General features: G+C 38.1%; 8 protein-coding genes across 17 annotated transcripts in view; 4 read left to right on the forward strand and 4 right to left on the reverse strand.

The window, feature by feature from the left end:
* The first annotated feature begins 27,914 nt into the window (after window positions 1–27,914).
* On the forward strand, window positions 27,915–204,252 carry LOC124158599. Of its 3 annotated transcripts, none has more exons than XM_046533758.1 (8): window positions 27,915–28,033; window positions 114,248–114,356; window positions 173,663–173,930; window positions 178,437–178,569; window positions 183,178–183,195; window positions 188,143–188,288; window positions 191,034–191,431; window positions 202,317–204,252. In XM_046533758.1, exons 3-8 carry the CDS (start codon window positions 173,822–173,824, stop codon window positions 202,803–202,805), a joined length of 1,293 nt encoding a protein of 430 aa, XP_046389714.1. In that variant the 5' UTR covers window positions 27,915–28,033; window positions 114,248–114,356; window positions 173,663–173,821; the 3' UTR covers window positions 202,806–204,252. The 3 variants fall into 3 exon arrangements, with proteins under 3 accessions (XP_046389714.1, XP_046389715.1, XP_046389716.1); XM_046533759.1 differs by having other exon boundaries at window positions 191,037–191,431; XM_046533760.1 differs by lacking the exon at window positions 183,178–183,195.
* Window positions 204,253–209,444: 5,192 nt separating this feature from the next.
* Window positions 209,445–347,488, reverse strand: LOC124158601 (palmitoyltransferase ZDHHC8). The gene is made up of 9 exons (XM_046533767.1): window positions 346,892–347,488; window positions 276,396–276,514; window positions 263,933–264,090; window positions 263,061–263,233; window positions 262,535–262,729; window positions 260,884–261,043; window positions 235,545–235,849; window positions 230,961–231,164; window positions 209,445–214,237 (listed from the first exon to the last, which is right to left on the reverse strand). The coding sequence occupies exons 1-9, from the start codon at window positions 346,981–346,983 to the stop codon at window positions 213,148–213,150; spliced, it is 2,496 nt and encodes an 831-aa protein (XP_046389723.1). The 5' UTR covers window positions 346,984–347,488; the 3' UTR covers window positions 209,445–213,147.
* Window positions 347,489–347,578: 90 nt separating this feature from the next.
* Window positions 347,579–450,324, reverse strand: LOC124158600 (GATOR complex protein Iml1). Of its 5 annotated transcripts, XM_046533761.1 has the most exons (30): window positions 450,069–450,324; window positions 445,126–445,263; window positions 444,660–444,829; window positions 444,451–444,576; window positions 442,845–442,985; window positions 441,914–442,056; window positions 440,059–440,246; window positions 439,774–439,970; window positions 438,521–438,588; window positions 438,205–438,429; window positions 436,719–436,945; window positions 435,740–435,979; window positions 435,107–435,313; window positions 420,219–420,284; window positions 415,236–415,421; window positions 405,472–405,489; window positions 396,217–396,434; window positions 393,742–393,998; window positions 388,152–388,326; window positions 387,286–387,489; window positions 375,065–375,205; window positions 371,888–371,961; window positions 368,118–368,327; window positions 366,034–366,262; window positions 362,602–362,716; window positions 361,483–361,791; window positions 360,769–360,929; window positions 352,504–352,672; window positions 351,167–351,564; window positions 347,579–347,991 (listed from the first exon to the last, which is right to left on the reverse strand). In XM_046533761.1, the coding sequence occupies exons 1-30, from the start codon at window positions 450,130–450,132 to the stop codon at window positions 347,794–347,796; spliced, it is 5,262 nt and encodes a 1,753-aa protein (XP_046389717.1). In that variant the 5' UTR covers window positions 450,133–450,324; the 3' UTR covers window positions 347,579–347,793. The 5 variants fall into 5 exon arrangements, with proteins under 5 accessions (XP_046389717.1, XP_046389720.1, XP_046389719.1 ...); XM_046533764.1 differs by lacking the exon at window positions 420,219–420,284; XM_046533763.1 differs by lacking the exon at window positions 405,472–405,489.
* Window positions 450,325–455,159: 4,835 nt separating this feature from the next.
* On the forward strand, window positions 455,160–457,920 carry LOC124158602. 2 transcript variants are annotated; one of them, XM_046533768.1, is made up of 3 exons: window positions 455,160–455,344; window positions 455,681–455,839; window positions 455,980–457,920. In XM_046533768.1, the coding sequence occupies exons 2-3, from the start codon at window positions 455,697–455,699 to the stop codon at window positions 457,799–457,801; spliced, it is 1,965 nt and encodes a 654-aa protein (XP_046389724.1). In that variant the 5' UTR covers window positions 455,160–455,344; window positions 455,681–455,696; the 3' UTR covers window positions 457,802–457,920. The 2 variants fall into 2 exon arrangements, with proteins under 2 accessions (XP_046389724.1, XP_046389725.1); XM_046533769.1 differs by lacking the exon at window positions 455,160–455,344 and having other exon boundaries at window positions 455,749–455,839; window positions 455,969–457,920.
* Window positions 457,921–464,726: 6,806 nt separating this feature from the next.
* On the reverse strand, window positions 464,727–470,068 carry LOC124158604. Of its 2 annotated transcripts, none has more exons than XM_046533770.1 (2): window positions 469,935–470,068; window positions 464,727–466,971 (listed from the first exon to the last, which is right to left on the reverse strand). In XM_046533770.1, the coding sequence occupies exon 2, from the start codon at window positions 466,867–466,869 to the stop codon at window positions 465,286–465,288; it is 1,584 nt and encodes a 527-aa protein (XP_046389726.1). In that variant the 5' UTR covers window positions 466,870–466,971; window positions 469,935–470,068; the 3' UTR covers window positions 464,727–465,285. The 2 variants fall into 2 exon arrangements, with proteins under 2 accessions (XP_046389726.1, XP_046389727.1); XM_046533771.1 differs by lacking the exon at window positions 469,935–470,068 and adding an exon at window positions 468,936–469,402.
* Window positions 470,069–470,235: 167 nt separating this feature from the next.
* On the forward strand, window positions 470,236–471,184 carry LOC124158606 (exosome complex component RRP40). Its single transcript, XM_046533775.1, has one exon. The coding sequence runs from the start codon at window positions 470,440–470,442 to the stop codon at window positions 471,181–471,183; it is 744 nt and encodes a 247-aa protein (XP_046389731.1). The 5' UTR covers window positions 470,236–470,439; the 3' UTR covers window position 471,184.
* LOC124158605 (lissencephaly-1 homolog) lies at window positions 471,180–571,985 on the reverse strand. 2 transcript variants are annotated; one of them, XM_046533772.1, is made up of 10 exons: window positions 571,884–571,985; window positions 546,964–547,278; window positions 492,277–492,430; window positions 487,595–487,741; window positions 485,072–485,228; window positions 482,744–482,918; window positions 480,534–480,669; window positions 478,850–479,005; window positions 476,873–477,068; window positions 471,180–473,972 (listed from the first exon to the last, which is right to left on the reverse strand). In XM_046533772.1, the coding sequence occupies exons 2-10, from the start codon at window positions 546,999–547,001 to the stop codon at window positions 473,899–473,901; spliced, it is 1,233 nt and encodes a 410-aa protein (XP_046389728.1). In that variant the 5' UTR covers window positions 547,002–547,278; window positions 571,884–571,985; the 3' UTR covers window positions 471,180–473,898. The 2 variants fall into 2 exon arrangements, with proteins under 2 accessions (XP_046389728.1, XP_046389729.1); XM_046533773.1 differs by lacking the exon at window positions 571,884–571,985 and adding an exon at window positions 549,686–550,290.
* Window positions 571,986–575,114: 3,129 nt separating this feature from the next.
* LOC124158607 (U6 small nuclear RNA (adenine-(43)-N(6))-methyltransferase) overlaps window positions 575,115–576,716 on the forward strand; it is a 9,497-nt gene continuing 7,895 nt past the window's right edge. The window contains exons 1-4 of the mRNA XM_046533776.1: window positions 575,115–575,286; window positions 575,365–575,578; window positions 575,733–575,873; window positions 575,967–576,219. Of these exons, the coding sequence (XP_046389732.1) occupies window positions 575,182–575,286; window positions 575,365–575,578; window positions 575,733–575,873; window positions 575,967–576,219 (713 nt within the window). The 5' untranslated portion in view covers window positions 575,115–575,181. The remainder of the gene's footprint in view (window positions 575,287–575,364; window positions 575,579–575,732; window positions 575,874–575,966; window positions 576,220–576,716) is intronic.

Here is a 576,716-nt window from a genome sequence, read left to right on the forward strand (position 1 = left end):
AAAAACAGACACGAAGAGCTCACAGAACATGTTATTTCATGAATGACTACACTGGCGGCAACATTCTACAAAGAGGGTATACAAAAACTTGTCCCACGCTAGGACAAATACCTGTAAAATCACGGGATCTACGTCGAATAATAATGTAAGAGTAGTAGAGGTGTGAGCAATAAAATTATTTGAAATATCTGTATTTGTTCTTTATTTTATTACAAATGGGAACTTACTCTCCGAACGTACCTTGTAATTAAAAGGAATGTATTTCACCGATCTACAAGAACTCAACTATCGGATCTATAGATCCCACACCACCGAACAGAATTATTCCATAGATATTTCGTAGCGTCTATTCCCCGCAGATAGAATTCACTAGTGGATGATTTTTTAAACATGTAAATCCTCGGAAAGATTTAAAAGAAAAGTTTTCTTAATAAATTCCAACATGCTAAAATAAAAAGGGAAATTGAGTATGGCATTTTTCATTGTTGTATACTCATTCAATCTACGAATAATTGTACAATCTATTCACTCTATGTGTACACATAATTCAGGAGTTTTGGCAGCATTATTTTATTTTGCGTGATTTCTTTATTGTTTGTGTAAATGTATTATTTTCGTTTTAAATTTATGAATTTCTAAAAAATAAGGAGACCACGATAATAAATTTTTATCATCATTATCATTAATATTAACATAGTCCTTTTTCTTTAAATTTTCTTCAGTATTCATTGAGTTATTTTAGGTTAAGAGAACGGCTTCTCAACAACGTAACTCTTTACTGATCTATTACTTTGATAAATTTTCTGGTATTCATTTTATTTTTTGCCATCGAGCATCGGTTATGACTGGCCGCAAATTTCATTGTAAAATTCAATTCCAGGGTTTAAAAAAATCATGAATTGAAATCTAAAACATGGGATAGTGGTCAAAAAGTCAAAATTCTTTCATGTTGGTGTTATGGCATCTGGTGATATGGCATGTTGAATTTACTACGGCCTTATGCAGTTTGATGAATGTATTTGGATGAAGGTTTAGTATTTTTAAACTATTTCGTATTTTTTATGATACCTATAGCAGCAATGCAACAGAGAATTGGAGCTATAAAAATCTGTTGGAACATGGAACCATTATTATAATCATTATTATTATTATTCATTAAATTTAGAGAGAGATCACGGCATCACAAGTGATTCAAGTTGGATTACCGCCTCTTGTAGCGGGGAAACCCAAATTCGCAATTGCCATACTCCTCGCTAGCTACTGCGGCTGAGCTTTCGCAGAGCGAGCCCTGGGACGTCTCAATCACGCGGAGCGGTCGCAGAAGAACTGCTGTGGTCGCGTTCGGTTGGGGATGGGATGCATCGCTGGGCACCCTGCAGTGCCGCGTTGGCGCCCTCCCGAGTGTGTTTTGTTTTGTTTCGCGAGCATTCGTATCCTCGCAACACGCTTTGGCCGCAGTCCATGATCAATGACACGGCCGGGTGCTATCTAGGTTGCAGATTCCTGTGGCGCCTCAAAAATCTGGTGTGAAAAAAAGGAAAAATAGAAGTTGCTATGATTTTCATACAGACTTCGCGTATGACTCCTACAACATTGAGCGTTAATTACACAAAAATGCAAAGTGCCCCCAGAAACTTGTTTCAATTGCATCGGAATATATAATTAGACTCGAATTAGCGTGATAATATGTGATTGTAATATACAGTGGCCAATTCAAAATAAAAGGCAACATAGCGAAGCACTATATACGTGTTTCTTAATTGTAGTTTGAGTACCAGACTTAATTTTTAACTAGTTGTTGCTGGCATTCGGGGAGCAGAGAAGAATATTTCAGGACTACATACCTACTTAAATTAATTTTTTTACTTTAATGTTTTTTATTTATTAGTGTTATTTGAGAACTTTAGTGACAATACACCTTTAATAACCTTTTTAACGACAAAATTCTCCATAATACGCTGCATCGCATAATATTTAGGCGACCTATAAGTTAAATAATATACTTTATTCTGAATTTCTAGGTCTTCCATCTTCTTCACACATTAAAAACTAATGGTAGAAAAGTAATTGAGACTAAAACTCTAAAATTTCGAAAAAAATTCAAATTTTTTGCCACTGAATTAATCACAACTTCTTAAAAAAGCTGAAAAGAAATTACCAAAAATAAGAAATAATGTTGAAAAATTCTACTCATATTGAGAGATCATATGCCAAAAGAAATAATTTTTTAAATCATATTTATATCTCTCAGCTATGACATTGCAATGCACTAAAAAAAACCATCAACAAGAATTATATATTGATTCATTAAAATATTGACTTTTTGACCACTATCTCATGTTTTAGATTTCAATTCATGATTTTTTTAAACCCTGGAATTGAATTTTACAATGAAATTTGTGGCCAGTCATAGCCGATGCTCGGTGGCAACAATTTACTCGTGGAAGTCATCGATAGGTTACAAACGCGAGAGAATTATAAAATTCCGAGACTCACGGGAATGAAAATATATAATACGGCATAAACCATTGAGTATTCAAGAGCGGAGGCTAAAGACGAAACAAATAACTAGGTATCACGGAATTTATTTAATTTAGTAATGATGATAAACGGTTGAAGTATTAAAATTAGCATTAGGGTACCGGATAGATTTAATGAAGAGGGAATGCAATCGATTGATTACCTTTGATTATTTAGCAATAATCTGAGTAAATTCGTGTCCTACTAGCAATGAAGAAATTTGCCTGATGATTCAAACTATTGCACCAATTTGACCAGATAGTGTTAGTAAAACGGAATTTAATGATGAATATTATATTGTACTGAATTAAAAAAAATGTGCGTTCTATTTGCACCTTGCGCATAAAGTGGAGGAGTCAGCTTGCATTTTTATCTTTGCTCTCTGGAGGCGGTATAAAAGGAAACTAAAATTCGTCCGTTATGGCAACGTAGGCACCGTATGAATGCAAATTCTCCGATCTACGACATGTGGCGTAACGTTCAGAGCTAAATGTCCAGCTGGACACAGCCTATCTGCCTGCTTTGTTCGTTTTATTGCTTTGGAGAACACTTTGAACAGGAACGGAGGCATCATGCAGATTCATCCGGTAGGTTTAACATTTTTTCTTTGGCTTTACGAGGCCGTTAAAGTTTAGGAAGTGATCGTTGATGCTGCTATAATGGTTAGGTAGGCTTGGGTGATGATATCGCCATGGACATAATGCCGCGTGTGTAGCACGTGAGAGCCGAAAAAACTCTCTTCCATCGGCACTCACGCCCTTGGCATGAAGAGTGCTAAAGGAGAGGCTAGGAAAATAAATACTGCGCACCAATCGCTATGATAAGCACGTAATGGCAGTCACCTCGAAGCCAATACATTAATCTATAGCTACTGCAACTATGAAAATAAATTAAACCGCAGAAGTTAACGGAACTTTAGTTTTACATTCACAAATGCCAATGCCAAAAAATCCCATATTTCAGTGAACTATTACCCCTTCAGCTTTGAAATTATTTTATAAAAAGAATGTTGAAGATATCACTGTGATTCACAATCATTTTCAAAAATCAAAATAAATTCATAGACAAATTTTAATCATTGGAAACTGTCTCTTATTTATTCTGAACTACTCGCCTTTCATGTGACTCACGTGAGCTAAACTTTCGGAAAAATTTAGTAGAAATTAAATAAAATTTAAGGAGAAATTTATTCAAAATTTCCACTTCCACCCGTCGACTTGATAATGACATCAATATAGGTACTATTTCATTTACATCACTAAACGCATCCACAAATTCACTAATGGAATATTTTTCTCCTCAAGAACTTTTGGCTAGTTTTTTTTTAGTGTGTGCCCACTGTACGACGCAGTGATTGTGGGACTATGAAGTACGGCGAAAGAGATCAAATGGATCCCTTCTCGTTTTATTTGGAAAGACTTCTTTCTGGTTCGCCCGCCGCGCCGCTCCACGCACTGCTGTCATTAAAAAGTACACGGAGGCTGACTCCGTCCCTACAATGAAACCGATGACGCACTGCGATGCACAACCATGTCTCGTCGCGTGTGTTTCGTCTTCTTCTCACTGTGCTTCGTTCTTTGCCGCATATATATTTCATTATTTTAAAACTGGATTAAGGCAGAAAAACGAATTCCAGAATTTATCCAAACCATTCAATAAAACAACCAACCCACTTTTCAACGAATGTCCGAAATCCAATGCCTACCGTCACAGCCTGATTCGGTGAATTAATTAAAAAAGGCGTAAAAAATAAAATACCTGCTTATTAATTCTTCGTTAAAACTTCGCGGGTACTCGTCATCTTTTGGGCTATGTCGCTGCGTCAATTCTTGGGTGGCCACAACGTTTCCCGACCGATGCTGGTCGCTTTCTCAAAGGGTTCTGAAGAGTTGGGAATTTAAACTCTTATACATAGGTATCTAAGTCAGATGCCCTGACCTGACCTAACTAGGTGGTCTGCCGCACCGTCCTCCGAATCGCAATGATCATTATCCCTTTACAGGAATACGAGTACCCTCCATGAACCAGTGCTAATTATATCCTAAGGTATGTTTATTAATCAAGCCATGGCGAATTTCTTTTGCAGTACTGCAGTATGGAATCATTATCTTGTATCTTGCGAATTTGTTGCTGGTTTTTCCTTCTTGTAGTCATTTTCCACTGTGTTCCGTATTTTCACCGGCATGTTATTTATCTAAAACATTGCATTGGGAAATGACTGCAAGAAGGGGAAGCCAACAACAAATTCGTAAGGTAAAAGATAATGATTCCGAACTGCAGTACTACAAAAGAAATTCGCCATGGCTTCATTAATAAACATACCTTAGGATATAATTAGCACTGGTTCATGCAGGGTACTCGAATTCCTGTAAAGGTATAATGATCATTGCGATACAGAGGACGGTGCGGCAGACGAAGCGTGAGAGGCCCACAGGGAATAATTAGAACGAGGCCACACGAGTGTTTTTATTCGCGAGAAGCAGATGATGCGTACATCCACGATAGACACTGATTGGGCATCTAACAAAGAATCTATAATAAGGCACGGAGAATACGAGGGTGACCGTAATGGAATAATAACGAAGGATCCTCGAGGAGCAGGCGGCACCCATCCCTCAAAAATGTGGATTCGTGGGATTCGGGTTTGTGGATTGGGTGCGCAGCCAGTAGACTTGGTTTCAAATCCCGGCGGAGGCAGAGATTTTTAAGAGACTGCGCGATCACTGCTTGGGTGCTCTGTGGGGGACACTTCAAGTAAAGCAATCCATCCGTCAGATGGGACGTTAAGAAGTGGTCCTCTTGGAGCCTGTCGTTAAGAGCAGGCTCATGCCGACGCCGGGTTTCTCTCCACCCTTCCTCCCCCATGGCGCGAATGACCTTAGCTGCCGGTTGCCTCCTCCCAATACAATTCATGAAAGATGATAATTAATGAATTGTAGCGGGTGTAACTTGGTGGAAATCCTTTATCTTGGGAGTTAAAGGAATAAAAATTTGCCTTTTCCACATGGTGATGTATTTTTTTCCGACCACGGTTTCGTTACAAAGTAATATCTTCAAAGTGAAGAAGATATGAGGAACAAAAAATTGAGATGAATCCTTACGACATGCACGATTTAAGCTGTCACTTCATCGGCTAGGAAAATTCACTTTCAAAAGTTACAGTCAAAAAGCTGAAGCAACTATTTTTATTAGCAACGCCAACGTAATTGGGCCGACCCAGTAGATACCACGTAATGACTGCAGAAATCTCCTAATAATGGCGGCGAGGGCCGGTTGATTTGAGCCCACACGCTACAATCTGATTAAAATCGATGAAAATGGTGAGAGGTTTGCAAAAACCACTCAGTGATTAATCCCAATAGAGAATTAGATCGCCGAGGGAAGACCTCACACCGGATTAAACCTCAGGTGTGTAATACCTAACATTCAGGGTTGGGGTGCCAGATTCTTTCGCATTGAGAGAATATTTTGTATAGGGGTCTCCGAAGAATTCACCACGGATTTGAACCAATGGCCCTCCAATCAGTAGTCCAACAATCAATACACTATGCTCGCTCGAAACCTAAAGCGAAAAAGAGACACCCTATAGAAAAGATCTTTCAGCAACTTTAAGGGATTCGAAAACTTAGGAATATAAAGCGGTATCACCTTAAACTTAGGTAACATCAAGGCGCGGCATGACAGCATTATGTTTCGATAGGGTGATGCCAAAGACTACAACCAATGCTCATTTTTACTGACGCAAAATCCGCCCAAGTTCGCCGTTTGGCCAGCTTTAAAATCATCATTTTTTCAATGAAAGGGAAAAAAATTATTTTAATTTATCATTTTTCAAATGAATTTCAATAACTCCACTTTACGAGTGTTTTACAAACCTAAGAAAATTAAACAATTTTACCGAGGATGAAGTCTTCCTACAGATTGGGCTAAACATAGGAACGCATAAAATCGTTCCAGGTTAGACTTGGTGAAAGTTCGACATATCCATGATAAACACTGCAATGGTTATTTCTACACTATAAAACAATACTCATCTACCGAACATGGTTCCGACATTCCACGTCACTTTCAAGATAATTAAATACTGAGAGAGTGATTGTTGTATCATCTTGAAAATTACATAGGATGTCGAAACCGTGGTCGGTATTTGAGTTTTGTATCAAAGCGCGGAAATTACGATTTGTAGTTTTTATCACGGATACACATATGAATTTTAATCAACTGTTTCGTAACATTATCTCAGATATATTAATGGTTTCAAATGCCGGAGAGAAACCTCAATGGCGTTCATCAATTTACGAAAAACGATAAACGCAATCAATAGATGATTATGCTGTATATTTTCGCTCGCTGAATAGTTTCACCTGACGCCTTTGAGGTTTTCCTCTTTAAATGGCTCTAGAGTGCGCTGCTTGACACGGAATGAGTCCCTCTGGTAGTCGGCATCTCCTTCTAAGTAAGGTGCTTAGTCAGAACCGAGCGAGAAAACGACCCCCTGATGTATCTGATTTTTATTCCAAGTAGCGAGGGCTGAAGAGCAACCTCTCCTCGTAAACTCATGAGAAATGACTCCGGTGCACGGATGCGGGAAATTGCGTCTTGAGTCAAAATAAATAAATAAGGACAGTCTTAGTAAATCAATTTCACAAGGCATTGCCTCGGGGAATTTTTTTTAAGGCCTCCCAGTTTTATTCCAAACGTTGAAAGCAAAATAAATTCCTAGTCGTAAATCCGACAAAGTGTTCTCTAAGAGCCAACAGAGAGTTTGAAAATGAAACGAGCACTCCAGCGTATTTCTTCCAGACGCTGCATAAAATAAATGCGGCACCTAGTCCTCGCAAACACTGATGCTCATATAATATGGGCCTCAATCATTTAAATACGAGCACCATGTATAGGAAAATGTCAACAACAGAGTTACGGTAGTTACTTAGGTTCGAAGATTTTCGCGGCGTTGATCAGATGATGTCTGAATTTTCTTCAGGTTCCCACTGCGTCCGTTGGGTTTTTTTTGGCAACACTCTTTGTTGACATTGTAGTCAATGTCTTGAGATCGAAGGCCTGACCTTGTTAGCAAAATCCAAACGTTGTAGTGGTGAGAACCCGTAGAAAATACAGAGATCAATAGAGTTACTATGTTTAACTGACATCAACCAATAAATCTTTTCTATTACTTCCATAGAACTTCTACTGACATGGATGTATTTCAGCGAGAAAATTCCTCCTTCCTTGGACGAGAATCGAACTCCTATCTTCCGATTGCCGACTTGGTAGTACTTTGATAGCATAACCGACAGGCGATTGGAAGATAATAATTCGAATATTCCTTGAATCAGACGATTTATTTCACTCAGAAATCCATCCTTAGAGTTCATAGCTTTACATTTACGTTTGTGACATAGTTCAAATCCATTTTAGGGGCTTAGAATGGTTGATACGGATGGCTAGATATAGTGGGTAAGGAGTGGAAGTTTTAAGAAGAAATAAGAGGGCTTGCAAGTAGGAAGTGCAGAGCTAGGAGTGGCTGTACCTTTTGTAGGAAAGAGTATCCGATTAGAGGGAGAGGAAGAGAATAGGATTTATCAATAGTATGAAGGGAGTATTCTACCAACGATTTTTTTCTTGCTTCGTCCACTGCTGCTTACTCGACTTCCCAGATAGCAGGTCTGTTTCACTCAACGAGTTTTTTTTTTCTCTATGTAAGCGTTAGTCTTGACTTCTCCCCTTCTAATGCGACATATAACTTATGTTATCACGAGAAAATCATCTTTTAAAAATACCATACAGTGCTGTGCCCTTTCTGGCCGTCCAATTAATAAAGAAAACATTTTTATACATGGAATTTTATGTATCGAAAAGATTATTTGATGAAATGGTATGCATATTCAAACGCACGAAAAATTGCTATAAAAATACTGATATTGATGGTTTAAGCAAAATATGTTGTACTATAAATTAAAAAAAGATATGCAAATATTAATATAATATGGTAGCATAGCTACTAACAATCAAACTAAACAACTACATAAAATTAGTAGACTTTTATCGTGTTTTCGCGCTTTAAGGGAATCAAAGGCAGTGGCTTTGAGAGTGGGTAACGACACGGAATCCGAAATGTCGGCTGCCTTAGAATTCCTTACCCGCGCGGAGAACCGAGAAAAGTTTATGCATTCTATTCGCTGGGAGTGTTAAATCATGCATAACTACATAAGAGGTATGTCACAGCCATTTTCTTAGGCTGATTTTTAATCAATTTATTAAAATGTTTCATTGCATATTATTTTGACTGTACTATTAATGTTTAATACTTGACCACATTTGTATTTATTGTATCTCTCATCTTTCCATATGTTAAGCCTTGAAAATGGAAAATAAGTTTCCGAAACGCCTGCAAATATGCAATGAAACCTCAAGAGTTCATATTTAAATATAAATAAGAGGTCAAGTTCATAAGAAATGTATCTTAGTTATTTTCGTATTTATTTCCACTTGATATATGTCCCACATTTACCATAATTTTCTAATAATCCTTCTCTGGTTCCACCACCATGACTACAAAGTCATCGGAAAATTACAGCCTTTTGATTTTCCCCGTAAATATTTATTATGAATTTTTGATTTCATTCACGATTTTCTCGACGTACCTAAACATAAATAATCAAGAAGTACATAGCACAAATATTAATATAATATGGTAACTTTATTGACTCTCGCCTCCCTCTCAGCTGCGCCCAGATTTAAACGACAAGTTACTCTGTTTTCAAAATATTATGCAAAATATTCTATTTTCTGAATTTTCAATTATTTCAATGATCACCATCACCAAAAATCAGTGATCTTAAGATTGATTTGACAGTTTGATGCAGCTATCCATTCCTACCTGTCCTTCGGCGATTGTCTTCAATAGGCTATAATGTCTCGAGATGTGGCCAACGAAGTTGTCACTTCTTCTTCCTATGTTTTTTAGAAGACCTTTAAGTTTCTTTTTTTATCCCACTTTTTTTAGCTCATCCTCATTAAATACTTAATCTATCCATTTTATCTCCATTATCGTTCGGTGGCACCTCATTTCAAATCTGTTTAAATTTCTCGATACGTCTCTGCTACTGTCAACAGTTAAAGACTCTATCCCATACATAAACATGCTGCAATATTTGATGAATTTTTTCTTACACCTATCTTTGTGTTCTCAGCCGTCAGAAGATTCTTCTTTATGTAGAATTCCCTCTTCACCTGCCTCGCTATTTTAGTGAAAACCTGGAAAAAGTCATCTTCCTCCGGTAAAACCTGGACAAGCCGTGGAATACCGAGTCTAGGATACATCGGAGACACCGGATAGGATGGGAAGAAAGCACTTTGGGCAAAATGTAATTCATATCCCTCTCTTTTCGTCTCTTTTGAGTCTCTGGCAGCGCTTCCTCTACCCCGACCCAATTACATTTCATCGTCGCCCACGCCATGAGATACGAAGCGCACCCCGAGGAACTGGCAATATCGCCTTGGGCTCTCTCCCGCGGGACACTTTCCTTCCGCCTCCACGGATAAGACAAGACATACCATATAAAAGGACACAAGAAGAGTTCCGAGGATAAACCCTGCGGGGAAAAGTGAGGTTGGAAAATATGGCCTCTCTCTCAAGCACTCTTGGCAGGCACATACTACATGCATACCCAGGGACTGCCTCGGATTGTAGTATCGCGGCATTTCATGGCCGCGGAAGGTTACTTTCACGCCCATGGGGTGCATCTATAAGGCCGGAAACAAGAGGTTGATTGCCGCTCCATTCCTTGGTCGCTTGGTCGATCTTAGTTTTCGGGGAATAGTTGTAGTACAACTATTGTAAATTGAACTTTAATTAAATAAAAACGTGTAATTCGAACATTTTGGTGGATGAGGTGCGGGATGACAGATCCGCAGTGCCTTGCATCCAAGCTATTTTACTGAGCATGACGCAGAAAAACAGAGCTTTTAGTCTTAAACAATATTATCTTCAATGCCGCTATAAATCTAATATTAATAATGTACGCTAATGTGTGCGCATTTCAGTATTAACAAAAGATTTAACTTGTAATTTCTTGTGACAGGTGACCGATACTTAATCATTTTTATCATACTTTAAAGTTCCAATTTTACCTATAGTTCAGAATATTCCTCAGGTCTCTAGCTCCATTCATTCAAGGTCTTCCAATCTCTCTATGATTTAACTCCCATGTAATTTCAGCAATGTTATATCATTATCGTAATCATTTCTAACACTCAACTTCATTTTAAATGTCATCCCGCTATACAGCTCTCCAAGAGCATCAACTATTTTATTTTATGCATAGTTTATGGATAAAAAAAATATTGATACTTTATCGAAATCATCATCGCTTATATTTTTAAGCGAATTCTATATTTTATTCTAAATAGGAAGTAAAATTAGAGTTTATCTTCCCTTAGAGGCATAAACAGTGGAAGAATATTCTATGCCAAATGATATCGCCAATTATCAGATAAACCTCTTTGTTTTTGTATCCCTTATACATTTAAATTCAATTCTATTCTTAGAAAGACCACATTTTTGCCGTCCTCGGTATTATAGTATAACCCTAGGTTTGTCTACCCTATGGTCATAATTTCGCACGGATATTTCACCCCTACCCATGGCATCAATATTATGGAACATAACGCTATTATTTCATTGAAAGTAAATACTAGATGGTTCTGTAAGCTCCAAATTTAGACGTAATTATTTTTTCATAAATACCATTCCCAGCCATGTTTTGATATTTTTTACTTGATACATCTCCTCGCTTCATCTATAACGCTTCCTCTCCCAAACTCTATACAGTGTAGTGCAATTTTGGAACAATTAAATGAGGAAGAGGATAATACATGAGGTAAACAAGGTAAGAATTTCAAGAGAAGGCCAACTGAACATATAAAGTGTAACCTTTGAGTGTAAAAATGAAATAACAAGCCTGGAACTTGACCTTTAATACCTCAACACATTGCCCAGTCCTTCGAACTGAAAATACCACGAGACAAGGAAAGCGAGGAAAACGCTGTCCAAAGGTCACGCGCCGACCATTCCAAGCGATAGATACCCCACACCCCAGCAGACCACTTGACCAAAGCCCTCTCGGCGGGGAGGTCCATCGCAGCGACGGCAACCTTGAAATGCGAAAGAAGAAGAATGGATTCTCCTGGTGGGGTTACGACTCCACGCCTCCCTCAAATCCATCACACCCCAACGGCGCTAGAGACGTTTCATCATAAGGAGAAGAATGGAGCTGACCCCCTCCTTTCTTCTTCTCTCCAAAGGACTCGCGAGAAGTCTCCCTTTCGTCTTCCTCAAGTCAACTCATTTCGTCTCCCACGCACGTCCACATACCTACAAACACACGCACACGAGATAAGGCTGCGCGCATAAAGCAAGGAAGAGATCTCGCCGCCGACTGCCTCCAAACGACCGCCCGCCAAGCATCTCCGGCCGTCCCTCCGGATGATTAATACAGACTGCTCCAAATTGAATCATCAGTGCTTCCCATAAACTTCAACGGAGTCAGGAATACGACGTACGGGAGCCCAGATTAAATCCTATCGCTCTCTCCTCGTGCCCTCACTATAGTACCTACTGTATCTACGGATTTTTCCCCACTCGCCCTAGAAACACTGCTTCAGTTTAGCGAAGGAAAGGAAAATAGAGCATTGGAAACGAGAAAGATAGGTTGTAGCTGTATTTCTAGATCCTAATCAATTCATCCGTCCAAAAAAAATTCCAGGCACTAATGAACTCGCTCGTTTATTTTAATTGTTATTTTTACACGTATATTTTACGTTGAGTGCTGCACATAATATATTCAAGTTGAAGCGATTTCTTATCGCGCGTATTACAAAATGAAGACTGAGTGGCGACCAGTGAAACTAAAGCTAACAATGAACACCGATATCCTCCGAGAAATAGAATGTTCGTATGTAATGGTGAAATCTTCTGTGAAACCGGGTAAGTTGCTTGTAGGTCGACGTTTCTACAGCTACCTCTGCCATCGTCCTCAGGGCACAAAGGCGATGGCAGAGGTAGGTCTGCAACCAACTCACCCGGTGGAAAACCGGAGAATGCTTCACCACTGTTATAGGGAAAGAACAAAATCGTATGTAGTGGTATATAATTATCAGATTAAACAATAGGAACTTGCGAAAATATTAAATTTACATTCCTTCAAAAAATATATCAATAGGAAGGAAAATATACTTTTATATATTCCTTCACTGCCAACATTGCTCGGCTATAATATTTATGCTTAGTAACAATATAGGGAATGAAATAAATCATATAATATCAATGAAATATACCACCAACTAAAATTTGAACTTTGTCATTAGCATAGAATGAGCCATCACCTAATTAAATCATACATCGATTAATATTCTGGTTTTAAACGCTACGAAAGATGGTTGTAGTTTATATAACTCCAGTTCAAAGAATTGATTCCATTTATATTTTTTCCTGAGCGCTCTAATGACTTTGTTGCTCATTAATTTTCTCCTAATGAAATAATGATCTGAAAATGAACGAGCGAACCTATCAAATAAAGGCAAACGATCACATAAGGTAACAGAAAAGTTGCAGCCATCATTAGGAAAGGGCAATGATATTTTTACTAGCTTGAAGCTAGTTTAATTATTCCTTCGTTTAGAAACTGTACGAACACTCACGTTAGCTATCTTTTATACCTCATCAAATATTAAGTTCGCTTTTATCTGTTTTTTTCTGTTGTGTGCATTACGGAACAATTATGAAACTATGAATCAAATACAGTTAAAAAGGTTGTTTTCTTATCTATTCCCATCTTATTTTTCCTCGATTCAGCAAAGATATACTCATCGATTAATGCAAAAACTTTGCAACGCCTCGGTCAATGCACCTGATCTATGTACAATATTATTGCCTTTTTTTGTATCTGAACCATTTTAAGTGACCAATTTTACTGATAAATTTCCATAATTATACCAAAAAAGGTCATATGCTTGCATTTTCTCACGGCTGAATGCCGAAGCACAAAAAGCGTTTCATAACGACACCATACTGCAGTTAATAATGGTAAAGTTAATACTTGTGCACCGCGTTTGCTCCAGGGAACATCCATGAAGTACATGTAGTTTTTTTTTACTTCAGTTTCCTTGACACGTACTCAAGCCCCACGCCCCTTCTCCAGCGGCCAATTTAGCCTTGCTTGCGGCAACCCGAGCTCCTCATATGAGCATCCCTAAGAATACGAGGCGAGGGGACGAGACGGCGGCGAGAGGAAGTAATGAAAGAACTGATGAAGAGAGAGAGAGCGAGAGAATCTCAAGGTGTCTCGAGTAAGCACTCGGCAAATCTCACTCAACACCATGAAGCTGGCTGCTTCATAAACTATGATTCAAATGCTAATACAGGTTGCTGACTAGAGGATACCAGATTTAAACCAGGAGTAAGACTTTATTTACCCCCTAAAGAGAAATTCTCCTCGTAGGATAAAAACAATGAAATAGAGCTGGTCCCTTCACTTAGAATGTACGATGTACACGCACCTCAGCCTTTGTTCGAAATTATCTCTATCATTACCAATCCAAATCATCTTTCGATTTGAAGCACTAACAGTGATGTCATGTCAAACGTATCAATTTCTTTCCTAAGGTACAATTCGGAGTGAGAAAACAAAAATTTTCAAAAATGCATATCAGTCACTTATATTGCCATTATGTAGATTTCTTTAATTTCTCAAAACCTGATAGATCGAAACTGTTTTCCCATCAACAGCTATATAAATTTTTAGTGCCGTATGACGAGATGAATTTCAATTCATAATGCCCTACAAAATTTATAATGAGGGAATCCATAATAAGGTAGAAATAGTGCACCAGGTAGAAATAATGCAATCACCTGCTGCATTTTCAATGTAACGGGATGATAACTCCCTGATTAAATAAACTTAATGGAGATGCTCCCATCACACTATCCTTTGACTTTACTATAACACATTCTGAAACGGATGCACAAGCTAAATACCGAAAATATATTAAATTACTATTTTAATTCAATTTCAATGACTATTAAAAATATTGGCTTATGAAAATTATGATGTAGCAATGGTTATAAAGAGTAATTATATCCCATACGTATAAAGATATACACAAATATCAATAACGGAATGTTCAACATTACTTCTTCTGGTTGCACACTGCAGTGTCATACCATTAATAGTCAAATCACCAATAATAGTTTAAAAAAAAAAGACCGTGTACTTTTAAATGATTAGCTATAGCTATCTCTTGGGGGACCACCTATAAGTTGATGAAGTCATAGAAGTCTTTGTGAATGGCTAAACTGGGGAAATCGTTCCCTAAATTTCGGAGTGCCAATGGTTTGAGTTGAACCCACTTGCCATTTAACGAATTGCTATTTTTGCGAAACCGACACTATGGGTTAAAAAAAAACAATCCTGAAATGATTCATCTGAATTTACCGTCAGCAATTCGCCCGGTGAAGCAACTGATGCTATTCCTATCCCTTAAGCTCACGCTATTAGCACCCTCGATGATTTTGATGTCTTAGTGAACGAAGCTACACAGGAAGTGGAAGCAGGTCCTAGATATCGAGATACAGCCCTGATGTAGAAGAACCCCAAACTAGTTAAAAAGGGCACCTCATTCCATAACACGAGGACCTAAGTGATCTAATACCAGATTTAGACTTACCAAAGGGTAAAGCACAACTTCTTGGCTCGCATTTGCAGCAGTGTAATCTTTTGGCCGATAGTGTGAACGTTTCTAACTACAGAGGCTGACGGTCAACCCTCACTCAATGTTTTTCAACGGATGATGAAAATGATGATCGGATTTTCTGCGCTGATATTGAAGGGCTAGTGAGGGAATTAGCGATTAAGAATGATCCAGACCAATTGAGGCTATTCATTGACTCGTCGAAGACAAGTTTAATGGTTGTTTTGCTGAACAACGGCCACGATTTACCTTCGGTTCCTGTTGGATATGCCACTGTTTTAAAGGAAACCCATATTCCAGATTTATGTGGCAGCTCTTTATACCACCTCCTAAACCCCCTCCTATACTACTCGTATACCCCCCTTCCCCTCTTATATTTTATGGTACATTAATCCCTTATAAAATAGGGGAGTGAACAGAGTATTCATCCCTTAAAAACATTTCCATTAGCTACCATATCATATGTCATAAAAAACGAAGAAAAATGATTATTTTAATGTTTTTTTAAGTTTTTTTTCAATTTTCACCCCCTAAATCTTTTCATCTCCAGTGAAGTTTGCCTCTCTCTTGACCCAAATAGCCTTAAAACATCAGTTTTTATCAATCAATAGCAGATAACATTATTAAAAGTCCCTTGAAAAGCGATAAGTTTAGATAAGGGGTTGTTTTCCCCAATTTAGGGGTTGCGTAAAAATGGAGGGTGATAGAAAAAAACGGAGGTCATTTTCGGATTCAGCGACCCAAAATTAGCCAGAAACACCCTAAATTGTAACAGGGCAGTTTTTGAACTATTTTTTGCATTATTTGGCTAAAAACAAGCCTAAAAGTTACTCTTACCTTAAATACTAGAACAAATCGATTTCTTCAAACACCAAAAATTGGAAAGTAATGGTATATTTATCCTCATTGAGGAATATTTAAATTCAATCTAGAGTTACCTTGGCGAAGGTCTACAGTCAATACCAAAGACCAACTTTTTCAAGACTTTACTGGCAAAATGACAATTTATTCTCTTCATGAAAAAAATTCTTTTAAAAAACATAAAAGAGAACTTCGATTGTTAATAAATATTTAAATAAGAGTTAATGAAAGAGGGGCTTAATAATGTCGGACGCTACGGGACACGCTGTTTTCAATGAAGAAGGCGAAATTAACTGCACTGAGAAATGAGGGAAACCTTGAATGAATCGCCGTTTAAGTTTACTGTCACTTCCACTGCTTACTCTTTTGATTTTGGGTAGGTACCACTCTGAATGAAGCTTTAGTCGAAAAACATTTTCCATTATCCCGTCAGAAAATATTTAAAATTGTAAAAACCTACTAATGGGATGGATTACTTTACTGACTGGCATGGTCAATGGTCATTCCTCTAGAGAAATATTTCAGCAAAATTTAATCCAAACGCTACATGAAGGTTTTCAGTATCTTTGCGATAATATTATGATGAAATAAACCCATAAGTTAGCACATGAATTAAATGGGGAATAACTCACATAAGACTTCGCCAAAGGAATATAAAATTCACACGTTCTTGGTAGAAATGTTGGTTTCTTTCCCAGACCTCCTCACACTCCGATGATTTTCGTGTGGGGCACCCGATAACATTCAGGATTTGAATATGAGATCCTCCTGTCAGCAGTCAAACGCCCAAACCAAATGGTGGTCCATCTCATCCCATGGAAAAAAAGTTTCCATAAAAAAAAGTTTAAAGGATAAACGAAACGGTGAACAAAATTTTCCATTTCGGCTTCTTCCTTGCACAATTCACAAGGCAAATGAGCCTATAAACCAATCTAAGCTCAATCAATAAGCTCAGTTGTCTGTTTTCTCACTGTCAATATACCGTTTCCCACTGTCCCTATATTGGGATTTTTCTTCCTTATAGAAAAATCTCCCCGGGATGGTGGCAGAGAAATAGCTTCGCTTGGTTTCGCTAGATTGGGCCTCCTTTGCTTCCATAGCACTGGAGTGTTTTATCCCTATTTCCCTCCCTTCCAACCCTTTCCTTTCCCTGGAGGCGTCGGCGGGCTCCGATCGCGACGGCGTCTCCTTCCTTTTTCCTTCCTTTCTTCCCCCTCCCCGGGTGCGCGGGCGTATAAGCTTCGTGCTTGGTTCCCGGCCCCGGTGCGTTGTACCCTTGGTGAGGGTTCGCCCAGAACCCTCGAAGTCTCTGTCACCATACCGTATTTCTGTATCCCACCTCTTCCTCAAAATTATCAATTCCTCCTCCATCTCTTCCTCAAATGTATACATATGATATCCTTATGTAGTGTGATGTATATACCGAATGAAGGCTCTGTGAGACGAAAGGCATCGAACGCATTAAAATTATTGTGGAAAAGTGCAATTACATTTCATTTTGATGTGAAATGAAAGACATTAATTCACTCCTCTCTTCCTGAATAATAATGAGGTGAAACGCGACGAAAGGGGAAAACAGGGCCATGGACCCGCACCAAAGCACGCACGCACCCTCTTTTGCGTGGCAGCCGTTTTGACGAAATGGAATCTGCTGCGACGAATTAGCGGCCTGACCTATCACTTATTCACGACCTCATCTCGCTGAGTGACAATTTGTATAAACCATATTGCTATTGTGGGGTTGGCATTTCTGGGCTCCTGCTCATGCCCACTAGCATTTACAACCGTGGACACTTTAAGCAATCAGTTTCACATCTATCAGCAAATATTGAATAGACTTCATGAGAATAATTTCTAATAACAAAAGAAAAAATATTATAATATATGATATCATTCATTTTCTTTCTGGCTATGTTGATTGTTTGATGTAAAGTCACCAACAAAAAAATTGTATCCGTTAATAGTACTAATAGTTTACCATGAATTCTTATAATATTTGGCATTAAATTCCTGTATTTTATAATTTGCTTTTGCACATTCATTTGAGTCAATTTCTTAGGTACCTCAATGCCTTAACTTGATGTTACTGACCTTCTCTAACTAGCCTATCCCACCAGACCCCACCCATGACACATTCTATACCTAATAAAGGAATAAAATATTACCTACGCCGCGCCATACCGTGTGTGTAAAATAATTTTAGTGTTATCCTGACCAAAAATTCTATTTTGATGGATTGAATTTAAACGTAAGTATTGATAAATACACCACAACAAAGCTTACCATTTTGTAACAGAATGTTTGGATATTGCTATAGAGCTCCAGGGGGTGGTAAATATGTTAGTTAAATATTTATCCACCAGCTACTGAAATATTATTTCGTGAAGGAGAACATGAAAAGAGCTTAAGAATTCTGATTAATGCAGCGGCGTTATTCCGGAAGGAAGAATAATGAAATATCCTTAATGAAACACAAATAAGAAGTTTTAAGCATTGCATGGAAGATAAATTTTCATCACGTTTGCTTAAAAATTTCAATTCCGTTAACGCAGGGGACGGTCTCTTCTTTTGGATTTTCCGGAGTCTTCACATTGAAAACTTGAAAAATTACCTGTGATGGATAACTACATAACATTCATAATTAACGCAGCAATGAATGATTAATTAATTGCTTACGCCAGCTTTACATAAGCGAGACTTTCAGTCCACGGAAAGGAAATTGTGCATATCGAGGAAGATACGAAATAAAAATCTATAAAACTCCTTCTTAGAGATTACGAGGACGATTTAAACGTAAGTTTAAGGTTGTCATTACAAAGAGACTCGAAGATATTGAGTCAAAACTCTGACTGAACCAAGATATGGAGCAACGAAATTGAGACAGCGAAAAGAACGCAAATGAGTAGGTATAGACACCCTACCTTCTCAGGATACACTTATTTCATTCGTGTTATGCTACACTAAGGTTGATTAGGATAGGTAAGTTTATAGCTTGCTCCAGCCTGAGCTACAAACGCGTGAATGTCATGGGTACATACAGGGTAGGGGACGATTGGTCACATACGAGTAATAAGGGTGTTTACGAGCCTCACTTGAGATTTGAATCCGGGGCCCATGTAGACCAATCATTCGCCCAATAGGCTACCACGCTCCCATATATAACGCAAATAGAACGCCAATTAAAACGGGTCGGAAATAATTGCTAAGGCATACATATTTACCTGATAACACTAATTATTTCACCAGTAATTATCTCCTGCAGGACGTGTACGCATATACAATTATGAACGCCTTCGTCGATCAAAGGGTCAGAGCTCTGGTATCTGGGCGTAAATCCCGGCTGAAAATATTCATCGAAACTTCACGTATCGCATTAGTTATTTTCTTGGACCTTTTTTCTCTCATAGCCTTGTTGATAATTAAAACCGGCAAGGTCGTCCATTTGGAATTCAAAACGAGTCCGGCCTAGTTTTTCCATCCCACTCTGGACGTGCGAGTGTGCGAATAAGACGGGGCTTTTAAAGGTCCTCATATAAATCCTCGCTCTTTCGCATCCGTCATAATCTCAACACCTCATTTAAGGGTATTCCCTTTCTTTATTATAGAGATAAAACTTTGAAGATTCGCCGGCCTTGGTGGTGACGGAATAAAGTCGTCGCCTGGCAAATCAAAGGTCGCAGGTTCGATTCCCGTCTAGGTAGGTTGCCCCGGGGCAACCTACCCAGTTTGAACTATGTTTGAGCGTTGAAGGCTGTTTGTGAACGTCCATTTTTGTTATTCATTGGATTCCTCCGATGTAAAGACCTCTAATGCGCAGTCTTCGCGGTGGTGAAGATGAATTTTAAAAATAAAACTAACGTACACAAATAATGACCGTTAAAGACAGTGACTAATTCTTTACTCTTACGTACGGAAATATTTCTCAACGGCAGGAATTTTGTGCTTGATTTAGCGTTAAAGTTACTATAAAAAATTTACACCCCTCTAAAATTTAAGACTGCTATTGGAAACGATGTTAATCCTTAGCAAGAGTTAATTAAGAGCAATGGCTGCTATAAGACTCCAAAAATACCAGCGTGAGATATTCTCTCTACAGTAACTTTTGAAAAATTACACCTCAAAATTCATACGAAATTCGGCATGGTCACATATCGTACAATCAAGCTGATTTTTGATCCTAATGAAACTTTTTGGATTATTTTCTAATTGAACTATACCAAAGTTTCAACCGCCCTTGCATGTATCAAGAAAATATTTTGGACAACCCTAACCTCCCCTTCAAAGTTCTTTCCTCTCGACACAGCACGCAGCCAGCCAAAGCTCGTCGCTAGGCAACTAATTGAGAGCGACCAGAACACAGGAGCGCTCTCCTTTACACCTGCTAGCCGACCTCTGGATTACAGATAAGTGGCCGCCCGAGCAGCGATGAAAAAGATTGTGACCGAGGCTTTAAAACTGGAGCTGACCCGGAAGGGGGAGATACGCCTACTTAAGGCAGACTAATTTTTATCCCTATTATCCTCGAAGCGGTTTTCAATGCCTTAAAAAAAACTCAAGATAACACTAAGAGGAATTCAAAATGTCATTTTTCCCACAATTCCCGATTCAATTCATGATTTACGACCGCCATCGGAAGATTTCCTCCCTAAATCCCTCTTCATTTTACCCTCCCTCCCTAAATTGGAAAAAAAAGACATGGCGGCCATGCTACTTATATAATACGTGATATCTGAGTTTATTCAATGAGTGCTTTTTTTGTTTCTTTGTTGCACTTTATTATTTAACTCTTTGTTTATAAATCCAATGTAAGTCGTCCTCTTGACTCGTCTTGTTTTTTGCAGTTGATACAAAATAAATAAATAGTTTTTTATGCACCTTTAGAGTAATACATAATTCTTACGAAACTTTTAAAAGAGATAAAATACATTTTCATTTTGTTCTCAGTCAACGAGAGCTTCATTTTGGACTTATGAAAGTATTGACACTAAAACCTCAATACACAGGTTTCGTGCACATTTCAACCGATTAGTAGAATTAATACGGGGCCTTCTGAAGGCTTCAAAATATTCAAAAGGCAGTCCGAAACACATATTCTCTAACACTATTTTAAATATCCTTATTAATAGGGATGGTCGGATCGGATACCTCGGATCCCAATATCCGCCCTTCATCGGATACATCGGATCCAAAATGGTCGCGGAAGACATCGGATCTGGATCCGAAATTTTAAATAATAGCTTCAGTGAATGCAACGCATAAGAGTGGAAAGAGTTCTGATTCTCTCCTCGAATGTGCCGTCGCATGCGATTCTTGTCCAACGCCACTGGTCGGTGGTTTATCCGAAGATTTTTCCTATTTTCATTTCCAAAGCCAAGCGTAACAGTTTAGGTCCCGAGCATGTAAAGATGTTAAAAGAAACAATTTCAAAGCCTATAAAAATTATTTTTATTTCATAAAAATATTAAAATGTGTATGAAAATCTAAAAAGCATTCCTTTGATAGTACGTAGCCAGATAAAACTTGAAAAATTACTTCGTTTAATTGCAGGAATTTCAAAAATGCATTTAGATCCGAAAATATCCGATCAGAAAGATCCGGCTCCGAAAATCAAGGATCCGATCCGAATCCGAAAAAAATCCTGGATCCGTCTATCCCTAGTTATTAATAAATCCTCTCCAGTCGATAATGAATAAATCCTGCCATTAAAATTCCGAGATGTGTTTCAGTAACTCGGAAATAACGGAAAAAATCACTGATGGCTAGCCTATTTCCTCTTTAACCCATACTTCCTCAGATTTCATGATCGGCTAAGGTATGATCACACATCGATATTATATGTCATCCTGTAATTCTATATAATAGAAATTTCCATAATTATGTACTATTGTTTTCCATGTAAATACATTTGCCGGCTTCGGCGGGGTAAAGTCCTCATCGGCCAAGCCAAAGATCGCGGGTTCGATTCCCGCCTGCGTTAGTTACCTTATCCAGAGCATGGATGTTTGTGCCCGTTCGATTGTTAAATATTATTAAAATCCCTAATGTAAAGGCCGAATAGTGCCGTTTTAAGGGTGTGTAAATAAATAAACAAATCCAGAATTAGTACACAGGTGCGTTTAAGAGCGAAAAATAATCTAAAATTAACTATGAGAAAGTGAAATTGAAGCCCCAAAACTTTATAATAGTCTAATACAGTCTAATAGTCTAATATTCAATAGATGCCAAATTCACAATGGCGATAACATTACCATCGTCATGAAATTATTTGCTAATTTCATATTGTACACATAAAAACCTTCAGAAAACCGCTATTAAAAACAAGTTAGGGTAAAGAGGCGCACAGTAAAGAAAAATAAACTTATGTATTTTCGGAAATCCTTGCGCATGACCTCAGTGCAAATTTAATCTATTTGACTATCTTCAACGTTTTATCCTCCCTTAACCGAGGAATTAGATTTATTTATGCCGAAAAATATGACGGTATTTCACAAGATCTGAGGAATTAACCCAGGAAAAGTCATAATTTGCCAATAAAGTAACTTATTTCCTCCACGTAAAGACTACCATTTCGCCTCTTAAATAACTTCGGCGGAAACAAATTTTCAGCACCATTCTGTTGTTCTCTCAAAAATCCCGTACTCAAACTTTATTTTGGCTTAAGGATCCAAGAACTCAATTCCTCAAGTTCCAGAAGTAGCGTAGAGCGCAATGCACTATGGACACCAGCCTTAAATATTTCCCTTAGCTACACGGTCGCAAGAGTGTTGGTCCATCCTTTATAGCCTTGCCCTTTCATTACTCCATCCGCTGCACAGCATATAGACCAGACGACAACACTCTCGTGGGACCTGGGGGTCGTTTAATTCTGCGCCCCCTCCACCCCCCAACAAAACCCATCAAGGCACGACGCAAACAACGGACCCGGAAGGCGTGAAGAGAACATGAAAGACTGAGGTTTCTGTTGGGGAAAATTAAACGAATAAACTTCATTCTGTCCAGGAGTGAGGGAAGCTACTTTATGGATAATGAAAGGCGGCAGAAAATAATGCGATGATTAAAGAAATAGGAATTCTGGTTGAGAAATGAAACTCCCATTACCTTCAATGCCTTAAGTAAAGGAGAACCGTGGCAATCATTACCGACGAATAAATACGTACTTTTGGAAACCGGACGCGGTGTGACGTTTGGGTAGATGGCAGCAGCGGCGTTTAATGAGGAATGGCATTCATCCCGTCGCACTCGCTAAGTTCTTTGTTTCCTTCATTAAAGACTTGTGGTCTCCTCTAAACTTAGCCTTAGCGACCTCTCTGTAGCCCTATATCTTCCTCTCCAAATAAATAGGATATGTAAACACATCATATGCAGCACACTGGTCTTGACAGGAAGCGGTTTTGAATTAATAATGCCCTTTAAAATTGAACCTTAATCAGCCAATAATGAAAATTGTAAGGTGAAAATATTATTATACGTTTCAGCATAATAGGTATAACAAAAAAGACAGTACACATTACTTTATCTGCAATTATGTTGATTAGTTATTAAATAGTGCACTATTTATCTCGAGATATATTGCCCATTTTGGATAAATAGTCACTTTGCATTGGTGAAAAAGAAATTCAAAAAAGGAATCTATAATAAACATATGTTGGAATGGTATGGGCTTCTGCGTGTCCATAAACAATATATTACGCGTTACCGAAAATATAACTTGTAAATGCCAAAAAAATATTAGGATTACGTTCGAAATATGGCTGGATTACAACAATATGAGATATAAATTTATAACAAGGATAATTTCCTGAAATAGCTATATGAAAAATAAAATTATGAATTTGATTTTACACCCAGCGAAAAAGTAGGCGATCTATTGTAGTCGATACCCTTATTAGATAGACGCGAAAAGAAAACTTTCAGTGTAAAATAAGTCACTAGCTCATATACCATTTGGACCGCATCACTCCTATCCATTAAGGATTCAACTTCCTACCTGATAGATGTACAAGCTTTTAGGTTATGCCTGAATTCAAAGTTAACTGTGTTTGGATTACTGAAAAATGATAAATAATTTCAAAATGAGAATCAATGACTACTATATATGATACATAAAAATGGGGATTAAATTTTATATCCATCAAAAAAGTAGGCCAATGCATTGCAGCCGATGCAGTTATGAGAGAAACGCGAGAAGCAAAAAGAACTTTCAGTGTAAAATAAGTCTCTGGCTCACATACCCTTCTGACCTCATTCCTCACAGTATTTCTTCACTTCGACTCCCCAACAGACAGATTTACGAGCTCATTTTGAGATAGTTTAGGGACACGATATTTCTGCACACAAAATTATCGATTGTAATGAAGATATTCACGTTAAATAAAATAAATAGATGTACTATTAGGTAAATTTCAAACTAACTATCAAGGTTGCAAACCCTAGCGACAGAACGACACGAATCAACACGTCAAAAACGGTAGAATTTCCATGTGGTGACCTTCTTTGCTAATTCTAAAAGCGGCCATAGTTTAGAATAATGATTCAACTAAGCTAGCTAGCAGAACCACATTGCGATTCTTTATTTTTCTTCTACCATAAAATGTGTTCATTTAGTCTTAATTTTCTCCTTGTACTAAGCTACCTCTTTGAGCACTGTGACGAATAGTCCTTATTTCTAGTCCTTACTCTGTTTATAAATCATACTGTCTCAACCAGATACACAAGATGAATAGGGGTATCATAAGTTGTTGGGAAACATTTTTCTTGCAGCAATATGAGTTTCTGAGACAACATTCCAACTTACTCATCGTCAGTAATCAGTACGGTGAGGAACGCAAGTTTCATGTTTACAATCTATGCTATTTCATGACGCGTAATAATTTTTTTTCAAGTCAACATTTTCATTAAAGTTGCATGTTTTATGATGGAAATCATCATCAAAAGATAAAACAGAAATTTTCCTATATTCAAATGCGTCTTCCAAAACTTAATCGTGATGCGCCCATTTTTTTAATTTCAGACAGTGGAAGACAGGTTTCGAGAAAAACGACATTTCCTTCGTTTAACAGAGGCACCTCCTTATCTCACATAAGTGGTGAGACAAAAAGAACTCCTGAACATCAACATGCGAAATATTTGACGCAGAGCAGCGGAGCGTGAACTTGGCAGCGGGAAGACGGACGAGGGCCGACATCGGAACGTACGGGACGGAAAAAAATATTTTTTTTCTGCGACCAGGCCACGCCCGTGCATAATCTGCACGCGAGTAGAGAGACCACTTTCCCAAAGGTGAATATAATTTACTCGCTTGCGGAAGAGACACGCCTGCGGCCGCCGTGAAAAACAAAACAAATGAACGTCTTTTGGCGCATCCTGCATTGATCACGGAAGCGGAAGTCCACAAAAGTAAAGAGGATGAAAGAAGCTTGCATTGTAAGATGACATAAGAAACAACAGCCAGGTATAGCCTCAAAAATGAAGCTAAACACTATCCGCATAATCACCTATGCAGAAACATTTTGTACTATTACATGCACTTGTTTCTGTACCCACATGAATTCGCTACGTTACTTTGAAAAGGAACTGAAGCCACTTAAAAATGACAATTTTTAATTCTCCTAATAATCGCTACAGTCGAGGAAAAGAATACGAAAACACAGAAAAAAGTACGAAAAAACTTTGTGCCAGCTAGATTCTGAAGAGATGTTTACTTCCTTATAAATTTCAAAAAGTTAAAATATAGATGAATATAGATAAAACATATAGTTAGAAAAAGCCGATACTTCAGGTATCATATAGGAGCAGCATCAGATAATGAGGTATAAAGTTATTAAATTTTGTCACTACGATAATTTAGTAATGTTCTTCATTCATACCTACATGAAATCTACACACCTATATAAAAATACATTAAATTTTCCAATACTTCAACTCAACGATAGCGCGTTATAAATGCAGTTCCGCAGATGGCTTTACTTTCTATTTTTTTATTCGGAATAGAAATGGATTATGTAACTCTAAAATTCAGCTTGAGTTGAAGATACGCAGATGGAGTCGTCACAAATGGGTTTTTCATCGCAAGAAGGGAAAATGATCCTAAAACCGATGAATGCGGAATGAAAAGTGAGGAATAAAGCAAAATGAAAAAAGTAATCGAAGTTTCATTACCAGCCCCACCCTTCAAAATTAAACTTAGAAAAAAAGCAGTCTTCCATAATGAAACTCGATTTAAATAACACCCAAACTGATCCAAAAATAACACCGAGAATCCTCCACGAGAGAGAATAATCCTTCAAAATATTTCGCATCACCTTAACGTGCGGAAAAATCCCCACTTCCATTTTTGAACGAATCCAAAAACTGACGATAAAATCCCTTCCTTCATTTTACGTCTGTTTTTATAATAAAAATGTAAAAATATGTAAATAAATATGTTACAGTGAGAAAAAGATAATTTATTCGAAATAATGAGCAGGTATCATCACCAATTCTTTGAGTCTATACTGCTTGATGGCTATGAGCGTCACCATGAAAGTTGCATTTTTTTAAATATTCTGCCTTAGCCTGAAATTCCTTCGGTTTTGATATTGATAACCCATGGCTCATATACCGAAAGGAGCAGCCATATCCGTTCATTCTGTAAAAACGGTTGGCTGCGATAGCTTACTTCGCAACATGATATTCACGTTTACTGTGAGCTTCAGAGACAACGCAGGAGATACTACAGACTCAGAACAGGCATTTGAGGTCGTAACCTCAAAATCCAAATAGAATCCCGACAATCGTATGCCTTAAGCTTAAATTGGAGTTCATTGAATACGTAGGGAGTTTCTCGAAGTGGGTATGTTTCACGAAACTTGCCAATTCCTGCTAAAACTTTTGCAAACGAGCATGTTCAATGCAAATGAAATGTTTGCGACGTCGATGGTCTCCTCTTTTTGTCACAAACAGTTTGGGAACTAAGACACTCCATGTACGTATAGTGTCTAATGCCACTATAGACCATTCTCGTTAGATCTGAAGTGACACTTTGATTAATTACTAGCGAATAATTGCTTTTCTAGTAATTAACACCCACGAGGCCACTTTCATGATTCTATTGTCTTCCTCTTTCACAGTAAATTTTATTCTCTTTAAAGGTCCATCGTGAATAACATTCTATCATGAAGAAAACATTTAAAGAAAGAAATTTTATGCGTGTTTAAAAATACGAGAGCCAAATCTTACGACACCGAGGAAAGAATAAAATGAAAAATAATAGCTTCTTATTTAAAAGATAAATCTGATTTTAAAATTTGATCCTATACTCAATTTTTAACACGTAATGAAGGGATTTATTTCAATGAAGAATCATTTTCAACGGTTATACTTGGAGATTTTTCACAAAATAACAAAGTAATTTTCACATTAAATTTATGAAAATTTTCACTGCTACAATGAAAAAGTCAAAGAAAATTTACCTCATAGCAGCATATGTACGTGCATACGTCAGCAACAGTACTTACTTCACAAGTAATCATTTTTTACTTTTCAATTTTTGACACTGATGGCAGTGACCAAGAGTATCATCCCCACCTCTTATAATTCATTACAACTTTGCTTACTTTACCATCCTTAAATTTTGCAAATAAAAGTTTACCCCCTGTATAACAATACGGATCATTTTACTTCGTACATCAATATTTTGTATAAATTCAGCGTAGTCAGTAGGTCGATTCTGATAGTAACCAAATTATGTATTTCAGGTCTATTAAAAGTATTCATTCTGACTCTCATTTTCTATTTTCACAGATACTACTTCCAGGGATAGAAGAGACTCAGTGGAGTGAGGTGTAGCACTCACCAGATCTGGTGTGAAGGAGCGGCGTCAACCGTTATCGGGAGGAGGAGCTGGACCAGCGACACGCGAGCGGTAAGTGAAGTACACCATCGCCACAAATGATCTGCTGTCGCTCGACTCTAAAGCAATGTCGGTGAAGCCACCCAGTCTGACACGGGTCTCAAAAACATCATTGGGGTGAAGTGAATCTCCTTTCCATCCTCACGGACACTAGAAAAGAAGCGAAACATTAGCATGGAATACCGATTATTTTGCATCAGCTATGATATATATGCTCGAAAATAATCGGTAGTCGTGAAACAATAAGTCATTTTTCATACATCCCATCCGTTGCTGAGATACAGAGGACCAAACATGACCGCATTTCCAAAATCACTCTTGAACTCGTATTTCTTCGAAAAACATTAGTTAAGCTGCGGGTAGAGTTTTGGAAGAATTTAAATGAAATAAAAAACATTATATTCCAATAATACGGTACTTTATCCACATTTTCCATTATTTTTTAATATTTTGGTTAATATTGGTGTGGTACAATGTCGAAAAATGGCGGGCCCTCTTTTCTGGCAAAACCTGACATAAAATAAACAATATCTTTAGTTTGAGAAATATTAGCTCAACTTATTTTTCATCACAGTATTTTCTAGAGATAGTTTAAGATTATAAAATAAAAATCTTGAAAAAAAGTTTGCGGCTGGGAAAATGAATGCAATTTTTCGATCGCACTCCTCCTCCCGGCTTTGCGACGCGGGGGTTTAGAGACTCTGCGACACTATTGTATATTTCACGTTCTTTGGAACTTAATTACTTAAAATCGTCACACAATATCTACATTCACCTCAAAATTACTCTTTAAATTAAATTTTATTACTAACGAACTACTTATTTCACAAGTTACCATTTTTAACATTCTCACTTTAAAATTGCTTATAGAGACAAAGAATATCATCCCAATCTGTTTCATTTATTTAGAAATTTTCTTCAATTTTGACCCTTAAATTTTGTTCATGTAAGTAGGTCTACCCGTTGTGTAACAATAACGGAACAATTTACCTCTTAGATTACAATGCTTAACAAATTCGTAGCATTCAGTTCGTCGATTCTGATAGATACCGAAAGCGCTCACCTCGTCGATGATAACAGTATCAGTTCGATAACAACTCGAAAGTGCAGTTCTGGGTCACGTGATCACCAATCAAATAGACTGCACCACAGGCACGTGATTTACAGCATATACGCAGTGCGGCAATATTTTTCAATCATGGAACTAACTCATGAACGATGGAAATGGAAGATTCAAAGCACGAAAACCTTTTCCGCGATAAAAAATAAAAATAAAGGAAGATAATGGGCTCATCGATTCAGTCGGTCGAGTTAATTTTATGCGTTGAGTTTATTCCCATAACAGTTACATTTTAGCGATCGGTAACATTTTCATGAAGGCCACTTACAAATTTTTAAGGGCATAGTGAAACGAATTCAACAGTATTTAATTCAAACCTATGGGTCATTCCATCTTAATTTAACGAACGCTTGCCTGGTAGGGCTTGGGATTTTGATGAGAATTTCTAAATATGTCTCTATTCACCGCAAGCTAAGTACCCGGAGACCTTTTGGCGAAAATGAATTTTTGTGCGTTATATGCGAATTTTTGCAAAAAAACGCCTCGAATCTTTTATGTTTCATCTCCAAATTGCCTTAGAAACATTATTTATGGCTTATCTGTTACTCAACGATTAATTTTGATAATTTAATTTTTTAATAATTTAGTAAAAAAATTATTTGTTTAAATAACTTTGTAATGCAATAACTAACCTAACTATTACCTTAAGTAAAGTTGAAAATTTGATACAAATATTCAACACACTTTTCGCATTAGGCTCGTTAAAAACGAAGGTCCATCGTATACATAACGAACCTTGGCAGCCTTGATAGTTTATAATTTAAGCTGTAGGTCTTATTTCTATGGCCTGGAACAGTTTTCACATGCAGACTTATATTATAAACATCTTACAATTAATATTAACAGGTAAGTATCTATTTATCTATGAGGAGCCGGAAAGCCGCGCGGTAGAATAATTTAAATGTTTAAATATATTTTAAATATCCATTTATAAGTTTTCTCTGGATTTTATTTTTGGAGTAGTAAGTAAGATGTATCTATACTGTAAAATAAAAGTTTGGGTTTGTCCCAAGATGGAGTATTTGAGGAAATTTCATTAATAATGTTTAAAAAACTAAATTACAACAATAATAAGCAAGGAAATTTAATGAACTTTTAAAAAATTCAGACCCTTACGCACACTCTTAGCTTTAAAATAAATCATTGCAGTGGTGAAAGATAAGGAATGTATGATTCAAGCCACATTTTTATGACAAAAATGCGAACAAATTAAATATAATTAAATAAATATATAAATTCGCATAAAGATAACAAAACTTTTTTTGCAAAACGGTCTCGGGGTTTTAGTATGAGGTGGGTACATGGACCCATACATAAATGTTCGTCAAAATTCAAGATCGTGAGGAAAAAACTTTTGTTTAATTTAGGAGGAATGACTCCTATAGGAATTCATTCTTATAATAAGTGTTTTAAAGGCCACACAGACGGCCAATGGGCCGCGGATTTTCGATCATTGGTTAACGTATCTAAGCTAGGAATTTTTCTCTTTGACTAACGCTAGTATTCATATGAATCTCGCTTTCATTCGAAGGGGGCGTGGTGGCCCGGTGGGATGCTTATCTTAGGTTGTTGGGTTCAAATCCTGCGTTTTACCTCCGGACGTGCCTGAATAAAAATCTTCAAGTGCAAGGTGCTCAAGGTAAAGGAACTGGCACCCTTAATCTGAAATTATAAAATAGTACATACGCCTGAGACGTATTTAATACAGGGTGTACCAGTGGTTAGGATAGGTGGTACACTGTAACACCTACCCTAACCAATCTTCGAATTGAACTTTTCTGCGGAGTAAATATTATTTAATACTGTATTTGTGGTATACGGCTACTGTATGGAATGTATAAGCGCATTTGTCCAGATTCATGTTTACTGACGCCTTGGTCACATTAGCAAATAAGGCCCCAATCACGTCATTTTACATGCTATACTGTAGCTTCATATCCATAAAGAAAGGCCTTTACACTGTTTTCATTCTATGATTTTGGAGCTATCTTTGATGGTATTTCATGCTGTTTAAGGGATTAGATACACCATCAGAGAAGTATCAAAAATGGAAAAAGAGAGCGTAAGATGAAAGTCTGTTTTCCTCAACATGGACAAAGAAATGAGCAATGACCCACAAGGAAAGCGCGTATCCATCTTATAATGATAATATGGTGAAATATTTAAGGATGCCAGAGTTAAGCCACGGAAAAGAAAACTTATAATCTACAGCCATGCTGTCTACCGAGGTGGTAGACTCCCTTATATCCGGCCTCCATCATAAACGCGTAAAATTATGTTAAACATTACCCAAATGTTTTGACAATCAATAGTTGAATTCCCAAATATAGTATATTGGTGACTGACAAGCCGATTTAAGCCATTTTTAAGATGGCCCTTGACATGCCCTCAAAAGAAAAAATATTTTTTTTTATCCATTCACGACGGAAAAATCCGCTGATTATTATTCGGCCGATTTTCAAGGAAGAATACGTTTCTCAAACTTACCATTCCACCTCCCGAGTCCATTCGTTCCACCTTTCTGCTTCGGATATCTAGGCTCTCCCACCATTATCGCGAAAACATTACACGCGAGATTTTCGATTTCATTAGTTGCGGCGAGAAAATGAGATTAACATCTCTTAATGACACTAAATTTTGAATGTCTCCTTGGCAATTTTAGTAATTTCATCTTATTTGAAGCGTATTTTCCGAATCATTAGGAAATATGGTGGAAATAATTTGTTCCTTATCATCATTGACCTGATAGGTCCGCGAATAGAGCTATTATTGTGTACTTGAAATAATGGCACGAAGGATGCAGATATTTTTACAGAAGGTGTCTCCATAAATAGAAAATACCTAGATATAAAACTATATACAGAGTTCTAATAACTAGTGAATGTGCAGAAGTATAAAAGAAACAGACATTTCCAAGTAATAATCTTCACCATGAGAATTAAGGCCGTTTTACACGGTACACGGAATTGCACATACTGACGCACGTGCGAAGGCGCAATCAAAATCGCGTCGTGTAAAACGGTGAATTGCTAGAACACATGCGAGAATGCGTGAATGCGAGACGGCAAAATAGCCCCTGTTCTAATTTCTTTCATGCATTCGCGCAATTTCACGGCTATTTAGAAATTAATGCAGCTCTAACCTGCGCAATTCCGTGCCCCGTGTAAAACGGCCTTTACACCACATTAAAGTCTAATTCAATAAAAAACCTCACATGTATTTTTTACGCAGCATATATCTAAGGTATTATATATTAGCAACAAAATTTATCAATAAACCATTACTTTCATGTAAAAGGTTAATAAAATTAAATTTATTTATTCTGTATTTCTAATTTTTTTCAAGCTACTGCAGACATATTTACTTCTTCCTACTTTTACGTGCGATTATTGTTTGCGAAGATGCTCAGACTGCCTCACCGAAAACCACAAAACATTCAATAAATAAGTTTTTATGGCGATCGTCTCCTATTATTTTATCACTCATCTCCACGTCAGATCATTTCTTATCGCGCTGACTTCAGTGAACCTTTCGCTTCGCGAAATACGGCCGTTGCGGCAAAAACTCCAAGGGCAGTGTGGAACATTCCGCAGGCTTCTGGGCAAAGTGCCAACGTGCTTTTCTGCGTTTCGAAATATCGCACTAACGTGATAGATAAGAAATTGTAATTAATTTCAAGGCTCATTGATGGTTTTTAACATGGGCCAATATCGAGCACATGAGGATTCATAAACTAACAAATATGCGCCACCCTAAGGTGAAAGGCAAACTTTTAAGGTCTCGGCTACCTGCGAGCCTAATTACTTCATAAATGATTGATATGGTTTTTAAAACGTAGCTTACGCAATTTGCTTCGACTGCAACTCCTTATGATACTACCTGACTGCGAAAAACAGCCTCTATCGTCTTTTCGTACCCACCAGAATATCGTGCTTTATCTCTATCCCGCTCTAATTTTGGAGATGATAGCGAGGAAGATGTGAGGTTAATTAATATAGATATTGATCGTAATATGTTGCAACTAAACTTCATGAAACTGACGATGTGTCTCATTTTGTGGAGACAGTCAATGCTTGGATTGTGAAAAAGTATAAAGATTACGGGGAAAATATATAATTTTATACACCTATAAATGTAGAGACAATTTTCAAAATTTTTATTCCATGCTTGTTAGTTATGTTCTGCTGAGTATATTTTCCTTGCTATGATAATTTTTGACCTCAGAAAGATTTTCTTGCTCGATATCACCGCATAAAGTGGTAAATTTTACCTGCGGATTTATAACTAAACATATTTAAAATTGTACACCGTAATGATAAATTGCATTATTCGCTGTAGAGCGCTGTTAAATTATTTATTTTTTTAAATTTATCTTCGTTGCCCCGGAAACATCTCATTTAAGGCCTGTTAGTTTTCATGCCACCGAAAAGAGCACATTTTGGACTTTTAAATCGGTATTACTTTAAATATTTTAACAAATACACTTTCACGATCATCCATAACCTGGATAGGAGAAACCTACCCAGGCCTGACTCGAACCCGCTACCTTTGGTTTGGCAGGCGAAGACGCCACCGTGGTCGACAAATTATTCAATTATGTGCCAAGATATTTCAATAAATTATCTCAATATCGGAATCCTCGTAGGTATTTTATTAACTTCCCAAGAAAAATATCTACCGTCTTTTTTCTTCATTAATGCCAGTTTTATCATGAAATTCCTTCCAAAATTCCCGTTTTTTATTCATAAATGTATGTTTACCATTAAATTTCCTCAAAAATGCCACCGCGATCATCTTCTTCTGATGCGTTTCCAAAATAGTTGACTAAGAAAAAACCATTTTCCAATTCCCAATTTGTTTAAAATCCAATACGCAAAATGGCTACAGTTGGATAACATTACGACTGAGCGGGGGCTGAGTGAACCAATAGGAGCCCATCCTTGAAATGAAGACAGGGTGGGGAGGATGTTACGCGGTACTAGCGGAGGGTAATCAAGGATTAATTGGATTTGAATGCATAACTTGCAGCGGATCGCAAAGGTTCCAGCTACGCCTCCGGTGCTCTAGTTAATGATGCGATGGGTTCGAGGAAAAAATAAAGGCGAGGAACGCAGGTGAGGTCAATGCTTGGGGCGCTGCATCTTTTGAAGTGTCCGGACCTTCATCCTCAATTGCTTTCAATTCTCTCCGCTCGCTGCCTTTGATCCCTATCTTTTCAATACAAGTCATGTCAGATCATCCGCAACATCGTCCATCCAACACTTTCTTGACCTAAATTTCAACCATATACGCAGTATAACGTTTTTCATTTTTTCTCGTGATAATTTATGCACATTTCACCGCCGTTCTCGCGGCAGTGTTTGAAACAATACACAGTAAACTGTAGTTACGGCGTATTATACTGTCTCATCATGAGAAAAAAATATAGTTTACCATTAAGTTTTGGTTAAATAGTAACCTTAAGTAAATTCCATTAGAGTGAATTAAAATATTTGTATGGCATAATATTGATGACACAGAATTAAGCATATTTTCAAGTATACGATATATACCAACGACAAGGAAAAACCACTAATTAACACAGGCAACAGATACCATTTCTCCATATTAATTTGTCGTTATATTGACATGAAATAACTTTCCACCTACCGTCTGAGTAGACAGAATAAATACGAAAAAGTTATAGAAACAATTTGTACTATGTCTTCAGATAAGAAGTTAATGCAAAACTGAAGCTATGATTATGAAAAAACATACGAGAATACACGACCGCGTATTAGGAGAAACAGAAAAGTAGTCACTACTGGCCGTTATAATAGGTATCACGTTACAGTAACGAAACAAATAACTGTGTTGGTTGGCTTGAAAGGGAGGGTTCGCAATGGTGACCAACCCCAACCTCTCAACCGAAATCCATATTTAGTTTTTTCATTAGCATCAAAGATATGAAATGGAGAAAACTTCGTCACCTGTGCTCTCAGCTTCAAATCCAAAGTGGAGCCTTTTAAATACCCCAAACAGAATCCTCGAGGTACGATGTGGCCAAGGGAAAGTGACTGGCCCAATTACACAGAATGTGTGAAATTCACATGCTTGTGGGTTAGTTTGGAGTGAGCTCTACATAACCTATCAAAACCAATCTTCGTGTTGAATCACTAAGTGAATGAGATTTTTAAATAATCATTTATTTGGCGTTGCAATTCAGTGTTTTTGTATGACAATTAATGACCAATATTTATTCAATAAAAAGTCATGCATTTTTCTCTACGACATGAAACTGAGTAAGAGTGCACTGTAAAACGATAATTGTAATTCTGTTGGAAGAAAATTTCTTCCTGGTTTTCTAGTCGAATGAATTAATCACAAACTACTTTTTTCTCACTTTTTTCATCAATAATTTGTTCCTAAATAGTTCAGCGTCTTGTATCATTCCCGCCTACTGAAATAAACACCAATTCAAATAAAAGATTCTTAGCTCAGATTTTACTTTACCTAGGCTCGATTAAAAATAAAATAAGTAAGGAAATTACTCATTGAGTGATGCATCCATAAAGGAATGAACTTCCACAACGCCAACTCTCTATTTGCCAGTATAGGTAGCCATCCTGAGAGATCTCCGTATGCAGGAGGTGTAAAGGGCAGATTTGAGATTTTCTAGTGGAGACCTCTCCAGTTCCCTGAGGTGACCTCCTCCCTACAGAGTTCGCGGGATGGATTGCAGGGATGGGAAGACACGCGGAGGGGGGCAAAGAGGAGCTGGGGAACCCCCCGAGGAGTTGGTTTATTCACGAGATGCCGCTCCCCCCGTGAGACCTTAATTGCATTCCCATGACCTCTTCCCGACCTCAGGGGCACCATCGGAGCGTAGTCAGCGGAACAGAGTGGGGATCATTGCTGATCGGGGTCCTACCGTCGCGATGCGTTACCTGCTGCCTCCTTGTTTCTCCGAGGTCTTAAGGAAAACGTGCCAATAATACCAGCAGAAGGATTTCATCCTCCCCCGCACCTTTAGATGTTAATCAACACCAGGAAATCAAATCTAGTTGTGCAAAACACCAGAAAACGTTTATTTCTCTTGTTTCACCGGGTAAATTCATTTTTATCCGGGTATAAAATCGTTTCAGGCTTGATTTTGTGGAATATTGCTATATCCATGATAAAAACACAAACGGTAATTTCCTACACTATTGAATTTAACACTAAACGACCAACCATGGTTTCAACACTTTGTGTTTTACCTTGAAAATGACACAAAGTGTTGAAACCATGGTCGGTCTTTGATTGTTGAATTAAATAGTGTGGAAATTACCATTTGTGTTTTTAACATGGATTTATCCGGGTACTTATGACTCACGCATGAATAATAACTTATGGTTATAGACCCTGATAAACCCTGATAAATCCGGAAACATTACAATTGATAGTTAACAATTTTGAAAGATAAAATGAATTCAATTACCCTGGTGCCGTAATCAGCTCAAACAATAGTGAATCAGATGAAATACAAAACAGAATAAATTCAGCCAATAGAAGAAAGTAAGTATGCCCTTAACAAACTGTTAACATCAAAACATTTATCCATGAGAACCAAACTTAGAATTTATAAAACCATAATAAGACCTATTCTTCTATATGAAGCTGACTTATGGGTTATCTAAACAAAAAAGGAAAAGAAATTAATTGTCTTTGAAGATAAAGTGTGAAGGAAAGTTTTTGGACCAACAAGAGAGAATGGAAGCTGGAGAAGAAAACACAACAGGGAAATCAGGGACCTTTTCGACTCGCCATATGTAGTAGCTAAATCTTAGAGTCGCATATTGCGATGGCCAGGGAATATATAATACGAAGAGAGCAAGAGGCCCAAGTAAAACAAATCTAAGCTAAAAACCCTGATGGAAGACGACCTCCAGGAAGACCGAGAAAAGGACTGAGGTGCTGATTGATATGGGGAAAATGGGAGTCATCGAGGCTGATGCAGAAGTTAGAGTTGGAGGCAGTCAGTTATAGATGGAGGCAGACAGTCATAGATAGAGGCTAGATACTATTTAGGGCATAAATGGCCATGGGAGTAAGTGAGTGCGAGTTTTTATGGACTATACACTATAAAGGAACAGCGAGAGGTAAAGCAATTCAGGTGCGGGTGTCATTCTAGACAGACAAATAATTTTATTCGAAAATTGTAAAAAAAAGTCATCGGTCATGTATTAAAGTCGTTTGGTCGCCAATTTATCATCCAAATAAAAAATACTGCTTTGTGCTAACCTTAAAAAAATCATAATTATTAACATTGCTTTGAGTATCAATTTGGACCATGAGTAATTGCAGGATTCACTCCCATTTATTAAATCCCTCCCAACTGGATATTTATCCCAACATAGGATGAAAATTTGCATGACATTTCAAAACGTGGGTTTTTTTTTAGATTGCCCCGGAAAATAAACGTTTAGATGAATAAAGGTTTAGTGATTTCCCGGCGAATAGACTGAATGCAGAGTTCTCAGGATCGCCACCGGGTCAGGAACTGCATTACTGATGACGTTTCGATGTCCGACTCGGCTCGTCCTGTCGATGTCACACAGCCCTGAGGCGGTGCCGTTATCAGCTTAAACAATAGTGATTCATATGAGATACAAAAGAGAATAAATTCAGCCATTAGGAGTATGTAAGTATGCCCCGAACAAACTGCTAACATAAAAAATTTTATCCATCAGAACCAAACTTAGAATTTATCAAATTTGAGGAGGTTCCTGACCCGGTGGCGATCCCGAGAACTCTTCAAGCAAACGTTTAGAAGCCTGAAATCTACATGCTAAGCAAGGGTAAGCACGGCATTGGTGCCGTCTATCAAACTACCTTGAGGTTGAATTACGTGGACAATGAACTCATTATTCGGACGACCTGGGGGAATGTGCTTGGCACTGATCGGAGTAATTTTCGTTTTTATTACGAACGGTTGACTGCAATTGGTTCGCAATGATATTGGAATATGTTATGTCTGAAAATCTTCAGTCTGAGTATGATATAAGCCCTCGTTGTGAGTCGTTGGAGTAAATATTTCAAGGAGAACAAATTGCCCTTGTTTTGTAGCCGAAATGTGAAATTCGGAATGAAAACCGATCAGAATAATTCAGATCGGTGCCAAGGAAACCTCCGATTTTGCTAGCGGCGGCTGCCACTGAACATTAAATGAAGGTATGGGGTGAAAAATGAGGAAGAATATGGTAGAATAGAAGAATGACGACAACTACGGAGAATCATAGGTTAGATAGATAGAGAGAATTCAAAATCTGTGAATATTTTTCAATTGAATCTTTTCACGTTTAACCATAAAGTGGAAATGATAGCTAAATCTTACTTGCTGCAATCTAATATATACGTTTGATTGAATAGAACTTTGGGCGAACTACGATATTTAACTCACTATTCTCCTCATCTCATGCTCTTCATATTTTAAATGGGCTACGTGGATTTTCTTCGAGCGCTACACGAAAAATAAATCAAATGACACCTACCTCGTTACGTATCTAGGTACATGTCAGGTTGTTTTATACTCCACATTGATGGTAACTATTATATGTACAAGCTTAGCTAAAATCAGTAAACAAATCATTGCAAAAATGGGATGTCAAATCTCTTGTCTCTTCTGGTTAATTTAGATACGATTGAATTCTTTTTATTTTTTATTTTATTATTCTAAAAAAACTTTTATTAATCTTATATGCCTCCATGCATTAAATTTACGCTGTCATATTCACTCACGGCCCTTAAGAGCATATAAAAAATAATTATCAAAACTCTGCGCTGGCCCAAAACCTTTGCATATATCATTGTTAGACCTATACTCCGAGACGCTACTCAACATTTACTCCAACTCCAAAATAAGTCGAACTGTTTTTTTTTTTGCAAATGCTCGCCGCATATTACACATGCCAACATTACTGTGCGACGTTGAATTGAGAATTTAAGCACCAAACTTGTCATTATGTCACTCACTTTTCATATCCCGTGTTTGATAGGTGAGGGAAAGGAAAGGTCTCTCTCGACGCTGAAGGATGAGCACTGCTCATTGAGCAGGCAAAAGGGAAAGGTGGGAACTTGAGATGTGTTTCTCACAGAACAACATTCGCACCCTCTCTGCTACGCAGCCGCAACAACGCCTAATCCCCACTCATTATGCTGCCGTAATGAGGAAAACGCCGCTACAAAGGCCGGGAGGCACTCAAGGGCTCGTCGTGTCTTGAGTGCCCGCCAGAGTGCACCTGCGGTCTCAGCGCACCGCTAGACACCTGAGCGCGCGCGTGCCTCCAAGCCAATCATAGAGCCACAGGGAAACATCTGCCCTCTCTGTCAGAGATAATAATAGTCCGGACGTAAAAAAATACGATTTCTCTGGTAATTTTATTCCATAATCGGACCACTGTAAATACGTTACACTTTTCGGGCAAAGGACGTATTATTACGTGACGTGAAATCCTTAGATTTTTGTTTCGGGCGTTAAATTACGCAAAGAAAGTCATTTAAAAAATTGAAGTTCGCCATTTTTTAACACAGTGGTACAAACCTCTAAATAAACAAATGAAAAAAGCGTAAGCACAACTCATTCTTAAAGATGATACCAAACACCTATTTCTCCCATGGAAGGTTGGTTGCTATGAAATACACTAAAGTATTGAAAATAGCTGGGGTACAGATCTACAGTACTTAAGCCATCACGGTTAGTGTTATATGTCCATTTGACCAAGAATTTAGGATGGGGTTTAAACGTGGTACACACGGTCAAAAAATCATTTAAAATGTTACACTGCGTAACGAAAAATCGTCAAAGGGAACAACAAGACCACTAAAGAGAAAGCCAATAAAATCCTAGTGCGACCAACCTTTGCGGACGCATGTCTTGTTTGGAACCCACACAACGATGGAACTGTGACGAATTCAGAGGAGGTGCAGAGAAAAGCTGCTAGGGGAAACAAAAAACAGAGAGAGTATTGAGATGTGAGAGTTTTCAGGGGAAGAGGAAAACGAGCAGGCTATGTGGGATGTGTAAAATAGTGAGCGAGGAAAAAGCATGGGATGAATTTGGGAAGGATATAATAGAATAAATAATTCGGCAGATAATTGTCTTTCTGATTTTTTTTCGATACAAATCGTCATGACTGTCAGCTTGCGAATAGGGTAATACTTAAATATTTAAATTTAGTAATAAGTAACTTATATTCTTATATTTTAGCTAGTATCTGTGCAAAGTGCATTACGTTCAAACAAATTTAACGTCCATAATTTTATTTTTATTTTATTCCCAAACCTCCGAATACAGCTCTCATAGGCCATTTTAAATCGGGGTATTCAACAAATTCAACAATGAAACGTACACGAACGGGAACGATAAGGGAAACTTACCCAGGCGGGATTCGAACCCGCGACCTCATGTTTGGCAGGCGAGGACTATACCCATCCACCGACCTTGTCAGTTATTTCATGTACTAACTTTTTTCCGTGTACGTTTCCGTGTAATACCGTGTAATTTAGCTCTAATTTTTAATAATTTCACGTCATACGTGGATTGCGTAACCACTTCTAAAAAAATTAAAATTTTGGACCCTTGGACTGTATTTATTATTTATCTAGCTCTTCCAAGTCGGATTGATCCAAGTTTCAGCGTTGAAGAAATATGAAAGTCGCGAGAATGGGGAAGTCGTAGTTAACTCTCACGACCAGTGGCGCAGCGAGGGGGGCGGGGTTTTGGGGGTTAAACCCCCCCTCCCCAGAGCTCAGAGAAATTTTTAAGTTTAATCCATTTTACTTAATTGAATTGATATTACTAATAGAACAGTGTAAGGATTAATAAATTATCCCTCAGAAAGCCGTAAAACTCACCATTTTGAACCATTTATGTTAAAATGCCGCAATTTATTAATCTCGCACCTATCGCTTATCCTGGTGGGTATTCCATACCCCCACGCACCCCGGTATTAGTGCACCTTAACCCCCCCCCCCCCAGCCTTAATTCCTAGCTGCCGCCCCTGCTCACGACGACGTAACGGTGGATAAAGGGATCACGAAATAGGTCAAAACAAAACACGTAACTAAGATACGCATTTAGACAAATAATTAAATCTATCTCACTCCCGGCCTATTCTTTGACCGTTTCATGTAAACATAAACGTATTCACTCCCGTCTTACACGCCTTTCTATCTATGGAATGGCAAATAGTGGTGCATGACTATTTATATTGCTAGGCGGCTAATAGGCATTTGTAGAAGTGCATTGTTCGAGAACGGAGTGAAGCCGTTGTTGCCTCAACTTGTTTTTCCTTGAAATTTTGAAAAGAAAATTTATTTATATACCAACGATTTTCTCCACTTAGAACATCTGACGCTTCGGGTGAATCATAAATAATTCATATAATGTCCGCAGTTACGGCGCAAAATTCACCAATGGATCAATAAGAAATCGATGCATTACACTTCACGGCAAAATTTACGGTTCCATGAGTTTTAGGAGTCAAATTAGGGTTTCACTGAATACTAAACAAGAAGATGAGAGCATTTCTCTAATTTTGTAACTTTTGCATACATGATGTAGCTATTGCGACCATTATTTTCCTCTAAAAATCTTTCTATTCTCACGCTAAGTCGTGATTTTGTACGGAGAAACTGAAGCTTGAATGTTCAAGAATAGGTGGTGTAAAAGAGCTATACGTAGTAAATGAAGCGTGCTCAAGCATTACGGAAGAGATAACGACTGCTATCAGCAGAGGAGCTCAACGATTCAAAGAGAAGAAAAAACCGTATTCTTCCGCTATAAAAAGACAGGTTGATTGGAGGGATTAAAATACAACAGCGTGAATCTCAAATTGACGAAGAAAATGAGGTGGATAAAACTGTTATCATTCTTTTTGTATATTACAAGAATTCCCTTTACGCACGGTCACCATGAACGCAGATTGCAAGGAACGATATATGCAATGGAAGAGGAACGGTGCGATAGAAATACGAAAATGAAAATGACTATTATTATGAAAAATGCAAATGCCATTTTCATGGCCATTTAAAAACTCTCCTCTTTTTACTTATAATGAATATAACGTTTCTTTTTAAGTTAAGAGGCCCATTCCATGCCTTATTGAAACATGCATTTAAAATTCCATAACTTTCCTAGCAACTAAAGACCTGTCAGCAGATGTGATAGGGATAAATTAGCTTGCCTCCATAAAATCTTTTGTTCAAGCAAATTTAGCCACAATAATTTTCATCATTTATTTATCATACTTTCAATCAATTATTTACACGAAATAGGCCCTGTTTGCAAAAATTAGCACTAATTTCACGTGATATACGTAAAATTGTGAGTAGTGTATCTATTCAACCAAAAGTACTCGAAATAGCTCAAACATATCAGACAGAAAATCATTTACTAAGACTCACAAGAGGGTATTATTTACAATTCGTAACAATATCTTGATAAAAGCATCCTTCTACACAAGGAGGCAAGGAAAAGTCAAAAGTAAAGGATGAAAACAGTTAAGAAATGGGGAAAAAAGTTAGCGGCGACTCCACTGATTTAGAGAGGATCTCATTCGTCGAGTGAGCTCTTTCTTAATGCGCAAAGAGGGGAAGCGACGGATCTTCACGTATCTCCGCAGTGATTAAGTGGCCCTCGGCACGAAGGAGTCTCCGTCGAATCCAAGAAAAAGTGGCTCCGTTCGGGAAAGTAAGAAGCGATGAATTATTCAGGACACGCTACTTATCGGAGACATCTGAAGGATCGGGCCGAAAAGTTTTTTTTTTAATGGTAAACAAAAGTTAAATAACGAATGAGAAAAAGAACTCGAGAAAAACGAAAAAACAAAAAAAACATAGAATATATTAAGCCTTTCGGTGAGAAATTAGCCGCGTGATGGTGATAAAACTGCCACAAACAAGTTAAGAAAATGATGGACGGAACAATGCACAGAAGACCGTACCGCACAGAAGAGAATCATTGATTAAAAAAGCTGGGCGTTTCAGCGAACAAAAATAGGGGAAAATCTTCTGGATAATCTAGATGGTATTAAAGAGGCAAAAAAGAGGTATTAGTAGCATAGAGAAAGGCGAATGAAATCAATTTTGGACTCAAAGAAGTGATTTCAACGACGAAGATTCACTTGACATACAACCCCACTACATCCACCCAAGAGATTTCTCCTTACCCTTACAAACATTCATAAAAATTCAGTACTGTGATTCATTTCTGGTGAAAAAAATTATAAATGCCATAGAAATTCAAAAGTATCGACCTAAGTATCATGGTGTATGAATCGTTTGCCGTGAAACTATTAACAGCTACATTGCTCTACAGGTGCATTATTCATATATTGGTTCGAAAAAAAATGTCCATCTGAGGATAATGAGAGTAGATCGTTTACCTGCTGGCAAAAGAGTATTGGATTCAAACGTCGTTGGTTTCGTAGGATACACCCTAGCGAAAATCGTCGTATTGCGTGCAAAAGAACTATAATTTTAACTGCTTATTTTAAAACCACCAATGACTTATCTTATTTTTACTCCATCCTCACTTCCTACTCGTTTCCCGTCTCCTTTTCAGTTCTCCCTCTCCGTCTCCTTAGCCAGGTATTTAGAGTTTTTGAAGATTGTGTGCAGAAGATGTACCTTGATAGCGGCATTAGGTGTCGAAAACTTGTTCGATTGAGTGATTGAAATATATAGCGTGGAAAATTATCACTGTTGCATTTTAGTATAAATATTGGAAAAATGATTTAAGATTTAACATGAGAGAGATTCATCTATTTTTTTTAATGTAGCTGATACTAGAAATGATTGCAGAGCCGTATCAAATCAGTCTCAGGTTTTTTTATAATTGATGATTTGAATACTTCTACATCCTCACAGGAATGCTGGTTTCACCTAATTTTATGGCCGCGTTGAAAACAGGCGCAAAAATTTGTATGCATCCAAATTTATTCTGGCGGCATCGTACACAAAAACCATTATTGATTCTTTTTTTAATAGCCCTACGTATAACCACGCACAATGTAATGACAAACTCATGAGACTTGAATTTATCTAACTCTCAAAATAACCTAATCCAATCCAATGCTTTGGGCTTGAGTTAATTTTTAATCAAAATGTATACCTTTCGGAGTTCGTTAAATGAGCACATTTTCAGAAGACCGCTGCCGATGAGGGAAAAAAATGAATACTTATCGACTCAAATACATCGAAAAATTTTTATTCGACAGCACTACCTTATTTCAACATTTAAATCTTCCTAACATGAAGTGAATAATATTCAACCCTAATTTACGCACTCCGACTTATCTTTCAATATGCATATACAAATAAATTCATTTATTTATCGATATATTCATTTCTTCATCTATATATTTATTTATTTAAAAAAATAAATATAAATTAGCCACAATTAGCATTGGCACCATAGACTGCATTACTATAGCTACATTTAGACCATACACAAATGATTGTCATTGTTAATGGAAAAGCGTTTCTAGATTTCAATGTATCAGCATTTTATCAAGATTTATTGTCAGTGCTATTTCTACAAAGGTCACGGAAATACATTTGAAATAATGGGATGTATGTCCATTATTAAAAAAACGCCTACGGTTACGGTTGATGGAGTTAATAACCTTCACTAAGCAATATCTCAAAAGAATAAAGTAAAAAAGCAGTTTGATAAAAAACAGATTCCAATTGAAATTTCCATACGTATTTCCTAAATTTGAAAATAAGAGCTAAAAATAAAAACGAGACTATGTATATGGATCATCGATTCAAATTCTCTCTCATACTATACGCATTTCTCTTTTCAATTCCAACCATACACCATACGAGAAAGTCTGAAGAACGACGTTCTGTGGATTGCGTCCGTATGGGATAATAATTCTCTAATTTTGCCACCGCCCTTCTATCATCCCATGAAGGACAAGTTCAGCGGCGACTGAGGTGCCGCGAGTTACGAAAGTGCTTAAAAAATTAAGTAGCTTTTCGCTCTTTCCAATTTCCTTTATTTTTAAACAAGACACAAGTTCACCACGATATTTGCTTCTTGGAGAGAATAATCCTCTGTGATTGCTATAAGTAGTTCTAGTACTCAAATAATAGCACTCCGCATAAAGGTCAGCAAAAGAAACATACCTACGTATCAATACGGTTCAATTTCTAACACAATGGAGAAAGGAAGCAAAAAATCCATTTGAACAAATGAGCACGTCTTATAATAGTGTAGGCTTCTGGTGAAAACAACATACCTCATCATAACCTATTGATACAAATTAATAAGATAATAGCAGAGCAAAAATTCTCTCCGATATTTCCATGGAGGGTAAATCATTCATCGACGAAAGAAAATATATTAAAAAACTGAAAATCCAGAAAAATATCGACGAATCACATGTATACCCACCCCCAAAAAATTAAAGAAGTGCATTGTATAGGAATGACGAAATGAAAGTGTGTGCACATTGACAAAGGGAAATTTCTGGGCACTATAAAACTGTTAGTGTTCTACCCAATCACATTTACCTTTAGTGGGTCAGTAAAACTCGCTTCGATTATATAAACAACATTAAACTAGCCGTGAAAATGGTGTTAGACTGTAGTTGATTTAGTTCAATGAGGAGCTTCAACATTATTAGTCTTAAGCTAAAAAGGAACCTTTCTCGGTTTAAGAGAAGTGTAATTTACTCAGGGAAAAATAATTCTCAAAAAGTATCTAAGTGTCCATTGCAGATTTTTTCGTTGTCTCCATTGAACTTGTACTTCATCATTTCCTTAAAAAAACGGATAATCGATTAACAGTGGTGATCAGCCATCAGTCATATCATTAATTAGATCCCTACTTTCATGTTATAATCCAACGACAATGGCATACCTCAGCACCATTAAAAATAACCAAAAATTCCCGTATGCCTAATAAAGCGTTTAACCCGCAATATTCATTAAAAAAAAGTGTAGATTATTGGCCAGCCTCGGCTTATGGCATATGCAAGCCCCTGATAAGAGGGTGTTTCAAAATATTCAAACACCCCTCGAAATTTTTGGGATGTACATACTTAGGTGTATCCCTTTCCAATATAACCATTCTCCGAAACAATTACCCTCTCCCAAAACAAGCTATAAAATCGCTTTTCAAATAATCTTGCTTCCAAGGCCTTGGATTTTTTCCATGGAATGTTTCTTGCCATCGACGCTTAAACGAATCTTTAGTTTTTTTATTTTCTATTTCGCGCAAAATTTCATTCAAAGCTTTCATAAGAGGTAATTAAAAGGCTTAGTAGGCGCAAAAAAAACAGTTTCTTTCAACACAGCCCAATTAAATTACTTTCCGTCCACAAAAAAGAATGCCGCAGACAATTACAAAGGCAAAATTTATATCTTTCCTCTTTCGGATTAATGCATAAGAAAGATGATGACGATTCCATTGTGCCTATCGCATAAATTCATTTAAATGGACAGCTGCCACGATTTCTAGCCAAACCTTCACAATTGGTAAGCGTGTATTGCCTCGTGGAATTTAATTACAAACGCCTAAAAAGATTTCATTTCCCCTGTCCCATGGATAACTACAATAATGAATTATTACCAAGCTATACGTCTCTGCTGTTGTTCCGACGTAACATCAATAAAAAGAGGATAATCTGAGGCGTCATAACCGAGAACTTATATTTTTACAGCAAATGAGAGGCGTGAAACCAGATGATAATAGGAGTGTAGTGAGGTACGATAAGAAATATAGATATGAGGATTAATACGGAAAGAGTAGACGTGATGACGTTAGACCGACGTCAATATTCCCAGCTGATATTATCATCAAGCCGCCGGCTATGCTTCTCGCGTGAATTTGACGCGAGGCCAGAAATATTTTAATTTAAGAGCAGGTTATGAAGGTATAAATATGGGCATCCTTTCACAGAAAGTTTTGAATTGAATTAAAAGGATTTAATTTCATTCTAGCTCTGTTATTAAATCATGGCTAATACGCCAATTAAACAATTCAGTGCTCTTCAACTCCTAAGTTCCTGTATCACAGGTTTTCTACAGGCTATGTAATTTACTTCTCTACGTCTTAAATGTATTTATTGATGCCAGTTAGTTTAAAATAGCCGTCTGTGGAGGAGAAGAAAAAGACATAACATTCGCGTTCGCTTCTTATTATTACTGAATTTTATCTCACTCTGCACTGAAAAATATTAACTCATACACATTAAATACCTATACCCATACACTGATTTGAAAAAAAAAGAAGATATTTCCTAAAGCAAACGATTTAGAATGCCTATCGCGTCCAATTATAAAATCTTACAATTCAATTGAAGGTCAAGGTGATTTACAAACACTCTCTCTAATGAAAATGTTATTGACTCTTCCTCCTTTGCAATTCATCACTGTCTGCGTCACATTATTCTTCCGTCGCATAGTCAAAGTCCCTGAGGAATCACCCGCCAAGGCATGTCACGTCAATATTACTGCACGAAAACTGACCTCTGACAACTAACTGCATGAAACGAAATTGAATTCATCTAAGACAGTATTTTCGCAGTCCAACGAAAAGGGGTCTACTTATTTCACCTTACCCGGATTAGTTTCATTACAGTGCATCAGCATGAGTTTTCTGGTCGTCATAGTAACTTCGGGAAGTTTTCCGCGATTTTAACGTCGCGTATAATAGGAAACGTACATACAATTGTACCAAGTTAATCGATAAAACTGAACACCGAACAAACCTTTAGGTACGATTATTTTTTAATTCTGCTTGCATAAACCTCGCTCGGTTGTTCATGATAAAAGATATCAAAAGTCATCGCAATGACGTAAAAACAACGCAAACTCATGCACCTCATGGGTGAATATAATTTCTCTCCCCTTAGAATTTTTTTCAATGAAAAGAGACCATACGCCACAGTAATATATCAGATTTTAATATTTATAGTTTTGATCACGAGTTTTTCTAGATTATTCTAGAATTATTCTAAACATTGTCGTTATGGATGTCACTTTTCGATTAATTAATATCTTATTTACGTTTAATCGGATTTAAAGGGGTCAATACTTACCAACTCGATAATTCCTTATCTTGATCACGATATTTAACCCACCATGTAACAGCCCTAGAATAACATTATCTCAGATATCACTTTAGACAACTTTGAAAGCAAAAAAGTACGTTTTTAGTACCAGTAATGAAAATCGCTATTGATTTGAATACGAAATACACACAAAAAGCCGATACTTTTTTTTTAATATACGGACGAATGAAACGTTATGATGACATTATAAAAGATATTTTATATTAATTAAGGGTAAGAAGTATACTATTAATATTTTTGACTTTTTTATTGCATTAAATATTAAAATTCTCGGCATGACGTTGATTTTAAATGTCCTGTACAGTCCTAAAAAAACGTGCAATTAAACCGTATAACATTTAAACAGCTTTGATTACGCGTCATTAGACTTGTCACATTCACTCTTCAAATGAAAAAATAAATTCAAGCCTTAAAAACACACCTATATATCTGCTACACACACTTCTGCCGCAGACACCACTGCGACTCATTAATAATTATGAATGTCAACATTTTTCAAAAACGGTGATTTTCATTCTAAAAATGTTGCAAAATCCAGCCAAAATTCCATGATTTAATACAAAACATTCCTCGTAGAAGAATTCAGAAGAGTTATTTTACTCTCAACCTCCTTTTTAGATATTACCCAAAAATTCGGAAACAGTTCCTCGACTATAAATGGCATAAGAACGCTCTACGGTGATACACATAGCTCTACTGTGCCAAAACTTGAGCCAAAAAAGTCCATTGACAAATTTCCACATAGTTCTTTTTAGTATAAAAGTTAGTTAAACGGTTTTTCCTATGCTGAATCTTTGACCAAAACATCACTTTTTCTCTAACCCGGATGAGAATGGAGCAACAAACCTTAGGAGATACTCACTAAATACCAGAGAATTACTCATGATGGCACCCCTCCACAAGATGTTTTGCTTTTATGACTGACGTACTGCCCTAATATGCGTGGTTTAATCTCTGGATCACGCTGCCGCACGGTCTCGCTCGTCCGGGTTTATTTATCTCCAGATTGGATCCTCGCCTCCAAAATTACATAAAAATACGTATCAGGAGTGTTTATGATTAAAGAATAAGTTAAACACGCGATATAATCCTTGTACCAAAGGTGGCGAAACATGCGGCCACTCATCAGCGTCAATTCAATGCTTGTTACAATGTTTCAGTTTTGGCCTCCCTTCCCCCCACAGACCACCCACTTAAACTTAATTCCAACGAATTAACCTGCATATGGCTATTTAAAGTATTTCTTCCTCCCGGCTTAAATGTTAACCGATAATCCCTTAATTGCCTCAGCACACTCTCCCCCCCCCCCCCCCTTTGGACCCTACCTCCCCACTATTTCCCCTTCCCTCAGCTATCTTTCATCCTTTACCTACAGTCCCCTACCAAACTCTGAGGAAGGTGGATGTATATCACCGAAAATTTAATTCTGTGAGTGTTCTTTTATCATTTTGTGTCCTGTGCTTCTACCCAACCTGGGATATTTTTATGCTATTTTAAGAAAAGTTATTTAAAATTAGCTACGCATAATCAACGAATACATTTAAAATTACGGCCCAAAACATAACTTCAGATGCAATGATGATAGAATTCGTGTTTATGGAAACTTAATGCATAAGCAATTAATGTATTCCTTTAAGAAAATTTAACCACGGTAAATCAAAGGATTGATAGCATTGAAGACTCCGCAACGTAAAGCATTCAAATTTTTTAGCCAGCCCAATTCTTCCCCGAAAATCCATCGGATAAATCCCCTACGATCTATATACTTGAAATGCTGGACAATGATAAAAAATCTGTGTCACTTGTGTTTAATATTAATAAAAACGAGGGGTTTTACGATTAATATTTCTTATTTGAAGTAGCATCTTAGGGCATATTCCTCAAAGCTATTAATTTCGACCCACTAAGCCAATTTTTTTCAAAAATACCATTTCATCGAATTTAAAATTGATTATATCATGCAGATATGTACGCAAAAGCCATGTTTTTTTCTAAATAATATAATATTGTCAGGGTTTGACCAGGATATTTCTTTATCTAGTTACGTTATGATGTTACTACTATGCTACGGCTAGTTCACTTCTCCTCATCGCCTTGATTAGATATGCTGAAATTATCAAACGCCGGGAATTTGGGAAGCCTTTTCGGGCCTATGGTTAAGCGCTTCGTCAGCATTTAAGTTAAGTACTAACCGACTGGGAAAAAGGGATTATAAGCATCTAAAATAGTGCAATTAACGGTATAACGTGACTTCACCGCTTTAAGTATCTGCACGAAACAATGCCATTAAAATAATTTTTGAAAACCATGATGGAATCACATAATAAAATTTAAATGATCAAGAATTTTAAACCGCCTCAATTCTTTTGAAAGACACGCTATCCCACCCCAATTGTATAAAATTATGAACAAATATGAAAGTACGTGAGAGCAATAGTAGATATTAGTCTTATCATTTCCTTCAGCAATTGCTTCGACACAAGCACGCATACGGCGAGGAACTATAGTTCACCATGGCGTGAGTAAATTGACCATAAAACGCGAATTACACTGCGGACAGCGTAATTCGCGGGAAATCCGATCAACAGAGAGCCTCCTCTACGTATTCCCGGCTTACAAATGGTGTGAATGTATCATTCCCCTCGCCATTATTCAAATGAGAAAACGCCATTATTCGGCTGCGAAAGGTCACTTCCTGCAGATCGCGGGTAAACCGGCAGGGAGAAGAATTTGAGCCATTCCCTTTTGAAGGAAAAACACATCAAATTTGGTTACTTTACGTCGCGAAAATAATGCTCGACCAGACTACGTGGTGAATTTATGGACGTTTACGCCGCGACTAATATCACGCTATTTATCACCAAACGCAGCACATTAAATAATTGTGCGAATAAAATTAACGCAAGAACTGAGTAAGAGCAGAGTTATTCAAGCTTTAAATTAAATAGGTCACCACCGGGAAAGTATAGTTTTAAAAAATCTTAGACAATAATATTTTCAATCACCTGTTAAGTGTCACCTTGTATTTAGTTCACTATTTTTAAATCTATCTTAAAATCATATTAGCATTAATTTCCATGCATTTCAATCGTACGGTTTAATTCTCAGAACTATTAAATCTCCGCCCCAATCTACAGCAAAGATCAAAAGTACCCTCATTTATGTAAAAAATCTAAAAGTCTAAGACACAACGATCATCATAAGCACGTACTAGGTAAGTAGTGGCTATCGGTAAATAATTTTGAATAAACTATAATGATAAATAAATGAAATGGTAACATATTTAAGAGTCTGCACACAAGAATCGAATATTAGAAATCAGTATGGATAATCATTGAGTACATAGTTCTTGCGAGACAGATCACAAGCTGAGGCATCAATCAATCATCCTCAAAGGAGAAGAAAAAGTAAGATGCCTCAGCGGGAAAAAGTGATCGATAAAAAATTTACAGTCATTAAAATTTATAATTACATGAATTTATAGTGAATTCTGAAAAATAAACATGTTCTTTCCCTTGAATTTAATCTCTTGCCCAAGTTCTCTTTAACATTGACGTAAATCATCCCATTTCCCGCTTTGATCAAGACACGCATGAACAGTCGGACACCGTAACTACACCCCATAATAGCGGTCATAATTCACTCCCTAAATTACTCCTCTGTTCATAGCGCACGCTGATGGTAGAACAAACTTATCAATCGCTTCATTTACGCTCAAAGCACACTACGATTGAAGACGCCGCCCGCATCAACGGAACAAGACGTCAACTATTCTTTATTTCATAGATCGAAAGGTCGCCGTGTAGTAAATCCTGTCTCTGCTTCAAACACAGATTGCCTCCATGCGATTCCAAAGTAATATAGCGTGTGCTACAAGGCCTTCCTCGGGTGCGTGTTTATTTGACTGTATTGTCAGTTTCCTGGGAGGCGAGACTCCACTAGTCCCAAGCTGTAGACAATATCCGTCGGCAGTGGCGTAGGGGGTTTTCCAGGTTGCACCCCCCCCCTCCCCTTCAGCCTTTAAAGCTTTTGATTCATCCAATTTATATACATACTTCATTTTAATAAATACCAACTCGTACAAAATTACTGTTTTTGAGTCCAAAACTCACGTTTTCAAAATTTCAACATCAAATATCCCAAATTTTCGAAGGTGAAACCCCGTGTCCCGGGGTGTTTTCTATACACTCCGGAAGGGCCCCGAAATCTCCGATACACCCGCCCATTTCAAAATCCTGTCCTATTCCTCTGTCCATCGGGTATCTAAATAAGGTTTATGTATCCAAAACAAGTTGTCATTACACGATATATATTTTGAACAAGTTACATAGATATCCTATTTGTAACATCCACGACAAGAGGCAAAAATAAAGCTGCATAGATATCCAAGTTGTAATGTTCGTGATATGAAAAACAAATGCTATTCCAAACAGTATCCGTTGGTAGCACATGTTCTGTGTTGGATTGAAGAGCACAAATTTTTCGTCTGCATGTCTGGGGATTTCCAAAAATCATAATAAGCACATCCATATTATCTACTCGTTAGTTGTTTTGTGAAGATATCTTAGGGTACTTGCATAGTGAGGAGGAAAGAGGTGGAGCTGGAGGTCGTGGTACCTCAAAGTAAGACAATAGTGTGTTATGGGCGCGCGCACAGTGAGCAGGTCGAGGTAGAGGTGTATTTCGCGGTTCACCAGGAGGTCGCTCGGGATCTCTTTCAAAGACAAACGACTTTGCCTTTCGAGCGGTATGTCGATAGGTGTATCGGGAGGCTTCTCCGTGATTGGTGCGTTCAAGGCCCGTATCATGTGACATCCGAATGTTTTCCTGAAATTTGTCTGGATATAACTTAAGTTGCAAATACAGATGATGAAATTTCCCAGATCTTGTCCCTCTTGATTTATGGGATGAGCACTGAATTCGCGATTACTTAACAACCAATCCGTCACCACTTACATGCTGATGACATGTCGTAACCATCACCACTACTATTGCTTAACATTGTAAAAACGTTACAACTAACCAAATAACCATTATACTTGATGCCACACGGTGAATGACTGGCTCGTGGTCGAGGCTATGGGAAAGTTGCGTGCGTAAACTTCTTTACTATGCGATGCTACCTCCTCCTCCAACTCAATCTCCATCTCTACCTCTATCTCCACCTACACCTCGACCTCCTCACTATGCGAGTACCCAGATATTGTAATATGGACCTCCATATCCATTGTTGGACATTGCTGCAACATTGCTAAGCGGATACTTTGGATATTTGACCGATAGCCATACCACGGTAATTGTATCAGCATGGATATTCCACGTATGTCATATGCTAACGCCAACAATGTTGTCTGGATGTTGCTGAGATATTGATTGCACGGATTGGATTGGATGCGAATGAGGTAAATTGGAGATCATAAAACGCACTTAACGGTACAAGCCTAGTCTCGAATCTCCACCCTCTGAATACAATTGAGAAATAATCACCAAACACCGTGGAACACTTTCACGCTAACACACTTTTTAACACTATCCGAATGATGATGATGATGCCGAGAGATTATCAAGTTGAATTTTGAGTCGATGTAAAAAGTATCATCCTAGATCCACCTTATCAAATTTTGCAAATACTCTAATCAAATTAAAAAATCTAACGTAACATTAAGTCGCAAGACTGAGAGGAGCAATTTTAATGGAAGTAGATGAATCTTTCGTTTCTGACGAAACAGAAAAATACAATAATTGACATTTTTCTCAAAATCAAGATTTTATGTCATCAGCTGCGAATAAAATGATTAATAATTCCGAATCTGTCAGTATTCCGGGTATATTATGTAGAATCTCAACATTATGTCCAATTACTGCATCATTTCCAGTCTCTCATTTAAAAAAAGGCTTCAATCGACTCTTACCGTATCCACTGCCAGGAAATGAAATCGATGAAGTATTCCTATGGCTGCATTTTGGGATTTTTTATTTTCTGATACTTATTATGCTTCAAAATAACATGAAAAGAAAGCAAAGAAGCCTTCAAAATATATTTTTTTAAACAATATCGATTCTTCCACAAATATGAAAGCTAAATACTATTCCAATATTTATGTACTTTTTTAATTAGAATTTGAGTCCATCACGCTACATTAAGATTCATTTTTGGTTCATTATCACCATTTTATTACACTGCGCATCAACAAATACAGTTGCTGCATTCTCTTTATCCACATCAGCGCTGCACCAAATCGAAGCGATGTATACCTTCCGTAGGATAGTCACCAAACGTAAAATATACAATAAAATGCGGCAGGCAGAGACAAACAAACCGTACTTTAATCAAACTTCGACGCCCCATTTGAAAGCATTATCTGTCCGGCTTCCCTTTATTACTTTGAAATGCTAACGGCCATAAAAATCAAGGAGCGTCAAAAAAAAAGTTTCACGCCATCGACTCTTTGCCCTACATTCCGCATAAATGTCTATTCTATCAGTGATTTAAAGGATACCGTGACTTTAAAAGCTCGTGAAATGTAATTATTAAATCAATAGGCAATTTGAAACCGAGCTTCACCTCTTTGAATCAAAAGATGCGTTTATCGTAGTTGCTGAAATAATTCAAACAGAGCGCTTAAACCAACACTGCATTGGAGATTTCGAAATTTTTACGCTACCCTCTGTTTATGCATCAGCGCTAATATTCAAAGTTCAAAATAACTTCACACCGATTAGTACCATTCATTTCAATACCGCAGATATTTGAAAGCATGATTTTTGCACTTTACTAAAGTTTATCTCTCCTAGATGTAATATATTATATTAGTTTCGTTTACTCAGATCGGTAATACGATGACTAAAATGAAAAAAAAAACAATAGCTTTGGCTTTCGAATTTCCACGGGCGTTTAAACATTTACATTTTTCTGCCGCGCTGATTTCAAGGCCTTTTATAAGAAACACCTACCGTAAGTTTACATTACAAGCCTGCAGAAGTGATAACTACTGATATTTTCTAAAAATCCGTTTGTGGGTTGCCACTAAATCTCAGTTTTGGAATAGTAACGTAGGTGTGCCTTGAAAACAAAATGTAAGTTTGAGTCAACCCTGAGGTGGAGTTTTTGAGAAAAGCTAATTAACATTTTTTTTTTATTTAATTGAAAAAATAGTAGGCACGGCCATTTCAATATTTTGTTACAGATTTGGAGTTTTACTCCAAGTCTTATCATAAAATAGACCATAAATATGGCTGTACGATAATTTGGGGGTGAAACAGAAGGTAACATATTATTCAAGTCACGGTTTTTTGGCAAAAATGCCAAAATATTAAAATACGCGTAGTATAACAAACAAGCGGTTTTTTTATAAACGGTCTCAGGGTATTAAGCTTGAGGCGGATATAGACCCATACAGAAATTTTCATAACGAAGAAGGGAAACGTTCGCTGAATTGAGGTAGAATGGGCCATAATATTTTATTGTTCATAAAATTGTATAAGTTCCCCTTACCTCTACGCTTATTATATACAAATAATGCATTATTAAACCATGTAACACACAAATTGTACAAAACTGGAATAAGGATTGAAGGGCGACCTATAATTTATTTTCTTCTAACATTGCCCAGTAAACCCTTATAATTTGGCTGCAGGCCTTCGCACATCTAGGAAGTAATAAGGGAAATCATTAAACAAGGAGAGTCCTTGAGTTACCTAGAAAATCCTGAACAAATTACGTCAAAGCGAGACTCTCGGCATTTGCTCATAGAAATGAATCCTTTGTGAACGTCCATAAGTGAGGGTGTACCTCATGAGCAAATAAAATGGATTATTAACGCTTCTTTGTAAAATTGGTAGAAATTCATTACTTTTCTCTCCTATTTGGGGCATAAATAACAGAGAAGTATAAACCAAATACTGTCGCTCAAACATTACCGACCTAAATGCGCTTATGCAAAAGGTTTGCGCTGGCGCCGAGGGAACTTTAAACGAGTTCTACGGGTACAAATGCTAAAGTAAACAAATGGAATGAAACGCGTCATTTCAAACTATAAACGCAGGACTGTGCTAAACTCTTTTGAGTGAACATCGAATTCCCCACTTACATCGTCGCATTTCCATTTGTTCCGATTATGGCGGGATTACTGAGTATTTACGCGAGACTCTATAATTTGCGGTGGTGTGAATTTCAAGGGAAATTAAAATGGTCGTATGAATCAATGCATAAAAAACTATATCAACACTATCTAGTTAGCTCTGAAACATGTTTGAAAATTAATCTGGGACCAATATCCAAAAATAAATATTTATGCTCCAGCGTTTTATAAAGGAAAAAAGACACCCTCTATTTCAAGAGCCTGGTCAGCCAATAATGATTTCTCAATTCAATATTTTCACGTCAGGCAATCAAGCTTCGAAATTTTTCCTGCATTAAAAATTGAAACCAAATTCAGTAAAGAAAAATGAACAATACATATATAAAATAATATGTCTGTTTGTATTTCTGCTATGCATTTCCATACGGCTTTAGGCGGATCTAGGGAAGGGGGGCACGTGATCAGACCCTTAAAAAATATGCAAGATTTTTAATACGGTTCCATTATCATTGCGTTTGTTTTGTATTACGAGGTATCCTTATGCCCTCCTAGAACAAAATCCTGGATACGGCCTTGCTTCGGCCCTCCCAGAAAGAAATCCTGGATCCGCCCCTGCATGCAGCTTCGCGGATTGCAACCAGAGTTAGTACGTAGGAGCATCCCATGTTACCAAAACCTGTATTGCTACTTATGGCTGTGTCCGACGCATCCGTTGCGTCGTTTTCTCATTACGGTTTGTTACGTCTCGTCATACAACTTCTGTGATTGCACATCCTGCCTGATAGGCATACCTCTTGACACTCTCGAGGGGAAAACATAACTCTAAATAACAGAGTATCCCATACTTAGCTATTAATCCACTTGATCCCAACATTTTCACGTGGGTATGCGTTCACACGATATTTTTACGTATATACGGACACACAACGATCAATGTTGTTCAGCGGGGTATAAGCTGATGCGCGGTTTGATAGTAATAATTCGCCTTTATTCGGCGAGATTGGGACTAGAAATTCCCATATTCCATCTAACCTCTCGTCAAACATTAAATTCTTGCAGTTAAATACATTTCCAAGTTACTAATGAAAATACTTGCAGAGAAATTACATAAAGAGACATAGAAGTACGCTTTGGAAATGCAGTAGAAGTACGTATATGGAAATAATTTGCTACATTCTTTGCTGTAACATATGTATGCCATCATAATATCTGCTTTGTTCCTTTACCTAAAAATCCTGTGACCACGATCATGAGCTGCAATGAGTCCCATTTCTCTGGGTATTTTCCTCCCCAAGCAATGCCAGGTGGTCTGCTATTAATTTAAAGTTTTGATAAGATCCGATCCGGTAAATACCATACCTCAATTCTTCAGTTATCAAGGCAGGAGGCTTTTGGTATCACCCTTTCTGAGGCACGCACTGAAGAAAAATGCTGTTTATCAAGTCATCAACTCCATACTTTGATATCGCCCTCACTTCGTTTTCGATCTTAGCGTTTACTGAATGTATTCTTAAAATTATAAAGCTGGCCGAGATATTCATTAAGATTCGGAATTGCGGGAGCAGCCAGCCAACCCTGAATTACCTACTTCGTGCGTCGCCAGATACCATCTGGTTCCAAGTTGATAGTTTGAAATTCATAAGAGAGTCAAGAAAAAAATCCGCGCAGTCATTACAGCAAAAGTGGAGGCAAAAATAATAACGACGGAATACAAATCTCTGCCCGGATCAGGAAACTCTAGAAAAAATGCAATGGTGACCATATAACAAAGAAGCAAATGACTGTGAGGATGCGAGGACCGCCAAACCTTTATCCATGTAGCGTCGTATGACTGTAACATCTTCCATTTAAAAGACTAATCAACCACTGGAAAATCGAGGAAAATCTTCCAGATAACCAGTTTCTATGCAGAAAAAAAGGGGAAGACGGTATCAATTTTCTGCTTGTGACTAGGAATAGAAAGAGAAAATGATCCAAGACAGCAGGCAATTCAAGACTAGGCTTTCCCAGACGAGGTGGAGGCATTGGATAACGTCAAATGATACTGGACGTTAAGAGGTATGGAAAAAATTAGGTTGTACTATCACGTCTGAATAATCATCTAACAGACTAACGGGAGGAGGTCACAATACGCGCAACTGAATGAAGGAAAAAGCATGGTAAAATCATCAAAAAGGAGCGATAAGGAAGTATAATTACCGAAATTTGATGCATCCATTGAAAACGCGGATATTATACGCGGAAATCATTTTTTTTCGGTGCACCAAATTACAATACAAGTACTTAAAGCAACATATGGAGGGGACAGATGAAGTGAAGCATATGGGACTTATGATAACTTTCAACCTATCGTCGGGGATATATAAAAGAAATATTTGTGACATAGCCCTTAAGAAGCTGGGGTTCGCCAAGCGTATTCTGGGAATATTTAAGGATTAAAAAGTAAAATAAAGGTGCTATTTCGCACTCGTCCGCCCGCCCACATCTTAAACATGAACCTATCGTATGGCATCTGGCACAGAAATTCGTGAACTTAATAAAACACAAAAGTCAGCTGCGCGATTGGTTAGAAACTGCTTGTTACGGGCGTACAGGCAAAATTACTCAGATGTTAATGAATTAGGCTGGGAGCCACTATAGACTCGGAGGCTAAGCACCAGCCTTAGATTTCTTGAGCAATTAAGAATTAGCGAAACGGAGTACATCATATTAGAGCCCCACTGTAATTCCAGGTCTACCAGAATTGATAAATCAAGAGAGATGTTTTACAGAACAGAAGGGTATGTTTTTCCTTCGAACAATAAAAGGCCAGTGCCAGGCAAAAAATGGTATGCTAATATCCTTTTTTGTTAACAGCTGGTACCCTGACGCTCCCCGCCATACGCTTTGCGCGGGTAGAATGTAGATGTACTTAAAAAAGATTAAAGTTTTATTCCAGGAGAAAACTGCCATATGGCGGAGTATATTTTCGGAAAAGCCTCACGTGACCAGTACAGGTCAATGTGGATGAATCTCCATTTGTAGGACTTACAAACACCTAAATTTTATCTCAAAGTAAAATGGTGGGGATATAAAATAAAAAATGCACTATATTTGTATGATATAAGGCAGGTGGACATCTGAAAGAAATTCAAAAACAACCTCTGCACGATAGTACTTTTGAAATTCAAATCAGCACGTTGCATCTGCGTGAATAGTAAGGGAACTTTTGGAAAAGGCTTTTATTATTCACGACAGTCGCAGAGGAAACAGAGAAACCTTAAAGGAAATAAAATATGCATGCAGTCCATTACTGCTGTTTTTAGACAACCCGTTTTACCTTGCATTGTCTCTCTGAATTTCCCAATTCTCCCTCCCCGCACCTTAATGGGTCAATATTGCATGCTAGAGTCTTGGTTTACCCAGCAGGATAGCAATTAATAACATAAAAGATAACACATGAACTAACATCCTACGCTGCACGGCAACCCCAGTCCTGTGTCTCATGATCTAACAATATAATTTAAAATCGCCTACACATCAAAGAATGAGCGAAATAATCGGCTTAATTTGAACGAACGTAGTCTTTCGCGTAAGGCAAATGTTAAATCAATAGACGCCTCCTATATTCTGCCTTGAATTTCAACCATGTAGTTTTCGCAAAAAAAGCTATACTTTAACTTGTAATCAGAAGTCTTTAAGGTAATAGATTTAAGTTCCCACATTTATTTTTTCTCATTTTTTTATTAGAGGTACTACCCAGCAATAAGGAGCAAGGAGATAAATCATGGACAGGAGTGTCCAACTAATGAAGCATAATGTATTGATAGATACTGAAAAAATATGCTAGAGGCATATGTGAACGGAGTCGAACCCAAATAAAGGCATCGACACTTTATCAAATAAGGAAGAATGTCGTGGGCAAACAGTATTGTAGTGTAGTGAGCAGAAAGACGTGAGGAAAGAAATGAAGAACGGAGATCACTTACCAAGCTGATTCCAACCAGTCCTCGTGTTCATCGCCAAAGGCGGGGGATGAATATGACCAGCCGCAGTTGGATTCTTCGAAACCCTCATGCAAGGAAACCGATTGCACGCTTTCTGAAAAAAGGCCGTGAGGTAGGCGTTTCTTATTTCTTCGAAAACGATGTCAGAAATAGTCTGGAGGAAGAGTTCTCGGGTTTCCAGCCGGGTCAAAGGGTTTTTCAGCACCGACGTTTCGAGGGCGAGGCCTGACAACTCACCCTGAAGGCGATGGCAGACTTCGCCCTCGAAACTTCGGTGCTAAAAAACTCTTTGACCTGGCTGGAAACCCGACAACTCTTCCTCCAGTCTATTCACCGGTAAAACCTAGATCCTTCATCACGTCAGAAATACATTCTTTTATTGTAACTGTTGCATAATTTTCAACTACTATTTCATATTGGTGTAGTATTCAAATAGTTCTCCTCAAATTAGCCACTTCCCGAAGTATTATATATTCCTAAATCTCCATCGGATTTATTCCGTAGCCATCGCAGTAATGCCGAAGGAGAGACCTGATGATATCAGTTCACGGAATAATAAAATTAAGTTATTAATGACATATTTCTCGAGAAAGTGACTTCTTAAAATTATGAAAGACTATCGGTAATATAGACGCCAAAAATTCATTAAAAACAACTTTCATCGTCGACTTCCCTGGGGTTGTGCAAGATAAAGTATCAGCCTTGAATTAGGCAGTAGATCAAGGGGGAAAAATATATCACTTCATTGGGCGGTGATGCAGATAAAATCTCTTACCATAATTATAAGTTGTGTTAACACAGCCTTGCGGGAGAAATAGTTTCTTTTTTTCGATAAATATGAGGATATCTCTGATAAAAACTTAAAGCTTTAATTTGCGATGTTGCAATAAAGTGGTTTCAAGAAATATTTTCGTTGCTATTAAAATAAAATAGACGTAAAGTGAGGAGATTTATAATGACACGGAATCCAATTATTTCGGTTGCTATCATTCGTTTTTCAAGGCCTAATTGCATCACTCTCTTCAGGGTAATGGAGAGATTGACTGTTTAACCAATTGTCATACAATAATCATATTATCAGTTATTATCTTATTAGAAGCTATTATTTTCCGAATGCCGGCAAAACTCAATTGCAATCGAGTATTGTAATATGTTTCTTAGAATGGCATAAGAAGGTTTATGCATTAATTTTATGAGGATATTACAGGAAAGTTAATTTTAAAAATAAATTTCATCCTATTGTATATACAGTAAATTGCATTCTTTTGCAGGCTTACGATTTCGATTATTCAAACTATTTCCTCTTCCTGTAGAGAGTAGCGACTTTCAATGATAAATTATGCATCTCACTATATTTCTACCAACATTTTTTCTAAATGTTGGCGTTTTCATAAAATTTAGTTTTAAAGGATTAAATGATGCACATCATATATCCATTGATTAGGATATACGACTTTTCTTTTTGGTACCCTGGTATCGCGGCATTAAATAGTAATATGTAATATTTAAATAAGTACTGATATCAGAATTGTAGTGAAATCCAAGGTTAAAAAACTGACTTTTCATTAATTGCCAGCTGTAGCGTGTTTCGTAAGAGGTTTAAGGAATTTTCGATAGATCACTGATATTTTTGTAAAATGTGCAAAAAACGTTTTTCAAAGTTTTCCACAAACTCAGCACAAATTGTGAGCCCTAAATCGCAATTTAAATGTAATATTGAAGTCGATTCTTCAAAATGTGTTGAACAATATGTCAATAAATTTTTAAAATAATACTTGTTTCCCAAAGCTTCACATTTTAAAGCTGAGAGAATATATTTCTTAGCTTTCTGGGTTCAAGTACAGCCTAATTATTTTGTCTAACGCATACATTTCTTTTTATAACTAGAATTAACAATTTTTCCGATGTGTTGAGAATGATCTTATAGTAACGGCAAGAGTTCTACGGTTCTTTGCGAGCGTTTTCCTTTTCCTGATCTCCGAAAAGCTCGTCAAAACCATGAAATTGGAAAAAAAATACCCAACATTCCCTTCCAACAGCTTCACGCAGCTTTGGGGAATTAGAAGTGTTTTCAAAACGAAGAGATTCTCCCCATTCAAAGAAAATTACAGTTCGGATAACTTGGGCCATAGTGTGCAGAATTCCATTGAGGACGATTCATTTGCTTTGACCGTGATTATATGCTCTTGCGGGTAACTCCAAAAAGGCACGCTCTCATTGCTTCGTCGCTACTTGAATTACTTGACCAATCCCAATCTTTGTCGAATGTTTGCGTACTTAATTTATTCAAATTACACATATTTGCGTATCGAATAATACAACAGACACACAAAGGCTTTATGAAATGAATGCGTTTGAGTCACTAATTTTCAACCAGCTCTCATACCATTGTCTTAAACCCCACTGAGCAAATCTTTCTTCACTTCTTTTCATATATACAAGGGGATATGGAAATTGTGAAACAAGAAATTATATATAATGCAGTTTATCCATGCTTAATTGGGTCACCAGTCCAATAATACGGATCCAAGAGAACTTGAACAAATAATACGAATAGAGTCATATGGATTCTGCAATGGACTGGATTTTAATTTCCCCCTCAAAAGTCCATTCCTTACCCTCACTTTATTATTATGGAACCAAACTATATGAAGTCATTGGATAAAATGTCAGAGAAATGGAAAATCATTCGATGTTTGATTAAACCTTTTCGGTTCCTCATGGCTATTTCGGAAGCCATTTTTTCCTGAATACCCTTTGCTCTTGTGCTGAAAGGCGTTGGTCACATTCCCATGGCGGTTAAAAACAAAAATGAAATGCTTCCATAGAAATACACGTTCCCATGGGGTTTATTATTTTCCTGCCTGTCGGTCACTTTTCCTCGATCTATCGATTGGCCGCGTATTCATCGGATATTTGAAACGGAGGGTCGAGCGATAGGCACACCACGGCTATGCGTTTTCCTCCGTCCCTGTCACGAACAGTAATGGAACCATCAGAAAAGGATAATAATACCATTTGCACTCTTAAAGGGTATCCTACAGCGTGAAGTGATAAAATTTAAGCGTTAGCCAAGTTTTCAACACCAATAGTTTTAATTATGCATGCAATATTCTGGAAATTTTTGTATACATAATTGAGATAGGTACCTTATATTTGCCTTTTTCCATAATTATTTTAATTCCGCACTCGTACGACGCGTTTCGGCCGACAATACGTGCGTCCTTTTATTTCAATATGTCGAACCTCTAATATATAATGCCTGAATACGATACCTTAATATTTATTGCTGTCTGTGATTTTTTCTATTTAGATCCATGAAACTGCATTCATAATTTATTAATATTAAAGTATTCTACCGATTAAGGTAGGTTTCCATGGAGTACTTAAGAAGAATTCTGGGAGGCTCCCCTTCCGTCAAGTATCTCCCTCTTTAATTGAATATAAGGCCTACTCCCTTTCATTCTATCTATAAAAAAAACAACAATTCTCTTACTTTATCCCCCTCGTTTACCCAACATTCTACCCTTTAGGACTGTTTTCAACATCCCCTCCCCGCTAAGTTCTCGCTACACCCATATATTCTAAAATACAATCTCTGATTTATTGGACGTAAGGTTTTAAGGCGTTATTTCAATATGAATATATAAGCAGAAGCAATATGAGATAAACAAAATGCGTAAACACATCGCATTATGCAAAAATAGCTAATGCCGAGTCATGATGATAAGCGTGCATCCAAAGCCAAAAGAAAAGCACAGATTACAATAAATCCTCAAAGCATATTCCACTACGGAAATGTGAAGAAAAACTGGTTTATTTTTAGAGCATAACTCTCGCCAAGAATGTATAGCTTTCAAGACGATTCATGTAGTAGGTATTCGCAAAATGGCGGTTTCTCAAGAAAAACGTAGGCACTACTGATGATAATGTTTTTCGACATAGGCTATATATAATTAATTTTCAGTACATGGGCGTATTTAAGATACAAATATTTTACTTTTTATGACAAAATTTGTCATAGTCACAAAAAAGTGAGACCAAACAAATGAAAAATCAGACTTTGAAATACCAAGTTTAAACTTAATTTAGCATCATTTCTGCTCATTATCACGAAATGTTAGTATTCAAAATTTTCATAAAAGTTATCTGTTTATAAAAATGCACCATAAATTTGGAAAGCTGCACAAAAAAGAGCCGAAAAAGAGACTTGAATTTAATGGCGGTGAATCCTTCTCGGGTTTCCATCCGGGTGAGCTCCATCTCCATCGCTGCCGACGTTTCGATAGAATCCTTTTCTATCGTCATCAGGGCCGATGATGCCAGTAGGAAAGTGCCAGGTTTATATATCCTCGGTCGTTATGTTGGGTCGTTCTGATTGGCGGAGGAAGAGTGCGCTTTTCCCGCCACTTTCAAAATCGGGTTCCATGCCTTACTTAAGTTGAAACCCTCGTCTCTGTTGAAGTTTTTCTTGGAGAGTCGTATTTCAATTGTCTCCTTGGTGAGACGATCCCAGTAGCCGCTGGAGTGGCAGAGCATTTTGGTGTTTTCCCAGCGAATCGCGTGGTCGAGATTGATGGCGTGCTCCGCAACCGCCGATTTCGATGGTTGGCACAGCCGGAGATGACGCTTATGCTCTTTGATTCGGGTCTCGATCGTTCTTCCCGTTTCACCGATATACTCCTCACCACACTCGCATGGTATGCTGTAGACACCAGGCATTTTCAGTCCTGCAGGGTCTTTGGCACGGACTAAGACTTGTCTAAGTTTTCTGTGAGGCAGATGCACTGTCCGTATGCTGTGTTTATGAAGAATGCGCGAAATCTTGCCGGATACCGTAGAGACGTACGGCAGGTATGCGTTGGCCACCGGTTTCCGCTCTTCTTCATGTGTCTTCCTTTTTCCTTCAAAGGCCCTTTTCAGGGCCATGGAGATTTCTCTCGAGCTATAACCATTTCCACGGAATGTCTTCATCAGATGTCCGAGTTCTGCAGGAAGGCTTTGTTGGTCGGAAATGACTTTGGCTCTATGTAATAAAGATGAAAGAACCGCTGATCGTTGTGCTGGATGGTGGTGACTTCTTGCGTTTAAGTATAAGTCGGTGTGAGTCGACTTTCTATAAACCTTATGGCTCAAACTCCCATCTTCTTTCCTTTGCACCAATATGTCAAGGAATGGCAATCTTCCTTCTTTCTCTGATTCCATAGTGAATTGGATGTTCGGATGTCGGCTGTTCATGTGGTCCAAAAAAGGCTTCAGGGTGTCAACCCCATGTGGCCAGATGACAAAGGTATCGTCCACGTAGCGATAAAAGTATTTTGGCCGGAGGGGAGCCGAGTTGAGTGCATGCTCCTCAAAATCTTCCATGAAGAAATTGGCGATGGCCGGAGAAAGTGGGGATCCCATGGCCACGCCGTCCTTCACATTGATTTTTAATTGGGTCGTTCATTCACGCCAGAAATAAATATTCATTGAAATAATTCCGTTAATGCAAGGTAAATATTCTTTGTATCTTCCATTTCACAATCTAATAAGTTTCAAATAACAAAAAGTTTGATTTTTGACCCATTTTTCATGAGTTGGTGACGTCATGATAGTCCCGGGACAACAAGGTCAAACTATACTGAACCGCGGAGCAGGCCGATGCGACGAGGAAAGGAGCGCCTGAGGAACGGCGACCCGCTCGGTAGGAGCACATGACGTCATCAAACTATCTGCGAAAGGTTTAATGCCGTTAATTTTCCACGCGAATGGATCGAGAAGTAGGCGGTGGATCGAAAAAGGGGAAAAAATCAGCAAACGATTTTCATTCTAAAAACGATGAAAAACTCTTATAATTCTTTCGTCATCGTTTATCCATGAGTCTCGTAACTCTATCATAGTGCACAAAAAGCAAAATTTGTGAACCAGCCTAATCAGTCCATTTCCATTTTTCATGGCCTTTTTTAAAACACGCTTCGAATTTTAAAAATATCAGTCCTCATCAAATTATGTCCACTGCATTACGCACAAAAGACTTTCTTTAAATCATAGTTATAAAATTCTGTATTATACGATTCACGATCTATCTTTCTTTAAATTACGTCCTAATTTTTAAACCCCTTTAACCATGCAACAGAGCTAATTTGATTCATTCTCACAGTAGTTCATAAAAAATTAACGATTTTGAGATCTTTATCATCCACCAGTTGCGCTCTGCTTAACGAAGCATTAATCACAGCGTATTTAAACAGGCTCCGCTGCCGAGAGAGAGACTCTCGTAACCTTTCAAGTGAGTTGAGATTAAGGCGAGATCATAACCGTGGTCACTTAAAACTCAAAATAAATGAGAGCGCCATCGAATAAAAAAAAATTTAAAAAAACAGAAAGACGCAGGAGGTGTGAGAGGGAGACAGGTGGAAAATAAATGACAATTAACGGCGCGCACGAGAGCTTAGATCAAAAGATAGATGTCGCCACCGCCGTTCTCGAATGCAGGGGGGACAAGCGGCGTGGGAATATATCTATCGCCAGCACGTGAACCAATGCTTCCTCTTTCCCAAACCGATGAACTCAAATGAGTAATCGACCTGAAATGAATATTCACATCCGATTTACCGAGGCAATTAAAATGGAAATGTTCAAAATGATGAACGACCTTTGAGACCGAGGAATAGAGACCTAAAAAAATAAAATACAACGTACATTTATTCGGAAATAAAGACATGAAAGACGTTTACATAAATGGACCTTCATTTGGACATCTGCGAGGAAAACTAAAGCAAGCTCAAATTTGAAGAAATCGATTCCCATGCTAGAATTCTACACGTGTTACTAATTTAACCAAATAAATAATAACTTAGCTTCCAGATACGAAAGAGGCATTAATATTACCAGGTATTTTTATCGCACATTGAGCGCAATTATTTCGTGATCTCTGCATCAAAAATGTATCTATACAATGGATCTTTATAATTAACGATACATTAGTTCCGATTTTTTAATTCATCTTAACTGGACTAAAATTATGCTTAGAGGAAAAAACGGTAAAGAAAGTGATTCAAAGGGTGACGTAATATAAAAATAATTAAAGATTTCGCAGACTCTCATGAAAAAATATTAACAGTGTTGACCACTCAACCCAAAAAAAAGTCCCAGCAGGCACCTTTACTATTGTCCCCATCATAGCCTGAAAAATTTGACAAACAGTGAATCTCGAATTTGACATGATATTATTTATATAATATATGTCATTAACGTATACTTTTCGCAAGTCTTGCAATAAAGAGTAAATCTTGAACTTAACAAATATACGGAGTTGTTTGGGCATCTGTCACATCAAAAGCATACGCCTGAAAGGGAAATTCGTTAAAAATTAAATAAATTATTCTACATTCACAAAAAATTTAACTGCCAATTTACGACGCGAGCCTTCAAATGCAATAACTATGAGGATATGCGTCGCGATTGTCAAATTAAGCAAGAGACAAGTCTTGATCCGTCTATTTTCCTCTCCGATCTACTCCTCAGATCCCCTTTTAACTATTTTACTAAGTACCAAGTTTCGCCTTCGCTCGAGATAGTCCGGCGGTTTCGCGATGATTGTGCTGGGAACCGGTTGCATCCGAAATAGCAGAATAACAGGTATCAAATATGATGTCATGTTTACATTACTTGAACTGAGATCAACTAGAAATTGAATTTTGCCACTTAAAAAGAAAAAAAAACTATTTGAAAACGGTGGAACAAAGGTTAAAAAAATCGTGTTATGATTAATTAGACACCACTGGCCAAATAAGTTAATTGCATCGTATTAGGTTACACTTAATAATTTTACCAATAAAATCTAAAACCTTTTACTTTATTAATTAATGGCCAACCAAAGCTCAACATGGCGTTTGCACAATTTATTCATTGATCTCTGTCATTAAAATTAATATAATATCTCTCACAGGCACAGTTTATTCATCATTACATCAGCATCAAAAAACTAGTGACAATCACATTATTAAAAGGAAAACAAACATTCTGCTACTTAGTAACCGGTATCCATTTACATACATTACAATTAAATATTTTCCTCCCTACTTATACTAATAAGATATATCCCATACAAAATAACACAAATTAAAAATGGCTTCCATAGGCAAACATATTATTTGTATTATTTAGGAATAATCACAAATAATTAATCTTTAGTGATTTTTCCTCTATGCCCAGATGTCATATAGCAGAGCATATCTCATTGCACATCGCGGGGATTACGTGGGCCAACAATAGTCACCTGGGTCAGGCAGCCAAGGCTATGGCCAACAATACTCCAGCTACCATGGCGATGAAAACGTACGAATGGCTCAGTTTATACGAAGCGTTCCACAGAAGCACACGTCAATCCAATTGCTCCATGCTAAAAGGTTCAAGACCTCATAAAAGTGCGCGAAGTCCTGAGGAAATGGACGAAGAAGGATATCTGCGGGTGACATCTCAATGGAGGCAACAATATCACACCACCAATATACACAGCTGCATTCACGGCTACCTGTGTGAGGTTTTGCCGGATTCCCTCACGTCTCAGGCGAATGCCAGGCCATGAAACCATCCCGGAGGAAAAGAGTTCCAGCATAATATGTTTCTCCTGTTGCTGCTACGAGCTCACAAATAATATAAATCTCACCAATGTCTCGAATTCTGCGGAGGGAAAGTAGTTCCTCAAACAAACTACTGGATAAGCATATTTATATTTTACACTTATACCTCCTTATAATGCTATTATCCATGTACACTGGCAGCATGGGAAATAAACAATTGCTATGGAATTGAAATGAAATTTAACTTCGCCGAATCCAATTTGTGAGTAACCTATTTGAGTTTATAACATTGCCGTTTAACAACTATCAAATTCAGTACCTATAGTCACAAACTGCAGTACCTTAACGTAGTTATTGGCTCCAAGCAACTGATACCTCTATCATATTCGTATATCATCTTTTATATGATAGGGACATTTTAAGAATTTAATGTAGGAGATATCCTCGTCCATCCTTGAATAGTTCCTCTAGTCGAATGTTTTAATGTAAACTCGAATATAAGATGTGCTTAAAGAATATTTTTAACATGCCCTGGCCTACATTTTGAGAATAGATATCTTCAGGAGTGACACAGAGAACACCATCTAGGAACGCAATTATGGTTCCAGGTCCGACATTAACGATAAATCAAGTGAGATATTTTGCCTAACGGGAATGTGTGGGAATTCATTATTCCCCCAAACAATAAATGACTTTCATAAATGCTAGACGGAGCTTCGTTAGACCACCTCCTTTTTACAGGTCAACAGCTGGTGTCTCAACACCCCCGGCCACCAGTAGCGATTAAAGGAAAAACTCAAGGGGGGAGCAAAAGATATTTTGAGCTACCATTAATTTTATCGTAATAAAAAATAATCAAGTTACACGCAAAGTTTTAAACAAGTTGTATTTAAACTGATAATAGACGTATACAATACAATGCTATCTTATGACATAAAAAGTTACAATTGTGGTAATTCAATGTTCGGCAGTGCGAGCGGCCCGGCAAGGGGGGGACGCGCGCCCCCTGCATCCCCATATGTACCCGCCACTGTCGGCCACACGCCTATTGCGTCGGCTTGAGGGCTAGTTTGTAGATGCAGGCTTCCGATGCAAAAAACTTACCCCTTCACATCATTACCTAATGACGCAAATAAATAAGGTATTAGCTGACCCAAAACTCTTTCCCATATTTTTCACTGAGGGTAAAATATTCATCGAGGCAAACAATAAAGAAACTGAAAACTGTCGGTGTCCTAAAACACCCCGACACACTCCTGTTGAGGTTTATTGCGGGGTAGTATGTAGATGAGACGTGGCTATGTCCTTTCCAAGGGGACTGAATAGAAGAGGCCCGATTCCATCCCATAGAAGGCTGATTTTTGTTGCCACTTCGGTCGCATTTTAATCGGTTTTCAAAAATATCCACGGCGCGGAGATGAGTGCAAAGCGATCCACTTTTATCCAATATTTTTCAGTATAATGCTTTTCATTGCGAGGAATAACATTGAAAAGTAATTAATTTAATAGATCACATTATCATGTTTATAAATTCGGTTTGTACGTCTAATTACGCCTATACCTTATTTTCCCGTGAAACTCGGATCAATTTGTCCGTCAGCGACGCGAGTGGCGACTTTTGTGAACCCATTGAACTGGTGGTTGACAGCAAATTTAGAGGCCGACTAGAGGACTCTCTTTTGTAATATTCGTGGTCCTTTCCCTTAAACACAAGTATGCACGAGAGACGATAATGCATTTTGAAATAATTTCTTAGCACCCCTCGATAGCCGCTCGCAAAATTCTGCACCGCAGCTCCCCCTATCTTTCCCCGTGGTCAATGCTGCCTCATCCCTATCCAGCAATCGCTATATTACAAGCCTCGACTCGAACACGACATATCTCTCTCCCCCCCTTCCCATCTCCACACGACTGCTCTCCGTCGAACTTGGAGAACGATAATGGAGATTGATTATCACACGACTAAGGCCATCTGCACTGCGACGACGAATGCAGGCCGGGATGCGGAATCACGCGTAGCAAAAGGGAGAGAGATTGAGGAGGTCTTTGGGATGACGAAAAAAGAAAATGAAGATAGGAAAAAAAGCACGTCGAGACGGAAATATGCCACGAGAATCACTCAAGTATCAAGGGGAAGATTAACGTTACGGCTGGAGTTATTCCCTGAGGGATTGCAGGGAAACTTTTTTCCCATTTAATAAGGAAATTCCATGAAAACATTTTTATTTTTTATTTTCTCTTCACCGCCCTGAAAACACGCCTTTACAGCGGGGGAATCTATCGAGCGACAACTTAGGACGATCACAAGCGCCCGTGGCCTGGATGGGGGTAATGTACCCCGGCGGGATTCGAACCCGTGACCTTCGATTTGGTAGTGGAATACGCTATATGTTTGATCACTATAGTTGCTGGCCCCTGACTACCCTGAGTCTGCCGACCCCGCCGCTAGCGAGGCTGATTAAATACAAATAACTTACTAAAATTAGCAGTGAGACAATCTGCCACCAAAAGGCTATCCGCTGAAGATGAATTCTAGGTTTATCATCACAATGTAATTTTATAGTGAAATGTTATATTCCAAATGATGCATGAGTAGCAGTTTATTTAACGATGGTAAAATATTCATTACTTTTCAATGTTCTACGTAGCCTCAAGATGATATGCAGTGTCCTGAAATGCCAAAAAGGTTTCAGAGTTTCAATTTTTCTTGCCTACTCACAAATCATTATTGGCGGTTGTAAAATATTGGCGCAATAATTGCTCAAATAATAGAAACACAAATCCACGATCTATGAAAAAGACCGTGACTCTGCAGCAACAGAATCAGAGGCGGCTAGCTACATAACTTTAAAAATTACTATCAAATCCACCCTCTTTATTATGTGGTGTCATTTCCCTCATCGTTGCCATAGCTCTAAAAATGCGTAAAGCCTTACCGGTCTCGCCGGCGCAGCGGCGGGGTAGACTTTTCCTGCCAATCCGAAGGTCAAGCGGTTTGGATCCCAGTTTTATAGCTGTTTCTATCTAGGTACGGATGTTCATGATCATATTTTTACAGCAAACTTCTATGTAAAAGACCTACAAAAGACTCTTCTCGATAACTGGGAAAAATATACAAGGCGTCGCAATAATAATGACCTTTTTTTAATCGTAATCGTCCACCATTTGATTCGAGCAAAGCACAGTTAGAAATAATAAACACGAACCTTTTAATTGGTGCCACTTGCTTTGGCGTAAAATTAAGTTTTTCTACTCAATGTTGCTCAAAATTTGAATAATAGAAATCAGGTCATTCTTTTTTGGGCTCGTCAAGAAAGCTTTGATATAAAATCAAGCAATTGAATTAGGTACTCATAATATAACCGATTGAAAAATATGGCCATCTTTTCGGGACAGCACCAAACAATCTGGATATTATTTCCTCATCCCATTCAACCTAATCGAGGATCAATACGAAACGGCCACCTCTGCGCAATGTTTGCATGTTTTAATGATTAATATTCGTTGATTCCAATTCATCTAATTACCAAGAGGTAACACTAGTATCAAGACTATCGCAAAACTCTTGAGGGCATAAGTATGGACTGCACCATCCCTTGAGAACGACCCGGACGCGTAGGCTACTGTCACCGACGCTCAAATAAAACCACGCGGCATCAACACTTTACTATTTACTCACGGAATGAGTTCTCGTCTCATCAACCGAAGTTTCATCTACAACTCATATACACACACTAACCAGACTTGGAAGTCTGGAATCCAGCGAACACAGAGCGCATGTATTTCATGAAAACATGTGAGGACAGTCCTAAACATTTTTAACGTGCCGGTCATATCGAAATTTATAAAACGTGCCGGTTATTCATATCGAAAACATTTGCACTATTTTACGTTCAGTGCAGAATAAAGTCATGTACACATTTTTATATTACTTGAGCACAAATTTTTACTAAGCGCAATGAGTATAAAAATTATATAAACGACTAATAAAATAAGAAACGAACGAATAGACCATGCATTTCAGTTAATCTCTATAATAAATGTGTTGATAGCTCGGGTTAATCGGTAAAAACTCGTCCGAAGTCAACTTTCAAGACTTCCATGTCATTACCAAGAGTAAATAGCAAAAAAATGAAGATATCTATACAAATGTCCCTATAATGCGCAATAAAGTATTTATATTCACATATCAGAATCTTTATTTCAATATGACATCCTCGATCTTGAATTAGCAGAATCTAAACATGATTGAAATTATCTCATCAAGTAGTGTTACACGAAGTAACATCATCACCTTCAATTTTCTCCCGAACACTTCAAAATATCCGTAGCCCTACCTACAAAGAGAAAATCTTGAGGTAGAAGCAAGCATATATATCAGGAAGGTATTTTGGAAGGGTTTACTGCCAATAATCTGGAGACAGAACATGATCTGTCATCTAACGCACTTAGTAATTTGTCAGTAGCGATCCATGTAAGTGGGGTTTAGGAGAATTTTCATTCAAAACACAGTGGAGTTTGACGCTGAAGCATTAAAAGGAGATTTTCATCTTATTTATTATTTCTAAACTACTCTTTGAGGACTCTTTAAATGTTTAGATGACCCTTCCGAAATACCTTCCTGAAGTATATATTACCCTCTACCTTTAACATTTATCTTAGTTGTTAGGGTAACGAATGTTTTACAATCGTTAGGCAGAAAATTGAAGCTGGTGATATCATTTGGCGTTTAACTACTTAGCGAGATATTGTCAACCATGTTTATATTCTGCTAATTTTAGATCTAAGCTATCATATTGAAGTTAATATTCTATTATGTGAATGAAAATAATATATAGTACGCTGAGAGAACATTTTTATTGACTGCCTATCTTCAATTCGTTCGGTATTTTCTCTTGATGATGAACTACATAGGAGTGTTGTAAGTTAGCTGAAGGAAATTTTAGGTAAGTTTTAGTTGCGGAAAGAGCGAGGTGACGCTCGAGTGAGACGCCATCCTTCCGAAAATTCCCTCCCATCTCGAGGAGGCGGCCTGGTTCTCCAGGGTTCGTCTTTCTCATCGGGGGTGGGGGTTAAGGAGGCGGTGGTGGTGTCGGAGGCCCGTCTCCAGCGGCCGCTTAATCCCTAATTCACGAGCCGCGGTCCCCGCTCGTGTTCCAAGACATCGATATGGCCCTAGTCGCGTCTCCGAGCGATCAATTGCGGCGCCGGAAAACAAGAGTGAAGAGATACGTAAGAGAATCGAAGGCTAACCACTCGAATCCGATATTGTGAGCGGTTTCGTCGGTAATACCAATCCATTACTCCCTCGAGTGCCCTGTTCTTCCTCAAAATAGGCACACTGGTCAAATCGGAATACCTCTCTTATTTTCCCTTTTTTCACGACTGAATTCCGACTCCAAAATGGCCACTCTTTGGTTAACAGACTCGAGACGTGTATTTTCCTGCATTTTTAAATTGTGCAGGAATTTGGATGACTATTAAATGATACGTCCTTAACGTCCTTGGTTACTTACTTAGCACTTACTTCCTTTGTACTTAACCACTCATTCACATAACAGAATCTTATCTCCAACACGACAGCATCTATGATTGTGAGCGGTTACGTTGGTAATAAGAGTTCAGTACCTACTCCCTTGAGCGATCTGTTCTTTCACAAAATAGGTACTATGATCAAATCAGAATAGGTCTCGTGTTATCTTTTTTTCATGTGTGAATCTCAACTCCAAAGCGGCCACACTCTTTAGTTTATATGCATAAAACATGCATTTTTCTGATATATTTACTTGTGAGGGAAATTACTATTAAATAATACTATTAGGCAAAAAAGAGAAAAAATAATTTCTAGTGAGATAGTAAAATTCAAATTGCCTCTATATTAAATAAGCAAATTAGTACAGTTACCAAACATAGTGACACCGGCTCTGTAATTACTTCCGTCGGCACTAATAATTCCAGCTAATGCAAACGGAATACTTTTGACGTCACAATAATGAGTCTAAATGAAACAAGAAATAAATAACTTTTTGGCCCTTCAATCTTTCAGGTGCATGCATTACTGGTTCCGTTCATACAGTTCTTAACGCTAGTAGAGGAAAATTTTTTTAAAAATTCATGGGTAAAAATGATCCATTAACAAGAATGTAGTCTGCTCATAGAATTCGATATTTGATCACCCGTACGTAGAGTAATCATGATAATCAAAGATGACATACACATAATATTGTATTTTCCATCCTCATTTTCAATTCGGTCAGCCATTTCTTTTGACGAATCAAAGACTTCCTTAAATTTGATTTCGAGCACCTCGACAATAAAAAAGAAAATTACATTTGGACATGGTTACCTCGAGAAAACATGCTTGGATTTTATCCCCGATAAATGTATGCTATGAATACCAATATGCTCATTTAGACAATCTGCGTATTTTAATGAGATATCGCAGTGAAAATATACTGTAAACAAAATCCCTTTATTTTGAACCATAGGTACAATCTTACCAATAGCTACATTGCATCCAGAGGGTAATTTTGTAGGGATAGCTAATTTATTGTTATAAAATGACGAGGAATTGATCTTATTTATCTTTTTACATTTACCTTTACTAATTCTCAAACTGCCCTTTGAATCATGAGCCGTGAAAATTTCTAGATTAGAAGGACTCAGAATTCAAAAAAATGCATTGGATAAGCACACCATCACGATAAATAGTATCCTACGTCATGCACAAAGTTCCGAGAAGCGTTCCGTTATTATAGATCAGAGTACACGCCATCACACGTTATGATCCATTGCATAATAAGCAATAGACGAAAACCATAACGACGGCTGGCCGTGTTGAAAGATGAAAGCAAGAGGTGTGGGAAGAAATAGGAACGAGAACAAGGGCCATGGCAACGCAGAAACAATAAAAACAGAAATAATACGAGGGAGGGCATGTTTCCGTTGCCGTGGAGAAGAGACCACTCGCTACCCTGCCCGTGAATGAGGTATCCACTAGACGTCCCCCGCTGAAATTGGGCGAAAAGGCCAAGAGCGATGGAAGAAAAGAAAAATACACTGGAATGGAGGGGGTGGCTCTTGAGGTGAAACTTTATATCGTTATCCCTCGGGCGCCATCGCAGCCCCACCACCCACCCCCTTCCTCCACTTCCATCCTCAACCCCAACCCCTACTTCCCGTCAAAACTCCCGGACATTAAAATCACTCCGCTCATCTCAAGATGATGATCCTTTCTCTTCATCTAGCATCTATTTGTAGAACGTCCTCCCATTTGTTTACCGCACGCTATTCAAAGGGAAATAGAGGAAGGGCTGGTTCACTAGGCACTTTGAAATCGGCATATGACAAGGATAGAGGGAAGCGTAAATACGTTTTAGTCTCTTTACATTCGCCAACGAGAGTCTAAAGAGGCAATCGAGCGACGACTCTTCATACTTGCGTTAAAACAGAATATGAAAAAGGAGACTTAGTTATTAATTTATTTCTGAAGGAAAAGGGAACAGCTTTTTGAAATATTATATTTCTTTGATTGATTTCAACTCTGTTTTCCCCCAATCCATACAACGAATGAAGTATACCAACAGTTTAAAAGAAAACTGCAACAAAAATAATTAGAGGTACCACGATTTTGAGAGGAACGATGCGTTTTCTTAACCATATCTTGTTCCACCAAGTCATTAACAGTAAGGTTAACCTCCCAAGCGCTGATCCGTTTCCTTAAAAATTTTCCCATCATAGAATAAGCGGTAAAGGATTGGAGAGGATTTATATGCTAATATTGATATTTTGAAACAAAATTTCACGTTGAGAACGATTGTGTAATTTTTAATTTCATATAAACGAATATGAAGCATTCAAAATGACACTGGTGGTGGTAAACAACATCCAAACAGAATTATAAATGTCTTCAAATTTATATTTTACACAATGCCATATTTATCCCTTCACATAATAATGGATATCTTTTTAAATATTAAATAAATTCCACATTCTTTCTAACTTGTCAGTTTCTCTAAAAGTTTGTTTCTTCATACAATTTCATTATTCTAAAATTCTTTACGGTCATATCTGAACGTATACTTAGCATTTTTCCACACTTAATGCTTGCCTACTGAGTATTCTACGTAATAATATTCATATTTATTTTCGATTTCTTAAAATGTGACTAATTAAAATTTTTATACATTCATGAATCTTGGGTTCCACGAAGATGTAAAAGTTTTTTTACCAATCTCATTCGAGATCCCAATTTGTATCACCAAAAATTTAATGCCAAGTTGACATTTTCAAGAAGAGATCCGACATGTACTTGACTACTAAACTTGAGCCAATAAATTCCATCCGTAGAAAATGATCAAGAAAACCGATCCATCGGGTCTTTCATAGAGAGGAATTTTGAGCCGAAGGTAAGTTTATCACCACCCCTCTTCCGCTTCCCTCACAATACCGACCTAACCTCAAACGTGCGATCAAATCACCAAGCTGAAGGTCACCCCTCCGAATAACCTCCCGACTCACAATCGGATCCACAATGGTGGATCTTCCCTCACGCCACGTAAAAGGAGAAAACCGGCCCCCTTCGTTAAAATGTTAAACTCACCACCCCAACTCCTTCTTAACCCTCGGCCAACCCACCCCCTGCCCTATGCCTCTCTGCAAACTGTCAGAATAAATGAGTCCCCGTCCCTTTTTTCCTCTCTTCCTCCCACTCTCCTCCTCCGCCCGTCCTTCCACACCAATTATAAATGAAATGTCCTCCCATCTTCGCCCGCCCTGGCAAACCCACCCTGTGACTTTGGAGTGCTTTCATCCCACTCCATTCAAAGTCCGAAAAAAAAGGTCCTCTTCCATTTCAACTTTCGAGATTTTCGACGACGGATCACTTCTCTCTTTCCACATCAGATGGCAGCACCGTGGGAGCGAGAAAGAGAGGCAGAAAGCAAAGAGGTCGTAATTAAGAAGTTTAAGTGAAAAAAAATTGGGAAGATCCAAGGAAAGGCGTCGATAACCTCTAGAATGCGTAGTTTTTTTCAAGGTGATACAACAAAATACCACCAATATTTTTCCCCAATCTTAATGTATCTCCTTCTAAGAATGTAGCTAATAAATTTTAACCATGTTGGTGGAACTTAAGTTTACGGCGGATGCATAAATTTTAAATAAATCTGACCCCAAATAAAAACATGTTATTATCACTGCAATGCTTCAGGAAGATATCCGACATCTACTTGAAAATTACCCTAATTTAAATTTAATCCAGTGCATTTAATCGTTTGTAGAATTTTTACAACGTGATAACATTTACAAACACCACCCCTATACATAGAATGGAGAAATGTTAGGTTATATTAATAGTATGAGACGGGGAAAGAGTGTTTAGCGCAATCCGTACATTAACTCTCACTTCGTCTGAGGTAGGATTATGACGGTAGCTCCGCATTTGCCTTGTCACACGCGAGGGGACAGGATTTTAAAGTCCATGGAAGAGTAAATGAAAGGGACTGAAAAGTCGTAATCCGATCTCTAGCAGGGAGTTTCGAGGTAAGTACTTGAGTACTATTGGTGCGGCACTCCATCCGTCAGAAAATACTTTGCTCCCAAAATACCTTGCGTTTAGAGATGACTCGTTTCGACGGCATCTCTCTACACTTAACCGTGCCCTTTAACAACGTAGATATCTCGCATTCTCCTGGATAGATGTGCCAATTCATGTGGGGCATAAACATTGACCGCAAAAAATGAGAAAATTTACTGATAGCATTTATCAGAAATATTCCGGCTATTTCCGTCGTGAGGTGAAAGTGGTGGGTTACTGGTGATGTATCACAGCGCACTTCATATCATATTCATTTCCAGCCATTGTGCATTATGTATTTTTCCTAGCATTGCCAGTTATTTCGACCCTTCACATTGCAGCATTTATCAGAGAAAAATGTTGATAAAACTTAGAAATGGAACTGAAAAATTATGGTCCTCCTCTAAAATTAATCATTATTCTCTCAAAAATCTGACAGGATACGGAATTCAAATGCCATTTCCGCCATTAAAAGAAACAAATATTCAATCGCTTTGATTAGTAAATACATAAAAATATTGTGAAATTGCGATTAGTAGATGCGTAAAACATGCGTTGTGAGGAGTAAGGCCTGAGGATTGATCACAGAAAGGAATAACAATTGCAAGTTTGACATTTTCCTCATTTCACATAGTCATGCACGGGTTTCAGTCGTGATGAAACGCAAATTAATCATTACATGTGAGTCGTAAATATGTTGTTAAGAACTAAGAACAACCAACGGGGGCAATTACGGGTTGTCCCTGAACTTCGATTCACTGGTAAGAAAGCATGTGAATCTTGAATTAGGAAAGGAAGTTGTGATCTTCCCGCATCGGTAGGTATATTCGACAAATTATGCAAATAAACGAGAATCCAGCGAATATGAACAAGGAGGTGTTAACAAATGAGAAGGAATACCGATCTTATAGAATGAATGCCAATAACAGCGAGAATCTGAAATGATAACGAAAAATGTAAGTAAGAAAATTCGATAATTGGAATTAAGGAAACTAGTCGATTGACGATGAAGAGACAAACTTTCTCGATGAAAATCAAAGAAAAGGAAGCATGGTGATAGGATAAAAAAGAATTATAACCGGAAAATGGCGAAAATTACCAAAGAAGGCGCAATTAAGTTAATTGGGTGCCAGCTTCATTCGGAGAACATAACGATGCGCCCAAGAAAAACTTGTGTTCCACTTCTGAGTGCGGAGGCGCATTGTCTGAAAAAATAGGGAAATTAAGCTTATCATCACAGCAAGAAGAAATAACATAAAATTTACTCTACGAGACAGAAATTATAAAACATAGTGATTCTATGAAGTGGAAGAATTCTTCACAAACTCAATGCTGTACTCAGAGGGTTGATTTTTATGAGGGAGGGTAGAGGTCACCTCAGTTTCAACCCCAATAAACACATTCAGTTAAGGGGTCAGTTTCTTCTTATGCACCACACTGAATTTCAAAGTTCAATTTTTTTTTGTCATAAGGCGAGGGCTCTTCGTTCCTCCATGGGCCACTATTTTCCCAATATTCTTCTTTGATAAAAGTTGGCTTTTACACAAACAGAAATTGCAACAACTTATTAGGAAATTTTGATACCAGAGAATACGTCAAGAATATTTATTCTCAGTAATTTTATCACATTTTATCAATTATCGGATAGGACTAATTCCTTTTATAAGTTTGGTTTCAAGATCTAAGAAAGGGAATTTATAGGGAAAATATATTTAGGTCAACTCTTCCATTTCTACCTTAAAGCATTGAAACAACCTATAAAATTTGGTTAAACATCCATAAAGAATGATAAATCGCCTTACTTAGCAGCATCCGCAGAACCCAAAAGAAAAATACGCATAAACTTGGAAAATTGGAAATATATATTACATAAGTATCCCTGGAATCAATAGTCTGACCATCACTGTAGCTTTCTCGCTGTCATCTCAAGCGCTTTTTTCTTCCTCCTCCCAATTTTCTCACTCCACGTTTTCCTATGATCATTTTCAGATCATTCTCAGATCGATGCGTTTCACTCCGTTCCGAATCCACTTCTCAAAAAAATAACACACAGACATAAAACCGTCGCATGTCAACCTACGGAAATATATACGTATACAGCGGTGCCTAAAGATAACGCGGTTTTCGCAAGACCGATCGAGAAAGATACCTGTTAAAATTACATTCATATTCTCAACACTATCGACACTTTTCCTGCGCATAGATAGACATTGCCGTTAGATTCTACAAAAATATGAGGGGTGTTACTCGCCATTTTCAAATATTCCATCACAAAAAGATCAAATATTACATCACACAATCTATAAATAAATTAAGAATGCTGCAAAACCTTATCTGAAGCAGCCACCGATCGGGTGGAAAAAGAGGGCGTTTGAAAAGGTGACCACTGAATTGAGGTGATATGCACATAAGCAAGTTTTAAGGGATGAGTCGTCATAATATGAAATAATTTTTCACCAAAAACTGGCATTATTATCAGGCAAGAGTTGCAAGTATCATTTCACGTATAACTTCAGTACCAAAATGTATAAATGAAGTAATACTAGTCGCTGGTCAGACTGGGAGAGAGCTGTTCCGATTACTGCGATCTCTTTAAAACGATCATCGGATGCTCGTTAGAATTCAGATACACTGGGTTAAAAGAGATCAATCCACAAACTAGATTATAAATCAATTTTCGGAAATAAAAATCAGGAGCTAGTTGCTTCAGGATTCTCCGTTGGTGAAAGAAATATCATGGTGGCTGGCCGTTGAAGGAAGTGGCTGGTAGAAAGAGGTGAAATTCACATTGCTTTTACCGAAAATAACTTCGGTTCCAAAGAAAAGTTTCAGGCAGGTATCGCTGCATTTTGAATTTTTCAAGATAATGACTTAATGATCTCCTTAATAATTCAGTAATTGAAACTAGAAATCGGATGTAGCTTCCAAATTATAATAAATTTAACCAATTCACTTAAAATGTTGCATATAATTACAGAATGTATCTACAAATATTAGCGACATGGCGCCGATTGACGCTTCCACAATGGGCACAGTTGCCACCCTTTCTCAGGAGCGGAATTTCTTTCAAAACAACCACGAAAATCAAAAGAAGACCAAATTTTCAGCAAAAATTTCGCAGGAAGTTTTCCTATTAAATCAATACCTCATAAGTTATTCGCGACGGAAAACTTAGAATTATGATGAAGAAAACCATGTTTTTTCACGGTGTTTCAAGTATAACCTAAAAAACCTACAGGTATTGTAAAAAAAGGGTATTAAATATAAAATGCAGATTATAACAACACATAGAGAACTGTTATTGGAAAATCCTTCATTTGATATACCTACATAGCGAGACCTAATTGGAGGAAGAGGATATTTTATTTGGTCACTACTCAAATATTAGTCGTTTTCGAAGTTCAATACCGGAAAAAGGTTTTACTTCGCGCGTATTTTACTGTACATGAAAACACCTTTTAATGTGGACTGATAACATTTCATAAGTGTAATGTCACTAATGATTTCGACTCATTCTCAAACTATGCTAAAATTTTTAAGTAAATTGGTTTATTTTCAAATACTTCGGACGTGAAGAGCTCCAACGACTGAACTGTAAGGTGGTAAACAATCTCCTGGCCGGGTGAGCCCTCCAGCCAATGGGGTGAGGTCCTTTGGTCGCGAGCAGTAGGTGACAGGATGACCCGGCCTCGCCCAGGGTCATCCCCCCTCCCACAATCTTCCCCTCTCCCCTTCCCCTCGCCTCCCCTGACATCATCACACGTAGAAGAGCGACGGCGAGGCCAGCCATTTGGGAGAGCTGCGATAATTCCCAGGAGTCCCGAGAAATATACACGAGTATCAAGCGGACTAAATGGAACCGTTTACAATCCTCCAACATTCCTTAACCTCAAAGTTTATCACGCTATTGTTTCTTTAGCTACGATGGTAGTCTTATTATCAAAAGCAACAAGGTACTTAAATTCAAAATAGAAAACATGGTATATTGTCTAAAATTCAAGGAAAATTTTCTCTTTTATCTGCGACATATTGAGGAGTATAATGTCAAAAAAAGTGCAAAATTTTAAAAAATTAAATTTTTGCAGTTTTCGCAAATATTTCTTCTGGTTCTACGCGTGTCAACGTCTCTGCGTGATCCATAGGACACATTTTCGAATAAAAACGAATTAAATAAGAAGAAAAATTATACACTGTGTTTGTTATTGAAAAAAACTGGGTCAAAAGAGGCTTCTTTCTCATCAAAGAATACTTGAAGAAATGAATTTTTAGAGATCATATTGTCCTTAAATGCTTTTTCGAGAAATTCCCGATTCAAGTTTACCCAAATTTACAAGGATACTTAACGAAGAAAGTCAAACGACGGAAATTGTCTAAAAAAACATGATCATGCAATTTAAAATAATTAAAATTTCCATAGTTCAGGAAAAGATAAAATAAATAAAATGGCTCATTTGTTATTTTTTCGTGTTAAGTAAAGGTGAACCATGCATTTATTTATGCCTCCTTAAATTTATTTTCGAGCGCGGTGATCAAAATCTCAAGGGCCGCGGAATCAATGCACTGGGTGAAGCCTTCAGAAAAAATTACCCTTAAGTCTTAAGGCTTTAGTCATTGGTTAATTCTACGCAAAAAATTAATATTATCAGAACCAACCTCTGGGTTAAAACATTGAGTTACATTCTTTTTAAAGATGCCGCTCCACTTACTTACTCTTATTAGCTCAAGCCCAACTTGGCCCTACTGCGTGTTGGAAATGATTCGTGATTAAATGAAGAAAACGTTTCGATTTATATCATTTGCATTGGCACAAGAATGATCGATTTTTCCACACGAGCAATCTTCAGGTACTAGCGAATGCCTTAATAGCGGAAACTGGTTGCTCCAATGCCATATGGCGAGGGGAACGAAGCAGAATATATACACTCTATGAAGTTCCGTTTTCCGCATCCGTTTTACAAACCAACGACCTTTTCAATAGTCCCACCAGGATGAGATTACCAAAAGGAATGACAAATAAGGAAGAAGGGTCTCGCTTTGAAGCATGACGAGTCCCCTGGGTCGGGAATCGGAAGAGGAGAGGAAAACATGCAGTCTCCTTATGGCAGTGCAAACTACGAGGCATGGATTCTACCATCAATAAATCCCAGCCCGACACAGCGGAGGGCATTGATAAATTAAATACTAGAAGCATTTTTTTCACAATTTTGCTGAAAAAAAATACGCGTCGTCATCAGTTGAAAAGAAAACGATAAATAATATGAGAGATAACATCATGATGTATTTGAGTGACTAAACAATGATGACTCTTCAACTCATATAGCCGCTATCTATTTCAATGGATGTCAAAACTCGTGTTGTGACTAATAAAATTGTATAAATGTTCTCTAAGTACTTCTTGTACTCAGAGTACGTCTTGTACTCAGAGAACTTTCTTAATAATTAGAGTACTCTCTTACTAATTTCATGTTCTCACATGCCAATCACGTTTTTTGTTTTAGATATCTGAAACGTTCTTCTAAAATTTATTTTACTTTCTCATCAACTATATTTGAAATTTTCAATAGTTTAAGGGGCAGTAGACAGTTATTTTCTTCTTTTTAATAAAATGTGGTTTTTATAAAAATGTTATTTTTGTACTTAAATGTTATTTTTCAATTTAATTGCCTCAACGTGTCCATTAAAATCTACGGTTCAGCTAAATTTCACTCGGTCGAAGGATTGGGTTTTCGTACCGCATCAAAAGAGCAGATCTTAAGCAAAAATGTTTTTTTTTTTTGGACGAAGCCTCTTAAAGTGCTTTCGTACTCCACCCACTTCCTTTTGGTATCCATGGAGCTGAATGAAAAAACCTCACAGATCTCCTCGTCGCTTTCAAATCGATTCCAAACACCAGTGCATGCTAACCAAACGACTTTCACCTCCGTCCACAATACAGAAAGGCTTTCAAACGTCCTAAAGAATATCGCATCCTATACCTCGCAAACATTTTTAGTAGGGGAGACCTTATTACTGTAAATAGGCTATTAAGCTAAACAAATAGAGTGTTTTCATGTAATTTATACATTAGTACACCTATGATACTTAAATTTGTATCCCCGAACATAATAGTTAACTGATAGGAGATATTTATAAAAAAAACGACAAGTGTCACAACCGACCACACTCCAAGGGTGGTTGTGACAGTACTTCGGGTAGGTAGTGATAGGTTTCCAAATTGCTCTAAAATGGTCTAAAATCGCTTTGATTTCAAGATATATTGATCATAATACAGCACAGTCTTCTTGCTGAAAAAATTACATGTTAATAAAGACAGAAATAAAATCTGAGATCACTTCATTCATTTACAACTAATAAGGCAGCATAGCATCTAAAATTAATATGTCAGTATACACATATACTTAAAACATCAGTCTTCATTAACAATTAGTTCAGAAGTTGAGTAAAGATTTATAGTTATGGTGGTATGGTATTTGAAGAAGGCGACCGACGGCTCAGGTCATTTGCGCCATGAGGGAAGGATAGGAAAGGAAGAGTGGAGAGTGACCCGGCGTCGGCTTTAATCTGCTCTTAACGGAAGGCGCCAAGGGGACCACGGCTTAACGTCCATCCGACGGACGGAGTGTTGCCCTTGAAATGACCTCCACACAACATTCAAACAGCGATCGGGCAGTCTGAAAATTCTCCGCCATCGCCGGGATTTGAACCCGAGCTCACGGGGTTGAAAGCCGACACTCTAGGCACCACACCAACCAAATCCCCTTAAAATTCAGAAGGCAAAATTTAATTTTGTTATGTTATGCTTATAGTTATGCTTTAAAGGGATTCTATCAAAATATGAAGTCCATAGGGAGATAGTCCTAAAGTAAATACCAGCGATACGCGTGAAGTATTTTGATAGCTGCTACCCTTGTTCTGCCTAAAACACTTTGTTGAGAGCGATATACCCCATGCTGACAATGTCTTCATTTTCGCCCGCGCCTGGGCTATCGCGTTTTGCGTACATATCTTAGCAAAGACACGTGCATAATACCTAAGAAGCCTTATATTCTCCCTTTTTAACTCCCAAATAAATATGAATGACGGAAAGGTCTTCATCAATTCCCATGGCGTGTGATACTTCGGGTTGAAATTTATAATATATATTCCAAAGTATACCCTCATGGGCGTACCCAGCGAGGGGCAGCAGGGGGCAGCTGCACCCCCCCTTCTAGAAGCAAAAATCGCATATGTCTTTAAGGAAAATAGTATTTTTTCCAGCAAATAATTTTAATAAAACAGCCAGCAAATAAAACTAATAAAGAGCTGTTACAGTTTCCTTAAAATGTTGATTACATTCACCTTTTCCATGCTTAAATCTTACCTACAACTTGAGCAACCATGGCTTGCCCCCCCCCCTCCCTAGTTTTGATCTTGGTTACGCCCTTGTATCCCCTAATTCACTGACTCATTACTAACTTTTTGGTATTCCATTGTAAGTTTTCTTGGGTATTTCACCATTACTTATACCACTACTTTTTTTACATATAGCTTTACTTAGCAGCTTCTTAAGAAAACTTATAATGGAATACCACAAAGTTAATAATGGGTTAATGATTTTTTTTTCGTGAAGCAAGTACGGCTACTCAGTAAAGTTATATGTAAAAAAGTAGGGGTATAAGTTATAATGAAATATCCAAGAAAACTTATACCCTAATCATCAGTTGTTCCCATCCAAGCATTCGATTAAATAAGCACTTTTATGTGCTGGGTTAAGATCAAATAAATTGTATTTCAGAGTTGATTTGAGGACGAGAAGCTTGTTTATTTCCGCAATTAGCATGAGTGGTAGGATCTCGTTACGTTCATTGAGTCATTTTCTGTTTATTTCCGCAATTAGGCGCATTATTTATGAGACTTTAATCAAATCATAGAAAAATTATCCCTCCTAGTGAGACTTTATGCGTCAGCACGAATAAAGTTATTCCATTTCGTAAACAAAATATTGCTTTCAAATCACGACAGCAAAAATGCATTCAGGGAAAATCGAAGTTCTTATTGATGACGTTATTTTACGCTATGTTTATTTGTTCCAGATCTCCGAATGTAATGTTAAAAATTTTCGTTTAATGTTGATACTGATTATTCAATACTTTCATTTCTAATTCCCACTTTTTCCAACAATTTGAGTCAGTTACACCGCACCTTGTGACTAATGATGGATTATTAACTAGCTAAAATATCTCAGAGAAAATTGCGAAGTGTCCATGTGTCATTTCACTATAGTAATAACTAACAATAAGTGAAGTACCTTACATAATGTGCATTTTCACGCACGTATAACGATGACAGCTTCGTCAGACTTACGTGAACGGCCACAGAAGACGGTTCTAAGCCCTCGCTAATCAATAAGGGACATAACAATCGAAAAATAAGAGTAAAATAGGTCCTTCAAATTTAAAACAAATACATGACGACTCCAAATGTTTTCCCATTCTTCCTAATGCATGAAAATCGAGCCAGATACCTTGACGTCAGTCAGGGGCCCAAGTTCTTTCCATTGATGATCGACGAATCGAGGGGTGAGAACTCAAATACAGCTGAGGGGTGCGGAGATAATTTGAATGATGAGAATTTTACGTGCCCCAGCATAAAGTGTGTTGGATCAATGCTCGATTTTCAGAAGTCGTCCGAGCGTCATAAAGAGAGTGACGTAGACTTCTTTTACAAGCTTTTTATAGCTCCTCATAAGGGAAAAGCAAGCTGCCGACGAAATATCTGCTTACATAGGCACGTCAATGAATTCTCAAGCGGCTAAGCGAGTTCCGACTTTCGATTTTTCCAGGTAAGTCGTACTCACGCCATAGCGAAAAACTTTGACACAGCAGGCACGTAAAAAACAAATTTTCTAAAAATGGAAAACTATTTTTGGACGGAAACCGTTGAAAATGCTGGCTTATATATTTAAAACACCAGCGAACATGATAATGCAAAGGTAAAATGATAAAAACTATTTTTAACAATATTTCAATGCACAAAAATATCATACTCTCATAGAATGCTATTATAGTGGGCCAAGTGATTCTATTGCCATAAAGTGCAGAGGAATGAAAAATATGAACTTAAGATTCAATCTTAATATAATAACATTTCCCACGACTGGAACTCTGTTTTAAAACGTCGATCTATATATTGAATCAAATTTGCAGTGCCAAAAAGCAATCCAATCATAAGCTGTAGCCAAATCAGCTACTTACTTACAATATTGATCTTTGATGTAATTGTTATGATTATTGTTTATATTGAAAGCCAGTAATTATGCATTGCTGATCTATTTTTTTGTCTCCGAATGTGAAAAATAACTTTTGATAAAGAAGCTATCACACTGAGGCGGAGAAGTTTTGCGTCAAACAATCTTTTTTCCAATAGTTGTTTCCCTTAATTTCTCATTATTCCAAGCAGTCTCCCACAAAATTATTTCTATTCCTTTTTTTTAAGGAGGCCCAACCGCAAAAAAGACACCTTATAGAGACACTAGTCCCAATTCTCTTAAGATTCCGTTCAAAAAATACAATTCATCACCGATACTGATGAGTCAATAAATTTATTTCTCAGTAAACACTTCCAAAAATTTTGACCAATCTTGATTCGTAAATTTGCTTACATCTCAGTTTTTCGAAATAATTGTAAATGTCTAATTTTCACATCACCATAATTATCACCATCTGAAGCGCCTCACGTCAGACTTTTGCCAAGATAATATTTCTTTTTAATCTGTAAGCTACAGATTTTTCATCTCAAGATCACCATATGATCCCACACAATTTTTAAACATATATTAAAGTTATTTTATTACTGTAAATGCACAATAAAAGAGCTTGTAGAGAAAATTTCCTTTGATAGAAATACGGTAACGCCAAAAAATAAAGGCATATTTTAAAATTTTATCAAATCTGGTAACCACTCAGATTAATGCAAGAACCTCTTAATTCCTTTCCAGAAAATCACGAATATAAACTGGATATTGAACGTCTGCTGATAGGTCACCCCTGCATTTATTGAATAGGAGAAAATTCAAAGATCATGGCCATCGCTCTGCCACCAAGGTGATACAAAAAATGTTGGTCTTAATTATTTGTGTCCCCTTAGTTAAATTTAAGCATTTATAGTCCAGAAAAACTACCTTCCCCATCGCTGAGTAGGATTAGTTCCCTTTTCACCTTTCTGCCTGCTTAAAAAAGCATTTCCGCATAAGGTGTGAAGTCCACAATGATGCGGAAAACCTTGGATGCATCTATAAGAGGTATAAGAACTGTAATAGGCTAAGAATCCGCTGGTCGCATGAATTATCCGTTTCATGAGAAGATAGGCAGACCCGTATGACCAATTAACACGACTCGAAAAAAGTGACCCTTGTTTTGTTATTATTTAGTAATTTTATTCAGGAAAATAGTATGACTCGCCTTTTTAGCGAATAATAATTTCAAATATTTAAATTATTATAAGATATTGATATTGGAAACACTTTCTTAAATATACAAACACTCAAGAAATTGATGAAAAATTTCTCGGGATTCCCACCGGGTGTGGTATTGGGTTAATTCTCCCAACGTTTCAATGGCTGAGTCTACCATCATCTTCAGGGGTTTACTCTTAATGGTACTTCTTTACGGTACTAGAAACTTTTTTTTTTCTTAGAAAATTTTCATCAAACTATACCGCCGGAAAAACCTAATATTTTACTCAAGAAATTGCTTCTAAAAAAACTAGATCAACTCTGCTCCCGACAACGTTATATTATACAGATCTGAATCCCAGAAGATATTTTGCACGAGATATTTTCCACGAAGAAATTCAATGTCATGAAAAAGTGTTTACTTCCTATGCCGCCAGGTTAATTACTTGTATATTTACATTTTCAGTTTGATTTATGTCTACATATAGTAAGTATTCCAATACTGGAGTAACTACCTCTGCATTCTTCATATAAATGTGAGAGGATAATGTTCCTTATGAGCTTGTGGCGGCGATCGGAACTCTTTTCCTCGGGGATGGCTTCATGGCCTGCCATTCGCCCGAGTCGTGAGGAAAACCGGCAAAACCCCACGCAGGCCGCCGTGCATGCTAGGAGAATCATATTATGCTGGAACTCTTTTCCTCCGTGATGGCTTCATGGCCTGGCATTCGCCTGAGACGTGAGGGAAACCAGGAAAACCTTACGCTGGACGCCTTGTATACAGATGTTTGCATGAGCGGTAGGACCACGTTACATCCATTGAGTTATCTTCTGCTGATATCCGCCATCAATTTCCTCGGAATTCCACGCACTCTGATCACGTCTAGAGTCAATACGCACGGAGCCTTTGGATTGACGTTTGCTCCTTTGACCCGCTTCATTGAAAATGAGTTACTCGTGCGTTTTCATCACCAAGAGTATTGTTGGCCTTAGCCTTGGCCGCGATAACCTAGGAGACTAATGTTTCCGCGAGGTGTAACCTGCTGGTATAGCGTCCAGGCACATTGGTGGCAGCGCGTTTAAAATAAATTTTGAACTTTTGCCGACAGCATTTCTTAGCAGCTAGCATTTGCTTTTGCTTCCGATAATGCTGCTCGAAAATTTCGTCGTCGGAGTTTCAAATTTCCACCGCTGAAGAAGAGGTACAATGAGGATCAAATGGACGTTATCTCAAACATGAAAATTTCAAGCTAAATAAATCATAATCGGGTCAAATTGTCCAATTTCAGTTCAATACAGATGGTAATAAAGATTAAAATCTGAAAATTTGGAGGAAATTAAATTTTTTAATAAGTATTGCGTTACGAATAAAGACAAAACATGACCTTTGCAGAGGGAGAGAAGCGTCCTCCCAATAAACTATTAATACTGGCATCAGCTATCCAGGGTTGAAATTTCGTGACAAAATTTTTCTCCACCCTCTATCTGTGCCTCACATTATGCCCAATCAGAGGACACGGTTTCCCTCTACTCCCTCCATATCACCGGAGCTCGGCGATGACATTTTGGAAGCGGAGTTATTTGGCCGTGAAACATTCCCCATTTCACAGCGGTCGGAAGGTGCGACAGACGGGAGATGGAGTTGGTGAGGCAGAAGCATTCATTAGACTGAGAAGGAGAGAGGGGCGGAGCGCGACGGTTTTTCTGAACTTCTTCAGTGGATCGCTTTTAAGGCCAAGGTCCCCATACTGCCCTCCCACGAAGGGCAATTCGAGTATCTGATAGGTCACTTCTACCGCATAACTCAAAAGAGCGAGATTCCGTTTCAAGTGGCCTCCAATCGCGTATCGACAGCCGCCGGCGTTGCATACCAATGAACGATCTAATGAACGATTTAATATATCGCCAACGTTCCATACCATATGGCCGTTCCATACCATACTTACACCAATATACGTGTCATATTAAATGAATCCTTAATAAAAAGCCGCGTAATGCAGGTAAATTACTCTAGGATCTCAACAAGATTAAACTCTTTTACTCAGTTCCATCGAACTATAAGATCACTTTATGGGGAATAATGACAATGAAATATAAAGAAAATTCGCGATTTTCTCGCATCAATAAAAGAACTTATATCAATTCGCCTCATTGAGTTAGAGTAAGAATTCCATTCATGTATTTTGCTTAATCCTAGACTCAAACTTATCAAAATTTGAAAGTCATTTGTGCATGGTAATCGAAAGACAAACTAGAGATGAAAAATATATATTTAAGAACGAAAATGCAACGTTGGAATAAGCCGAAAATCTTTTCCCGTCTTCCGATAAAACCTTAATCCCATAATGAGCATAAAGGCAGTCCGGAATTTTGGTCGTCAGAGGCGGAGGACGAGGCATCTACGAAAGGGAACTAATTGGATAAGCCCTTCTCCCGACGCGACCCGGAAGTCCGTTTGACGTCTTGAATACACGAGGGGAAAATTGGTTCGACTTCGGGTATTCGTCTCCGCCCGTACGCGATAAAATGTTGAAAGTTAACAGACGTCGCGACGCGTCGCATTGATTTACAATCCCTGTAACTGGTTCCAACGCTAACCCAGCATTTTCAAGAGACAGGCAGACCAATGGAAGTCTTTTTTTTAATTTATCCTCAAAATAATCAACAGTAAGAGAAAGGATATTTTTGATTTGATGAATAGGACACAAGTAGCATGGTCAAGAACTTGATAGAGGTACCATTATGGATGGTTTACAATGATAAGGGGTAAAAGTGAGAAGGCATTTAAAGCATGCGATCAACGGTATTTATTTTCTTACGTTGAACATTGTTCACGGTATTTACATAAACATTTCCCAATAACTCTCTTCTAGCACCCTAGACACAGTTAATTAATACTTCACCATCAAAATCCTATGAATTGGTGACAGTAAATAATTCGACGAAATCTGATCACCATCACACTTCCATACTTGTTCCTCACGAATACATTGCTCAGACCAGAAGGAGAGGTCTGAGGATCGGATTAAAAGAATGGATACCGTGAAGGCCAAAACGTTATCATACTCAAATTTAAAAATACCGGTGAAGGTTCCACAAAAACAAATTCACACCAATGCTAAAACAGCTAAAAGTTTCACACAATATAGATAAATATAATCGTTATTACTCTAATTTTTACTGCTGTTTTAATTATAATTAAGTACAACTATCACTGCTTCAAGTTGGAAAGGAACTATAGTCTAAGGAAGTGACCAACGTGAAAACTGTAGAAAAAGGAAGAAGTAAAAAGAGAGCGACTTTTAATAAAGGTGGGAGGGTGTTTTTTGAGGCGATGACGACGATGCTAAATTTTGTCCCCGGTATATATGGGGGGCACAGGTCCAGATGCCGGTATGTAATAATAATATAATAAATTGTTTATTACTCCAAAAAATAAAAAGTACAGAATAGAATTAATTACATAAAACGGAGTAACTTTAGGTAGCCAATAAGGACAACTTGTTTTTTGGCTACCATCATTTACATAGGGCCATGCTGACATATAAACATTTTAACCACAACATTTGAATTGAAGCAAGTACGTACATGTATTACATGGTATTATATCATAGAAGAAAATCCTCCACACTTTGCATTCTAAACAACCAAGACTGAATATTTTTCATAATTACGTTATTATTTTTTGCTTTCAAACATGAATCAGGTAATAAGTTGTACACTTTTGGGCCTATAAACAAGAAACAACGTTTATACAGCGTAAGATTAGTCCTTGGTAAAGTAATACGTGATCTTCGTAGGGTGAAGGAAGGACGGTTGTATAATAATAACCACGTATTTCCACTTCTCATGAAAAATCGACATAGAACCTTGTAAATAAAAAGATGTCTCAAGGGAAGCAACCCTAAACGACAAAATAAAGGAAAGGAACTTTCAAGACGGTTCTTTTTTTAAATTACTCTAATAAGCCTTTTTTGCAGTACAACAATGGATCTTAAAGAATTTTTATAAGCTGCACCCCAACTAAATACACCGTAGTTTATCCTGGTAATTACTAGAGCGTTATAAATGAGTTTCAAAAATGGATTGTGGATTACAATCTCTTCAGCGGGATTAATTTTGAGGTAGAACGCACGAAAGGGACAAATGGCATAAACCAATGCTAGGGTCTAGTGTTACCTTTCCATTGTAAGTGAAGGGGTATTTTATATACAGGCTACTATGAGTGCAGGTGACACATACTTAATCTACTTAAGCTAACCGAAAAATGACATCATGGAAAGTGCCCGAATGGACAACATACAATTTTTTTTTTAATTTTCGGGTTGTAAAATCTTTTTTGCTTTTAAAAATGTTATTCTATTTGAATATATATCTTTTTCCTTATTTTTATCATGAGTGTTTTTCGAGGAGGAGAAAATAAGGGGAAAATTGAGACAATACAAAGACATTGTGTACGAGAGTATTGAAAAGCCAGATTCAGTGTGCAGGAAATTAGAGACAGGCAAAGCAGAAGGGGAGGGTGGTAACAATAACTCTGAAGTCTAAGGTATGTAGTACAACCACCGAAGAATATGAAGAACGGTGGGGCAATCGGAATAAACGCGCTACCGATTGTAATTTTCATTGGCCCTCCTTCAACCCTTCCGCAGTATTTATCCTGGCATCTTTCCTACGCTGACACGATCACACTCAAGACGCACATGCTGCATAATCCTTAAGGATACCCACACGCCGTGTAAACCCGCATGTCTCTTAAGCTATTGAGTTCCGATTGAGCTGATAAGAAACGGAAGAAAATATTTCACGCTTAAAATTTATATACAAAGTATAAGAGCTTCAGTTTATTCTATACATTGATTCTTAAAATCATTGGCACGACATTCAAGACTAAGGTGGAATTATAATTAGTTGTTAGGGTCGTGACTTTATGGAATCTACCTACTTAACATAATGAAAAGTAAAGAAAACTTTGCAATCCCACATAAATTTTAATTTGAAATTACAAATTTCTTAACTTTCATTACAGTAAGGAAGAATTTAAATACCTACAAACGAAGGCTTTGCTGACACCATTTGTCTGCACATGAACCTACACTTATAATTCGTTTTAAATTATCACAATGTGAAAAAAATCTAATGCAAATATTAAACTAAAAAAGCTTCATATATACTATAATGTGCCATTACATAACTAAAATAAATTGATTTTCGATACTTTTGGAAGCTACTTAATAAAAAAATGTGTATTTTTAAGAGTAGAAAAGGTAAAAATTTAATTACTTTTAGGAAGATTTTTAATTAAAGGAATAATGAGTGAATACGGGTATTTACTGATGGAATAATAATGATAGATGCATAGATACAACCATCATCTAACACATTCAAGGCGGAATCCTGATTGAATTCGAACTCGAGACTGGAACGCGTAAATCTGCAGAAGATAATGAGATGATGGCCATTGAAAGCAGAAAGCGAGGTGAATTGAGATTTTCAAGGATTGACCTGTAGCTATTGTCCTTATGACCTGTATCCACCTAATCAATGCCCCACAAGTCACTAGAATAGCGTGTGAACACACGATTTTAGACCGCCTACAACACCATGCTTCCACGATACACCGCCTCGGAGCCTCGGAACCCTAATAATGGTCTTCGCTTTGGAGGAAAATCCCTGTCATTTCCAAAGGTGCGACGGCCTAGCCTTCAAGCGGGCTATTTCTGCGATTTCAGTCTCCCCTATCAGTCACCTTCGTCGGCCTTAGCTATCATTTGAACGACGTATTTGGCAATAATTTCGACCAAGGAGGAATATGAGAATGGTAGAAAGGCTAGGAATCAAAAAAATAGTGTAGGGAATTTAGCATAATAAATTGAAACGAAAACCTGTTCACCATTTCGCCAGAAAGCTCTGCTACAGACCAACGCAATATCTCGCTTTTTCGTATTTAGGTTAGAGCAAGAGGGAGAATTTTGGGCAGACTTTAAGGAATGGATAGAGATGTTCAATTACAACGATATTTTGTTATTTTCTGTATTCATATTGAGAAAAATCAAATTAAATACAGCGATTTTTTACGTTATTCAGCTTGCTTCCACGCAGTTTTTGGAAAATGAATAGCATCTCGCAATACCTACAAAGATTGGACTTTTATTTAGGTTTGAGTACATGAAATAAACTGCATTTATGAATAAAATCTACCGCGTAGAATATACCTACAAGCGCATGCTCAGAAAATTTTCACTGGCTTTTCGAAAAGTTTGAGAATGGAACTATGCCGCATATTTATATGACACTCGCAGCGTTACGTGGTGTCGTCACATAAATCTCGAGTGTCGATCACCGCTATTTCTTTTTGAGAGAAGCACTCTGGAAATACCAAGTTAGTAAGCCCTTTTAAGTAACGGCGGGACTGTGTAGTTTCAATGAAATTAACTTTATAACGACCAAGATTAACGACAGGAACTCAACCGTGAAATGAGAGGTTGTTGCAGCGTATATCCGAAAAGAAAGACTATTTCTAATGTGACTCTGCCTCTGGGTTTGTTTTGATGATTGCAGCTGATGGCGATGATAAAAAAAATTAGTCTGACGTCCTCAGGTCAGAATAACCTCTGAAATTCTACCACGAGTTCAAAACATTATTCTCTCCTTGAGTCTATAATAACGCTACAAGCTTGATTGTCAACAGGAAGAATGCCTCATGTAGTTTCCTACCATATAATAAAAACAACATCGTATTCAAACGAAAGAATGGCTCTTGATGCTACATCTCAGTTGAAAACCACATTCCAATCTATAACTTTAAAAACCTTACTTTTGTCAGAGAATCCCATCTACTCCCTTGAAAAAAGTCAAAACAAGAGTAGGCACACCTGAAAATTGGCTTTGTTGAAGTTTATTCGGGATTGCCACCGGATAAGGTTCTCCATCTCTGCCCGACGACTAACACCATGAACCGTGATGCTGGTTACGCCCTCAGCAATTCCTGGAAACCGGTGCTTAAATATGTCAGCGAAGCCCGGGAAAAAAGGCGGGAAAAGGCGGACCAATCACGAGTCACCTGACCTGGAGCCCATACTATATAAGTGGGATCACTCAACGCAAAGACAAGCCCTGATGACGATGGACGACTCGGCCATCGAAACGTCTTTTATCATTAGGGCAGAGATGGAGAACCTTATCCGGTGGCAATCCCGAATAAACTTCAACAACATCATACGCCGGGAAAACCTCAGATCTTTCTCCTGAAAATTGGCTATTTCCCTAAAAATTCTACGTGATTTAATAACGTAAAGGTGAAATTTGTGCTTATTTTTATCGACAGAAGGTAGGCTCTCCTGCGTATTCAAGAGTGAGCGCGGATGAATTTTTCATTCATATTTCCCTCTTGCTGCGAAAATGATTAATCCTGGGGGCACTCGTCGTTAGGGACACGCGATTCGCGTCAACACCCTCGGCGTCACGCGTTCGGTCAGGCTGGCCGTGTCTCCTGGGGTGAGGGTGACATGAAGACCAATACACGCGGCCTAAGGACACCCTGCGACACGCATCTGCCGTGCATGTCCTTGGAGATGCGGTCCCGTGTAGCTGCACCAATAGCGGCTCACCAAGCAATATTTTAGAGGTCTACCAACAATTCCAAGGATTCTAGCAAGGATAATGTTTCCATTTCCAAAACCCTTATTTCCTAAAGCCGGTCTAAATATTAGCCATCATACGATACCTGACGATATGCAACGAGAAAGACTTAAAAATTCGCTACCACAGAAAATAACTTATGTTTCAAAAAGAAAGCTGCTTTTTTTGTTCGTAAAGATATGCTCTCTTTCGATTAATTGGCAATAGGTAAACAACGAGACAAAAATAAAAATGAAGAGATTGATATAACAATGTTTACAGTGAAGTAAGGTAGCAGAATGTTCAAGTTAATCAATTCCATGGTTAGAGATGGGAATTTTCTATAGCGTATCGCGATAGTTACATTACATCTCAAAAACCCTGACCACTGATATCAACAGAAAATATTTATAATTATTGCGCAGCCTTGCTATTTTTATACACCATTCTATCACTAAAATACTATTCAAATTATATTTCGAACCTTATTTCTTTTCCCGAAATATCCTTTTAGCAATTTTCAATTCGTATCCACTGGATATGAAATTCCCACACCTCACGTAATTCGATGCTTTAAAGAAAATCTGGTGCAGTAAACGATGCTAGAACACGTAAATACATGACGCAGTTTCTAAACTCTCAGATTTTGGTAACTATACATAGTCATATCCATTAGACCTTAACATAACCTACAACTTATGTAAGGCTAATAAAGAAATACGAGCGTGATGCGCCCGCTCCCAGCGGGCTTCTCCGCTCTTTTCAATGCAGGTCCACAGAGGGATAGGCGCGTTTGTAATTTTAAGATGTAGAAAAAAAGGCAGGGTCTTATGAAAAAATTTAATTGGAATGTCCATGCACAAATTGAGGTCAGAGTTTACCTCTCAAACATTCCACCATAACCAAGACACGAAAACAAAGAAAAGAGGGTGCCAGAGAAAGAGAGACAGAATATCTGCCATAGACTGATACGTGTTGAGTACAAGACCTTTCTTTGTTAACTTGAAATAATATGTTGAAAGCGCGTTATATTGCAAAAATATAATGCTGAAAGCGCGTTATATTGCAAAAAATATAATAATATGTATCTGAAACTAAATTGGTGCACCATGGAGCAAGTGCGTGACGTCAAGATGGCGGATCGCCTCATCCCCTAAGAGAAATATCAAGGGCCATTTTTTTAAACCAATTTTAGGAAACAATAGTAATATTTAGGAAGTAAGATATGCCGTCGCATGTTCACTGATAATTTCTGTGCATTATGGTACCTCATTTGTAGAGTTTGGTTGCGTATAAGTTGAGAAAAAGGTATCTATACAGTAGAAATATATAAGGAAATATATAAGGAATCTTTGTGCGAGGTCAATTTTTTAGAGAATTAACCTGGCTTAACTGAGGGATCAGCTAAAGTTATATTTTGAAGGCCAGAATCTGTTTGGCAGCAGAGATAGAGGGCGTAGCAGAATGTAAATGAGATACATACCAACTACGAATACATCTGGATACACGAACACCATGGCTTTGGATGCGTGCGTAAATTGAAATAAATATTGGTATGCTTTCACACTAAAAATAAATTAACTCTTTCATGGTATTACCGTCATGACTGGTGCTCAAAATAAGTCAATAAGTATTTTAATTCAAACAATGTATATTTCTTTAATTTTATTCGAGCTGACTTTGTGAAATTTTGTCATGGTTAACGTTTCATGGATGACGTATTTCTATTATTTCCTGCATGAAATGGCATGATAATGTTAAAACTGGTTATTCCACACCAAATAAATGATGTGGAATGGACAAAGTCATCAAATTAAATATTATACACGTACATTTTGCAAAGATAGTAAAAAATAACGAAATATATATTATTAACAGTCTAAAGTACTAGTAAAATCCTATATTTATACTTGAAGAAGTTTTCACTTGTCAATCGTTTATAAACAATCAACCATGCCATGTCATGTCTTTGCCTTCAGCTATTCTGACGACGATTGCTTAAGTTATATAAACTCCTTTGCACGCAGCCCACAGTGGGGAATGGTGAAAGAATAGCCTGTGGAGGCATGAGACATGTATTAGTTCATCCGCAAGTTAGAAAAAAGTCCCGACGTTGAATGAGAAAATGTTACTCTTTGACAAAGGCTACCGTAACCTTTTTTCAGGTAATGGAGACGAATTTGGGAGTTGCTCGCGGAGGAATCAAATTAGGCGGAAATTGTCGGCGAAAGGAAATATCAGACAAAAAGAAAAAAGTAGTTGGGATTAGGAGATAAATATAACGTCAACTTGGAGAGAGCACATATGAAAGGACACAGGGAAGGGATACGTGCACATTTCATAACACGCTAAATGAAACGATGCTAAAAGGATGAACTCCGTAAACGAGCTTAACAAAAAATACACTTTTCTTTGAGCGTATTCATACTCAAAGAAATACATATAAAACGAGGGAAAATAAAACCCCTAACAATTCAAAAACGTTCGAAACAAGTTACGGAAAAAATATGGTTTCCATTCCTTTGTTCTCTTATGCCTACAATTATGTTTGATACGACAAATTATGGAATTGGAAAACTAATTTACGCCCAGTAACGGTACGCCTGGGTACAGAGTAATACCAAGAACTAAATTCGGTTAGCAAAAATAACTTATGACTAGACCAAGATACGAGCCCATATCTTTCAATCTGCGGTCAAATCCACTATAAGTAGCATTGTTTATTCATCACCTTCTTTGATTTTCTAGCCAATTAAAATTATGTATTCACATCAATGCCATTCGTGGTATAGGTGTGTGGAAGAAAAATTATTTGCCTTGGCCGTGTTTAGAATCTGAATTTTTGCATCATATTTGCACTTTCTTGTGACGCCGCACAGTGGGCGGAAATCGAGAAAAGCTGGGCAAAAATCGCTGTAGTCTTAAGTATTGCTAAATGAATGAAACTTTTTGCGAATTGGGTATTGTATGGACACAATGAAACTTATTTAGGATTATTTAGTTCTGAACATTGTTTTGGAGGGCAATAAAATTTAAAAATAAGGGAAGGTTATGCGGGAACCATAGTTACCAGGGGAAAGTTGAAATTTTGATATGGGAAAATCAAGGGAAAAACAGAATTTATTCCATTTTCAACTATGTTTAAGCGATCTAGTAGCTTCTCATAAGGCATGTGATGGTTGAAAGTTGCTATTGAGTCTTTTAAACGTGAAACTTTGGTCATTGAAGAGTAATAATAAAAAGATATACCATTGACAGATATTTTTATTGCAAATTTCTCAAAACAAAGGTGTGCCACATTAAATTCTATTCTGAGTCAGAGGATAAAGACTCCTCATGTTTTAAAATATTTTCGCTATTCACCAGAAGATTTTTCACATCCTCTGGTAATTTTTTACTTTGCGGGGAACTTCCGCAGAACAAGAAATGGAAGGATTTGACGTAAGCAGAAGCCTATGGAAAAGGTCATAGTTTTTGGCAATTCTAGAAATTTTCCTGATGAGTTTTTCGCGAATTCCATGGAAGTTACTACAGTTGATTCCTCCAGTGAAGTAGAACTTCTCAGTTTTATCAATTTTCTACGTTTAGACCTCTCACTTGCGCTGTCGAAATGCAGTGACGGTCTTCCCCGAGGAGTGCTTTCAGTTACGCCTAAAACAATGATAAATTACGAAATAATTACAATTCACGGACTAAGGTAACAAGGAATGAAATACTCACACAGTTGTATATGCGTGTAGTACATATTATCATTTATCCGTAAACATTAGTATTCACCTGAAGGAGACGAACATGGGAGATATTTTGACACAACGTCAGGAAGTATTATTGACTGTTTTAACCAAATATTATTCAACTTCGGAAATCTACTGTTCACTCTGGTGCACGCATCCCACTTTCGAAAGAACTGATGAGAAAGCACTTTTTGAATGAAGGCCGCAAGCAAAGTTTTTAATTTCTCATCTCCTCCCAAAGAAAGTTATTAGTGTAAAAACCCCAGTACTAACGATTTCTTCTGCTTGATGGTCTCCCTTCTATTTGCCAATATCACACTATGTAAATCTTGGCGACTCACTAATGCTGTATCCATAACTGGAGAACTAAACTGTGAACGTCCTTCGGCTCATACTTCAGCAAGGAATACTGTAGGGAGACTGATGCTGAGCACTCGGCTAGAAATGAGCGTGCCAATCGCATAGACGGCATATTTTGGGAAAACCCAATTTGTAGAATGGAAACACTTGCACGTGTTCATAGTAAAAGAACAAATCTGGGTACATAAAGGGGCAGTCGCCGAGAACAAAGGGCTTGGAGAGCACGCGAAACGTTAGGTTTTTTACCATCCGCACGCGGCTTCCGCGGAAAGATCCAGTGGTATAATCTTCAGAAGAGGGTACAAACCATAAATAACAGCAAATAACAAGTAGTTGAGTACAATGCACTCACAATTTAGAGAAAATCCAGTCTCTCCAGAGCCCGACATCAATTTGCTTTACCACAAAAATATCGGAAGGGAGCAAGTTGGAGCAAGATTTTTCTTTTCCATCTAAAAATATAGACTTCAGTCCAACTCCGGGTGTAAATATCTTAGGAGCGGCAAGCGGCGGTAACAACATTTATCCTAGCATTAGGTAAAAAATTAACGAAAAACAGTGATATTTTAACTATTCATAAAGTTAATAAATAACAATTGAATAAAACAATAGTTCACTCTTAATTAACTAAAAGAGTGATATTATCAATAAATATCCTCAAAAATTCTGTATTATTAACTGTATTCCATTGAGTGGGGAACAAACGTTGAACTTTTACGTTTAAATCGCGCACTCACGATTACATAGATTTTTATTGATTTTTGGCGAGCTATAAAAAATAAACATTTTGACAGAAAATTAACTTCAGTTTTACGTACCCTGGACCTTCCTAAATGATAATATAGTATTCCCGGATCGAAAAGAAAAAGTCGATATTTTGATTTTTGGCCAGCTTTTTTCGATTTCAGCCCACTGTGCGCCGTAAATGTTTTTTCACTGAATTGCTTGGGATATATAGTTTATAATCGATGACTATGGTCAGTTACAACTTGGCAGAGGCAGAAAGAGGTATCAAATATTTATAGCAATACTTTCGAAGTTTCAGTTTATTACTTTCATTTTCTCTCTTATCAGAACTTAAAACGCAATCAAATTATGCGATAATTCAACACTCAAAGGAATAGCTACGTAACGCTTTATATACGCTTTCTAGTTATGACGAAATTGCACGAGATTCATTCCTGTTAAATATTAATAAAGATGGAAATTTCCTACTCGTAAATCTCGGAGCGCTTTCAGTTCTTCAACTCACGGGTAATAGAGATAAGGTTTGTAATAGAGGAAGGTAACTTTATTTCTAAGTTTCCCAATGATCAAGAGACAGTAAAAACGTTTAACTTACTTTACGTTCGTATGATGTATTTTTATATTTCCCCGTAAAGGTTAAGCCATTCGCTTCCCAAGTATAGGTTTACTGATAGTAAATAAGCGTACTCAGGAGCTATTATTCTTAAAAAAAAAAAAAAAGGTTCATGGTCCAATATTGGTAAAATTAGAACACAAACTAAAAATAACGACTTCCCTTGAGCCAATACAACAAGTTTGGATGTAACGGCAAGATCTCCTTACAATATTGTAAAGTATAGATTAGCCAAAAACATATTTTTTAATTCAACATTTGTAAATAAAAGCGTAGGCTGAGACATAAATTAAGGTGTTTTTTTGTCCTTTCCTAAGCCATCTCGGAAGGGAAAGTTTTGCGAAGAGTTTTAAACTCATTAATTTTGTATTTTTGAATCTTTTAGTAGTTTGATCGACCTAAAGATAAAAAGAGACCCTTTTTCGATAAAACCATTTGAGGGTTCTGTCTGCATGAGGTCCGAAATGAAGTTGACCTTGCAATTGTGCTTATATTCTCCAAACTTCATTAAGTGATACCCTTCACAAGCGCAATTTGTTCACGTAAACCCCAAGGCTGTATCTTTATCTGCATATTTATCGGAACACTCTTTTACCCGTGGATATCGTTTATGTTTTTAATACAAAGAAATTTTTTGCAGAATTTAATAGCCTTGATTACATCAGTGTGGCGACCAAGAGCCGCGGCGTCATTTGATCTCTGCTCCATAGCTTGGCATTCATGTCATTCTTCATAGAGGACGACGTTTTTATGCCTTGACATGAAGTTTAACGCACAGTGAGATTTTTGCCTATTACATGTAGCATATAGAATTGTTGGTGGTGGTTCTCGGGTATTGCTGTGTAGGTAACATTTTCACCCAACGTTTCACTCCTCCTACTGGGAGCGTTATCAAGAGAAAAATTCCACCACCAGCATTGATAAAAGAAGCTGTGAAAATCTTCATACGAAAAAAAGGACATAGAATTCTCTCATGCGTTCCTATTTTTTTACTTTATTAAAAGAAGGCTGGTTATTAGAGACTGAAAGTTTCAAAAAATTATTTAAGTACCAAAAATATTTAAGCATCAGAATTAAATGCCCCTATCACATAATTTCATTTATCCGAAGACTGACCTTCATAAATCTAGCCAGCAATTAATTCCATCATCCGAGTTCTAAAGGAACCTCATCCCTTATATCTACAAATGCGTGCATAAGCGTCCTCTGAAGGACGCATTTCTCGTATTGATGTCTCTTTAATAGACGATTCATTCCCGCCCTACACCCCGATTTTTCAATATTTTTTCTCGAGGCATATTAATCGTTTAAAATTTTAAAAACTGTCATATTTGCGTTTTTAGGTAATGTTGAGTAGACCTTTACCAATATTTGTCTGTGTCTCACATGTTTAAAAAATACATGTTAGATAACACCAAGAGAAAATTTCAAATTTTGGATACAGGAAAATATATAATATAACACATGAATTTATTTCAATATTTACATAATCCATGGCAATCAATGATCACCAGCTATAATAATGAAACCAGAGGAGCACTCTCTTGGTACCGTTGCCGCCTGATACAAATGACAGCAAAGACAAACAAACAATATTATCAAAGCATCAAGGCAAGTTTATGCACAGAAAGGTTATTGAAATTATCAAAATCAGTGCACAATAAAAACAACACACAAACTGTTATAACAAAATATTTTATGGATACTTAATTTGCTTATCAAATCGATCCCTAGCCAAGAGTTTTAAAAAGACATTCAACTGTCAAGGGTTTTCACGATTCGTGCTAAACATTTCAAGAGGATAGTTCGCATTATAAACAAGTTATAAGTCGCGATACAATATTGGGCAAGCGGAAGCGAAGCCTCCTCTCGGCACTACGCTTCGACCTTTGCGAACTCCCAACATACTAAGCTGTATTGTCACCAGCTCCTAAAACATAATCGATAGAAGTACTAATGGCCTAGAATCATGGTCATAATAGGGGTGCTAAACCTAGCAATATATACAATAAATGTATGAATAGGGGTGATAAAGGTAGCAATATATACAATAAATGTATGAATAAGGGTGAAAAAAGTAGCAATATTTGCGATAAATGTATGATAATTGCAATTTAAAAGAGCAACAAAGCGTAAGGTTGCCTCTCACACCGCTAGAGGTCTTCAAGAACAAAAATTTCCCTACTGTAACATGGAACGAGGAATTGCTGAGCACGAACCAAGGACAAGGTTCATATCGCACAGGATTTCAAATCCTCATGAATAAGTCCCGAAACTGAACGGTAGCAATGAAATGGCTATGGATTCAATGAAAAGTGAAAAAATAGCATTTCCTTCCTGGCCATTGCGTGACTTTCGGCGTGACCTTGGAGGCACGAGGAAAACCAGCGGTCCTCAAACTCAAGGCGGGGAGAACCTTATGTCGCGTGTTTCGCCCTCTCTCCTTCAACAGCGTATACATTTAAGTATATATAAATTTTAAAGACATGCATACGCCTCAATAGTGTGTGTATGTATCACGAATGAAAACGGAAGACCGCAATCACGAGCGTCTTTATTTTTTTTTGCTAGACCTCCGTCTTCTCGGTCGATGGAGCGATGTATATTTCGTCCGTAGATGCAGGGAGCGGAGTTCGTTTTGGCATGCGTGATGAGAAGCTGAAAAGGGTCTCAGAGGTTACCCTCGCAATTCAAAAAGGGAAAAGGAAAAAAATGGTCAAATTTCGGCGTATAAAACACAAAAACGTCAAGGTCGGAGTGGTCGGGGGTAGATAAATTCCGAAACTTCAACATGCCGGAAACCCTTTGGTATTTCGGTTCAAATGGATTGAGTTACAAATACGGGAATAAAGTTGCCGTGATACGAGACTGTCCAGTAGTCTCGTATTCTATCAAAGCATCTCTTTCTCCGGAAGTCACTAGATTTACGCAAGTTTGAATCGGAATTGCGAAGGGTGTCTGGCATGCCGCTGCTTTCGCATTTTTATACCTCCTACTTCGAGTACATATCGTTTCAAATCTCTTCTTATGCTTCTCTCAGTCTCGTCTCGGTAGTGAGTCTGGTGCATCACTATTTCCTTAACATAAATTTAAATACGAGCATACGATTATGATTAATTCAATAACGGATGAAAAACAAAGCAACAAACGGAAGGGAATCTCTCTCTACTTTTAACGTAAAAAAATAAAAGCATGCGATAGAAAATGCTTCACGGTTACGAAGTAAATTACACTAATTTGAATATATTTTGGAAATCGCTTTAAAAACTAAAATAATGAACACATCTTTCATTAGCTTAGGTATACACTGAGAGTTCGCGCACAAAAAAACTTTAACCAGACTCCTAAGCCATTGTTGAAACAATTCAGCTGGCACCGAGGGAACTAGGATAGGGGAGAAATCTCTCGTTAATTTTTGTAAGCTTGTGTAGTTCATCGAGTAATGCAAGCCGCTAGCACTTCAATGAAAAGTGATTTATAAACATAGCATGCGATGAGTGAAGAGAACCCAATTAGAGAAATTTCACATTAAGCGGCAAAGAAAGAGATTTTTTGACAGAATTGTATTTTTTCCGATTCTTTCATTGTGAACCTATGGCATTGAATATGTTACCGAGCATAAAATAAGACTACCACAATTACTTAAATGGGCACCACCAGCTGACACAGCCCGGGCAACGATCCCAGAAGCCAAAATCAGTGATATGACCAAATAGACACCGTCTACGTCATCATAATTTGATGATATTTGCTGACTGGTAGTTTCCGAAGAGGGAGTTTACGAAAATTGACATGAGCAGGCAACGCAAAGGCCCATTCTGAAAAGAAGAAATTATTAAGTTTTAATGAATAATATTAGCTAAAAATGGCACATTAGAATTCAATTGACCCGCTTTATGGTAATTTGTGGAAATTCAAACTGAACAACACCCCTGGCAAAGCGCCTTGTAAGAAGCATCAAAATAGCACACGACCACTAATACAACAATACGGATGAACTTGCAGACACTAACACCATCGAACTTCCTCCATAAGGTAACTTATTTTCTTAAAGTATTCTATCGATTTAGGTAGGTTTGCACGAAGCATTTCTGAAGTATTCTGGCAGTCTCTTCTCCCTTCACAGACTTCCCTCTACAATTCATAATAAGGCTTACTTCCTTTTATTCTATCCAAAAATCCTATTCTATTCCTCCCTCTCCTTCGCTTAGCCAACATTCTACCATCCTAAATCTATTTTCAATATTCCCTCCGCGATAAGTAATTCCTCCATTCATACCCTCTGTCTACGCATCTCATCTAAAAGCTGCCTCTCCTCACCCGCAATGTCCAGCACTTCGTCGTTCCTCCTCCTTTCCGTCTACTTTACTTTATCTATTCTCCTCCACACCCACATCTCGGATGCCTCCAGTCTTTTCTCGTCCTACTTCCTATATTTCTGCACAATGAAGCGCAACACTCCAGATCAGGCCCATCGCTAATCTTTTTTTTTAACTCTTACATAGCAAGTTATGCAGTCAAAAATGAATGAGTAAAGGGTCTAGCAAGAGAGATGAAAGAAAAACATTTACGGCAGTCATTGTATTTCTCGAAGCTGGAAGAAAAACTTAAAGCTTAGCAGTATGGTTATAACCAATAATTACGTCTAATCTAAATGTGATCGGAATTGTTTATGCTAATCTGTAGCCTTAATCAATAATATTACAAACTGATCAACAATCGTTGCTCTCAACAATCAATTCAAATATCCTCCTGGAATACATAGATGCAAATGGCGGAAAGCAGTTATTCGTGTTTTTGAGTGTTCCACCAATTTTAAAAATCTGAAAAAAATTAGAAATATACTTTGATGTAGGGGTAACAGCATATTTTTTTCGGCGTGTCTATTGTTTCCTAAATTTTTTAATTTAATTTTGAATATTTCAAACTTATGTAAAAATGTAGTTTTCGGTCTAATAATTTTGGAAAAAATCAGGACGGTAGAACTTAATTGTATTTACATTTTAAAATCAAGATAACGATTTAACAAAAATAAAAACTGGAGATAGTCAAAAAACTAAAAATCGTGTTTCAATTTTTTTTTGGAGTTATTATCCATTGTTATGAAATGCTAGACATGAAAGGAGAGGATAGAAATATTTTAGATGAGATGCGGAAAAGAAAAAAGTTTTGATGGAGTGAGTACTGAGCGGGGAGGGGATGCTGAAGACCGTGCAAGGGGGGAGAATGCTTTGCAGTCAGGGAAGGGAATAGGATTTAAAGATAGAAAGAAAGGGAGAAGACTGCACTATGATTTGATGAGGAGAGTCCTGAGTGGGATTGGAGACGGCGGAATTGATTCTCAAATCAGCCATGCAAAACTACCTAAACCAAAATAATACTTTTAAAGACCTTAATAAAGCCTTAGGAGAAGATACTTAACAAAAATGGCTAATTATATTCAATATTCAACCTGCCTGACTCCCTCTAGATGATTTCTAAATTTCCAGGACCAATTCCATGAGTTTTTCATGCTTCAAGTTAAACCAATTTATGGAGAATTTCACTCCAACACAAAAATTTCCAAATTTTGCAACAATTTTAAAAGATAAGACTAAAAAATAGTGCACCAAAAATAAATAGAGATTTGCTCATCCAGTCTCATTTTCTTTCAAATTGTAATGCATGACCATGGAGTTTTTCTTGTTACTGCAAAAATTCATTAGCATTTCACCTTATTTTCAATATTACTCATTACTAAAAGTTGTGCGCTTATCTTCTCGTCGCGGCATCTCAGAAAGAAGACGAGAGGACATTATTTATTTCATTCCTGTGATTTTTTCGTTTTTATTGCTATCGAGAGTCATGGCAAACGCCAGAAATCGGCTTCCTCAGTGTATGTAGAATGGGTGACGTCACCGTCACCTGATTTGATCTTCAAACATGTGTAAAACAGAACTTTAGATATATGCGTACATCGTAAAGCAAATCGCTTTTCGTGGAATTCTAGGCGAACGTGTGCAGTGTATGGAGAATGGGGAACGTCACCTGCCTGATTTTATCTACAAAACTTTGTGAACAGAAGTTATAATATGCGCCTACATTATGAAAACAAATAAAAAATTCTGATTCATAAAAAGGGTTTTATGACTTTTTTTAAAAAAAGGTAGTTATGTCGCGGGACCTTGTCTAATTCAGTGGTCGCTTTTTCTCATCTTTTGCACATAGTGACTGCCCTCTCGGTACCCGCGTGCGGAAAGGAGAAATTGTGTATTCAAGAGCTCTTCAGTGTCTACGGCGAATCGCTTTTCGCGGAATTCACAGCGAACGTTTGCAGTGTATGGAGAATGGGGGATGACACCTACCTGATTTGATCTTCAAAACTGTGTGAACAGGGGTGAACAGAACTTTAGATATGTGCCTGCATTATGAAAACAAATAAAAAATTCTGAAATTCATACTTTAATATTTTGTGAAACATTTCGGTCACTCCACCGAGTAAAATATGCAAATTCATACCAACCTCGGTGATGAATACTCTCGTATTTGGAGGAGGCGACCGACAATTGATGTCATTTGCGCTATAAAGGAAGGGTAGGGAAGCGAATAGTGGAGAGGAACCGAGCGTTGGCATTAAGCTAATCTTGACGAAAGGCGCCAAGGGGACCACGGCTTAATTAACGTCCAATCCGACGGTACTTGAAATCCCCCCCCCCCACATAGCACGCAAATTAGCAATGGATAATCCATAAAAAAAACCCATGCCATTGCCGGGATTTGAACACGGATCCGCTGGTGGGTAGCCGGCACTCTTATCGCCCCACCAATTCGATCCTCTCGGGGTTAAATCACTGAGTAATTGGTGGGAGTTGCAAGGTAATTTATTGAAATATTTAAGGAAAAACGATTTTCGTAATGTTTTAAACCTAAGGAGTGCTGACAGAATTATAAAACTTCAACCACTATTTTGTGCCTAGGATGCATTCATTGATAATATTTTGCCATTTTGTGAATCCCGAGGGATTTATATAGGGATTATGGTATTCAAAAATACGCTTCTTTCGTTTAACTCATAAATGACGTTCTTTCGTTTTTGTGTTGACTCTGACTGGAAACCAATAAAGTTAATTGTTGCCCTTCCGGCACTTAGTCGATCGGTTTATTCAATTTAGGCCCCCCGCGCACTGTCAACTTTTTCAAAGCAACTATTTAGTTGCTAAAAACCCACGTGGTCTATTCCTACCGGCAACGGACATCAATAGGTCCGGACACAATTATTTAGTTGCGGCAATTAAAAAGTCGCCCGTGCGCGAGGCCACATTCAATGCCATGTGTTTCATTGGACCTTCCTCTAAGCAACTAAATAGTTGCTTTATAAAAGTTGCCAGTGCGCGGGGGCCCTATTTCGAATAGATTTTCATGATTAATGCAATAGCAGTCTTGATAAATAACATCTTAGGTTACATGGTTCATGTATTTTTATTTAGATTAACACTGAATGCAAATGGCTACTGATACAAATGAGGCATGCGTGACGTTGCGAGTCGCAGTGTGTAGGGGAGGCCCTCTCAAGGATTTGTCGGAGACTTCAGAGCAGGAAACAGCGGGAGTATCATGAGAGGGGGGAAAAGAGCAGAGGTGGAAGGCCTTGCGTGGCATTTCGGCTCCTTCAAATCGATTCCTATCTCGATAAAAGATTAAAAGTTATTCCAGCAAAACTCAACCCCTTCTCTCCTCCCTCCCTTCGCAAGCTACACTCTCCCATCCTCCCACACCCACCACCTGCCCAAAGCGTACATAAATTACCACGGTATCCCACAAAATGAGAATTCCCCGGAAAATTCCTTCCAGACCGTGTCCTCGGCGACCACCGGCTCCTGTCACCCCAAGGATTCCTTAATCCTTGTTTTGAACCTCCGTAAGGATAGCCACCTCGCCAACCCCCCTCCAGGGATAGCGGCTATCCACCCTCTAGCATGTTGTGGTGAGATACGACAGCATTATTACAAACAGTCTAACAGTTGAGGTTCGCTTACTATGAAGGCAAAACATTGAATTTTACTCAGTTCGTGTATGCTCACATAATTTAAGTTTCATAGCATTTTTTGGTTTCTTGGTTGGATAACTATCACGTATACCACTTCTTTTTCTAAATAAAGCGACCCGAGTTTCGATGAATAATCATCATTATGTGTGTATTATTATCTGTTTATCCTATCATTGTAACCTTAGTTACGTAACGGAAGAAGAGACGAATTTTGAACCGGAAGCCAAAATACGGGAAAGGGATGGGTAAAGATACTCGTTTATGAGAGTGTTGTCTTCCTTTTTGCTTATAATATCCAGGAATCAGTTTAATTAGAAGACTTCAATTAGAAATTAGAAGGTTCAAGGGTTCCCGTTATTTTAAAGTAATCAAATTTTAACACGTGAATATTAACCTCATTTGCACCATTTTCAGACTAGGAAAACAAAACTTTTCTCAATTCTGAAAAAAGAGGGCCGGCCTATTGTGCATCCTCTATGACGCCTCACAGACTCCCTCTCTCCTTTCTTCATATCTCTTTCTCGACAGTCTTTTTTCCACACCCCAACACAGCACGCAATTCTCCTCTTGTCAACTCTTTTCACATTCATCAAAGTTTTCTCTGCCTACGATATTTCCAACTAATACCCTTACTGCCGAGTGCGTTTTCATATACAAGAGAACATGATATTAGAGCCACTCTATATTTCCAGGTCTGATAGAAGCGATAAATTAAGAGAGATGTTTTGCCGAACGGATAGATATGGGAATTCGTTTTTCCCCCGAGCCATAAAGGACTTAAATAAATGCTAGTCCCAACTTCGTAGGGCACTTCATTTTTTATGCGTAGACGGCTGGTGTCCTAACACCCACTGCCGCACGTCTTTTAGGCGGCTTGCGGGGTATTATGTAGATGTAGATGAAGTGTGTAGAGAAGAGAATTCTAGAATATGCAAAGCTGCATTAGGGCCACATATATGATGCAAGGTCGTAGCTTCGGTAGAGTGATATTAAAGCCTAGTTGTGAACCTATTTAAAAGACACCTTAAACAATAATTTGGAAATTGTATTTTCTACAAACATTCTCGGAATAAAATAGCTTTTCACCTTGATTAAGTATAAAAATTTTCACTGCTCAAAAACAATGTACAACCGTTTTTCCATTACCCAAGATATCTATTCCCATCGGCAATCTTTCGTGGTTTACTCAGTTGCTGTTGACTAAATTACATTAATGCGTTCAAATTAACTTAATTCTGATTCAGAAATGCTTCTGTCAGACTTCTGAGGAAAGAGAAACAGGTGAAAATTAATATTGTGTTTGTTTTCAATTACAATCCATTAATTAATTAGTAGATAAAATAATAATGTCGAATTTTCCTGTCCCAGCAGTGGAAAGTGGAGTTTCCGAAAGAAAGCACTCCATTAATCATTAGTCAAGGGTAGATTAAATAGCAGGCGTTTCCATGCGATATCAAAAATACCAAATTCTACAAGTCACTAACACTACATTATTTCCTGACATTATATATTTGGATATGTAACATGGAATGCCGCAAGGCAGACACGCAACGCTGTCAAAAATTAATCTTCTCTGAAACCATTTAAAACCATCAAATTACTTTGCCGGAAAGTCGAGCAAAGGCATTCCAAACATACGGACCCTGATCCATTTATGAGAAGGATAAATTTTGCCTCAATTGCCATGCTTTTTATGACTTTAAAATAGATTTAAGATAAAAGATTCCATTAAACAGTTATTGCATAGGCATTAATATTTTTTATGTTTCATATATTCGCGAGAGTATTCCTTTGGTATGGAAAAAAGGAACCTAAATTGGCCATTATCGGCAGACAATTACCCAATGTTTTGATTTTGGGTTCATCCTTACATAAATTCTTTATTCCTAGAACAGTTAAATTTTATTTTTGCTCTTGAATCACAACTGCTCTTAAAATGCTTGACGTGTTTGGAAACAATTGTTTCATCATCCCTCGGTTGCAGTTCCTTGGAAACCTTAATGGAAAGACAAATTTTTAAAGAAATAGATTATCTTCATCTTTTCACTAATTAAAAAAAAATTTCATTAATTATTTCTCTGCGGCAATCATAAAAATTAAAAAGGATTCCAAATTATAAAGCGATCACCGAAAAACTTAATAATTGCCTATTCCAGCACATTCAATCTGACAATGGAAACATAGTCCTTAACTAAATATGAAAGCAAATTCCTCCCTTCAACATTATCTTTACACAAGCTGACATGAAACTGCATGGTGCTTAATGCGATCGTGGATTTATTATGAGGAGAGATACTAACAGTGGCATAAACGCCATCTTCAAAGAATGACGCTGACATATCTTTGAAATTTGATATTGTTAAAAGTCGAGCTACAAACCTTTCATAAAATTTAAGCAGTAAACGAATCGACCTCATAGCACGCTACTTCCACAAAAATGACAGATAAAGAAGAATGCAGTTATGATTATAATAAGTCTACATGTAATAAAGTACGACTGCCAAACAATTTTCATGTTTTCGATATTAATACAGCCTTAAAGTATCCACTGACTTTAAATTAGTAATAATTTTGAAACCTTACGAAAAAAAAGCGATGTCCAGTATTTGAGGAAAGCGTGGTGGCCAAGTCCTAGATCTAACATTTCGTGATTGACCAAAGTGTCTAGGCTTTAATTTCCGGGAAAAGTCATCGGCCACCCCTAAAACAAACATTATGCATTGAATTTTTGAGTCCTTGACCTTATAGATTTCATTTTAAGTTAGGAAAAATAAAAAACTTTGCTTTCTACAACTGTGCCTTTAATCTACATCTAGTTTTGATACACTTTATCACTTTTAAGACCTGTCAAATAGTAGCCTCTAGTCTTGAAAATGATATGGTATATCGAAACTAGTAGATGATTGAAGGTTAAGTTGTAGAAATAGAAGTATGCAATTTTTCCTAACTTACCAAAATTATCGCAAACTGATGAGTCCCAGGAGAATAAACTGCCCCGACCCTGAATAGGAGAAGTTCAGACGCCATTACCTTGATCTAAGCTGAGCTGCACTCTCTCCCATTCAAACCGACCTTCATTTTTAACAACGAGTGAAGGAATGCATTTAATTGCCTCATATAGACACAATAAACCCTTTAGTAGATTTATTGTGATACTTTAATGGGGATCCAATGATAGTGGTAGAGAACGCATTACTTTATCACTCACTATTTCTTTCGTGGCGTATTACATAACGCTAAAAACGTACTTTGAATTTTCAGGACATTTGAAGTAGACCTTGGTTGATAATTTTATGTATCTTAAAAATGAAATTATCAACACGGAATTTTCTCGGCGGTAAAATTTTCGTATTTGATATTGGTAAGGGCGCCGACCGTAAAAATTCGACGGCGGTGGTATCCGGAATGATTTTTACAGCCGTATCCCACGCCGATGGTATCTGCGAACCGAGTGAGTCATTAAAGATTGATAATTGAGAAGGAAGAAGAGGTGCAGAGATAAGATACATAGAGTATGTATTTTAGTACAGAGTACCTACATTCCGGGAGATACTTACATGGTGTTTCGGGAAGCATCTGCAATACTTATATAGGTGGTAGTAGAGAAATTTAAGCATTTTTTTTCCATAAGCATGGGGTCGCAACTCCTTCGTTAGCCATGGCAACGCAAATATTTTAATGCAATTTTCAGTTGCCATGAAAACGGTTTTCATTGGGCATTCAACCTTCTCGACATTATACTCAAAAACCTGAATTAATAGGGCATGAAATTATTCAGGTTGGATGAAACTGTGCGATTGTAATTGTCAAAAACAATTAATCTCAAAATACGTGAGATTGCGTTACCATAGCTTAGTAACTAAGGAGTTGGGCAAAAAATGCTTCAAATTGTCTCCCCGGTCACCTCCAGAAGTATTGCAGATTCCTCCCGAAACACCCTACATATTATTTTCGGCTGAATTGGTGGTGGCGCCGCGGCGGATTGCGCACAGCTCCAACTTGAGATCCAGGCAAATGTTGAAATGGATTTCTCTAAGCATTCACAAAGTTTCCAGATGATAGACAAAGTTCTAAACGAGTAAATACTGCGTCAAAAAAGACAACATACCACTTCTTCAGCGGGTGTGATTCCTCCTCTAGGGGGAAAATAGATCCTCCTGGAAGGATACATGATTGTCTGAAGACTATTATTCCATTCTACAAAGATGACCGTGGGGGTTTCTTTCCTTTTGATGCCATTGTCCTCTTTCTTTACAGGCCCGACTGTGAAGAGACACTTCTCCCGAGCGCGCGCCGTCGAGTCGGCCATCGTCTTCGGCACAGGAGTAGGGCAGAGGTCACCGGAGGACAGAGGCCATCCAATTTGGTAAGTATTTAAAGCACGCCACTTTCAAAGAAATATCTTGTATAGGATAATACTTATATGAATTTATTAAGTCTGTATTGAAAGTATCACAGCCGAATTTTTTTCATAATTTGGATGCTACTTCAGTCTTTTAGCAGGTATCTTCAGACTTTTGAAACTTTACGAAAAATATTTTTTCCATCCACCACGCCTCAATCCCATGAACACAGAAAGAGAGGAGCATCCTCAGAGAATATAAAACACGAGAGATTCTCGGCTTTCGCGTACGCGACAGAGATTTATGTAGAAGTCCGAAATCATACGATCGCCACCCCTCCACCCGCCTCCTTTTCTAGCCAGGGTACATCGCTGATTCGCTGATCCTGCCAATGGCGTTTGTTCTCAATTGCACATATCTTTCAATATTTCAAAACTTGTAAAGACGGGTAGTAATCATTTTATTGATAAAACATAGTGATTATTACTATCTAATTAGGTATTTTTCCAGCATTTTAGAGCTATAATCAAGTTGGATTTTTTAGTTCTTACTTCAATTTTTGGTGAATTCGCAACCTCCTTGAGCTCTTTTGTATAATTTAACTCCGAGAGATTATCATGAGCATTAACATGAGAGATTGATGAGAGATGATGAGGTATGATGGCCTTTGCGGTCCATCTAGGATGGCAAAGCGAGGGAATATGTGCTTCCAAGAAACCACTTCCGAAAGGTGAGCCCCTCTCCATCGCTATATCCTCGCTTGGTTTACCTCAAGCCTGCCGCGTGAATGGCGGTTTAACTCTCATTAACTGCCCAGAGAAAAAAATCCAGAATCCGAAGTCCGGAAAGCCAAAGGTCCGTGGTTCGATTCCCGGTTCAAGGGAATGTTTTCTCATGACAATCCATGTGAATTAAAACAAAAGTATTTGGTCACATTCTTAAAGATCCAACTGTTCTTCCATCGCCGCCACCGAGGCTGGGAATGAAAGTTAACCAATGGTGGTTAAGTCTTCAACTTCCAAACCGATGGTCACTCGTTCGAATCCAGCTTGGGCATGAGTTTTTTCAAATATGTGTTGTCGAAATATATAAAAATTATCGTAATTGTGGAAAACTGTGATCATTACAGACGTTATCATTAATTATCAGGCAGGAAAATATCCGAAAGAACTGGTACGGCCCATTTTTATAGAGAAATGCGAAGTATAAATATCTCCGCGCCGTTTATTCACGCGTGTTTCACTCTCAAACGAGTGAGCTACGAGGACCAGGGGGGCGAACGCACGCGTGCGATTAGCGATGTTTTTTTAGGGATCGCGGCGTGGCCCTGATGGCCAGGGACGACGCATTCGGGTGGCGGCGGCGGAGAGAGGGCGAATATCCATTCGCACACGTTCGCTGCGATTTCCGCGAAAAGTAATTCGCTGTCGACACCGAAGAGCTCTCACTGCCACAGAAAAAGAATACACAATTTCACATTTCTGTACCGAGATGGCAGTCACTATGTGCGGAAAGATGGCAGTAGGAGACCACGGAATTAGACAAGACTACCTTTTATTAAGACTACCGCGACATAACTACCTTTCATTAAAAGCGTGATAAAATCCATTTTATGAATCAGAAATTTTTATTTGTTTTCATAATGTAAGCGCATATCTAAAGTTCTGTTCCGCACCGTTTTGAAGATCAAATCAGGTAGGCGACATTCTCCATCCCCCATTCTCCATACATTACACAAGGTCGCCTAGAATTCCGCGAAAAGCGATTCGCTGTCGACACTGCACAGCCACATAAAAAGAATACACAATTTCACCTTTCCGCACGTGGGTACCGAGATGGCAGTCACTACATGCGGAAAGATGGGAGTAGGAGACCACTGAGTTAGACAAGGTCCCGCGACATGACTACGTTTTTTTAACGTGATAAAACTCATTTTATGAACCAGAATTTTTTATTTGTTTTCATAATGTAGGCACATGTCTAAAGTTCTGTTCACCCCTGTTCACACAGTTTTGAAGATCAAATCAGGTAGGTGTCTTCCCCCATTCTCCATACACTGAAACGTTCGCTGTGAATTCCGCGAAAAGCTATTCGCCGTCGACAATGAAGAGCTCTTGAATACACAATTTCACCTTTCCGCACGCGGGTACCGAGAGGGCAGTCACTATGTGCAAAAGGTGAGAAAAAGCGACCACTGAATTAGACAAGGTCCCGCGACATAGCTACCTTTTTTTTAAAAAAGTCATAAAACCCTTTTTATGAATCAGAATTTTTTATTTGTTTTCATAATGTAGGCGCATATTATAACTTCTGTTCACAAAGTTTTGTAGATAAAATCAGGCAGGTGACGTTCCCCATTCTCCATACACTGCACACGTTCGCCTAGAATTCCACGAAAAGCGATTCGCTTGTGACACTGAAGAGCACTTGGACTGCCACGGAAAAAGAATAACCAATTCCACAGTTCCGTGCATGGGTATTGAGACGGAAGTCACTAAATTTGACCATTCATTTGAACAAGATACGGCAACATGGCTTCCTTTTTTTTTCAAAATTTTACGAAACCCATTTTATGAACAGGGGTGGATTTTAATTTTTATCAGTTTGATAGCTTTTGTATCCTTGTGAAGTAGTAAAGGGATTGTATAAGCATATGCATGATTACAAGTCCCAAACGTTTGGGTTGGGGGAAGATGGGGCCACCTGGCCTCACACAACCCAGGTTAAATAAACTAAAGTCAAGTCAAACGTGAGAATAGTTCGAGGAGTTGTATTCATCGTAACTATAGCATAACACTCCTTGCAAATAATTTTACAGGGGAGAACGCCCCTACGTTCTGGGGAGTATTCCATACATCCCGGATGTATGTCATGACCCCGCTTCCCCAATTGGTTCTATTGCGTCCCTGTGTACGACTATGAATGAGAAATTTATTTATTTTTACGATGTACGCATATATCTAAAGTTCTGTTTTACACATGTTTGAAGATCAAATCAGGTGACGGTGACGTCACCCATTCTAAATACACTGAGCAAGCCCATTCCTGGCGTCTGCCATGCCTCTCGATAGCAATAAAAACGAAAAAATCACAGGAATGAAATAAATAATGTCCTCTCGTCTTCCTTCTGAGATGCCGCGACGAGAAGATAAGCGCACAACTCCAGCGAACGGCATTCAGCAATTCAGACGACAGATAACGAGGCGGTGGCCGAAACGTCAATAGAAATGGAACAACTTCAACTGGAGTTCTAATATGATTTTCTCCGTGTCGCTCTGAAAGATATATTTTCTCAAATTCTTGTGTAATCTGAACATAACGCGCAGCCTCCGAGTCTCTAGCGGCTCCCAGACTGATTCGTTTAACATCTATGTAACGAAGTAAAATATGATGATTTCCCGGCGAATATATTGGAAAGAGGCTAATCGGGCTTCCAGCCGGGTGGTCACCCTCGATTCTGACGACGTTTCACCACCACCATTAGCCCTGAGGATGGAACCCGACTCGTGTTCCGAAACGTCGGCAGAATGGAGGGAGACCGCCCGGTTGGAAGCCCGAGTAGCCTTTTTCGAATCCATGTAACGTTTTCCGTGCGGCAATTGTACGGTACTTCTTTAGGGTAAGTGTTTGACGAATCACGCAGCTTTCCTTTGTATTTAATTAAGTTCACAGATTAAATCTTTATGCACCGAATCCCATATGCTCACTGCATATGGGGCATCGACCAGAATATCAACTAGGATCTCCCGGATTGCCGACAACAACTGCAATGCCGAATTCAAAGTAACCGGGTTTTTTTACCATGAAATTTTCGTCCTTACAGTGCAGTAACGGTTCACTCCATGAAGTCATCGCTCACCTTTCTTTATAGCCGAAATAACTATCTACCCGGTTTGATAAGGTCACACCGCTGGCGATCATAATACCGAGGTAAAGAGCATTCTGCTTTTGAGGGATGCTTAAATTGCACGTAGTTGGTAATATAGCAGTTGAAATGGACTGAAAATGTCTAATTTTCTTCCAGGAGTGTTAAGGAAAGTGATGGTGGTGCTTAGTCAATGCTGATTAGTAAGTAGATAGGAAAATCAACGAGTGAAATAAATGTATGGGGAAGATACTCATGGTGAGTTGAGCATCTTTCATTATTAGCAGAGAGAAAATGGAAGAGATTCCCACTTCAACGCACGTCAAAATCATGAGGGTACCATTATGAAAGAAAAGGAGGAAATCAAGCCAAAAAGTAGCACTGCGTTGGGAATTTGCGGGGTGATTTCGAGGAAGAGCACTGTGTTTAAAATTAGAAAGTCTCCCTCGATGAAAATGTTTCACAAATTTACAGAGCTTCCTGGTAATTAACTAACGCTGATAAGTCATAGCGAATGACAGATAAAGGGTGAAACGCCCACATCTAATTAAAAAGTTAATTGCAGCGAAAAAGGCACAACCAAGAGCGCAACACAACATAATATAAACTTTGTTCCTCTACGTAACATAATACAGCATACCAGTCGGTATTCTTAGAGAATTAAGTCCCCCGGAGAATGTTCTGTTTTTGAGTGACAAGCATTAGTATACAGGCATACATTGAATAAATATTTATACAATTTTCCCCTTCAAATCGCTCTTTCGAAAGAAGAAATAATGTGTCCATACAGTGACAAAAATGCATAAAAGCGGGCAAAATATAGAAATAAAAATTCCTGCAAAAGTTTACAGAAAATATAAAATAAATACAAACAATCCCCATAAGATAAAAAAAATCCATCTGTTAACTCAATAAATTTTCAACACTGGTGATATAAAATAGCCACAAATTTACACTTCACAGAAAACCCCATGAAAGATACAAATATGCAGCAACAAGGAAAACTAAGGCATTACACTGAAAGGTCAGACTCCTATTATTACAACAAGGAAATAGAGAAAAGCCTCACTTGATATCCTCATAATACAATTACTGAAGGTAGGGGTTTTAAATTTTTACTGCCCTGAAATTGTTCTAGGAAAAGGTCAGAGTCACCAATAGATGTGACCTAGAGCTCAGAATATGCTGAAAATAAATTTTAAAAATTAATTTTCTCGAGATGACGGGCCAGGGGGAAAATTTTTTCGAGGTAAGGAATATATCATTCGTATTTCACGTCAAATGAGTTCTACCTGAATAGAAAGGTTGAAAAAAGAACTTGCAAAAATACTGATTTAATAAAGCAATATAATGAAATTCCAAGAGATGATGCAGTGTTTTAGACAGAGATATCCTAGCAATGGACAAAATACAATAATTTTGTCCTACTGTCTCGTTGATCCCTACTCTGTCCATTGATGCTGGCTGTCCATTGACGCAAACGGAAGAATCGCAGAGTGAGAAAGTCAAAGTTATGTTCGTTTGAAAGACAAAACTTCGACATAAAATCCAAAGAGTATGCAAAGTATTATCCAGTATATTCCAAGGTATGACAGGAATTCATTGCCTGATTAAAGAAATAAGATTAATATCAACAGAATAGGTCTCGAGGGAACGATATTCATTTAATCTGATGATAGAAACATCTATTTCTCATTCACAAGTTTATTCAAAAAGAGTATTATAAAAAGCTTTAAAATTAATTACTTTGTATCACACTAGAGAGAAGCAAATGATATACCTCGTGTGGAAGCAGGGATTATAATATAGTTCAAAAAGGATTCATAGCAAAATATTTACGAGTGAGTAATTACTTTACTCCTATCTCAGCCTACACATTAAAAACCTATCCTTAATAACCATGTCTAACGTATACCATGTATAAGAAAAATGTATTGCCCAGTGTTCATATCGTTTGGCTATGAGCTGAACCCAAGGTTCCAATCTATCAAATCAATGTTCCAAACTCGGACAAAGCCTTTGGATACCCACAACATAAATCCCGCAGTTCAAGATGCCCAAGGAAAGGAGCTGGCCCTTATACCAAGAATGAGAGAAATTCACTATCTGTGGCTAAGACTAGGGTGAGCTATCCCGTCATTTATCTTCACCTAAAATAGACTTGAATTTTGAGTGAGTGAGAAGTCATTTATGGCTGCAAAAATTACAGAATTGTACGATGCCGAAAAGTAAATTATATGCATAGACGGCCCAATGCACTCTTAGAAGATAGCGCCTTCAGCTGAAAAATATTTCTAGCTAATTCCTTTAAACTACCATGTTTATCTAAATTATTGCTTTCAAGAAGTAATTTCATATAAGGTACTAAGAACTACTACCTTCAAAAAGTACGTGGTTAATTTTCTCAATACTCAGGTCTGACCCCTCGTGTCAATAGAAATAAATGGATCGTGTAGAGAAGGAATAAACTGGCTTAGCGTGGAAAACTTGATGAATTTTTAAAATGTAAATTATAGGATTTCCAACAATCGGTCGATGGTTTTTTTTCAAAAATTAACTTCAACTATTTCAAAATCACATCTCTCCAACTTCGTTACGTCAAGGTTTACCCTTCATTCCAAATAGGATAAAAAAAGGACAACGACGAGATAAAAGACTCCGGCTTGACGTGGAAGACTTGACTGAAATTAGACCCCTTAATAAAATTGGATCCCTCTCCATCTTAATAAGTAATTACGATGAGATGAGACGACAAAAAGAGAGGAAGAGCGTCAACATTGCAAACACGGCCATCCCTCGCCTCCTCGTTCATTTCCTTCCAAACCAACTTTACTTCATCATCGAGCATAGCTGACTCAAGGACACAGTGTGACACCCTTGAAATGGCAGAGATTTTTACGATAGTCACCAGGTGATCGTTCGTTTTATCCCTCAAACTAAGAGATTTATTCGGGATATCTCATTAATCTTGGAAAATATCCTAGACTTTTAGAGCCTGGGTTAGAGGAATAAGTTTTATCGTAGGTGAACCTATGTATTTGCCATTCGGAATTAGTAATCCATTGCCGTGCCTTGAAATACTTTTTTTTATATTACCAAGGGGTAAGAATGAGAATTTTTGTCATAGTCAGCAACATATCACGAATAGGATTTGAACCCGGGACTCATCGGTGTGCAGCCAAATGTTCCACACACCAAGCCAGCACACATTCGACACGCAAATTTAAAACAAAATTTCGTGAAAATTTCCCCCGCTTCAAATTTTGTGACATAAGAACTGTTTTCTTAAATTGTAGCGTACGATTAGCTGGTGACTTTATTATCATTACGCACCCCTTTCTATGAAATAGCCATGAAGTCCAATGCTTCGTTTGTGATACCTCATTAAGTAGGCTCAGAATCAGCATACGAGAAAATATTAGCTCTTAATATTTCATAATAGCAAAGTCGGCTTTATAACGAGTGAGACCGCCAATGAAACAGATAATAATTGTCAAGGTCACTCACCATTGAATCGCTTACGAGGCATAAGCATCGGATATTTGAATATAGAGTCAGAACGACCACCGGGTAAAAAATCACGAATGTGGAAAGTGACACAGCAATCAATAAAAAACTAAATGTTTTCCACGCACTATAGGCCGACGCGTGTAGCTTTTTTTGTGCGTTTTGTTTTGATGTATTTTGTTTTGTTGTTGTTTTAAAATGTTTTAAATATTAGGTACTTTTCATTTTCTCTTAAACTATCAGGCGCAAAATCACCTTTTCATTTTAAAGCAAAAAATACGAAATAACATTTTTAAAAGGTGTTTGTCATATGAATTGTTCAGAAAAAGAGGAAATATTTACTGAAAGAACAGAAGCCACACATATATAAAAGAATTTTAAAAATATATAAAATAAATATTAATAAAAATTTACTAATTACAATTGCATTATCTGTGCTATCTACTACAATTGGGGTAAGCAATCACACAGCAGCATTCCAGCCATGAATTTTGATAAATCCACCCAGACTTATTTACATCAATATAATTTTTACAGTTTGGGAGAAACAAAGTAGCGTCAAAAAACGCATGGTGGTTTTATAAAAGTACTTAAATAACTTCACAAAAATTGGAGCAGAAAAGGGCACTAGTTATAAAGTGAAATTAACTACTTAGTTTAAATCCTAAAAACTCAAAACTGTAGGACGCATTGCTAAGAGAAATGAATGACAGAATTTTTGTTTCTTTTAGCACCGAGTTAAATAAGCTTTCTTCCTTAAGGAGATAGCTCCATGCGCTGTCAACTAAGGACAAACACTTTTCCCTCATTTCCATACAAAAAGTATCCTTTCATTGATGACAATTAATATTTTAAAAAGATGTCCAACAAATTGTGAATAAGTCAACGCAAGTATTTTTCTTAATAGAATGCCTCATCAGGCAATATGTCAATTTTTAAAGCCATTTCCAGATATTTCCATTACCTGCATTTTTTGGAATTCGTATTAAAATAACATTCCCTTCGTTTCTCGGAGTTTATTTTTAAAATGAAATAAAGGCTTATTGGTAAGAAACTATTGTGTTCTTTGTTTATTCACATCTAACAGATAACCAGTTGAAATGGAGTAATCTAAGTTTTGTTTGACCAAATTAAGCCCAATGTGGCCTCAATTACCTTCTAATTAACTCAAGTTCTGCAAGAGTTAATGAGATTGTCTGCCTCACGTTTTGTTTAGCTTTCATATACTTCTCATATCTCAACAAAAACATTCACATTACAAACCGCATTTCGAACCTTTTCGTTTTACCATGGCTCACATGTGCGAACAAGATCTTCTCTAATTGATCTCAGAAATATACATCTGTGCCTCGAATAGAAAAGATGTCCTGACCTTTGAAGAGATTACGGACGAAAAGATGTATTTTTCAAGGATAAGACAGATTCAAATCAACCGCTTTTCCAGGATGTAACAATATGAAAATCCCTTCGCGAAGTAATCGTAAAACTATTTGTAGTGAGTCGCGAAAAAAGAGAGCCACATATAATTTACATCGATCCATAATTAGTGCTTGAAAATATGTCTAGGGTCATACCATGATAAAATATTAAGCTGTCAAAAACCACTGAAGCTATTTTTTCACATATTGCATTCAATCCTAATTTCTTCATCTCAAAAGGTCTTCCGTACCTCCTATCCACTTTTAACTATGCAATATTGATGCTTCTCAACAATTTCATAAAAAAGATAGATGGTTATCATATTTAATTTCATTAAATTTTATGGCCAAATTGTTACCTCTCGTCGAAGTCAAATTACCCGAAGCCCCAAAAAGTAATTCTTTTGAATGGTTTCCTTAATATTATAGCACAGTTTTCAGGCAATAGAAAGTAACGAAACAGATCATGGCGTAATCACAAAGCTGTCATCCTGTCTCTTAACGAAATATCTACATTCATTCATGATTAGAATAGGACAGAATGGTTGCACCATTTATGTAAAACAGGGAGGGAGAAAAACATTGTCTTCAATCATGATTTCTTTGTTAAGGCCATCGTGACCATTGAATATTACTTTCTCTCAATCAATACAATATCAAAAATTATTTATAATTGTAACTGGCGTATTCAATAAACAAACAAAAGAATTTTATGATAAAACAATATTTCCCATCAGACAGCCGTAACTAAGCGCTAATAAATGTCAGCGTCCTGACTCATTTTCTTCTCCCTAGCTATTTGCTGCGAAATCATATTTTCACATTTTTAGAACGAACAATGTTTCCGGCAGCATGAGGTATAAATGTTAACGAGTATTTTTTTTTTCTAAGAATTAAATACTATCTCTGACAATCTGACTAACATAATTGTCTAATAATCCAACCGAATACGTGCATGTTTGTCTGTGTTTCACTGGACTGAGTATGTATTTTGCCCTCAAAAATTAATGATTTTTAGGAGTTCACATAATTTCCTCAAATCGATTAAACCTCTCATAGAGGGGAAGTAACTTCGTTTCCCTGGAAATGAAAAGTTACTTATCCGTCCAACCTGTGTCACAGAGGAAATTGAAAAGCCTGATTTTGAAGTCTACCCATTTTTTTTAAATTAGTTCCCTAAGGATATCATCGATTTCTGGGCCTTGTTTACGGCGAGCTCCGTAGCTGCTGCATTGATTTCTACCCACGTTGAAGAGCTTATTCCAGAAGATGCCTGTTCCTTCCCTCAGCTGCTGTGTCCACTCTCACCGACTAAGATCCTTGATACGAAGGACACCAGAAGCCAATCTCAGTTAGGGCCCCCGCGCACTGGCAACTTTTGCAAAGCAACTATTTAGTTGCTTTGTTGATGGAGACTTTCGTGGGGTGGTGCAGCATGCGTGTTAACGTTTTCGGGTTGACCTCCGCGTCGTTTCAACTTCATGACGACAGTTTTGCCGGCGTTGCAGCTGGTGTCTTCAGGTTCGAAGTGTTTGATGCAGGTTTTTGCCCGTCTTATATAGGCCTTAGTTTGGGCTAGGTGCGTTCTGATTGGTCCGTTTGGGTAAGATGGACTTGTGGACTTAGAAAATGGAAAAATCATCGCTAGAGAAAAGTAGTACTTTCCCCGACTCATAAGAGAGGCTATCGAATAAGCGAAAACATCCACATTCAACAGGGAGGACAGCTATTCGCTCTCAAACGCCTGGAAGAGACTCTTACCAAAGTATTTATTATAATCTATGCTTCATTGTGTTGCATTTATTTTTTAAAAATTATTTTATTATTTTCTCAATTCAATCCAGTTTTCTCGTAATTTTATACTATTTCTTGCGGAAAAAAGGACGTGATACTTTCCAGGATAATAGGATACTCTCCCTCTCCCCTACGTGAGATTGAGTGAGAATTGACTTGACCCTATCTCCCCCAAAACGGCTCACCTAAGTAATGGATACTTAAATTAATTACATATCGATGTGGAATGTCCCGAAAAACACATCAAAATACTATCTACATCTAAGTATTTGTCATTTCACGGATTAAAATTTATCTAAACACCATCCAAGTGATCTTATACCTATTTGCCACCGTCAATCATGGAAAAAAAAAGCCATAGGTGGAATCATTGCTCCCGCCCAAACTGTCTAATTTCATGGCGTATTACCTGCATAAAATTTATGCGATCATTTAAAAATTATCAAGACATAGGTATTAGGTAGCCTCCATTTCACATTTACCTGTATCACAAATTTGAATATTTTTCCTCACGATTTTTCTTGCACGACGCACGGCGCGGTAACTTGAAAATCCACTTTTCTGAACAGTAAGCAGAGAAAAAGTGAATAAAGCGGTGTCTTTTCAGCGGCATGTCAGCCATGGAGCGGCAAAAATATTTTTTAGACCCTAATCTTAACTATTTGAAGGTGTCAAAATTTTATAGCGCCATACTTATGCAGGGTTATTGGCATGCCATACGTTTTTTCACTTAACAGAATTTGTCAAATCTGCCCCGTGAACGGTAGTTAGAGTCGTGTATTTAAATCCTTGACATTCGATTCTCATATGAATACTTACGAAGTGAAACGAATGAATTAGTTACGAAATATTTTCATAGATTTTCGAATGAATACTCAACAACTCCGAAGAATAAATGAGTAGACACTCGAATGCATTCAATGAATATCCATTTATGATTCTATTGCAGCTGATTTTGCACTGAATGCTAATTACGGATTACGAATTACTTGAAGACATCAGTATATCCAAAAGACTTCACAAATCGCAACTTTATTCTTAATTTTCGTTTTTACTGTTAGAAAAAAATCGTAATCAAATTAAATAAATCAATATTCATCCCTGAAGATGAGTGCCGAGACGGTACTTGAAACGTTGGCCGATATTAAAACATTAACCCGGTGGGAATACCGAGAAAAGTTTACCCACAAGTGGATAACTGTTAAAAAGCAGTTTCAAAATTGCTGACCGATGATAATGACATCTTTTATCATGTTGAAATAACTGCTAAACAAATTTACAAAAAATGAAAGGAGACTTTACCGACTAAAATTATGAGATAACTAATAATTATTAATAATAGTACTAATGTACTGAGGATTGATAATTCGATTGAATTTGAAAACTCATTCATATTAGTATCCGATTACTTATGGAAGTACTCGAATAGCAACGAATAAACACTTTTGGAACATTCATAAGTAGAGCTAATTCATAAGAGAGAAAAATAACAGCAAGTTATTTGTAACAGGGAAGAAAATGAAGGAATAAAAGAGAAATTTTGGGAAATACAGACCATTTTATCAAACCAGACGATATCTTTCACGTAAACTGGAGCAGTCACGACAAATAACGGATAGATCCGTGAATCAGAATAGGGTAGATTCCTCCATCAAAGAAAACGAAAGGCACTGATTGCGATTCGTTGCCCACCATTAGCGTATTCATAACATACAAATTATTTGGTTTTAGAAATCCCAGTTTATACGAATTTTAATGGTCAATTTTAACCTCATTTGAAAAAGACCATATTGGCGCCCATGCGATGCCACTCCACGTAACGTCACAGGGACCTAGATGCTATACGAGTAGTCAGGAGTTTTACATCCTCCGAGATTACCAATTTATGTTACCTATTAAAATTGCCTTTGTTCGAAAAGTTTCCTTCGTTTGATAGGGTATTAATAATCCTTATTTAATCCAAGCGTTACCAGCTAGCAGGGTACTCTGCTACCTGCTAGCAGCCTGCATCGTAGCGGCGCTCATAGCCTCGCACCAAGGTGGCCTCACACGGCGCAGCCGGAACTAGAATGACTTCATAGGGGCTTTTCCCAGCATTCATACTTGGCCGTCGCGTTTTCACGCGCTTGGAATGTTTCACTTTTCATTTCATCGAGAAAAATAGATATCGTCATTTCAAAATCTAAAAGCGTGAAATACTTACTCCAGGAGTAATAATCTTTCTATTTAGGCATTAAAAAAATAATAGGAAACCACCCTATTAAATCTAAGACATTCTTGCAAACACAATTATTTTTTAAGTCAATCGCCGGACAGTTTACGAACTCTCGCAGCTAGTACCCAAGCGTTAGAGTGATCTTTTTCCGAAGAATCCAACCACGGAGGAAAAAACGCCACCCTATAGATTGGAGAAGCGCCAATATCGAAGAAGGGGGAAGAAGAGGGATTTGAAGGTCTCAATCACCTCATCTACTTTCGTTGTCTTTAATGCCGGAGATGAGATCCAAAAGAGGCATAAGTATTTCCAGACTCTTGACACGCTCTCAAAATGAGAAAATGGTGAACTCAGAAGATTGGACGTTTTCTCGCCTCCTTCAAAGGGAACGAATTAACTACTGAATCAACTTGAAATATTTTCCTCCTTCGCTCAACTCCCCACTCTTAATGACTACCTACAAATTGAGTAGGTATTGTCAGTGGCCTTGCCTTTTGCTAACATAAATATTTTCCCATCAGTATGTCAAAAGGACTTCACAGCTCTCAAATTTATTCCAAATTTTCATTTTTTGGTCAGAAGAAAAGCCACTTCGTGGAAATCTGCAACGAAGCAATTTCATGATTTCTGATCATTGATTATGACATTTTCTAATATTTTGGAACAAATTTTATCCATATTGGGAATAATAATTTTATGATAGTTCTTCTTTCAGAATTCTGTTGTTGATCTTTTGGTAACTACTTCCGATTTTATGATGTCAATCCTAGGTACTTTGTTATGGTCACTCGGTACTTTGTAAGGAAAAAAATGACAATAAAACTTGGCAAAACGGTAATTTTCTCGATTGCCAACTGAAAACCTAAAAGGGAATGTTAACATTAGTAAGAAATCGAAGACTTCATATGATAATTTTTGAAACAATTTTGAGGAGAAAATTCACTATGGATGACAAAAATTTGGATATCCGCTACTCATCAAACGTATGTGATGATTATAAAATAAACACAAAAAATGCTGCGAATAAGATCTGTGGACGAGAGTATTTGGCGTTTGACTGGGAGTTGCAAGACCGTTATAGTTGAAGTAAAAATAAGATAATAGTATCGGCATGGTTAAGTATCAGATGGACTTCATAATCTGAGGTTTCAGGTAGGATGGAGAGGAAACGTAACATAATAAGGAATCAGGAGTAATTTCCACAATTTTATATTTATTATACGACCGGTTTCGCCTACAGCATCATCAGGCACATATGTTTAGGTCTATTTAGTGCATATATTTCGGTACATACATCAGGTAAGTACTTATATTTTGTTATTAGATGGACTTTAATACAAATGGCTTTAAATAAGAGAGGAAAAATGACCGTACAAGCACGTTCTTTCTCCGAAAGAGAAACCGTAGATTTTACTTCACGAGATACACTGTTCTCGGACACGAAATATTTTGCACACCAGATTGAAGACCGATAAAAAATAAAATTCCTTCAAAAACATTGGATTTTGTTGATGTTTATAAGTTTCTAAATGGCGGATGACCAGAAGCTTGATGCAGCTCTAAACAGATACATATTAAAATAGCACTTCCCCATAATAAGTCATCGTTATTAAATTTTAAAATAATTCCACGTGCTTTGCCGATATGTACGCAACTCAGAACCCTATTCAACAACGTCCAGAAACAAAGAAATAAAATACTTCAAAAATATTTTAAATCGGTAACACCAGATTTTTCATAGTATAAAATGAGGGGATATTGTGGAATATACTGTTTCCTAAATCCAAAAATGAGTAAAAATATTCCATTTGACAATTTCATCTACAAATAATGAAAATTTGAACATTAAACAAAATATTTTTTGTTTTTTTTTTGGGAAAACGGTGACGTTGAAACATGAGCTTAAAAACGTTCCCTGGAGAGACGTAATGACTGCATCATGATTTATTTAATACGTTCATGTTGTTATTTATGAAACAGATCTCTCATATTCGTATTGAGTCATCATTTTCGCGCGCACAGAAGCGGATAATTACGAAAAATTAATTTAATTTGGTAGCTTATATTTAATGAAATTATCAAGTACCGCCAATTACTACGCTCTTTGGTAGTGATATAAAATAAGGCAAAGAACTGGAACCACATCACTTTTATTATTTATAAATAAGGGGTACTTATTTAAACGTGAAGTTGAAATAAAAACAGAAATAAAGGACTAATGTTTGGTATTTAAAACGCTAAACGATCGTGCACGAGACTATATTTAACAAAGCTGTGCCCACCACTGTGCTGTATTCGAGGAAAAAATTAATAGGTGTAGGAAAGAGAGGAAGATTGAAAAGAGCGCTGTTCCGGAAAGAATAATAAGCTTGTACAAGTAGTAGTTCAAAACACCCTTTAAAGTACACACAGGAGATGCATTTTTCAAAGGCAAATCAACTGAAGAGCGGGTATATAACGAGGCACTTCCAAGTGTGAGAGAGGCAGAGGGAGGAAGCTCAGTGCGGTTGGAAGGAAGGAAATGGTTTGATATCTTTCGGAAATTGGATTTAGGAAAGAGGAGGCGAAGTGAAAAGAGAGAATGAGAGACTGCCTCGGTGCAGTTTATTAAAACGGCCGTAGTTAATTGAAGCGCAAGTCTGTGGAAGACCTGCGATGTAATATCCCTCGGCGTTGAAATTACCAAAGCGTGTAAGAGGGATAGGGTGTCACAAAGAAAATTGATTCGGTCTAGAAAAGAGAAGTTAACGACATGGAAAACTTTTGCTCGCTTACATGAGATAAAATTCTTCTGCGTAACAACCATCGCGATGGTTGTATCGCACAGTAGACTTTGACGATTATTGAACACTTCTATAATCTAAGAAGAGAGATAATGACAAATAATGAGAGTGCAACTCTGAATGTTATCGCCAGTAATCTTTATCTAAGCTTTTGACGGTAATGGCTATATAGGAAGCTCCTCATTTCCGACTTTCCTAAAGGGATGGTTCCATTATAATCATTCACTATTCCAGATCTTCATCACAAAGACTGCTTGGAATTCTCATGGGAAGAGCACACAAAAGAATAATCTCACTATACCGAGTGGATGAATTCAATAGATTCAGGGCTGGGATGGGAAGTCAAGTTCTCCCCCCTTAGCCAACTCGCACCAATAGGTTTTAATACAGAATAACCCAAGGCTCCAAGCAGAGCCGAACCTAAGACCCTGATACCGTACGTTCGTATTTTCACCTTTTAAGCCTTGGTCAAAGAGAAAACGCATACGAACCTCCTACTAATGAAGAAACCGGAGCCTGGATCATGATCCCACGTCCGGACCTAGAGGCAATAGCAGTATTAGCGCACGAAACATGAGCATATAATTTATTCTTCTATATATAAACAAGGAAGTCGAAAATCGTGTTAGTTACACCATCTATAACTCGAGAACGGCAGTACCAATTTGAATGATATTTGTTTTTTTTTTTTGATTCGTCTCAGCCCCGGATAACGAAATAAACATTAAAAAATAGTAAAATTTTACGGAAAAAATTAATCTTGATCTTAAATTTATGTTTTTAAGGAGTTGGTAACACTGCGAAAGGTGTCAAGTCGGTCAAAAACTAGATGATTTGTTTACAAATTCAATTACTTAGCTTCGTAACAATGTAAAAATAATTTTACTTGTTAAAAAATGTTAAAAATACTCAAATTTTAAAAATATAAAAAAAAGAAAATTTTAAAAATGTTGTTTTTAAAAAATATTTCAATTTGAGCCAATCCCTGATCGATTTGAGTCATCAACAAACACGTCATTACTGAGAGTGTAAACAAAACTCCAAGCAATTGTTGACTCGGTAATGGCCCTGTTCCTGACGACGAATCGAGCAGATCCCTCGAAATTTTTTCAATTTAGTTTCATCGAAAGATGGGCTCATCGACAAAAGTGTTCCCTAACATTATTTATTGCCACAAAAATCACAAACGGTGGAGTCAGCGACCAATTTTGGCAGGAAAGAAGGAAGATGTGTATGGTTTAAACTTTGTAACTCAGAATCAAACCGCTGCATTGGTACTCTGCATTCACGCAAATCTATTGACTGTAACAAATGAAGACGAAGTCACCAAATATCCATTTGAATTTTTAAGTTCCTTGGATGTGCATGGATTTCCACCGCACAAGTTATAGCTTCCAAACCTAAACCAACCAAAACTATCCAATGGAACATATTTGGTGGTTAAAAAAGCTGATAATCAACATGATTTACGCGACTATACTCAAAGGAAAATTCAAAGATGACTAAGTTCTCATTCCGAGGATTCTCATGATCCCAATTGACAAGCCCTTTAAGTTTGAACAAATTCACTTCCAATTTGTGTTGCATTCGCGATAACAAATAACAAATCACAAGGTGTCTGTGGTCTGAATAGTAAAAACCCATGTTTTTCTCATGGTCAAATATATGTGGTATTTTCACGTGTTGGTAAGCCATCCGCATTATTTTTTTGCGCCTGATAACAAAATAAAAACTTTTATTTATTGGAAGGTACTTGACTGATGGGAATAAAGCTGAATGTGAAGGGTAGACTGGGGCACGTTTACGCAGTGCACTTTTCCGAACCGAGTTATAACAAACGCTCCACAAATTATGACACATCAATGCTGCTTCCTAGGGGCTTTTCTCAAGAGATTTTAAGTTTATTGAAGCATCAATCAATCAAGAAGCAATCAAGCGTTGCGTAAACTTTCCGTAAAAATGAGGCAAGTTTACGAAATTGATTGGGATCAAAACAATTTTTTAACAAAAAAAATTAAATGATAAAAATTATCAAAAAATATTTTTTTGCTAAAAGCACAAGGAGTCCAAAAAACGAATGGATAAAGTTTGACTTAATTAGCTGCTTTATTAGACCACAAAGTCTAAAATTTCCAAATTTAAAAGAAGAATAGGTATAAGAAAATTCATTTTTTTAAATCCGCTTCGAGGTGCTGAGGGCTGAAACCTCAACGGTCTATCTCATGTGGATTTATAAAGAAATTGTTTTTCAAACAACCCATTTTAATACTTATTTTTGTAAGTAAATTGAATTATTTCTTAATTTGTAAAAAAAACGTCAAAAATTATTACAATCAGTACAGCCGCTCTTGATTCATGAGTTGTGTAATTGAACCGTTCATTGATTATTAGGCGGTGCGAAGTTCGCCGGGTCAGCTAGTATATGTATGTTTGTCCATCCGCTATGCGTTTCCATACTGCTGCACGGATTGTGACCTAAGATAGTACATAGATGCATCTCATGTTCATAAACCCCGTAGTGCTACTTTCTGTTGCATCCAACGCGTCCTTAGCGTCGCACAGAAGGCTGAAATCGAAAAAAAAAAAACAGAAGAAAACCTCAAACATGGTTTTTTTTTTCATAGAATTGAAAGCTTTGCACAGTTGTTGTCAAAATAGGAGGGTATGTGTTGTCGCAAACCGATTTTCATAGGTTACTTTTTTAAACAAATTACATCTCCTCAAAGTTGATCATATTTCGCAAAAATTGCCACCATTGATTTTTTTCAAAATTCAGGATGTTAAAACTAATGACATCCTTTTATAGTCATTCAATAGCAACAAAAATTTACAATATATTATATAATTTTCATCGATTATTGACTGGTAGATAATAATCCACGGCATATGGAGAAAATATCGGGCGGAGTGGCCCCATTCTAAAATTAGCAGTTCCACAAGTTCCATTCGAATAATACTAGCCATAAATGGATACATTTTTACAATCCACCGCTCTCAAAGATATATCTGGCCAGGAAATATTTCTTAAACAGCTTTTCCGTGAATTATATTGGGTCTATCAGAAAATAATTCAGTATAGTAACAAAAATGTAAGATATACAATTCTGTCAACACGGACAACGCCGATTTAATTTTAATAATTCATTTCCCTTAAAAATGATTGTATCATTTTATCGATCGAAAACAAACACGATACTCAGATTTGAATTAATTTCCATTCGAAAACTTAGCAAGATTTGTAATCTTATTTTCCACTCACAAGACAAACTAAAATAGTATAAAACGGTATTCAGTAGAAGTGACCGCTAAAAAGTTTTAGCTGTTACTTTAATTAAATTTCACTTTCAAGTTTCAGTGAAGTCTTAATTAATTGAACAGCAATTTTACAAAATCACAACTTCGCGCTATGTCGTTCACCTAGTACACATTGCACCTAACAGGAATAGTCCACACCCGCTCAGAGCAAATACGCTATACTGATCATTTGCAGAATACAGACGTGCGGATTAGTGGATCTCTTACCGACCCTTTTCGTCGATCGTAAAATGTGCGAAATACGGATGCGACCACAATTTCTGATGAGGGGCTTACTTATGAGTACCACAACGAATTCACAAATTTAAGAATGTGTAAGAAAGTGCCGCATCAACTTTCTAGGATGCGTTAGTCCTGGCTGTTGAATGATTCCATGTCTTCAGGGGTAACACGAGAACCGCGTGAAAAGCAGAGAGAGGGCTGCCTTTCCAAGTCAGATAATTAGGACGGGAAACTAATTCTCGCCGTTTCGCATAAAGGAATGAAGATAAATGAGCACATTAAAATTTATAAAATGAATTAAACTTTCCAATATCACCACAAAAGTAGGCATGTAATAAAGGACAGAGGGGAGGTAGCAATTACATGAATGTCGAGGGAGTATAAATATATTATTTATCGCAAACTCTATTATCGATCCACTCGTAAACGAAATACAACCAATAGTTTTAATAAGAGTCATGAAGCTTTCGCTTCTGAGGGTTAGGAAATATTATCAGTATAGATACTATCGCTGTTCCCATAAAAAGTAGCTTCCTATAAGCAACCGCTGTAGGAATAAAATTTTCTAAACTAACAGTCTTCAAATTTAGTAAAAATTAACCCGGCGAAATATCCCGGCAAGAGTTAACTAATAACACCAGCGACTCATCAAATATCTTATGAATCACATACAATAATCAAATCACTTATCATAGGTGTCGAAATAAGAAATGAAAACGTTACTTCCATCTCCATTATTTGTTAATGGATAATCTACATGATCTAGTAAGAGGAACTGCAGTCATAGTTATTGATTCATTTGAAGTCTTAATTTCTGAAGAATCACACAAGTCCTTATGTCGTATTTTGATACCATCACAATAGAGCATTTGCTTATATAGGCATGACCCTATTCTCTTCCACGCTGATAAGCGATCAAGATAACGAAATAGTAAATGAGACTATTTCAACCTTAACTATGCATTTAGCCGGATAAAAATAGTGACACTGCAGCACGATCTATCTTCCACCGAATATAGACCATGGTAGCCAAAAATAATTGCTGTGGTAGAGTCAAAAACTACTGAGATAAGTTGACATAGCTTAATTGGAAGAAGAGGGCCGTAGTTAAAAGCGTGGCAAAGAAAAAATTACTCTGCTTCCTTAAATACCTCGTACTTCACCTCATACTCCGCATGAGCTTTAATTTTTGCAATTACTTCTCGAAGCTATGGTTGGTAATAAAAAATAGTTCACTAGAGCAGTCAAGCGCTACTAAATGGCGCTCGGGGATAGCTTTTAAAGGCGGCTTGACGCATGGAATTACTGCTAGAATTTCCTTCAGAGCTTCGAATGACAATTCCTTTCGGAAAACTCCATTAATTTTCTTTTTTTTACTCCTTCAAATTAATGTATGATGATATGAGCGACACAGCTCTTCCTCAGCCAAAAGCTCTGGTGTAGCGAAGATTTGTGTAAAACCGTTCCAGGGTGAAGAAAAATTGTACCTCGAATTTTAACCCTAGACAGCTGATGCCAGTAGAAACCAAAATTACCCATGATTCTAAGTTTGAAAACGCACCATTGTTTGAGTACAGAAATTCTGAGCCTAGCGCTCCGATTGGCCGCGAGTTTGCCCTCTTGCCGGATGTTCTGATTAAAGGCAAATGCAAGCAAAGCATTGGAAGTAGGGATGGTCGGATCGGATACCTCGGATCCAAATATCCGCGGATATTGCCCTTCATCGGATACATCGGATCCAAAGTCGCGGAAGACATCGGATCTGGATCCGATATTTTAAATAATAGCTTCAGTGAATGCAACGCCCCATAAGGGTGTAAAGAGTTCCGATTCTCTCTTCGAATGTGCCGTCGTATGCGATTCTTGTCCTACGCCAATGGTCAGTGGTTTACCCGAAGATTTTTTCTTATTTTCATTTCCAAACCCAAGCGTAACAGTTTAGGTCCTGATCATGTAAATATGCTTAAAAAAAACAACTTGGAAGCCAAAGAAAAATTTTTTAATTTATAAAAATATTAAAATGTGTACAAAAATCTAAAAAGCATTCCTTCGATTGTACGTATCCAGAATATACTTGAATAATTACTTCGTTTAATAGCAGGAATTTGGAAATGCATTTGGATCCTAAAATATCCAATCCGAAAGATCCGGCTCCGAAAATCAAGGATCCGATCCGAATCCGGATCCGAAAAAAATCCTGGATCCGTCCATCCCTAATTGGAAGCCATGAGTTGCCCAGAGCATCCGGTAACGAGGAAAACTCACGGCCAGACAGAGTGCTTGGCTAAAAGTTTCTGTTGGTAAAAAAAATGGTGCGTTTTCGACCTAAGCATCATCAATAATTTTGATTCCTCCTGGCATCAGCAATCCAGGTTTAAAATTTCGTGATACAAATTTTCTTCACCCTGCATAGTCCGAGGTGGTAGGCGCACAATCGCCTTTTTTGGCAAGCGAGGAGACCTGGCGGATACAGTAGTTGACTTCCGACCGAACGGTCTCGGATTCAAATCTCGAGAGATGCACACCGCTGCGCACCCCCAACGAAATAACCTTGTCGTCGGTGCGAGGGAGCACAGAGAAAGGATCTGGGACATGGATGATTGTGACTTTGGCTTAATATGGTGCAAGCTCTACCGTCGCCTGCCCAAACCAACCTTCGAGTTAAAGCACAGAAATAATCAGCCCTAAGCCAGAAGAATCCAATATTTGACTTTGAGATATTACATTTTCTCCGTATGTAAAAAAGACCATACAAATTAGTGCAATTTGATCACGTGGATCTCAGAGAATCCATTTGCCACTTTCCGGGTCATGACAGCTTGTTTTCATGACGCTGACATGAGCTGCCTTTAAGAGTCATATTATTAGAACAATTACTGAGACGCATAGTTAGTAAGAACATGCTTGAGGACAACTCTAGAGAACCATGGAGGAGTCCAAGTGAACCACATAAACCTGATGAAAAATGTTACTAGGAAAATGCAACGAAATGTATGTAAATTTAATTTACCTCCATAAGCTTTTTATTGGATGAAAGCCGAAGTTGACAATTCGAGAGCGATAAATTTAATTCACTGCATAAAATGCATTCATTTCAAAGCTAGTATTTATTTCGTAATTATTGTCAAGAATTACAAAAGACCAGCGAAGCCAATTTAATATCGATCAAAATAATTATGCGTTTCGGAGTTGTTATCCGGTATGTATGACAAAACATTAAATGAAACAAAATTCAATTTAGAAAATAATATCAAAGACATTTAAGGCAAAATAAATGGGGGAGGTGCGCCATACAAATTGATTAGTGAATATGAAAGCTGTTTATGAATAACTGCAGCCCATCTCCTTTACATTTTTAATTTCATAATAAATTTAATCCTCCTCATATCATACGTGTTTCTAAAAATATAATAATTCACCCGTAGTAAGTGGTCTCCCCTTGACTCTTCCAATTGAGTGAAGTACCATTACAGGGCGCGTTCATTTCAAACGGGTGGAGCGCGCTTATCCGAGCCAGCGTTACACTAATGGTCTCCGGCTGGGCGCACACAAAGATTTCTTTCTCGCGAAAGATGGCAGACATTTCTCTTTTTACGCTCCAACTCCACTCAAAACTAATTGGAAGTTCACTTAAAGCTCACTGACTCTTATGCTGTCAGTAATAAAAGTAAAATCGTTCTGAGACACTTGATATTAATAAGGTAAATCCCACGAAAGAATATATTAAAAATAGAAGTTTAGCACAAACTTAGCGTGTAAACGAGAATTTCTTTTGCACAAAAATATATAATGATCAAACATTCCTGGAATATATGTCATATAATACAAAAAGTTTTTTGCCAACGTTTCGTTTTATTTTAAAACACTCCTAATGGCTTAATTTTGCACATATTTGAAGTAGGTGACCATACTATCTTAAAATATATTTTACATTGTTACCTTCTATCCATAAACAAATGTGTACAAAACTATGTCCTGAGGAAGGTTTTAAAATAAACCGAAACGTTGGCAAAGAACTTTTTGCATTATATGGCCTATACTCTAGGAATTTTTGATCATTAATTAAAAGAGGTCAAGACAAGAGAAAAAAGAAAATCTAAATATATATAGAAGTTACCAAACTACATTCACGAATTGCCACCGGCTGTGAGGACCTCTGGAGGCATTAACCTCAAGAAAAAGTTGTCAAATTCTGCAAGGTCGTCGCGGAAAATTCATCCGAAAAAATTTATTTGAGAAATGAAACCCACGTAAACTTTGATAGAAAAACTGTTTCGCTGGCAGATTAAAAGAACACTATCATAACACTATGTAGGTCGGTGGTGTATTCCAGCGTATAGTGCCGTACTAAAATCTAAAAAAGAACCCATTGGATTGGCTACGACATCAGACACAGCAATTGGCGAGGCATCAAAATGGATGGTAAAACTGATGGACAAGTCCACCGAGGAATGAGGAGTGGATTACGTCAAATCAAAAATGATATGAGGAAGACAAACCACAAGGCATAAAAAATAACATACAGAGGATAGGGAGATGAGGAGGAGTGCAGGATGACAATGAGAGTGATAAGGGTGGTAATTCGAGAGAATAAATGTGACAGCCGCTGGTAATTAGGGAATGTAAATGGTTAGCGACTCTATTATTTTTTGTGAAAGATACTCTTTTGTGAGAGAAATTTTTTTTAAACTTCCATTTGAAGAAATGATTTCGCGAATTTTACCTTATTGATACCAAGTGACTCAAAACGATTGTAATTTTACTCCTTGGCTAGCCCCAGGGATGCAACACGATTTATTCTTGTTCATGTATGAGATGGAAAACGAACTTCATGGATGTAAACAAACTATTTTCGGGGCGTGAGGCCTAAAGCATCGACTTGGAACGAAAATTCTTTACGATCCACAAATTTCCCCTTGAAATTTTTACGCTTTCCTTACCGACTCCGAACCTCAGCGGCGGGAGGGAGTGTGCCTCTCTCTCAGGGGACCATATCTCCTTCCCTCCGGCCCCAATTTTTATGCGAAGGCGGTCGCTTCATGAGAGACGAAAATGCGGAGGAGTGATGAAGAGAGGCAGAAACAAAGAGATACGGAGCGAAATGGACCCAAGGGGCTCCAAGGTGCCCGCCTCCCTCGAAAACAGTCATCGCCCAACCACACGCTCAAAGACGCCATCTGCCCCGCAAATCACCAAGTGACGTCACAAAGGATCCCAGAAGCTGCGCAGAATGAGGTTGAATTGTAAATTAAGTGGTTGAGAAGCCAAGGGGTACACGTTTTTTTCTCAACAGAGTAAGGTAACGTTAATTGTTTGATGAAATACAAATAAAAACTTGGTTGTCTGGGGATACGCCTGACTCTCTGTTCTGTGCTGACATCGAGTGGAAAATCAAATGCACTACTAAACATCTGCTAAATCTCGTTTATTTTCTTTGCCTCATTTCGGTATCTAACTCTGTTTAGAAAACAAAATTACTTCTACCACTTGGCTTCTCACCCACTTAATTTCATAATTTTACCCCCAATTATCTAATTCATAAATATAAAAGCTGCAAGTAGTGCGGCACTCATACAATTTTACTAGAGAGGATAAAAAGGAAAAATTATTCAATTAAAAAGTTAGCGACGAATCACCGATATCCACGTTGAGGTGTCTTCCCTGAATAGAACGAGTTGGCCAGGTCACGCAGTCAAGCGACGCAACTAAATTACGAAGTAACGCAATTAAGTGAGTGAAATTCTAAGTGGTGACCGGGGTGGCTACGGGGCTCGGGGACGATTTCTTTTAACGTAATCTACGATTGAAAAATGACATCCCATTAAGGTTTTCTTTATTTTTTCAAATAGCAGAAAGTCACACGGAGCCATATCTGGCCAATATGGAGGCTGAGGCATCGTTAAAGGTTTGATTTTGGCCAAAACTTCACGAACGAGCTACGAAGTGTGAGCTGAAAATCGCCGTGTTCATAAAAACACGTCTAACTTTAGCAGCTGTCACAAAAAATGTAAAGAATGAACACAGCTGAAAATTTTATCATACTTCAGGGGCATTCGCACCAACATGACAGATGTATTGACAATCGGACCCTCTAAATTTGCAAGAAATATTAAATGTTAGTTCCCGTTATTTTGTAAACACACACCGTGCATCAATTGTGGTGTGGCGCATTATCCGCCACAACACGGAGTTGGACCGGTGGATAAGTGTTCGACTACCTATCGGACGGCCCGCGTTCGATTCCCGGCGCCGACCGGAATTATTTCCACCTCTTTTCAGAAAAAAATACAGAATATTCGAGGAAGTTCCGGTGCGGCATATCTACGTAGTATACACTCATTCCCTCGTTCCCTTTCTCCCTTGCTCCCTGCTCCCTTACTAATGCTCTACTGGCGCCATAAAGTGTGAACGGAAATAATGCGAACTATTGACTGTAACGAAATGTGAAGCGCAAGGTAGTGTTAGGACATCTGGTAGTTGATTTAAAAATCAATTTCACAGTGCTTCTCGGTTTCTTTACGTTTGTAATTTAGACTGCTTAGTATTTTGACTTTTCTGGCACCGATTGGACGTATTCGCTTTCCACATAATAAACACAAAATTACTTACAACTCCAGTTCAAGATTTCTGAGTTTTCCATTGCCGCCATTTTCACGTCCACTTCCTACGAGGGAGCATCCGCGTTCCCTTGTTCACTTACCCTTCGTTCCCTTGCGCCCTCGCCTATTGGATCCACCCTTGCTGTCGTCACATCCGTAAGTTGACGAATGAAAAGTGCACGAAGGGTGAATAATTGCGAATTGGAAAACGGCCTTAGTCTGTACTTTGAAGTGGCAATAAACGCTCCTCTGATGAAACATCACAAGTGTGTTATTCAGCGTAGTAATCGCTGAAGTGGTGTATTTGAGATTTCCAAGATTGGATCAATCTCATCTTCGTTGCACATTTGTGCAATTTTGAAACCATATCTCCGCAAAAAAATACCCTAGAGGCATGACGGCGAAGAATAAGAAGTGGAATGAGTCCGATAAATACGCATTTTAGCCCGCCCACCGCACGTCTTCCAAAAATGACCCAAGGGGAATGCCATTACGTTGCACCAGAGCGGCAAAAGAATGCCACGGCCGTGATGCACACTCTACACCCATAACAGTGCGAGGGGCGGGGGAATTTTTTATACAACAGATAGCCACTTTTTTATTCTTGAAAACGGGTCATTCGGCCGGATGGCGACACGTTCCGCGGGTTGCGGCCGACACGGGGCGGGATAAATAGGCCCCAGAGCCTCTAGGAGGGGAAGATAAGAGTAGGAATCCACAAGGGAGTTAGGGTAGGGAGGACATCAATTTCAGGGACTGTGCCGACTACTTCGTAGCAGCCACTTTCGTTCCTTACGGACTCGTACACCAAGAAGAACGACTTCAAGGATTCGTTCACATAAATAGCTCTGCCGTCTCATCCAATAATTCGGTTGTCGTTCTCATAAACTTCGGTCATTTCAAGGCTGTAGCGTGAAGTTAAATACGCCTCAACTTTCTCTTAAACATAATCTGAGGAGATATTTCCAAAACCTATTTGGTATGGTGCACAAAGGGTAAGAAAAAAGACTTTGCTGTTCCACAAAATAATATATATATTTGCGACCGGTTTCGATACGACGTATCATAATTCTGGCATTTCACACATATTTGTGTGAAATTTCAAATATTTGAAATTTCCAAACGATGATACGCCTTATCGAAAACGCAAATATATATTTTATTTTGTGGAACTGCAAACTCTTTTTTCTTACCCTTTGTGCATCATGAAGGAATTCCACCATGTTAGGCCACCCACCATTGCATCTATTTGGTATTTGAAAAAACGAGTCTCTTACGTAATTCAGGAGATATTCCCTGCCTGCATGTTATTTTACTCCTTTTTCTCACTATAAATTCAAATATTCATCAACCGGATAATTGATATTAACGATAAGAATCAAACTCAATGAATTTCCATGATTTTATATTTGATTACGTACATTAATAATTGCTGCTTTTTCATCAAAAATCTGAGTATTTTAGTAAGGATATTCCATTCGACGGCACTCTGATAATATTCCGTAAATAATTCTAGCTCATGTATTTTTGTAAATAAAATAGAAGATCGTCTTCTAATAACTTTTTAGAGAGGCTACTGATACCTGCTCCGAAATGGACGCTCAGGAAGGAAGACCAGAGAAGACCAGAGGCGTTCGAGATGTGGGTACCGAGGAGAATGGAGAAGACGAAGTAGGCGGAGAGGAAAAGGAACGACATGGTGGGTGAGGAGAGGCTGCTTCTAGCTGAGATGCAGAGTAGACAGAAGTTATGAATGGAGCGAGTACTGAGGGGTTGTTGAAAACAGTGTTTGAGGGTAGAATGCTGGGTAAACGAGGGAGATGAGGGAGGAGAATAGGATTTTTAGAAAGAATAAGAGAGAGTAAGCCTAAATGTGACTTTATGAATCCATGAAGGGAGAGGAGAGTGTTTGCATGCTTCTTTAATATTTCATGGAAAGCTATCTCATGTAGAATACTTAAATAAATGAATTCTGATATTTATAAATTCTAGTCTCCGGCGCCGTATACCTTCGAGTGTATGACGAGATCATACCCACTGCTATATTCGTTCCTTTCCATTCCTCAAGCGGATTTGTTCCTTTGCAACGATTCGTCTCTACAATCGCTTACACCTCTACTTAGCATTCCGCTTCGCACGCCGTGGGCGCGTCGTCTGCCCTCGCGAGATGTACCCCTTACCCTCATAACCCTTCCCTTTTAACTCTAATCCTCCACCCCGCCCCCTTCTCCCTGTCGTGCCCCTTTCGCGTGATCCGCATGAGTGCTCGCTCCAAGTCACGCCACGGACGAGAATAAATACGCAAAACTGGGAGAAAAATATACGAAGCGCCCGCGGTCTGCATTGCAGAGGATGGCGCTAAATCGGCGTCGGGCAGCCACGGTGGCCGCGATGGCGCGAAGGGGTCAAAGAGGGGCGGGGGAGAGCGGAGTCTCAAAACACGGGTCGCGAGTGACAATGCGCGCGAGAGTTTATTGAGATGAACAGTCTCGACGACTCCAAGGCGACGACGTCAGAGAGAAGCACAGAGACGCTGCGATTTTTGGCAACAGTCTCTCCGTACGACTGAATTTTAGGCGATTCCACTTCATGAAATGACTGCGGAACAATTCGTCGTCTCGCGTGTGACTTCATGGAGCCAACGGAACATTATGAAATTTACAAAAGTTTATCATCCTACGTGAATTTTATACGGTAAGACCTTGGATGCTACATGGTGCGTCATCATCTGATCATAGTGGTCACCGTCATTGTGGCTGTTCATCTAGCACCAGATTCGTGCAATTTCGAAACCTAGGCAGTACAGTATTCATACTATATCATGATATCATCTTTCAAAATATATTATTATTTATTGAAAATTTTACACAACTTGCCGTTGCATTTCAAATAATTAAAGTTTTCAAATAGGTTACATTAATTGTTCAAGGGATAATTATTTTCATAGAGGAAAGGTTTCACATAAAAGAGCCTGAGGTTATTAAAAATTTTGTTTGAAATTACACCGATTAATGATTGCAAAGAATTATATTCCTATCTTCTAAATTAATAAAGTACCAAAACTGTTTCCAGAAATGGAAATCCGGCGATGCCTCCGCAGTGGAGAAGCACCAAGAGACCTACGCGGCGACATTTTGGCAATATCCACCACGCGAACGAGTTTTAGAAGAAACTACTTAAACTAATAACTCCTAAGCAAAGACAATTAATTTGGAAAACGTTTTTGTTTTTACACAGCATAATAAATTATTTGTTTATTTTATAAATTAATACTAATGGAAGCTCATTTTCATGGAAGCTCATCAGAAGCAAGGTTATTTTAAATGAGATATAAACACAGCAATAACAAGAAGTAGTCATGGAAATGCATCTCAGCGGCCCACACACGGATTTGCCAGAAATAAATTACTAACGGTAAGAGGTAACTTTGTAGAATGAGGGCGATATAACAAATAAAATAGTCACGGTCTCTATAATATATAATATAATAATTTATTTTCAATTTCATTCATAAAGATCTCAGTTAGAATGGGGAAGTTGCATGAAATTTTTTTCATCGAAATAATATATGATTCTTATAGCAATTTTCACCAGGAATCCATTTTCACCAATCAAACTTCTCGTAAACCATTGATTTTATCATGAAATTCATTTAAAATAGTGAAATGCGTCTGCAAACGCGAAGTTAGCTCTGATTGTTGGTGACGTCATTTCTCCCTACGGCGTTTTCGTTTTGCATGTACGGCCGCAGAAGCTACAATGAAGCAGTCGTTGAGTAAGTGAATATTTCGGTATTTTTTTAATCCGTGTTTTCTCTCAGACATTTTATGACGTTATTTAGTCACGTCAAGTATATTTTATCCATTTTCTGTATTCGTAGAACAAGAATATATCGAATATATGCGAAATGGAAGACGATTTCGTGAAAAGGCTGTTGCGATAATCTGCGAGAGGTGAATTCCATAATGATGGCATTATATTTTTAAAGTAACCCAGACTTTTTGACAGCAGAATTTAGAGAAGTGAAGGCTTCGCGGTAAGTTTTTCTCGATTATTATGGCATTACTGGACCAGCTTTTACGAATACAGTAGTAGCTACTCGGCCTCCGTTGAAATTTTCTGCATGAAATGTTAATATGGTACAAGCTATGATTTTTTGCTTTCTGTATGATATCAGCTTTTTGATTCAGTATGTAGTGAAATGCTTTCTGTGCACAGATTTAAGGTAATTTTTCTGTACACATTATGCACATCATACTATGAACAGTTTTAAGGTGTGTTCTGTATGCATACTGTCTGAAGTGTGTACAGGTTTTGATATGTTATGAACTTTTGTAGCCGCTTTTATAGTGGCTGCTCAACGATAGGCATAAGCATAAGATAATACAGCTTTTAATGTTAGCTATGAAACTTCTATTAGAAGCCTACAAAATAATTATAAGCTATTTAGCAAACGTATGACAAAATTCAATCATTTATGTTAAATAGTATAAGGTGCGCAACTAATCTCTCGCTGTTTTTTAAATGAAAAATACATCTTTATTTAAAAAAAGGTTATAAATGAATCATTCAAAGTATTTTCCGTCGCTTCCTAAAAAATTTACCCATCATTGAGGCAGAGCCCGAACATCGTTATGGTAGAAGTGATTGTCTTTTAAAGCTATCCTCTATTCCTGCTTTTTTGCACCAAACGGTTGTCAATGCAGGAATGAAGGACAAGCAACTTGTATTCCCTGACCTTTCTTATTACTCTCTCCACATGGGTCCTAAAGCTTTCTATTTGCTTAGTTAGCTTAACTTCATCTTGAGAGCTCTCTACATTCTTGGAAACTCTTGGTGGTCTAATTAACTCTCAAATTTTACCACTGAATGAGTGAACAGTTAGTTTGAACGCGCGATCTACTTTTACCCCACAGCCTTTTAGGATTTGCTCAAGAAATCCAGTTTATGCGAATGGCACTATCTATTGCCCGGCCACCATTACCCCTCGAAATGAAATTTTCTAAAGAAGAATCATATAATTTATTTTTTTTGATAGAGTTTAGATAGAAATATTTGAGCTATAAACAATTCATTTATTTTATAGTAATGTAAAAATGATTCCTTTTGAAATAATTGCGTTTAAAAAAACATTATTTCTATTTTTCTTCACAATCAGCAGTATAATGCACTGACTAGTACTGTAAAAAAACGGATTTAGAGTTTCCTTCGCAATTAACTTTTTAACTTTATACCTATCGCAGCGAAATAAACTAAGCGCAATTTGTTATACTGATCGCAGTAAAAAGAACTGATCCATACAATAGAAAATGTCACTCACTGCAGTGAGTACTGATCTATTTTTTTATGCTCCAATTCAGGTTAAACTTTGCCAAATTGGGTTACCTGGCTTTTCTATTTCTATTTCTAAACAATCAATAGTTGACTCTACAATGTAGAGTCTACATGTGAAGGCGAGCAGGAAAGGGAATTGGCATATTAAGCAACATCTTATTTTTGTCAACCCAAAAAACTAGATTTTTCAAGACTAGCCACCGGAATAATGGAAGCAGAGAAATATCGTGCCGCTGTCGAGGGTGAGACATTGGTATCTTCTAGGCTAAAATATTGAAGGATTTGTTGAGTCTAATTTTCCTGAACTTAGCAATAACAGGTAACCCAGTCTTTCCTGATAGCATATCGACAATAAAATAATTTTCACAATCTACTCTTAAATGCAATGCTGCCTTTTTTCCAAGAAAAACACAATATACTTGACCCTTTGGCTACATATCTCCCTGTCTGATTCCATGTCAGTCACTTATCATATTCATAGGAGAAGTAGCAGCATTTGCGGAAACAGGTTTCTTTTCTGAACACAAACAATTTTTGATTCTGGTTTCAATTGGCATGACTTTTCCTGACCTCGACTTTCCACCACTTCCTCAGGTTGTATTTACTCCTATGGCTCAGTCAGTTGATTTGAGGAGGTAGTGATTATGCATCAGTGAGTTTCTTAGAAATTATACACTGCTAGGTAGCAAATATGGTTTCGAGGGAGTTCAGTTGGAATACTATGCATGTGAATCAATTGATTTCGGAGAGAGGGAGGGTAGCCTACTGTATGTACCCTTTAAGTATTCTTATCATGATTAATCATTGAAGAATTCAAAACATACACTAATTATAAGACATCGGGTACTACGAGGGCCGTCAACCTACGATAACTTTGCAAAAACAGCATGCAAGCGACAGGCGGGTACTGCGCGATCAGGGCAACTGCACGTCCTCCGCACCACACGCTCATGTCATTTCTCAGCATAATTCTGTCGTAATTACTTAACGAACAAATCCCGTCGTTTTCGTCGACAGATCGTTCTTCCTCTTCAACGCCTTAACCCACTTCTTTCTTCACGCTTTATTATTCGACATAAGGACGAATATTTTATTAGAATTTCGAGATGTATTTGAACGTATAGGCACCACGCAATATTTATTATTCGATATTACAAACAGCACTTCACGTAGGAAAACATACCGTCTTCCTGGCGTACGTATACCGCAACAATCTCGAAGCTCCACGCCTCGGACGTTAGCAACTCTGTTTGGGGAGAAATGACGTCACTCCTCTTGGACACACTACTTTCGTTCGCACCCCCCACTCCTCCACTTTGACCTTTAATATCTTGAAAACTAACGCTTGTATTGAAATTTTCCCCGGTAGATATTCTTTCCTAGAGGTTTACTACATTTTGACATAGTTTTCAAAAAATGTGAAAATTCCCCATTGGTGACAATGGTGAGATCTTTATGAATGAAATTGAAAATAAATTATTTGATTGTAAGCATCCATTGTTAAGTAACATTTGTTATTGGTACCGTTATGTCGATGACATTATATGTTTATGGTCAGGTACCTTGCGCCAGCTGAATACCTTCACGTCATTCATTAACTCTCTGCACGGATCAATCGAGTTCACCTTGGAATACGGTGGGCCTAAAATTAACTTTTTAGACCTAAACATCGATATTAGCACGGGAAGACATGAGTTTTCAATCTACCGTAAACCTACGTTTACGGATGTCATTATTCCAATGACCTCAAATCATCACCGTATTCATAAAACAGCTTCTCTAAAATCAATGGTGAACAGGCTAAAAAGTATCCCCATGTCTCAAAACAATTTTAAGAAGTAATTAAATACCATTAAGTATATTGCCCAACAAAATGGCTTCGACCCAGACCTGATCGATAAACTTATCCAAAGATGTAACAAAAAACAAGCCATAAATCTTATAACTTCCTTTCAAGTTAATACTGAAAATCCTTCACGCTGGTGCAAGCTACCTTTCATACCCCATGTATCATACAAATTGTGTAATGTAATTCATAATGCAAAAGTGTCATTTTATAATCCTGTGACAGTGGGCAAAATCCTTTTTAATACAAAAGACAAATATGACGATCTCCAAAAAAGTGGTGTTTATCAGTTGAAGTGTGATACCTGTGAGATTAAATATATTGGACAAACTGGGAGAAACTTTAACGTGAGAATGAAAGAACATCGACGATGTTTTTTAAATAATGACGAATCCTCTGGAATAGCAAGACATTTGTGTGACGAGTACCATTGGTGTAATTTTGAACCCAGGATTTTACATTGTATTGACAAGGGGAGAAAAATGGACTTTTTGGAACAGTTTGAAATTGTGAATTGCCCCACTAAACTTTGTAATGACCATATGTTCCCCTCCCAGTCACCTTTACTTAACGTCACACTACCACCCCCCTACGACCCTCAACCTTGATTCCCTCATGTCTTTAAACCTTTTGAGAACCCCTCCCCCTTTGTTCCTTGTCGTTTATCCCATGCAAGCCAGCCCAAGGCCTTCCCCCACTCCTTTCTTCAAAAATCAGCTTTACCCGCCATCAATATTCATTCCCACCCGCCCCCCCCTTTTTTGATACCCCCCTTCCACCCACGTTTACCTATTTAAGAGCGTGCCACCTATCTAATTGTACCTGATGATAACACTAAGTGTTGAAACCGGTCGTACGATTTAAAATAAAGTGTGGAATAAAACATAGTGATTTGATTTCATTTAAAATAAAATAGTCCATTCGAATTGATACTTACGGAAACTTACATCCCAGGAATGTATATTGACGTAAAGAGTCAGTCAATTCAAGGCGTTGCTCGTTGCAATTAGGCACGCATAGGACCACGATCTGACTTTTCGGGAATATCTTAAACGCGCGACTGGGTTTTAGAAGAATCCAAGTCAGCGTATTGCAACAATGACACTGGGTCTGATTAACTAAAATTAAATACAACGGCAAAACTTAGATGAAGGATAATTAAGTACCACCAAAGTTATATACGGATAATTGAAAATCAAATTTGCTAGCAAAGGCTTGTGTTTTTTAAGTAAAGTTTGCATTTAATATATCATAATATGTCAAGTCTGATTGATCAAATGAATTGAAAAAACAACTAAATGAACTGAATACGATAGTGTAATATTTACCAAAAAATAATCTGAAAAGTCATAAGTAAATATTAAGGAGTAATTTATCAAATCTTTTTCGTATGTGTACAAATTATAAATACAGATAAAATGCTTTGACAAAATCTAAAAAAACCGAGCCAACTCACATTGTATAAAAATGTTCATGAATTCACCCTCGAATATTCATTTTATTAAACGATATATTTTTTGCAGCCTCGTTTCAAGTATACCGGGACTAGCCACGGTCATAACTTTAAGGGAGCCACCTACAATTCACCAATTGAGCGAAAAATCCAGAGAAAAAAATCATTTGCCTTGACCGGAATTCGAACTCGGATTCCCTAATTTCCGGTGGAGTGCTTTAGCCAGTTAAGCTACCGAGGCTCCTTTCAGTGGATATTTGTGGACACTACCAGTCCGGTAGATCAGGTAGGTCCGAATCCCTGTCAAAGCGAATGATTTTTTTCTCTGTGGATTTTCCGCACAAATTTGCAGCCTCAGAAAAATGTATCAACGAAGAAATATCCAACCGAATTTTTAGTGTACGGATAATCATATCACGAGGACAACGTATATCTCAGTTTATGCGCAAATTTTATGACTGCAACGACTTGGAAAGGTATATATTTAGGAGAATCAAGATTCAGGTTCACATCTCCGTTCTCATCTTGGTACGCCTCACATGACTAAAGCGAAATTATAATCCGCACTAGGCAATTAATTTCTTCTATGGAACACTGGACGCGTCAAACGATGACCCTCACGTCTCAAGGGATTTCCTTCCCAGGATGCCACTTTTCAATTAATTCACCTAAATGTCTCGTCAAAATAGAGCTACTTTATATCTATTTACAATTGTAGCTGTCAACCTGTCAAAGTTTAACACAGACAAAAGATCTCAGCAGCCGCTGGTGAAGGGTGTAAGATGGGTAGAGGAATGTCGTCATTTCATTGTTTCAGGATTAGTTGAGAGCCGAACGCGCGGCGTATATGCATTGAAAAATTTCCCAACGAAAGAGATGGTCAGCCTGTCGTGGTCGGCGACGAGCAAAATTTTCCGCGGCCCATTCATTACGCAGGAGCAGCGGTCTATGCGACGAATGATATAGTGGCTCGCGGCGGGCGCAGGCGGCGTCTCGTGACGCTGAATGATGGTTGGGTCAGAGGCAATGAGAAGGCGCGGGAGCAAAGTGATAAGGAGTTTAATTCATTCGCGCCAAATGATCCCTTCCCGTCTCTTTTTAATCCGACGTCCGCGGCTGGGAAAAAACAAAAGAAGCGGGAAAGGCGTGGGGTTTGCTGGTTGTCATCAGCGCGTTGGACATTTTTCATTAATTCACGCCTCAATTTCCCAGTTCACTCAAAAGGAAGACAAAAGACTGGAAAGAAATGTGTCACGTTCTTTATGATACAATGGAGGCGCGTGTGAGTCCTGTGCAGAGAATATATCATCAGGAAACTGATCGGAGGATCCCGAATACAAATCCCAGTTGAAGCCTTAGAACATCTCCCGAATGAAATCATTGGAGTGCGAGATGGGACAGGCAATGGCAACGTTTTCAAATAGAATTAAGCCTCCCGACATAAAATATACCTGAATTCCGATTAACTACATCACGAAAAATGATAAACAATGTCATTCATTACGATTTAATTATATCTTTATGCTCGAAGTAAAAAATAAAAATGTTTAAATAGAAATACCATGAAGAAGAAAGCCTTTGTAAGTATTCGAGAGACATTCAAAATTCGCGGTTGCTTGAGAGCATTATAAGAACAAAATTTTGGAGGGGGGACGACTCTAAGTACTTAGTTCCTGAGCTGCCCATATTCATACGCCAATGACAATTGCGTTATTTTTTTCCGCCACAGTACATTTACCGATTCCATTCACCTGGAAGGTGTTATACGACGTAGTACGTATGGCAAATCATTTTACCCAACTAAATTGAACTTCAATCTTATCTTGCGACTTTAGTTCTCAAGAATCCGTAGCTATTTAACAGCCTTTTCTTCAATACGAAAAACACACTCAGCGCAATAAAATGGAATGACGGCTTCCGCACGCAGAACATGGGATGAGCTGAGGCCGGACCAGGCCTTCCCTAAATAGCCAATTGAAATGTTTTCCAACGCTACAAACACGTACAATTCGAGTGTGAGAACGGCGCATTTGAAAGCGCGTAAAATTTTGTGAAGGATCTCAGTGAATGATCATGGAAATCACAAATCACCAATCTGAACTGTGGGACATGAGTCTGTGCAGTGGCGCCGACTCCATGGGGCCTGAGGGGGCCCGAGCCCCCTCAAAGATTCGTTTGGGGGGGCGAAGCCCCCTCAATAATTCAAGAAAATAATTAAGTTATATTATGCTTTGTGAAATCACAAAAATATATTGGTAATTATTTTCCCATGTTTGACGATAGTTACCTTTTAAAATAAATTCAACAATGTGTTAAAACAAATAATTTTAGGGTTAAGCAGGTTAAATGAATCAGGTGGTGTGAATCATGACAGCTTTTCGGCGCTGCGACACACTTTGAATTTAACCACTTCCCGGGGAAAAACCTCCGATATGGGCCCCCCCAATATTTTTTATAAGTCGGCGCCCCTGAGTCTGTGAAATGCTGCTGCAAGCATTTCCTATTCGCATCTGGAGTGCGATGCTCGGATGTTCCTCCCAAAATGGCCGGACGCGCTTAGCTGGCGGATAAGTCATCGTCATTCCATCGTATTGAGTTTATTGGGAAGCTAGGAAGACCCTCGAACGCAACAATTACTGGATGGCATTTAAAGCACGCTCTTTATCATCATCTGCGGAGAACCGCTAGACACAGCAAAGTCTTCCTATTCTTCACATATTGGATATTGCAGTTAACTTAAGGCAATCTCGGCGCCTCTTGGATTCCACCTCATCGTTTTTCGGAATCCATTTTCAACCAAACTATGCTTACTCGAACGCAAAAAGGGAGATATGAAAGATTATCCCCGCGAATGGCTGACGTAAACAGTACTCGGGTTCGTTCAATGGTATTAGGCTCAACTATGTGGAAGCTAATATTCGAAAATGAAAAGGAGACTTCGTTGACTTCCACTGATTTATTTCGTCCGTACGACATGTTTCGAATCATATAGGTCATTATCAAGTACAACAAATTTGAATGGTAAGCACTATTATATACTCCTTGAAGGGGATGGGGGAGAGGGTGGAAGGTGTGGGAGTCATGGGGGGAGGGGAAGGTGTTTGGTTGGAAATCCCAAGAGGAGGTTGTATTATTTTTCTCAATTCTCATTACAATCTCCACTTGGGGTTTCCAGCCCAACACCTTCCCCTCCTCCGATGACACCCACACCTTCCACCCTCTCCCCCATCCCCTTCAAGGAGTATATATGTTTGCTTACCGCTCAAATATGTTGTACTTGACAATGACCTCTATGGTCCTTGCCGACGTTTCGATGAAATACTTATTCATTATCATCTGGGCCATCAAAAACCCCATATCGTCATCAACTTCCCTGATGATGATAAATAAGTCATTTATCGAAATGGATGAATGCAGGATCTAACCCGGATGGAAACCCGAGATCTGTTCACGTCAGAAAGGGAGAATTTAAGGCTCGGGCAAAGAGGGGTGACCCCCACCACATCACTCGTAATTCCACAAAATTAGAAAAAAATTGTAATGATTAGCGCAGATCTCCGACGCAAGTTTTTACGTCACCATTTTTTATCTTTTATGACGCGTTTCCTGTCTTCTGCTTTTTCTGAGGGAGATCTTCCCGAACCCCTGGTTCTGCCCCAGTTCGTGTGGAGGCATTGTATACCCCCTGAAAATTAGTATGCCCCGGCCCACCCAACCCCCTTCCACGATCTCCAACAGGACAACGGTCTTAATCCGTCCATGACATCGCACGCTCCGTTGGCAAAAAAGAGAAGTCGCTGAGGAACGCCAGAGATCCAGCCGTTCTATCTAATTTTTTACACAGCTATTATTTCACCATATCGTATTCAATCCTTATATTTATTAAATTTATCCGCCACGCATGAAAGTTGCAGTAGTGAACTAAAACCCAATGGTGTATAAAAATAACTTATTTCTTTTGTTCTTGACCTCTTGTTTACTTTTACATAAAGAGTTTATCTTTCCGGTACAGGGAAGCAATATTGGTCAATGCTAATGACTTTTCATAGTACCAAAATCCTATGCCATCGGTTTATTAAATAATCCCCGAGCTCATCCATCAGATAGACTCTATGGGACACGAGAAAGCGAATCTCAGATAGGCCGTGACGAAGTTTGACTTAAATGACTTCGCGCAAACTCCAATCCGGCATTCCGGAAACGAGTCCGCCCCATCCATTTCTCGTACACCGCAAGCAATCATCGAAATTAATTCCAACCACAATTTTTTTTGATTCCGCATTATAAACTTCGCGATCAGCTTCAAAGAGAGAGAGAGAGAGAGCGGGGATGGAAATCTGATCCCGAGGTGTTTTCGGGACGCTCAATTCCCCAGACAAGAGAGTAATGCTAATTCCTCCTCAACCGCGACCAATAAAATGGAGATCACGGGTCTAGCTCCACAAATCGGGACTGAAAGGGGTGGTTGAGGGGAGGTTATTGGAGAGGGGAGGGTTGGAATCCCTGCTAAGGGGAGCGTTCCGCCTTGACTGAGCGCCCCCCTGGGACAATAACGGCAGTTGGACAGGCAGGCGGTCTGAGGATTGATTCAAGGCGGCTTTGCCTGAGACATCTGTTCTCGGAAACTGTTGAGGGGATGGGAGGAAGTGGAACCGATAGATTGGCGGTATTATCTGATGGTTTTACTTTCCCAAGACCGACACACCGAATACCACTCTATGGAAGGAACTACTACCGAAAAGTTTCCAGATGCATCACATACGTATCAAGGGCGTATCCAGGATCAAAACTAGGGGGGGACAAGCCATGGTTTTTCAAGTTAAAGGTAAGATTTAAGCATGGAAAAGATGAATGAAACCAACATTTTAAGGAAACTGTAACAGCTCTTTATTAGTTTTTAAAATTATTTGCTTGAAAAATATTATTCCCTTAAAGACAGTTACGATTTTTGCTTCTAGGGGGGGGGGGCAGCTGCCCCTCGCTGGGTACGCCCATGATACGTATGTTACATAGCATAACATTCTTTTTTCCTCTCGGTACCCAGATAATTTACCATTGGAAGACATGAGAGATGTGCTTCCCATTTATGTCCACTACTTGACAAGAGCTGTATCTTTTTGCAATTTTTTCTACTAGGGATAGAATAGTTGCTGCTAGGTAGAATTATCAAGGGCAGGTTAAGTGAAAAAAAGGAAAAGGAAGAGAAAATATTCTCTAACGCCGAAAAATATTCTCCACCCAATGAGTGGGTTACATGGAAGACTTTTCCCCGAGTTTCACTCTGGAATTAAAGATTCATAATGCCATCGCCTTCGTCTAAATTATAGATCTAGCAATTCGGCTCTAAACTCACGTAAAATTCCTTTGCATCTCAAAATTGTAAAATTTGAAATTCAAAACGTCTCTTATCATACCATAACATTGAATATAATCGTTCAAAATGCCTACCAATGAGGCACTAACTTTAGAGGATTTATAGCATATATTAAATGGATGATTAAGAGGGAATTAAAGATGTATTGCAGTATTCTCAGTCTTTCGCAAATCTCTATTAACTTACTCCCCTCTAGCTTCTTCTTGTAAATGAAAAATTCCACAGTGCAAAAATCATGCCGTGCCCGGAATTCCAAATTAGATCTCCCGAATTTAGCCAGATTTTATATCATTCGTACCACCAAAACATCTTCTTCCTAAGCCCAGTTAATTGGATTTAGAGGGCAAGATTGCTGCTTTGAGGGGCTTACATTTGGCAGTATCGAGCATCGTTTCCTCCAAAGCCAACCAAATACCGGAAAAAGATCTCTCGAGTTCAAATTGGTGGAAAGCCTGGTGTAAATTTGGGAGATCTGAATTCCAATCCCCAGCAAGGCAAATGACTTTTCTTCTCCGGACATTGTGCCCAGTACGTACGTACCATCGCGGTTGATTCCTTTGAAATAATCCTCAGGCTAGCCCGCGGTTATTTCCTTGAATAATTCGTCCTACATCTCCAACGTTGACCTCCGAACGTGCTATTTCCATCGACAAGCAACCAGAGCCATGTATCAAAAGCACTCACACTCAAAGGATTATCGCGGCTCTTCATAACGCATTTTCTCCCTTGGAATCACATTCTGCGGTCAAGAACGCATCCTACGATGAAAATAAAACCTACCCACAGGACTGCACAGTCCTTGGCGTTCCCTCGAAATAAGTCCAAGGTCTCCGAAGGCTTCGTGGTGGATATCCCCATTTCTATTCCCACCGAACATGAGACGTAGAGCTAATATCTGCTAGAATCCCTGGTGCAGATTGCGTTTCGGCTCTGGCCAATTCAAGGGCGCGAACGTCATAGAGGAAAAAGGAAGCAAGAAACATGCGGCGACCGCTCCCTGCGAAAATCATTGGAGGGAAAAGAACCAATGACCACCAACTCCTCGACGTGCCGACAAAACGATACTTAGGCGCAAATAATTATGGCGCAGAATATCTGGGCATTCATTAACCATCCATCATCTTTTATCCGCAAATCGGGCTTTGGGCAGCCAAAATAACAACGCAGGAGACCATTGCGAATCGACGAACATGAAGTGGTAACAGGAGTTTTCGAATGAAATATTTTTCAAAATATATGAGGTTCTTGTTAATGGAAAAAGGATGGATTACTCCTAAGCAACGATTATAACTACCGCTAATAGTTATATACTTCCTATTCCAAAAGTATTGAAAAAAATAAATATCTTATTTAAAATGTGGCAGTAATTACTTCAAAAGTGCTTAAGGAAAGGTTTAAGCTCGCATAATTCGGCTCGTATGCGTGGTTTAAATTGTCTCCCTCAAGTAGCCTTTCATCAATGAAACTTAAAAATAAATGTGATTTGGGAGTGTTACAAAAAAAATATTGGAAAAAGTTTTTGTTGCCTGCCCAAGACGGTTTTCGATCGACAATAAAGGGAATCTCACCCTAGATGACCCCATGTTCTGTGCACCTGACGCTCGGCTTTTCTCCTGGAAAGGAAAACTTAACCCGTGCTTATGCACCTAATCGTCGCCGTCTTCCAGGCTCAATAAAAAGCTCAATAATACGTTGATTTATCACACTGTCGTGCTCGATAGCGCTCACGCACAAAAACACGAGAAACTATTGACGTTCGGAGAATCTCGTCCACAGTCATTCGCAGTCCGCACATGACACAAAGGCAACACAGTGGGAATGATCTCGAGGACCCATGGGCAGATGAACGAAGCGAGTCCCCCTTGAAATCGCCTTCTTCAGTGTGCCATTAAATTTTATCTACCATCACTCGCTTTCTGACTTGAAACTTAAAAATAAATATGAACTGTTATATCTATTTTTATCGTAATAAATATAATTTTTCCCTTTCTGGAGCCCAACAATGGGGAACTCAACTGTCTGATTCGGCCTAGAGTTTACAGATTTCCTTGGCGGATATTACGCAATATTACACAAATAATTTCTTGAAATCGATTGAGTAAATACATCAGCAGCACAATATTATAAAGTGTTTGATACACATCTGTTGGGCTCAGCTTGCGAAGGAGCTTTGGTCAGAACTTCGAACATGGGGCAGGGGATTAAATTGAGAGAGGTTTCAAAACTCATGCATAAGTTGCGCAATTAAATCTTGTACTTAGAAAATATTAAAAATCCTTGTATTTTTTATACATTTTATACAGCCTTTAATATCATTCATACGCATAATAAGATAGTAATACGATTTTTTCGTATTTTAAATTTTCCTAAGATATAAAAGTTATTACGAAAATTTTTTCGGGGCATTGCAAGCCACTGATATAATGAGACGGATAATTTCTAAATATCATACTTTATCCATATTCCCACAACACAACAATTACGCTGGGGATAAATTATTCACCTTAATCTGCACTTGAACCACGACCCACTAAATTTGCACCAAGTGTCTAGCCAATGAAGCTGCCATTTAATAATACTCGGGAAGCTGAAATGGTTATATGTGTTCATGGAATTTCACGATATCATGGTTGAAATGCAAGTAATGGTGAATGTTTTCTCGCGTTAAATTTTTATGCTCAGAGTTTTATTACGCATGGTTACATTTGCACGAGAAGCTCCGTAAATAGATACCGTTGGCTAATCAGCGGTTGTTTTTTATTGAAGTCAATCAGCATTTTCCAACCTCGGGCGTTTTTACTTAAGCCAACTGCATAGTAGCTCGATTTATATTGCACTAGCAATAGGTGGATGAAAAGGCGAAAACATTACAACACATATATAAGAATTCCTCGAAAACCTTATTTACCTTACTCATAATTTTTCAACACACAAAGTATACTTAGAAGGTCATTTTGACGAACATTTAAACTGCTATGTGTTAACTGCCGCAGCTCAGTTTAACCATTTTAAAGTGATTTCACAGAACCTTAAAATATGAACGGCTTTCGAGATACAAGTATTTGAATCAATTTATTAGCCAGGGAAGTGCACAATTTAAATTACATAAGTCTAAAATCACATTTTCTAAATGTGTAATTTCAGTGGCCAAACTCAAGCCGACAACATGGATTTCGGACAATGAAACTAGTACCTTCTTGCAGTACCCTCGATGTAGAGAAGGGAACAACTTTACGTAATGCCGATCAGAGAACTTCACGGAGGCCGGACCACGTTCCAAGAACTTTTCTTCCCCTTAAAGTTCGACAGACAAGCAGGAAACGTGGATTTGCACGGCGAGTAAGGAGAGTCTGGCCTGTGATATATTATAGAGAAGGCAACGTTTTACCCTCGGCTGCTTCCGTAGCGAACGCATTAAAATCACTTCCGCCTAAGTCCGTCCAGTTACGTGCGGCAGAATGCTCTTCAAAAAGTGTCTGAGAGCGCCTCCAGCTCCTTGCACACCTGTTGAGCTCCCGAGAAACCTCTGCTACGCTGGCTAATCAATAACTACTTCGCCACCCAAGAAGACTGAGCTATAATGGAACAGTACAGGAATTTGCTCTTTCACGTAGCAATATTCCTTTAACCACTAAATGAACATTAAACAGTATTCATCACAAAAAAGTCGGTCTATGAGCTCCATAAAACATAATGTACAAATTTTCAATGATCCGGAAAATTGAAATTTTAATGTACACGAAAAACTGAAGCTTGAAGAGATTCAATCTACTTGTGTGTTAGGGTAGAAATTCAATTAATGTTGCCGGAAATATTGTAAAAAGAGCCACCTGGTTATTCGTGAGCTAAAATTACAGGCAGAAATTATTTCTGAAGCATTACTATCTTTTTACATATCGGTGTCAAACAAAGCATCAGAAGCATTTCATAACGGAAAGATTGCACAAAGACCAGCTCGTTGAATTCTCAGGTAAAATTACATATAAACTCTATTTAAGAAGAAATAATTTCCTTGATACATATCAGTGTTAAATGTAACGGTATACGTATTTTATATCAAGGTCAAAGTTGATGCGTAGTTTTCCGCGGCGTTGTCTAGATGATGTCTAAATGTTTCTGGGTTTCACCGCGTGGATTTTCTTTGTGACGACAGTTTCTCCGGTATTCCAACCGGCGTCCACGCGGTGAAACCCAGAAACATGGAGACATCATCAAGGTCAAAATTTAGAAACATCAAACGGATTTTCAAAAAGATGGGTCGATGTCACAAGAGACACTCAATTTTTCTTTTTTCATTACCAACGCTTCGAAAGACACTGAAGTGTGACATATAAACATAATTATTGCGAAAACGTGAACTTCATTTTATCTGAGGGAAAACTCAAAGACCTCTTTATACAATATACATTATGATGGCTATCAATTTACGTGAGCTATGCAGAAGAGGATGCTATTTTTTAACTACATAATTGCTTATAATAATCGAGTCGTCGTACCCAACTATGTCTAACTATATGCATTATTACACATTAAGCTCGAAATCAGTCACTTCCGATTTTACCTGCGTTTTCTTCCCCAAATCGTATCGGAAAGAGAATTTTTAATCGATGAGTGTCTATGCCTCTCTCCTTACAAAGGCTTGAGCTCTACGATGAGCTCGGGTGCTTCAGCAGCTCCTATTAATGCGAATTACGAGATGACGACGCGCAAGACCTTGATGCGGGAGCCAGGCCAAGGTCAGCGGGGGGGTGTGGGGGGGGCACGCCGGTAGTAATTTCTTGATCCAGCTACACATTACCTCCTACCTCTGCTCACGTGAGGATTATTTAGTACCAGAGAGGAGAGTGTGTACTCCATGAACAACCAACACCCTCTTCCGCGAATGTTTCACGAAACCCGGCGCTGCGCAACTCGGTAGCTGATTAACAAGCAGGCCTTAAACAAAACCCGGAGACTGGCTTAATTCCCACTCTCCACTCGCTTCACTTCACCGTGACGTGGTGCAATTAGGGCACGAGATAACGAACCACGGTGCACTACGACGGCCATTACTGGCTCACGAGGGCAGTATGTCAGAGGATTAAACCTGAGTCATGATGCAAAAGCTTTGTAAAGACTTTTTTACATGATATCCAGTGACAAAAGAGTGAAAGAACTATACAGCTTTACGTTTTGGTACATGCTATAAACTTCTTGGCAAGGCCTTCATTTCACCACATCCGTTGGAGTACAAAAGATGAGAAGAAATAAGATAGTTATTAAATGAATGAAATCTTTAAGTGAAAATGAGAGTATTCAAGATTTCTAGATTCCTCATTCAGCTCAAGTGCGCCGCAAGATGCAATTCTGATTACCGGATTACATTCATAAATGCGAAAGGTGGATGATAATGCTTTAAAGAGCTTTAAGGGGGATGGTTTTAGTCTCGTGGGTAGAGAACTTGGATGCTGAGTCCAGGTTCTAAGTGATCAATTCAAAAATAAACTTTATATCCCACAGAGTATTTATTAAAAACTCTACCGGTTTTTCAACAGAGGTTCTGTTACCTCTTCATAATGACTTGAAAAGGTCAAAACCGGTGGATCCAGCTACACATTACCCACAACTTCTCCTTGCGTGAGGATTATTAAGTACCAGAGAGAGAATGTGTACTCCATGAACAACCCACACCCTCTCCCGCAAATGTTTAAGGAAACCCGGCCCTGCGCTACTCAGTAGAGGTTCGGTTACCTCTTGATTATGATTTGAAAAAGTTGAAACCGGTAGTTTCCAGTAAATATAGTGTGGAATGTAAATAATTTTATTTTTTGAATTTATCGTGTCACCATTCCACGAAGTGAACCCGCGAACCATTGATTTGATCCTGCTTGAAATCCTGGGTGACGGCTTCGGACACCCACAAAGTAAATCCTAAGAGCGAGGTGCCAAGAAACGGAACTGGGCCCTTACCCTGATTAATGAATTTCACACGCTTTTGGGTGAGTCTGGGGTTAGCTCTACCCTCACCCGTCTAAACCAACCTTCGAGTCGAATCTCTAATTTGAAGCTCAAAACTCAGTCTACCACCGTGCATGGAGTTGGTACCGGCATCGTGATGGACTCATTTAACTAGCCAATACTCAAAAACTTGCCGGTAGATATCTTGCACACATGAATACTTGAAAAACATATACGTTCCACTTGGAATCTATTCTTATAGTTTAAGTTAGATTAAATATATTGCACATTATTCGCACATTACATCCTCGACTTATCGACATGTCTTCTCTCAAAAAAAATAAAGACATGAAAACCTCATTACTTTCAAACAGTGAGAATGCAAACTCCATGATTGTTCCCAATCTCAAATATTACTTGAGCAATTTTCATTGCCAAGAATACATTTGAGAGATCATATATCACAGGTAAACAATCCGTACTGTTCACATTGACGTTTTAAAGGCCAAAGTTTCTATATAATGCTGAGAATAAATAATTTAGGGGGTAATAAATATATGTTGTCAGCCAAGCAACGAATTATCTCGATCTCGGATATAATAATTATGAATTTCTTAGGCATACGAAGAAACCAAGTGGTATAAAAAACAATGCGGCTTTTTATAGTCATTACTTCACTAAGTCTTTGAGTAACATTTGAGCTAAAATTTCCGAGGCATTTTAGATGACTTTGCAATAGTTAAGGAAAAAAATTGTGAGTGAAATACGAGTGAATGTATTCAAAAACTAAAGGTAAAATTTTTTATACGTGTTTTCGCCTTTTAATATGTTATTTGGCGATTTTTTTGCAAAATATGAGTTCATAAATAATTAAAATAAAATATATGATGTTAAAATAAAATGAATATTGAGTTGCAGGAGCAGCGCTATTGTGCTCTTGACACCTTTCGCGAGAGACAGGAGCATTGCGATAGCGCTTGCCGACACTCTACTATTATTGCAGCTGGAGTTCTTTTCTGGGAGCCCGCCTATAGAGCGTCAATTTCCTGTCAAACGAGACTGTTAATCAACAAATTTAATTTAACTTTTGTTAATGGATATCAACTTCAGTTGACGCCAAACATCCATTACCATTCTCCGTATCCAGTAATGAACAATCATGAGAAAACATAACAAAATGGTATTCATTTAAGTGATTCTCCATCTCAGGATCTCATTTAACTAGGGATGGACGGATCCAGAATTATTTTCGGATCCGGATTCGGATCGGATACTTGATTTTCGGAGCCGAATCTCTCGGATCGGATATTGGGATCCAAATGCATTTTCAAATTTCTGGTATTAAATGAAGTAATTATTCAAGTTTATTCTGGGTACATACAATCAAAGGAATGCTTTTTAGATTTTCATACACATTTTAATATTTTTATTACAAAACCTCTGCGAGAGCTTTCAAACAAAACGGTTCATGAGTAGGACAAGAATTCCATGCGACGGCGCATTCGAAGAGAGAATCGAAACTCTTTCAACCCTTATGGGGCGTTGCATTCACTGAGCTGTTATTTAAAATTTCGGATCCAGATCCGATGTCTTTAGCGACTTTGGATCCGATGTATCCGATGAAGGGCAATATCTGCGGATATTTGGATCCGATGTATCCGATCCGACCATCCCTACATTTAACCAATTAAATACACAATAGTCATGCGTATCACGACTCACGATTTCCGAGGGAAATTTTCCTCTCCCCGTTCACTATGTGTCGCTTATCCCCCAGGCACCCCTACCAATAAGACTTCTCACATGCTCAAAGTGAACGTTACATACGATCAGGAGAGATCTTATAAAAATCTCTGGAGAGAAGAAATTTTGTTCATCGTGAATTTCACACATTTATAATGAATGAAATAATTATAAGCTGATGATGGGCCAGTTTTACAACTCTTGGGATCCTTAAAGCGAAGTTAAAAAATTATGCTGTTTTCTAAGGATTTCACAAGCCAACTATGGTCGCTTTATAAAGCAGAATGCAATCCAAATTCAAATTCCTACATCGGAGCTTGTAACGCACACTTTTTTTTACGTTTTCTTCGTTTGTGGATATCTATAGGACAACGTGGAATTTTAGTAATTCAGCCTGTTCATGACAAGCCTAATTTTACTAACCATATAGCATTACTACCAATCATTCCACTATTTCGGTAACTCAACGATAATTCAGACCGTCGGATAGCATTCCTACAACGGAATAAGATCACTCAAGCACAGGTAAATATCATATACTCTGTAGCATGAGTGCTTTCTATAAGTCCTTAGTTGATCACTAACGAAAAATTCTCAATTTACCGCAACAATCAATCATGCACCGACCCAGGCTTCAAGCAAAAAGTGACTGTAATACGCAAGAAGTGAATGTAATAATCATGGTTTCACTGCAGAACTCTTTCTGTAAGATAGATTGGATTTCACTAAATGCTCTGTTTACGAGCACCTTAAAGCAACGAAATTTCAACGAATGTAAACGACGGATTTAATTTATATGAATTTAAAACGAAAATAAATGCAAAATACAAGAAATGACACAATAATACCACTGAGCGAGTTCCTTTCCATATCACTCGAATCCACGGAACTTCGCTTTCGAAATATATCGAATACTAGACCTACTTTGTTAAAGGTTTGGCCGAACCTTATATACCCACATAAAGGTCTCCATTGCACGCGGCTAACACTTCAGTACCGCTAATAGCGCACCAACGCTTGTAACTTGAGATCTATGTAGGCAGGGCGCTTCTTGCGTGCTTCCCTGGTATTACCAACGCTCTCTCACTGTGAAGCTATAGCCACACATCGTGCAAAGCAGAATTAGTGCGGGTACAGGAGACCTTAGACCATATAAACTACGTCATCTATATGGTCTAAGCAGAAGACATCAAACAAAAGACGCGCGACGGAAAATCCCACGTAACAGCAATATGTGGCTGTATACACTGACTGCGGCGGTCATTCATCACCTACTACACGCTCCCAGGTAATAGGCGCTGAAGAAATGTTGTATCATAATGAAAATTGCTAAGATTTTCACCATCATCCGATTTCCATTAAATGTGTGAAGGCTCGAGTCAACTTTAATAATGAAATTTCTCACCGAATTTCAGTAAAAGTCAACGCTCTCAAAATAAAAAAATTGGACCCTTCTTGTAAGTTCAAGAATCACGGTGTTTTCGCAAAGATTAAATGTCCAAATATCTTTTTGTCGTAAGCGAACTACAAGGTTATCGAGAACTCACCGTATAACGGATGGACAAGCTAAATTTTCAGCTGCGTCTACAAAGTACCTCTTAATCCATCAGTTAGGAGTGTGGCAAGAGGTATAAATACTCAAAGAGAGTAAATACATACATGGAGATCTCTTATGCTAGCCCGGTTGAATGGTGTCGCACGAGGTACATTGTCCGACAAAGAATTAAGGAGGTTCCTCCCGACTCACTAAACTTAATTATGCGGTAAGAGTAAAAAATGTGGTCCTCTCTACCTAAATACGAAAAGAAAAGAGTTGAAACTGTGGTAATTCTTGCTTCGCTCTCAGGGATAAAGGGGAAAATTCCTATAATTTCTTCAAAATCTCTATGTTGAGATGCAATACAATCACGCTAGACAATGCGGAAAAGATATTTGTCGAGCTTTGTGAAGATATTTTTTTTTCGTGAACTACAACTTTATTTAAATTCTTACAGATTTTTTAATAATCTTCTGCTGGGACCCAATAACCGCTAGGTAGTATCAAAATGACATGCTGTCACGGTTAAATGAAGAGGAGAAACATAAGTCATCAAACAGAATTCTACAACTAAAATCTCTATACTTGCTAATTTAGAATCTATGTCCGAACATAAAAAGATGCATCCGCAAAACATGTGCTAAAACTGTAAAGCATTTACTCTTAAGGACGTCTTGACAATTGCTGTCTTAATTATTTGCAGATCAATTTTCCCACAATCATTTGTAGCTTATGAAATATAAAAAATAATTTAAAAAATGAAGAAATTATCAGCCACTCAAACCGATTTTTAGCGCTAATGGGAATTTCCGAGAAAACGATGCAATCTTTAAGCTCGACGAATTTATTTTCCGTTGAGTCTATCGTTTTGTTGTTGCGCTTCAAAATGGGGATTTTTGAGGAAAAAAGGATTCTTTGACTTTTTTGTTTTAAAATGATGTTAGAATCGGCTGGGTTTCAATTTTTTTATTTCACGTGTAGGTAGAGAAGGACCATAGTCAAAATGAGGCGATAAGAGAAGTTTTTGATTTCAAGAAGGATTTGGTGGAAACTCATTTATAACTTGGTGACTATGGTGGCTTGGGCACGCCGAAGGGACAAGGGACGGAAAAGAACCTTAACCTTCTTTATGATAACATTGTAAAACAAGGACAAGAAACCCACGAAACAATGGTGGTATAAAGTGAATAAAATGGCATGATTAACTGATTATCACATGGAAATGCAGTATTTGACAGTGATCGGAAGAGAATAATGATAGGGCATTGAAGGTACACATACTCTGGAAAGGAATGCAAAATCCGAGGTGATGCTTTGCATGGTTCGGTCAGGGAAAAATTTTTTCATAGGAAAACTCCAAAATGATAACCTAATTCAAATAGTGGATGCCTTAAACGATCTTTGTTCAAGCGCATATTTTAGAAAAGATGGTGATTAATGACTAATATAGATTCACAATATTCTCGTTCACAGTTCAGGAAGAGAGACGGATAAATGTGAATGGATAAGAAGAGGGAGAAAAACTAAGCCTTGGAATGGTATTGTAAAATAACTATCTATAGGATGTATTTGCACACATCGGTGAGCCTCTTTCTTTCTACGAGCGTGAAGCGCCCGCTCCCAGCGGACTTCCCCCGCTCTTTTCAATGTATGTCCACAGAGGGATAGGTGCGTTTCTAATTTTAAAATGTAGAAAAAAAGGCAGGGTCTTGTGTACAAATTTTATTGGAATGTTCATGTACAAATTGAGGTCGGAGGACCTCTTTAAACACAGCATTGGAAGTAATTACACTATCCTTTGTTAAACGCACATGATGACTCATACTTACGTATCAACAGGAGACTTGAACGTAGAATCAGCCGCATTTTGATAAACGTTACTTAAAGAATGCAAGATATTGTTGCAAATAAACAAATGTATCAGTTTGTCCGCCGTTAGCGTCAGGAATATTTACCGGTTTTTCTTTTTTTTTGTTTTTTTTTGTTTTTTTTTAATTATTTTAAAAACCAATTTTAGGAAACAATAGCAATATTAAGGAAGTAAGATATGCCGTCGCATGTTCTCTGATAAATTCTGTGCATTTTGGTACCTCATTTGTAGAGTTTGGTTGCGTATAAGTTGAGAAAAAGGTATCTATACAGTAGAAATAATATAGAAGATGGATCATCCAAGTTACCTCCTCTGCAGTCATTAAGAGCAAAAATTCACTAATGCAAATAAAGCTTTAGTCAAACTTACACTAGCAATTTCCGGAGTTAAAACTTCGGAAACCATCAAGTCCTCGAATAACAAAAGAAAAATTCATGCAAAGCAGATTATGAAGTTAACATTGAAGAAAATTCTGACTTCTAATCACAATCAATGAATGTAATTTATTTCGAGTTAATATCAAATTAATTACATGCAAGGGATCCAATTTTAAACTATTAGGTAAAAAATATAAAATACAAGAAAACATGCAATTTATATTATCTTTGAATGAGAATTTTTTAATCATTTTTATGGAATTACGCATAAAATATTTTATGCTCCAAGCCTGAACATTGTGAAAAAATGAGTTCCTTCCTTCAACCAATACCTTTTGAATTGAATTATATTTTCAATCAGAACTGAGATGACACTTAAGTGTTACGATGAGATAAATTTGTATGATTGAGAGAGGATAGACAGCTACCCTGATTCTTACTCAATGCCATGCGACAACATTCAGGGAAAAGAATTCGTAGATACCAGCGATCTTTGTCGAAATCCATAGTCAAAACATTCTTACAACTTAAGTTAAAATTTTTATATATTATTCAAGTGAATTAAGATCAGGAACCAGGACGTAACCAATGTGGCCCAAGTTAAGTACTTAAATATACCAAAACTGGCTCATAAAAGTAAAATTACTGCAAATGACACTCGGGAAAAACTTTCCATACACGTTCGAACTCTATACTAATAGCAAATATATTACCGTATTTCTCCGAATATAGTTCCCCTCTGAATATAGTGTTTACTTTTACCACAGACATTTTTGGAAAAAAGGGGGGACTATATTCAGACATATACGGTATTTATTTTAATTTTATTTATTCACATACAACCGAAAATAGCACATATTGGCCTTTTGCATCGGGTTTTTTCAACAAGTTAACGATTACACGTGCAAAAACAACCATGCCCTTGATAGGAGCAACCAACCTAGGCGGGATTCAAGCCCACGACCTCTTATTTCGCCGTTGAGGACTTTACCCCGCCGCCAAGGAGGCCGGCAATTTTATTAAATTTAGCACAGAGAATCCCAGAGCATAGATGGAGATACCAGTGACTAACCGAAACATAAAAATTACATCGAAGGGTAGAAGAAAATGAAGTTTCAGTCCGCACAACTGGCAAGAGTGTCAGATTCATAGCTATCACTTACGGGCTATGGTTACCTGAGAGGAGCAGGCTAGACTGAGAAGGGAAATTGAGTGATAAGAAAACTATAGTTTTCAAAGTTTAAAGAGGGTCCTCCACAACTGCAGGGTTCATAACATATATATAATTCCAATATTTCGTGCACAATGTGAAAAACTACCACGTTATAAATATTGACGCTGAGGGGAAAACTAGGGTACACACACACGTGGTCAAACAAATTTTTTTAATATTCTCTATCATCCGACGGGGGGACTTATAATTTCATTCACTTATTTTCAGTTCATAAACAGCAGAAAGTTCGTGGTGAGTTAAAAAACAGTATCGCCCCATGTCTAGATATTATTTTGATGATTGATATTAATTGATCACCCATGTCTTTTTCTGTAAAGTAGCTTTTAGTTCAAACGGCATTTTAGTTATGAGTGCAATAAAATATTTTCATCGCATAGACAAGGCTCAAAATTAAAGCCTAAAAAATAGTTGACTGCATGAATCGATTGTCTAAAAAAATATACCGCTATTTATGTCCAATCTATTTCTTTACCACAAGGTGACAGCACTACTGGAAAATGTGATTAGAAACTTCCACAAAAAAAATCAACGACTCTGATTTTCGATGAAATTTCAATTCACCAAAAGGGTAGCTTCCACGGAACAAATCAAGGACAACCTAAGCTGATAGCGCGGAGGGCTCAATTAGCCCTCAGTGACACCTGACACTTCGTGACCTTCGACTGGGTCCCTTCCCAGCCCAACCCCCAAACGTCGCCAATCCCAACCCAACCTTGAGAGAGAGAGAGACCAACCTCTACGAAGGTTAATCCAGAATTCACCGCTCCGAAAACTCCGAAACGGACTTATCTGGGTCACCCTCCGTACTGGAGAAACACACCCTCCTCATCTCCCTCCCTCCTCTCTTTGAGATACCCTCCGGCGTCGGTGCAATATCCCGAGGCACAAAAAGACGAAGATTTCGCCCCAGCCTCCCAAAGACCTCCCATCAGCAGAGAGCGGCGTGGTTAGTTATGCCGTCCACATGCAGAGGGCGAACACAGTCTCTCTCCCCAAGAGGAGCGGGGCGCCACATCCGCGGCGATATGCATATTGCGAGACGCAAGGTCGGCGCAAGTTTGAGAGCGGAGGTGGGCGGGGTTGGGGCCAAGGGGAGGGGATGTAGAGGGCTGAGGGGCAGGGGGCCGGAGTCCACAAAAGTGATGGGAGTAGGTAGTCGGTCGTTTCGGTGATGTCGAATACCGTTCACCATTCACGTGAGTGGGTCAATTGAGAATGGCCGACCGTCGATCACTATGTCAATCACAACCGATTTCGTTCACGACCGATGTTCGTTACTTCCTCCGTCGGTCACCAGTCTTGGTAAAAGTACCGAGAAGCAGTGACTGGGTTCAATTGCAGTTACTTCGAAAAAAAAAGAAATCAATTACGAGACCAAATCACCTACTGTTTTTAAAAATTTGTCAGTAAAATTTACAATTACAATTTCATCTTGTAAGATTGTCCACTCTACAGAAAACCTCGCAACTGTCGAATAGTTTCGTAAAAATGTGGAATACTTGAGCCATATAAATTGTTAAAGTTTTAATTTCATTTACTTTACGTGCAATTGTAATTGGAGCAACAACACAAGGTGTGTAATATTTCGTACCATCACAAGTGCGCAACAACATAAGGATGGCTGTGCGTAAACATGCAAATTAAGATATTCAGGAATTTGAAATTATCCGTTGGCCTAGATAAATCAGTGAAACAATCGTCGATTACGAGCAAGTAACGATTCCTCTTTCACCGAAATGAGTAAATTACATTTCGTAAAAATTAATCGTTACAAGTGCAAATTACTGCAAAAGGAATCGTCACAAGTAATACGATTAGTTTTATTCGATTGCTTACCAACACTGTCAGTCACCACCATCGTAATTTTTTAAGTTCTTTAATTTTTCTATTTAAATAATATGGCAACAATTATTAAGTCTTAAATTACTAAACAATAATATTAATAAAACTTCATAATTGCAAACATTGGTGTTTATTTCAACTAGCGCTTCTGAAAAAAATATCTCACTGATTATTATACTTTTGTAGTGGGAGAAGTGGGAGGGAGGGGGGGGCCTGACAAAACTCCTAGCTCCGGTTCTGACTAAAGGCCTCCCCTTCCCCGTCTACATTATTTGCCGAAAAAGATAACATCGAAATCACCACTCCCTCAATTCCAGCCTCGACTTATAAGCAAAACTTCTAATACATTTTCGTAATCAAATCTTTGAGCGCATCAACAAACAAGATCGATACCAAAACAATCAAAATGGATCTGGTGTATAATTGGATTAATAATTACGATCGCGTTCAATTTCCCTCAAAATGAATTATGTGCCCAAGTCCATTGTTTATTTTGAATTTAGCCGGGGGATCGAAAGGCCGCTGGAAATGACGTGAAATCTGTGAGATTTATTGAATGAGACCTGAGAAAAACATTACATTCGCCCGCGGCACCGTTCGGTAGCGAAGAAGTCACAGAATCCGATAATTAGGATAAGGCCGATTCGAATGCGACAAAAATCGAGTTTTCCTCTATGCTTCGGATTTAATTCGGTCAAACCTAGTTTGTAACATTCCTATCAGGCCCTGTTGGTGGGTGTCGTTCATTCCTCAGCCTGAACAACCCCATTAAGTTACATCGCTAAAGAAACACGTTGCGTTATGTATATACTTGATGTCTTACGTAAATTTGAAGCGAGAGGTGGCTAAAATTTTGTTTTACCGTACACGAGGAAGGGTGAAAAATGATATATTACGTGCAGCACGTAACATAGAAAGTCTCATCAACTCCCTTCCAATTACGTAGCGTCGTCTAGGGTCCAGCTCAAAGACTATGATGGTGTAATTACATTTTAGTATTGTACATGTACTACATAGTTGCGTTTTAAAATGCTACTATGATAAATGGGTTAAAAATTTTGTGGCTTTGCCATCTCTACGACTCGTGAAGTACTGAAGACTGGTCAAAAAAGAGAAAAACAAGATTGGGTCTTTCTGCAAACCCCATCAGAAGGAATTTTAAAATTAACGAAGGCAACAAACACCGCCCGCTCGTGCCGGAGAGCAATGACCGAAAAAAGAAGTCTATCGGAAAGTTACAACAATTAAGAACGAGATGTGATTGAGGAAATGAAAAAAAAAATACCCGCTAAAATTGCGTTTCCGCATCACTGCGGTATGAGATGCCTATTTTTTTATGAAAATGAAAGATGCTTGAACGCTGCATATATAAGCTAAAAAAATGAATTCTTCCATCGTAACCATTCCCTGGAAAAGACATTTTTAACGAGAGAACGCTAGGTATATCATGGTTGTATTCATAATTTGATTGCTACCGAAAGATTTGTACGAGTAAGTAATACTCATGTGAGATAAGATAAGACATTGAAGGTCCAATTTTCTGTATTAGTCCTAATCCTGGCTGATTAGAGCAGGTCTCAAACTCCTACAACCACATCAATTGCATAAAATATTATGTAGGCAAGAGGTAAGCATAAATTAATCTTCCATTTATTTTCAATCGGCGAGGAAAAACATTCCGCGAAAATTTTACGTTTTTATCATAAAATTGGTATGAGAACTCCTTCTTACAGCTGAGTGTTCACAGAAGTTTATTATTGAAAACGCTGCCAATATTCATGCGTTGTTACTGTTTTATTCTGAACATTCAAGGTTTTTCCTCTTCCACTGTTGCCGATGTTATGAAATACGGTCCTATGAAAAGAATATAATAATTCAGAAGAGATTTTTTAATGAATAGAGCGTGCGGTAATGCAGTAGCCCAACCAGAGGCGAATGAGAGAAAGAAAAAATAATTTTGCAACCAGAATAAAAACGGTAGTGATGACATCGATGTAATATGACAAGCATGGTCTCTAAGCCTGGTCATGGTCTACAAGCGTGGTCTCTAACTCTGGAATTGATGATTAAATACTGCTTATGATGGGCGTTCAAAAAATGACATTTTTGAGTACACAAAAGTCCCACTGACAAAATATGCACCGTTAAAATACTGAACACATTTCACGCTTCCAGTTATCTATTCAAAGGAGAGAAAATTGACAAATATTTACAAACCTCAATAAATTATTGTGAGAGTAGAATAACTCAAATATGGTGCAGATTTTTTTCGCATAGATTATTTATGTTGTCACAAAAATGTTAACTTCGTTTGTGGAAAAATATTTGGATTCAAGAACCAAAGGACACGATGAATTCGGACCCAATATTTTCATATCCTGACTACATTTAAAAAAATATCAATATTGAAGGGAGAAGAAAGCAGGTTTCCTTGTTTTTACGGAAAATTTCATTTTCAGTTAACTGATTGGAAAACGAAAATAAATCCCAAAAATTAATTTCCTGATTGAATTCCCCATGGACAGCGCCACCAAAATTTCTTTTACTTGAGTAATAATCGAATAATTTCCTGAAACGCTGAGTTCATCAACTGAAGCTCGTTTTTTAAAAAATCTGACTTACGTGCGAGAGTGTAATTCAAATAGTGCCGTGTAAAGCGGTGCATTGCTGGAACGCATGCGAGAGTTCATTATCACCAGATGTTAAAATTGCCCGTGTTCTAATTTCGTTTATGCATTCGCGCAATCGCACGTCGAATTAAGGAAAATTTTCTGTCATGAGGTGTGCAATTGCATGTCCCTTTTAAAACAGCCTTAAGAAGTGGACAAAATCAGTAACATCAATTCCCCCATGCCATTACGCTTCATGTCGCCAAATTTATGTGATTTACTAAAATCCTGCGGCTACAACAATTACCTCATACCTTTAGCATGTTCCCAGTCGAAGCCAGCGATGTTAGTTGAAACAGCCGATTCCGACAGAAGCACTTGCTGCTATGGCGCACCCTGGAGAGAGAAAGATCAAAGGCATAAGCAAAAAGTTATAACGTTTCTACGGACAAAATACCCGCTCAATGTAATTAGTAATAAGTATGCCCCTCTAATTGGGTGACCACAACAAAATTTTCAAAATCAGAACATTTGGAGGAGAAAAAGCGGGAAATTAAAAAAAAAGGATTGACAGTAAATTTAATTATGTACGTATAACAGTACAAATAATTATATTAATGCATATTTTTATGTTTTTGCAATGGTAAAAATAGTTGGATTCAAGGTTTCCGCGGCGTTCCTCTATATGAGCATCGCTACTTCTGACCTGAAGACGCAGGCAGGATGGCTGGAGAAACTGTCGTCACCTATGGATAACACAACGCGGAGGAACGCCCGAAAGCTGTGACACAAATGGTAAAAATAGCTTTGTGCGTGGCTGTGCTAGTACGAACCTGTCCTAAAATACAATAAAGTACCCCGTAATTTTGAAGCATTGTCGTCAATGTCAATAATTCCAGAAGATCTTATGTAAGCAACTAACTAAATAACATTTATACTCCTACGATAAGTATGGCATAGTATTTTGGAGGAAGCGACCGACAAGCGCCACGACGGAAGAAAAGCCCAGTATCGGCATCGCTCATCACTGAACGATATGCGACAAAGACACAGCAGAACAACATCCCATCCGACCGAAAAGTGCTGCTCTTGAAATGACCTCCACAAGCAGAGATTAAACAACCCCTGAAAATCATTCGAAAACAAAGGGATTTGTACCCGGGCCTTGACGGAAAGAAATCGTCATCCTAGCCACCAAATCAACCCATCCGGTATAATATGTACGGCTAGTTTAAAAATAACTGTCGATCATCATCTCGCATTCTTCTCTGCACACCCTCATTTTTTACTTGGTGGATCCATTATACAGACCTTACCAAGGGTCGTGTGTCATTTTTTAACCAGTAATTTTAGTAACTTTGCATCGAGCAATATTCATGAAAATTGGCACACTTATGGGGAAAGGTCCTAAGTTTTGTTAAGTGTATGCAAAATTTTACAATTTTGACCTTTTGACCTCACAATGTGGGTCCAAACCAAAAATTTGAATTTGCCTTATGTTTAAAAAAATGTTTACGCCAATGTTTAAAAAAACGAGATAGAAAAAAGTCTGAATTTCATTGACCAAGATGTCAATTCTTAGGTTTTCGGACAAGAGAAACCCGAAAATAACACTTTTATTTACTAAAATTAAAATAATACGGGTATTTGGACAATACCAATGACTTGGGCACCCTACAAAACCCATGGATCGACACCTTTGTTGGTATGCTATTCTTTTTGCCACCCTTATGACCTTGACGGTGACCTTACTGGGTCAACGGTTGAATTTTCGTAAATAAAAGTGTTATTTTCGGGTTTTTCGTGTCCGAAAACCTAAGAATTGACATCTTGGTCAATGAAATTCAGACTTTTTTCATTCTCGATTGTTGTAACATTGAAACCCCATAAGGCAAATTCAAATATTTTGTTTGGACCCACATTGTGAGGTCAAAAGGACAAAATTGTAATATTTTGCTTACACTCAACAAAACTTAGGACCTTTCCCAATAAGTGTGCCAATTTTCATGAATATTGCTCGATGCAAAGTTACTAAAATTACAGGTCAAAAATGACACACGACCCTTGGGACAATGGATTGAGGAATCAAGGGGAGCACTCCAAGGATACAACAAACCGGGGCCGGGAACCAAGCCCGTGGCTTATACGCCCGATCACCCGGGGAGGGGGAGGAGAGGAAGGAAAAAGGAAAGAGGCGCCGCCGCGATAGGAGCCCGACGACGCCTCTGGGAGAGGAAAGGTACGGAAGGAACGGGAGAGGGAAAAACACCTCAACGCTATAGAAGCGAAGAGGGCCCTACTTAAAAGCCAAACCAGGCAAAGCCGTTAATGTTCTAACGATCTTGGAGGATTATTCTATGAGGAAGAATAATCCAACGATCAGATCGTTAGATACGACCCTTGGGATAGTCTGTATATTTGATAATAATTACTCGTTCTTTCATTGTCTTTGCAGCATGGGGTCGGCAGCGGGGCGGCCTGAGACACGACGACGCCATTGGGGCGCGGCACGGCGGCGGTGCGGGAGGCAGGAGTGGTGCTGTGTTGGTGCGGGCTGCTGCTATCTCTCGCGAGGGCCCCGAGGGAAGGAGGCGAGGCGGAGGCCCCTGGCGGCATGAGCGGAGGCGGCGGTGGGCCGGCCGGGCCTCGCCGCCCCCTGCTGGCCCTGCTACTCGCCACCGCCACGCTCCTCATGACGCTGACGAGAGGCGCGGGATCGGCCGGTGAGCACACCCCTCACACATGTCCCTACTGTAGGTGCCGCGGCACCCACGCGCGTAAGGGTGCAAAAGTATTAATAAAATTAATAGTTACGTGCAATTTTCCACTAATAATTTAATCCAGCGACCGGTCTGAGCGCGCGTCGTTGTCCTGTGTGCTTGACCATGAGCGAGCGCATTTCTGGACAGGACGAGTGCTGCATGCCTGGTGTGGAATCATCCTGTGCCACACAAACTGGCGGTGGCTTACACGGTACCTCGTAAATATAGATGTTTCGATAAATTTTTATACTATCTTCAGGAGACTTCAACGCAATACATTGCGCTCAAATACTCTGGAGGAGAACCAAGTAGGGGAATTAGCTCAATATAAATATCTTCCCTTTTTTACTTCTTATCCAGGGTATTTAAACAAAATATTTCGCGTTGACATCAGTGGCGTAGCCAGGAATTTCATGCGGGGGGGGTCCAAAACCAGAAGGGGGAATTTTTTAAAAATAGGGTACTAAGTAATGGATTTTAGGCTAATTTTTACACTTTTCAGAATCGAAAAAACTTCATTTGTTAAAAAAATACTTTGTAAATTCATGATTTTTCAATAATTTGTTTTCCTTTATTAAGGAAAATAATTGTGCTTTTATATTTCGGGGGGAGGGGAGGGTCCGGACCCCTGGCTACGCCACCGGTTGACAGCACCTAAAGATAAGACAAAATACCTTGAGACCGGTCGCGAGATATTTGTGGAAAATTGCCAGTAGCTTTTACTTAATTAATATATTAAAATTCCACGAGAATAAGTCTATGAATGCTGTATGTACGCAAAAGTAACCTTGAAAACTCGACCAATCTAGAATAAAATTAATACTAAAAATCCAAGATAAGAAATAGGCAAAAGTTAACTTCTAAATCGTTGATATTAAACTCTCACACTCTCGATGACTGATGATCTACAAAAAGAAATGGCTTTAATTCTAAACGCCTGAGACCCAAAACTTTACAGGGGGTGCTACGCACTCTTGAATCCCTAAGTCCCGTTTTTTCAAACTGCCGAGCAGAGTGCAGTTTCCCTTTAGAATGATATCTCGCCTTCCCATCGTGCCTTCCTCGAAGCCATGTTTTCTGAGCTTACCGATGTTCGATAGTAGTAGTAAAATCAACCGCGAAATTCCAACGCAGTACTTTTCCCCTTTTCTCAGGTATCTATAGCCTCGAGCAGATCAAATTATTAAGTATATATAGCCTCTCAGCCATTTCGAGGTAACATTGGAGAGCGTCACTTATTATTTCCTCTAACTTACTCTAGAGGGTTGATATCTCGAGATACGTCGCGAAGAGTTCAGCCTCGTTTTTTTAATTTCTTCATTCTTATACCACTGAAAACAGCATCATTGGCCTTTACATCGTTTTTTTTTACTTAATAATTATACGTACACGATCATCCATTCTCGGTATAGGGGCAACCTACTCACGCGGGACTCGAACCCGCGACCTCCTGTGTAGGAGGCAAGGGCTTCACACCACCGCCACCAAGGCCGGCTTTTCCCCTGTCTAATCCCCCTTCGAGCCTCTTCGCTCCCTATCATTTTTAACCAGTCCCTCGCGGAGCAGTTCACCTATTGAGAGACGATTCGCATCCTGGCCATTGCACCTAACTCGCTTGTTACGAATTTAATTGCAACGGACATCGTGGCTAATAGACTACCCTAATTTTCGTATGGACGAAATTCGGATGATGCCGGAAAGCAGTCTCACACGATTCAAAGCATAATTAATTTATTGCTTCCTAAGCAGTTTTTTCAAGGATATGGGAGAAGGTAATAGCGGACTGAAGGGTAGTAATACGTAAGTATATAGAGGAATTTGTTGAAGATAAGGGCATTCGAGATCCTCATGCGTTCAAATAAATCACGTGTATGCCATCTCCCAAAAAAGATACCTTTCATCATCATGGTCAGTCGCTCGTCGACCGAGGAAGCAGAAAGAGAGCAAACTTTAGATAGTGATACGGACTTGGGCTCCCTGTATAAATTCCATGATTCGCGTGGGTGGGGATATTTGTTTAAGCGTGTTGAAACGATAACTGTCCAAGAAGGAGGGATTACGATAATAACTTGGATATTATCCCTGCCTTACCGTGTATACATCTCTGCGCAGCCCCCGAAAGTGATTCGTGTGAGAGGAGGGGGTGTTTGTTTCAACGTTTTGTAACCTGAGTTGTCCGCGAGGGAGTATAATGCGGGACAGCATCTTTGTCGACAAACAACAACACTTCATTTCATAATATTTTGCTGAAACGGAAATTCCGTGGAAGAGGTAAGGAACATCTCCGAGATAAAACTAAAAAGAAAAGTGGGAGATGGAACCAAGAGAAAGAGAGAGAAAGAGAGGGTTTGGGAACAGCTACTATCATTGAGGTAAAAATAGAGGTAATACTCGCACTGACACACCCCCAAACATGCACAAATACTAACCACGTATCTAGCGTTCAACTTTTATCTGTAGATTCTCCAAATGGCAACAGTGATCAAGTGAGAAACAATAAAAGCGTTATTACCTATGGTTTTTATAGCTGATATTACACTGTTTTAAGCAGGGGATAAAAGATTATTTTTAAATAAATAATTTTCCTATTTAATCACCTATCGCTGCTTCCAGTGACTCTACGTAATGCGAACAACTAATCAAATAAATTCAAATGAACATCGGCTTAACTCTGCTCGATTCCAGCGATTAAAACCCACAAGCTCTCTCAGCGCTATGACGCTATGACTTCATGATAGTTCCCACACGAATAGTAGATGACGCTAACGGACAAGACAGGACAAGATAGACCGCGAAATTTATTTCGGCGAAGGATAAATTAGTGTCATTGGTAAGCATATGAGCGCCCAACGCAAGAATGAATGGCCAAAAAAGGTTTGATAATGACTAAGTACGTGAGTAGGATTGCTAAAAACACTAGATTTCGAGTAAATAAAATATGGAATCAAAAAGGAAATACTAACTTCAAGATGCAGCAGCACATGTTATCATTTCATTTAAGGGCATTTAATAATATTCACGCATGATTATGCAGTTGGATTAAAACTAACTGGAATTGCGACCGGAAATTCAAAATGAAGCAGTGTATTGAATCACATTTTTTATTGAATTCGACTTTTAATTCATCTCGAACTCTCAACCTTTGCAGATATATGAACTACTACATAATGTGAAAATATCGAACCACAATAATTTTTAACCGTCGATTTCATTTCTTTCCTCATTAAATATTCGGAAAAGGATGAGGGTTCGAGCGTGAAAAAAGCGCGTTTTATTTTTCATCCCATACGTGGAGAAATATTTTTAAATTCCTGACATACATCAATTAAGAGGGCTACCATGGATTATTATTATTATTACAGTATTCTACCGATTAAGGTAGGTTTCCATGGAGTACTCGAGAAGTGATCAGGGAGCCTCCCTTTCCTTCCAGCACTACCTTCTTTAATTCACTGTAAGGCCTAATCTCTTTCAATCTATCCAAAAATCCTATTATTTTCCTTCCCCTCCCTCGTTTCCCCAACATTCTACCCCCCAACACCATTTTCAACATCCCCTCACCGCTAAGCACTAACTCCATCCATACCTTCTGTCTCCTGCATATCTCATCTAAAAGCTGCCTCTCCTCGCCAACCATATTCAGGAATTCGTCGTTCCTTTTCCTTTCCGTCCATTTCACCCTCTCCATTCTTCTCCATACCCACATCTCAAATGCCTCCAATCTTCTCTCGTCTTCTTTCCTCAGTGTCCACGTTTCCGCACCGTAGAGAGCTACACTCCAAATCAAACTCTTCACTAACCTTTTATTTAAACTCTTACACAACAATCCTCTCAGAAGCTCCTTCCTGTTCATGAGCGCCTCCTTCGCTAATGTTATTCTCTTCCTGATGTCCTTACTACTGTATCCGTTTTCCTCTAACGTACTGCCTAAATAGTTGAATTGCTCAACCTGCTCAAGTTTTTCACCACCCACCTTTATCTTGAGTCTCACATTCCTCGCTCGTGATGCTTTACAAAACCGCGTAACCTTAGTTTTCTTGTGATTCTACCATGGATGATTATGAAAAATTTAAGAAATGAAATGAAAAATGCGCACCTTAAATTTTTGTTCTCTCTCCTTTGATTTTTGGGATATAGCTTCTCAACTCTGATAAATTTTTCTCGTGTACTTTGCTCACACAATTGCCCGTATTTATAGCTCAAAAAGACAAAAAATTGTTTATGATAACTCCGTTCAAAGAGACTTACACGAGATCCCATGCAATTTGCCATTTAAAAATTTGGTAAATTTTTGTGGTAACACCAAATGGGATTGGCAAAAAAAATCACAAGATTTTATTTCTATGCATACCCATTTCTATAATAATATTCTATTAGAGTATCTCAATTTGAATTTGACGACTCAGCTTTATGATATTAACTTAATTCTCATTACCTCCATACTCACTAATTTTCCTCGCGAAGCAGGGTCCATCGTCCCAGGTAGCCCAGAGAACGTGACTGTGGTGTTCCTCAATGCCACATCCGTCAAGGTCACATGGGACACAACCCTCGGACATGCTGAGAAGTATGACGTCGTCTACAAGCCAACGGACGCTAGGTAAGTGTCGTCTTGAAAACCATGATCACTTGATATCGTGATGCGCATGCGAAGTTTAAAATATCAATATTTGATTGCGTATAATATCCCTGTCTTTGTGTTCATTGAGAAGGCACGATGATATAATCAATAATTAACCTTCCGATAAAGATGGGTATAATAAATATTTAAAATAAATTTTAAATAATGAGGTCATAATCCAGAGTACCAACACGTACCACTTAGCCACGTACACATCAGTGAGAATCTACTTTTTTCTCACTCGCTGCTAATACTCATGTTACTTTTCAATTGGTGGAGCATGTGGCATCCCAATAAAATTCTTGGAGTCGATTCCTTCAGACACTATGATTGCTGAAAGCCCAAATAAATACATCTTCCATCGGGCTATAAATCAGACGCCATCGAAAACAATGAATTCGCATCATTGCTACGGGAAAATATTCCCCATATCAGGTAATGGAACCACGGATCTTTGGCATACCGGGCAACTGGGCCCCGGAATCCGGTCCAGGGAATTTTTTCCCAAGGCAATTCGTGTGAATTTCAACGCCGTTCCAGCGGCAAGACTGAAACATTCGGAAATCAACGAAACCAAACAGATTTTTGCAAAACAGGAACATCGAGTACGTGCCTGGAGTTTTCGTTTTCTTGGGCTAACTAGCTAAGATAGTCGCTGCATCTACACTTATATCCGTAGTATATGAAGCAGTAAGTAAAAATAAGTGCGGCAAGTCAGGAATGATATTTGCCGAAAAATTCTATTTTACACATATGCTAAAGGGTACTTCGCTTTCCCTTCAAATAATTGCACTCATGCAGCTTAAATTTGCTTACAAAAACGCATAATAAATACTCAGGAAGTCGCACCTATAAAATGTTAGAGATGATATGATTAAATTAAAAAATATAATATTCAAGAAAGTTCCATGAATTTTCCATTTTCATGTACAGTCACTTTCCAAAATCCGTCCCCACGGCCAGCGCAAGCAACTGCGTTTTCCGCTGAGCTCGAAATTAGGGTATTACTCATGCCTTCTTTGCCTTGAAAGGGCTAGTTTGACTTACTCTCACCGTCCGCGTAAGTCCTACCGAGTCATACTTCACTATTCCTAAATTCTTCGCGACTTCCCCGACTCCCAGTGTCAGAACACAAGGTGAAGCATAAGTTCTCAGTCACGCGATTCTCACCCAGATAGTATTCTGAGATAATAATCTGAGCAGTCTGGCTTCTACTAAAAAATACCGAGACGTATCTGCGTCGCTACGCACATATGAATCGCTGACTGCAGAAAGGCATCATGTCCAAGTTGGAGGATTTTTCTTTATTTTATTTAAATTGTTGCTGGATGCAAGGCTCGACGTTTGCTACAAAAAGGAAACATGTCCGAGCTTTGTTATTAGCATGACATCGCCTTAAATATTGTGTAGTCCTGGAATAGTTCCTTTCTGCGGTAAACAATTGCCTACTGTTTGCGCCTGCCCATAAGTTGCGGTATTCAAAATGTAGGCACCACTTGTTTTTCGAATAAACTTAAACTTGAGGAGTAACTGCTATTTCACTTGTATATATTGAAAAATGACTGAAAATCCTTCGCCGCCGACACACGACCATGAATGGTAGCCGTGATGCAAACGACAATTTAACATTGGCGTATATATTTACGTATTTTTCACAAGACGTGTGGATAAAAAAATATTGGAGTTGTACGATCAAAATGCTCCGACAATTTTATTTGTACTACATGTACTGCATAAGTTTACTAAACGACACAGACGTTCCTCTCTCTTCCTCACCCAATGAGTTACTCGCCGGAATGATCCTCAAATTCTTCTCCACTTCCTTCAATGGTGGAATTGTTTGGTTGTGGGGCCTTCCAACCTCTAAAATCGTGCTTGGGGCTGTTGTAGTCAAGTTGCACCGTGAGCACAACCCGATCAAGTCAAATCGATCCCCAGTGGACAAGGAACGCGTGAGCAATACGCGAAGGTAGACTTCGGAGAATAACGGAGACGGCTGCGCCGGGTATGTGGACCGACTTTTTAAAGTGACCGTACATTCTATTGAGTTTTTTATGACGCATTTACGGTAAAAACTTCTTTTTAACGATTTCTTTTTGATAGAGTGTAATTTTTTCCATATTTAGAGAAGAGACGTTACTGACAGCGGTTGGGGTATCTCAACCCATCAGTTGTAGTATACTTATAGGTTAATATTTTTTGGGTTTTCCGCTGCACGGTGGATGAGGGATTGACTCAATGATATTTTTCTCCCCTAAATGTGTAAAGTAGGACATAACTGGATGGTATATGTTTGGAATAAAAAATAAACCTGAAAATAAAGTGATTTTTTTCATTCACCGGCTTTCGTGCCACCATCGCGATGATATGAGGCGTTTGTGTTGGTACTGAATAAGTTATAACATAAAAACTGATGGTCAAAATGAAACCCGACCTCTTGACGCTTCTAAAATAAGAACGCATGCCTAATATATATCATTGTGTGGATATTTTTGGCGAAGAGAAACCAAAGAGCAACATTTTGGGGATTAAAATGATGCTTTGATCCCCTCTGCCTTCCTCCGCTCAAGCGACATCTTCAGAGATGTATACGATGTCCTCTCACAGCCCGCTTGGCAATTACTTGATGCACTGCACATCCCTTTTCCTTTTCCCCATCGCCAGTCGAAGCAATGGGAAGGCTTGATCACTTTTCTCCAGAGAACTCTGAAAGTTCCGTCAAAGTCCATTCCATTTTCACGTTCAATCCTTAAAACTGGGAACCAATCAAATTGAATCAGTGTCAGATTCTGTTCCTCTGATGAGGACAGTATTATAAGCTAACATGCCGCATTTCCTAAAGAGTGGGTGGTATTGAATCCTACAGTGACAATGGAAATCCAAAAAACATGATATTTTAACACATTCGATGCTGGAGTCTTGATTTCAAGGCAACACTTCCAAATGTTTCTTGGCCAACCATCTCCCTCAGTATTCGCTGCTAGATCTGATGATTTTTTACATTGAGAGTATAAAAAAGTTATAGAAGCATATTATAGTTTCCTTTACATTTTGAGTTCCTCTGAGCCATATGAGGCTCATCAGAAGGTTCTCCGCCTTCACTGTCTAAATATGTCTTCAGCAGTAAGTGTGTAAAGTAATTATAAATTCCATGACGCAAATTTTTACTGATTTCATTTATTAACCGCTCCTATCATCAGAAATATTTTTTCCTTGTCCATTGGATTGCTTTCATATATATTTTCAGCGTTGACTGTGTTAAAGTCCTTTCGGTTTATCAACAGCATAAAAGCAGCTCAACCGGAGAAAAAGAAATGAAAACTTAATTCTGCTGTGATGAAAATTTTCATGAAATACTGATGAGACGCCTTCAAAGCATCGAAGTTCGATAATTCACCATAATCACATGGACAGTGTCCATTAGGCACCGACATTGTCCTTCTAAATTTCGTAGTGGTGACTGTGTCGCCTAAGATGGCTACCCGAGCCTCCACAAATCCAAATAATTTTTTATATTCCTGGCGTTAATTGATCTTACCCTTAGATGAACCCCCAATTTAAATTAATTTTTGTCCATGGGAGAGGAAGGCTTTGCTCCATCCTCGCCTGGATCCACTCCTGTCTGAATTGCGTAAGGTACCACTGTTATAAATGCTGAAATTGAGTATAAGTTGTAGTTACAGCAGCAAAGCCGACATCATTGGCTCAGGTTTCAGTATAACACCGTGGCTAAATGCTCTGACCTGCCGGAAAAAAACCCTGTTCATCGTGGCTTAGGAACTCTCGATCCTCAGTAATTTATTATCTAATAAAAAGACATTTTCAAAACCTAAAACCCCCAAATACCATTTTAAAGTTGACATTTGTCGAGGCTGTGGTTAGGTTCAAGTTACTATCCTACAAATGATTCACAAGTCTCCGTCTCACGAATGGAATACTACTATGCACTGCATATTAATTTAAATAGGCTGTCAATTTGTTTCACTTTCCGAAGAGAAGAACTATTCAAAAGTCAATTACAAAAGGACTTAGAATCTTCGACACTGGGTCCACGAGAAGCTCAATCAGGCATCAAGAAGAGATTCAAATTTTCGTAGGTACAGCAAATATTTGCGGAAAATAACAATTCTAAATGAAAGTCACATAAAATTCCAGACTGGTTTACCTGGCTGACATAGCGAGCCATTCACGGGGAGTACAATTAAGTGAAGGAGACCTCGAGTTTATTATTTAGATATACTTCCTATATTAGTCGATTCCTAATTATTTTTCCTTTCGAATTATTATTTTCTAATGTGAGGTCGGTGGGAGAAGACAAGGGGCCTTCCATTGCTTCGATATATCCGTCTACTTATGTCATTATTACGTTGAACTACTGTAATGACAAAGATCACTCGTGATTGTGTGGCTTCCGTTAGTTAATTGCTCTTTGTCTCATCTTCTGTCTGTTGATCGCCTGCATCATCTCTCTCTTTCTCTTTGTCTAAAAAGTGCTTCCTCTCTCTCTCTTTCTCTCTCTCTCCCCCCTCCCCCTGCCCCTCCCCTCAACCCTGCCACCCCCTCCTCCCCCCGACTTCCGCTTTCCAGTCTTCCAGGTCACGAATGGTGAGTACTCTATTGTAATCTCCTCAATCTTTGGCCCCCTTCGCCCCACTCTTCTTCCCATACTGCCTGCTATTATCACCTCCCCAGTCGTTTGTGTTGCATGTTTTACGTGACCACCTGGTTCGTTTGCAATGATCCGTTTGCTTATTCAATGTCCATTTCAATTAGACGACCTCTCTTTATTTAATAGTGTTAACATTTCTTTCAGTTACCTCAATGTCTCTGTTACACACTTGTGATGAACAACTTGCATAAACTTTATACGAATGGCATACGACTTTTTAACCCATACCAGTGAATAAGTGGCTGTTTTGTTTTTTCAAACAGTGATTGAAGTTATGTATAATATTCAACACTTAGATATTTCCAACAGATTCAGGCTTCAATTGGTGGAAGTTAGAAATATTTAAATAAATAAAAGATAGTAGAACTTTTCCACAATTTTGTTTTACTGCGTACAACGCGTTTCGGTTCACTGAGCCATCATCTGGTACAAGACTCATATTCTAAGACCGTGTACAAGACACTGCCACTGCAAGAAAATCACCTTTATACCCTTGAAAAAGGTGGGATTGGGGAGGAGTTCACATCTTTTAAGAAGGGGGTGGGAACAGGCGTCCAGAGTGGAGACAGTGGGAAATGATACAACTACAGGATGTGGGGAACCAACGTTGGAAGGAGGAATCTAGTCATAACTGTAAAATAACGACACGTGGGAAGAACCATAGAAAAAAACAGGGGGGTTGTCCCGCAAATCCTCCCCAACCCCCTTTCTCTAGGGTATAAAGGTAATTTTCAAATGTTTTGCAGTGCCTTGTACCAGATGATGGCTCAGTGAGACGAAACGCGTTGTACGCAGTAAAAAAAATTGTGGAAAAGTGCTACGATCTTTCATTTATTTAAATACTCATATATATTTATCAGCTCGCGTGGAGGGTTCCGAAGAACTCAATGTCATTTGTTATAAATTAAAACCCCAAATTAGGTCTTTATTTACAGTCAATAACATTACTTCACGTGAAGCCTCCTGGACCCTGATTGTTTTGGAGTCAATTACATATTGCCTTATAGCCTTCTGCTTGGCAATCTCGTAGAGTCACCCGTGTCTTTATACGGTAAAAATTTCATTACTATTGGTCTTTTAACCGTAGTTTGATAATTCTTTGGCTTAAAAACGCATCTCTAGAGAACTGTACATATCCCCAGCCACTTATTCAAATACTGATGCCTGAATGAATCATGAACATGGAGACGTTTGCTTTTGCATTCAATGTTCTCCAACATAAACACACTTAAACTACCATGACTATGAGGGAACTTTTCCTGGTTCTTTCAATCTGTCTTGCGGAGTGACTGGACTCACTCTCTCTCCTCTTCGGCGTCAGGGGACGTCCTCAGAATACTTGAAGTATTTCGGTCCACCTTGCGGCCTATCCCTCACTTCGAGATATTTGATGTTATTTGAATGAGAAATCGAAAGGTTTTTTTTTCAAGGAAACTTAGTAACACTGGAGTGAAATAGGGCATATGATATGAAAACGTAATAAAGAGTGTAATCATAGAGTGATCCAAATGCTATAATTAAGCAGTGGCATTTATTACTTTTTAAGTTACCAAATACATGCGATAAAATATTATATAAATCTATTAAGTAATAAAAATACAAGCGATTCTCCAGCTTGTACGCGGGCGTGCAATTCGTTCAACCGTGTACCCTACTCGCACGAAGGCCAACCGTATTTCACGTTCAAACACAGGCATCTTGAACCCTCTACTAACCCGTCATTCTTCACGACTTTTTACCAGTGGCGGATACAGATGGGGGCGCGCCCCCCTTTGTGGGGCCGCCCGTATTGCCAAACATTGCAGAACCACAATTTTAACTTTTTTACATCATAAGATGACATTGTCTTGTATTTTTGCAAAATCACTTTAATTAAAACCTTCTTAAACTTTGAATGTGACTTGATTATTTTTATTGCGTTAAAAGTAAATGTAACTCAAGGTATCTTTTGCGCCCCCCCCCCCCCCCTTGAGTTTTTTCTGTATCCGCTACTGTTTTTTACCCTGGCCGCCTTCACCTCCTTTTATACTTCATGTGAATTATGGACGTCCCCTTGCCTGATGTATTCGCTCCGAACGTACACGGGAAGATCCAGGATAAGTTCCCAGTCAGTAAATGTCTTTAGTAACAATCGGATCACTCATTCACCCGACCGACCAACCCTCACACACGTGGTCCTATCCCCCGCTGAACACATCCCTTCCTCAGCGAAACATAAAGAAACGAGCGATCAGGATGGAGCAGAGGATCCCACCACACAGCGAGGGAAAATCCCGAATATTGCACATTTGATGAAAATTTTCGAGAGAAGCGCGTTGACATGAGTTATTCTTTGCCGAGATTGACATAAATTCATCAACGGTAGACAGGGATTCCTTGCGTTAAAAAAGGCTCCAGATTTTTCGAGGGACAAATACGATAGATTTTGATGTAAAAAGAATTTTTTTAAATAGATGCATACGACCCATATCCGAGCCGAGATTTGTATTGGAAGATACAGGAACTCGGTACAGTGCGGGATTGGAAACCGATAGACATTTTCCTCTCTCGTATGATCGCTGATGGGAATTGGAAAAAAAATCAAACGGTATATGTACTCACGTAGTCCTCAACGTCAAATAGATGTCATGGCTTGCGATGAATCACATACGACAAGGTTAAATAATGAGCATTGGATGATTGTGTGAGTGGCTGGAGCAGAGTCCAAGTGGAAAAAGGCGACTCGAGTCAAGCGGCAGACAGTGTCAAGGTGAACGTGGTAGATATTGAACAAAATGAGGAGTGATCGCCCCCATGAACCAGTCATAGAATTTTTTAAATTTTTATTTTATAAATGGACCAATTGATTGGAAAAAAGTAGAAAAAATGAACAATTGGCCACCTCCATACAGCAGTCAATGCAAAGAGAGGTCATTATTTTTTCTTGAATCAAACTCGCAAATCCCCCTCATTTGCAAATTCCGTTTTCCTCGTCAGAGGACAACTGCTTGAGCGGACAATATATTTTGACCAAAGTTATGGCGGCTAAAGACATGTTTTGTTAAAAATGTTCTGAAAAACTTGCAATGATGAAAGAAAAAAAAATTGGTCAGATTAAATTAGAACAGCTAGTAGCAACAAAATCAAAATCTCACGAACAGTACAAGAAAAATCATCCATCGAACTTTTTTCAATAGAATAAAAATTCATTTCTAGATAAATTTTCATCGAACTTTACTACCTGGAGCCTACTTCCCAGTACTGGGTCCTTTTATTTGTAACGGGAAAACAGCCATATAATTGAACGGAATAATTTTATGTAACAAGAGCTCTGCGATAGTGAGACGATCGAGTACATGGTAATGTTTGTCAGAAAAGTTGACCGTTGAAAGTGAATTTCACGTAAATAACGCATTTCCAAAGTTGATTCCACAAGAATGTTAATGATTCTGGATAAAAAAGCTCATGCGATTAATTTCGCCAATACATAACCGTTTACAAGCTGCTAAAGTCATTCGAGGAAACAAGATCATCATTACCCATAAAAACAAATTGGCAAAGCAAAACAACCACATTAACTATTTCGTCAGTCATACGTAGTTCTTGCACTGAATTACCAGGGAACCAGGCACGCAAGGTACAATCTATGACAGAACCCTGAAGGCCTTCACAGCGTCATATGATTCGCAATCCAACAGTTACAGAGTTTCGAGGTACATTTATTGGTATCCATACTTCACCACACCGCCATCCATACTTCACAAAGACCCTCGCTACCACCATCAGTCACCATTAAAATATAAGAATGCTATCACCAGTTGAATTCATCTCTCACCATTTCATTTCAACATACTTATCTTTTGATTCCTCTGACTAGGCTGAGTATGAGTGATACTTCACTAGTATTTAAAATTACTTATTTCTAAATACTTGGCTTGCGGAAATTTCGTGAGTTCCTCAAGGATGTGACAGTGTGGTACTTCAAAATTCATTCCGAAACTCACAATGCACTGAATAAGTAATTATTTTTTATCAGAAAACATTTTAAAATTTTAAATTTTTCGGAGAAATACATTTAAAAAATTGGAACTTTAGGGTTTAATTATCACATTTTCAATTCGAATGTAATCGATGGGAAAAAATATATCCCTCGGAAACTTTCTAACGTGCTAATGGCCATACCTGCCGAGTAATAGGTTCTATATCTTGATAAACAAGCTGAGAGCCTACAATCAATAACTGCTATACATTTCCCAAAAGTATTTGCAGTGTTTTGTTCATATCACCAATTCATAAGTGTACCAATGTTTTAATTAAAATACCATTTTATGATTCATAAAAAGGAACAGTTAGTCATTGGATAATTATCTCATTCATTCACCTCTTTCATTGGCATGCTTATTCACCGACTTCAGCGTACCTTTTCTCACATGTCATAAAAGGTGTAACAAACTAATTAAAGGAGGACAATTCTGCTCAATATAATCGACAATAACATGTTTTGGCCAAAACATACAAAAACCTAACTATTTTCAAGATAAAAACTCCTCATAACAAAATATTCGGGTAGACTTTTGAATTTTTTAACATACCATTATCCAAGATTTAACAGATTTCTGATATATTTATATCATAACGGCGTCACACAAAATACCATGTTTTGACAATTTCCACAAGTAGAAGCGCAATATTGCAGACGTAATAAATTGCATAGATTCCATATGTTTACACCTTTCCACGCAAGCGTACCAGAAAACACCCCATTACGAGATCTTTAACTTCTAACGTGAAACTGGTGACAACCCCAATCCCCCCACAGAATTCGCCTAGGGGTAGAGGGGAATTTTTTAGCAGAATACTGATAACCTCTTCTTTTTTTTCCATCACGCTCAACCCCCTCGCAGCTACCGCGTGGTGGCAGTGGTGGCGGGTAACACAGGGGCCGTGACCCTCGAGGGCCTGCAGGCGGACAGACAGTACCAGGTGACGGTGGCTGCCGTGAGAGCGGGCCGCAAGTTCCGAAGCAGACCCGTCGTCTTCCGGACCCTGGGTGAGACTACCTTCCTCATTTCCATCTAAGGAAGGTTTCTCCACGTGAAGAATGAGTGTCACCTCACGAGTCATTAGAACTCAGAAGTGACTCACCTTAATCCCATTGTGACAGAGACCAACCCAGTGCATCCGCCCTGTCAACAACTTATCCAGGCAGAACTTAACCAAACATGACCCAGATCAATGAGTGAAATTGCACTGGGTGGTGAGGATAGACAATAGAATCCACTCTTAAAGGCATAGGCGGATCTAGGGGGGGAGGAGCACGGGGGCACGTCCCCCCCTTCCCCAGACCCTTAAAAAGTATGCAAAGTTTTTAATACGGTCCCATTATCATTGCGTTCATTTTGTATTACGAGGTATCCTTGTGCCCCCACACCCAAAATCCTGGATACGGCCTTGCTTGTACCCCCTCCCCCCCCCCCCGAAAGAAATCCTGGATCCGCCCCTGCTTAAAGGTAAATATATATTTTATCATACAGGGATGCTGACATACAAAAAATATTGGGGGGCCCAAACCGGGGATCTTGCCCCGGGAAATTTTATAAGTAGTGAGTTTTAAGTTTTTTAAGCATTTTATAAGAGTCATATGATCAACAGTGGAACCCTGATAACTCCAATCTCGATATCTGGACACTCCGGGGAAAATCGACAAGCCTGACACATTTTTTCTTCACGCACATAACGAATTTTTGAGGGGGCTCGGACCCCCTCAGGCCCAATTGAGTCGGCGCCACTGTTATTATATGAATAATTTAAAGGACTTTTCGGCATACCAACTGCGGAGAGGCACATATAGGTGGTCAGCAAAGCAAAAGGAAGCTAAAGGGATCGAAGTGGCACATACCTGGAGAACAGCGTCTGTGCAGGAGCAGCAGCGTCTCGCGTTCGGCTCAACCGTGGTGCCCGTACCCAAAACCAACGTAGTCTCAGTTGGTTTTTTTTTCGGTGGCGGCTTATATAGCCCCACCGTATCACCGTGCACTTGCACATCCCCATTGCATCCGTGGCGCTTAGTCGCCGGGCCCTCGTAAACTAGGGGGTTGATCGCGAGCCACGACCTTGCAGAAGGAGGCCGTCCCACTGCCGAGGTGTACGGCTCAAAAAGTTCCATACATAACAGCCCAAACTACGAATCAATCATAAAATGGGACTTTTTGTAGTCCATGTGACTGTGAATAGGCCTCATAACATTCCTTGCTATTGGCTTCAATTACGAATGAAATAAGTTTTTCTCAACCTACCTAGTTGAGCCACTTTCATCTATCGTTAACTTGGAGACACTCTTATCCCGTTTACGGCTCCATATTTACGCTAAGGAAAGCAAGTAAAGATGTTATGAACGAGAAATTAATTTTGCATTTTCAATAGATATTTGTTTCAAAGCATTTTTTAAGAAAGATGTTGGAAAAATTGTGTTTTTAGAGTTTAGTATAAGCTTACAGGTTAAAAAAATAACCTGTAACGGCGAGTACCAGAAATATTGCTCTCTTCAGGGATCAAATCTAAACAAATATAGGTAATCAACCGAGAAATCTTAGATCGTTAACGGTGCGATAAACAATCAAACGATTCGTAGTGGTATTTAACATCGGTTGAGTTGCATATCTTTTAGGAAACAACCGAATGGCTGTGACACACAAGAGATGAAGAAATGAGCGACAAAAATACACTAAATTGATGATAAGTACAAATGATGAATTGACAGTTTATTGAGGTAAGTCATTTCGTAAAAAAATATACTTTCCTCTAGAATGCTGGATGAGGCTATTAAAAGACCAAACGAGAATTTTAGATCTTTTTTCAAACGGAAGCAAACACTTTAGTGAGACAATAATAAATGAATTGGATTTTTACTTACCTAGTAATGGCACAATACATGTGGTGCATTGGATAGTTGAATATATGAAATATTTGGATATTTAAAAATAAGAAATATTCATTACCGCAGTAACTGTGCCCAATTTCTCTGAGTCCACTCATCAATAGCAGGGGAATCATAGCCTTACGAGAGCGAGCAATAAGCTCTCTCGAACTCATTAGCCCTAGTTTTGGCTCGAGAGCCTAACTGCCTGAAAGACTTACTGGAAGGATGAAACTAAGAACCTGCCAAGGATAAGGACAAGCATACCACTTACGATGATAGCTCTACAGCAGGATTTCCAGCATGCCAGTCCTGAATCAAATGATACTTGACCAAGCATATTATCGAGAATCTAAGGACTAACGCAAGGTCAAGTATAGAGTGATCAAACATCAGCACCTGACCTTGTAGGCTGCCTCAATAGGCTTGTGGGAGTATTAGGACACCAGCTGTAAACAAAATAATAATAAAGATAAAAGCATAAAGGACAAGTGCGTACTGAATCCCACCTAGAATTTATTAAGTCTCTTATTATCCTGGGAAAAAATAAATTTTTACATCTATCAGTTCGGTAATGTGTCTCTCTTAATTTATCGCTTCTGTTAGGCCTATAGATAAGGCGGAGACCTAAATAGCTAAGATGCTGTTCTCCGAGTCCCTCTGAAAGATGTATTTTCATAATCGTTCAAGCAATCTAAGTGTAGCAAGTAGCCTCCGAGTCTCTAGCGACTTCCGGTCTAATTAGTTTAAAAGCTGTGTAATGCTTTCTATTAGCTCGTTGCAGTTTTGTCGACTTGCGCTGCTTACGGCATTTTGTTCGCCATTGGAAGAGATTCATTAATGGGAACAAGGCATAAGATGCACTATCTCTTTCTTCAGCAGCAGCGCCGCCCCCGCCGTCCGTGGGGCAGCCACCGCCTCCGCCGCCCTACCCCCGCTCCAACCAGCAGGGTTACGGGGCGGGGGGCCGCATGGTTGCGGCCACCGGTGGGACGTTCCAGGTGCGCGGCATCGAGGTGTGCATCGTGCTGCTGGTGCTGGCCGTGTGGGCGGGCGCCATCGCGCTCTTCTTCAACCGATGGGGCAAGATCCGCATGTTACTCCCCTACCAGCCCGACTACAAGGAGCAGATGAAGGCGGCGGCTGCGGCCGCAGCGGCCGGGCCAGTGCCTGGGGCCGTGCCGGGAGGGCAGCTTCCACCGGGAGCCCTCGGCACGCCGGGGGGACAGCCCTCGTCCATTTCCTGCCCGCAGGCAGCCGGGCAGTCTTGTTCGCAGGTATATATGTGTGACTATACGAGAAATCCACCTTGATAAAACGACCTCGTAAAAGATAACCTACCAAGTTGATGCCAACGGTCCATATGAATATGCTGGGTGGTGAAAAATTGTGTCACGAAATTTTATCCCTCGATAGTTGATGCGAGCGGATGAGGACCCAGGGTGGGTCTTCAGAGGGGTACATTGGATACGAAACCCTAGGGCGGGCTCGCTAGGTTACTCTCCTGAGCCGAGGTCTGGAAGCGTTACATATCACCTCTGCACCGCAGAAGGGAAAGGAAGGAAAAAGGAAGGAGGCGCCGCCGCGAAAGGAACCCGACGACGCCTCCTGGGACAGGATCGGGAAGGAAGGGAAGAGGAATCCCGCACCGTCAAATAGGCGGGCGGGTCCTACCACTTGCGAAACCTGGAAAAACCATTACTGTGCCAGCGATTTTAGAGGTTTATCCTATGAGGAAGAATAATCAAATCGCTAGATCTTGAGAGGGGTACAATACACAAGGTTTGGGAACCAAGTACCAAAAACCTTCTCGCCCAGTCATCTTTGGTAGGGGTATGGGGAGGAAGGAGGAAATGGAACGGAAGCGCCGCGCCGTCGCGATGTGAGCCCGACGACGCCTTCAGGGTAAGGACAGAAAGAAAGGGATAGGGACCCCACGTCGTCATTAGGGCGAAGTGGGCCACCACTAGCGAAACCATAGATGTATCTACGGAAGGGACAGATTTTTCTGAGAAGAGGGAAAATCTTTCGTAGAACATTTTTTTCAATTCTTTCAAGTGGATACATCGCGATGCAGTAGGCAAAGCATTCGAAGTCATGAGTTGTCCAGAGCATCCGGTAATAGGGTAAACTCGCCGCCAATCGGAACGCTTGGCTCGTAGTTTTAAAATTAAAAATGGTGCGTTTTCGACCTAAACATAATCGGTAATTTTAGTTCATACTGGCATCAGCTATCGAGGGTTAAAATTTCGCGACACAATTATTCTCCACCGCGTAATTCAGATAGAAATGGAAATACAGAATTTCCAACACGTCGCACTTTCAAATGGCTTTAATCCCAGCCTTCTATTTCAATAAAACAGCATCTCCAGATGAAAGGTTTTGCGATTCCCGCCTAGGTAGGCACTCCTTGCTCAGGGCATGAACCTGTGAAATCGCAAATTGTTAATATGTTCCAAACCACGATGTTAAAGGTCAACGTACGACTGTTTTCGGAGATATGCTAACTAAAAAATGACTTCAAGAGTTCGCTTTAATGACACCACCTGGAGTGTAAGGAGTAAGTGAAAACAATGTCAAAGCTGCAGAGTATGATGATCTCGCTTTGGGACGCCCATGTGCTATCAAACAGACGCAGATTGAAAAATTAACCGGGGCTAATAAATATCTGTGCAAGCATGCTCGACAGCTGTCATTGAACACCAGGTTATTAATAAAAGAAATATTTTTTTTAATAATACACAGCGAGGCTAACAACGGCTGATACGTTAAAAAGTGACATTTTTTCCAGCAAAAAGTGCGAATCACCGATAATAGTTGTATCCTGAAGCTATGCAAAACGCTTACCATTGATACCACATTGGTCGAAAATTAGGGGTACATCAAGCCTCCTTCCGGAGTCTAAGAGAGAATCTCTCAGTGTTCGGGTACATATTTACGTACATATGCTCTTGATTTCATATTTTACCCGAAGAAGAAGATGAAGTGTCATTGAAATCCTGATAGGGATTGAAGTTGATTTTAAATGATAGTACATTTCAAATTTTCTCTCCTCACATTGAAGCAACAATATTTTCATATTAAAATGGAAAAAATAAAATTATAGAGCAAGTCCAACTTCGTACCTGGGTACTTGGGCCAACTCAGTTCAATCTCTATAATAGAAAATAACAAAATTTGCTTCTTAAGGTTCATTGAGTTTCACAAGATCTGGGTTTCAAAGAAATATCTTCGCAGTGAAACTTGAGGTGTTCCTAGTAAAATGCAGAGAGCCCAACAATGTAAATATATATTGCAATTTCCCACCATGAAGAGGTTTGACACATTAAAGCCTGTTATCATTAGTAGTAGAAACTCCTTGATGCAATTTTGAGAGGTCCATTATTTAAAAATGGATCATGCTGATGACTTGGTACTTCCAACGTCAGAAACAGTTCTAATAATACTCTACTAATCTCATAATGAAGGCATTATATTTCATGAAAATATCGTACAGCTTGATTAAAACAATGGAGGTCTTTGCATATAGCTTAGAATTGAATATTAATAAATATAATAAACTACAAACAAGATGAATGTAATTCAAAATATTTAACTTTTTTAATGAATAATCAACAGTCAAGTAATCATGGAGATTTGAATGAACAGGAAAAAGAATGGAAAGAAACAGTTGAACTGACACTGTATGAAGTGGCTATTATGAATTCAAAAAATAAAATACCATACAACTGCAAAGGTATGTGGCAAAAGTCATCCAAAAGGTGGAAGAGCCAGACAACCTGAACTGCAATCCAAAAATACATGATGATGATCACACCAGAATGTGCCTTCTCACACTCTGACTAGTGGTGAAGACATGCAGTCCGATTCAGGAATTGGTAACTTTAAATATATGTTGACAGTTAACAATTGCATATTGCACGCTGAGTGTCAAGACGTACTGCACAAACATTCCACGGAGGAACAATCACTCGCCTGGATCTGGACCCAAACCAAGACCTTATGACAGCAAACAAAAAAGCCTTATCTTGAGCCAACTGTCCAATTGACATGATTTTTTTTTCCATTTTCCTTCTAATTTATGAGAATTCAGCAATCCTTTTATCCCTTTACACCTTTTTATTCCCTGTCCTCCCCGTAATCATAACACCTGATGATATCTAGTTTTAAAAGAAGTTTAAAATTAAGATCAAATGAAGCATTAAGAGTACTACTTTTATCATGAGTTCACCATAAAAGAATTTATTAAAAGTCATTGTAAAACTGGAAAAAATTCTGAATTTGATATCAAAGATTTGGTGATTAACTATTTAGTGCTACAAATTGGGTAGTTGTTTTGCTATTCAATGACCCCAAAATAATCCAAGGAAATCTACTCACATGCATTCATCGCAATGCTTTCTTACAAAACGTCCATGAACAGTGGACAATTGGACATGGTGTTTCTCCAGGAATTTTCTCAGCTTATCATCTTAACTCATGCTCATCTTCAACTTCTTCCTGACAATCCCGACTGCCAAAAAAAAAGAAAGCGGCAATCTGGCAGTCATTTGCAGATGATCAGCAATCCGAGGACAGTTTCCTCTAGATGGAGCAGCAATGGAATCAAAGAAATGAAGAACGACGGATGGGGGAGTGGGTGTCTAATCTAAGCTTTCCATCCCTCCCTCCCACACGCTGAAGACCAATCAGATCCAATGAGGCGACCATGGAGGATGGGGAACAGTTTATATCAAGAGAAAACAGGTTTTTGAAAAAAAAATATTTCTCCCCCAAGCAATATCCACCATAACCTCATCAACGCTAGGTTACAGTACAAAGCTTTAGCTGTAAGCTATTCCTTGTACAAAATCTCTGTAGTGTATCGTTTTTAAGACCAACTTCTACCCAGCTTGAGACCCTCATTTCCCTTAAATCTCTGCTTGGTTTAATTTATTAGAAAATAGAAAAAAATATGTTTCCAACTGCACTAACATGTGATAACTGTATACCAGTTACCAATACCTGTTATTCCTGATAACTACAGGGTTTCAGTGGAGCTTACTCCGTCAATCGATTGCTCTTGGCCATAAAATGCCTAATATCTAAAAAAATCATTCCATCCTGGCGTAACTTGAATAACTAGTTCAGAAAATAGTAAATGCAAAATTTGAGTCAGAATGAATGAAGAATGGTAAGTCATAATTGTATTCTGACATATGATTTTTGGACGAAATTTCAAATACAATTATATGGCTCAAATTTTACATGGACGATTTTTTGGACAAGAAATTCAAGATAGACCTGGATGTTTTTTTGAGTTACTACTTTGAGGTTTGGAGTGGTCGAAATGTTGGAAAACACCCATAAAATAACTTAATCACTGCATCTTTTAGGTTTTCATCGCATTGGCAAGGCCATAATGGTATTCTTAGCATAATGTTATTTGTCTCTCCTACCTCTAGAGTCGTAACTTTATGTAAACCAACTACACACACCTAACATTTTCCTCCATCTATTTCATATCTCACATTAAAGTCCACTTGTGAGTAGAACATAGTTCTCAATATACAAGATCTTATTAGAAAGCAGTAAACGTTTCTACAGAAAAACTTGATAAAGATTTTAGCAAGAGTTCAGTTAAAATCTCTCTCATCATGAAAGATTGTGTTACCAAGGTTCCAATTATAACAGGTGAGGGCTAAAAATTGGAAAGAGAGTCCTGAAATGGCATTTACAAATTCATGGCAGGGGTATGAATTCTACAGCTTAAAAATAAAAGTGTTGTTTACATTGAAAGACATTGTTGGCAATATAACCTATATATAATATAACCTGATTTCAACTGAGCATTTATTAAAATTTATTTTATGGTTAGCTAATTGACTTCATAGCTTAAACTAGGGGGTAGATTGTAAACAGCTAGATGTGAAAACATATCCAATATTTTTTAACACTTCCATTGCTACCAGTTTTATCTCCAGAAGAATTCCACTTGAATCAATGAGGTTAAAAAATCAATTTTAGAGCACTTTGAAAACCCAATACGGGCCAATGAATATTTTGATTCCATGTTTAAAAAATGTTATGGTGCCTATCCAAATGATAACAATTTATCGTTTTTTCTAGGAGAGATGAAGTATGTATGATAAAAATTCCAATACAAGTCTAATACCATTTTAGGCTATAGCCTTTGATCATTATCAAGCAGATGGGTTGTGAAAATTATGGAAGTGAGAGCATCAAAATGCCAATTGATCCATATAGATCTCAGTCAGATTTAAATCACCTTAGGTGTATTTCTTCTAATTTTTTAATCAAAAGCTTGAAGATATAATCAATGGATACGTTCATGAAATTGACGGAAAATATACAACCACAGCTGAGGCCCTCACAAGAAAAGATAACAGAGAAGGTTTGGTTTTGAAAAAAAAACTGTTTCCTTTACATTTCTCCTTATGACCTCCTTTTTCATAGTTCAACCTCAGATATCCCCTAAGCAATATAAATGAGGCTGCATTTTCTGATATTTTAATGTTCTTCACAAATAAAAAAATATATAAATGGGAACATCAAAGAAGCACCTAGGCCCCACTGGTATTAACACCCTCTAAAAGTAAATAATGATTAACAGTGGCAAGAGTGAGAAAATAGTCATCAGAGGTACGACACAGGGAGAAATAGTGACCATCCATTCGGCAGAAAAAATAATTTTTACAACATGTTACGGAAAATTTCCCTTTCCCATAATTTGAAGCTTGTTGGCTAATATGTACCTGCATTAAAATTAGTAAGAATTGGTTTCTCACCCCCAGCTTTTGATCCATATGTAAGCATATCCTAATATATATTGCATGCATTGTTTCTTTTTGTGACCAAACCAATGGTTCTTGTTTGTAGATAATTCCTTTCATGAGAGAATTCATTGTGTGAATAATTACTGGAAAATAACTTAATTAAATATTTACCCCTTTCCTTCCTCTTTCACCAGTGGGTTTGTGAAAGAAATCAAATGACATCAAACAATCAAGTTATTATAATGTACATATATTCTATAAAGACTTGCTGATTAAATTCATGCATTCTAAAATCAATCCTGAAATGCTCAGTTGCCCTCATGCATATTAAATTAACATATTCTGGAAATTGCAATCTTTGGAGATGGTGAAGGCAAATTTCAGTCAATTTCAAAAGTCAGTATTGATCCTTGAAAAGTCAATTCACTTTAAGTTAGATAATAGCTGTACCTGATGGGCAATGATAATTTGAAAATATAGAAAAAAACTGAAAACAGTTCAAACTTCTGGAAAAAATTCAAAGACTGGTATTCTATTAAGGCTGATGACAAGCTATTTTACTCTACATTGATCATCAAAAACAAAGCTTGAATTACATTCATTGCCTTTCTAACATGCACAATACTATTCCGTGTGGTCTGGGCATCTTTGCAGAAATTAATTACAGGAAAATCATAAATATGAACACTTCATCATTTCAGCATTATATATTCTTAATCCATCAATCGCTGTTACTCTAGGAATACCAGTTGGGCTGTACCCAGGAGCGTCACATGAATAACTTGCAAAAAAATTCATCATTATCCCTGCATATGAATACAACTAATGAACAAGGAGATGGGATCATGCCTGAATTTATATTGGAAAAATGAAAATATTATAGGAATTAATTGAATGTGCACAAATTATGACAGGCAGAAACACACAATCAAGTTTAACTGATGTCATGATCTTTGGAAAAGCAGTAGGGATTCCTATTTTCTTCTCCTAGCTTTAGGCCTGGCAAAACAATGACAAATGAAACTACAATTTACCATATCTAAGGCCTCTCCCACTCCAAAGCAAACTTCTGAAAATGTAAAGAACTCACGTAAACAAATGAATAACTCATCAGTTCAAATTCTTACAATGGCCTTTTTAAGTAACACATTCCTAATGTCCACTTCTAAACACAATGTCCCGCAAAAAATTAAGGCATTATCTAAAGCTAGGGTATGTATTTACTCACCATTTAGATGAATTGAGGTGAACTGCTAATTGACTTCCTTCCAATATTTTGTAAAAATACATAATGTGAATGCAAGAAAAAAAAGGAAATAAAATCTCCTAAACCAGTTATCTAGCTACCTATCAAATGGGAGTAAAATTTTATGATAGCTGGACAAGAGTAGTATTAAAATTTAAGAATTTAACGCATACTTCATTCTAAGTCTGGCTCTTGTAGGGTGATTGCCATAGATTTCTCTCAGTACATGGCTACTTAAGTATATGGTTAAAAAATCACGTTCAAAGGTTTTGATTCCAATTTTTAATGCCTCTCATAACATTTCTTTTTTAAAGATAGGTAGTTATCTTTGTTTTGACAAAAACTCCACTTAGAGTGGATCCTCCTTTACTGGAAACAATACTTTCACTTGTGATATGTACTAATTAGCCCGATCCTGTATTCGAGGAAGCACTACATTCATCCAAGGAATCTAGACACTACATATACTTTCACCTGATCTTCTGCCCAAGTTTCCATTAGTCTTTCCACAGAAAGCACAAAAAGTGAAACATCATGCTACATTTAGCAAAACAAGGTAATAATTCGGAAACCTCATAAATTGGAATTCAAACTCCAGAAAACATATTTTAGGGAACATGAGTCATCACCTTGTTAACTTTGTGGAATATTATGCAATTAATCATGAAAAGCATACTAAATAATACTGTGCAATTTTTTACTAAATTAATTTTGACCCCAGTCTGGGTTTCAATTTAACAACATAATCTTCAGGCCACCTTCAACACTCTGAAAGTAATGTTGTTTCTTTTGAACCCGGGTCTGGGTTAACATTTATTTTGTGGAAAAACACACAAGATCATTTCAGTACGGATTAATTTTACTCCATCTCGATGTAATCTTTGGATTCATTAATTAATGAAAAGGATTGCAATCAAGTACCTTTCCATTATGAATTTATTGAGGAAGTATCATCGTTCATCCGATTCTGATAAATGAAAATTCCTCAGAGAAAAAACTATGTAATGAGATGTCTGAGATAGAGTCGTTTACCTGTGAACACGTTGTGGTGGCTGCCCCTGCAGTTGGACCACCACCCGTTGCTGGACTCGGTGGGCTGCTCTGTCTGCTGTCCATTCCGGGGCCCTGGTGGTGTGGGTGGGCCTGCCACAGCCCTCGCCCTGCACCCACTGGGCCGCCACGCTTGGAACCTGCCGCTCATTCGGGGCCCTCCCTCCTTCGTTGAGATGCGTTGCAACTCCGTCTGCTGAGAGTGGTGGATGCAGGTCGACCGAGGTTCGATCCTGGCTTTCATTGGTCCACAAATCCACTCTCACTCGAATGGGCTCCTGCCAAAGGAGGTGCCAAAAGAATTTATTCATAGCTTTTGGAATAAATGAATGAATACCTTGATTCTAGATACATACCTGGAAAGAGATGAATACTTTGAATACTCTATTAACCTACTTGATCTCTCAAATCGCAACATGCGTGTGTGCTTGAATGAAGACGTACCTAGATGAATGCCATTTGAAACTACATGTGTGCACAGTAAATATTATCTATAAGGAATACCTGAATGAATGCATCCGCAAGGACCCTTGTGGTTTCTTTGGTATTTTTCTTGGAAAATATTGCATTCATTTTATAAATTTGTGTACTTTTGTAAATATTTGGGTGGGAACACAAGAATTCCTCAGGGTATTCAAAATTTCACTGGGGTACTCAAATAAAAATGAATAAATACTTACGGCACAACCCTACACCTACCCCTTGCGATGAGCCACATGGGGCCTCACTGCACCCAGCACCACGCACACCCTGCACACCAATCTCACAAACCAAGAGCTTGAAATGCACTAATTCATGTCAAGCACTTTTCCGCAATTTATATATTCAGAGACATAGATTTCCAGGTAAGAATCTACAGGGATGTTCCTGGAATTACCATTTAGCTCATTCCTAACCTACTTTCTCTATAGGTACTCCTATAGAGGTACTACTATAGGTACGATAGGTACTCTCCTTGATGAATTTTCTCGTGGAATAGAGCTGGAGCATAATTTGCTATAATTTTATTAGCTGTAACTGATTCTAGTTGTTTTCAGTCCTAACTAGTTGTGAGTGCCATAGGCAGAGTGTTCATTATAGAAGTAAACAGCTGATTTCATTCACTACCACTAGCTCTAGTTCAATTTTATTAGGAGCCAACTATAGAGTCAACATGAATTTGTCACCAATACATCAATTATCTCCAATAGGTGGGCAACATCTTTGAATAGAAACAAAATTCTGCTGGTAATGTGCACCGCATAGTTATACTCTGATATATCCTCTTTTCCTGAAATCACCCTGGAGGTAAGGTGTATTTGTGGGTGAGAAACGCAGCAATGTATTTCCTTGAAGATAGATAGGCTGCTGGGTAAAACACCTACCAAATTGGGGAAATTTCAGCATCAATGAGAGTGATTCTACACCAAATTTGTAAATATAAATGAAAATTCCGAGCACAACCTTTTTTATATGATCACATCACTTCTTCTTTTATGTATGTCTTTTATTTGGGCTTGAAATCATGCATTTCTTTTACAAATACATACATACATTTTGATGGACTTCGAGTTCCCTGGAATGTCATTATCACTGGACTTACTTATTTTCATATAAGTTCATTTAGCTGCTCATAACTAACTGAAAAGTAATGGGCTAAAAAAGGCCATTAAAGAAATTTTGTTAAAAATTCAAAATAGATGACAATAAGTGTAAGTTGGAAAAGGTACCTAGCATTGTGAACTAGCTAAATGAACTTATATGAAAATGTGTAAGTCCAGTGAGAATGACATTCCAGGAAACTCGAAGTCCAACAAAATGTATGAACATATATGGGATATTTATACTTCAGTTTCCTTTTCTCGCTCATCGACAACCACACCATCAAATTCACACATCATAACCAATCCTCTGCTATGAATCAAAGCTCACTATCCAGGGTGCCAGCTGAGACTTCCAAATGTACCCTGTGAGAAAGCTTGGTAAAAAAGAATGGTAACTATTTTTGGCTGGATGTTCAACACAAGACCTAAAGTTTATTGTGTCTTCCATTCATCATTAACTTCTCTGCCTAGACAATCACTCTAAAAATCATCATCATTAGAAAGATATTTTATTTTTGACCACCATTGTCCCATTACCCCCTTTACAGGATTTTTGGGAAGGATTAAAGCTTTTTAAGTAAACTCTTGAATTGCAATGAGAATCTATGTGTCCATTCAAATACAGTGAAACCTCTATTTTACACTTTTGAATGGACCACTTACAAAAAGTGCAAAATTGAGGATATTGTAAAATCGAGTATCATTTTCTAAAGGCGATATTGTTTGGGACCTGATAAAAACTGTGTAAAATCAGGGAAAATGTATAATGGGGGAATGTAAAATCGAGGTTTCACTGTAGTTTTTGAACACATATAGATAGCATATTCATTTACAGTTAGCCGCTATTACCCTCAAAAAGACTTATTCAATGCATCCTACTCCAAATAGGTAACTCACAGTGAGTTTATCCTAGACCCATTCCCTGCTTTCAGATATCTCCAAAGATACTGCAAAATCATTTCCCATTATACTGCAAAAAAATCCCTATATTTCAGTATGCATGCCTATTGCATTTTATAACAGCTATAAACAAAAACTGAATGAACATCTAGATCATGAATCCTACTTAATAGCAATGAATGGGGAGGCATGACCTGCTAAAGAGATATCATGGCACCAAACTCATATTTACTACCATGCACAAATACAGTACAGGAATCTTTTTCAGGATTCTAACAGAGTTTGCTCCACATAGACATTTCAACAATTAACTCTTATGTTGCCCTTAAGGTCAGCACCTGCATTAACTACATAAATGCCCATGTACAGTCAATTCTAACCCACTTAGAATCCGAGACAGAGTCCTGTTCGCATTTCACTGAGAAATCTTAAAGTTATTCATGCACACAGTCTGGTTTTTTTCATCTTCCTACCATGAGCAAACCTTTGACATTATCAACAGTGCACTTTTAACCATAATTCATAGCTTCCCATGCAGAAACATGGCCACATCCAATATTCTCTGTCACATAAGAATACTTCTAATAATAAATCTTTCCTTTGACAGCACCTGCACTGGTCCCGCCTAGCATCATCAGCCCGCTTCGACTACGCACCGCCACCCGGAGCTCGCTTCTCTCGGCCAAGAATCAACTCGGTGTTCGCTGCCTACGGTGCAAGCAGCCTCGCGGGGGGAGCCACCGGCGGTGGCAGTAGTTGGGGAGGGCTCAGCTATGGGCACGGGGGTGGCATGGGCCCCAGGAGTCACTACGGGGGCAGCAGGTACGGTGGCGTGGGGGCGACCTCCAGTGGCGGTGGCTACGGCGGCCTCTACTTTGCAGCCTCCACCGAGTTTCCTGCTTGCAGGAAAGCACGGAGTGCAGAGAACATCCCCATGGGCCCCTTAGTGGTGCTACCAACACCACCAGGAGATGGCGAAGAGAAGCTTCCGGATTACGATGAGGAGAGGAAGAAGGATGAAGAGGAGAAGAAGTGGGACCGGGCGCCACCAGGCGAGGAGGAGATAGAGAGTGGTGCGGCTGCCAAGGAACAGTAGAGCAGACGTGAATGATGGGAGCATGCCAAATGGAACCGTGAATAGGCATTTGAATACCCAGATGGATACTCAGCTGACTATACATATACTTGTCTATGCGTAGGCAGCAGTTTTCACCATAACACCAAACCAACTGACCACTCAAGGAGACAATCTAAGTATCTGCCCAGGTCATGAGGAATTCTGGTCAAATCACCAGAGTACCACTCTGTGTGCTTCAATAAATGTATTCAGGAAAATTTGGCAAACTCCTAGTAAAAGATGTGGAATAAGGATCATCATCAAAGATGAATAATGATGGTGCACCAATGTTGCAATGTTCGCTGCATCGCAAGAGCTCTCAGGGAATGGACAAATGAAAATGCAGCCAGGAAATTGGGTGGTATGAGAACAATCAGTTGCTTCCAAAGAGGGAGCAAGCAACTACTGCGGTTTGTCTTTCAGTGATTTGTGCAGCGTTATTGGTGATGTTGCTTTTTAAATCCAGGTACTCAAATGATACTGTAATATGTGATCGGCCACAAACTGGACCAATCATACATTTCAGTTTTACACTTGAGGTGTAAGCAAAGATTTTTCATGTGGATCCAATGCCTCTGCTGTGCAGCAAGAGATCAAGGATCCCAAACATATCCCAGTTGGATACACTTCCTTGTTTTCTTTGAAAACAACTGTTCATTAAACTATAACCTCCATCACCCAATAATCTCATCTTTAATGCATCATTGGAATTTTTGAAAAAATAACAATTTAAAGAGTCCGTAAGGCCATGATAAGCCTTTTACCATCAGGAAGCATGAAAACTGTTGTGCACATGAAAATCTTCCATTCAGATTAATGAGTATGTACAGAATAGTTAGCCTCCATGAGTAAATAGGTGAATCAAAAAAAAACATGAATGGTTCTTGAGTTCGTGTGTAAGCAAGTGTGAGTGTGAGTGAAAATAAGAGGATAAAAAAGAACTCTGGTACTGCAAAAAGCCAGAAAGTGTATGAGTTGTAATATATGCATGTAAAATGCTCTGAAACACAGACTCTTCTTACAAATAAATGTAGACATACCATATACATATATGAAACTTACATAATGATATAACATTCAATGTATTTGTATTTGATTTACGCTGTTCAATAAGAAAACCATCTCCTCAATGAACAGAGGATCTTTGATACTGGCACTGATAAAATTGCAAGAATTTACTGTTACAAAAAGTAATATATAATCTGTCCTGTACAGCCTTGACAATTTTCCTAAAATTTATAACAACCACCTCAATAACCAACAAAGGTGCTTTTCAAATAATTTTATAATTCATATGGTACCTATTTTTCTGGTGTCTCTCATGTTATGTAACCATATAGGTACCTATGTTCATATGCAACGCAAATATTTAAAGGTTTCTGTCCAACTCCTTGAGTAATTGATTAAATAAAAGTAATAAAGAAAATATATATCTTTGGCAAAAACCTGCATGTAATCATATACAGCCAATAGCTACGATACTATCGAGTTTCACAGAGAAAAATAAGCATACCACATCCCTACACTTTCTGTAACTTGTCATCCAACTGTAAAAGTCAGATTTCTTTATACAAAACTCAATTAGATATGTACAGGGAGACTACTGAAATTAATTGGTGCATTGAAGTGGAGGAACCAGTTGAATAACCGAATTACACAATTTAACAATGTGAAATCTCACCATAATAAACCCCTCCGCATAGAAACCTTCCTTGGAACATAGTCATAGGTTAGGCCACACAATACATGCAAAGAAAATCTCAGAGCAAAAACCAATACGTACTTATTTCATTTCAGATTATAAAATACACTAATATTGTAACGTAACGTCGTAAAATCTGGTTGATTTTTCACGTAAGTCCAGACAAGGGAAATACTCCAACCGTCGGTCACATGCTGGATCAGGGTAAGACTCCACAAACAAGAAAAAACAGCTCACAAGAAAAAGGTAGCCAAAAACAATTTACGAGTTATTACCGTACGATATCTATTCAAAGTAGAGTATTCAAAAAAATCAGAAGTATTACAGAAAACAATGATAGTAAATTCATGATCCCAAAGGAAACATTACCAGCTAAATACCAGCAGAAAATTGCTCTAAAAAATCTCATGCCTCACAAGACATGTGACTCCCAGCAGGTCACGACCAGAAAGAGGGCTCGCCTATGCAAGGCGAGACAGCATTTGAGGGGAGGGCTTCTTCCAGGGAGTGGAGGGGTAGCCAGGCGAATTCAACAACCGCCCACTGATGCGTCACTGCCCCTGCAGAAACGGCCGCTCCGCAAAACACCATTCCCTGGTTTTGAGACAACAGCCAGCACCCAGAATTTTCCCCTCAACTTCTGGGTTGGAGACATCAGAGGAATCAGAGGGATAGTTCATTGGAACACATGGAGGGGAAGGAGATACTGGGGTGAGGTGTTGGAGGGAGAGAGAATTGTGATAGGACAATGGTAAAACTTCTCACTCCAAGTGCAATACTAAGGCCTTAGCACCGATTTCCCCTTGCTTGCCAAGGAGAAGTATTTCTCCGCAGTAGTCCTATATAAGTCTTGCATTGCAGGTAGGCTGGTTCGGGGCTGGTTCGGAGGCTGTTTCGGAGGCTGAGTTTCCAGAGGCAGGGTTTTCAGAGACAGGATTTTCCAGAGACAGGATTTTGCGAGACAGGATTTTGCGCGAAAATCCTTTGCGCGAAAAACCTTAGCGCGAAAAATCCTTAGCGGGAAAAGTTCTGCGGATAAGTTCGGAGGAAGTTCGAGGAATTTCTGGGGGGGGGGGTACCAGAAATTTTTGGGGGGGGGGGGGACACTAAAAAATGCCACAATATATTCTCACATGCTAGCATATAAGTGACCTCTTTGAACCAATGTTAATAAGAATAATATAAAGCAAAGTAAAGTAAAAAAAGAGTTTATGATAGACCTTTGCCACAATTAGCATTGGCCAATTCCACATTCCTGGTCATCTCTAACACTTGGCTGGCATATATGCACAACACTAAAGGAGAAAATATACTTTGGATGCAAGATATTTGCAAGAAAAAGTTACATAACATAATACATGCAAATGATACACATGTAATAAACACCTCAGATGTTAAAGCACCACTCACCCACCAGCATGGGTAGAAAAAATTATCAAAATTCAATCTTCAAAAAGTTGATCGGTGAAACTTAAAGGTTACTTATTTTAAAAAGGAATCATAGTTAAAGATAAAAGTTAGCAGAGTTCCAATAGACATTGGTGCAATGGGAATAATATTAAGGCTCACTTCTTATTTTAGAGAAGCCTTTGCAACACCTACCTATTTTCAAACTACAGAAAAATCATCCATTCAAAATTTCCATTTCTAATCCATCCCATTTTGTAAGTGAAAATTTGTCCAATTGCATAGAAAAATCCTTCACAGTATATAAACTGACCACCTGAAGGCTACTGTAATACATACATATTATCCTTTTATTTTTATCCTGTTGTTTGAGAGATGATCAACGCTGCTAGTTGCATGTAAAATATTTTTTTAGCACTTCCCCAAATGGCTACCACAAGAACTTCATTTTGAAAGTGGTTTTAGTTTGATCAATCAACTAAAAAATAGAGAGGTTTTACTGCATTTTTCAAAGAAACTTATCAATTTTTATGGTTCATGAAAGTACCCCTTCAGAATTACCTAAAACTTCTCCAGAACCAAGTAGGTAGCTGTCACACCCACTAGACCTCAATCTTAAAATATTTTTGGCAATTTCACAATAAGAATTATTTGTCTTACAGAAACACTATTCCCTTTAATGCCTTTACAATGGAGTCAACATACAAAAGCATACAGGTACACATTCTGTGTACCAAAAACCCAACCAGGCAGAATCCAAACCTGTAACCTCAGGTTTGGCAGGCAAGGGCATTATTCCACCACCATGGGAACAGGCAAGAGGAAAATGATACCTCCAAGAGAAAATTTTTCTCCAATTCAGACGAATGACTAACATTAAAGTCATCAAAATCATGCAAGCTTTTTGGGGAATAGTAATGATGCTTACAAGTACAAAGACACATTGTAAAAATTGAGTCACTAAGCCCTAATAAAACTGAATTCATTTCTTCCTGGCTGAAGGGTAAAACCTTTAAAATTAATATAAGACATAATACCCTCCCCAGTAAAAAAAAGCCAAAAAATGAGCTGAAAGCTTTGTAAACCTCATCAGTAAATTTTCATCGCCATTTCACAGCCTAGGAACCACAGGGAGAGGAAATCCCCCCCCAAATCAGAGAATTCTTTAATCCCAAGGCTAATAACTCAACACTATTAAACAAAGTATTGTTAACAGAAAAGGTGCTATAAGTCTTCTGAGGCCCTCAATGTTGAAAGTGAATAAAATTTTGATTGAATATAAGACATCCAACTCTTCATGGTTGTCATTTTAATGGATTTTAAAACATAGAAAACACAGTTCTTAAAAAAAAAGAGGAAAATAGATTTTTAAAAGACGAATGCATATTATTTCACCAGTGAATGAATAGTGCCTGCAAGACTTCACAAGTAACTGATAAAAATATTTCTGTCACTGACTGCATTGCCAGATTCTGATAGGTGATCAAACTCGACCCAGTTTCTCATCTGTAAATTTTGAATTAACAGCATTGCAGTTCTAGTTAATGTCACAACTGAACATGAGGATGATAAACTGATTTTCAACCTTTTAGGAGATATACCAGACAATTAAGATTTAACTATGTATAATTTTGTTACTTCTGATAGTTGTAATAAGCAAAAAAAATATGAAATGGGTCGACAACTTAGGATGAACTCTTCAAAACAGATGGGTTCCAAAATGATGGAATGGGTTGGATTGACAAAGTCAGGGTGTAGTTGATAATGTAGTTGGAAATACATTGGAAGTAATGTACTGGAATAACGAGGAATGTGCTTTGGGTGGGTATGGGGAGGCAGGGGACATTCCCCCCCTCCAGCCAACAGGGGGGGGGGAAGGTGGGGAGGCAGAGGGATAGTCACCAGTCAGTATTCAGTGACTTGTCTCACTGCCATGATATTAATAAATGATTTTTAACTTTAAGCAGATGTAGTTATTATATGCCAAAAATAGACAGCAGTTTTAAACCAAATTGTTTAAAACGGCTGTCTATTTTTTTCCTGAGGCTTTGGGTGGGGGGGGTCTATCCCCACATCCCCCATAGTTACACCACTGATAGTACCCAATGCTAGGAGTTGATTTATTTCACTGTATGTTAAGGCCGTTTTACACGGGGCACGGAATTGCGCAGGTTAGAGCTGCATTTATTTCTAAAATGGCGGGGAATTGCACAAATGCATGAACGAAATTAGAACGGGCTATTTTGCAGTCTCGCATCCACACATTCTCGCATGTGTTCTAGAAATTCACAGCTTTACACGACGCAATTTTGATTGCACCTTCGCACGCACGTCAGATTGCGCAATTCCGTGAACCGTGTAAAACGGCCTTCAGATTGGCATGGAAAATACAAATATTTTACTATGAAATGAAAATTTTGATTGGTAAGGGTGATTAATGCTGGAATAAGATGGATTATGTTACAAGAATTGACTTATATAGAGGATGATTTTCATATACATACATGCATACTATGGATAAGTCACACACAGACTTCAGTGAGGTATTATTTCATTTTCATGTTTCATACTTACTCATCACAAATCACCCTCATATACAAGAATACCATTTTTGATCCCCGTTAATTCACTCAAAAAATTTCTTTTCACTCTATCACGCTTGTGAAAAAAAGGCAGGTAACTGTAGAAATCTCTGCAGTTATAAATAAGCACCATTCCTCCATAATTTCAAATATTCTCAGGCCAAAAATGTTTACGGGCATATAGGGGAAGGTGGGCATATTGCATAGGTAACCTTTCACAGGGATCACAGGAGAACAGGCAAATGAAAGACTACCCAATAAAAACCATCATCTCTTAAAACGATCATTTTTATCAAAACTCTGAACAACTTTTCTTTAAGCTTTTCCATTTTTGGAAGCTCTATTCTCAATCTTCTCTCAATCTATCATCCATTATAGTGATAAAAAAAGCTGCTGACAAAATCCATCCTTCAGAAAAAAATCTAAGAATACGAACTCACTCTGATCAAACTTACCTTAAAAGCGAATCACTCCTAACACCATGAGGTGAAGACAAAGTTGGCTTCAATTCAAATCAATGGTAATGACCTCTCTCATGCACACGCATTCAGAATTGAGAGTTGCGAGCTACTCATCCATCAGTTAGAATTATATGAATTCAAAATGAGTTATTAAAATCAGGAATTATGACTGGACATACTGAAAAACATGAATACATGATGTATTTTCAAGATGGAAATCATACCTTTAGATATTCCTTGCCAGTTATTTCGATGCTTCACATCAAATTGAAAGCTGAATGATGACTTCATGAATAGAGGCACCAAAATTTTAGCAGGAGCTAAATTTTCACAGGGTACCTAAGATTTCCACAGCAACAATTAAGCTGTAATTTCATGAACCCAAAGGATTCCTTTTTAGAGACCCAGAATATAGGTGTGCCTCATAGCAAGTGGTACAAATGCCAGTGATTAACTTTTCTCCATGTACTTCATAAAAATGCTTTTATTAATTGTACTATAGTAGTAATTATGGCATCCGATGATTACTCCAATAGTAACTATCAGTTGATAAGATTTCCCAGGAAAGTAGATTTGCAGCGCTTGAGGCTACAACAAAGACAAAGACAGTTACCTGCCTCATTTTCAGAGTTCAGCAATCATATTTGGACACATTGGAGCATGGACATTGGCCACAACTACACTGGGAAATAAACAACCTGAAATGTTGAACAATAAATAAAAAGTAAACAATTTAGTTAAACATTTCTTATATTACATTTACATGTGAAACACAAGTGGGATTATATATATATTTACACATATCTTTATGTATATACATAGATATATATATTTTCCCATGATACCCAATACCAGTATAAATTAAGTACAATATATAAAAATTCTGTTTTTGGTAAAAGATATTCCCATTGTTCACGCGTCAAATCACAAAGATACTCTTCAGTTTTTCATCATATTAAAACCCACCATTGTCCCAAGATGGCCTATGAACATAGCAAGCAACAGTTTTCATTTGCTTTGTCAACACAACAATATAATGGACGAGTAGAATTACATTAGATTGTTCCGCACACACTATTATGGGCGATCACAACCTTATTTGATCTTCTTTTACACAGACCCATGCAGCATTACCAAAATTTGTCCTAAAATGCAATACTCTTCAGTATTTCCTGTATATCACAAAAACTTCACCTACTGAGAATAAAACCAGGAAACAAACTAATAATAACAGTTGATTAACAGTTAAATTAGTGAACTAGAATTGCAGCAAAATTTCACATAAATCCACAAAGTGCAAATTATTTCATGACACATCTTGAAGTACACTAATAATTTAAGTACATGCCTTGATGCCATGATCTGACGTATAAGATGAATAACCACCAAATTTTGCGCTAGTATTTTCCACAATGGATCAACTAATTATCATCAAGGAGAGGAGTGTGGTGTTGATTCATAACTTATTTATTATTTTTATTTTCTCACATATATGTGCTTACAAAGCCAAAAAATAATGTAGGAAGTCATTGTTGGTACATGGAAGACAATATTTTTGGCGTAAGTTTTCCAAACCATGGATGATTCATTCAAGGTTTCACCTTGTCCTAACAATTGAAAATAAGTGATGTATACGTACTGGGCAGGGTTTAACAATGGAATCTGCAATCCTGGTAATAGTAGTCAACTTTAAATAAAAACAGAAAACAAAATAACAGAAATGACAACTCATATTTGAGTACAAGTGAACATAACAATGATAACATATAAGTGGGCAAAAATATATGTACACGAGTTGAATTTATTTTTGCTAAAATTCACCTAAATAAAGTATTTGGAAATCTTTCAGACTGGAAACATGGCAAGTTTTGTCTACTCTTTCTCTTATTTACAGTGACTTACAAAAATAACAAAAACTGAACACAAGTGGTAAAAATTAATGAAGTGCAAGTCAGAAGTACACTTCAAAATGGCACCTAAACAAAATAAAATTCACAGGCCTCAAGCATGGCATAAAAGGACACCTAATTGTCATGAGATGTCTTCAGAATACCAATAAACTAGCAGATTGGACCAAATTCTTAAAAATGAGACAACATTCCCATTGCCCACATTGTTCATCATCACTTAGATCCACCAGAAAGGAAATATGATAAAAGCAAATAAAGAAGGAAATTGACAGAGAGCATTGTGTTCTCTGAACTGAATGGATTTCTTTATACAGAAAGAAAACAAGTTGAACAAGGCTTTGAGAAAGTCTCATGGAAAAGGAAAAAAATAACCCCAATTGAAGTAAAGATCTTTCACATATCTATATGCCACTTAGCTGCATGGTAAGGAATAGTGGACAGAATTCACAACGGCTGTCTCAAAACATGAGAGTAGCTACACACAAGAAATTTCCGTTTCAATAAAATAATCATTGCCCTCAGGAAATACATAAAAATCCAAGAAATGAGTCTCTTTGCTATAAAAAAAAACAATAAATCTCATCAATTTTTTGTTCAGAATAAACCATCTTGGGAGAACTGGATTAAGTTTTAAGGAACACATTAATCATTCCAAGGGATGGAGTGGGATGTGAGGCAAGAGAGACATGTACGCAACCACCCACAGGAAAACACACACTCTCATAGACGCACACTGGACATACGCAAGAGGGGTGGGGGGACAGCAGGAAGGCGGCCAAAGGGGGAAGAACACACTATTTGGGTAGAGCTGAGTAAGGGTTTGAGGATGAGAACTTTTCAAAAGAAAAACAATGAAACCAGAATTTTCATTCCACGAAAAAAGAGTACATACCTCATGCATTATTCAATTTCCTGAAAATTTGACCTATTCATACCTGTCTCATCTTTTCTGATTGAACATGATACCCAATACTTAAAAATTAATCACAAACTGTATTTACAGCAGTCTCTTTTTTTTCACTGTTTGTACCTATGTAAATATATCTTGCACGCATTGAAAATGAGTCTACAACAGTGTGGATCATACAATGACACAATGTACATGCTTGTAGGAGAATTAAATCACTCGACACTCACACGCTCATTTAGGTCGCAACAACACTCATACAAAGTCTACCCTCCTTTGGTTTCACAGTGCTGACAACAATGATAAACAGAAAACTCTTGTCCACCAGTTATCGCTTCCTCCCTCCTAGTCCTTCAAACCGATCCGCAAGTATTACACACTTAGCTCCTCCATCCCACCCATGCACCCAAAGCCACACAATCACGCATACAAATGCATCTTCCGCAACAGGCACTGGCACTAAACAACTCTCCTTCCCTTGACCTTGCACCCATCCTGCAGTCTCTTCAAAATTTATTTTCCCTCATCATCTCCTACAGTCTCCTCAATACTTAGCACTGTAGTCATGCAATGCTTACTTATTCACATGACCTCTACATGAAAGTGGGCATGTGCTTGTGTGTAAATATATTTCTTGTGAGTGTGTGTATATATGCTTACGTGTACTGATATATAGAGTAGCAGACATTTGTGCAAGACTATACACAAACTCTTCACTCACATTTATATATCTCTATGTACATTTACATATATATTTACACACTTGCACTCATTAACTCCATCACACCCAGCCTCAAACACTTTATAAAGCACTAGCTGTCTTCATTCATCTTCTCCTGCACTGAAGTTTATTTTTTGGAGATTAGTCAAACTCTAGGAGATGGTATTTTACAAGAGTAGAACAAGACTTTTCAACGTGCATGAGCAAACATTTAAAAACCCATCTTCTATGCAAAATTTCACCATGCATACCTTTGTCAACATTCATTTGCATGAAATTCATGTCAATACTGAAAAAAAACCTTACGTTCGCATATTGTACACCACAGTCCTTCATTAAGTCCACAAATTCAATCTAATTGGACCATTCAATCATCTTTGAGGATCACTCCTCTCATGAGATGCATGGAAATAACCACTCTCCGGCTTATTTGATGTCTTTCCCTCCAGCTGACGAAGGAGGAAGACAAAAGATGAGAAAAATGGCCTCCAAAGCTGAAACTGCAGAGAATATCACTCTCCCTACCATAGCCATCTCCTAAAAAAATTCCTCACCTCCCAAAAGTCAGTCTGAGGAAGATTTAAATATAGTGGGAAATCAGCACGTGCTGTATTGACCCTTGAAGCCTCACTCAAACAGATATCTCATAGTTCACATCATACACACTGCCCCTATCCCCTGGATCTCCATCGACCCCCCTTGGGGGTGTGGCTGCCAGCCGGTGCTCAGCCCTCGGCGTCCCACTGGGTGACCTCGATACACCACCACATCTTCCCCCATCGCCCCGAGATGCCATTTCCATTGAGTCAGACATCTCCAGGGCCCTCACAAAAGACATGGGTCTCCGAGACCCAGGGCTTGGCCTCCGGTGACCATCCAGCACCACACCAGGAGAAGATGACGTTGGTGTTGTGGGCGTAGTCGTTCCACCGCCTCCACCACCATATGTTTTCCTCTTAATTTGTGGGGACTGTGGGGGAATGCCATAAGGTGGCCGGCCCTGGGGTTGCGGTTGCTGCTGGGATGACGGGGGTGTCGGGGGACGCTGCTGGACATGGTGAGGGTGCACAGCCACCCCACGGCCCTGCGGCATGGGCTGGTGGTGTGGGAATCCTTGTGTGGGACTCGTGGGGTTAGAGCGGTGGAAGTCTCTGGCCCCCCGATGAATGGACTGGGGGTGGTGGGGTGGCAGGGCCACTGTCGGAGGCCCTGGGTGGTGCACCATGTGCTGTGGTGCGTGGTGCTGTGAGGAAGGGGGAGGAGGGTAGGCACCAGGGGAGGTGTCCTTCCAGAGGTAGACACCTCTTTGAGGGGAGCCAGCAAGTTCTCGAATGTTGTCCACAGTGTTGTTGGCTGTGCGTGAGTATCCTGCGAAGGGAGTGGGGCCTTGCGGGTCTCCAGGACCTCCTACCCCATTAGCGCCACCATCCACTCCTCCACCCACTCTGCCACCCCCCTGACGGACCAACTCCCCCTCTGACATGAACCTACGTTGAGGGCTCATGTTTCGCGGGGGTAAGCCCCCACCCACCGGCCCCACTAGGCCCACAACACCCTCATAGTTGCCCAGGTTGGATCGATGGTGTAAATGGTGCTGGTGGTGATGGTGTGCTGGTTGGAAGTCGTAATAAGAGGGTGGAGGGGGGCCCCCACCCCGTGGATCCCCAACTACGCCAATGAAGTCAGGACGCCTTGGCTGCGTCGGAGTCCCAGGGTTGGACCTGAATAGATCAATTAAGAGCAATCATGAGCAAGATCAAATGGCCTATCACTGCCACTTACTTCTGCCCGATTTCCCTGCAATCTCCTCTGCAGCGGCTCACAAGAAATGAAGCTGCCGTATTTATCATCAACACATTTTGTTGTACACTGTGTGCATAACTTTTTCGCCACTTGTTCATTAATTAAACCTATACGAGAACAAATGTAAATGTCCTATTGCTGATGATAAGGAGAAACGAGATTTGCTTATACGTACATATCATCTCATTTCATACAATATGACTGATAAAAGTTGAAGAAAATTTATACTAGCAACCAATGAAAAATTCTTTCATTACACAATTCTTCACAGCCCAAATATCAAAATAGAAGCAAAATTCTTTCATTACACAATCCTTTACAGTCCAAATAGAAGCAAAATGTAATGCAGAATTTGAAGTCCAAAATACTTCTTAAACCACTTTTATTTACATTTCCCTCAACTGATATTTCATCATGGTTTACCTATTATTCTGATCTTACAATTTATGACCGAGAGACACAAGACATCACAATACATATGCCACCGACTGTTAGCGGTCATTCAAACTTCAGACTAAAGAGAATTTTTAATTGCCAACATGTGATAACTTAAAATGTCCCCTTTCATCAGCAGATGTAATAAGAGGGAATTAGAAACAGTTTTGCACTCATGGCTATATTTTAGGCCAGATATATGTACTTTCGAGCTTAACAAAAATGAATACTAACAATAATATAGGTGAAAGCAATAATTTCAAAGCTGAAAAACTGCATCAGAGCACTTGTTCCTACTTCCAGACTTCTTCATGAGTATAAGGCCCAAAAGACTGAGGATGGATAGTAAAATCAGTAATTGCCAATGATGTACCTCAAGCAACTTCTAGAGTCTTACGGCTGTGAAGGAGTACATATCCTTTTTCGCCAAACCCACTAGCATTACCAGAAATCACGAACATTATTCCACGGCATAGCCCAGCAATTATCAAAAGTAAAAGAGAGATTGCCTAAGCAATCACTGAATGCTTTAATAACTCCATCATAAAAAGTAAGGCCATTTATAATGAGAGCCCACAGTTTCCCTTCCGCAATAATGAGTAAATTTTGCCACAGATACCTGTCACATAAAACCACAAGAAGACTGCCTAGCTTACACAGGGACTTATGCAAGCAAGTTTAATGCACATGAGTAGGGACATGCAAAAGTCGCAAATGCGATAACGCGAATTCCGGAGTTTTCCCGCGAATACGCGAATTCCGGGGTTTTGCCGCGAATACACGAATTTCGTGTTAATTGCGATTTTCTCCAATTCATGGGCGATTTTCACCTATATTTTCTTCTGTTCATGCTTCTCCCATGAAATTTTTTTCGAGGCGTATTTTAAGCCGTATTTTTTTTACTGCATTGCCCGCTTTCCGACGCGACGAATTTCCATGGGCCGCCGTTCACTGCACAGCGCCGTGAGATGTCTCGTTTGAAAGTGAGAGAGATGTCTCGTTTGAAAGTGAGAGAGATGTCTCGTTTGAAAGTGAGAGAGATGTCTCGTTTGGAAGTGGCCTGAATTTCACGGCACCGTGCAATGAACGGCGGCCGGCGAAAAGTCGTCGCGTCAGAAAGTAGCCTCAAGGTAGCACGGTGTGTATTTCACGCCATAAACGGCGCACCGCCGCGCCGGATTGAACCTTGACTTACTGATCGTCGACAACGCCGTGCCGTCAACTGCGCGATTCCACTCGTTCGAAGACATGCATTGAGACCAAAGGTTATTTGAAATCACGGTGCCGTGCCGTTGATGACGGCCGGAGCAAAGCCTAAAAGCCGTCTAAAAGCGGCGGTGCGCCGTCTATTCCGTGAAATACTCACGGAGCTACATTGAGGCAGCTTTCAGCCGAAACGAATTATCGCCGGCTGCCATTCCCGGCACAGCGCCGTAAAATTCAGTCCACTTTCCGACAAGACGATTCTCGGGATTTCACTGCGCTTGGCCGTGAACGGCGGCCCGCGGAAATTCGTCGCGTCGGTGAGCGGCCAATGATGTGAAAAAATTACGGCTTAAATATACGCCTCGAAAAACAATTTCGAGGGAGAAGCATGAGCAGAAGGAAAAAATGATGAAAATCGTGTCTGAGTTGGTGAAAATCGCCCATGCATTGGAGAAAATTCATGATTTCCACCAAGAAACACATTCGAGGAAATAAGGCGACTTGTTTGTCAGTAGGATGTCTAAACCGAATTCACACAATGTCTACAAAGTAGCCAAAATGCCATGGGAATCTGATGGTTGACTTAATAAAATTACTGAAGGGTTCAACCTATCCAAATGCTCACATTCCATAAGGAGTTAACCTTTTCGCTACTAATGACGAAAACATGCGGTAGGACGTTTCTTGACCCAGGAGACGAAAGGCGAAAATTTTCGTCTGAGATTTTCCTACGCAGTCGAACGAATGCCGAAAATACACGTTTCCTTGCTCTCCTCCTTTTATGACATTCGTGGGTTCGCAAAGTCTTAGTTTCTGCACCCAACACAGGCCATAACTGCCAAAATCCGGGAGCATGAACTCGTCTTATATTACCCCTCTTTATGGCAAGGGACCGCAGTCACACAATTGTTCATTCAGTTAGTTTGCGAAATAAATATATGCTTTTTTCTCAAAAAATAAAAACTAAGAATTGAATTCCTTGTCTTTTGAGCAGCATTTACAATTTTTAAACGAGTCTAACATAAATATTAACTTATGTCTAGATGTCAGTATAAAATAAACATGGAAATTGTTAATGCATTAAATTCGTTAATGCTGACGATAGAGCTTCATTCAAAATTTTTAAAACTCGCAGAATAAAACGAGGAATTCAATTGGAAGTCTGCAATTTACGTGCAAGCAACAATCATCCATATAGCTAATTCATATAAACAAAGCATGAGTTGACAGCAAACCAATGCCACTGGTGGGGTTATAAATCGTGAAAGGAGGGAGACCAACTACCCTTGGAGCCCAAGATAATACGAAATACCCACTAGGAAAGACCAAAAAATGTTGGTATTGTGAGTGTGTGATTATCCGCAAGATCCTTCTTAACAAAAGTCCAACATAAATGCTACATTCAGAGAAGACCGAAGAGTCTGTTGGGGCACAGTGCTGCATTCATGTTAAGGAGAGAACTCCACCGTTTTGCAAGGGTTAAGGAAGTTAGAAACGAGCCTCAAGAATATTCATAAGAGTACTTTTTTTGATAAAACCACTAATTACATCTGCAAAACATGACAACCTCTAAAGCAGCTGCTGTAAAGTCAGTACCTATGCAGGTGGCTTAAAAGGCATCAACCAAACTTAGTTCTCTTATAGTAGAAGACCTAAGCAGAAAAACAGGTATTTGAAAAGATCTCCGTTTTTGATCCCCAAGAAGTTCCGATTCCAGACAAGAACCCTGACTTAAAGACAAAAACTTCATGGCCTGGAATCAATGGAGATAGAGAAGTTGATGTTGGGGTTGGGAGAATTACAGAAATTACTACAAAATCAAAATTCCTGGGGTTCAGTGGATATAATTAAAGCAATCCAGGAGCTCAAATGTTTGAGGCATGGTTTGTATCTAAGCGCCTTTAAGCGATTTGGATCCCCTCTGCAAATATGGACTGAGAAATAGATTTCTTTCCTGCCATAGCACTGTGTTAACAGATAAGAGAACAAATGTAAAAGATGACAACTTGATCACAATAGCAATATTTCATTTGAACTTACAGAAATTTAAAAGTAATTTCTCTCTATGTAAGCTAGATATATGGATACGCGAAGGATAAAATATGTAAAATACGTGAATTCAGTCAATACTCCATGAATATTATTGCTAAAATTATTCCCGGTCAATAATATCCAAAATTTAGACCAATGGGTGGGCCACTGGAAGGATGGCGCTCAATTATTTGGCCGTTAAAATAACACCGATTTCAGGGCAAAATAACATCGCTTTTGTAAAAAAATAACACCACTTTTGGCTATAAAATAACCCCACCTTTTGCATGTCCCTACACATGAGGCATCATTCAGTGTTGACTATCATCATAAAACTCAGATTTACAGTTTGTAGGGAATGGAAAAAGGGGCATACACTAACACCAATAGGGATTCATATCAATTCCACCATCCCTAACAAAGAATTCAGTTCGGTATTATAAAATTATAATCCAAGTTTTCTCTCAATATAAATGTTTCATGGAAATTTGAAAAATATTTGTGCTCTAAGAGTAAAATTTAGGAACTGATTTGTATTTTGTACACTTTTAAATGGATTTAATGCTTTGTTTAGAGCCATTCATCTTTATGTCACGTTCGTCAGGAATGGTAAATGATGATGGATTGGGACCCACTGTGGCCTGATATCAATTCTGCCAACAAATGCTACGATAAAATATGAGAAAATGCAAATGTGGGATTCTGGAGCAAGGAACTTGTTCTATCATTTATTTGTAACAGGTAGTATCTATCATATTACCAAGAAGGGGTGCATATGCACATTAAAAAGTAAGGTATGCTGTCTCAAAGCTATGCAAGCCTCGCAATCAGCAGAGCAGAAAAATAAAAAATAAATTGACAAAAGGCAACCTGAACCAAAATTGTATACAGAGTCAAATGACCATGTTTGCAATTTCCCTTTCTCCTTCTCCCCTGTCCATAACTTTTTTCATCAGTATCACGCTATCACAATCAAAACCTAAATAACAATCCATTTCAAAGTCACCAATTACTACTTCGCAAACAATTCTAATCACCCGTCATCACTCCCACCCTCCTATCTATTCATTCTTTATAAAAAAAAATTCTCAACAACTTCTGGTAACCACTACATTCCGCTCCCTAATCCCACTATCATAATATCATGTTTGAAGAATTTATCCTAAAAAAATGCTGCTGCCATTTATCCTCAAAGGTAGAAACTAATCACTCTTTCATGCATAGAAAAAATTTAAAAGGGACGATGAAATTTTAAAATCCAGAAATGAGAGATGAAAACACAGGGATAGAGTCCATTTCATTGAAAGAGAATCACTCACAAAATCATTAAGCTAAAATGATATTTACACCTGAATGGCCCTAACTAGTTCACTGCCACCTATCATGTAGCCATGTGATGCACACAACAGTGCGTCCAAACTGTCTACTGAATCCCAGATGCAAAAAAAAATCCATGATCTTCCACAGTGACAGCAGAAATTTAACCGCCCAACACTACATGATGATGTGACTACACACTTAATCTTCGCCTATCACATTAGGCTTATCATCACTGACTCTATATACGCTCATGTAAGCTGTTGTCTAGCCTCAATACTCCCTCCATTTCCTCCACCATAGCTTATGGCTGAAAAGTGAAGCTTAGTAAATGGTAATAACTTATAGAACTTCAGGAGTCAGCTTGTATACTTCAAACTATTTTAATTATCCTGTACAAGCTAAAGCCAAATTCATTTCATCAAAAATATTCCAGCATCATTTATCTATTTCCATTTGGGAAGCTAATGTAAAGTAGACCATTGGCTCTTGAATAATTCCCATTGGTGATTATTTCATCCATTAAACTAAAAAGCTATTGCCTTATTTCCATCATCTAAATTCATGCTACAAATATTATAAAATCTCTTAATAATTTATTTTTAAGCACGGATGAGGGGATTAACGATAAAAAGGCATTAATTATTTATCTATATCCTGTTTCATGAAAACTGGAGTGATTTCATACCAAGGAAATCTGTTCTTGCTATTATAGCAATAAAAAAGGCTTGCGTAAAATTGTTAGATAGTTTGATTTGCTTTTGCTTCAGCAGAAAAACATTCTTATTCCCTAAGTATAAGGCTAAATACTAAACTAATCACAGCTCCCAAAATATTTTATTTCCTGGAAAGAGGGCGCTTACTGCTACTGTGTCAAAATAATGGACCAGCTATTCCTCTTTTCCCTTCAGGTGTGGATTCTGGACCACTACACGCATAATATGTCTGTGCTTGCCAACAACTCTAAGCTATTCCTTGATATCGCATGAGTAGATAGACATTCAGCATAGTGAGATCATACATGTTTCTCATGTGAGTCTTCAAACTCAGGGAATATTCTTATCACTGATGGAAATTTTTTTAAATATTCCAGCTAAAATTTTATGGCGAAAGGAACTCTTCTGAGTTATGGGTATGTCTGGTGATACAAATTAAGTATTCCATCCATTATTCACAAATCATCTCCTTTTCCTAATAGATGTATCTTGCTCCCAATGCGAAATTTCTTTACCATGCTTTATGAAAACATGAGGAAAAGCTTTAAAGATATGTTTACTTTAAAAGGGGTATTCACTTAAGGGGCAAAACTTATGCACCTCAAAGGAATGCTACATTTAAAGATCAATACAAATGTCTAATTACACACTTACACTTTGCTGTAGATGAACTGAAAAGAATCGTTTGAATAAAAAATAAGTTTTATTTAATGTAAAGGAAATGTAACAAAGTAAAGACAAGCAAATTAGCTAGATATTAATTAATTCCTCGTTAATTGTCAATCATAAAATGTTAAATCAAGTTCAAGGAGAAAACTTATCATTTAAATGAAAAGCTAATGAATTGAAAAAGATTGTGTAGTAAGGCACCAATGGGACTTCATTTTTTATTTAAACATTTTCCAATGAACCTACTGCATGATGAGGAGTTGCTATCACATTCAGGGAGAGCAAATAGTTTTTTAAAGTTTTTTTTTATGAAAGAAATCCTGAATAATTGTAACAAAATATTACAGACGACTATGAATATAAAAACTATGATTGTTGAAAATGAATAAACATGCAAAGAACTGCTTCTAATTCAAAATATTAACTATACAAAGGTTTTTAAAATCTCAATTCAGATATACTTACTTGGAGCAGGAGTTTACAAACTGGCAGCTCTAAACAATACCAAGTCACTTAATTTATTTAACACCGAATTAATCAATGCAGGACTTTTGGTGTTCCTAATGAAATAATAAACTAATCTGGGCCAGGATTACGACCTAGAGTATAAATTTCATCATAAAATTCAACAATTGAGAAAATTGAAAAAATACAGTAGTGTTAATTAATTCCTGGCTGTCCTCTCTTGATCCTTTTGAAGACCGATTAAAAAACTAAGAAAAACTATCCACATTACCACAAACAATTTGAAAATGTATCAAGGAATGTCAAGTGTGTATTAAAATGCATAGAACTATTGTTGATCCACCATATCCAAAATATATCTGGGATTTTCCAATCATAGGTCGTAATTCTAACCCTCAGCCTAAACTTTTCTACAAGCGCAAAACCTTAAAATAGCAAAAAAACGTAAGAGAAAAATAACAATTATTGATGTCAACAGTTTCCAAACTAAGCCTAGCACTTTCTTTTACACCCTCACCCCTTAGAGGGATTCTTACTCACAGAACATAATCAATATTATTCAATATCTTCAATGAATAGGAGAAAATTCATAGCAGGATAAGTTTTTCAAACTTAAGAGAAAAATCTAGACTGCATGTAAGGTAATTTGAGTAACAATTATTGCAAACTATGATTACAGTCAAAATGGGTAAGGGGCTAAAAAATCTAATTACTGAGCTTCATTTGCAGGCGAAGACACACAAGGGTCGAATGATGAAAAACTTTTTCCTACTGAGAGCACTACTGTAAATTCAAGATGAGGAGAAAATAGCTTAGTGGCAGGAGCTGGGACCTTAAGAATTGGGATCGATCAACACTATGGGAATCAAACAGAATGCTGTTACCTTCTGACTGGAGATCTTTTATTTTGCGAGCCACTTTTTCAAGAAGCAGTTGTTCGATGAGTTGAAGAGAGACATTTCCACTCATTGGCCTCCACTCCTTTCGGCATTCGGCATTGACGAGATTCGTGTGTCGGGGATTGAGAGGGGAGGGAATAGAACTGGGAAGTAAGAAAAGGGGCAAGAAGAGGAGAGTCTCTCCACACACAACTCCAGAGACCATCGTCATCTCTGTCCCTCTTATCTTCCTTCCCCTCCAGTCCATCCACCACTCCTCGCTTTCGCTTGGGACTACTCCTCCTCCTATCAAACACATGAGCCACTGGCCAAGAATTCACTCCATCTCATTATAAACAGCGCACGCTTAAAGTTTTCCTTGACAGTCATTTATCATCTCATTGATGGGTTCTTCGTAACAATAGAGGCAAAGTTTGAGGAATCCAACACTCCTTTTTTTTATACGCACTACAAGGCAAAATTCATGCCATTTTGCATCCTCCGCGTCAGGGGACCAAAGGTTCCACTTTTTGCTTAGCAGTTATTGCAGAAGTCACTCAACCACAGTGCTCATTTGTGCTTAGGGAATTAAATTACTGGCAGCAGGGAATAGAGGCAGGAGCAAAAGAAAATATATGGGTAAAGAGGAGAAAGAGCAATGGAGGGCAACATAGGAGCAATGTTTCACTGAAAAGATAATTCACTACACTATTAGTGCTCACAGTGCATTCAAACCAAGAATGGTGGTAAACTGAAACTTTCTATGCCATTCCAAGAGAGTACCTAGCTTTTTAAGAGGCCCCAGCCACAGCATCACTCTATTACAATCCTCTTTTAGCACTCAACGAAATGCTTCTCCTTTCTCCCAAGGCAACTGATCCCAACATGGCTTTCTCCCAATCTCTATAGCCGTCTGATAGTCAGCATCATTTCACCAAACACTCACACGAGAAAATACAAATAGAAGTCCTTTTTCAACAATGGGTTCATAGCTCACCAGGAATTTCAATGGCTTGTTTAAATGGAATATCAACATAACTTCACTTCTAACCTCCAACAGCTTAGGTGGCAGTTGTTCATCCAACAGACATGAACCCTCGAAAGCTAACCATGTGTGAATGTTGTCCAGTGCTTACCTAAACCTCTCCATCAGTTAACACACTAAGCAATGTGGGGCCTACCATGCATCTAAGCAGAACACTGCTTCATAGAATGGCACAACCATAACATATTAGCCAGCCACTTAACATGAGAAAGAGTTCACAATTATCTTGCCGTCACTCAGTAATCTCAACCATAGAGACAACTTGATTACATGAATTTTCCAGAGAGGAGTGACAATTTCTGTAGCCGTACCGAATACTGTAGAACTACAATCCAACATTGTGGCTGAGTGTTATTCAAGCTGTGAGTTAATACATCGGGAGAGGCTTAAAACATGAAACACGCATGTAACAGAAAGCAGAGTGAAACTTTGGCCAGCTCCATGCAAACCACATCGAGAGACAGTGAATATAAGGACATCTTAGAGTATGTATAGAGAGAGAGAGAGAGAGGACAGAGATATAGAGGGGAAGAAAGGAAAGATTACCTCACAGAATGTGCTCATGCTTGGCGAGTATATGTGAACACTGAACACACACACAAACATTTTTTTGTAAACTCCTGCTCTTAGCGTTTGCTTTTTGAGCTCAGCTTAATCGGGCGAGACCTAGAAAAGATGGATAAGTCACAGCAAAGTGGGGGAAATTGAACAAATGTTGAAAGAAAGTCACATTAATTTTACATTTAGGCTAGAAAAGGATCCATAAAAAGCTCTACCGATCTACACATTGTCAATATTGATGCATTACTGAGACTTATAGGAGAACACTTTTTCAATCACTGGTTCTCCATGCTTCATGCAATTTCAATTCATGGCAAGAATAGATAGGCAATACTATCATCAACACTAAAAGAAGTGGACTAAAAAAGAAGATTTCTACTCATCTGCCTTAAACAAAGAGGGTAGAGAGGAAGGGGACATCAGTATAAATGTCTCTAAAATATAAATGTCTCTTGCATCCTGAATAGAAATAGGATTTATTACTTCATGAACTTGTTTTTTATTAAGGTCTACTTATATGGCACATTAACAAATTAAAGTAAATGTATATATTAAATTCTTTCTAAAGTACATTCTTAGAGATTACACCCATGAAACTGGAGAGTGAATAAATAGAAGTCTTCACACATTCCTAGACAGACATGGTGTGAGTGGTAATGTTTTTACTAAAATGAGGAGATAACATCCACCTATAGGAAGTTAATGATATACTGTGTAAGAAAATTGATAAATTATGACATCTAATGGCTTCTCACACTGCATTTACCAAAAGGTAGTAAATTAAAAGTGTGAAACTTTTTGACTCAAAAAGGAAGTACGAAATGACTGTCATTCTGAAAGAGCGAGATATTTTTGGGCCAATGCTATGGTTATAGTAATAGACCTTAAATGTTTCATATACGTACTGTTTGTACAATTAGTATCAAACTAAACGTAAGTATTCTCAAACAATTCAACATTAAGTATGGATGCAAACATATTTTTAAAAAAACAGGAAAAGAAGTAGAAAAAGTTTTTGTATCGTACATTCCATTAAGGAAAAAATGATAGTCATCAAAAACAAATGGGTGAGGGTCACTCGAAATGGAACTCAATGGAGGCTTGTGAAAATCCAGAAAGGAATCCAGGTCATGAAGGCAAAGAAAACAGCCAAAATACCAATTAAGGATTCAATTTTATGATGCTGAAACTTGGTAAAATATTTCATAACAATAAAGAAAAGTATTATGAATTGAATTGCAAGGAAAGAACTGTCTGATGTGCCTAAATAACTGGTCCTTTAAAAAAAATCTAATTGAAAATAACACAAATGCACTAAAGATGGAAAACTTGGAAAAAAAATGTACTCGGTAAATGCTTCCAAGGACATACGACACAACTCCTAAAACACTTTGTGGTATATCGTTGATGTTTCTGTTACTACAACTGCTTGTCTAAAGATTCAGCTTTACAAAATTCAGTGGCTTAGTGACGGAGTAGCTATGTATTCGCTTTCCAATTTCTCAGCCTCATAATATTCAAATTTGAACAAAAAATGACAAAATCTAATGAAAATAATGTTTGTACTCGTCAGTTTACGGTGACACTAAAATAAACTACAATATCCTGAGCAACCCAAAAATTGTTCTACAGAGGGTACGCTACTAAGAATTGTATAACTGCAATATCCCTACACTAGCTCAACACTCGGGGCAACTGCTTTCCCACATGGTTCAGAGTTTTTTCAGAATTGCCTACCATCCATACCTTCACAGTGTGTGAAAAATCTTGCATGAATTAATAATTTACGATGCATAATTAAAATGTGCCCACCTTTTCCATTGTGAATCCTAATAATTTTTTCAAAAGACATTTATAATAATAAGAATAAACACAATTCTCAACTGAAAAATAGCCCTCAAAGTAAAACGTCACGGCTTATACAGAATGCACAGCTTGCTTTGGATGAAAAGTTAACATTCGCAAGCAAAAAGGCATGGAAACCTGAGAACTCTTTACGTCAAAAAGGCAGAAAGTGCACTATCTTCTATCATTTTACTCTTGACTAAAATTTTGTTTTAACTTTAAATGCAGTAATGGCTTCGTTAAATTAAATTGTCTTACATAAAATCTACATGGCCGAAAGTCAGTCTGCAGCAAATAATGTCATGAACTACAGCTGCATACATTTACTGTTGTCTTTTGTGGGACATTACAATGAAATCACACTTCATTAAAAAAAATAGATTTGGACACAAATCTTAATTAAAATTTCATTTTCATGGAAACCTCATGCTATGTTAACACATAGTACTTTTTGGCATATAAAACATACCATTATAAATAAAATGTACCAGTGGAAAGCGAAGTACTGGAATATGTGTACGTTTGATAGTCTCATTCCCCTGATAAGATATTCACCTTTGCTACATTTAAAAGTAGCCAAAATATACTTATTAAAACTGGGAGGCAAAAAAGACATTTCTTCAAAATATCATTCAAAAATTCCCTCTGTAAATTAATTCATAATAACGGTGAGAATAGTAAGACATGAACAGGAATACAAAAAACCAAAAAGAATGAACTAATTTGGAAGGAACACAAAATGCTATTAATAACTTAAATAAACATAATTAGTATCCATAAAAAAGTTTGTCGAAGAGAAGTTGAATATGATGTATGGAGACATGGTATACCTACAGAACAATCACAAAAAATAGACGATGTTCTAATACATTCATTTGCAATTGGGAATTCCACTGAAAATGGATGATTATGTGATAAAAAATATCCTCCGCAACTGAAAATTAGAGTGAAAGCAGTTCTACTCTAACCTCCCTATTAATCGTAAAAATCCACTTCGAAAACTGTGTAGCAATCTGTCCTCTAAACGACGCATTGCCATGTTTGCTGAGGATGATGTCAGAGTCTATATTTAAATTTCATCATCAGTCATGTGAAAGATTTATACTGAATAAATAACAGATATATAGATGCAGCACAGTCTTGGCAAACAGTGCTTATTACTTTTTCATCCTCCTCATCTACGGCAATTTCCATCAGTCCAAACATCTAATGGCTTCTCACACTGCATTTACCAAAAGGTAGTAAATTAAAAGTGTGAAACTTTTTGACTCAAAAAGGAAGTACGAAATGACTGTCATTCTGAAAGAGCGAGATATTTTTGGGCCAATGCTATGGTTATAGTAATAGACCTTAAATGTTTCATATACGTACTGTTTGTACAATTAGTATCAAACTAAACGTAAGTATTCTCAAACAATTCAACATTAAGTATGGATGCAAACATATTTTTAAAAAAACAGGAAAAGAAGTAGAAAAAGTTTTTGTATCGTACATTCCATTAAGGAAAAAATGATAGTCATCAAAAACAAATGGGTGAGGGTCACTCGAAATGGAACTCAATGGAGGCTTGTGAAAATCCAGAAAGGAATCCAGGTCATGAAGGCAAAGAAAACAGCCAAAATACCAATTAAGGATTCAATTTTATGATGCTGAAACTTGGTAAAATATTTCATAACAATAAAGAAAAGTATTATGAATTGAATTGCAAGGAAAGAACTGTCTGATGTGCCTAAATAACTGGTCCTTTAAAAAAAATCTAATTGAAAATAACACAAATGCACTAAAGATGGAAAACTTGGAAAAAAAATGTACTCGGTAAATGCTTCCAAGGACATACGACACAACTCCTAAAACACTTTGTGGTATATCGTTGATGTTTCTGTTACTACAACTGCTTGTCTAAAGATTCAGCTTTACAAAATTCAGTGGCTTAGTGACGGAGTAGCTATGTATTCGCTTTCCAATTTCTCAGCCTCATAATATTCAAATTTGAACAAAAAATGACAAAATCTAATGAAAATAATGTTTGTACTCGTCAGTTTACGGTGACACTAAAATAAACTACAATATCCTGAGCAACCCAAAAATTGTTCTACAGAGGGTACGCTACTAAGAATTGTATAACTGCAATATCCCTACACTAGCTCAACACTCGGGGCAACTGCTTTCCCACATGGTTCAGAGTTTTTTCAGAATTGCCTACCATCCATACCTTCACAGTGTGTGAAAAATCTTGCATGAATTAATAATTTACGATGCATAATTAAAATGTGCCCACCTTTTCCATTGTGAATCCTAATAATTTTTTCAAAAGACATTTATAATAATAAGAATAAACACAATTCTCAACTGAAAAATAGCCCTCAAAGTAAAACGTCACGGCTTATACAGAATGCACAGCTTGCTTTGGATGAAAAGTTAACATTCGCAAGCAAAAAGGCATGGAAACCTGAGAACTCTTTACGTCAAAAAGGCAGAAAGTGCACTATCTTCTATCATTTTACTCTTGACTAAAATTTTGTTTTAACTTTAAATGCAGTAATGGCTTCGTTAAATTAAATTGTCTTACATAAAATCTACATGGCCGAAAGTCAGTCTGCAGCAAATAATGTCATGAACTACAGCTGCATACATTTACTGTTGTCTTTTGTGGGACATTACAATGAAATCACACTTCATTAAAAAAAATAGATTTGGACACAAATCTTAATTAAAATTTCATTTTCATGGAAACCTCATGCTATGTTAACACATAGTACTTTTTGGCATATAAAACATACCATTATAAATAAAATGTACCAGTGGAAAGCGAAGTACTGGAATATGTGTACGTTTGATAGTCTCATTCCCCTGATAAGATATTCACCTTTGCTACATTTAAAAGTAGCCAAAATATACTTATTAAAACTGGGAGGCAAAAAAGACATTTCTTCAAAATATCATTCAAAAATTCCCTCTGTAAATTAATTCATAATAACGGTGAGAATAGTAAGACATGAACAGGAATACAAAAAACCAAAAAGAATGAACTAATTTGGAAGGAACACAAAATGCTATTAATAACTTAAATAAACATAATTAGTATCCATAAAAAAGTTTGTCGAAGAGAAGTTGAATATGATGTATGGAGACATGGTATACCTACAGAACAATCACAAAAAATAGACGATGTTCTAATACATTCATTTGCAATTGGGAATTCCACTGAAAATGGATGATTATGTGATAAAAAATATCCTCCGCAACTGAAAATTAGAGTGAAAGCAGTTCTACTCTAACCTCCCTATTAATCGTAAAAATCCACTTCGAAAACTGTGTAGCAATCTGTCCTCTAAACGACGCATTGCCATGTTTGCTGAGGATGATGTCAGAGTCTATATTTAAATTTCATCATCAGTCATGTGAAAGATTTATACTGAATAAATAACAGATATATAGATGCAGCACAGTCTTGGCAAACAGTGCTTATTACTTTTTCATCCTCCTCATCTACGGCAATTTCCACAGTGTAAGATTACTGTTCTCACTTTATGTTCTGGTGTCACACTAGCCCCAACAGGGCAAATGCTCAAATTTCTTTTCAGTTGAACGTATCCAACTGCTGAATCCATATGTCTCTCTGAAAATCGTTTCCAGGCCTTAGAAATGTTAAGTAAATCAGCATCAAATTAGTCCCGTTGTATTTCTCCTAAACATTAATTCACATAGTTAAATGAGATACAAACCAAGCTCTAAACTACTAGCGAACGAGATAGTTGATTTAATTTATCTTACATTTCACTTTCGTGGCTTCTCACCTCCGCACCGAGAAATCTTCATTGCCGGAGAGGAAATCACAGAATATGAATTAATCTAACTTATGAACATTCCAGAACGTGCCTTTACGAAGTTTGAGTCAGTCATTGTCCAATATGTACACCACAAAATATTTAAAACTATTCACAACTGTTTTGCACACATCCTTCAAGTTATAAATCACTATTATCGTTGCTGTTTATTATCATCATTGCTGTTTGTTATCGCCATTACTGTTTATTATTGCCATGGAACGAATCTGCTTACTCGCATTCTGATGTCACAGGGCGTTATTGTAGTGCGAAAGAATTTAGTAATTTTTGCAAACTTTGAAGCTCTATAGCAACAAGAATATTGAGAATTATGAAGTCATATTTTGCATACATTAATGACTTTAACTTACTAATCCATACATGTAAAAAAATTACTATTTTAATTTTATGAGGGCACCCCATTCCGATGGCCTATTATTTTGAGAATTCCACAATTAAATAAATGCAAAAACTTCCCTAAAATTCAGACATTTTATTTTAAAAAATTAGTTCTAATATACGAAGAATTACACTAAAGAAGGAGAGGGTGCAATAAATATGTACACCTCATGAATACTCAATCACCAAATGAAACATTTAATAGATCCACGGATGAAAAATGCTAACTTTATATACAAATAATGGCTATAATGCAATTATATAAAAAAGCTGCATACTTCTACTTCATGTGAAACTTGAAATTATTGATGAGTTGAGCACCGAACACATGGAATCAATTGAATTTTGATCAAGTGACAAATTGAGGGATTTCATAGGATTTGATCGAATCTTAAAACCCTCATTCCCATTATATTTGAAACCTATAAAAACTTGGTTGAGTTAAATAGTAATGAGCACTCTGATTTAAATAAATGAAATCATATGAATGTAAACTGCGAAGTTCATAGCAAAATAATTATTCAAAGCTTTAAAAATAAGCCCCTCCAATTAAGGTAAGCGCTGAGTAAACTGGTCCCCTCATACCTAAACAGGCTCATAAAATACATACCCGCATACACATGATAACAAAAGTTAGTTGAGTCACACCCTGACGTCTCTTACATAGACACACCTGAATGATACTGAATAATTGTGAAAGTATGTAAATACACCAAAAGATGAAGTTTTACATGAAAAATATTTGACTTAGCTGGGATTCGAACCCAAATCTCCCAATTGCTGGTTAGGCGAGTTAGCCATTTACACCACCAAACCAATTTCTCAGAGGGAACTTTGGGATGGGTTTTACTGAACAAAGTGCTGACGTCACTAGTCCTCACTGAGGCACATGTGCCCGAGGCCATGCTTACTAAGCCACTGTCAGAGAGAAAAACCCTACTTTGTTGCTACATTCGGCAACAACGAATTTTGAAGAACTGCATTAATTCTGGCTACGGGATCCAGGTTCGAATCCCGGCTAAGTCAAATATATTTTCATTGCAGACCTCATCCTTTGGTGTATTTAACTTTGCACCCATGCGCGTGACTGCGTACAAAGAAACTTGTTTCATGCAGAGCTTTGAAAGTATGTATGTAGATATATTTTATTTATCTTCCTCTGGGGAACCTAACAGGGCACAGAAGAGATTTATTAAAAGCGTAGTATCATTGGTGGATGGTGACGCATGCCCAGAGGAGAGACTGACCTTCTGATGGGACTTGACATGGCGAGCGGCGTAGGCACCCCAATGGCTTTGATGCGCTGCGTCATTGTGGGGCTGGGTCCAGGACCCACTCGTCCCCCTCCACCCCCACTGCCTCCCATGGTGCCAGGTGGGGATCGCTGCCTCTCCGGGGACAGGGGGTCGGGAGTGTGGCCTCGGGACTGCGGGGATGACACGTCCACCACCCTGTGACAGTGCCCCCAGCCGACGACAGAGGAGGAAGAAGAGACAAACCGGGGGAGTAGTGACAAGGGGAGTGGAAGCCATATGCACGAGAGCAAAAAGACAAGACACACACAGACAGGTAGACACGAGAGCGATGGAAAGGCAACGCTCTCAGTTCAAACAGGGCGACAGTACAACCTGAGGTAGCCCAACCCAAAGCCACCAAATCTGCTCAAATTGCCAAACAGCACGAGTGAGTACAATGCCTCAAACTTCCACCATCTCAGTTTAGCATTGAAAAAAAAAAACATTTGAGAAATACCTGAACGGAACAATATTACCTATGTCCATAAGAAATTTTCATTTTTCAAGAACCAACGAATGACCATAAGTAATTCAAATCCAATTTCAAAAGTTTCAAAGATTTCTTGACTCTTATAAATCTTTTCTTGCTTGTTTCAGGATATGTTTACAGTAAACTCCACATAAAATCAGACATTTTCATCTAATTAAGAAAAATGCAGCATAATGATTAAATTATGTAATGCTTACTCCATTTGCACGTCAGCCGCATGTCATGTTACGTCAGATTGAAAAATTATGAGGTGAGGTTAAAAAAGTAAAGAGGTAGCCATCTTCCATTAGGCAGAAATCTGTGCTTTTTGATGACCACTTATCACATAATTATTATTTATCTAACTGCTCTTTTTTGAAAATCTGCCAAAAGAATCTTAAATGTTTCATTGAAAATACAGCATTTCAACTTCTTTTCTTGATAACTCAACAGACAGAAACTAATATCCACTAAAATTAAATTCAAAAGGCAATCTAAGAACTTTTTTAGTATCAATGTCAGGTTCTCTCAACCAATATATTCTATGCATAGAAAATTATTGTTGAGAAAAACAAATGAAAACCTCAATTTTTGTGGGAAGATCAACTTTTAAAATAACATTTGACCCAATACTAACAACACTGAGTAAATCTTTAAAGCCAATAAAGTTATACAACATTAATGAAATGAATTTTTAAATATTTTTTTGAATGTTCAAAACACTATATATATGTGGCATGTAATGCTTCATGCTTAATAGGTATTGCACATAAGGATTGCGCACAAACAAAGTCAAATGTCAATCAAGGATGACATAACTCATTGACTCCCATTATAAAGCACTGGGAAACAGAAATGAAGCATGAAACCACCAACACTCTCACAAAAAATGAAATGAGCACAGAAATAACATTGAAAAGGTAAAATTCACCTATATGATGCAAGAAGGTAGAATGAAAGGGACAAATTTACAAACTAATAAGATGCAAATATGTAGTAAGAAATCCTGGAGCAGACATCAAAGTAAAGAAAACTGGGCATGTAGATACAACCTGATAAATTGGAATTCTGAGATGATTTTTGTAAAAAAAATTGCTTAGTCGATAAAAGCATCTAATGCTGATAAATTTCCTTTTTCAGTGTAAGGCCATGCCAGCAAAATAAGTGACATGTATATCTCTCATTAGAGGGACCAGTTAAGTGAAAATTACAGGGTTCACAGGCCTATCAGGAACCTAGGAACCGAAGGAGTACATAATTCTAGATATTTTGTGCATATACAAGTAAGCATAATATAACAAGATAATATAACTAATAACTTTTACTACGCTGCGAGAAATTTTCCACAAAATTTGATTATACATTTCAATAACTTTACTTGGAGATGATGAAAAACTTCAATTATATTTGCAGATAATACATTCTTTATCATGCACCCTTACAGTAGGGAAAGGGAATCAAAATTATAAACCTGGATTATGGATAGTGCTAGATAGAGTTCTTAAATCCTTGAAAAAATATACAAACAGTATTTCAAATCTAAAATATGAATAAAATGTCAATACATATATATAGACAGAGTAAGGAACCATCCACACATTTGAGGGAAATTTCAAGCATGATTGGATGTTAAGAAACCAACAAGCACAGACTAAATTCCAAATAAAAACATTTGGCTGGCATGAAGATAAAGTTTAATGTAAAACACAATGAAGAGGCAGTGAAAAAAGTTACCATAAGGGGTTGAGTGAAATGAGGTCAAGGAAAAAATAAATACATATTTTCTACATTGGGGATATTTGCAGAAAATTATATGAATGAGAAAAATAGAGAATCATTAGGTGTACATAGTCAAGAGAAGAAATTCTAAGAGGAGTAGACAAGAGCAAATTCATAGGTGATGGACCACACAGGTGCAACAGGTGTAACACTAGTATGGTGCAAAAAAAAGTAAGTAGAAACATAAGAAATATAATTAGCAGGGTGAAATTTTTTCATGGATAATGGGCAATACAACTGAGGTTGTACTGCAGAGATAGCATATTTGAATCTGACTAATTCTTCATATCTGAGTAAATTAAGTCTCTACTTAAAGCATTCATATTGGATTATATTAAGTGAGTTTCTATACCAATGCGTGGCTCAATAAGTAATGAAAACTGAAGTTGCAGATCAGAGTGAAAGCATATTTTATATCCAAGTCTTAGTTGTTACAAACAAAATATTCTCCGCAGACATTTCCTTACATACCAAGATAACAGTGCAACAATGCTTAATCTTAGATATAAAATTTTTCATTCCAAATGAATGTCCACATCATGAATTGGATATCTTCTAACAGTAACTGTAGTTTTAGGACACATTGGACACACATTAGTCTTGTTCTTAAAGGCATTAATGGTTTCCTAACTTTATTTCATAAAAGGACATCTTGATTGAAGGTTTTCTCAAGATATGTTGCAGTCCTGGAAAATCCAAATTTCTTATAACAATTTCATCCATATATCCATATATTTGTTCGTAGCACAAACTCAATACCAACTGTTATTGCTAATACTTTAGTAGACAGCTAAATAAATACATTAGTATACTTAGAAACATACAAAGTTAACAGCACCAAAGCAAAACATAAGCAAAGCAAACACAATTCAGTCGTGAGATCAAAAATGGGAGCACAAACGTTCTCCGAGAAGGGCACACACTATGGAAAGAGGGTTTAAAGTGAGTGGATAAGTTGAGAGATTATTGACAGGACAGATTCAAGGAGGGATCAATCCTCATCCAGTAGGAGGGGTGAGCTGGAATAAAACATCAGTTGCATGCAATCATTAGGAGGAAATACATTATATATCTAGCACTAATTATGTTTACGGCAAAAGAAGCTTGATTCTGATGCTTGAAAATTGAAATCATGAATTTAAAAGGACTAATGACTGATTGAGTAACCTCCATTTCAATTAGCCATAATAGGAAACTCCACACACTATCACTGAACCAATTAACAATCCCTAAACCTGAGAGAGGAGACCCTTGTAGAGTCACTCAGGCACAGCTAGATACTCCAGAACAAGGATGACCAATCATATCGACACCCATGTTACATATTTACTTGACTAGTTGAGGCATTTAAGAAAAAAATCTATTCCCAATACATTTAATAAATGACCACAGGATTCAATGGCAGAAAAACAGCAATTGCAGTAAATTTGATTACTACATAAAGCCAACAATATATTAAATCTGTACAGTTTTTAAGCGTATAATGGTTAATATATTTTTAAATTCACAGATTACCAGTTGTCAAGCTTGATCAACAGTCTCCTACATTTTTTTAGATAGTTGATATAAGTACATCACCATAATTTTAGTACAAGGCCTTCAACACAATGAATTGTGTGTTTTCCCGCATATAACTGAATATTATACTAGCTTAGTTGCTTTTTTATCCATTAGATGTTTCCATACGTATGGACATTAAGAGGTCATTTCAAATATATCTTGAGAACAATATGAAGCATATCATTTTCTGAATAATGCTGTTTTATTGAATTTAAAAAGTTACCACTGCATTTTTTATTGGCAATGAACTAATAACTTTGCCCATCTGGTCGTAAATGTTCAAATATGGTCATTCAAATTATTTCCTAAGTTTCATATATTATTCAATTACCAGATAAATCTTGTTTTGTAAAAATTATCTCATCGCCAAGTTGGGGACTGTAGAAAACATGAAGTATGATTTAGTTTTTCTCCGAGAAATAATATGGAAGTGGCCCTTTCACCTTAAAAATCTTTGTACTGCAGACAAATCTTAAGTTTGACAAGGAACCCTAGATAAGGATATAACATGAAACTGAAAAAAATGTATAGACTTATATAAATGAGCACAACAATATTATATGTTCAGCAACTTCAAAACTAGATCATATCCATGCCTCCTTCCTGCTCAACTCACATTGTAGGAAAATGTGATGGAACAGATTCATCTAACCATTTCTAAATTGGCTATTTCACTTACATAATGAGCCGATATGTATGATTAATTAGGGAAGGCCATAGTCATTCACCTGGGTCTTGGATGAGGAGATCCACGCCCATACTGGCCCCTTATCTGTGGCCCACCACCACCAATGCTGCCCTTCCGTGGGGAGTCTACGCCATAGCCTCCTTGATGCGACGAGGAGTGCATATCAGATCCCCCTCCTCCCCCATTCCCCCCATCCCGTCCTCCACCCCCTGCTCCGCTTGGGGGCAAGAAGAAGTTGCTCTTGGAGCCATGACGCTGGAGGGGAGGCGTGGGCTCACAATCCTGCGACTGGGATGCCGTCGGCTCCATGTCTGTGTCGTCCGAACCCTCGTGGCCAGGGGAGAGCTGGATAATGCCACAGTGGCATCGGGAGAGAGAATGAGGAGGCAGAGGGTAGGGATGAGAGTAATAGAAGCCAGACGTGGAGAAAAGTAGGCAGGGAGAGCAGGAAGAGATAAAAAAAAACCATTAGAAATCAATCAATCATCTAGGAGGGTGTTCAATGCGTTCACTATAATTCACTATGACAATGAAAAAAATTACAACACTCACTCATGGGACATTATATCTCAAATATGTAAGATGTGACCTCATTTCTCCAATAAATAATTCAGAGGCAGGTATCACATATCAAATTTATACTTTAAAATGCTTAACTATTGACCACACATGAAATAATTCTAATAAATGGCTTTTTATAAATTATTTAAAATTTATGTTAACATCTTTTTTACAATGGCAAAATATATATCTACTCCCACAATAATAATAACCTACTAAAATAAATGGCTTTTCAATTTTCAAGATTTGAAAACATATCAAGCACTTAATTCCAAGGTATAATTGAAAATATGTGGTACTAGAATACTATTTTGTCTTAGCTAAGCTAGTAAAGCCATTCCAAACAACAATAACTTTAATCGTCCATTCAATCTCAATAAAATATGACGAATGAAGTCTCTGAAATATGATTACCCTTTCATTTTTGAGAGAAGCTGAGGCCACAGGAGAAAAACTTTACCTGGCATTATGAAATGTTACGACACATTAACTCTTTCAAAAAGGACATCATTACTAAAGGTTAGACGAGATAATTAAGTGAAATTTTAAAAATCAATCACCTAATATACTTATTCAAGTTTAATTTTGACTTACAAAAATATTTAATCAGAGATGATGTTCAACAATTACTTCAGAAATCTATGAAAATTTAAAAGACTATCTTTTTCAAATTGAACATTTTAGCTTCCATAATTACAACAAAAAACTAGAAGTGCATAATATTATTTTACAGGGAAAACTGTAAGACACACATAAGACAGGTAGTATTGACTACAAAATTGATGTTCACTTAAAAATCTTACAATAAATGCATGCCAACGTGTAACTTTACTTGAAGCATGAAATGTTCTACCCAATTAAACATAGCTAAGCAACAGAGTAACAGCACCATTAAAATACAGCTGCCACTTGGAGATAAACTTGTCAAAAGTTCAACAAAAAATTAAAGCAAATGGCAACACAGACATAAAACATTTTTATTATTATTCACCTATAAGCTAACAGAGAGAATTTCTGGGATGGAGGAAAAAAGCTGGTAATCAGCATTTGGAGTTGCAAAAGCAGGCAAAGGTAAACAGAGAAGGGGAGAGTGTAGGGACATTTCAGGAAGAAAAGGAAACACATTGGAGAGCGCAGGATGACAAACATAGGGTGCATGGAAATCAACCAAGGCTAAGCAAAGGAAATAAAATTACAAACTGATAAAGTCATCTTTTCTTTACACAGGCACACAATGCATTCTATTGGAAACAAGTTGAAGCAGTTGCGCAGTGGTGGGTGTGCATGTGCTCCAAAACAATCACGATACTGTGTCGTACATGTTTTGCGATATCAGGGGCCTCTTCTTTAGATTCTGCATTCGCTTTCTCAGTGGGAATCAAAATCAAATTAATGAATGAGAAGTTTTTTTGAAGTCACTTCACATTTCATAAATATCACGCACACACACAGACATACCAATTATTACCAGATACTACTTCTTCAAATTTATGTAAATATGAACACTAAAAATTCATTAGACAAGTCAATTTCTAGCTAAGAGAAATGATATTTTCAACAATTTAAATAGATGGTTGATGAAATAACTCTTCAGTAGTAACAAAGAGACAAAAGGGTAATGCATGTACATTATTAACTATTACTAATTACATAATTTGTAGTTATCATGGAAAAACTGGAGAAAAAATTATTAAAGCTAAAACATTATTTATATGGGAAGGGTTTACATGATTTTCAGGAATATCTCCTCACCATTTCACTCAATATAATCCGTGGTTTAAGGCTTAACCTGAAGGAATCAATTTTTTTTAGATGGAAACTTTAGCCCAGTGACTCCACAGTGATTTCATCATAAACCAAACGTAACCAGGGATTCCACATAAAGCTTCATGTAATGGTTGAAATTCAGTGTTGAAACCCAGGTTAAGCCAAATCAATCAAATGAATTTCAAAGAAAACACAAGGCTTAAGTTTCTGCTCTGCCATTAAATCATTAACTTCCGTCAGAATGACTATTTCTATCTACCTAATCTATCAACAGGTTGTATAAACATCGCAATCCATACACTCCCAAGAACACCATTCTCTTCATGTGCTCTTGCCCTGGCGTTACCTTGTATTAAATGGGAGGGAAAATTCAAAGAGAGCTACAATGATGTGGCATGCATGGCCTCCCAGAGGTCACGACCATGGAGCTTGGTAAGCAAAAGCATTGCAAGAGCAATGGCATGCCAGGTAAACACCAAAGCATTTAGAGCAGCAAACGAAATTTTTGAGAATCCTTCATAGTGTAAAAACAAGGAGTACATACTACACATATTTTGGAAATGGTTGGGATAACACAACTGTTTGATAGGAATGTCATCGACTTGCATAATACACACACAGTTCAACTCCCTTGCTGGTTCATAGTTACATAATCAACTTGGTAAACCATACAATAATTCAGAACAGCCAACATTACAGAAATTAACTACGCATAAACTGCCACAAGAATTAGTTTCGTTAGACTGGAAATTGAACAATGGACCTTAAGCTTGCTGGGTCATTGGCATCACGGGATCGCTGGAATTGAACCTGGTCTCATAAAATCCACCAAAACTACCTTAAAACTTAAATATCCCAAATGAAGAGGTGATACAAATACTAACCCAACAAATGGTAGGTCTGAGTCTCAATACCAGTCCAGTCTTTTCACTGTGGCAATTTATTTTGAATATCATGCCTTTGATTAAAAATTTACGTAAAAGGGTGTAGTAGAAAATGTTAGAACAACCTTTTACAGATAAAAATATGTTGGCAGCAGGATATTGTGTCATACTATAAGGCAGAACTGACAATTGACAAGTAAATGGATACATTTTTGAATATCTATGCACAAGAGAGGATGGATCATTCTAATATAACAATGGTTCTGAGAAAAAACATTGGCCTCAAAAAGGAAAAACATTGCTACTTCTAGCATTTCACCCCAACACCACCCCTTTGCCTGAGGGCTGACCTTATCAACAAGATATGAACACACATTATTAAAAGTTGAATGCATTCTTAAAAGAAAGGAATATTGATGAGCTAAGTCACCAATTATTTTCATGATTCATGAGAAATAAACTTTTCAATATACAGAAAAAATTTATAATAGGGTAGTTTCCTTCATCAAAGAAACCGAAAGGCATTGATTGCGATTTGTTACCCATAATTACTGTATTCATAATATACAAATTATTTTGTTTTAGGAAAACCGGTTTAGACGAATGGCAATGGTCCATTTTTATCCTCATTTGAAAAGGGCCAGATTGGCGCCCATGCGATCACAGGGATCTAGTTTCTATAGGAGAAGATAGGAGTTATACATCGTCTGAGATTACCAATGCATGCATGAGGCGCAGAGCTCAGGGAAACATGTCTTAATAATCACCTATTAAAACTGGCTAAGGTCAGAAAGTTTTCTTCGTTTGATAAGGTATTAATAAACCTTTTTTTAAGCCAAGCGCTACCAGACAGCATGGTACTCAGCTACCCTCTAGCATCCTGCGTCCTATCAGCGCTCGGAGCCTCGATCAAGGTCACCTCACAAGGCGGGAGGGGGAACCAGAAATACGTCACACGGAGAGATTTCCTTACCCGTCGCGTTTTCGCGCGCTTGAAAATTTTCACTTTTCATTTAATCGCGAAAAATAGATATCGTCATTTAAAAATCTAAAAGCGTGAAATACGTACTCCAGGAGTAATAATCTTCCGATATAGGCAATGAAAAAATAATAGGAAACCACCCTATTAAATCCTCTGTGGAAAACATCCAATAACTTTTAAAGAATAAAAAAATTATGCATTGAAAAAGTTTAGCTGACTTGTAATGTAATGGAACAAAAGGATTACACTTATTCACAACTTCGGAAAATCACCAAACAAACACAAGAATAATTTACTGAATATCAAACTAACTAAACTGTAGCATTCTAAACAGGAAATCTAAAACTCAAACAGCTCTGCAAGCAATGGCGCTGATATTAAAAGAAAAAAACAGGGAATTAAGCATTATTAAACCAGGTTATTACTAAATTCAACACATATAATATGCCATGAAAACTTTAAACATTCCATAAGTGATCAATGAATAATTTAAAGAATAAGAAGTTATAAACTTTGTTTGACATAAATTTACTTAAGCTTTGCTCTCAGAACCATTATTCACAACAACTACTCTTTTTCAGACAATAGGGTAGAAAGAAAAAGGGTATCCATTTCCAAGACAAGAAAATTTCCACTGAAATAGGTTTTATGGCATGAGTTTGCAGCTGAGGTGATGTAAGGGAAGTGGGTGTTCATAAATGCTTCAAAACCACAAGATTTGAGGTATGGAATGCATAAGTTTCTGCAGAGACGCCATGGTGCATTCTCCAAATTTGATTTACAGCTTGTATTAGTGGATGGGAGGTAGAAAATATCGAATATACACAAATTTTTGATTGTGTTGCCATTTTGCAAAAGATCCACATTTGAAAAATTAAACGCACATAATGATGATACTACATGCACACAAAAAGAGTAAAAAAAAACAAATATTTTCAACAGACAACAACAATTAATACAGGCATAAGATTGGCATAAGACATGAAATATAAGATCAGCATATGCAAAATAAAAAACAAACAAAAATACTTGGGTGCCTTAAGGACATGGTTTAAGGGAAAAAACATAATACAATAAAATAAAAACATTAAAATATGCATTCAATCAAACACACACAAGGTTTCATAACCGCGCTCCTTATGAGAGCCCTAAATTATCTTCTTCTTACTCCTATTTCCATTCAGTGTGCTAGAAAAATCAACTAAGATAAAATATATAATCAATGAAATAATATTAATAACAATGAGTCCTCATCTACCTCAATTATTTTGCTGTGAGCAGCTAGTCGTCAAAACAAACTGGAGAGGAGGGTCACAGGCAGAACGGATATTGAAGAGAAGCCTCAACATGGGAAGCCATGCATACACTTCGTAATACATCATTTCGGCTCAAGTGGGGGTCATTCAGGAGGCAATATTCCACTCCCTAAAGAGGTCATGCAGAGTATGCAATGCTCTTCTCATTTCCCAATATTTGGGCGAGGAAGGAAAAGAATATTGATTGGGCCACCAGACATGGAAGGAGTGGGAAAGCAGGCCATAGTCAAAAGTCGGAATGATCAGCCACAGAGCCTTCATTCAGATCCACATTGACAAATTCAGGGCCATGGATGAAGACAATACTTCTGAAGCACTCAAAATTTACAGAAGTACAAAGATATGCACCTCCAGCAAAAGACATTTGGGAAGAAAACCTGGTGTTTTGGTAATCTCAGAGTAAATGGAACTCAAATGTACACCCAGTTGAACTGACAGAATGCATGACATGGGAGTGCTAGTCCTCCCATGCTTTGATGAAATTATTCAGACAGCAAGAACTTCAAATCATCTAAGCAATTAAATTTTAGGGCATAAAAAAGGTTCCAAAATAAAATGATGGCACTGGCAAATATGACTGCTTCCATTTCTACTTAAGAATTAATTACCCTATCTATACAGTAGACTTATCTACCAATAGAAATTGAATTAATGCAACCATAAACTTATGCAATTATAACATATGAAACCTGATTTAAAGAAATGAAAAAATATTTAAAGCTAATTTAGCAGAAGAATTTTCTTGCGCCAAAGTATGTTCCATTATGATGTCTAGCTCTAAGTATCCTGGAAGGACTAAAGAATAACTATTATCCATGTAAAAGCCTTTAAATTACAATCTATGCCTTAATTTTCAAGAAACTTATTCTCATATAATGTATCACAAATATGAAATAGAGAGATATAAGATTGAGTAGTCCAACTCTTGTATGAAAATAAAGAGATGCCATAAATTTTGAAGTCTTCTTTCATCTCAGGAGAATGGACACAAAGGAACCAATTCAAATGTGGATAATATTTCCATACATGAATGGCAACTAACAATTTCTGCAATGCAGATGTATCATATGCCTTAGTTCTGCCAACTGCAATTGGATATTAGAGCTGGTAAAAATTTAGTATGAATTACTGTAGTTTGAAGCAATATTAAAATAATATAAAACTGATTAGGCCAATGAAAAGGTATTTTGAGCATTATAACATAGCAAATTATCTACAAAAAATGAGTAGATCAAGGAAAAATGGCCACATAATGTGCTGCAGAACTTTCCCATAGTGGCACATGGGATCTGTGAAGAGAAATTGGCCCAGAGTGCGAAGTCAGCGTATGGTCAGCAAGGTGGAGATATTCTTCGAATGGGAGATACAACAGTAGGGTGGGAAGAAGCTTTTGCCCACTGCCAAGGACCCCCAAAATCAAACACTCAAAGTTTCCCAAAAGGCAAGGAAGGGGTCAGCGAAAGAGCCCCAATAAGATCATTGGCCCAGCACAAGTTAGAACGTGCCCTCTGCAGAAAGACGAGAATTCAAGATGCATCACACCAATGAGAAGGGAGTTCAACACCTTAAAAATGTGACTAACACTAGAGAAATCCCAGGACAAAAATCAAACTTGGATGAATTGAATGCAGGACAATAATAATAAAATGCAATGTAGGAAGATTTCTTGGGTTTCCCTGTGGACAACTGCAATAATACACTGGCATTTCTAAGGCCAAGTCAGCCTATGTCCTTGGAGTAGAATGAAATACCATGAAAAGTAAAATAAATTGAATTTCTTGATGAGGCTGATTACAACCACGAGATATAAGAAGTACAATGCCACTGAAGATAAAAAAAATGAGAGGAAATGCTCAGAACAATTCAAATGCAATAAAATAGAAATATAAAAATCCAAGAAATAGAAATACCATCCAATGGTTACCAGAAAGAAGGGTTCGATACCTTTATACATGTTAAAGAGGAACCTGAGTACAAACATAATAGAATGAGCTTCCACAACTTCAATGAAAAAAGCAAAAATGTGCAATACTACATTTTGAATTGACCACAGTGGAAACAATCAAGAAAAAAATTTCTTGGCATACTATAAGAACATTTATGGATGAAATGGACATGTAAAAATGTTATTGGAAGAAAAATAAAATATGTATGTATATAATTTTCTTTAGCCCATTTTAAAGCTGAACTGATTTCTTTAATCATATATTACAATACGCAATGGTTAAATACATTTTCCATGACCGAAATTTACCTAACTCTTTCCAATTCATAACGAGAAAGGATTCTACCTTCCAGATGGCAGTGATGGATACACTCCTACTATCCATGGCACCTGTATTTGCCGGCATTAAATTTCAAAATTTTCATTTCAATTGAATATTGCCTATCCAAGGAAGAGGTGGGATGTGGGGAGGAGAAATTCTATGGGAGTGTAGAGGAGAAATTTAAGCTTAAGGAAAGAGAGTGGAGATTGTGTTCGGAAGTGGCAGTATGCAAGAAAGCAAGCAGGCAGATGCGCATAATGAGGTTGGCTTGGTCAATACATTTGAACTTTCAATGGCCTGTACCTATTTAGACCCATGGTGGATGAGGAGGCAATCGGCGAGTGGTCTGCCTTCGAAGGAATGGGGTGGATGGGTTACAGAGGGTTGAGAGGGCACTACCCCAATGGTGGGCAACCCTCTGCAGAAGCTAGATTCAGCACAGGGGAGGGCAGGCAACGCAACAATGGTTCTCTTAATGTACCCGACCCTACCCTACCATTGCATCATCCCATACCCACCCATCACTCTCTCATTATTAAAAATTGCTATCTCTAAGTCAAAAAAAACATGTAGCATAGAGTCTCAACATGACCAGTTAAAGCATTTTAACTTTCTCCATATACATCAGCCAGTCTTGACCTTTCATGGTATTTCATTCATGAAAACCAAGTGGTAAAGCTAGAGTCAGCACCAATGAAAGTAGAGAATAATAATGAGTACTCTCTATCAAGACACCTGAGGGAGCTCTGAGAGTGTCCTGGGAACTGGTACCTATTGGTCTTTAGTTACTATTTACACTAAAAAGTTTTCTTCTCATTCCTCCTACTACAAGGTAAGCCAATCATTGCTTTCCAGTACACACCAAAATAAAGAGCCCATTGATTGCTTCCCAATTTTGCTTTAAATTTGATTTTGTTGTCCCATCTGGTTAATACTGTGCATGCAACGAATACACTACATGGTTTGAATGCAAAGCAAATTGAAACAAACAATGAGTGACCTATCATACACCTTGATGTTGGAAAGACCAAAGTAGCACTGAGATTACTTTCACCCCTTATACATTAGTTAAAAATTCCATGACTGATTTGATTCCAATTAACCAACTGCTCCTCACTTCCAGGCTTCTTAAAATATCAACACTAATTACTATAAAAACTACTTCATCCCATTCATTTGCCATAGCTGTGTGATCAAGTAAAGGGAGCTAATTATGTCCCAAGTGAATAACTGAGGACATTATCATGCATAAGAGACATCCTGATAGTCCATTCTTATACCAATTCGATATTTATTTATTTTTTATTTATTTATTTCCAAATTCCCCGTAAACAGCACATTGTGGCCTTTACAACGGGTCTTCAACATTAACAAAGCATAGCACAAACATCCATGCCCTGGTTAGGGATCGCCTACCCAGGTGGGATTCGAACCCACGACCTTCGGAATTAGAGAAGACGGAAATAATTCAATGAATTTTAGGGAAATTTTCTACAAAATTAACTTTACCACAAGCACATAGTTTACCAGGATGTTTTAAGACAAAAATGCATCACAATTAAAAGCAAATATGTACTATCACACTTTATGGTGTGCAAAATTTACTTTTTTATGTTTACCTAGTGGATCCATGACTTAGGAAAAGAAAATTCACATTGCATATTTCACCCTGAAACTTTATTACAGACATTGGTTTCTACACTTAAAACATCAAGGTGTATAATCACCAACCACGATTCAGAAATAAATGTCGAAACCATAGTCTGTAATAAAGTTTCATTGTGGATTGTACAAAGTTAGTATCAAATTTTACCTTAAAGATAGCATAATTTAGGTGGATACTGCATATTTATGGAACAAGATCACAGCACTACCAGAAACATAATTATGCTTCGAAGAACGGAGGTCTTCCACTATATGATAAATTTAGCCTGACCGAGTAATCGCAAACAGATTATTTTTTTGAACAATTAAACAACTATAGACTTATATAATTACATTATCAAACAGACATTATAAATAAGAAACACCTTCAAACATGCACATCAATGCTATTCCTGGAAATACATTTCGAAAGTTTCAATAAATATTTTTCCTCAAACTCCGTATTTACATCTAGTGGAAGAAAGGAATGTTGGTTCAACTGGCTAAATATACATTATTTCCAATAGGTGCTTAGCTCCTCAAACACAATCAAGGAATGATCGTTGAATAAGGCACTAATACACATTTTTTCAGGATCACTAAAAAAGTTCCTGCATAAGGTACCAGCACCCAGAACATTCTCCTACAGCACAATTACGATGAGGAACAAGCACTTTACCCCTACAAAGTCAACTAGTCTTCATATACCGGTATAGTTTTCTGGTAAGCTAGAATCAAACCCTGTCAAAATGCATTAGGATACACTCCTTTAATTGTACAGCAAATTGGATTGCACATGAAAGCTTAGTCATAAAGATGGTATAAAAATAACTTTACAAGATTAACATAACACGTAGTCTAAAAATAAACTACTCCAGAGAAGAGAATGAAAATTAATTTCAAAGTTTCTTGATATGTATAACGGAAAACATATCCATATCTGATTTTGGCAACTTATTTTCATTTAGAAAGTCAGAAAGCAAAAATACAGTAAGTTTTAGCTGATGGACCCAAAAAATATATTTGAAGCATTCTCATGCATACAAACACTAACTAATGCAAAATATCTCATAAAAATGTTAAAAGGAGCTCAAAATTATGCCCTCTATAGAAATTTCAGTCTCTTTTAAGTGCAAGAGAAATTTTTCTTCGCTAAAACTTGTATATGGAGAAAGTAGTAAAGGCAAAATTTCCATGAAGGGATGAGGACTTGACCATGTTGATTTTTCTCAAGGCACATGTACCCTTTCCCCCCTTTCCTACGATCCCCCTTTCATCCCTCCCTATGGCCCATTGTAACCCATCAGCATGTCGCCAGCATCATCAGTTCTCCGTGAGGAGAGGCATCATGAGGGAGAGCTCAGTGTCGTCCCCGCTTTCCTCATCATCATCTCCCAACTCCTGAAAGGGAAGCGTTTTAACCTCCTCAGAGTGGGAGCCAGCGAGCAACGCTCTGTGCAGGGCCATTGCTGTGGTGCACACATGGCCACGGCATCTGGCAGAAGGCTCTCTCCGGTCAAGGGGCATCAAAGGTGGGAGTGAAGAACTGCCCAGCCACACACTTCCACAACTAAACATGTAGTAACCCAAAAGCTTTCAACAAAGTGCCCCCATAATGATGAAATAACAGAAAATGGGGACCTGCTTTGTATCTTAAGAAGAAATTTGGGCATATTTGAACAATTAAGGGCATATAACACCCATAGCTAAAACAAATTGCACTTTTTTCACTCTAATTTATTATACATTCAATGCCACTCCTAAGACAAATAAAAATAGCCGAGAAATTTTCACAAAGAAGATGAATGAGTCTATTAATGTGGAAGATTTGAATCAAGAAAATGTCATATGAGGAGAATTTGTAGCATAAATTCATAAATATTTTTACAGAGTGAAATGAACCGTTAATACTTGAGCATGATAAAAAAATATTGCATGGTTAAAGATCTCAATGAGTATCATGTCATCAATGAGAGACAAAGAGAGAACTAAGAGAAATTTGTTTAGTCCATAAACACAGTCTAAAGAAGTTATTCTACCCTTCAACATACAAAAATATGTTTACAATGAAATCCCCAACAAGGCTCAGCGTATAGCTCACAAAAATCAATTTTTACCTAAGCAAAAAGTGTTGTTAAAGGCGGTGACTCATTTCTTGCAGAATAGTAAGCCAAAAACTGTTTAAATTGTTTAAATGGCCACTGATTGATCACATGGCTAAAGAAAAACCTGATATAAGAGAAAACTGGGTAGCCTTGAAAGGCTTAGATCAAATTGAAATGTGTATTAACCCTGATGAAATTATATCAATATATTACACTTGAGAAGAAAATTACAAGATAAAAAAGTAATTATCATTAAAATGCTTATGAGTAATCAAAGGTGAGGTGCCAGAGCATTGACACTGCAAAAGTGCTGTCACGTGGTGAAAGTATGCAGTGCTAAGCATGCATGTGTATCAAGTGCAGCCATGAGAAATTTCCAACATGGCACACAAATCAGCCGTCAGAGACTCATAATTCTGATTCCAACAGGCTCTACCTCAAACGATAAACAAATATACTCCCTAATAAAATGAAATAGAAAATGCACTTTCTCAGAAGAACATGGATGACTAAGCAAAAATCTATGAATTTACTTCAATTGTAATATTTTCTGATGAATATCGATGACCAATCATCTACTAACAGAATCGCATGTGTGATTTATTCCACTGATATTTTTAGACAATACAAAGTCATCAATTGATTTTTATTTCTACTTGCCGAAAAAGACCTACAGTGCATCAAATTAATTTCTTAGGAATGGAATCAGTTTGTCCTATTACTTTTTATGAAATATATATATATTTATGTATATGACCTTTTCACACCCAAATCTTCCAAATTATAGATTCATCGTCTCATTAAAAAATAAAAGGAAATGTAAATTTTGAAAAATGATAGGAACCTGTTTAAAATTTCCAAACTTTTGTACTGTTGATAAAATGCATAACTTAACCATTTACAAAATAATTGAAATTTCCACAAGAAAATACAGGGAATTCCCAGAGTCTATATGAACATAACTGCTGTCTGAATTTGAGAATATAAGAGGAACAAATTTTATAATAATTAAGAACTGAGATTCTGTAAGTGGAGAAAATATAAGAGCCTAGAATAAGTTGTATCAATAACAAATAAAATTGGCACAGCATAATTTTCAGAAGAATTAATACGAGAGAAATGTTTAGAAAATTAGGCATGGTGAAAATGAAATAACAATTATAAAATAGTCTCTATCAACCACAAGCCAACTTTTACCCGCAAATAATTAGCTCAACCATTTTCATTCCCAATTCTTGAACATAAGTCTTGACATGATACACAACCTCTTAAGAAAATTCATCTTTCTTATAGTAAGATAGTATTCAAATGCATCTTTACGTATGCATCATCAGCACCTCGCGAATTTCACCTCTAACTCAATGCAAAATGATATTATTTAAGTATACCGGGACTAGCCACGGTGATAACTTTTTACAAAGTCACCCGCAATGCACAATTGTGCGAAAAAAAAGGAGAATGATTTTTCCTCTGTGGTTTTTCGCACAATTGTGCAAAATGATAGATTACATAATAACACGCCACTAAAATAAATTCCCTAAAGATCTGCATATCATCTAATTACATGACGACAATGGGCAGTAAATGCAAAGCTATAACAGAAGAATCAAAATTCTTGTCACTTGGGAAAGAAGATGGTTTAAACTAGAATGAATATTCCAAAAAATATGATCATCTTAATATGCTTAGGAAAGTGCAATGATAAGGCTATTTCATAACAAAGTAATAACCAGATCAATTCTTTAATTAAGCACCAAAAATAAACCCTTGTGGTCATGATGTGAACCTCTATGTGTGATGAATTCTTTGGCAGTAGACTGTTGAACCGGCTGAGGCTCCTTGAGGAATTGGGATACTTTTCTACGAGCTACTACAAAGAGAGAGGTGATCACTTTGGGAGAACAGGAAGAGTGAAATATAAAGCAGTGAGAAAGATAGATGTATTTATATAAAGAGAGAGTACAGTACAGTATAAATAAATGGGGCTTGGAAAAGCAAGAAGCTGCAGATGAGGCAAAAATCAATCAAACAATAGGTGGGTTTGAGAAAAGGCAACAGACAATCACTTACCCTGAATGGCCAGGACTTTTGTACTGTCTATTTTGTCAAAGGGTTTTAAAGGTGTCTGTAAGTTGGGAATAGTTAATTTTTTTCTCTATCGGAAAGAGGTAGATAGACGGTTAGGGTGTTGGAGATGGGTGTGGTTTGGCTCATCAGAGCTCTGCAGGGGAACATTGGGCAGCTGGGGTACGTTCGGGTGGAAGTGACTAGAGGGACCATTCTTGTCCTCCTGCAATAAAACCAAGAGTATTCCTTGAGGACTTGCCCCTTTTATGCCTTGGCTTCCTCCTTCCTGGCAACTCAAGCTGTCCTCGAATGCTTCACCATAATATTGTTACCACATTGACCAAGAGATCAACAATAATTGAAATAAGTACGGAGCTGGGGTTACAGACTGAGAGGACAACAGACAAACACTAAGGAAGTATGGAGAACAAATATGGTAACACCAGATACAGAAGCAAACCAGGCCACATAAAGAAATTCTGATATCCTTGTCACATGAGAATGAACTAACTGAAGCCACTCGAGTCCTTGTATATCATAATTTATAATCTGGATATTGCTCATAATCTACTATCTAAATGCAATTCACCTTCTATAACTTAAGCACTGTCGCAAAATGAGGATGATACCAAAGCAGGGCCTTAAAGGAGTAAAATAAAAGGCCTGGCCCACAAACCGCACGTAAAAAGACTGAAGAGACATAAGGATTACTACTGAATATATTCCACATGCCAAGCTTAGGGAAAATAAGGACACAAAATTAACACTACACAGTAAACTTGACAACATCGGTAGGCAACCTATATTGAAAAGTATACAGCCTCTTAAGTCCCTTGTACACAACACATAGCTACCTCTTCCCCCTTTTTCCCTTCTTTTACCCTCACCTCCAGAGTAGACTACATATATTGTTGCCTCATGATAGGGGCCTAAACAGATTGCAGGAGCTGTGTAATGCTACCCAATGCTAGTACGGATATGTGCCAGTGAACAGTGCCATTCACAGTGTGCTGGCCTTGAAGTGATAAAACATGTAACATGAAATATGTAATATATTAATTATTTTTCATAAAATCAGGGTAGTTCTGAAATGCTCCAATGAAATAACTTTGGTATAAATCCTGACTCCACCATTGAATCGTGTAGAAAACAGAAGTCAAAAAGTAAAATATATAAAACAGGTTTGGAAGAGCACAACCCTGCAATCCCATGGGCCATGGCTAGAAAATCCATCGGGTTCCTACGTCATGATGTCGGTGTATGTTCTTTGTGAATAATTTTAATACAATTTGTAAATATTATCATGGCATTACTGAAATCTATTTACATTTTTTTGTCGCTATTAAAGGATACAATTCTAAACCAGCATTACATATTAATCCAAACAAACTCATACCCATCAATCTCATAGATACCTAGGCATCGTTCGTAATGTAACTTGCCAAGTACGGACCAAAGCAACTTATCACTGGTATGGGTCTCTATCTCAAAGACAAAGCAATGCCAGTGTCATTACATAAAAGTTATAACTTTCAAGTCTTGTACACTTTGATGCAGTAACAATGTTGGCAGAGGCCAAAAAAGTTAAAGATAGCAATGTACTCTTATGTATTTACTGTCAAATATGACCCATATTTGGGAATGATGTCGACAAAAGTTTTACTGAGACACACACATGACAAGAATACCAGAATCATGAAAGCCTCCAAATGCCTCTTTTGAATAAATTCCATGCCACACACCTCAGTTTCAGCAATTGAAGATTAGGAAAATTACTAAATTCAAATATTTACCAAGCACTCCCATAGTAGTCACACACATTTTCAAAAAAAAATGGAAAATATATCACAATCAGTCGTACACAGATACCCTCTAATATGGAATACACATGATTATTCTGGGCTAATTTTTAGGGGAAAACATGCACTTGGTATACATAAGAATACAGAATCAATAAAACACACAGCTATTTGGGCTCGCCACATACTGAAAAAATCTTAGATGACTTTATTAATATCCCTCTCATGTAGAAGCAAGGATGTCATCAATGTATATAGGCTTGATGGAAGACTTGCATGAAGAAAAAATAATATAACTAACATTCACAGGAGAAATACGTAAAAACATAAGACTCAAAATCCATTGTTATTGCACCATCATACATTAAGAATAGAAATTCTGCCCATCTAGCACATGTCATAACTTTACTTCCAATATAGGTAATATCATATGTTTAAGCCACAGGTTGGTAAAATACATACTACTGTATTCCTCCGAATATAGTCCCCTCCCCCCCTAATTTTGAGGCTTGAGTTTCGGGAAAAAATTTTAAAAAATGGGTTTGAATATAGTCCCCCCCTTAACTTTTATCACGGGCATTTTTGGAAAAAAAAGGGGGGGACTATATTTAGACATATACAGTAATTTATCAAAAAAGCATTACAGCTCAGAAACAGATTTTTTAAGTGTAGGCAGTATTCCAGAACCAATTTGAAGTTGATTAGCATTAGCTCATTACTTTTATTTTGATATTATTCCAAGACCCGATAGCTGAAAATGAATAAACCACGTTCACTTTCAGTGATACATAAGTGTTATTAATGCAATAAATACAGCTAATCTTCTATTTAGTAGGGATGGTTGGATCGGAACCAAATATCCAAGGATATTACCCTTCACAGAATATTTTGGATCCAAATTTGCTAAAGACATCGGATCTGGATCCAAAATCTTAAATTATTGTTTCACTGAATGCAGCATCCCATATGAGAGAGTTGAAAGAGTTTTGATCCTCTCTTCACGTGCCGTCACACTATGATGCTTGTCATACTCATGAACCATTTTGTTTAAAATCTCTCGTAAGGGCTATGCAACAGAATTTCAGGCATGGAAAATTTTAAGGCAAAATACGATAGGCATATAGTGTGACTCTTTCCAAGAGACTGAACAATCATTGGGGGAATCTCAGCATTGTAGGATGATAACCACGCCAAAAGTAACTACATCGCAGCTTTCACAAAACTACCTTCGGCCCTCCATCAGCCCATGCCTCTGATGTTTTTCTTTCATTTCCAAGATCACATAGACCAAAAATCATTGCCTTCAAAGGAATATATCAAGTTATGGGAGAACAGTCGAAGCATGTTTCATCCCTACCCCATCTCACCAACTGATCTTTTTCAGTCTATCTGCTTCAATTATCCCTTTCTGGAGGACAAATGCTGGGTGAGTGATTTTTCTCGGCTCGAAGATGTCTCGATTCCTTCAGCAATTGGATGATAGGCACAACATTTAAAAAAGAATGAGACCAAACGCGACACATTTCTGTCGATATTTTAGATTTTTTAGCTCTAATAGAATTCCACACTTTAATTAGCTCTAACTGCCAAGTTTTATAGTTACAACTAGTCTATATAAATATTCAAAATGATAATTAAAAATTTTACTGAGACAATAATAATTAATATTATAACAAAATGATAATTAAAAACTATCATTTTGATATAATATTGAAAATTGTCCAAACAGCACAATTTTCAAACAAAAAAGCATAGGATTTACCCCCTCAAACAAGTAGAGACGGATTGGAAACACAACTGCATATATCACGTAGCTTGCCCGGCTTTGCTTTGAAGGCAACAACATCACAAAATAGGAAGAACTGATACATTCATCTTTGACTTCCTCATTCATAGTCTCGTTGCTTGAAAGGTGGAGGGACGGAGGGATCGCACTCCTTCCCCTCCATCTCTCCGTAACACGCTTCTGCTACCCACCCCTTCCTCTCGAGATCACTGAGCGGTTGTCTCGTTCTGTTCCCACACCTCGTCGCATGCGAAGTCCATGTGGTTCTAAAGATTATCAATTATGTCGCAGATTGGGCAGTTTCAATTTAATTTAATGATATTTTGATAAAAATGTATTTCACTGTGTGGAAAAATTTTTATTGAGATAAGGAGAGCTCAAGGTATGCCATCTGCATGCACTGTGGCGTGAAACTATCCTGAGGAAGAGCAAAATCCACCGCACTACAAATTAAGCATTTTCGGGTAAAAAACAAGTCAGAATGAGGAAAATTTTAATACTGTCAACTAACTTGAAAGCTTATAAAAATAACTTTTAATCAGTTAAAATACTTAATTGTGTATGAAAATTTAAATACCATTCCTTCGATGGCATGAACCCAGAAGAAACTTGAATAAGTATTTTATTACAGGTAATTAAAAATGCATTTAGATCTGACCCCTGAAATCAAGTATCCGATCCGGATCCGAAAAAAATCCTAAATCCATCCATCCATACTATGTATATAGCCATCATTTCAACTTATTCCACTTGTTATTGATGAGTTATGCCATCATTAATATAACTGTATGGCCATTCCAATTGGCCAATGGTGGGGGAAATAAACAGCAGCTGTGTAACTTTTGGGTCATGACTGCAAGAACCTCATTGCTTACAGCTGTCATACTACGGAGCTAGAAAAAATAACATTCATCACCACCTTTAACCATCGGTTGCTCACAGGGGTATTTCAACTCGACCCAACGCATACGATTCTAATACATACGCATACAATATTACGCATACAATATTCTAATGAAATTATCCCACATGGAGATTAAGAAAAGATAAGAGATACATATCAAAAACTGCCCAGAGCGACTCAAGTGTGTTAACACTAACAATCTGCATGTAATACAAATGTAGCAAGTGCGACGTTCATGTGCACAAACGGCACAGGATTCACAGTTGCCTATAAGCTCGTAAAAACTTATTGCTAGAGAAGGCAAGGGTATGGGGTGCAATTAGCCCATTGATTAATCAGATTCTGGTTGATCTACAGCTAAGAACCTACCGGCACTTCAACATAAACTGACTAAAATACTTGAGCATATTAATCAAGTAGATGTAATTTACTGTGATTTCAGGAAAGCTTTTGATACAATTGTCCCTGTCAAATTTAAATCCTGTGGTATAATTGGCAACATGTTTAGCTGGCTAGAGAGCTATCTATCCAATAGGTGCATCACTGTTCAAGCCCTTGGAGCTACCTCAATATCTTTTAGTGTACCCTGTGCCATTCCTCAGGGTTCTCATCAGAGTCCTTTACTACATATTCTCATTATTTATAAATGAAATTGGTCAAGAACTGACTCAGATTAAATTCCTACTGTATGCAGATCACCTTATGTTATATTACCAAGTACAGGCTGAAAATTATGCCATTGTCCAGCAAATATATCTCACAAATGTCTCCCAAAGGTGTGTGAAAAATTATTTGCCCCTTAAATTAAGTAAGAGTTTTGTAAAGACCTGTTGTATTAGTAGTTCAACCAGTATCCCATGAATATCCATGTTCTCGGGACAAACTACTAGGAGTCAATCATTTTTTCAGACCTACATGCTGCAAAATCTCCATCTGTTTGGCAGCATGTACGTTCCAATGACAAAATTTAAACGAAATTTTGCATGACTCCCACTCCCCTCTTTTAAGCCTCCCACTCCTAAATTCCCTGGCTAATGACATAACTAACCCTTCGGCCTCTCTCTCACCTGAACCCTCCCTCCACCTGCCATACCCTCCATAAGGGAGCCTCCTCCCCCAAACTTCTTTCTACCGTATGACCAAGTTCTTTCCCCCTCCCTCATCTTTGTTGACCAATCCGTTCAACCTCATTACTTTCCTCACTCCCCCTCCTAGACTGGTACAAAAGGATGTGATGGACCTCTGTAGAGTTCACCTGATGATGACGTCTAATGTTGAAACCATGGTCGTGTAAATGTGTGAATAAATATTCATGTGAAAGCACAAAGTTCTTTTTAATTTTATTTCATGTTTTCACTAAGTTATTTTAATATATGTATTGATCTTTTTGATGTGTCATAATTTACCGATAAGCTGCTGTTTCATGCTATTGTTTAACTTACATTCAATGAATTCTTTTACAAATGGTAAATATCGACCCGTTCCATACACATATTATTATTTATGAACAAAAGTTTTGTCAAATTCTGAAAATGAAGTTCAATTTCCATTTTACCATAATACATATTTCTATGACTACATGTACTGGTAAAGACTGCCATATTGGCCAGTGGACTTAAGGTGACAAAAAATCATTTTCAATGACTCCTTCAACAAAAGATGATATCCAATACTAAAGCTTTAGGCTACAATGTTGATTCAATATATAAGTTCATTTTTAGAATTTCCAAACACAAACTTTTCATTAAAACGAAAACCTAAGAGGAAGAGGTATCTGAACTATATTGCATTTTTTTAGTTGATTTGGACAACAATCCTCACTTATACTCAGAGACCCCAGTGAGTTACATACTTACAGATTGAGTCATATAAGTCATACCATATCTTAAACCCAAATCAAAGCGCATTAGATAGATGCAGAATGTTTAGAAGATTATTTAAGATGGGGAGGTGAAACACATGAAAACAGAAGAAATTACACATTATTTTAAGATAACAATAATACTGGCATGTGAAAAACAAAAACCAAAAATTAAATTTTCAATTACATATTAGCAACTACACCTATTTACGTTGCTGCCTAGTATTTTCAATGTTCCACTTACTCATAAAATTTTTCGATCACTTAATTTATAATTTTGAAGCATTAAATATAATATGCACTATAATAATTTTCTAAGCCTGAGAATATAGCAACTTTGAACGGAAAAATTAAAGAAACTAAAACAGATTAGTCACAATTTAGAATCGAGCAGGCTCCCATGTAAATGTTCAGCAATACGCTGGATTTACTGGATATATATCAATTATATTTAAATGAATCAGTAAAAGACTACCTGATATTGATCATAGATCATTTATTACTCGAACCAAGTACTTCTGAACAATAAATTATCTCCACTTCATTAATATACATTCATCAATCTACACCGGTTTGCCTTCAACTATAGATTAATAATAATTTAATGTTAAGTATACCGGGACTAGCCACAGTGATAACTTTATGGAGTCACCCGCAATGCACAAATTGTGCGAAAAATCCACAGAGAAAAAAAATCATTTGCCTTTACCGGGATTCAAACCTAGATCCTCCGATTTCTAGTCAAGTGCTTCAGCCAGTTAAGCAATCGAGGCATCATTAACGACTGATTGGTCATCATTGGTGATTGAGGTCTTTTGTTAATACACTATACATTAATTTCAATGTGTAGTGTATTGCTATATGCTACTGGTATCAAGGAATGCTAAAGCTGAAAGACATTCAAGGGCCAATAAATTTCAATGACTTCATCATCATTCAAGTTTTTCAACAGCAAAGCACGTTTGTCTTATCAAAAAGAACTGCATTGTAAAGTTGCAGACAAAAAACATGCAAAAACAGACCAAAAACAGTCTGCTCACAAAATGGGAGACAAACAGTGGCAAGCCACGATTAATTCCTGCCTCCCCACTGTAGCGGTTTTCCTTTGCAAAACTCTAGCATAGGAGAGCCAGGCACTGGCATACCACCATTAGTTCCATGTCCCCCAAAACCCCTGTGATCATTTCTAACAATGGGCCCATGATTCTCACGATCGGGCCATGACAAGCAGCAAGACAACAACCTGTAGTCCAGCAGGGTCAACCTGGGTGTAAAGCACGCAGGTGGGCACTGCTAGTCTCTAGACATTAATTTCGTATTCATTAACGCTAACATCAACTTTGCCTAAAAAGAAATCTGCATCTCCAAGATGACTCATATCAGCAATCACTTCCTAAATCCACTCGCCTCTTACTCTCCTTAATCATGCACATACAATATGCAAGCGTATTAATGTGAAAAATTTCAATGCCCTATAACTCATTACCAAATATGTTTGTATAGCTTCAAATACGCAAAACTTATCAATTATTAGCATATACTTCATGGTGCAAAGAATCAAAACTTCAATGTGACATATAAATAAGGGGAGATGACTAAGCAGAATCAATAATGCATTGATAAGATCCAAAAAAGAGCAATAGCAAAAAGTTCACTGTAGAGCAAATAGATTTCCTAAAGAAGAAACATACAGCAACACACAATATCATAATTACATCAAACATCAAACAAAATATTATAATCGCCTTCTATCACCAAAGGTCCTCACACATACTTTCAATGATGTTCCAAGCTTACATAAAGGCTAATAGTGATTAAATACTGAAATTCAATCCCAGTGGCGCGAAACATACGAAATAAATACACACTAGTAACTAATCATACAATATGGCTAAATATGAAATAATATTCATTGTCTGTACTACATATTTTTCCCCATTTTTTTATTCGAACCCTTTCAGAGAGATCTGACAGAACCAAAGGACATCAGTTTATGCTGGAATGTGTGCCAAAAACTACATATATGTATCTCTGAGCTCAATTACAAATAACCACAAGAAAGCCCACCAAAAATATGGATGATATTCATTTCAAACCAACCATGGAATTTGCTGTGACTAAAAGGGTAAAAATGTAGCACAATACAAATATCAATAATATTGCAATACTAAATGATGCAATAACAATGAGGTAAATATTTTCCTCATCAGATAGATAAGTGTTGGAGTCGTCATAGTGGAAAAGCAAGAGGAAAAATTCTTCTTTAACTAGAAAACAACTTCTTACTCGTGTAAATGAAATAAAAAAATAACTAAGCATGTAATGATTAACTTCCATGGGATAGATGGCTTACTATCAGCACGCATGACAGACAGGGATAGAGGCAACATATGCACACATGTGCATCTGAAGAATATTTTCAATTTCTTCACTCTTCTTCACCATGATTAAGACAGGTTTAAAAAAAAAAACATAAAATACTATTCTATTGTAAGAACTATTTTTAACAAGTAACAATGTTTCAACAAAAATTTATGATGAAATGAAACTAAAAATTTTGAAAATTGTCCGTCATTATCAAAAATTATATTCTAATAAACACTGGAATGCAACGGCATCAATTCACTCTGACAATTTGCAATAATTTGACGCTTAATAGAAACAAGAATAATTCAAAAACAGAATAGCAGATACAAATCTACACTCCATGTGTTAGCAGGTAGAGAACAGTAACAAGTAAACATATGTTGCTAAGTTTTTCATTTATATCAATAGTCAGTAGTATTTTTTAAAACATACAAACGCCAATCACTACAACACAGAAGGATAAAAAAAGCATCAATTAAAATGCAGCAAGGAAAGCCAAGCTTGCAGCGATAAAAAGCAAATCACTTGGGCTCAAGTCAAGGGGCCAAACTAAGTCAGCCAACAGATATGAGGAGGAAGGAGGATAGTTGAAGGGCAACTCCAAAAGCTGTTCAAGGGAGGGCAAGGAATGAAGGTAATAGTAAAGGGTAAAATGTTGTGGAAGTTTTAAATTGCTGGATAAGAGAAGTTGTACTCATCCACAAGATGATAAACTGGATATTATGCATTTAATCTCACCCAATCATCATAAAAAATCAATCACCAGCCACTTAAAACGGCTGAGAAAGTTCAAATTTTTCTCCTACAATGAGAATTTCAAAGAAAAGTACGACTTCTCTAAAACAGCAAAGGGGAAAGGAAAAAGATGTCACAGAAAGGTCGAGTACCTCTCATCCAAAGACATTTTTAAGCAATAAAACTGTTACTTGAGGTACAAAGCTATGATGAAAGAATTCCCCCCCCCCCTAATTCCTTTCATTTTAACTTAAGAACTGTTTGAAGTATATCTTTGATATAAAAGCATTAATTATATTTAAACTAGAGAAAACCAGATACCTAGTCTTAATCATAGAGCAGCGCACTTGACCCTTAACCCAAAAGATTTTTTTTTAACGGAGGTATTTTGCTACTCAAGACTGTCATGGTATTAAACTTTACAGCTGAATATCAGATGAATGTCTCCTGAACTAGGTCCATTCATAAAGTAAGGCAAACAACAGAAAACCATTATAATAATCTCTTACGATAACATGTATTGCCTTGCAGTCAAAGAGGGCATAATAACACTTCTATTAATTAAATAGTTCCTCAACTGAAAACCAATGATGGAAAATAATTGAAGAGAAAACAAGAAAGAGGGCAATTTTGGGCTTTCGGATCAGAACATGGCATCCTTAAGAAAGAGAACAGCAAGAAAAGAGAAAGATGGAGAAGTTTAGCTTAGGTCTCAATAACCTTAATATCTTCAAATAAAGCAAGAAAGAGCTGAACTTCTGGAGCTATTGACTGATTGATAATAAAAGGTTAGACAGAAAAGGGATTACATTATTTGATAAAGGTAAAAAAATATGGATACAGCGTCAAAGGAACCAGAAAATATGGGTATTGAGAACTCAGGAAATCCCAAAAATGCATAATCCAGTCCACTCACATTGATGAAAACGCAAGCAACTGGAGACATTTCAGGGGTAGCTTAGAAACAAAAGATTCCATAGAAAACTAGTATAAATTGCTGCACTTATTTACTGCAAAAGTAAATAAAAGTTTTAATTCATTGACATCACATAATCTAGGAATTGGTATTGAATACAATATTAATAATAAAAAAGCGGCTTCAGTATGAAAATGTAATGGAAAAATTGCAAAAATACTGTGATATGATGGCATTAAAAATAACAGAAACCCAGTTCTGAAAGCATTATCTGGAAATTTGATTAAATCAAGCAGAAGTTTAGAAAATAATCGATAAATTACCAGCTGAAGTAAGAAATTATTGAGATAAAAGCATGTCCGAGGAAGTCTTTCCAGTTTTCGACAGGTGCAAAAAGTATGTTTAAAAGTTTTCAGCCCACCCAGGGCTATTAATTCAATCAGTTATTGACCAAATTGCCGAATGCAACTCATATGTATTGCTTGATTCAAAGACTGCAAGTCAATATCAAATAAATCTGTTTGAATGAAAATGTAATGGCAATGGTTGGACACACAACTTCTACATTTCCAATATATATGCCAGAAAAAAATAAAAACTCCCATTATAGCCATGACTTGATGACCATGTGCAACTAATACTCCAAAACGCTTAGACGGAGTAAAAATCAATGGAGAATCCTTTATCAGATACTTAGAAAGCCTCACTTTTGGTCTGACATAAAAGAAACTCCTAAAAACTCGTAAAAGTTTGTTAACCTTTCAGTCTTAAGTCTCCTACCTAACTCTAAGGAAGGTGGTAATGCGCCACCGAAAATTTAGTACTGTGAGTAATTTTTAAATATTTTTTTTTGTGTCCTGTGATTCTGCCCAACCTGGGGTATTTTTTGTTAACCTTTTAATATACTAGAGCTCTTGACTTAATACCTCTTCAAGTAAGAATATTAATAGGGAATTATCAAAGTTACTTCATTCAAAACAACTTCTACATTTTTACAGCTTCAGAGCATGAAGCATAAAACAATGCCAACAAATTGCCGGCCTCAGTGACAGTGGGGTAAAGCCCTCGCTTGCCAAACCATAGGTGGCGTGTTCGAATCCCACCTGGGTAGGTTGGTCCTATCCAGGACATGGAAGTTTGTGCCATTAATTCCTTAGCTTTGTTAATTCCTCCGTTTTAAAAGGTCTCTATGTGCTGTTTACGGGGATGTTGAAAAACACATAAATATTTTTGATCCTCGACTTCTGCACAGGAAATGAATAAGAATTGGAGAGGTTGGTAGAGAGAAATGAATGACATGGTAAAGGTTTAAGAGTGATTCAAGAGCAGATAACAGATATGAGAAGTACTCAAAGGGTTGAGGATAAGAGGAGAGGGAAACTGCAAACATCAAAAGTAGAACTTCCCTATTCTCTTACCTTATTGTAAGCATTGGTACTGGCATTTCTAACACCATTGCTGTTATCCATGTAGGTTTTTACCTGGTTATCACTGGCTATTGTGGAGATGGCGGGAGGATTGACGGGAAAATTGTAGTGTTTGGGCTTCTTCCCAACATACATACTAGGTTTTAACAAACTGCAAAAGAGAAATGGGACAACATTAGCAAACTTTACAACAATTAATGAATGAGCTACATCTAAGGAACCATGCATGGAAAAGATGGTAAGTGAGTTAACAATTGGAATTCAAATGAATACAGTAGCATTTACATCATCATTCTGGTTCCCATCAAAATTTCACATAGAATTTAAAGTCATAAATGATGTACCAAATAACTGATGGATATTAATCAAATAATAATATGAATTCTTATTATGCAGGTAATTCCATCCAAGAACATACAGCCAAATTATGGTGAACAACACTGCAACAGAGCTATTAAATCTTTCCACTGTCCAATACAGAGATATAAATAACAATGTGAAACTGGAATTTAAAATACTCAAACAAAATTTATCACAATAGCTGAAAATCTCAGGGAGGTCACATGCTGTTAATTATTAGGACTCACAATCAGATATTTTCCCAATCATTTGGATAACATTCCTAAATACAGCGTTTCCTTTAACAAAGCAAACAGTCTAAAACAATATTTGCTTTAACAATGGCACAATATGTAATGTATCATGTATTCCTGTGAAACACTTTCATTCATAAAGATAGTCAAGGTCACTCATATCAACTGTACACTTTTTTTGGCCCATTGAGGAGTTAATGTTACTTACTCAGAAGAAGTGGTACAAAAAATGAACTAAAGCAAAAGTAAAACAAAAGAATTTCAATAGTGGTATTGCCACAGTTTGAATGGACTGCAAATGGCCCAATTCCTTGCTTCCTGAAGATAAAAGTGGTGTCTATGCTCTGAAATGTGATGAGTGCAATGGAGTGTATAATGTCGGTCAAACCGTCGGTCGAGCCATAAGTTTAAAACTCATGCCAAGTGCTAGATTGAAAGACTTCAAGTCACATTTTTCCAAGCATTTCATCAAATCCGGCCATAAGTGTGATTTTAACATTAAATTTTTACATATATTCGACAAAAGTGTTAAACTGGATGTATTAGAAATTCTTGAAATCACTAAATGCACTTTTGCACCTAACACCACAATTTTAAATTACATAACTGAATTCGAGTGTTCCCCTTTCTTGTCAACTGTTTTAAAATCTGACTTCTTCCTTGCCAGTTCTCCCCTTCCCCCCACTAACCTCATCACCACCTGACCTATCCGCCTCTCCCTCTCCAGATTTTATAATTTTATGTTTTGACTCTCCCTCTAACTCCCCCCCTCCCCCCTACTGTTGTCGGATATATAAGGCTCAGCATTGTAAGTGCTCCTTCTGTTTACCGTGACAATGACGCTATAGCTGTTGAAACTGCCGACAGCAAATAAAAGTTTGTGGATCAGTACCGAGTTTTTGCTTCACCATGAGTATATAAAGTATTACATTTGACACTGATTTCAGATCAGTATGACCTCTTCAAAATATTTACCACTTAAAAATGCATACTAAAAAAGCGTACATCATGAGATGGTAACATAGAAAAAAAAACACTCAAAAACTCACCTAGGGAATTGTGGTCCACAGAGGGTATGGCAGCAGTTCCGACACACACCCCTTGAGAATGGGTTGTATCCCCCCTTGAACTTGCCCGTCACCTGCTCATTCGTCGTCCGACCCCGAGATACGAGCACCACATGGAAGCCCGTGAGACCCAGGATTGGGATGAAGAGTAAAATGATGATCCCCATTATCACCATGCTGAAGACCAGAGTCAAGGCATACACAATAACAATAAGTGAGCATCAAATGTACAAGGAATTACAGCAAACAAATTTTCTCTAGGACTGAAAGCACAAAAAGCTGGTATTAAGGATATGAGGTAAGAGATATGTGGTAGGGTAGAGAGTTAAGAGTTAGATTTAAAACAAAAGTATTAATGGAAAGCTTGGACAACACTCATCACGGTTTAGTTTTTCAGTAAACCAGGAATGAAAAATATAACATCATTACAAGCAAAGCCACCACAGCATGCTTGAGCAAATCACAAAACCAACATATTTCATAAAGACATTGAGTTGTGGAAGGATACGAGATGATGGTGTCCACCTCTGTGAGCTTTTCTCTGTTGTTGAGGACATGAATGAGGCACACCGTGAAGATACTGATCATATGAATACTAAGGGAGACGAGAAACATGAAAAAGTAACGATAGTTCCGCCTCCCAATACAATTGTTGACCCAAGGACAGTGATGATCGAACGTCTGAAAGACAACAAAAAATTATCATTGCAATCACTTAAATTTTACAGCCCAGGCTTCCAATACCTTTTAATTAATTGCATCAATACATTCATATTTACTGCAATAATATAAATACATAAAAAACACAGCGAATTTAAAAAATTTTGATGCACCACAACATTTTGGAGAATGTGTAGTTGAAATATTCCATACATGTACAATTTGGAATGAAATGTTACTAATTTTAACTAATATGAATATTTTATTCCAACATTCAAAGACAAATTCATTTAATTATCTTTACCATGTGGGGAATATAGTGTTCCCATGCCACACTTTACACTTGGATCATCTACTGCATTTAAACATATTTTGTTAACAAGAATTTCAATTAAAAGAGATGTAAAAATACTATCCACATAAATATTGGTTCATAAAATCACTTTCAATGAAAGAATTACTTGATTTCAATTCTCTACATCAGTATACAAAAAAAACATTAAATCATAAAAAAATTACACTGAAGAATGAAAAATTTAGGATGAAAATATCTCATCAATAAATTTTTAATAAATTAAGAACCCACAAGCTCAAGAAAATAAGTATAATACAATTGGTTTTATTGTCGATTCATTTTTGGCCATCACAAAAAGCAAAATTTACTAATGCTACAATCCTTCCCAGAGCTCTATGTTGATGTCTAATTTATAGAGTGCTCACCTCGATACATGTGTTACAAACACTACAGTGGGAGCAGCGTGGTGGGCGGTAGAACTGGCAGGTGACGCACCACTTCATACGTACAGTGATGCCATTTATTTCCAAGTTTTTGTACAAAGGTGCACGAAAGTCATCTTCTCTGTCTTCGTCTGGAGATGCTAAAAAAGAAATAAATAAATTTTCACCAGTGTGTCACCAACATTTCATGCATCCTAGGTTCTCCACATCATTATGCATTAAAAACTTCTATACGAATAAAATAAAGCATAAGAAAATTCTAATTGAACACAGAAATATCACCTTCCAATTAGAAACAATATTTTAGCAATGAAAAAAAACTAGTTAAGACATTAGAAGTATTTGTTGTTCTCAGAGAGCTCATATTGATAATTTCCACAACTATGTTAATAAAATACTAAGTTAATGTCACAGAGAACAATAGACAACTACAATCTGTGACTTCCTCATTTCCTAACAATAGAGCTCACAAGAGAATTACATTTAATATCTTTTATTTGAAACATGATTTGACTACTAATAAATGATATAAAAACATGATTTTTATGCATGTTTTTCGATGCATGCACTACGTAAATTGTTTATTTTTCTTTGGAACCAATAAAACCATATTTTAAATGCATTTTTTTCATTTCCTTTACATCCTAATTCTATCTAGCTTGACCCTTTTAGTGCCAGCCCATTTTTCCTGGTTTGCTGAAGAATGCCAGGCCTTTTGTGGCTGAATTTGTAGGTTTGCACTAAAAAAATTATATAAAGCCTAATATGCATTTTCTGAAACTAATTTTTTTTTCATTGACTCTAAATACTAATAGGTAAGTTAAATCATGACAGATACTAAAAAATAGAGACAAAATCTACACGAAGCTCAAAAAATAAAAGGCATCAGTGTAAAATAAGCCCGGCCGATGGATCACCCTTGGCACTAAAAGGGTTAAGGAATCCATCAAGTATGTTATCCTTTATTCTCTTTCCCCCAGTCTTTCAAAGAAAATCAGCAGAGGCTTTTAATGTTCACCATGGTCTTTCATAATTTTAATTTATAATCTATATATATATATATAAAAGAAAGTCGAAAATCGTGTTAGTTAGAACACTTATAACTCAAGAGGCTGCACCGATTTTAGTGACATTAGGCCCTTTGGATTCGTCTCAGCCCCGGATAAAATATAGGACATTAAAAAATAGGAAAAGTTCTCAAAAAAAATTCAACTTTATCTTAGAGATATGTTTTTAGGAGTTGACTGTTAAGACGGTCAAAAAAATAAGATTTTTTTTTCGTTTTTACTAATGTATTGACTGATCTTTTTAACAATATTAAAAAAATTTAAAATATTCAAACATGTTAAAAATATTAAAGTAATATTAAAATAGTATTAAAATAATTGAATTAGAGGTAAACTTAGCTCGAATTGAGTTGTCAACAAACACATAACTACCATGTGTGTAAACAAATCTCCAAGCAATTGTTGATTATCAGTAATGTCCGTATACTCTGCATGAATTCAAATCTTTTAACTTTGTAATAAACGAAGACGAAGTCACCAACTATCTATCTGAATATTTAAAGTCCTTGGACGCACCTGGCTTACCACGGCACTATTTACAGCTGAAGGTAGGCTCTGTGTTCATGATCTTTTGAAACCTAAACCAACCAAAACTATCCTACGGAACGTGTTTGGTTATTAAAAAACTGATAATGAAAGTGATTCACGCCACTATACTCAAAGGAAAATTCAAAGATGAGGAAGTTCTCAATCCGAAGATTCCATGATCCCAACTTATAAGCCCTTTTGAGCTTAAACGTATTCAATTTCCAATCCGTGTTGCATTCGTGATAACGATTAACAAATCGCATGGTCAGTCTTTCAGTTTTTGTGATGTTTGTTCTCATGTGTCATGTGTGAAAACCCATGATTTTCTCATGGTAAATAATATGTGGTATATTTACGAGTTGGTAAACCATCCGCTGTGTTGCTTCCTTCGCTTCAAGGGCGCAGCTAATACTGGTGGGTCTGTAGGGTATAGAAAACTAGCCAAGGTAAGCGAGAGGTGTGGGGGCCCTCCCCAGACATTTTTTAGGATAAAAGGTTCAAAATGGTAGGTTTTGCGGCTGTGTGAACAGTTAAATATTTTGTGACTCATCCGTCCCCCTAATATTAATAACCAAATGTTTTATAAAAAGATTCTCTGAGCTTTTGGGGGGGGTTTTACCTCCAAAAACCCCCCTCGCTGCATCCCTGCTTCGCTTCGCTATTTTTATTTAGCTTCTTTCGCTTTATCTTGCGCCTGATAACAAAACAAAACTGTTGTTTATCAGAAGGCGCTTGACGCAAGACATTAAACCCGAATGTGTAGGGCACACCGTGTTGCGTTTACGCATGCAGCACGTTTACGCAGTGCATTTTTTCCAAACAGAGATACTATAACTGGCGCGCCTAAAGTCATTTGATACGAATGCTGCTTCATAGGGGATTTTCTTACACTATTTTGAGCATCATTCAAGCGTCGGTCTAGCGTTGCGTTAACCTGCCCCTTGAACGAGCCAAGTTTATGCTACGGACTTAGACCTAAAAACATTTTTTTATGGTTAATAACACAAATAGCCAACAACTGAATGCGTATAATTTTTATTTCATCAATTTTATCTCATTTAATTTATAATAAATCAAATATGATTAAAACGATACAGCCGCTCTTTATTTATAAATGGTGCAACTAAACTATAAGTTCATTGAATGTTAGGCGGTACGAAGTGCGCCGGGTCAGCTAGTATAGCATAATCAAAGCCCACAAATATTCTTCCTGGTGCTGGAGCAACCTGAGGAAAATTAGACTATTACTTTTTGAATTTGGAAAAGCTTCCTTGTACCCCTCAAAACCGTCTCAAAATCCTAATAAAACTATATTGACGCTACCTGCAGTAAAACAATACCGCAAAATTATGACAATAAAGCCATATTCACACTTTTAGAGGCTCCTCTCTCATTGTTAGGTTTGAGGAAGAGAGCGGTGAGAGCTATATCACAATGACATTGCAGTATTTTTATCGCGGGTAGCATTATAAAGGCGTCGATTGCTGCCAGAGGCCCATTGGACCATTGAGCAAAAACACATCTCTCTTAAATTTTCATTTGAAATCACACTGCGAAGTTTGAACGCAATCTGGTGGTGGCACTTAGGTACGGTCACTTTCAAAAGTCGGTCCCCACGGCCAGCGCGAGCAACTGCGTTTTCCACTGAGCTCGGGTATTACTTAAGCCTTCTGTGTCTTGAATGGGCCAATTCGACTTATGTCACCGTCCGCGTGAGTCCTATTGAGGCATACTTCACTATTCCTACATTCTTCGCGACTTCCCCGACTCCCAGTGTCAGAACACAAGGTGAAGCATAAGTTCTCAGTCATGTGCTTCTCATCCTGATAGTATTCTGAAATACACAATCAGAGTAGTCTGGCTTGTTCTAAACAATACTGAGATGTATCTGCTCCGCAACGCACATAAAAGGAAGAAACAAAAATCGGAATTCACAACTGAAAGAGTATTCTCTAAGTTGTTTACAAAATAACCATCTAGAGTATACCTTGAACACATAATTACCAAACACCATCGACGCATATTACTCTATTTTTAAGTATTTTAGACCTACCCATTTTCTTAAGATACATTTTATCCTACAATTTTCTACGTGTCTTATCACACGAGAAATAAAAAGTACTAATGTACGCTAAATTATTACGTTTACTTAGGTATGATATTTATTCCAGTAGTTACTAAAATTTTCCAGAGCAAATATTTTAATATATTCCAGGTATCAGTAAGTAATTAACCCACATCTTCATGTTCATCAAAAGTTCGAATGTCTTAATAGTTATCATAATATATTTTCGATAATTAAAAAATGATCGGAAGCATTACTTATACGACTTGTTTCCCTATTTCTTATAATTTTAAGGCACATTTAGAACATCTTTTATCTTTGCCCCTTTTATTTAGAGGTCAAACTAAGTCTTTCTCCCATTTCGTTTCTTTTTCTCTGCTAGAATCAGTCGTAATTGGCACCTGGTGATATCATGCATGTCAATGTCCCCCACATTATTATAAGTGGAATCACAACAATAAAAAAACTTACGTTCACGTAATGAATACCTTGAGTCAGTCTTACGGGTGAACAAATACTGATAATATTCCTAATAACACAAAACTATGCATGAATAATTTTCATCCGATAAAAATACATCGCGCTGGGTACCTGATGACTATTTCTGCGCAATTAACACAAACTATATTTATTAACTACCAAATATACTACTGAAATATACTAGGGACAAGAAAAGAATGAAGGCATCCGAGATGTGAGTATAAAAAAGAAAGGAAAAGGTGAGATGAACCGAGAGGAAAAGAAATGAAGAAGTGCTATCCATAATGGAGAGATTTGAGGTAAGGAGGGAGAGGAAGGATGAAAGCAAAGATAAGGATACAATCAAAGGGAGTAATGCGAATGGGCATTACTGTTAATTAAAGTGGTAAGTTCAAGTTGGGAGGGGCGCTTGCGGGGTCATTCGTAAAATCTTCCATCTAATCTAACATTAACAGGATTCCTTTTAAGATAATCCCTTTTTCATTTCAGAAGAGCAGGTAAACTATGTTTTTCTATGGCCACCATAAATGGCTGAGAGACAATCATAATGCCACGCTGACGTTGCCCGCACTATTTTTCTTAAAAAAAAAAACACTGAACAATATTAATATGCGAGTATTCCCCAGAAAGAAAAGGACAACATTTACTACGACGCATTGTGGTCTAAAAGCTAGTCATTTTATTCAATGCCCATAAATGTCTCGCTACATCTTTTAGTGAAAAATTATATTTATCTTAAAGACAATTCAAGGCAATTCTATTGCACATCTGAAAAATATAATGCAAAAACTATCTTCTCCCATAAAACAATTGCCTCACAGGTAGTTTTCTCCGGTAAAAAATTAAAATACTGTAAATTGAAAGGGCTTACTTTCTATTTACAGGAAAATGTAGGCACCACTTGTATTCCGAATGAACTTAAACTTGAGAAGTAAGTGCTATTTCACTAGTAAACAATGAAAAATGACTGAAAATCCTTCGCTGCCGACACGGATGAACGCGACCATGGATGGTAGCTGTGACGCAAACGGCAATAATAACATTGGCGTATAAATTTACGTATTTTTCACAAGACGTGTGGATAAAAAAATATTGTAGTATTATGATCGAAATGCTCCGAAAATTATATTTGCACTACATGTGCTACGTAAGTTTACTAAACGACTCAGATGCTCCTCTCTCTTCCTTGCACGATGGGTTACTCGCCGGAAAAATCCTCGAATCCCTCACCGCTTTCTTTATGTTGAATTGTTTGGTTGTGTTGGGGGGGGGGAGGGGGGTTCACAGGGCTTTCCAAGCTCTGAAATCGTGCTTGGGGCTCTTAGCGAGGGTTAAAGTCGTCAGGTTGCACCATTTGCACAACCAGATAAAGTCAAATCGATCCCCAGCGAACAAGGAACGCGTAAGCAATATGCGATGGTCGACTTCGGAGAATAACGAAGACGGCTGCGCCGGGTATGCGGACTGACTTTTGAAAGTGACTGTACCTTCCCTTGACAGTCATACAAGAATAAAGGGGGAGAGGGGATCGACCTTCCCGCATATCAAAATACCATCTTTACTGCTGACTGTCCGCGAATTCACTAGCTCCTACCTAATCGTAAAAACCTAACAAACACGCACCGTTTCCATTCGGCCTGCATTCTTGGTGTCGTTCTACATGTTTTTGTCTTATGAAATTATCTTGAAATTTTCAGGGGATGCAGGTAAATTGGCCTGTATCTCACACATTACAAATTTACATTAGCATTTTCTCGTAGTAACACGTCTCAAACTTAGAGCATGCTTTACGAAGAGGGGCAATTTCAGCAGAAGAGCGTAGCTGGAGAAAGCTGTCTTTTCTGACACCACCAGTAAATGCAAATTCCTAAAGAGAAGGCGAACTTTCTAATTGCACGTGGGGACTCCATTTATAGCGTGCCTAATTCGAATAGCGCTTAAGTAACAAAAGGCATCGACATTACAGGTGACGTAAAAAGAGACAGCTTGCTCTGGCAACATTTCGAAAGCAAGGTAGTGCCAACAAACATCTACGCTCTATGAAATACATACTTTATAAGGTCACGAAACAATGAAAAATGCGACAGTTACGACAATATTGATGCGTCCTCTTAATTACTGTGGATTCAACACCGTCAAATTCCTAGCGCCATCGTGTAAATATCTAAGTCCATTCGTTAACATAATCCTGACCTTGATAAAGCATTATGTCCGCAGCTCTTCACATGATAAACCGCAAAACGTGATAACATGGAATCCAGACGGACGATATCAGTCAGTGACTCTCCCAACAGTATTACTCAGATCAATTCAATGAATTATTTCAACGCAATACGCTTCTCCTATCTCGCGATCACATTTCTTTGCGGTCCATGTTTTGAAAACAAGAAAAACTCATGGAGGAGAGAGATATCAGCAGGCTCGCTATCAGGCCACCCAATCATCGAGAATGGCGCCAAGGACTCGCTTCAAGGGGTCGTTCACTCTGACCCGAAATCACAAATCAAGAAAAAAATCTAGTACGCGGAAGGAAAGAATAATTTACTAAAAAAATCTTCCTCATTCAACAACTCACTGATAATTTAAAATAATAACTATGCGAAAGTTGCCGCCCACTTTTCAAAAGTTAGGGCCGCCTTTCAGAACCAGGCTCAATCTTGAGTCCTCATTCTGGACTCACTCTCAAACTCAAGATGAGTTTGACTAGGAGTTCGTATTTTAGAAACTAACCTAAACTCGGCTCATTTGAGCCAGAGTAATTTTGGTACAGCATACATAATCATAAATTTACCTAAACTATTTTCACTCCCGGTTTCCTGCTCATCAAAAAATAACATGGCTGGATTATAATATCACACTTGAAGGTTTTTTTACGAGAGAATAAATACATCTTGGAACTTGACGACTCAAATTGACTCATCACGACTCGAGTGAGGTCTCGTATTACCAACAATGGAGTCTAGTTTGAGTCAGGATCAATACTTGAGCATAGTTCTAGAATACGACCCTGTGATGGATTATTGTCCCGGCTCGTTCACTAGTTCATGGAGAACAGCTAACGAAAGGATGGAATCGCTAAGACGAGTACGAACCACAACGAATCAAGTGAATGACGATGATGGGCGAGGACGAGGGAGAAGGTTAGACGCGGAAACCCGCTAGCCAAAGCCAGTAATATCATCTAATTGTCCTCCTAAGGGTTAAGGTCGTCGATTTTGTCCCCGCGTAGAGCTCGAGAAGTAGACGAAGCACAGTGGGCTGAAATCGAAAAAAGCTGGACAAAACCTCAAAACTGTTTTTTTTTTGACTAAGTAAGTAGAAACTCTGCACAGCTGTAGTCAATGCATTAGAGCATGTTTCGACGCAAACAGTTTTTCACGGGTTATTTATTAAACAAAACACATGGCCTCAAAGTTGAACAAATTTAAAAACAAATTCCCGCATTAAATTTTTTCGAAATTTTTTAGTACTTAAATAGCAACAAAAATACATAAATAATATTTTTATTCAGTTTGATATTGTTCATTCTCGTCGACTTTAAAGACTTGAAGTATTTTTGGCTCTGTTTTTCGTCAAATTTTTGTATTTATGTAGGTTTATTTAAAAAAAAACGTTTTTTTTTAGAATTAAAAAAAGCATTTTTGAGGTTTTGTCCTGCTTCAGCTCACTGTGCGACGGACCGAAAAACGTACGAATGCGGGTCTCTTCATTTTTCGAACTCTACCACAGTCTAAAATAATAAAAATGGAGAACCAGCCTATTTAAATAAACAGCGAGAAATAATGAAGCAGGCAGGACAAAGGGGACTACAAAGAGAGGAAGGTACATTTCTGTATCATCGATTTTCAAAAATGTCCGCAGCGCGGCGATGAATACCAAATATTTTGCAGTAAAGCACTTGCAATTGCGAGGAATGGCATCGTAAATTTATGAATTTGATAGAACACATCATCACGATGCTGAATTTCAATTAAAATCCTTAATCATTGGTGAAATTCGGATCGCTATGCCCGTCAGCGACGCGAGTGGGGACTTCTGTAAACCCAATTAGATGCGCGGTGGGTGACTACTCATCTTTAAGCTATTGAAGGATCCTATATTTTAATTTTCATCGGTAGGGTATTCACGACGAAAATTCGATGGCATTGGAGGGAAAGGGCTAAAACCGAGGAATAGCTTTACTGAAAAAAAAGATTATAAACGATAAAAACAATCATATCACGTGATAAAAAATAAAGAGATTAAGAATAAGGTGCGTTCTGACGAAACTTCGGAGGTCAGAGGTGCAGTGCATTTACAAGGATGTGGATAGAAATTGAGCATGCCAATTGGGAGAATTTTCGCGACTACTGACCTTGGACGAATTAGATCCATAATGAATATCGCTCCGAAATTGTAATAAATTGCATTCCATTGCGCCTCGGTGATAAAACGCACGTTTATATTTGCTATACATTACGTCAAAGAGTTTAAGAAATAAAAATTAAATGCACGGGATCATTGCATTAATTATCTGAGGTAACACAAATTGCGAAGATATGAGGCGCATATGGAATGGAAACTATTCAAAAGAAAGAGATCTGGGAAGAGAAATATATCATTCTTAACATCCCACTACCGACGGTCGGGTAAAAGAAAACCATCGAAATGTTGATGTAAATGCTGTAAATGTTGCCAATACGAAAGCACGAAAAAAATAGGAATCTTTTTGAACGAAAAACACACAGAGAAAATCCCATACTTCGGAAAAATTAATCTTCTCACCAACATAAACTGGATTACCATTTAAGTACCTTGCCGTATAAGGTGTCTTTAAATGAAGCATTTAACGGAACCTTAACGTCTCTTCCCCCTTCCACTGTCAACTTCCTTCTTAAATTCACTATGAGGACTATTACCAATTCATTCTAATAATACACCCTATTCAATTCCGCCCGCTTCCTCGTAAACCCTCGCCTCAAACCATTGCATTTAAATTCCTTCATTCCAACAGTGTCCCCGCTAGGTGCGCGCTTTAGCATAATCGTGCGTCTCCCCGATTCTATCCCTCCTCTTTTTCTCCTCAACCACCACGTTGGCACTTACTATATCCTTTTCCTCTCACTAAGTCCGTTTCACCTTCCCTATGGGCTCGTTCACTCAGGCTCAAAATCGCAATCCATTAAAATAAAAAGACCAAAGGGAAAGGTGAGTAACTGAAACTACAAGTATATCAAGCAATAATGGTTCTCCCAAAATCTCCGGATAACAGTCGCAAAACTTTTGCAAAAAGCTTGTTGTAACTGATATGAAAACAGAATTAGGCTAAATTGGTAGTATATCGTATAATTATTGAAAACTGATATTTCAACAAATAATTCCAATTAATTCAATCATAAAATTAATAAAATGAACCAGAACATGGGGTATCCGACGCGCCGCACGGACGATAAGGTTAAGGTGATGTTTATAATTAGCAAAGAGCTGAAAGGAGATTGTAGGAAGAGCGTGAAAAATATCAATTCTTTATATCGAATTTCTGCCTAGCCAATAAAATTTATTGTTTAGTGTTTAGGTATGCATGCAAAAATTGTAAACATAAATTTTGACAGTTTACTAGATAGAACATTTAAGAAAAAATATTAACAATTGATATTGAGTAATAGCAGGAAATTAATTCGAATGAATTTAACTTATACTCAACGTTTTAATTAAATACTTAACTTTAAAGTGAGACTAAAGCCATTTCTCTGCGACAAATACGAACCGAGATAAGAAATAATAAATACGATTCAAGGAAAGTATTTGATAAAAATTGAGAAAACTCAAACATTCTCATAAATAGCGGTAAAGAGTTCATTTTGCATAATGCCCTCGGTGGTTATTTTAATGGTATAATACACCTACTCCCACATACACATACAAATGGGTGTCTCACCCATTCTGAGAGTACTATTAACATAAATTATCGAATATCAATGGCCAGGAGAGCATTAAAAATGTAATTAATGATCTCTTCGAATATCACAAAGAAATGGAAGTAAATGTCAGAAACTTAAATATTGTCTCTTAAAGGTAGACAACGAAAATGTACATTTGAAGGACGAACTCCAACCGATTCTGGCGTGATACAGAGAAATTTCAACGTATTATTTTAATTTTTTTAAATTCTCAAACCACCGAATACAGCTCATATTGGCCATTTTACATCGGGGCATTAACAAATTTTAACAAGAAAACGTACACGAACAACCATGCCCTGGACAGGGGAAACCTACCCAGGTGGGACTAGAACCCGCGACCTTTTGATTGGCAGGCGAGGACGTTACCCCACCGCCACCGAGGCCGGCATTGTAACGTAGTTGAGGAAGGCAACAACATTTTATTTTAATTTGAACAAGGCCTAACGTGTAAACCGAGGATATGTTGCCTAAGGTAGCAAATGGCACTCATGAAGAGGAAGGAAAGACTTTCAAGAGAAAGTCAGCAGAGGGAGTTTGGAGAGGACAAAATTGGACGCGAGACACATTTGGAAGTTATGGTGTATTAAAAAGGATATGGGAGGGGCGAAGCATTGAGAAAGCACCCCAACGAGCTTTCTAAGCAGAACTGAAACTGACTGATCGAGCGACATACGGACTATCAGCTGCGCATCACCGTAGTTCCTCACGAATCAATTAGGTAGTGCAAAAAATTATAAAAATTAATACAACTTAGTGCAAAAATCGCCAGCTACAATTTCATGAGCCTAATAATATAAAAGTCTTTACAGGCCACGGTTAAAATGTATGGTCCAGTGATTTTTATATTTATCGACTCAGGTTTCGACAAAATTACGTCAATTTCATGCCAAGTAATAGCCAAGGCTGTCTATTAAGTGTTAAAACCTGGATGCGTATTATTACTAATGCCTTAAGAATCATCAGTCCGAAAAAATATAAGAATTGACCTGCAATAATGAAAGTTACCTCAATCTGCAAAAATAAATTTAACATTTAATATATAAAAATTTATATCTGCAGAGATAAATTTCATACGATTTCACTATAAAACTACGACATATGAGCCAGAGTCACCTTATTTCCCTGCAGCGGCAAAAGTGGCACTACTAGCATGTTTAAGGCAAATTCACGAAATTTACACCATTAGAACAATTGAGATTCAATTTTCACACAAAGAGGGTCCATCACTTCCACGTAAGCAGTCTTTCTCCGAGTTGAATAATATGTTTAAAACGAACACTATCACCTGGAAATGTTCAGGTTATAAATGGCTGACCGCTGTCAACATTTTACTACAACATTTGAAAATATAACCTCAGTATTTCCTCATATGTGATATTTTTAAATTATAGACACAAGCCACAGTTGACTAAGGTCTACAGTCTATATCATGAAAATATATAAGTTTCAACAGAGTACTAAGTCGTGAAAAAACACGGCGTATCGACTGCTGCATCTTTTAATGATTGTTATAACTGTAAAATACTTACCAACTACATCGAAAATACTTGTAGGCAATAAACTATTAGAGGAATTTAGATAAATACCAAAAGTTGGGAGATTATTCAGTTAGAGATACAAGGATTTTCACTCGTAAGAAAAGTATGTGCAAGAATAGGGTAGTTTCCTTCATCAAAGAAAACGAAAGTCATTGATTGCGATTCGTTACCTACCATTACTGTATTCATAATATACAAATTATTTCGTTTTAGAAATACTGGTTTAGACGAATGGCAATGGTCCATTTTTATCCTCATTTGAAAAGGGCCAGATTGGCGCCCATGCGATGCTACTCCACGTGACGTCACAGGGACCTAGTTTCTATACGAGAAGATAGGAGTTATACGTCGTCTGAGATTACCAATGCATGCATGAGGCGCAGAGCTCAGGGAAACATGTCTTAATAATCACTTATTAAAACTGGCTAAGGTCGGAAAGTTTTCTTTGTTTGATAAGGTATTAATAATCCTTATTTAAGCCAAGCGCTACCAGCCAGCAGGATACTCAGCTACCCGCTAGCAGCCTGCGTCGTATCAGCGCTCAACTCGCCTCAAGGTCACCTCACAAGGCGGCAGCGGGAACCAGAAATACGCCACACGGAGAGATTTCCCGACATTCATACTTGCGCGTCGCGTTTTCGCGCGCTAGAAAATTTTCACTTTTCATTTAATCGCGAAAAATAGATATCGTCATTTAAAAATCTTAAATCGTGAAATACGTACTCCAGGAGTAATAATCTTCCGATTTAGGCAATAAAAAAATAATAGGAAACCACCCTATTTCAGGGACGTAAGGTGCTGCAAGCCAAACTCCGTCCGACTTACCCTTTGGAATGACCCCAGGGTCCATGAATGTGGCTAAGCTGAAGTTGGCCAGCACGAACAATGTGATGACTCCTTGATATGCAGGAATCCATGGGTATGTGAATAAAAACGACCGACAACTGCAAAAAAAGAGAAGGATTATCAGCAAAAAGTAAATATCGAGAATATTATGTTATTAATTTCAAGATCAATTAAGGCTATAGGTTATTGAAACAGGCTTTGCCAGTAACGCACAGTGATTTCCTAAGAAGGCATCGCTTATTCTTCCAAGGTATAAAAACCGGATAAAGGTCCCGCTCACCTCGTAAAAACATGCCGCGTTTACAAACACCATCAAAGTTTCAAATGTTATTCTTCAACCCCCCTATGACACATCGTTAGAGGAATGTATTAAAATATAACAAGAAAAAGTCGGGATGGATAAAAGAGAATTGAGATAATGACTCTTAGGCCTTTTTTATACTTATACTACTTACTCTTATTACTTATAAAATACGAGCAATATTGCAATATGTACCAACAACCGCAGACAAAAATGATCCGTGGTAGGATCCGTGATCTTAGGAGCTTCGCAAGCCCAAATCCTTCTCAAATGAACTAAATCCAATTTACACCCTGTCCTCAACGCAGGGAATGCATAGAATTGACACGAGATTTTCTTGTTTACATCCGACGTCATATTTCGAATCTTTCGATTATTATGATCAAAATCTAATCAGTCCTCGCACATAAAAAGAGGAGTCCTTAATCCTAAACTTCACGAACACGGCATAATCGACATTAGACTTCAGGTCGACGGCTTGTAGAAGGGTTATTAACTTTCTCCACGTTCCCAAAGATATCGTGCACTAATAAAACAACTATGATTATCATTTCTGAATCATCAAATGTTTCCTTCGAAGGTCGGCAATGAGATAAGATAAACACATTTGGGCTGACTTCACCGAGTGCATTATCTTAACGAAATGCTCGACCAGTGCTCTAGCAAGGGACACCCCAAAGGACCGTAAGTATTGTGACCATAATCTTCCGAAAAGGAATGCACAGACATGACAAGATTAGCAGAAAATCGGCTATCTTGCTTACTCCAAAAAGTCCCCGATGGGAGATGTTAGGTCTCTTAAATACAATAACAAATACCCGTAAAATTAGAAAAGTAAGAAAGGCCTATGGATGAAAAATTAGAAAAAGTAAAAATGTACGAAAGGGGTTATTCAGCTCTATTCATTAGAATTACTCTCCTCTTTTTCAAACACAAAACGTATACCTTCTAATGGAATACATATGTAGTTAAGACAATATTATTGACCAAAAATTATATTTTTTAGAAATCATTTCAATTACTAAAGACGTTCATTTTAACTTTATTCTTATTTGCTTTTTGACGACCGATTTTAATTGACTAATTATCTATTTGTAGGTAACTTTAATACACACAATTCACCTCATGTTTTTCCTAGATTAGAAAATACAAATTTCGAATTAATGGTTTAAATAAAGCATACATAAAACGGGTTATTTACCCCTGTCGTCGTATCCCTGCACTCAGCTTCTATTTCACTCATTCAAAATACTCCTACTCTCTCATTCATCTCGTTTCCATAGCTATCTGATTTCCCTGTCTCCCATTCCCTCTTGGGCTTCCTCATTTCAGTTTTTCTGGAGGTCTTCAATCCAATATTTGCTTGGACCAACTAATGACATTATCTTATTATAATGTCCATACAAGAGCAGTTGCTACCTTTCTACCCCGTCGACTATAGCTTTTTCCAATTCCATAATTTTCATTATTATATAATGTCTAACTTTATCCAGTCTACCCTTTCTACAGCTCTTCCTCATTTAATCTCTCTCAGTCGTCAATTATCTATTTTTGCTGTTTTCTTTAGTGTCCCTTAACTCTGCTCCATATGTTATCACACTTTTTACCACCGTCATCTACATTCTTACTTTCGTTTTTCTGCTCGTATTTTGGTCCCATAAAATAGAATTTAGGATTATTATAATAGTTCTTCCTTTCGTAATTCTTTTGCAGATATCTTGGTTACTACTTCCATAATACTTGGCGTAATGTAAGAGCTTTTCCATTCCACAGGGGTAGATTCTCCATGCATGCACCCTTCAAACCACTACCATAGCATTTATTTAACTTATACGGGGCGCATTTGACGAGTTACAGATTTTTATTTACTGTCTGTCTTTTATTGTCCGTATGGTATTTCTACTTGTTTAAAGTAAAAAAATAAAACATATGCGGAAATATTTTTGAAAATGAAGGTGAGGGGACTTTTCTGCCATCGCCCTGAACATATTTAGGCAAAAAAATCTCTTCTACAATCATGCAAGGTCTTTTACGTATTTTCAACCTCATGGGTTAACTGGAATCAAACCTTCAGCAAACACTGTTCAGGCCTCGAGAAATTAAAAAAAAACTGATTCTATTATCTGCCGAAAAGCGTCCGAGAAAAGAAGCAAATTGCAATGCACGAGATCTGAAGGTAGGGTTTTCCGGAAAAGACAGGAAAACCTGAAATTTCCTGACTTCGTCGAAATGTTGCTGCCATTATTTTTTTACAATTGATGATAGTATGTCGCTCTAATTCCACCAGAATTATTTGAAGCCGAGGTTGCGAGTAAATACATGAACATTGTACCCTATCTACGGATCATTCATATTAAGTTTGGCTCATCCAAAACCAGCGTTATGACATTCTATGCGTTCTACATCCATTCTGTTATATACCGTGCAAAAACGATCCTAGATTATATTACTACGGTAGCTGAAGTGGGACGAAAGACATCATCTCAACAGAACAGTGATGACGCAGCACACACGAGCCATACCCATAGCCACCTAGAGAAAAGGCCCCGTCACAAGCGACGGCTGAGGCTCTGACGTCACCACGAGAAGTGCTGTGTTGTTCCGGCTGCCGTTGGAGACCACTTTGTTTACGAGTGTATTTACGTTACGTTTTACCACATTTTAGGGACTTTTGTGGTGTTAGTTGGTGAAAATTTAAGTTTCTGAGGGTAGTGAAGTTTCCTTTATTATTGAATTTCATTCGCTGGACTTCATAAACGTGTATTTGTGAGGCCTTTTTGTTAAAAAGTTCCTTTCACGTGTGCAGTGCCGGCATGCGAAGAAAACTCCACAGGAGTGGACCCGAGGTTCAAGTTTTTAACTTTCCAAAAGATCCTGAGCTGAAGAAGAAGTGTATATGGGGGATAAAAAGAGACAATGTCACCTCGACGGAAAACATTAAGGTATGTACTCTTTCTAGCTGTAATTATTTGGATGTAATTTCTAGCTAGATGTGTCTTGGGGATGTTGACAGTACTAAAAGTGGTGATTTAAATACAGAAGTGGCATTTCAATTGGAAATTCTTGTAGTTTAGCTAAATTTTTTGTATTATTTCGTTCAGTAAACGTGAGGTTGAAGGAGTTTCTTGGGAATTATAATATAGCTGCCAAGTTTATAGCATCGAATATTCTTTATTATCTTGCCCTCTGCTGTGTTATGCGTCTAAAAACTCAGCAAAACAGTGCTTATTTAACTACACTTTTGTTACTCATAGTTGAAAAGCAACTTGAATTATCTACGCGATAATTTATGTGCTTAGGTATTTTCCATGAAACTACCAGTCTTTTATTTTTGGCGTAGTAACTTATATTAGGGGGTAAAGCACATAAATTTCTAGGGTTCTTGGGTTCAAATTAATTTCAGCTTATATATAATTCCGTAAGACCAACGGTATTTACTTGATAAATTGCATGGATAGCATCTAATCATGAGAAATGCATAAGTCGCGTCAGAAACGTATGTTTCTATACTATGCTATACTATGTTATTGGTGTGTCTGAACAACCGTGAATGAAAATTTGCGTTTTTCTCTTACAATTGGTGCGATGAACCGTAATTTATCTATGCCCGGCTTTCATCATCTGAAATTATCTTATGGTCTAGTTTTAAATTTTAAAAAATCTTTAAGGTACATAATGATCTCCTATATTTACTGGCCAAGTCATTAGATATCTCTCATGCAGAAATGCCTAAAATTGGAAATGAAATAACTACTTAGTAATTTTCATGACTTTTTCTTATTTATTAATTTTAGTCGTGTGATCTTCACTTCTCAGAGAGTGACATCAGAAAAGAACCTGTGGCCTTGCGGGAGAGGATGGGGAAGATAACTCGTGGTGAATTAGAAGTGTCATAGGAGGAGGGAGCCATTACTTTATTTGAAACTGTCATCTAGAAGACAGAATGTCATAGTGGTTGAAGTGACATAAAGGACTATGGTGGATTTGTTTTTTATAAGTGGTTCATGTGACAATGGACATTCATCTGAAAAACTATTGAAGATAGTTATTGTGGCTTCTGCCAGTGCTCTTTTAAATGATATTTGTTCAAAAGAAAATACCAGTATTTGTTTCACCAAATTAGTTCATCGTAATAAGAGAAAATTGTAGGTATTATTTTGATTGACGAATGGAAATACAAAATATTTGTATTTTACTTCTGTGTTTTTTTCTTTCCTGCCGCCAAAATTCCTTGTGGTGATTACTTCATGCATGTTAAGTAAGATCTGAGGTGTGATTTAAGAGATGTCGTGTTCTTTATACAAAGGTGAATGCTGGTGATGTGGCAGGACTTCCAAATTTTTCATTAGATTGATACATCTACTGAAGTGGGATTGAAACTTTTGCTCATCCCAAATAATATTTAAAATACTTAAGCTCCTGGGACGGGTACGTTTTATTAGCCGAGGCTGGACTATACGTAAATTTTGGCTTGCATTTAGATGCATTCGAGAGTAATAATGGCAGATGTGTCAACGATACCAAATTTCACAAGTAACTATTATTGAAAATCTTATTTCGTCAGGCTCTACGGTAAGGTTTTCATAGCCCATGGGCATATCTAATTTAATGTCAAAATAAAGAAGAATTCACTCTTAAATAATAGATCCATTTGGGACTTTGTGTGAACACCTTTTACTCTGCCAGAAAGAAATTATTTATCCAAGGGAAGTATATGGAATGCAACCAGGTTTAATCAAATACTTGCCATCACCACTTTATGCTATCGAATTTCGAGACGCTTTTATGTTGAATAATAAATGCTCTTTGGATGCAAAGAGCCTTCTCTACATAGTTATTTCAGATTTTAATATTGTTATGTAGTACTTCTAGTTCACAACGACAATTTATGAATTAGTTATAAATAGTTTTTTCTTGAGAACGGCGAAGTTATATGTTACGTGCCATAAGACGTAATATTAACGAATAACTTTGAGATTGAAAAATATTTTTGTTGATGCGTGTCAGTATTTTCTCGGAACCCGCTGACTATTTTCTTATTGACTGAGTAAATTAGGTATCAATTATCTTTTCACTTCGGCGGCTAAACCACCGTCGCAGACAGCACCACAACTACTTCTGTTCTGCCATGCTCTGGCGGTAGCACTTCAATGAGTGACGTCACACGCCTGTGAACGGGCCTTATCTCTAGGTGGCTGTGCCATACCTCGCAGATTAATGAGATACAATTAACCGTCACCTGCGATTGTTACGCCAATAATAGATACTGCTAGCACGTTTTAACAACAACAATCACAACCTGAGTTTATTACTTCGAAAAACATGCTTAAGATTTCATATTCATACGCAAGCCCACTCGCCACTGATTTATAGAAAAGTGGGAATGACAAATAAGCATTATCAACGCAATTTTTAAGGGCCTAAAATAAAAATAGGTCTGATGGTAAGTCAAACTCTGGGTTGGTCATTTAAAAAATTGTGTATTACACTGGGCTGTCATATCTTTGAAATAGAATACCGCCATTATATGCGGCACTTTAATTTTCTTCTATTCGGAGAAAAATGTCCGTACTGATACTACACTAGTTCACCCAATTGGTATCGGAATAGATGCCTTGCAATAACACACGAATGGATGAAGATTTTTGGGTTAAAAACCAATTCAGTAAAATATTCGCAATTACTTGACAAATATATGGTATTAATTTATGAAGAGGGTTATCGCGACGTTGGTGTGATCCATAGGACAAGTTTTCGGGTATCTTACGCGTTGTTGGAAGGATGGAGCGTAGTTGGAAAAAGAACGGCGTATGGCTTGAGTGGAAGCAAGTCAAGATAACCACGGGCCATCTGCTTGAGCCACTATCATGCAGTGACGATCCAGAGAGAGGATAGCCCCCCCCCCCCCCCCGCGCCTTTGGGTATACAATTTACACTAGATAAAATGGTAATTTTGTTCGGACCCCCATTACTGCTGGGAGGCTACTATCGTGACCGATAGAATAAGGAGTATTTTCGAAAAGTAACCGACTCACATTATTCACGTAGTTTGTAACTTACTGACACTAAGGCGCCAATAGGGCAGTACCGCCTCTCATCATAAACTAGGCTACTAGAAGGCGCTAAAATCACGGATAAGGCTGGCACTGAGAGCTATTGTTGCTATTGTTGCCATTGCTTAAATCACAATACCAGCGCTGGCCATACGGGATATGTCTACAAATTCTAGAGGTAAGTATCCTCATTCCGTAATGAGCTTACACAAAATAGGAAACTATTAAAAAAAAACTGTCTGCTAGAAAGGGGAAGAACAGATGTACCGTTTTCAAAATTAGCGATGGTTGCCTTCAAATGGCCTTTGATTTGTAAATAATTTCAAATACTTTCCAGTGCAGTCATTACATATCTTTCTTTCGTTTTTGGGGAGTAAACATCACCAATGCACTCAAATATTTTTTATTTTTGTGAGTGGACTTTACAAGGCGTTTTTCGTAGGCTTCCACGTCAAAGAATACTTCCAAAACATTCCTTCGCAAACATCATCAACATTTGCTTTTGCGAACCAAACGAAAAAAAAATCGAGTAAGTGCTCAAAAGTTCATATATAATAGAGGAAGCCAAAGGATTGAAAAAAAAGAATTATTATCATCATTACACCAAGAAAGCACCGGACGCAGTACGCGAATTAGCATTTTCAAAACCGACATGCCACCAGAGGGCCGCCTACATGTTTCCAGTCATCGTGAAAAGGGAAGTTGTCCACCGCCAATCGACACAATTTGTTCTTAGTCATAAGTGAAGTATCTATTCACTAATATCGAACGAAAAGCATGAACGAAAATTAGCATAAAATTTTAAAAATTCCTTCGACAATTTATCATTTCGATAGTATTGCAACTATTTTACCGATAGCCTAAAAAATAACGCTTAATTTAATTTCTGTAAAGTGAGTTCTGTAATTTTTTCTACGAGTGATGATTTCAATTATATAGTCATTCCTCATCGATTCCAGCGCTCCTTTTTAATAGACGAATTGATTACTGCCTAAGTTCATTTCCATTTCGAGAGGGACTGGCGCCACGCCAAGCGGTCAACTCCAAATAAATATACATCTTCGTTATCTAAAATATTGTCTACAATCGAGAACACCAAATACTTCCAGTTCTTGTCGTCGGTAAGTGCGTCCATGCATCGTAAAAATAGCACAAGGCTGCCCACCTTGAATGTGTGCCCTGAAATTACCGTATCTCTACCAATTCATTTCCACATTATCGAACTTCTACTATCCTCTTTCTCTATGCTAAGAGTGATGTTATCCATCGATGCCAAACTTCCATCCCGACACTCTAGTGCGCTGCTAAATCAACTCCCTCCGGATCCCAATGGCAGATCGATTGGGAGAAGGGACTTCGGAACTCCCCCCATCCAAACCCACACGAAAAATTCTTTCCGATCCGGCTATAATCCTCTCGACAATTTGAAGCCAATTACCTTCTATATAGGACGAACAGAGCGTACTCCCTCGTAGGAAACAAACACAAAATTTACTTTTAAAAAACTACAAAAGTCATTCGAATAGCCTAAGAATCTTCTTAGGACCTAAGAATTATTTTCTTTTTTCACCTTGTGAGATGATACAAGTCCGGAGTTTTGGTTGTATTGGTCTGTACGACCTTATGTTTTTAATCATGTCTCTGAGCTCTCTCCCACCTTCCGCCTCCCTCCCCCTTCTTACTTCTAAACCTCCCCCTGCCACAATTTGTTGAAGTGATACATATTTGTCAGGATTAATAATAATATGATAGCACCTGATGACGATTGCAAGCCAATCAAAACACGTGTAGCAGTGCTGTGTAATAAAATTAAGTGGGCAGTACGATATATTTGTTTATCATAAAAATCTTCGCTTGGCACCTAAGTTTCTATTTCATAACGCCAACGATGCCCGGAAGTCCCCTCCCCAAATATGTATCTGGATCTGCCTCCGCCGAAAGCACAAACACTCATCCCTCAAGAGGAGAGGGGCAGCCGTTTGCTGAGCGCAGAGGATGGGGTAGCCGACAGCATGCTTGCGCTCGCCAGAACAGCCGCACACCGATCACTCCCGCTCCGATTGGATGGGAAAAGCAGAGCGGCAAAGGGAGAAGCAGGCGGGAAGGAAGGAAGGATGAGGGGAGGAGTCGTAATAATCTGGGTCGAGCGGGCGGGTGGGTGGAGGCGTTTATTTTCAAACGCACGCCGAAAAGCATTCCTGGGGGAAATCGAGGAGATATATGCGGCGGCGGCGGGCCCGCCTTCCGAGGACAGCTGGTCATCCCATTCTCCCGCTGTAAGGGTCGTGAAGACGAGTCCGATACCCATGAAACACTCTTCATGCGCCACCTCAAAAATCTTAGGATGCGCACTGCTGCCGCCCGACTAATCTTTTTCCGTGACTGGCTGTTCGTTCAAAAATTTTCATCCTGATGTTTACAGGGTGCAAAGGGAGCAGTTTTGGGGGAGCCAAGCTCCTCCTGGTAGTTAAATGGTAATTTGTCCGAACACGTAAAAAAAAGTACGAAACACTTGAATATATTCATTTCAAAAAGTTTTTGTCTTAGATTAGACTCGGAGGCTAATTTTTTCCCATAGGACAGCCCCGGGGGCCCCCCTTTATGACTTAGAGTATTCTATAGCTCCTTAATCCCCGGCAGTATTGCCCCCCAAACATAAAACTCTAAACTTCGCCCATGAGACATTTGTCAACTTTTCATAGGTGCCACAAAAAATAAAAAATTTTATGCAGCATTTTTTCGGTGGTGTGTCACCATTAGAATAAAAAGTTGGTGGGGGCTTGAAATCCCTCAAAACTGCAAGATGTTACCGTAAGTTTTAAACGAGTTATATCTCACGAGAAAATAAAATACCAATGGAAGGGAATTATTTATTCTTAATAATTTTATGCATTGAATAAATATGCCATCATAGATAAAATCTTTCGTATTCCCAAATTTATAGTGTTAGAATTAACTTATAAGATAAATTACGGAAAGTATATGCAGGTAAACAAATGAAAAAGTCCTAAATTAACCTCTTTGGTGGATGTTTGCGGCGGCTGTAGAAACATTTACATTCGACTTAAGTATATCGACTATTATTTGGATAGTTTAAGTAAATATGTACGTTGCTAACAGCTCATAAAATAGTTAGAAAAGGGGCCTACGTTTCATTTCTGCCGTGCGCCTGCAACAGTTTTTTGCCGTCTCTACCTCTCAATTACCTGTCTTAATCCACTCATTTATTAGTACGTATAAATGAGTAGCGGCATATGAGTCTATAATAATTTTTAGATTTTTAAAGGTATAAAAAATAAGTACCATGAAAAGCTCAATTTTTCGAGCGGCAGTCGGTAGAGCGTAATAAGAAGCACATACGTTGAAAATTACACGAAAATGTTTTCTTGTTCCTCCTTTAAATCGTTTCTCGGTGGGACCTCATTAACGCCCGCGGGACAGAGAAAGTTACAGCTCAATAGGTGCTCAACGTTACGATAAATCCAGACGGTAAACGAAGAGAGGGAACGAATTTCGGGCGCAAACTCATGCCAGTTGCACGATACGCTTCAGAATATTCATTTTTCCAACGAGACTATCTGAGGAATATGAAGCAAGCAGGCTGGCTGTACCGCATTATAAAGTCCCTGAAAGTCTCGGACCAAACGGCTTACACGGTATCTTAAAAACACCAATGGAAAATTCGTCCACAGTAAATAAAACTTAAGATGGCGATAAGTCTACGGGAAGGAAATAATGGATGAAGATATGGATCTAAATTAAGAGATGGTTATTCAAGGAAATTACCACGGAATCGCCGACGGAATACTGAACGGAGCCACTGGCAAGTGCAAGTAATAAGAGATAATACTCAGGGATAGGAAACAGAATCTACTGAATTTGCGCGAGGTGTTCTATCACTTGCTTCTTCCTCAGCGGAGTTTTGTTTTATCCAACAAAATTTACAGTGAACTCAACAGAGCTCATTCATTTCCGCAAATAAAATGATCAGTTGCCACTGTGTGGCCTAAAATGAGAAAAGTACTTCAAATCAAGAGAAAGCTTTCTTTCTTCAATAAAGCTTCAGAGAAAACTGTATTGAATCCAAATAGAGGGTACAGAATTTACTGGGCAATATACACTCTTTTAACGAACAAATCATGCTATAAATGCTTCTCATTTTGACACGTTTTGGTGGGATCGCAAATAAATTCTCAATCTACGCTGACCTAATTTCAATATTTTTCCACATTTTCCATTGAAATATTGCATGCGATTCCAGGTCAAGGGGGTGCTTACCTTCATTCAAATTTATTTAAATTTTGGCGCAAAAAGGTTTATCGATTATTTTGGTGTTTTACTTTTATTTTTTTCTTTATTAGGCCCTCGTGTAGCACAGGATACGAGTCAACAACATGGAAAGACATTCCCGTTCCCCAAAACTAGCACTATTTTGAGAAAAAGTCGCTTCCGTTATTGGTCACGCGAAGTAATGTCATTCTTGCGATTCCGAGAAGCTGTTAGCGACAGAAGAACAGAATCGATGAAAGATTGAAGAAAATATTCAATAGAGAGAAAACAATACTACCATGAGGGAAAATTCATATGAAAGTGGGTCAGTAATTTCCGAATTCTTTTATATACATTTGAAAATAAAATCTCGGGTCCATTTCCCACCTTTCATTCTCCAAAATGTCCGCTTTTTCACCCAGTGTGAAAAGCGGACATTTTGAAGCGCCTCTAAAGAGAAATTACAACCGAATCCCAGTATTATCTTCAGCTAGTTTTTTAACAAGCTTAACGGAGCACAACACGTTCCCATTAGTCAGTAGTAGCACATATAAGAAAACACAATTCTCTAAATGACGAAATGAAGTGCATGACAAAAGCCACGTATTATAAAGGAACGACTAGATCATCTGACTTAGACCGCATTGCAGAAAGTTTAGTACGGCTTCACCAGAAAATTCTACATTTTTCAGAGACGCTGAAGTCGTGCCCCAACACAAATCATGAATTTAAAGCGGGCAGAGGGGATAAATTCGAAGATTCGTTTGCTGGAGATTCGGGGAGGGTGACACACCGTTCAATCCAGAACGCGAGTGGCTGACGGAAAGCGAGACAATCCAACAATCCAATCCGCAAGCGAGGGATTGCAAACACGTAAGGGAAGTCGTAGAAACGGAGGCGACAATGGAATGAAAATATGGGATTAAACAGCGCTCACTCTACTGAGCAAATAAATAGCTCCGTGTGGGTGCAACGTGCGCCGGAACAATAAAAAAAATGAGACGAGCACAGAAGAGGAAGTGATTAAGGGACGAAGGCATGAGCGACGCATAAAAGGAATTCGGATATTTTTCCGTCCACACCTAAGCACCATGTCCTTGAGATTGGGTCGACTTCAAAGAGTCGCGTCCCTCGAAATGCAACTGATACCTAGTCTGACTTCCGCAATCCTCGACAAATGTCAGAGACGATGGTCAATGCCACTTGGCTCACGTCCCTGATACACGTATGCAGATACACGCTATTTTTTTGTCAGAAAGCCTGCCGCCCGTAGGGGTGATGCAATGGTAGTCTAAATCACTAAATACTTTGCTCCATAAAGAAACTGGCTTCACGCGTCTATGCATGAAAACCACACAATACCCGTTGACTACGCTTTAAATGACAAATATTTAGGAATTTCATCAAAGTAAAGATCTTTTTCTATAATGAACTTGACAAATGGACCATGAAACCCGCTATTAATTCACTATTACTCGGCAAATACACACAAGTTTTAAACAAAAACGACAACACTTAGGCGATGAGACAACGAAGTACAACCACATAATGAGTGGACAAAAACAGAAGTTTGAGGGCTTCCAAAGAATGCGTTTTGTAGAAGCAAAGAAGCTGTGTTTTTATGACCGAGAAGCTATCACATACACAGTTTTACTTGTATTGCAGCCAACCTTACACGGAAGTTAGTTTTAAACTAATCAGTTCTAAACTAAAATAAACTTCCTTTCCTTACCATTTATAGGTATCTAAAACACATTAAGTCAATTAGCCAGCCCTGTGACTCATTCACTTCATTTAGCTGACCCACTGAAGTTCTGAGATTCACGACTGTGCACGCTGCAAGGCCGCCTCCGATACGGACATCCCGTCCAAGTAGGTATTTCCCCTCAACCTATATTGGCTTCATATTGGCAGTCAAGTTGACCGTAGGGGGTGGTATATTTGGGCGAGACCGCAGACGCTATTGTGTATCTGGCCGGCATCACTCAAAGCCAATCAGGACGATTAGAGAAAGAGAGGACGATGGACGAGAGGGGGAGAGGAGGAGGAGGAATGGGGTGTGAATGAGGAGAGTGGGGAGGGAGGGGAAGAGAACATCTCTTGCATTTTCTTCTGAGAAGAGTGACAGCGCGAGCACACAAATCTCGCTCTCGACGAGATATGCACGCTTGAGGCATGACCGCACGTGGCTCCACCTTAAGCCTCGTTTACACGCCGAAGTCGACTGATATGCCAACAGCTTAAAAAAACAATATCTCGCAGCTATTATAAACACAGAATTTTCCAAAGGGGGCCTATACGCGTCAGGGATGGCAGAGGTAGAAATGACGGTGGAGAAAGAGAAATATTTTCTTCGTCTCCTCTTCTTTGAGAGTGAAAATAAAATTTTGGATAGCTAAAGTTCACTCACCAGTAATAAATAGAAAAAAAGCAAGCCGTAACAATATTTTGATGGAGATAGCTGTACCAGCGCTATATCAATAGACTTAAGATTTCAACTGCGTTCAACGTTGACCTGCTTTAACTTTGCAAATACACCGAATCGAGTGATATCAGTTTTTTATTATAATTTATTGGACTCCTGAATCCCTGATGACGATGAGCGAGTTGTTCATCGACACGTTGGAAGGAGATATGGAGGACCTGATCCGGTGAGAAACCTGAGAAAACTACACTACATCGAATCTAGATTGATGACGCCCTCAATCGATTCGTGATCTCTTTGCAGTGCAGACAAATTCAACAACCTGAATCAAGCGTGATAGTCTACTGCTACAGAAGTCAAATTCAGACGTAAAACAAGGCTTTAAACCTAGAGTTCAAGTAAGTACTATATTTTTGTAAACACAACCGCGGAGATGCTTAAGAAAATGGGCATCACTGAATGCCAGGACTATTACATAAAGTACCCAGTGCTAAAATAAGGGCAAAATGTTTCTGGGATAGTTGAAAAGAAAAAGTCCTCCAGAGCAGGCTGACAGTAAGGTAGGGTGGACCGCAAATGGTAAATGACAGCTAATTTGCGCCATGCCACGTGCAGAGTGAGTTTCTATTCGCTTAATCCCGAAGAACTCGCATCGAAGTCACAAGGATATTCTTAATACCCTTAAGATACTTGACAATAGAATTGTGGTGACGCGTTTCATGGCATATTTGAGGAATTGTTTCGGAAGTCAAATGAGACGAAAGGTTGGCCATTAATGGGAGCACTATATCATTTGACAAGGAAATCCTCCATATAATGAAGTGCAGGAGATGACGAATTAGGGAAAGTTTTTTATACAGTCCCTAAGCGTCAGAATCATCACTTTTCAAAAATCCTACTATTGGTTTGACGCAGCTCTCCACTCGATTCTCCTGGTAGCTTATCATATAACATGTTACGTATTTCTTCTCTTTCACATCCTTATTTACGTACTCCATAAATTTATTCAAGGTCTTCCTTTTCCGTTCTTACCATCCACTTGTCCCTCGACGATTGTCTTCATCAGAACATAATGTTTCGATAACTTTACAAATAACAGAATTCGTTCCCCTTTTCCAGGTTAATATATCAGTACCATATGGACTACGAAGGCGGAAAAAAGATAGGAAGCTTTTGGAATGTGTTGTAACAGGGGGATCATGGGATTGATTGAATAACCAAGGAATAAGTGCAGGGAAGAGCATGAGGAAGCAGCATTCCCATGGAAATCCAGAAGTCAAGAAAATACACACATCAGAAGAAAAATGAGCCAGATTTCTAATAAGTTATTACTTATGACGATAACTTAATACTTCATTATTTGTTTTAGGAAAAGAAGGCCTCCGTAAAAAAGCTCTTCACACTCAACATAACACTATGGAAATTTCCGAATTCCTCTCAGCCAGATCCTTCGATGTTCATTCCTACCCGCTAACTTCAAAGTAGTAATTCAATTTTAAATCAATTCGAGTATTTGCCAGTGCTCTTCAATTCCCCATAGTGCATTCACGAGGTTAAAATAAACACTAAAATTACATTTTTCAGAAGGATGACGGAATCTGCATTGAATTATGACTGTTTTCCCTACACTATTAATTAATGGAAGTCGCTCACATGTATAAAAAAATCCTATCAAAGTATTTTACACTTGATCTCACCAAGATTAAATATTGGCTTTTTCTGTGATATCGCTCATCTTTAAAAACGTAGCGTGCTGAGCGCCTCTTCCTCTCCATCCCCAGCGGGGAACACTCTGCCGGCTTCCCTAGACACTACACACACACTTGAGAGATTTCGCACCCCCACTCCAGCAAACCTTCCCTCACACTTGGGCGAGAGCGACTGTCAATCACTTCGCACCCTCCCCTCTCCCTCACACCACTGCCTAATCGAGGATTAGAAGAGCGCCCTTCCGGAGGTATTTCTACGGAATATCGAAGGCCAATGGAATGCAACACACCATGAGTCCTGCAGCGCGCTAAGATTCTGCTGCCCAATCATCCATACCCTTACGAGGACTTCCCATAGAGCTCAGACTGAAATTTGCACAAAAATTTTCATCATTTTTTTTATCGACGGAGATAGTCTTTGAAAAGTAAGGATAACCGTATTTTCCTGTTTTTTTGTTTTCAACATTAAATCTTCATCTCAAAAAACATTTTTGAAAAATTAAGTGCCTGGAAATACATTTTACATCATTTTGGCACTTAAAATTTCACTTTGAGTAAGTGCAGTAATAAAATGTCAAAACTAGGCAATAGTTTAAAATATTTTATTTCTCTGAGGCTTTGGGGGGATCTATTTCCCTCATCCCCCCCCCCCCCCCGCCATAGTTACGCCCTGTGTGAGAGAGGAATATACGAACCAGCGTAAGCAGCAAGTTAGACCAAGATTGATCGACCTCTCGCTCGTCATGAGCAAGTGCGCAGTCAAGCTGAGTATCACGGAGGAGATAGTTCATATAGATTGGAATACGGTACAAAACCGAGCAACGAGACTTCAGTCCACTAACCTAACTTCAAGAAATTATTCCGAAATGCATTGCATACGTAACTGGCAGCGCTGAGGCAACGCTCCATAGACTTTAACCTGAAGCAGTCATTTATGCAGGAGACTTTCAATACGGTGAATCATTCACGATTGTGATCACTTAGGTCAACCTAAGAGGATCGACGCAGACACAAAAGCTCAGCCGAATAGCGCGGTGGGGCACAGACGCGGAGGAAATCAATCCGAAAGAACGGGACAAGACGTCACTCCGAAAGAGGAAATGGATAAGGACGACCGCGCATCATCGTTCGCATCAATGAAACCGCCACAGAGGGTGAACGCCATCGCCAAGCTCTGGTGAATGACATCGACGGCTTTCGACAGTCCCTGGTCACTCACCATCAAACGAAAAGGCACACTGAGTTCATTAAGAATATACATCACTCCAGCTCTACCATTTTGTTTTTTTCGTGGCATACAACTTCTTTAAAACGTAAGATATATCCTTGAATAATTCTGGGAACATAGACTAAACCATTGTCAACATTTACCTCTCACTTCAAACATGAAAATAAGAAAAGTTTACCTCGGAAAAATACTTCAGCAGAATTTTCTTATTTGAGATGAAGATTTAATGTTGGAAACGTCCGCTCTACACCTATACAGTTTGAAATTTTCAAGATGATAGCGTGATATTTAGTACAGCGTATATATTTCACAAGTGAAAACAGTCGATGACCGAATAAAAAGTTAGCCTATATTCTTTTTAAAGAAATATATATTTTTTATAAAACGTTATCGAAGCAAAATAATCAGGCGCAGAGGCGTCATTTTGATTCAACAAATGTAATTTTACAACATCTCCAGCAAAAACTGGCTTCAAAGTCTGGTGGTAGCAGGTTAAGTTGCCAGAGCTTGACATTCAAAATGTTTATTGCGTTATGACGCACCTTAAATGAGCAAATTTATATTAATATATTTTCTAGTTGCAATACACATTTTTTCAACTCACAGAAAGCATAATTGAAAGAGCCGAGTGAAAGTTTCCGATTTTTAAAAGTAAAATTTCAAAAAATATAAGGAGTGGGAATCCCATTTTTTACATATAACCTTATAAATAACATTTGAAGATAATGCAACTTTTCAAAGAAAATGCATTCTCTGCCGTTTCTCGGCGGGAACTAATTAGGGATGCCTTCACAACACAATTCAAACAAAATAATTTTCGGCTAGGCTTAAAATAAATTAGAACACATTCGTATAAATAATAAAAATCGGTAAAATAGCGTTTAAAACGCGGTCATGTGCGCGGTTATTAAATATGGCGCGCGAAGGTTTCAACCAATACATTTGGTTCACAAATCATTCAATAATACCGTCGTAGGTGTCGACTGAAACAGTACATTTGAGGTCTTGAATTATAAACTAGAGTACGATGCATTAATACTTTACAGATTATACAATCGAAACTTCATCAAATTATGCAAGTCTACCAACTAGGTCTACTATTACATAGGAAAAGAAGTTTGTTGCGACACCGGTATAGTCCGAGGCCGTATACCGGACAATTACAATACTTTATGGAAGCTCTATAGTGCTGAATATAGCCACAAGGTACTACTACATTTTCTGTTATTTGCAAAAATTATGAGAAATTTGAGCTTTAAAACACTCAAGGTTATCATTTCCGACGTTTCAAGTAGTTGCTGGCTTGTACACGCTCTACGGATAGTCTGAAACCCATTCGCATCAATTTAACCGAAGTTATTATCCCACGAACGACGCTTTGTTATAATAACTGGTAAACTTAAGTAGAGGGCGGCAAGTCGGTTGAGTTCGCGAGCCTAATAGGTGCCATATGTACGTTGATAATTGATCTCAATCACCCATAGTTATCTATTAAAAGAGAAGAAAGAAATGGAAGAAGGAACAGCCCATTGTCGACTATGGGCCTATTTTTGTCAAGCGCATTATGCATGGAGGTCGTCCAATTGAGGGACGATTTTCGATGATGACCACCCGCTATGAATAATGATTTCGGCCACGAGAGGGATTACCCAGACAGCCACCGTAATTAGGGCGTGCGGACAGAAGATCTCAAGTCACGAAACATAGAGGGGAGAAGAGAGAGGCAGGGGAGGGGTGAATAGGACGGCGACAAATACTTGGCTCACAGAATATATCTAGTATTGACTCCCGTAGGGAAGAAATGGAGATCTCTGCTTTCAACAGCTGTCCGAGAAAGTTCAACTCACTCTTGAGATTTTAACTGTAAACATTAATCTCATTCTACATTGGGAAGAAATTCAATCACCAACAACTATACTGCATTACAATAATTGATAACCAATTACTAACCACTATTTCAAATTTGGCATACGAATTTAAAGTTTAAAAAGTACCGAAAATACACAGAAGCAGATAAGTATTATAGGTTACGATCAATTCCTAATTAGGAAAGTTATGTCAAAGACGTGTGCAGTTATTTCAAGCAAATCGTGCGAACAAAGAATTACCAAGAATGAATACATAATTTCATCAATAAATGAAGAGTAATCGGCTATGTACATAAGTGACTATCGGAATTTATACCCAGTTATTGCATCCCACGAGTAAATTTGAGCTATAGGATACGCACAAGATATCTATATGATAACTACTACAATAATCACACACAGATGAGCTAAATTTTATCACCTACTAACTCTGGTACTCAACTATGAGCATTAATACATACTAGGATTATATAATGTATTCGAAATTAATTCATCAGTGATGATCGTCTTTGTATAAAATTGGAGGGCCATTTTTTCAACCTCAGATTACTGATATATTGGGTATATCGACCCGTACAATAGAGATAAGTTGACTGTTACCGCATGCGAAATTAAAGAGAACAACACTTTCGCAGCTCTCACACATTTTTCCATGAGACCAAGAGACTATTTTAATGCAACGGCGGCAGTTACTTCTAAAGAAAACTACAGAAGGCTCGACTATTACTGGGATATATCCTTTAATATTCTCGCAATGATGAAATATAGCGTGCATAATACCCTACTCATAGCACTAAACAAAAATTCATAAATGGTGACAGTTGTTACTTGGTGAAAGTTTATGTTAATGAAAATAAATAAACTGTTAATTTTCACGCTACAAGACTATTGATTATTCTCACAATAATTTCGACCATATGGTAGCTACTACCGTAATCAACTTACCGCGGTCATTTTGATAATAACTACAAATCAGTCGAAACAATCGAAACTTGGGACGGTATCGATGACAATTTTAGAAACTTCACTAAGCTAATGTATTTTCAATTCCATGTCAATAATCCGTTGCGATCCCTTGCCTTTATCGTCTGTCACGAGAGGTTTAAAAATAACGCTAATGCTATCATGGAAAATAAATAAAAATGCTATCACGGCAATAACGATACTTCAGGAATATTCCCATGGTTGACATTTCCTTTTCACTGACTGTTCCCTCGATCGGAAACAGTCTTCCGCTCAGTTTCCGAAACGCCAGGCCCCAAGAGAAAAAGCCGGTGGGAGTTGGTTCGACGCACCACTCGACGACAACACCCCTTCTCTTGATGTCACACGCCCCCAAAACTGTTATTTCCGACCCCATTATTATTAGCCGCTCCTTAAAAATATCCGCCCTCGGGAAAGAAGGGGGAGGGAGTCGCAGGCGTGACAAGCGACCCATTCACCCACCCCTCTGCCCCCCTTCCACCCTTGCGCCTCTCAATGGAACACCATCTCAGCCACAATCGCGAGTGGTCGGAACAAGGCGATGAACGGGAGCACATCAAAAGCGAACACGACACGAGCGTGTTGAATCGACGGCCCTGAAAAACCACTTCTGTACTCGACCACAATCGGTCGGCTGCTAGCGATACATTTTCCATTTCACGTTTCAGACGGAGAAATGGTCTAAGATCCCGTACTCTGGTGGAGCAATCGGAAACTTTTGGTCGAGTACGGCTACACTCGACAACGATTCGTCGAGCGGAGTAATATTTGCCGAGTCGCCCGAGAAATCATTCCGCACGTTCCGAAGCTCCTCAGAACGCTTCGACTTGAGCAACGCAAACTTGAGAGCGAACACGCACGGAGCCTCCAAGTCGCCTAAATCTGTTTTGCACAAATGTTACATTCGAGGATTCTCAAGTCCGCCGCAAGAATTTCAGTCGCTCCGCGCGCATTAAAATAAGATTTTAAAATCGCTACTGGCGGCGCTACCAGTCATCGATATCCACTTTTGACAAGGAAATACACGGTAGTAACCTGTAACTAAGGTAATAATTATATAAAACACACAATTAACGCACGCGAAACGATTATCTACCAAAAAAGACAACTTCACTACAGTCAATAGCGAAAGTTAAACTGAACGAGATACCGATGCCTAAGGGCGCCGCCAAATATACTATGCCGTTGACTATGCGCTCGAGGCGAGTCAGCGGTCGAGCAAAGTCACACTCGGAGACCTTTAGGCTCGAGTGTGAACATTCGATTCCACCGCCAGCCGAGTGAAAATTGGCGGGTTTAGGAGGCACTTTGCAGTAGTAGTGTCGCGCTGCGTCGACTTGAGCGAAGACGGAAATCGGACATTCCGGGAGACACGCGTGCCTAAAACAAGAGCAACGTAAGTGGCCCACCACAAACCGCAGCGTCGACGAGGGCTCGAAACTTGTTCAGTTGATCCATGATTCCCACGGCATTTTCTCCAGCTTTTCAGCAGGATGCTTCGGGTAAAAATTGACTGCTAATCTTCTTCAACGAAGGTGCTTATTAACTAAATTACACTCACTTCTTAATAAATATAATAATTCATTGGCAGATATCCCATCAAAATTGCTGAGTGAAATATGAATCAATAAGGAGGAAAACCCAAGACACGAGCTGGACATTTTGAAATGCTTAACGGAAATCTTCACCCACAATCATCGGCGAGGGATGTCTTCTCAAGGATCAAACTCTTTTCTTTCGGAGTGAGGTGGAGAGAGTGGGGCATAGGTGGGTTAAAAGATGTTCGCTACCTTAAGTGGCGTCTGGAAGATGTGCAAGACCTCCAATCAAAACGGGGATTTTTGAGAATCTCCTAAAAAAATTAACGAACATAAAACGTACAGACGCGATATTCATAAGCTTGGCATGTTTTAACAGATAAAAAAATTAAAAAAAAACTTTGAGGAGCGTTGAATACGGATATAACGATTTCCCTTTTTCTATTTACACAGGAAATACGGGTGGAAAGCAGTCCACTCCCTCCAATTTGTCCCAGTGTCTACTCAGGCTGAGCGGCGAGTGAGAGCGCGAGCAGATACACTCAGGGCCAGTCCAAAATATTTTTCAAGCAAACAACAAGCGAACAACATTTCGGCACTCTCTCCCTCAACCAGGGAATCTAAAACTAATACGCAGGCAAAGGAGGAATATGAATCCACTCTCTTCGGAAAATAATGAGAAAGTTAAGGACGCAGAGATAGAATATACTTGGCTTGCATTTCTACTAGAAACCCTAAGGCTTATAAAAATCACAAAAAACGCAATTCGTGCTGGAAGGAGTTAAAGAATAATGGAGGGAATAGAAAAGGTTTCCAAGAGTCTAGATATTTCTCAGAGTGATCTCCACACGGCACGTTAGTGATCATTTCTATAGACAAAAACTCGGCAGATATTCTCGCATGTGAGTGAAAAGAAAGGAGTTATATCAATATTTAGCAATTACATTAGTTAGTCAATTAAGAAATATTATAACATCGACACCACTCCGCGGAAGCCTTCTTTCCAAGAAATATTATAACCCAAAATATTAACAAAACCATTTTGCGAATTAGATATGAAATATTTCATTAGAGACTTCGACATAAATATTTTGCAGTAAACAGTTTCTTGACTAAGGACCACCCAAGTTAGATTTCGGCACCACGCAGAGCGGCTGTGGAACAAAGGTTCCACAGCCGCTCGGCAAGCGGGAGGTGCCATGAATCAGATCACGCTCCACGGAGCTGTTTGAGGGGGGGGGTATGGCTGAAGCAGGGGAAGGGTCCTTCTGACAGCTACGGTGACTTTGTGGTGCTGACGGAGAGGGTGGGCTTGATCGACGAAGCGTGGTGAGATTGGCGGAAGAGGCGACTCGCCCCGGGGCGGTTGGGGCGCGGGGGCTACACTCGTGAGAGGGTAGAGAGCCTTGGCCAATACTTGCACAGCAAACTCATCACCTCGGTTAAAACGTGCGATTGGAGTTCACTTACGGGCAAGCTTACGGTAAACAACGAGGAGATAATGAGACTCCCGTGCCACTGTCTAAACTATTTCATTTTTGAGCAAAATATAGAATAAAAATGTATATGTCTGACAATCTACTTTACGAATTCCTGTCCATCGATTTGACATGGCCGCATTGACATTGAAAATGGCCGCATATGAAGACATACAATAAATGCCATTACCAGTTAATCACATAAGATTGGCAAGTAAACTCTTCTAATATTTAGTCGGCACCACTAATTCGCGATGAAAATTTGGGCCTATTGTTGCTAAAATAAAAACTTCAGAAAAATAATCCCTTTTCAAAAACTAACAAATTTGCAGTTAAAACAACGTCAAGCCCACAGAGCAAATCAAATTTTAAGTTATTTCGAGAAAAATGGTGGTTCAAATGTGTTACTCCGCGCAAACTAGCGCAGATGAAAATTTGTGGAAGGAAAATTTAAAAAAAATAACCGCAGACAGCAGCATTATTGCAGTTTTCTAATATTTAAGGATTGATATGAATGAAGGACATCGTTATTAAAAAAATAAATGGCTGAATGTATTCCTTGAACTGGTTCTTGTGGCAGGAATTTCTTCCAGTTTGGACACATTATAAGATTTTAAACTGGAATTATTAGGTCAGGGACACAATATAATTCCAGCCGAGAAAATACGTGTAAACACTATCAAAATACAAATTATACAAGGGGAGATTCTGAGATCCCAAACTACTGCGAGCCACGGAAGCTCACACAAGAGATTTTCGCCTCTCCCTCATTTTCAAATTCTCATGAGTTTAAACACGCACAATAACGCGGATGATGAGCATCATCATTGATATCATCCCACTTTTCAGAAAGCTCTACACATTTTCATCGGCTATTTCCACAATATCTGCGCGCAATTTTGACAGAGAGGATTTCAGCACAACGTGCAATTTTGCGGAGTGGGGCACAGTCAGGAGAGAAAAAACAGGAGGGTGAGGACGGGAGAGAAAAGGGGTTAAGAAACTGTGCCGTATCGATCACGAGGAGGGCAAGGGCGGTGGAGTTAATTAGAGCGGGAGGAGGGGAGTCACTCTCCGTATGACGACGCACGCGGGAGGAAGGAAAGGCGAAGTCCCGCAGGAGGGCGAGAGACGAGTGGTCCAGCCGCGCGACGTGTTTGCGGTTTTCGCGGGGTCGAGTGGAGACGAGCGCCCTCTTCCAAGGAGGCGACATCCGCAGAGGGAAACGTAACAACCAAATTACACGACTGAAGCGAGTCTTCTCGGGTTCTCTCTTGCGTTGTTTTACATCGTGGTTGAAAGGTTACGAAAGCTTCAGTGTTTTCTTTTTCAGCTCAAAGAAATTAAGGAGGTGTCTGCGGAGTGGCTTGGAAGATTTCTGAAGCTCTCTTAAACGTGGTTTCTTTTTTTGTGTTTCAACGACTCGTCTCGAAAGCTTCGCGGTATTTTTTTTTTTTCAAGATAGAAGACAGAAAGTTTCAACGGGCGGGTTTCGGAAAAGCTGATCCCTAGGGTTTTACCCCGTTTCGCTTAGCCGAAAACTTGACGCTATCCTCATTCAGCTCAAAAAAAAAGAGGATACCGCGGTTTGACTTTGAAGGTTCAATGGTTATCTTCAATCTTACGTTGTCAAAGCAAACGATGTATTAAAAAAGGTTTTTTCTTTACAAACAAAGAAAGACGATTTCGCAGACTGGCTATGAAGGTGATCTTTCGAGGTGACACTGCCATGACAGACGATATTGTGTGAAAACTTTTCAGTTTACTCTTAGAGATAGGAAGAATATTTCCCTAAAGTATATTTAACAAAGCCGGTCTTTCTGGTTCTCTCCCACGTCATTTTGTCAACGCAGGTGATATTTTTCTAAATCTTTGCCCATTTTTATTTAGACCTAAAAACAGTACCGCCATAAAAGTACTTGTGAGGTGTCCATTGGGTTATTTTCCGTTTTTTTTTCATTTAAAAATCATAGCTGACAAGACACATCTCCGGTTATTTCATGTATATGTTACTTATTGTAGAGTTTCCACCTTCCGCTCACAATTTTTCTGCCAATATTCCACAGATGCCTTTGAAATGTGGTGCCACAGAAGAATGTTGAAAATCAAATGGATCGACCGAATTAGTAACGAGGAAGTCCTAAGAAGGGTAGGAGAGAAGAGAAGCCTCATGAAAACCTTAATAAGAAGACGGAACAACCTTATAGGCCACATCTTGAGACATGATGGCCTGATGAAGACAATCGTCGAAGGACAAGTGGAAGGCAAGAATGGAAAAGGAAGACCTCGAACAAAATTTATGGAACAAGTAAAGAGAGATGTGAAAGAGAAGAAATACGTAGGGGTGAAAAGATTAGCTGATAGGAGAACTGAGTGGAGAGCTGCGTCAAACCAATCCTAGGATTGTTGACCAGTGATGATGATGATTCCACAGATGTTGTTGACAGAAAATAATTAAAGAAACCGACCGCAGGACAGATAAACATATGACAGGTGGAATGAGGGCCTCCTGCAGCAGGCAGTTTCCGAGAATTAGTCATTATTTTCATCCAGGACGAGACAGTCAACGGCGAAAAATGTTTTCGCGTTATCTCCCGACCTATGAACTTTACTAACGTGTAAAGCAGAGACTATACCATACAGAAATAGAGAATTATTCAAACAATTGATATTCTCTCATTGAAGAAAATGCTTAACATTCTAGAAAATGATTTGAACAAACAGATTGATTCCCGGACATTTCTGAACTTGGGGATAGTATCGAAGCACTAATTTCAAGACTACCTTAACCATATTTTGACAATTGGGGGTTTCCTCTTATTTTTTATTGCCTAAATCGAAATATTATTACTCCTGGAGTACGTATTTCACGCTTTTAGATTTTTAAATGATGATATCCTTTTTTCGTGATTAAATGAAAAGTGAACATTTTCAAGCGCGCGAAAACGCGACGGGTAAGTATGAATGCCGGGAAAACTCCCGCGCGACGTCGTTCTGGTTCCCGCTGCCGCAAGTGAGGTGACCTTGGGGCGAGGCTCTGAGCGCTGATACGACGCAGGATGCTAGCAGGTAGCAGAGTACCATGCTAGCGGGTAGCGCTTGGCTTAAATAAGGGTTATTAATACCTTATAAAACGAGGAAAACTTTCCGACCTTAGGCAGTTTTAATAGGTGATTATTAAGACATGTTTCCCTGAGCTCTGTGCCCCATGCATGCATTGGTAACCTCAGACGATGTAAAACTCCTATCTACTCGTATACAAACTGGGTCCCTGTGACGTCACGTGGAGTGGCATCGCATGGGCGTAAAATCTGGCCTTTTTCAAATGAGGATAAAATTGACCATTGCCATTCGTCTAAACCGGTATTTGTAAAACTAAATAATTTGTATATTACGAATACGTACACTAATGGTGGGTAACGAATCGCAATCAATGCCTTGCGTTTTCTTTGATGAAGGAAACTACCCTATTAAGGTAACAAAGAAATACCGCAATGAGAACCCTCGTGGCCAAATAAAAGTCAACCGCGACGGAATAATTTACTACACGCTACCAATGAAACATGATTATAAATTGGTACGTAGGATCACTTCCGACTACGTGCATCGCGCAGCGGTGAGAAGGGAGCTTGCGCAGCGGTAAGACTAAAGGTAATACTGAGGCGGAGTTTAGTAAAGAGGGTAAACAAATTGCAACACATAGGTAATGATAGATTGTGCGTCAAGAGATAATAAAAGAGAAAATTAAAGTCGCATCGATACACTTAAAAACACATTTTCCTAAGAGGAATATTTGTTGAAATCCTCATTTTCAACAGTTTAAGTCTTGCATAAGCCAAGACATCTTTCTCTCAGACAGCTTATTCCCGCTGCCAGTACGGAGAGGAAAAAGGAAATAGGGAAGCCGGAATGTGTAGGTAACAGAATGGCATTCAAGAAGGTACTAAGCGACGCAATGCCCGATCGTCAAGGTACAACAAGCAACTACTTAGCAGGTTAAATTTCAACATCAAGAGACTAGTCGTGCAAACCCTATTCTGAATCGGATGCCAGAAGGAATCAACCACAAAGGGCAAAAGAACAGGGAATTCTCTACTTTGCAGCAGTTTTAGTCTCATTCCAATGAAGAATACCTCCAAGATGTACGGCAAGAATGTCATAAATGTATGTGACGCTACTTCGCTCGTCAGTTCTCTTATTTTAGATATTTGACACAGAGTGGACTTCTACATTAATTACCAAAAATAGAAATCTATTATTAAAACGTCTAAGGAGTTGATAAAATAAAAAACCATAGTAAAAATTACAAGACTGGGGTAGACTAGCAAATCTTTCCTCAGATACCGCCCCTATACTTTAAAATTTTTAGCCTATCTAAGTCCCATGACTCGTCTTACGAGTCACATATTTGCCAATTAGGCTTCGACGGTAGAGTTTTCTTTCTACTTCTCATTCAGTACTTTTACTTCTTTTAAACTATCCATTCGATTTTGAAGTCACATATTTTCTATCTTCCAATTTGCGCATCTTACGTAATAAAATCATTCTAGGATTGATGAATAACCCCACGCGTCTTACATTCCATTCTGCGTTAGTTTTCAGATTATCTATCCTTTCCTGACTGCTACCCCGTACGAATGCCTTTTTAAATTCGTTTTAATAAGCAAGGATATATTTCACAAAGTTGAAACAAAACCACATTGCCATTTATAATATTAATTAACGAATGCTGCTTCAGTATCTTTACTTTAATCTCGGTCCTCATACCAGCTGACAAGAGCACCCACACGGCATTCAGCGGCGAGGATGAAGCACGCTAAATGAGGGGCTAATGGGCTCTCGCCGGGGGGCGCCTTGGGTTGCGGGCCGCGAGCAGCGCGCCCTCGTACGGCGGGAAGCATGCATTCACGGCGCACCCCTCCCTTCCACCCATCCATCCGCGCGCCCAAGGCCCAAGAGACTGGGAGACGCAAAAACAAAAATAAAAAGAAACGCTTTTCTGGAGGTCTCCCCGAGGAGACAATGGGCTGGAAGATACGCTCACAATAGAAAATACGTTCTGACAAGAATGTACTCGCAATAAAATTTTTGAGATCACAGGGATCTCTAATTAGAACTCAACATGAAATAGCATGATAAAAAAATACTGCTAAAGAGGAGCGAAAATTATCCCAGTAGATAATGAATGTTTGTGCCTGCCGGCATTGGATTTAGAGGCGTAAAATGGAGCAATCGACACCGGGTGAGAGGCTTAAAACGGGACAATACTCATAGGACTCATTAAGAAAAAGGCGAATCCAATGAGAACATGTTCGTCGGTTAATAGGAACAAGAAAATAGGATTAGAATTAGAACGGCGAAACAAGATTAAAATATCACAGTCACAAGCTTTCCATTAGCTACAAAAGCAATACTCTTTCAGTTACTCTTATACAATACACTAGGAATGGAGGGCTTAAACAACATTTAAATGTGGCAGTATTATATTAATCGTATCTTGTTGAAATCGTGCGCACGTTACACTATCTAAGACCTACGCCAAAAACCAAATTGAAATTTAAATTACCACCGGAATGTTTCAACTTCATAATTTCGCAACTAGTAAACTGCTAACGGTGGATTTATAGGACAATAAAAGAAAGGCGTATTAGAGAAGTACATATTTATCATTTCAACTACAGAAAAGAAATAATAGCATCCCAGAGGCCAGTGGAAAGATGATGTCAAGAATATTTTAACGGGAGCAAAGAATCACGAACATAGGGCGTGGACATCAGAGAATGGGGAAAGGAAGAAGGAAAACCGCAGGACCCACTAGAAAGTGTAAAGGAACCATTAACTACAGGACTCCATGCAATAAACACTAACATCAATAAAAAAGATAGGCTAGCACTTAAATAAATTGTAAGCCTACCGAAAAGTATAAACAACGCAAAAAGATGCAGCGCCAAAAGGGATAACCGTATAAACCTGCTCTATCGTCGGTTCATCCGGATAAGGAAGCTGACATACACGATGGAATATAAATTTTTCTGTACTTCTCCATTCCTAACATGATCGGCTCAATATAACAACCATTGATTTTAAACACCAGCATAACACACATTATACCCTCACTTAATAGCTTCTTCACTTAGCCTTTAATCATGCACAGCATTTCATTACCTCGTTCAGATTCGCTATTAGCCCATAACTCACGCAGTCAAATACGTGGTAACTCATTAAAACCTTAATGCTTGTAACAATAGGCACTTGTTCCGCTGCGAATATCGACCATGGGTGATACCAAAAAGTCACGTGTATGAACACGCTAGCAAAGTGAAATGCAAAAATACAATGTAATGTGTAGATACAGGCTACTTGAGACGCAATTTAAACACATTATGCTGCAGTAAATACGACAGCTCTTTTTGATAAATAAAATTTAAAGACGGTCAGACACACTCAAGCCATAAAGTTTCCAAGTAGGCTTCCGCGAAGATTATGATGATATTTATGAGATATTGATGAGATTATGATGATATTTATCCATACGTCGTATGGGTAAACGCGGAAAAATACCCGGAAAAATCACTAAATAACACTCAAGCCATAAGATAATCGTCAAAATATCGAAAACAAGTCTTCTAAAAGTTACCTCAGTGAAAAAATGGGCTAATCACTACAACCTCATCACAAAATAACCCCGCCGACAAGCGTGTCTCTTGACAAACGCGGAGATCACGACCTTGACACAGTGTAAATCCTCGCAGAGGCAAAAGCGAGGGCGCTTCCGTCAGCGACGGAAAGGGAAGCATCGGTTGAAAGCATGGCGGGAAGCGACTTTTAGGCCTACTTAATTTCGTCAGAGGCGCTCCTCAAAATTGCGTCCGTTTTTCATGTTCCGCTCCTCGCTGACTCAGTCGAGCAAATTGGAAGAGTGCGCAACGGCGCGAGCGAGGCGGTCTTCAATTACCGCGAACAGATGCGAGAGCAAATCTGGGCCGTGGGAAATTAAAACGAGGGAAGAGGGGGCGACGATAAATAATTATTTACCACCCCAACCCCTATGGAAGGGGAAGACGAAGAAGGGGCGGCGAGGGACCAGTGGGGTGGTAGCGAGCAACGGAACTCGTGGGGCGGGCGAATAAGGTTCAATTTGCCACGATTAGAGAGAAAGGAAGAGGAAGTTATGATTACGTTGAAGAAAAATGCCAAGGTTCAGAGTCAATGTCATGAAATAAAAAATTGTGTAACATTTACTTTCTGAAAAAATTCATCACACATGGAGCATGTTTCTTTGAAGTGAGGCTTAGACGTTGACAGCAGCAGAGAAGTCAAAGAGTGGGAGCATTCGAAATGTGGTGCTACCGAAGATTGTTGAAGATAAAATGGATCCACCGCGTAAGTAATAAGGAAATACTAAGAAGAGTGGGATAAAATAAAAGTCTTCCGAAAACCTTTAAAGAGAATAAATAGGTCGCTCTAAAAAGGCTAACGGATAGAAGAGCGTAATCGAGAGCTGCATCAAACCATTCAGAGGATTGCTAACTAATGATAATAAGGATGAACATTCATTTCACAAATACCTAAAAAGCAAACGCAGGGAGTAACGCCTTTACTCCTCACCTCTGACCGTGACGCGGAGAACGAGTGGTGACCGATAACGAAGAAACTGAGGAAAATATAGGATCTCGAGGGTGACTGGATCTCGAGTATGAGGTTTCGGGGGCGCAGAGAGAGAACAAAAACGAACATCCAGGCGAACATGTGAGAGATACTAAGGGTAAGAATACAAAAGAACGACATTCGCCCGCTGCGCATGCGGGAAAGACTGAAAAGAAAAACTCACACCTCACATGAAAGCCTCTCCCCCACTCTCTCCCACACTCCATCGAATTTTCTACGACAGGAAACACCGCTGATTGGCTGATTCCGACGACAGCATTTTTTTTCCTTCAAACGGTGAGTGTGTTTACTTCGATTGGAAATTCCATTTCCATCTAAATTAGCAATCACGAAGAAAGAAGGATAAGTTCGTCGTTCAGCCATCAGTCGGCAAAAAGCATCGCCAACATTTCGTCAGCTGATGATGGTAAGTAAATTGTTTATTTAATAAAAAGGTAACAAAACGTTTAACCCTTTATAACCCAATGTTGCTTCTAAGAAACATAAAATATGCTTAAACTTTCAGCTCTATTTAGGAGATATCTAAAATAAATATTATTTTGTAGTGTAAATTTTAATGATGAAATATTTAGCTGCCAGGGTAATAATCATTGAGTGTAAAATTTTCATGTTTTCATAGTGAAAAATCTTGAAATTTGATTTCTTCCAGAAACAGCTCTGGGTTAGAAAGGGTTAAGTTTTATTGGAAATTATGTCTTGAACTTACAGTGACTTATGGTCTCTTATTTTTCCAGGGTTATTTTCCCAACTGGTCATTCGAACGGCTAAAACCGCCTTTCGACCTTGGATAAGCCGCTCACATTCACACTCACTTCTCGAACCTCCTAATTAAAATAAAATCCTTTAAATCACTAACTTTTTACATTTCCCGTGTCAACATTTATCCCCTTCACGTTCATTTCACCTTAGACTACAGATTTTGGCGTTTCCACACTCACTAACACGCCGAGTGCTCTGTCTATGCAATACTTCCAGGTGCGCGCGTGCGAAACAAAGGCGAAAATGTGCGGTCGCTACGTGCGAGAATGAGTGGGGAACGCTACCGTGCCTCTTTCTCAATGCACTGCTCTCCGTGCTGAGGCGACCGAGAGAGAGAGAGAGCGGAGGAATCGATGAGAGGAGGAGCGCAGTCAAGATTTAACAAGGTCCCTCCCTCTTCACAGCGACACCGCCGTCGGAGCGAGACGAAACGAAAGAGGGAGTGGGGTCGCGGGTGAGACGACCCATCGACACGAAATTAAGGCCCACACACTCCAAGTAGGCCAGAGACGAGAGAACGGACCAATCGCACACGTACTGATATGTCAACATATCCAGAGCTGAAGAGAAATTGAGTAAAACTAATTGAGCTACCGGCTATTTAATTATTCCTATGCCGCCAAAACAGCACTATATTGGCCTTTTACACTAGGTCTATGCAGCAAGGTAACAATTAAACGCACCCTTTGGATAGGAAAACCCACCCAGGCGAGACTCGATCCCGCGACCTCTAGATATTGGCGGGCAAGGACTTAACACCCCGCCGCTACCGAGGCAGGTGAATTATTAATACATTTACAGGTTATCACATTTCATTTACTTTTGATCGTTACATTTTCGAAAAGGTGAATTGTAATCTACCAATAGCTTTCTGAAAGTAATCGTTACTTTTCGGCACATACCTTACCGAGCACGTGGTTCGAAAATCCCATGCCGTGTGAACGAGTGCATCCGAACGATCTTAACTTTACGAAGTTACGACAATCAGCACTTTAGTCGCAGTCAAAACGGTAATATGAAGTTAGAAACTGGAAATTGGGGCCGTGCAACAATTACGATAGTCGATTGAAACCCTTTATGACTTCCCCGCGAACTAAGCAAGACAATGCATATTTTTTTCAAGCTTCACCCCTGTCCCTGTAACAAATAGTCTTACGCTAGATGTTTTTCCTTCTCTCCATGAAATGCAGAGGATTAAAAGTAAAATGAATTATTAGTAAAAGCTAGGTAAAGAGTTTTGTATTTTAGCAAAACATAACTCATCATATTGTAAAGAATAGGCCTCGTGTGGCTTTGAAAATATTCGTCAAAGTAACTGTAACTATACTTGTAACTCTAACTTGTTACTTTTTAAAATTGTAAGTGGTACTCGCAATAGATACCAACATCTTAAAAGTAACCGTAACTGAGCCCAGTTACCTCTGTTAGGTAACACACCCATCTCTCGAGATATCTCACAGTACGAAACAAGGTTCATACCAATTTTCCATTTTTTAATACCCTCACATTATATCAATGGCAAAGCCTACGATTTGTAGAAATCAAGGATGGCAAGTGAAACGAAACGAAAATGCTTCGTTTCGACACGGAGGGAAACGTAAATACTAGGCCTGGTTTTAGTTTCGTTCCCGCACGAAATTAAAATCACCAAGGAGTAAAGTTTCGACCTGGGACGAAACTTTACTCCCAGGAACAAAAGTTAATTAATCGAAACTCCGCTGCTCATAGATGACTTTCGATCCCAGAAGTTGAATGGAGGGGGGGATAAGAGGAAATTGTTTCGACCCATTACGTTTGACATGCGTGTAGAGAGGTTACACATTGAGCTTAAAAATCGAATGGCCAGTTTGTGTTCACCGTTCTCCTGTTAGTGGTAAAAAAATATGAGTGACCCATGCATCTAATGGCGGTAGGCCGAACCTCTACTTCATTCAACCATACTTCGTACTCGGTGTGCGGGTCGAAACTAAACTGTTTGAAGGTGAAGAACGTAGTCCCTCTGGTGCGAAACATTACATGTGTTTCGTTTCGTCCCAGAGGTTTCTATCCGTTCAGTTTCTATCCGAACTAGTATTGACTCAAATTACGTTTCGACCCTGAGTTTAGCTCCCCGGGTTTAATTCTTTTTCGTTTCTTTTCTGCATTTTGCTCCTGGGAACGAAACTACACATTGAAATTTTACTTGTTTTGACTTTCGTTTAGTTTCTATTGTCATCCCTGGTAGAAACACGCCGCAAGTACACCGTGAAATAAAAATGTATTTATTCCGGGAGGGTAACGCATTCCTGTCGAAATTCGAAAACAAAACAAAATATAAAACCTAAGCAGTCTTTGCTTAAAACTCACGAAATCATCAACAAACGAAACTTATCTTGTGATTGCCATTACGGCAGCAATCTGGTCACCGTTTTTCCGCAGCCTACTTAGTTCCTAGCATAGCCCTCCACGTTTAAGGTCAGACAAATTTTGCTCAAATGACCTAATCCTCCCCTTCTTCCCTCACTTATTCTAAACGCAAATAAAACAAAATAGCCACTTTGCCGCTCGGATTCAGCAACGCTTGGTACAACTATTATTTTCATCTTTGTGCTGAGCAAATGAATTTTTCCCCTGACCGGTATCAAATTATCCTGACTTCAAGTTCTGATTTTTACATCTCAGACCGGAATGAACCCTGGAAAATACGGCACCTAGAAACTAGTAATGGAACATTAACAAATGAGGGACATTTATGGTTTTTGGAAATTATTCCATCGCGTTCAGAAGAACCTCATTAATGCACTTTTCCAAAATATCTCATATGAATTCCGAAATTTCCCAGAGATATAAGACAGGCTTTAGGAGACGGCCCTCTCTGGAGTACACAGGAAATGATATAGCTAAAATATGTTCTTGAATCGTTACAATGTATTCGTTTTCCAATATCGTAATATCAAATTCCACTTCCATAGGCGAATCACCCATGTTTCTATTGTTTCAAATTGCTATATTTACAAATATAATTAAGATATATTGGGTTGTAGCGGTGGAGCGGCGGTACGCAATATTCGGTTGTTGTGACGTCATTTTTTCTCACCGCTTCCGCTGGGGTAATCTGGGACGGGCTGTATACAGATGATATATATGACGTCACATGAAAATACGTTTATTGCTATAGAGTGGATTTACGTTTTATAAGATTAATTATGAACTAAATTACCACTAATGGTACATATTAACAGTGAACCATCTCTCTCCATCCATCTATCTATATTGTAGTATTTTACGACATAAAATGGGGTATTTTCTCATCGCAATTGAAAATATGCAAGTATTTACACAATTTTATTCTTCGATAATAATAGCATATACCGCATACTTTGGGAATCGCAATACCTACGCTTCATTTAGTAAACATTCGGGATCAAGAAAACGATAATAGGCGTGACCACTCAATAATATCCGCTGTCATTATGCGCATAAAAATGCGATCAAAGTAACATATTTCAAGAACAATCCATAAAAAGATTATTGAAGACTGCAATAAAAACAGGTGCCGTTTATCGTTGACCAATTCAAATTTAAAAGTGATATAAAATTTCCTATCGTAGAAAAGATGCAAAAAACTAATAATTGCTACGTCAAGAGGAATATCATAACACAAAACGACATACACCTAAAGCAAATAAATTGCGAATGCGACCCTAGACAGGTCAGGCAAGATTGAAAGGTAGTATTAAGCTTTCGAATGCCCAGTTGGGAAAAATACGGCGGGAAACCATGAGAAACGGAAATTAAAACGAAAAAGAGTACAAGGGAGCACGAAAGAGACGGGAAGTTATCAACGAAAAGAACAGGCTGCCCCCTTGAGAAATACTCCACTTAGAGCTCCCAACGCTGAACTCCTCCAGAGAAACGCTACTCCTTCAAGGTTTCCAGAGGGTCAACAGTCGGCGACGGCTCTGTATGCTCATAGCTCGCCAACACACGAAAAGCAACCAAGCGACCCATAGTATTAGCAAGAGAAATGAAGTAACAAATATTTGTAGTAATGGCACTACGCCTGAGTGTGACAGCGGGAGTAAGTTAGCAGAAGTCCTTCATAGAAGGAAAAACAGAGGAAATCTTAAATTTGCACGGACGAATTTATTTCAACCGATCGTAACAGATAAAGAAATACAACGGTTTCATTCATACGTGAAAACGGATGTTGAGATTTTTTTAACTTAATGACAAATGACAGCAGCGCTGATATCAATGATTCGAGTTGAAAAAGTACACAGCGTAAATATTTGAGACCATGCATTAATTATTCAATTCAAGATGACGCCAAAGCATAAATAATCGGAACCTTGTAATTTTTTCCAAAAAAAATATCCCTGCGCAGGTCACCCGCGTGGAAATTTCGAATTAATAAGGTGCACAAAAATAAAAAATTTAAAAAATCAAAAAGGAATTGCTCTTTTTTAACCCAACCACGTAGGAGCATAAGGAGAAGATAGCCATAAGTCTTTTTCCCCGAAAGCATCTGACACCATCGAAACAAGGTGTTTCATTTGGAGGAAGTTGTTTCTTATGAGTATACTACGATCACTGACCAAGCCGTAGTTACATTCCAAGCGAACTAAATGAAAACGTCAGTTCCTGATCCAAATGATAAAAAGTAACTCGCACCCTTAAACGAGTATCTATGAAACTAGCGCAATCAAGACTTTTGGAAACAAAAGGATATGCAATAAGAACTTAGCACCTCAGGGGAAGAATTCCACGGTCCAACCGACTTGGGTACAGCAAACGACCCTCCTTTCAAAATCAATTGACGAAGTACTATAGTGCACTCATCAAAGATGAAAGTCATATAAAGTAATTAATGCGGGAGAAATTCAATTAAAGGCAATCAAAAACATGTGAAAACATTTTTTCCAACCAGCCGAAATTATTCGAATGCATAACATGTCTCTTCGCCAGATTAGCACACGGATTAAGGTCGTCGGCCAAAATACCACTTCGCCAAATTTTGAAACAAACCGTAAACCAAGAAAATAAGGCAGTATGGACATTTTTGGCAATAAAAATCTTTTTTGCAATGAATAGATTCCACATGACCACATGCAGCCCATAAAGAATATCTAAGCTTTCGATCCCGTTCACTTCCAACCGTACATTAATTTTCTCGAAAAAGAATGCGCGAAAAAAAGTCAAAACTAGGCAGTTGATAGCACAATTCCCAGACAAATGCGGGGGCGGGGGGGGGGGGGGGGGGGGGGGTGAAGTGCTCAAGAACGCTAAAATGGAGAACAGCACCTTGTTATAAGCACGAGAGGGATATAAATCCAACCTCGGATTTTTCAACAGGTAGCGTACGTGAGATTCATGTAAGAGGATCCTGCACGAAAAGACTTCCACCTCCCTCGTCAAATTTCACCAGAAACGAAACCGAAATGATTTCTCTTTCCCACCGGGTTCGTGACGAAGGCCGTCAATCCTCAACCTCCTCGGGCACCACCACACCATAAAAACTATGGGCATTACTAAAACCGAGAGAACCTACGGTGGAATCTGGATTTAAGAGCGTAAACCACCCAAATCCCAAAAGACACAAAAGTGTCTGACACGAATTGAAGAGACTAGCGACATGAGTCCATGGCGAAGGGAGCGATTCGAGGTTACTTTTAGAATTATAAAAGACAATTTATGCGAACAGCTAACATTTTATGACGACGCAGACAGGGAACAAGATTGGACTTCCATTTCTAACGCGAGTTATTGAACGTGTTATGTAGTTATTCCAACCACAGGCACCTCAGATACTGAGTCACGACATCAACCAAAGACATTGCTCGGAAAGAGGAACACTTTGTGTACGTTCTTTTCTTTCCAAATTACTCCATTAAGCACGCATAGTCATCCAATGACTTACGAACTTAAAGAGTCGCAAAAATCGAGTTACCGCGCATGAAATCTTGGTGATATAGTAATTTCCTCTATATTAGCAGTAGTAGTCGTTATCAAACTTGGTATATATTACACTTGGATGATAACTATCTATTTAAGAGTAATAAAAAATAACCTTGAATTAATAGTACGATAATTTTTCATGATAGGATGTACAATGAAGGTTCCATGAATGGATGTGTCTAAAATAGATACGTTCACTTATTTTCCAGTCCAGCACACGAATACCTTACCCTGAGCCATAAATAGGCGTTGACCATGCAGGAGGTAGTTTTTCGTTTCGATGCAATTTCTGCGGTAAAAATCACGAAATATGAATATACCACCATTATCCACATTTTGCATAACTTATTTCACCGTGAACTGGACATTCTTCTCAATTTTATTTTTTACTAGGGTTATGTTATTTCCAAATTTTTACACAGGAGCGTGCAGAACACGAAAACATACGCAGCATTGCCCTGCGTCAAAGCACAGCCAGATATAAATTTACCCGCACTCTTGATATATATGAATGGAATACGATGAAGGAGCTAAATGACTCGAAAACACTCATTTAGCAATAAACCAGACTCGGAGTTGGCTCTTTCCAACAAGAGTCGTCATTCCCGCAATTAATGACGAAACGCCACCATCACGATTTTGTGAGGAGGGCAGCGGCCCCGAGGGGCCGGGCCGAGTGCTAGGGGGCGAGGAGGAATAGGCATATCTGCGGGGCGGCACGCCACTCGGCTTCCTCGCCGCGAGAAATCGCGTGCCCCGCGGTCATCACGTCAAAGGGGTGGCGAAAAAGTAATAATACTGGCTTGTGTGCATGAATTGGCATTGACGGGGTCACAAATAGGCCCATAGAGTTCACCAACCGCTGCCCTGAGAATAGGCGATTATTCACGAAACACCCACACACTAAGATGAATATAAAGCGTTCAAACGCGAGTTTTTTTACGTGCGGCCGCTTGAGAAAAGAAAAAAAATGTATTTCGAAGGGAATTTGGAGCAATTTCCTTTGACTATCCGTCTTCCTATTGCCAATTCCTCAATTTGAACCTTAATGGTGACAAAAAATACGTTTCAATTATAAGTTCAAGGAATGATCAAACAGAGTATGCAAATATTATTCAAGTTTTCTTGCTTTATTAGGATGTCGCAGAAAGCCGACTACCGTACTGAATACAAAACTGAACTCTAAGCAGATAATTAACAAACAGCCATACTATCTTTGGTAAAATTATACGAGGACATTTGCATATCAGTACGCTAATTTCTATAATTTCATGTGATATATTGTTTTATACATCGAATTCTGAAAACGAGTGCCGAAAAATGAACGAATGAAAACTAAACTGGAGAGCCAGCAAAATAGATCTCATTTGTTATTTGAAAAATGGCAAATTAAAGCAGGGAGGTGAGAATAAGGTGAATCATTCACAGTGAAGGTAACACAACCATTCGGCGAATTGAGCGGAGAGCTGCGGAGACATAACCTTCTAGGAATGTCAGCTGATCGTGAAGAGATGAAAATATCTAAAGGGCATAATACCTGTCAAATTCAAAAAGAATTTTACAAAAATAATCCAACGTTTCGTACCAAAAGCGTCAATATAGGCACCATAATAAAGGAGTCACGGAACCTGGATCCTCAAGGATAATATCCTTTCGTTTACGTAAACTTAGACCAAAAACTTCCTACGAGTGCGGGCGTCTCAGCGAAAAATTATACATCCTACGCACATTTCTTTCTGCATCACTTACATTCGTTCTACGACAGGGTCTCACAGCCGTCGATTGATATTCCGGTATGGTGCCGAAATTTTAATCCAATTAGAGAAATTGAGTCAAGCTAAGTGTTATACTGGCTTTACCCTTTATTTTATAGACTAAATTCAACGTAACTTTACGTATCTCTAGCACAAAAAAGCTATCCCGGAAGGTGGGTCCTCGAGGACCAAATCCTTGGCGACTTGCGGTGGGACACCACCCTCATCTAAGGGCCGCGGATCGCTTCGGTCCGATTGAGACGGATCGTACGTCCCCATAGAGAAATCCGCCCCCACCTCCCATAAGGGCAGGGGTCGAGGGGGCACTCGCGAGAATCCACTCGCGGCGAGGTCCCCTGTGGAAGAGAGTCACCATAACGACCTCTCCGGGAGGCGGCCGTGTCAACGACGGCGGAAGATCGATGGTATTCCGAGGAGGATGGTAGGCGGGAGAGAGGCGTGGGAGGGAGGGAGAGGCAAAGCGGGAGGGGAAGTGGGGCAAGCGACATGCGATCCCCAAAAGCCGGCGACCCGAGGGCTCAATGCGTGGGAGGGAACCTCCGGAGGTAACTACCTTCATTATTTCGATCCTCTCCACTGAGAGACTTAATAGAGGCATTCAATCTAATATTCACATCTTTACTACAGATAGGTAGATTAGCGTCATTTTCGCTAGAATAAAATCTTAGCGGTAAATTGCAGTAAATAGCACGTATGTAAATTTTTACTTCGAGAAATCAACATAAAAATTATACTACTCTGGATTAGGGGGAGAGAGGCGTGGGAGGAAGGGAGAGGGTGCTGAAAATATGCATTACACGGTTAATTTCAAAGATTGAATTCATGGAAATAAATAAAATTGAAAATAAGTATGGCTCAAACATAGGCCTCGCCTTTCAACTGTTTGCCAGTTAAGTCACAATTTAATAAATGGAAAATTTTTAAGCAGATTAATGCAAATTAACAGATAAAAAGCAACACGATCATTAATTCAAAATTCTAAGCTCATAATAAACTACCTGTCCTACCAACCGATCCTACCTAAGGGGCCGAACCGACTCTGAGTGTTGACTCTTCTCGACTACCAACAAAACCCAACAAAAAGTAAACATTGAAATGACGCCACTTAGATGTCTTTAACTAGCAGTACTGTTAGTGCGCTAAGTTAAAAAGTTACTCAATTGTCTTTGAAATATTTGGAGCAATTTTTGAGGAATATTTTTCTCGATACTAATTAATTTATTTAGTTTATCATAATTTCTCAGCTAAAATGAAATAAACGCTAAGGAGTGAATCGCATAAGTTAACATTTTGCGCAGGCACGAAAAATAATTCCAAAAACCACATAATTACCTGGAAGTAACATAATTAAGATTCGCTTCGTAGCGTACACAAATAGCTCCGACGCCGCAATGCTAAAACCATATCAAAATCTAGAGAAATAGAATAAAAATGGCTCAAATCGTCCAAAAATTACTAAAATGAAATATTTTACAATCCGATGTCTGTTCTGACTTTTCATTCAAAGAGAACCCACCTTAATCTGAATAAAACGCCACGGAATTCACGAAACTATGAAAGAATCCGAGAATAGATTGGCAGAGTAGGAAAAGCCGAGAGTAAATCAGGTATGAACCTCTTCTTTACATTAGAACTCCGGATGCGGGCACTCCCTGGTGGACTCCGGCTGAAAGCATATGGTGCGGGAGCATTTATTATTGGCTTTACGGGGTGCTCGCTGGTGGTGGCCGGGAGAAAGCTTCCAGTGCCCAGGATATTGGGGGTCGCACAGGCATGCGGAGACCGGCGACAGTAATGGGATTAAGAAGCTATATGGCCCCACCTGCTTCCCGCGCTCCCATCGAAGATGATGCATTCCAATGTAAAATGCCTCCCCCATTCATTATCCCTTCCGATGCCTCGCGCACACCCCGCAACTTTCCCGACCAAAGCAAATACCCTCTTGGGCAACAAACCCCCATCCACTCCCGCCCATCGAGGCGAGAATCACGCTACGGGGCAATGACAAAATCATCGGTTCGGGCGCAACCCTTCCACACCATTCCACTAGAGATCGGGATTCAAACAGGAAATACAATTTGAGAAGAGGTAGAAGCTGGGGTATATTGTAAAACGCTCCATTCATAAGCATGTTAAAACTTGTAGAATACTTTTAATTATAACCGACTTTAATTTCAACCCAGAATCAATACAGAGGTGCCATCATAATTAATAACTTCATTATTTAAAAAAAAATAACAAATTCCCCGACTTTTTCCTGACTATTCAGATCGTTTTCGCAATTTTACAGACTGCTGGATAAAAAATGTATTATGAAATATTAGAAGGAAATATATATCTGATTAATAATAGGTCATTGGGCCTGTGTTAAATTAAGGTGACTAAGGATATAAATATGAATTTCAACATTAACATGAGGGACACAATGTGTTCAAATATCGACGATACCTTATACTTGGATGAAGAAATATCTCCCTTTATCTTTCTTCCGGACATTATGTCATTTTCCGGACATTTTTGGCTACAATGAAAATTCCTAACTTTCCATGGTTTGCCAGAACAGAGGCAACTCTGCAACATATTTTCCATTATAGATCTCCTCACACTCCATGTCTAAAACAACTCCGCATAATACTTTATTTCACTCGATTCATGTAAGAACTAAGATGTTAAAAAGTTTAAATTTAATGATAAAAATGTCTGAAAAGGCGTATTACGACCATCAGGCATTTGTTACAGTAAGCCAATTATTTGTTTTCAAGTTTTTTCTCAGCTTTACCGAGAAAATTGAGCACCTTTATCTGTTTCACTCGTTGAGTGCTTTAAAAGCATCGAAATAAGTTACTCCAATGAGAGCAAAGAAATAATGCTACAGTAAAGATATTTAACATAAACGACAGCCTACACCAATGAATTCACAACGAGAACTTCCTGCACGCATAATTTCCCGGTAAAATCAGCATATAAGCTGGAATTCTCCGTAACTTTGCAGAGCTCTGCACATACAGGCATACAAATACGTTAGTAACCTCAATTTATAAAGTCAAAACACCCTTTCAAGATCCTAAACACAAGCGAATATGCCATGATCATACATCCTATTCGCGTGCGAGTCCTCAACCTGCAACAATCATGTTACCTTTCCTTTACTGAATCCCAACCGTTTCCTCCTAGGAATTCTCCGGCTCTCTACTCGAGCCTTTTAACTATACCTCCTCAGCATGACTTTATCCGCATGAGAAATCAAACTAAGTGTTCTGTTAGCAATATTATTCAAAGCCTTGCTTTTCACCATGGTTAGATGCATTAGCTTTATAAAGTAAACTCTAGTCTCGCCTTTAAACGGCATCATTTTGAAAACGTCGAAATAAAATTAACCATGATACACGGAATCAACAATGCGTCCCATTGGAACGAGACAATAATTCTTGCTTGAAACACAAAATATAATCCATAATGGGCTGTGGCGTAACTATTTAGGAATATGCTTTGGGGGGGATGAGGGGGGACTAGGGTAGCCACCTCCTCCCCCTTGGGTAACAGGGGATCCGGGGCATATTTTTGAAGAATGATCTTTACAAATGCATTTTACACCACTAATATATGATCTTTAACTTAAAGCGGATGCATTTATTGTATGTCTAAACTAGGCAATAGTTTTAAATATTTTTTTTATTTCTCTGAGGCTTTGGGGGGGTGGGGGGGAAATCTATCCCCCTCGTTCCCCCCATAGTTACGCCACTGACACTGGGTATGAAGAAAATTACTCTATAAATATCGTTCTTTTGTAACAGTATGAAACATTAAAAAGACATGGATCGCGACTAAAACAAAGCAGAAGTTGTACCTCGAAGCTTCACCAAATGAAAATTGAAATTGCGAAGGATTTATTTATGAAATACTGAGGTGCGTTTTGAGGGAAAATTTTCAAGCACGAACTAACGGCGCGGCTCCGCAGTGGACGGCATCCAAGGCTGGGCGAAATCCTAGAAACATCAGTGTTTCCATACACTAATTCATAAACAAAATCCTCATTCGATGCAAGAGCGGATCATAATTCAAATGAACTAGAAAACTTTCCACAGCCTTTAGAAGCCTTTACTATAGAAAGGAATCGCTACCATGCCTCATAAAAGGGAGTGCGGCGGCAACGAGTCGCAGGCATGTGTGACACGTTGACAGCCCAACGTACTGTGGGAACACATTCAATACCTTTGAATGCAAACAAGAGAATGACATACAAACATCAAAAGAATCGAAAAACCAATATTTGAGCTGGCAAAATTAGTAATGATCTCACTGGAGTACTTCAATGACTGGCCAGCTGAGACATGTCCGGTTAAGGACGTAGTAACGACGAAGTCGCGGCTTTGCATAACAATCTTAACGTGCTCCTGAAAATAAAGGCACAGACACATAATGCTGAGTAACCGGGCTTACGAGCCCGCCGAATTAAGTGCGTACATTAAGTATTCCGCGCGTCTTCGACCGACAGTTGAAGGGACACGGCAAGCATATAAATTGCAACCGCGAAAATACGGGCAGTAATAGCCGCGTGACTCTCAATATAATTACTGGAGGCACACAAAAAAATAATTAACAATAGCAAGGTTTACCATTTGGATGCCATTGAAATCTGGGCATGTTCATAATTCAGCGCAAGCAGTTGCCTACTACAGATGCTTATGAAAAAAATACACCAACCAGCGCAGCGTTTCAAATACTGATTTTACCGAAATGAATTTATAATTTCTGGCCTAATTTTTTTTATACAGCACCATTTCAACGATTTTTCTCTGAGAGGACCTAGTGATTCCTTCCTTCCCAATCGAAATGTTCATGCGACGACCGTAGATCTTGAGAAAATTCAGCGATATTCATAGATAATATAACCATAAGTAAAAATATATATAGGCATGTATTGACTATTAAAGTAATAAAAGATTCCATGACAATACATACGATTTAGAGCCCAAAAATGGGTGGATAGAGAATCTCTTTATCTGACCAAGAAATGAAACGGAAAGAGCACGTGAACTACCACATAGTTTATGGTTGATGCCAATAACCTGATATATTTTCGGAGAAAGATAAACAAATTTTTCAATAAATCTAAATTATAACGCACTTGAAGTTTAAATCCTTACATAAAAAAATTAATACTTTAGATTCTATCACACATTCTACATTTTCTGATGGTCCGAATAATGTTTAACTTGGGATTTCCTTAACGAATCGTAAGCATCATGCACAGCGACGTAATGAAAATAAAATTTCAAAAAGACTTCACCAGAAAATGACTTTACAACCGTCACTATTAATTCCTTGAAGTAGCTAAGATCGGTATCCTCTATTCAAATATGACAGCACGATACCCAGAATCAATAAATGACCTCCGACAGGGTAGTTTCAACATCAAATTACCGAACGCCAATACCATAAAGAACAGAAAAGTATGAGTTGAACGACAGGAATGATAACATTCGAAATTAAAATAAAAAATATACAACTAACCCGAGGAGGAATTTACAAAGGTAGGGTATTGGATAAGGTTTTTTATCGATCACCACGGTGTACTGAATTAGGAAAGCTACCGCCAAAATTCAGTCTTGCTAATAAATTAAAAGCTCAATAAACGGTTAGCCATTCTGATAAAACAATTAAATGCTTCAGAAGACAAAAACGGTAAATCAAGGTCTGAAACATCAACTACAGCATCCCGTTTCGCCAAAAACATAGTTTTCTTTCATAAGAAATAATGAGCCAAATCCAAGATATGGTAAAACGCTGAAGGAACAATGATTCTTAAGTTAAAGTAATAAGAAATTTTAAAAAAATACTCTAATGGCCTTTTAGAAAGATTAACAAGTCACGATTTTGGTTTCATTTCGCAGAAGGATCGTCTGGCGCCATTATAAAGGCGTAACTAGGAAACTCAACCCGGGTCTTAGCCGATAAATCTATTTAGAGAACTATTACGAGGCATATTTTAAAATATTTTACAAGGACATATTCCACGAAGTAGGGTCTCCACACATTAGCAACATATATTGTGAATAAAAATCCACATCTGATCCCGCAATCGAGGAGGAAAGTCACTTCCGAGGGCACGCGTAACGATGGAAGTGAACGATGAATGCAGAGCACGAGAAGGGAAGTGGGGAGGAATACTGACGCAACCCTTTTCGACCACTGCTAACATAAAGGAGGGATCACAAATGCAAGACAGGTCTCGGGGAATGCCGAGCACCCCACCCGTAGGAGCACGCCTCCCTTCGGACACGGCGGCGGTCGTCCGGATGAGCAGCATAGCGCGCGCATGCGCAGTCACGTGCGTGTCTGCGCCCATCTCCGGCGGGGCCGACCACCCTCCTTTTACATCGGAATCCCTTTCAGCTTTCTCCCACGCGAGTTTCAATCCCAAAGCGACGACTCCTAAGCATGAACCACTTACAGCGTCCCGAAGAAGGCTTCAGCCGACAGGTTTGGACGAATCTGTATTTCCGGAACCTCTCCCGCAAAGATTTTTCTAATTTTACTGATACTGCATTCTATGAAATGAGATTCTCTAGCAGCATTTAATTCCCTATTAAAATACAGATTCATGCTCGCAAATAGTTCTAATACATCTAAAAAAAAGTATGTACACACTGGGATGACATTCCAAAAACCAATTAATATTCTTCTATTTGACTACAATTAGATTGGTCGTTGATGTGCTCTTCTTTCGGAAACATACCATAAAGTTATACTAAAGAAAACGAGGATGAGAAAGTAAAATAACAGAGGATGACATAGCGAATGATATATCATACGAATGCAATAATGAGGAAACGTATCACGGAGGATGATACGATGGCAATCGGTGTTTTACTATTAAAGTATAGCCTTACTCCAAGACAATGTCGTACGGTTTCCAAATATTTGAATAAGCATGTGGCAAAATTATTCGTTATAAACTTGCAAAAATGACAGTCTTTGTCCTAACGTTAAGTAAACGCACAGAGTAAGCGTTAAATGTAAGAGCAGCAAACTGCGAGTTTCCCATCAAATTGTCGTGTACAAAATATATCAAAATGCGTCATAGAAACAACGCTCTTGTCTGAATTATATATCAAAATGCGTCATAGAAACAACGCTCTTGTCTGAAGCCACTCTCAATAACCTCATTTTCTAACAATCACCAAGTTAACGGCACTCCTCACATCGACCTCGAGAAAGAGGGTTTTCAAGTAGCTTTGCCTTCACCAAAAAACCTTGAATCGGAAGAATTTCGAGCAATGCCTTGAAACCTTACAATACTCCACCTGCGGGTACCAGAGATCCTTTTCTCGAAAGAATGGGACGTCGCATGCCTTGTCAGGAGTTTCAAGGCTCTTTCCCTCCCCCTGACTTCAGCTACCATGAAAATGAAGATCGCCCGTGCATACCTTACATACATCGATGAGCTACGACATTTTTCTGATTATTGTTCAATTATAATTCGTTATCTACACCATGATGCAAATAAAATAACGAACTAAAATTTCCCGTCATTTCCATACTAATATTGCAATTTTCCCTGCTTATGAAAAGCACCTATTGTACCGAATACCCAAATTTACCAGAGATTCATATGAAGTTAGGTGCAGATAAATTTTACAATTGCAAGTAAATACGAAAAGTTAAATAAAACATAATTTGATAATGTAATACTACATCAGCTGAATGACATGCTGGAAATGGGATATTCACAATTATAAGATAAACCCATACTTAGAATGAAGGAAAAAAGTCTGAAGCCACTCTAAATAACCTCATTTTCTAACAATCACCAAGTTAATGCCTTCCGACTTTACTGCATGATAATTTTTCAGATTATTTTGTTGATTTTCTTGAAATTTCCTTAATTTCCAGACAACAAAATGTATATCATCCCAGGGTTTTCGTATTAGACACCACCCAGTAATACTTAAGTATCTATAAGAAGCATTCAGAAAATAAAACAAAATATTGTGTTTATTTTTCAAGATTAATCAAGGCACTCAATGTACAAGAGGATTCCAAATTATGTTGCAAAATAATAGACCACTGAATAAATACATGGGCCTATGAATTAATTTATGGAATAAATCTCAAAGAGGGCGAGATGTAAAACTGCAGAAAGACCACCACTCACACTCGACCAATAAGTTGACCACGTTCACAGCAAGTTTGAACCTATAGGAACGCGACAATCAAGTACAAACAAGCCATTGTTCCTCAGAAACGCAAGAAAAAAGCTAAATATTGGAAGAAAGAAATAATAAAACCAAGACGCTAAAGCCTCAGTATGAGCAATGAGGGTCCAGTTTTCAGTGCGTATCAAGCAATCATATGTTTACCTTCGTGCGTATTAAGCCATTCGCAATACATTCTCTCCAAAAATCTCTACAGTAAATAAGCAGAGCAGGCATAATGTCGTCATCGCCGATGAATTCATGGAAAAATTTGCCTCGATAAGGCATAGAAGTGGGAAGGTTTCCACATAATGCAATAGATTGCAAGCAATTTTCACCGATTTTCCTCAGGGTTAGGAGGAGACGAGTTACGCCATGTATTTGTGAAGGAGGCTAAACGAACAAAGATTGGGGATGAGCCCCCACTTATTGTGAGAACGAATGATCCGTCATGAAAAAAAATATATAAGCCCTTCCGCTAGCGATTCCTCCCGCTTCATGTTCCCCGAGCACCACCCCTGCCTCGCGGGACAGTTCACCCTAGGGCTGAACGGTTCACCGGTGCACCGATTCAGCGGTTCAGTTTTTCTCAGAACCGGCAGGCCGGTTGCCCTATGAGAAATCGGTGGTCACCAGTCGAACAGGGGAAAGGTTATTTCTCCAAAAAGGTTCCATATCAGTGCACCATATCGAATCACTGCACCCCAAAAAGGTTTTGAGCATAGAAATTACGGGATATACATCGGAACACTCATGTCCGTATCGTCAGTGGTTTGCAATTTCACGTTAAGAGGAAATATTTTGATCAACGTTAGTAGATTATGTCACTAATTGAAATCAATATTCGCTAGAAAAAAACCGGTTCAGTAGTAAAACACTATTTATTAGACCAACTTTTGCAATTAAAAAAAATCAAGTAGTTTTAAAAAAGCCGGTCCAGAAGAAAAAAACATTTAGCACAAAAAATTCGGTTGAGCAGAAAAAAATCGTTTCAGTTTTCATGTACCCATGCACCGCAGACGAAAACTTTTTTCAGAACCGTGAACAGGTGTAGGATTTACCAAACCCTTATAGCTCTAGTCCACCCCGTTGGCCGCCACGTGGTAGGCTCTCTCGCCGAAGGAGATCAACGTTGCTCTGGCGTGATAGAACGCATACCCGACCGACATCACAACGCGCCGTCCGCCTTCTCGGGACGAATGACCCCCCGAGTGATGGGCCAATCCCTCGCGGGGTCTACTCTTATCACTCCCCGTCCGTGGGACGAGAGGCCGCCAGAGACGGGCGCTGGACGGCCTCCTTCAAACAACAAAAAGATGAGTTGAAGAGGGATATTGTCCGTACGGCTACGTGCGACATCTCGGATATATGTCTCACACTCGGGGACCTGAGTAGAATCCTTTTTCCCACGTTTGTACTCCGTTCCGTCCGCGGGGATCTGACGCTATAAGGAGTGACACAGAAGGGAGTCAGCCCTCATCACCGGTTGTGAGCGAATTTTTTTCTCAATTCAAAGGAAGAGAATGCTGAATCGAGGCTAATAACCCGCTTGTTCGAATATGACGACAATTTCTTAGGTCATTGAACGGGATAGAATTTATGAATAGAAACTTACTCAAGCGCTAAAAATAAATGCACAGGTATATAAATATCTTCCTTAAGAAAATTGAACCATCTATATTTAGCTACATGGAACATTTGGTTTAACTACATTTAATTTTTATTTCGCACCTGCGCGGGCAGATGCGAGACCAGTTAATTCTATAAGCGAAGCTTACAAATGGAAAACGGTTTTATTGATTTTACCAGGCTCAAGAGACTATGGAAAACTTAGATTTAACGGGTTAAATAGACACACCAGTGGTGCCACATTAATTACATCCGCCAAGGACGAAATCAATCCATGTTGGTCTAAAAAAATTAACATCAAGTGGATTAAATACTTCACCAATATTTCGCAAAAATTATAAAAGTCTGCTGAAAATTATTATAGCAGCATGTGAAAAACCATAGGAGACTTTGAAGGAAGTCCAAACTTTCAGACAAGGAATATTCAACACGGGAAATTTAATAGGTTTAGCAGAAGGCAATTCTTATTGATGAAGAAATTTTACGCGTAACTATTTTTTACATTATCATTTGTGCAATAATTATTATTCAATATTTAAAGTATCCAACATCCTTGCATCTTATTTTTAACGAAAATACTTACACTAAGCAAAGCTAATTCATCAGATAAGTAGTATGGTATTCATAGATGGCATTTTATGAGGGCTAAAAATACTTTGCAACGCACGTACTTGGCTGGAAAGAACTACCCACCACAAAGAGTGTATTCCGTTTCCCTTACATTGCAAAAAATTGACCACCTTGCACTTAAATGAAAAAGTTATTAAAAAATTAAGAGGACGCCAAAAAATTTCAATCCCTCTGATAAGCTTAATGTTGGGATATCGGTGGCTGAAAGATTAAAAATCACAATTTCTACGGCAAGGATGACTAAAACAAGTATGAAAAGAGATCGCCAAGCGGCCAGCACTCTAAATAGAGAAGATAAATAGGGAGGTCAGCGAGGCAATAAAAGTCTCAGCAAAAGAAGCCAGCGAAACCGTGCACTCTCCCCGACGCAAATTTCTCCGGGACGGAAGCCTAACAAAGAAGTACTTTACGAGACATTTAGCGTTGCCCTCGACACAGAACGAGTTCGTGGGTCCTTCACTTCCCTCAAAACCAAAATATGAGTCCACTGGACAAGAAACATCTGCCTCCTAAGAAACCCATAGATAATAATAGCGGAAAACATGACAAAAGAACGATAAATGTTGCAAACAGTTGTTAAATGTTGCAAAAAGTATGAGGCAAACTATATCTAACTTTTATTTCATCCGTAACAAATGCCCAACATATTCTTTGAAACTCATTTATAACGCTCTAGTAAATACCAGACTAAACTACGGTGTATTCAGTTGTGGTGCAGCTTATAAATAAAAATTCTATAAGATCCACTGTTGTACTGCAAAAAAGGCATTAGAGCGATTTAAAATGAGCCGTCTTGAAAGTTCCTTTCCTTTATTTTGTAGTATAGGTTTAAGACTTTCCCTTTAAGACATATTTTTATTTACAAGGTTTTACGTCGATTTTTCATGAGAAGTGGAAATACGGGGTTTTTATTATACAAACGCCCTTCCTTAACCCTAAGAAGATCACGTATTTCTTTACCTAGACCTAACCTTACGCTATATAAACGTTGTTTCTTGTTTATAGGTCCAAAAGTGTTAAATCTATTACCTGATTCATGTCTGAAATCAAAATATAATAACTATTTACGAAAAATATACAGCCTTGGCTGTTTACAATGCAAAGTATGAAGGATATTTTTCTTTGATGTAATACATTTATGAACCTACTTTAATTCAAATGCTGTGTCTAGAATGTTTTATGTTAGCATGACCTTTTGTAAATGATGGTAGCCATAAAACAGGTTCTCCTTAATGGCTACCTAAAGTTACTCCTTTATATGTAATCAATTCTATTCTGTACTTTTTCTTTTTTGGAGTAATAAAACAATTCATTTATTTACAACGTTCACCAACTTGGATCAGTAAACATGCTACCCAGCGCACGAGCAGATTACACATGAATCAGCGAAGTTCGACATGTGTCCCCTATCTTGAAAATACCTGACATAATTCTATTCGGATAACAACGCTGACGAGGTCTGACTCATATTTGACGCTTAAGCAAATATTCCGAGCACAATTAGAATTCGCCCTCTGACGTAAGCAGACCGAGTTCGGAGAAAATAGACTCTTGCCGGGGGGGGAATCATCCTATTTACTTCAAACAAACATTCAATGCAGCCATCTTATACTCTCAGATCGAGAAAATCTTAATTACGAGCTGGTCATTTGAATTCGTTTCCGTTTAGCAGCGAAACTAGTAACATAGTTAATTAAGTGCCTTTTTTTACTTCGACATGAACCATACGTTGCTTAAATGTAAATTGAAATTTTAACATATCACGAGTTCAATCAACGAAGAAAATCGTGAAATGCAAATAAGTTCAAAAGAAACAAGACTTCGCGTTTCCCGGAAGCGAATGTATCGCTACACCCTCTCACTAGTGCGCTTTAACCATATGCTTGGGTGCGATATCGATTTATCATTCTATACTGTTAATAAGATAATGAGTTTTTTAACTATGACGACTTATTCTAGTTCTACTGTCACCATTATCGTTACATATTATGGATATATCACTATCGAATTCGTTCGTTCACCAATTTCTTTTATTGTTGATTTTGGTATGGTTTGAGAAAATAAGAGATTCTACCGTTTTTAAATCCGACGATTACTTCCCAAGCTATTCGCGGCGATAAAGCGAAGGCCTTAACCCCATCGCAAATAAGTTGATGACTTCACGCACTCCTGCTGAGTTCGTCTAGCAACGGTCTCAAGGGGTTCTTCCTGCTAATGCAATTCGGAGCGACTCTTTCCCGCAATGAGCCGTTCTCCCTCAACGAGTAAATGAAACGGAACTCTACTGACGACACCAACTTATGAACAGAGGGAGGCACGATTGGAGTGTTTTCATTTTAAAATTATGGGAAAGTGGCCTAACCAGGAAGATTTTTTTCTTCGTAACCTATATTTCTCTTTTAACTATCGTTAACTCATACGCGATTTCATCACGCTCACGATACATAACCACTACCGAGATATATTGAAATTATCACACCGCGATAAAATTTGAGGTCTCGCCTACAGGCTCATCCAATCGTTCTGCTGAGAGGTATTCCAGCATCCACTTCCTCGATCATCACCCCAATCTCGTGGCCGCTGAGTGAAGTGTGAGGAAGATCTTGCAAACGGATCTCCCGGCCAACAGCTTAAATCGCACACTTGAAAAGATTTCGAGGTACGGCGGTCGATGGAGGCGAGCACGAAAGGAGAGCAGTTGCGTGGAACGGAGCGATCGTTCCTATCGAGCTCCACTCATCTTAAGCACGCTTTTATCACGCGCGACCCCCGCCGCCGGGAAAGCAAATAAAAATCCGGCACGCCTCTGCCAATTCCGTAGAAGTTTTGTGGCTGTGGAAAACCACTTTAAGGCAATAAAATGTTATTCTACAATGAAGTTAACTTAAAATGCAAGAAAGACCAAACCATAGAAGTTACGGACGATATGTGGCACTATGTGGAGGAAGTTATTACAATTAGTTCAATATTTTCACTGAATTTATTTGTCCGAATGAGATCCTGCCCGTCCAAGTTTTGCTGAAAGGCATTGATATCCCTTGGGGAACACGAAAAGTTGATAGCGAACCTCCTCTCTCCAATAACAACGACCTTAATTTGCCCCTTAGCGTGGTGGGTCTTGCGGCAAAGCGTTTGACTGGTGATCGTTAGGTAGGGACGCGTTACGTTGTTACCACACCATTTTTGAAAATTTTGTAGCAATAACGAAATCCGTCGTGCAAAAATAAATTCAATAGAAACAGTACGTCTTATTTAATTAATATATAAATAACGCAAAAAACTAACATGATATGTGAATGAAATCATTTGCGTATTCGTTTTTGCCGATTACAAAATTAAATTAATATTGTATTGAAAAATTCCCTTGAATGCTGCTGCAAGGCGTTATCATATTCATCAGGTGCAACAATTTAATAGATGACAAATCATTTGCCTAGAATGGAACACGATTTTATGTCAGTGTAATTTCCGCACGTTATTTGCGAGCGAGTCACCCGAGGCACGTCGATGGCTCCGTCCGCGGTTAATTCCTTTAAAGAATCATAATCACTTGATGTTCACTTCATAATTTTCCTGACCAACCTCACATCACGAAATTTTTTGAGGTTGTCCAAAGGATTCCCATGCATTTGCACCCGAGTACCAAATAATCACAAGCCAAACTGTCTACCTACAACTCTACCGCGCCAAGGGGCGAATTGAGGTCATTGGTTTTGGAGAGAGAGGATTCGCTACAGACTTATCGCGTCCCCCTTAGGGTATGTCATGACTTCCAGCAAACCGTGGTAAGGCCAGAATCTAATTCAGAAAATTAAAAATAAAAAACAGGAAACTCAGGCGCATGAAAAATAAGCGTAATCCGTTGACCTGGCTAAATAAAAATGTTCTTTTTACAGCCACGTTAAGGATAAATAATAATCCTCAGTTCTCACAAATTGTGGGTATAGGCGGTCGGCACCCAATCCTCTTCATCCACCACTGACAAATATCTTATTTTTAATACTTCTTCCGTTTTAATTCAAGAGTTCGTCGGCATCAAATGTTCCCCCATACTACTCGTAGCTTTCCGTTTAGGCCCGTTATACGTAACTATTGCATTTCATACATATTTTTAAGTAGACTTTTAATCCGTTTTACGCGTCCAATAAGTTCCATTCTTCTCCTTTTAACGAACATTTTTCTTTCGTTCAATTTAAGCTCCATTTTGTATTAATAAAGCTATACCTTGAGCCAACTTACATATTTAGGTTTCCATAGAGACACATATTTTTTCAATTTTAACATCGGCCCGTCTCTCTTCTCATACTAAGTTAGGCCAGGCATTCGCCCGCACCCTCTTTAAGCCATACATGTTCCCTAACCTCGGCACCGCCCAAAAACATCCTGGCCCCCCATTCCCCCAGGGGAGGATCGCCCCTCGGACATGGGCACAGCCGCCGCCCTTCCCGAGGGTCGCGCGCGCGCGCAGGAGCCGGCCCCCGTCCCGCGCACCGATGCGCCAAGGTCCTTAAAGGGGCCAAGGGCGCGGATGCAGCACACACACGCGGCGGTGTAAATAGGGCGCGACAGGGGAGGGGATCCCCTTTATCCCTAGCATCCAATTTGCGCGCGGCGCTCAAGAAGACTCCTCGGCTAGCGGAGGAAAATCCACGCGTGATGGGGCCGGCCCATAGGGAAGGATACCCCTCGAGTAGTTCATAAACAAAGCCCGATTACGGAATCGACACTAGTCTAGAATTAGCCCATCGCGGTGGAACAATCTGAACAAGTAACCTATATTCTTCGCACAGGCATTTAGACTTACAAAGCTATGTGAAAGGTAGGACATTTAATTGAAAATTCATATTATGGGTCATTTAATTCTCAAGGATGGGGCTAGAGACCTTTCTGGTTCTCTATTACAAATATTAATATTATTATACATTAGTTTTAAAGAAAATGCGTAAGAATGTTTATAAATACTCCCCTAGGGCTCGGTCACAATTTTTTTCACAAAATACATTCCATACTTGTTAATACGCTTCATTTTCTTTTTTCGGGTGGGACAGCAAGTTAGCTTGACTTTCGCTTTGGATTCGCCAAAGAGCTGTGATGTGCACAGCGCAGCACTAATTTATTTGATATATTTATAAAAAGTAACAATGTCTTTAATAACAAACTGTAATGAAAATTGAAACAGTAATAACGTTTAATTAAAATTATCTAAAATTCTGTTAAAGGTATATTATTGGCTTATTGTTAGCCTCTTCCTACTTCACGTATTTTGTTGCCAGGCTCACTCCAGGAGCAATAGCCCCAAAAAGAGAGAAAAAAATATACACGATCCCAAATTTACATTCCTAAAAAGAGATAAAATGCCATCTCTTTCTCTCTCCACCAAGAATATGAAATCACAGAAAGGCGGTCAGGGGGAAGAAATATTAAAGGAAGCCAACTGAATTGGGTGAAGTTTAGCCCTTCCTTACGTTTGTGAGCGAGGGGGAGTTTCCCTCTGCCTTCGGTTCCATAAAGTCGCCGTAATTCACTCTTCCCACCGCTACGGTCGAATTCTCCCCTTCTCAAAAGCTCAATCCTGGATAACATCCCACGCCACCTTCCATCCCGATGCTCTCGATACTCGCGGATCAACACCGTAATATACCCAACACATAAACTGCCACACTGTAGTTAGGATAATTTCTTGATTGAATAAATATTTATCATTTTTACTGGTACGAAGAGTGCTTATGAAGTAAATAAAGATCTATTTTTACAGAGAATTCTTTCAACTGGAGTGGAAATCAATAATAGGTAACTTAGTATTTTTGGCCTAGATTTCGAGAATGACGTGATGACCTACATTTGCTATGAGGGATGGAGGGAATAGGGGAAACATTTAACTTATTAATGCTTCCATTCACGCTTCAACGAGCGTCTAATATTCATTCTACTTCGATCACTACTGCTTCCTATGCCTCCAAGAAATAAATCGCACCCACTTTCGCATAACAGTCACATGATTGAAGAGTTTGACCAGCTACGGTACACGATAGTTGGTTTAAAATTTCCAACATAGTATCATCCGTGATATTATTTTCCTTAAGTGGATCAGCTGAAAATCCTAAATATATTCATCTTCCAAAGATTATTAAATATTTTCATGAAGCTCTTAGCTCATTTCCTAATGGACTGATACCTGGAAGTACTGCTACTAAACCTCTTCTTTCATTCAACCCATGCCTACTTCATTACTTTCATTGGAGATAGTTAAAAATATAAGGGTCTCTGCATGAATAACTACCTAACTCGGCCCATTAGGTCCGGCGCGCTCGTCTCCCCCCACGCAATGCGATAGAACAATATTCCCAAAAAAGTAAATATACCTTAAACATACACGAAAATGGCAACAAAAGAATTATTCTCAGTTATCAAATACTATCCTTCAGGAAACAAAGAAATTCAAGTATGCTTACAGAGACAAAATCACGATATTTTATAAAGAGCTATAATTAGATTCCACAATTCAGACATGGGATCATGTTCATTACTTACATTATCACAATGTAATTATGAAATGGAGTCGTGAATTGTATACGCTGTTTAGATACGAGAGCATTCCTGTATCAATAAAAAGTCTAATCAAAAGGGCATATCTCTGTTTCTTGCGTTTTGCATCATTCGATAAATCAAAAACGTTAATTACTTTCCCGAGAAAATGCAAAACAGTATGTAAAGGTTAAAGCTGCCACACAAAAACGAACAAAAGAAAGAATGAACACACAGCAACGCTGAATTCAACACGAATAATTTCCATCAGATCACAAAAGGCACAGGATCATATTTGGGCCCATAATTAACCATTATATCTGCATATGAGGACAAGAAAATCTAAGAGGATGAAAAAATAAGTTGACCCTTCCAGAGCTGTCTTCTAAAATAGGTAGGCTTAGAACCATAATTAAGGACTAAAATACAATGAAACATAGCATTCATGAACGCTTACAACTCAAAGGAAGTCACAAGCTATAACAATATTAAAATTTGGAGGCCATCAATGCCCATGTGGCAAGTTTTACCAGTTATTCAAAACGTTTCTTGAAGACGTGCCAAATTAACATGACGTAAATAACCTCAGCGACTTCCAACTGGAGTCGGCCTGCCCAGGTTCTTTCTCCCAAAAAATTTTCTTGCGGGCATAGCCTTTAAAAAAACAATAAAAATAATAACCCAATGACTTCAAATACAACGAAATTTTCAAAAATGAGCGACACTATTGGACACAGCTAATGTTATGCCTTTAAAGGACGATTATCCTGGCACGTAGGACAGAGCGTGAATAATTACTATATTTTTTGGCTCTTCATTTAACTGATAACTGCAAGTGCCTACGCAAAACTACATTTCCCCACTTCCAACTGTTAACTCATTTTAATTAAGCCAGAAGTAAAAACAGCCCTTCCGCTGGGCGCTGCCCAATTGATGACCTCCAACACGAAATCGAAATGTCTGGAAAAGGAGTACGGTAACCAGGGCGAAGAAACTTCATTCTACCCACGCAACGCTTGACCCAGAAAGATTTCCGCACGGCGCGCCACCCGTCGGCAATCATGCATGCGTTTTGTTTCCACCAAACGCCTGCCCAGATTAATGAGTCTCGCGCGCAACAACAACTGTGAAACTAACGATGACGCTCCGCTACATGCTTACCCTTCGACGGAGCTCAAGAGTGCACGCAAATCAAGCGAAGTCACCCTCTCTCCCAACGATAGGACTGGCCATATCAGGTCTCCTGCGAATGAGAGATTCCCTTCAAGCGCACACCAAAGCAAACGCCAAGAGAGTCGACGTACGGTATTGATAGCTGCCATGGTGGGCGCCATCGCGCTAGCTATTAGGCTTTCCGGAACAAAGAGCCCAGGTCATGTAAAATATATTTTGGGTAGCGTGGTTGCGTTATCCTTTCAACGCTATCAAAATGATCTTTTTCACTGTAACAGAGAGTGTCTTTTTCATTCTAAGAGAATGCAGTACAAACCAGGGATAAGAAAGTTTATCATACCTGCAATTCGAATTTTCAAATTGGCGAAACTACGTAGCACCCGAATTTTTATTGTCCGATTTTACCAGTAAATACCAATTAAAATTAATTTGGCTATAACAGTATTTCATCGCATTTCAAAACAAGGATACATTCACTGCGTACAGAATTTTACACTTTCCATTTGAATTTACATCCATTTCAGTGATAAAACAATCAAAAAATTATGAGCCGCATGAAATGCTTTCAGGTTTGTTATGAGGTCCACGGGCCGCAGGCCCGAGATTAAGACGATTTGAATGTATTTTCTCAACTTTTTAGATGAAACAGTTTTGTATAATTCCGGAAAAGGTTTTGACTTGCGGTAAGGCATAGCGAGCTGTGACTTACATGAGAGGAATGATGCACATTCCAGGATAATAAAGTCACCTCGGCTGAGATAGCATTCAGCCATGGATTTAAGCTTCTCAGCTACCTCTCCTCAGAAATACAGATTCGCCGAGTCATAACGGTTTCGTAATACCAACATATAAAGATAGCATACAATGGCTTGGGTGAAAAAAGATGACACTGCTTTTTAATACTATCGCCAACCTTAGTATTAAAAAGGAGTAATAAGGCTCAACGTCTTCCCAGTCCAAACAATCAAATAGCTTCAAATTAGTTGAATTACAAGTATTAAGTACTTTGATTATACTATCAAATCAACAAATTGAAGTACCCAATTTTTCGAGTCTTCGTCAGGAATAGACCGTTCAGATCCTAAGAATAATACGCATGCAAGCGTGAAGAACTTTCATCTACTTAAGACCTATGAATACAAATTCCAGTACAAGAATGTTCGGTACGAAACTTACGATCACCAGCATCATCCAAGTGGAGCCAAACCACACATTTCGTCACTTTACATATTCGTTATTTAAAACACATACTTAAATTCCATTGCTTCATCCGATCCAAGCTGAGTTAATTACGTGATCTATCTAATGATAGTATGAACAAGCGAAGAATTAAACACCTGGCCCCCACTAAATAGCCTAGCCAAAGAATATTCTGCCCCTAAAATAACCATTCAAACAATGGCTACGTCTGGTTTAGAGACGAACGTATCTACGGCAACTAAAGGAAGATCGTGGGAAAAAGGCTTTCAATAAGGTAAAAGCCGATTTGAGAATTAATGGCCTCTTCATACTCTCGATATGATTTCTCTCCATTTGGGATACTATATTCCACATTACTACGTAGCTAAATAACCGTTATTGATGATAGCGTACATTATTTATCGCTCCTTAGGAACTTTTCTTGCATCCACCACCGTGATAATGGCTCCATTTGCGCGAGAAACCCCAGAAAAGCGCCAATCGTAATTCAATTACTTAAGTGATGAAATAAAAAAATCCATAAACTACTACCCTGTCCTTCTGAAACGGCAACCTAACGGATATATTTGCAGCATCATATAACAAGACATCAATTTAACGAACCACTTCTTCAATGGCTGAGGAAGTTAACGAGGAGAGATTGAGTCGAGGTCGCCCAGCCTATCACGGACAATGAGGCCCTTCACCGAACACAAAAGACACGTCGAAGACGCGTTCGGCAATCGGAGACCGTTTCTGACTCTCCGCCCAACGAATAACCAAAGAAAGACTCCCACGCATTGCATCACCACACTCAAACGAAAAGGATGAAGAACAGAACCACGAACATTTCAATAGAGGATTTTTAAATCGACCTCCACAGGTGCCGTCACTTTAATATTGTTAAAAAAAAGGCCACTCGCGACGCTGACGGAAGAGCGATCCGAATTTCAGGGCGAAATAAGCCATAATTAGAGCCGTTTACCCAAATATATATTTGTGATGATATACGCAGCCGATAACGCAAGTTTTCAAAGCTATTACATGAAGTCGTAAATATAATATTGAAAACATTGGGAAGAATGGATCGCTCTGCGTTCATCGCTACGCCGCGGAAATTTTGGAAAACCGACTCGCGTTAAGAGAGAGTGCGTAAATCAAGCTTCTACGGGACATACACAGACTTCATCCACGAGGTTCCTTGGCACAGAAATTGGCATAGGAATCATTCGGCCAACGAGGTGTCCTCCCACAATTCCTCCGCATTTTTGACAGATTTCTGTGAGACTTTAGAGCCGCATTAATGATTGACATGATAAGGTTCCCGGATGATATCGCACTCTTAGCAAAAAGCGAGGGAGGGCGAGTAGAGGCACTGGGATAGATGGAAGAGATTTTTGACACCCAACGACTAACATGAAACTAAATAAGAACAAAAATAAAGTGATATTAGCGAGCAGGCACGGACAAAGAGTAAAGCTGGTCCTTGGAGAAGGAGAGCAGCGAAGTGCTCAACCCATTCGGCTACCACGCTCCCCTTCCGCTTAATAAGAAGATCGTAATTGCTTTTAATACAAAAATCAACATTAATCGGCGACTAAGATCATTAAACCTGATGTTCTATTGCCGCAGCTTGCTCGCCTAAAGAGCAACCTCGCCTAAATAGCCTAGAATAATTACATTTTACAATAAAATATGTATGCAATTCTGTAATGCCAACTTCACTAACTACTGGCATGCATTTTATTAAATTTATTCGCAGTTTCTCTTCAATAACAATTTTTTTACCTACACATCAAACCATTTCCTAAGCATACGTTTCTCATGAGTTCAACCTCGACTTTGTCCGAGTTGATGGCGTTTATGGGAACTTCAAATAGCGAGCTAAGAAAGTTATTTATCTACTTAATATTGAATTTTTTAATTACTCACTATAAAGATATAAAACATCGCAGCTCTCAAAATAACAATACTTTTTTAATTCATTTCTGAAAAATATATAGGTCATTCATTGGACTTCCTGAATATGAGAAATACTAACGTCGATGGCTTAGTACAGTATAAGAACGACCCTCACTCTTTCCTACCAACCCAAGTCTTCAGTCACTTGGGTGTCGCCCCTTGATCGAAAGTTCCACCTCCCCTACCCTCCCTCCAATGAGGCGGAATAAAACGACGCGGGAGGGAGTGGATGGGAGGGGCCCCCATTTCGACTAATGATGCACTGTCGGCGGGCGCACTTATTCCGCGGCCATCCGCGAGGTCGACTCCACCTTCCGGGAGGCACACACGCGGCCCCGAAGGGCGTCGTCGTCGTACATGAAGAAGCGCGGCTGCACGCTTAGCCCTATATTGATGAAGCCCGGCCTCTTTCATTCACAGCATAACAATCCTAAAGCCTAGTTTACAAGGCGATGTAGTCTGCCATACAAGTGGCTCCGTAGCGATATCACGTCTCTGCATATTAACAGAGACGTGTCCCGAGTGTGCCAATGCGCTTCATGACGGCAGAGATAGAAAAACAAAAGAAGTGACGGTAGCGAAGGAGAAATAATTTCATCTCCAAGTCATTACGAGAAAATTAAAATATACTTTGACTTATCTTTGATCCGTAATCACAACTAAAATTTTAAAAAGCAATCTGCAATGATATTCTAAGCCTGAGAAGTTAAATAAATATTTTCTGCTTACGATACATCCACAGCCTTTGACTCCAACTGCGTTCAAAGTTAAACTACTTCACCTTGGCTAATATATATACGTATTATCAAGACCTCAATCGATTCGTGTTCTCTTCGCAGTATCTGTCCACACGTGCGAGTTGAACCTCATAGTCGACTGCTATAGCGATAAACTTCGACAAGTACACCTTGCGTTAAAGCCTTTTTTACACGTCAAAGTTGATTGCTATAGCTGTCGAGGTTTACACTAGACTATTACATGTGGACAGTGACTGCGAAGAGAGTATGATTCGCCTGGTGCCGAGGAGGGCTATGTTGGTTCGACACAATGCAGGTGAATAATTTCTGAATGTTAACATGAACTCCGAAAATGAAAGTTCCTTGCCACCAACGTTTTTGAACGAACGAAGAAAACAGACATTTCATTTTTTTAATTAACGAATTGTCCATATTGGTCGAGAAGATCGATGTAACCACTTATTCCCCAATAGTTTCGATGGAGGAGGGGACGGCGATCGCTAACTGACATTCGCAAGGAGTGGGTGGAGAACGGCTCGGAGGGGAGGGGGATGAGGTGGAAGGGGTGGGGCAGTGACTCAGAAGTGAGGCGCTTAGATAACAGCGACTGGCGTTCGCAGGAACACAGGGATGGCAATCAAATGGAAACGAACGTCAAAACCACGAAAATAAACACCTAAGAGTAAATATAAACAAAGACGATCTTCGGCTTCTGCGCATGCGACCAAGATAAAGTATAAAAAAAGCACCGGAACACGCTATCCCAAAACCCGCCCCCGGCCTTTGCTTGACCGGGAAGTTCGGTGTCGATATTCCGACGATAGCATTTCTTTACACGTACATCATTTCCAATGCACATTTAATATCCATATAATTCAACACCCACGAACAAAGAGATGAACAAATGTTTCCATTAAATAATCAACACATTTAATTTTGCAGGCATTTTCCATTTCTAAAATAATACTAACGTTGGGGGTTCCAATGATGTCTTAACGTTGGTTACTGCGCTGCCACATTGAGCGCTGTTTATATTTCTCTCGAACAAAACTCACTAGTTCTTTTACTTTGTGGTATTCGACTATAAGGTTAGTAGACATATATACATACTCAAGTCTCAGTGAAAATAAAATCTATTGGATTAGATCAGGGTATTTAATCATATTGGAAGCGATGGCTCATGAGCCAATTGGGCTGCTGCAGATAGGGATGAATAGCTCCAAATAAATTTTCAATTTTAAGATATTCCATTGTTTTTCATATTATTTATGAAGACCTGAGCTATAATCAAAGTATAACACCTTTAAATGTTATAATTTCAGCTGAGTAGCGATTCGTTTCCGCACCGAATCGAAAACAAAGGACGCACGACACATGGGAATATGTACGAAATGCATGGGAATGTTTATGTTCACTCGCAATTGAATAATGCAGAGAAATTTGTAATGTAATAGCTCATCTTAACCACATTAACAATTATACCCTGGTTGCACAAAACTCTAAGCAGGTAACTAAATTACGGGTTTCAGTTTGTACGACTTCAGCAAAAACCAATGTACGCAATTTTAATTGGTGAAGGTATTTTTTATGATTTATATCCAATTCATTGGAAAAGTGAGAGCATTAATAATACTTATGACAACATAACAAAGAAAATCCGAGTGTCAGGTATATTTACACCTCACTAAGAAATATGGATTTTAGCAAGAGAGCACCTGGAGTAGGTCAAGCGAATAAATTATGTATTATAATCGTAAAAGCAAACATAAAACCCAATCCTAAGGCCGGTGTCCCCAATACATGCTGATCGGAACAAAGAGGCGGTAAATTAAAGGTATCAGAAGTACGCTTAATTGATTCCCTCGGCAATTTAATAACAACAAAATATTGAGGAAATCTTCTCATATTCTAAATAAATTAATGAATAATTATCTAAGCTCACTCAATCACCTGATGTAAACACATTACGCCACACATGCTTGTACGGACTCCCTCCGCTACGTCACCTCACTTTATCATACCGCATCAATTATCTTCACCCATTGGCTGACGTTTTAACGACCTAATGTCAATATTTCCAATCCTTATTTTTTCATTGAGGATACCATTTATTATGGAGTTTTAAAAGCTTTTTTGCGACCACAATATTAGGTCAAAATATAGTTTTGTCCAGGCATTAAATAATTTACAATATGGTACTCAGTTGCCGAGGCGCTTTTTTGCTTGCCAAAAACGTATACTATTTTCATATTATATGCAGTACACCTTAGACAACAATCACCCAATCTCAAATATAAAAATGCTACCTCTGGGTAATACTGAAGGTCTTCTCCCTAAACCCAGGAAATTTCAAGATAATAGCAGTCGCGAAAAAAATATGTCGTCTGGGATTCATACGTCATCTCGACCTTAACATTTGTCTTAATATTTTCATTTCTACCCCATTCAAAGAGATGTTCAGATATTGTGCCGTTTTGATTTCCGTACCAGGAGGGCAAGAGTTTCGACGAGGGAAAAAAGGCGGCGAAGAGTGGGAAACGAAGTCGGAGGGGCAGTACTGGGTGACTCATGAGGGAGCTGCATAGATAACAACGATTGGCGATCACAGGAAAGACCGCGACCACCACGCTCGCGCCACGCGCTTAATTTTCCAGCACGCACTCTGGGTAAACATCTGAGTCAACACCGTTAAAACCGGGTAATTCTCCGAGTTGAGGGAATGAAAACAGTTTCGCTTGCACTGCAGCCGGCGTCTCCCATGGAGTGAGATATCGATGGATCATTCTCATACTAGAATGGTTTAATAAATGAGTATCTTTGAACTCAATGCAGTCCACAGATACTGATAGCATCTAGAATGATCGTAGTATAAAACCGAAAACGAACAGCGATCGATTTGAGATAAGTTTTCACAAAATTTTCCTCCTTACCAATATAAGGAAGCAGGCTCACTTATAATCTAACGACGAGATATTTGATCAACTATGAATTTGATATTTGATTTGATATTTGATATCTTTCTCCATGTCATTCAATGTGATTGATCCGCAGCGAATATTAACGAATCGATGACTATTTCACCGTTTTCATGCGAATCTCTACTTAGTTACTTTGACTGCCCACAGTTCTTTATTGTCACGCTTTCTCCACTTACATTCACCGCCATGAGACTTGATGGGCTGCCGTTTATAGCATTCTACCCCCAATGAATCCAGGTACCTGAGCAAAACTGCAACCTTCCGCTACTTTTGATAATATTTGGACCAAAAACAACGAATATTGCATAAAACTTTCTTTCCGACTCCTTAGCGTCAGTAACGACGACAGTCGGAGTTTGAGGATCCAACTACAGAAAATTTTCAAATCAATATTTTCATAGCATACTTAAGATCACCACTGAAGCAATAACTTAATTTTTTCCCACCTCAATGCAAGCATCAATGAAAATTGAAACGATCTATCTTATTTTGGGGTGAAATTAGGGCATCGAAGTAAGATTATAGTTGCATAATCAAATAACGCTCTGAACAAACGCTTTTTTTACGCAATACATAAACTAAGAGTTGGAAATGAGCTACTACTCCATTCATTGCAAAAGATAACACCTACATTTCTTTAAATTTGTTTTCATTCCTAAAAGTCAGTGGTCATCACTTTTAATTAACCATGCCCTTAAACAATCGAAAATTTTACAACTATCCACTCGGCGAGAAAAATAAATTCATTGGTGCCTGCAGTTACCAAAGGCAAATGGAGGTAAAATATGCAAGCTGACAATAGCGCTTAAGTGTTTACAGTCTATCAGCAGAAACGAATACGTGAAACTGGGAACCAGCTCCATCGGGAAATTCAACTTCCTTGGATCCATACACAGAAGGATAGTAAGCGACCACTCCCTTCGTCAATATTCACGAGACCGGCCACAATCTGGTCAATCCTGAGGTCGTCGTCTTTTCCCTAAGTATGGAGCGGAGGCCATGCCCAAACCGGGAGCCTTCAAGAAGAGACTTCCACTCCGTTCCAATACGGAGATAGGGGGGACGAGGAAGAAACTCGTTTCCCTGGAAAGCGCCGATAGTACATCCCAAATCCGCTCATCTACGCAGCCGGCACCATAAGCAGAGACCAACGATAAGTAAGTTTCACATCGCCAATTACGGAGCCCGGATCACACAGCGAAAATTACACCTGCCTCCTCTCAACGCGTTTTTTTAGATTAAATCGATGGAGTTGATGACTGCGGCGCGAAGGACTGAAATACGCTCGTATAAGAAGCAATAAAAGCTCAAGAAATGGGTCGTTCCGAAGACCGCGCGTAGGAGTGCGGCGAATTGACGGCACAACACCCACGCACCGAGGATTTCTTTGTGTAGCCACTTCCGACGGTTTCCGTGAACTTCTGTAATAACTCTCCCCAAATGCCCAAACTGCACGCCGCACTACGCGAGGCACATACCTACACGTATATCTCCGTACTCCGCCTTCCCCGAGGGGACAATTAAAGAGCAAGTGTACAATATCATGGTTTACGGTAATGAATGACGAGTATCTCAAAACTGCATTCACGTTCTTCTCAGAATTATCAACAAGGCACCGGTGATATCTAATGAATAACCAACAAAATGGTATTATCTAATGATAATGCATGGCTGCTACCGCGAATTTGCTAAAGGTTAGGAAACTGAGAGTCCATAGATTGAAAGAGAACCAGCGCAAATGAGAGACTTGAGTTTTAAATTAAATTTTACGAAGACACGTGCAAAAAAATAGAATTCTTTATAATCTTGAGTTGCAATTTTTTTGTACTTTCTCTCTCTATAAAAACGTTCAGCGACTTATTAGTCGTCCCATTACCCTTTCATTACTCTTTTTAATTACGTTAAGTGCTAAGCAGAGTCAAACACAATTTCATCGTATTTCCGTCAATGGACCAGTGAATACCCAATATGTTTAATGATATTCTAAACACTTTCTGATTACAAGCCCTCCGAAAGCCAGGTATTCTATTGCTGCTTCAGTGAGACATAAATCTGAACACGATTAGAGCTAACTGGTAAACTTTCGATCGGTGCAGGTCTAACCTCGGTAAAAACAAGGAGAATAAGGGGGCAGGCTCCACTCACTTTCCAGACAACACATTGATGGAAATGAAATACCAGAGGATAGGCTCCAGTGGCACAAACGGATTCTGCGAAGAGCGGGCACCCTGTCTCCGTGGTATGCCGATTGCGGCCAGCAACATATTACCATGAATTCTCACACACCGACTATCAAGCGGAAAGTAACGCCAGGGAACTACTATTCTTAGAATATGCATCTCGAAATGAGGGCAAATCAAATGTAACTTCGTAACATTTGTCGATTAGTTTTTTTTTTAAGCACTAGTTTCCACTATTGATTGAAATGTGATGATTTTTGGTACATATGAATCAGACATTGGAGCACAATATTTATTAACCAAATTAGATTGGTCGAATAGCCTTTTCTATGAACAACAGATACAAGCAGGAAAACATGCTGAATCAAAAAATCAAAGAGTCTCCAAGAAGTAAATTAAGGAAATTTTACTACTTACAACGTGATAAATAGGAAAGTATTTGAAAAAACAGCAGAAATAATATGGAGATTGGAAAGAAATAAATCATTGTCCAAGAGATAACCTTAGCTCTGAATGAGAAGTATGCAGAATGCATAACCGTGGACGGTTAAAAAAAATAACAAAAGAAGAAATAAACAAAGGTTTTGGTTTTCAAATTATCATGGATCATATGGTAAAAAGTAGAATAAAACTAGGTAAATTATTGAATTTCAATTCCTTGTAAAACTACACACGCTTTGATAGTTCCATCCTCAAGGAGATGGCATGACAAGAGACTGACAAGTGAAGAGCCCAGTTTCAGATAGAGGAAACGAGAAACACATTATCAAGCATCGGTAACAAAGCACCTGGCAGAATGAAAAAGATGGATTGCTACTTTCGTTCATGATGCTTACTTTTAAACAACTATTAGTAACTTTAACTGTAACAACTATTAGTTACTTTTCTATCAGTAGCCGTGAGAATGGGTAGCGACTAGCGAGTCGGTACCCGAAACGCCGGCGCTCTCAAATAATCTAACCCGCGCGGTAACCCGAGAAGATTTTTCTAAAGTTGTTCGCCGGGAAAGTGTAAAATCATATATAACTAATAGTAGTTATACAAGAGAGGGATAAGGAGACGGTGATACTGCAGAAATTTCAATTGGCGAGGAAGTTCCAACCGTTCCACCGGGATACATATTGCCTTGGCAAATCATAGTAACAGCAGAAGAAAAAGTACACGATAAAACTACTATCAGGCTAAGAATTCGGATGGAGGGCTTATGCTATCGCACTTTAACGCACAAGAAAAACTTACGATTACGTGAGGGCAAGAACGAGGTCTAGCCTGGTATCAGGCTGGGTACGGATAAAAAAGAGCAGCTACTCACGCTTATTTCAACCACTTTTAAAAGGGATTTCAGAACTTCCTGCTTACTTCACGTAAACTGTATGAGAGGGCAGGAATAAATATTACCCAAGAAAAAGAGAGAAAAGGGATTAGCCACCGACATGCGAACGACGTTAAATTCAAAGAGACGCAGCAATACATTTATACAGTAGACGTCTAACCAATAGCGGAGAAGTATTCAACAGATGAAAAAATGTTGACCTACTTCATCATTTCCTACAAAATAGGGCACGCGGGGTTTAGGAACCAATTCTTGGTCCATCTTATGTAAAATGAGAAGTTTATAGTCGCCTATAAGGATTAAACAAAAAGAAATGTGTTAGAAGCGCGAATGCAACGGGCATATGTTGTCCTTATAGAAAGGCGAATTCTGAAGTCGACGGGGAATGTGTCCGGTGAAATTAAAAGAGGAAAGAACGAAATACATTAAAAGGGTGACAGCACGAAATAAAAACTGAAGAGGTGAGAATTCTGAGCTCAAGGAAAATATATATCGTTGAAGAACTGAAATTTTGAGAGTGGAGGAAATTGAACCCCGCAAGATTATAATAACTTCATTAATAATTATTTCACTATATAATGTTCACCTTAACGCGCTCTCATCATACTAGAAAAAATTACCACTAAAGTAAAAAAATAGTGTGTGTCCTAATGAATTTCCAAAATGAACTATTGAAACAGAATCGCAATTAATTTCTCCAGAAAAATTGAGCTCAGGATGCTAAAATCGAATCGTAAAGCGAATACGGGCTAAAATGCGAATTAAGGAAGAAATGCACCAAATCAACTAGATTGTGAGCTGAATAAGATATATTTTGGTTCCTGGGTCATTAAATCGTTGATGAGTGAAACGCCCATTATGAACCATATTCCTGATACCTGTTCAGCAAAATAACTTTAATAACACAATGATATAAGGGAACTCAACAGTCAATGTTTCCATTATTAACAGCGCATCAGAAAATTTCTATAGAAGCATCATCATGTAGATAACACACTAAATCTTTAGAGACATTTGAGTAAATAAATGCACTGACGAATTAAATAAGCATTCCTATTTGAAATACTGAAAATACAAATTTAGGGTAATATAAATCTCATCTCGATAACAATTCCTGGGAGAAAGCGACACGATAATAAAAATGATGAACTGTCAAAGCCCTCCAAAATAGCCGTGACAGGGAAGACATGAATTAACACCACTCCAGTCTCTGAAAGTTGGCCAAAAATGTTTGATTTAGTTTTATTTTGAAACTTTAACAATTAAGTGCTTAAAAAAACTCAATACTTCATTGAGCACTTGTAGCATACATACCTACCCTAATTTTACACATTTGGGAGCCCGAAAAACCGCATGGAAAAATAAAAAATTCAGCCTTAATTCAGCTAATCAAACAATTTTCTAAGAGAAGTTTACACATTACTGAAAGCCATTGATTCCAGCGGCTAAGTCTGATAACTGCAAACAGCTAGATGATCTTAATAGGGCCTTCCCTATAATTTCACGCACGGTTCCGCACTGGGATTACAGCTGCTCCAGCTTAGCGTCGTTCTGTTTTTTCCCTGAGTGGAAACAGGCGATTCTCATGCCAATGATCTCAGTTTTCGAGTAATGCCGGCACTGTTGGTTTTTCTCCCCTAGCTAAGATCATGTCCACCCACCTCCCTCTTACTTCCAATTTTCCATAATTGAAGTAATTAATTGTCGATATATGCCAATAATAACAACATGAAACAGGTCAGAAAATAAAGGTTTGCACTGAGGTAAAGATGCCCTAAAACACAATGGAATTGCAAAGAACCCCTAACCACTTCCAATAAGCGGTGATTATTTCACATCCATTCCCTGCTGCTTCTGTCTGCATTCAATACCACCAATTACCAATCAGCATATCTTCATTAATAACAAATTTTGTGACGGTCGCATACTAATAGCAGCCACGTACACTGTAATTGAGCACCAAAACTACAAAACTACCAAGGTCTTCTCTTGTGAAGAGAACAGTTAAATCACGAAGGCTTCTTCGACGGTAACGAGTTGCAATTAACCCACGTAAGGCATTTTCTTTATTAACACTAGTAACGAAAACGAAGTGAAGGTGAAAGAATACATACTTGAAAATTGGCTCGAGAATCTAATTACATTTACAACAATACGCACATGAGATAAATTACTTCTACTTATGATCGACCTGCAAGCGCAGCCGGGAATAACGCAAGCAAGAATTTCTCAAAAACAATTCCATCTCGTACCCTCACTCACAGTCAGTGCTCCCGGCCGAGCGAGTGTTCTTTCAGCTGATGCTATCTCGGGGCTTCGGACGCGATGGTCAAACGATAACAAACGACCACCCTGCGGGATAGATCGATCAATTCCAGCCCGTGGGCACCGCACAAGCACAACATTGGTTGAACGAAAGAAACCAATGAGACCGAATGAGGGAGAATTATGAACAAACAAGACAATCGCCCACAACATTTCGTCATCGCGTACTGTAACAGGGAAGAAAATTGAGTCGATGGCAACTACGTAGAAGGGTAGAAGTTTAAAATTTTCCATCGGCAGCTATAAAAAGCGGTGCACAGGTAAAAAGCGAGTCCTAAATACCCGAATGAAAGTGAAAAACCATCCAGTACACCGCACACTGCTTCATAAACAATGCAAAATATATAAGGAGTAGGCGACGTCATACGGGGGATGGGCTGACGATGGGTGCGTGGGGGATATTCATGAGTGGGTCAACGGCTCTGCTTGAGGGTGGCCACCCGAATCCGAGTACCTGAGAGTACCCTTTCAACTAATCATCAGGTTATTGATCATAAACCCAATAAATGAAGGATCCCTATGACCTCATATCAAAAAAACTACTTTGAGAAAACCGGGCTGAGACATCGGATAACCTTCAAATTTAGGTCGCCTGAAATCTCAGTAGGAGATTCTTTTGCACCTTTCTGCATTCAACATTTACCACATCAAACAAAGAAAAAACCCGCCATTGTTCACACCTGATATGTTTATTAAGGACACCCTGGAACATGAAGGCTTTCATCTATTGGAACGCTTCATATTCACCTCACATGACCTACTCACATCTGCCATCATAATATGATGAGTATAAACTAAGCCGAACTAATAAGTCAAACATTTCAAGAGGATGTGGCGCACAGAAAGTGACCATTCAGACCACGACATCAAACATTTAACGCAATTATAGTAAAATACAATCCTGCTTGAGTAATTGTATGGGAGGGTGTAGAAAGTCTACCACAATCATAACAATAACAAACCTAAACAAGCACAAATAGGAAACGGAAGAAATGTCCAATAATGCAGACCAGTATAATTATAATTACTAATAGCTAAATCATTAATATTTCATCCAAATTGTAATCCCATAAAGGGAGGTGTACAAATTATGTGATGCCATTACGAATATTTGCGTACAAAAAACTGTTCATTTGCCTTGAAATGCGTCATTAAGTATTTATTTAGCATCGTTTTCCCCTAAATATTAACGAATACCTCATCATTCCATCATTTAACCGGCAATGAATATCACAAAACGACTGAAGCACTGACTATCAATACCCCACACTAAATCAAATACAAAGCATATTATATAAATAAGTCTACTATAACAGGCAACTATAATAACGCTTGATGAGATGAGAAAAATTCTTTACGTGAATAAGAACGACGAGAGGATACAGCTGATGCATCAATTCTAGAAATTGAAACAACACCATTTATTGACAGTTCTGTCAACATTCTACTACTAGCGTAGTTCACCCCACAATTGGGATACTACATATAAAAGCAATACGATATATGATAGAATAGCCCATTAAATTACAATGAACTGTGATTCCCAACAAAAGAGTGAAATAACGACTCAATTTGCAAAAATCCAATTTGCCGACTATTAATATCAGGCATATATAAGGTAACTTGGTACTTACGGAAAATAGAAGAACAAAATAGTTGTGCCCAGGAGAAGGGTCCAGGCGAACGTTGCTGGTATAAATCTTGTTTTAGGTTTACATTTGGGCATCCTGTAAATATTATAATCCACAAAATTATCCTCAATGTTTTCTGCTACAGGTCAACATGGCCGCACCTTCTAACTCCAATTTGTATCATTCCGAGTTTCCATTAAAGCTATCTCGAAAAATTCCTTCCGTCGCAATCATTCATACTTATTCGTCGAACGGTTTCGTAGAAATAATGGTCACTAATTCACCTCACAGGGATTCACAAAATAATGCAAGAGCGACATATATAACAAACTGAGTGACAACGCCAAAAGGCACTATATTTCTCTGAGATATCAATACGCAGGGGCACTATGGAGTTTTGCATTGAGCATGTGCTGTCCGACACGTTGCTGAAGAAAAAGTGAATAACGCAACGTAATCGTGAGTTAGAATAATTGCTAGGTCTCTGAAAAACTTAATTCTACGAAATGATTAAAATAATATCGCTTGCAGTAATATAATTTTCTATCGGAAGTATTTTGTTTACAGCAATTACGCCCACCTCTTGTCAAATTCAAGAACAAAGGCGCCAATTTAAATGCTGCTTCCTCACTCAAAGTCTTCCACTGCCAAAATTCTGTTACGTTCGACGGTTAAAATGATCCCATAATGCACTTTGTCTCTTTAATTTAATAAGCACTGAAAAATCAGCATATTCATATGTACACAATTCTTTACAATGATTTAACAGTCTGTACAAAATTTTCAATTCCCTATAAATTATATACACATTTTACATTCAATATACAACATCAGGTATTGGTGATACCTTAGGTAAAAATAAACAATCTTTTGATCACAGCTTCAAACAACAGGCTTACAAAATATTAATTCACCGCAGAGAGTGAATCTTTCATTGACCAACATGATTCCCAAAAAATTTTTAATCGATTGTCTGTGTTAGCACAGAAGGCTCGGAAGTCCTTCAGTAATTTGACCTGGAATGCCTCATCACCCATTGCTGGTGTGGTGGATGATTTCCATCTTCGGCTAATCATATGATTCCAAGACCACAGAAATCCCATCTGACAGAAAGGAAAAAAAAAGATCATTTACATTTTTGCATATTTTTTAATACAACAGCAATCACAACATTTTCATGCACTTCTGGGATAAGCTCATACTATTGCAGCTTCACTCAGCCACACTTGGCAAAGTGATCAGTTGCGCATGGCACCAAAATCACTTGGCTCATGAGTACTCAGTATCTAGGGTGAGACTTTATCATTTATAATATTATTTATTTCCCATTTCAACTTCTAAGATACGCAATGGGATGTTTCCCTTGGAGTTGAACCTTGAGGGATACTAGGTATTTCAGGAGTAAATTTGCGTCAAATAATTATACATATTGCTTGTATATTTCTTACTAACAGGAAATGAGTGGCTTGGAATCATAAAAAAATGTGTTTTTTAGCTCACCAAAATTGATCAGAAAACACCAGATACGGAAATGTCACAGATCTTGGGTAAGCAATAGCAGACTGTAATAAATTGACCCACAGGGCAAATTTTACCAAGAAAAATAAGGCATTAGGAAAGGAGGAGAACTGCAGCTCTTAGCTGATTTACTGAGCTGATCAATGGGGTTGGGAAGAAAAAATACTTATTCAAATGATGTTGTTTGGAAGGATTTATCTTTTCCTTGCACCAAACACCTTCTCTGTTGCATTTTGACCCACGTGTGAAGAACTACCTACCAGCATTCCTCATAGCAAATTTTTGATACCCAAGGGAGTATGATTTGATGACATTAATAAAGAAAACTCATTAACCTTTTGGTATTACAGCCATTGGTTTTACCTTAAGTATCAACTTAACCTTCATTGTCCTTGCGGTCCCAAAAAAATCCGTGACTTCCCATATTAAAGAACACAAATGAGCGATATTACATCATTACACAGAGAAGTCAGCTGTAGCGGAGCATGTTTACTCAGAGAACGGGCATCAAATTTAAATCAACGAGACCCAGGTGTTAGCCCAAGAAAAATTTTATCATAGACGACTAATTCGGGAGGCTATTGAAATTGAGAAATGCCCCTAGAATTTCAACCGAGTTGACAGCGTTAAAGTCAGCCAGACCTGGAAGAGAATCTTCCGGAAGAGAAAACGACGACTATGTTTCCAGCAAGGTTATTCACCAGCTACAGGGAAGAGTCCGCTCAATGCTCAAGGACAGTACTGAGAGTTCTGCTGACGTCAGCATCGCCCTCATCCCCCACCACTCCGGTGGATGGGGGATGGTGGACGAGTATATTAATTGACAACCTTTTTCCGAATTTTCATTCATCGCCTCATGATGCCCCCTGTAATGGACGCGAAAGCTCGCACGACAAAGCACAACACACAGCTGCTCCCGAAAGCCATTTGCAACGGCACACACAAAATTTAGCACCTTTTTGATGAAAATACTGAAAAACTTGAGATAGACTTTTGAGAGACCTTTTCAAAACTAATTTCAAACTTTTAGGCGACTCTTTTGTAAAAATTAAGGTCATTTTTTCCATTCTCTTGAAATAAATGCGATGGTGGTTGGCGTAACATGGTGAAACTCCTTCATGATGCACAAAGGTTAAGAAAAGACTTCGCTGTTTCACAAAAAAAAATATATTTGCAACCGGTTTCGATACAGCGTATCATCACAAGCGATTTGATGATGATACAGCAGTATCATCATCAAATCGCTTGTGTGGTTGATTTTGAACCGATAATCCTACAAAAAGAAAACAACGGCCCAAGGCTTGACGCACTCGAGCAGTTGGAAATTTTAGTGGGACAAACCTCACCCAACATAACATTAGTTAACGAGCAATTGTATTCTCACCATTCACCACTTTTCAATGTTTTTTCTGAGAAACCATTACGGATGCCACTCACCACTCCATAACACCCCTCCCCGTATTTCGTCATCATACACCAACCCTCGGCTACCCCGTGCAGTGACCCATCCGCGACGTACTTCCCAAACCTACCTTTCCTTCCCTTATCCCCACCCCCATTCCCCCCCCCTACCTCCACTCCACCGCCCCTTTAACGCCTTCAAGGGTATAAATTCTATGTACTGACACTTGTAATTGCCAGATGATGATACGCTGTGTCGAAAGCGGTCACAAATATATTTTATTTTGTGAAACAGCGAAGTCTTTTCTTAACCTTTGTACTCTTGAAATAAGTTTTATTGCTCTGCAAAAAGGCCTTTAAACATAATTAATCCCTGATCTAATAAAAACTTTTTTCTATTAATGATATATTCATAGATTAAGCAATATAAAAGTAAATCCCGTAAGTAATTATTTTCCTTAATATCACTACTTGAACATCTATATTTCATCAAAAAAATGGAAAATTTTTCACTTTCACAAAAATTTGATATTTAGACTAAAAAGCACAGATAAAGGATGTCATCAAGATGAAATTTTTTATGGGTCATGTGGACAAGCTATAAATTTGAAGCTCTAACTGCAGGCTGGTTTTGAAAAAAAAAATTTCCGATCTACACTATTGTGCATGCACCCAACTTAGTGACATGATAAAACACTGTTTCTACTGGAATGTACTGTGTGTGGATATGCAGACAGTTTTGCCAGCACCACTGATAGCTTCTTCACATCAGTGAATGATGATGCAGAACTTTTGGCCAACTTATATGCATACCTCACCTGTTGAAGTCAACGTCTCTGTGAGTCCCTGAATTCACATAATTCCCAGGCAAAATGGATTTGCCGTCTTTCCAGTCAAACTTATTCCTGAGTTCGCTTATTTTGAATGTCTCTCAAATCAATGTTGAAAAGCAGTATTTTTCATGAACTATAATCAATTTTCATCATGTTACATCCTGTGTATCCAGTCCACAAGTGCTCTACTATGGCTTAGACAAGGGGGCAAAAAAGAACAGTACATGGGAAAAGGCAACTCTAACCCTGAAAAACTGTTGACTGTGACTTAAATTTTAAATTTCATAAAATTTCAAATTTTGCAATTTATAGTTAGTTTAATGATATGCTAGGATATCCCAAACATCATAACCATTGCTTCACTTCTTGGAGACGAAAATTTTGTGCTTATGTTTTTTGTAAGTGTAGGTTCTCATGTGCGGGCATGTGAAATGCTTAAAACACCACAATACATACTGCAGTGAATATGGGTTCATTTCAGGGAAAAAAAACAGAAGTAGTAGAATGCTACCACTTATATACTAACCCTTCTTTCAGGACCGCAGTCATCCTTGTTCTTCCCACTAACATGCCTCGTGATGTACTCTTCGTGAGGGCTGGCAACAACCTCATGGCTCAGGTATCGGTTGCCCATTGTCTGAGAAAGGTTAGTGGGGCCAGAGTCAGTGTGGTGGGGGCAGGGCTCCGAGGGAATTAGAATGAATGCATTGCCCGTGAGATGGATGTACTGATGATGGTGGTGGGAGAGGATGGGCATTGCATTGGGCGTGGGGGCCGGCACAGAGGAAGGAGTTGAGCTGCGAGTGCGACTGCTATTCGACCTTGCTGGAGACGATTCGATGGCACATGGAAGGAAACCAAAGCGGGTAACTATGGCCTCCTGAAAGAGGAAGAGTCTCTGGTCCCACGTATCTTCAGGAAACTCTGAAATGTTAAAAAGAAACAATAGCTTTGAGTTCACTGTTCAGACTAGACCTCAGATTCACTCACAAATCTCAGGTAGTCCTGCGCAATACAAAAATTCTTGCTATGAATGAACTAATCTATTCCTCAATCATTCCTCAATGAATCTCAAAGAATGGCAGAGAGTTCCTTAAAAAAGGATGCAATAAAGCATCACTGTCTCTCCTTTAACAGTTTAAATTGCTATCAAGTTACTAATGAATATAGGGTAGATTATTGCCATCAATTAACCATTACAGAAATAAAGTATTTTATTTAATTCCCAATAATTGATGCAAAAAATTAGAATAGGATCAATCCATTCATCAGAAGAGGATCAAATTATTCATAAATACAACTAAAAAAAACTAGATTTTTCTGAATTTCATTCAAAGGGCAAGTTAAAAGCTATTAGTTTAGACCTCAACTGGAATTTAGCTCACATTCATGAATACCAGAAGCTTTGAAAAAAAATTCAGAGCATTATGAATGGACTCTATTCTGTAACCAGCGATTAGGGGAACATGGTAGCCTAGTGTGTAGCGCACATGGCTCCTGATCGAGGTATCCCAGTTTCTAATCCCAGGTGAAGCTTTTGGACACCACCAAACAAACACTTAAAGAGAAAGGTGGCCCAGGGAAAGGAACTGGCACCCCTACCCTGAATGTGTGAAATTGACATGCTTGTGGCTTAGTTTGGAGGGAGCTCTACCATCAACTTCACAAAACAAACTTTGGGTTGAATCACTAAATGATAGAAGAGATGAATGAACATTGCTGCATTCTCAGATAAACATTGATTGTATTGATTTACTGATTGTATTTTACCATCACGACTGCAGGTAAACCATGGTAGAGGACAAAATACAAAGCATGCCTTCCCTTTTTCTCTTCCATTGAAGACTGCTTATCAACATTTACCTTCAAATAAATAGCTCTTGTTCCCCATGAGGCTCTCAACGTCAAGTGGGATAAAGATGGGTCCTCTCAAGGGGTCAGACTTGTGCGTGAAGGGCAGTGCAAAAGGGTCAGCTGGGATCGGCACCATTTGTATGCCACACACTTGACCCTTCCTGGCTAGCCCATGGATCTGGAAAATGGAGAAGAAAAGGTGAAGGTTACAAAGAGCACATATTTCCATACAAATACGTTAACTTTCATGCTAGTTTTATCCTCATTTCAGGCATTTTGAAGTGTTTATATAGGGTAAAACTCTTGATAGATTATGTACCCTAGCTAGTAGTGGTTTCCATCAATAAGCCACCATTGACACCTTCAAGTTTCCTTTTTAGTCCTCATGCCTTACAGTGCTGACATCACTAAGCCTACCAAATATGTAAATTTTTTCCAGTCTGATTCAATATTATTGCTTTCCAGTCCAATTTAATTTTATTGCTTTCCAGTATCCTTCCCACACTGATCTTCTAAGCAAGAATAAAACATACCACAATACTCAAATGGAAATAAAACTATAATGTGTAAATAGTGTCACATTCATTATCAACCTAACTTATCATTAGCAAAAATATTATTACAACAGAGAAGGATCAAAAAGAAGTAAAACTGAATTAATTTAAATTTTTTTATGGAATGAATCGATAAAAGTCCTTGTATTCCACAAAATAGCACCCCTGTGCTTAAACACAATGCGTATGATGAGATTCCCACAGCGTGTACGCCTTCTGGAACTCGCTTTCTGGGATCCCCTCCAGAGATGTCGTCTTGACTGGTGCGTCTTGTGTAGAACTGTACCGCTTTTCCTTGAAGTCTCACATGAGCAGAGGAGAGAGGGAGAAGTCCGACGGTACCAGTTTTGGACAGTGCAAGGCAATGTGGAAACCCTATGCTTGGCCAGAAACTCCCTCACCAGTAGCGCAGTGTGGCACAGTGCATTGTCATGGTGAGGCTTCCAACAAATGCTGACTGCTGGCTGCACGCAGAGTACGCGTTTCCGCAGCATATCCAGCACGTCCACAAGAAAACTGGCATTCACAGTTTGTCCAGGAGTAATGAACTCCCTGTGAACCACCAAACGACAATGAAAAAAAACTATGATCATGGATTGGACACTTGATTGGTTCATTCTAGCTTTCCTTTTCATGCGGGGATTTGTTGGTGTAATCACCCCTCCCAGAACAGCTTATTAAACTCAAACAATCTTGAGCAGCTCATGGCAGTATCCTTAATCATCACGAGAGTTTCCATCATGGTTTTCTCAAGTTTGACGCAGAATTTGATGGTGTAGCACTGCTTGAGATTTTTCCCCATCTTGGATGGCGACCGCACTTCTAAACAGAGGTTCACGGAAATCAATGTGCTTACTCTCTGCTTTTTCACAGGTGACTGGAAAAAATATCGGACTCTTCTGAAGGCCCCCACTATCACGCCCAAGTAATCCAACCCCCTCCAAAGCTATGTTTGCACCACAGAAATTCAGTCCTACTACTTTTTGAACCTACCCTGAACTTAAGCTACCATTATTAGCAAAATTAAACAACCATTGCTTCCTGCTAGCAACCTGGAAAAAATGGCAAAACCCAAACTCCCACCATCCAGGCCATATGGCCACCTGAATTTGTGCTCGGAGCCACCCGGGGCAAGGAGGTGGCCAACCGTAGCCGTTTGCCCAGGGCTCTCATTTCTAGCCGTTCTAGGATCTTGACCTAGACCACATCAAACAATCCTTTGTGAAAGAGAAAGATGTGTGGGGGCGGCAGGGGGTATTAGGGCTTGCAAAGGGGTTTTCCCTTGGGCAATTGATGTTTTGCTCACGGTGTCCACTAGGCAGTCATGCAGCTGGCCACCTCTGCTCACAGGTCTCTGAGGCAGTCTTGCCTAACGGAGAACTAGGTAAATATTTGTGAAGTACATAAGGGCACATTTGGGTAATGCCCTCTCTCTCTATCTCGCATACTATCATAGACTTTTCTTACAATTAACTTTTCATACAATTCATAGAATTCTTTTCCACAGGGAATATAAAGTGTAACCAATGTAAAAAAATTATACGTCTTATAAAAACCTGGCAAATTTTTATGGACTTAAAACACTTTTTACAAGAAGGAAGAGCATAAGTTGTAAGTTCTCATATGAAATAATAAAGTATGGCAAAGACAGGGTTATCCTCCTCAAATTAAATTTTTACATCCCAAAATTACCGTATAAGCGTGTGTAAGAGGCGCACACGTGTAAGAGGCGCACCCCTATTTGAGCATCGGAGCTATGAAGAAAAAAAATTTGCTGCATTTTTTTAATACTATCGCGCGGTGTTGCAGACGTTCGCCTGGAATTTCGACAGTTATCGAAATTTTCTCTTTCAATATTAATTAGCGGTAATAGCGGCATAAGAGGGAGTAGAAAGAGTTCCGATCCTCTCTTCGCATACGCCATTGCTCTACGATGCTTGTCCTATTCACGAAAAATTTTGTTTAAATGCTCTCGCAGGAGTATTGCAATAGAATTGCAGCCGTGGAAAATTTTAAGGCAAAACACGACAAGCACATAGCATGAACCTTCCCAAGAGCTTGGACAACAATCAGGGCAATCTCAGCGCCGTAGGATAATAACCGCGTCGTAGATTTAACGGAACCACACTCGGCCCTCCATCAGCCAATGCCTCTGCCGTTTTTTTTCTTTCCGAGACCCCACAGGAAAATAGGAAAACATCAAGTTACAGGGGAACAATGGAAACGTGTTTCATCCCTACCCCGTCTCACCAACTGACCTTGATCGATCTCCCAGTTTCTGGAGGCCAAATGCTAGGTGAGTCATCTACTGAGCCCGAAGATATCTCGGTAGCTTTCAATAATTGTATGACACGCACGGCGTTCAAAAAAAGAAAGAGATCTAACGCGATGCATATCTGACAGAATTTAAATTTCTTAAGCTCTAATTGTTTGACACAAATATTTATGGTTAAAACAAGGCTACTAATATTCAAAATAGTCCACACAGGACAATTTCGGAAGAAACAAGCGTAGCATAAGCGCATTCAAACAAGACGAGACGGACTGGAAACTTTAGGCAACGCAAACTGCGTATATCATATTGCTGCACCTTCGCCCCTTCGCTTTGAAGGCAACGACGTCACATGCGAGATCGGACGTGTTCTTCCCGTGCTCCTTCGCTCATAGCCTCGTAGCTTGAAATACGGAGGGGAGGGAGCGTGCTCCTTCCCCTCCGTATTTTGTTGCTTGCTTCGAAGACGGAGGGATCGCTCTCCTTCCCCTGGACCTCTCCTTCCGCGCTCTTCACTTATAAGTATTTCTGATTTCTTCCATCCACAATTTAGTCCAACAATGAACACACTCGTTCAAATTTTTTAAAGCGCAGGTTTTGACACCAATATAATTTTCAGTTGCAATAATCCTCATATTAGCGTCTGAAGATGATTTTTGGAAAATCAGGTCCTCAGCGTAATGGAAATTACTCGGCAAGACAGATATTGACTATTAACTAGGTATGTCCTTCAAAAATACGCGTTTCTCTACTTTTGATAACCAATTACTATATGCAGTATAAATGCCGCGAGATGCCCAATCGTGGCAGTAAATTTAGCGCGCCCTCTGGAGCGAAAAACCCTGCGCGATCTTCCATGTTCACCTCTGGGGTACCGACGTAACGGCGCAATGCTTACAAGAAAAGCAAACAGGAGCATTTTGAAAATACGTCACTAAGGGAGAAACTCCCCTGCCTGCCGCTTGTTTTTAACCGAGGATTACAGATGACTGACTCACACTGAAAACCAAAGCCACTCAGTTCCCCTTAGACTTGCGACGGGGAGGGGGGGGAGATAAGTAGTTTGTGTAAGAGGCGCACCCTCATTTTCGGCTGCAATTTCTAGGAAAAAAGGTGCACCTCTTACACGCGCTTATACGGTAAGCCAAAGGTACCAACTAACCTTATTTATTCCATTTTTAATCCAAATATTGTTTAACTCATCACTTATAAGAATGTGTAGGGAATACCACACTGTATGTGAGCAGTTAAATTAGAGTTCGTTTTCATGACTGCGTAAATTTCCTCCATAGGCCTCCATTTCCTGCTTTCAAACATTCACTAAGCTTTTGTCCTAAATTCATATTCCTCCATTTACTGCCATGCAGGGGTGCAGCTAAGAAATAAGACTGGGGGGGTTTTAGGTACTACTAATACTTAAGGGTGTGGGAGTATTGCATACCCACCAGGGTAAGTGGGATTAGCGGAGGCCCTCCAGAAAAATTTTAAGATTAATGGTTCAAAATGGCAAGTTTTACGGCTTTCTGAGGGATATTTGATTAATCTTAACACTATTCAATAAGTAATCCTGATCCATTTACGTAAAATGAAGTAAACTTAAATATTTCTCTGAGCTCTGGGGGGTGGGGGGGGGGGGGTTATCCCCAAGAGCCCCCCCCCCCCCCCCCTCACTGCACCACTGCTGTCACATTATAATAAATGCCATCACGAGACAGAATCTAAACAAGTCAAACATTATCTAAATGTAAAACAAAGTAACAATGTTATATTTCCACCTACATTCCCAATTTCAATAAGCAGTGAAATTAATTGATAAAATGCCACTTTCCCAAAGAAAATTTTGAAAATGTATTGTACAACGCCATTTATATCAACTTAAATAAGAATATCGTATTTAATCCATGAATTTATGTACTATCATTTGCAAAAGTCTTGCAACAAATCGAGCGGCGCCACTTTCGCTCCACAAAGATTGTGCCCGGAAATTGTATGGTTTTCGGGTGTATGCAACAACCCAATACTAGTCTTCATGGTTCAATGCATGGAGAACGGGTCATTGGGTGGGTGAGGTATTTTGTCATCCTTTTCAGTCTCGGGATTTGACCGCTTCCATTTAAGTGAAATTAATGTTCATGATATTCCCCCAAATACATTGTAGCATTTAATGCAGTAGGAAAGATCGAAGGTAATTCCTCGGAGAGATTTTAAAAAGTTGGCAGCTTGGCTCTTTTTGAGTGATCTCAGCTCTTTTCAGAGAGCTGGAAATCACGAGTCGTTCACTGTGAACATGGCAGACTTTTGTTTACATCAATCGACTCGGGTTGGTGTTTTAATACAATATCTACGACATATGATAAGAGGCAGCTTTGAAATTCCCAGTGTTTCATCATATAAATATCTGAGCAAACGCGTAAAATATGAATTAGTTAAGCTGATCGGCATTAATCGTTGCGTAAGTAATAACAGAGTTCTCCGACGTCCGTCAATCGGTAAAGATGTATTCCTTTCCACTTATTCAAAGTATGACGAGGAAAACTTAATTCCAGCTAAAAGTCCCATTTTTAATGATTGTCGGATTTCAACAGGTATTGTTTGATAATATGTTCTACTGCTGAATTAGTGTGAATGCGAATAATAACTCTAAGCTGCTATGTCGTTGATGATTAAGTTATCTTATTTAGATGCAATCATTTACATAGACACTGATGAATTCGGGATAATGTAGGATACTTACTTAGCATTATTAATTGAATTATCTACTTGCATTAAGTAGGTTACATTGTATTAGGAAATGTGTTTGTTGGCAATACGTTTTATGTTTAAGGCATCAGTGGAACTGCAGCTCATTTCATAAAACCTTTCTAGTCGAGTAAGAAGGACGTAAGCAAATCCTAACAGAATTTCTGTTTGTAATGAATGTATACGCTTGCTTCATTAGAAAAACAAATACCGAGTTTGAAACATAATAACAAATAATAATAACTTAACAAGACGATACCATACCGAAGTCGCAGGCGACAACATCATTATATTCCTATTGTATATACTAACCAGCCGAAACATAGAGTATGCGAAAGCCTCCGTGCTCAAGTTATAATCATATAAACGAATAAAAGACTGATATGCCGAGAAAGTGATTATTTTGAGCCGTAGGAGAAGCACATGAAGGAGCTCAGTGTTGCAATAACATCAAATAATCAAAATTACCGCCTCATGACCTTGAACTAGAAATAGCTCAGTGGATAAACATTCGGGCTGGTGATAGTAGGGGCCCACGTTCAAGTCCTTCCCGTTGCCCGAAAATTTTTTTATCCTCCGCACAGCCATATTTTATTTTATAGTTTTTTTTATTTTTGAAATTGATGTTTAGAGGGTACCAGCTGTTGAATTTGAGCATTTTTTGCAACAATTTATAATTTAAATGACCGTGCGACGGGAATCATGCGTAGTTAGCGCGGTAGGACGAATCAATTGCGTTTTCTTGAAGGAACTCAAATCAGAATCACTGGTGAATGTAATTCCTAGTGCTATATGGTTTCCTTTACAGGTCCGTAACTGCTCAACATTATTAACCTTTTGAATGAGGACTATCGTAATAATCTAAGGTTCCATATACGTAATTTCTTAAATAGATCAATTTTATCTGATTAAAAAGAAAATTATGAATGATATTTTGCAGCGATTATGCTGTCCGTCTATGTAGTATGCTGCCTATTTGTCATCAACTTGTCGCCATTTCCTACCAAGTTAATTTCTCCAGTAAAGTTTTTCAGAACAATTTTACCCTTATTCGTTTCGTAAATGAGCAGTGACGGAAACTTTTCTTAGAGATAGAAAAAGATATAAATTAAGTGAAGAATTTTACTTTTAAACTTTAGGCTTCGGTATTCTACAATCAGTGTTTTTTAATACAGTAATTTTGTTGGAAAGGAACAGAATGTGAGACTAGCTGATCTACTAAGTACAATCCTAGGAATAACCTATGTAATGGTAATCCTTAATCGCGCACGCACCACGGCGCTTATTTTTAAATATAGGAAAGGCTTATCTTGAGGTATTTATCAACTATTTTTCTAGTGCGTACTTTCTTCAAGCAAATTGTGGCATCAACATGCATATGATAGTGCTACAAATTGGCCCTATTTACACTATTTTGGAAGTACGTGAGAATCACTTACGGCCTGCAAGTTTTACTCCAGGTAACCTACTTCTCGTCCCTGGCTGGTAAAGTTGCGATAAAGATGTAGGGCAAGACGAGGTGCAGGACCTATTAGTTGACCAAAACTATGGCCCGGGAGCACCCGATTCAGCGTTAAGAGCTGAAGGAGCGGCTAAATTATGCGCAAAGTATTTTACCTCCCTAATAGATGCGCAAAGTATTTCCCTCCCTAAAAAAGGGCGAATGTTGGTTTAAATTGACTTTCAATTTAATCTCTGTCCGTTGTTGTTATTGGAAACCTTACCAATCTAGGCATTCATGGATAGGTAAAAGTCGTACTATTAAGTCACTCTTTAAGTTGGTTGTCCTTAATAATATAATAATGGCCGAAATATTAAAATCGAAACAATAACTAATTTATTATAACAAAAAGAAGATTAATGCGACATGATCACTAAATATGTTAGTGCTATCGTAAAAATTGAAGCCTCTCCTAGATATGTAAACAGTAAAAATAGAGACACATTCTGCTGGCAACGATGAGGCCTAGCGATTTTTTTTGGCAATCAAAATTCCATTTTTTTCGAAGAAACATTTCCATCGGTGTAAATATATTTATCCAATTAACAAATTGATAATTAATGAAGAAGAAAGCTTATGGAGCTATCTTTATCAGCTTCAACCTACGTAAAGAACTATTTAATGCCAATCAATTAAATATGGTGGAGACGACAGAGTCGTGTTTTTTTCCGGAAAATTGCCAGTTAATTTTTTTTTCATTTATTAATTCTTCTATATCGAACAAATATTTCAACAACTTAATATAAAGTCTCCTGAACGACGTTGAATCCCTAAAAAAAAGGGTTACGAGCGAGTTGATTTCCGTATTCCTAATGGCGAAATCGTGCCCCCAGCCGGCCTTATGGGGTTTACCATTGGAAGCCAGGCGTCATAGGTACCCACTCTTTTAACGGGTAAATATTTTCAATTATCTACTCCAGTGAACTACGGGTACAAAAATAATCTCAAACGCTGCGACGACTTAACAACATCTACGCTCGTTTACTCAACTGAACATCGTAATGATTTCCTACGTCCCACTCCCGTGTCACGATGACCCGTTCGTGAGTCGTTCCCGAGCTACCATGAAGATTCATACCTAGATAGTGATCATTCAAACTAAATGGTGGCCAGAAATCGACAATGGAGCGAAAGTGGCGCCGCTCGATTTGTTGCAAGACTTTTGCAAATGATAGTACATACTAATCAGAGAGGTAAAAACATCTCACCAGCTCAGCAACAATACTTCCAGTTGCATTCACCCATTGCACAACAAGTTCATAAGCACGATCAGGCCTGTAGATTGATTGGTACCTCGCATGACCCCACTCAATACGATCACTCTTGCAATTCACATCAACTTCCAGGTGGGTCTTCTTGTAAGAATATACTGTAATAAGATATTGTTTGTGAAAATCAACAAATCCCTCCCAAAAATATCATATTCATCAATAAACAAAAAATGCATTGTGGTATTGCGTGTGATTCCAATAAAAGCCACACATGCCTCTAATATTCTGTCCATCCAGGACTAAATATGAACTTTTTCAGAGGTCAAAGTCTCCAACTCAGCCAAACTGCTGCAGAAAGAATGAGCGGATGCCAAAATTTCCAAAATTCCTAAATTTTATGATCTCTACAACTGAAGACAAATTCTCTCTCCCAAAAATACTACATAAAGAGGTTTTTCAGGTTTCAATTAGAAATTTAAGTCACTACACTACACAATGTGTTTCAATGCATCATTTTATAGTTTGAAAGTATTGAAATAGTGTAATGTAGTGAATACATTTTTGAAGGGAAACATGCAAAATCTCTTTCAATTCTGTAGGACGGTTCCACTACATCTCACATGAAACAACCACTTTTACTGGTTAGAGAATAAAATGCTTTGCTCTTCCAACTTTCAGACAAACACCTCTTGTACAACAACAACAACTCACCACTAAGAGTTCTTTCCTTCTCTTCTTCACGACATGCTTGCTCCAGCGTGTTCGCTAAAAACTTAAGTAATTGTGCAGGATTAGGGGAATAGGGTTGAGATTGCTGACCAGAGGAGGAGGCAATAGGTGGAGGGGATGAATCTGTTGAGACAGGTGATGATGACGAGTTGTTTCCAGCAGGGGTCCCAGCGGCTGAGTTGGTTGCAGAGGTGGGAACTTGCTTCCAGTCATTTGGGTGTTTCACTTCCACCTCAATCCATTCATTGACAAAGCTCTCGTGGCAGCCCAGAGGAGGGACATAATCTGGGTCTAAGATGAGACAAAATATTAGAGACAATGTTTCACCTATACCTACAAATACCCTGCAAGCCGCTTGAATAAGCATAGGACAGGAAATGTTAGCACACCAGTAAATTAATTAAAGCAATCTAAAAATAACTGTTATATAACAAGAATATATTTATGATTAACTTCCATCTCAGAGCGTGAACACTTTCTACAATACGGTACACGCTTGAAATTTAACCCCAGGGGAATCAAGTCCTCACCATAGTCAAACACCTTTTCTGAGTCCACAAAACAAATGAACATGGGCTTGTTCTTTTTCAATTCTCTCCTCTATGAGAAGCCAAATGGCCAATATTGCATCTACTGTGCCTTTTTCTGAATTCAAATTGAATGTTTTTTGTGATACTTTATTCGCAAAATCTAACAGAAATTTATTTATTTATTTCTATTACCCCATTAACAGCACATTTACGGCCATTACAATGGGGATTTACCATAACTGTGAAGGACATTCACACACCCCCATGCCCTGGATAAGGGTAACTTACCGAGTCGGGACTCGAACCCGCAACCTTTGGTTTGGCAGGCGAGGACTTTACCCCGCCGCCACCGAGGCCAGCAAATATGCAAGTTTAGGCAAACACAGTTCTTATTCCTTCGACTTCATTGATTTAAGTTTTTCACAGAACTAAATTTTTAAAAACTCTCATAGTAAAATAATGGTTAAAATGATTAATTCCCAAGTATTTACACTGAAAGAATTTCCTATCGGTCAATTCAATACTAAAAGCTTGATGACTAATTGAAAAGGGCTAACGATTTCTATATTACCTTTCTGTGCATCTTTCTCTTGTTGGACCACGTGATAAAGATAAAAGCCTACTATGAATGGCAGTGAGAAGTCACCAGAGGCATGGCAGATAAGCTGATCCTCTTGGATCATTTTCTGGAAAGAAAACCAATGCTATGTAATGAAAAATATCTTGTAGCCAACGTTCAATATTAATAAAAATAAATTAATTAAATTAAAATATATAATAAATGCACTCACACAAATAAGCAAAATGGGTGAAACCAAAAATTTAATAAGTAAAACTGAATTAATAACATGTCTAATCAATACATAAATGGATACTATCTAAGATTTATCATTTTCCCGGCAAATATAATGAATAAACTTTTCTCAGGTTTTTGCACGCACCATCTAAGGCAGCTGACATTTCGAGTTCCATCTCATCACTCATACTCATGGCTACTAAGTACCGGAGAATAAATAATCTAATTACCAGCGAATTTCTACTTTCATATCAAGTACCAATGGGTAAGAAATATGAAGTTTTCTAGACTGATTTTTAATAATATGAAATGTAAGGATTATATGCATCCCCAGAATGGATGACGAGACAGAACCCGAAACTTAGATTTTCTGCAGCCTTAGATTTTCTTACCTGCACGGAAACCCAAGAAAAGTTTATTCAAATGCAAACTAGATATAAAAACCAAGCCAAACCTCGTACAAAACCAATAACATCAATTCCTTACATGCATCTCATCACCAAACTCATGATAAGCAATTAAAACATAAGTCTCAGAAAAAAACGACTTGTAGAATCCAATTCATCTCCACTGTTTTACTGGAAATTAAAGATGGGTCCCGGTACCCGGTTCTCGGTACTGCCGGTTCTAGGCCTTGGAATTGGTATCGAGAACCAATCGCATAAAGTCGGTACTTTGGAACCAGCTCGGAACAGTGGCGAGGAGGAGTCCAATAGATATGCTCACCAAGAGGTATTTTGAACAGCAGCTTACTCCAGCAAGAGCATAGTGGTCACGACAGATGGCAATTACGATGCAGGCCGCATCTAACCATGATTACGATGCAGGCCATCCAAGGCCGCAGAAGTGCGTCATAGACGATCGAGCCCCTCCCCTTCCTTCTCTATCATTCCTCTCCGTCAACGAATGTGAACAGTTTACCTACTGAAAGGTTCAAATGGGTGTTTAAAATATTAGGCTCGTTTTGGCCGTTCTTTTTCTCAGGGGATTCATTTTTCGGAAGGTATTTCATTCATTTCTCGTAGGGCATTCTTTTTTGGAGGCCATTCATTTCCTCTGACTGTTCATTTGGGCTCTCGCATTCATTTGAACATTCGCATTTGATGAACAGGATGTAACCGTTCAGGTTTGCAGTGAATTTAAGGGTCAGTTATCTGTTCGCAATTTCTGCTATGGTTCAAAGTTAATGTATACATTGGGTTAAAACTTCATTTTGATTAGGTATATTAATGCAAAAATGTATTTCAGCAAATGGAAAAGTTAAACATAAATTGTTTAACTATGTTACATCCACTATATATTTTGCTATTAAAGTATTCGTAATGGAATTAACTTTTAACTGGGTTAATCTATATTTTATCGTGTGTTGCGTTAAGAGGTCTGAGCTTATGATTTTGAGAGACAAAAATTTGGCTTCAACTTTCCTCAAATTACTTGTTTGTAGTGTAATAAGACATCAAAGGGGGAAGCACTTGGTACTCTTCCGGAGAAAGCCTATGGAGGCATATATCCATCTTTTTCAAAGGAATGAAAACAGTTATGCTACCGATGGCGATTTGATGATACATATTAGGTTTTTCACGTCATGACATTTTATGTATTTTATTGTGACCACTTAGCTTAATTGCACATAAATCGCACACAACCTCAAAAGGGCTAACTCTTTCTTTGCTATCCATGTTTAACATTTAAATATGTTACAGAATTCCATGGGTGTAACAGATTTCACGACTTTTTTACATTCTGCCAAAGGTACTAATTTAGCAATGAAACTGATTATTTCTCACCGTCTTACGCATGCTATTATTGACAGTTAATTGCATTGTTAGAATGGATAAATATCCAAGAAATCTAAGGAGATCCACAAATTAACGATTATACTAAAAATATTTATAAAGAACAGTTAGGTGTGCATGAAAGTCTAAATTTATCATAAGAGCAGCATTTAAAAACTTTTCTGGTGCTTAATGCACGAATAACATCAGATGCTGGTTCGATAAATATTAATTCTGGGTTATTCTACAGGTAGACAGCAGATATAGTCCTGCACGCGGATGACCAAGTAAAGAACCGGGACAGAATTTGCTTGAAATTACTATGATAAGCTGCACAAACCATATGATACCACACTAAGCCTTTATTTCCTTAAAAGGTACGATGAACAGTATTTTCTACCAGAATGACCCTGACTGTTCGCCATGAACAGATATTTTGAACTGTTCTTTTTACCGGACAGGTTCAAATTGAACGGTTCATCAAAATGAACATGATGCCTCTACAAGATGCATTCTGAGAGCTTGTTTGTAAGTTGATAAACCTATCTTAGGCATCAAAAAGTGTGGTTACACTGCAGAATGAAACACTGCATAACAATTTTGTGTTAGCTCACGGCCGCTCAGTTTACCCATGGTTTCGCTTTATTGGCATGTTGAGCAGTTTATTGTTTAGGTTATAAGAACTGTGACAGTGAATCACGCGAATAAGTTATCAATTAAAGTAACAATTTGAGCTACATCGCAGAATACAGATTATATTTTGAACTAACTCACAAGTTACAACTAATTAACAGATGATGTCACCAGAAGTTGGGGAAGTTTCACGTAAACTGTGCTCCAAGCATATTTCGCGCGGCCCTTCAAAATCAACATCAACCACTACTGTTTTCAGTGAATGCCTGTTCAGTACTGCAGGCAATATTTCTGCCAAAAAAATAATAGATAGGGTTAAACTGTTGACTTTTTTAAACCAAAACCTGGAGAAAGAACCAGTGGCTGCCAGATGTAATGTGACATATAGGTCTATCATGCATTCGTTAACAACATGTTATTTAAACTTTTTTACTCGGCAAATAAAATTATGGAGACAATCTTAAGTTTTTTTCACAGTGCTTTCCTGCTAATTGACATCTCTAGTGAAATTATTTTTATTCTTTTCTTGAGGTTGTTCATTTAAATTTACCAATAATTCAGATAACAAGAGTTAATCCTTAGAACCGAGACCTGAATGGGGAGAACCGGACCAGTACCGAGAACCAAAAAATTTAAGAACTAACTCACCCTTACTGGAAAATAAATCCAAAGAGATGAATCCTGGAATTTATGGAATAGAAAACACTACACGCGCAACAAAAATTTTAGAATAATAGAGGAAAATCTCAAAAACATTCTACAGCTATAACAAATGTGAATCGGGAGTAACATCCTTCACCTCAGCTATGGCTACAGCCTTGGCTGAAGTATCAACGCCTTCCACATGTGCCATCAGCCACAACACCATGTCAGCACTAACGAAGGTCATGGAGGGCAGACCTGGATGTTGAGAGATGAACCCCACACCACCTGGACTGGGTGCTTTCATGGCCTCCAGGATTTCAGCATTGGTAGCAGTGGAACGCAGACGGCGTATTTCACTACCACTTCCACTCCCCTGGGAGCCACTGATAAGAAAGATGGAGAGAGCAATTATGTGAGTCATGTGAAGGAAAGAATGGAGAAATTGAAATATAGACGCAAGAACAAACTACAGCGAACTCCCGATTATCCGGCTGCATTATATCCGTGCTTTGGATTATCCATGCATGATTTTTACCCTTGCTCAATATTGTTCGTGACCTTTATAAAAAAATAAAATCAGATGCAAAATCATCTCAATTACTGCATTAATGCTAGGATACACGAGGCTTACTATTTCCGTTAGATTCCCCTCTGTAAAACAGAAGCAATCACGCTCTAACTGCATTCACGGGAGCACCACGTCCCTGTTTTCCAAGCCTCGTAGTGCGCAATCGCTCTCCGTGATCACCGATACACGTCCCGCAGTAGTTGCAACTTGTGCGAGACGCGACTATGTGGCGTGATGCCTGAAAGTGTTGTTTCTGACTTTGCATAGTGGTTTTGAAGCATTTTTCCACTCTTCTGTATCCGTGATAAAATAGCCGCCGATGCGTGGTTTTCGAAACCAGTACTTACATGGAGCCGTAATAATACGAGTACAACCTTGTTATCGCCACTAAAAAGATCGTGGACTGGCGAAGAAAGCTCTCAATGAGTCCAGGAAGCACTCCAAAATAACAGAATTAACTGTATAAATAATAATATATCGTTTGTTTTACTTAAATTATGAATATGACAAGACATTAAAGTGTAAATTTGGGTTATCCATGTTTTCCGATTATTCGTGCCGACTCTCCCCATCATTAGACCGGATAATCGGGTGTGTGCTGTACAACTAAATTTATGAGCGAGAAACAAACATACACTTTAGCTAAAACTGTCAAGAGAACAAACACCTCATATTTTTCTCTTTCTAACCAATGAAATGCTCAAAATTTTTAACAAGGAACTGAATTTTTGGTAATCATGGATATCCATTTTGAAATACAGACACTCGTACCTTTCATAGTTTCATTCTCCCACCAACCAAGATGACACATTACAATAAGAAAATGGCCAATACAATCATGAACTTATCCCTTAATAAGCCCCTTATTTTTTTTAAATTGATTTTTACAGGCTGTTGGGGGGAGGAGAAACCAGTAGGCAGAATGTTTGGTCACTGACTGACGCGACATATCTTAAACCCCAAATAAAATCCTAATGCAAGGTGGCCTAGGGAAAGGAAAAAGTCCCCACCTCAAAATCTACCATAATTTAGATCTGTTTTCCATTTTTTGCACATATAGAAATTCTGTTATTTTTAAGAACTAAATTGGAGGTCTATATAGACCGTAACTTCTTGTCTCAGGCCAATGACTTCCAAAATTTACCACTTGAAGCTAAGGATTAAATGTAAATCACTACTACAATCACACATACCTGAGATCAGAGATAACAAAATTGAGGAGAAGAGGAACAACAGATTACCTAATCATAAATTTGCCATAAAGACAGAAAATTTGAAGAAAGTATCAATACATATTGATTCATCGATGGGAAGAGCTAGTAGGGAACTACCAGCATGGGTAGTCAGGTAGGTGTGGTGGCGAGTGTTGGCTTCCCACCCCGTAGGTATGGGTTTAAATCCTGGCAATGATAGCAATTTTCCATTGAAGGTCTGATCCCTACTTGATGGCTTCGTGGAGGGTACTTCATCCTTCAGATGAGGCGTTGAGACATGGCCTCCTTGGCACCTTTCGTTAGCAGCATGCTAACACTGATGTCTCTCTCCATCCTTCCTTTCCTCATGGCACGAATGACCTTACCTGCCAGTTACCTCCTCCAAGTGCCAGTGAGTAAGGAATATCAAGTTTCCCATTCTGATATTTAATGGTTACTGAAGTGCAACAGACAAACCTATCATCATTCCCGGGGACATCCGAGTGTGATGCCGAGTCCATTTGCAGATCCATTGAGAGGGAAGTGGGAGTGAGGCCAGCACCAGCTCCAGGCGTACTCGCTGTCGTTTTGGACCCATCTCCAACTGCCTCGCTTGCTGGCGATACACGCCCACTCCCACTGCCACTGCCTTCCGTCTTCACACGCTCCATCACTTTAGACCCCGATCTGGTAAAATGAGTCGAAAAATAGTACTATAGATCTATTTTCACGACAAGATTTTTGATGGTAGTAAAGGTTAAACTAAATGCATTACCGTAGAATTTGACTGTAAAAATTCTTATGTAAGTTGGAAAATATTGTTTTCCAAAAATAAAAAAACAGACTGAAGAGACTTCAGAAATCTGATGAAGCAGTTAGAAAATAATATGTTCAATATTTGAGCTTCATAAGCATCAATAAAAAATCACCTCTTTCACCAACCTTCATGACGAGAATATGGTGATAGGTGACGCTACTATTTTTGTCCAAATATCAATGGTTTTAAATATTTCTTCCAAAAACAAATAGCATTGTTATTAGAAAAACATATGTATGAAATAAATAATTTCTACAATGAAGTCAAATGGACAAAAAACAAAATCTCCTATTTACAGATTTATTATCATCACTGTAATCAATTTCAAACACTAAAATCTTAACCATAGTATGTATTATATAAAACCTTTTGATTGAGCTTGAGCAATAAGCAATAGAAACATGCTTCATCAATGCCATTTTTCTGTCAAATTTTAATGATTGAATGAAAGAATGATGGGAATGGGTGACGCATATTACCAATTCAACCCAGAAAAAATATTTAATGGATGATTACATAATAAAAACTATATAGAACTAGCAATTTATGTTACAAATCCGTACCGAAATACCCACTAAACATTATGATTTTCCTATAATTAAACTAGAATTAATTCCAATTCATTGTGGTAACAATCTAAGCAAAATACTAGTGCTACTGCAAGATAGAAAAAAACAAAAGCACTCACCGTACTTGAAGGCGATCAACCATGCGATTTGCGACATGCTTATCCTTTCATTGGAGGGGGAGAAATAAGGAGAGTGTAAGCAGAGAGTAGTTATGGAGCTAAAGAGACAAATCATCCAAAGCAGCAGCACAGAATTGAAAACACACAAAAGCCAGCCAATTCAAAGCATTTCCCATTTAGATTGGAAGCGGCCCTATCTTCCAGATGAAAAGGGAAGGTAGTCAACACATAGAAACAGTTGAGATTAATATGCTTAGTTACGTCAATAGAAGAAAAATGTCAACACTCGCATTGGCCATGAAAACATCTCAATATTAAGCACCAACAATTAGAAAAATTGCATTAAAAAGGCTGTCATGCAACACTGCACACCTACAAATAACCAGTAATTGAATATTAAGCATTTGAATGCACTCACAGATATTGTGCTATTACAAAAAGATAGCACCTATTAATAAGCAGAGGTCAAATTACACCACTCTCATGCACAATCTATTGTTTACTAAGAACTGCCAACCACCAGCTTCCCATCTTATAGAAAAATTGACACTGTGATAAGACCCACCAGGTTCTACAGAGAAATGTTCGAGAAATAATTATTAAATAAATAGTAAAACTCCAGAATATTCTCACCAAAACAAATGTAAATCAGGTATAAACACTTGATAAAAAGTTCCTAACAACTTACTAGTACTAAAAATATATTAGCAGTAGCATGGACTGAGTTTTTATGTCACTTTAACTTCCAGGTTTGATATAAATAAGTAGTAAACAAATTTTATGCTACATCACAAAAAAATCAAGCATTCATAAATTTTAAGACTTATTAAGTTAGACAAAACAATATTTTATAAATTTAAATTTCTAATTACATCTTATGGTTTTAAATTTGAAAAAAATCAACTACCCTCTATTGGACACAAGAAGGGACCTGACAATGATACAAAAACTGTAGTAGAGCAAACGAACTACATATCGATGGCTAAGTTCTAACAACACGTATCTTCTAAGTAGCAAATTTTCAGGAGAGCAAAAAATCAACTAATATTTTTGATTTCAGACTAAAATTAAAAACGAAAAGTTCATAAAACTGAAAAAGAAGCATTAATTTGCAAATGAAGAGTTGTTCTTTGCTTGTATTTTATTGTTTAATGTTATTACACTTTGTTTAAGATACCTGTCTCAAAGCGGTCGAATTTGAGATACGTGTTGTGAGAACTTATCCATCGATATGAAACTTTCAGTACCTCTAATTATATACTAAGGACCAAATGCATGACCGTCTTAAAAATGTATGAAGAGAGGAAAATTCTGAAATACAATAATGAATAATGAAACAACTAATGTCAATTGATGAGAGTATATATGCAATCACAAAATTTTGCCACTTGCCTATTCTGTAGAATGCCACCTTTGATGAATATAGGTACATACTAAAATAGGTTGAAATTCAACATGAAAGTGATGCAACACTAATCAAAAGTAACAAGAATCATGAGAAGTTATGAAAATAAGTAATATCACCAAATAAGTCAAATTTAAGTGTGTACATATTTAGTGGGTATAGCACATGCAACACTGAAAGCACTTCATAAGAGAATGTGGGTAAATTCTCTAATGAACCATTCAACAGCTACACCGTCAGGAATCAAAATGAACTTTTAATCTGAAAGGCAACACCACAGACGGCAATTCAGTAAGCTAGAAAATAGAGGAAAAAGATGAGCCACCAATTGCCATTGGAGATAAAAGCATCAACAGTAATTTTTAGTACAGCACATATTGATTAGATAAAAGCATCAACTGTAGAGTAAAGCACTTATATTATAATTTTCTAATTTGCCATTAAAATACTACACATTTGAAAAAGAAGCTCACTTAACACAAATGAAAAAAACACAGTGCAATATTGAAACCATTCTGTAAATAGGAAGCATGCATTTTGTTCGAGAGTGGGGAAATAAATACCAGCTAGTAGGTATAATCAGATTTACAACATCATTAGAATTACATATGTGAGTAAATACAACTTCATCAACCACCCATATAAGTACAATATAGTATGCCAATCCTCCAAGCTCTGAAAAGCCAACCTGTTGTCTTAACAGAATAAGCAAAGAATAGCTGTCCTCAACATTAATACCAAAAAAAAATTTCCAATACATAAATGATTGCTCCTTCAATAAATTTAGTTAACAAACATTTCTCTCTTTTTCTATTATCTAGTTAACAAACATTTCTCTCTTTTTCTATTATCCCTTCAAAATAAAAGAAAACATAAACGCATTAAAAACAGAAAATTTATACTTAGGTTTTCCATCTCTCCATGTCACTGGACAGGATTAAGGTAAGACAGGATTTATGACAAAAATTTACTCAATACATTGGAAAAGAGAAAATACAAACCAAAAAATGTAAATAAATTAATTCAAACGTAAAAAATTACTTCAAAATGACACCCAAGATTATTTCTCTGAAAGCTATGAATACTTCAAAAATTAAAATTTTTAGACTCACTAAGCAGAGTACAAAAAATAACATGTAGTCCAAAAGACTACTTCCATCTATCTAAAACTATTCGTGGTGGTTAATGGAATAAGTATATTTTCTTCTATAAAATCTGTGAATATTGTTTTCAGAAGGAACAATGACTGTATTGCAGACTTTTTTTTTACAATTTAGGCATTGAGGTTCACATACAGTTCATAAACATATTTAAAGTCACCAACGCAAGCAACCAACCTTGGTCGGGGTTTATCAGTCATCCGGTTGCTTCCTAATCGTTCTCGAAAAGGAGAGCTTCCGACAACACTTGTCTGGAAAGAAGAAAAAATAAAATCTCAAGTTTCAAATTGATAAATAGTGAGAGGAAAACGCAGTAGAACTTGCAGAAGGACAGTGCATCCAGCTGGCCTACTCTGTTCCTCTAACTTAAAAAACATGCCCTACAAAGGACTGCTTCCTTGCTTCAATCATTCTTGAACACTAATACAAAAATACGTCCCAACAGTTTGATCCAAAATATTCAAGGTAATGAGGCATAAAATTCACACAAAAGCTGAATACATCAAAAAGTACTGCTGGAATGACAGAGAAAAATTCATTTATTTTTTTTCAGTGATGATGTTAATATAATGAATACATAGGAGAACTAACTTTAGGAATGAGGAGCCTACTAATACTTAATCTAAGATATAAGGGTTTCAAAGACTAAAATCAGTTTATGCGAATTCACCAATTTTGCTTTATTGTGATAACACCATTTACAAGGTAAAAAAGGTCTAAGCACTTCACTTATATCAAGGTATCAACCAAGCTCAACAAATGAATACTTTTACTAGGTGGCTGAAAAAAAATGTTGCAACAACAGTGCAGAGAAAAGTACAAGGTAATTGAAAGGAGGTTAATCTGCAAGATTTTTTCACATTATCCTAGCCCTAATGAACACAGCAAATCACACAAAACCGTGCGTTGAGATAAGCAATATGAATTGATATAAATAAATTATTTATACGGAACAAAGATTGTTTCCCACTTCGGTCAAAGAGCCCACAAAAAAAAGTTATAGTGCACTTTAAAGTTTTCAGTGATTCAAACTACCTCCCAAAGAGGTAGATTGGTTAGAGTTTTTGAGATTGGGTAGAGTTCCTGTTATTTTTTTTTCAAATTTCTTCAAGTCTCCAAAAATTTATTCATTCTAAACTTTGCATTACAAACAAATACTAAAACACATGAATATAATTCTGATTAAATATGAATTAAACAACTCAATAAATGCAAATACAAATGGACTTACAAATACTAGAACTAAGAATTCATTAATCATAATAGAGCCCATATAGTTTTGCAATTTTTCTGTACTAATAAGAGACCACTTCAAATACAAGCTGGACTACAGACTAAATATCAGATGACACTGATTCTAAAAGAATATTTTAATCGCTCATTTAACCCAACTTTGCTACAACCTAAGAATACAAGGGTAATAACTGCATGACAATTGCCTCTCCTAATATGTATCCTAAAGGCATATTCTATTAATATGACTACACATCACTATGTACATTGACAAAATATTAAAGCAATTATCGCACTATCTAGACTACAGCTGAGTTGCCATGCAGGAGATGGAAAATATTATAGGAAAATTACAATCAAAATTATTGTTTTCAAAGTCACAATTGATTAATTAGGAGCCTTTGATGCCCCAGATTTTATGAGCAGTTCTTCATCTTGAAAAAGAGAATTTGCAGCTTATCCATTCAAATAAATGTCACTCATAGCTATTAGTGTTGTGGGCTAAGGCATGTTAGTGTAAATATTTCACTACTTGTGCATTTGAAATCATAATACATAATAGGCCTTGCATGCCTTAATCAAACAAGGCATACACATGGTACAAAAAGTGTTTTCTACTCGTAATAACAGACACACACAAACACACAAAATTAACCTCAAAAAATAACTCAATGCTAAAGTTAGAATTCGATGTAAAAACAAATTACCTAGGCAATAAAAATTCAGTTCTCCAACTTACATCTTATAACACGGTAATAGTTATTATACTGAGCATTATTAGAGAGAAAGGAAAAACTAGAATGCTCCTACACAGTAAAAACAGCATAATACAAAATGGAGCGAGTTCTGCTGCTGAAATGTTAGAGGCTTCCTCTTAAGTCCTTTGCTGAATATATGTATTTCTCACAGCTGTATTGTGGCATTATAGTAGCATTCAGTGGCAATGTCAGCCAAAGTTATACAGTTATTTCTTCAACTCAATCATGCAGTTGGACGCTATTCCACCAGAGCTGTTTGTTTCATGTTTCCTATATTTAGCTTAGAAAAAGCTCCAATTCAATTCCGAGGATTAAGTGGCTACGGTGCTGGCTTCCCACCCAGAGAGTTCAAGTTCAAAATCATCAGGTCCACAAGAGCAGGACAACTCTGCCTAAGAATCTTTGCTTGGCAAGAGGACTCTCTTTCTTCTTATTTGTCTTTAACAATGTTTTACGTTGCCTTAGTGACCACTTCAAAGATGATGATAAAAGAGTTGAGAGATCTTTTCGAATTGAATGATATACGTGATGGAGAGCAATATAAAATAAACAGCTAAACTAGACTCTATGATTGAGGTAAATGAAACTAAAGCCAGCCATTGATGTTTGCTCATGTTCTCTTCAGTGCTCATTATCATATTTAAATATTGAGCATTAAAGAAACATTTTGAAAACCAAAAAAATTTTTAAATCATGGCCCAATTTAATTTTATAAGCGTACCAAGAATTAGTTTTACATAAGCCAAAACTAAGTCTCAGCTACATCACTATTGGACATATGTTCATAGCTTTAAATCCCACTAATGCCTCATCATATATTGGATATGTTAATAGAATACCGAAAAACCCCATTCTTGCATTTCCAGACTTTGAAGTTATCTCCCTTTTTTCAAGCTTTAAAATCAAGTACGATTCCTTTTGCATATTCCTAAATTATTACTAATGGTAAGAGTCCTTTGAAGAATGCAAAAAAGGGGTTTTTACTAGATTTCATCCCATTTTTGAGCCGATGAAAGTGTTACAGAGGTCAACTGACACATCTATGGAGTCAAATACAACAAAAAAATACATAACAGGCATCTATGCACACAGGATTGCACTCATAATTAATGCAGTTCCGTTAAGGCTTGAGGGGAGAAGATGGGATGACGTGGAAGGTGCAAGTTGGATTTCATGTATTAATGTAGTTATGCGCAGACGTATGATGCAAGCGCCCCTAGGGGATGCCAATGGCAGCGACAGCGGCAGCAAGAGAGGCAGCGGCATCAGCGGCGGTGGAGGGCCACCATGGCGAAAGGAGGGAGTGGGGGGCGGAGAGAGGGGAGAAGAGCAAGAGAAAGAAAATAATAAAGGAAGAGAGTACCTGCTGCTGAGTGTTTGATGACTGAGGGGAGCCGACAACTGTGGCACAGCCCTGCACTTGGGTTAATGGAAGGTATAAAGGGGGGGAGATATAGCCCTGGCTGCCACGACGTATTTTACAACACATGGGGACTGCAGGGCTCTGCAAAACACATGCAAAGTGACACACATTTATGCAGAACACAAGCAAAAGAGTATCTTCAAAGGCATAAACAGATGTAATTATAGATGAAGGAGGGGACGATAGTTAAAAAAAAAATTCATTTGTGAACTCAAACATAAGGAATGACTGCCATTGAACTACTATTTCCATTTAACTCTCACAGATTGTAAAGAAAACTTAGATTGCTCAGAATAGAAGAGATGATAGATGGATATTGGTATTTTTTTCTTTCAGAAAAATTAAAGGGTGATTGAATAGCGACCACCAATCCAATTTTATTAGGGAAAACTATCCAAATTCTGATCCATTTCCAGTGACTTTAATAGATAAATCACATATTCCGACTAGGAAAAAAATGCAGGCCGCATTATACTTTCAAATTTGTTCCCTTAAATATTAATTTCAATTGTTTTATGGTTGATCCACTTTCTTAATATCTTCCCTTAATTTAATATTTCACTGAAAATGAGGTCATCAATCATTCATTTATTATCTTGGAAAAATAATATCACGTGCTAGTTAGGAAGTATAAAAAGACATTCCAGCTGATGAGTTCACAAATTAAATGTCATCCAAATCATTGCTTCTTCACCGTAGTCTTCAATTACATTTAAAGTTCAAAGGAAAATAAATATTACAGAAAATCTGTAAAAAATACCATTATTATTATACAAAACAATCACCCACTAAATAATGCATGACATCCAATGCACAATCAAACTTCCAGCAACATGGGAAGGATTGAGTAGAACAGAAAAACCACCTCAAAGAAATTATTTAAGAAAATCATATTTTTTGTGGTTATAGAGGCAATTAAGATGCAATCAAGGACCAAAAAATAATTAGGTAAGGGAAATAAGATTGAGGATGAAGGTATGACTAACCTCATTATTGGGGGTCACATAGGAATATTAATGCAACACTCAAAATTCAAATTGCATTATTCATTTGAGATAAAAAAGAGAACTTGCATGGGAAATTTCTTTTTATTAATTCCTTACTTCAGTTTATGCACTGGGTTCTGGGATGAGCATCTGAACATGCATATTATAAATACATATATTGTATTAAATGAAGAAATCTATGCACTGATGTACTCTTGGTTTGCACGCTCTAAGACATGATCTCAGTTCTGCTAACACCTTCAGGATGTACCTATCTAAAAACTTTTTGTACTGCCGAATGCTATTGATGCAATCTTGTCTGATTATACACCTGCATGAGTTGGAATTTGAAAGCAACTGTCAAGATAGGGAGGGACCACTTAAGTTGTTTGGGACAGCTGCAACATTACCGTATAAGCGTGTGTAAGAGGCGCACCCCTATTTTGAGGATCGAAGCTATAAAGAAAAAAAATTTTGCTGTATTTTTTTTATCCTATCGTGCGGTGTTGCAGACGTATGCCTGGAATTTTGACAGTTATCGAAATTTCCTCTTTCAGTACTATTTGAAAGAGAAAATTTTGATAACTGCGGCGGTAATAGCGGCATAAGAGGGAGTAGAAAGAGTTCCGATCCTCTCTTCGCATACGCTATCGCTCTACGTTGCTTGTCCTACTCACGAACAATTTTGTTTAAAAGCTCTCTAAGGAGTATTGCAATAGAATTGCAGCCGTGGAAAATTTTAAGGCAATACATGACAGTCACATAGCATGAACCTTCCCAAGAGATTGGACAACAATCGGGGCAATCTCAGCGCCGTAGGATAATAACCACGTCGTACATTTAAGGCCCCTTGCACACACACCGATTTTGGACGGCCGGTAAAATATCGGCCGTCCACAATCCAATAGTGAACACTGGGAGAGCATTGGAGCTTGCACACGTACCGACCACGCGGCAGCTAACCGGCAAAATGCCGGTTAGCTGCCGGCCATTGTCACTGTGGATCGCCGGCGCCGGCTCAAAAACATAACAACTTATCGTTTGACCGGTAAAAATCCGGCGTATGTGCAAGCAATGCTTCGCCGGTAAAATATCAGCCGATATTTTACCGGCCGTCCAAAATCGGTGCGCGTGCAAGGGGCCTAACGGAACTACACTCGGCCCTCCATCAGCCAATGCCTCTACCATTTTTTTTTTCCTTTCTGAGACTCCACAGGAAAATAGGAAAACATCAAGTTACAGGGTACCAATGGAAACGTGTTTCATCCCTACCCCATCTCACCAACTGACCTTTTTCGGTCTACCAGGTTCAATTCTCCGAGTTTCTGGAGGTCAAATGCTAGGTGAGTCACCTTCTGAGCTCGAAGATATCTCGATATCTTTCAGCAATGGTATGACACGCACGAGGTTCTAAAAAGAATTAGACCTAACGCGACGTATATCTGACAGCATTTAAGTTTTTTGAGCTCTAATTGATTGACACGAAGATTTATAGCTAAAACAAGGCTACAAGGTTTTTTCTCCCCGACAGTGGCTTAGTAAGCACGACCCTCGCCACATGTGCCACAGTGTGGACTTGTGACGTCAACATCTTGTTCGGTAAAACCCATCCCGAAGTTCGCTCTGAGAAGATGGCTTGGTGGTGTAACTGGTAGCACGCCTGACCGGCAATCGGGAGATCCGGGTTCGAATCCCGGCTAAGTCAAATATTTTTTCATGGCGAACTTCATCCTTTTTGGTGTAATTAAGGCTACTAATATTCAACATAGTCCAAACAGCACAATTTCGGAAGACACAAGCGTAGCATAAGCGCATTCAAACAAGACGAGACGGACTGGAAACTTCAGGCAACGCAAGCTGTGTATATCACATTGATGTGCCTTCGCCCCTTCACTTTAAAGGCAACGACGTCACATGCAAGATCGGACGTGTTCTTCCCTTGCTCCTTCGCTCATAGCCTCGTAGCTTGAAATACGGAGGGGAGGGAGCGCGCTCCTTCCCTCGACCTCTCCTTCAGCGCTCTTCACTTATAAGCATTTCCGATTTCTTCTATCCACCATTTAGTCCAACAATGAACACACTCGTTCGAATTTTTTAAACCGCAGGTTTTGACACCAATATAATTTTCAGTTGCAAAAAATCAGGTGCTCAGCATAATGGAAATTGCTCGGCAAGACAGATGTTGACTATTAACCAGGTATGTCCTTCAAAACTACGCGTTTCTATACGTTTGATAAGCGATTACTATATGCAGTATAACTGCTGCGGGATGCCCACTCGTGGCAGTAATTTAGCGCGAGCTCCGGAGCGAATCACCCCGCGCGATCTTTCCAAAGTTCACCTCTGGGGTACCGACGTGACGGCGCGATGCTTACAAGAAAAGCAAACAGGAGCATTTTAAAAATACGTCACTAAGGGAGAAACTCCCCTGCCTGCCGCTTGTTTTTGACCTAGGGTTTCAGATGACTGACTCACTCTGAAAACCAAGGCCACTCAGTTCCCCTTGGACTTGCGACCGGGGAAGGGGAGGGGGGAAGATAAGAAGTTTGTGTAAGAGGCGCACCCCTCTTCTCGGCTGCAATGTCTGGGGAAAAAAGGTGTGCCTCTTACACGCGCTTATACGGTATATTGACACCACACAGCAAACATTTCAATTGAAAAATGCACATGTTAAGATGTAAGTCCAAAAACCTAGCGCGTAAGCCTGGCCTTGCTGTAGCAGCAGAGATCAAGGCAACAAACAAGTAGGTATGGTTAACAAAGCTGGTGCAAATGGCAAATGTGAAAGAGTTAAATTCATGAATCATAATAAGTTTGATGCCTTTCACTTCACTGATTTTCAAAGACTACCTAGTACATAATAGTAAACGACATATAGCGACCAAATTGTCAAAAAATTTACTGCCCTAGACTTTAAGTCCTTGATTCAACTTCTTGCTCAGTGTTAAAGGATTTTGTTGCTTCATATAATAACAGAATCACTGAATAATTAAGAGAAAAATTGAAGACTATTGTAGCATATAGTTTCAAGCTTGATGAAATTTTGCCAAGAGGGGAATATCAATCACAAGTGATGAGACTGAGTTTATCTATTACTGTATCAATTACAACTATTTCCCAAATATTATCACTTTCAAAAATAATTAGATGGACACCTCAAAATATGCAAGACAGTAAAGAGGTAAAATTAAGAACCTCCAGAGGATAACGAAACCAGTATACATAGTAGGCTCATATCATAATGGATGTTAATTAACCTGGCCATGAATCACACCAAAATCAGGGATTACTAATATGGGCAATACTGTGTAAGAAACAAATACTGGTTTTTAACTTATCCCACACATTTTTAAAACAATGTTACAAAAGGAATATCTTTAATATTTCATAATTTACTTTACATATCTCACTTGGCCACGATTGTTATTTCAAATTTTACAAATAAAATGACAGGATATAAGCCTAACGAACCAAAATGTCAAAAGTTTTATAAACCTTGGTAAATTATTATCCAGCCAGGAATGCAAGATACAGTTCTAAGAAAATTCTTAATTTATAAGTCTAGGAATTTCAGATAAATGTATGTACTACGAGTAATATCATAATGTCCTTTGATGATTGCAGTGATCTTAAAACATTACTCATACTGCCTCGGCATTTATCCCACAGCTTTAAAATCCCGGTAGACATAGCTAAAAAATGAAAGCAGTTAATCAATAAAAAAAAAAGGATTTACTACAGAGAGGAGTCACTTCAATGCTGGGAAGACCTAAAGTGACCCAATAAAAGTAAGAAAAGTTAAGAAAAACATGCACAACAAATATCTTTAGCAAGAATTAAAATGACTGATAAGTTCACAAAACATATCATTAATTAAATGAGTTCATGAAAAATTACTGTCACTTTTCGGTGCATAAAAACTTCCAAATCACTGCTGAAAATAACACATGAGTTCACATACTTATTCACAGAACTTATGAAACCAAAATTAGAGATCCTGGACCTGAAACGTTTTTTAAGAAGATAAATTATGATCTTAAGTACACATTAATCCACATCAAATTAGGGTGAGCACCTGAAAAAATCATCTAATGCTAAGGTACCTAATTAAGAAAAGAATAAATAAAATTAATGAATAGATTTTCATAGCATGAAAACTTGCAGACAGTTACAGCAAAATTTATCAAATGTAGATACAAGAGTCAATGCATATAAGTCCACATTTTTAATTGAAATTTCTACTCAACACTACACTTTTCCTACATGTTCTAAGACTTCACCAATGTATTACATATTGCTTAATATTCAAGACCATTCTAGATAATGTATTGAAACCCCAATAGCGTCACTAATAGATGAAAAGTGGGCGAGAACTTTTTTTTTATATTTTAAATTAAATAAGAATAGCTCAATAGAAGAAGATTTTTATTTCATTGCAACTAATCTACACATTTCACCTATTGAACCTCTTGTCATGAATTGCAATTTCAGGTGCAAATGAGCCACCCCCTTATGAAATCAATCAGTTCGAGAACCATGATGTTTTTTCAACGTGGAAATAGCACAGAAGTGAGAAAATCACTGAGAAAAATCATTTAACTAGAATGGGATTTGCACCTGGATTTGGTCAGCTTCAATTCCATCTGGAACAGATTTGATTCCATACTTCAACAGTCAAATGATTGCTTTTCTAGCTTTGCACCCATGGCTGAGTCATTGAGTCAGCGAGTAAACGAATCCCTCGGATATTCTAAATGAGTCTGTAAATTGCATTTTTCTCAAAATTGTAAAAAAAACTACATTCTCACCAGGAAAAAATATCTTCACATATGACAGAGAGAGAAAGGTAAATGCATTCTTTTGAAGGATTAGGGTACTAGAGAGAGAGGTCAAAACTGTGAAATATGGTTTTATAGACCTTTATAAATTCAATAACTAAATACAGTAAACTCTTGATTTTACGAAGTCAGTGGGACCGGAAAATTGGCACTTCGTAAAATCGAGTTTCGTAAATTCAAACCTTTTTCATAAGTCACGGAAAAATGTTCGCTTTTATTTCTTCCGCCGTTTTTTGTCTTTAGTGGTCTTATTTAAATGTTTTCGGTGGTTATTCTCGGTATGATTCATAGAAAAGGCTTTTTGCTATCGATTTATGATGTGAAAAATCGTTAAATAATTAAACCACCATAAAATGCCCATTTCTTGTTCATACTTCAACATCAACGATCGCTAAAGAAATTCCCGACCAGTTTAGAAAACGTAATCAAATAATGAATTTCAATGTTTATTATAAGAATTTACAGTAATAAATTTGTGGTTAGGAGCCAATAGCTACTATTAAGTATGCAAAAGATAGATGCTGAAACCCACGGAATTTTAGCGGCAGCCGGCCTAACCGCCATTTATGTCGCCCTCTATCGCTCAGTGACGAGAAAAAAAGAAAAACAAGGGTCTTAGCCCGTTTCCAAAATAACCTTCGTAAGTTAATATTTCGAGTTACTTCGTATTTTTAGCAGAATGTGCTCTATTTTCACAGAGATTCAATTACGATCATAAATAACGTAGGATGTGATTATCTTCTGGCGAATATTTGAAGTAAATTCTGTTTGAGTTCTCCGTCCGACTACTGTGTTCCATCATCTTCGCAGACGTTGCCATAAAATACTTAATTCTTCATCAGGACTGTATTCTTCATACCGGGTGTGAGGAGACCTGTTCATATAGTATGTTTCTCTCCTTTTATGCCGACAGGAGCAAGGTTCCAACCGGAAAACGACAGGAGAAACATCTTACAGTATCGGAGAAATATAGATAGAAACGTTATTATCCACATTGATTGTTTTCCTACAAGAGACGTTTTATCATTTCTCAACGTGGTTAAGTATTGGTTCACTAGCGTGAATTCCCAAAAAATGACACGCAAAAACCTGTACCGTCACCTCATTTAGTTTTCGTGTTCCTTTCTCCGCCGTATTGAAAGTTATGCAAAGGATCATTGACATAGAGAAAAGATTTTCTTAGTTTTAGCACTAAAAAATAGTCGCGCCATAATCGTAAATAAATATAGTGTGGAAAGAGCAAAGAAAATAATTTCAATTGAAAAGTCAGCTGAGAAGAAGAGAGACAATTATAAGCGCGGCACCATTTTCCCGATAGTGGAAGATACTTCTTCCGCCTCTCTCCGGTTAATAACTTCCCCCCGTTGCAGGTAAAGATGAACCATGCCCTTCTCCACAATCGGGGAAAGTTCCCAGTGGGTGGGGTGAATAAGAGTGGGATGGGGATTGCCTGAGTGAAGAAGTGTGGTCATCACAAGGACTGGTGAAGGGGGCAGGACAAAGAAGGGTGGGGAAATGGCCTTCAGCTCTGCCTCAGTCTACTTTTGGGGGCCGTATTTTTTTGCGACGCACACAAGCTCAGTCACCTTAGGGAGGGAGTGAATGGGAAATGCTGGGGAAGGAGGGGTTTGGGATGCGTAAGGTGGGTGTCAGCAAGATCAGCAAAAGGCGGCAGGAGGGAAGGGACAAAGGCTTTTGAAAGACAGAACCCCAGCATGGGAGAACGGGGAAGCGCGTGAGAAGAAAGTTCATGGTTAGACTTGGAAGTGCGTCTTCATTACGAGAAGCCTGAAATATAATTTGGCGGTAAATAGAGCCCAATACTTAAGATATTTAAGTTGTTCATTCACAAAGGCCAATATATACACGAAAAGATATTATGGCGCGGATTGCATGTATCAACGTCCATTTCGGGATGTTATTAATTTCTGTTCCCATTCATAAAAGTAGCAAATAGATTTGAAAGAATGATAATCATGAATAAAAATATCTAAATCGATATCGAAACGCACATGAGCAAAATAGATGAATGTATACATAACGATCCATCGCAAGTAATACCGCTCAAGCTTCTTCCGGTACAGGACTTTAAAATCTTGGATAATGCCTTGGTCCAAGGGCTGGGACTTGCTAGTCGAGTTCGGGGGTAAAAAGAGGACTCGAACATTAGCCAATTTTAGATCTTCCGCGTATTTATGAACGGTGGCATTATCCATTATTAAAACAATTTTGCTGTTCTCTCCAGCAATTTTTCTCTGTAGACGTATAACCGTTTGCTGGAAAATTTCTCGGGTCATCCAGCTGTTTTTATTTGCATGGTAAAAACCGGGGAGGGCTTCCAATTTTACATGTTTTAAGCACCGTGGCCTTTCAAATTTCCCAATGACAACGGGCTTATTTTGTCAGTGCCCGTTTGGTTGACGCACAGGCCCACAGTAACACGCACTTAACTCTTTTTCCCCCCATGGCACCTTTGCCCTTTGAAACCCAGGGTTGCGTTAGGTAATGCATTAAAAAATAGCCCAGTTTCAAGGGGCCAGCGAGGGTGAGCTCGTCGAGGAAAGGGTCCCGGATTAGGGACCCTTCGAAGTGCTTCGGCGAAAAGTAGTCAAGTAGTCTTCGAAGTACGTTCACAGCAGTGCAAAGGGTTAATTAGGGGTGTACGAAATACTCCGCGCGACCTTCCTGACATGTTAAACTACGAATTATTGTCGATGCTATGTTTACGAACAGGCACGTAAATAGGGCCATAATGTCAGCCGCGATATTTTAACTGAACTCCTACTCCGCCTAAATTCCCACAGTGAGGTTTTTGGCGACCCATTTCTCTCCAAAGTTGCATTATCATTTACGATTTCGCACTTTTGATGGACCACAGTTGGAAGCGCTGATTTTTTAGCTACTTCCGCCGGCGTAACTAGTTTTGTTGACAAATTTTTCGCCGTAGTTCGTATAAACGAATGCCATTTGTTCCTAGGGACCGAGCCGAGGTTCGTAAATTCAAAAAATTTCGTATAATCGAAACTTCGTATAATCGAAACTTCGTATAATCAAATAGCGCCATGTATTTGGCATAGGCTTTTCACCGGGACCGCAATATCACTTCGTATAATCGAAAACTTCGTAAAATCCTGCTTCGTAAAATCAAGAGTTTACTGTACATACATCAAGGAAAATTACAAGCCACACAGTTATCACAATAGCACCTAACGAAATAACAAAAAACCGATTACTAGATTTATTGAAGTCATATTGTACGATAAAACTCAGCCTTAGTATTTTTGATTAATATTTAAAAGAATTTCGTATTTTATTGACTCTTACTCCTCAAGCAAGGTATTTAATGATTGAAAATGAAGGGTAAAATATGACGAGAAAAGAAGATACTTGTCCAGGAAAAGTCATATTTGAATTTGCGACTTCTGCAACAACCCTGATTGTGGCAATATACCCTAATAAAAGCTATGACATCAGCAGAATAGACCCTCAGGTTTCTACGCCTACGTTTTCTACGCACGCAGAACAATGGAAATATTATTGATATTGGTTAATTCCTACCTGTACACAGATATAAACGCTCAGCATTGTTAAAAATTGTGAAATTCTAGGAGTTACTATAGTTTTAAATGAAGCATTATTAATTCCATACACTGGATTTTACATGAACTTTTTCATCTCCCATTTTTGAGCCTTAAAAACTGATACATATTCATTTTACAATTGCTCTAAAATTTTCAAAATACAGTGAAACTTGGTTAGTACGTTCCTCCTTAGTACGTTTTCCTCCTTAGTACAGCGATTTCCCTCGGTCCCGGTACCATCCGAACAAAATACAGGTAAAAGAATTTGGTTAGTACGTTTGAAAAAATTGCGCTTTCCTGGTTAGTACGCTCAATTGCTTGCCGTGACGCAACCCGCAATTCGTTCTCTAGTGTCTTCTTAAGGGTCGCAAACGTCTGAATTCATGATTTAATTTATTATTGTTAGCCATTAACATTCTTCCATTCATTCCACATCTCTTTCTTCTACCGTAATTTATCCAAATGCATTTCTAAATTCTTGTGACGTGATGAAAAATGAAATGCGGCCATTTTTTGGGAATGTCTGACTATGAAAAACTACAGCCAATAAGAAGCCCCAATTTTCCCCACCCCGAGCTCCTCACCTTCTGTTGCCTTTGGAGCGCTTGGGAGTGCCCACTGCTGCGCATAAAGTTCGTGAGTGGGCAATTGTTGCTATTGCACGAGTTATCATGATGAAGAAATGAGTCTTAACGGTATTAGACAATTCCCACATTATCTAAAACAGTACTGCTCCATAAACTCGACGTCGTGCGTATTTACTTGACTACTGTTGCGGGAGCAGACGATCCTCTGGATCTCCACGCGAAACTTAGCTTAAAAATACTTGATCTCGGAACGAAAGCAGACGACATTAGACAAATTTTGAAAGTAAATTTCAACTGTTTAATATAAAATTTTCTTGTAATTACGTCGTAATCTAATAATCTTGCGTGTCATCAGTTGATATATCGATCGATTTTACAATCGAAATGGCATCATTCCAGAAGCGAATGTCTACGGCTGTTGCCGTAATTTGAAAGTCAATATAATTTTGCCCAATTTTTATGATGTTTAAAAAACCAGTTGACTTACTCCGGGTTGTTGTTATATTCTCCGAGTACGCTGTGAGAAAGAAAAATGACTTGTCTTCGCTTGTCTGAGCTTCACTCGTCCTCTTTCTGTAAATAGATATAGGATAAATCACGGGAGATAGACGCCGTAATCATGAAATCCTCTCCGGGATGTCCATGAAAAATTGCAATTTTTATTCACATGGTATTGTTTTTCATGGTAGCGCTCATTTTCTTGATTTTAAATGTGAAAAGAGTTCAGGAAGGCGATCCTATGAGAACTGCTGATAGTAATTGTAATTATGACGACTTTTTCACTGATTGCAATAACCCCGACTGCTATTATTTACTTTCCTCGTTAGTACGTTTTCCTGGTTAGTACGTTCATTTTTCGTGGTCCCTTCAGAAACGTACTAACCAAGTTCCACTGTATTCAAATTTATAGTAAATTGTGAGCAATTTGTACCACCTGAAAATATTGCTTGAGTAGAGAAATTCTTTTCCTTATTTAGCAACATAGAATGCTACATTGTTACACAGCAGTACAATTTTAAAACACTGGAGCAAAACTTGAAAAATTTTTGGGAAATCTGTAAAATACACCATTTTTGTAAACTCACGGGTGTTTTGCACAAACAGAAGATATTGTCGGGTTTTAATAATTTTTTATAGCAATGGAAGTGTGAAAATAATGAAAAACAATCACAACATTCCTATAACATAACCACCTGGAGTTAAAAACTTGGCCTTTTTCACACCATCCAACAGTCCACTCCTAATTTATAGCATACGTCCATACGTATTTTATTTCATGTGAGAGATATTAAAACTATATACCTAGTCAAATTTGGAAGAAAGGGTATATGACTCATCAATCATCATAAAAGAAAACTTAGGCCAGAACTATTTTAATAGAGGTAGACAATGGGCTGCAACATAGAAAATAGAGATGAATGTTTTGAAACACAACTGTTGCAGAAATATAAGATGGAAGAGAAGTAAAAGAGATGGTTAATAAGAAGGTAATTCTAATGATTATCCATGTCCATATGAAAATGTAGTAAAACAAAGCGACCTTATGGAGTCCAGTGGTAGGAACAGGAATCAGTTTGGAAAATTTGCTGGCATCAGGTTTTTACTCTTTTTAGAGTCAAGAGTTTTGAGAACAATGTAGTACAAGTGGTTGAGATATTTACATCATATCATTGAAATGATTTAAAATACCCACATCAAATCATCTGGTAACATTATTTTTCTCAGTCTCTATATTTTATAGAGCTACCGAGGGTCTTTGTATGTCACCGCTGCCTTTATAAAGTCAAATATAGCAAAATTACTTCACTGTCTAATCAGCCATTAATTATATAAAATATATTTAACTGTTTCTACATAGTTTGTAGCATATGATTTGGAGTTAAGGCCTCCCCAAGCACTCAAGTATTCATCAAGCCTGCCTCAATAGTTGCTACAGGCTTAGGCAAGTTTGGGTATATGACTTCCACATTCAGACAGGCTTTCAGTGCATTTGGAAACAAATGAATAGTATCACTCTTAAGGCTGAACCATACTAGCTCCATGAAGCACACAATTCAGACACAGCTATAAGATATGACCCCATTTCAGTACTGAGAGAGAGTGACTCCATTAGGAAGTATAGAGAGGAAGTTGGAGATACAGGAAAGCTATTACATTTTAAATACTTACCCTCTGCTTCTTGCTTGCATTGATTCTGCGAATTTTATTCACCCATGTTTCCATGAACTTGAGGAACCCTTCCACCATGTGGCACTGTTCCTCCAAGCACAGGGGGCCGTACAGGTCACAATGCTCTGATCCATCAAGAATCTTTTTTGTGGCTTGCAAAGCAATCGGCAAAAGATACACTCGAAACCTCCAATACTTGAGGGTCTGTAAAAAAAATGAGGGCATCTCTTTTGACATCTTCTTAGGTGACTGAAGATATGCAAACATTTTCATATTAAAGACCCACAAACAAGATTTATATAGATTAAATAAGAAACTATAATACCACATAAAACAACAACACTATAAAGAAGAAGAAGGAAACTTTTCTTACGAGCGTGGTAAAGAAAATTGAAGTTGACGGATTATTATTACATTAGAACTCTGTCATAACAAGTACAGTCTATAGCGTATGTAGCACTATAACGAGTGCTCTTTTTCATGTTAGTTGGTCCATGTGAAAAAGCTTGGGGAAATCAAGTATATACTCTATCTTAATCTATATTTTCCAATGGTAAAGCACCATGGCAACATATATGAATGACTTAAGAAGTGATATTTAAATATTATGAAACCCAATCACCCAAATTCTTCAATGCATCCAATGCTGAGAAAGTAATGAAAAGCTTGCCAAAACATAGAGCAAACATTTTTTAGGGATAAATAATATGATAACACTGCACTACCTCAAAAGACATCAAAGCATCAAGATATCAGGAGAGTTCATACGAATGGGGATATGGACAAAAATCTTAAGAAAAGAAACCCTTAAGACTGCTATTTCCTAATTTATTTACAGCTTTTATAGAAATTATCAAACCACTTACATGTCCCAAAGCAAAGTCAGTATCACCACGAGTGCATATGTAATGGTCCAAGAAATTCCAGTTATAATTTTCAAGCTTCTCCGTGGTGAATGAAACCCAGGAAACTTCATAAGTGTCATGGTGAGGAGCTTGAAATCGGTAACGATAATGGTAGTTGAAAGGGGGATAAGGATGCCTGTAGAGAGGAAAATTATCAGTTAAATTGCATGGCATATAAGGCAAATTTTTCACATAAGAGATACATAAACAAATGATAACACAGTGCATACATAACCTGATATTCATTCTCATATTGATGGACGGTAGTTTAGATGGTTTAAGAGGAGAATTTATTCAATGAGGGCACTTAATACGGATTCCTTAAGGTACTACATTAAACTATTGATGATATGAAGTCACTAAGACCAAAAAATTGGCACTTCATAATATCAAATAAAGTAATCCCAAGAATTTTTGATAGATTGCACGAAATGTTTACTTTGGTTTTTCCATCATCATTTGTCTGCATGGAATCATTTTACATGTTATTTTATGTTATCTGTTGAAGCATTCTTCAATTTCTTCCTTTCTGCAGAGCATTTGAAGATGAAAATTACTGTAAAACATGTGCACCACATTATATTGACCCTTAACCAGTGACGCGCAATTCTTGTTACACTACCAGTAACGTGCGGTCTGGGAGACCGCAATAAATCAAAAGTTCATAAAATATTGCTAAGCCATTTTTATTGTTTTGCTTAATTTTTCTTTGAATGCTTAACTATCTTAAAACTTATATTAAAATTTTTACACTCCCAATACGAACCAATTTGTCATAAAAAATTGTGATTTGAAGCAGGATCAAAAAACTGATGCCAAAAACACTTGAGTTATAATTATTATATTTATGTATCAATATTTTGCCAGATTCAAAAAAGGCCTTAAATGTTAAAGTTGGAAGGCAAAGTGGTAAGTAGCCATTAAATTTATCCCGCTTATTCCTTTTCTTGATGAATTCTTCGTAAGTGACATGCGGTCTCACAGACCGCTAATCGAGTTCAATTAATAATATAGAAATTAATAAAAGGAACGTTAAATTTTAAGAGTGGGATGTCCTTGTTATGCAAAAATATGAAGCTAACGAGAATTATAGATATTTTGAAATCTTAATTTTGAAAATATTCATAATTTTAGAAACGCAGCGGTCTCTCAGACCGCACGTCACCGGTTAAGGGTTAATATTCAATCTCCACATTAACAGAATTCCTGTGTAATTAATAAATAAAAACAATTCATTAGGGCTGAGCAAGTCTCAAGTTTGAGAATTTTAGAGAATTAAGCAAGATAAAAGTTCTGCTTGACTACCGCTCGATTTTGAGATTAAAATGCTCAAAAGACCAAGGCTTCATGTTGCCTTGGTAGTGAACACTTGTATTGGGAATAAACACGTTTTTAAAAATTAGCAAAGTGGAAGTAAATTTAGATGCAGAAAAAATATTATTTATCAAGAAATAGTAGTGACCAGAGCTTCCGAGGAAAAAGATATTGAATAAGGATAATCTTGTGCTCAAATCTCGTTGGAGATTCAAGATTTTTCCAAATTCTTGCTTGATCTTGCTCAACCAAAATCCCTGCTCGCATATCCTTAAAAATCATACACTGTCCTATTATATACATTGATTTAAATTTCAGAACTCATGGTCAGGTACAGAAAGTAACAAATATCAGAGCAAAAAAAGTTCACTCCTGTTCCAAAAAAAAGTTCACACCCCAGAGACCCGAATTGATCCACCGTCACTGGGCCATGAACGCCTGCACAGGGTCGGCCCTAGCAGGTGCGGGTCTAGGGGTGAACCTTCAGTGCGGGGCCCTTCACTTAAAATATTAAACTCTATACCCCATCTACAAACTCCCTAGCCGCACCCACTCTCACTCATGTCAAGTTCTCTCACTCGTTGCTATCACTCACACGACGCAGTACTGTACTGACAAACGCAATTGCACAATAAAAATTAGGGATGGGTCGATTCCAAATGTCGATTCTCGATTCCACCGATTCTCGAGCACGGAATCGGAATCGAGAATCGATCGCCTGAAGTCGATTCCGATTCCATAGATTCCAGGAAGATAAGCATTTTGAGCATTGGCTATAAGTTTGGGGCATAAAGGCTGCCACACACCTAAGCGGCCGCGGTGTCAGCCTTGCCCGCACGGAGGATACGCCCGGCACGGGGGTGCTGTGATGAACATACCTAAGAGGCCTCGGAAACATGAAAATGTCGGCAAGAGCGACAAACCGACGAACCCTGATATGGAGCATGTTCATGAGCAACTCTCAGAGAAAAAAAATTGGAAACCACGGGATCGTGAAGCAATGCATGCGTTTTCCGTTCTTTTATTAACCGCTGGTCACGGCAAATAAAATTATTGCGATTATGAATCACATTCGGAGAATTCATCTGGACCACCAATTTTAAAGTACAATAGATCGAAATATATTTTTTTTATTTTCGAATGATGTTTGAAGTCTGGTGATAATAAAAACGTGCATAGAGCGAGTTTTCCTGTGAAAAAATGTTTCTTATAAATACGCGCGGGTTTTTTATATAACTTTTTAGACTTACACGTGTCTGCGTCAATAATAAAAAATTTAGACACATTAGCATTTGCATAGCCCAGTTTCATCAATGCAACACTTGAGAAAGTTGATACTTGCTTGGCATAAGCCGCCGCGGCCTCCGGGCAGACTCGACAGGTTGCGTTCGGCCGCCACCGCGCACCCGCCAGGCTGCTCTGGTACGTATGGACGCAATGAACGCTACATTATTGTTTAGCCACCGCGGCCAAACGAGAATGTAGCCACCGCGGCTGTTATTTTTAGGGATGGTCGGATTGGATACCTTGGACCCAAATATACACGGATATTGCCCTTCATCGGATTCAAAGTCGCGGAAGACATCGGATCTGGATCCGAAATTTTAAATAATAGCTTCAGTGAATGCAACGCCCCATCAGGGTGGAAAGAGTTCAGATTCTCTCCTCGAATGCGCCGTCGCATGCGATTCTTGTCCTACTCATGAACCGTTTTGTTTGAAAGCTCTCGCAGAGGTTACGAGTAGAATTTCAGCCGTGGCCAGGATTTTCAGCCAGAAAATAAAAAAGGCAAAATACGACTGGCACATTGTGTGACTCTTCCCAAGAGATTGAACAATCATCGGGGGAATCTCAGCGCCGTAGGATAATAACCACGTCAAAAGTAACTACATCGCGGATTTCAGAAAACCACCCTCGGCCGTCCATTAGCCCGTGTCTCTATTGTTGTTTTTTCGTATCCAAAATCAAACAGATCATATATCATTGTCTTCTAAGGAAAATATCAAATCACACGAAAACAATTGAAGCGTGTTTCATACCTACCTCGTCTCACCAACTGACCTTTTTTGGCCTACCTGCTTCAATTCTCCGTTTTCTAGACGAAAAATGCTAGGAGAGTGACTTCTGGGCCCGAAGATATCTTGATAGCTTCGACAATAAGATGACATGCACGAGATTTAAAAAAGAATTAGACCAAACGAGACGCATTCCTGACGATATTTCTGTTTATTTTTCAGCTCTAATTGAATGCCACTCAGTTTTCTATCTACAATTCTACAATTAGACTTTACTGATATGCAACATTGTCCAAACAGCACAATTTCCAAAGAAAAAAGCGCAGCATTAACCCCTCAAACAATTAGAGACGGATTGGAAATGCCAACTACATATATCACGTAGCGCACCCGACTTTGCTTTGAAGGCAACGACGTCACTGAAGCAAAATCTGACTCTAAACCGAACCGTGTGTGTGCACTGTGCCGTAAATTATCGCGAAGATGTGCTGAATCCACCTCACCATACTGAAGCATTTTCGGGTGAAACACAAGTTGGTATGCGATGAGAAAGTAAAATTCGAGGGAAACGTGCGTGAGGAAAATTTGAATTCAGTCGATGGAATTTTGCTAAGGGGGGGTTCAAAACCAGGGGGGACAATTTTTAAACAACAGGGTACAAAGGAGAGGGTTTCAAACTAATTTTAACACCCTTCATAATAGAAAAAAATTCATTTTTCAAAGATACATTTTTCTTTCATTTTTCATCTTTGTAAATTCATGATTTTTAAACATATTGTTTCCTTTTATGAAGGAAAGTAACTGTGTTTTTATATTTTGGGGGGTCCTTTCGCTACGCCACTGGTCAGTGGTTCATCCTAAGATTTTCCTATTTTCATTTCCAAACCCAAGCATAACAGTTTAGGCCCTGAGTATGTAAAGATGTTTTTAAAAAACAACTGGAAAGCCCATAAAATAATTTTTAATTTATAAAAATATAAAAATGTGTATGAAAATCTAAAACTCATTCCATTGATTGTATGTACCCAGAATAAACTTGAATAATGACTTCGTTTGATGATAGGAATTTGAAAATGCCTTTGGATTCGAAAATATCCTATTCAAAAGATTTGGCTCCAAAAATCCTGGATCCGTTTATCCCTAGTTATTTTATTCCATCCAATTCTTAAATTTTAATGATAGCAATGCTACAGATAAATTAAAATCGCACCTGTTAGAAGGAGTAAGAATCGATGGAATCGGAATCGAGAATCGGGAATCGATTGGAAGGAATCGGAATTGGAATCGGAATCGAAAAAAAGTGGAATCGACTCATCCCTAATAAAAATTACTGCATTATTATTCCTTTTTCATAATATTATTTTTTATCTAGCACGGACTTAACAATACAGTAATAGTTGGAATTGCATTTTCAAAACTATCGTATATTTTATTTTTTTTCACGAACGCCCCCCAAAGCGCGGGGCCCGGGGCGGTCGCCCCGCCCTAAGGCCGGCCCTGCGCCTGCATGCCCGCTGCCTACCAATTCCCAGTGCAAGTAAGGCCCCAGGAGGGATAAAAAGGTTTATGCCACCAAGGAATTATTTTTACAAGAAGGGGACAGCATTTTTCCAGTTTAGAAGCAAAAATAGGATGGTATCTTAATTTTGTCTGGCCATGAATGACCTGAGGATACCCAGCTTTAGATACCTTTACAAATATGTATTCCAGTAAGCCATTTTAGAGGTGCAGGTCATGTGGAATGGGTCCAAATAATATACAAGACGTGCGCAGTGAGCTTCAGTTGGTGCCTAGCAAGTGTCTCAGCAAGATAACAGTGTAGGATATGCTCAGTGAAATTTTTGTTGAGAGTTTATGGGATATGCCTGGAAAGAAGGGCCTCAAAATAAAAAAAAGAGGAATACGTCACAATGAAAAGATTAAAATCATTTAAGAGAGGGAGTCCACAAGATTAAGTTGGAGCATAGTTGCAGCAAAATTCGAACTATGGGCATGGAAAAATCGAAGGAAAACTGGGGTCAGTAGAATTCTCAAGATCACCACATTTCACCTAATTCGATCATATTGCAATAGAAAATGACGAAGATTTTAAAAATTCTATTTTGATTTTTTCCACAGAGAAACAAAATGGTGCAAGCACCTCAGACCAAAATAGTTGAGTTACATTTATAATCAAAAGAACATAGTATAGTCAAGCTCCTATTCATGAGGTTAAGAATCACCTTGGCCGATATCTTGTGACTGAGATGGTGGGGCCACACAGGGAGATTCGGTGGAAGATTCGCCCGATGCTCAAGCGGTATTCCTCACTTGGTTCCATATCCTGGGCTCGTCCCGACTTGGATGTAATGCTAACCCTTCCTGTCGCCATAGGACGTGAAGGAGACAAGTTGGGAGAGGCAGTTGATGCGGACGTGGACCGACTAGTTGCACTGGAGCCTCCCTTCAGAGGTTTGCTCTCCACAATTAACTGAAAACCCTATAATTAATAATCAGCATTTAAATCATCAAGAAAACAGTAGGGACCGATTGGGTTGGCTCTTTCACTCTCATTTCCATCTATTCTAAGGCTTAGAACCAGAAACTGAACCACAACCAAACAAATCAGTACCAAAATAATGTTCTTAATGTAAGATTTCACTTTTTCCCGGCGTATGATGGCGGTGAATTCTTCTCGGGTTTCCATCCAGGTGAGCTCCATCTCCATCGCTGCCGACGTTTCGATAGAATCCTTTTCTATCGAAACGTCGGCAGCGATGGAGATGGAGCTCACCCGGATGGAAACCCGAGAAGAATTCACCGCCAATGTTCTTAATAATCAAGTCTGAAAACTCGAGCAGAGATTATGTAATTTATATTATTGACTTTAAAAAAGAGTGATTTTGTGGAACCAATCACTCGTGAGGTAACTAAATTAGTTATTTTAGAGTACTTCTAGTACTACCATAATAAAAATGAAATATAGCCTTTTAAAATTAAGCAATGAAAATGAGACACTTGATTAAGAACAGAAATCAAAAACCATGACTGATATCAGGAACTGAACCGGAATCAGAACAGAAAGAAAAGGTAGAACAGATCAATGCTCAAATAGAGATCCTGTAAAAAGAAATTTGTTATTTTCTGAAACTCTTATTAAGGATTACAGTAACACATGCTGATATGGTAACATATCATTGATTGAACCTCTATACAACTTCACATTAAAATTGAAAACCACCTTCATGTTTTCAATTAGACAATATCACTCAATATGGGAAGAAAGTAAGTACACCATTCAGCCATTTGAGAATCAATAGCCACGGGATAGTAGATACTTTACAAGCATGGAATTCACTTTCCAACATCCATTTAGTAATAGTCATTTCCGCTAGATTTCATTCGCCCACTGTAACTTCCCTTTTCTTCATCCTAATGGTATAGCTACTGAAAAAATAGGATATTACAACTGAAACAACTTAGAACATGTTTATGACAAGAACTGAATGCAATTCTGAGGTCAACAAAATTGTTAATTAGAAAATAAACTTTCTTTTGCATACATCAGGCTTATTTATTTTCGTTTTCACAATATTTTTGGTACAAGCTGTCATTTTCAACATTTTTCAAACATTCTAAGAACTTCTAAACATGGGCGATCATGAAAATTCTTGGGAAATGATTTTACTCTACTTTGATTAATTCTTAATTTGAACAGAAACACTGTACTTAGCATAGGAAAATATTACAAATATGAACATGATAAAAAAATGTCCATTTTAACAAAACTAGTATAATTTTACTATTTACACTAAAGATTCATTGCCCCAACTGGCAACATAACATTTGAGGGGTGGCAATGAATACACCCCTCAGACAATTTTTCTACCACTGCCCAGGCTTCAATATAACAATTTCTGTCAAAACCATGATGCGCCAGAAAAAGTAATGTACATGTACAGGATGCAGCAACATAACTTCCTTTTTTAAAATGGGTGCCATTCAGTCGGTTGATGTCGTAGCGGAGTGCCAGAGGTCTCATTCAAGAGGCGTGACTATAAAGTTTTGTTCCTGCAAAATTCAATCGCCATCATGCGTCATTAGGTCGGCTCACACTTCAAGAGCATAGGTGGATGTTTTGAGGGAACACTTCCCTGAGTGCTTCACCTCAACTAGGGGCGATTTGAAGTGGCCGGCCCTCTCTCCCGATTTAGCCCCTTGAGATTTTTTCAACAGAATTTTTTTGATATCTCATGTTTATGTGCACAGTCCAAGGACCGCGCAAGCTTTGAATGCCAACATTTGGGATGAATTTGCCAGCATGCCCCCTGATATGCTGGTAACAGCCATGACAAACGCCAGAAAATGGTGTACTCATTGTCTGGAGAATGGGGGACGTCACCTACTCAGCTTGGTCTTCAAAGTTGTGTGAAACAGAACTTTAGATGGGTGGCTACGTTACAAAAAACAAGTAAAAAGTTTTTGATCGATACAATGAGATTTAATAAGTTTTGAAAAAAGGAAATTATGTTGCCCCACCCTGTACAAAGAAGTCCATTCCCCAATCTCATGGTTCCAAGAGTATAACCAAATACTTTAGACTTTGGGGATGACAAATCAATCCACTGAAAGACACTAGGGGAGTGTTGTAGCCAAGTGGGTGGAGTTCTCGCCTTCTCACCGAGAGTTCCAGGGTTCAAAGTCATCACTCTACTCACCTGAGCAAGACGTTGAGAAACTAGCTCCTTGAAGACCTCCACTGTAGACAGCGGCTTTCGATAGACTGCCCTCTGCTGGGCATAGTCAGCACTAACATGATCTGGAAGGAGGTTGTAATTCGAAACCACATAGTCATTCACAAGAGACTTGATGTCAGGAAAGTAGTCGGTGGTGATAGGGAGGCAGGCAGGAATAGTCAGCGATTTCCAGTCCACACCTACATTCAGAGTAACAATAGAAAATGAATAATCCCTTTCGATTTTCAGACACATTCAATCAGTTTCTACGAATACATCTCCTATCTGAGCAGCAGCTTTTCCTTAATTAAAAGGATATTACAGAATAAGATGGAAAATAATTACAAAATATGTAGTTTATTGTTTTGACTTTTACTGATGTTATAACTCAAAGACAGTGATTATCATTAGTCACAGCAAGTTGCCAAAAAATCAATTTGTAAATTGTTAATTTGAAAATTAAGTTAGACAAACTGAGAACTTGTATTTTCCATGAAATTTCTAATAATCTATCAAAACTCTAATGCTGCATATAAAATTTTAGTACATTTTAAAACTCAATATTATTATTGTGTTTTGAACACTTATTCATGCTGAAGACGTTGATGTTACAAGAGATATTAATTAGAATTTCATACTTCAAATTGACGACAGATACACACTGACTTCACAACCAGGTCAAACGGGACTAAATAAAACTCAATCTTAAACTTAATGGATTTCAACATTAAATTAAGAGATACATTTCAATCAATAAAATTTACTTTGATATTATCATAAGCCCCATTTCAAGAGCAAAAAGCTTTTCAATTAGTCAAAGACAATGGCAAATATTCTCATGTAACATCAATTTATTTTATAAAACTTAAGAAAAAAATTAGTGCTACATCCAACCAATACAATGTGAGAAAATAAATTATTAAAGAGTATAAAAAGTTACTGAAAAAAACAAATATTACAGGGGAGAATAGAGCTACCCTTACAAACGAACTACAGCCTGTTAAATGTTCACTGAATGTAAATGTTGAATAACTCAATAAAAAGTGAAATATTTTTAAATTGAGAACTTTGGTGCCAAGGATAGACAGAAGCTTCAAGACACTACAAATGTTGTATAGGGCAATTCAAGAAGTATTTACATGCAAAAGCAAACTACACTATTACCGCCAGGTCTTCTACGTCATTTAGCATATTTGCAACAACTAATTGCAAGAAAATGTTATGCGTTCCAGGAGAGCCAGAGATTCATGCCGTTCATCCAAAAGTAGCTCCCCGTCAAAAAAATGAGGATTTACTACTAGAATCCTACTGTCACTAATTTATAGTAACAATATTTTTGACCTCAAGGGATATCCAAAAACTGAAAGGGTTAGAGTCACTACTATTTGCAAACAACTTCTTAACTGCAGAGAGACATTACCTCACTCCATACACTTTTCAGTTTTAAAAAAAGAATCGCCAACACTACACTTTCCATCACTGTAGACTTTCATTCGCAGTCCTCTTCAATATCATCTTTGGAAACACCCTTAAACTCCTTTTCATTGTTGAGTATTGCTAAATAAATTCAGAAAGTTTCAATTTTCTCCAGGCATGAGCTCTTTCTCAAAAATTTCTTCACCAATAATTTCTCATTTTCTTGTCCTTACCAAGTTTCCGTAAATGATGATAAAATTCAAAAATTTTTCAATATGTACTTTTAAGAAGACAAAACTTTAATTGAATGTAAAATACCAAAGAAATCAGTTCATACAAGAACTGTAATTGGTCATATTTGAATGCAAACATGCAAAATTCACAATGAAAAGAAAGCACTCCATTTGGTTCAAAAGCTAATATTCATTTTACATGGTATGAGTAACTACCGAAAAATGTTTCATGTAGTTCACGCAAAGGTAGCATTCTTCACGAACTACTCAGAATGAATGAAATGAATTTGTAACGTTCCCACATACCTCACCTCATTCATTTTGACGCAGCTTAGGTGGTACGCCACACCAGACAACTGTCCTCCTCCCTTCCATGTATGACCAAAGAAAACTAGAGTCTTAACAGACCATGTGGTACATGTTTCTTCCCATCCATTTTGGCTTCCCAAAGCCGTAAGGAAGACAAATACATACTCAAAGGACACACGACAAGATGCCCACTGCTAGTATGGAAGGTTTTTATTAAAATGGAGACAACAGTGAAAATATATAACCAGTTCGGGATGGTTGTGAGAAGAAGCGACAAGAGAAAAATGAACAAGGAAAAACAGTGGTCACAAAGTTATTGAGAAAAAAAGCTCTACATTTCCTACCATGGAGCTAAAATTGCTGATTTAATTGGCATCAGTACACTCTCAATCACTAAATTATCAACTAACCGGAAATGAGGTTTTTAAAAAATGAATACCAAGCTAATACAATACACCTACATAAAAAGAGAATGATAATAATTTCGCAAAGCTACACTTAAAAAATGAAGCTGATTTTCTGATAATTCACACTCTGCGTGCATGTTTCAGTGTTAACAGTAAAAGTTTATATTAGCCAGGGATGCCTATCTCCCGGTAATAATGATGCATTATCAACCAAAAATTCTTCTCAAGGGTGCAAATTGTAATGCATGTCCCTCACTCCCCCCACTCCCTCCCCAATTGAGTAGACCAGATATTATTAAATACATAATTTAGAATTTAAAAATGTTCAGGTATTAGTTGATGCGTAGTTTTCCGCGGCGTTGTCTAGATGATGTCTCCATGTTCCTGGGTTTCACCGCGTGGATTTTCTTTGTGACGACAGTTTCGCCGGTATTCCAACCGGCGTCTTCAGGTCGATGTCGGGATTCAATTTTTGGTGACTTATATAGTTCATTTTTGGCGCCAATTTTTCATGCTGGATGCTGATTGGTCCACCTTCTTTTCTCTCGTATGACCCTCTTCCACGAGCTGTGGAGAGGGTAGCCGTCTTCTCTATTCATGTTTTCCGGTGTCTTGAATATTTCGATAGCCTCCTTTATTAGCCTGGGATAATATCTATTTTACTACATAGGAGAGACGTGTAGATCAATGAAAGTGCGCATCCAGGAACACAGAAGAGCCACAAGAAATAAGCAATTTCAGCTCTCCGCCATTGCGGAGCATGCATGGAGCGAACCCGGACACCAGATATTGTTTGACGAAGCATCAATTGTTGCAAAAGAAAATAGATATTATCCCAGGCTAATAAAGGAGGCTATCGAAATATTCAAGACACCGGAAAACATGAATAGAGAAGACGGCTACCCTCTCCACAGCTCGTGGAAGAGGGTCATACGAGAGAAAAGAAGGTGGACCAATCAGCATCCAGCATGAAAAATTGGCGCCAAAAATGAACTATATAAGTCACCAAAAATTGAATCCCGACATCGACCTGAAGACGCCGGTTGGAATACGGGCGAAACTGTCGTCACAAAGAAAATCCACGCGGTGAAACCCAGGAACATGGAGACATCATGTTCAGGTAATAATTGAAGCTTAAGGAGCAATAACAAGAACCTGAATTTTGCTTAATATCCACTTTAAGTAATCCCCAACATAAACCTATCAATATTATATGAAAACAACAGAGATTTAGCATGTAATTTAAAGGCAGTTAAGAAGGGTTAATATCAGCCAATAAGAAAAAAATCACCACAGAGAGCACGATGTTCAGTTGAGTTATTGGGTCACTTATGATCATCACAAATACGGTTTAGAAAGCTAACATCAAAATGCATGTCAAATTTTAAACAGTGGTAACAAGATCAACATTATATATTAAGGAACTTAAAGGAAACTGACAATTTTTTCAGCAACTAGTACCATCATTTAGACCTTTGATAGACATTTTTTTAGTAATTATTGCTAGTTAAATGTAGACTGAGCTAAAAATTTAAGATTATTAGCATTAATAAGCACATGCCACAAAGCACACAGAAAAATAACACTTGACATAACAATGTGAACTAAAATGGATTGTTTTAATTACACATGGCATAATTTAAAATATAACATTAGATAGAAATTCATTTAAAACAAAATTAGGACTTTGATTATAAAGTAATCCACTGACGTGAACATGAAGCTTCGACTATAAAGGCATTTCAAAAAATAAATTTACAGCTACCAAAGTGTCAAGGATTATATGAAAATTAAAAGTAAATCCATTATACTACTTAAGAGTGCATAATCATCAAAAATACAGTATCCTCTAATTAGTGCAGAAACTAAAGCCAGTGGCCTACCTACGGCCAAAGCAGTTAAATTTGACTGAGGCCTTGTCAGTCTCTTATCACTAATATCCTAAGTATCTTTAAATTTGTTTGAGGTATTTACTTGGGATAAATCAAGATATAATTTAATGAGTCAAAAACTGAAGCATAGGTAATTTGCCAATGTGTAAAACTTTAAAATAAATGTGATGCAATCATTGCAATTAAATTGGGGAAATACATACTAGCAGCTCTTTTACGAGTTTCATGCCTTCAATAAAATGACTCGCTTTCACCACAAAAATAATGATTTAATAGTTGGTGTAGGACAAATAAAATAGATAATATGAAGATAGTTGATTGACTATAAATAGTAATATCATATGTGTATGCAAATTACTCTTTTGCTGACAGAAATAAATATATTTAATTCCAAATTGGAATTTAATATTTACGAGCATATCTTTGGAGATAATTGGCAAAAATATTCCACGGTAAATTATTTTAGCCTAAATCCATGGCTGGCTAGCAAGTAAAGAGGTAAAATGGCTTGATCAGGAGGAGAAAGGGGTATGAAAAGGAACGAAATGAATCTCTCAGAGTTGCTGACTTTACAAAGCTGCCTGTTATGACAAGTACAGACATGAATTCAAAATTATAAAAGTAATCTGTTCTCTCCACTAAACTAGGCACTGCTCGTAAGAAACATATGGATCACTGAATCATCAATCAAAGCTCCACTCATGGGTGCATGAATAAACAATTTCAGGGGAGTTTTTGCTATTGACTCAGAAAACCTGGCACTAACATCCAGTACAGGTTAGCCATAAGTAATAGAAATATAAATGTCATGCATTCAAAAAAGTACAAATGTTCAAACTATAAACAATACTATATAATAAAGTTGAGAAACCTAAAACATTGAAATACATACATACACCCATGTCTCGTATAGCGCAAGGGATGCGTTCCTTGGGGTCTTTGCGCTATACGAATTTGCGTTATACGAGAGCGTTTTAACATAGGGAAGATAGGGATGCGTTCCTGGTAGCATAGGTCTTTGGTATTGAATTTCCTCTAAAACATCTATATTCCCATAAAAAGCCTTAGAAAACATTATTTCTATAAATATTTATAGTTTAAAACATCTTTAAAGATAGTATTCACGCATTCAAAGACTTTTATTCACGTTAAAAAAATTCTTACGTGCTTTCGAAATTCCATCCTGTCGTGCGGGTGGGCTAACATCTGCTATCTCAGGGGATCGTAATGCGTTGCCGGCAGTTGACGATTTTTCAAACTAGTCTAAAAACAACTGTTGTGTCACCCAGGCCCTTTTGCCGCTCATCGAAATGACAGGAAAATGCTACTTTAAATGCCATTTCATAGCTAGCGGAGTTTATGAATGATAAATCATTTTAATTTGAAGTCCTCCGAGTCATTAGCAGCTACGTGAAACAGTCTTTAAATGCCTTGAAACCTGACCCAGGTTTTCCTTCCCTGAAAATGAATGAACGAGAATGTATTCTGAGTTCAGCATTCTTTCGGGCTGCATCCGCGTCCGTTGTCGAAGAACCACAACAGTTTCGCCAGCTCTCCTGCCAGCGTCCTCAGGTGAAGGAACGTCCTCACCTGAGGACGCTGGCAGGAGAGCTGGCGAAACTGTTGTGGTTCTTCGACAACGGACGCGGATGCAGCCCGAAAGAATGCTGAACTCAAGTAATCACCGCGGAAACCTGCGTACGAAGAATGTATTCTTTTCCAAAAAATATCGTCTCGTCAACACTAAATCTAGTTGAGGGGGAAAGGAGCCACTTTCAATAACAGCTTCAACAGAAAATGTTGTGGTGGCTGCGCTATCAACACTTGCAGATTCACCTGATATCGCCGCACTGAAAATACCTGCTTGCCGTTTAAATTCTGGAACCAACCGCTTTCACTAAATGTCTCGGAGCGATTACCACTCTCGTCTTTTTGTACTGATTCACCATGAACTTTCCGTATGTGTAGACCGCTTGGTTGAAGTTGGTGCGGCTGAGGTCACTGATACTTTAGCTTCGTCTTTATTCAGAATAAGGCATCGTGAGTTTAAACTTCCACGCAATATCGCTTTGACGCTCTCCATTTTCAAAGCAATTGACCTATCTCAAGTCCTCTTCTAGGTTTATGGTTTTTCTTGATAAATTCTTGATTTTTCTACACGCATTCCTATTTTTTGCCATATTCTCTTGGTTTTTACTCTGTATGGCTCTATATAAATCACCTTCTTCTGCTGAACTGTATTCCTGAGACGCAGAAGGCCTATGACTGCGGGGAGGGAACGAAGCCATTGTGTTTGAGACTCTATAGCGGACCCTTTTATGTGTTGATGCTATACATGCGCAACTCGGCCACCGCTCCATTTCTCCCCCGTGAATACCGATGACCTTGAAGGCTTTAGCGCAGACCCTCTACCTGGAAGTCAATCGCCCGGTAACCTACGACGGCAAAAATACGTCTCAAACCGTATTGCTGAAAAAAAAACTCATTTCCACTAGCCCCACGCTTAATTAACGATCTAAATTATTTATTATCATTCTGTTAAGGAGACGAGATAAATCTTCGGTAGGCCGGCTATCTGGACCCAATGACGAGTAATACTTTTGGCAATTGCACAGCAATGAATTTCGATTAATATATAAACAAAAAAGAAGATTTGAGGCAAGAAATAATATTAATATGAGTAAATTGATAGAAATTACGTGTGTACTTAGCGCAAGTTCACGTTTTATCACGAGAGCGTTTAAAATTTTTGATTAGGCTACACTGCGTTGCAATGTTTCCCCGAGGAACGAATTTGCGCTATATCGAAATTGCGCTAATCGAAATTGCGCTATACGAGACATGGGTGTAGTTAGATAAAGTCATTGAAGAAAATTCTAAATACATCAAATAATTTGGAGTGAAATTCATACAATAAAACTGGGCCAGCTTGAATAGTAAAATGACATATTAATCCCTCACTTTTATACTAAAAATTGAGTGAGTCAAAAAGTATGAAATTGCGATGCTGAAAATGAAGGCAAAAATCAATAGAATCAATTGTACCAAGTAATGCCATACCTTCAAGAAAAAATCAATGAATGCCATTAGAAAATGATACTAGTAACAACAAAAAAATGCATTGCAAGAATTCATTAAATAACTAATCATGTAAAAAATTGAATAAATACATGAAAAAGCATTCCCAGTTCGGCATGATAGCTATAACAATTACATAAGGGGTCCTTCAAAAATGCAGATAATGATATTATTTTTATTATAACTCCATTTATCACTAACTACACCAGGGATATTAATATAAGTCATGAGAAATGGATTTTTAAACACTATTAAAAACTTTTTGTACACTGGTGACTCACTTGACAGAAATACCTTGCCGTAGAGATAGATTACTAACCAAAATATGATACCAAAAATTACATGTCTGAGGAAAATGTGTTCAAAGTACATATGAACATAGTGGGACTCAAATACAACCCTTACATCTGAGAAACGACAGTCATAGATTATCATGAACTGACATATGTAAATATAGTTAGTAAGTAGAAAGATTGCTATGACCCCTCCATTGATAGCAGTCGGAAGAATGTTATTCATGAATTAAGGGAGTGATCTTACAAGAAAAAAAGAAGCAGTGAACTTGGAACTCGAGCTTAAGACTTCTAATAGGATATTTCTCCAAAAGATTACATAGATAATTTAGTTAATTCATGAAATCTTACTCAGCTCAAGTATGGAAAATTACTAACCCATGAGTCCAAAATAATTTGAAGCATTGCATCATCATGTACCAAGTTATCAGCCTGTAAAAGCTTATCAAATTCTTATTTTAAGCCATAGAATGCATCAATAAGGGTGATTCAACAATTATTTGAATACATTTTTGAGCTGAGACTGAAGCAAGCACTCAACAAGATTGCCAAATACATTAGCAAATTTGGATTTGAAAATTGATGAAATATTTTGACTTTAGAAAGAACTTGGCACTTGAAAAGGTCTATGGAGATTTTAAGAAATTTATATATCTTCAAGCTGGCCCTGAACAAAAATTCCCACAGTGGGTCTAAAGAAGGAGAGAGTACCTCATAATGGAAGCGAAATACAAATGCAGGAATAACAAGGTGGCCACCTCTTTCCTCATTGCAGTTGCATTTTATTTTCCTACAAAATCAATAGTCATAAATAAGAATTGATTTCAAACAATTTGCTCTTGAGCTAACAAGTTTCCTAAACAAGAATTTCGATAATGCAAATTGCATAGTTCATTTTTAGTCTGAATTTTGTTTAGAGAAACATAGCAAAGTAACAGCAAGATTACACACCATGTCATCACAATCAAAAGCAAACAATATTTTGTAAAAGACTAAAACACAGCTAAAAGACATTAATGTGATATTTATGATGTAAAATTCAATTCATATATGCAGAAAATTTGGAATATTTAAGCAAGAAAAAATTACGACAATAGCACAAAATTTTTCTAAAAATAAGAGTAAATGAAGAAACCATTAAAAAATTTAGTATCATGTTTACTTTCGCACTAAAAATAAGAAGAGGTTCAAAATTATGGGAAATTCAACTTTAATATGCCAAACTATTGCATCCATGGTGAACTAAAATTTGGAGGAAAACTTCTCTGCATACAGCCACTCACTAATAAATTTCAAGCCTAAGTTTACAAACATTCCGACGCATTCCTGACATTATCAGGCAAAAGACTCACGATTAAGGAATTCACTGCTGAGTGGAAACTGTCACACTGTTTCACACATTTTAGGCATTCTAATGCTTTAATTCTAGCCTAAGTGGCCACCCTGTATTATGTATTCCAAAGAGCCAATGAAAGAAAAAGAAAGAGAGAGGGAAACAGAGGAGAGCAAGAGAGTGCAACTACAGTGAATCTCTACAACCCCAGTGCTTATATACAGACACATAAGCAACTAAGCAAGGTGCGCAGATGGGAAATAGAATGGGTCAAACCTATAATAACTTTGCCGACTGATTGATGGGATCCATGAGACATGAAAAATAAAAAAAGAACATCAATGTTACACAAAGTAGATTTCATAACAACAGCCATTCTCAAAACATCAGTAGGGCTCAACCTAAAACAAAGAGGGAACATTCCAACTGACATTTTGAGAGACTTATTTAGATTTGTTATTACACACACATAGATGCAAACTTAGCATATTTGAACATCATGTTCAAAGCACACACAGCCAAAATTTCAAGAAGGAATGCACAGTTTATGTAAAAATAGCTTATCCCTATTTTTGTCCACTCTGTAGCAAGCATTCATATGAATGCTATACAATTTTATATAACTAATACATATTTATATAACTATCAATTAACATTAACAATTAAAAGTAACATGGTTCTGAAACCACTGAGCTCACTTAAACCTTGGAGCAGTGAGTTTTCTTTATTTTTATTCATATTCATCGCCCCGAAAACAGCTCATTTAAGGCCTTTAACATCGGAGGAAATAACATGAAACAATGACTATCACACACAACCATTCCCTGGGCAGGGGCAACCTACCCAGGCAAGACTCGAACCTGCGACCTTCAGTTTGGCAGGCAAGGACTTAACCCCCCCCCCCCCCACCACCGAGGCCGGCGATTCTCATACTCTTTGATCTTCCATGGTGAGTTTTTTTCCAAAAATATACACAACTGAATACTTTACAATGGTTTCTCAAGTCCCCTTCGATTGGCCAGGCAGCTGAGAATTCAGTCATCCTCATCACCTCTAAATCAGGAAGGCAAAAATAAGACAGGGACAGGGAGAGATAACCAGCAAGGAATTGCCACTTCCATGACTTGTAAACTGGAATTAAGAATGAGTCTATTCCAAATGTTGGTTCTCGATTCCACCAATTCTCTGGATAGGGCTTGAACATCGATTGCATAAAGTTCATTCCGATTCCATTGATTCCAGGAAAATTTGTTGAACATTTTTGAACCTATACACACTACTAGTAACTCAATTATGAGGCATTTCATTCAAAATTTAAGAATTTTAGGTTTCGCATAAATTTTAGATAATTTATTTTGGGTGTAGGCTATCACTTTGTACTTAATTCAATAAGCTGAGGATACATTAATACTATTTTGATAAGTTTAATAAATATACTTTTTGGGCCTTTAACTTTTCTTTCGTTATCATATTCCAGCCAATTGCTGAGTTATAATGACAGCAATGCTACAATCTAACACAATATTCCACCCATTAGTAGGAATAAGAATCATTGAAATTGATGATTGGGAATTAATTTGAAAGACTCAGAATCAGAATAAAAAAGAGGAATCGACTCATCTCTAAAGTTGGAATGGTTCCAAAAGTTGAGTAGGCAACAAGGCAAGAAGAGCAGAGTATTTATTCCCATTATTTTGACACTAAAGGTTAGCTACAACTGTTGCTAGCTAGCATTAAGAAGATAATATGCACAACATCCATAGCGAGATTCACTAATTTCATTGCTAACAAGAGTTGGCAGGTTCTAATAATAATTAAAATAAATGCTCAGGTCTACACACCAAAGAAGTCAGAGCAAGACTGAAGCCTAAAAATAATGATATTTGACTTTGCTCAAGTCCAAGGGCGCTAGTCAGAGCAGAAATTGTGGATCTTAACCTTGAAAGCTTGAAACCATCTTTGCTAGACTCAAACAGCACAAAAATTGAAAATGTGATTGTTCACTAAGACCTGAAATTGAAATTCATCAAAAGAATAGGGAAGATAGAAGACATAGATAACTAACGGAGAAAAAATTCTTCCCAATTCAGCCATTATCTAATAAATTTTAAATTCAAAAACATGGAAATTACAGCCCATTTTTCTTGAGTGGTGAGTATATCAGATCTGGAGCAATTCCATGTTCAGGGAATGCCTTTCATTTAGGGAAGGAATCAATGAGAAGAGTGTTAACAACAATGAATCACGAGGGGTTGATGCATAAAGCCAAAGAGCAGCAGAGAATTGGCAACACACTCAGAATGATCTAGTGATGTAATCACAATAAACAATAAAATAAAATTGGTGAACGAGGCCAATGTAAAGCAAATGCTAATCAGAGCAAACATGATAGGTAAACATTAACAAAATCATAGAGTCAGCAAGAATGAAACTAGGGCTGCACTAATCATGGGAACAGGCATACAACATAGAGGATGCTGGATATGGTGCATCATTTCCAGCATGCAATCTGTGAATCAGACAGGACTTGACATTGCACAAGTCCATGGATACTCGCTGGTATACTCCCACTCGTGCAAATGATGTGCAATTCACACTTGAACTTCCAGTAGGAGGAATTCCTCATCTCCACTCCTATTGGTGACTTTAAGGACATGTATATCCAGGCCAGGATCCTCCTCCCCCAGTTCCTAACATCTCAGCCACCAGGCCATTGGAAATAGACTTGAGCATTATAGAAAAAGCAGGGGCACCTTTCAGAGAAGCTAAATTATGAATATGGAGTCCCTGAGTCTCCAATATTTTCAGCCACAAATGATGCAAGGCTTCTTGATGGGCATTGGTGAATATATTCGAAAAAATATTTCAATACATTCTGTTCCGGACTAAAGCTACGATAAAAGTACAAGTACATCTGTAATCTGCATGACCAAGGAGTATGAGATATAAATACATGTGAATTAGGGATGGGTCGAATAGTATATTTCTCCAATTCGAATATCGAATTCGAATATCAAATCATTGCCCGAATATTCGAATACCTCGAATTTCGAATACCTCGAATACTAAACGATGAATGTGAAAATGTTTGACTAGGTGGCCTATGCAGCAGGAAACCCAAGATTTTGGCGAGTAATTGTAATTGCCTTTAAAAGATTCAAACAGGAATTTGGCTGATTAATGGAATATTTTTATTTTATGTTAACAATAGGGTAGTTTCCTTCATTAAAGAAAGCGAAAGGCATTGATTGTGATTTGTTACCCACCATTGGTGTATTCATAATATACTAATTATTTGGTTCTAGAAATGCCGTTTTAGACCAATGGCAATAGCCAATTTTATCCTCATTTGAAAAAGGCCAGATTGGCGCCCATGCACTGCCACTCCACGTGACGTCACAGGGACCTAGTTTCTATACGAGAGGATAGGAGTTTTACATCGTCTGAGATTACCAATGCATGCATGAGGCACAAAGCTCAGGGAAACATGTCTTAATAATCACTTATTAAAACTGGCTAAGGTCGGAAAGTTTTCTTCGCTTGATAAGGTATTAATAATCCTTATTTTAGCCAAGCGCTACCAGCTAGCATGGTACTCGGCTACTTGCTAGCATCCTGGGTCGTATTAGCGCTCAGAGCCTCGCCCCAAGGTCACCTCACTCGCGGCAGCGGGAAGCAGAACGACGTCACGCAGAGTTTTTCCCGGCATTCATACTTACCCGTCGCGTTTTCGCGCGCTTGAAAATGTTCACTTTTCATTTAATCGCGAAAAATAGATATCGTCATTTAATAGTCTAAAAGCGTGAAATACGTACTCCAGGAGTATTAATATTTCGATTTAGGCAATAAAAAAATATTAGGAAAGCACCCTATTTGAGCATTACGCCAAAATGCTAAGCCTCCGTCGTATTTCTTCGTCTTTCCGGCATTTATTTTCCTGCGTAAAATGCTTAAATAAAGTCAGAAATATGTCGTGTTTGGTCTTATTCTTTCTTAAATTACGCGCATATTACTAATATTTCAATCCAATAAAAGTGTAATATCAATTGCCGAAAGTCATTGTTAGACAACTTTTGGGCTAGTAGATGGCTCATGCAGCAGTTGACCTCCAGAAATGGGGAACTTCGAAGCAGGTAAGCAGAAAAAGGCCAGTGGGTGAGTAGAGGGGGGGGGCGTTTTATTGTTCTCGTGTAACTTGATATTTTTTTCGAAGCTGAGGTCTTCGTAATACGATCCCTGCGCGAGCCGGGACCTTTTGTTTGATTTAGGAGAAGAGGAAATCGTCGGAGGGGGTGGGGCGAACGCTGAATGGAGGGGGATAGCGGATCGTGGGAAATGCGCCAATGTCACTATCCCACGGCACTGAGTTTCTCACTATGGTGGTTTCATCGCCTGAGGAAGATTCAAAATAAGTGCCAGTCGTTATTAGCCACAAAGGACACATGGCAAACACCTCATCTTATTTTTATCAAAGGATGAATGCGGGAAAATGGTCAGTGGGGGAGAAAGAGTGAAGGGTGAAATGCGATTCTATTATTTTCCGGTAACTTCATATTTTTTCGAAGCTAAGGTCTTCGTAATACGATCCCTGCACAAGCTGGGACCTTATGTTTGATTTCGGAGAAGAGGAAATCGTCTGATTGGGTGGGGTGAATGCTGAATGGAGGGAATATCAGATCGTGGGAAATGCGCTAATGTCACTATCCCACGGCACTGAGGTTCTCCTGATGGGGGACACCTGGGATTTTCGGATTTTTTTCACCCGATCAATTTCGGTTCCCCACGTCGAACTCTTTTCACCGCTCTAACCCGCGAATTTGATGTAGTTCGTCAGCTTGCCTAAAACGGCGCTGCATGCACTAAACGACTAGAGTTCTCCGAATTTTTCCGAGTCAACTACCAACGACGTGCGAGCGACAGTGTATGACGCGAAATTCAAAGTATTCGAGGTATTCGAGACGGCACCTTTGGCATAACTATTCGAGATCTCGAATATCGAATACTTTCTAGTATTCGAGGTATTCGAGTATTCGCGGATACTATTCGCACATCCCTAATGTGAACACTCCTGACCAAAATTTTTCACATATCTAATGTGGTAAATGATCACAAGTATGATTTTAAAATTAACATTTGTAACCACATTCAATATCTAAAGGCCTTGGAATCATGCAAATCACTAAAACTATCATTCCACATAACCAGATTCCATCACAGCATTAATTTAAGCCCAATAAAAAACTCAGCAGCAAATAAGGCATTATTTATCAATAACTTAAGGACCACACACCCTGCTTTTGGATGGATGTGATGGAGCAAGAAATAAAAACTTACACCTGGTATCAGGTAATTTATGCAGTCAATCAAAACATTAACTAATATTGCACACACAAGGCATTGTGTGAAATTCAAAACCTGATATGATTAAAAGAAAATCACGTTAAGCAACAGATACCAAGCAGAAATTATCCATTTAAAGCTACTTTCATTAAATCATCAACATGACGAATGATCTGCCTGGAAATGGTCAGTTACTTATAATTCATTCTTGGGTACCCACTGGAGCTAACTCATTTTGTGTAATGTATCTCATGGGACACAAAATTGCAAGAATGTCAGCAGAAATAGATGAATGAAGAGCCACACATAAACTTGATTTCAAAAAAGTCTGGTAAGTGGCCTTAGAAAATACTAGCAAATTGCTTCTTTTGTTGAAAACTATGTAGATGTTTACCACAATTCTATGAGTACGCTACAAAAAGTTATAGAGAAGGCATTTGCTTGGATTCCAAAAATTTAGAAAAATGCATAATACTTATGACTATACAAAGGTGCAAAGCAACCTAAATTTCAATTTACATCAGAAGAATAACAGTTAAGAAACATGAGAATGCATGATGTCCCTATTCATGAGATGAAAACTCTTCGCCAAAAATCAGCCATTAAAAATTGCATAATCAAATTGCTGACCTCAATGACTTCTTAATGACCATTTAATGATGAAATAATTTGTATTGAATAGATCCTTAATGCTCAAATAATTGATTCACAGAAGCTTCTCTTTTGAAAGAAAGCATGACAAAATTTCTACAAATAATATATAACTTAACTTCCACCGAAAAAAAAAAGTCAAGAACTCATACGTTTCCTTTGTTAAATAAACAACATTCATCATGATAAAGCTGCATAGTATGTTAAGATATCCTATCAAGCCACCTGTACCCTGAAAATTTTCATTCTTATTGTCAAGGGTCCACTCCACACACAGTATGTTAATGGGTGCAAGGTCATTTTAAAGACAAAACAAAGGTTCCACCAAATTTAAGGAAAAATTTCACAGAAACCATGCACCAATATTCAAGAAATCCTTATTCCTTATAAACTCATTTAAATATTATAATTCTAATTGTAAAACAATTATATTCATTACTTGCTGACAATGGATGCCAAGTTTACGTGGACGTCCACCCCAATATCGCAGAAGACAACAATCAGCAGAAACAAACTCTTGATTCATTTTTGGAGATGCCTTCCATGGATAACCATAAATTAAGAAAATATTTTGAACCATCTTGAAACGTATATTTCATATTGAAAATATGCAATTGCTGCCATGGCCTTGCATGCAGTTGAATGCAGCCTGGGGGGAACTAGAGATTTTCGTTGCACTAAGGCATGAATGGTCACCACGACCAGCCATGGTCAAATGGGAGAGGAAGGGAGTAGATGGAAGTGAAAGCTGAGATAAAGGGGGTAGCCATTGCATGAGTCACAGCCAGGTGCTCATCTGGATAGACAGTTTGCTGGAGTATGTGGAGAAATGGGAATACAAGTACATACAATGACATTAAATGCCACAAAAAAGATGCACAGTTGGGTTAAGAAAACTCGCAGTGAGTCCAAGAGCGCAGTCTAAAATAACAGGCTATGAGCATAATCAAGGGGAATACAGGATTTTTTCTCAGGGGGAAGGGGAGAGGGCATGGATCTCAAAGGCAAACAGTCCTCTCATATTTGGGATCAAGAATAACGTACCACAGTCACTGTACGAAATACAATCTTCATCTTCATATTCCGTAACACAAAACAAAACAAAAGTAATGTTAATGGATAAAAATAAATGATTATGTAAATAATGGATAAATGATACTGATAAAAAGATACATAATGAGAAGTAAAGAAAACTTTGTAATTGCACATAAATATTTAATGTACGACCTAGGTATTGACATGGCACGTTATCATCTGGTACAAATGCATAGAAGACAGAGAGTAAATTGTCACACTCAAAATTATTTTAAAAATCAAAAACACAATGGTCTGAGATGGTTAAGGGGTGGAATTCCCGGGGCAGAGTTCTTTTTTGGCCAAACTCTGCCCCAGGGAATTCCACCCGTTAACCCTCTCAGACCATAATGTTTTTGATTTTTAAAATAATTTTGAGTGTGACAATTTACTCTCTGCCTTCTATGCATTTGTACCAGATGCAGCAGACGTGTCATGTCAAAACCTAAGTCATACATTAAATATTTATGTGCAATCACAAAGTTTTCTTTACTTTTCATTATGTTAAGTAGATTCTATAAAGTCACGCCCAAAACAACTACATAATTATTAAAAGGTACCATCGAAGTCAGTGTAAGTATTAAAAATCTTGCCTACTTCATAAGTGTCTTGGGGTGACATGTGCCTCTGTGCCCCCTTGTTTGTAAATACACATACTGAATTCTTAAAAAGTTGCGGAAAATGCACAGGTTATTCCTTAGGGTGGGATCTGGTGGCACTTCCCCATTGCCTTCATTTTCATAAAAGATACTGAACACTTCTTTCTTCATATTTATGGTGGGTCAACAGATGAGACTGACCATAATTTTCATCCAATGGGTGCTCCGAGCTCCCTATGCTCAAGAGCACTATTGCAACTGTCTGATTTTAAGCAATAATTTATGCTTTTACAATATTGCAAACATGCAGAAGCATTTATTTCAAGCTTCTACTATAATCTATTACTCCCAATAGTTGAAGTATTGCATTTTAGGTTGTGCTGACAGTGAAGGTCATTCTGCACCTCACTCTTTTAAAATTTCTACATAAGTTTTGTCAAAACAAATTAAACAAGATAAAATATAAAATCAGTGTCTCATAAAATTCCAATAAGATGTTTACGAGTGGATCAATAGACTCAGGGTTATCACTTGGTAGTGATTATCTAGGACACCTTACATTTGTTCAGCTAAATATACATCACAGATTGTTTTTATGAAGCAGCACACTTAGGGCCCCCATAACAGCATCCAAGGGTTTTAAGTCTACAAACCTTTATGGACTTCCACCTCATTGAAGCAATATCAATCCCTAATCTTGAGTGAGGATAAACTAATTCACTAAGAAGAACCATGGAAATTTAACAATTTAATACAAAATTATTTCTTCCAGCACTCAAATCTTATTCCTCTCCTTTCATATTATAGGAGAATTAAATTACCGCTATGAACTAAAAAGTATTAGAAATTTGGGAATGGCTAGTAAGAGTTTTGAGATGGTATTATTTATTAATTTACATTGTTAAATCATAGGTTCTGAGTATGAAAAATTATCATGTGGACATGTTTAATACATATATTTATAAATAAATAACAAAAGGAATAAAAACTAATTCCTATACAGTATGCTCTCGTTATCATAAAGCTCATAGGACTAAAGCATTGAAGGTTAACGTCAACAAACTTCATATGAAAGCTCATTTTCAGAAATGCTGAAAATACATTGTAATTCTTCTTTTTTAATGGAATATTTTGCTGCTGGTACACAATTTTTAATGCTTAAAAGATGTTATATAGTTATTATAATAAACTTAAACGATGTAAGTTTTATGGACAAGATTGAAAATCACTACAAAGGCATTTGCCATCAAATGGAAAAACCACCTTTCTGCATCATTCCTCACCCAAACAGTCGTAAATCCCTAAATTTTATGCTGAAGGACACTTGCTAAGACAGCAATTTTAACTGATTAGTTTAGTGCTACATAATCAAAAATATTTGACTGGCTATGAGAAATTACACATATCAGAGAAGATCTGATGCATGAGAAGAAGTAAATGCACAGAAATACCATTTAACATGGATTTTTTTTTATTTTACCATATGTTAAGATACCATGTGTTCGGGTCCATGATTTTATACCACACTAATAATAATTATGTTGTTAAAGTATTCACTCCAACAACAGTTTATTGAATAATTTTTTTGGGCAGAGCATCAATAAACCCATCATGTGCAATGCAGCAATATTTCTTTCTATAAGTGCCGAAAATAATTCATTGGCAGTTGTTGTAAAATCTATTGTAAAATAACAAGTGATTGTTTTCCAGGGAAAAAGGGAGGAAATTTAGAGGAAAAATTACCAATCAAATGCAGAGGAAACCAAGTCAAATACAAATAAATCATGACTTTGAATATCATGGGAATCAAAGTACCTAAGACTGTTCTAGAGGCACTCAATGGAGTAAAAGAAAATGCACTGGGTGGCTAGAAGTCATGTCACAGTCCTTCGATGCCAAAAGCAATGAAGATTTATTCAATCAGATACTAATGTAAAAGCTGCCAGAAAATATGGATGGGGATATTATACTAATTATGATGCAACTTCTGTGAGACGTACTACAATAAGCAAATCTAAAATTTACTTAGTACATATTAAGCATTTTGGAAAAGAGGGAAATACATATATGCAGTTGTTTTTTATGGACTAAACTCCACACAACATAGGGATGTGACCGACAACTAGTAAATATCTTTATTTTTAAAAATGTCCATTACTCTCTTTGTGCAGCTCACTAATTCTAGTAAGAATTTATGCTCACATTAAAGTATGTTGTACATACCTGGCATTGATAATTCATAGAAAAAAGTAGATTGTAGTTTTGAACTTTGTTTTCAACCCGACAATGTTGCACTATTGCCTACTCAAGGATAGGGAAATAGGTAGTTGAAATGTTCAGCTGACGCAAATAACTCTTGATCGATCATTCTCTTACCTGTAGTAAGAGCAGGGGTCCACTCCTGTTCCCCAGTTGCACCCCACAGGAGTGTCAGACTCTTATTAATTCCACCCGAGGGGGATTGCTGTTGAGCTGGTGGCATGGACACTGTGGGATGTGGAACCGACTTGGATACCCCTGGGGTAGTGATGTGCCCCCGGCTATTGCTCCTGTGTTTGTCAACTGGCAGGAGATAATAGGAATGATGCAATCAAAATTTTGTGTAAGAGCACACTTTTAACACGTTGTGTGCCGGGGTATTTAAATTCCTAAGAACGCCAATTCTGGAAATATGTGACTATTAGGGCGTAATGCCTTTGGTTTAATCATGGTTAAAAAGCTAATGTTTAGAATATAGCTTTACCCAACCAAACGTTATGATGTATCAATTCATTATGAATAACGAACAACAATTGAAAGCGTACTAACGAATACGTATTGTACGCTTTAAAATTGTTTAGGTTGACGCACCTAAATGACGAGAATCTTCGTCATCCGTCCGGAACGTTCAGGAAAAAAATGACGAGAATTCTAGCCATCCGTACGCAACATGTTAAAACAACAATGCCAAGGAAGAATTGAGCAAAAGAGACCTCCTCTGCAATTTTAAAATAATAAAAAAAGAGTGTAGCATGCACTGTTTTATAGAAAATTCAATTTTATTGGGTGCCCAATTCACAAAGATGATCTGCAACAAAAAAGAAAGCCTGAGCACACAAAATGATGCAAAAATTTCCTAAATCCTTGATCAGTTGTCTATAATCATCTCGCTGACTCACAGTGAGGTTGCATCAATTATACTGATACAAAACCAGGGGCAGTTCTTTCAAATAATGTAGCAGCCCTAAATGATCACTCTAAATAAAACTGAAAACAATTCAAAATGAGAATAAAGATTAGATTTTTTGAGATACTGAGATTGAAACATGAAGAATGTTTAGCCTGGTAGGAAAGGAAATCTCACGGAAATATAGATTCTGCGATTTAAGGAACCAACAACACCTCAGGCTATAAACTTGTTGCATTTGACATGCTCAGGCTCAAATATTTATTCCTCTGCCCAAAAAATCAGCATTTTCTTGCTTTATTGAAGTAACCATTGACTCTTTCACACAATTTTTATGTATTAGCGTACTTTGAATAAATTCACAACGTCAAACTTATACATACCTTTTTCATGAAATTACAGATAAAAGAATTATTGGCTGAATAATTTGTAGAAGATTGCTCAGCTCAGTGTCATCCATGATAAATTAATTAGAGTACATGCTCAATTATCAGGAGATTACAAGACCTACTACAGCTTTCTGAAATTATGATATTTCCTCGAGAAATGATCACTTTCCTTAGAACAAGCAATTTTTACTGACCATTCAATGACCTTCATGATATGTATATTTGGTGGGAACGAACAGCTTATAATTTGAAATAACCTCTGTCCTTTGAATTCATCTAACAAAAGGAGCATTCCACCTCAATTCAACAAACTTTTGTCCCTTTAGGTCTCAGATTAGGATTAAAATTTCTGCTTGGGTCTATATCCACCTCAAACTAAATACTCCAAGACCATTTTGCAAAAAAAAATATTCGTACATTTCAAAGGCATTTAATTTTTTGCATTTTTGCCAAAAAAAATAACCTGCCTTGAATCATATACTTTCTATTTCACCAGTAAATTGTCGTTAAGTCATGAATTATGGCATATTTTAAATTTTAAACTTTTTTCTTAATAAGTGAATGTGCAAAAATTCATCAAATGGCTTTTCGTATTATTGTTGTAATTTAAAATGTTTTCAAAACTGTTAATTATCTTTTCTCAAATACTCCATTTCAGAATTAGCCCTGACTTTTATATTATAATCTAAACACATTTACCTTACTCCTCCAGAAATAAAATTTGGTGGCAACTCATAAATGAATTTTCAGTAAATATTAAAAAAAACAATTTCTCCCATATGGTGTTCTGGATCCTCCATTACAAATTACTACACAACTCTGTGGATCTCGGCTCCAGATCATAGTTATATGACTTTGAGTCTCAATTATATACAGTCAATTTAAAAAAGCCAATAATATTTGTTATTTATATTACTCACTACATATTTGTTTTTGACGAACCTTATGCAAGAGCAACACTCAAGATTTTTATAATAAAAACAGCTAGTATGATATAATGTTCAAGTTTACTCTTGTCATAATGCTTAAGAGAGATATTATTTGTTTTGAAAATATAAGTTATTATTTGTACAAATAGTTTAAACACCATTTCAAAAAATCCCTGAGTATTTAGAATACCTACTTGTTTCATCTCTATCTATAATTCAATTTGTCCAAATGAGAATTTAATTTTTTACACCCATACAAATGCCGCTTCAGTCTTATTTTATTTTTTAAGTCAAATATTAATTATGAAATAGTCATATAAATATGTCTAGGTTATAAAATAAAAGTTTGGGCGAATTCTGAGATGGCTTATTTGAGAAAAGTCCATTATCAATTTTTTTTAACATTTAAATATGGCAATAATAGGAAATGCCAATAAATTAATGTTTTGCACACTCCCTGTCTTAAAAAAAGTGTAAAATTTAAAATAAGGCAACAAAGCCAATATCCATGGCTCTGCAGCAATTTAGTGAAGAAATACAGTAGAATATTGATAATCTGGAAATCTAAATAACGGAATTCCCTAGGCAATAGAAGGTTTTCCGGAGTTTTTCAAAATTACTACATATTTATTTAATACACTGAATTGTTGAGGCCTTTACTTTGTAGAATTCCATTATATGGTTGGAAGTAAATTATGTACTTTGCTTTTCTACAAAAATACACACTTTATTACAGACTAGTTTCGGTTACACTGTACCATTTTCAAGACTAGTGATACACATGGTACAGTGTAACCGAAACTAGTCGGCAATAAAGTGTGTGTTTTGTAGAAAAGCAAAGTAATTTCCTTCCAACCATATATTTATTTAAGTTACATTGCCAAAAATACGATTATGTGAGTGGTTAAAATGCCATCTCAGAGCTTGGTTGTATACACACCAATCCCGCAAGAACTAGTCAACTACTTAGTCAACCTAAATGTGGCAATTTTACACCTCAAAATTCACAGCATCAACATTCGATGTCTCTCCCTCAAACCTCACCGGACTTAACCTGGAGAAGAATTGACATCGGTGGAAATTTACTGTGTGCACACACCACACACCCTAAATTATAAAAAAATCTCTACGGGGAGATCTACAGTTTTATGAGAAATGTTTGGAACATTCTTGATGATAATTCTTGAATGATAATTCTTGAATGATAATTCTTCCTCTTCCTCCTTGAAAAACATTGCCTAATTTTTCATTTATTGAACTCCTACCACCATGAAGAGGAATTGTACTCTTCGTCTTTTTATCCACATACACTCATTTTGCATTAGTAAGAATCAAATTTTTTCACAAAAAATATTTCTTTAATTGCCGTTTTCCCAAGTGAAAACACTCTTTTCCAATGAGAAGTTCGTCTTTTTTGAAAATCCCCGAGTGAAATAGCCAGTTGCTTCAAGTGCAGGAGCCTTGCAGTAGTTTTTATGTTCGATATATCATATATATCAATACCTTTTCACAGGTAAAAACTTTTTTAACACTTCGTAATGGCCTGTGTTTGAAACGGGATTGAGATTAGCAGTTCCAAGAGAGGAGTGCAATACATTACACTTTCGAGTAGGTTTCGAGGTGGACAACCATTGCTGCAAAGCCAGCAGCTCGAAAGGAATCTCTCCAGGTGAGTCATGTGGACTAATATAAGATTGCTTATGAAGTTAATGCAAAGTTTTCCCAAAATACTCTCATTCTCTGAACTTGCAAGATTAGCAGCGACTACTACTATCAAATTTAGGAGGTAAAATTTACAATAGGCTATCATTTACAGTAACATATTGCAAGTGGGCTTTCCTTCCACTGGAGGTATTGTTAATTACTAATAAATTTTGCTAGAAGTCTTGAAAATTACATGGAATTTGCGACAGGTGCTAGTTAACTTAGTTATATAGCCAGAGACTAATTAGCAACAATAAAGTTTTTAGTCTTTCTATACTTAAAAAATAAATGTGTTAAGGGTATTAAATGTTTGGAATAAAACAAAAAATATAATCTTATATGTAAGCATATTAATGGAAATACTATCCAATTATAATATGTAACAGGTTATAACTATTTTTTTAATTTAGTTAATTATTTTACATTATTTTAAATTAAAGTTTTCTGCAATATATATTAGCAACTGAATTTTCTGCTGTGGAGTTCAAAATGTGTTAAGGCCTCAGAATCACTTGCATCTTGGATTCATACAAATATGGCATTAATGTGGCCCATATAGTAGCCACAAGCCATTCACACCCTTCAGGCTCTTACCTCCCATTCCTATCAACATTTAACAGAATCAAATAACTGGATTATCATTAAGTTTAACCCCATAGTGTCATTAAGAGTAGATATTCTTGTACCTACAATTTACTACTAGTGCTTAACATTTTTTTCACTTGCTTGATTACAATAACTCACAACAATTTTTTCAAATATGGACCCTTGAAGTCATATTCAACCAAGAGCCACATTTTTTAAACAATATATCCATTGCTTTAAAAAGAAACAGTACAACAATCAGTGAATAAACTACTCTACTCATGAAAGAGTTAGAAAACATCATTATAACAGTTGAGAATAAGAAATACATATGATGATATAGAAAGAATGAAAGAAACATATTTATTTGCTGATTTCACTCATTATATACCTAAAACTGCATGTAACTTCATCCAGAAAAAAACTTCAACAAAACTATTTAAGAAATCAATACATTGTCACCATGAAGGGAAAGTAAACCATTATCTGTAAAATAATTGCCCTTAAGTCAACTATCTATGCAATGATTAATTAATTCCATGCACTCCAACGATTTGCAAGATTAAGAAGAAAAGAAAAAGCTTACTGTTTCCAGGAGGCGGGTCAACAGCCATGGAGGATTTTGTTGATCCAGAAACAAGACTAGCAATATCTAGAATCAAACATGCATAACCACATGAAATAAACACAGGAGAGACAAAGAGCCAAAAACACTATGAAATTTCTGACAATTAGGATGACGGAACAGGAATGATTTGTGCACAAGACAGAGAGAGTTATCTATATTCTATATCTTCTTCCACACTTTCATTGGCTATGATAGTTTTATTTTTCATTTTTCTCTTGAAATCTACGACTAATAAGGAATATACCTCTATAATTTAACAACCTTTAGCATGATAAGGAAAACAAAGCAACCATAAATTATTCAAAGCAAAAATATTTTATTTAATACCACCACCAGGTCTACCAGTTTGCACTAATCAATCACGAGAGACCACAAACCAAAGTGCAATTGTGACTCTATTCTGTGCATAAAGTAAATCTGTGCTTTCCTTTAAGAGACAGTTAATAATTCATCCAAACATTTAAAAGAAAATTTACATGAGCTGAATGAAATGCTAAACAGTAAAAATCCATAAATGTCACAAATAAATCAATAAATAACAGCCATGAAGATAATTATTTGACTTATGGGTGGTTAAGATTTGTTCCTTCAAGCATTAAATTTATTTATCCCAGCAATATAAACAATAAACATGTAATGATTTTCACAAACATCATTTGTATAAGATAGGCAAAAAACTATAAAAAATAATATGAAATGAGGGACTAAGAATTATTTCCAAAACTCATAGAGATAGTTAATAACTAAGTACATAGTACTTAAAATTAGGATTATTTTTAAAGATCAATAACATAAGGAACCAAATATTTCTTTCTAATTAATATTTAAAATACTAAAAAAAAAGTGCTGAATTCCCCTTTTTTAATCCAAGAAAGTCTGGATTGACCACAATGAAGGCACATAAGAGGTATAAGACGAGAGATTGGAAGGAAAAGACAGAGACTTTGCTTCATAGGCTTGAGTATCCAGTGCAAAGGAACAAATGACCTCCAGAATGATGGGTGTCACAGTTTATGACAGACACAATCAGAAGTCTGCAAGAGTTGGATTTATCCTGAAAAAATAATATGGAAGAACAGAGAGGGGATCTTGCGAGTACAATTCAAGGATAATGTGTATACATCGACATCCAAACATGGAATACAAGAAATGTTCAACTAACTAGAAGAGGTGGATAGCACAACGTGAAAGAAAACCAGATAGTAATGGGGGATATGAATACCATGGTTGAAGACAGAAATAATAGGAAGACAGTACAAGGATTCAAGCTGTGAAAACAGAATTACAGAGAGGACAGATGGGAATTTCTGAGGTGACATGAATTTGGTAGTAGCAAACAGCCATATCTTGCGACACTGATAGGGAAAATACACATGACAGATCCATGAAAACAGAGCTAATACATACCAAAAAGACTATCTTTTGTACCATTCTGGGACACATACGTGCCAACTGAATTGAAGTTAGCAATAAGTAGTTCCTTCTTCTAGTGTCTTTTAAAGAATATTGAGGGAAAATGCATTCTTAGACTTAGATCACTGATGCAGTCTTAGAAAGTCACAGCCAATTAATACACCCAAATCTTCTGCATTCAGATCCTCTCGATTGATCTCAAGGCTAGGGAGAAAAATCATTAAAAAGAAGTTACGATGTAAGGCTGAGGTGAGAAGTTGATGGAAAATGAAAAAATTGCTGGCCTACATGGTGATGGAAGGAAGTCCTCACAAGTCAACCCAAAGGTTACATTTTAAGGTCTTTTCTACCTAAACTGTCATCGCCCAAAGAATGATAGGTTATGATTACCCATGACTAGTTATTGAGTCTTAGCCCTAGAAAAACAGCTCATTCACTTTCTTGGAATAAAAGTTTTAGCCACTCTTAACTGAGTTGCAATCGATAATAAAACATTAAAAAACATTTCACTTTTGTATTTCATTGCATTATGGGGGATAAAAATATGTTCTAAATCCAAAGGACAGCACTAAAAATTTTTAATTGACTTAAATCATACCACTGTATTAGCATGTATCCAGGACGAGGTTTTTCTCCCTCCCAAATCCTGCAGAAAAGATGGCTCATAATCTGATACAAAGTTCTCAACTTCTATTGCAGATTGCATAATCAAAATCATGCATACCCAAGTTTGGTGCCTGATAGCTTGGCAACGAAAAAACAAGGTTAAAAATAGCAGCACCATAATTTAAATTATTTCAAGTTCATGTTTTAACACTAGGAATACCGGACTTGACACCCCCCCTAGAACTACCGAATGGAGTCATTTTGACTCCTACCTTATTATTGTTTATTTTTGCTGTTTATGTCTGTTTTTATTGATAGATTGCATTAGTTTATCATTTTTGTTAATAATTGCAATATTTCGGACGTCGCGTCGTTTTAACAAAAAAATATATTTTTTTTTAAATGCGAAATTCGACAGTGTTGCTTTGAAATTCTTTTTTCTTACATGTTATTTTGTTTTAATAGAATTATAATGGAGGAATTGGATAAAACAGCAAACGTAGACTTTTCAACACATTTTATCATATTGTTTGAATGATCAAAAATATTACTTAGGCTACATGGTAGTTGGGAAGATAATTAAATAAAGCAAAAAAATGCAGTTGATACGCCACGCATTTGTCTAAGGTGCTTTAGAGTTCAAGCATTGTCGTTCATTTTCATTGCCCACACAAAGACTTTTGGCAGGTCTTACAATTCCCAACTGATAGATTATTTTTGCACTTTGGTTTTGCCTGGAAATACTTATTTTGCAGTAACCCGTCAGAAGAATCTGCGGCATTGGACACGCAACGCTTTTATCTACATCTAACATGAGGATCAGCCAACTCTGTAGCGAGCTTTTTCTAAAACGTCTTGCGCGAAATGTTTTAGGTAGTCTCATAGTACACTATCCATGAACACCTGCTAAGTCGGGAGTATTTTCCAACGAGTAGATAGGCTATCACTGAGTAGACGTTCTTGTGGTATATATGTGATTTCATCTCTTTTGGTTCTTCTATTCTCTTTTATTTACCTTTCCCACAATGCTAGTACCCTGGATTTTTTTGCTGTTCAGCGAGTTTGACTGAGGTAAAGTAATTATATACAGTAACATTTCGCCCTTTTTCAGAAATGGTTGCATTGGTTTCAGTACTGCTAAACGGCAATCTGCATGAAGTGAATTACCTTTTCCAACATAAGGGAAGGCATTTGCAAGATATTTGCTCTCCTTGTCATCAGGTAGCCAATATTCATGGCCGTATTTGTCCGGATTATAAGGAATGTACAGAGTGAAATATACCTAATTACACTGGGAAAAAGTAGTTCATCAACTATAATGTACGGACCAGGTTTGTAACAAGCAATGTAATTCTCTATGAATCTATCGTACAATATTGAAAAGAGGGAAAACTTGACAGTTTTGAGCCGCTGGAATCAATTAGATTTCTCATCAACTCTTAGACATTGCAAAATGTTAACAAACCTAGTCGTTCGTTGTAGAAAATGGTATTCCCCAGTCGTTTGACCAAATACTCTCAATAGAGTAATCATTTGTACCTGGTATTCCTCGGGCATAAAATATAGCTACACATGCAACTAGCTCCACATCGGAAAGTGTAAAATCTTCGTAATTTTGCCTGCGTGGTTCCACAATTGTACATCGCTTTATGTCAGTCAGCATAAACGAAACGATAAATAATCGTATATAATACCTTTTTTTGTAACTACCCATGAAAGGGAAAGTAAATGTAAATTACTGCTTATATTTCGCACGTGTTTTGTCTGAATCTTCAGACTCACTAGAAACGTTTTGAGGAATAAAATCCTCGACTTCGTCACAGCCGAAATGATCTTTTGTTTCGCGTTCCGATTCACCTTCCGGTATAGAATGCAACATAGATAGGACTTCTTCACGCTTTCGCCTACTTCTTCTAGCCATACTCCCAGTCAGGAAAAATGAAATCCTTGCTTCATAGGAGTTTTGCAGTCCACTCGAGAGTTCACTGGATTCACTAATGCAAAGGACAGCGCACGGTTTTCCTGTGCGGCACCCGGCAGCCAGCGCTGTCAGAGCCGAACGTGCTAGGACAGTAACTTTATTTCATTCTACTGATTTATTTTCCTGGTTCATCAGTGTATCAATTTTTCTGGGGAATCGGTATATCAGAGGTACTATTTCATATTTGAAAATCAACTTCCACGCAGTCAAGGCTGAAATAAAAGTGCTGCAGCGCAATGCACAGTATTAGCGGGCGGCGGCAAAGGTGGGCGGCGAGAAGGAAGGGGTAACGGAGGAGGGACAGACACAACGGATTCTAAACACATGGATTTGAAAATGCTATGAATTGCATATTCACCACTCTATCGCAAGGTAAAATAATATCAGGACATTCACATAGTTTGTAGATCCAAACACAGACCCGTAAAATAAGAAATGCTTTCAAAGTCTCGCAAATATGAGCCAAAAGGGAAATAATTGTGTATTTAAGCCTTTGATTGATTTATATTAATTATTATTGACATAAGAAGAGATAAAAACTTGTATAAATATCACTATTTGGTGAAAAGACAAGCAAAATACATTAGGGAGTCAAAATGACTCCCTTTGGTAGTTACAGGTAAATTTTGAAAAACGTGCACTATTTTATTTTCTAGAATTATTTTAATCGCACAGCCTTATTTTGTGTCGAAAATGAATAAAAGTCACGGAATTTCAGGCCGGAATTCGGAAAATTTTAGACAGGGCAGAGAAATTAAAATGGCGAGGAGTCAAAATGACTCCATCGGTAGTTCTAGTGTTAAAGAAAAAACATTTTTAGGCAGCAAGCAAAGATTTGGCCGGATTCAATCAGACGCCAGGATCACTTCTGTCATCTTTCCGAGTTCACCTACTTAACTGTGAGTTAGGCTTGTAAAAGCACCCTTTTTTCAATTGCCTCCTCTCCATCTCTTGTGGCTAGATAGTGATTTCATAAATGTTATTTCCATATTTTCATCTCATAACTTCAATTGACCATGAGTTTATATACTGGCCTGCCGTAATTTTTCTAGGTGATGAAATTTTTCAGAAAAGTGCTGATTAATCTCACTTCACAAGGATGTCATTGCTTTAAATTTCAGAATAGCAAATGGAAAATAAAAACTATCACTTAATACATTTTTAATCTTTCTAATGCTTCAGTGGCACACACTGGGAAATACAATGAAACTAGGGATTAGGATTAGTTGTAAAAGAAAATGATGCCTTGAATATGACTTTCAAGATAAATTTCAAAATTCAGGTGTATCGGTGAGCTTTCGCAAGTTTCACAAGTTCTTTGCAAGCAGAAATTCTTATTTTACGGAAACAAAAGAATCATCATGATTACAACGACATTGCTTTGAATTCTTCAAAATAGGTGGATTTAAAACTGAACATGACAGAAATAGACTTTGGTTACCAATTACAAAAATATCTCAATCAACCTTTGAAAATGACATTATAGCAAAAAATTAAGTCCACGACGCATTCAAAAAAGTACTTGTGCTTCAATATAGGTATGGCCTCCTTTCGTCCTCAATAATTAAAGGAGGTCTTAACATAAGGGATTTTTGGAAATATACCATAATTATTTTTTAAAACTAAATATTTCTCTATTGGGATACCAAAAAAGGGCCTTAGATTCATGCAAATACAGTATTTGGTTTGATTTCATGCTAACATGAGCACAAACTACCTCTACCCACATCTCATTTCTAAAATAATGCAAGAGCCATAAGAAATAGTACTTGGAGATTTAATTCCAGACCCAACCAGGATACAATTGTTTCAACCAATCCAAATTACTAAATAAGACTAACAGAGCATGCATACACATTGTTGTCCCACTCACCATTCTCCATCCCGTACCTAGACTTTATTCACACAAAAATGTAACGTGGGTTTGGATAATATCTATTCTATCAAAGGCAAGAAATAACTTCATGGTTTGTATGAGAGTCACATTTACGATCGGAAAAAATGCAAACAACAAATAGAACAAAATTGGCAATCATTATTTTATCTGGTCACTTTCAACTGAAATATAAGGAACTTGAGGAAGGAAGAGAAATACCGTATAAGCTTGTGTAAGAGGCGCACACGTGTAAGAGGCGCACCCCTATTTTGAGGATCGAAGCTATAAAGAAAAAAATTTTTGCGACTTTTTTTATCCTATCGTGCGGTGTTGCAGACGTATGCCTGGAATTTCGACAGTTATCGAAATGTCCTCTTTCAGTACTATTTGAAAAAGGAAATTTTGATAACTGCGGCGGCATAAGAGGGAGTAGAAAGAGTTCCGATCCTCTCTTTGCATACGCCATCGCTCTACGTTGCTTGTCCTACTCACGAACAATTTTGTTTAAAAGCTCTCGCAGGAGTATAGCAATAGAATTGCAGTCGTGGAAAATTTTAAGGCAAAACACGACAGGCAAATGGCATGAGCTTTCCCAAGAGATTGAACAACAATCGGGGCAATCTCAGCGCCGTAGGATAATAACCATGTCATAGATTTAAGGCCCCTTGCACACGCACCGATTTTGGACGGCCGGTAAAATATCGGCCGTCCACATTCCAATGGTGAACAATGGGAGAGCATTGGAGCTTGCACACATACCGACAACACGCCGGCACCGGCAAAATGCCGGTTAGCTGCCGGCTATTGTCACTGTGGATCGCGGGCGCCGGCTCAAAAACTTAGCAACGTATCGTTTGACCGGTAAAAATCCGGCGTGTGTGCAAGCATCGCTTCGCCGGTAAAATATCGGCCAATATTTTACCGGCCGTCCAAAATCGGTGTGTGTGCAAGGAGCCCAACGGAACTACAATCGGCTCTCCATCAGCTAATGCCTCTGCCGTTTTTTTCCTTTCCGAGACTCCACAGGAAAATATCAAGTTACAGGGGAACAATGTAAACGTGTTTCATCCCTACCCCATTCCACCAACTGACCTTTTTCGGTCTACCAGGTTCAATTCCCCGAGTTTCTGGAGGTCAAATGCTACGTGAGTCACCTTCTGAGCTCGAAGATATCTCGATATCTTTCAGCAATTGTATGACACGCACGAGGTTCTAAAAAGAATTAGACCTAACGCGACGTATATCTTACAGCATTTAAGTTTTTTGAGCTCTAATTGATTGACACAAAGATTTATAGCTAAAATAAGGCTATTAATATTCAACATAGTCCAAACAGCACAATTTCGGAAGAAACAAGCGTAGCATAAGCGCATTCAAACAAGACGAGACGGACTGGAAACTCAGGCAACGCAAACTGCGTATATCACATTGCTGCGCCTTCGCCCCTTCGCTTTAAAGGCAACGACGTCACATGCAAGATCGGACGTGTTCTTCCCTTTCTCCTTCGCTCGTAGCTTTAAATACGGAGGGGAGGGAGCCCTCTTCCCCTCGACCTCTCCTTCAGCGCTCTTCACTTATAAACATTTCCGATTTCTTCTATCCACCATTAAGTCCAGCAGTGAGCACACTCGTTCGAATTTTTTCAACCGCAGGTTTGGACACCAATATTACTATATGCAGTATAAATGCCGCGGGATGCCCACTCGCGGCAATAAATTTAGCGCGCGCTCCGGAGCGAATTACCCCGCGCGATCTTTTCAATGTTCACGTCTGGGGTACCGACGTGACGGCGCGATGCTTGCAAAAAATTCAAACAGGAGCATTTTAAAAATACGTCACTAAGGGAGAAACTCCCCTGCCTGCCGCTTGATTTTGACCCAGGGTTTCAGATGACTGACTCACGCTGAAAACCAAGGCCACTCAGTTCCCCTTGAACTTGCAACCGGTGAAGGGGAGGGGGGGAAGATAAGAAGTTTGTGTAAGAGGCGCACCCCCATTTTCGGCTGCAACATCTGGGAAAAAAGGTGCGCCTCTTACACGAGCTTATACGGTACTATAAGGAACTGCACTTGAGGAAGATATTATTGCAACATCCAAGGATTTATACAAAGAATTGGGATTTAATTATACCAAAAGACCAACCTGTATTAGGCCCAGAACAAATTGACTTCAGCCCCTTATTAGAAAGAAGTACACCCATGCCTTGCTTAACGCAATTTCTATTAGTGCAATTTCGATGTGCTGCAAATTCATTCCTCGGGGAAACTTCCCAATGCTGCATTGCCAAATGAAATAACCTTAACATTCTATTGATAAAATGTGAACTTGCGCAACCTACACATGCAATTACTCTCATTTTACGCACATTGCTGTAGACTTTCGATATTACAAAGTTCACGGGACCAAAAATCCGAAGGTTCATTATAATTAAATTTGTATGAACGTTTCTTTTAGGAATCATCAAAAGAAAAAAAAAAAACACACTTCGTCGAAATTTCTTGTCTCTTCAATCTCCCGTGCTTAAAATCTTCAGAGTCAAGTGTAATATACACGATTGAATTATGCGCTAGTCCTTGATAAACGAGGACAATGCATTCCGAGACCTTGCCCCTAAGTTGATAAACCTATACAAGGCATCGAGGAAAGTGGTTATCCAGCAGAATGCAACACTGCATCACAATCATGCATTATCGCACCATTGTGATGAACTGATCTAGCTTGCAACGTAGCCGGAACGGAAAAAATCACTGTCCGTGGGAAGAAAAAATGAGCGAAACGCTGAACAGTTCCTAACTTCACACCGGATTAAATGATATTCGTTCAGATTACGCCCAAAGTGCTAGTTCCTCTACGCCATGCAGTGTCGCATCGGCAAACTCTAAAGGCGCCAAATTTGAAATTTCGAGCGCACTTGAATTTTTCGAATGTTCGTATCTCTGAAAGTTCGTAAATCCAATGTGCGTAGGAATGAAGCTTATTATATGATGTTGCATGCATATTGAAGTATCACTTACTGAAGAAAGAACCAAAATTGTCGCTCTTGAGCACAGTACAAGATGAGGACTTAAACGTAGATCAATGATGATAACGTAGCATAGTGTATATCCACCTAAATGCCGTTGCTTTTTTGCCGAACTTCGTACATAATAAAGTTCCTTTTGTGACCGCCAGGACTGGGACTGAGGTTTGTAATTTCATTATAACATTTCTTTTATTATAGATTGGATAGGCCTTTTCGTATGACCAACAAATTGCTTCATAGTAACGAGACTTCATCGTAACATTGTTCGTATTAAGGAGAGTCTACTGTAATAGTATTGCTTGCCTCAAATCTTACTCTTTATTTATATAGTCGTCAAAATCCATTGCAGTGCGAAGGCCAAAAAATTACTTGTCCTGCGTTCAGATAGCCAACCTACCGAAGTAATTTATCTCATCTCATTAACTGAATGACATTAATTAATTTAGAGCATTAATTGAGTTCGGAGCTAATGGAAATGAGTTTTTTTTAGAGCTATGCGGTTAAAGATGTCATTTTTGCCATCATAAGCTATCCGACGATTTGACTTCCCCATAAAGGATCCACCCTAAAGCCTTCAAGGTCATCAGTGTTCATGGGGGAGGGGTGGCCGAGTTGTGTATGAATAGCATCAACATGTATAAGGGTCTGAGAGAGAGTCTCAAAGCACATTGGCTTTGTTCCTTTCCAGCCGTCGTAGGCCCTCTGCATCTCATAAATACAGTGTGGCAGTTGTTCAGCAGTAGCAGGTGATTTTGATACAGCTGTATGGAGTAAATGCTAAGTAAACAATCACAAAAAATAGGAATGCGGACAGAAAAATAAATAAGTTATCCAGTTATTGCTTTGAAAGTGGAGAGCGTCAAAGCGATATTGCATGTAAGTTTAAGCTCACGACGTCAACAGTCCGCACTATTATTCTGAATAAAGACGAGGTTAAAACATCCGAGACATCAGCCAAACCAACTTCAGCAAAGTGGTCAACATGTACGCGAAGTTCATAGCTGAAAAAAACGGAAGGGCTTCTAATTACTTGGATTTACAATAAACATTGAAATGATGTTCATATATCACAGGCAGTTATATGTGCAAAAGCTTTATTTGAATCCATAAAAGATGATGAGGGAGGTGATTGCTCCGAAACATTTAGTGAAAGCTCCAGTTGAATCCAGAATTTTAAACTACAAGCAGGTGTATTAGTGCTGTGGTATCAGGTGAATTTGCCAGAGCTGATAGAACAGTCACTGCAAGATTTTCTCATGAACTGCAAGGTATGATAGAGAGGCTCCTTTCCCCCTCAACTAGTTTAGTTAACTTCAACAAATGGGATTGTTTTGGAAGAGAATGCAATCTTGTTCTTTCATTATCAGAGACATGGTTCCCACCCAAACTAAAATATAAAATTCACGGTTTTTTCCAGGTTTTCACGGTCTAGATGTCGTCAAATTCACGGTTTATAGAAATTTTAGGCAGAAATATTGATCGCGTAACGATCATCGGCCGCACGTTAACTAAAAATTTTACAAACGTGACAGAATGCAAACGTAGCAATAAAAGTGCTATCTCTCCTGACGTCGCTAGCAAAATTCAGCTCCGGCTTAAGTTTGAGAGCGGGAAAATGGAGGGGCCAGGGTGCCATGGAAATTAAGAAGTGTCTGAATTTTCGCCAGGGTTAATGAACATTTTGGCTCCCAGTCTTCCGGCTTTGGTACAGGCTTAAGGTCAATGTGTCATCACGGCACACGGACCAACAATTGCGCTTAGAACATGCGTGTGCAGATAAATGCGTGGACAGTGCCTGCGCATGACTGACCTTGAAACATGATCGAAATTTCAATTTTTCTATTGCTCTTTCAATCGTAGTTCTACAATCAAGTTTGAGAGATTTTTAAGGTTGAATGACGAAATTCACAGCTGTTTCCAGGTTTTTTCACGGTAGAAGAAATTCACGGCTTATTCACAGTTTTAAGGTTTTCACGGTTGAGTGGGAACCCTGAGGGAAGAAAACCCTGGGTCTGCTTTCAAGGCATTTAAAGACCTTTCCACATTGCTGCTTGGTGCTAATGCATCGAGGGACTTAAATTAAAGCCAGTTATAATTTATCATTCACAAATTCCACGACCAATAAAATGGTATTCAAAGCAGGGACCTGGAGCAGCAGTGGAGCGGAGCAAATTTTAATTGTTGCTCCGGGGTGCTCCACTCCGCTCCGGCCGGAGCGGAGCGGAGTAGGTCGGAGCAATGTCGGAGCGGAGCACTCGGGTGGAGGGCATGTCGGAGCTCCTCGGAGCGGAGCGAATTGCTATGATGCTGCTCCGCTCCGGTATTAATTTTGTGTTAACTTTGTTCCATAAATTCTATTGCCACCTGGAAGTGCGTATTTTCCAAATAGAATTAACCATAATTAATTATTAATAGAAATAACCATAATAAAACTTATTAATAGATTTAAATATAATGAAGGGTTACCCGCACGTGATGGCACAGCGATATTTAATAGCAATTCCCTTCTTGACATTTTTATTTAGAATACATCATTTCATAAAGAAATATCGGATTCTTAGCATAATGATACCCTTGTAAAAGTTGACTAATATTCATCAATATGTCCATAGCCAAATCAACCATTATAACGAAAATTTAATTGGAAACCAAAATTAAGTGATGCACTACTTTCCGCTATGTTTGAAATTTTAAGCATACGTTTAAGAATACGTAGGTAAAACCTTTCAACATGTTATATAATGTCTTCACAGCAATTACGCCAACTGCGATTTTTATCTTTCACGTGTATAATGTACATTCTTTCCTGGCCGCAACAATAATTCACAATGATTATTATTTATGCGGGTTTTAATGGCATTGGAGAAACATAATAAACTAATAAAATAATTTAATTTTGTGAACATGATTTTTATCGTTGATTATTACATGTTTTACATACTATTCTTAGCTATCAATAAAATTCAGAGATGATAGATGGAATATTTGACAATACTGCCATATACCTGGCCTTAACTAACTCGCCTTGTAGGGTATAAATAGATATTTTATCTTGATTTTGTTGATGTTTTTCACACTTATGAGCAAGAAAAAGAGCGTATTCCGAAGTTATGCGCTCGTGAATCCAAACTTTATTTTATTGTGATCCTCTCTGTTGAGTAAAAAATCAACAACTTATGGTTACCAAGGCCGTTTCATGCCATAATTTTTACGATATTTTCATGAATAAAAGTCGTCTGCAATTATGAAATTATGCTATTATTTTTCTATAGTTATAAATATCAATTTTCCATCATTTTACAATCTAAAGATTATAATTAAAATTAATTAAAGATTTATTACAAAGGTATTGAAAATTTGTGTTTCCCTTGTATTTTGCCTTTTTATTACAACTGAATTGCGAATCATCTGTATACAAGAAGTTTAAATACAACTGTTATGCAATTGTATCATAAAAATCGGTACCATTTGTAAATGTACAAAAGATATACCATTTGTAAATAAATGCTTGCATTGTTTGGGAAAGAAAGACTACATTTCAAAATAGGTGTTATCGCGGAATTCAGTTTAACAGACAGACATTGCTCAGAAGAACCTCTAATTACAAAGCATGTTATTCGGAAAAAATTATGGGCTTTGGTTAAAATATATATTACTTTTAAATCCAAGTACATATGTATTGTAAAATTTCATTAGAAATGCTATTTCCACCCAACGAAGGGCCACATCGTTAACATTTTAAACGTACTACGTTATGGCATCGTAAAAAAAACGATATCCCAGAATATAGATAATATTAGCCTACAGCATTTTTATTTTTTAATATCGCCCGACAAAGAATTTTATAATGAGATAGTAAAATTAATAAATTATTAAAATGGCGACACAAAGCCTGTCAAATTATAAAACAACATTGATTGCGATTATCGACTATCGTATTGTATTAATCCTTAAGATAATCACTATAATTGTTTATTATTCAAAAGTATCTAATGCAAGGTATTTAAATAGAACACATATTGGACTGCCCAATTTGAAAAGTATTATTTACGTAATGAAAAGTAAAGAAAACTTTTTAATTCCGCATAAATATTTAATTTACGACCTAGGTTTCGACGTGGCACGTCATCGTCTGGTACAAATGCACAGAAGACAGAATAAACAGCCGCACACAATTTTTTTTTTAATCTTTACTTTTCATCGTGTCAAGAAGGTTCCATTAAGTCACGCCTAAAACAAATACTTTTTTTACATAATACTATTTGTAAATTTAAATGTATTGGTATTAAATAATACCGCAAATCACGTAGAATTTGGATTAATAACTCAACGTAAAAATAGCCGCAGGGAATATCCGATGCGTTTCACGGCTGCAGAAGCGTGCATACGTCGACTTCCCGCCAAGAAGCGAAGCATTGACGTTTGTGTTCTGCTACGGCTCCATTGTCGGAGCGGAGCAGTTCCATTCCTGCTGGAGTGGAGTTCTCGCAAGAAATGCTCCGCTCCGGAGTGGAGCACCTAGGTCCCATTGTCGTCGCTCCGCTCCGGAGCGGAGCAGTAGGAATTGAACTGCTCCGCTCCGACAATGGAGCCGGAGTATAGCGGAGCGGAGGAGCGCTCCAGGCCCCTGATTCAAAGTAGCTTTTGCCTGTCATTTGGATGAGCAACAAAAGGGCCTGGGTGGCACAACAATTGTTTTTAGACTGGTTCCAAAATTCGTCAACAGCCGGCAATGCATTACGAATCCTGCACCCGCTTGAAAGGATGGAATTTCAATAGCACGTACGAATTTTTTTAAACAAGAGAAAATGTCTTTCATGACTACTATCTTTCAAGATATTTTAAACTATGAATGTTTACATGAATAAGGTTTTCTGAGGCTATTAATTGGAATATATATATTTTTTAGGAAATTCAATACCCAACACCTATTCTACTGGGAACACATCCCTGTGTTCTTCCCAATGTTAAATGGTCTCATATAATGCAAATTCCATTAGCACAAAGACCCAATGGAACGTGCTAAGCAAGGAATGGGTGTTAAGCATAACTGAGGTAAGTCGGTGCTTAGAAATGAATTCTAAGGATCTTGGTAATTAGAATCAATTAATTTTTAAGACACCTTCACAATTGCAGAAGTTACTGTGTACCAAATATTTTTTTCATAAATAGAGGCTCTATAAAATGTTGTTTCCAAAAATATGTATATAATTTTTTTCGGGTTTATCTTCCATGGTATTATCTCCTCAAGCTTGAAAATATTAATTCTGCAATGTTGTAGACTATAAATGATAACATATCATCTACTTTCTGAAATTCACCACAAAACCTGACTCCAACACACATTGAAAAAATCTCCAATATTAGACAGGAATAATTCAATTATCGACATCCAACAAGTAATTACCAGAAGAATAATTCAAAATAGGACATTCACATGAAAGCCTTATTTCAACACCCAACAAAAAAAAATAATTGGCAAAAGTATTTATTACAAGATGAAGGATTGAGATATCTTTCAAGCACCATTTCAATCATTCTTCTTCCATTAGTTTCACTTTGACCCCCATTATCTTCCTCCCTACAAGAAAACCTCTTTCCAAGCATATATTTGATCAAATCAAGATCAAAACTATGCAAAGCACTCTCACATAAATTTATAACAAAAAGTAGCGGGTTGAAAATTCTAAGGCATTAAAAGCTTTCAAAAGGCAACAATGACTCAATTCAGTCAGCAACTGAGATAATACCACGTAATAATACCAATACATTCCAATCTTTTACCTTAAAAATAGCATGAAATCCTCAAATTAATTTCACCATTTGAATACACCAATATTGAAACATTCTTTTCAATACATCCTTAAATGATGCTTGAATAAAGGCAAGAGTATCTGAGCATTAAGATAAGAACTTTGGCCAAGCACAAAAATGTTAAGACCACTTACGCTCAATGAAGTTAGCAAATGAGTTATTTCTCGGAGGCGGAGTGGCCTTGGCTGTGGAAACAGGGAGGGGTGTAGGGGGTCCTCCATCAGCAAAGAAATGTCCCTCGTCACCAACGCAGTCCCATGGCTCGGGAAATTCGGTATCAGTCCCATGTCCGGCCGGGACTGCTTGGTAGTGATGCTGCTGAATGAGCACTCCAGTCGGTCCTGTAGTATAGTCACCACAGTTAAAGGATGCTACAACCCACTTAACAGTTTACCTCCTAGGATAACTTCTTGAAATTCCTCGGAAGATATCATGCTTGCACAGTTAGAGTTAACCTGTGCTTACAATCAGCCTGGTAGTAAATTCACATGCATAAATATTAATGTCCTGGAAGTAATGAAGTTTCCACAGATAAATCTGATCCAAATAATGATTACATATTAACGACTACCTGTTTATTGTGAGGTACTCACTGACTTTAAATGAATTTGGAAATGAGCATCCAAAAGCCAATGATTCAGATTCATTTATAAATTCAACTGTTACTACTTCAATTGAAATGACCATAGATAAGTATTCCCTTATGGTGATAAAAAAGTAATGCAATGAAATACTATTCGAATGGAAGTATAGGAATGAGGACAAGCCTTTAGGAAATATGTGGGTCCACCGCCGGCGATTCGAGGTGAGTTTGATGGTCACGTGAGATGGGTCGAAGGGGTTAATGAGAGCACGCCCTGGTCGCATGAGGGGAGGCATATTTCCCACACTTGTCCTCTCCGAATGAATAGTTGCAGAGCCACGCCCTGCTGTTCTCTGGCCAGGCGTCGTTGATGGTGGTGGTGAGTTCTCCTCATCTCCATTTGAATAGCCACGCTTCAATCGACCTTTAAGAAATGCAAAATAAAGTAACTACACCAGGAAATGCCATCATGTACTAAACAACACATTATTGCCTCATTATCAATTTTTTGAGAGAGAAAACATCCTTCTCCAGGAGGAAGAATGCTTTCCCCAACAACACCTGGGTTCTGCAAAAACAATCACTTGAAACTGGGAGGAAAATGTACGAGTTATAACAGCCTCATTGTGCTTAACAAAATATAAATTACATTGTTTTTGTCCACAGCTTTTTCTGGATGTAAAAATCAAATCTTAACATGAAAATCTTTCTAGGTTTTCATTTAACAATAAACTTTTTGTAACTTAAATAACTTGCAAAAGATGTTTGAGGTATTGAAGTATGACCAAAAAACAAGTTCACCATTTGACAATAAATTTGATATTTATTTTAATTATGGCCAAATAGAATCCGTCATGATTTCAGCCATTATTTGAAGTTGCAATCATGCTTACAATCACATAAAAGAAATTAAATAGAAGATTTATGCATTAGGATATGGTGAATGAATTTCGGCATAAAAAACATAAGTATTGAAATTGATGAAAGCCATAAAATTCTGGATTTGCTGAATAGCATACCTCTTGAAGCACCCTTGACCTGATCTAGGACAGGGAATACTTAGGTAGCAAACACAACATACTTCTCTCTAACATATTTTAAGCATGCACTTCAGTTTTTCAACAACAATATTCAAACTGCCGGGCATTATTTTCGGTGCTCACCATTTGTGGGAGATGTGGGTGAAATGTTTCCAAGTGCTCTTCGAGGCATGTCACCAGGGGAACTAGGTGATGATCTAAGGGTATTCGAGTTAGGTGAGCCAACAAGTTCCAACTGCCTTAAGTCTGGATCTGATAATTTTCTCCTAATAGGCTTCTGTCCTGATAGTAAGGTGTCTGACCCACCATGACTTCTACGTCCTGACATTCGTTGTGGACTTCGAGAAAATCTTTGAAAGCAAAGAAAGAGAGAAAAATTAATTCCACATCTTTATCAGCAATACCATAACATAATTTGAGCAATTATGCAAAGTCAGAAGACTTAGTGCTCCGTGTATAGATCAAACGTACACCCAAACACTGAGATACGAATTGAGCAATTAATTTCCTATTTTATATTTCACCTCATAGGTCCAAATAAATTCAAATTTATGGGATTTATTTATCACGGATCCGGGAAGCATTATTTTTGTGTATCTTCCAATTTCTATCATATCTAACTTTAGCTCATATCCATCAAGCTTAACCTATTCACTAATTCCATTACTAATACAAAAATTGAATAAAAACCATAAAGATTGAAAATTAGAAAAGTCATTCCATCAAATAAATCACGGTAAAACTTCAGCTAGATGATCTGCACATAAATTAAATGCAATATCTATCATGTGGACTACAATGCAAATTATTGCATCTAATCACAATAATTTTTCACAAATTAAGATTCAATTTATTGGCATAGCTGAGAGTTTATTACAATTTTCAGCAAGTACATGAATACATTCCTCAAGAAGAACCATAACAGTAGTTTCCACATGATTTAGTAGTGATAGATTCACATTGTCACAATTGTTTCTGCATAGTGGAAAGATAACTACAATTTTGACCAAGTACTTGTTACATCTTGCACGTAAACATTAGTTAAGATCCAGAAAGGGGCTAGCGGAGTCCCATCTCCCACCACAAGAATCCAATACACATTGGATAAAATGTTATTTATGTTCGGACCCCCACTACTGCTGGAAGGTTACCCTCTGGCTCCCCACATGGCCTCCCTTGTCCCTATCCTGAATTCGGCACTGGTTGAGATAGCACCACTTTTCCACATGATTTACTCTACATAGCTTAAAGTTATTGCAATTTTCAACAAATAAATATGTACATATTCCAAAGGGTTTTCATTCGGGCAAAGGCAGAGCTTCCAAATAGCATATGCTATAAATTGCCCAGTTATTTTTCTGAGCTAATTATAGCCTGGCTATTTTAGGATACCAAACTGCACTATAATAAGGTCTGGAATTATGACCCACTAATATTACTACCCCTTTGTTCAGAACAGCAGCCGAGATGCAATACGAGTTTAAAAGAATTATAGATTTTTTCAAGATACATGAATCCTCTGCATCATTGACTTTTTTATCAAGTTGGACTTAAATTTTTAAGTAAATTTTACCAAGTTTCCCAAATATTCATCACCAAAAAACATTACCTGGAGCTGGGCCCAGAAGGAATCTGGAACACTTGGGCATCGTATGCATCAAAATCACAGATATTGCTGTATAAATCATCTTCATCATTGTCGCTGCCACTTAGCTTGTTTTTGTTCTTCCCTATCACATCATTTTCTAACTTAGGAACTTTTGAAAGCTTCGGCGGCAGCTTAATCCTAGGAATGAAATTTGAGTAACCTACTTTCTTGTTGCTTGAGTAAAAGCTGAAAGTGTGAATTTAAAAAAATTAATGGCTATGTCTCAGATTAAGTTATGAATTCACAACCAGACCAGGTCAAGAGATCTAACACAAACCTCAAGTTTATCCAATGCGGCATACTGTAATCATCCACAGCACTCATAAAGCTGTCCTTGTTGTGGAACTATAAGTACAGCATAAAAAATATAATCCTAATTTGATATTCATAAATATTACACTTTCCTAACAAATGCAAATACATTATACCTTCTAACAAATAGAGGCTTAGAAATAGCCGAGGATAAAATAATCAAAACACACACAGATGTTCAAAGATGAAACTTCCACATTCTGGAAGAGTAAAGTCAAAGATCTTTGAAAGCTACGGAGTACTTTGTATACAGCACATTTTCCATCATATTTATAATCTGAAGCACTGCATGGGCTGAATGCGAACCAGTTATTTCAAGCATAGTGAAAAACTTTTAGTGAGTATGGCATGTAACAAGAATCTCATTATAACTAGTGATTTGCAGCGTACTGTCAAAAGGCCTATGATTAATATGTATGCAAAAATTACAGATATAGAGAGGCCAAATAGTCCCTGCCTCATTATAAGCTCAATATTACAAGGTATATGTCTTCCGAGAGGTGCATGACAATTATACTTTATAGTAACCTTTATAGTTTAGTATACTTTATATTTAAACTTTATAGTGAAGCTTCATGCAATTGCAACGACTGTTCAAAGAACCACATCCTGCTACAAATACCTCTCACGCACCTTTGTGCCGTACAACTGCTTGGTGTGGTGTTTGGAATATGGTTTTTGCCATTGCACAGCAATTTGATGCATCTTACCAACATTGTCCTGATTCGATATCAAATCTCTACATATGGCATGACATACAGCTAGATATGCGTGGTTTTCAAAAGTTAATAGTTTTATATTATTTCATTAGCAACATTAACTACTAATACGCATGTTAAGGCAAATGCAGGTCTTATTCCCCTGAAGTATCACCAATATGAAAGGGAAGCTGTAATTAAAGGTGAAGATGAGAATCAAGGGGGTTTATCTTCACCTTCAGATATAATGAGTCTCCAATATATCAAACAATTTTCTTGGAATTGATAGCACTCATTAAAGCAAGCTTCCACAGCATTCATGCCCAGCAAAATATAGTTTCAACTGTTTCAGAAGTTTTTGAGTGATTGCATTATAGACTGGCAGGTCAACATCATGTAATTATAGACATTAATATGGATGTGCGTGCATATGACGTTAATATGAAGCACAAATACAACTTTCAGTAAACAAACAACAAATTTTCTGCAAACTGTAAAAATGTAAAATAAATACAATTACCTTAAACAATGGCACGGCGTGAAGGGGCTGTTCTCCAACACAAACCAGGTCACTGCCAACACCATTGTCAATTATACGCTGCTTGGTGACATTTGTGAGTTCCCTGTCCACCTCAAAGACACCAACTCCAGGAGTAATGACCACCGATAACTGTCCTGTGCGGTCAAAGCTCCGGTCCAAATAGTGTTTCTCAAAAACTATAGTTCAAAGGAAGTAGATAATCAATGCTTAAATTATAGCTGTTGTTAAACAACAATAAAGTCATACTTCAGATAGGATTCCTACCATTCAGGGACATGTTTAAAACTTCTAAAAAGTTTCCCTGAGCAGCTGTGGAGTTAACTGCTTTTGGTATTTCTATATTTGGCCTCTTATGGTACTCAAGAACAATATTCTGGTAATCAGTAAACAACTTTCGAAGCTGAATTAATGTATTCGACCAGTCATCATAGCGCTCATTTTGAACTGCAACCCTGAAAATAAGAACTCAAGTAAATATGAATGAGGTAAATGGAACTATCTCATCATAGAGAATCTAAATATAATAAGGTACTGAACAAAAGGTAGATCACAGGGTAGATTTTAATGAGAAAGATATTCCAGAAAAAAATACTTGTACATGTTAACACAGTCAGCATGGGTTATAATGACATATAATCTAGGTTAATGTATTGTTCACAGAATAACTGCAGACTGGAGAGCTGATTACCTTTACACGCAACTGCAAATAAGTGATAAAATTCCAAGGAGGAAAAATCAATGATCGTGATCAAGGCAAATGAATTTTCATACTCGAGGTTAATATAATATGTGCCACATAACATTTCCTTCTTCAGCTCAGCTCAAGTTCTATCATTCTTCATTCTTTCCACGAAATCTGTGCTCTTCTTTCTTCTCCCTACCCCATGTCCCTCCTCCTATCATAATGTTCAGTATTCCCTCACCCATCAGAACAATGCATCCACAGCATCTGCCTCCCTTGGTAATGTACTCTCCACACCCACCATGTCTAAAACTACCTTTTCCCTTTTCCTTTACACCAATCTCACTTTTCCCATTCTCCTTCGTACCCACATCATTATTCCACTTCGTACCCAAACTTCTTGAGCCTGTTTTCATTCTTCCTCCTCAGAAACCACATTTTCACCCAAAAAGAGCAACACTACAGAATAATTTTGCTGTTGTCCACTTAGCATTCTAACAAAATGTTTCTCTCACAAACTCTTTATTATTCAAATCCCTCTTTAGTTGGCACTTTAATCTTCCAAATACTTTAATAGCAGGATCTACTTTCTTAGAATATACTCCCCCCAAACAGGTGATATTTTTACCTGCTCAAGCTTACGGCCATCTTAATTGATAATACACGTCACATCCTTTGCTCTCAAAGCTTTGAAAAACTGAATGCTTTAGTTTTCTGGTGATTGATATTAGGTCCTTAAAATTTTGCCAAACCTGTCCTGGCTTTGCTCCATTCAAAGCGAAATTTCTATGTCATGACAGTATTTTATATGCTGTTCAGGTTACTGCCATTTTTTTAACAAACTAAATTCATTTGCCAGCATAATTGAAAGATAACTGAACAAGTTAACTCAATATGCATTGAAATTTTTCACATAAATGATTTTGATAACTAGTATTTCATAACAAAAATACCTTCAAAATTCCTCATTTCCCGAGAGATCCCTAGATATGATAATTTATGCTTTAAAAAAATGGTTATGTGATACAAGCAGAGAGAAGGAGAAATCCATTTCTTTGAAGTTGGTTTTTGAAAGTCTTTGAGACGTATAATGGCATTTATACATAGCATGTAGCTCTTGCATTTAATTATTTTCTGCAGCTGACGTAATGCCACCATTACTCCTTTAAGTGGAAATATTGAAAAGTACTCTTAACTGTCTTAATTATTGAGTTCAATACACATAATAATTACCTAATGGAAAATATTATTCATACCCAAGAGATACAGTAAATACTCAAAAATACAATAAAAGGACTGCATTTTTCTTTTTAGAACATTTAACCTTTAAAATACAAATAACAGCAGCCAATTTAAATAAGGAAAACATTACCTGAAAAAAGAAGTGAATTTCCAAACTTCTTATTATGTATTCAGAAGTTTCAAACATACACGTACCTATAAAAATCTTCATAAAATCTTCCCTTATAATCCAACTGTAAGCACTCTCTCATGTGATGAGGAAACTCTTCAAGATTTGTAGCTTTGTAAAACGTCCGAGAGAAGAGTACTATTGTTACCTCATGATTGCTGCCATTTTTCTAAGAAGAAATGAAATCAGTTAATTAAAATTATTCAAATAAAAACAATATATATGTATTAATTGCTATATAGAGTTCAAATTAATTAAAATTTTCACAGAAGTTTATGGAAATGCTCATGAAGGAAGGGAAATTTTCATAAAGAATCAGTAGTGGATACAGAAAAAACTCATGTAGGGGGCACAAAGGATATCTTGAGCTACCTTTACTTTTATCGTAATAAAAAATTAATCAAGCCACATTGCGAAGTTGAAGAAAGTTTTACTTAAACTCATTATACACGTACATAACACAATATCTTATAATATAAAAAAGTTGCAATTGTGGTTCTACAATGTTTGGCAATGGGGGTGGCCCTGCAAGGGGGGACGCGTGCCCCCCATCTGTATTCGCCACTGTAATGAATGTGGTCATTAATGACTCCATATTTAAAAGACCAAAATTCTGTCATTGATATTGGATGAAATGTTATGCAGGCTTAAAATGTATTTAAAATATTTCACAATAGATACTCTAATTTGCTGGGAAAATGAGTGAACTTTTTTCTTACTTGAGTCAAATTTATTTTACTTAAGAGCATTCACACAACTCAGTGGGTAGATCTTACAGTAATGAGCAAATTGTATCAATTATCAAATATTATAAATTTCTATGTTTAATTTTATAGTTAATTCTCCAGTGAAAAAATAAATTAGAAGTATTAAAATTCAAAGCCATCACTGTGTAATACCTAGCAGTTTCAGCAGCTGATTTATTAAATTATTTAAGTTGTAGATAACATAACGCACCTTCCATTTCTGAAACAATTCAGCCAGGAATCCATTGACTGCCTTCTCAAAGTACAAGTCACCATGGATATCAAAATCCCACATTTCTGAGCTCATCTGAATGAAGAGATACACCATGCTGGTTGAAGAGCGAAAAACCACCTGAGATAATTAAATAAATGTAAAAATTGTTGAAGTAAAATATCATTTAAAAAGTGATAACATGTTCATCACTTATAAGCTAGAGTTGATTTGGCATTAACCCTCTTAGTGATACGTTACTACTTGGATTGTTAGTACATATGTAGTTAAAAATGCCAAGAGTATTTAAATAAAATTCAACACAATTTAAATCATGTAAATTACACACACGACTGAAGTTACACCACAGTGCGACTATAAGTAACAGATATTGAAAAGACAAGAAATTTTGACCAAGTTTTTTTGCAACGATTCCTAAAAGAAAGGTTTAAATGAACTTTGTTATTACGAACCTCCGGTTTTCCGGTCCTGTGAACTTCGTAATAATGAGTCTACTGTAACCATAATTGACTTTCTTGAGCACAGTGGATGTGATTATAATGTATAGTGTTAACCACCTAAATGCCATTGCTTATCCGTGGAACTTTGCAATAAAGTTATTCTTTTAACAGCCAGAACCAGAACCGACATTCGTAATTCTTTCAATAACGAAAATTTTGTAATAAGGTTTTTTACTACATATTGCATTAGTCTTTTCGTCGGGACCAACAATTTGCTTCGTAATAAGGTTGTTCACAATAACGAGTCTACTTTTATAACTTTTACAGTTAGGCAATCAATGAAGTTGAAGAGAAAGGCTTAAAAAAGGAATACCCAAGATGATGAGATAGGCAATGCCAAATCCAAATCAAAGTTGGTTTTTAGAGAACCAACAAAGTTTTTTTTTCTTTTAATAAAAATTACTATGGTTTACATTATATAAAAGACAAGCCTTACACAATTCACAGTTTTATTATTTTTACCATCACTACAATGAGGTAACCATGCAGCATAATAATTCAAGCTTCCATGCTATAGCTTGCACCAGAAGTGCAGAAAGAAAGCCACACCAGAGAGATAGGTTGTATTTTGCAGACGCAATCCATTGCAAATTTTATGCTGAACGATCTCTGGCTCTTTACCATTCCTTGAAAATATTTTGATACCAACAGTATGTATAGGACTGGTGAATCAGGAAGAAATGGATCAATATGCATTAGTATCGGCTGAACAAGTACATTGCTTTCCCAAATATGTCAGCCCTTCTATTTGAAATTCTCAAATAATACGGAATTATCATAGCTGATGTTAAGAAGTCAGTGAAAGTGAAAGACTTCATCTCTGAGACTATTTCCTTTAGCGAATCATAATTTGATGGATTAGGATAATGCGACATAAATTTTGAAATAAAAAATTTATTTCGAAAACTACAGAAGATGGAATTTTAGACTCAAAACAAAATATGATTACGTACATTAGTGGGACAAAGTAGGGCTATGGTAAAATTTATTTTCCACGTAATTTGAAATGATCCATTGGAAATCATAATTAAAATTAAACCTGTGAGTTTCATCATTCCACCCACTAGGTTATTCATTCAACTCACCTTAGTATCATCTGTTATCACTCCACATGCAACACGATCTCCCATGGACCACATTTCATACACTTGGCAACGTATGGTTCCTCCACAGAATTCAATTTTTTTATTCAAATAGACGCAGGTGTTGACCTAAGTAAAAACATCTGGCTATAGGATAAATGAAGTAAATATAATGTAGTAAAAGACTGTCCAATGCAGCTAAAAATACTAACCAAGCTATTCTTTAACCTCCACATGTCACTCCTACCCAAATACTGATCTTTGAATGTAAGTTCGACGGAATCAAGAGCAACATCTTCCGGAGAGACAATATTCACCACAACATCAGAATATGTTTTTAGTTGAAAAGTGGTGGCAATACTTTGCTCGATACTGATTGTTTCTGAAGTAAAAGAAAAGAAGAAACATTAGACAAATAAATATTAACAGCGACTCCTGATGATTACTACTTCTTGCATATGAAAGTAATTGAAAGGAACAACTAAAACTTCAAACAAGTTCCGCTTGCCTGTACTGAATGAGAGGAACACAAACAAAGGTAGATCAACATTAAAATATAAAAGATTGAAATTTAAACGAATTCAATGGATATTTTCTAGGAATAAATACGAGGTGAGTTATTACTTAATTTTTATGCAATTAAAACGGAATATTGTTAACGGGGATAAGAAGTGTTACCTTTTCCTTGAAGATCTTCTTTGAAGGACGTAACCTGAAGCAATAGCCTGCTAAATTCTCCTTCAGGATTATATATCTCCACTATATTACCTTTCTTTATGAGAGGAAAATCTTTAGGGTTGATTATAAGATCCTCCGCTATAAATTAAAAACATAAGTTATGACCAACAGTCAACCAGTCATGTATGTATTTTATCAAAAGCATTCAGAGGGATGTACATATCTGTTGTGACTGATGGCCGGTAAATAATAAAGATATCTCTCGCATCGATCACCATTTGATACTCGAATTTATTAGCAGAGATCAACAACAACAACAATACTCATCTCTATGTAAATATAGGTATTGAATCATCCATAAACATAAACATTAATATAAACATTATTATACACATTTAATATAAACATTTAATCACATTAGTTCTCCCCCACTTATTTGAAGACAACATAGTCTTTAAGATAGGTCGGCTTTTGCCGGTTCCTGGGAAGGTGCGGTAGGAGGCTACTGGCCGAAGGAGACGGGGTTGGTCGAACGACTTGCGGAGGAGAAGGTGCCAGCGGCGATTGGTGGGTTGGCGGCAATTGATAATCAGGAGGCACCCCTGCAGCTCCTGCTGAGGATGGCACACCCATTGTGTGTTGTGCAAACAAAGGCGAGAATGTGACTTGTTTCTTCGGAACCAAGGTGGCTATCAGCTGATTGATGTGACGTTTTATGATTCGACCGTTATCCAACTTTACGATGTAATGGCAATTGCCGAGCTTCTTTAATACGATGCCAAACTGCCAACTGTGATGAATTCCTGCATAAATCTTCACCTGTACTCTCTCCCCCAACTGGAGACTGCGAATTCGTGAGTTAGTATGTTTTGTTGGGACAAAAGCTTTGCAGTTGGGAAGCAGGGCATCGAGACGAGTGCGGATCCTCCTCTTTAAGTACAGCTCTGCAGGAGTCCGACCTGAGGCCAAAGGTGTTGCCCTATAGCGGAACATAATGTCCCGTAACTTGGTGGTTAGTGGAGTAGGATCATCATCAGCAGCTATAAGCCTCCTCTTCAATGTCTGGATGCTGCGTTCCGCAAGTCCATTTGTGGCTGGGTGATTAGGTGCGCTGAACTTCTGGAATATTCCACGCTCTTTGCAGTATTTTAGGAACTCTTCGCTCCTGAAGATGCTTGCATTGTCTGACACCATTACGGAAGGGTAGCCATGTACTGAAAAGATGCCTTCCAGCGTAGCGATTGTTGTGGCAGAGGATGGAGCGTCACGGATCATGCGGACTTCTGCCCACTTCGACCTTGCATCCACACACATTAGGAAAAATTGGCTATCAAATGGCCCTGCAAAATCGATATGCACCCTCTCCCAATTCTCATCAGGCTGATTCCAGGGATGAATAGGTGCTTTTGGCGGACTGTGACGGACCTTAGCACAGGACTCGCAACTCTTCACAAGACGTTCTATATCTTTGTCTAAGCCTTCCCAGTACACGTATCTCCTGGCAAGTTGCTTCATCTTCGTTACTCCCAAATGCGACATATGAAGCTCTTTAAGAATTTCTGCTTGGAGAGACTTCGGAATTACTGCACGATCAGAGCGGAACAACATGTCACCAGAGACAGTGTACGGGCTATCCTTGCGGCTGGTCTTGAGCTCCTGTAGAAGCGCTTGCAACTCTGGATCCTTGGCGGTTTCCTCAGCAACAATATCTGCAGTGATTGATGCGCTCGAGATTTGTAGCAGGGTTTCAGCATGCAAAGCGTTGATTTCTTGATCGATAGAGATTTCTAGAGAAGGACTAGATGTAGAGGCTGGGGCGCGAGATAAACAGTCAACATTCTCATTCTCTCTCCCCTTCTTGCATCGAACTGTGTAATCAAGACCACTGAGAAAAGATGCATACCTCAGCAAACGCGAAGAGGTCATCTGTGGTAGTGGACGATCTGGGTGAAAAATCCTTGAGAGTGGCTCATTATCTGTGACGAGAACGAAACGCTTTCCGAAAATGTAGTTGAAGAAGTGCGTTGTTGCATATATAATGGCCAAGGCCTCTCTGTCAAGCTGACTATAATTAGACTCAGCCTGCGTCAGAGCTCGTGAGGCATAAGCAATTGGGCGCTCATGACCATCAATATCATGGCTAAGTACTGCAGCTATCCCAGTTGGTGAGGCATCAGTTGTGAGTATGACTTGCTTTGATGGATCGAATGGAATGAGTAGTCTATCCGAGCACAACTCTGATTTGAGATTTACGAAGGCAGCTTCTTCAGCAGCAGACCAAACGAAGCGTTCACCCGTTCTTAGCAAGCGGCGTAGTGGATAGGACTTTGAAGAGAAGTCTGGAATAAACCTGGAATAATATGTTACTAAGCCCAGGAATCTCCTCAACTCACCTAAATCCTTTGGTCGTGGCATTTGAGAAACTGCTTGAATTTTAACTGGGCACTTTTGAATCTGATTATGCGACACTACATGACCAAGATAACTGATGCTTTCCTTGAAGAATGAACATTTGGCACGATTGAGATGAAGATCATTCTCTCTGAGGCGTTCCAAACATGCAGTAAGATTTCTGGTACATTCTTCAAGATCTGAACCATGACAGATAATGTCATCGAAGTATGCCTCCACCTTTGGTAAGCCATTCAACAATTGACCTAGAATGCGATTGAATTCCGCTGGAGCAGTCTTAATCCCGAAGCTGAGGCGATTCATTCGGAACGTGCCTTTGTGTGTTGAAATCGTTTGAATCTTGCTCCCTTCTTCATCGACCCGTAAATGCAGGTAAGCCTTGTACAAGTCCAATTTGCAAAAATACTTGGAACCTCTGAGGCTGTGGAGAACCTCGTCTATTCTGCGGATGGGGTAATTTGATGCAACGAGTCTAGAATTCACCCCACATTTGTAGTCTACGCATAGCCTCACTCCTCCATCGGGCTTAGGTATTACCACGAGTGGCGATCCCCAGTCACTTGATATAATGGGAGTGATGACACCTTGTTTTTCCAATGTGGATAACTCTCTTTCAACTCTCTCTCTCAATGCAAAAGGAACATCTCGTTCACGGTTAAAAATGGGTGTCACGCCTTCTCTAAGTTGAAGATGTACTTCGACGTTTGGAACACACCCGATTCTTTCTTCAAAAATTTGTTCATATTTCTTGAAGATGTCTTCTAGTGAGGTAACTACTTTCACATTGACAACTGTGCGAAGACCTGATTCATGGTTATCTATTTCTTTTAGACTAATTCCAAGTCCACGAATCCACATCCGTCCGAGTAGAGCATCATGCCCTGCTGGTACTATAAATAGATCGGCGTCCATTGACTTCCTATTATAGGTAACTGAGACCGTAACTTTGCCTTTGGGTTTGATAACGTGGTCTGAGTATGAGCGGAAAGAAATTGATGTCGGTTGAAGCGGTATATTAAGTCCAAGTTTGTTGAAATCGGGTTCTGAGATTAAAGAGAAACGCGCACCTGAATCCACTTCGAACGACTGCGGCTTGTTATTGAGAGTGACTGTTACGATGTATTTATCGGTGTCTGGTCCAACTTCATACAAATCCTCAGTGTCTTCGATGCGAGTGATGCCATAATCATTGTTTGAGTGACGATCTTCTTCTTGTTCTTGAGAGCGTTGAGACGACAGAGTGTTGGTCTTCGATTTACGAAGCAGGGTGGTGATGCAGACTTTGGAAATGTGACCGATTTTCCCACAGGAAATGCACTTTAGAGATTCGCGCATTGTTCTGCAATCTCGCGATTTATGGTTTGTGCGACCACATTTGAGGCAAATACCATCGAGACCTAATGACCGATAATTAATATGCCCTCTAGAATTGCGGGAATGGGAAAAATGACGCGGATGAGAGTTGGACTGACGGCGATTATCTTGAGATTCGGAACTCCGGCGACTGCGACGTTTTCCTTCTCGACGACGATAAATCTTATTTGTATCTGCGGCTTGATCCGATGTCTTCTCAGGCGATTTACTCAACTGTCCCGATTCGAAGCGAGATGCTTCTAGTGCTGTGGCTTTCGTCAGGATTCCGTCGAAATCCTTGAGATTTGTCTCTTGCAGTATCGCTTCTCGTATCCAGCTATCCTTCAGGCCTCTGATAAACTGAGCACGGAGGAATATATTAGCTATTGAGAACTTCTTTTTGCACGTGGTAGTAGGACAAGTAGCGTAGAAATCACAGTCTTTCAACTTTCCCTTCAGCGATGCAACGAAATCCGAGATTGATTGATGCGGCTGTTGAGTGATGCTGAGAAAATAATGCTGTGAGACGACCGTTGAGACTGATGGTGACAGCATTTTCTCGAAATGAGCCTTCAAGGTTTCGAAATCGATTGCTTTAATAGGATCATCTGGTCCCAGAAATGCAGCAAGATTATTGTAGTGATCTTTTCCGATCGATGAACGCAGGAGTTGAGCCTTTTTTATATCATCGCTGACGTTCTTGAGATCGCAGTAATTATTGAAGCGTTCCATATACGAAGAAAACTTTTCAGTTTTTGCGTCGTAGGCTTCAAATGGAATTATCTGCGGAGCTGGTGTGGTTTGCTGATTTTTGATGACGGAAGTCAGCGCAGAAAGTAATTCTTTGAGCTGTTTTGAGTCCATTATATCCGGGTTAAATTTACGTAAATAAGCGTCGACAAAGTTTTTTCTGGTCTTTGAACTTCACAATCTTTCTTTTTTAATCCTCGTCGCCAACTTGTTGTGACTGATGGCCGGTAAATAATAAAGATATCTCTCGCATCGATCACCATTTGATACTCGAATTTATTAGCAGAGATCAACAACAACAACAATACTCATCTCTATGTAAATATAGGTATTGAATCATCCATAAACATAAACATTAATATAAACATTATTATACACATTTAATATAAACATTTAATCACATTAATATCTTAATTAAAAGTACGCACCACTAAAATTCTTTTGATGAACAATGAGTTTAAAGAGCTTCATTTTCGCTTCAAACGTAGTCATGGGATGTCAACTAATCTCGATCCATTCTACAAAATTGCTCCGCAGTTTTCGTTCTCACACTACTGCACTTAACCACATAATGGCATAAGTTTAATCCATACATAGACGCACTTCAAAACACTATTCAATAAAATATTACCCACTTCTAACAACCTAATCTGCCACTCGCAAACCACGAAAACAACAAAAACAAACTGCTGGAATCTTAGACCATTTAAGTAAGTAGACCTGCCGTTCGGGCGGAACGCTGTGGCCAACATCGCACGGCGGGGAAGTGAGTGGGATGAGGGATCGTGACGTCACGGTTGGGACTGCAGACGATATTCCGTATGCGCGCTTGAGATATTTTAACGCTCATACGCTGCAAAGTCGCTGAAAAGTGACGATATTGGGCACGCAAAATGATTATACACTTAATAAACATATTTTTACGATGAACTAAGGCATTTTATAGCCTTGACTCTGCGCAAAAAGCTAAATAAATCAAGACGAAGCGATCGCATTAAATACATTTATTAAGAATGTAATTTTAATAACTTTGCATGGAGCAATATTCATGAAAATTGGCACACTTATGGGGAGAGGGCCTAAGATTTTTTGAGTGTAAGCAATATTTTACAATTTTGACCTTTTGACCTCACAATGTGGGTCCAAATTTGAATTTGCCCTATGGGGTTTAAATGTTTAAAAAGTCGAGATAGAAAAAGTCTGAATTTCATTGACCAAGATGTCAATTCTTAGGTTTTTGGACCAGAGAAACCCGAAAATAACACTTTTATTTACGAAAATTTAACCGTTGACCCAGTAAGGTCACCGTCAAGGTCATAAAGGGTGGCAAAAAGAGTAGCATACCGACAAAGGTGTCGATCCATGGATTTTATAGGGCACCCAAGTCATTGGTATTGTCCAAATACCCGTATTATTCAATAATCGACCTCCAAGGTTAATACGGAGGTCAAAGACCATAGAGGTAAACGTCCGGCCATCGTGACACCCAGGTTTCGAACCATATGTTTTGAAGGGTGCCAAAGTCGATTTTTCAGTCAATAGATCCGTATTGTGACTACGTAGATTTCCGCGGTGTTCAGGTTCCAATTTCTCCATATTTCCGGTGCAACCGCGTCGGTTTGTTGGTGATGACAACAGTTTCGCTGGCACTGCTGCCAGCGTCTTCAGGTCGAAGATGATGCCGGTCCACGATTTTCGTCCTCCTTATATAGGGGGTCAGTCCCGCCAGTTGTGGCTGCCGCTCTCCTATTGGTCCGCCTAATGAGCCTCCTCCAATGGGCATCCAGATGGTAGCCGTCGTCTCTGTTAAAATTGTCCGTCCGGGCTATCTCAATGGATTCGCGGATGAGTCTGGGAAAATATCTGCCTTCTTTCACTATTATCTTGGCGTCGTCAAACTTAATGTCATGTCCCGGGGTCCAGGCGTGCTCCGATATGGCAGACAGCTGGAATTGCCTGTTTTTCGTTGCCCTTCGGTGCTCTTGCATCCGTATCTTGAGTGAACGGCAAGTCTCACCGATGTATGCTTTTCCACATGAGCAAGGGACCTTGTAAACCTTGTTACAAGGTCCCTTGCTCATGTGGAAAAGCATACATCGGTGAGACTTGCCGTTCACTCAAGATACGGATGCAAGAGCACCGAAGGGCAACGAAAAACAGGCAATTCCAGCTGTCTGCCATATCGGAGCACGCCTGGACCCCGGGACATGACATTAAGTTTGACGACGCCAAGATAATAGTGAAAGAAGGCAGATATTTTCCCAGACTCATCCGCGAATCCATTGAGATAGCCCGGACGGACAATTTTAACAGAGACGACGGCTACCATCTGGATGCCCATTGGAGGAGGCTCATTAGGCGGACCAATAGGAGAGCGGCAGCCACAACTGGCGGGACTGACCCCCTATATAAGGAGGACGAAAATCGTGGACCGGCATCATCTTCGACCTGAAGACGCTGGCAGCAGTGCCAGCGAAACTGTTGTCATCACCAACAAACCGACGCGGTTGCACCGGAAATATGGAGAAATTGGAAATAGATCCGTATTGTTGATTTTTTTGACCACCGAGGTCTCAAAGGTCATAGAGTTAAATGTCTGGCCATCATGACAACCAACGTGTCAAACCATAGGTTTTGAAGGGTGCCAAAGTCGGTTACGCAGTTCATTCATCCGTACAACGATTTATTTTGACCTCCGAAAGTCGTAATGGGGGTCAAAGGTCATAGAGATTTTAGCCGACCGCTTTGACTTTCTGACTTGATTCAGATATTTTAAACTTCATTCACTAGATTACCAAAATTTTACCACCCTCAATAACTTCAATAGCATTTTAAAAAAAGGTGATTGATTGTTTTTAAACTCTAGCTAAATTTGAGGATTATTTTTCAAAACTATCTTCTACAACTGTAGGGCATTAAGCCTGATATAGAAAGTAGGAATTCATGGTGTGGTATAATTTAAAAATTCTATCTACAGCTGACGAAAGAGGTAACTAGCGCGTTTTACAGTAACCAAGCATTTTCTTATACATGCGACTTCCGCAGTTTCACAAAATTCTTTCAGCATTTGAAGACGCACAGTGTAATGTAAAAATAGAAATATATTTTAAGGACAATGTTTTTCATATCTGCGGGCAAAAACACAGCAGCTGTTTGAACGGCGTTATGTATCATGTGCGCTGCAAAACCGATCTGATAACTTGTGATGTACATGCCTTTGATCTGAAGGAATGACCAGAATGACTATGAAAAATAGCATGGAAAGACATCCTAATGCTAGTTTCTTTTCTTCGTCTCCATAAATTGATTTTAATAAAAATTTCTGTATTTTGGAGGAAGATGCAGCAGTATTTAAATATCTTTTATGCTCTTGCGTCTCCAAGTGCTTCGAAATATTATACTGCCGTGAAAAATAGAAAATTATCCGTTACATTTCACACATTTGACAGAGTAATCGCTTCTGGATTTTTTAATAAAATGAGATTTATTTCTTAGATGATCGTTGAATCCGCATCCTCTTTTCTTAAGTATTGTGACAAGAATATAAAAAATTAAATTATGCCGTAAATTGTTTTAAAAAATTAAATTGAAAACTCTGTAAGTACATACGTACAACATTACATGAAAATATTCAATAGTGCTATGCTAATTTATAGAGCTAAAATGCTAATGAAGTTATTCAATATATTAAATATATAAGATTGTTATAAAGAAAATTTATATTTAAAATTATTTTAATCCAATCCTCTCTTCCTTTTTAATTATAAATTTGTTAATAAGTATTATGTATTCCCAGATTTTCCGTAGCGTACGTAAATCGTAGGTGTCACTTGCAAAGTCGGCGCTAGACCTTTTTCCACCATCGCAAAATATAAATAACACGAGAGCTTTCTGCTAAGTAAAAAATTATGCATTCATGAAATAACTAAATTACTTACCTTAATAATATGAATGCTGATTTGTTGACATCCCTTTTTAGTAGCGCTAGCGCGCATTTCAATTTGCTTCGCATAATTGACCGTTTAAAAATTACTATATGCGAAGGCGTTACCGCGTTACTTCGTGGACGACCGGCAAATTCTTTACACCATTACCCTTTTCCTCTCTAAAATTCCCCCCGTTTACAACTTTTGTGCAAGATTTCATGTTTTTATAACAATGTTCCGAATGATGCTAGATCGCTAACGAGACAAGAAAAAAATCTGCGGAAGTTTACAAAGGGCTTTGTCTTCATTTTACTGCCACAATAATTTTTCGTCGCTGCCAATGCCGAAAAAGGCCACTGTTCATTAATTGTAAGTTCTTCAATCCAACCATGGCTGAGAGAATACTTCTCGTACATAACGCAATAAATATTAGTACTTTTAATTGAAAAATCGCGAAGAAAATGGTCAAAATACCCCAGTGATACAGTGAATCCCCATTCGTAGCCATGCGCTACGACGATGAGCGTCCCAACCGTGACGTCACGCCCCTTTAAAAGTGGGTGGGGAAGGAAGGGAGCGGAGGGGAATGTTGGCCACACGGCGAGACATGGGTAGGGGTGGGGAATGGCGGGTCTAGTTCTTATATGGTCTAAGGCTGGAATAAAAGAAAAGCGAAATCCGCTATCATTTTCTGCGTAATTATATTTCTGCCTTTGATGCTATTAAATTATTTCGCTCTCGAGTAATTTCCGACGCAAACAGTGATATCATTTGATATAGGTTTAACCAAATTCTACAAATAGTAATATTCAATCTAAACATCGGACGGATGTTGCATATGGTTACGCAAGGGTAATGGCGGGTGTCTTGAATGTGATAATATTCTGAACGCCACGATCTACCCAAAAATGCGGACGAAAGCTCAATACTAAAGAATTTTTTTTATCTTTTTGCTTATTTTGGTTTACCTAGGTACTTTATAAAAAAAATTCTTCTCGGTTAGAGAGATGACACGATCGAAGACTGCAGAACTCTTTACTGTCAAGCAACGTGTATTTGTATTGAAAAAAGGAATGCAGCATTATCTAGCATTAGTAAATTATAAATTCAGAGATTCATTTCAAGCCCTAATGCACGTTAATATTAAATTCCGGGGAGATAGCAATAAAATAGGAGCAAACGGAAGGTGAAAAAGTGGAATTTTTCAACAGTTGTTAACTTTGGACAGATATCTTCTGAAACACAGAAAATGTTAGATCCTCAGTTGAACTGAGGATTTCTTTATAAATCCCTGAAGACCCAAAGCCACTAATTGTAATTGGTAAAATATGAGTCACAATTTTGGGGTGGTAATAGCAGAATCGGAAAAAACTCAAAGGAGGGAGCACAAAAGATCATATCTGTAGATCACCTTTACTTTTATTGTAATGAAAACTGATCAAGTCACATGCAAAGTTTAAGAAAGTTTTATTAAACTGAGTATACAAATAAACAAGAAATTCCATCATATAAGGCATAAAAGTTAAAATTGTGGTTCTGCAATGTTAGGCAATAAGGGCATACCCTCAAGGGGGGGCGTGCACCCCCGATATGTAGGGGAGGGTGGGGCACAGTGAAACATGGGGCAGGGTGAAACAATTCAAATTTCCCTCCTCCTGACAATTCTATGAATTAGTGCTCTCTGTGTTATATTAAGGAACTAACACCACAACAGCTGCTGCAGTCTCATGGCTTGTGCTCTTCTAGTCTCCTGTTGATGGATCAAAACCTATTTTAAGGTGAGAAAAGTAAATAATTCCAAAGAATTATTTCACACTGACAAACTTTTCCTTTTCATGGGAAATCTTAACTTATCATTGTATTTACTGTTACCATTTCTTAAGTTTTGGAGACCACCAAACATATTTCTATATCTTCATTTGTTTTCATGCAGTAAGTTTATTTATTCAAGATGGCCTGGTGGGGCACACTGAAACAAGATAAATGGGGCACAGTGAAACATGTTTCACTGTGCCCCATGTCTCATTTAGGAAGAACTATTTGACTTGAAATATGCAGTGTGGATTACTATAGTAATTATTATTGTTATTCTGATGGAATTTCATTATTTTCAGAATAAAGATTCCAAAAATGAGGAATAGAATAAGAAAGAGCCATATTGGATCCTTCACAGATGGTGAAATGCGCGCTGCAGTTCATCTTGTTCTGCATGAAAACTATTCAATCAGGAAAGCAGCCAAAGAATGTAATGTCAATTATGTAACACTCAGTCGGTATGTTTATTTGTTTTTTGCATGTGAACATCTTGTAACATTGAAAGTTTTCTGAAAATTTTTTTAAATTTCAAATAAACAGTAAACGTAAACTGACATTCAAATTTTCCAAATAATAATTTTGAAAAGATTCTTTTCAGGTATGTGAGTAAGCAAAAAAAGGCTAGTGATGAAGGGACTGGTGAACATGTTCGCATGACACCAAAATATCAATCCAGATTGATTTTTACAGCTGAACAAGAAAAGTGCTTGGCTGACTATTTGATAACATGCTCAAAACTCTGTTATGGTCAGTCGACTCGTAACACTCGAGAGCTAGCTTATGAAATGGCAGTGGTGAACTCTATACAAGTGCCAAAAAACTGGCATGATGACTCTGCTGCAGGTTTAGACTGGCTACGATTGTTCTTGAAGCGAAATCCAAATTTAAGCATTCGGCAGCCTGAAAACTGTTCTCTTTCTCGTTGCACATCATTTAATGCACACACAGTGAAAACATTTTTTGACAATCTTGGTGCAGCCTTAAGACGTTCAGAATGTTTTGGTGATGGTTCCAGAATATGGAATCTAGATGAAACTGGTACCTCAACAGTCGTAAATAAGTCTGCCAAGGTGATTGCAGAAAAGGGATCCAAAGGGGTAAATAATGTAACAGCAGGTGAAAGGGGAACTCTAGTTACTACATGCTGTTTTGTGAGTGCATCCGGAAACACCATACCCCCTGCATTTGTTTTCCCAAGGGTCAAGTTCAGTGATCATATGTTGATCAATGCCCCTCCTGGCTCTCTTGGACTGACATCGAAAAGTGGTTGGATGACAGCAGAAATATTTCCTGAAGTTATTAAGCACTTCATCAAACATACAAAAACAAGTAAAGAAGACCCTACACTGCTAATAATGGATAATCACCAAAGCCATATTAGTATACAAGTAATAGATTTGGCAAAAGAGTATGGCATAATGATTGTGACTCTTCCACCTCATTGCAGTGCCAAATTACAGCCCTTGGATGTTTCCTGTTATGCTCCATTTAAGACCTATTATGCCGCAGCAGTTGATTCCTGGAACAAAAGCAATCCAGGTAAAGCTCTTTCCATCTACCATATTGCAGGATGCGTCAATTTTGCCCATCAAAAGGCTATGACTCCAGCTACTATTATTAATGGATTCAAAAAAACTGGAATATATCCATATAATAGGCACATTTTCACCGAGGCAGATTTCTTGAGTAGTTCTGTAACAGACCAGCCTTCTCCTGAAACTGAAGAGTGTGACTTATTGAGCCAAGAATTAAGAGCAACTGCAAGTACTTCCAGTTTAAACAATGGTCAAGGTGAAGATAAAAGAACTTTTCAAAGTCCTGCTCAGTTCAAGGGCTATCCTAAAGCCGCTCCAAGGAAAAATTCAACCAGGAAAAGAGAACCAGGCAAAAGTATGATCATAACAGACACACCAGAAAAAATCCGTATGATGGAAAAGAAAAATACAGCTATAGGAAAAAAAACTTCTGAGGCAACTAAATCATGCAGAAGTTTATTTAATGCCAATGTTGCCATTGATAACTGTGAGGGGCCCCATCAAAATTCAGACACCACGTCAGAGGGAGGACTTTCAAACCCCTTGGAAGGTAATGAGGATATTTTAGAAGGTTTTGGAAATAAAGTAGGTACAGTAAAAGTTGGTGATTATGTTTTGATTGAGTTTTCATCGAAGAAAAAATTCTACTATGTAGGTAGAATAATTAAAGAAGCAAGAAAACACAATGGCGCTGAAGTTACATATTTACGAAAAAGTTCCAAAGTGCCAAATTCATTTTTTTTCCCACATATTGAAGATATAGCATCTGTCAGCATGAAAGACATTAAATTAGTTTTACCACCTCCTTCTTATCGCAAAGGAACTGCAAGAATGAAAAGGTTTATTTCATTTAAAATTTCATTTGCCAATTTAGATGTTCGTTAAGCTTCTAATTATCACTGACTAAGGTGCAGTTTGTTTCATGTTTTTTAATCCATTACTGTATTCATGCATTGTGAGTTTCATTCTAGTGAAAATATTGCCAAAGGTAAAAATAAATGGTATTATAAAATCTGAAAAAATGTGTTTCACTGTGCCCCATAAGTAAAAAAGGCCCTGTTTCACTGTGCCCCACACATGGGGCACAGTGAAACAATTGACATATCACTACAAAAATTGATGTAAATCCATTGCTTTTTTAAATAATTCCATTTTTTAAAGTAGGAATAGTGAAGAAAATGACAAGCACCATTTATATATTTTCATTGTTATTTTATTTTCAAAAGCAATGTTTTTATAGGCAAAATAATAATTTTTGTTTCACTGTGCCCCACCCTCCCCTATCCCCCACCGGGCAATAGCCAGCACTGAACTATAGCTACTACCTTGAGGAGTTCTCAAAACTATTATGCCATCTCAAAAAGTATTTTTTTGTGACTCATCTCAATCTAGAATGATAAATTACGTACCATCCCAGCGAGAAATGGAATCAACGTGGAAATATGAAATGGTTACCATGTGTTTTTGGTCATTGACAAACATGGAAATTTGGTGGATAAATTAAATCAGCAGCAGGTACTGCCCTATAACCATTAAACCCTCAACCACTCTAATCTAAACCAAATACCCAGCAGTTAATGTCCTTCCTTATAGAATTCCAAACGAAACACCACCACATAGAAGCATGAAATTTTATAATTCTTCCCCAAGAATTTGGAGATACATATGTAGTTCTTAATGATGAAAGCACGTCATGTGCATTGCAATTCTTTGGTTCATCCACTAAATTTTTAAATAAAAAGTATTGCATGGATGAGAAAAAGGACTGGCATAGCACAAAATATCTTATAATAACTTCTAGGCATTTTGTAGATATCTATAAGTCTGCTTTTCTGATATCTACAAGATATCTTTAGAAGATATTTTCTAGACATTCATATTCGAATTGGACCCACTGGGAAAATTCAGGATAAATGACTCGAATGTACATAATATGTTTCGGTATGACAAGAGTTTATTTTTCAACTGACAGACTGTTGGTAGTGTCTTCTGTAAATTCTTTCTGAATATTTCCCTCTGCCTTTCGCTTCTTTCTAATAGGGGCTTAATCCTCCTCAGATTCCAAAGCATCTTACAATTCCTTCTAGATTTCACAAAGGAGTCAGCAACATTATCAATGAATGTTGATTCAGTGTCTTGCAGTGGTGCCGACTCCATGGGGCCTGAGGGGGCCCGAGCCCCCTCAAAATTTCGTTATGGGTGTGAGGAAAAAATGTGATAGGCTTGTCCATTTTGCCCGGAATGTCCAGATATCGAGATTCAAGTGATCAGGGTTCTAATGTTGATCATATGACTCCTCTAAAATGCTTAAAAACTTAAAATTCACTACTTATAAAATTTACCGGGGCAAGGTCCCCGGTTTGGGCCCCCCCAATATTTTTTGTAAGTCGGCACCCTTGGTGTCTTGCAGTATATGTCTTGAAGAATTTTTAATGCAAGTTTTTGCCAACATATTTAAACACCTTCATCAGGGGTATGAATGAATATTAGTACATAATTGTGATACATAAAAGGTTATGGCAATGTTTGTTATAATAGAAAAAAAAGTAGTTTTACATAGATTAAAAGAAGAGACGAGAATTTTGACAAACTTTTAATTATTCCACTGAATTGGATCTGTTTATTGATGGTAACTGAGCTGAGACAGTGCATAGTTACTTATCAATTTTGATTAATTACACAATAATAAATCTTGCTTAAATTATTGATGCCTGCTCTTTTATCTCAAAGATTTTGGTTTCTTTATATAATCTTTAGTGAGTGGGTCACTGGCATAGGCGGTAGCTTTGCAAACTGAGTGTGTGTGATTAAGACCGATGCGGAAATTTGTTCCTCGGAGCAATTCTGCATGGTGCATGAGTGTAATTTTCCTAGTTTTATCTTTTTCTTTGGTCATCCTACCAAAGTCCCACTCCCTCCCCCCACCTTTTTGCTCACATCAGCAAAGAGTACGGCCTTGGAGAATTTATTTTATTTCAACTGTTTAACGAAGAAGAATTGGATGCAGCCCTGAGGAACTGAAATTTTACAACGGGTGCCAACCCTGAGCACTCCACTCCGACTTAATGTCATCTTTTGAGAGCATATCATTGAAAATGATGAAGCACTGCCATTGGTAAACCTTAAGCAAAGTGTCCACTTAAGTCAAAATATTCAAGCATTAATCCAGGTTCCAAAGCCTGAATCTCAAATTTTTCCAAGTTATGCTATCACGGTTTTATATGAGTTAACCCTTTCGAGACGGCGGAGTTTTCGTCTTAGCATGACTGCTGTACTGAGCCCTAAGAGACTCTTCTTTCTCGTGGTATGGAGCATTTTTGGAGGGCATTCGTTAAGAAGGGTCTCGCTGAACCTTTTTCGACCCCTCCACGCAGGGACTTCGCATTATCTCGGACTCCGAGAGTAGTTGTGCTTCCTCCTTTCCGGGTTTATGACCATACCTGCGGCATTGGTTCGCGGTCAACTTATGTATTGCTTATATGTATTTAGCAAATGGATAATTGTTGCTTTCATGTAAATTACAGACGTTGAATTGAATTCCTCATTTTTGTCTGAGCATTGTCAAATTTTAAACGAAGTTCTAAGGCCATTATTAACGCATTTAATGCAGCAACAATTTCCATGTTGATGTTTATACATAACTCGAGATATAAGTTAATATTTATCGTAGAATTTTGTTTAAAAATTGTAAACGCTGCTCAAAAGACAAATAATTCAATTCTTAGTTTATTTTTCATTAGAGGGGTTATAAAGGACGAGGGGTCCCGAAACAAAGACGTTGTAAACCCATGACCGTCCTTAAAGGGGGAGAGCTAGAAAACGTATATACAGTAAACCTCTTTACATCGTAATGGAGGGGACCAAAATTTGGGCAATTTGATGTATGGAGGTTCACTATAGAGAGGTTTTAGTGGAAGGCACCATTTTTTCATATCCTAGGGAAATGAAAGGTGCTACTGTCTTTTTAATCATTAAATAACTATATTTAAACATATATGCATGCATAAGTGAACATATATTTACAGTTATACATTAGGAAAAGGATTACACAAAGGTAAAGTAACTAGTTAAAGAGGCCTTTTTAGAAAATAAATTGGTTATTGGTTTTGCTTAAAATTTTTTTCAAACTCTTTCGAAATAATGTTTTCAATTACATGAGCACTTTTTAATGTCATTTTCACTATAAATAAATCACTAGCTGTTTTCTTTAATGCCTTTTGACCTAAGAAATTATTCAATTTACTAATAGTGTTCGGAAGAAAGTACAATAGTTTTATATTTCTCAACATAATTTCTTCATCCTCGTATTTCACTGCCTGAGTGTTTCAATTGTGCAGCCTATATAGACAGTTTCTTATGTTTTTCCTTGGTTGTTTAAAATAGATATCAGGGTGAATGATGGCTTTCCAAAGGTCACTGCTACATCTTCCTTCTGCCAGCCCTCGTTGATGGCTAGAGAAATAGCTAATTATGTGGTAATGTCAAGTAGTCGCCTTCTTTTATTTCTCGAATCCATCATCAGCCTATGATTAATTAAGTAATTTTTATATTTTAAGGGCAATAATTGAAAATACTCCTGATAATATCTTTTAGAGAACTGATTTATCATTCTTATAACATGTGACTTGTTAAAAATTATAAAAATATAAATAAACATGTGACTACTGCAAAAAATAGACAAGAAATTGAGCACAGTTTTGAAAATTTCATTGAATTCTCTCTCTCCAAAATATAATGCAAGTAGTGTTCCGAAGAAAAAATCTGTCAGGGGCACACAAAAATGCTAGGTCTGCGAAAGGACGTGATTTCCCGGCGAGACTGCTGGGCAAACTACTTTAGAATGCGGCGGCGACGGTAAGAAATTTCATTGCCCTACCGCATATCAGCTAATTAGCTGTCTCCTTCACCTAACATTGTCGCGCATGGATTGATGTTCGTCAGTATTGCTAGAAATTGACATCCCGGACTCCCGATGGAAGAGTCAGATTTTGCGGCATAAATATGCAGGCAAGACATATGTCGCTAAGCGCAATAAATTATAAACTACGATCGTTCACGAAAGCATTGAAAAAATTACCAAGGCGGTAGTAAGAAAGTGCTACACTGGGAAATGTGGGAATGAAATAATTGCAAAATTGTATTTGATTTATTTCGAGTCGCAGTATATTCATGAAATATTTTCATTTTAGAAGCAGAAATAGCAATGCGGTTGAGTAATTCTGTCTCCATGGATGGGAGTGAAGTTGGTTGAAATATTTTCGCCAGCAAGTGATTATAAGCTGCGCTGGTCGCCTCTTTTATTAACTGAACATTGTATGTAGGCACTTACAAGAAAATAAAGCCATAAGTAAATGAAAGCGATTGCTATCGCAAGATTTTGACCATGATTTGAGAGAAAACAATGTCTTCTGTCATCATCATCATTAACTACCACTTAATATGATTAGGAGAGTTGGATGCCTTTTTCTTATTTACTGTTAGGTATGCTCTCATATGGAACAAAATGGCCCAAACTAATGGTTCACGTGAAAATTATTTAAGGTGTATAAGAAAAAAATAGGCGTGAAACATTTATCGCTGATAATGTCATTCCATGTTCGTTATCCCGGCTGCATTGATGGTCTCTAATTGTCTCAGTACGAAATGCGGAGGTAGTTAGGCCGTCTCGGGGGTGTCTCGTTGCTATGATATATAGAGGTTTTACGATATAAAGAGGTTCACTTTAGAGAGGTTTGCCTATAAATTTACATGTAAAACTGACGGGACCAGAGGGTTGGTATGATGTATAGAGGTTTTCGATGTAGAGAGGTTCACTACATAGAGGTTTTACTGTATATGGCTTTCGTTCTCCTGGCTAGCAAAATCTCACACGTAAGTATACGGCCGTCGTCTCCCGGGTCAGGAAACGTCCACACATATATATACGTGTATAGTAGGGAAAAGGTTAATTTCAAATGTAATGACGAAGGATTTTCCAAGTTAAACTCAGACTAAATTAAAAATCATAAAATAAAGTAAGGGTGAAACATAGAATTGGAATATCCAGTTTTATGAGCAGTAACTTTTCCATTGTACATAGTTTTATGGAGACTAAAGAAGAAGTTAGCCTGAGTACCCACAGTATTTACTCCCAGATGTAAAACGTTTGGTGTTAAGGAAGAAATATGTACTGTATTTAATATTAGATGAAATAAGTACTAATACGAATAATAAATATTAGCCAAAAGGCTAAGGCAAAAGCCTAAGGTATGCTGAATAACGTCATGGGTGCTTATCTGAAATCTGGATTCATTACCAGCGGGTAACACCATTTTACAATACTTAGCCACTGAAGAAAGCATCAAGATGACTAAAACAACAAGCAAAAACTAAATCTATAAGAATTAATTTCTTCACAAAAATAAATCTACAATAGTCAAGTAACTCCATGACAGACGAAAGTTCATGATGTATTGTGATGAGATACATTAAGATGAGATATAAAATTTTGATGCATATATTACAATCTTGATCTTCAGTGATGAGATATAATACATGCAGTGGTGCAGCAAGGGGGGAGTTTTGGGGGTTAAACCCCCCCCCCCCCAGAGCTCAGATAAATTTTTAAGTTTAATCCATTTTACTAAATTGGATTAGTATTACTAATAGAATAGTTTAATAATGAATAGAATATCCCTCAGAAAGCCGCAAAACTCACCATTTTGAACCATTTATCTTAAAATTCCGCAATTTATTGATCTCGCACCTACCGCTTATCCTGGTGGGTACACTATACCCCCACACACACCGGTATTAGTTGCACCTAAACCCTCCCCAGCCTTAATTCCTAGCTGCACCCCTGAATACATGAATGTGCATCAATTTCTATAGACATTATAACTTTTCTTCTAAATGAAGCTGCAGATTCGTGGAAGAAATCCAGTGACAGACTCATGCTCCAGTATTGGGTGCATCAAGGTCTTGTACAGCTTGGTCATCGGGAAAGGAGAGCTGAAGTTCACCGTAGATCTAAACATTAATCCCGGAAGAGATAAGGTACGTGCAACAATATGAGAAATGTGATCTGAGGGACTGAGTGAAGGCGATATGATGACTTAAAGACACATTGAATTTAAGCAATGTAACATTCATCACACAATCTCCTTATAAATTGTAAAGATGCATTCGGTAAGATCTTCAGTTGTTAATTTTACTGTCAAAGTTAATTATGGTCTCACAACATTTCTCTCGAAAAATACTTTCCACATTTCATTAATGTACGTAGTACCTACATTTCATTAAATTTTAATAAGAAATAACTTTCAAACTCTAACCTTTAACCAAAAATGCATGACTCAATTCATGGAAATTTTCCTCATTTGAATAATTTCCCAATTTTCGAGGATTGTACACATTGTTAAATCAAGTTATACAGACCTTAAGCAATGTAGTGGAGTGATTTTGAAGGGCATAATGTATTTCAAAGGTTTACCTGGAGGGTGTACATCAAAGACAGCATTCTTCCTAACTTTTTGGGAGCTTTGAACTCCTAAACAGCCAGCATTCCAGCGGGAACAATGTAGCAAGCTTGATTTCAGCTGGATTTTAGATGACATAGCTTGAAATCGAACTAGAAACAATATCTCCAAAACAACTGAAATCGTTCAAATGGTGTACATGAAAAGTAAATCTGGATTATGGCTTTTAGATTAGATTTTGACTAGCTTACTGGATTTTTGCATGGTCGATTCCAGCCAGAATTCGTGAGCTTGCATTTTCACATGGGTATGGGCTCACACCACAAAAATAATGTAAAATAACAAAAAACTACTTTAAATTTTAATATTTATGTATATTAATCAATGAAATCAATCAATGAACAAAAAATGGAACCAATCCAAAATTGGTAATATTCAGTTGATCTGTCTCCATTTTGACTTCATGATAAATTAAAAAAAAAGAAACAAGGCCCTCCTAGAAAGCTGCATCTATTATATTTAGCAGAGATGAAAGTATAACATAATACAATCAATGCACCTAGGGTTTCTGTAACTCATAAATGAAGAAGCATATATGCCATAGAAATGATACAAAAAAAAACAGAATAATGCATATGAATTAGGTACATATGTAAAAAATACATTTTCACAAATAAGGCACCAGTTTACATCTCTGAGGTAAGATGATGGTAAAAATACTCAACTTAAGGAAAAATCAACACACACCAATTGACATCTGTATCAAAATAATTACTGAAAAATACTTGACTTAAGAACTCTACTTAGAAGTAGGTACTGATAGAAATCTCAACGTTAAAATGATTATAAATAATAAAAAAACTATATGAATAATCAGCATGCACTCAAATAAAAAATCTTGAACATAATATTTCACAAAATAGCCTCAAGGACTTGCTTTTCAAAAAAGCATAGCAACTCAGGAGCATTATCCTTAACAAATGCCCGGCCTCCAGTTGATTTATAGAGGGCCATATCAGCAGGAACAGATGCAATTAATCTCATACACTTCCCAATCCATGTACTCATTAATGTGGCCTCCCGCATGAAACTACCAATTGGTAGATTAACTTTATTCTTTAAAAAATTATTTGCAATGGCATTGAACTGTTTCTCCAGTTCACTCTGCCCAATTTCATAAGGCAAACCTTTGTTATGGAATACCCTATGTATGACAATTTGTGTTAAACATAGGGCAAGACAGCCAATAACATTTTCTTCTGATCGATCTTTTTGCTGTGCTCCTAAATATACCACATTCATGTTTAAATCAGCAAATCCTCGAATTCGAGCTCCCTCTAGTTTTACTCCATCTTCATTCACTAAATGCTTCTTAATTTGTTCAACGGTATTGCAATTACAATCAATGCAGATTTTGATATCTGGCACACTAATCACAAACTTAATGAGTGTATAAGTCACTTCATCAACCAAATATAGGTTTTCAAAGAGTCTTCTCACATAAGTCACCTTTTCTCCATCACAATCGATTATCATTGTTTTTCTCATCATGTCATTAACACAAGTCTGACGAGATCTTCTGTCCAAGTGAAGGTTCACCATTCGAAGCATTGCCTCATGTTCCTTCTGTCTCTCCAATGCAATGTCTTTCACTTCTTTCATTAATACATTTATGGAATCTGTCATTTGAAACAGGCTTTTGATTGTAGATTCTAGATCTGTTTTCAGTGGCTTTAAAACACAAGCTTCATCTCTGAAACTACTCATAGACTCCTTCAGTTCAGCCATCTGTTCAGTAATTCTACAGAGACTGTGGTCTAAGATATTGGCAGAGGTAGTAAGCGATCTCTGATCACCCTTCATCCCGGGTATGGTTTCTTCTTCAGATCGACAGTTGAATAGTTCAAGCAATTTAATAATACTAATCACAGACTTTCTTACAGATATCAGTCCCTGGGTCTCCTCTGCAGATGAAATCTCTGCCTTAAAATTAACTAAGAGGCCTCTCAGACTCCGCAACTCTTGGAGGAGGAAAGACATATTCGAGGGTGCAACTAGGTCGCTTTTGGACTTTAATTGAGTGGTTGACCCATTCAGTATCTCCTCTCTTCCTAACTTTTCCAATCTCTTAGTTGAGGTAACAGGCAGTGAAATGGAACGGCGAATCATATTAAGCACAGATGCAACTTCTTCATTACCTGGATGTTTCTCACACATTCGTAGAGCAACTTCTTCAGCAGTTAGCCCAGCAATGTCCTTGGCAGTGGAGGGATCTGCCCCCATACGAAGAAGTCTCTCGACCCATGCCACATTACCAGATCGTATAGCCATGAGAAGCAACATACTCCTCCTCAGATCATTCTGGTCTCCTCCACACACATCAGATCTGATTGCCTGCAAGGATTCTTCATACTCGCCCAGTGGTGCTCCAGTGATCAAAGCGGTAAACGATAGTTCAAAAGCATCCAGCTCCAAGGTGGGAGTTCTGCTTGCCATTTTAAAGAGGAATGAATTTCACAGTGTGTACCCTGAAAATGATTCCCACTCCATAAAATAGCATCAAGAGTCAAAGTCTCTCTGACTTAGCTTGACTATGATCTGGAATCAATAAAAAAATATAAGTCATCTTCACAGAAAAGTTCAAACAAGTACTTGTAAGCAAAGTTATACTACTAAATAAAGGTTTAAAAATACACCCCACCCACAGAAACAAAATTTAGAGTAATTTCTGAGGGAAAAAAATAATCAAATTCAAAAGACCAGTGTCAGAATATGTTTTTCAAAATATGCCATAGCTTATAAACCCCTTAAAAAGGCATAATTCTGATATATGCATCTCATTACAGTTCTGCTAACTACTGGCAATATTGAATGATGAAGTTTAGCCCAAGGGAAATCTCATGATAATGGCTTGTGCAGGGAGGTGATTACTGTGATGTAATTTTACATATCACTTTAGTTATTTCCTTCCTTTGAATGCAGCATGTATCACATATAGACCCCTGATCCCTGTAGGCAACAAAGTCAAAAAGTTTTACTCTCTATAACTCAACACACTGGACTTTCATGCTCCAATCGGAAGTGTACATGTTACCCACCCCCCAACACTGTGGCTCACACCAGAAATAAGCTCACGAGCAATGTTTAGATGACATAAAGTTCCGGCTACCCTCACTAGAAACAAAACCCTCCATAACCAAGTAAAGGGTATTATATGCAATGCCAAAATAATTTATTCCTAACGCACTCTAGGAACAAAGGCCAATCTTAAATCTAAGTGCAAATCCATTCATAAACACAGAATCTTACCTCCTACAACCAATACCAATATCTTAAATATCCATCCCGATGTCCTCAACAATCACTTTGCCAAAAGTGAACCACAAATATCCCTTGAACCTCATATCCCTCCACTTTTAGATCAAAATCAGTTCTCCTCACATCTCATGGCGTCCTCAGTTATTAGCATGTGCAAAAAAATCACTTCCAATGCCAAAGGGTATGATAACATTCCTATCTCTTGTATTAAGTGGGCTCTACCTATCATTCTGCCCTCACCCTTAAATATAATAGAGGCCTCACTTCAATCTGCACATTATCCTGCGAAAGTTATTCATGCATCCATTCAGTGATAGTGAAAGTCTTGATGTTATATTTGTTCTTTAGTGTGTTCATTTGATAATTTATCGTTCGTCTTCAGTTTTTGAAGCAGTAACTATTATTTACATAATATGTATTATGCGTACATGTGCCGATAAGAACCTAGAAACATTGTCAGATTACTGTGTTTCTTGTAGGCTTGTTTGCGTGAAGTGAAATCATCATGTTCATGTATAAACATTAATGGCATGTTTCTCTATTAAACACACACATAATATTTGCATAGTGCAGAACCAGAATAATATTCATTCAAGTAAGTCTTTCTTTGATGAAGACATGTGAAATATTTGTTGGTGTAGTGGTTATTCTGTTGATGGCGGCAAAGCTTGCTTTCCGATAACTATTCTAGATAGTTAAAACTGATGGAAGATGTGGAAAAGCATAATAAACGTTTTTCTAACAATCCTTCAAATGAATGTCAACTCTGAATTCTATGTTTACATAAATTATATCTTGTCCAGTACCAATTTAGCAACGGCGAACAGGTAAGGAACAAAGTGTGCTGCTAGGGAGAGTACAGGCAAGTAACCATCTCACAGAAATAGACAACGTGTTCTAATTTACATTCCACCAACAGCCGCCGGCATGTATAGTTACTCAGACAACAAACAGGAAACTAACAGCCTAATAATATACAAGCAGCGAACTGACAGCGCACAGTCCCCCACCGGTTCACTGGCTGTGGCCTGACAAGAAAGGAACTGAGAATGCTGCTCCCCACAGCAGGGATGGAACAGACAAGTAACTCTCTTCTCACAGACATAACAGATAAGGCGTTCCAATTTACATTCTACCAACAGTCGCCTGACTTTTGTCACTCGGACAAGGAACAGGGGGCCAACAGCCAACTGAGAAGACAATGAACAGGAATAACTGTGACAGAAATCGACAGGAATAGTTACCTCTTCCACCTTTCAAAATAGATTCCTCAGCAATGGACTGAATGGTTCTGGGCTTAAAATTACGGACTCATCTAACGGAGCAGTAGCAGCTACTATCCTATCAGATAAGTCCGTAATTCTCTTCTCCAGTCCAGGTTGAAGCCCTGACCAATTAGAAGTCCAAAGAGATTGAAAAGGGTTCATACAGCTGAAACAGCAAACTTGATTTCATATTTCAACAGCCTGTTGAAATATGAAATCAAGTTTGTATCAATGCAATCGGCCAAGCAGCTGAAAACTGGAATACAGTATAAGTATAGCAGAAGAAAGTTGGAATACATTAAACAGTAAAGCTGGATTTTGCGAGATTTCAAATGCACTCCAGAATTAGCTAGGTACGTGGATCTCAACCAGAATCCGGCATGCCTTACACGAGGTAATTATATTAAGTGAACACATTGGTGTTAAAGTAATGAGCCAAATGCGATGGTGCCATTCTCCTGGTACACCTTAACTCTCCTCGCACAGCGACAATATCCCAATAAATTTTATGAACCATTTTTTAAAACGCACACCAACGCTATGTAAATTTACCGTGAAATTATTAAATGAAGCGGTTAATTGGAAACAAACCATGGAAAATTTTCAGCGGAAAGCCCTATAGTTACTCATGAATCATTCGATACGCGATGGCATTTTACACTGGTGTTCTGGCGAGTGAACGGTAGTTCGACTGAATGCGACCAATACTGAACAGGTAATACCAATAAATATAGTTACTTTGCACAACATCCGACTAATGAAGACTAAGACAAAGTACTAACTAAAAAAAGACAAGTCAACCGAAGTGGGAATCCGCAACATAATGGGCGAAAAGTGTAAATACACATTGACAAAAACCATTCCACCCGCCACTCTGTTACTCTCTCCCACGAGGGAAATACCCACGCCCATCACGCATGTACAAATATCAACTACAGAGAAATATTAATTCATAATACACCTACATCTAAAATTTACCTGTGATTAAGACGTTCATTCAAGCGGAACACAACAATATCACTGGCAGTATTCAATTGCAAGTCTCTTTATCTCTCCCGCTGGAGGTAGATAATGAAACGAAATAGTTGAAATACGATAAATTATGCTGGCGCATGAGGGATACAAATCTTAATGGTATCGAAGGTATCGAAGTTAAACTACAAAATCTGAGGATAATTCTAAAGTTTTTTTATTGCATTTATTTCCCACCTCGAGGGAATTTTTCATCATGCTGTCTCTCCAACGAGGTGCTCCAAATGCGCCTATTTTGCGGTCATTTATGTTTCGTATTTCACTTGTTCACGATGGCATCGTTGGTCGTGTTCACATCGTGGTAGCTAAACGATTCGTCTGGCTGTTTTATTTCTTTGTACCAGCGATATTGGTTTCTTAAAACAAAATTTCTTTCACCGTTGGTTGAAACACGATCTCATGCATCACGCAGTTTAGTGGCAGTAAAAGTGCTTGTAAAGTTCCTGTAGAAATGAAGGTTAAAGTTGGGGATGTTGTTGTCCCGGGTGACATAGTCGATGACATATCCGGCGTTAAAACTGAAACCAAGTGCATCCTTGGACCAGGCTTGAGAAGGTATTCGGAGAATGTAATCGTGTGTAAAAGTGGCATCATACGCAAGAAAAACCCGAATACATACTGGGTCGACGGCCACCAAAGGAGGTACATTCCTGTCCGTGGTGAGAGCGTCGTTGGTGTTGTGGTGAACAAATCAGTGGAGATATTTAAAGTGGATATTGGAGCCAGCGAGTTTGCATCTTTGTCATACACGGCATTTGAAGGTGCAACCAAGAAAAATCGGCCAGACGTTAAGCTTGGTGATGTTTTATTTGCGAAGCTGAAAGTAGCCAGTATGGACATGGAGGCTGAACTCGAATGTGTTGATTCTCGTGGAAAACAGGCTGGAATGGGGGTGGTTGCGGATGATGGGTTTCTCTTTACTTGTAGCATTAATGTTGTCCGTAAAATTCTTAGCCCGAAATGCCCCCTACTTAAGACTCTAGGTAGGGAAGTGCCTCATGAAATTGCCGTGGGAATGAACGGTAAAGTGTGGTTGAAAGCGAGGACAACAAAGGAGACAATCGCCTTAATGAATGCTATTCTAGCTGTGGAGTATATTTCTAATGAGGAAACCAATGCTATGTGTGCTAAAATTGTCAAGTCTCTTCAAAGACGAGATCAAGAGGGAATATGTGAATTAAAAATGCCACGTTGAATTCAAGTCTTTTTATTTTCAGGCATCCTTAATTGCCCACCATTATGCAAACAGTGAAATGTACATTGCTACATGATGTATTTAAAGTATCTAATTCTAAATTATAGCAGCTTAATTAGCTACACTGCTCATAATATAAACCCTAAATCATGGTCAATTGTTTAAACTTTAATTCATATATTATTACCGTTGGCCACTGGAATGGAAATTTTGTAGCAGAAAAGGTAAAAGCAAATAGATTAACTTTAATGGTATGTTCACTGTATGATAACAAAAATGAAATCGTCGGCTATTCTAAAAGGGGGAAATAGACTCCCCAGCTCACAACTGAAAATATTTACAACTCCCATCCGAGCTTCTGGCACACTATGTGCTCACAAATATCCTTTGATAGTTTCATAAATATTCACACTAAATAAATATTGGCTATACACTGATAAGGCAAGTAAAAATGCTCACAGGTACAAATGGAAACAAAAGTTAAAAGACTTTAGTACAACGATATTTAAAATGTAATGTACCACATAACTTTCTTTCCCAGTCACATTCTTAATCAAATACCTGGGGAAGGTTTTACAAGAAGCTGTCAACCCACACATGACTCCTTGTATGTACATCAAGTGTACATGCAATACACCCTGAAATATTACACTTTGTGATGGTTATACTAAGAATTTCTCCCTCCATCACCATCCTCACTTCAAGTTATGAACTGAGAACTTAATTGGGGTGTAATGCTTACTAAAAGTCATCAAAAGCAACAGCAAAATCACCTATTATGTGAAATTTGAACTGTCTCTTAAACAAACTCAATACAGCTGCCGCAGCAGTCATTGGGTGCACTCCAAATACACTTGCCCTAGGGATTTGAAGACTGAAACATATTTTCCCATGAAAACATTTTTAATGCATCACTGAATTAGTTTTTTTGGATCAAAGTACCTACATACCACTTCACCATAAATTATTCGTACAGCGATGTACTTTTAAAATCTTCCAACCAGGGCTTAATACACACTTTCATGATAGCAAGTTGGAAATAGAAAGGTTTTTACCTTTTAAGAAAAAAATGTGTATGCTCTAGCACAACATATGACCAAAAAAGCAAACAAACATGCAAAGAAAGATGCCTGCCCTCAGATTTTTCATTAACCCATGACCACAGACATGATCTTGTAGCCTTCTTTTTTTACATGGGCATCTCTGTTTCTGCCTCGCGTAGTGCCTGTGGTTATGGGCTAATTTGTGTGTGCATTCGTAGCATAAAATTACAAGTTCGCCAACTATGAACAACACCTTAAATAAAAAGATGCCAGTAAAACAATTATTCAAGCTCTACCAGTTGACCTACAATTTGTCCACATACCAATCTCACTTCCTCAGTGAAAATGGATACGAAGTAGTCTAGTACCTTCATTAATTACAATGCTTTGGGGGAATGAGTACAAAGTACGGATTAAATAATGAATGGTAAATTACTTTTTTTGATAAAGGCTTTAGCAGATTAACATGTAGCACAACAAGGTTTTCCCTACCAAGCCATGATATTTTTTATTACTTTTTAAGTAATATATGGGGCAAGGAATAGGTGAAAAACCTGGATTAATAATTACATTTCCTGAAGCAGAACATGCTTGAAGTATCAATATGAAATATTAACAATTGAATAAATATCCATCAAGCATAACAACTGACCATGACATAATTTTGATGGCTAATAATTTCCGAAGGAAGTAAATGCCTTTCTTTCAGGTAAGCATCACCTTGCTTATTAACAGAAATATGAGGACTCTCACTAACAAATCACTTAATCCCTTTCATTAATATGTATATATTAACGAAAAAGTCTTAAATAACTGCCACACTCTACCTTTTAACATGTTCCAATGATAATTAATGTATCAAAAGGATACAACCCATCATTAATTATCTATACAATGGATGCATTAAGGTGACTCCTCCAATATTAAAAAAATAATAAATTAGTTTTCTCCAGCATTGAACAACTGTATATGTTTTCAATATTCAGAATAATTCTTGTATTAGGTAATATCACAAAAGTAGAAACAATGGTGAGTTACAATAAAAAACTGAAATGATAGATGAAGCTCAATGGAATCCACAAAACATATCCAGGACTAGTAACAAAAACACAAAATGATCGAAAAAGGTAAGAGAAGCAGCGTAGTAAAAGAAGTGCCGAGCTCATTCTGAAAATGGTTTCCATGAGGAAAGAAGGAACAGATGACAACTACTGCACAGAGCAAAGAACCATTCAAAGCTAGAATTACAACATGCAACCTTCCGGGTGCAATATTTGGTGATAGTAGGCAAATTGGGACATATATTCACACGAAAATAAATATTTTATTGACTTCGAGGTGCACCCAATTAACCCAGCACCTTAATGAATTTCAAGCCATATCTCCTGCATTACCCTTCCAAAGTAAGACCAAAGATTAAAACAAGGTAATAGTATTTAATGATTCCATATTCAAAAGGAGGTGTTTGGTTTCATCTGTGCATTGGGGTAGATGCAGGAGGATAGGTAGAAGTCTGTCACTGGTAACAGTGGGAGCATATAAGGTGTAACAAAACCACTGTTAATTCAAAACAACGAAGCTCTGCAGAGGCCCCCTTAGTCCTCTTCCTCCCACGTACGCAGGATTCTAATAATGGAGGCCAACAATTGGTGACCTAATCCTACAAGAGGAATTAGCGACACTCCCAAACCTTCACTGTCTGGTCCACCGATCCCGTAATGACAAAGGGATGAGTTCTGTGGAAATCTGAAAAAAATATTGAATATTCAATTCAGAACACCAGAAGCCAACAGTCAAATAAACACCCCATCACATAGTATCATTGAGGCAGGCAGTTACAACAATAAGGCAGAACCACTGACATCATACTGTTTATATTTTCACCTGAGATGCCCAATCATGACATGATTTTCAAGTGTTTGCTTTGGGATGGGACTGCACAACTCATGAGCCGTGCAACGCTAGACTTTCGGGGCAAGGTTCCCAACATTCTTCATGAAAAAGTTTAGATGCTCTAGCAATGCATCTACCATCAACATGATAAAATAGGAAAAACTTTAATTATGTTAATAAAAGATTCATTTTTACTGCAAAATTGTTTAAACATGAGAATTTTATCCAATTTTTGCAATGGTACGATATAAAAATCTATTATTTTATTCGCCCTTTAAAAACATATGCATATATTTTGGTATCAAAACTTTGAAGTAGTAGTATTTAGTGTTTTCCTGAAATAACATTTTGTTGTATTCATATTTTGGGTCTTCCACTGCTTTCCTTGTTTGCTTCCACATATCTTGTTTTGATTTGGATTAACTTATGACCAAATATTAATTTTTTTTTAATTTAGCAAGACTTCAAATGTTAGGACTGAAACCAATCTGCTAATTGAAAAGTATTCCTCACACTGCTATCCAGTTTCATAACTCTGACCAGTAATCCAGTGACCATTACTCTTGTTTAGATAACCATTCCTATAATTCTATGGAAAGCAAGAAAGCATTAGTTTTTCCATATATCAACTCTAGAAAGAAATAAGGCGATCTATAAAAGTGATCTAGCTCTAAAAGGTAATATTTGCTAATGTAGGAGGTACTTTCCCCAAGAAGGAGATTATAAGGAATACCGTAGAATCCCATTATTGCAACACCTCTTAACTCCCTACTGATCGTATGCACTTTCAATATATCATGAAATCATAATGTACTTTTCTTCCCTCCTATACAGTGGTTCTCTCAATAGGTGAGTTTTGTCCAGGAGAAGGTTAAAAAATAATCCTATCTCATCTGATTTGTAAATATCACAAGGGCTGTAATTATCCAAATAGATTTAAAAGACATAAGCCCAGCCTTTCAAAACAAGTATGTCAATATTAGAAGATTCACTGGATAGATTTTTATAGGGATATTCCCTTCCTGTTTTTAAATAATGTAAACCATCCATCAGAGCTTTTAAATTTGTCTATACCAATTTTCTCACTCAAATGTTCTGCTTTGGCCTTCATCATTGGGCCAGTGGTTGCCGTGCCATCAACAGCAAGATTCGACTCGTTTGAAGATGTCCATAGGGTCCGATGGTAAGCTGAAAGAATGGCACTGAGCTGTGGACGGCGGTATGCAAAAAGTCAGCTTAATAGAAAGCGGCCTAAGCAGCCACAGCTGCGGAAATTTTAGAATGTTGACGAGAGCGACAAACTGGCAAACCCTTAAATGTGCGAGTTAGCGAGCAACTCTCAAAAGAAAAAAAAACGTGGAAGCTATGCAATTGGAAAGTAATATTTGCGTTTTTTAATCTCTATTCATTTTTAGGCCTTAAAATGCGCAGCAGACCATGTTGGCTTGGGTGCCAAATTCCCTTCCGTTTAGGTTCAAAACCGTTCCGAGCCAGTACCAAAGTACCAACTTCATGCGACCGGTTCTTGATAATAGTTCCACAGCCAAGAACCGGCAGTATCGATAACCTGGTACCAGAACTGACTCAACTCTAGTGAAATGTTTGCACAATTTGTGCATTGCGGGTGATTCAATATAGATATCACTATGGCTAGTCCTGGCATTCTTTAATTGGGACTATGTTTACATTCAGCTCACACAGCAGTGCCAATCACACCACTGTTTAGCTGGTTGAGAAAGAAAAATTTGGGCCTGGAAAGTAAATGAAATGCAAGTAGGGACAGCAGCTCATGTACAATCAATTTGTTCTGGTTCATTATACCTTGGAAGCCATTTTTTAAAAAGAAAACCTTAAAAAATCTTGTCCTTTACAATAACTGCATTGGTTCCAATTCCAAACTCAGGAGCCGGTGGAACTGAGAACAAAAGATCCAGACAACCCATGCTTAAAACACATGCCAGAGATGTACCCCTCTCATAAGCAATCAAGTTAGAGAATTTTGTAGCTTTTTTCTTCATTCGATCATGAGGTGTTGAGGACCTTAGCTTGTACTCTCATCCTATTTCTAACCATTCCACTTTGCATCTCATAGTTTATGAGTGAACAAATCCAAGGGCCTCTGATGACTACTCTAGCACTTGGATCACTCAGCTAATTAGGGAACTTGCAAACTTAACCTAATGGGAGGTAAATAAGGTTTTTGTGAGAGGGATAACTAAGGCCTCACCCTGGAGTTTACATCGTAATTACTAGGACATGAACATTGCTTTGAATCTGAAAAGTAAATCTCCAGAAAGGCAGAGATGCATGTGTTACTTTCCCCATGCAAAAAAATAATTTAAATTTCACTCTATTTTAAAACTAATTCTGTAGTTTCACACTCAAACAGAAAAGTACTACATAATTCTATTGACCTTTTCTAAATTTCAAATGACAAGATTTTAATGCTTTACCTTATAGGCCACATCTTGAGACATGATGGCCTGATGAAGACAATCGTCGAAGGACAAGTGGAAGGCAAGAATGGAAAGGAAGACCTCGAACAAAATATATGGAACAAGTAAAGAGAGATGTGAAAGAGAAGAAATACGTAGGAGTGAAAAGATTAGCTGATAGGAGAACTGAGTGGAGAGCTGCGTCAAACCAATCCTAGGATTGTTGACCAGTGATGATGATGATGATGAATGATAATTTAGGCAAATGATACAAAACCAGTAGATAAAAAAAAGACCGAACTACAGCTACTTATTTACCAACTGAAGTGCAGAAGTGTTGGTGAGCCTCCAAAGTCTTCATGCAGCGCTTGTTACGAACATCCCACACTCGCAGCGTTTTATCATCACTGGCACTAACAAGGTATTTTCCACCGGGGTGAAATGCGACACCTCTCACCCAATTGTCATGACCCACTAAGGTAAACAAACACAGACCAGTGCTCACATCCCAGAACTGAAACAGAAAAGTAATCGAAGAGTGAATAGGAGCACAAAAAATATTATAAAAGTAATTTTATCTTCTGTCTATGCTGCCATCATAAAAAAAAATAGTTTCTTGGATAAATAAAAATGAGAAAGGGCTCAAAATACCAGAAACAATGAACACACTGATTGATAGAGCCCATACATCAGATGAAAACAGACCAAATCAACTGGCATGGTTCATACTAAATGCATTAGGGGAATGAATACATTTAATATGAAAATGTTTCAACCATTCTGATTGTAGACGCTTCTTTATCAATATGCCATTTCTCTCATCACATATATTTACTTCAGCTGCTCATGAGCACATTGAACTCTTAAATATTAATAAGAAACTTCATTTAAAAGTTTTTACAGCAAAGATTATCAAGTTACTTACATCACAATCCTCAATTTTAAGCAGAAATTTTTCATCAGCTAAATTTAATTTGTCAATCGGCACTACATAATTAGCTCTCTTAGCTTTTTTCACCATTTAATGAGAAATTTTAAGATTTGTAACTAAAAAAGAAATGGCGAACAATCCTTAACACTATAAAAGTGATAACATAGGAGAATGGGGAAGGTGAAATGGATGGAGAAGTAAAGAAAGAAGGAATTACTTGACAAGGTGCGTGAAGAGAGGAAATTCCCAAAGGAAATAGGATCTGTATGGAGATAGTGTAAAGGGTGAATGGAGAACTGAAAACAATATAAGAAGGAAGGCAGTTAGGAAAGAGAGGAAGAGGGAGAAAAAAATTTATAAATGGAATGAAACGGAATAGGCCATATTGTGAATTGGAGGGGAAGTTCAAAGTGGGAAGAAGGACAACCTGGGTGATTTGTAAAATACTTCATGTGAACCTAAGTTTTCAAGAGTAGGATATTTTTAATAATGATTATTAGCAAGAGGTGCACAATGTATACAGCTATACAGCTTGCAATTTCCCTTCCATACAAACGAACAATTTACTTCTAGTGACTTAATTGGGACATGATGATACCCTGATGAACCATCTATTTAATTAACTATTAGAAAAATAAGTTAAATCACCTTGACATCTTACCAATACAAGCATACGGTAAACAAATAAGAGTAGTAATACTAGTATCAATTTCTAAAAATATTCAATTACGTACAAAGTTTTGAAAGTTCTTCATTATCTGCTACATGCTAAATCCTGTAGGGTCACTAAGTTTTTATTGCAGTTTTAACTATTTAAACACTGTAGAATCATATTACAAATGAGGACACACAATAGAATTCAAAAGTAATTTGTTTTGCAGCACTTGAATTTCTATAGATAATAACTTTTAATATGACATATTAATTGAAATGAATAGGGAAGAAAAGATTTATAACCATGTGCCAAGTTGGTGCTAACTGGTGCTGCTTAGCCAGGGCAACAAGAAAATACCCACCTTGACATTCTAATTCAACAATGCTCTGTGAATTGAACCATGACTTTTGTCTTTTTGCTGCACCTGCAGTTTTTTCCCAATCATGACCTAATTTCCCCAACTTCCAGTCCCAGTTTTAATTTCCCTAATCAAACTTCCCTGACCATCATGAATATTCCTGTTTATATACGAATACTCAATATCATATTCTGTGCTAGCAAAAGTAGTCTAGCAAATTAGGACTGCTGTCGTTCGGGCATTGAATGCTTTTGTAATTTTTCATTCAGAATTAAATATATCACATTTACTTCAAAATAAATATGGAAACAAATATATATTACTAAATAGATTGACTACAAGGCCCCTCACCTTTATAGTTTTGTCCCTGGAACCAGAGGCAACAAATGGGCCTGAGTGAGCTCCTTTCTTGTTGTCGGCACCTGCAGCCTCATTGATGGCACTGTGAGCACTGTCTGGTGCCCACGCCACACACTCCACTACATGTTCGTGGTCCCGTAGCTCGGCCTGAAAAATGACACACAATTGATGACTATAAGATAGTGTCAGAAAAACCTTAAAACTTTTTTTTCAAATTATGGTCAACCCCCCTTTTAAGACCTTTCCCAAGTAGATGTATTACAGGAACTGATTATTTTTAATAAAGGAACTTATGATTGATCAGTTACGCTTTCTACATTGTTCCAATCCCAGTCCAGTTCTAAGTCCCTTGGTCACGGTTCACGTCTTTTATCTAAATTTCCCCTTTCTTTGCTTCATTTTCCAAAGCTACAGGGTGGGGCAGCATAACTTTTTTGTAATGCACGGCATTCGGTTGGTTGGTGTTGTAGCAGAGCGCTCGTGGTCTGCTGGTTCAACAGGCAGTGCTATAGTTTTATTAAGGCACAGTTCAGTCGCCATCATGCGTTGGAATAGTGAGGAGCGTGAGTTTGCAGTTGAGGCCTACTTTTCGAGCGGATGTTCTGTGATCGCAACCCAGCAGGAATGTTACAGGAATTCTTTTCCTCACGGCTTAATGGGTTGGACTTGGGAACATTTGGTTCCAACAAGATGGTGCAACAGCACACACTGCGAGAGCATCAATGGCTGTTTTGAGGGAACAATTCCCAGAACACCTTATCTCAATCAGGGGCGATTTCCAATGGCCAGCCTGATCTCTCGATTTGTCCCCTCGTGATTTTTTTCTTTGGGGTTTTCTGAAATCCCGTGTTTATGTGAACCGTCCAAGGACCCTACAAGATTTAAAGAATAATATCCAGGAATAAATTGCCAACATAACACCTGCTATGCTCAATATATTGAGAATGGAGGACGTCATCTACATGATTTGATCTTCAAGACTATTTAAAACAAAACTTTAGGTATGCACCTACATTTTAAAAACCAAATAAAAATTTTCTGATTCATACAAAGCGTTTTATTAAGTTTAAAAAAAAGGAAGTTATGCTGCCCCACCCTGTATTAACCATTTATGATAGATTGCAGAAGTAAGAAAGCTGCCTCAAAATGATGCTTCAAGCGCTGTATGAAATAAGTGACCTAATACCCAGTCACGTATATGGGTGCAAAGTTAAATACACCAAGGATGAAGTTCGCCTTGAAAAATTATTTGACTTAGCCGGGACTTAGATAAGGATTATGATAATAATAATAGTAATAATAATAATAAGGATGATTTTTGTTAGAACTGTGAAAATAACACAATCATCAAGAATTAAATCCTAAACCATCATTCTGAGCAAGCTATTTTGGTACCAATATGATCTCTGTTCCGAGACTGGTTCAGACCCAACCCTTCTGAACCTGGGTCTCTTGAATCTAACGGTGATTACTTAAAATCATTGCATGAATAATTAGAAGACATTTCCTGAAATAATAGCCTTTAATAAGAAGCAAAACATCAATCTAATGCCTGTGTCTTGACCATCAATATTGATGAAGTGATTATTGTGAATTATCCCATTGTCTTTACAGATTTCATGAAAATATGGAGATCATATACACGTTAATTAAGGATAATCATCAAGGAACATACCTTGCATTCCTTGGTGGATGTTACCCAAATCCGTACAGTCTGGTCATTCGAGCAAGATGCAATTAAGGATCCATCTTGGTTCACCCTCACCATTCTCACCCATTCTCTATGTCCGGTAAACGTCTTCGTACAGTATCTAAAAGGAAAAATCGATATAAATAATTAATAATCTTTATGTACAGGAATATAAAACACACCTAAGCACATAAAATGACACACAAAGAAGGAAAGTTGAGATTTATTATTTAAGATGCACAGCAAAGCCCCTGGTATTACAAACCTCCACAGAGCAAATTTTGAGGAAATATATGTAACGAAACATTATTGCTATTTTCAACTTATTAGCACAAAAATTTCACATCAACAAGTACAATAATATTATGCCACCTTTGCTACATCTATTATTTAATGCCCGGTAGATTTGAAATAATTTCACCTGAAATTGGCAAACACACCACATTGCGATCATATAATATCACACACACACCAACTCGACGAGGTTGATAAGACGAGTCTTGCTAGGCAATGATGATCTCTCCACTACAAAATATAAATCCACTCCATTACTTGGTGAATGGTGATCTATCCAAGTAAATGTTTAAGAGACACTTAAAATTCAAAACCATGTTATCAGGATTTTAACAGCTTATTATTGGCTAAACTTTTTTTGCAGTTTAAAGTCTTTAATTTTTGAGAAAGGTCATATTTGGCTAGTACTCATAAGGTAAGGTGATTCACTGGTTAAGGGCTTGGAAGTCACAGCATACATTTAAGAATGATAGCGTAGCCTAGCAGCAAAAACTACAAGTATGAATGAATAATATGTAGCAGCTAACTGGCTCATAGCAACAGACGAATGATAAGCATTTCTCACCCAATGGAATAGAATTTTTGAAAGCCTATTCCATTATCATGAAGATTGTTCCATTAGTTGCCATGGTCAGAATTTCTCGTTTCTTCAAGTAAGCACTAAGAATAGTCTCACGCAGTTGCTATTATTTTGATGGACGCACTCAATATACACTAATTCTTAGCTCATCCTGCCACAATGTAACCCACAAGCACCCCTCTTCATCAGTCACCATTTTCCCACTCCCATCACATTTATTACAAAATATTTACCATATTGAAATAAAATGAATGTTAAATGAAATTTTGGATTAAGCAAACACAAATACATAAAATCAACTATGAAAAAATAGGGACACAAACAATATTGGCTAGTTTACTTAATTACAAAGAAACCTGAGCTCTGGCAAAAATGGACAAAAATCACCAATTCAAAATGGTGCTGGAGTCAAAATGGTTGTCATGGAAAAAAATCTAGGGGATGAAATTTGTAGGGAATTTTACGCAGTTAAATTTTGAACTAATAAATGACAGAAAATGAATTACTTCTTAAAAGTTAACAATATTTGGCCATCATTTACAGTTTTACATCACAAATTTTGTTAACAAACCGCAGATTCGGATTCCGTGACCCAAAAACTATAGCAAGGGGAAGATATATAAAGTACTTCAAACCTTTCCTATCAAGGCCCTTTTGATTCTGACATCTTGAAGGGACTAAATGAAAGCATTGAATATTATGGAGGGTAGAGCACACCTTTGTATCACTCCTTTCCATACTGTTGCTTCGATACCTCCACGGCACAAACACTCTACAATCGCCCACCGAATCAAATCCGCTCATCTAGTAGCCCAGCAATATGAGTCAGCTCAGCTGGCAGTAGCCGGAGCATAAACACTCACCTTCAATTCTCCAAGCTTCGGAGGAGAGTGTTTATGCTCCGGTTACTACCAGCTGAGCTGACTCATATTGTTGGGCAACCTGATGAGCGGAATTGATTCGGTGGGTGATTGTTGAGCGTTTTTGCAGTGGAGGAATTGGCTTCTTCACAACTGGGTTTAGAATCCAAATCAATATCATCCTTTAATTCCAATGTAGATTTTGTTCAGTTATAAGACCTACCCTGATCAAGAATAATCAAGAGTAATCTTTAACCCATAAATGTAAGATTTTAAGAATGAATTTGACTTAATCTTGAATCCATGGGTTCCATGAAGTCATGGAATCTCTCCCAAAACCCCACCCAAAAGGCACATTTTCATACATAATTCCATTTGCCCAAGCAAAAAATAATAAAATGGAAATATTCTTTTATGTCTATCATAAAAAAAGAAAATAAAAATTAATTCTTCATGCATACCCTGTGGCTATTTCCCACATCTTCATCGTTTTATCCCTAGATGATGACAGCAAAAAGTCACCACCAGGCATGAAGGAAACACTGGAAACATTATGGTCATGACCGTGCATAGTTTTCAAGCATTCATACGTTTGGAAGTCCCATATTTTTATAGACATATCGGCGCTGCATGATGCTGAAAATAAAGAGGAGAAAAGGCAAAACTTATTTCTTGATAATAACAAGCATCTTTTTTCCACCAAAGAAATTATTAAATTTCAATGAGATGAGTGCATTACCAACAACTGCAGCAGAATCATTTATCCACTTAAAAAAAGAGGATCCAATAGATAGAGAATGAAAAGACAAAGCCTACTAAGTTCAACTATGAATAATGGAAATTTTGTCAATTAGAATCAAACAATAGCAAAATTTAAATTTTTGTAAAAACACATATATCTTCATAGCAAGCTTTATACAGAAATGATTAAGTAAAAAGACATGTAATTACCACTGAATGCCATCAAGGCTACATATTTTACCTTTTTAAAACAAACGACATGGCACCTTTCAATGATTATAAGACACACCTAAATTTCTTAACATAATTTGAGACTTAACTGCAGGGAAAAAATGGGGATGAAATTCATGGAAATTTAGCCCGAGATGTAAATCAAACCATGGACTTTAGGCATGGCAAGTATACGTAGTAGAACCCTTATTTTGTGTTCCAGATTATCCTGCACCGTGAAAACACGGGCGTGGAAATTATAACCTGGATGCTATTAATATTAGCTACAGTTCTTTTCACAGTTCCCTTATGTAAATACTTATCCAGTTTTCCACTTCAAACAACAAAATAATCACTTAAAATGCATTACACATCTACGTATCAGGATGACCTGAAAAGCACCTACATACGTCTCAGAATTGAATAGCACCAGCACGGATAGGTTGCTACTTGTTACCCTGATTCTATAGTTGGGTGACAGGTATGGCATAACAGACAGAGCAACTTTAATTATCACCTCCACTTTTCCCTCCAACTTTGGCTTAATATCAGAAACAAACTATGGGAAGATTATTGAAAAGAGTAAATTCAGACAGTCTAAATATCTGGTTCGACGTAGTTTGACTACCGAATACGTTCAGATAGCTGATGTATATACTAGAGGCCTGTACCTCAATTGCAATGCAGATAACACTCTAGAAAATGAAGCAAAAGGCCCAAGAAGGAGAAACAAATCTCAGTAACTCATGAACCATGTTCTTTCTACCTATTTCTCACAGTAGCTTAATCTAGAACTACCAAGGATTTTGCTTCTGTCATCCTTCATTATCTCTTTTTCCGATGGTCCAAGCTTCTGAAACAATGAGTACCACTGCCCACACAATATTTTCACATACTGTTTCTTGGAATCCATTCGATCCTCTGGATATTTGCCATCAAAGCCTTTTGGTGGAACTACTGCCTCCCACCAGTGAAGTTGAGTTGGTAGGGGCAGCTTGTTGGCTCCCAAAATTCCCAGAAAATTTCTTGATTTTTTTTTATAGAAGCCAAAAATAATTTTCCGCAGTCACCAGGATTTGAACATATAACCTTTGGTTTTGGAGTCAAGCATACTAACCATTAAAGATCCTGGAGGAGATTACTGAAGATAAAATGGACAGATAGGGAGAGAAATGAGGAGATATATAGAAGAATGGTAGAAGGACACTATGGATTACAATAAGCCAGAGAAGACCACAGTGGATGGACCACATAATGAGACACACAGCACATACATGGGTAACATAATGGAAGGAAAAGTTGATGCAGAAGTTCCCCATGGAAAGACCAAGGGACAATTACTTATGGTAGATCAAGAAAGATATGGCCTCAGGGAGGTAAAAGGAGTAGATTGGGATAAGAAGAAATGGAGGGCTACAGTATACCTTAGTACTGCATTGCTATGTATATATCCTTGATGAAGATAATACTAAAGGTATTGACATACCTAGGTCGGCATTAAAAACTGGAAGGCAAAACTGAAGGAACAAAAAGCTTTTCAGCACCTATTGGAAATACCCTAAAACATTATGAGGAACTATCTCTATCATCCAACAGAATTAATCCATAATACTTGGATACTGGAAGTTCATGCACCATTGTGTTGACAAATCCAATTTTTGGATGTGGACATGGATTATTTAATAGTTTGAATGCAATGAATGACCCAACTCCCCCTAAAAGAACAGCCAGTTGTAAATAATCAATGCATTGTTTCATTTCATCCCACAAAAAGAGAAAATAATTAAATGATACCCATTATACTAAGGAATCCCAGGGCTCTCTTTACTGCTACTTACCTAAAAGTTTCCCGCTCTGATCAAATGCAATATCTTGAACCGAGTCCGTGTGTCCCTTGAGTGTCCTCTCATATTCACCTGTCTCAAAATCCCAAACTTTGACAGAGCTGTCTTCACTGGATGACACCATCACACTGAACACAGGATGGAATATGACCTAAATGACAAGAGAAAAACATTATGAGCAAACTACAGATATAAATAAAAGTATTTTTTGCACAAAATCCCCTTCGTAAAATAACCCATGAGAGACATATGCAGTGAGTTAAGTATTTTCTCAGTAAGCCCATATAAAATTCAAAACCTCAAGGTCAATTATAGTAAAGGGTAATTTGATTCCTATGCTCTGAAGTTTTTGGATGATATTGGGTTCAGAAATGTCCATAATTGTGATGAATGGATAACTTGAAATTTTAATTGATATGACAGTTTCTGCAGCTACATCTTCACTTGCTGCCTGAACTTGCATTATAATTGGATTTACCCAGGGTCTTCTCTGAAATGATGAAAATACTTTTGCTTGAAATGAAGGTTTACTCACAGTTACCATTTTTTTGCATGCACAGTTTTTTATCCGTTGACATAATGCTATCATTTGGAGCCTGCAAGATCAGTACATAAATATGAAACTCTATCAGGCCATATTCACACTCATTGGGAAAGCTATCGACGGCACAGGCACTCAATGCATAGTAATCAAGTTGAAAATTCGACTCGATGCCAGGTAGAGCAATAGTGCCATCAAGTGCTGGTAGCAAGAAGCTTTGTATGTTTAAGGTCAGTACTGGCATCAGCAACCAGATTATACATAAAGCACTTTCACTCTCATAAAAATTATACTGGTGTCAAAAAAAGAATTATATTCAAACAACATCTTTCTTACATCACATATGAAATAAAAACTGGTTACTGCAACAGGCAATAGAACTGGAAAAAGTGTATGAAAACAGAGAAGGCTAAGGAATTTACCATACATGCCAAGCTGTTGGCTTAGCTTATGAAGGAGAAGTTGATAATGAAGAGAGTCAAAAGCCCTCGAGAAGTTAAGGCAGATAGCATCAAATTGATTGAGTTGTCTAATGCATTGATGGCATGATACTGGAAGACAGCAAGATTCGTTAGGCATGATCTTCCCGGGAAAGTACCATGCTACTAGGAAGATAAAAAAGGATAGGTGAAATGATAAATCCTAAGGAGAATAATGCGCTTACAGACAGAGGAAAGTATTGGAAGCAACATTATGGGTTAATAGTTTTGAGACTTCATTTTTGCTACCCTCTGAGTATTGGATTGACGTTAGTGAATTTCCAATGAGAAGGGAAGGTTCCTAATGAATAGCATCAGTTGAGCAAGACGGTTTAAGGTTGGGCAAGGGAAGAGGCGCAGTTGCGAATGACTTTAGGGCTGAGACAATTAGGGCCAGGTGAGCGGCAGAGGGGTATTTTGCAAAGATATTTATAAACTTCCCTGGAATTTGTCTGTATGTATGATAGAGAATGATTAAGCAAGGTCAGTAAGGAGCGGAAAGGAGTTTTTTTTGTGGTTGGAAGTAAGCCGTTGGCAATGGAAAAAGATTTTGAGAAAGAGAATAGGTCTTTCTAAGGGCTAGGGAAAGAGAATAGGTCTTACTAAGAATCTGAGGATGGTTATGGCATTGATTGATAAAGAGTCAGAAGTTTTTGGGACTGGAAGAAATAGTCCATGCATGGTTTTTGTAGTCACAGCGAATGAGGAATTTGGAATGTCAACGGAGGTCTAAAAAAAAAAAAAAAAAAAAAAAAAGTGAGTTTTCTCGTTTGGGATGACCTTTTGGAGGTACCAAGCACAATTTTTATTACCAAGAATGAGGATGGTGTATGGTATATACCATTTGTGGAACTTTTTTGCCTTCGGTTTTACCACAGGAACAAAATCTTTTACAATGGCCTCAAGGACATCGTGGAGAAAGTCCACTCCTTTGGGGAACAAAGAGGATAATAGACCACAAGGTCTAGGACACGGTTGACGTCTTCACAATGAACAATTGACCACGCATGAAAGGATTTCAGTGGAGTGGGGGGAGCTCCTCAGGGTTTCCCTGGGCCACAGAAGAGGAAATGAGCATCAATGGACTGATGATCTAACTCGAAAAAATTTTGGCTGGGGAGGATTACCGCGAGCACAACAGTTGAGAGCAGGTAGTCCAGGGTTGCTGCATTGAGGGTGCTCTGAAGATAATGTTGGGGGATTTGGAGTGCACTGATGAAATGTTTAATGAAATACATATTTGTCATAGGAATTAAGTGGATGGCCGTCAGTGGGAGATTCCCAGGGAATGGAGAGATTGAAGTCACAAAAAAGGATAACCACTACATTTAAAAGTCACATGGTTTTTATGTTAGAGAAGTGGGGCATCTACAGAAACTGAAGCTTTTAGTGCAACAATTCCAAATCGGTTAATGAAATAAAGAGATTCAACAGGGTGAGGTTTTTCCATGCATAGTGATCTCTGATAACAGAATGTAAAAGCTTCATGAAACGAACCTTTGTGACAGGTGCTCTGTGTCCTGACAGGCAATGCTTTTCTGGGGGCCTGGGTATCCATTCCGAGGGTGATCTCTTTCCACGAGTGGGTGCACCTTCAATGAATTCTTTCTCCGTTTCAGAGACCCTGGTCTCCAGCTCCATAACCTGAAAAAGGGAAGCAGCCAGAATGGCTCAAATAAGAAAAGTGATTGAAACCAAAGGTGTTCACACTTAGTTCTCAACAAAACATTGTAACACCAAAACTAAAAATAAATAATTACTCCGAATGCACAAGATGACGCAAGATATGAAATTAATTTGCCCAACTTTTCATGAACCATGAGTACATTGAGATAAATGAAATTCTGAATTCATTGAATGTTTTACTCCGCAAAAGATATTCCATAAAAAATAATTATTTTTGGCTTGGATTTGCCATCATTGTTTGGCTTGGTGATGCCATTGTTATTTTTGAATTGATTATGTGTGTGAGGATTTCCAATTAGTAGTAGACTTACATAGAGTACTAGACTAGACTTTGGGTACATATAAAAAATTATTGATTTCAATCAAAATAAGAATTCCTATAAATTTAATAACTTGACAACAAATAAGAGGTTCAACAGTGGAATAGAATACACATTCCGCAATTAATGCCCTTAATTTGTTCAACGAAAAGCAAGCACCCCAAAATTAGAAACATGAGCGACAGAGTGATATTATGCACAATGAAAAAGCCTGGAGGAAGATCGTTTTAAATGTAAAATTAAGCTGCAGTTTGCAGGAATGGAATTTTGCATTTAACAAAGAAAATTATCATTAACAGCAGTAAAATTTTACTAATTACTGCAAAAAAAGAACAATAAAAGGATCGAGGAGGGGAGGGAGGGGTAGAAAAATTTGCCAATTTGAGCAGTGTATTGATAATGCAGATGTAATTAGATGGAATTTGATACTTAAAAAAAGAACCTAAATATATAATAAAAAGAATTAAAGATTAGTGATTGTCTATTCACTTACTAAGCACTTGTAGCATCACACACTACTGATTGAGACAAAATATGCATGGGACAAAACAATCACTGAGCAGACTACCCAATTGGGATGCATTAAAAATGAACAAGGTCACAAAATAAAAACAGTGCCAATGAGTAACAGTGCTAATTGGAAGAGCATTAATCGGGAAATGGGTATGTAAGTTTCCCAAAAGTAAAATGACCATATTTTAAGAACCTGGGGCCGTATTCTGTAACTCCAAACCGATCGGTGTGGCACTGATTCGTCGGGTGCGACGTCACACCGACTCCCAGTAAGAAGTCGTGCGATTCTGTACGAACCCGATCGTTGCGGCACCGACGAGAGGACGGGAGATCGTCGGTAGCCGTACCGACAGCAAAAAGGTGTCGATACGGCCACCGACTAGTGGGTTTCATGAACTCCCCGGTGCGCATTGTACGTTTTATTTTGTTTTTACCTCATCACCGAGTAAATACTGAGGTTTTCTGCAATGTTATCTTTTTCTGCCCCTTCGAATACGCCTCTATAATTCACTGTGTCATCATCTATATTAATTACCTTGACAGAAATATAAGACAATGGTTAATAAACATGAGGTTTGCTAACATATAATGACTTTCTCTCATTTATGTTACCACTTAAGTGAAATTTCACTCGCATGTAATAGGCTTTATTTCTCTCTATCATCATTTATTTGCTCCTTTGACATAAAAAAGATATTTTTGATTAAATATGAGTTTTTCCGCAATATTATCACTTTATCTCACTCTGAAAAGGCGACTATTATTTCACTCAATCATCATTTGGCGTTTCTCTCGGCATAGAAATAAGATCTTTTTATTTAAGTATGAAGTTTGCCACAACGGCATCAGTTTCTTTCATTTGTAACAGGCAACTATATTTCATTTTATCGTCAGCCATTGATTCCCTTGATGATAAAAGAAGATATTTGTTGATAAGTATGAGGTTTGCCGCAATATTATCATTTTCTCTCACTTGGAATGCGCAACTAAACATATGTATTTCACCCAATCACAATTTCTTTACTTCCTCGTCATTACACTTCTTTTAATTACACCCAGCTCCATATTTTTATAACAATTTCCTAACTTGTTCCTCTAATATGACATTTACATTTGCTTTTGAATTCTACGTTCACGTTTCATGGTACCTATGTTATTTTCGTCTGCTATGGTGCCAATGGCATAACCTTCTGTTGATAACATTTAGACGGAACTTACTTAATGACAACTACAGGCATCCCCCGAGTTACGTAAGGGATGCGTTCCGGCAGACTCTGCGTAAGTCGAAATTTACGTAAGTCGAACCTTTGCCTTAGTGCTTCAGAGATTGCGATCGGCGCGGTGAAATTCTCTGCGGAGAAATACGCGGTAAATTCTCGATGAAGTTTCATTCAATTCACTGCGATATTCATGAACTCTACCGCGTATTCTTACGTTATTAGATACAAAATCGATAAACATTAATATAGTCTGAGAGTTGCATCTCGAGCATTGCCAATCAAAATGCGTGATATTATTCCCTGAGTTGACCGATCGCGTGGATTCGGAAAAGTACGGTATCTCAACGCTACATTACTAAACTGAATACTTAAATTGATTAATTATGTTATACTGCGATCTAAGGGGCCAAAGAATGCGTCGTATACCTACCTATAATCATTATATCTTCTGCCTTTTATATATTACGTTGATCGATGAATCTGGTGGTTTCACTGTCACAGTTAATACACATAGGAGGAGTGTCTAGGACGGTCTAGGATTACGAGCAAATAACACACAAAAAAATACCAGTAAATTACTATATTCTTAGATACATTCACACGCGCATACACTCAATCTTTCACGCACGGAAACATACTTTCATTCTCTCATATCTCAATAAAATAACGTGAAAATATCATCAATTTAATATTTACTTCGCTGGAAACATCGAAGAGTATTTCCAAAGCACGAAGCTAATGAAAAGTGAGCTTTTATTCAGCAAACTCCGTCATTAACGTGAAATAAAGTTAGTGGGGAAAAGCTTTCAATGACGCAATATTCATTTACAGTTGCATACAATATGAGAGAACGAGAAAATGCAGCCTAATAAAATTTTCCGCCAGAAACATGTAAAAAATTACGCAATTAATATCGTGTGTCAACTTTTTCTTAACTTTTTCGCGGCGTTCATTGCCAACACTCAAAATTTCAATGCTGTTACGTGCGTACTAAACAATTCTTTTCCGCAATAAATATTTCTGCTTGAACTTCATTTTCTTTTAATTCCACAGATGGAAATGTCCAAACTTAAGGATACAATTTTTAAATAGTTGAAAGTCGAAGTCCGGGTGTGAATGCTGTATAACAAGTTGTATCGTACAGGAATGAGCGCAACCACTTCCATCGCTAGAACTGCAAATTTTCACGTTGATTCCTGACTTGGTATTTTTAAGCGATTTTTATACAGAAATTAATGAAACTTCCTTCGAGGAATGACAAAAATGGGTCAATTTGTTATTTTTAGCACGTAAAAAACTCGATAACTATTTGATATTTTTTCTACCATAGGTTGTACGAGCAAATATCAACTTCTTCGCGCTCGCATTCGAAAATTAACGTAATCATTTGAAATACGGTTATCGCTTACGTAAGTACGGATTTACATAAGTCGAGACATACGTAACTCGGGGGATGCCTGTATATTACCATATCATGAATAAATAGCAATATATGGAACCAATATTTAAAAGAAACTACGATCTCAAGGATAGTTTCAATAATTCATTCCAGCAACAACAATCTCCATCACATACAAACTACATTGTGATGTTGTAATATTGTTTCCTTCGATTCTGTAGATACAGCATTACTACCACACATTATGTAAGCATTGTTAACAACTTATCCAATATCGATTATCTTAATCTAGCAATAAGTCGTAATTTCCACAAATAAAAAGATTGAGAATGACGACAACAAACTGTGCCAATGAGTCTTCACTTGTTTTTACCCTTCTTTCATTGGTGGAGACACGTTAGATGACTTCTAACTTCGGATATATTCGGATTTTCCCTGTTTGAGAAGGAGGGGGAACCGTACCGACTGGTTTGATACCGACGACCATACTGAATCGCTGAATTAGCCGTCGTCGGTACGGAATGATGTGCTGTCGGTGGGCTGGGAAGGGAAACCGACCGGTGCGGTACCGACGAAATACAGAATACGGCCCCTGATCAGTAGGGCATTTTTTCACACAGGATGCATACATGAATTATATAAGAGGGTTTCACAAGACAGTGAGATTTTACATTCAACATTGGAATTATATGGCTCATTAGCAGCATAGAATCAACTCTGTAAATATTGACTAATAAACATTTTAATTTACTAATAAAATACATATGTTTGCCATATTTGAGGAATAATTACATGAATTACTTCCTTCACAATTTAATTCAATTATTAGTATATGGAGTCCAGATTTTAAAAAGTAATTTTTAAAAAATCAACGAAGTTTCTCAGTTCTGAAAATTCATAAATGATACCTGGATATACAGGTTTTCATAGGTCCACAGACATCATTATAGGTATCAAATTTAAACACTAATTTATATTGCTAAATCTGTCAATCTATAAGAATGGGTTGATTCAATACATCCACACAAGTAAAAAACCAACCTTTTTCTGAAGTCTGATGACTGAAGTCCATTTTTTCTCAAGAAGGCCACCATATTTCCTTTCTAAATCACCAGATATATCAGCCTCCTTCTTAAAAGCTTCTAAGGCACTCACGTATCCATTACTTCCTAGGTAATCTGCAATGGCCTTGTTCCTGTAAAATATAATGTTTAAATAATGAAGTATTTTTAATTTATACAAATTCATAAATCAAAGGTAATTTTTCCATTTCATAGCCCTTTCTTCACTTAATCCACAAATATTAACACACACATTTGAATGAAGTCAATTAATGCTCTAAAAACCTAATAAGGACCAGCTGAGCAATGCAAAAAAATATTCTGAAAGGTTTAGAGAAATAAAATAATTGCTTAGGATACTAAATTCATAATAGTCACTGGGAGTAAATAGTTGTTTCATGAATTTTGGATAATATAAACGAAATTCAACATTCCTATATTTTCTTTATTAATAGAAATTGAATTCCTTCATTAAAAAATTTCAAAAGATAAAAATAATAAAAACATTTAAGTAATGTAAACATTATAGAAAACACACAACCGTATATCTTTCATATGCACTACACTGGCATTGTATGGTTTAAGTATAGACACTGACAAAAATCAGAACATATTGTCAAGTCAAGGACATTCAGCATTACTTATATTTTTCCCTTTCTTTTTTGCATCACTAAATTCAACCAGTTCCTCTAAGCATAATTATTTAATGAACCATACCGAAATTAAAAATAAAAATCAATAGGAGGATGATTCAATCCTATCAATAAAATTTTCAGCTGCAAATGAAGGATATTACCATAGTTGAAAGCTTTATTTTAGGGAGCTAAATGAGTCCCCAGCTAAGATAAACTTACAACTATTAGGCAGAGAAAAATATCCATTAATTTTCTAAGAATATAATTGCATTCTGAAATCTATCAAAAATTTCAATTTTAGACATTCTAATAAGGTTGCAATCACTACCACCTTGCTGTAACATATCTGGACTCTGAACCATGAGGTCAGTTACAAAAGAAAAGACTGCCCTTTTCCACTAACATCAAGGATAATTCCAGTTTTTCTAGATCTGTGTCTGACAATGAGACACCGTAGCTTCTCACAATGGAACCCCACCACTCCTTATGAGAATGCACCCAAAATTAACCTCCAAAGCAAATGAACCTTTCCCCTATCCATTAAGTTCAGAGCTATGGCCTTCATCAGCACCATAACCCACTTTACCAACATTTGTAAGAGGAGTTGGTGTAACTTCAAAACGAATGAAGAATGAAAAACAATCAATCAGCACATAATTATTAATCAAATGACCGTATGATCCTCCAGGAATTCTTGCAAATTCCTAAAGGAATACATGTTTTGACAAATATGAAATGTAACTATATAAAAAAATGGATTGTCAGGTGATAGTTGTCCCTTGGCTGGTGGTCTCATCAGCAGATATATTGCAGATAGCCACCACATTAGAAAAATTTCAGGGGGGGATATGGAGGGCTGAAGGCCCCAAAACCCCCATTGTCTATGTCCCTGCCTGTAGGAGTCAAAAGCACTACATGTCCACAGAGTTCTTGGTAATGAGTTCGCATTCATTTTGCGCTCAATCCGTCCCTTTAAAAAATATCCTAAAACTTCAAATTTGCATACAAGTTTCCATTCCTTTTCAAGTATATATAATACACATGATTGTCTAGCAATTTTCATAAGTTCGCTAAAAATCATTCGCCAATCAAGTATTGCTGTTGGTCCGAGGGAACAAGCCGAATAGATGGCGAATTCGACCGCAAACGCTCAACTTAAAAGTGTCCCAAAGCGATCAACTCACTCAAATGCTGCTGTTTTGAATGTCGCCCACATTAAAGGGTTCTTGGTTGCTATAGATACCCGAATGCGATCGATGAAGAAGGGAGGCATGGGAAGGGGGCGCCTTCCTTAAAAAAGACCTTCGGTAGGCCTACGTCGCAGACTTTTCTGTCCGAACACTTGCGACGCACACGCGTCGACCCCGCAATTTAGCCTTATCGCAATGAGCGTCGTTCGCAGAGTAAGCGCGCCGGACAAACATCGGATGGTGTTCATACTCGGGACTACCGCTGTGTTTCATGGTTCGCGATAATTCGAGGAAAAAAACTAGGATGCCATTTGAATATGTAATGGCATTTTTGGAGGCAAAAATTCCGAGATAACACCACGCTACTCCGTCGCCAACCGATCGACTACCTTGACCGGGATTATATATATTAAAATATTAAATATAGATTCAAGTGATATATAAAACCAGCGACTCGGTTTTTTGTTGCTAAAACCTTCTCAATCAAATAAGCCTGCAAAAAGTGTTAATCACTGAGAATTATTCCGTTCAAATAATTTAACTACCGGGGCGAAATTTTTCGCACTGTTAAAATACACCGTCTAAGTGAACTCCAAGGAATTAATTGCTGGTATTTGCCAAAATTTACCACAAGATCATTAGATAATAGGAACCTTATAACGAATGGTTACTTATTAGCAAATTTCCCATACTCGCGCTAATCTGTTTAGCCATCTACTCCGGAGAAATAGCATGTAAACATGAAAATGATTGAAGGAATCTCATTCACCTGAGCGCACCGAGTCCTATCCTTAACATAAAAACCGTAGAAGAAAAAAAAATCAAAACATCTTCAGCGATTCGCTCGATGCGACACCGAAGGTACGCACGGTAGGGGGAATATCTTCCTTTCACACGCTCTCATCCAAATGTATAAGTTTAAAATGCTAAAGAAGGGAACAGAAGTTACATAAAAACCTGATCTGAAGAAAAACAATACATTTGATCACCTCCAAGTTTATACCGTTCGGAATTAAATCGGCATTAGAGCAGGGGATATTTTACCGTCTCGAATCCACGCATTCTCTAGCAATTCACCGTTTTCACAACGTGCCCTCTTACTTACGTCAGATAGCGCAATAACGTGCCCTGTGTAAAACGGTCTTTAGGTGCGTTTCCCATCCTTCACCGCACAACAACATGCAATTGTGAAAGCATAACAAAATAGAATTTGGACGACTTGGCATTGAGAATGTAGTTTATTCATACTTTCACACGCAAATTAAAATATATTACAGTATTTTTTTCATTTGACGTCCGCAATTCGCCGACATCCATCAACCTATTGAATCGGTGGAGGCATGAATCGGTGAATGGTGAAAAAAATGCCCTGCCAAACGAAGTAGATTCATCAACAAGCCGCAGGTATATTCCACCGCAATTGGAAATTTTCCATGTAATTCCTCCATCATTCAAACGGGACTAAAAAGGCAGCTTAAATGAAAGGAAAAATTGCTAATTCATTCAATGGAATGATGATTGAAAGACCAAAGGCTTTTTGAGGATAATTTATGATCCACGAATGATAAAATAACTACACTTACACAACAGTTTAGTACGACTCTGAATAAGAAACTGTAAATAGCAACACGATTTCTGTTGTGTGCAATGTCACCCATAAATAAATAAAGAACGATTATTAACAGTTCCCTCCGCATGGAATGAGATGGATGAGACATGCACATTAAACAGAATTGAAGGTTCCTAAGTAATTTGGAAAGGAGTAAATTACTTTCTATCCCAGATATTTTTCACGCCTAACTTTGAAATTAGCAAAACTAAAAATCTACAAACCTATTAGGATAAGAACGCACCTCGATGGATCTATTTTTATCGAAAATGAATGTTTAGGATTCAAGGTCATCTAAAAACAAACTCTACGAACACTTACACGTCTCTACACTTGGGGTGCTCGTTTCTGTGCCATCCCAGTAGCATCTTGTACGAGCAGAGGTCTATTCACCGCCTTAAAAACGTCCTTCGCTCTCTTGTCAACATACATTTTGATTGTGGTACCACAGAAGGCGTAAGTAGTTGATAGGGCCGCTTTTCAGAGCTTTGGGTCGCTCCCTCTTCGACAACACCAAGCGAAAAGGCGTGTTCAATTCAGCATCACGCAAAGAATGTTGAAAGAGTGACATCACGGCCAAAGCAAACAATAAATCCTCTCCTCGGAGACTCGTCACGACAGAACAGCATCGCGGGGGTGGATGTAGCGAAAGACAGCGAAGGAATTATCCCCACGACGGCATAAGCCCACAAAACCACTTCGATGGCATTATAAATTTTATAACATTCTTATAAAATAGAAAAACACAAAAACTATGGCCCTGACCACAGCGTGAACTTAATGAAAAATATTCACAGAGTTTAGATGGATAGACATATATACATTTATATAAGTTCTAGTACATTATGTCACAGATGTATAATTGGTTCCTCGCTGCCTATCCTAATTCTATGCCTTAAGTCCCTTGGAACGTTTAAATGGTAATATTAAAAGATATCATAGACAGTTTCATTTGAAATGAATACATACACAAAATATTCATTACTACAATAATATTTGCAAGTTTACACAAGGTGACCAATGAAATAATTTGTTTGTATAAATGATATTCGCAAATAAATGACTCCTTTGAAATGTTATATTACATTAATTTACGACTTCATTACATCAGGTGACAAATGAGCTATTACCTGTACCGACTTGCATCCCTTTCCTAAGGTAAAGAATTCCACATCATATAAGAAGTTATATTTAGGTTGCAAGGCTTGAAAAAATTAAACTGTTGTTGCTTAAAATCAATTAAAATATGAATTCTGATTTCTCCACGGGGGATTTTACAGAAAGTTAGAACAACCGAATTAGTCCGTATCGAAATTATAAATATACCTTAGGTCTGAATCATTAGCTGTGCTCTTAAAACGTTACTTCATCGTTCACTGGCATCGTAGTTTTAATTTCAGAAATTTTCACGCCTCATCAAAAAAGCATTTGGACAACTACGATGAGAGTAGTGACAAGTAAAGAAACCATCTCCTCCACTCTGAATGTGTGAATTTCACACACCTGAGGCATACTCAGGCAAGAGCTCTACCTTCACCTATCCAAGCCAGCCAAATTGTGTAAAGAACTTAGATTTATTACGAGCAAAGTTCACAACATAACAAATCGTATCAGGCAAATCTTAGTGGAAGTTGTTGATCTTCGAATTAAAACGTAAGAGTAAACACCACACTTATTTTTATGTTCTACCCAGACCTACCTAGTTAACCTACTATGAAAATGACATTGAGATGACGAACCCGGGTCGGTTAATATTAAAACATGTGGAGTTTATCATTGTATTTTATACTGAACGAAAATTCCTCATCGCCGCTGTTAGCCGAAATTAAAATCAATATATGTAATCCCTCGCCAGCTAAACTAAAGGTCGTAGGTTCAAGTTCCGTCTGGGTGGACTTTTCACCTCCCAGACCATACATTTATATGCTAATCAACCTCGTTAAATAAGAACGAGGGCTCACAGTACTAATTTTTAAGGTTAAGGAATCATAAATCTATAAAAATTAAATAAACAATGGCGTACCGGTATTATTTCCGTAAATGTTAGATAGGAACAGCTGCCCTAATTTGATGAAGCTAGAGAGTTAAAAATAATTACAAAATATCAAATCAATAATGAGAATTGAGGACTTATAATTATAAATGCTAAAATTCTCTATTTCTGAATGGTTTTCAGGTCTTATTTATTTATTTACAAATTCCCCGTAAACAGCACATAGCGGCCTTAATTAAGGGGTTCCAACATTAACAATTCCTGACACAAACATTCATGCCTTGGATAGGGACAACCAACCCAGGTGGAACTCGAACTCACGACCTGCGGTTGGGCAGGCAAGGATTTTACCCCACCGCCACCGATGTCTTAATTTCGCGATTTCGCGATAAAGAAGTCATACAGGAGGACAAAACAAAATTTGGATTTTAGGAGACTTGAGTGTATCTGCTGTAAATGACACGGAAGACGACACAGCTTTAAAAAAAACAAGTGACCATCTGGGAGAGCGCAGAAACGTGACGACAGAGTGTGTCGGGAGGTGTTTCCTTCTGGCGTTCGGCACGACGCACAGTGGTCCCAATTGCGAATCTAGCGGGACAAAATTATTTTTCCCAAAAAACTTAGAGCTTTTGTCGTGAAAACATTCAGAATTGCCAAATTATAGACAAAAACACAAAATAACACTACCATAGGTCTTTTCAAGGTGGTTTTCATGAAAAAAATTAAAATTTTATTTATAAAATAATTTCGTGTTACCTAACACTTAGAAAAATATGCAGAAAATCGTTTAAAAATCTATAGTAATGCGCTTTTCTTAATTTAATGAAGTAATTACGTTAAAAATATACTCCTAAACACAGGATTTACACATAAATTCGTTTTTCACAGAATGTGAACTGCGGAATATTAGTCACCTTCATCATTATTACTCTCCCAACTCCCTTCATCTCCGAAATTTACCGACTCCACATCCTCCATCTCTTCAACATTACTCATTTCATTAGGTACAGGTAATATTGGTTCCCTGAGAAGCTGTCTGACATCCATCGAGAGGGAATAACAATGCCTTGGGTGCAACGAACTAATACTGGAAACATAAGGATCAGATGTGACTAACAGTAGGTTAAAAACATCTCTAATTGTGTCCTTTCTTGAGTATTTTAGCGCGTGATTTTCTTTGAATTTACGAATATGCTTGCTTTCATGCACCGTGAAAGGCATATAATACCATGAGTATGACGTCTGTATATTTTTTCTGTTTTTTTGAGCATACTTCTCAAATACATTTGTACTTATGGAGAAACCACAGGAAAGTGCGGTAAGAATTGCTCCAAACCATTGAAATAATTCCACCTCTACTCCAGTAATGCCTGATGAAGTGTCAGGATTCTTTTAACGTCAAAATTCTGATACTATGTACAATTTCTTCCCGTTTATTTCGATGACCAAGGGCATCAGTAGAGAGATCTGCGCCTCTATCTTTTGCACTTCTTTCACAGTTATCTCCTAACTTTCATCTCCCAGAAATATTTTAATGGGTCTACAATACCTGATCGAAGATGGCCTGGCATTCTGCCATAAGATTTTGTTTTTATCATTTGATTTTAGCTGAAGAGGCAACATAGAAATGGAAAACATATAGGAATCGTCCACTGGACCTAATTCCTTCCGAAATACAAATCTTTGCTTATATTGCTTGTGCCCACTACTCCCATTTTAACCCCAATTAAATATCATCGTTAGTTTGAATTCATTACCAGACCGAAGGAAAGCGGCGATGACATCTTTCTGAGCCAAAATAGTGTTATTCACTAGAGCCAGTAATTTGACCTCGGCCGAAGTACCAGTAATAGTCAGTTCTTGTGATGGGGGATAGCAAAACAACTTTGAGTTCAAATTTATCTTGTATGAGGGATAAATATCGCACCGTCTCTGGTTGGCCTCTCTTCTGATGTTTACGCACTTTTGCTTAGTAGGTTTTTTCCATGGAAAAGGACAAAGCTTCTGAGAATGAATATGGTATTGGAATCAAAGGTGAAGACAATCAAGCCTTCTTATAGTTGTTATCTCTCTTTGGTATGTTTTCAGTTATATCTTTTATAATAGCAGCCGCATATTTTTTCCTAGAGCTTGGCAATGAAATCTGGCTTGCAAAATAAGGTTCTACTTTCGATATATCCTTCAAAAGAGACTGTTCATATACACCAAAATCTGTCGTATTTTATGGAACACTGTTTTCACTTTTTATCAAAATTACTTCAAAATAGCATCACATTTTTCCTGATGTCCTTTGAGGTATCTTCATTACAACTTTCAAATCCTAATTTAAGTTCTACGCATTTAATAAATCATCTATAGTCAGCGATTTCATGCGATTTACCGCCGATACCTTGAATCGCTCTGAATGCGACATGATTTTCCCTATCTATATAAAAATGTAAAAAATTGTAAGCCATGTAATAACTATACCATAAATATTAATAAAAATGTATACCGTACAAAACTGCAATAGTTAAAATTAAAAATATTTCTTCTCTAGCGTAATTTATCCCGATATTCCAGGCGTCGTCCGAGGAAATGCCCCCAGGCCCGCGTCTCAACGGCACTCGTTTGTTAACTTCATAGAACAAAAAGGGCATTATTGTCAAAAAGCGCAAGTAGGCGCAAAATGTGATAAAAATATCTATAACTATAAGGACGTTTTCACATGTCTTTGAAGGTTTCGCAATCCTACCTCGACATATATTTTTTATAAGTCAATTTAAACAATTGAAGTCGATAAAAAAACGAGGTTTTAAAGACTGAGGGATTACCATTTGAAATCTAGTATTCTAAAGCAATTATATTTGAAGAAAAATCACTCTAAATAATGCTATATGCCAATGGCTATAAGATCCCGTTAGAAATTGTCGTTCCTTGCATTATTGCTATCTAGCAGGTACGTGTTAATGCTAGCGAGTCAGCCACCGTCTGGGTGTAGGCGGAGGGTAGGCAATCTCAACGCGTGACTTTGCAGCTGCGTAACATTGTTATAACTTATATAAACGTTGTAAAAGTTACCAATCATGATGAAGCATTTCATTGCGGATATCGTGACACCTACGGCGTTTTTATTTTTAAAAGTTGCAAAACTGACTTTTGTCCCGCTAGATTAGCGATTGGGACCACTGTGCGACGGCGGAATCGAGCGAGCGCGCGCAGCACGCCGAAGGAAAAGAAAAAGCCCCCCCCCCCTCTCGCGCCTTCGTCGTCGTCGTCTCCTCCGCTGCCGGGGACAGCCGATGACGTCACCCGGGCGAGGTCCAGATCGATTCCCGCTACATGTGCCATGCATGAGGGCGGAAACGAGCGGACGCCGGAGGGAAGTATTTATAATAAAAGGCGGTTGCGAGGGTGGGAGGAGAGAGGGGGGGGGGGAGAAGTATCCGCCGGACACCCCATAGCTGGCAGAGCAATTTTCACTTATTCCCATGCTCCCTAATGTTTCAAGACCGCCCGTGTCACAATCAACAACTTTATATCGAGAATTTTTATGCATGACTTCCACGGTAACGAATGGAAAACATATATTCATTGGGTTATTTATAGTAAAAATAAAAAAATTGGCAAGTATATACGTAGCGGGTTACTCCTGCGACCACATGGGAGGGGGGGGGGGGGCGTATACGTTATCTAATACACAGTCATTGGATTTAAATTGGGAAAAAAACTTGAGCATTGAGGTTTTAATGACTATAGTAAGTAGTAACCATAACTGTAACCTCTTTGACAAAAATCATGATGGAAGATATTAACCTCTCCCGTCTTCCTAAGGTTATCTTAAGAATCCGATTTCCTTACAAGCAGTTCCACGTCACTCACTCCGTATATCCATTTTATCAATATCATTCTTCGGCAGCAGCTAATTTCGAATGCTTTTCCTCTTGATTTCTCTGATGCTGTGATTGCCCAGGGCTCAATCTCATTAAGGAATGTATATATTTTTTAGTGATTATTTATTTTAATACTTTTATCATACAATCAGTGCTGCACTATAATAAATTCTCATGCGGCCACTAAAAGCATTAAAAGCACAATCTCCACCACGAAACCCCCTCGGAGCACCCATGCAGTCGGAAGGAAACGGAATATCCCAACTGCAGGACTCCCACGCAACGGCTTACCGGGAGGTGGGAGTGCACCCAATTTTCGGTGCAAAATACCACGTAATGCACGCCCACCCCCAGGGAGTAGTTTCATACGGAAAAATAAGCGCCAATTCACGGTTGTTTGATTTATCGACGTTGGGCATATTTATCGCGAATCATTCTGAGGAGGAGTGGCATTTCAACAGACGCAATTGGCAAGGCAGGACTAAAAATATAGTAGATGGACGACTCCATGGAGAATACACGACATTGAATGCCAAACTTACACACGCAAAAATTTTTAGCTTAGTTAAAATTAAATAGTAATTATCAGGAAGTGCGTCCAACTACCTTAGTTATAGGAAGCGGTGTGGCCAACATGAATTACACAGATTTGTTTCCCGATATTATAAGGTTGCTTCATTAGCACTTCTGTTTACACCGTCTAATTATACAGAGCAACAAGTCGAAGTTAGACAAACGCCAACTTAGATTGAGACCCTAAGCTTGAAGAGAATAAGTTTAAAAACCATTTCACATGAAATACTTTCATAAAACGAGTATAATAATTGTCTACTTCAGAAAAGTATACACAAGGTAATAGGTACGGCTAGTTTGTCTCATATAAGGAAAAGTGATTACTCCTTGGTTATCGAGGTAGCATAAGCTGGCATCGCGAATCTTAACGTACCTAGGTTTACCGATTATCGAAATTGACACCTATTAGTGCCTCTATGAGGCTGGTTGGACTAAAAAATGAGATCTGGGGAGTGACTTTACAGATATTTGCCTTCCTCTCCACTACCCGCAACACATTGAAAAAAAAATGTAAAGAGATATACAACCTAAAGCATTCTACCATGCTACAATAGTTCTCAAATTAAATTAATCCTCAGTTTATCCACGAAGACGGCAATTTATATACTTCAGCCTAATAATTATAATTCCGAAGGAGATAATTAATATTTAAGGAGGACAACAGGGTATAATAAAAAGTTTTCAATAAACCAACAACATAAAAATTTCTAAAAATCACACCCCCCACTGGCAATCTGAATAAAATCTAAAGAATTAAAAATCCTCTCAAAGGCCTCCTCTGAATTCATTATTAAACGCTCGGGAAAGTAGGCCACGCATTTTGGGATGCTCCGATAGTCTTGCTGACGGGAGGGAAAAATATGCAAGTATATAAAAGAATAACGTATTCGCTAAGGTTTCTTCAAGGAAAACCACTGCCAAACGAACAAACCATTCATTTACGTTATCCTTATCCCGGGAAAATAATCTCAAGATTAAAAATAAGGAATCTACAGCCGAAGAATAGCTCCGGCTTTGGGAAAGATCAAGGGAACATTCTGAATGCAACTATGGGAGGTGGAGAAAGGCAAAGAATCCAAAGGAGAGCATATGACACGCTGGAGGAAGACAGGAAAGTAATTAAGTAGGGAGGTGATAGAGGCATAACCAGGAACATTTCCTTGGAGGAGTGGGGTTCTGAGTCGCGTCATAGAGACAAGGGTGATAAACATGATTTGAAGGAAGACAATAAGGTTCATCATGATAGGTACCTCGAGTACTAGGGTGAATTAAAAAATCGCATAGGTGAATAGAAGGTCGAGGATGTGATGCATGCATTTACATGCCCGTTTCGAAGTTCACGATATTCTTCTGGCAAGGAAAGCAACTGACGTAAATTTCGGTGCATCGCTGAGAAAATAGAAGACAAGGAACCACATAGTTCCGAGCAATTTGGTGGCTGGAGTGATGGCTACATAATTAGACAATATCAAAATTGATGACTTCGATCATAAATGATACATGCGTAATTTTATGAAGGTTTCACAGAGAAAGTTCGTATTCAGTCCTAATTGATTAATTGATTGAGTTAATAAAACACAATAAAAAGTATATCTCCATGTGTTCACGCTTAAAGTGAACAGAAAGGAATAAAGATGAACTAATCAAATACATAGCTAAGCATAGCTAAGGAAATATGGCGGAAGGATATTTAGTCTACTTTCTTAAAATATTAAATTCGAGGTAGTTTCCCCCGATGGAAAAAACAAAAATGGCAGAAAATAGACGATCGAATGAGGATCCTCAAACGGTTGATTGTTTAAAAAAACGACCGATACAGTCCCTTTGAAATATTTCCCACCCGAGGGGTGCAAAGCGTTAACCGTCACTCCAGGAAGGCAACCCTCTTCTACTCCTTTTAAGACATCCACAACCTTCCACTACAATCGCCCCCTCTAATCCTATGACCCCCGACCATTCCACAAAATAGTTAACTGTAGCAGGATTTTCATAGCTCCCGCCTTAGTCATTATGGTGGAATGTACCGATCAAGCAGAATAACAATACGTACACTGCCTTGGCCGTAATCCAAATATTCCCTGACAGCTCGAAGCCTATCCCTGACATTTCCCTCTTTCACCTAACTAGTATTATCTCCGAATTTGCAAGTGGGTACAGAAAAGCGGGATAGGTCACCTCAGCCCAATATATGACTAGCGGAATTAGATCCATAATAAACAATTTAAGTGAAACATTAACCTAATGCTATCAAAGCAAAAAATAATACATCTAAAAGCTTATGAGTTAATGTAAAACATCAACCCATACGTTTATTTTTTTGGGACGCAGACACTCAAACGAAAATCGGGTGTGACTACAATTGCAGAAGAATTTGCAAAGAGAAGATGATATTCTAAGGGGCGGCGAGGGAAGAGAAGTCATCTCAGGCGGTAAAGCGACTTCAGAGAGACCAACAGGTTTCGCCCTCCCGCCCTGGAAAAGCCTCATCCCCCCTATGCCACCCTCCCATTCAGCGGGTCCCTCTTCTTCCTTATTCCTTACGGCCCAGTCCTTCGCGGCACCCAAGAAATGCAGCGCCCACCCGCCGAGGAAAAAAGCGAAAGGGATAGGAGAGGAACACGATTGGTTAAATGGCTTACTGCAACGAATGGCGGAGGGGTGCAAGAAAGGATGTGGGGGATAACGGCAAGTGGCACTTCTTTTCGTCAGCACTGATTTGCATTAACGCCAGCGGATCTCAGCGGGACTAACATTGCCACCTCTTATGGCAGTCGACACGACCATCCAAACGACATTAAAACTCAAAAAGGCCAAATAAAATTGGGTTTTTAAGGTATATCGTCCGAAACTAAGAAAAGCCCAAATACGGAACGATTCCGTATATGTATAACATAAAAAAAATACTACGTTGGACACGATAAAATTGTTTTTTTTTAACCAAATTTATAGCGTTCCCTTCTCAGTTGAAGTTATGGTGCATTATTGTTAGTTGACTCAACTATCAAATGCATATTTCAATTAAACCATTCAGGTTTCACCATAAATTCAAAGTTCATTTCCTAACTTAGCTTTCTCTATAGTATTGATTCATCATCGAATTCAGTGGTAGTCTTCACATTTAAGAGGTAACATAAAAAACTTCCAGCGTTCAGATGAAAGGCGTATGTCAGAAATTGATAATTGGTATTTTTATTGAAATGGTCAACAGGTTTGACAAATACTGATGTTATATGGAGATGGTCAAATTTTGACCATAAGGCAGGCAACCGCATAAGACGTCGTAGTTACGTCGCAGCTGAAGTTGAGAACAAAGAAAATTCTTTGGACCAGCACGAGAAGGTGAAAATTGGAGGATGAAACATAATACAGAAATAAAGGATTTCTCTTAGCTTATATAAAACTTATAGCTGAAGCTAAAAGTAGGCGATTAGGATGGGCTGGACGCATAATAAGGAAAGCGGATGACGCCTAAATAAAACAAGTTTGCATAGGGAAACTTTAAACTTTACTGAAAAAATCCCCACCTTGCACCCATGACCAAATAAGAGTTTGTATGGGGATTCGGTTGACATGGTTGCTAGAGCGATGACATCCCACTTTTAAGGGTCCGGGTTACAATCCCGACGGTGGCTGATATTTTCCAGGGACTGCCCGATCATAGCTTGAGTTCTTTGTGGAGTGCACCTCAAGTACAACACTTCCGTCGCATGAGACGTTAAGTTGTGGTCCCCTTGCCACCTTTCGTTATGAGCAGACTAATGGCGGCGTTGGGTTTCTTTCCACCATTTCTTCCTTTATCCCCAACTGAAAGTGAACAATGCTCTCACCTCTGGGACTGTAACCTCCCCGTGAAATCCAAGCACCAAGTCCCCAAAACCGCCTTCTTACCTTCCCATATCCTTTCTCCTCAATTCAACAAACTGATAAGCCATGACTAAACCAATTTGTTTGAAACTAATAATAATTTAAAAAATAGTATAAGGCCTAAGACTGGGAATTACTGTAATGAAGAGATTGGAATACGTTGCGTGCGTGCATCCTTCCTTAACGGCGCCAATGACCTCGGCTGTCGGTCGCCTTCTCCAAATACCATATCATACCAAAGTTTGAAAGACCAAGTCATGAAAGATGAAGGTCAAAGAGGAAGACGCGAAAGATAGGGAGAAGAGGAGGAAGATCGTTGGCGAGGCCAAATGGGAATCAACAGCCACGGAAGACAGTAAGTAGCGAGTGTAGGTAGTCGCTGATGATGGAATTTGCATCGGGAGATCTGCTTGATATCCTAAGGACTGCACCGTTTCCCGCGGCACTCACGAGATTGCTATCATATCGAGATTGTGGGGGAGGGAGGGGGAGCAGGGAAACCTGATGAGCACCACCAACACGAAAAGACAATTGTTTCGAGGAGCACGCCGTGGGAAAGGAAAATCGAGGCATGGGACAGCCTGAGAGCGCACAATTTCTCTCTCTCTTCCCAGGACATGCGATGGCGAGGGCGAAGAATGTGGTGGAAGTTGGAGAGGAAAGGAGAGGCTTCGCCGAAGACGGGATCCCCGCCATCCCAAGACTCTTTTACAGACCATGACGAAAGAAAACAAAGCCCCAAGACGGAGGCGTTGAGGGGGAAGCCAGGAGTTGTTCACCGTATTGTAGTCCGGGTGTCTCCGTGAGAATGACATCAGACGCGACAATAACCCTCACTACTAGGAATTGAGGGGAAGAGATAAAGGAAAAAGGCGGAATGAATACGGATAATATCCAGCGGCATCCAGCAGGGAATAAACGTAAAGAGGTACATATGTCACGAACACACGCTAAAAACAAGGGAAGTGATTAAAATAGAGTAAAGCATTAAAGGCAAGATAGCGTAGTAGGCTACGTCATCAAAGAGGCATCATGGAATTCTACTTCACATATCAAAGAGAGGAAGTGAGGGTACCATCCGACGTCAACAAGCGGGAAGTACATTCAAAGAGAGGTAGGTGTAAACACTAAAAACAAAGAAAATAATAATTATGAAGGAAGAGATTTAAGAGTAGGAAAAGTTAATGAGTAGGTTATCCCAACAAGATCTTATGTAATTAAACAACACGCGTCAAGAAAACTGAGCTAATTGACTTGAATCTGTTGAATTCGCAAAAAGAGAATAAAAAATAGGGAAAAACAAGATGGAGAACCAGTTTACTCTCTGAAAGAAATTGGGCACTAAAGGAAATTTCTATTAAATTACTAAAAATACAACCCCAGATCTCTTCAAAGTAAGTAAGGAAATTTTACAAAAGTACTTTCGTCATACGTTTTTGGTGGGAATAAAAAATTTTTCTCTAGAAATGTACATCGTATATAAACAATGAATACTTAAATCTTAAGAAAGTAATAACCAAGCCCGAGTAATGGGAGCATACGAATACGAATGTACATAAGCCAACAAATTCTTAATTAATGTGCATGGTCGACTATGCCCGTCATCGTCAATAGTGAGCCCTTTCAACGACTTTCCGTCTAAAGGAATTAATGCACAATATTATGCATTTTAATGGTCTAAACATAGCAGTGACCAGCAAATGCGTCGAGGAGGGTGATGTTAGGTAACCTAAGGTCGGCCAAGACAACGCCCCCGATGACCAGTCGCGTGCAGAAGGCAAACGGGAGGAAATAAATCGTAATAGGAATAAAATGAATAAGAAAATTAAGCTTTACTAAGGGAAAAATACTAAAGTTTACGCGTATTTCACACATAATTATTTCCAATAGAATCGAAACCCCGACACAAGTGATACTACAGCTGTTTTAAGGAACTAACCACAGATTTCAGAGTTTCAGTAAGACTGGTATAATGTGATCGTGTTGCATAATAGCTACATGGTAATATGGTTGCTAAGAAAACATTTTCTCAAAATAAGCTCGACATTAACACATTTAAGTATGACAGTAGTAAAATAGCTCGTGAAAGTTAAAGATAATTATTCTGATATCCTTTAAGAGGAAATAATAATTCCTAGTCACACAATTCTGTAATAGCCTTTGCAAATAATACACGATGATGGTACAGCTTGTTCCTTCAAAACAATTACTTACACCTATTCATATCCATTTATAATTTCAGAATTATTAAATAAGAGTCGGCCCACTGGAGTTCCTATCAAGGCTCTTTAATTTTTAAATTCCACACTACCTTCACAACCACTCATTGTCGCCTATTAAACACGATATCGGAGACCCCTCGAGTAATTAACAGGCATCAATCATAGAAAATAACCACTAAATAGCCAGCGATATATCTTTCCGAAGTAGCCCACAAGTCCACATTAAATGCGAGAATTCCACAAAGGAAAAATTATTTCATTTCACCAAGACATAGGCGCATCTACGTTGAATAGTAAATTATGAACTGAATAAAGGTTACCGAGTGAAAAAAAAGTTTCAATCGAATATCCGAAGCAGCATAAAAATATACAGGAGGAAATGAGAGGAGTATCAACGAGGCAGCAGGGACAGCTTTAACCGGTCCCCAATTTAACATTTGTTAAATGTTATTTTTCATGATGGTATACTTATTTCCGTTGTAAAATATCGGATTCCATTTTGTGGTTCAGGAAGGTCCAACGTCGTTTACGTATCTTCACTGGGGCTTACGAGAAGCTAGAAACGCTCAAGTATGAAACTGGGCCCGAGTTAGTGGCGAAGGAGCATAGCAACAGAGAAGGTGGCGAGGGGAGGAGGAAGGGGAAATAAAATCGCGTGTTACATTCCACACTTTCACTTTGATGGCACCGACCACGGTTTCAACATACGAACGAAGGACCTTGACAATGACACCCTTAAGTTGCGCGAAAGCAAGAACGGCAACGGGAAGTCTAGGATGAAATATATGGAACAAGTGACAAAGAATGTGGAAGATAATAAACTATGTAGACATGAAAAGATAAGCTACTAGGAGAACCGAACGGAGAGCTGCGTCACAACAATCATATGATTGCCGATTATGATGCGGAAACCGTGGTCAGTGTTAGCTCAAGGGTCGAATGTTCGTATGTAAATACAAAACGCGATGTTTCTCATCCAATATAGGGGTCCCACTAACAATGTGTAAGTAATGCCTGAAAGGTTTTACTGTGAGGAAGGGGGAGGATTTCTAAGGTTCCTAACCGGGCACTCTTGAAGCAGGATACCCATAGCAAAGGCATCTGGGAGGAGGGGAAGGTTCATGAGAGAGGAGTGGGGAGATGCAAATGCCACTCTTCTTCCCAGACGCGCACCTTGACGAGGATGATAAGGAGAGGGGAGGGGGTGACGTGGAGGTGGGAGGGCGGCTTGCCCCCTCTTCTCTTCTCCGACCGGCTGCGAGGGCGTGTGATCGATTGCGTGAACCCACATAGCTCTCCTCGGCTTAAGCCCTGGCTTTGCGACCCGTTTCCGCGGACTCAAAATAGCCTTCCTAATACCTGCCGCCAGAGTTCTTTGCACCAACGCTTGTTTGGAACGGCAGTGCAACAGACACCACGGAGATGAATTGCTGATGAGCAGACGACGTTCAATATAGAAGGACCGAGGAGTATATACAAGTAGAGAATACTAAAGGAACGCGAATTACACAGTAAGATGAATGAAAAATATACAGGTAAAGCAGACGCTTTACATGGCCAATCACTTATTTAGAACTGACGCTATCATCTTGAACTTTACACGGTAAATATAGCAACCCTTGCCTACATTAGTCTCAATCATATATGTAATATATGATTGAGACTAATATTACATCTCAAATATGAAAAATTTTCTTCGTCGAAAAAAACTCGAAAGTAAACATTGGCACTTCAGATAGAGGCAAATTTTGGCAAGGGCTTACTCTATTCTCCGAAAATATTAAGATAATGACGAAGTTTTAAACAAGCAATACTTGACAAACAAAAAAAAAATAACCCAACCGACCGGACGAGAGTGATGATTCTTCTGAAGTGGAGCACTTGGCGATAGTTTGCGCTCCCTACCGGCTAGTCCGCGGCAATTGCCAAATAAAAAAACAAATAACGGAGTGAGATCTAGTGGATGACTGACGTATTCCATCGGAGAGGACTGTCAAAATTTTCCACGGGGTGATGCACAAAGGTTAAGAAAACACTTAGCTGTTTCACAAAATAAAATATATTGCGACCGGTTTCGATACAGCGTATCATCATCTGGCCAATATATTTTATTTTGTGAAACAGCTAAGTGTTTTCTTAACCTTTGTGCATCATGAAGGAGTTTCACCATGTTACGCCAACCACCATCGCATTTTTCCACGGGGTCATCTCATTCATTCATCATTATACAAATTGATAATAGAATTGATGTGACCTAGTGATTAATCGACGTCAGGACTACATGAATATGATGCTAGTGCAAATGAGAATGAGTCGACCAACGAAACGTCGGCAATGAATTAATCCGGTGGAAAACCCGAACAGCCTTCGTCGAAGAAAAATCAGGTTTACAAACATTATTCTGGTAGAATTAAATTAATTATTAATATTATAAATATTAAATCAATTAGGATTTTGGGAGAAAGAAGAAATGAACGCGAATGTATAGAATTAGCCCAGTATGCGCACACATCACTATGGATTCTTCCATTGGCATTCACAGATGAAGTATGAATCAAGGAGAACGGGCCCTACGGGAAAAGCGTTACTGTTGGGTTACTGACCTAAGGGCCCTGGATTCAAATCCCAGGAGAGGCTGGAGGAAAACCCCGATAATATCCTTACAGTACGACTTGACACACGAAGAGGAACCGGGTCCATAACATAAATGAGTGAAATTCACACGCCTTTGTCTTAGCCTAGTGTGAGCTCTACCCATGCCTATCCAAATCTACCTTCTGCCTGAACCACTGAGTGAATGAGTGAGCGAGTCCCAAACATCTACTAATTTGTACAATTCCGTCGTTCGTCTCATCAATATTTGAATTGAAAATACAGTTACATATAAGGAAGGTGCGAAAAGAAGGTGCGGGTGACTCCCGTAAAGTTATCACCGTGGCTAGTCCCGGTATACTTAAATTATAAGGAAGGTCGTGAAGTAAATAAAGGCATCTCATTAAATTTAATACCTATTAATCCAAGGCTGAGCCCAAGGTTGAAAAAAAAACACTCAGAAGACATAAATTCAGCGTAAATTCTCCGGATAATTAACAATTTTCACATAAAAATCCAGGCACTTAAAGGAAAAGACGTGGAATCGGTTTCGTAACACTTCACACTCTTGGCACCAAATTTAGAGTGCATCAGATACAAGTTTTCGATGTACGATATGCATTCCAACTTCAAAGGCAATTATACAGGAATATTTTAAAATGTGCCTGATTCAGGAAAATAAAGTTAGAATGTAATTCTACGACATAAAATGAAATAACCATTTGCAGATTTACAAGCTTATGAAAATCTATGACTCTTCACGCTTGTTCAGTTTCTAAGGGCTGACAAATCACTTAAGAGCACTCTATAAACTACATATAAGGAAGGTGAGCTGAACCAAGAAATAAATTCCTGGGCCACTTCACCAGTAGAAATACCTGGAGTACCAGTGTGTAAATGTGAGATACTATCAGATACCAATCTTATGTTCTCACGGTTAATTTCTATTAGAGAACAGTTACCCTCTGACACTGGGGCCAGAGGCATTTTGTGATAAGTATCTTTATAACCCAACACACACAAACGGCACAATGAGGGTTGCACGAAGGAGATAAGTTAACTCTCATTCTCTTAGGTGAAACGATGCATAAGCTGGAATGCCTAAAAGCTTTGCGAAGAAGAGCAACATCACCAAATACCAGTGGGAACTACGAAAGAGCTCGGGCCAACAAGTCCAAAAAGGCAAGAGAATGTTGCACTTGGAGAACCTAAACCATATTTCGACGATGGAAGAATAGTTTACTAGTATAAGTATATGAGTAATGTTCGCAAAAATAAATTTCGAATTTTTAAGCAACGTGGGAACTACCCATGAATTAGCAAAATATAGACACTGAATGTGCAATACGAGAGGTTAACAAATTTTCCGGCTTCGGGACGTAACTGCGGAAAAGAGTGACAATCATAAGTCAGCAAATATTCATAGCAGCAAAGACCTACTGTAACTTGAATACACTGAAAATAATTAAGTGGGGAAATTTTAAACTTGTTTTTTGTTATTATGGATCAGAATCGCAGAAATACATGAATAACTTTTTGAATATATACATTTCTTATTTAGAAAAACGTGCAGCTTCAGTAACGGGTAGATCCTAGGCGACCCTTACAATTGAAGCCACAACCACAGCCTCCAATTTATCGAGGACTTTTTTATTATAATTCGTAAAACAATAACTTTCTCAATGGTAAGTAAACTTGGATCTGCTGAATGCATTTCAGCGGCGGTCAGTAACTAAGGAGAGAAGGCACACAGAAAATTTAGGGATGGAGAGATCGAAAATTATTCCCAATGAAGAACCACATGCAAAGCGGATTTAACAATTAATGACAATTCGAGAGAAACTTGAAAACTTACTAGGCAATCTTTATGTAACACTTACATTCTTTAACACACTAACTAAGAATCTAATGACTACCCTACATGTACACTAAATGCATATTCTAGGGCGGTAATGTTGGAAACACGCCAGGTGAAATACATTTACATTGAAAGTTATAAAACAAGTACATCACGTTACGAAAAACGTGACACAGACATTAAGCATTCAAAAAAATACTGGAATGAGACGGAAATGGATCTCTTAGGCTGTTAACTCTCAAGCTATATAGAGAAATTGTACAGAGATTTTTTCTGATCCGTCTGGATGTAAAAAAATTAATTAAAATAAACCCATACCTGAGCAGACATTATTATTCCAGGCGACTTTGAATAACAACATAATTTCCACGTAACTGAACGCACACATAGAAGTAAATATCATGCAAAAATACAGCAAATGGTAAATCAATTAACTTTAACAGAGCGCACATAAAGTTCAGGGTATTCCATCATTTTTAAAGTTACGAATATAAAACATGGAGTTGGAGGGGGCAACTGAAGACCAAAGAGCATCGAAAATTTGTATACGCAATAAAGAGAATAAATGACGTATATATGCATTTCAAGCAGAGGTTGAGAAAAATATATTAGATCCATTAATCCAAAGGAATATCAAGGGATTGACCTCATTCCAGCTAGCGTATGGAAGGATTCCGAGTCAGAGATAGCTCCTTGCTTGAAGATAGTGTTTGAAAAATCCATAATACAACACATCGTCTCTAAAGATTGGAACAGTGACACTTTAAGGATGGGGATAGAGAAAAACCTAGTAATAATAGGCTCTATCTTAAAAAATCTTGATAAAAATATCAGTTCGATGAAGAATGATTTAGATAGCCAAAATCTGTTAGCAAAAGAACAGCGTGATAAAAAAGGTATGAAAAGAGAGGTCATATGAAACCCAGCTACTTCTCTTTGTTCTTGACATCTTAGCCGCGGGTGACGGACATCTTCAATTTAACGCTATATTTTTAGACTTTAGATAGGCATTATATAAGGTACCGCATTCAAAGCAGATTCAAAAGTAGGAAGCATACGATATAGGATTTCAAGGATTCAACAAGGATTTAGGACAATTATCAACGATTTTTTACATGATCGCCATCAGAGGATTTCTTTGGATGGAGCTATCTTGGATACTATACAAGATACCACAGGTGTACCCCAAGGAAGTGCTAGATGTATTCTTTTGTTCCTTCTTTGCATTAATGGCATTACCACCGCGGTCAAGAGCAAAATCCTCCTCTTAGCAGATGACGTACCTGTTTACAGAAACATTTATGGCTATTGCGATAGATTGTCATTATAAAAGGACCTTGCAGTCATAAATAAATTATGCATACTAGGGGCTTAGATTTAAATATTGAAAAGTGATTGGTGGTGAATTTTAGGGAAAAGGATATCTCTTCAGGAAGGAGTTACACCGCAAACGGGATTCAACTATCGAATGCCGAGTTTGTAATATGCTTAGGACTCACTCGGGATCTCTCGTGGGTATACATACATGAAGTATTCGGGAAAGCCAACCGCAAACTGGGATTTGTAAAAACAATTCTCGGTGAATGCCATAGAGGTGTGAAAGAACTAAGCAACATGACTCTACTAAGGCCTCTCTTGGAGTATGCTGATAGCGTGTGGGACCCTGGGGAGGTAGGACTGATATCTAAAATCAATAGAGTACCACGCAGGGCGGCCAGATTCAAGATGAGTTTTTACGATAAAAAGTGCGACGTTTCCAATATTTTAGGCGCGTAAGGATGGGAATCTTTACAGGAACGTTGAGCATAGATTAAGCTAATTTTACTTCGGAGAAGAGTTATTCTCGGAAGACGTGAAAATTATCCTAGGTTTACAGCCGTAACATGGTAGATGCGATCATTAGAAGAGAATAAAAGAAATAGATAGCAAAAAATAGAGATTTCAAATGTCATTCTTTCCTCGCACCTACTGGGATAGCAGCGTTGTTTCGATTTAGACAATTAATGGCGTCACTCGATAGGGCGGTCCATTGCATGTGTATATTATTTCATTGCTCCAATCTTGCATGGATTTATTTTAAGAAATTACTAACCGCTGGCACGTTTTTCCTTCTTATGCAGGACGTATATTTCGTTATTATGCGCAATACTTGTATGACCGAGTGGTGAGCACGTGGGGATACTCTTGCATGCTGGTGATTAGACACCCCCTGCCAAACACCCTAGCGGTGGCTCGCAGGATGTAGATATGAAAGGCTGGTGACAAGTATTTGTTTCTCATTGCGCAAAGGGTGAGGAGCCTCATTTTTTCCAATTATCAAGATGATTCGGAGGAAAGGCTACAATCAGAAAGAACACTATCCTAGCCACCGATACAGCGAGTTGGAGGCAGCAGCGTGGTGGTGTTCGAGAGAGAGGGGGAGTCGCCGCTGCATCCTGAGTCACGGGGGTTGCAGGAAGGTGCGACCCTGCCTCGAGAGCTGGCGTCCCACGGCGAAGGGGGCGGGCTCAAGAGCTCTCGTTCTGGAAATAGGACGGTGGGCGGGCGTAAATACGGCAGGGGGAGAGAACCACCCCACGGTGATGTCAACCTGGAAGGCGTGGGTGGGTGGGGGGGACCGGAAGGGGTGGATGCGCCACACCAATGATGGAAGAGTGCATTAAGAGGCAATACTCCCCCGCTGACACGCTACTTATTTTTTCTTGACGTATCACTCGTTTAAAATTAAAACCGTCGCGTTGAAATTTCCATTCTACAGAGCGTAGATCATTGTAAACATTTGCCCGTATCTCAAAATAAAAAAAAATCTCGCCACAATTTTCTCTAAGGTAATATTTCTCTAAAAAAAGGGCGTCTTCTGTAGATATGGTCCACGAATAAGGCCAATTTGCGAACTAAGCCAACGTGTCAGAAAATCAGTTCGTTATAATCAGTACTTAATCTATCCCTTTTATAATTTATTCATAAAATAATAAATATTATTCAAGAATTTCAAAAGAAACCCTTAACGTTAAAAAGGATGCACTACATATTGATTGTGACAATAAATTCGCCGAAATGTTGGCTTCGCTCGCCCCTTATTCCAGGAAAAAAAATGCCTAAGACACACAATTATTATTGATGCAAGAGGGTTTTGAGAATATAATTACCATTAATATGTATTAAATTTGAGTTGCGGATAAATATAAAAAAAGATCGTACCCTATCTACCCTAACCGTTTCAAGACGATAACTGTTAGTTTTAAACAAAAACTACACCAGAAAATACGACAGGTTAAGCAGAAGTGATGCGTTCTCTTTCGGGCTGGGCGACCGGGGGTGAGGGAATGGAGGCGGTATCATGCGAGTGAAGGTAGGAGTGGAGGGTAGAGCCGTGAATGGGGCGCACGCAATTAGTCTACTAGTCTAGTCTCCCGGTCGGTGGCGCGCCGCCCGGAGCCTAGTGACCCCCCACACTAATCAGCTCACTTTAACGTGGGAGGAAAGAGATGCGCGGGTGGAGAGCAAGAGATAGACATGGATTCTCTTGTTTTCCAAGGGGCGATATCGTAGAAACTATCGTTTCGAATGCATGAATGAATTTTCAAAATTAACTTAATTCTATATGAGACATGATGGCATCATGAAAACAATCGCACTAGGGCAGGTGGAAGGGAAGAAGGGCAAGGGACGGCCCCGAATGAGTTACATAGGACAAGTTATGAAGTATGTAATAGAGAAGAAAGACGTCGCTATGAAAAGGCTAGCGGATAGGAAAGAGGAATAGAGAGCTTCGTCAAACCAATCTTAGGATTGTTGACTAATAATGACAATGATGACTTTTCTCTGACTATTCTCAAAAGGAGAAAACAATTTCTTCCTAAGATCACAAAAAGGACACCGATTATCGGGTCATTCATTTCTCCCTAGAGCTGAAGTAAATGCATTGAATAAAAGGAAAATATTAACATAAGCTAACCATTCATCTCTTGAATTCTCAGCATAATTATACGTAATTTTAATAAGTACAAATTCCCATCTACCTTCAATAAGTTTGGTCCTTGAAATACATACTTATCCAAAGTTACATCCTATATAATAAATTACACATGTCAACGCCAGCGGCGGACATTAATTTTGATTGGTGAAAGTTTTTGGAGGAATTATGGGTGAGAAATACTAGCTAATGAACGTAATAGTAGGAAAATAACGAGAAATTCCCATCATACTTTCTCGCAGACAGCTACAAAAATTTCGTCTCCCAACTTTCCCAGATTTCAAATGTTCATGACAATTCCGGATATCTCCAGGTTACCCTGACGATTGCCATCTGGTACATTCGCCTAGTGACGCCTTGATACACGGATTACATTTTTTACATAATAGCTAAATTCTCTGTAGCTTTATTGGGGACATCAACTATGACTAGTATTCTACGATGAGTATAAAGAATGCTGCACTCCGCCCATCAGTCGAAACATTTTTACTTTCCATACCTTATTCTGTCACAAAAATTATAAATCCTTAAGCCCACAGGTACATGATAATCTGGATGACTACAACAGATGGATGGCGAGCGACTTACAAAAGTCGAGGATATATTTAGGTTTGCGGGGTCACCTAATAGACCTGAACGAAGACGCAGGATGGAAAAGCGAAAACTTCCACTGGTAAAATTATGTCTTATTCTATATAAATCCTTCCTACTAGTATCTAGGTGTCAAAGCCCCAAGCCTTCACAAAAGAGCCCAAAATTAGCACTGAAAAAATAATAGATTGAGAATAATGACGGCGGGAATCCATGTATATGCAGAGTGAAAATTCCGTGCGACAGTTTTATCAGATTTCTCAACCTTTCGATATCACACATTTTGAAGTCGAAAGAACGAATTCATTCTTCAACTCGGATTGATTCCTCCAACATTTTACCAAAAGATACTCAAAAATATATCAAGGATCAATCCCCGTAACAATGTAGATAATTTTATTAAAACTAAACATGGATTTTTAGAGATTAAAATATCTAGAAGCGAGTGCTGACAGTGTATGAAAGATGTATGCTCGCCGGAAAATTATCAAATAATGCCATCACTACGAAAACACTTTTCTGGGAGGAATGCTACACAAGCACCACGGATTTGACTCAATGTGCAACACCAAGGAATATTTTCTAAGGTATACGTCTTCGGGGCACTAAAAACAAGGTTGGCAATGAAGTGGATGCCAATCCCTCGTACCAATCGAGTGCATTCCTCATTACGTTACTCGCTCTCGTCTTCCGACGTCAACGATGGTTTCACCCGCTGGCGACAAACGTAAGGTCCAGAACCAAAGGGCAGATCGAATCATGTTCCCGGAGCGCACGCGACCCGGCCGAGCGCGTGAAGAGAGGAATCCTCGAGGACACGCTGCGCTGGTGGGGAAAGCAGCGGATGAGACGGGACGGGACATGACGTGGCGGTCGCGTGCGCTCTTGGAAAGGAGAGGGGGCAGATGTTGGCGGGGAAAGTTGGCACATGGGAAGAGCAGGCATAAAACAGACGCTAGAAGGGAAGAAAGAGGGAGAGTGGGGGAGAGACGAGAGCATGAGGAGGAGATAAGAACTGGAATCAAAATTTTCTCCCATACGATTCATCCTTAAAGACGACACAGGCCTCCCTCTCGTGCGATCGCATCTCGCCTTCTTTTTCGCATTTTGTGGGTTTAATTTTAAGATTAATTTTATTTTCAATTTAATTAATTTTCAATTAATTTTTCATCAAGAATAATAAAATTTAACTTCTGATCATTGCCGATTGGTTAAATGTAATAAATGATTACCCTAAGGTGGTCCGATATCAATAAAGCTTAGTGTGGGAAAAGAAAAACCGAGGAGCCCCCAAAAATTGATTCCAAGCACTCATGTCGACCTCTCACCCTCTACGCCAGAGGCGGAGGCTTTTTAAGGAGGGAGCGCGGACCACAACCTGGAAGATACGGCAGTGAGGAGCCCTCAAAAAGTAAAATAAGACAAGCGCTCGTCGAGGCTGCGCAGTGACGGAGATAAGAGGCGAGCATCGAAACCAGGTGACTCGGCAATAATGCCGGTCACCTGGCTGGTTCGGTTTACGCAATCACCTCCACCATCTTCTCATTCTTTTTAGCCCTTTACCTAATTTTTCTCCTGTATCGACCCTCGCTCCTAAGAGAGGAGGGCTAAAAATCAGTTTACTTTAAAATTTCCATGTAAACTGAAATTTACTTAAATTTTGGCTTAGCGTTCATTAATTAAATTGGAAACATTAAGATATTTTATGCAGAGATTTTTGCTAGCTGTAAGTAAATCTTACTCTTAGTTCATATTTATAGCCTCTGCTGTAGCAATTTCTTCATTCGACAAATTTATTTTTAGAGTTTCTTTTACATACTCTTCGGCCCCTTGATAATTATGGTCATTCATTGTAGCGCAGGTCAGTGACATTATTACTATTCATGGTTAAATAAAAAACACAGTACTGTTCCACAACCTTATAATTTAGCAGTCTACTAGTTTCAACGTTACAACGTCATTATCAAGACGTTAGTCTTGATAATGACGTTGTAACGTTGAAACTAGTAGACTGCTAAATTATAAGGTTGTGGAACAGTACTGTGTTTTTTATTTAACCATGAATATCTCATCGTTCCACCAAGTAACGCCTAAATCTGTTGATTACATTATTACTAGCTTAGGTTTACTACAAAGTATTTTTTCTGATATATAAAGTTCCACAAGGTGAAAGTTGAACCTATAAATAGCAGTAATAATTCAGAAATTTAGATGGATCCAGATAATTTTCAAGACCCCTGAACCAGTTTCAATCAATGCCTCGCTTCCACGGTTAGATCTAAATGTAATACCAATAAACTGCTCAATATAAAAATCAAATGGCTCAAGACAAGAAACTGAGAGGGGAATAAACGAGAAATTTTGCTTGACAAAAGAAAGGGAGACAAAGCATATTAGAATTGAGAATAACAATACCAGACAGATGGTTGAGGAGATGGCGTTATCCGAGGGAACAAACGAAGATATGTGGGGAACAAAAATTGGTAAAGTAAATGCAGGGACAACAAACCCGGGTTAGATATAGAAAATGAGAGGGGAAAGAAGAAGACAAATAAGAAACGCTCTGGTCATACCGAGTTAAACATTGTCATCACTAATATCAGGTAATATTAATAGTAATTAGGGAACGGTTAAATAAGGTCGTGAAAGAGAGGATATTCGTAGGTGTAAATAAATTTACTGAGAGGAGAATTAAGTGGAGAGCATCGGCAAACCAATCTTAAGATTGTTGACCAGTGATGACTAATATCAGGGTATCAGCGTTTTCTTTTCCAGATCTATCTTGGTTTAGGTCACGTGCTCGAATTTTTTTTCAATCTTTACAGCATGCTACTACGTAAAAAATCACTCCCCACAAATATACCGACATGAGCCCAGGCAGATACATAAGGAGCCGGCTAGCGTAGGCAGTATCGTACAAAACTCGACGACTTCCACATATCCATGTAACTGAATGCGCAGAAATTTCCACCAGAGGTCTAGCCCGCCGGAAAGCCAAGGTGACGTCATGGTCATGCATCGGATCGATCCTGGGTCCAGGGGGACTTTTCTAGCGGCAATTTATTTTTACTTCATTGCTACGCCATTGATCTTGGTCGCTATGACAAAGAAAGACCACGAAGTTTCAATTTGTCGCAACCGGGAATAGCTAGGAGAAAGGGTACAGCCCCAACAAATGCTTTCCGGGGATGGATGTCTTTGGGTACGATAATTTATTAAGCACAAGGAAACCTAATATATTTTCCAGATTAATCCCAATTAGAGTGGCAGGTTGGTTGAAAAATCTCCTGCGATAAAGACCCACACGGAATGACATTTGACTTCAACAAATATATAAAGTCGTACGTACTGCGAAAATTCATGGTCATTCCATTCAATTATTCTAGACGCAATGAAAGTATAAGACAAGTTATACTATGAATATGGTGGAACTGGTGTGAATAAACAAAAACATGAACATTGAGGATTATTTGGTATTAATATTCTTAACCAGCAAACGTCGGTATTGAGCCGTAGGTACTTAAAACGTGCATGCAAAAATATGCTTGACGTACTTTTCTGGAAATTGAAAAACCATCACCTCTAATCCGTAAAAAGTCGCCACGGAAATGTAATAAGGAGATTTAAGAAGTTGAGGTGAGAGATTGGTGACGATCGACGCAGTAAGAACAAGATGAGCTCGCATGTTATTCGATGCCTAAGGCTGAACCAAGCGGGATGGGTTACTAGAAGGGGAAGAAATCAGACACAAAAATTACAATCGATATTATGGTAGACCCGAGAGAGGGGAATGACGAAGAGCTTTAGCGCAGAGCGAGAAGGATATTGCGGATGCTCCGACCACATTCTGCATTTAATGGACCCATAAAATGAGGCACAGACATTTAAGTGTGAACGTGATATGATGGGACATCACGTGCATACTTACGAGAGAGAAATACGACGACATTGCCTTACTAGGTATAGGGACTTAAATACCATTATCCTTTTTTCAGCTCTCCATTTTCGGAACATTTCAAGTCAATGCACTTTCTATGGAAAAATAGTCTCATGGGACTAAAAATTTAAAAGTGATTATAAAAACACTTGAAGGTCGTTGAGCCACAGACGATACAGAGAATTTTAAAATTCGATTTTTTGGGTTACATAATGGGTTGTTTCGGGAGCAAGTTATATTGACGTAAACCAATGGCGTGTTTTTTTAAATAGTGATGAGGCGGTAGTAAATCGATAATGTTGCCAACATCCACAAAGGGTTGAGTGGAGCCGCCTTAAACCTTCAGCGGGAAACGAAGGAAAATTGGGTTCACTCTAAGAAACATAGTCATTACAATGCAATAGCATATGTCTCTTGCTCGTAAACATCGCGTTGATAACGCCAAATAGTTACAAAAGAGAAGGAGCGGGGGTAATGTTTCTAAAATCCCTAACTTTATTTCTCTTATTTCGGTCAATCCCTAAAAATTAACTCACTCCTTAATTTAGAAATCACCTTTGAATTGCAGATTTCAGAAGCAGTAATAGTAGGAAGTACTAATGATCGATTTGATGAAAACGGAAGTGTAAGGGAATGATGATCGACTAATTTTCGTTTAATGACTCATGAGTCATTTGATTCACTCGGTGGTTCAATCACTTTGAAAGAATCAATGGCGAACGACCCATCACTATTAATAACGATTAGAACTCAATTTTCAGTTGCAAGAGACCAATTTTCGCCGCAAAGACATTGGGCGTTGGAAGCCACCGCGCCGCCGCAAAAATTCCCTCCAGACGCCGCCACCATCGAATTTTACAGTTGGTGTACAGTCTACTTAATTAATGCACGGACCCATTGTGAAAGACTTTAAGGATTAGATATAATGGTGGTGAATTCATCGAAGGAGAATCAGGCTTTTATGCACATGAGAATAGGGTATGAGACTACTCCACGGGAAGAGAGAGTGACAACACGAGGAAATACAACCTAGCTACTGAGTAATTAAACGTCGAGAGAAAGGAACACAGTGCGCGAGGTCACGGAATTCCAATCGGGTTGGAGGTACAGGCGGCGAGCGACCGCCAACGGAAATTTCACATGCACCAGCTTCAGTCACCTCAACGGAAAACACACCACGGGTCACACGAAAAAGTTGGGATCTCCGGCTCCGACGAGGATTTTCTGTTTCGTCGACTAGGGAAATGGGCCTCCTAACATTAAATCATGCGGCGTTTCAAGAAAATATTTCAAGATGACCTATAATGTTAGGAATGACGAGGTTCTCAAAGTAATCTGAGAAAAGGTAAGAATATATAGCAATGATGGAAGTAGTTATCACTTCAAAATACTACACACAACTATTTATTGACGCAGCCGGCAAATACTGCGCCATTGTCATCGGTAACTCCAGAAGTTATTATCACTCCCATCGCGGGAAATCTCCACGAAGTATATCCAGAAAATACGAAACCAATAAGGAGGGAAACCAATATGGAGTAAATCAAGGAAAGAAGATACACGAGCTTGTCGGTCACAATCTGCGCGGTGAAAGGATTGTGAAAAATACGGAGAGGCTACATAAAAGGAAGACGATTTTGACCGAGACTGCAATTCAAACAGAAAAGATAATAGATGACGTCCATTGGAAATCCTAAGAGGAAATAAAGGGGAAGGTAGAACAGCGATTCATACGGAGAGTAGCTGCATATCAATACGAAAGCAAAATCGATAAAAATATAGTGATTGACGATACACTAGGACAATAGATAGGAAATCAAAGAGGACGAATAAAACAACTGCGAATCTGAAATCGAAAAGTACTTAAAGATTCAGGACGGATGAGACCGAATATGAAAATTGAAAATAACAACTCAGCATCGATTGGGTTTGAATAATGAGTCCTGATTTTTAGAAAACTTAGCAAACAAAACGATGGCCTTAAAAGATTTAAACCAAAAGCATTTGTTCACTATCTGTACTGTTAAGAGAACTAGAGAGACTTCACAACGCAAGCAAAGACCATTTGGGACTGGAGCCGACTTTCAAGAATAATTTCTTCCGCTGGAGGCACAATCTCTGCAATATTGGCAGTAACTTGATCGTTGAAACAGAAAGTATACGACCACTACACTCCCAAGAGCGGATAAAAAGCTGCTCGAGCACTAACAGCACCAGCAAAGGAATTATTGGCGCACTTCCATCTCTATTTCTACCAGATAAGGCAACTCGAGGCGGAATGGGATAGTTATGCAAACCAAATCATTTCCAAGTTCACCCAGCTTCGTTATTCCCCCAACTCGACTGCACGGAAACAACGCAGGGTTATCTCCCCACCTACTGCGCATTGCCAAGTATGCGTTTGTGCGCTCGCAAACCTCAGTCGGAAGCCAATACACTACATCCGCAATACTCGATGGATTCAACACCATCCCAAGCGCGAGCATTATAAATCTGCGGACGGAGATAATGGTCCAATGTACGATACTGAGAAAAATTAGTTCGAAGATTGATTCTCTTAAATCAATAGTTCCTATCAGTGGCGGCTCCAGGATAGGGATAATGGGGGGACTAAGTAGGGGGTAACCTGCTAACGTCCCAGCAGTATTGCGGGTCCGAACAAAATTACCATTCTATCTAGTGTAAATTGGATATTCAAGGGGGGTGCTATATCCCCTTAGGCCCCCCCAATGTATCCGCCACTGGTTCCTATCCCGAAACGTCTGCAGATCACTCAGCCTAGTTTAAATCTTGTACATATAAACCCAACACCATTATCATCCCTGTTAGCTGTAACCATTTATCAGAGCCTTGATCGATCCGAATTGAAAAGTTTACACAAAACATTTTGAATTTTTTGAGGTTCATACACACATATGCGAAAGCCGTACGGGTAGGCCTCGCCATAAGACACAGTAATAAAGTGATAAACTTAGTAGATGGAGAAATTGAAGGGAAATTACCCCGAAGGAGGTAGAGAAGTAATCACTTGAGGGAGATCAACAAGGACTGAAAGACGAAAAACAAAAGGAAATAGCTTGGGAATGGGAGTAACAGAAGACTGCACTACATCGTTCCTAGTTTTTAAAATTAATTTTTAAATATTTTTTAACAAATATTTCACTATCTATACTCCCCTGAATGTAACACTGTGTAGAAAAAGTTGAAATAAACTCAACAGTGATGCGTAAAACAAAAATTGCTTTAACAACGAATTCCAATTTTCTCTTACATTCACTATATTATACCTAAATCATTAATTCCCCATGCATGCCGACCATCGCTTTGACTCGACATTTCTGCATTACACACTAATGGGACAAGAGAGAAATTCTACAATTATGGCCAAAATGTACGCTCACGCGACGGTTGGCGCTACAAAATATATTTTTTTAAATGTTTCGCTTAACACTAGTAGAAGCAAGACAGATACAGTATACGTACACACAATTACAATTAGATCCATACGAGCTTCTAAAATGAATATAGCTTGATGACTCGCTAAAATGGAATTAAGGTTATCGCCGCTATTTGACGGCCATCGGGAATTTATTATCAGGTATACAACTATAACGAATTAATTTAAGCTAAGCAGCAATTTTTATGGTTTGATACGCTCCATGGACTATAAATTGGCAACAGATGGTAATATTAAAACGAAATACAAGGTCCCACATACACAAGCTAGATATCCCAATCGCTATAGCCTCCGTCAACAAGGCAAAACTGGCAAATGAACTTGACACACTAGAGAACCGGCTTGCAGAACTAGTCTTTCCGAGCGCCCGATCAGCTCGGTGGCTTTCCTGTTCTCTACCACCCAAGGAAATATTAGGGGGCATTCCTTCCGTTATTTCCTCACTTACTAATGACACTGGCAGCTTTGCGTTCCAAAATAATGCCAAGTGTCCACTTAAATCAGGAATAAAAAGCATTCAAATTACTATTCACATTATACTAGAACACCCTCCGAGCATAATTAGTTGAGCGTGCACTATTGACGATTAGAATTACTAAAGAGTAGAAAAAAAGGAACGTGCATGCTACCTCAAACCTCTTCAAAGAAATGGTTTGCTTCAGAACAAGCAAAACCACAAAATAAGAAATGAACATCTCTATGCTTTCACAATGCAGGCATAGAAAGATTCCTTTTTCTGTAGGAATTCTGGCAATTGAATAAAATTTCAATCCATATTAACTATTTCATTCGTTGTAAAAAATGTACACATTCTCTCGAATACATTTTTCACGTCTTCAGATAGAAATAAAATGATTGATAATGAATGGCCATATACTATTCCCCACGCATTATAGGTACGAACAGAGTAGCTACTCCTAGTATGGCGGCTGATCCTATAAAAACTTCACAGATGCTTCCGGAGTCAATCAAATAGAATGAGAGAAGAATCCACCACAAGAGACAATCAGCATGTAAAAGCCAATTACGCAGCTCATACCATCACTTTAAGAGGACTTTCTTCTTCATTTTGCCATGAGGTCAAAATGACATCCAAGCCTCGTAAATTCCAACTAAAAAACAACTAATTTAACTCAGAAAGCAAAGCCATGAAAGTACACGACATTAAGAGAAGGTGCAAATTAAGAACTCTCTGACTACGCACGGCTCACTGATAATGCAAAAAACGAAATTTCAATCATTCCGTGGATAACGTGCACACAAAAAATCACAACTCGTCGGCAGCCATATTCTGTCCAAAAAAGGTAGCCTTAAAAAATATCTTCCAATTCTAAACTCTCACAAACTCATCTCATCTCAAACTCACCTTATCTATTATTCGAATACCATACATGACTACTGTCGCACACCTACAACTTGAGAGCAGGGGGACGGAACTAATACAGCACTTTCGAAACAGCTTCCTTGTCAAGTTCTTTCCCTTCCATAAAGGGCTGCGATTGCAGGATAGCGAAAAGGGTCAGCGGATTCACACCCAAGAGCCCATATTTGCATAAAACATTTGCGAGCGCGGGCGAAGAGACTCGCGGAACCAGACAGCTTTGAAGGGGTGAATTGTGTCCACTAAGCGAAAGGCGGGAAAGAGGCGCCTGGATGAACCCGCACTTTCGAACCAACGACCATAGAGCTATGACGACGGCATAGACATCAAATTCTGATTCAAAGCCAGCTCTTGCCTAAAGACCTTTCCGGTTTTACTCCACTTGATGCCAAGAATTTGAACGAAACAGATTTGTGCGAACCGAAAAAAACCAAACGGCAACACACACGGTTGTGGAAACGATTCTAAATGTGACTTCCCCCAATTGATTATTTGAATAACTACATTTTCTCTCCCTCATTTAAGCAGACACAAGTCAACAACCATTCCAACAAGAAAGTAAATTATAATTATTACCTAAATTTTCTACAACATCCACTGTGAAAAGGGACTCTGTTCCAATCCACACATATTTATTTCATACGACACGGGATATGGATTTAAACATAACTGGACCGTCATTTAAAACTATTCCATTCGGAAAACAACATAATATTATAACCGACTTAATTTCCCGCATGAATAGAATTCCTATAGAGAACCCACCAATATTTCTTCCTTTACTTTCCAGTACTGTCCCAGGAACATCGCATTTCAACTTCTTCCCGTTCCGTTTTCGCTTCATTCCACAATCCCCTACAACTATGACAGTGGATACCTACTTATTAAGATTTAAAACTGTGTGGAATTGCATGAAATGAATCGATTAGGACACTTGGATATTCTATACAAATCTTAAACGTGGAAAAGCTAAGGTTCTTCCCACATACCGTCTAAAGGCCGTTTTACACGAGGCATGTACTTACACAATCTGATGCGTGTACGAAGGCGCAGTCAAAAATTGCGTCGTTTAAAGCGGTGAATTGCTACAACACATGCAAGAATGCGTGGACGTGAGATGGCAAAATAGCCCGTTCTAATTTAGTTCATGCATTCGCGCAATTCCACGCCATTTTAGAAATGAATGCAGTTCTAACCTGGGCAATTCCGTGCCCCGTGTAAAACGGCCCTTAGGCCTTCAGCAATGTTTTACCGTCCTTTCCTCTCGATTCAGCTTCTACTTGTCCTCCGTAAATTCAAAAATCTTCCGGGAATATCGACCACATTGCATGACTGCGATGCGAATGATGGAACATAAAAAATAACTTGAGTGTGCAAGAGCACTGTAAGAGCTCATTACGAGGATACACTATTATAAATAGGTTTAAAATAAGGCAGACATACAACTAATTAGGCACTGAACCATGTCGGATAAGCTGATGGAAAACCAGATTCATGGCCGTTGCATTCCTCCAAGATTAGAAGAATTATGAAAAAATAGTGGAAAAAGCGTGAATGGCGGCAATCAATGAGCCATTGAATGCCGCCGAAAGAAGGATTGGCAAGCATGTGTGTCATTGATAAAAAATTAATAAAAGGCTTCGAAACTTAAAAAAAAGACAAGTGACAAAGACACCTGGGGCAAGTCTGGAAGACTTTTGGATAAACCACAGGGAGTATCAGAACTGGATCCGCAATAGGAAGCAATCGAGGGCTGCAGTATACAAAATTCTGGGATTGTAATTCTATGTTTACATGTAAACGTTCTAATTAAATGCCTCGAATTCGACCTTGGTGGCAGCGGCCGACTAAATCATCGCCTGCCAAACAGATAGTCGCGAGTTTTGCCTCCGTAGGCTACTCATATCCAAGGCATGTCAAGAGATCTTCCACTGTTACTCGACGAAAATCACAAGACAAAAAGGCCTTCATGAGCTCTTTCCGGGCTGATGGGAATAGATTTATATGTATACACGCGGTGCATGCAAGACGGGGATTAAGCTATAGCAACTTCCCCCAAATTCTTAAGAGATCAATTTCTGACAATGGTTTCGGCGCCGACTGCCATTATCAAGTGACCTTGATGCATGTGAAATACTACCCCAAAGTCAAGCCTGCTACCCTTTAGTATGGGAGAGGTGTTCGCGGCGCCTCCTCTCCGGACCGTCCCTTCCCTATCCGGAAGAGGGTGGACAAGGGGCGGGCAGTGAACCACGGATGACGTGCTGGCCCCTCACACGGCGCTTCCTTCACCTTCCTCCCCCCTAGCCAAATGGATGAGGTGTCGGGAGGGTTACTAATGTCCCCATCACAAGCGTGGGCAAAACACGGCAAGCGAACGAAGCATGTCCTTACCCGGGTATGTTGTAGTTCCTAAATCCTCACACGATCATTTTTTTTCCACCCGTTTCAGAGAACAGTTCGATAGATACGAATTTATCGAATCGAACGATAGTTCATGAATTAAGTTTAAATGAGTAAGACTGTTTTGAGGAGAATTATTTCAGGGGTGGCCCCAGTGACCTCCTGTTTTTTTTGGCCATTGTGTGTTTCACAAGAACTATGCTTTTCAGAGCTCCAGAAAAACTATTGATAGAACTATCCCTCATACGGACAGAAAAAATGTATTCTTATTACGGAAATTAGGATGAAAATCACGGCTGCTGCAGCCCAAACCGAGAAAATACATAAGGATAACAATTGCCAGCACATAATTCCAGCAACCAGTCGGATGGAAAATAAAATAATACAAATAGTCATTATTTATTACAAACAGAATTCACGTTAAGTATTGACGAATAGAAGATTTATAAGCAGTTTTTTTTCAGCGAATGAAGTCCTTCACCCCATGAGTTATCATAAAATATCGTACATACAGTAGTAGTAATGCAACGCGTTTAGCTATACCGCAAGAGCTAACGGCGGTCAACTACGGTGCAGACGGGATCTTAGCGGCGGCGGATACATAGACTACCCAGGAAAAGAGGGGTGAGAGTTCGATCACGACACCATACCGAAAAGGTAAGGCTTATGTGTCACTGTTATCGTCAGAACACGTTATTTTAGACGGTGGGGTCGAATGCTAAACACAAGCAAGGAACTACATGGATACGCAATGTGATAAATAAAATATTCCCGCACGAGGCTTCACGGACTTCCTCATTGTAGGTGCCTGAAGAATTAAGAGAAGTCTACCATGCGCCCCCGACCTGCATATTCACTGGCCTTTTCATGAGTACAACGTCTCTTTACTCGCACCTATTTCATAGACAAAACTCTAAAAACGTTAAATCTGTCGTTACGTTAGAAATCCTGTCACTACCCAAACTCACGTTCATTTAAAATGTTCCTCATTGCAACATCACGACTCCCGATATAAAGTATTCTATGCCTCACTTCCACAGTCACACACTTCCAGCCTCCACGAAGTAATGAAGTAGCCTTTAAGAATTTCCTTTCTATCTCTTTATGCTATACCATAGAAGTATTAGTTCAAAATTAAAAACTCGAGCCAAATACACAAATGAGAGAATGACGAGTGAAAAAATTTCGAATTGAGAGTATTGTCTCACTTCACTTCATTGTCTGACGAATATACTATGATCATCTGGATGTTTCCATCCATACGCTTATGAGATGACGATACTCAACTCACTCACCACTGGAAATCCGAGGAATACGATAACTTTCGAGAGTTAAGGAATAAAAAATAGACAAAAACGAAGGAGAAGAGAATTCTTAAACTTCTTGACTAGCTATTTCTATACATTCACACGACAAAGTCGTGCAATAGATATAAAATAGCTGGTTCCCCATCGCTGGCCCATGAAAGCCTTGGGAGTCGTCCTTATAACAGATAATATAGCAAATATAAATGTGGATCTTGAAAGGGATGAAAGTTGAGCATGATGGAACAAATATAGAAGTTTAAATCAAGTCTTACTGTGTTCTGATAATCCCTTTTCATTTTGGCACTGAAAAAGGACATGATACAGAGGTGTTACAAATAGCATGAAGTGATGTGAGAGGTGGTAGTGTTTAAAGCATGATTTAATTTCAAGATGAGAGGTCCGTAAACTTCTACGGGTCGGAAAACGCTGCAATAAATTATTCACCCAGATACCACAAGTTACTTCGAGAGAGCAAAGTACATCACGGGTCAAGCGGGCATCATGCGGCATCCCAGACAAAGGGCACCGAAGACTCATGACTTTCGCCACGAGAGATGGGACCGCCTGCTGCGCTGAAATGCACCGCAAGAGAAGCGCGCTCGAATGACTGATGGTTCACGCATACTAGACACCGAAATGGTACACACGTACGATGATGGGATAGAGGCCGCCGTGAGGTTGAGGAAAATTCGTTCCGTCGGGCTCGGTCCGCGAAACGACCATCAGCAAACAGATTGGTCGCATCATACGAAGAAATCTCGACGGAAGATTATAACGAGTGATGTAGAAGGACGCAGAGAGACGCCAGCTCAGGACGTGGGGACTATATAGCACAAGAAAGGATAGAGTGAGCTCGCGGAGAAATAGTCGAGGAGGAGATATATGGTCATTCAAGAGAGAGCCATCTCTGGCACCATGGAGCCTTGTGAGGATCGCTGGAACCCCCGCCAAGTCCCCAAGGGATGCCTTGGGAGGCCTTGAGGGTGAACGACACTACACAATGAACGTTTTGAATTTTTTCTGAAAGCAACCACACATTCATTCGTCGTTGTCTTTAGATTCTCCAAGCCGTAAAACACTTTTAAATATCGTCTTAAAATTTTATGTTACATTTCCATTAAAAATATCGAGAGTAAAGGTCGTCATTTTGGGTGATTAAATTGTTTTTAGCAATCTTTCGGAATTTAATGAATTCCATCTCAGGACTACATGGAAATAACGATGTGAGGGTACAACACCTACAGCTCACCGCTTATTGTAGAATATCTCTAATTTCCAAAGTATATATAAATCAAGAGGTCGAAAAAAAGATACTGTTTGAGATGCATTAAAGATTAGATACCTTTATTAAAATCTTGAAGCAGAAACAAAATAACATTAATTATGCACAGTTTTTCCTAACTCAATAGAGAAATTTCACTTTCTATAACGCGAGAAAACTTCCAGATCTGGGATAGTGGAGGAGAAAATAATTGCAAAACTTGGGTCTTCAATTTTCCGCCTATTATTGATAAAACAGAAGACCCTGGAAACCATTATCAAAAGCACATGAGAATTAATTTCGCCCAGCAAATCCCTCGACCACATACACCGCAAGTGGTAACGGAAGATGGCTCGACACATCGTATGTTTCCTTGGGCGTGGTTCGTCACGAGCGAAAATAATTTAATTGGGAAATGAAATACCAGCAGGGAATTCAACCAACTAGCGAAATTAATCATCCATCGCATTCTCAGTTAACTTAGGTGATTAGAAATGCTTTACTTCTCTTTTGTTATAACTGGGAAGAATTCTATGCACCAGGCGTCGCGTACTAAGGATATGCAAGCAAAAAAATGTAGTGCATCATTGTTGGAACAAAATAAAATATATTTGCTGCACGAAAATACAACCAAAACCTAAATCATAACACTCAACGCAATTAACCTGCGCTGGGGCAAAGTGGTTCAGTTAAAATATCTCAAATTAATTTATCTTCTCTGTAAAAATGTAACCTTAGACATGATTGCGAAATTGTACAGTCAACCCTTCAAACTATACCAATTTATAAACACATCAAGATATCTATATCACACATATCCTCCTTTTTGGCCTCTATCTCCACCAAAATATAATGCAATAAAACATATCCACTGAAGGGTAAGAGGAAAAAAGAGTGGGGATAAAGCTTCATTTTATAATTACTCAAAAATAACCGCGAAAATATATCCCAACAAAATATCTTCAACCTCCCGTAATTTAATTTACTGAAGATCACCTAAGATATCGGCGCAGAGGTCAACCGGAACCAAACGGTCACTCTTGCCAGAATTGCTTGCTTTTCCTTTTTAATCAGCTAATTGAATGAAATATAATACAAACATTAACTCTCAAAGTTAGTAGAGATGCCATCCACCTCCCCACTCAAGCCGCAAATACGAGAGAAAAGAGAAATTGATAAATCTCTCGCTTGAAAAACCCTACACTTATTCCCTACTTGCGACCCCACTTTTTAAAAAATCGGAAAAATAAATCCTGTTGAGAGAGGGGCGGCGATACGAAGATAACTCATCCATTAATCCAGCTTTCGCATGCAGGAAATACCGAGGGCATTCCGAGGAATACGGGGCTGCGATGATAAGCATGGGGGCTTCTTCAGTGTACACTGGCGAGAGGTAGGGAAGGCGGATCATTTAATAGGTCACCCACGCAAGGTTTCTAGGCGCACTACAGGAAAAAGATTAGAGAAAGCAAAGTCCAGGGATGAGGAAGGTAAAAGCCAACGCTACGGGCTTCGTTAAAGATCGTGAATACTAGCATACACAGTACACCACGATGGCGCCAACGACAAGAAAAGAGCGTCGGGACCGGCATCTTCACGAGAAGATAGGAAGAGCCACTTTCACAAGAAATTCACAGGTTTGAGGATATCTTACTAATCATAACTATGGTGCGGAGATAAAAAATAGATTCAATTAATGGATATGATGGAACAATCATTGAAATAAATTATTTCTATGCAATTTTACGAGTGCCGTCTAAGTGAAAGAGAGGATTAGACATCTCAATAGAGTCAACAATTAATTTTACGACGAATTAGTTGAGGAGACTCCTTTTCACGTGACTGGCGCCTTATTAAAGATTTTTAGGTCGCTAGAGGTCGTCCGAAATGGGCCGTGAGTCATTCTTTTCGAAAGAGCAGACAATCTTTGGATTGAAATATCATCCAATAAAAAATTTCGGGCAACATGGGACAAAAGAGAACAAGTGAAGGGGTGACGCAGATCAAAGCTATGCTTCGTGTCATTTGTTACTTTGTGTGATAACTAATTGCATCGATTTCCCCACAGAGTAATAAACACAGTTTTGCGAGCAGAAACTGCACAACGTCTGATAGACACTTTTGAAACACATCCACAATGACAACGGCGGGCGTATGCGGCGTGTTTGTGCCCGCATGGGGGCAGAGCCACGCCCATTTGGCGCACGGGTCACACGTAAACAAAAGGGCAATTTCCAAGGACGTTCTAGACGGCACCCAACACTTCTCCCTCACACTCTTCGATCTTAATTAGTGACCATTTTCTACAAATAAATGTACATTGCAACGTTTCGAAGAATATCAGAATTAATTTCCACTCAAAACTAGATTATTCGCGAATAATACCGTCCATTAGGACTTAATGCAATGCTCTCGGTGCTAATTGTGTTTAGTGAGAGCAGAAATTTAGTTTCACACGAAGCGAAGATTGAAAGAGGAGAGAGAAGCGACTCCCTCTGGAGGATTAATTATTTTTTAATAAAACTATGCAGGGCTAACGCCACCATTTTTTGTTTCTATTATTTCCTGGACGATTTTTAAAAATTTACCTGGCTTTTGTCATTGATCAAGTGACGCATGTCACTTATTCAGCACTTCGATGATCATTTTTCTCGTTAATCCAACGATACTCTTATACTATTTCGCCTCGGTTTCCTTATTTCTTTATGATTATTTGATTTCGTTTATGGAGCGTATTAGTCAATGTCTCTGGTCATGGTCTTACCATTAAATTAGAATTAAATACTACACCTGTAATGACGAATAACGAATCCTGTAATGTTAGTGGAAAAAAGTGCAGTAGCGCCAAGTTGGCGTGACCCCAACCCGCCCAATCAGGTTGGCCACAAAATACCTACTCCCCTCCAAAACACAGCAACCACGGCAGCATCTTCAACTATGAAAACATATTGGTAATTAGCAACATACCAAGGTATATTTCACGGAAGGATGAGCAGATTTTTCCAATAAGTAGGCAAATGAAAGCAGTTAAACGCAAGGATCATTGATAAATAAATAAATAATTAATTTGTTTGGTCATAATGATGGTGGCACTGAAAAATATGACAGCGAAAAAAAGAAACTACTGTTTCAATAGAAAACCTTGGTATCGTGAGAAATTAATATAAAAAATAGTGAGCCCACGAAGAGAATATTCGCTATTCCAACCAGAGAACCACAGCAGAAGGCACGACAGACTACGAAATTGGCATAACCCTGACCACTTATGCCGTATATCCGTAGTTAAATTGCAAATAATAGAGGAAACATTGAAAAAAGTTAAGACCAAAAATCATGCGGAGAATAAATGGTAACGGCACTAAGTACCGTGTGGAAATGCGACACCTACATGAAAGGAAAGGGAGGGAAGAAATAATAAATCACGAGAGACCTCGCGTGTTAAGGTAATTATTATTATTAATGCATGAAGGCAACAAAAATTAATTAGAGCCAAGATTGATGGGCAAAGAATTGACTGGAATAAAATTTTAAGAACCTAATTTAATAATGGTGGGATAAGTAACATGGTGTCCGTAATTCGACCCCAAACACTTCTGTGGTCTTCCAAAGTAAACATACGTCAACTTGGGATGCGAGGTCTACCTATAGTTTAATACTATTTACACTTCTGGCTGTACCAAATATTTTCCCACAAGTGTCGCCAATCTCAAGTACTGAAACAAGGACTTAGCAGGGGTAAGTACGAACAGATACGAGTTCTACGTCGCAGGAATCGCATTGCCACTTCAGTGATCGTAATGATACGAGGCGGCACGCCACCCATCTTGGATCAATAAATTCACGTCCAACGCTCCATCTCTAGATTTTGCGAAAATGGGGCCGGTAAATAAAACCAGAGTTTCTACAGGTCACGGCAGTCATCCGTTAATCATGAATGAAAGGCTTAAATACACCTGTTACCTAAAGAGTATCTTAAAAGACACAATTCCTCATAAGCTAATTACGTAAAGGTAATTGGAAAGAAACGAAGAATATCTTGAAATGAATATTTAAGGTATATAGAACTATATAAAAAATAGTAAAGACAGCGCCGAGAAACACTTCCTTCACTTAGCTAAACTGTAATTCCTTTATTCGTAGAGAAGAGAAATGTTACATTTCATATAATTAGACGCAGATTAAGTAGTCATTGTAGTCTTTAATTCTAATTTAATGGTAAGACCATGACCAGAGACAGTAACTAATACGCTCCATAAACAAAATCAAATAATCATAAAGAAATAAGGAAACCGAGGCGAAATAATATAATAATATCGTTGGAATAATGAGAAAAAAATCATGGAAGAGCTGATTAAGTGACATGCGCCACTGATTCACAAACGCCGACCAAAAAGGTAATCTCGAAACACAAGAAATATACGAGCTAAGCATTGACGAAGGAGACGAATTAATAGTGGAAAATAAAAGGATCCACAAAGGGAGGTAAGAGTAACATCGTGTACAAGTTGACTCTGCTTTTGCCAATCGCAAGGTATCAAGATAGGTCAATTAAAACTGGCCGTCACATTGGACTCTCCCTCCTGCCGAGTTATATTTCATTATAAAAGGTTAATGTCGCTCTCGTGGGGACCACCGACGGTCAGCCGTGCTAATGAGGGTCCAACCTCGACTTCGAGCCTAATCCGACCCTTTTCGGGGACCCGAGCTCGCGAGGGATGGACCCAAAACACCGGGAGGGCCCCCACCCATCTGAACCACGTGTAGTACATTTTGCATTTTACAATTCTTTTAGTGCTATCTACAATTTATTGGCTTTATCGTCTTCTTGATCACACCAGGAATACGGGCGTTTTTTGATCGTCTTTCTACGATGATTTTTAAGAATTTTATCCAATCAGCGATAAAAGTCCCCTTCTGACTTGGCAACGCTGCATCCAGCAACTTGGGGGTGGGGTAGGAAAGGCCTCTCGCTCCACGCTGAACAATGGCATTCTCAATTCTGGGAAGTTCTGCGAGCCATTTCTAGGGTGTTTGGCAGGGGTGATCAATAACCAGCATGCATTTGGACTCCAACATGCAACAAATTATACTACTATATGCTGTTAGAAATAATCCGTAGTATGTTGGCGACCGTAAGATATGGTTAACTTCGTCAGAAAAGACACTGCTTTTGAATTTGTCTAAAAGATTTAGCCTATTTTCCAATCATGAGGGTCCCAAACACTGGCAGCGTATTCCAAATGTGGTCTAACGAGGGAAAAGTAGCTAATTTCTCTCACTTTGTCGTCGCACTGTCCTAATATTCCTTTAATAAAACCCATTTTACGATTACCTTGACCGGTTATTTCTCGAATATGTTTATTCCACGATAGATCATTAATGAGTCTAACTGCTAGATATTTCAGGGATTCAACAGTCTCTACTTGGCTCCCCCAATAATATAGCTGCGTTGTAGGACGTTATTCTTCTTCAAGAAATTCATTACGACGCATTTTTTCCAAATTTAATTCTACATCTACATTTACATTATACCCTGCGAGCCACCTCTAGGGTGTTTGGCAGGGGGTGATCAATCACCAGCATGCAGCATGCATTTGGACTCCCACATGCACACCACACCGTCCAAAAAACGTCCCGTATGATAACAAACTATACTACTATATGCTGTTAGAAATAGAATATAGAATAGAAATTCAGAAACATGCATTAAGTTTTACATAGGTTAGTAGGCTACACTACAAGTCATGCAATCTATTTACGAGTTCTATTGCTGCCGTTATAATCTCTTATTGATCGTGGAAAAAATGACATTCGGAATCTGTCTGTTCTACAATCTATCTCTCTTATTTCATTTATATGATCTGATTTTCCGTAGTACGTTGGCGTCCGCAAGATATGGTTAACTTCGTCAGAAAAGACACTGCTCTTGAATTTATCTAAAAGGTTTATTCTATTTTTCAATCTACGGTCCGACAGGGATTCCCATCCGAGTTTATCTAAGAGGTCAGTTACACTAACAAGACTATCGTAACGACCTTTCACATACCTAACTTACACCATACTTCTAACTGCCAAGCATCGCACCACGCTTGGATAGCAGCAAGGTCATTCGTTAGTTCATCTATATATATATCTCTGCTGGGACGGATGATTTGTTACACGTCGTCTGAGGAAACATTTCCTCCAAATTTACTAATAAATTTATGCATATACTTCGATCTTCGCTCCCGTAAAGAATGAGTAACCCTGTTAAGCCTTGAGATTTTGCAGCTATAGGCAGCGATGAAGCACGGAGGAATTGCACTTCATTGCATGAAAAACAAAAGCATTCCATAGAACCTTCACCCTCATACGACGAAAAAATGCACAGAATAACACTTTCTAAGGGGTGCTAATATTACCCTAATGAGAGAAAAACCAGGAATAGTAAAGGACACAAATTAATGGGAAAAGGAATTAGAAAACATTGATTCATCACCAGCGCTGGATTGGCCATAACTTTGTGGAATTCCGTATTTTTTCCAATCTACATCTACATTGACATAATACCCTACGAGCCACCTCTAGGGTGTTTGGCAGGGGGTCATCAATCACCAGCATGAAGCATGCATTTGTACTCCCACATGCACACCACACCGTCCAAAAAACGTCCCGTATAATAACAAACTATACAACTATATGCTGTTAGAAATAATAATTGAATTAAGAAACATGCATTAAGTTTTACATAGGTTAGTAGGCTACACTACAAGTCATGCAATCTATTTACGAGTTCTATTACTGCCGTTATAATCTCTTATTGATCGTGGAAAAAAAGACATTCGGAATCTGTCTGTTCTGCAATCTATCTCTCTTATCTTATTTATATGATCTGATCTTCCGTAGTATGTTGGCGTCCGTTAGATATGGTTAACTTCGTCAGAAAAGACACTGCTTTTGAATTTGTCTAAAAGATTTAGCCTATTTTCCAATCATGAGGGTCCCAAACACTGGCAGCGTATTCCAAATGTGGTCTAACGAGGGAAAAGTAGCTAATTTCTCTCACTTTGTCGTCGCACTTTCCTAATATTCCTTTAACATAACCCATTTTACGATTACCTTGACCGGTTATTTCTCGAATATGTTTATTCCTCGATAGATCATTATTGAGTCTAACCCCTAGATATTTCACGGATTCAACTGCCTTTAATTGGGTACCCCGAATTATATAGCTACGTTGTAGGAAGTTATTCTTCTTCCAGAAATTCATTACCGTAAACCGGGACAACTTTGCCACTTTTTTTTTCTTTTTCAACCGCATTCTTGTAAGTTCATGTACGGAAATGGTTTAAAACCATTTTAAGCCATTATTCTTGGTCTCTACTTTCAAAATTTGTGCAAAAATGACAACTTAAGTAAAAGTTTATATGTTAAAAAAATTGAAAATGTAGTTAGCAAAGATTCTATGGATCTGGGGCAACTTTGCCAACGGAGTTATATCCAGCGGAAACCTCAATAAAACAACGGAAAAATAATGTTTATTTAGAAAACTCTTAAATATAGAATGGTACTCCAAGATACCCAATGCATTGAACGTGGAATGCTATTGTCATTCCCCTAATTTTTCTCCTTTTGGCAAGTCCCTCCAACAAGATTTTGTGTGGAGGTGCTTGGAAGTGACCAGGTGTGATTTGTCCATGGTTTCTCCAGGGGCCACATTAATTTTCCGTCTTCTTCTCTATGGCGAACTTTTGTTTGATTGTGACGACAGGATTGAAGACAGTTCAAAAATGAATCACTTACTCTTGTAGGAGTGTCATTACGATCAGTTTTCTATGCATCCGGAATTCAAGACCAAACTTCTCCGGGATTGTGTGGCACGATGTCACATTTCTCGAACCCTGATATCATGTTTGAGTTCATTTTACTTTCTTCAACCAAAGCACTGAGAGTTTTTGCCAAAAGTGTTGGAAATACATTCTTTTCGATGGTTTTATAACTATTAAAGTTCCACAATTATGGTCTGTCAGTATGGCTCTCCATTTGTTTTTTACAAGGAGCGAAGACCGAAAAATCAAAGGGTTTGACATAAATGATTGGACGATGGCGTAAGAACACAAAACGAATCAATCGTCAACCAATGGCATTAAAAGGCATTCCCCAGTCAGCACAAACTAGCACATGTTCGAGTATCTCTTCTTCCTTACCCTTGCTCAATGCCGTATGGCGCCCTGGATTCTTTGTATGGTGACACTTCACCTTACTTTCAATTGTCCTATGCGGAATATTGTACTTTTGGGCTGCTTTTCCACTGCTCAATTCATTACAAATCACTGCGGAGACAGCAAGTGGCAGCGTACTGTCATCATAATTTCGATACCTTCGGCCTCCCAACTTGGTATTAAAGCGTCTTGGCATTTGAAAGGCCTATAAAACGAATATGAAAAACGCACCCTTAGGAAAAAGTGTACTGGTAGTGGAGAAATAACAATATTGTCGGTTGGCAAAGTTGTCCCATTTCCACCAAGTTTCCTGGTGCAACATTGCCAAGTTAAATTATTAAATCTAAATACAACAAATATTTTACCATTTAAAGCGATTCTGAAAGTAAATTATATGCTCTATTGAACGATACCAGAAGTTTTTACTTACATTTGAGTAAATGGGAAGGGCGAGACACTTAAATAGACTACCAAAAATATTCAGTTTGGCCCTACAAAAACAAAACACTAATAAAGACCTGAAAACAACTTGTAAGACTACAAGTGTGTGGAAAGGCTATCACTCAATATCTTGTCTGAGTGATGAAAACATAGGCCCTCTCTCGGATAATTAGGAAACTTAGTAGGGCACCAAACATAATATTTTTCAAAACCTGGCAAAGTTGCCCCACTTGGCAAAGCTGTCCCTGTTTACGGTACGACGCATTTTTTTCAAATGTAATTCTAACTGCCAAGCATCGCACAACGCTTGGATAGCAGCAAGGTCATTCGTTAGTTCATCTATATCTCTGCTGGAACGGATGATTTGTTACACGTCGTCTGAGGAAACATTTCCTCCAAATTTACTAATAAAATTATGCATATACTTCGATCTACGCTCCCGTAAAGAATGAGCAACCCTGTTAAGCCTTGAGATTTTGCAGCTATAGGCAGCGATGAAGCACGGAGGAATTGTACTTCCTTGAATGAAAAACAAGATCATTCCATAGAACCTTAACCCTCATACGACGAAAAAATGAACAGTATAACACTTTCTAAGGAGTGCTAATATTACTCTAATGAGAGAAAAATCAGGAATAGTAAAGGACACAAATTAATGGGAAAAGGAATTAGAAAACATTGATTCATCATCAGCTTTAAAAAAAATAAGTGCTCTAACGAAGTGTGGACTAGCGTTCATTAAAGTCCTTAATGGTTTGGGTGAAAAACGAATTCCCATATCTATCCGTTCGGCAAAACATCTCTCTTAATTTATCGCTTCTGTCGGACCTGGAAATATAGTGTGGCTCCAATATTATGTTCTCTGTGTCGCTCTTAAAGACATCCATTCTCAATTTCTCAAGCAATCTAAGCCTAGCGCGCAGCCTACTAGTGGGAGGGATAAAGTGGAGGGAGGGAAAATTGCTTATGTAAGGCAAATAGTAAAATTGGAGGCAAGGAACAGCCATCTAATCACAGACGCTTGACTTCTTTTGAAATTATGATTCAACTGACGTTTTATGCTTATAGTTACTAGCTGTGTTGATTCTGATTTGCTTTTGTCGAATAGGCTATTCACAGGCATTTGTTAAAAGAATACTAGGGAAGTGCGACGACAAAGTGAGAGAAATTAGCTACTTTCCCTCGTTAGACCACATTTGGAATACGCTGCCAGTGTTTGGGACCCTCATGATTGGAAAATAGGCTAAATCTTTTAGACAAATTCAAAAGCAGTGTCTTTTCTGACGAAGTTAACCATATCTAACGGACGCCAACATACTACGGAAGATCAGATCATATAAATAAGATAAGAGAGATAGATTGCAGAACAGACAGATTCCGAATGTCTTTTTTTCCACGATCAATAAGAGATTATAACGGCAGTAATAGAACTCGTAAATAGATTGCATGACTTGTAGTGTAGCCTACTAACCTATGTAAAACTTAATGCATGTTTCTTAATTCAATTATTATTTCTAACAGCATATAGTTGTATAGTTTGTTATTATACGGGACGTTTTTTGGACGGTGTGGTGTGCATGTGGGAGTACAAATGCATGCTTCATGCTGGTGATTGATGACCCCCCTGCCAAACACCCTAGAGGTGGCTCGTAGGGTATTATGTCAATGTAGATGTAGATTGGAAAAAATACGGAATTCCACAAAGTTATGGCCAATCCAGCGCTGGTGATGAATCAATGTTTTCTAATTCCTTTTCCCATTAATTTGTGTCCTTTACTATTCCTGGTTTTTCTCTCATTAGGGTAATATTAGCACCCCTTAGAAAGTGTTATTCTGTGCATTTTTTCGTCGTATGAGGGTGAAGGTTCTATGGAATGCTTTTGTTTTTCATGCAATGAAGTGCAATTCCTCCGTGCTTCATCGCTGCCTATAGCTGCAAAATCTCAAGGCTTAACAGGGTTACTCATTCTTTACGGGAGCGAAGATCGAAGTATATGCATAAATTTATTAGTAAATTTGGAGGAAATGTTTCCTCAGACGACGTGTAACAAATCATCCGTCCCAGCAGAGATATATATATAGATGAACTAACGAATGACCTTGCTGCTATCCAAGCGTGGTGCGATGCTTGGCAGTTAGAAGTATGGTGTAAGTTAGGTATGTGAAAGGTCGTTACGATAGTCTTGTTAGTGTAACTGACCTCTTAGATAAACTCGGATGGGAATCCCTGTCGGACCGTAGATTGAAAGATAGAATAAACCTTTTAGATAAATTCAAGAGCAGTGTCTTTTCTGACGAAGTTAACCATATCTTGCGGACGCCAACGTACTACGGAAAATCAGATCATATAAATGAAATAAGAGAGAAAGATTGTAGAACAGACAGATTCCGAATGTCATTTTTTCCACGATCAATAAGAGATTATAACGGCAGCAATAGAACTCGTAAATAGATTGCATGACTTGTAGTGTAGCCTACTAACCTATGTAAAACTTACTGCATGTTTCTGAATTTCTATTCTATATTCTATTTCTAACAGCATATAGTAGTATAGTTTGTTATTATACGGGACGTTTCTTGGACGGTGTGGTGTGCATGTGGGAGTCCAAATGCATGCTGCATGCTGGTGATTGATCACCCCCTGCCAAACACCCTAGAGTGGCTCGCAGGGTAATTTGTAGATGTAGATGTAGATGTAGATGTAGCCTACTAACCTATGTAAAACTTAATGCATGTTTCTGAATTTCTATTCTATATTCTATTTCTAACAGCATATAGTAGTATAGTTTGTTATCATACGGGACGTTTTTTGGACGGTGTGGTGTGCATGTGGGAGTCCAAATGCATGCTGCATGCTGGTGATTGATCACCCCCTGCCAAACACCCTAGAGGTGGCTCGCAGGGTATAATGTAAATGTAGATGTAGAATTAAATTTGGAAAAAATGCGTCGTAATGAATTTCTTGAAGAAGAATAACGTCCTACAACGCAGCTATATTATTGGGGGAGCCAAGTAGAGACTGTTGAATCCCTGAAATATCTAGCAGTTAGACTCAATAATGATCTATCGTGGAATAAACATATTCGAGAAATAACCGGTCAAGGTAATCGTAAAATGGGTTTTATTAAAGGAATATTAGGACAGTGCGACGACAAAGTGAGAGAAATTAGCTACTTTTCCCTCGTTAGACCACATTTGGAATACGCTGCCAGTGTTTGGGACCCTCATGATTGGAAAATAGGCTAAATCTTTTAGACAAATTCAAAAGCAGTGTCTTTTCTGACGAAGTTAACCATATCTTACGGTCGCCAACATACTACGGATTATTTCTAACAGCATATAGTAGTATAATTTGTTGCATGTTGGAGTCCAAATGCATGCTGGTTATTGATCACCCCTGCCAAACACCCTAGAAATGGCTCAGGGAACTTCCCAGAATTGAGAATGCCATTGTTCAGCGTGGAGCGAGAGGCCTTTCCTACCCCACCCCCAAGTTGCTGGATGCAGCGTTGCCAAGTCAGAAGGGGACTTTTATCGCTGATTGGATAAAATTCTTAAAAATCATCGTAGAAAGACGATCAAAAAACGCCCGTATTCCTGGTGTGATCAAGAAGACGATAAAGCCAATAAATTGTAGATAGCACTAAAAGAATTGTAAAATGCAAAATGTACTACACGTGGTTCAGATGGGTGGGGGCCCTCCCGGTGTTTTGGGTCCATCCCTCGCGAGCTCGGGTCCCCGAAAAGGGTCGGATTAGGCTCGAAGTCGAGGTTGGACCCTCATTAGCGCGGCTGACCGTCGGTGGTCCCCACGAGAGCGACATTAACCTTATAAAATTCCAAATTCGAATGTTATATTCACAGCGTAAGAAATTCTACTGAACGCGTCTACGGTACCGCAGAATGGGTTCATTCCCTAAAAAAAATATACCATAAGATAATCAGCAAATTAAACTATCCCCAACTAATCCCTACCATGAGTTCGCCACCCACATCAAGCGCTTTCCCCGCTCGTTTCTCTCTTCGTCTACTAAATCTTTCCATTTCTCCCTCTCGTATTCAACTCTTGGAGGTTATTTCATAGCTTTTTTTAGGGCCATTGCGAACCACAAAACGCTATTCGCAAGTCTTTTATTGACATAAACACAAGGTGTACATCGTCACCTCTCTCCTGACGCAATGCTTCATTGCTAAGTCTTTCCTCATACTATTACCACCATTATCGCTTCCAATGACACATTGTACACATTCTTAGATTGATTTATTTTTTCCATTCTCATCCAAACCAACATCTAGACCGTCAGAAGCCTTCAACCTCCTACCTTAGAATTTATGATGTTTTATGTGCTACATAATAAAAGTACCACAACATAATCAAAGTACCACTAGCCGAGTATCTTGATTTCATCCTGGATATAAACCTGATTAAAAGCCGAATTTCTAGTGAACTCCAGTCTCTAAGCAATGAAAATAGGCGATTAAAATGTAGTATAAACCAATCCACTATACCCAAAAGGTCATTTAAAAAATTCCATTTGGTTTTATGTTGTCTAGGAAGAATTTGGCAGTCGATAAATGACTTACAAAGGATTAATTGATCATCTCCAAAACTACGAGGATTCGTTTACAATTAGCGCCATAAATGTTTAATTGATTAAAATCACAAAGAAAGAGTGAAAATGATTTTGATGCAAATGCTGAACAAAACCGTCTTCGTTTGTAGTAACATCAGCTTCATATTTGATGCGTGTAGTTCACTTTTTTCTTGATTCAGAATTTTTTACCACATAAATTAAATGTTGACATGGGGAAAATAATTATTTTATGGCAGCAAGAAAAAAATCCTGGTGAGTTTAAAGAAAATCAACCCATAATTTTCTTCGAAAAAGAATGGAACTACGCAATAATACGCAAATGAAAGATTGAAAACGGATAAATTCGTTGAAGATAACACGCCGGATGGTCCAAATTAGCTCAAAATCTTGGGGTAATCTAATTGAATAAGGAGTATTTGATTCAATTCCCCTCCCGACTAATCATTCGCCATCAGGCGTCAATCCGCAAAGGCGACGTCCTGTACCGAACGGCCCTCGCCTCCGCCCTCGTGTGCGGGGGCGGTCTATTCCCGAGGCCGCTACCAATGCATCCACGAGCGAGTATCGACCGGCAGTCGGACGCCTCCACAAGGCCCCGACGTTACTGCGATCATTTCGCCCACTCAGGGTTACTTCACTCCCGGATTTCCCCCTGCGTCCTCCACACTCCGTGGGAAACCAGCGAAACGTTTTAAGCAGCTTCACCAAAATGCAAAGTAAGTTTCACTTTAATGAAAATCTCTTCTAAGTGTATGTTATTGACACATGCTCAATCGATCTCCAAAGGGTAACCATAATATTTGAAAAAAACACCATTAATAACCAAAAATGATTCAAAGTTTACCTTAAATCATTCACTTCATCCGCTATTTTTCACAGAAAATGTCAATTTGAAATGGTATGGGAAGAAAATGGTGATAAAATGGAAAATTTCAATGGTAAATTCAATTGGAAATAATTTAGCAATTCGCAAATTTCAATGTGCTCCTAAGGCTATGCTCATAAATGCCTGGGAACAATGTGAATCACCTACCTGTTCAAAACTCATACAAAACGCACAATGACATAAAACCTAAAAAAAAAATACGTAAGCTTCTATTCATTGTACGAAGTTTAAAGTAAAGCAATGCTGAAAAATATGTCAAACATGATGAATGAACGAAAAAGGGAACACAATTCTCTCAAAATATTGTGAAGAAGCAAGGGAAAAATAATTATTAAACGTTTCTGAAGACAACTCCCCTACACTTTGGTTTTTGGGAATGAAGTATGTTACACACAAGAAGTATTATTAAACCATAATTACTAAGCGTCTGATTAAGTGTTTCTTCTGAATCACATTGTGATGATGGAAACTTTAATGTACAAAAGTATAACACGAAGGCTGAGAATAGCCAGAGGTAAAACATCAACATATCCAGCTTCGCAACATATGGCTTCCCTACACCTGCTTTACCATTACAAATTCTTTAAAAAAACGAGAATAAGAAATCACTAAACAAAATTATCTCAAATTCAAACTAATAGTAAACCCATGTTGAAATATAAAACACGAATAGCTATTTCCACACTTTAATTTACAACTCCATTACCAACCATGGTTTTGACAATTTTAGCTCATTCTAGAGGGTGAAAATTATTTTAGTGTTTTATATTTTATCGCGGATATATCGCCATTTCCACTGCATCAAGCCTGAAACAATTTCATTCATTCGTAATAATAAACATCTAAAAGTTTCATGATGTGAGCTTCATATAATTATAACTACTCCACTGATTACACCTCATTTTTTACATTCCTCAATCATGGCCCAAGTATTCAAATCTAAGCAAATAATAAAAATGGAAATTCTATCATGTTTTCTACAAATGTTCAGCAACATCTTGATGGCATATCAACCCGCTGCTTTCCAGATAACTTTCACAGCACAATGGTGGAGCTGTTCTTTGAATCTATCTATCATTAATACTTTGTTTTTGAAACCAAATAAACTTAAACTGCAGAATAAAATGATTTAGGAAGGTTAGCATCTCTACATTTGTCACATCTACATCATAAAAGGACAGATACTCCAAACTTTAATCACAAGAATATAGGACAAATCAGTTTCAAAAATTTTTTTAGCCCAAATGCTTCCCAAAATCCCCCAAAATTAACAATGCCACTTATTTCAAAATGAATACATAAGAGATCCAAGTAACCCATTTGCCAAAGAATGAAGAATTGCTGGGTGGGACACAAAATGAACACTAATGCTGATCTCAAACGACCTCACTGACATTAACGTGAACTAGATTCTTTTGGAATTTCATAAATGAAACACTGACAGCAAATATTCTTATCACATCAAGTCTACCGAGTTGCAGAATATACACCTTAAGATATACAAGTGACACTTTTTAAGCCCCCACTACACTAATTTCGCTATTAAGTTATGATGGCTAATGACTCAAAACATGGGCCATTGTGTTTAAAACAGACTGTATGGAGAGTAAAATCATTCATGATGCAAGTGAAGGGGCAAAGTAGGCAAGTTCAAATGATTTAGATAGCAGTGACACCAGCAATTAAGAAAAGGGAAGGAAAAAAAATTAAAAACACAACTCTCTCCCCCCTGATGAGAAACCCAATTTAAGTTCAACAACCCCAAAATCAATTACCAAACCCCAATATGTATTATCAAAAACAAAGAATGTTATACTCACAGCTCCTCCCGCTGACGCTGAGACAACACCATTTTCATGATCTGACCCGTTCAAGGGAGCCAAATTGGGGAGGGGGGACCACTGTAAGGGGGGGATTCCAGGAGACAGCTTCCACTTGGAGGATGCCCTCCTGTTTCTCTCCGCTCGCTTCCGATGCAAAGGCCCCTGTTGCGTTGAACCTACACACACCCCTCTATCCCAAGCACCTTGAACCTCCCACCCTGAACAGTCAGCCTCTGTGCTTCTGCCACCAGAGGGCAGGTGAAATCTTCTTCGTTATATTCGGCACACCCCGTTTATCTATCCATCACCACCCTGAAAATAAAGAATAACATTTCATTAGATATAATTTTCAAGAAGCTCTTGGCAGATAATTATTTCCTTGATACTTATAACCTATTGAACCCAAAAAATATTATATACAACATTTAGTGTGCCATCCTGTAACTGGATGGCTTTTTCTGCCATACGAAAAAAACATTTCAGAGAAGCAAATTTATATCCTTTGTTATCTTGGGTATGCAGCCTGGATGAACATTTACATCCATCGGGTTAAAGGTGTTAATGTATCATATCTATCCATATTACTTACCATTATTTCATTAAAAAATTGGAAAATGTTGGGAAGGAAAAAATAGAGAACTGGATGATTTTGTTAACCTATCAGGAAATTGACCACAAGAATGGTATCAATTAAAACCATCTGAACAAATATTTCCCAATTTATAATGATACATCAGCTAATGAATTTAAGCAAACCTTATCACAAATACTTTGCATCACGGTGAGAGTAAGAAAATCGTGTAAATAGATTCATTATTCAGGCCACTTCATTACACATTCAGAGCGAAACACATGTAAATCATAGGTGAGCAAGTAAAAGCTTTACCGATATTATGTTCCTACATACATACAGTTGAGCTGTAAGAAGTGCAAACAATTCTCATTTGGATATTTTAGACACTTTTTTACAACATTTACACCCTAATTAACTAAGGAGGACCAAATAATAAGGCACCTAATATAAATAGTATGCCTTAAAATGGTGCAGAAGAATTTTACGACACAATGTAGACCAATCATTGACATAACTCAAATTCTTAAATGGGTAAATATATATAACTTAGGGTAATTAACCCATTTTTTAGATGCAAGGAAAAAATGATGATGGGCATATAATTCATCAATAAATTTTAAGTAGTAAGAACGTCATCCCTGCACACAAAACCATACCTCACAGTACGGTTGGCAAAAGGCTGGGAAATAATGACTCACTCCTCAAGTACAATATAAAATATGTTATTTAATTATTTTCAGCACTATCCTCGGCTACCATAGGTATCATTTACTATAAATTCATTATTATTTATTATCGTTTATTATTAACGCTGGCTATTTCGGTGCCATGCTTCTTTTTAGCACATCATTTTCCAAGAGAACTCACTTTCATTGATTTTTTATGTAATACATTTCCTTGAGCAAATTAATCATATTTTAATGCCTGTTCTACAAATCAAGCTCCAGCTCCAAAATTTAATTCCTTGATAAGGGTATTTGAGAATTTCAGCAAATAGAAAAACTAAATACAGTGTTATACTGAGAATACTTTGTATTAGTGATCTCTAGAGTTAATAATTGGAAATAATTACACATAAAAATTGAGGCACTGACTTTGAAATGCAAATCAATAAAAAATATAATAATAAAGGTATGTTCCGGGGCAAATATATTTAGAGGTAGTAAAAAAATGAATAGTGAAAAATAAAGGCAAAAATAATCAAGCATGAGGTTATTCCTAGACCTAGTTATAAATTGCTTTATCAATTACACTTATTCCCAACAAATTTTGGCCCAAGGAACAAAGGTTTCTTAAAGAAATTCAGACAGCAGCAATGGGGGATTTTTGGGATAAGGAGTTTAATTCCAAAACATATGCTTAAATATATATTAATTAAAAATGGGAGAAGAAAATAATGTCATCTTAAGCTCAGAAATATAAAAAATAGATATATACAAGGGCTTGAAAAAAGGTTACAGTGCATGATATTGAAAAAATATTATTTCTAATGGCAACAAATATAAAAATATAAAGATAGCCCTTTATATGAAGAATCTATATTGAAAGGCGATTCATTTTATATGAAATTTTAATTCACACAACAGTGACGGTAATTTTTTTCCTTCGATTATAGAAAGTATTGCAAATCACACAAATTACGAAGAAAATGCTATTGTTAATACGTTTTGCAAACTTATCCCAAACACAGCGTCAACAGAAAGTGACAAAAATCCCTTGAACGGCATCAATGAGATACCGATGGAACACAGTTACAAATAGCCCCCTCTAGCACAACGCAATAAATGAGGTAACAGTATCATATACGAGAAATTGACAATCTATCTCAAATGAGTACATGAGATAATAGAAAGAAACATGAGAGAAAGCAGGTAAAAATTTAAACGATATAAGGTTGTAAAATACGGGTAAAACGATATAATGTTGTACGATAGCGGTATCCAGAAACTACGCAATTACAAACACCGCCGTGGAATATCTAACATGCACATGCGTTAACGTAAAATTGACGGCAAAAACAGCGAGGAATTCATACGAAAAAAATACGACGTCGGAAAAGATGAATAACAAGAGGCGGTGTTGGTAGATGGAGGAGGGACAAACAAACATGGAAAATGACGCAGGGGCGGAGGAGGGGAAAATCACCCGAATGTAGCACTGCGCAAAGGCTCTCGGAGGCCGGCGAACACAAGCCGAGGGCAGAGAGAGACACGAGGTTGGAGAGGGAACCCAGCCCAGCTCACTGAGCGCACTCAGCCAGGAGATTAATCCCGAAGAGAAATATTTCTCCGTGGTCGCAAGAGAGACGCCTCGTCAGCCGCTAGAAGGCCCGGCGGCGCACCCTACTACCGCGACGCACGAAAGGGGCGTGCGCGAGTTAAGACCAGTGACGCACGCCGGGCACGCAGTGGGAGGGTCCAGAGGCCAGTCGCCCCCGCAGTAACAAGGGCCGGCAGCAGGGAGTCGAGAGCCCGCAGCTAGGGGAGAACCGTTCCGAGGAGGGTCTCGCTCCAGATTCAGGGTTAACCACCCCAGGATTGCAGACACGATTGTAAATAATGGTTCTTCGCCGAAAAACGGCGCAGCATGTGAGCGTTCCGCCTCTTGAGGATGTCTCCAAGGTTCTCCAGGCGATTAAGGGAATCCACACGCTTCACACCATTTGTAAAACAAGTTTCTTTGTTTTCACAGACGAAAGGATAACTTTTACGTCACGAGAACGAGAAATTCGGGCAGCTCGGAAGTAAATCACCTCATTCGTAAGGGTCAATTAGTTTCGACCGATGTTTTCGACCGTTAACGTAAAATTTGTGGAGATGACGAGCGCCGCGGTATAATTTTGCGTCAATCAAAGAGTGAATTTGGAGATAGGGAACGGGTCGCCGGTGTCTACATTCGTGAACGGGGTCCTGCGCAGCGAGGGCCCCGACACCGCGAGATACAGAGACCCTTCGCAGCGCCCTCATCCCACGCCAGACGAAGCGGCGTGGCGGCAGAGGGGGCGGCGGCTGCAATCTGCCCCCACCACGCCCCCGCCCCGCCCCACTTCACCTGCATCCAACGCCGCCGCCAAACTGTGGGAAGAAGAGGAGATCAATACACGGGAGCCGAGCGGCCAAGCCAAGAGGGGACTGGCCACCACCTGTCTCAAATGCGCAGAACAGGAGAGAGGGTAGCACGTGGTCCGTGCCGAGACCTTGACTCCGACGACGCCGAAGAGATTTATGCGAACCCGAGGAATTCCGACGAGAGGTGGACGGTGCGTGAATGTGCGAGAGGGTTTACGTAACGCTGGGTGCGGGGAGGGCAAATGAAAAGCGAAATAGCATGAGCCGGCGAGGACTCCTTCATCCGCCCTCCCGCACCACATGATTGCCGCAATCGAACCTGCCAGAGCCGAGGGCGACGCTGCGACACTTGTTCGGCACACGAATGACGCGGCACAATCACCACAACAGTTATATCACTCACTCAGCAGCTCCTCTCCTAACGGCCAGAAAATATTCGCAAATTCGCAAATCACAGAAAATATTAACTTAACAACCTAACGAAAAAGTAGGTTCACAGCTCCGGAGGGTCGATGAAAAAATGAATGTGTACCATGCTCCCCTAACACTTTTCCAAGAACTCACAACAAACTCCTGCACAGACTGCATTAAAGGTAAGAGTAGATATTCCTTGGTTACCTTGATGCTATAACTGGAACTTATTTCTCCAATCTATGATCAATATCAACACTTTCATCTTTCTCATCTCATCTTTCATCCTGAGATGTCTACTACAATGTTTCAGAGTTTGAGTTAACAACAAAAGGAAGAGTAGGGCATGAAACAAAAGAAGAAAACACTGACTTCTCATGAAATTTCACGAATATTAAAAATCTGCCTAACCTTATGAAAATTTCCTGATTATTTACTCATGCTTCGCGCCACTTTTTTTTACTACGAACACCGGCACTGACCTTAGCGGTCTCTATCTCACGATCCTTATGGTTCATTCATGGCTACTATTCTGTATACCAGACTTTAGGTCGTATTAGATAGGTCAGTACAAAGCTAACTCCGGGGTAGGTCACTGGCGTGTGAATTTCACATATTTAGGGTTTCATTTCCGGGGAAAATTAACACCCTGAGGATTTATGTTGCGTGAGTCCAAGAGCTTCTCCAGGGTACTGAAGCTGGGACCCTTCAGAGACGGAACTAATCCCACTAGAGCACCACGCTCCCCTAGCGAAGGTTACTCGGTAAGTAGTAACAGGAAACCTCTGGGAGGTGGACAAGAGAATCTCTTTATCATGAATTCACCAAGCAGCGTGAAAACATGAATGGTATGGCTATCGGGAAGCATGAGTACAACAAACTTCAGGGTCTCTGAATTAACGGCCTCGATAGAGCACCCTCGCCAGCAAGATTACTGACCGAACGTACAACGATAATCCACGTGAAAGACGAAAAAATTAAGTTGGGGGAAAAGATACTGACTGCAAAGTATGGACGGCAGGGGGGAGAGGTTTCGACTGCCTTAAAATTTGCCACTGGCATATTAACTTACTATTAGTGCGTTACGCAATGCCATGGGTAATAATGAAGTCTACTTGGAATGCAAAACCGAAAGACAAAATAGAAATAATTCAAAAAGATGAAAGTGGAACTCGAAAATGACGAATTGTGTCTTAATAACATGCCAACATAAAGATAAAATTTCTCCATTTACACATATTCCACATAGCATTCCTAATTAACTCTTTGCTGGAGCCACATTGTGACGAAAAAATTTAAGGGGTTACGCTGGAAAACTTATAGCAGACATAATTGAATTTATGGTGTCGATGCTGAGACTCCCAGCGCGGCAAACTAATGAATGGAAATTTAGGGCGACCAGCAACTCAGAGTTCCGATGTAATCAAAAATTATTTTTAGAGTGTTTCAAAGTTCATACAACAATAAGGATCAAGAGCAATATTCGATTTGTCTAACCTACACGAATACACTCAAACAAGATTATAATGAAGCAAATAATGGGACAAGTTAGACTGCTGAAGAACCAAAACGAACTTCGATTAACTAAAATAAAAGAGGATGTATGTGTCTCCAATTGAAAATATTCATTGCAATTTTGAAGACTGTAACTCGTATTTTAACGCTGATTCTAAAAATAATGAAATTCAAAACTAACGGTAACATTTCAAAGAACAGATCTCAGCGGAAACAACGGATTTAAACTTAAGGCAATCCCTATCGACCCGTTAAAGCATTAGTTCAAAACACTCCCATATCTAAATATACCTCCCCAACAGGCCATTCTCCGAGTGGTCACGGTTTTTCCTTGCGAAAATCTCACCGCTAGGAATCGATAGCATGGGAAGTTTATCCACCCTCGAGCGAAATGCCACAACCTTTTAACTGGCAAAAGGTCAATGCCGGGGGATCTACTAAATGCCCTTCGCGAATATAAAACAAATGTAATGATCCGCACTCGCAAACGGGATGAGGAAATAAGAGAGGCTGCAATACGACTCGGAGAAACACGAACCCGATGTGCCACCTCGCCGAGAGGAGATGCACGCGGGTCGAGCAGAGGAGAGGGAAGAAAATGGTGAGATCCAGCATCAAACGAAAGCTGAAACCCAATCGACAAAAATGTTTCCTGGGCGCTTCCTTATATGGAATCCTACATCTGAACGGCTACACCAGCACTTTCATAATTTCATGCGGCATGTGAAAGTAAAAATAAAATCAACCAAAAAAACATAAGGAATAGTGTAATTATTCGCATACGTAGCACACATTGAGGATCTCTAGAACCTTCACATGAAGAGCTGAACAAGTCGAGTATTAACAACACGTTTAATTTACATTTACTAAAGGAATCCTGGAAGGCAATCGGAAAAGATATCGGATAACCGTAAACGCACCGCAAAAATACCTCAAGCAGAAATTATAATATTAAAGTTTTGCACATTTAGATGTTGAGGTGATTATGAACATACAATTAGGAAAGCTTAACGCAGTAATGTTGAAAGCTATCAACTTAATGGGTCAAATTATACGGGCCATAGCATAATGAAGGAAGTCGAAAAGAATAAATTAAATGCTTTTCCTCACACACTAGATGACAACGATAAAGGGTAATTTTCATGAAGAAACAGTACGGTAGAACGGAGAATAATTTCATTCAAAAGTTGACTTTCTACGCTCCAGTTATGACAAATTTATAAGATTAAGTTCCACCAAAATTGAAATATCCAACTTTGAATAATGGAAGTTCCTGCCTCAATAAGAACCTGTGAGTCATTGGTGCCCTTCATCACTTTCAATGAGTGAGATGTGTAAAAAGAATACGATCAGGGTTTTCCCACTCCAACTAAATTATAATTTTTTTCCAGATTTTCATGGTCTAAATTCTGTTGATAAGCCATTTTAGGAAAAAATATTGATCACGTAACGATCACCGACCGCGCGTTAACGAAAAATTTAACATACGCGATAGACGCATGGGAATGCAAACGCAGCAATGAAAGCGCTCTTACAACGTCACCTATCTTTCGCAAAATTCAGGGCCGGCTAAAGGTCCTAAGTGGGAAAATGGAGGGTTGCAGTGAAGTGAAGAATGGTCTAATTTTTAATAGGGTTAATGAACACTTTGGTTACCGGTCTTCCAATCACACGCTTATGGCTGTGTGTCATCATGGCACAAGGACCAATAATTGCGCTTCGAATATACGTGTGCAGACAAAAGAGTGGACAGAGTCTGCGAGTGACTGACCTTGAGACATGATCCACGTATCGATATTTCCTTTGATCTGCCAATCGCAGTTCTACAACCAAGTCTGAGAGATTTTTAAGGTTTTATGACGAAATTCACGGCATTTTCACGGTTTAAAGGTTTTCACGCCTGAGTGGGAGTCCTGCCACGAAGTTCCACTGTGTGGTCACTTTTACAAAAGAAGGGGGACGTTTGTTTTGTAACCACACTAACGTAGAGCGTGTCAAAAAATTATGTCTATCTCACATTAAATTTAAATTAAGAATCGACCTCTAATGTGGATGATTAACAGCTATCATTACGCTGTACTAAGACAAGAATAAGATAAGAAGGTATGAGAGAACATACATCGAAGGAGCCCCGAAACCAAGGATTTGAAAGAAATAGCATATGAACTCGAGAAGTAATTCCCTTGCTGAATTTCTTGATTCAGCTCTTCAGCAATTTAATTACGGAGAAAATCGCAATCCTAAATGCATCCATTAAACACTTGGCAGTCAAAAATATTTCACGCCTGAGAACATCCTGAGTCCATTAACCGGAGGAGCTGCACGAGTCAGATCCAATCACAACAGAAAGCGCACTTTCGAGAAGCGTCAGAAGAGGTTCCATCCATCGCGGTAAATGTCAGGCTCAGGGAGCAGCGCGCAGGTCGTGGGACGAAAACTAAAAGTGAGGGCCTCCGAAGACCCCTTCCCAGCTAAATAAAATCGTGAAAGGCCACTCTTCGCTGTCTATTACTGCGGTCCTCCCCATTGATGAAAATGTCTACTCCATCACACTCACAGGAAAATGAGAAACCATTCCCAGAATGAAGCCCAAGACGAGGCGAAGGGTTAAGAAATATTTTCAACGGTCGAGTATTAAAAATTGATATCAAAATCCACACTTGGAACACTGCGGCAATAAAAATTATTAGGCCAAGAACGAAGATCCAATCGGAAAAATGGCGCAAAGAAACTGATTACAACACTGTGCAAGAGAAACTCAACTAAAATACAACACTTCTCAAGTTTCAACCATAGCTAACACGAGATGAAAACGGGGCCATAAATAATTTTTCTTTCAAGGAATATCCGCAAAGAGTACTCAAGGTTAATTGTCACGCTCGTAGCCACTGAATCATTCAGAATCTCTCGACGCACTGGCGCTCTCCTTCAATAAATACACTGTGATGAGATATCAGTGACTATTCGTAGTAATGGAACAGACCATGGGCAAGCAGGTCCGACGGAAAAGCTCGAAAGCCAACCCAGAACACATTGGCCACGAAACGCCAAATGGACTGATTTGTGATTTGTTTTTAAAAAACCCGGCGTGATGATTTACTAAATTTCTAAGTAGAAAGATACAGCAGTATCAAATCGGGTAGGGTGAGCCTTAGGGAACGTTTTTTGTTGTCTTAACAAGCGCCGAAATTATGATCAAGGTACCCGACAAAAATAAATTTTTTAACAATTAATTTCTCACAGTAAATTATATTAACTTAAAATAAGTTTTCCTCAGAGAGCATAAGGAATTTCTTGATAGAAAAAGATCAACATATCCCCAACCTCCCCCTCCGGGATAGTTTGTGGTATACCAATGAATTTGAGTACCAGTAATTATCTGAGTATCGAATTCGATTACTTCCCAGCCAAAAATTTCTACCCTTTCAAAAAATCTCATGATTAGACGAATTCATAACTATATAATTAAAATAAATAATTTACCCCGCGGTAGTACACCGGCAATGTCATATCCCCTTTGCTTAAAACACTGAACAGTCTGTTTTATCTCACAGCGTGTCCAATGCGTTCGCATATTCTCCTTCGCGAAGTTGGTATTAATCATACCATCGAAAAAACAAGTGAAGCGCAGCGTAGCGGTAAGAAATGGACACGTAACTAGATCCAAGAACCAGCACCAAGTCATTCTATTCACACCACACGCATGCACTTCGGAAGAATCATTTAGCGCGAGGAATATGATGAAGTTAACGAGCAATTTTTTAGACTCACACATTCATCACATTTAACCCGCTTTAGATCACAACGGCACCACAAAGCCGCCGAAGGGCAACTAGTCATATTCTCCATTCATCAGATTCATTGGTGAGCTAACACCAAAGTAATGAAATAAAAAGGAAAAAAGAGGTCGCTTGATAAAATAGATAATCGCCATCGTTTAGATTCACCAACGGGAAGGATGATAAAGGGTAATCCTTTAAATGGTCGTATTCAAGTGGTAAAAGATATTACAGCAGACAGGCAGAAAGCATAGCACATTAATGACGATAGGTAAAACATTGGAATAAATTTCATGCAGTCAACGAGAAGTTAGCTCTCGTGATATGTATAAAGATGCGAAGGAGATAAGAAACATGGGGGAGGGGAAATCCACTGACTTCCCAAGAGCGAGTATCGCGATGACTATAAGATCGTTACAAAATCACGGAAGCAAGGTTCAACTACCGCCGTGCAAGATAGCTACTCAGATTGCAGGTGACGAATGGACTATTCCACCGCATATTACTCATCAATGCCAATGAAGGCTGAGAGAAACGAGATGAACACAATAATCGGCGAAGAATTTAAGTGACAATACAGGGTGACCACTCAAATTTCAATGTGATTTTTCCCTGTCTTTCCCAGTCTTCCTTAACGATATCCCCAATTTTAGAGGCAGTTCATAGCCTAGACCTTACGTACATAAATTAAAATAAGGTCAACTGCTAAGAAATGCTAATCCTAAACGATTAATTAAAAAAACACGATACTAAAAGTAATTTTAAACGAAGACAGATTTAAAACATTTATGGAGTTCCTACTGACTGGCATGCTAGGAATGGGGTGTTCAAATATCGAGCACATACCTATGAAAGGCGGGATAAGGACAAACGCCACTTGAATTCTACCGTAAAATGATTTTTCACATGATTTAATTTGATATTTTCACGGACAAATCATCCGACTTTCCCAACACATTGAAATACCTATTCTGATTTTCCCCGACTTTCCAATTTTAAAAAAGTGGCCACCATGCAGAAGCAAGTTATAAATAATTTATGGCCAAAAAGACGGCATGCATTAACAACGGGAGGGACACTTCTTCAAACCTAACGAGGAAAGGGACAACATTGAATGAAGTACTCCATCACTCTAGATAGCACAAAATGAGGATACAAAATATACAGGGATCTTTTACAGAATCCAAATGCAACAGAATAAAATCGCCACGAATATTGCTAAAGAGGATTCTCAAGTCGGCCTCGTAAGTGTGTTATCACCTATCGCGCACAATGTGTTCACAAAAGTCGCCGCGTACGCGTCGCTGACGGACAAAGTTATCCGAGTTTCACGGGGAAATAAGGTATAATAAAGGGGATGTTAACCGAAGTTTATATACATGATGAAGCGATCCATCAAATGCATAACTTCTCAGTGCTATACCTCGCAATTACAAACATTAAACTATAAATATCGAGAGAAAAAAAGTGGATCACATTGCGCTCATCACCGCACCGCGAACATTTCTCAAAAGCGATTAAAATGGGAGCGGCAACAAAAATCAGCCTTCTGTGGGATAGAATCGGCACTCCTCTAGGAAGTCACACAGTTGAAAACCACAAAAAGAGGTAAACAAAGAATGAAACGATCGCATGCATCGACCGTGGCGCTCGATGTGAAAATGAATCGATCGAAACATTACACGCCCACTGGAATAGATTGAAGTATCGACGCGTGACTCGAAGGAAGGGGTGGGGTAGTTGAGATGGAGGGAAAGGCGGGCCATGCCCAAAACTCGACGAACAAAGGGATTATCAGCTGTGTGAAGCAGGCTTCCCCCGTGGAAATGGGGGAGAGGGGGGGAATATTTGCCCCTACCCCAATCGACTGAAAGAAGAAGCCGTGCGTGCAAGGTGAAAGTGGAGCGGATCCGCGAAACGAGACAGAGGAAGGAAGAGGGCCCCCATCAGCAGGTGAGGGGCCCCTCAACGCACACAAACATACCTACATGGCGAGAGAGAAGGCCCGGCCGCTAAATTGACCGCAAATCGATTGGACACACGTCCCACGGATTATACTCAGCGAGCACCTCCTCGCCACATTTGATCACGAGCCGAAGACGTAAACAGCAGGTCTTGATGGAGGGAACACAGTGGACCGACGACAGTAGGCTGCCAAACGATATCAGGGTATGCACCAATGCATTGCACCATGTCAAAATATTATAGTCAAGCAAAATTACATACTGCTATAGCTAAACGTTAAAAAATCTATTTATATCAAGAGCATTAAATAAGCCATGGAGATATTTTTCACGTTCAAAGTAGGCCATGAATTCGAACCCATAATTTTGTATACAATATTTAACAATTTTAAACTGTTCAAATAAAGTGAAAAAGGAATTTGGGGCACACCATGTATCCAATAATGTATGTTATTATTCCAGCAGAGCATTATGCTGAATCGATTAGCCTAATTTACCTCTGGTATTCTAGTAATGTATTTTTTCATATGTACGGTAATTTCCTTGCATTCAATAAATTCAATTATAATAATAAAAAAACTGATACAGCACAAAACAGGGTGACTAGGTATGCTCTATAAGTTAGATCACATTTACAGAATAAGGAATTTCTTGATTTGATAGGCCATTATCTAAAAATTTCGAAAATAATTAATAATACATGAACATCACGCCCCGTTGACAACTCACCAGGAATTCCAAGTTTTTCCGGATCAGTGAATCATGTGAATATCGGGTGGGCAAACTTCCCTCACTAAGCGGATGACTGGCTTCTCAGATTATTCGAATTTGTATACATTAAAACAGTAATTGACACCGCAAAACATGAACCCTTATATCTACGTCGATACTGATCTATGTTGATATTTGACATATACTTTACTGAATTTCTCGAATGTCGATTATAAGCAAAGGTCCTAATCCCTACTTTGAAACCGTTTACCAATTCATTTAAGCGTTTTATGCGTGCTAATAACAAGACTAAAGTAATTACTTGCATTTAAAAGAGCATAAAAGCAAGATAAAGACATTAAATGGCACAATTCCTAAAAACTTCAATGATTACGAAAGTAAGATACTTGTAGCACACCACAATGGTACAAAAAACCGATAGTTCACTCGTAAAAAGGGAGAGAGGCTATTTCCTGGCTGTTAACTGTCAATTCAAAGCTATTATTCATCAAATGAGGTAAGTAAAACCATGCATCCTTTAAAAAACACAGCCTTCCAACCACGCCGATCATAAAAAAAACTTGGGTTCACGTAGACGATAAGCGAATGATGCACTTAACGAAGTTCACCCAATGAGAGAGTCGTATCATAAAAATGCAATGTGATCATACTCATTCCAGTTTCCGTCTAATAACTAATAACAGTTAATAACGAATCGGGGAAACTATTTTAAAAATCCATAATGAAATCTCGGTTCCGAGTGAAAAACCATTTTTAAAGCATAATAGTGATACGATTGATAAAATAAATTGTCTCAAAACACATCAAATATGATTTTTGAAATTTTTCGTAGGCGATCCTCGACTAGTCCCCCTTTTTTAGTTTCAACTTTGAAGAAACGTCAAAAATCTTACGGGTGAAACGTCTTACAGACTAGGATTGACTAGAAATTTTAATCATTGATAAAGTTCTGCAATTACATCCTTACGTGTCCAGCGAAGCAATTACTTTTTTCAAATGGATTACGGAACGCTACGTACAGCTTAAATTAAATAACTTCATGCTAAAAATTTCATGACTTCGATCACCTTAATGGCAACGAGGATCTCGTTACGTTTACAACACTTCAATTCCGAGGCTTAATTGCATATCGCGGAAACAGGACAAAATAGAAACGAGGAGAATTTCAGAGTGCGCGCTCACTTATGATGATCTCAATTAACTTGACAACACTATTACACAAAAATATCTAAGAACACTACATCATTACTTAGGCAAAATAGGATAGACAAGTAGGTACACAACGACAGCGGGTACTACGCTTCGATACACTTACTGGTCATCGAACCCCTTCTGGCCATCAATTTTCCTTAATATTAGCTCCATGAACACTTGTAACTTTACCTTCAGCCCTCCTTTCACTAGTACGCCACTCGAAGGAAGTATCAAATACAAATATATGGTTATTTGGCTGCTGTTAACTTTTTGAACAATTGGATGCCCCAGCAACAGACTGACCATAATGCCTAAAAGTAACAGCTCAGTATTTGCACAATGGTTAAGAAAAGACTTAGCTGTTTCACAAAATAAAACATATTTGCGACCGGTTTCTACGCTGTATCGAAACCGGTCGCAAATATATTTTATTTTGTGAAACAGCTAAGTCTTTTCTTAACCTTTGTGCATCATGAAGGAGTTTCACCATGTTACGCCAACCACTATCGCATTCAGCTCAGTATTTGGTGAAAATAATTACTGCCTTATGCCACGAAAAACAATGAGTAAAAAAATCTATCACGATACGGAGTGTGCGTAAAAAACTTCAACCGCTTACGGTTTGACGCATTATATTTTTAGTGGTAGGTACTTGAAGAGGTTATAACCGCGTTGCCAGGAGCTTAGGTGCATGCTATACAATAACACGAGACATACAAGATAATTCATACAATAGCCCTTCAATAATTTTTCCTGAATAAATTCGAAATCAATTCACCATATCGTCTGCATTTCTCCAGTCAAGGACGCGACAATAAATGGAGAACTGTATATTTTTGTGCAGAGCACCCAGAGTACACGAAAAAACTGTTGGAAGAGTTATCGAATCGAATCACCAAGGCCGGTCAGTGGTTCCTTCAGAGGTGAGGACCAAAAAAGGGAATACGCGAAGTCACACTTCCATATGGAGCCATAAACGTAGCACCGATCACATCTCCATTGACGCGATGGCCAAGAAAAGCCTTCAGAGTTCCAGGCATCAAGTGGTTCATGGAGGAGGGGGGTCGTTGGACTTTCCTCTCTAAACAGAACACGAGTTTCACTTGATAAAACCTATCATTAGGGGCGGGTGAGTGTCGTTGATTGGGGGGAGATTTCACGGACTAAGTGTAACAAGGGGCACAAGTTCAAGGAACACATGAATGCGATGCGAGTTAGAAAATAAAATGTCTTCACACACTTCTTCCCCCTTGAAAAACAGGTTTTTGAAAAAACATCACACGTGTATTAAATCCGTGTTCCTGTTGGGTACAACAGAAGGTCTCTTACGAGTTAAAAGGTGTTATTATTGAGACGGCTCAGGGTTTTAGTGCATTATTCACTCCTTTTCGCGGCGCTAAGGGGATACGAACCGAGACGGTTCAATAAGTTTTCCCTTGGAAAATCATTTTTAATAAATATGATACACATCTCCGAAACAAATCATTCATAAAATTTCTACCGGTTAAGATAGGTTTACATGAAACATTACACGAACAACAGCGGTAAAATCCGCCTCCAACACTTTCAACTCCAATATTCAGTTCAGATTAAGGCCTCTTCGGATTCTTCCTATCTAAGTGCCCTTCCCTTCTCACCTAATTTATTTCCTTTAACAATGGTTTCTCTAAGAATGCCCACAAAAAGGTTTTCTCCCAGTAACCCATCATATCTAGCACTTCCTCGATCGTTTTCCTGTCCGTCAACTTCATCTTCTTCACTCCATCCCAAACCCACACCTTGAACTACTCCGGTCTTTTCCTGTCCTCATTCCTAGGTGTCTACATATCCACTCCGCAAAGTGCAACACATCAATTATTTAATCTTTACTAGCTTTCTCTTCACACTCATAGACAACGATCTCTCATCGGCTCTTTTCTATTTATAAACATCGTACTTGAAAAAGTTTTTTTTTTCTTCCTAATATTCTAACAGCTGTCCATTTTTCCAAAAAACGTGTAGCTAAAACATTTGAATTGTTCTTTTATGCTTCACCTCTTTCCTCCTCTCGAAACTACGCATAGGCGCACGACTTATGTATGTTCGTGATAAAATTTTCATACCGTTCTCCTTCCACTGTTTACTCAACACAACTACTAAAGCCAGCAAATAAATATCTCCCAGACTGGCTCATTAATACCAGACTATCCGCGCACTTCGATGACTTCAACATCAATTTTACCCACGACAACAAGAATATTAAACGCTTTAGCTACGACATGTAGCCCCTCCCACGCCTCCCTTACCAGATCTTGTAATATACTTACATAGCAAGGGGATCAAGGGACTTAAAAAAGAATAAGAATTCATAAGTAATCTATGGCCATTTTAAAACAACTACAAAACAGACTTTGGTGACACCGATGTTAAAACTCGATGTTAAACTATCACGCGAAGACATCTTCAACCCTCCATCATAATAATTTCGAAACTCGGTGCATCATTCTTTCTAGATCTAAAAAGTTTTCCTCATATGATGTGCTAATCCTGCTAATCTATTACTAAGGGAAACAGTTTCGTTCAAACAATTTAACGAAAATTTCTGGACAACACGCAAGCTAACGCAAGTACGTATTAAAATATTACGCTAGTCTTAAGGACCATGAAAACGTTCAGCATTACAATCATGAGGTAAAAAACGATTCATTTAAAATAAAATGTCACCCAGGAACTACAGAAATCGAATTATCTATTAAACCATAAAAATTGCGAAAAAAAATGAGTTGCGTGAAGCTGTGATAACATACCTCGCTGTATATGTAGTCGTTACACGATAAAGCTATAAGTTACACAAGCATTGAAACGAGAATTTTCGAACCACAACAGATGTGCGAGTATATTACATATTGCTGGAACTATTCAGGCATTCAGACACAAGGCCACAAGCAATAACCATATGGTGTACACAGTGGATCTTGGAATATTTTCTCTGCTCACCTCCTGGACTTAAAACATTTACAAGTAATGTGGGTTCGGCTAAAATCTCCCGCCGGGGTTGGTATGAGCGCCAACGAAGCTGGCAATAAAACGATTTCGAGATACAAAAAAAAGCGCAACTGATAAGAAATGTGGACAGCAATGAGAAGAGTCTATGGGGCTCAAAACAAGTATTTAATCAAGTAGTCTCACGTTCCACGCCATCTTATGGTGGACTCTGGATAGGGTGTATAGTATGAGCAAATGGGTGTTTCTAATGCGATGTAAACAGAGGGATCGAGATTCGTGCACAGATAACCATACCATAAAATGCTTGCCAGCAGACATGTTGACGGCGCGAACACTGGCAATGCCTTACTTCGACCGCTCCCGATAGCCATGAGAGTCGACGGTCTATCGAGATTAATGGAGACAAAAAAAGTGGCACCACATAGCTGGCGGGGATTCCGTCACCCCTCGACTTGACATTACGTCATCCAGTTAAAAGAAACGGCCATGCGCTGAAAGAAGGGTGAGGAGGCAGAGGGAGAGAAGCGCGTGGGAGGGACCGACGGAGCGGAGGAGCAAGGATGGATAACGGAGGGGAGGAGGGACCGGTCACCACGAAATTGCGCGCCAAATCCTGTGCACCACATGTGAACACATAATCCATGAATTTACAAAAATAAAACTTAGACACGGCACCAGCAATTAAATTACGAGACCGTATGTAGAAGAAAGATCAAATTCACACACCGAAAGATAATGAAATTCCGAATCAACGCAAGAAAATTGCAGTTTCATCAAAGGAATATAAAAAATGGCCGGTACCACTACTAAGAAACCAATACAAGATGAGTAAAAATACTAATTTACTTTGGAAATGTGAGTGCAATTATTTCATTATTTTTTTACACCAGTAATTCTTCTATTTAACCGATACGTAAAACTGAACACATTGAATGCACATTTATGTATTTTGGAATCTTTTTAAGACTTTAGGTCGCATCTTAATTTTAAAACTACTGCCAGCCGCAGGGTAATTGAATGTTCACAACTCAAACAAAGGTGTTTCTCAGGGGATACAATTCCATACATAGATTATTTGTTTAAATAATGTATATTTTTAGTCGACTATTAATAGATGACCCACTTTTTATGATCACCCGTACATTAAACTGGGAAGCCATGGCAACTTGCGCGAGGGGCAAGGAAGGCAATTTTCGTCATGCAACTGACCGCTCCTATGACTATCGGCTGCCCTTGTGCCAGTTACGATGATCAGCCGCGGTGGGTCAAAGCCAAGCACCCTAAACCTCGACACTCGACAGCCAGCTGGCGAGTGTCTCCAGCTGAAGAGTTATGGCTCCAAGGGAGAAACTAAGAATTTATAATATTCGACGCTCAATTGAAAATGAAGTTTCTACCTTGAGTGCTCAGAGCAATGAGAAAAGAAATGTTCAAAGTCAATACTGTCGGGAAAAACCCGTAGTCATGTGCGAATCGATACCCATTATAAATTACTTTTGCGAGGGTTTTGCTGTTGAGGATGCGTTGAACGCTATGTATAACATAAATATCTTCATCTATCTACATTTCGACTTCCGTCAACCAAGGAAAAACAAACTTTTCCTTCGTAAATGCACGTAAATACAAAAGAGCATGAAGCTGAAAGTACAAGGAAATCTCTGTGAGTAAAATTGACACTGGCATCAGAATCCGTTTATCCATAAATGCTACACGTCATGCTATAAAATAATATAAAAAGTTCTACATACACGGACATACTACCGATAGTGAGATTCGATGATTCGCTACACCCGTGAATAAAAATGCTCACTGCTGATTACTTAGAACACGAGGAAAAAAAAGAAAAACTGTGTTATAAAGGAATAAAACAGTCCGACAAAGTCTAATGCATAGAAGAATCTATTTCAGAGCAAACTATTCCCACGCCGGATCCTTTTAGTCATTGAGATCATATCTACAAGAGGAAAAAATGTATCAATGAGAAAATAAACTTTCGCAATGAAAGAGGCACTGCAAATGAACTCGCATCGCCAAAACCAACATACATTGGAGGTCAGCTACACGCTGTCAGTTAGGCAGCTTTAGATAAGTCGAATCAAAATTGACTGATTTAATAGCAATGTCGCCAGATGAATAGAACAATGAAAACGATTAAAAATGAGCCCCAATTGAGGCGACTTTTCCTTCAACAAGCTGAACAGATGTTAGCATTAATATTTTCCCAGCCGTGGAGAATATTTTTTCTTCCATTCAAGACTCGTAACATCCCACATTTCACACGTTAAACCCGACCAACGCTCAACCGCATGAGAGCACCTGTGAAGGCGGTGGCAAGGGTCAATCGCAGGAGCTGGGGGGAGAAGGGGGAATGAGCTAGCGGAGAGGGGAAGGAGGAGAAGTGTGTTCCCTGCTAGGGAGGGGGGAGGGATCAGTGCCTTCCGCAGCCAAAACATGAAATGGTTTTCAGGACATGTTACATTTTTTATTAATTCCACGCAAAGACCGACCGCTACCTTTCATAATGTGTGTTAAATCCGGGATTACCTACGAGGAACCTCTCCACATTAGATGATTTAAGTTTCACTTCGCAAATAGTGACTTCACTGGCGTAAGACCCTAGTTTCACAAAGAAGGACATCTTCAAGTGTCAACACAAGTACGAGATGAATACAGCAGAAGACCTCTCTGAGAAAATATAATAATAAAATCTACGATACTTGCAATAAATCGATTTAACGGTCCATTAAGATATTTGACTTTAATTTTCTGAATAGTTTTCCCATACAAATGAGCACGTTTCCAGACTTTATTAGGCATTCTGTGGTCTAATTTTAATTTTACTGACGTAAAAACATGCAAGTCCATCACTAGTAGACGAAATAAGTGAGAGAAGTAGCTGACGTCCGTGTGTGTACCCAATCAATACTGATAAAGAATTATTATTAGCACCAGAGCTTATTTACGGCTCAAAAATAAAAAAAAATGGCCACAAATGGATGCCAGAAACTTTTCTGGTGATCGCAAACTTCGCCGTTCTTTTATTTATATAAGGGAATAGCTTAATTTCAAGCATTTTCACATCGTCAAAAACTAATTGCGAACCACAATGACAAAATTTACAAGCTATAGTGATTCCAGGTCGAAGTACATGACCCATTTTTCCGATTTGTCCAACCTATAGGGCCTTGCATAATCTTTTAATAGCGCCTGACATGTCCATCACATTTATCTCTCCCCCCTTGTCCCATGATTTTCCTTCCACCACTTTCCTCTAAACGTTCCAATCCATCCCAAAACAACTGTCAAGAAATACTCATTAATTTTTCTTAACATTCAGCAATTTCTCATTTTCCAAAATTTAGTCCCCATTCTCCTAAACGAATCGATCTCGTGCATCTATGGCCAGTAAAATTAAAGTGTTTATTTCATGGCACCATAACCTCTAGTACACTCTTGAATTTCGATTCAGCCTAGGTGATTCCCTGCTCAATTCTGAGGGGCTCATTTCTGCTCACACAACCAGTACATAACCCAGATTTTTGGAGCTGCTTCGTTTTTATTTTCATTTCCCACATCACTTTCTCCTAGTCGTTCCTTCATTTCCCCTTCCTGAGCCTCCATCCCCACCTTACCCATCTCCACCCAATTCCTTTCATATATTTCCTCATGTTCGCTATTGCCTATTTTATTGTGTCCATTACCCGACTGCATACTCCTAAATGTAATGATTATAATCCTCCAACAGAGAACGGATGGGAAGACCGGGTGAACGTCCCACCCGAAGACGATGGTGTTCGTAACTCCCATGATCTCTTCCCACGGAACGAATATGCGGCCAATGAGAAAGTCCAACGTCTACACGGGAAATCGGCCGCGAGGCACAGATCTCGGCATGTTTTATTAAATCAATTCAAAAATAATAAATTTGATGGTGCGAATTAAAAAAAACCTATCAAGACATTCGCCGTAATTTTCTCCAATATTAGTCACATCCGCATGCCCAAGCAATACGAAATATAAATTTGTCCGAAACTCTGCAATTACATTCTAACAGAGATTTCCGAATAATTTAACATAAAAATTCATGAAACTCATTAACAGTTGCTTAAGGCTTAATTTAGGGGAATTCTGGCATATGTTGCATTAAAACTTATGGCCTGTTTTATTATTTTTACAACACATTTTCGATTCAATTAGTATAATCAACCTAATGCAATGTAATTGTTACACTTTTTGAAATACTTCTGACGAGAGTACAAAATGTATTGAAACCGGTCATGTAAATAAAATCTAAGTATTTGAGGAAAATGGACAATATGTTTTAATTTACAACATGAAACGCCTAAAATTTAACATTTGATACATAAAATACCTACACAATTACTTTCTGTAAGTGGTAATGAATTAATTACACAAAAATGATTATCAATAAGATTCTCCATTTAGTGGGGGATTTGAGTCCTCACAAATCCCCAACCAATGATACACCCCTGTCTCCGTATCACCCCCGTCACCAATTTGTGGAATGGCTGAACGCTGAAATTTTCATCCTCGCAACATTTATACAGCGTCAGCGTTCTCACCGAGAGACAACACACAACAATTAGACAATGCAAAATAAACGCGATTAAAATTTAATCCTCGTCGTTTAGAATAAATGCAACGTAACCGAAAGGGAGCGGAGTAATCCCTAAATGCGACCAGTAGCGCAGATAGGGAATCAACGAGTTCAGACGTCGAGTCATCACTAAGGGAAAACCCGATCTCTATTGAGTACCCCGAGAGCCGGTACATGGGCTCTAGGAAATGAGGCTAGCAGCCATAGAAAGGAAAGATCGACGGCAAAGAGGCAAGTATCCGCCGCGGGGTGAGAATGACCGATTACGACCTAAGTGTAAATCTGCGCTTTTGTTTTCGGTGAAAATGGAAAAAAAATCGGAACGACGCCTTTGGAAAATGGGTTACTTCAAAACCATCTTTAAAAATACACTATTTAACACCACAATTGGAAGCAGAGGCAACACTTGGACAATTGCTCCAAGAAAGCAAAGCATACAATATATGGGACCAGGTCCTCCCTAAGGAAGGGTGAACGAAGCAAGTTGCACCATTGTGAAAAATGGAGGGGGAGGTGAAATTTGAAAAATGCATTAAATTGCAATGTTTAAATCAGAGTGTAGGGGAAAACGCCCTAGGGACCAAAACCTGAGACCAAAATTGAATCCCCAACTTTGGTTTTAAAACAACAAAATTAAAATGAAATACTTGTAGCTTTCATAAAAATCATACCAATACTATTTTTTTCTAAGTTATCAAATGAAGTGGACATAATATTACCAATTGAAAACACCATACGAAAACTAATGCGATCGCCGTAGCAGCCAATCAGGCACATCACATGATCTAAGATTTTACCATTTCAATCTTGGTCGCATGCGCAGAAGCCGAAAAGCGCTTGTTATATTTACTCAGAGGTGGCGCCATTGAGGAAATTATGGGAATTGGGAGCAATTTGCGAAATGCATAAAAGCATTCAGTAAAGCATATTTTGGATAAGACTGCACATCATCATTGAAAGGATGGACAGCTACCTGGGATAGAAATGATATCGTGGTACGTAGGAAGTCTTGTCGGAACGGCAAAACAATTACCAGATAGGAAGAGGGTAAAACGTGATTCTCCTTCCAACCGCACACAGCAAACAAACGGCACAAGGACGATGTGAGAACGATATAAAACGCATACGAAATTAATTCGCAACGGACTATCTCGCCAACGACACCAGATCGACGAAAAATAATAAGCAATCCAAGCTATTTCCAAGTTGTTGCACCTGCAACACTCGATGCAACATCATACAGTAACCGGAAAAGGTCTCGAGGTGTAAAGCAAACATATTGGAAACTCCAACTATAAGTACTCGCTGAGCAAATTGGCCATTACATTTTTTCGGTGCTCGTTCATGGTAGAGGACGAATAATCTTTGACCGACAATAAGAAACGGAAGGCATTGGCAAGGCAGGGGTAAAAATGCGAAATGTAAATAAACAAACAGCAGCTGTCAACGGCTCAACGATTGCAGCATAGAGCTATGAAGACATCTCACGGGCAGAAGAAGCCATGGGCTTCAGCTCATTGACACCTACACGAATATCATATTATATTAATCTAATACTTAAAATACATTTTAAATCCTATTTCAACAACAAAAAATGGAATCGGAGTGTATCGAACAGGATAACGACGAGAATTTGCAGCCCTAGCAAGCGAAGTACCAACTTACATCGCCGGATTTTGGAATCGGCCAATCGTTAGCACGAGCACTGATAGAACAGAAGGAAACACAGCGACACATCTATAACCGGGATTTGGGAAACCAATACTCGTTAATGCCGGATGACAACTTTTAAAAAGGAAGACTCCTCACGGCTGCCTCCTTGACGCAAACTCGTCCCAATTAATTCGCAATGAATAAACTTTCGCTCTCCCAAGCCAGTTTTCCGAGCCAACCAATTAAAAATTCCGCCGCGTGAACAGTCCCGAGGCCGGCCCATTCCGATGTGAACGACTAAGCAAGTCTGTATGGTGTGGAAAGTGGATGCGAACGAGAGTGATGGGCTTCTTGGCCGGAAAAGCGCGAGAAATTGCCGATGAGAGCAGCCACCGACTCATATGGCAACAGAATACCACGGGAAGGCGAAAACAAACCCATTAAGGTCAAGGCGTTGTTTACGATCCAAATGCTACACAAAGAGGCTTATGCCACATACCAAAATTCCGGCTGCCTTGAACGTTCCAAATTTACCTCATGATTTTGCGCGTCAAGGAACCATCAAGCTGAGAATTCTAACATCAATCAGCTGTATGAGAACAATTCTACTAAGGTTTTCTCAAGGCTGGTAGGACTCCTTTAAATCGTGGATATGCTTTCAATTGCAGAGAAGAATCGAAAATCAACACTGCTTAACCTAGTTTTCCAGAAAACTGGAGACATACATACTTAAAATATTTTGATGGCAAAAATAACATAACCGGCTAAATAATAAAATAAACATGCATAAAAAACTAACATCAAAGAGGTGCAACGTGAATTAATAATTCAGGCAATACAATCGTAACGGTTACAGTTTCCTAAATGACCCAACAATAATTGATTCAGGAAACGGCATGAACGAGCTTTCCCTTAAATGAACTAACTAACGGGTAAAATTTATAGACGCCATGAAGAACATAAAATGGGCAACGCCCACATTGCAACTAGGAAATAGGACTAAAAGAACACTAATGCCTTATGAATTGGTTGCCGAGGCCACCTACAGCCGTTGAAACGGACTGGGTGAATGTAGCTACATCATAAATCCCAAGGAGGTTGCTATAAATCCACACAAATTAGTGTTCATCAACGAGAATAATCCGAACTATTGAACTATTGGCAGAAAAAGATATGGAGGAGTTGTGAGATGAGCCTTTCAGTAACGAATATCACAGACGTTTCCAACCACACGGTCATGCAACCCAATAAATGACTTTATTAGAGTTCAACAACTTAATGTAACAAAAGGAACAATACAATAATTCACCCCATATTTGATAGATATCAGATTCATTCCAACAGGGATAACTAATGCCAACAGAATTTCACCTCAAATTGTTACAGCCAAGTACAAATTGACCAAAATAATCAGTACTATCTTCATAGCAGTAAACCACAAAATTCAAATAAACCCAAAAGACAATAAAAATCTCCAAAAGAATCATGAATAAGATACTATTAAATAAACTACACGCTAAAACGGAACTGGTTGCCGATATGCCTTCCCAATGATAGACAAGTGACAAAAGCCTATACAATGTTGTGGCCAAGATGTGAATTTCTCAGGCTAATTATAACATTCATTGAAACAAACTAACTCGCAGTCCAAAGAATTCGCCCTTTCATATGCACTAAGCCCAAAAACTAAGATAAAAGTACTGCAATTTATGTGCAATAGTACATTATGTATATTGCTGGCCTGCCTACAACAAAACCATCAATAAGTATACACAGCAAAACACTACGCAGGCAATAAACAAAAAAAACTTTACACACACACATTCCAGGCTTACCCAGAATAAATAAAATCAACTCATACATTGACATTATCATATCACAAATAATGTTGTCAATAAATTAAATGTCAAGAGAATAATTTCATTTAATAACATGATACTGATAATATATGTGACACTGAAATCAAATAGAATCTCCGCCGTAAACAATAATTACCTCAATTTTATGTGTTTTTACGTAGGTTTCAAGGGATAATCACAAGAACACACTACACGACTGATAATGTAGTCTTTAGGAAGGACGACTTTAACGGACGAGAGAACAGCGTAAAGCAAGTAAGACCATGATATTAGTAGATACCTAAGTTATTAAGATCGGTGAACTAATATAACCGAAGTGAACGGAATAAACTTCTGCTAAATTAATGCCAAGAGCCATGACATAGATATTACACCAGTTACCGCTAATTCGAGACAAAATATGTGGAGGCGGATACAAAAAGAATCAGCCATTTTGATGAATTCTGACGGATGTTCCAGACCGTTTCCCACTAAATAACCGACACGCAAAAGCTCAAAACGCATAAACACAACTTGAGCCTATATTAAAATAGCATATACACATAGAGAAATAACAAAGACTTACCGTTAATGAAAGATAGATTGAAACCCAGGATCACTAATATCCATTCACTATCGACACCAAAAGACAACGTTCTTCGACTCGCCTCGAATGGAATACAAAAATTTCTCGATTGCCCCACGGTGGCGCACTGGCTGATGGTACTGCTAGCGCCACTACTGAAGATGAGAGGAGTTACCAGAAACTAAAAACTTTTGCCAGCGGTTTTTTCAATTAATCAATCCTACTGCCACTCTTATAATTATCGATTTCTGTGTACAAATTGCGACGCAAATTAGATATGAGTTTTGCTCATTTTGTAATTGCTGATAAATATTTACATGCAAATACTAAGGTGAACGACTACCCTACTGGAAATAAATAGCATTGATATTGCGAAATTTACCATGATATTATAATCGATCTTAATGACATATCAGAGAACAAGTGAAATTTGAACTATAGGAAACTAATTTGTACTCATGAAGAAAAATAATTTTATCGAACAGATAACATTCACCAAACTGTAAATTAGACACGACTTTTGCGAGAAAAATTATGATGAATAATTAGACATTGAATTACATCGCGGCCGACCCTATATTTTCCTTAAGGCGCAGAGGGGCCGATAACTGGCGAAATTAAGGGTTAAAGTATGATTCCAGCCCTCTAAATTTATTCTCAGCGTTCTTCAAGGTTGGGGAGTTGTGTGGGATATCATTTCTCAGAGCCCCAGAATTAATCTAGCATACCCAATAGGGTGGTATCCTATTATTTTTTTATTGCCTACATCGAAAGTTTATTTCTCCTGGAGTACGCATTTCATACTTTTAGATTTTTAAATGACGAAATCTATTTTTCGCGATTAAATGAAAAGTGAAAATTTTCAAGCGCGCGAAAACGCGACGGGTAAGTAGGAATGATGGGAAAAAGTCCGTGTGACGTATTTATGGTTCGCGCTGCCGCCCTGTGAGGTGGCCTTGAGGCGAGGTTTGAGCGCTGATACGACACAGGCTGCTAACAGGTAGCGCTTGACTTAAATATGGATTATTAATACCTTATCGAATGAAGGAAACTTTCCGACCATAGGCAGTTTTAATAGGTGATTATTAAGAGATGTTTCCCTGAGCTCTGTGCCTCATGCACGCATTGGTAATCTCAGATGATGTATAACTCCTATCTACTCGTATAGAAACTAGGTCCCTGTGACGTCACGTGGAGTGGAATCGCATGGGCGCCAATCTGGCCTTTTTCAAATGAGGTTAAAATTGACCATCAATATTCGTCTAAACTGAGATTTCTAAAACCAAATAACTTGTATATTATGAATACACTAATGGCGGGTAACGAATCGCAATCAATGCCTTTCGGTTTCTTTGATGAAGGAAACTACCCTATTAAGACGGATTTAAATGATCAAATGAAGACTAGAAATAGAGGATATAAGAAATAAAGGATAAAAAATCAATGATGAGATTAAAGGCGAGGCACCTGCCACCACTCAAATTAAAGTATCTCATAAGTCACAGATTATAACTCAATAACATTGGTTTTGATGGGTATGTCTAATATGACACGGGCTCATGCATATAAAATAAACTCATAAATATACTCATGAAAATGTTGGCACAATACGGTGCCAACATTTTCATGAGTATATACATATATGTATTGTAATTTTTTTATGTAAAGCAATAAAGTTTTATGTTTAATTGAGAATACGTATTGCAATTGTGCAATTGCAATCGATGCACTTTCGGTCGATTGCTATGTTGAAGATCGCTCTCTCAGTATATTTACTCAAGTTTTTCAAATAATTTAACCTCTAATGGAGAATCTTTATAGATACAATCGTAGGTCCTTAAAAATTCCTTTCTCCTTAGAACTTTTAATTCGTCAATCCTATTGGAAGATACATCAACAGGTTGAACAAGGATTCTTCTGGATGTCGAATAATTTAACCTAGAAAGTGCCCTGTATATTTGCCAATGAGGAGGCAAATATTTTGAATGTAAGACTTTTAATTTAAATATTTCGCATAAAATTTTTTTTAATGAAATGATGAAACCATGAATAATTAGATCACTTTACATACTAGTTAGTAACTATGATAAACGAATTTCAAAAACAGGCCATCGCCAGAATTTTTTTTCCGATGGGTTTTACTTCGAGTACTTTTCAGAGGGATGTAAAATTAAAACGCTTAAGACTGCATGTTCAAAGTATTTCCGGTTGTTTAAACCCAGTTGTACCCTTAGTTTGGGTCTTCCGACTTGTTTTCGCCTATGCCTAGGTCCAATGGCGTAACTATGGGGGCGATGAGGGTACAACTGCCTACTAGTACATAGCAGAGATATGTCTCCGATACGTCTCTGAGATGTCTCGAATATCACATGTTATGTCTCAGAGACATTCTTGAGAGCTACATAGACTTCTCTGAGATGCCACTATGTCAAAAAAATGGTCTCTGAGATGTCTCATGAGACTCTCAGACTCAAAGTCTCGCATATGTCACACAAGACTTTGTACTATGGCATGCTTTAAATTTAGGCAAAAAATAAAATAAATGCAAATTATACAGTTAAGGCCTACTTTTCTCGATCATTTTTAGCGACAAATTTTGGTTTCTTTATTCCATGCGTAATAAGAGTGCATATTTTTTTAAACCAGGGAAACCGGGTGCCAACTTACATTATTATAACTATTTCCTTAAACATTTATTTTTGCATTTTTTTATTCTCAGAGTCTTTTCCTGTCCAGTATAATGATTAGAATATGTTGGATGGATATTTTATTCATTTTGTCACATTTTTTATTGAGGAAGTTGGGACAATTTAAACTCTTCAACATTTACTGAACCGAAAAATATCCATAAATCAAATATCTAGATGATGATGGATGTAGACTCAAACCCTTGATATCTAAGTTCGTCCGTGATTTAACCCCTCCGCAGCCGTTGCTGGCGTGATATTTATGAAATAAGTTGGAATAACTAAGAAATGGAAATCGATCCAAAGGTACGCATCGATTTATGGGGCTTTTCTATCAAAGGAAGGACTAGCGAATTCGGGCCAGTTGATTGGCTTTAATCACTAAGTTACTGATAATAACCAGATTTTAAACATATTAGGAACTTTTAATTTATATTTTATAGGCTAATTATATTTTGAAAAAAACCGCCACCGCTAGACATCATCGTCTCGCTAAACCTCGTTGATCTCGTGTTTGGCGTTGTTGCCGGTGATTCTAAAAACAATGTGAATAACGAAACACTATTTGTTTGTAAATAGCTGGAATGGGGTTTTGATTATTTGGGCTCACCATGTCCATGAACAAATTTATGCACCCGAGGAATATTTATAGGAATCCTCCAAATTTCAAAGAATTGGCCATCCAATACCCAGAATTCCGCAAGCATTCGAAACAGGTAAAGGAATGGCCCACATGTGTGTATTTTTGGTATTATTGTTTAAGATCACACTATTCATTCTTTCTTACCTTTAAGGAGCTCTCAGGCAAGGTCACAATTGACTTTAAGGACCCTGCTGCTCTTCGTGCTTTAACAACTACATTGTTATTGAAGGACTTCAATTTAACAGTGGAAATACCTCTGAATAGACTTGTGCCAACGCTTCCCCTGAGGCTTAACTACTTACTCTGGATTGAAGATTTATTAGCTGCATCGAAGTTGACCGAAGAAATTTATGGTGTTGATATTGGTGAGTGGTTTCCTAATTCTCTTTGCTGACGTAGAACCCTATGATCAAGTCGGTGACATGGGGGCTGCATAATTTTGGCTTTGGTCGCTACAAACTGTGACGTCTGTTGTAGCTGATGCCAGTGTGATGTAATGATTTCATTGGAATATTTCAGGAACCGGTGCATCATGCATATATCCTCTTTTGGCTGGGAAAACCAAAGGTTGGCGTATGTTGGCTACTGAAATAGACGAGGAAAGTGTGGCTTGCGCCATAAGAAATGTGGAAGCGAATGGCCTTGAAACTTTGATTGAAGGTACTTCTCTTTTAATTCTGAAATAAGGTATATATATAATGAAGTTGCTATGGTATTTTAAGTTGTTTAACCACGTTTGTTTTACATATTTAGTGAAAAGAGTGGATGCAAACGTCATACTTGATGGTGCACTTGAAGGAGATAAACACTATACATTCACTATGTGCAACCCACCATTTTTTGAGAGTGAAAAGGATGTCATTGCATCAGATAATCGATCGAGCAATAGAACACCACCGAGTAATTCACCTACAGGGTCTATGGGAGAATTAGTTGTTGATGGAGGAGAGCTGAAGTTCATTCGGAAAATGCTTTCAGACAGCAAAGACATTGGAACCAGAGTGAGGTTGGTATTATTTTTATTGTGGATATTACAGGGAACTCCCTGGTAAAGGGAAGTTTTCATGTAACTCAATACACTAATTTTACTAGTCACCCTTGCATATACCTATACTCACATTGCAATTCAATACCTACTATTCATCATAATATTGATATAACCTGTTCTTTTCCTCCCCAATCGCCTGCATCCTCTTTTCTCGTTGTTTTCAGGTTTGCCTCTTCCTTTAGTACCAGTTGCATCCAAACTCTCTTCATCTCCTCTTGCATTTGTCTTTCCACACCCACTGAGTATTCTTTCATATTTCATCTCCCAGCATTTCTAAGTCTGTATTATCTTCCATAATGGTACCATAAATTCCCTTGGCTATTATTGCTCCCCTTCCTCAGTATCCACGTTTTCTCAGTGCTAAGTAATGTGCTCAGTATTGGGCACTTTGCTTTCCATTTATTTACACTTCTTCAAATCATATATCTTCTCAACCCTTTTCCATACATAGAACC

The sequence above is a fragment of the Ischnura elegans genome, chromosome 5 (assembly GCF_921293095.1).
Source record: "Ischnura elegans chromosome 5, ioIscEleg1.1, whole genome shotgun sequence".
Lineage (NCBI taxonomy): Eukaryota > Metazoa > Arthropoda > Insecta > Odonata > Coenagrionidae > Ischnura > Ischnura elegans.

Bases quoted from the DNA above. Each gene is read 5' to 3' on its own strand.
- LOC124158599 (XM_046533758.1), top strand. From the start codon at position 173,822: ATGAGCGGAGGCGGCGGTGGGCCGGCCGGGCCTCGCCGCCCCCTGCTG. The intron at 173,931-178,436 runs GTGAGCACACCC...CTCGCGAAGCAG, and splicing joins GAGAGGCGCGGGATCGGCCG to GGTCCATCGTCCCAGGTAGC. The intron at 191,432-202,316 runs GTATATATGTGT...TTCCTTTGACAG, and splicing joins CCGGGCAGTCTTGTTCGCAG to CACCTGCACTGGTCCCGCCT.
- LOC124158601 (XM_046533767.1), bottom strand. From the start codon at position 346,983: ATGCCCAAATGTAAACCTAAAACAAGATTTATACCAGCAACGTTCGCC. The intron at 262,730-263,060 runs GTATCCTTCCAC...TCTGGTCTTCAG, and splicing joins GAGGTGGACACCATCATCTC to CATGGTGATAATGGGGATCA. The intron at 214,238-230,960 runs GTCAGTCTCTCC...TGATCTATTCAG, and splicing joins ATGTCAAGTCCCATCAGAAG to GTCCAACCCTGGGACTCCGA.
- LOC124158600 (XM_046533761.1), bottom strand. From the start codon at position 450,132: ATGACTACGTTTGAAGCGAAAATGAAGCTCTTTAAACTCATTGTTCAT. The intron at 375,206-387,285 runs GTAAGTATTTAA...TGTGTTTTGCAG, and splicing joins ATGCAAGCAAGAAGCAGAGG to AGCCCTGCAGTCCCCATGTG. The intron at 362,717-366,033 runs GTGAAGGATGTT...TTTTCTTTCCAG, and splicing joins AGGCTGTAGCCATAGCTGAG to AAAATGATCCAAGAGGATCA.
- LOC124158602 (XM_046533768.1), top strand. From the start codon at position 455,697: ATGAGGAATAGAATAAGAAAGAGCCATATTGGATCCTTCACAGATGGT. The intron at 455,840-455,979 runs GTATGTTTATTT...GATTCTTTTCAG, and splicing joins AATTATGTAACACTCAGTCG to GTATGTGAGTAAGCAAAAAA.
- LOC124158604 (XM_046533770.1), bottom strand. From the start codon at position 466,869: ATGGCAAGCAGAACTCCCACCTTGGAGCTGGATGCTTTTGAACTATCG.
- LOC124158606 (XM_046533775.1), top strand. From the start codon at position 470,440: ATGAAGGTTAAAGTTGGGGATGTTGTTGTCCCGGGTGACATAGTCGAT.
- LOC124158605 (XM_046533772.1), bottom strand. From the start codon at position 547,001: ATGAAAATGGTGTTGTCTCAGCGTCAGCGGGAGGAGCT. The intron at 485,229-487,594 runs GTTCGTTTCATG...CTTGTCATTTAG, and splicing joins ACAGAGCACCTGTCACAAAG to GTCATATTCCATCCTGTGTT. The intron at 473,973-476,872 runs GTAAATAAGTAG...TATTTTTTTCAG, and splicing joins ACACTTCTGCACTTCAGTTG to ATTTCCACAGAACTCATCCC.